This window comes from Trachurus trachurus (assembly GCF_905171665.1).
Source record: "Trachurus trachurus genome assembly, chromosome: 12".
Lineage (NCBI taxonomy): Eukaryota > Metazoa > Chordata > Actinopteri > Carangiformes > Carangidae > Trachurus > Trachurus trachurus.
In genome coordinates this window covers 24,240,005-24,762,802 of record NC_139908.1, presented here as the reverse complement: position 1 = coordinate 24,762,802, position 522,798 = coordinate 24,240,005, and the positions used below count along the sequence as shown (strand labels likewise).

The 522,798-nt window shown below is 43.1% G+C and overlaps 32 protein-coding genes across 45 annotated transcripts; 12 read left to right on the top strand and 20 right to left on the bottom strand.

Moving 5' to 3' along the window:
• Positions 1-8,431: 8,431 nt before the first annotated feature.
• On the bottom strand, positions 8,432-35,906 carry pam (peptidylglycine alpha-amidating monooxygenase). 2 transcript variants are annotated; one of them, XM_083984161.1, is made up of 26 exons: positions 35,838-35,906; positions 34,049-34,181; positions 33,815-33,953; positions 29,372-29,492; positions 28,718-28,775; positions 27,238-27,325; positions 25,875-25,966; positions 25,511-25,594; positions 23,337-23,385; positions 23,052-23,119; positions 22,436-22,516; positions 22,274-22,350; positions 21,943-22,046; positions 21,353-21,543; positions 21,192-21,251; positions 15,659-15,788; positions 13,983-14,099; positions 13,811-13,883; positions 12,634-12,844; positions 12,320-12,523; positions 11,660-11,775; positions 11,265-11,367; positions 10,965-11,015; positions 10,466-10,825; positions 9,561-9,620; positions 8,432-9,070 (listed from the first exon to the last, which is right to left on the bottom strand). In XM_083984161.1, the coding sequence occupies exons 3-26, from the start codon at positions 33,919-33,921 to the stop codon at positions 8,892-8,894; spliced, it is 2,784 nt and encodes a 927-aa protein (XP_083840287.1). In that variant the 5' UTR covers positions 33,922-33,953; positions 34,049-34,181; positions 35,838-35,906; the 3' UTR covers positions 8,432-8,891. The 2 variants fall into 2 exon arrangements, with proteins under 2 accessions (XP_083840287.1, XP_083840288.1); XM_083984162.1 differs by lacking the exon at positions 35,838-35,906 and adding an exon at positions 34,969-35,057.
• On the top strand, positions 35,795-39,189 carry pomk (protein O-mannose kinase). Of its 2 annotated transcripts, none has more exons than XM_083984166.1 (3): positions 35,795-35,879; positions 37,135-37,407; positions 38,214-39,189. In XM_083984166.1, exons 2-3 carry the CDS (start codon positions 37,135-37,137, stop codon positions 38,982-38,984), a joined length of 1,044 nt encoding a protein of 347 aa, XP_083840292.1. In that variant the 5' UTR covers positions 35,795-35,879; the 3' UTR covers positions 38,985-39,189. The 2 variants fall into 2 exon arrangements, with proteins under 2 accessions (XP_083840292.1, XP_083840291.1); XM_083984165.1 differs by lacking the exon at positions 35,795-35,879 and adding an exon at positions 36,184-36,269.
• A 1,938-nt stretch (positions 39,190-41,127) lies between these two features.
• LOC310994294 (thyrotropin receptor-like) lies at positions 41,128-48,405 on the bottom strand (the record flags this gene model as incomplete). Its single annotated transcript, XM_083982936.1, has 11 exons — positions 41,128-41,271; positions 42,203-43,280; positions 45,345-45,533; positions 45,703-45,780; positions 45,952-46,020; positions 46,591-46,668; positions 46,764-46,838; positions 46,931-47,005; positions 47,543-47,617; positions 48,081-48,152; positions 48,242-48,405. 11 exons carry the CDS (start codon positions 48,403-48,405, stop codon positions 41,128-41,130), a joined length of 2,097 nt encoding a protein of 698 aa, XP_083839062.1.
• Positions 48,406-51,312: 2,907 nt separating this feature from the next.
• On the bottom strand, positions 51,313-87,888 carry nrg1 (neuregulin 1; the record flags this gene model as incomplete). Its single annotated transcript, XM_083982935.1, has 8 exons — positions 51,313-51,850; positions 63,755-63,876; positions 63,969-64,122; positions 65,884-65,986; positions 67,932-67,955; positions 73,065-73,123; positions 77,341-77,479; positions 87,186-87,888. 8 exons carry the CDS (start codon positions 87,886-87,888, stop codon positions 51,313-51,315), a joined length of 1,842 nt encoding a protein of 613 aa, XP_083839061.1.
• A 7,301-nt stretch (positions 87,889-95,189) lies between these two features.
• Positions 95,190-115,648, bottom strand: slc38a9 (solute carrier family 38 member 9). The gene is made up of 15 exons (XM_083983527.1): positions 115,224-115,648; positions 111,655-111,795; positions 108,604-108,733; positions 107,674-107,792; positions 107,521-107,584; positions 107,327-107,420; positions 105,087-105,257; positions 104,816-104,875; positions 104,172-104,387; positions 103,196-103,303; positions 101,555-101,661; positions 101,275-101,388; positions 100,500-100,648; positions 98,654-98,743; positions 95,190-96,876 (listed from the first exon to the last, which is right to left on the bottom strand). Exons 2-15 carry the CDS (start codon positions 111,750-111,752, stop codon positions 96,711-96,713), a joined length of 1,686 nt encoding a protein of 561 aa, XP_083839653.1. The 5' UTR covers positions 111,753-111,795; positions 115,224-115,648; the 3' UTR covers positions 95,190-96,710.
• A 9,148-nt stretch (positions 115,649-124,796) lies between these two features.
• On the bottom strand, positions 124,797-126,470 carry purg (purine-rich element binding protein G). Its single transcript, XM_083982877.1, has one exon. It carries the CDS (start codon positions 126,168-126,170, stop codon positions 125,046-125,048), a length of 1,125 nt encoding a protein of 374 aa, XP_083839003.1. The 5' UTR covers positions 126,171-126,470; the 3' UTR covers positions 124,797-125,045.
• Positions 126,471-127,180: 710 nt separating this feature from the next.
• il6st (interleukin 6 cytokine family signal transduce) lies at positions 127,181-145,807 on the bottom strand. 2 transcript variants are annotated; one of them, XM_083983717.1, is made up of 16 exons: positions 145,613-145,807; positions 145,178-145,262; positions 141,323-141,622; positions 139,306-139,453; positions 138,463-138,620; positions 138,205-138,359; positions 137,914-138,076; positions 137,525-137,607; positions 136,730-136,988; positions 135,999-136,169; positions 134,836-134,937; positions 132,737-132,883; positions 132,513-132,656; positions 131,151-131,247; positions 130,921-131,002; positions 127,181-129,858 (listed from the first exon to the last, which is right to left on the bottom strand). In XM_083983717.1, the coding sequence occupies exons 2-16, from the start codon at positions 145,248-145,250 to the stop codon at positions 129,277-129,279; spliced, it is 2,664 nt and encodes an 887-aa protein (XP_083839843.1). In that variant the 5' UTR covers positions 145,251-145,262; positions 145,613-145,807; the 3' UTR covers positions 127,181-129,276. The 2 variants fall into 2 exon arrangements, with proteins under 2 accessions (XP_083839843.1, XP_083839844.1); XM_083983718.1 differs by having other exon boundaries at positions 145,178-145,258; positions 145,613-145,792.
• Positions 145,808-150,720: 4,913 nt separating this feature from the next.
• Positions 150,721-169,797, bottom strand: tpm2 (tropomyosin 2 (beta); the record flags this gene model as incomplete). Of its 3 annotated transcripts, none has more annotated exons than XM_083983242.1 (9): positions 150,721-150,856; positions 155,880-155,949; positions 156,040-156,102; positions 157,195-157,270; positions 159,293-159,363; positions 160,239-160,356; positions 160,650-160,783; positions 163,947-164,072; positions 169,534-169,797. In XM_083983242.1, 9 exons carry the CDS (start codon positions 169,645-169,647, stop codon positions 150,774-150,776), a joined length of 855 nt encoding a protein of 284 aa, XP_083839368.1. In that variant the 3' UTR covers positions 150,721-150,773. The 3 variants fall into 3 exon arrangements, with proteins under 3 accessions (XP_083839368.1, XP_083839367.1, XP_083839369.1); XM_083983241.1 differs by lacking the exon at positions 150,721-150,856 and adding an exon at positions 154,185-154,472; XM_083983243.1 differs by lacking the exons at positions 150,721-150,856; positions 163,947-164,072; positions 169,534-169,797 and adding exons at positions 154,185-154,472; positions 161,485-161,616.
• A 1,689-nt stretch (positions 169,798-171,486) lies between these two features.
• Positions 171,487-228,507, bottom strand: tln1 (talin 1). The gene is made up of 57 exons (XM_083983056.1): positions 228,289-228,507; positions 215,505-215,575; positions 212,231-212,392; positions 210,779-210,876; positions 209,517-209,646; positions 209,255-209,407; positions 208,878-209,020; positions 207,365-207,492; positions 207,211-207,271; positions 206,924-207,028; positions 205,687-205,842; positions 205,389-205,490; positions 204,559-204,635; positions 204,251-204,431; positions 203,954-204,067; positions 203,753-203,861; positions 201,896-202,104; positions 201,702-201,800; positions 199,930-200,097; positions 199,540-199,834; positions 198,700-198,866; positions 198,473-198,601; positions 198,003-198,116; positions 197,061-197,174; positions 196,786-196,920; positions 196,547-196,675; positions 196,355-196,457; positions 195,509-195,717; positions 195,269-195,388; positions 194,663-194,860; positions 194,303-194,442; positions 194,118-194,211; positions 192,848-192,937; positions 192,634-192,756; positions 192,413-192,556; positions 192,146-192,307; positions 191,768-191,908; positions 190,984-191,165; positions 190,459-190,591; positions 190,005-190,106; positions 189,705-189,875; positions 188,869-189,117; positions 188,334-188,453; positions 188,095-188,241; positions 187,355-187,521; positions 187,081-187,264; positions 186,861-186,986; positions 186,601-186,717; positions 186,294-186,479; positions 185,408-185,515; positions 181,992-182,097; positions 180,617-180,741; positions 180,300-180,425; positions 179,322-179,384; positions 179,051-179,233; positions 173,933-174,058; positions 171,487-172,759 (listed from the first exon to the last, which is right to left on the bottom strand). The coding sequence occupies exons 3-57, from the start codon at positions 212,358-212,360 to the stop codon at positions 172,625-172,627; spliced, it is 7,626 nt and encodes a 2,541-aa protein (XP_083839182.1). The 5' UTR covers positions 212,361-212,392; positions 215,505-215,575; positions 228,289-228,507; the 3' UTR covers positions 171,487-172,624.
• Positions 228,508-231,971: 3,464 nt separating this feature from the next.
• Positions 231,972-241,551, bottom strand: hmgcs1 (3-hydroxy-3-methylglutaryl-CoA synthase 1 (soluble)). Its single transcript, XM_083983526.1, has 10 exons — positions 241,390-241,551; positions 239,541-239,998; positions 238,898-239,023; positions 238,422-238,586; positions 237,075-237,243; positions 236,712-236,882; positions 236,013-236,119; positions 235,789-235,914; positions 235,198-235,355; positions 231,972-234,226 (listed from the first exon to the last, which is right to left on the bottom strand). The coding sequence occupies exons 2-10, from the start codon at positions 239,986-239,988 to the stop codon at positions 234,149-234,151; spliced, it is 1,548 nt and encodes a 515-aa protein (XP_083839652.1). The 5' UTR covers positions 239,989-239,998; positions 241,390-241,551; the 3' UTR covers positions 231,972-234,148.
• A 1,456-nt stretch (positions 241,552-243,007) lies between these two features.
• ythdc2 (YTH domain containing 2) lies at positions 243,008-266,829 on the bottom strand. Of its 3 annotated transcripts, none has more exons than XM_083984143.1 (31): positions 266,715-266,829; positions 265,310-265,479; positions 265,125-265,215; positions 264,037-264,233; positions 263,686-263,882; positions 263,420-263,586; positions 262,129-262,231; positions 261,887-262,043; positions 261,560-261,667; positions 261,337-261,476; positions 259,675-259,810; positions 258,853-258,979; positions 258,590-258,655; positions 257,219-257,397; positions 257,041-257,137; positions 256,757-256,844; positions 255,698-255,778; positions 255,532-255,614; positions 255,340-255,445; positions 254,456-254,572; positions 253,893-254,165; positions 252,978-253,104; positions 252,533-252,732; positions 251,065-251,254; positions 249,196-249,287; positions 247,647-247,766; positions 247,395-247,546; positions 245,812-245,983; positions 245,499-245,702; positions 245,224-245,406; positions 243,008-243,668 (listed from the first exon to the last, which is right to left on the bottom strand). In XM_083984143.1, the coding sequence occupies exons 2-31, from the start codon at positions 265,467-265,469 to the stop codon at positions 243,597-243,599; spliced, it is 4,185 nt and encodes a 1,394-aa protein (XP_083840269.1). In that variant the 5' UTR covers positions 265,470-265,479; positions 266,715-266,829; the 3' UTR covers positions 243,008-243,596. The 3 variants fall into 3 exon arrangements, with proteins under 3 accessions (XP_083840269.1, XP_083840271.1, XP_083840270.1); XM_083984145.1 differs by having other exon boundaries at positions 245,827-245,983; XM_083984144.1 differs by having other exon boundaries at positions 266,649-266,793.
• An 802-nt stretch (positions 266,830-267,631) lies between these two features.
• On the bottom strand, positions 267,632-275,360 carry dcp2 (decapping mRNA 2). Of its 7 annotated transcripts, none has more exons than XM_083984243.1 (11): positions 275,110-275,360; positions 273,780-273,931; positions 273,402-273,529; positions 271,962-272,060; positions 271,729-271,881; positions 271,530-271,642; positions 270,449-270,553; positions 270,096-270,204; positions 269,648-269,752; positions 269,159-269,234; positions 267,632-269,058 (listed from the first exon to the last, which is right to left on the bottom strand). In XM_083984243.1, the coding sequence occupies exons 1-11, from the start codon at positions 275,175-275,177 to the stop codon at positions 268,937-268,939; spliced, it is 1,230 nt and encodes a 409-aa protein (XP_083840369.1). In that variant the 5' UTR covers positions 275,178-275,360; the 3' UTR covers positions 267,632-268,936. The 7 variants fall into 7 exon arrangements, with proteins under 7 accessions (XP_083840369.1, XP_083840371.1, XP_083840370.1 ...); XM_083984245.1 differs by having other exon boundaries at positions 269,174-269,234; XM_083984244.1 differs by having other exon boundaries at positions 269,159-269,225.
• Positions 275,361-276,795: 1,435 nt separating this feature from the next.
• On the bottom strand, positions 276,796-279,378 carry cenpa (histone H3-like centromeric protein A; the record flags this gene model as incomplete). The annotated part of the gene is made up of 4 exons (XM_083984149.1): positions 276,796-276,924; positions 277,258-277,332; positions 278,450-278,565; positions 279,240-279,378. 4 exons carry the CDS (start codon positions 279,376-279,378, stop codon positions 276,796-276,798), a joined length of 459 nt encoding a protein of 152 aa, XP_083840275.1.
• Positions 279,379-283,282: 3,904 nt separating this feature from the next.
• On the bottom strand, positions 283,283-288,513 carry psmb10 (proteasome 20S subunit beta 10). The gene is made up of 8 exons (XM_083983041.1): positions 288,343-288,513; positions 286,875-286,968; positions 286,685-286,782; positions 285,962-286,102; positions 285,608-285,723; positions 284,317-284,375; positions 283,730-283,881; positions 283,283-283,550 (listed from the first exon to the last, which is right to left on the bottom strand). Exons 1-8 carry the CDS (start codon positions 288,408-288,410, stop codon positions 283,439-283,441), a joined length of 840 nt encoding a protein of 279 aa, XP_083839167.1. The 5' UTR covers positions 288,411-288,513; the 3' UTR covers positions 283,283-283,438.
• Positions 288,514-295,790: 7,277 nt separating this feature from the next.
• LOC310994704 (histone H4) lies at positions 295,791-296,102 on the top strand (the record flags this gene model as incomplete). Its single annotated transcript, XM_083983488.1, has 1 exon — positions 295,791-296,102. One exon carries the CDS (start codon positions 295,791-295,793, stop codon positions 296,100-296,102), a length of 312 nt encoding a protein of 103 aa, XP_083839614.1.
• A 2,914-nt stretch (positions 296,103-299,016) lies between these two features.
• LOC310994700 (histone H2B-like) lies at positions 299,017-299,391 on the top strand (the record flags this gene model as incomplete). Its single annotated transcript, XM_083983484.1, has 1 exon — positions 299,017-299,391. One exon carries the CDS (start codon positions 299,017-299,019, stop codon positions 299,389-299,391), a length of 375 nt encoding a protein of 124 aa, XP_083839610.1.
• A 1,990-nt stretch (positions 299,392-301,381) lies between these two features.
• Positions 301,382-302,020, top strand: LOC310994698 (histone H1-like; the record flags this gene model as incomplete). Its single annotated transcript, XM_083983482.1, has 1 exon — positions 301,382-302,020. The coding sequence occupies one exon, from the start codon at positions 301,382-301,384 to the stop codon at positions 302,018-302,020; it is 639 nt and encodes a 212-aa protein (XP_083839608.1).
• A 3,339-nt stretch (positions 302,021-305,359) lies between these two features.
• Positions 305,360-305,743, bottom strand: LOC310994477 (histone H2A-like; the record flags this gene model as incomplete). Its single annotated transcript, XM_083983182.1, has 1 exon — positions 305,360-305,743. The coding sequence occupies one exon, from the start codon at positions 305,741-305,743 to the stop codon at positions 305,360-305,362; it is 384 nt and encodes a 127-aa protein (XP_083839308.1).
• A 347-nt stretch (positions 305,744-306,090) lies between these two features.
• LOC310994264 (histone H3.2) lies at positions 306,091-306,501 on the top strand (the record flags this gene model as incomplete). Its single annotated transcript, XM_083982880.1, has 1 exon — positions 306,091-306,501. One exon carries the CDS (start codon positions 306,091-306,093, stop codon positions 306,499-306,501), a length of 411 nt encoding a protein of 136 aa, XP_083839006.1.
• A 15,423-nt stretch (positions 306,502-321,924) lies between these two features.
• On the top strand, positions 321,925-327,840 carry LOC310994292 (BOLA class I histocompatibility antigen, alpha chain BL3-6-like; the record flags this gene model as incomplete). Its single annotated transcript, XM_083982934.1, has 5 exons — positions 321,925-321,955; positions 324,797-325,075; positions 325,954-326,256; positions 326,597-326,695; positions 327,788-327,840. 5 exons carry the CDS (start codon positions 321,925-321,927, stop codon positions 327,838-327,840), a joined length of 765 nt encoding a protein of 254 aa, XP_083839060.1.
• A 9,060-nt stretch (positions 327,841-336,900) lies between these two features.
• On the top strand, positions 336,901-337,338 carry LOC310994701 (histone H2B 1/2-like; the record flags this gene model as incomplete). Its single annotated transcript, XM_083983485.1, has 1 exon — positions 336,901-337,338. One exon carries the CDS (start codon positions 336,901-336,903, stop codon positions 337,273-337,275), a length of 375 nt encoding a protein of 124 aa, XP_083839611.1. The 3' UTR covers positions 337,276-337,338.
• A 6,477-nt stretch (positions 337,339-343,815) lies between these two features.
• Positions 343,816-344,226, bottom strand: LOC310994468 (histone H3.2; the record flags this gene model as incomplete). Its single annotated transcript, XM_083983172.1, has 1 exon — positions 343,816-344,226. One exon carries the CDS (start codon positions 344,224-344,226, stop codon positions 343,816-343,818), a length of 411 nt encoding a protein of 136 aa, XP_083839298.1.
• Positions 344,227-344,571: 345 nt separating this feature from the next.
• LOC310994344 (histone H2A-like) lies at positions 344,572-344,955 on the top strand (the record flags this gene model as incomplete). The annotated part of the gene is made up of 1 exon (XM_083982995.1): positions 344,572-344,955. The coding sequence occupies one exon, from the start codon at positions 344,572-344,574 to the stop codon at positions 344,953-344,955; it is 384 nt and encodes a 127-aa protein (XP_083839121.1).
• A 2,590-nt stretch (positions 344,956-347,545) lies between these two features.
• On the bottom strand, positions 347,546-348,232 carry LOC310994699 (histone H1-like; the record flags this gene model as incomplete). Its single annotated transcript, XM_083983483.1, has 1 exon — positions 347,546-348,232. One exon carries the CDS (start codon positions 348,230-348,232, stop codon positions 347,594-347,596), a length of 639 nt encoding a protein of 212 aa, XP_083839609.1. The 3' UTR covers positions 347,546-347,593.
• Positions 348,233-350,154: 1,922 nt separating this feature from the next.
• Positions 350,155-350,592, bottom strand: LOC310994702 (histone H2B 1/2-like; the record flags this gene model as incomplete). The annotated part of the gene is made up of 1 exon (XM_083983486.1): positions 350,155-350,592. The coding sequence occupies one exon, from the start codon at positions 350,590-350,592 to the stop codon at positions 350,218-350,220; it is 375 nt and encodes a 124-aa protein (XP_083839612.1). The 3' UTR covers positions 350,155-350,217.
• A 3,675-nt stretch (positions 350,593-354,267) lies between these two features.
• LOC310994291 (uncharacterized protein) lies at positions 354,268-357,121 on the top strand (the record flags this gene model as incomplete). Its single annotated transcript, XM_083982933.1, has 5 exons — positions 354,268-355,287; positions 355,794-355,949; positions 356,574-356,666; positions 356,807-356,962; positions 357,011-357,121. 5 exons carry the CDS (start codon positions 354,268-354,270, stop codon positions 357,119-357,121), a joined length of 1,536 nt encoding a protein of 511 aa, XP_083839059.1.
• Positions 357,122-359,990: 2,869 nt separating this feature from the next.
• LOC310994703 (histone H4) lies at positions 359,991-360,302 on the bottom strand (the record flags this gene model as incomplete). The annotated part of the gene is made up of 1 exon (XM_083983487.1): positions 359,991-360,302. One exon carries the CDS (start codon positions 360,300-360,302, stop codon positions 359,991-359,993), a length of 312 nt encoding a protein of 103 aa, XP_083839613.1.
• A 5,155-nt stretch (positions 360,303-365,457) lies between these two features.
• arrdc1b (arrestin domain containing 1b) lies at positions 365,458-413,132 on the top strand. Its single transcript, XM_083984148.1, has 8 exons — positions 365,458-365,619; positions 389,268-389,378; positions 402,169-402,219; positions 406,678-406,832; positions 407,217-407,399; positions 407,777-407,953; positions 408,905-409,367; positions 410,475-413,132. The coding sequence occupies exons 1-8, from the start codon at positions 365,502-365,504 to the stop codon at positions 410,537-410,539; spliced, it is 1,323 nt and encodes a 440-aa protein (XP_083840274.1). The 5' UTR covers positions 365,458-365,501; the 3' UTR covers positions 410,540-413,132.
• Positions 413,133-413,907: 775 nt separating this feature from the next.
• Positions 413,908-420,560, top strand: slc31a2 (solute carrier family 31 member 2). Its single transcript, XM_083983094.1, has 4 exons — positions 413,908-414,318; positions 417,249-417,315; positions 418,463-418,691; positions 419,249-420,560. The coding sequence occupies exons 1-4, from the start codon at positions 414,313-414,315 to the stop codon at positions 419,412-419,414; spliced, it is 468 nt and encodes a 155-aa protein (XP_083839220.1). The 5' UTR covers positions 413,908-414,312; the 3' UTR covers positions 419,415-420,560.
• A 1,922-nt stretch (positions 420,561-422,482) lies between these two features.
• On the bottom strand, positions 422,483-453,665 carry niban2a (niban apoptosis regulator 2a; the record flags this gene model as incomplete). The annotated part of the gene is made up of 14 exons (XM_083984147.1): positions 453,455-453,665; positions 448,433-448,563; positions 444,300-444,428; positions 444,099-444,204; positions 443,742-443,909; positions 433,429-433,544; positions 430,447-430,551; positions 430,187-430,349; positions 428,112-428,299; positions 426,252-426,407; positions 425,883-425,996; positions 424,592-424,699; positions 424,070-424,181; positions 422,483-423,345 (listed from the first exon to the last, which is right to left on the bottom strand). Exons 1-14 carry the CDS (start codon positions 453,507-453,509, stop codon positions 422,483-422,485), a joined length of 2,514 nt encoding a protein of 837 aa, XP_083840273.1. The 5' UTR covers positions 453,510-453,665.
• Positions 453,666-455,120: 1,455 nt separating this feature from the next.
• stxbp1a (syntaxin binding protein 1a) lies at positions 455,121-486,919 on the top strand. Its single transcript, XM_083984214.1, has 19 exons — positions 455,121-455,203; positions 469,680-469,729; positions 470,314-470,395; positions 470,499-470,575; positions 471,278-471,356; positions 471,858-471,961; positions 474,277-474,425; positions 475,041-475,125; positions 475,214-475,344; positions 475,424-475,531; positions 475,653-475,713; positions 476,653-476,718; positions 476,798-476,878; positions 477,034-477,172; positions 478,180-478,289; positions 479,107-479,208; positions 479,657-479,742; positions 480,892-481,046; positions 486,503-486,919. The coding sequence occupies exons 1-19, from the start codon at positions 455,167-455,169 to the stop codon at positions 486,583-486,585; spliced, it is 1,785 nt and encodes a 594-aa protein (XP_083840340.1). The 5' UTR covers positions 455,121-455,166; the 3' UTR covers positions 486,586-486,919.
• A 2,757-nt stretch (positions 486,920-489,676) lies between these two features.
• On the bottom strand, positions 489,677-505,629 carry akna (AT-hook transcription factor; the record flags this gene model as incomplete). The annotated part of the gene is made up of 22 exons (XM_083982932.1): positions 505,230-505,629; positions 503,661-504,369; positions 503,226-503,529; positions 501,788-501,862; positions 498,963-499,119; positions 498,657-498,721; positions 498,512-498,571; positions 498,313-498,431; positions 498,036-498,207; positions 497,554-497,732; positions 497,184-497,315; positions 496,302-496,551; positions 495,288-495,394; positions 494,779-495,023; positions 494,458-494,608; positions 493,631-493,780; positions 493,320-493,465; positions 492,852-492,992; positions 491,873-491,989; positions 491,666-491,761; positions 491,281-491,404; positions 489,677-489,932 (listed from the first exon to the last, which is right to left on the bottom strand). The coding sequence occupies exons 1-22, from the start codon at positions 505,612-505,614 to the stop codon at positions 489,677-489,679; spliced, it is 4,140 nt and encodes a 1,379-aa protein (XP_083839058.1). The 5' UTR covers positions 505,615-505,629.
• Between the last annotated feature and the right edge of the window lie 17,169 nt (positions 505,630-522,798).

Here is a 522,798-nt window from a genome sequence, read left to right as displayed (position 1 = left end):
AATTCAGTATTTATGAATGCTTAACTAATGCTTAATAGTGTGTACTTATTATAAAGTGTTACAAAAATTACATTTGAATTAAATTATGAGGTCATCAGAAGAGAAAAAACGAAAAAAAGGAAAAAAGAGGAAAAACGCCTGGTTAGGTCAGCACACACCTGAAGGAGTAGCAGGGTAGTGTGTGGATTTGTGTTGGTGTAGCCAGATGAAACCTGTTGCTCTTAACTAATACAGCGCTGGAGGAACTGTTAAAAAATATATAGAATATGTTTTTATATAATGTATAAAAGCAATAGCAAAAGCAATATGTATAAAAGCAATATCACTCTTGAGGATGTAATGTGTGATGCTCAATATGAGGCCGTAGGTGCTAGAATGAGATTGAAAGGCTGTCCCTGCTGTCAGTCATTCTGGGTTTATTTTTACCCACACCTACAAGGCAACATACTGCACAACACGACTCTGTGATGTCTGAGGTCTGAACCTTAATTGGCCAGAACAGAGCTGCTTCTCTCAGCTGAGCACAAAAAGGTTAAAACCTGCTAAGTGCTGCTGGAGGACCGGAGACTGAGGAGGTGTTGGTGGTGATGCACCAAGTTGCTGGAGTAATTCATGTGAGCGCAGACTGGGTAAAAGTCAGGGCCTGTATGATGTAGACAGGTTGGTCCTGGCGGGGTCATCCCTATATTTCGTGGGTCCTATGTTCCCCACTTTTCCCGAAAAGGACCCGGCCGGGGAACATGCAATTTTGGTTCCCATACCTGGAAGTGGAGTTGTGACTTTGCAGATTTTTGCCTATTTTTGAATGAGAAGTTGAAAATTTGTGACTTTGAGCGAGAAGTGGAATTGTCCTATTGGTTGGGTTTAGGCAATGAAGAAAGGAGTTGGTTAAAGCAGAAGTAAGCGGAATGTTTGTGTTAATATAAGTCTTAAATAGTTATATCTTCCGACAGAAATCACTTACATAGAGTGTTTGGTCTGAAACACGGGTCTGTCAGTCACTCTGCTCTGCTGTAAGCCGAGGAGAAAACTTTCCTTGTATCCTACAACCTTTATCCAATGAGGAGAGAGAACGGCATAAAGGGGCAGTCCTCTCTGTGTGTGCAGCCAAGGGATGCGCGTGACTGTGGTGACGTAGGGACGAGGGCGGGGACTGCTAACTCCATCGGCTGACAGGAAGTTAGCCAAAACGACCGGATCGCTTACTTCTGCTTTAAGTTTAGTAAAAAGACCAGGTAGAGGCTAGACAGGCTAGATAGACAGAGAGAGTCCAGATAAGTAGAGAGAGTCCATCGACCGACAACAGTGGGGAACATAGACATTAAAAAAAAAAAAAAGGGTCCTATGTTCCCCAGTATATATTGCAACGGGGGAACATAGGACCCTTTTTGGGTAAAACGGGGAACATAGGAGCTCCTGGTCCTGGCTCTATGTGTCGCAGGGACCAGCCTTGTTATACAGTCATACAAATCCAGGACTATCTCTGTCCCTCTGCTGGTCTGAAGCAGACAGGTCCAGGTCCAGGTCCTGGCAAACCGCGTGCAGGTGTGAGGAAAAATGTGACTCAGCTAAGCGCAGGATTAACCTTGCTGCAGCCATCCCTCCCTCCACATGCACCCCCCCCCCCCCCCCCCCTCCACCCAAAGCTGCGACTCACGTTTGCTGCTGCAGGAGCTCTTCCTCCTGTTGCTGTTCCTCCTCCTCCCCCTCTTGCTCATTCTTAAATCCGTCACACACTCACATTAACTGCAGGAGACATGAAAACAGAGAGGTTTAAACACACAATTTTTACACCATGACCTCACTGAATCTCACTTGACCTGATTTCCATTAAACAATGGGAAACACCTTGCAGCCACCTTTTCTCTGTGCATTCTGGGATATCTTACTTGACTTGTAAGTTAAAACATCCCAGATGCGTGTATAGCAGCATCAACTCGCGCACCGCTACTATTATTATTATTAATAATAATGATCATAGTAATGAGTGCTGAGTCATGTCCACAGCACTGATCTAATGGAATATCACAGGTGTTTAAAGGTGAACACATGCATCAAGCACCTGTACCTGCACATGCTGCTGCCAACAGCCTGAGGCCATCCCTGATTAAGCTGCTAGTCAGAAGTAAAGGATTGATTCAGTATGAATTAACTCTGACTATAAATAGATGAACCTGGGAAACACCTCAATGTCGACTAATTGCAACATATATGAATGTTTTATAATAAGAAACACATGAGAAAACAGGTGATTTCCGCATGTTCACATCACAGATTTCCATCTTAATACAAAACTAACACAGAGGCTGAAGAGACACCTCTACAGCAATGAAGACATTATTGTTTTCAAGTCATATGCTAAAAATCTGGGATCTCTCAGGTCACAGGAGCTGGTGAATAAGAGTTTTACCTTCAGAGACTCAGATAAAAAGCTCACTTACCTTTAGCGTGAAGTCCTGGAAGTGTCACATCTGAGAGAGACCTGCAGTCCGTCCGTCTGTGTGCTTCTGTAGCTCTGCTTGTGTCTGTGTATGTGTTTGAGATCAGCTGCCGCTCCTCCACACCGTCCACATTGTCTGCTCCACTTCTTATTGTTTCTATTCTAAACTTAAAGCAGCTTATTACACCTAATCCCATGAGCCACCGGTGATGTCAGCGTGAGGCTCGTCCCTTGTTAATTCACTGGTGAATGAGGACGAGTCAGATAAAACCACCTCCAGCAGCCGCTTCAGCTGGCTCCTGCAGGTTGACATTCAGTGACTGCACTTCTACACATCTAAAGTAGATGGATCAGGATCAGAACCAGGTTTATGGCCAAGTAGGTTTTCACATACGTCAGAATTTGCCATGGTGCCTTTTGGTGTTTTGTGTCAACCACTGTCTCTCCTGCTCACCTCGGGGTGCTGGAGGTGCACGGGCCCTGGAGGAGAGGCAGGTAGTAGCCAATCACCTTCTGCAAAGAAACAATGAGACGCTGCAGTCTGGTCTTGGTCTGCAGTCTCCTTGGCAGCGGTGTAGCAGGTTTATTGTTTATTGTTTATTGAGGATCCCCATTAGCCGACGAACAAACGCCAGGCTAGTCTTCCTGGGGTCCTTTTCAAAAGTACAAAATAAAATAATAATACACAGATCCAGTTACAAAACATTCACAGATCCAGTTACAATAAAAGAAAGGATAAAGGAAAAGAAAAAGATAGTTCTCAAAATAATAAAATAAAATAACAATACACAGATCAAGTTACAAAACATACACAGATCCAGTTACAATAAAAAGAAAGAAAGAGAAAGTTCTCAAAATGATAACATGAAAGATTAACTCTTAAGTCTAAAAAGTGACTTTACATGTTTCTTAAATGCTTTTTTACTGGGAATGGTCCTAATATCTAAATGAAGAGTATTCCATAACGAAATGCCTCTATATACAACAGTGCTTTTCATTGAATTAGTTCTTGGTCGTGGTAATGCAAGTAGACCTTGAGTTGAAGCTCTGGTACTGTAGTGGTGAACATCAGCATTATAACCAATCTGATTAAAAAGATCTGTAGGATACTTATTATGAATAATGTTTCGAATAAATAACAATAAACTGCTGGATAACCTATGAATAACCTTCAGCCATCCAAGACAAGAATGCATACGGTCCACACTCGATCTATAAGAACAATCAAGAGTAAGTCTAGCTGCCCTATTTTGAGCTGTTTGTAATTTTGTAAGCTCAGACTTGGGTGCAGAAGCCCAAATAACTGAACAATAATCCAGATGACACAACACCAATGTTTGTACTACCTGTCTGCGAATTGCAGGAGTTAAATACGTAGCACATTTCCTAACAGCAGCGATGCTTCTACCCATCTTAGTGACAATTTGATTGATATGTTCAGACCACGAAAGTGTATTACTAAGGGTAACGCCCAAAAGTCTTACTTTATCATCTTGTTTGATTGATTGTCCTGAAATCTGTAAGTTAAGTGTAGGATTTTTTGCTAGACTATGACGTGAACCAAAGACAATACTTTTTGTTTTTAAGATATTTAAAACCAGTCTATTACTTATAACCCACTCAGAAACAGCATCTATGTCCTTTGAGAGGACAGACTGGAGTTCTCCTATTGTAGATGCAGAATGATATAATGTGGTGTCATCAGCATACAGTACCAAACTGGATTTTTGAGTCACAAGAGGGAGATCATTTGTAAAAATAGAAAATAGAAGTGGTCCCAAACAACTGCCTTGCGGCACACCACAGCTTAAACCTTTGCTGTTCGATAGCGTACCATTTAAATATACACATTGAGTTCTGTCAGATACATAACTCTCGAACCAAGAGACAGCCATTGAACCAAAACCGTAACATTTCAATTTATCAATCAACAATTTATGGTCTATAAGATCAAAAGCAGAAGTAAAATCTAATAAAACTGCACATGATAGCAAACTTTTATCAATTCCCAATCATCAAGGTGGTGATGGAGGAGGTGAGAATGATGGAGGTGTACTGTAGAAGTGCACCGTCATTGTTTTTTTCCCCACAGGCTGAACTCCTTCAACACCAGCCTGTCGCATACTTTGCCTCAAACAAACACACACACATACACAATTATGAGGTTCTGGCCTGAGTGTTGGCTGCAGTTTTGGGTCCAGTGTTTTGCCCAAGGACACAAGGGAGAGGATCAGATCAGACCACTTACCTTCTACTGAATCACTGCAGCACATCACATATATCACAACAAAGTTAGAGCAAAGGTCTGTTCAGCTCCATGGACGGATCGATCACTGCAGTGTTTTCATTATGGGAAAATTTGTGACACCAAAGATCTTCCTCTAATCTTCCCAAATATCATAAATACATTTATCATGACCTGAAGGGACATGGCTCTATTTCTCTGTCACTATTTATTCTCAGTAAATATTTTGTGCTTACATTTTCAGATTTACCATAAACTTCTCTTGGATTCCTTCTGTCAGTGGGTCAGGAAATCAAACAGACCCTGTACCAGAAACTTGGAAAACACAACAAATTAACCAATTTCACATTTAATCGAGTCATTGTTTTACGCTGTTTGGAGGACAGAGACGTGAGGGGAGAGCTGTGAGCATTGCTGAACTTTTTAAAAATGTGATTTATTGATTTGAACTTACGAAGCAGATGTTCAGCAGATTTTGACCAGAAGGTGAATTCCTCACAGAGTAGTCCTCCTTTCTATAACAACCAGACCTGGGGATTAAAACCTCAGCCTCAGGATGTCTGAGCTGATATAATGTGGAAAAAGTTACAGATTCATAACTTTAAAGCAGAAGTAAGCGGAATATTTGTGTTAATATAAGTCTTAAATAGTTCTATCTTCCGACAGCAATCACTTACATAGAGTGTTTGGTCTTAAACACGGGTCTGTCAGTCACTCTGCTCTGCTGTAAGCCGAGGAGAAAACTTTCCTTGTATCCTACAACCTTTATCCAATGAGGAGAGAGAACGGCATAAAGGGGCGGTCCTCTCTGTGTGTGCAGCCAAGGGATGCGCGTGAATGTGGTGACGTAGGGACGAGGGCGGGGACTGCTAACTCCATCGGCTGACAGGAAGTTAGCCAAAACCACCGGATCGCTTACTTCTGCTTTAACTTAGACTTTTGCATAGAGTTGTCAGTCGGGTTGTCCATTATGTGTGTGGCAGCTTGTTCAGGTGTTGCTGCTGCTTCTAGTTGCCGATCAATACTGTAAATAAACTATTCTAAACGTGGAGCCAAGCTCTGCTAATTATGCTAACCTGTATGCTCATCTGTCTAAGTCATCCACCCTCTCGTCTGACACAATGACCACTGGAGCACCATGATGCTTTGCAGACACTTTATTACACAAATAACATAGTTACTGAAAATAGTACTCTTGCAGCAAAACCAGTGTGTTACAATAAATATCAGATAGCCCACGAGTGACTGCAACATCAGGAATGCATTTCTCTGGCATGCTGTTAAGGAAATCATTCATTCAAACTTTATGGCAAACTGACGGATGAAAAGAGCTGGAAATGAAGAGGTGAGCGGGTGAAATGAAACCTGAGAATACAGACTGGAACTGAATGTTGCGAATGGACAAACGACACATCTGTGTTTCTCTGTGTGACGGTTTATGAGGCGTGTGCTGGGGATTAGCTTCTGTGGATGGATATTAGCGGTAGCATTGATATTCGGGCGTCTCATGACTGTTGAAAACCAGATTTCACTGAATAACTCACTTTGATATTTCCTATCACATTCTCAGTTTCCCATTCATTCTAGTCATCAATGAGTCATTTATACAATCACGATCAATCAAGTGATCAATTTATCATTCAAAGTTAAATCTGAAACAGTGCACAGAGGAAGTGAGCGTGAACTGAGAAATGCTAAACTGATAGAAACTTATGAGACCAAACTGAATATTGACAATACTGAGTCCAGTCCTACATCCATACTGTCCTGCATGATACAGTCACTGCAGCGTTAATAAATGATCCCACTGAAATGTTCTCAACACCAAACATTAAAGGATTCTGCTGATCAATTTAAATATGTAAACAGGCAACTAAAGGACCACTCCAGCTGTTGGGCTCTGAGGAATAGATGTGGATATAGATAATCAAAGATATCAGCTGCCAGATTAATCTAATAATTGATAGGTGCAGATCTGTAATATACCCACCAAGCATCGACTGGACAATCAATCCCAAAACTGAAGTTCTAAAACCTGCAGCTCCTCTAATGACCACTAGAGTGAGTCTCCAACAGTGAGACAGTCCCATAGACTCCCATGTTAAAATGCTCAACTTTACAGCAGAAATAAACACCTCTGTGCACCTCCTCTTGGATTAGCAGGAGGTTAGGGGCGGAGCCAGCCACTGCCAAGCTCCATTAGTGTTAAGTATCGGTGCAGCGGGGCGTCGTTTAGCTCACTGGGGCGGAGCAGGCGCCCCATGGGCAGACTAGAGGCTAAAGTCCTGGCAGCAGCGGGCCGGGTTCGGTATCTTTGCAGCATATCTTGGAGATGGAGAGCAGGAGTGTGAAGCACGGTGTGTTCAGCAGCAGCTACAACAGACACACTGCTACTTTTAAGTTATGTTGATTTCTCAGTTCACGCCGTTTCCTCTGTTGTAGCTTCATTACCAACAGTGTCAGTGCTGAGACCTGGCTGTCAATGTTTGATTGTTGGCACTGCATACACACATACACACACGCACACTTGTACGTCTGTCTCTGTGAGGACACTCATTAATAGTGCACTTCATTTCCCCTCCCCCTGACCTAAACCTGATTCAGAGCTGGAGACGGTTTCCTCGCTGAATCAGGTCTACGACTCCAGCCGGTCCTCACAGAGACAGAACCAACCACAGACGCACAGACATAAATATAGATACATATCTATTAATATCTTGAATGGAAGAGAGATCGGTGTAGTAGAAGCTCTACTAGCAGCAGCTGTTTTCATCCCGTGATACATGTAGTAATGGCAGGTGCTGAAGAAAGGCAGAATACACACATGAAAAGGCACAAAATTTACAATGAAATGTCACTGATGTAAAACATGATCAGTTCAGCTTCAGTAACGCGGCGAGCAGCTGCACTACGTGGAAGAGATTCATGCAGGGAGGGACGCACTTCTCCAGGTTGACTACACTCTGCTGTGTAGCTCATCAGTGCCTGTTTCTAAAATCACTGTTCAATATCGAACCGATGCTGCTCAACTGAGTCTGATTCACATGTCTAAATGGCAATAAAACACAGTTTATGTCAAAACTAATAAACAATGGACCACTAAACCAGTGACAACAGCAGTTCCCTGTTTTCCCTCTGGGCTCTGTTTTAACGGAGGAGGCGGTGTGACCGGCGCACAGACAACACACAGGGGCAGAACAGACCAGAACCAGCACCAGTCATCGAACCAGTCGGATGTATAGGTAGGGGAGAGAGGTTTGTTGTGTAGCAGCCTGTGATCAAGGTAAACACAGTGAATGGCCTGGTGTGATGGCACAATGCTCTGGTTTGGCACAGTCAGAGGCTGCGGGGGTTTATTGACACGGCTCTGAGATCAAATACTGTCACAATAGACTCACTGAATCAATATCAATATCATCAATGAAAAGACTCTCTCCTCTCCTCTCCTCTCCTCTCCTACAGACTGTCCGGAAAAATACCCAGAAGTCTCTGTGTGTGGCAAACGGCTGGCGGAGGCGGTCGGTGCGCTGGTCACAGCTACGGCGTGGAAAAACAGAGCCCACAGTGTTTTTCTAACAGGTCCCTGTCGGTGTGCATATGTGAACGGATGGATGGATGGATGGATGGATGGATGGATGGATGAAGGTGTGAACTGACCATGAAACACTTGACCACATTTCAGTCATTTCAGTAGAAATTCTCCTTCTACAAAAGTCATTCAGTGAAGTTTGGTACATTTTTTTACGAGTTCAAATAAAAGTCCGGTAATGAGCTCGGACCTGTTTTCAGCCGTTTCCGAAAAAAAAAAACCTCGTTCCAGGAATTTCACGGACAAGTCCCTGAAACGAGGGGAAACTGAGCTGATCTGAGCCCATCAGCAGGTTCCTCTTGTTTTAAGGCTGAATCTTTGTCCCTGTGGATTGTGCTGATCACAATAATAATCATTTCACTAATGCTGTTTGATTTGGGGAAACAAATCTCCGACAGTCTTTCGTGTGAACGGTGTCACCGGGGCTGTATCAAAGACCCGCGGCTGAATTAAATTAAGATGAAATAAACTGTCTAACTTAATGCCAAATTATTTTATATACAGTATATATTTAAATATATAAACAATAGAATTGGCAGCTAACACAACAGTTACACACTTTGATGAATAACATACATCTTGGCAATGTAAGCAGAAGGTGGCCGGGCCCGGGGAGTCTAGGAGGAGGTCTGAGGAGGGGGCAGAGCGGAGTACTCCTCGTTCTCAGAGTCACTGCTGTCCTCGCCGTTCCTCTCCTGGTCGCTGCCTTCGGTGCTCAGCTGGTCGAAGCCCTGGCGAGTGTAACCCTTATGGGATGCAAAGAAGTTCCCCAGGTTCAGAGTGCCCACCGCTTTACCTGAGCAGAGGAGGAGGCAGCAGGTCAGGGACGGGACAGTGTCCACAGAGAAACATTTACTTCTTAACACGGACTCAAGGATGCATACAATGACAATTTTTCAAGTGTAAGGCTCTTAAAACGTTTATATTGTGTGTGGGTGTGTGTGTGTGTGCGCGATTCATTTCTCAGTATAAACTAAAGAGAATGAGAGAGAAAGAGAGAGGAAAGGATGGATGAGTGAGAGAGACAGAGAGAGAGAGAGAGAGAGAGAAACAAACAGAAAAAGTAGTAGAACTCCAAATGATCTGAATAATATTATTTCTGCTTATTAATAATGGTGTATTTGTTTATTTGTGACTTTGGGTGTTTTGATAAAAGTGACCTACTGAGTCTTTGAAGAGTGGGGTTGTGGGAAAAAAAAAACTGAACTGGGACCAGTTATTCCTTGTTTGAGCTACAACACTGAATCATATGTTACAAATTGATTTAAACATCAGGAATAATTTACCTCGTATTTTTCCCAAGATGCCTCCCACAGAGCTGGGCTCGGTCTTCACCTCACATCGGTCTGAAAATATACAACAATGTTCAGAATATTTAGCTGAACATGGAGCAGAGAGTATAGAAAGGACAAGAGAGCATGTAAACATGTTTCTGCGTTCATTTTGTATTCATGGCTTTCAGGGCTAAAAGCTAGAAGCTAAAAAAAGCTGGGTGGTTTATTTTTAGCTAGAAGCTAAAAGTAGAAACTAGAGGTCGACATGTTTTACATTCACATCTTCACTTCATTTTATCAAGTGGGGAAGACGATGTAAGGAAGACGTGGACTGACATTTCTCTACTTTCTCCGTCTCTCTGTTTCCCTCATGTCATTGCTCTTGGTGTTGTGTCTCTCCTCTGTTCTCTCTCTCTTTCCTTTTCTTTGTCAGCCATTTTTTTCCTTCTCTGAACAAAAACCACCAGCTTCATCGATCACAGAACTAGAAAAGCTTTAGACATTTTTCTTCAAGTCAGAAACCTCCTGTTCCATTGTTCTGTGGTTCTGTAGTCTGCATACCGCTTTCTAAAACTGAATTACAACCAGCAAGTACACACAAGAGCCCTTCCTGAAACTATTTCAGTGCTTCAGGGCAGAATCCTCCGATCAGTCTAAAACCACTTTCCAAAGCTGATACAAGGTTTCATCGGATAAATCTATTGTTTATTGTCAAATCTTCCTGAAGTTAAAAATGTCTCTCTGCACAGACCAGCAGTGGATTTTGTTTCCACCTCTCAGAATAAATCTGTCCAGTGTGAGTAGGAGGAACCAGTCCAGTGATTAATAACTGTGTGAATGCTCATCTGACCATGTGAGTAATGTTTTCTGGTTATTTCTGGTCTCTCCTCAGAACAGGGTCAGACTGTCATACGTACTGTTCCTCCTCCAGCAGATGAAGACTCCTATGGAGATGACCAGCACCAGAGGGATGAGCAGCAGTGTGGTGATGATGGCTGGAAGTACTCCCTCCCCTCTGCTGGGCTTCACTGCACTTTTCTTCTTTTTCTCCTCCTCCTCCTCCTCTTCCTTCTTCTTCTCCTCCTCCTCCTCCTCCTCTTCCTTCTTCTTCTCCTCCTCCTCCTCCTCCTCCTCCTCCTGCTTCTTCTTCTCCTCATCCTCCTTTCCCTTTTGCTGTGGTTGAGGCTGCAGAGCCACAGTTTGCTTCTCTTGGACGGCGGCTGTCTTCGACATGTTGTGCTCGGGCCTCAGCTTCGTTTGGATGATCGTCTCCATTTCTGCACAGAGGGAAATGTTTCATTAGGGTTCTTCATCTCCATCACATCAGGCCATAAGTGCATTGTGTTCCTTCGTTGCCATCAGCAACAGGAAGCATTCCTACCAACATAATGAACACAGTCAGACTGTAACACTCACCTTCAAGTTCTTGAACCTCGATTCCAGCTTTCTTTACAGAACGATGAAACTCTGGAAAATCAAGAATAAAAAAAAACAACATTAAATCAAATTTCTTTAAGTGCAGTGTGAGACTCAGTTTAGTCAAACTCTTTAAAAAGGGTTGAATTAAAAGTGGGAAAACAGTTAAACATTTGGTTTATTCTTATCAATGTTCTCAGAGAAAACAGTGGAGCAGAGTTTTACTTCATATGCACATACTAGAAAAGATGGGGAACAGTTAAACAGTCAACAGTCAACAGTTATTTGAAGTGGTCTTACTCTCAGTGGTGAACTTGAAGACTGTTTTACTGCCTGCATCTCCAACAAACACGCTGCCATCCCTGGTTTCCACGATGTCATGAGGCATTTTAAATTCCTGCAGCTGAAGAAAAATACATGTTAGAGAGCGGAGTAATGACAGTGGTCAGAGTCCAGGTCATGTAGAGGTCAGGAGCCACACAGAGCTCTGCTGACTGGAGTCATGCAGGTTCACTCTGACCTCTGTTTGCATCAGCAAACTCTACCAGAGACAGGAGGTCAGTCTGAATGTTTGTCACATGTACATGAAGGATGTTGAGAACTAATAACTAGGTTTAAACACATCATACACAGCCTACACTACAGAATACACAGGAGGACTGAGTGAATGACAGAGAGGGTGTGTGTGTGTTTACCTTGCTATTTGGGCTGAACGTATCCAAAATGTCCTTCGTTGAGTAATTTATGACAAACCCTTTGAGTGGAACCGAGTGATATTGAGATTCTCCATTTACTGCAAAGATCAAGCCATCTACACACAGACACAAACACACACACAAACAAACACACACATTCACAAATGTTAATGGGATAGTTCAACATTTTGGCAAACTGGCCCATTGCCATAATCGCTATAGTCATAGCAATAGGTTCGTTACCTTTAATTGTCGGTGCAAGCTATTTTTAGAACGGCGGAGCAGAGCCATGAGCTGCTCAGAGCTACGCTACGGAGGCTAATGGGATTTCTTGGTTTCCCTCATCAAACTCATCAAATACACAATCCACCAACTGCAAAACGCTCTGGTGGAAAAAGTTGTGACCTGCACATTCACCATGCTATGAGATAATAACAGAACGTTACGAGATGGAGTTATTTTCAGCGATTTCAGCGGCAGTTCTTCAGCAAGCAGTCTCTGCATTTGCCTCGAAAACAACTCCGTCTCGTAACTACCCCTTTAAAGGAGCAGTTCTAGCTAATATATCCTGACTTTCATCCCCTCGTACGGATCCTACTTTTCCCTAACAGTAATTCAGCTGCATTTTTAGATTTTTACTTCCTGTTCAGTCTCACTCACCTCCCGCGGGGCTGTAGGTGATGGCAAACACCTCCCCTCCAAACTCCTCCTTCTTTATTTCTTTGACGAACTCTCCCGTCTCAGCGATGAAGCACTGAATACGTCCGTTCTCCCTGTCGGCCACACACACCTCCCGCCTGTCGGGGAGGAACACCAGGCTGTGGGGGACCTGGAACGGGATCCGTCTCCTCCTGTCTGACGAGCCTACAGCCAGACACGTGAGACCAGAGAGCTGAAAGTGTGTCCAGTGGTGTTGATTGTTCCCTACAAATGTACTAAAACAAAGAGGTGTGTGTGACGGCTCCGGTTCCTACCTGCTCCCCACTCAGTCAGGTACTGGCCCTCAGCGGTGAACCTGAGGATCCTGGCGTTGCAGTATCCGTCAGACACAAAGATGTCTCCGGTCTCTGGGTCCACGGCCACGTCGGTGGGCTGACAGAAGTGTTTACTGTCACTTCCTGGTGTGAAGGCTTCTCCCAGAGCCAGCATGGTCCTGTCTCTGCCATCACTGCTCACCTTTACCACCTGGGGAGAGCACAGAGGGGGGAGGGGCTCTTCACTGGTCCTGTTGTATTAAACCTGACTGATCCTGTTGTTACCTCATCATTAACGCAACACTGTTGAACTGAAGATATATTTTAATAGATGACAGCTGATGTTAGACACCGTTGACTTTCAATGTGAGAAATTAAAGGGATAGTTCACCCAAAATTAAAATTTCACTCATTATCTACTCACCCTCATGTGGACTAAGGGCTGGGAGAAGTTTCAGAGTCCTCCGTGGCTTCTCTGAGTTACAGCGTGGGGGTCTGTGCAGCAGTATTTGTCCATATAATGGTTGTGAATGGATACCAACTTTCTTCGTCCAAAAAGACACACCAAAAAACATCCAAATACCTCCATGCTGCTCGTCTGTAATGTCCGTCTTGAATTGAAGCCCCGACATGAGAAATTGTTCCGAAAAAAGTGAAATAAGTCTCTATTTTAAGCTTGTTTGTAGCGGAAGCTCCCAGTGTCTCAGTTCACTGCTCTTCCTGTGTCAGTGCAAATCACGTGAGATTTGCACTGACCGGCGGAACAATTTCTCATGTTGGGGCTTCAATACAAGAGGTACATTACAGATGAGCAGTATGGAGGTATTTGGATGTTTTTTGGTGTGTCTTTTTGGACGAAGAAAGTTGGTATCCATTGACAACCATTATATGGACAAATACTGCTGCGTGGACCCCCCCGTAACTCAGAGAAGGCACGGAGGACTCTGAAACTTTTCCCAGCTCTTAGTCGACATGAGGGTGAATAGATAATGAGTGAAATTTGAATTTTGGGTGAACTATCCCTTTAAGACACGGTTAAAGGCAGAGTTACAGGATGTAACTGATATTGTATACACACACAGGACCATACATGGTACAGTGTAATTATGTCTTCATAACTCATTTAAGTTTCCATGATAAACAGAAAGATTATAAATGTGTGGATAGAGTCTCTTACCTGATGAAGAGCCACATCAGTGACCCAGTAATTATTCTCCTTGTCTGTTGTTATTCCATGAGGCAAATAAAACCTGAAACATCACAGACATGAGGTATTACATGGTGTCTATCCACTGCCCATCTGGGATAGAACAAAGAAAACCCTCTTTCACAATCTCACTGTCACTCACATGTTTCTGCCTGAGGCCTTCAGGATGTTGCCTTTAGCTGGATCCACAACCAGGATGGTGGACTGCTGGATGGGGCCCAGAGACCTCTGCTGGTACCGGTACTGGATGTTAAAGGAGCTGAACAACAAACAGGAGGATGTTACTTAAATCCGCCCAATTAAATGTGATTTTGTAAAAGCATACCGACATAAAAACCTGTTGTTGAAACATGAGAAAGTTTCAGAGTGAGAGACAAAAGCTGCACTGTAACCATAGTAACCCACTCAGACAGCTTTCTCCTTGTGCACAGCACCACATCTAAGAAAAGAACACTAACATATTGTGGATATTTCTGCTGCTCTTCTTGTCTGCGTGTCTTAGTGCATGGGGAGATTTGAATCATGAATATTTCCTTTTTCACTTTAGATGTTGCTTTCACTGCCAATTTGATTTTCAATGTCAAGTTTTTTTTACTGTTGCTGTTCTAGCCCCATAATATGTCTATTTCACCAAGAAAACACAGCTTAGTTAACACACATAAGACGTTTACTCTCAGAGATATAGTTTTTAAAACTCACCATGGAGCAAAACCATTTGACTGAATGAGACTCTAGCGCCTGATGCACCTAATGATGTGATAATTAATATCAGTAATAAAGCTATAAAGCTCCTTGTTGACAACTTGGTGTAGAAATCACCCATTTCTTTCTAGTGGAAATCCAAAGAGTTACTCATCAAAACCTACGTGCTGTTTAGGTCTATTAGCAAATAGCAATACAACAGTAAGATCTTGTAACAACAAGATCTTACTAAGATCATCAGACCTTGACAATAAGCAACTTAAAGGGACAGTTCAACATTATGGCAAATTGGCCTATTGCCATAATCCCTATAGTTTTAGGAGTAGGTACATTACCTTTATTTGTCAGTGCAAGCTATTTTTTGAACGGCGGAGCAGAGCCGCGAGCTGCTCAGAGCTACGCTATGGAGGCTAATGGGATTTCTTGGTTTCTCTCATCAAACTCATCAAATACACAATCCAACAACTCCAAAACGCTCTCGTGTACAAGTTGTGACCTGCACATTCACCACGCTATGAGATAATAACGGAACGTTACCAGACAGAGTTGTTTTCAAGGTAAATTCATGCAAAACTGCTGATGCGCGTTCCGGTTGGGGGCAGTTTTTCGGCAAGCTGTCTCTGCATTTGCCTCGAAAACAACTCTGTCTCGTAATGTTCCGTTATTATCTCATAGCGTGGTGAATGTGCAGGTCACAACTTGTCCACCAGAGCGTTTTGGAGTTGTTGGATTGTATATTTGATGAGTTTGATGAAGGAAACCAAGAAATCCGATTAGCCTCCGTAGCGTAGCTCTGAGCAGCTAGCAGCTCTGCTCCGCCGTTCTAAAAATAGCTTGCACCGACAATTAATGGTAACAAACCTACTGCTATGACTATAGGGATTATGGCAATGGGCCGATTTGCCAAAATGTTGAACTATCCCTTTAACAATATCATTTAGGGTAATATACATTCACACTGTTCAGTTTAGTTTAGTTTATTTAGATCCCCATTAGCTTTTGCCACGCAGCAGCTATTCTTCCTGGGGTCTTTTCATCATAATAAATGACAAATACTTAGTACAGTGTGAGGGACTGACAGAGGCCCCGGGGCCACACACAGTTAGTGACACTCACTTGCTGCCCCAGTGGTGGTCTCCTCTGTGGAAAATGACCAGGTTAGAATCTGAGTCCAGGGCGAGTCCTGATACCTGACCCAGCTGCAGAGAGCTCTGTGGCCACCCTGAGACCTGCTCCAGATGGTTGTCTGCAACACAGAAACGTACACGCACACGCACACATACACACATCTGTTACATTGACTATAAGGCTGTTAAGATGTGTCTTGTGTTGTTGCTATGACACACTGACAAAACACACACAAGCTGAAGTGAGTAAACATGCATACACATGTCAGTCAATGCAACACGGTGCATTACAGTGAAAATGTGACATGTTCCTTTTTTAATGGATGCGTCTTACACACAGTGAACGATCGACTTGGACTCTGCTCCGTTGTTTTCGTACTTGAAAACAACTCACCCCTAAGACACGTTCTTCCACCTCAGCACAAAGCTAAAAGGTGCAGCAGACTGAATATTTAGAGCGACATCCAATCATATTTGTGTGTGTGTGTGTGCTTCTGTGGCCTTTATAATCTAAGACATATCACTGACTCCTGTCATGATAAACTCATGACATTTACCAACAGCTGCCTCTGTCACCACAGACTCATCCTCACCTCCAACATTAAACCAGACAGAGCCCAAACACAGAGGCACAGCGTGAACATTGCTTTGCTGCAGCACATGGACGACTGGTGAGGACAAATAAATCCTCCCAGTCAACAAGCTGGAGCCTCTCCCGGTCTCTGTCCTTTGTTGGAATAAAGAATAAAAGAAAACTCTTCACTCTTCACCCTACATCAGGAGTCTCCAGCAGACTGAGAGCTGCTCATGCCTGATGTAACCGGTAACACTCAACCAAACCAGATGACTAAGAGGAGTGATAACTGAATCAAACCTGTGAAAACACAGACATGAGAGAACCACTGAACCTAAATGTCCAAAAGCTGATCAGAAACCAAAGAAGGCGGAGAAGCTGCTCTGAAGAAATCCTGAGCTCAAGACGAAGCCATAGTTTAACTCTCTGTATCCATGGCAACACATTTCCTATTTGTTAAAAAGTTAAGTTAATACCAAGTGTGTTATCAGAAGAGTTGCCGTCACTGCAGGTTATGATGTAAACAATCCTGACGGTGACTCATCTGACTGAGCAGATTTATTCAGTGAAGTCGTGTTCACTCAGTGTGTGTGTGTGCGCGCTTACAGTTTGAACTGTGCATCCATGGTTTGAATGGACTTTCATTCTCTCAGAGCTACAGTACATGTACTGGGAGCTTGTGGTCTGCCTGACTGCTCTACTGTTACTGTTGATGATCTGATCTAATCTAATCATCTCATTAACCTGTAATAATGTTGATTTTTTCAGACAACGTCACATCTGATCTTCAAGGCAACAGCCATGTTGTCAGAAAACACCATGATGATTGCTGGTTAACCTGCAGTGTTTTTGAGCCATTACTCTCTCTGTTGCTATTCAGCTGCCTTAAACCAGAGGTTAGACTCTCTAAGTCTAACCTCATAAAAAATAAATGCTTATGTAGTCTGTGGTCCAGCTCAGCTGAGATGTATTTTGATTTCATGAGGGCCATGTCTGGACCATAAAATAAAGATAAGATCAGAGATGGACTTCAGGTCATCAGTCAGTGTCACTGTATTACATGCGTCTGTAGAGAGAGCACATACTACAAAATCTAATGACAACCTTCAACACTGATGAGTCTTTCAGCTGTTTCCATGAGGGAGATGTACGAGATAGAATAGAATAGAACCTATTAAGCCTTTGCAGGAAATTATCGTGTCAGATATCAGTCAGCCAATCAGAGGAGGCTCTAAGCCTCTTCTGATTGGCTGACTGTGTGAGCCAATAAAAACATGGCAGATATCAGATAAAACAGTCACAGAAACGAAATCCTGTTAAGTTGGATAGTGGACCGAGGTGAGTGGGACTTGGTGACTGCTTTTGTTGTGACATCACAAAGTCACAGGAGACACGACAGCTGGTTTGAAGACTCATTTTCTGAATACAGGCTGTGTTCATTTCTCTACGGACTGAGGATTTGATACTTTCACCTTATTATTATAGAACCTGGACCTGATTAATAATCACAATACACACATGGACATCTACCTTTATCCTGTATGGCGCTTATAAAAGCACCAGGTGAGGTGGAGGCCAGCTTGAGTGACATGTTGATGAGTGGCAGTGATGAAAAAGATGAGGCGACAGAAATGAGAACACACTGGATGCTTCAGCCAGGGAGGAGAGTCCTCATGAAACAATAAGGTGCACAAACAAATCAATGCATCTTCTATTCATTGGTTTTTATTTAAAAAAAAAAAAAAAAAAAATTGAACATGCACGGAGAAATTGAGGGGGTGTCCAAAAATACGTGCACTATTTAAGACACAAACTGGACCACGCATAGAAAAAAAAAATGTGTTCAGCACCAATGACAAAAAAACCCCACACACAGCAGGACCCACCTTGTCCTGTAGCTAGCAGCTTGCTTCCTGGGGACTTGGCTGTGGCCTCAAGCTGATGGAATTTGTGGACTCTGTCCCTCACCAAAACAGGGTCCTCCCTGGTCTGGAAGGCTAGTGTGGCACTGGGAGAGCCCAGGCCTGTCTGTTGCATTAAGTTATCAATCTGAGCCACCAGCTCAGCCTGGGCTCTCTGCATCTTGCTGGGGCTGTACTTATGAATGTGAGCTATGTCCGTACTATGGCCTAGCAGCTTGTACATGAGAGAAAAGAAGTCACCTACACAGACAGACAAAAGGACAGGAAAGAGAGGAAAGAGAGGACAAGGATGTTGTAGTAGGCTGGAGAGATAAAGTCTGTCTTCACAGGGAAAATGCACTGGTGTAGTGAGGAAGACTGAGAGAGAAACAGTTCATCGGGACGGCGGTGTGGATAAGAGAGAATCATGACGGAGCAAGAGGCCGAGGCCATGAAGAGCTGGCTCTGAAGAGGACAGCCGTTAGCTCACAGTGTTGCCTCATAAGCAAGAAAACACTCGATTCCTGCATGAGCTGAGGCAGCGAACACAATGAGGATGCATGTGAAGAGCTGGGCGGAGCTTAACGCAGCAGAGAGAGAGAGAGAGAGTGAGAAGATGATAAACTGGAGTCAGCAGACTAACAGACAAGAGCTATTGATCTGGAGGTAAATCACAAAGAGCTCAGATTTAGATCAGCTCAGCTACAGTTTGTCCAAGAGCACGTCCACAAGGCTAAATAAACTGACCAATCACAGAAGGTTTTGGTTCAGTTGACTGTTAGAGCCCAGCCCTTGACCTCCTGTATGCATATTCAGGTATTACACACTGTCTCTGTTGGTCAGGATAGTCAATTAGCCATTCTATTATAAAAAGAAAATAACAACATTTTTTGTGCATCAATTCCTTAAAAATCATATCACTGACATTTCATGTTAACAAAGGTCTTCAGTTCTTTCTAGGACTCACTTCAGCTCAGACTTCGACTGTCTGAACCGTCCTCCTCCACAGATGGCCTGTGGGCTTTGGGTTTGGACTTTGTCTGGATCATACAGGGATAGTCAGAGGCCAGTCATGAAGACTCTGCTGTGTAAGGTGAACCACTGGTCCAGTCCAAGGTGCTGGGTCACTGGTGTAAGGTTTTTGTCCCTAAGACCTCTCTGTATTGGAGCCCATTCACGGATCCCTCCGTTCCGACCACTCTGTCCTGATGCTGAGGCAGTGATTCATTCCTCACCTCAAAGAAGAACAAGTCCAAAAGCCTCTACTGGCCAGCTTTCATCTGAAGGCTGTGTTTAGATGGACAGGACACGCCTTCATTAATTTAAGTGGAGCCGGTCTGGACTCTGCAAAAATTGTTGAACCAGGAAAAAACATTTGCTGCAGTGCGGCATCACCCAGCAAGACAGCACTGACCAGCTGTATGAGCTTCAGCACACGCTGCAAATCATTCCCACCCTGCGCTGTTTCCAGTCTGTTCACCCTGACTACAGGTGTCAGATCACCACGTCTGTCTCCTCCACCACCTGATACACAACCATCACCAGGTGTTGACCTGTCAACTCACACATAACACCAGTCGTTATCTATAAATCAGCCGAAGCTCAGTCATCAGTGTTCAGCCTCCAAAGCTGTAATTATGTCTTAACTCATTCAGTGAATGGTGATCAAATGAGAATATTTGACCTTATTCACCTTAAAAACACCGTATTCACACACAACAGTAGAGACTGATCACAGTGCAGCCTGCAGGGACAGCACAGTGTCAGATGAAGCAGTCTAATTAAAGTATAATATAATTAAAATTACCTTATTAAATGGGTGTAGGTACCACTAGGCTATCTCAACTTTTCTTTCAGCATTTGAGTCATTTCAAACATGTATCCAATACAGTATCTTCTGAAAGCTCCAGAGCCTCATCACTGCTCAGGAACACAGTCAGCTTATTTACTAAATCATCACTTTGGCTGTGGCTCAACTTTCTGTCACTATATCTCAACATATAATTGCTAAAATTACTGTAGAACACACAAAACAGACAGTCAGTAGACAGACAGTCTTCAGACCCTTTCACGAAGTCTTCTGATTAAATTATTTCAGTTCATTTTACCACGATTAAACTATAGTCAACAACTAATAATGACATAAAACTAATTTTGAGCTACTTTTGAAAATGTACCTCCATCATTGAAGCATCACTCTGCTCAGCCTTTCATTGAGGTGTGGACACACTGAAAATCTTACAAGGTTACTAGAGGGGTCACGAGAGTTACGACTGTGTCCCATTGAGTCTTGTGGGGGCACAGCAGGAGTATGGGGTTTTGAGGACCTAAGAGCCACCAGGTCCTCATATAATACAGCTGCAATAAGGGTTGTGTTCATATTCCCAACAGCTGGTGTAGATGTCAAACAGGGATGCCCTCATCATGAATCCTGTTTGGATCTGGAGGCACACTGTGGTTGGTGTCATCATACGACGTGAAGATCAGCGTCTACTGGGGTCGAACAGAGTATGAGGCTGCTAGGACGAGAGTCACCACCTCTAAGTCTGAGGATCTCTCCCTCCAGCTTTGCATCTAATACTCAGGTTTTAGTTATAAGCATGTTTTCATTTGATGTTCATTTATCTCTGCTACTACAACCCTATTCCTGTCTCCTGTAAATCCTACCTGTGCTATGTTTAGTAGCTGAAATAACATAACCTTAGTAAATCCTGTGGAATCATCCTCTTTCAACACGTCTCCTGCTGTTGTTTGTGTGATCCACCCTCGCATTAAGAGTGAGATACACACTGAACACACTCTTACAAATTACATTCAAACCGAGCTGCCAATATCTGACACCTACAGGACGCGTGTCACAGCCAGCTTCAGTAAAGCAGGTGCTGAGTGTGGACTGACGGTGACGACACAGTCTGGACACGACAGTCACTGAGTTACTGGTGAATGTGATAATGAGATGAGAATGGTTTTTTGTGTAGTGACGTGGGGGTGAACACTTTGTTTTGTTGTAACAACCCAGAGGTGCAGGTTATTGTCTTTGAACTCACCCTGATCCAGAACCTGGTCTGCCGTGTTTGCATCAACCAATGGCTTTTTATCTTGCTGATCTGTGGGAAGGAGGAGGGAGGGATGGAGGAGGGTGGGTATCTTAATTCGTGGCCTGCATGCTGCACTGAGTAACTCTGGGTCAGATGTGATGCCTTCGTACCTGCTGAGTGTCCCATGTGCATCATGTTCATGTGATCCGGGCTGACAGTGATGGGAACGTTGGCCTCTGCTGGGATGTGTTGAAACAGCTCCTTGGGGCCTGTATCAACACAGCTCATGTAGGGGACGGCGTGTCTGCTGTCCATGTAGTACATTATGTAGAAGTTGCACATTTCATCATCCGAGGCACCACTGCAGACAAGACAGAAGAGGACATTGATATATCACGTATTACTTCACCAGTCCAGTTAGAAAGGAACTATGACTGGAGAAAAGTGTCACACAAAATATTAATAATATAATAATGAATTTTATTTCATATAGGTCACCTTACAATAAAACAATTCAAATACAAAATGACAAGAGAAGACAATACAGAAACAATAAAAAAATAAAATAAATAACAATAAAATCTGATATATATTATGAGGGGTAAGCCAGTCTTAACAGGTATGTTTTGAGATGTGAAGGTTTCACAAGATGAAACTCTGCAGTCATATTTCAATGCAAACACAGAGAACAAGATGTGTGGACCCAACAGAAACCTTGAATTGAGGTCATGCATTAGTTAAATCAGGTGTCACAACTCACCCTATGTAAGTTTTGGAGGTTTTGCCCTCCCCAGTGAACACACATCTGGCAGCGATGGTGTCACCGTACTTCACATCCACCCCTTTGCTGGTAGGATAGAAAGCCTGGAGAGAAAAACAGTCACTGCTCAGTTATGAACACAGACACACTGGTGTGATCAGTACATTCCTGGTTGATTCACATTAATTAATAATTCATTAATTCTACAAATAAAAGAATAAAAACCAGAAGTGGATTAAAGCTGGGTCACCTGTAACTACTGTATGAATGAACACACTCCTGGTTCCTGTCATAAATATGTAATGTTTATTTGGTCTGCATGATGATGTACCTGTGGTAGCTGAGGGGACTGTCGTCCAATCAGGGTCCACTTCCCATCTCGGATCCTGTAGCCACTGACCACTTTACCTGCAACACCAACACACATTCAGGTTACCACTGATACCAATACACATCCCTCTCAAACAAACTGAGTTCTGTGGTTTTGACTCACCAAGGCGGTGTGTGTGGGTCCTGAAACCAAAGGGGTAGATTGGATACGAAGAGTAATCGCAGGCGATGTCTGCGTTGGTAACTAAATTAAAACAAACAAGGGGATGTTATCTCTGTACAGGCTCATTCTGTCCCTCCTGTCTTTTATCTGCTCCTATAGTAACACATCATTTGCATTCGCCTTCTTTTGACAGCGGCGAAGAGGGACGGTGGAGGCAGAGAGACTGATGTGGGGCTGCTGCTCAGTCGCCACAATCAATTCTATTTAAATGCAAAGTATGTGTGGAATATGCATGCTGCCATTTTATTCAGTTATTCATGATGTCTGAAAGATACAGAAGAGGATTAGGGCCACTGTGGGAAAAACTCAAAATTTAGACTTTTTTCCCCTCAGAATTCTGACTTTAATCTTAGAATTCTGACTTTAAATTCAGAATTCTGACTTGAATCTAAGAATTCTGACTCTGATTCTGAGTTTAAAGTCAGAACTCACTTTTTTTCCCCCACAGTAGCCCTAATCCTCTTCCTAATCCTTTTTTTCCCCTTTTTAAATAATATCTACACTCCTTTAACAGAGATATATAAATCTAAATGTAGGAACCATGCAGTGAACATACCTCTTTTTCCTGGAAGGATGACTGTGTCCATAGACATGAGCAGGTAAATACCAGCCACGAACGGCTGCCTTTTTCCAGGGAACACAGAGTCACAGTTAGTGGACAGGAGACTCTGACTTTTCCTTCCTGTTCCTTCATGTCTATATTTATACTCCTACTGGTGTTGAGGAAGAACGGACTGAACACACTGTGCTACTCTTTACTCACATCCAACAAACACAAACTTTCACAATTCCCTCATTACTTCAATGTTTTGTTTCAGTGTTTATCAGACTGGACACTTACGGCTTGGTTGTCATTCTTAAAGAAAGTCCTGAGCAGTCTCTGTGATGGTCTGCAGAGCAAAACGACAACATATACCATCATTACTTAATGTGTCATTTACATAAAGTGCATGAATAAAAAGTAGATGATATGATAGAAACTGATTTTTACATGATGTAGGTGAACACCACGTCTCTGATCGACCAATAGCTGATATCAGTCGATCAGAATTGGGCTGCAATTAATATATGATATGATATGATAGTGGTATGGCCAAGTGCAATATGCAAATTACATGAGATGCCATGCTACAGAGATGAAATCATGATAATTCTTTTCTGTGAAAATGAAATGCAAAAATTATTATTGCAACTGAAATTGTGACATATCCTATTTGCTGAAAATAGTCACAGTATGAATCATTTTGCATGTCATGCAGCTCTACTTGAAATCGAAAACTGAAAGAATAATCACTTGATGGAAAAAAAACTGAACCATGATATCGGAATTAAATTGAGGCGTAAAGACAGGGAAATCCAAAGATTACAAAGATTATGTTGTCTATTGATTTTGTGAGCAGCCTGTCTGACTCTGAGCGCATCGGGTCAGTAGATTAGAATTTAACGAGTGAAATGCTGATGTGAATTCAGTAGAAACATAATTAAAGTCCAGGGGCCGTATTCACAAAGCATTTTATCTTACCGCTAGGAGTGCTCCTAACTCGCACTAAAAGTTTTTACGTAGGAGTTTTTTCTTAAAAGCTATTCACAAAGCCGCTGAGACCTACTCTTACTAAGGATAAATCACTAAAAGCAAACTAAGAGTCACGCCCCTGGTGACGCCCCGTTGCTATGGATTACGTCAATTCTCGTGCACGAATTCGAGGCGCTCAACACGGTGATTGGTTGTTGAGTGCCGGCGGCGCCCCCCCTCCCCTCCCTCCTCCTTCTCCTCCTCCTCCTCCTCGCCGCCGCTCCGCTCCACTTTTTATTTATTTATTTGCCGTCAGGTCCGACGGGGCTTTTTAGATTGCTTCGAGTCCAAACCACTCTCTCTGCTGCCGAGTTGGCCTCTGAACTTTCTGTCTTTCTCTCTGCCATCTGCATCTTTCTGCTACAGTTTTTGTCGCGTCTCACTTTCTGCAGTGTGACGCTGTATAAATGCAATGAGGGTCAGTGCGTCCACTCGCAAAGCAGCCGCTGGTTTTTTTCTTCCCACATTTTAATATTAATTTTCACATTCGTTGACAGCCCTATATGGTGATCATAATAATGATGAGAAAAGAGAATGCATTACCCACATGTGTGGCCTATAGCAGGATTTGAACCCAGACTGACAACAAGTTTAGTTTACTGGGGGAGCAGCCTTATCACATGAGCTATTACTACTAACAGATGTGTGTGTCTAGCGCACCCAACAACTTTTTAAAAATATTTTTGGCTCACATCAGCATGACTGCATCGCAGCAGTCGCAGTTACCTCGGTCCGACCGTTGTGACGCCTATATTGGACAGTCCGTCACCGTCACTACTCCCGTTTTATAGCGAAAATGTTGTAGATGACCCCCCCCCAAAAAAAAAAAAAAACACCGACAAAAAGGCACGTTGGGCATCAAAGGGCAAAGGGGCAGGTGCTCCAGCACCCCCCTCTGCAGCAATTCGCAGTCCTCCATACATTTGCCTGGCTGCAGCCATTTGCGATTCTTTGTGAATAGGTCTTACTGAGTTAGGAGTCCTCACGAGGACTTTTAAGCTCTCCCAGACTTAGGAGCTACTTTTAGGCATAAAATACTTTGTGAATTACTCTTATTTTAAAAAACTAGGAGTCCTAAATTTAAGACTGACACGCCCACTTTTTTTAGGAGTTGCTCCTAAATTCGGCCCTTAGGAGCTACTTTTAGCCTTAAGATTCTTTGTGAATACGGCCCCAGAGCAGCTGCAGACTCCTCATGACCTTTGACACCACAGGTGGTGGGTCATTGTGTGGAAGCTAAACTATAGAGAGATGCACTGAACTACAGTTTAATAGACAGTATTTATAAGGTTTATCTGTTGTTCCTCATTATGGAGCTGCTGACTAAACAGACAGAAGAAAACCAGTTACATGTTCCATCCTGTCTGCTGGTTTCATGTTTGCTGGAGGGTTGCAACTCTTATTTCTACAAACTTGTACTGAATTTGGTTAGGAGTACTCACCTCTGAAAGCACTGACGTCGCCATAATGGATCTGCAGCACGAAGTTGGTTATTCCTGAATTTCTTCCCACTTTAAAACCAACATCTGATGAGAGAGAGAGACAGATAAAACCAACCAAGGAAGAAAGAACAGATGTGATATTGTACTTTCTTTGTACTGTAATTACTTTACTTTGTGTATATACGTATGTATGTCAATTAACAACCAGCTAGTAAAGAAACAGACCTTATGAAAACAACCAAGTCTGTAGATCATAGAGAGTAACATGGACACAGACTACAACTACATCAATCCCATTTCCTTCCATTGTGTTAGTGAGGAGACCCACATCTCCCCAGGGTGGAAACAGGACGGACAGACAAACCTTTAGGTAGTTTAGTGGGAGGAGCGTTGCGAGCCCAGGCGTACATAATGGAGGGGTCATCCTCACAAGTGCCTGACGAACTGCCACAGTCCCTGGAGAGAGAGACAGAGAGTGAAATGAAGCAATCGATAATCAATACCACTTTGTGTTATGGATGAGCAGACAAGAAAACACGGTGGCAGCCACAGAGTAACACAAACACCAATGCCCCGGTGTAGCAATGAGCTGAGGAAGTGAGGGACTGAGGCAGTTCCACTGACACAGTAAACAACAGAGCCTCATGTTACAGTAGATGTTACTATCATAGACACTCACATCAGTGTTTAACTCGTCACATTTAACTCCTAGAGGAAAATAACCCATTACATTATAATCTGAAAAAGTTGTTATGTTAAAAGTGTTTATAAAACCATAACAATGATGATGCATGTGGAGTAGTGTCTGTGTAAAATGCTCCACTATTCTCGCCAGCTGCTAAGAAGCAGCTAAGAACAGCAGAGTCTGTGATAATTCCCTGTGGGTTTGTCACTTTAAACAACATCCTTCACATTACATGCAGTCACTGGACCCGGTGACAAGATAAAAAACTGCCAAAAGTTCAGCTTTTTATATACATAACAAACAGGACTGGAATTTGCGGACTGTGAGAATCCAGCAACAGCAGCGAGCGATCCAGATTACACAGAGAGAAAAGAGGCGAGGGCTCAGTTTCATCATCATGTTACATGTCTGGTTTGAAGAGAAAATAATTCTGGTTAAGACCAGTGAGTTTAACAGTAACTGACTAAAGGCTTATTACTAAGTAAGTCATGGGCAACACCCAGCGAAGCCTGTTTCACAGCTTTGAGATGTTATGTAATACTTCCTGCTGCTGTCTGCTGCACTACAGAGTCAACAGAAAACAATGCACACAAACAATGTCTGAGCACTGCTCAGCACAACTGCTATAGGATGCAGTAGGGTTACTATTATGATGATCAGTGATGATTTAGGTTCAGGAGCTTTGCACATCAGCATAATTTGAATCATAACTTTACTTATTAGGTAAAATAAAATACTTTCATTGATACTTTTATTCAGTAAGACTATTTTTTTAAAGATTCATTTAAACTCCAAAATGCTATTCAAGCAAGGCATTAAGTGCCATTTAACTTGCCTCTTCACTTGTTTTGAATTGCATCCAAAATTTAATATCTCAGTTCAGTCCAGTTCAATAATCCATGATCAATATGACATGATATTTTAGGTTTCAGTTCTGTGATGCTGCCACTGAGAAATAATTCATATTTTATTCATCACATGCCTTACAGGACCAAATGAGGGTTGGAAACGAGGGTTGGACACGTGAGCTGTGGGATCTTACCAGTAGTTGGTGGTGGAGACAGGAGTCTGGCAGCCAAACAGTATCATGTGATGGACTGTGTCCATACTGGCATGAGGTATGAAGTCCACTGTGGAGGACAGAAATTAATAGAAAATAAATAAATAAATAATAGGAAGTTAGCTCACTTTAGGTCTGAACACTTCGCTCCAACCAAGTCTGTTCATAATTCACACACATGCGTTAAATCAAGAACGCTGTATTGATTTTAAATGGATAGTTTACATACAAAGATTAGTGACAGACTGCTGGCTGTGTTATCATTTATGTTTAGCTATTTCAATCAAATATATCCCAATGTAACAACATAAACTGAGACAGGAAGTAACATAAGCGACCACTGGCATTAGTGGTCACTAGCAAAACCAGCTGGATATATTACCAGTGATGGCCAAATCTAAATGAGTTAGAGCAGCTCCTGTTTCACAGAGTCTGGGCTCATTCTGGCTTCACAACCAAGAAGACACAGAGAGATAGTGGAGCTAACGCTAATGAGAGGATGGCTCTCAGCTCCATCCATGTGAGGGTGGATAAAAATCTATGGAACATGTAAAATATAAGGATGCATGCATAATCAGACCTAGTTGCATATCAATATATAAACTATTCCAATTTCTTGTGGGTAATGTAAAATCATTAACAGCCCACTGACATTAATGAGGGTGTGAAATTGTAATCTGTTATTGAATTAATCTTTAATAATCTAGCAGAAGCAGTGAACCACTAATGAATGAATGTACAGTATGATGGACGATTGCAGATGGTGTCGTTCTTTTGGAAGGGTTAAAAAAAAATCCTGAATTGGGTCATTTCAGCATCCGTTCATAGTTGGACAGCAGGAAAAGTATATTGTTTTATTTTAAATACATATAATTTCATTATACAGTATATGCATTTATTACATTTGTGTATGGACAGACCTGAGAGAGAGAAGAAGTCGATTAAAAAAGACGATTAAAATGTATATTGCAGCTTCATTATACATTTGAGTTTGGCGTCAAGGCTCCGACTTCATCACTCCCTGAGAATAGGATTTCATTAAAGAATATGGGAGTGATGAGCGACTATCTTAACCCGGAGCCTACAGGTGGATGCTGGGGTGGTGGTGGGGCAGAAAATAGGGTAGCGCTGAGAGATGCTGCTGTGTCATAGACGAGCAAAGAGGACGATGGGTAAGTCTGTGTATGATGTCATGAGAGTGACGCGGCGCAGCTCGAGTTGGCTGCCTGAAGTAGCTTGCAGGCTTCGCTCCATTCCTGACCAAACGTGTCATTGAGTTGCAACATGTTTTATAAAAACACGAAAACAACCGAGGAACTCTGCTGCTGCTCTGACTTCTACCACCACTCTGCTACTGCTAACCGCATCTAGTCAGTGCAGGTACAACACGTGATTTTTGTTTTTAGGAAAGGTCCACATCTGTTTATCCGTCAGATAAAAACATTTTTAAAGATATACCCACCTATATATGCATCTCGATTCGTTGGCACAGGAAATGACACACACAGGTACGTGTCCGACTGAAACATCAAAGCACACAATGATGAGATTCAATAATAAATAATAGAGAAAGAAAGACAGAATCAAATAGTGAGAAAACAGTCACAATGTGCGTTCAGGCTGATTGTTATTTCAGTGTCATGATGACTGGTCGGTGACAGTCAGCACTGATAGTGATAAGTTCAACCGCAAAACGGAACCTTTTTTTTTTTACTCAAAGTGTTAAGATGAGATTCTGCTGTGAGAAATTATAGGAGGAAACACAAGAGCACTGAAAATAATAGGTGTTGAGACTAGAAGTATTTCAACACCATCTGGTTTCTAATTCCACAAGAGATCAATATAATTAGGGGCTGCAATTTGAGATTCATTTAATCCATTATAAACTAGTTTGTTACATGTTTTCTTCAGTAAGTAATTAATTTTTTTTTTAATCTGAAAAAACATGAATGAAATAATATTTTTCAAATCTTCAGATGTTTTATTTTGACTGATCTTCAGTCTGAGAATGAGAGGAAAAGCAGCAGATGTGAAGTCAACACCATTAACTGCCACTGAGGCATTAACGCCCTGCAGGCTCATTAACTGACTGATGGTTTCAGAGACACGGACTCACCCCGGCCGGGACGACTCCGGGCATCCGGAGGGCCACGGTGAAATTGTGACGGTTGGTGAAGATCTGCTGCTCCGTCCTGGACGAACAACTGCTGGGATCCAACAACACGTTCTCCTGAGATCTTAGAGAGGAACAGGAGGGAGGTGGTTCACTGACAGCTTTTAAACAGCACAGTCAACTATCAACAGCAGATACAGAGTTATTCTGTACACAAAAACACACACTAGTCAAATAAACTGAGATTTCATTTAACACAATTTTTTCAGCTTATGCAACCATGAACGCCTTCACTTAGTCAAACATCCCCAGACACCGACAGCACATGCAGCTGCTGCAGCACCTTAAAGGATTAAACTGGTGATTTATTGGTAATTATTGTCAGTAAATCCCCTGATAAACCACAACAAAACAACAACAGACTCATCTAAGTGTGTGTGTGAATGTTCACAACCAGACACACCTCTATTTGCCCTACCATTGTTCCTTTATAATAAAGAACTCTGAACAGACAACACTGCAGCCTGATTGGGCAGCACCGAGGACCCAGACAGAAGCTCAGGTGCAGCTGCAGCACCGACCCAGGCTGAATGTTCGATGCTGCAACGAGCGGTCTGATCTGGAGCCAATACTGCAGCAGCTGCAGGAGCCTGGGATGAACACCTGAGGCCTCATTTATAACTACTGAGTACACAGAAACGGGGCCTGAAAAGATGCATATGCACTTCCCACGCAGAGGCTGAGATCTATAAAACACACTTGATGGCGGCACCTGTGCGCCAGCTCTGATGCTTATCTGTGTACGGACATTTTGGAGACAGAAGGAAAGAGGCGTAGCAGACAGTTAAATATATCTCTCTCATGCCATTTCTTTCATCTGACTTCAGTTTACCACCTCACTAACACACACGTATAAACATATGTTTGTATGTCTACTGCATATGTCAGTATATCAGCAAACACTGGAGAGTTTTTCTCTGTTTTTTACTCCATCTCCTGGAGCACCTCTAGTTTTGAGAAAGGAGTCCATGAAGCGCTCCTTGTTTGAACATTTTTTGACGAGTAAAGGATGTAATGCTGGAAAAAAAAAATCATATGTTAACATACTTTGTGTCTTCTGCCTAATATTCCTAATATAAACTACATCAGCCGCATGTTACCAAATGAAGGGCCATGTCAGCCCAGCAATAAGACTGACTGCTGTCTGTGTTTTAAAATGAGCTGCACAGTTCATATGAATAGGAAAAATAATATGCTGGATACACAGACCATCAGTTCAAATATTTGTACAAACTGACTTGACACACAAATGTTAAACACCGGTCAAAGGTCCATCAGTGACACTGGTCAGGTCAGTTTTATGTCTCTTTATCTGCCATAGGATTACATTTATTTCCCTTTAATGTCTTCCTTTATGATCAAGTGGCTTGTGAAGACAATGGAGCTGACAGTCTGCAGCGGACAAAGCAGATTTCATCTCTACTAGCCATGCAAATCAGCTCTGTGTTGAGCTCCTGCTGCGCAGCGCACACAGACCTGGATCAAACCTGACAGTCACAGTTGCTTCACACTGTGATCATCCATCAACCCAACCACCTTCAGTCTCATCCACCACACCCTCTGTAGCCCACTTCTCCTCGGTGCTCGCTCACATCAGCTCCAGCTCACAGCTGACTGACACCTCTTCCTCCTTCTTCATTGAAAACACGGCAGCCATCACTTGTCAATTTTCTGAAGCTTCCAAAGAAAATAATTTCCCCTGTCACTGAGGATGATGTGTCGAGACTCCCCTGAGCTGTAGCCATCCTATTACATGTTCACTGGACCTGACAAACCTCCTCTAAGCCATATCTCCCTCAGCTGTACCATATGTGTCATGATATTGATGTCAAAATCACCTCTTCACCTCTTAGCCCAACTCAGGTCACACAGAAATCCTCAGCCTCGTGTTTGATGAGCAGCTCTCCATTGAGCTGCTTTGATCTACACAACAGGCCTTAAAGGGATAGTTCAACATTTTGTCAAATTCGCCCGTTGCCATAATCCCTATTGTCTTAGGAGTAGGTTTGTTATCTTTAATTGTTGGTGCAAGCTATTTTTAGAACGGCGGAGCAGAGCCGTGAGCTGCTCAGAGCTATGCTATGGAGGCTAATGGGATTTTTTTGTTTCCCTCATCAAACTCATCAAATACACAATCCAACAACTCCAAAACACTCTGGTGGACAAGTTGTGACCTGCACATTTACCACGCTATGAGATAATAACCGAACGTTACGAAACAGAGTTGTTTTCGAGGTAAGTTCATGCAAAACCGCTGATAGAGTTCTCGTCGGGGGCAGTTTTTTGTCAAGCAGTCTCAGCATTTACCTTGAAAACAACTCCATCTCGTAACATTTTGTAATTATCTCATAGCGTGGTGAATGTGCAGGTCACAACTTGTCCACCAGGGCGTTTTGGAGTTTTTGGATTGTGTATTTGATGAAGGAAACCATGAAATCCCATTAGCCTCCGTAGCGTAGCTCTGAGCAGCTCGCGGCTCTGCTCCGCTGTTCTAAAATAGCTTGCACAGACAATGGGCTCTATGCACAGCTCCACCACTTCCTGAATTTAAGGCAGGTCCTTAATTTCCTGTCTTACATTATTGGACACACTGATTAATCCAGGTGTGTCTGAGTAGTCACAATGGTCAGACACAACTGGATTAATCAGTTTGTCCAATAATGTAAAACAGGAAATGAAGGACCTGCCTTAAATTCAGGAAGTGGTGGAGCTGTGCATAGAGCCCATTAAAGGTAATGAACCTACTCCTAAAACTATAGGGCATATGGCAATGGGCCAATTTGCCAAAACGTTGAACTATCCCTTTAATGGACTCGGTATGTCACCCAGCTCTTCTTATCTCTCCCCTCACTTCTGCTAGACCTTCCTGTGTGCAGTTTGTCCACAGTGCAGCAGCTGTCTGGTCCTCAACCAGCCCAGGAGGGCTTGTGTCACTCTGCTGCTCATCGGCCTACACTGGCTACTCACAGAGCCGGGATCAAATCACTGACACTGCCTTCAGAGAGACTTCTAGGTCTGCACCCATCCACTTGGATTCAATCACTCAGCCTAACGCTCCCTCTCTGCTCCTGCATTCCTCCACTGACCGTCATCTAGCATCACCGTCTCTGCACACAAGACGTCTCAGCCCAGACTCTCGTCATCTGTGGTGGAGGAACAAACCACTGAATCCTATCAGAGCAGAGTCGTCCATTTATATCTTGAAGAATCTGTTGAAAACTCCTTGCCTAAACCCCAACATGTTTAACTAGCGCTCACTCTGCACTTGGGTAAACTTGCTTAAAATAATCCCCTAACACTTTTTAAATATTTGCAGCAGTTAATATTTACCCTAAGTTTCCTGCTGCACTGAGGCTTACTGATGCCCTGCGCTTGTAATTTGTTTTGGATAAAAGTTTCTGGCAAATGACTCTGTAAATAAAAAGTTTCTTTTAACATGAGGACTGTAAACTTATTTGATTCTCGCAGATGTTTGGTGGCGATAACTGAGGCTGCTCTGGTGAAAACACACGCACATACACACACGTACACATAATAACTGCCTGTCATGGTGGATCTTTGCTCTTATTGCACAACCTCTCTGGTCTGACACAATCAATGACATTACTCTTTTTTTTTTCATTTCACTCAAGTCTATTTTCTTGCATTTCACAGATGTAACTACTGTGTCCGTGCTGGGCTTTGCACATAGGTGATATACACTGTACCTGAACACATCATGTGAAGCTGAGTTACTCTGACAGATGCTGATCAGACTTTGCCAATGTTGGCTCAAATTAATCCCATTAATATATAGAATTATTATTATGAGTAGTTATATTCAACTTAACCTCACCATTGCTTCACATACACACACCCTCTGATCAAGTGATTGTCATTGCCACACTGTTTGTTGTGTGAGGGTGCTGCCATGAGATTAAAGAGGATGGATAGGATTGAGAGAGAGAGAGAGAGAGAGAGAGAGAGAGAGAGAGAGAGAGAGAGAGAGAGACTATAAGCCTGACTCACCTGTGTCTACATGCCTCCCCTGTTGATTTTGAGTGACTATTGCGAATGCTCTGATTATTAAATGTAAATAAAGAGGCAAACTCAGCTTTGTTCAGTTTTAAGATGGCATCGTGCATTAATATAAAATATATTTGTGAACCAACTGTGGCTGTGTTTTCTTGTTTGCATAAGGTATACAAACAGTGAGTCTTGATAAGACACACTGGGTGTAAACATAGTTGTGTCATTAACAGGAAAAATCCACCGGTGGGTAAAATATCTTGAACAAAATGTCAAAGATTCAATGATAATTATACAGTATTTCTGACCAGATTAAAAGCTAAAATGTTTTACTAAATCTACCTACCTTTCCAAACAAATTCAGGCTTCAGTTCTTACCTTTTAACCCTGTACAGAGGGTCGTCCTCTTCCAGGCTGTGGCTGTGACAGATGAATGCCAGCACCAAGACACAGAGCGTGGGAACTCCCATCGTGCCGGGGATCATCACAGCGGGTTCTGCTGCTGCTGTCGTCTGGACTGCAGAGGTGAAACAGGGCGAAATGTGAGCACACCTCTGGACTGGAGCCCCAGAAAAGATCAGTACATTTGGGTGTAAGAGCGTCCTGTCACACCTGGTGTCCTTGCTCAGCTCGGTAGAGAGGTGGATGAAGGCGGCGGCGCTGCTGGACCTCACTCCTTCAGCATGTTTGTCTGTTACAGGTTCTTCCAGCAGGTAAGATGGTTCAGTCTGTGCGAAGCGGCCACCTGAAAAAAGCATGAAGGTTTAACTAAATATGTTGTATACTGGTTCATAAAGCATGCACCGAGCGAGGGCACAGATTTTGAAACTCAATCTCACTGACACAGGCTTCAGTTGGACCTTAAACTTTAAAAACTTGCCAGTTGCTTGATCTTAAAACCATCATAACACAACCACAGGATGATATCCTCCTCAATCGGTCCACACACCAATGACACCACATTCCTTTCTGTATCCAAATAACACCACTATTACTTTCACAAACTGCATCAATAAGCCTACACAATGAATGTCTGAATGTATTGACGTAATGGTTCAACCTGTTCCTGCGTCTTCAGTAACCATGCACTATTTTACCACAGACAAACTCCCTCCCTCTCTGTTTGCACATTTTCTCTGTTTCATAAACCTGTTTCCTCAATGAATTAAAGCAGTTGCATAGAAACAGATCAAACTGAACCATAGACAGAAATGTTAATGACTCTAGCACTTATTGTCCTCCTGCTTCCTGGTATTCATAAACCAATAAAAAATCATCTGTAATAGGTTTTTGAGACATAAAAAAACACAACTGTATGTGTGTGGAGCTGTGGATAAACAGTGGATCACAGGGGAACATCTGCAGAATATAACAGCTAATTACTCCAGACACTTCATCGCATAGACAAAACCTCTTATTCACATGAGAGATCAATCAGCCACGTTCGCTGTTGTGTAATGGTCTAAAACACACCCAGAGGTATTAACCTGACAACAAACCCACGATATAAACAACCTGCTGCTGCTACCCACCGTGGAGCTGGAGCCTTTTCTCGTGATAAGAAGTGTGAATCTGGTGCCACTCACATTTACCTTGAGAGCCAGAAGGATGCTGATAGATGGAAAAGAGAGAATCAGTGGAGATGAGGAGCTGGGGCTCGGTGACTCATCGCTGTTGACTGAGTAAGGTGGAAATAACAGGGAGAGGAGGAGGAGGGAGGAGAGGGAGGAGAGGGAGGAGGAGGAGTGTGGACGGGCAGTGCTGCTCTGACATCACACCCCTCTGAGCAGATAGAGGAAACTATGGAAACAGGGCTCATCCCACTCATGGACCTCAGCACGTCTCCCTCCAGGGTCTCAACATGTTCACGGTTACATGGCCGCCTCACACCCTGTCTGTGCCATCTTTACACCAAAGCATCATTGTATGTTCACATGGCTGTTACCTCCCAGATACAGCTACAGAGAAAACTGCAGCATACATAATAAACAAGGCTGTTTTTTTAGTTTTTCTTCACATACTCTCAGGGGATGAACAGATGTCACGTCTCAACTCAACAGGAAGCGATAAGAGAAAACAGCCTGTTTCAACTGACCGTCAGGTGTTAGCTGACATGTAAACACGACACACAGCAGCAAACAAGCTAATTAACATGTAAACAGAGCAGCCTCGGGTTAGCCGTCAGTCCTTTGGCTCCTTTACTCCAACACGGGCTGTCAACGTCAGTGTTGTATACGAGCTAACATTAGCTATCTTGTTTGCGCTGCTGTGTTGTGACAGGTTAAACATGGCCTCGCCGTCGGAGCCGAGGCCAGTGTCGGTGCGGACGTCCCGGAGAGGAGAGAGAGACACGACGGAGGGAAAGAGCCGCGGAGGGACAGTAACGAGCCGGACACGGTACCTGTTCGCTGCAGCTGGACGTCTCTCCGTCGCCTGCGCTGAGGTGATAATAACCTGCGTGTGTGTGTGTCGTCGGCAGTATCATTAACAACCATACGTCCATCCTTTCACAATAAAAGCACCATTTATACAAACGTGCGCGCGCGCACGGACACAAACACAAACGAGAGATGGAGACAGGGAGAGAGAAAGAGAGAGAGTGAGTCTCGGCTATCTGTTCAGACAAACGTAGACTACAATAAATATTACATTTCCATTTCCATTTCCATTTTAGGATATGCGGCTTTTATTCTGTAAATCTGACCGGAAGTTGTTGTTTTTTTGTTGTTGCTGTATGGCTGTAACGATGGACGAGTGTGTTGTCCTCATGCTAGCTGTGGACGGACCAGTGTGAGGCTGAATCTCCACACCATGTGAACCTGTGCCACTTCAGGTACATTAGTGAATATCTGTGTCTGGTGTTCAGTCGTCGCTTCCAGTGTTTTATCATCTCGACACCGCAGTAAACGTTAAACGTTAGCTTGTTGTGGCTAGTTTTGTTGGCTTCAGCCTGCTCACAACTACCTGCCGCTCGCTGCTACAGACACTGCGATGGGCACAGGAGGAAAATACTGTTTGGAAACTCATCAACCTCTTTGTCGGGTTCAACAGAGCTGATAAATGGTTAAAAGTCAACGGCATGTACGTTAGAGTTAGCACTGTTTTATTAGACTCTTACATGCCTGAGGCAGGAGCTCTCCACGGCCACCAGAGGGCCCCCAAGAGAGCCACGACTAGATTTATATAGTCTACTCTACTCTACTGTATCTCTGGATATGTTGTGATCCAGATGTTCAGGTGTAATTTAACAGGAGCCGAATGCACATAGGTCTCCTTCTCTCCAAAACAAAACACTAAGTGATTTAAATGAGAATAAACTCTTCAGTTTTTTTCTTATGCTGTTGTTCTTTGGACACAGGAAAGGTCAGAAGAACTGGAAGTGTGTATGCAATGTGTCAAAACACAGTTTATATATCACAGAGTTGTGATACATTATGCAACAAGGGTATGACTCCCTTGACAGCTAACCCATGAAATGGCAGTCCCCTTGGCCTTGCTATCACAGATTTGCATGTATATGATAAATAAAAGAGGACCCAAATAGACCCTTGGGGGACTCCACAAAATATAGTTTGATGATGAGAAATGAACCAATCCAGGGGAATGATCCAGATGCCATTGTATTGTAACACCAAGTTACTCTTCAGGGGTTTGATGTGGACCTACTGATCCTCTCACACCTTTGCTTTCCATTTCAGATGCAGAGCACCATGGGCCGGAGCAGGAGCAGCGGCGGTGTTCCTTCGGCGGTGGTGGGCCTTGCTGCGTTGCTCCTCAGCAATGTTTTAATCTACTTATATCTGGCCTCTCTGTATCAGACTGATGTGCAGCTGCCATCCTCTCATACAGGATGTCTGCCTCAGCATTTTAAAATGGCCACAATGAAGAACTGCACCCCTTGGCTCGAGTGTTCACAGATCAACACAGAAGTACGCAAGCTGAAGCTAATCGGTCAGGGAGCTGTGAAGAAGGTAGTTTTTTCCCCAACTGTATATAGATGATTAACTGTAGATGAAGTCAGTTCTCATCAATCAATTTGTTTATTTCGGGCATGTCAAATTTAAGTCATCATCATCACACTTCATCTTAGTTCAAATAATACAATACACATGGCCGAAAGGGAAAGCGGGAGAAGCAGAAGCTTATCTAGTCCCGCCCCCATCACCCACAGAATAAAAATCTTTATCATAATCTTTTAAATGCAGCCTCATGCAGCATCTACCAGTCTGGTTGAATGTACTGCTATGGTCTGCTAATGATATTATTCTTGAAAGGAGGGGTGAAGGAAAAATCAAGTGATTAGATAGGAACTAGACAGTTTGAAGTAGAAACATCGCACTTGGCTTCATTTTCCTGTAGCTTCATATATTTCTGCCCTAAGACAACATGTAATCAAAAATTACCACTTTATTCTCTTAATATGATTTTATATCTTGAATTAAAGTTTTTCTTTTTCTTTTTCAATGTGGCTCTACTACTCAGTGTTACTTCGAGCTAACTAGTCCTGCCTTGTGCTCACAACTAAGCAGTGATAATGAAACTCATCTAATGAATGCACTCCTACTTAAATACAGGTCACATTTATCTACTTGAAATAAGTAATTAAGAGCAGCTTTGTCCAGTTAAAGATCAAAATACAAATATTTTGTTGCATGAAATCATCCTGATGAGCTGACAGACAAATGAATTTCCCTTTGGGGATTAATAAAGTAATTTGTATTTGTATAGGTTATAACTCTACAGTGACTAAACTCAGCATCCTCTCCTCTGTTCTCAGGTGTACCTGGCTGAGTGGAGGGCTCAGAAGGTGGCTCTGTCCAGACTGTCCTCTCTGGATTACCTGGAGGACTTCCTCCATGGGTTGTCCATGCTGCAGACTCTGCAGGGGCAGCAGGTGGTGCAGCTGGTGGGGTTTTGCCATGAAGACCACACCCTGGTCACAGAGCACCACTCGCACGGCTCGCTGCTCAACCTGGACGGCGTTCTTGCACAAGAGCAGCACCAGCAACACAACACGTGGCAGACGCGGCTGAGGCTGGCCATGGACTACGTCTCCATCCTCCGTTACCTTCATAACGGCCCCGCGGGGCGGAGGGTGATGTGCGACTCCAACAGCCTGGAGAAAACGCTCTCTCAGTTCCTGCTGACGAATGACTTTCACCTGGTGGTGAACGACCTGGATGCGCTGCCTGAGGTGGACGCGTCCCGAGGCCTGTTGGTGAAGTGTGGCCACCGAGAACTCACGGGGGACTTTGTGGCCCCTGAGCAGCTGTGGCCGTTCAGAGACAGTGGGAAGCCGTTTTCAGATGAACTCATGCCCGGGTACGACGAGAAGACAGACATCTGGAAAATCCCAGATGTGACGTGGTTCCTGATGGGGAGGGTACCTGGAGGAGATTTAGTTCACTTCCACCTTTTTCAGATCCATGATGAGTGTAAGAAGGAGGACCCTAAGCTCCGCCCCTCCGCTGTGGATGTTTTAAAGGTGTACAAATCAGTGTATGGCAGCATGGTGAGGGACAATGTTGGACTTAGAGACATGCTGTAGAGACTAATGACTGTTTTAAGTGTAATAAATGCTTCTTGGTTTGGCACCAGTAGAAGTTGTGGACATTTAATTTTACAGGTTTGTTACTTGAATGAATTAGTTTCATTTTCTATCAGGACTCTGTTAACTCTGTTCCTATTTTATACAAGGTCACTATCGTCTCTGTTGTACTTGTGCAGTGTGTGCAGTTTTTCTACGTGACACAAGCTGATCTATGTCATATGTCCAAATATCAGACTTGTTTTGAAGGTCACACAAGGAAGTACATGATTTATAAAGGGATAGTTCAACATTTTGACAAATTGGCCCATTGACATAATCCCTATAGTTTTAGGAGTGGGTTCATTACCTTTAATTGTCAGTGCAAGCTTTTTTTAGAACGGCAGAGCAGAGCCGCGAGCTGCTCAGAGCTATGCTATGGAGGCTAAAGGGAATTCTTGGTTTCCCTCATCAAACTCATCAAATACTGTACAATTAGCTCATAGCGTGGTGAATGTGCAGGTCACAACTTGTCCACGACAGTGTTTTGGAGTTGTTGGATTGTGTATTTAATGAGTTTGATGAGGGAAACCAATAAATTCCATAAGCCTCCGTAGCGTAGCTCTGAGCAGCTCGCGGCTCTGCTCCACCGTTCTAAAAATAGCTTGCACCGACAATGAACCTACTCCTAAAATTATAGGGATTATGGCAATGGGCCAATGGGCCAAAATTTTGAACTATCCCTTTAAGGCACAGCATATATCATGTGAACTTCCTCCTAAACTGATAAGGAAACCAAAATTTTATACCTAAACGGTACAACATAAATGCCCTTACTCTCTGAAGCTTGTAGTTGGTATACAAACACTTAACGACAAAACACATGACCTCATCAAACTAAACCATTCATAAGGGGATTTGTATGTTAATTTTACACATGTAGACAACATCTCAATAAAATAAAAAATCGAACGACAAAAGACTGAATTACTACTTGAGTGAAAGCCTGTGAGGGGCTTTGCTGTTTTTGTGAATGTGGAACTTGAGGGGTGAAAACATTAATTAGCAGTGCTCGAACTCTACAGTTACGGCAGCTGAATTGCTCTGAATGCATATTTAACTGTGTGAACTCTTCCACGTCATTTAACTGCCAGACACCTGAATGCAGCCTTCATCAAGTGAAGAGCCTCGAGTGAATGCACGCTTTCAGCTTCAGCAGCTGAACCAATCACAGACTAAGAAGGAAGGAATGGGAATGGGGCAGCATGTCTGAGTCCAGTCATCCAGCCTGGAGGGGTCATAGTTATCTTATTATTAATATTTTATTTTATTTCTAATCAAAACAAATATAGTCTTAAACTGTAGCTATTTTAGATCAACAGTTTTAGTCATTTTTCTGATATGCAGAATATTGTATTATCACAGCTTTTGGTTGATTACAATGCATTTAGCATGCATATGCATTTTTTTTGGTTCAGTAAAAAACAGGAAATGGTAGTATAAACAAATGATACATCTTTGCAATTAGAACCAGAAATACATAGACTTATATCAAATAATTAATGATCAGTAATCTGGATAAGGTTAAGAGCTACAGTATACAGAGATAACTAGGGTTAACACATTGAATAAGACATATAAGGACTAGATATACAAATACACAAATGATCTCCAAAAACATGCATTTGAAACAGTAACTGGTGATGAATTATAAAATTACTACAGTTCTCATGGAGTATATTATAAAGATCAGTCCCATCCAGAGAGTGTCCCATACTGATTGGTAGGCGTCTTCGTATCTGATTAGAATTTCCCACGACACGATGAAGCATCAGGGATAACTCTGTATAAGTGCTTTCTGTCTTGTGCTCAGTGTGCACATGGAGGGTGTCCCTGCTCACACCTCCACACCTGACTTAACACTATTAGAGGCCTTGGTAAACTGGCCTCCTATATAAGACAATGTTAGCAGTTTCTATTAACATTTATTTCTACATGAAAGATTCATCACATTTAAAATGAATGGTCAGGTGGTATTTCAGTGTTTTGGGATGTGGTACTGGACTGCAGGGGACTCACTGTGTCTGTGTGTGTGTGTGTGTGTGTGGGGGGGGGGGGGGGGGGGGGGGGGGGGGGGGGGGGGGTTGATGCTGCCAGGTGGGCTTCAGTAGAGGTGTACCTGCTGCCACTGACACAGCCCCATCCGGCTCAGCAGCATCAGGATGTCTCTGTGAAATGCTTTTGTCAGGATGACATAAAAAAACGGGTGGGCGCACGAGTTGAGAGGATAGAAAAGCACCAGCAGCACCTGTGGAGCAAAAACATCAATCAGCCTTTATTTTTTACACATGAATGAAGACTCATGATCAAAGCTGTAGAGTTTAAAGGGATAGTTAAACAATTTGGCAAATTGGCCCATTGCCATAATCCCTATAGTTTTAGCAGTAGATTTGTTACCTTTAATTGTCGGTGCAAGCTATTTTTTTTTAAGTATATTTTTTTGCCATTTTTGCCTTTGTTTGATAGCACACAGTATAGATAGACAGGAAAGGGGGAGGCAGAGAGAGGGGAAATGACATGCAGGAAAGGTCTGCCCGATGCGTGATTCGAACCGGGGACGCCTGCGTTGAGGACTGTAGCCTACATGGGGCGACCGCTTTAACCACTGCGCCACGCACCGCCCCGGTGCAAGCTATTTTTAGAACGGCGGAGCAGAGCCGCAAGCTGCTCAGAGCTACGCTACGGAGGCTCATGGGATTTCTTGGTTTCCCTCAACAAACTCATCAAATACACAATCCCACAACTCCAAAACGCTCTGGTGGACAAGTTGTGACCTGCACATTCACCACGCTATGAGATAATAACGAAACGTTACGAGACAGAGTTGTTTTAGAGGCAAATGCAAAGACTGCTTGCAGAAAAACTGCCCCCGACAGGTACGTGCATCAGCAGTTTTTGCATGAATTTACCTCGAAAACAACTTGTCACAACTTGTGCAGGTCACAAATTGTCCACTAGAGCGTTTTGGAGTTGTGGGATTGTGTATTGAGTTTGATGAGGGAAACCAAGAAATTCCATTAGCCTCCGTAGCGTAGCTCTGAGCAGCTTGCGGCTCTGCTCCGCCGTTCTAAAAACAGCTTGCACCGACAATTAAAGGTAACGAACCTACTCCTAAAACTATAGGGATTATGGCAATGGGCCAATTTGCCAAAATGTTGAACTATCCCTTGAAGTCTCACCTTCGAATCTGTGAGAGTCATCAGCGGTCGGTGGAAAGCCGCGAACAAGCCGTAGAAGCAAATGGGAACCAGACACAGGAAGCTGGTGAAAACCAAGACCGCCATGCGCTTGGCCATGTTGGTGTCACACCTGCTGGACTGGTGCTGAGGGTTGTGGACCATGCAGTAGATGTGCAGGTAACACAGGCACACCACCGTGAAAGCGATCATGTTAATTATGAGGATGGAGACCACGTAGGCCTGAGCGGGAGTAGACTCTGTGTCCACGGGCAGGCAGATGCTCACTCTCTGGTAGCTGCTCACACCGAACAGAGGCAGCAGAGCCAGGACCAGGCACAGCAGCCAGCCGACCAGCATCAGCACGGCCGCCTGGCGTAACCTCATGGTCCTGTTCGGCCTCATGGCGTAGAAGATGGCCTGCCAGCGCTGAAAGCTGATCAGAGTTAAGGTGTACACGGACAGCTCGCTGGCGTACACGGACAGAGCCCCTGCCAGGCTGCAGCCACTCCCTGTCTGCCAGGCTACAGCATAGAGGTAGTAGTGAGAGTGTGTGTAGAGGTCGACGGATGCAATGATCAGGAGGTACAACCCCATGCAGAAGTCTGCAAACGCCAGGTGACCCAGGAGGAATCGGGTGACGGACAGCTTCTGCCGGCTGGTCAGCAGGATGAACATGACCAGGAGGTTAGCAGAGATGGCTACCAGGCTGACCGCCCACAGCAAGACCCTCAGGAGGCCGTAGCTCATCACATCCTCACAGGGGTTCAGGGCGTCCGGCAGGGGGCTGCACAAGGGCCCCTGGTTTTGGGTATGGGGGTCATTACACAGCGTAAAGTCAAAGCCTTCGCTCAGATGCTCCGTGGACAGCTCCACGTAGAACAGACCCTCGGATTCAAACTGCTCAGTCGACAGACAGATGTTGGTGTTGTTGTAATGGCTGTGATTCGTGACGCCGGCCGGTGTGAGACCAAAGCTGTCTCTGAGATGTCGGTAGAGCTTGTGGCTCAGATACCCGGAGGATCCCTGCAGCTGTCCCACAGCGGTCCGGGTCAGGTTGCAGACAACGGCCTCGGAGTGACTGGACACAGGTGATAGAGGTCATCAGTCAGAGGATGGATGTTGTGAAGGAGCTCACACACAGATGATGACTCATGCACCATTTGTACTACTGTATAAGGGTCAATGACATGACGCAACCAAATGTGGTGTAGCCTGTATTCATTCATAATGTGTCACATTATTTAAAAAGAAAAGCAGTCTGTTTAGGATATGTCCTGCTCAGTGATGCCAAAATTTAAATATAGAAATACAGTTTTCAGAAGAAAGTATATTTTTTACACATCACATTTAAATCCACTGTTGGTGGATAAAATATTTAAAGCAGAAGTAAGTGATATATTTGTGTTAAAGCAGAAGTGAGTGATCCGGTCGTTTTCGCTAATGCTGCGTTCCAGGCAGGCTTTTGAAATCGTAAATTACAGCTTCAAGTCACAACTTACGACTTTGTAGCGTTTCAGGCAACCCACTCGTGTTTTTCCGACCTGTTTTACCGGTGAAAGTCACTATAACGGGCCACTCGTAACTTCCGACCGGTGAACTCGTACCAGATCGAACTGGTATGACTTCACGGTCGGAAAAATACGAGTTTCCTTGAACGCACCATAACAGTCCTCGTCGCTACGTCGCCGCATTCACGGCGTTCCTTGGCTGCACACACAGCCCTGCATGCCGTTCTCTCTCCTCATTGGATAAAAACTGTAGGATACGATAAATGTTTTCTCTTCGGCTCAGAGCAGAGCAGAGGGACTGAGAGACCCGTGTTTCAGTCCAAACACTCTATGTAAGTGATTGATGTCGGAAGATATAACTATTTAAGACTTATATTAACACAAATATATCACTTACTTCTGCTTTAATATAAGTCTTCAATAGTTATATCTTCCGACAGCAATCACTTACATAGAGTGTTTGGTCTGAAACACGGGTCTGTCAGTCACTCTGCTCTGCTCTGAGCCGAGGAGAAAACATTTATCGTATCCTACAGTTTTTATCCAATGAGGAGAGAGAACGGCATGCAGGGCTGTGTGTGCAGCCAAGGAATGCCGTGAATGTGGTGACGTAGGGACGAGGACTGTTATGGTGCGTTCAAGGAAACTCGTAACTTGTGTTTTTCCGACCTGTGAAGTCGTACCAGTTCGATCTGGTACGAGTTCACCGGTCGGAAGTTACGAGTGGCCCGTTATAGTGACTTTCACAGGTAAAACAGGTCGGAAAAACACGAGTGGGTTGCCTGGAACGCTACAAAGTCGTAAGTTGTGACTTGAAGCTGTAATTTACGGTTTCAAAAGCCTGCCTGGAATGCAGCATTAGCCAAAACGACCGGATCGCTTACTTCTGCTTTGATATCTATTTATTTATTTTTGTAGAACACAATTTGACATTTTCAGGGGCATTCAGTCTGACTTTTGTTTTAAAAAAAAAAAGGTTCAAATGTCATTTCAAATGACATGAAACCACCAAGAATACAAAATGAACATTTGAACAAATCTGATGCTTTGAAGTCTTGCCAACCCTTATTGGTCACTGACCTATAAACATTACCTGTGGTGGTGAGGTCAGTAGTAGCTCTGTACAAAATAATGCTGGTATATAATGTAATGATTAGTTCTTTCTACTACGGTGAAATGCCAATATTCACTGAAAATCTCAATGCAGAAATAAGAATAACTTTATTTATATCTATTAAATAGTCAAAGATCAGCAACCAAAACCTTTTTGTCAGAGAAAAATGGAATTCACTGCACTGACAGTGAGTGGGCAGCAGGGGGCGCATGTTAGGAGCTGCAGTGCAGGCCACATGAGGATGATCATACGATCATACATTAAAAAATCTGCTCTAAGTGAATTTAAATGACTTTTCCTGATGAAGACATGAGACTTTAACATTAAGTTGACTAATACAAAGTCATCAACATCAATGCATAATTGAAACTAATAAAGTTTAATTTCACTAGTCCTAGGTCTGTGCATCTTTAGTGAGTCCACCAGCACACACGGCAGGTCTGAGTGCTCTGGTATGTGAAGGACGAGTACACAAAGAGAAGAAACCACAGTGGGAAACGCTGTCTGTTGTCGTACTCACCCTCTCCATCTTTTCAACAGTTTTAGACCACAGCAGTGGCTCGGGAACGTCAATTCAGCACTCTGTAAATGCAGGAAGGCCCTGAAGGGGGGCAGCGCTTTCAGGGCCCAAGTGTTTTTAGCCTTGAGCTTTTCAATGGACTCCAGACCTCTGGAGGGCAACGAGCTAAGTTTGGTCTCTGAAATGTCTCTGTAAAGACAAAGAGTTGGGGTTACTTTGTGTGGACACAGAGATGAGTTGTAGCTGGATAAAAAAGATTCTGTTTAATACAAAGTCTCTTTTCTTCTGCTTTCTTGAGGAGAACATTTATGTAACTTCAAGTTAAGTGAAGTAAATTCTGCAGGTTTCCTTCACTCACAGCTGAGTTGGGCCATGAATCACTCCAGAAAATGCTAATTCATCTATTTGATCCAAATCCAGGTTCCTGTGAAGATACCTGAAGAACAGAGAGCAGGTGATCATAAACTCCACATTACACACTTACCTAATCAAAACAGCTTTTACACTGTAATAACAGGATCATTATGACCAGAATACAAATGATTTCCATCCTGTACCATCACTTGGAGCCATTGTTGTTTCACTGCAATAGTTTAAAATAACTTACACTTCCTCCAGTCTGCTCCCGTTAAAGGCAAAGCTTTGGATTTCTCTCACACCGTTGTTATTCAGCATGCTAAAAGGAAGAGAGATACCTGTAGTATTTATGGTGTCCTAACTTAACTACGTATCAACTCAACTCAACTCAACTCAACTCAACTCAACTCAACTCAACTCAACTCAACTCACTGTATTTTGAAAAAACACATTTAAAAAAGTCACATCTGTTGACATGTTGATCCAACAAAGTGAAGAGGTAGATTCTTGTACAAGCTGCATGATGTGTCAATATATAGAAGCACAATGAATATTAAATGGTAATGAGATATCAAGATGGAACATGCACAATAGCAACACTGAGTAAAAAAAATAATAATTTCAAGAATAAAGTCATAATTTTGGAATGGAATGGAAAAAAGTCAGACTGTAATATCATGAGAATTAAGTTGAATGTGTTGTTTTTGTTTTTTATTATTTATTGTATATAAATATATATTTTTATTTATCTCAGAAAGGATGATCTAGTCTTTCAGTCAAGTTCATTACAGCTATGGGCTGATGTAAGAGTTACAGTGGGTTTGATCAGATCAATTCACTGATTGAGAAAATGAGAAAGAACTAAAACACTTCAGTGACATTAACTCACACGGTCAGAGCGTTCTCACATATCCCACTGAAGGAGTTTGCAGGGATGACGTGTATAAAGGGGTTCTCCACTATCTCCCTGGGAAAGAGGAATGAAGGTGAGAGATATTGTCCGAGTCCTACATTTGATTAAATATGATTCATTTCAGTTTTCTATATTTAAATGCTACGTACAAAATAAAATCCTCTTGGCTGGACTGGATGTGCTGCAGTCTGGGGAAGGAGGTCAGACCTGTGTTGGTGATCCCACTGCAGTCAGACAAACCTCTGTTAAGAATTTTTATAGAACATTTAGGCTACATTGTTTTCTATGATATTTCAAATGAGAAGATTTCACTTACAGGTACTTTAAACTAGCCAGGTCCTTGAATGCCTCATGGTCAATGTGAGACAGTGTTTTGATACCGGTCAGTTGTCTGTTGGACACACACACACACACACACACACACACACACACACACACACACACACACACACACACACACACACACACACACACACACACACACTGATGAGCCAACCAGTTTCTACACATGTTCAACAGTTTAGGGTAGAAAGAAATCATACATAGCTCTATAAATGTCCCAAAACCACAACTTTGCATGTGATTCACATGTGCAAAATTTTGCGCATGTGGTTCACATGTGCAAAATTTTGCACATGTGAATCATGTTATTTGCAAATGGGAAACATGTGGTTTTGGCCCAATTCTATGAACCTATTTTCCACGTATGGTAACATGTTTTACACATGGGCTGTACCTTGTAACACATGTGTTACCATGTAGAGCACATGTGTAAAACATGTTTACATGGGAATTTACATGTTTCCCATGTGCAAATAACATGATTCCCATGTGCAAAATTTTTCACATGTGATTTTCTGTAAGGGGGTAACACAGGTATCACTGCTGTATCTTATGTAATCACAAATAGTGTTCAGAGGTGACATACATGTGAGTGACTCTGGACAGGTTGTAGAACGAATGTCTTTCCAGATTTGTCAAAGAGTCATCATCAGAAATATATCTGAAAAAAAATATATATACAACATGAATGGGGTCAGAGGTCGACCAGCAGCCCTAAACTGAAATCAGATGAGTCTTGTGAGTTTGATTGAACACAACCTATTGTGACATCATAGAAAACAGTTATTCATTTAGTTTAGGTATAGGAGTGGAGGATCTGCTGACAGAGAAAAGCTCTGAGCATTTCATTAAGAAACGGATGTAAACTCATCCTGAGAGGATTTGTTGTCTTGATTTTAAGAGGTTTTTGTAATTTCTGCCACAAGAGGCTGAAGTGCACCACTGCTTCTGTCTACAGAGGCGCATTGTCACAAATACAAATAAATGAGCAGAGAAATGACATTTTTGTACATAAAAAAACTGTTTAAACCATATGTATCTAAGAGGCTTTGTGTCTTTGTTAGTTTTCTGTTCAAGGTTTAAAAGAAAAGAGTTAGTGATGGGGGAAAAAAAGAAAGTCTTACATGTGTGAAACGTTGGTCAGGTTGGCGAAGGCATTCTGAGGGAGAGAGGAAAGTTTGGTCCCGGTGAGCCACCTGCAACAGACAGAGACAGGCTGCACTTGTCTCAGTGCTGAGAGAGAGAGAGAGAGGCTGGAGTCAGCTGAGGGCATGTGGCTACTTACACCTCCTGTGTGCTGCAGTGGAAAACAGGCATGAGCTCGGCCCCGACACAGGACACAGAGTGGACGTCCCAGTCGCAGCGGCAGTGGGCCGGACACTGATCCAGAGGGAGACAGAGCTCCACGGTCACAGAGATGAGAAGCAGCAGGTTCACAGCAGGCCTCATTGTCAGAGCAGTGAGTCAGTGAAGGAGGCGCAGTCAGAGAGTTTTACAGGCAGGGGGGTGGGGGGGCTGTCCTGGGGAAGTAGGATGCACTTCTGGCTTAGACCTTCAAAATAAGGCGGATGAACATGTTGAATGTGTAATATATCAGCCACGGGTTGTAAACAGTGGCTGTAGAGTTCATTAATGTATGTTAACAATCTTAGCTTCTGACCATGAGACTCAGATGAGTTACAACTGTGATCAATATGCTTATGCTCCCTTTTCAGTGGTCATTAAGATAAAAAAAAAGTGCTCTGAGAATTAGCTTTTGCTTTAAATAAATTGATTTAATCCTCCTCAACCTTTTACTTAAAATTATTATTTGTAAGTGAGAGTCAAATGAGTCGAGTCAAATGTGTTACTACTGTCAGAATCATACAACAGGAGTCAGTGGTGTGCAGACTTTTTGAAGGGCAGGGGCACAAAACCCCCCCCCCCCCCCCCCCCCCCCCTCGTCTTCCTATTCCTGTTGACTGCAGCTTCTTCTTCTCTGGTCTCAGATCAGTTTTATGGACGTTTGTGTTCAGTGGTGTTCTCATGTCTGTGTGTTTTCCATCTTGGGAAAACTACAATGGCTGTAGTATTACTAGTGGTATCACCTAATTTTCCATTAACGTTATGTTTCTTCCATGTGAAGTGGTAGGTGTAATCAACATATGCATCTCATCCTGTGTGACCCTTTTCATGTTGCATATCCAAGATGGCTTACCAGACAGGCGGCCGCGTCTGGTTTTTATCAATAGGGGATAAACATTGCACACAAGCTTAACCATATACCTCTGCAACCATGACTAAACGATCACGAGTGGCTTTTCTGAGGGTCTCCAGATCCCATAGATGGCCAGTCCGATACTGGATGTTGATTGATATTTGACGACTGGTTAAGCAATGTTATTCACCTGATTTGGTTTGGAGATCAGATTGACTGTGTGAACAAGTGTAATCAGTGAGAGGAGCCCCCCCTGGTGTAGGCCGATGTGATGTCAATGAGCGACTGTAACCATCAGTATTTGACACATGTGATGAGATGTGAGATCAACCGTGATGAGAAACATTCTGACAGTGAGTCACAAAGCACAGAACTGATTTAATGTTTAATAAGAAACAACAGCGCTGAAGGTTTTCATGGTGTATTTACATCTGAAGACAGTCCTAGACCTAAAAGCAATGCATTGTGGGTAGTTATGCATACAAGTGACAAAATATGACACTTAAAAGTTGATCTTTTTTCTACTCAGCACTAATAACCATGTGGAACAGATGGCTACATATATCTGACATTTTTAAATCATGTTTGTTAAAATATAAATGTGTATACCATATACTGTCAGAGTAATCCATGTCTGTAATTAGCAGGGATTTCCCCAAATAAATAAGAAATAATCTTAGTGTCAATATAAAATACAGAAGTATGGCCACCACTGAAACACTGTTCATGGGGCAGCAGGTCTTTGTCATCATATGCTGAGTCTACATACATACATAAGAAACTATGGCTGATTACAGAGCCCAGTAATGGTTATTTACTCTTCATAGATCTGTTCATTCTGGAGGAGGTGACAGTCTTTGGCAGGTTTTTATAAACTCTGTTCATGTTAGTAGACAAGTCTGTTTTCAAAATCACACACACAATGAGGCGGATCACGTGAACACAAGCAAGTGGGTGTTGAAAAAATAAGTGCGTACATACATACAGTCTCTGGAAACTGTGACAGGTCCAGTTAGGACAAAAACAACTGCCTGTACAGATAAAGGAATAATTAAAGCAGGTTACCATCAGGTTCATATTCAGCTGTTTCTTTAATCCCAGTAAGCACAAGTCAGCAGCACATGACGTCTTTACACAAACGAACCAATGAATCAGTCCTTAGTTCAGCGCGCGCACACATACACACACACACACCACACACACACATACAAAACCAGTAACACACTGGTGATGTATGACAACTGCTGGTCTTCAACCACCTGAACCGAGTCAGTGTGTGTGGACGCCTGCCAGCACGGACACAAATGAAACTTTACTCTCTACAAAAGACACTTTCAAGCATTATGGGAAATGTAGTTCTGCAGCATTGAGCCTGACCAGTGCAGGTCCACATTGACATTCAAACTTATAAACTTCAAAATGCAGATAGAATAGAAAATCTCTGGCGCTTGTGTTAAGCTCATAACTGAGAGTGTTAGTAACAATAAAGATTTCACCGACTGCATCAGGAGACCAGGTCATGTGTCGCGTCGTAGTCCGCTGTTTATAATAAAAACATCATCTTCTCCCCCCTCTGGACAAATGCAAACACATCAGTCCAGATGTTAAAGTTCAACCCACAATCAGCTCTCAGAGGGAACCAGGTGAAATGGGGGCGGAGCATGCACCTTGAAAGCACAAGACTTATTGAAAACTGTGGTGTTGGGTGGTGGTGGTGGTGGTGGTGGTGGTGGGAAGCGCTTCCACCTGCAGGGCGGTGCAGCCAGCGAGTTATTTTGGATTGTTTAACTGGAGGATAAAGACGGTGAGTATACGGCCCAGTATGCACTGCTGCAGTTCCTTTAAGCAGACCAAACAGAAAGGCACCGTTGATATTTCTCTGCACGCTGCTACATACCAGTGTATGGCACTTTTCCTACAACACATGAACACATGTACATTTTTTTTTCTTCTTCTTTTTTTTTTTCTTTTTTTATAAAACTCTTTATTCACTACGTCACTAAAATAAAAGTTTCATTTTTCATTTATCTTTAAAAGTCTTTACACAGCAAATCATTTATAGAAAATAAAGGTTTAATAGTGATTATTTCTTCTTCTCCACAACGTAAAGAACTCTGCCTTTTTTCTTTTTCTTTTTTTTTTTTTTTTTTTTTTAAACTTTACACAGCAACTGGATGTCGGTGGGCGGAGCTGGACGACCTGACCGGTGATGCTGGGTTAGTCCTGCCGCCGTCCCCAGTCCTGAGCTTCAGGGCCGCGGCGCTGTCCTCGTGATGCAGCCCGTGACCGTTGGGGACCGCCGCTCTCTTGACGCTGCAGTCACCGATGTTGTTGTTTGTGTGGATCACCTGCTCAGGTGATGCTGAGAACACGTGGTCGTCGTGGTTACCTGTATAGTTTGTGTCCTCTTTAGTAAACAGTGGGCTGGGCGGTAAGCTGTGGGCCACGTGGCCGTAGTTGTAGTGGGCGGAGGTCCTCTTCTGGTCGTCCCGGCTGGAGGACTTGTGTGGTTGACGCCTGTTTGACAGCAGCAGGGGGCACTCCTCCTCCCCAGAGGGGCTCAACGCCACCGAGGGGACGGACATGGCCAGGCTGGACAGGGGGGCCGACATCTCTGATGGAGGGGACACCGGAGTCACAGGGAAGGTCTGGGACACTGGAGACAGCTGAGTCGGGGAGGTCGTAGAAGATACCAACCTGTAGTGGACAGATTCAACAATTCATAGTTTTTATGTACCACAACTGAAACAAAGACTTTATTGATCACATCCTAAGATATTGTAAAAACCGTCTTTGATGGATGTAAACCGTCTGCAGGGCTGTGGACATACGTCATCCACCCGCTCTCTAACCTGATTATCCTGCTGAAGGTCAGGAAGCTTAGAAAACCATCGCAGCGTAAAGGTTGTCAGTCTGTCAGACGCCCGATACACACACACCCATCACCTCCACTCTGTGACTACATCACTACAGATCGGGGGATTTGTTTTCAGCCCAGCGTGGCTCACAGCGCTGGCAGCATCTTCATTCATTCACCTCATTCATGACACCATTCGCCTGATCGCCACGATCATCCAGGACTTTGTTGACTTCAACAATTCCTCCTGTCACTCATTAGCCACTCGACTATTTTTTAGAACGGCGGAGTAGAGGCTCATGGAATTTCTTGGTTTCCCTCATCAAACTCATCAAATACACAATCCAACAACTTCAAATCGCTCTCATTGACAAGTTGTTACAAGACGAGCGACTGCTTGCCGAAAAACTGCCCCCGACGGGAATGTGCATCAGCGGTTTTGCATGAATTTACCTTAAAAACAACTTTGTCTCATAACGTTCTGTTATTATCTCATAGCGTGGTGAATGTGCAGGTCACAACTTGTCTACGAGAGCGTTTTGGAGTTGTTGGATTGTGTATTTGATGAGTTTGAGGAGGGAAACCAAGAAATTCCATTAGCCTGCGTAGCTCTGAGCAGCTCACGGCTCTGCTCCGCCGTTCTAAAAATAGCTTGCACCGACAATTAAAGGTAACGAATCTAGCCTACTCCTAAAACTATATTGGCAATGGGCCAATTAGCCAAGATGTTGAACTATCCCTTTAAGCACCATATCACCACACTCATTGCTAAACTAAGAACAATACTTTGCTTTCTATACATAAATAAGCACGTTTCCCTACTCACCACAGGAAAATAATTGTGGAGGCAACAACATCAACTTTGATTCCACTGGATGCTGTTTACCACTCTGCCTTACAATTCATAACCAGTGATTCATATACTACCCATCACTGCACTCTTTATCAAAATGTTAGCTGGCCATCTCTGACAGTAAGAAGACAACAGCATGGGTTTCATTGGTTTTCATCATCTCTGTTCATTCTGAAATCATAAAACATTGGTCCCCGCTCACGGAACTGGTTGTTGCTTCATATTCCATTTGTCAGAACTAGCTGGGCAAAATGTCCTTCTCCCACAATGCACCTCACACATGGAAATATCTGCAGAAAATCTTAAAGTTGGAATCTCTCCCATGAGTACAGCAGTTCAAAATCCTCATCTCAAACCTGGTTTCACTGGATCGTAATTGTTTTAATTGTACTTGGTAATGATTGTTTGGCTGTGTTCACCTGTTTTCTAATATTTTCTTTTGTGTAAACTCTTGTTAGGGCCACGGGCAATCGCACCGGGCACTGGTCCCAACAGCTATGAAATAGCTGCAGGGACCAGTGCCCGGGCGAAGCGACGTAAGTCGCGAAAAACTGCGCAAAATTTTGCATTGAAGTTAATGGGACGGGCGGGAAAAAAAGAGCGAAAAAGACCAATCATTGGAGTTTAACAAACGTCTACTGCTCAGGCATACTTTCACCTAGAGACTCCATTTAAACTTTAAACAGTAGACACAAGTCTTGTGTATTGTCGTATTACTCCACGTTTTGATAGGTCAAATAGTTTTTGATCAATCCCCGATCAATGACCATGATCATTTTTGGAGAAATTATGAGATTATAATGGGTGTGTATTGGACGGAATGTTCGTGTCAGAGTGCGTGACATCATCGGTTAGAGTGGGAGAGATGCCAGAAAAACTCCAGATTTTCTCTCTTTCCAAACTCCAAACGGCCACAATTTACACTCTACACACATAATTTCCGCCACGTTTGTAGACGAGCTCATCCTCGATCTCATCATCTGCTCAAAATATCAGAGAGACTTACAGAATTTAAACTCTGAGCCTCTAAGTGCGGCCACGTCTGTCTCTGCTCCTCATTGACTCCAATACAAATATTTTCTGAGAGAAGCAGAACGGCCTGATGTTTTAAAACTGCCAGCGTCGCCAAAATATTTACTGTAGAAACACCAAATCGTACCAAAATTTTCAGTAAGTCCTTAGAGCAACGTTGATCTGTGTTTTGTTCTGATAGGAGTTACCGTTTTGTCATGCTAAGCCTAAATGTGAGACCGGTGCAGAGGCAGAAAATGGCTCTTTTTCTCCACGTTTCTGTCTGTCTCAGCCTGCGGGGGCCCCTATCGCCGTGGTAACCTCTTTGATTCTCAGGCCAGAGCTCGTTAACTTCATCCACCTGGCGCTCGTTTAAATGTTTATAAACACCGACACAGCTAAATCAGACTGACACAGGATGCAGCTACTAACTAACTATGTGTTGAGTCAGTCACACACACACACACACACAGACTCTAGAGCCAGCTTCATGTGATTACAGTCACACACACACACACACACACACACACACACACCTTCATGTGATTAAAACACAGTTAACGTGCAACAGAATTTAAACTTAAACCATGATTTAATCTGGTTTTAAAGTTAAACCTTGTTGGTGTCAAATGCGTCAAATGCCTCTCGTGGGAGCAGCTGATAGAGTCCCCCCCCAGCTGAAAGCAGCCCACCCCACCAGCCAGAGGGTCCAGGACCATAGGGACTGCAGTGGAGGAAGGCTGCCTTAACACCCTGCACAATGGCACCCAGTACACAGAAGTTAGACAGGACCAGTCAGCCCATCACCTGGTCCGTTCAACAAATCAGTTTATGCTACTGTGATTTATGTAGCCTAGTTAAATACTACAGTAATCATCATAGTGTATTGGCAGGAAAGACCATTTAAATCTGTATCAAATATCGATTAATGAATTAATCGATAATTTGCATGTTGGTCTTGGTTAAGTAAAAAAAACAATGTTTTGTTGCTTAAAGGGACAGTATGGGACTTTATTGGCTTTTTATTGACAAAAATCAAATATCGCTTTCATAAATACGTATTTCACTGAAGTGGAATCGCGCCCGCATACAAACGAGCGCTTTCTCGTACCTTAGAATGAGATGTTACAAGTCGTTACAAACATACAGGGGGGGGTTCACCGAACCTTCTCTGCCATGTTGAATCGCCATGTTTTACGTTCAGTGTCACCGTGGCTGTAAGTAACCTCAAACTCGGGCCGCCGGAGCTTCTCGGCTCGGGGAGAAAGTTTTCCAGACAGCGCCTGTTAAAACTGTCACCACCGTGTAGCTAGTGTGAGGAAGGACGGAGGCACTGGTGTTGCCTTCAGGTGCAGTCAGACACCTGAATGACGCCGTGAGTGACGCCGTCGGCAAACCAACTGGATGTTATTTTACTCGACGAGAGAAAGCCGGTAAAACGTGGGTCAGGTAAACAATACGACATCACCATGACAACATATTGTCACGCCTGTATTGTTTTGCCTCGTGCTGGCGGACCGTTTGTTTACATAGAGGCTTGTTTATCCTGATACATGCAGCGTGTGTTGTTTTTCTGACTTCTGCCTGAGTTTACGTAAACGCAACAGCAAGAATACGTGCCGACATGCAACCGCACCGCTAGATGGGGGTAAATCTCACATACTGTCCCTTTAAGCTATTCAGTCATTCAATGGTATACTAAAATCCATGTGAAAAAAATGCTTCTCACTGTTCTCAGGTCAAATATTGATATGCGATTAAAATGCAAATAATTGCGATTAATTAATTACAAAGCCTCTAATTAATTAGATTAATTGTTTTAATTGAGTCCTGGCCCTATTACACAAGATAAACACACACACACACACACACACACACACACACACACACACACACACACACACACACACACACACACACACACACACACACACAGTTAACCTAATGTGATTACAGCTCCTCCATATCAGTGCTTATAGAAAGATGATCATGTGTCTGTCTGATCAGCTCTGTCTTGACCTTAAGATCGTGGGTTTGATTCCCATGTTGACAGAGATGGCAAAATCGGCAGTAGCCGTGGCCCATTCAAAATTTCCCGAGAGGAAATTTTCTAGTTCTTCTTTGCTATATTTGTTGTTCTCTCAACACCATTGTAAATGAGGACGTTCCTCAATGGTCTTCGAGAATAAAATAAATAAAGGTTATAAACTCACAGTCTCCCCTTGATTAACTCTTGAAGGTACAGCTATAAATCCAAGTAGAAACCAGTGCAGCAGCAGCAGCAGCAACATCCCCACACAGGGAGGCCCTCAGCTGGCTCAAGTGCCCACACTAACCGCTGAGTCATCATGTCTGCTCTATGTGATTCATTCATCATGTGCATTATATAGTAGCACATATGCACAGTATACTATAGCTCCATCATAACAAACCCACAGACGGAGGCCTCAGCTGCCGTCTGACCTTGATCTCAGTGCTGTGATAAAGACAGACTGAAACAGCCACTTCAAGATACAATGAAATAAACTTGCATACTGTCACTTTAAATGTACTTTCCTCTGATTCTGTTGCAGCAGCCAAGAGCACAATAAATCCACTGATATTTTACCAACATCAACAACCACAATGTTATACAGTCACATTTTACACACTCTGGTTCATATTCACTTCTACTGAGGCCAGTGCAGTGCGACAGACTGATTCGAGGGTGTGTGTCCTCCTGCATGGTGTACCATGACCTCCAGAGTTCACCAGAGTTCCCACTGAGTGGATGTGCACACATGGCTAATAGAAACCAATGTCACTTTGAAGCTGTATTGATTTAATCAGCAGCAGAGGCAGCAACAATTGAAGTTACGACTACAGCATCATGTGATGATGTAGTTCATACTGACACCATTGTATCCAAACAGTCTGCTGCAGGAGAAAGACTAATTTGCATTATTAGATGTTTTTGTCATATTTGTTTCATTATATTCGTTTTCGTTGTGCATTTCCATGCACAAGAGGACAAAATTTTGTTTCTCAATCAGTGTAACACCATCAAAAAAAATAAAATCAGAATACCGGTAATAAATATCATAATAAAAATAAGCATGAACATCATAAGAGACTATAGAAGAAAAAATAAAAATCCATTCTCTCAGTGCATCACTTCACTACAGGTTTCTTGACAGATGCCTAGCTGCCAATGGTTTATATGGGAAGGGAGGACAGTTCATTCATGAGCCTTACAGCCTGTGAAAAGTAGCTATTCAGCTTGTTTTGCAGCTGATGCTTCTGTATCTTCTCCCTGATGGCAATAGGGAGAAGATGTGGTGAGAGGGATTATATATTAGTATATTTGTTACAGATGCTTCGTTCTTCCAGTGTATTCACAGACATGTCAGTGGTGGCAGCAGAGCTCAGTGACGCTGATACAGTCAGTAGTCAGGCTCATGTTCCAGTAGGTGATGTAGTGGGAGGAGGGAGGAGGCTGACCCTCTGGCGCTGTCCGTGGTGCTGAAGCAACAAACACATTCATACAGTAAACCCTCCTCGTCTGATATTATATTGTCTCTATAGATAAGTTCTCTCAGACTTTGGCTTCCTGGCTGTTGTTGAAGTTAAATGTTAGTGATCTTTGATGTGCACAACTATGCAATATAACGTAATGACGTAAATATGACATTACTGAGCAGGATAAAAAAAACTCAGCCTGTCTCGGACGCCCCTGTGGACATTTGACACCTGTCTGCCACAGGATGTGCGACATCCAACCCAGCTCAGTGGTGGTTTGTATGGGGATGAACATGCAGGTTTGAAGGGTGGGGCGTTCCTCCCCAGACAGACTCGCTGCTCCACAAGCTGCATTCACTGCCTCATTGTCTGAGCTGCACAGGCACACGGGACAGGAAGAGGGTGTGTCCACCTCTCTACAGTCATATCTCAGGGAAATGACTTCAGGCTCATTTTGATGTTTAAGGCAGATAAGTGGGGTCAGGTCAAGGCTGAGAGATGAGCAGAGAGACGCTGGTCCTCTGCTGTTCCCTCGTCCACGGAGGCAGGGACAGGAACTGCTGGGTTAGTTCCATCACGACATCCCTCAGGCCGGCGGTGACCAACAGCAGCAGCAGCCTGTTCAAGTGGTGGAGCAGGTATACGGCCGAGATAAAGACAAAAACACACCCACCACCGCCCAGTCTCAGCAGATGTTAGTGGATGCATTTGTCTCAGGCTGCGTTGTGCTGCCTGGACCAGTATAAATACAGATCACTCACCCAGGTGCAGGAGGGTGCAGCTCCGGTGGCTATAAATAGTTTGACGCAGAGCGAGCAGGATACCACACCAGTTTGTGAGTATTTTAAGAGCCAGAAATATGAAGCTGCTGTAGAGACAGCTGTGCTTTTACTCTGACACACAAACATGTGGATGGTGTGGACTGCATCCTGGATTCAGCTGTACTGTAGGTGACCTTACAGAGGGACAGGAGGTTCAATGATCCATGGTCCTTTAGAGTCTGTACAATGATGTTCAAGCTGGGATGTTTTGAACTCCCTGCATTATTTTAGTTGCCTCATAAAACAGTTTTTCCTCTTCCTCCTCATCCATTATGCAAGTATTTTTAATTGCTCCAGCATTGTCTTCCCAGGTGACTCTCACACTTCACAGTGTGGTAGTTTTTGTTACTGTTGTTTGTTCTGACTAAGACCAAGACACTGAGTCTGTCAATCATCATCATAGGAGACACAAGGGACTCATGTAGAGGAGTATCTGCAGTCTGATGTGCTAATGAATTACTTTTACTGATAATTGTGTATGAGGACTGTGATGAGCTGCTGCTTCATCTGATTTAACCCACTGTGGTGGAATCTGAAAGACGCAGTGGTGGGATGGTCTGTGATAGAGTAGTAGTCTGGTGTTGACTGTCACATTACTGTAAGAATGATGCTTCTGGTCTATGATGGATATGGGGAGGATTCATGCAGCAGTTGTACCTAATCAGGAGATTGGGCCCATGATATAAAGCAAGAGCATTTTAGAAACTGTGCAACTTTTAAAAGATGCAAATGGTTTCAGCCTCGGCCATTTATAATAAATTTTAATATTTTTTTTTTTTTTTTTTTTTTTTAAGTCTGGTTTAAGAATGAAACCAGACTGACCTGGGTTACAAACACAGTCAGTGACATGGTTGTGAAAGTGAAGAGACAACTGCAGTGTGTATACAGGGACACAGGTGAATTGCCTGTTCATCACCCTTTTAAAGGATTCATTATACTACCCTCGGGGGGACAGCATCCAATAACTTTTACAGAAAGTCATTTTCACTGAACACAACACTTCAGCCTGTGAAGACAAAGTCAGGTGAACAATAAAGGTTATTATCATTATAAATCCATCCATCCATTGGCTTTACTGCTCATTCTTACAGGATTACAGGGGATGGAGCAAATCCCTGTTGACACCCTGGACAGGTTTATTATCATTATCATAATCATTAGTATTGTTAATATTATTATTATTATTAGGAGTAGTAGTAGTAGTAGTAATAGTAATAGTACTGTAATAGTAGTAATAGTAGTAATAGTAATAGTAGTAGTAGTAGTAGCAGTAATAGCAGTTGTAGTAGTTGTAGTAGTAGTAGTAATAGTAATAGAATAGTAGTAGTAGTAGTAGTAGTAGTAATAGTAAGAGTAATAGTAGTAGTAGTAATATTAATGTAATAGTAATAGTAGTAGTTGTAGTAGTAAGAGTAATAGTAGTAATAATAGTAATAGAATAGTAGAAGTAGTAGTAGTAACAGTAATGGTAGTAATAGTAAGAGTAATTGTAGTAGTAGTAATAATAATGTAATAGTAATAGTAGTAGTTGTAGTAGTAGTAATAATAGTAGTAGTAGTAGTAATAGTAATGGTAGTAGTAGTAATAGTAATAGTAGTAGCAGTACTAGTGGTAATAGCAGTAGTAGTAGTATTACTGTAGTAGTAGTAATAGCAGTATTAGCAGCAGTAGTAGAAGTAGTAGAAGTGGTAGTACTACTACCACTAGTAGTAGTAATAGCAGAAGTATTCAGGCGGGCAGAAAACAGCATACAGTACACCAAACTGTAAATGACCACTGATTTCAGATCAGCTGTTACAGATGATTTAGTGTTTATTCTGCTTTGACTCTACTTGCTGTGTGTGTTAGTTGTGTTGTTGTCCTGCTGGTTCTCTCTTTGTGCGGAGGAGTTGAGATCAGTCAGTTACCTTGGTTAAGGCAAGTCGCTGTCGGAGTTGAGTTTGTCTTGGCACGTCTTTGAACGAGCACTTAAGTCTCTGGTGCCACCAGTAGCGTTCAGACGACCCCGGCCGCCCTGTGTGGCACTGTGGCTCTTCTCCGCCAATGACATCACCGAGACAGACTCAGTGTCTGACACAACACTGTTGGTCCAGTCATTACTCCAGCTGCAGAGACAGGGAGGGGGGCGTTTACATGGAGAAGGTTGCAGACAGGCCTCTAGACCTTTATGACATAAATATCATGTGGGTTGACCTCAGTCCCACTGACTGATGCAGCAGGTTGTTACTAATGAGGGCTGGGCAGAAAGTAAGAAAGTGGACCTAACAAAAATGTGCACTCACTGTAGTAATCCCATTAGATTCTACAGAATGACTTGCTGCAGTCGAGGCACAGCACAGACCCAGGATCAGTCTGTCTCCTATAACTGCTCATTGCAGCTTTGCTTTGTTGGAGCTAAGATCCACAGTTTGATCTCCTCGAGGCTCATGTCTTCAATCTCTGCTCGTCCAGCTGATAGAAGTAATGAGCACATGCCAACTGACATCTGCCCGCCTCAGATTACAAATCGGGCAAATCAGTGGCAGAATTTATATTTATTTATGGGTCTAAACAGAGACCTTTGACAGCTTTCAATGTGGTAGAACATCTGGATTTATAGCCTGTACATTAGGCTAATCAAGATGACTGTTCATCATTTCAGTCTATTGTATGATCTGAATCGTTCTACTACTCATTCCTCTTCAACCTGTTCACCATTATCCAGACAGAACAGAATTCAGTTATTACATATAATATCAACATGGAAAATCATATACAGGAATTTCATTGGTTTTAAACACATCATGCTCCTGTCATGAGCCAGTGATGGTTTGACTTCGGTGCTTTGTAACCAGAGTGGTGAACACACTGGACCAGGTTTACACCAACATTAAATATAAATTCAAAGAAACCTTCAGGGCACCAAGGAAGGATGTCCATTATTGGTCAATTTTAAAAATACAGTTTATATCTCTGATGTATAATCATTTTAAATACAGCCAAAACTGTCATATTAATAGTATTAAAAAGTTGGGGGATTTTTAAGTCAGCAACGGAGTTAGCCACCCGATGCTAACTCTGCTGCATGTAAAATCAGCTGATTTTTTTGTAACAGTTGACGTTAATCAAACATGTTCCCATGTCCGACCTGAAACAGGCACTGGCTGCTGCTTGGAAAAAGTGCAGTCAGCAGTCCCCGTTTGGTGACACTGTGGGTTTCATGTCCCACAGTGTCCAGTACTAACTGGTTGTCAGGTCCCTGGGTGGGTGTCACCCAGGTCAGAAAGGAAGTGAAGGATTCTGGGAGTTTAAAATAGTCTGTTTCTGACTTTAGACAAAAAAAATAACATGTGGCTCCACCTTCTTGAATGGACTGAGGACTATCAGTCCTCTTTGTAGTATTACAGTGTGTGCATGGACAGTTCCTTATCAGGGAACATAAAAGGCCACAGGGCCACTCCACCACCCTGCAGTGACAGCAATGACTTTCTCAGCAGTCAAGACCACAAAACACCAGACACATTTCATCCATTCGAGTTTATACATCGGCTAAACCGGTCAACTGATAACAACATATCATCACCATAACGTAGCTGTCATGTAGACTTTAGCATAGCCTTCACTGTAATCCTGCTACATGGTCTGAACAGCCCATTGAGCAGCTGGTGCCAAAAACTAGCACAAACGACAACATGGTCCAGTTTTTATGACGACACAACATCAGAGAGAAAGTGAACAGCAGGAACAGAAACGTGTCACAGTCAGCAAGATAGAGGACATCACTGTTGACTGTTGAATAACTGCACACACTCCTCCTCACATCTACAAAATGGCTGTGGAGTAGAACCAGAGGCAGCACTGGAACAGAACCAGCACCACCGTCTGCTCCTACATCCATCTCCTCAAACAGCAGCATGTGGTTCAGGACCACCAGCCTCTGTAAGAGCTTTATAGCCACAGTCCATTAGACTCCTCACCTTGAAATGAACACACACGCACACACGCACACACACACACAGCCCTGCTGTACATACAGTTTAAACTGCTATAATTCAATACGTTTCTATCTCCAGCACTCAGATGCTTAGCTATATGCTGTTGTTGTCAGTGGTCACTTGAGTGTTGTTATTTATTGTGCACGTTTAAAGTGCATTTATTAATTATTTATGTCCTCTCGTATTGAGTTAGAAATGTGATTTTGTTGTGCTGCGCTTTTAAATGTCAGTAAAGTTCACAGTGACATCATCATGTGACCAGACTGAGTAATGGCCTCAGCTCCACTCAGTGAGTCACTGACTTCAACAGAAGATCTAATGATATACAATGATCCACAGCCTGCAATTACGTTACCTGATGTTCTGATTGATCCTGGTGTTTTGAAACCTACTTTCAGCCACAAATCCAGATGTTTCCTGATCTAACAGCTGTCATGGTGGTTTTATTAGTGTTCATTTTTATTTGTATAACAACAGTGAACAAAGAGCAGAAGTTGAGTATCAGTCTGAGTCTGTATCCTGCCCACACCTGGCATTACCTCTGCCTTTGGACAGTATAGAATAGTGTGGGACATAGTGGACATATACGTAGTAACAGCTGAGCTTTATTCATTTATTGCAAGTTTATGAGTTGCAATAGTCAGTCAGAAAAGCCCAACACTCAGCTGACCAGTGGTGCCACTCCCATTCACTCAATGCATTAAGGTGTTCACCGGCAAACAAACAAACAAAAAAGCAAGGTTTAAAAATACACTCATATCAAACAAGCTGATAAAAAGTTCACACCATACTCCATACTCCCTCAAACCAAAAACAAATTCCATAACATGGTACAACCTCCGCTCCAGCTGACACATGCACACGAGACAACACTATATTCAACAGTCATGTAATCCAGCTACTCCAGTACCAAGTTCAACAAAGAAATCATATCACTGCTCTGTAGTTAGATCTTAATGAGTAGGAGCCACGGGTCCACATTTCTATGTTCTGGGGCTGTATTGACATTGTAGCACCTGCACTGACAGTCCGCTGCTCTAACTATCAGAGTCGATCATGTATCTTAAAGGCATAGTTCAACATTTTGGCAATTTGACCCATTGCCATAATCCCTATAGTTTCAGGAGTAGGTTCGTTACCTTTATTTGTCGGTGCAAGCTATTTTTAGAACGGCGGAGCAGAGCCACGAGCTGCTCAGAGCTACGCTACGGAGGCTAATGGGATTTCTTGGTTTCCCTCATCAAACTCATCAAATACACAATACATAGCGTAGCTCTGAGCAGCTTACGGCTCTGCTCCGCCGTTCTAAAAATAGCTTGCACCGACAATTAAAGGTAACAAACCTACTCCTAAAACTATAGGGATTATGGCAATGGGCCAATTTGCCAAAATGTTGAAAGGAAAAGGCGTGAGTCAGAGATGAGGTCACCAGTCATGGAGGCCTATACTGAGCTTTTCTCACCACCAGACTGAACTGTACTGAACAGTAGCAGCAGAAAGTCGCACAAACTGCACCTTCACAAGTGGAAATATTTTTATACAGCTGATGCTAAACCTGGACAGCTACAAACCAACTTCCTTTCTTACCTTTGGCTGGAGATGTGTGTGAGTGTTGTGGCTTCATGCGCAGATAAGGCATATTTGCTTGTGGAGAAGGTGGTCTCTGTCTCCTTCTCAGCTGCATGCTGCAGGGTCAGCCCGTTACATTGCTATGGAAGAGGAGCAGATGGAGAGCCGATGTGAATGCAGAGCCTCAGCAGGGTGCAGGTTTTTGATTTGATGCTAACGACTAACAGCGTACATTGGTGAGCTGCAAATCTTGAAGAGGCAAGTTAGAAAGCTGACGTCCTCTGGCTGAGCTAGCCTGGTTGGAGCCGGTACCAGTTTTGGTACTGTGGTTCCTCTTCTTCCTCAGGCTCTGCCTCAGACGGTCATGGAGCTTCTTCCGCTGCTTCCTGTTTGCGAAGAAACAAATTAAACTGTGAAGCAGCCAAAATCACAACTGGGCATCATATCTGAGGGGAGAGTCCCAAATGTACCAAAAGAGAAACATTTACCCCAAATGTCATCTAATGTTATAAAGACTGAGTGTATTAATAATTAATAGTTAATATGTTACTGAGGTAGAAGAAAATACACTTCATGATGTTGTTATTGTGTCCAGTAGCACCACCAACTCCCCAGACTTCAGTCAGCTCATTTAGTTTGGTTAGTATCTCTGCTTGTTATTATGCAGATGATGCTGTTCGTTACCGTGGTGAACAGTGGATGTGTCACAGCTTTCTGCAGCTACATTACAACAGTCCAACATCTGAAATGTGACATCGGGCATCACCTGGATGCCAACTCGCAGCTGGGTCACTTTTCATACCAGTAAAACTGGTCAACAAACACATTGGTTCAGTTCCTCTCACCCTGACAATAACAGCATCATATTTTGTTTATTTTGTTTATTTTGTTTATTTTAATATTAAGGCTCTGCTGCTGAGCAATAACGAATTAGGATCAAGCATCAACCTCTGAGGCTGAATAATGAATCTAACACTGGAGTGCCAAGATCTGCAGTTCCTCTATTGACCTGTTAAAGGGATATTTCAACATTTTGGCAAATTCTCCCATTGCCATAATCCCTATGGTCTTAGGGGTAGGTTCGTTACCTTTAATTGTCGGTGCAAGCTGTTTTTAGATTGGCCGGGCAGAGATGTGAGCTGCTCAGCTAATGCTGCGGTTGTTTTCAAGGTAAATGCATGGGTAAATGCAAAGCCGTCGATATGTGTTCCCGTTGGGGGCAGATGTTTTCGGCAAGGAGTCTCTTTTTGGCACAACACCGGCTACGCATTTACCTCGAAAACAACTCTGTCTCGTAATGTTCCATCATTATCTCATAGCGTGTAGAATGTGCAGGTCACAACTTGTCCACGAGAGCGTTTTGGAGTTGTTGGATTGTGTATTTGATGAGTTTTGAGGGAAAGCCCAGAAATACCATGAGCTTCCATAGCGTTAGCTGAGCAGCTCGCATCTCTGCATGGCCATTCTAAAAACAGCTTGTACCGACAATTAAAGGTAATGAACCTACCCCTAAGACTATAGGGATTATGCCAATTTGCCAAAATGTTGAACTATCCCTTTAAGTCTGGCCCCAACAGTGAGTCCCATGTTAAAATGTTATAGAAGAAATTATAGCAAAAACATATGCGTTTACAACCTGGTGCAAACAACAGCTCATTTCCTCCTTTGTACTGTTTATACCTTATTACATTTATTAAGATGTGAGCTTTAAATAAATGAAAGCTGGAGTGTGTGTTCACCATAAGTTGGCATGCACTGAAATACGTGCTCTAAACACGCCCCACCTCTCTGATCATTTTTTGGTTTAGCAGGGAGTTAGGGGCAAGACGGCAACAGCTGAGCTTCTAAACTCCTCTTCAGAAAATCAGTGATGTCACAAAGGCTACACCACCAAGGCTCCACAGTTATGTGACTGTGGTGCTGGCTTCACTACACTGCTTTCTGTCTGTCAGTCTCTAACTGTCACTTTAAAATCTGCTTTTTCTTTTACATATTTTATTGATGCATCTTTGCCCTCATTTGCTCTTTGGTGCGTTTGTGTGTGTGTGAGGGGGGTTGGGCATTTGAGGGCACTACTGGACACTATAATAAAAACAGGGAGTGCACTTTGAGTTATGAATCAAACATAAAAATGTGACTTGAATTACTTTGTTTTGCAGTAGGCAACCACACACATGATTCCAACGACTAGGAGTGCAATGCAGATTCCTGATATTGTTAAAATACGTTTCTGATACAGCTCCTCAGCTTCTGAAAAAGAGGACAGTCCACTCTTAGAAGAAAGTGGTCTACAACACACACAGACACACACAGACACACACATATAAAGACCATTCAAACCATAAACAATGAGAAAGGGCTGTGTAAGGAGGTCATTACAGTTAATGCACCTTCGTATCGGAGGTTTGCTGCTGTTGATATGACAAGACGTCTAACCCTCAGAGCAAGGACACCCTGTGACCCCCCCTCTGATCTGTGGTTACTTAGGCTGATTGTTTACCCCTCACTCTGACCAAAGCAATAGCGGGAGTGTTAAAGTGCTACTCCAGTGATTTAACGCTGCACCTCCATGAAGTTCGGGGACATTTGAGAGCAATGAAAGCTGCAGACACTGAGACATCCCGACTGACTGACAGGCCCAAATATGGGTCAAGCTTCAGAAACACATGGATCCTACAATTCCCATAATGCACTCTTTGCAGTTGTGTCTTCCTTTTCGTAGACACAGACATGTGGAGTGTCCCTTCAATATAATGATCCGATTACATGCACTGACAGAGAACCGAAGCAGTACATTACAAAGGGTTTTACGATATAACATGTATAGATTATTGCATTTACATTAGGATTAGTGCATTTGTTAAGTTGTTTCTTTCTGAAAAGATCATCAGCTGATATTTACATAAAATATAAGGTATTTTAACTCTGACATTTTAATACTGGAAATATCCAGGGCTCCAGTCAGCTGTCAGAAAGACTGGGCTCTACTCTAAAATGTACCTCACTACTGTGTTTCTGTTCAGGGATGGTGCTCCAGTCAAGGAGGTGTCAGGTCTGACAATGCTGCGTCTCTTTGGGGGACATCGCTGAGGTAACTGAAGTGGTCAGTCGACTCAGAGAGCATATACTGTAGATATACCTGCCCTCTAAACACTTTATTTCCCTTCACCTCTCTTTCTCTGGTAATGCCTTCCTCCTGAATCATCTGCCTGTGAGTCATGTTTGTTTTTGCTCTGTTATTCATTCAGTTTCGTTTCTATCTTCATTCTCTCTGCAATGTCCTGCTCTTCAATTATATACTATATATATATCTATCTCCAACTTTTATGTTCAGCCAATCACTATGAATTATTAAGTTTTTTCCCTGGTGCCAACCACATGGTTTTCTGGAAATGAAACATCCAGTGTTGTCTCTTACTGTTAACACCACAGTCTACCTGATGTCAGACACTTTATGAAAGGACCCTGCCCTGACTGTATCATGTATCTACAGTATATATTTTAATTATGCTGCTTCTGCATGGCTCAGCGCAGGTTGGGAACACACATGTTAGTACATTTATGCAGATTAAAAGGTGGCCCTGCCCTCAGCGCGATGAGAGGAGGCAGAGCTGCTACGAGGAGGAGGGGATATGAGGAACAGCTGCAAACATATACAGATCGTCTGGAGGAGGTGGAGAGTAGACAGGGGGGCAGGAGGCGAGAGGTGGATGGAGGACATGATGCCGCTCTACTGTTTCATGCTGAACACTGGGTGCAACAGAGGGTGCAGGGAGGGAGAGCTGAAGGGAGGTGAACATACAGCACCATGTCCGTACAGCCTCTGTGGCTTTCAGGGAGGACTCAGGTAAACTCAGCTTGGACTGGTTACCTGGATCTGAATGGTACATGTGGCATTTGATGTTAACACAACAGCATCTACACACACAAACACACCCATAACGTGAATGCATATAATGTAATACAGATGGACAGTGTATGTGTGTGTTGGTAGAAGTTGCTGTTTTGACACAAAATGCCACATGTGTCATTTCATATTTAAATATGTATATATAAATTGAATATATATACATATAGCTAAATAATATGTATAATGGTCTGGGCTGTATGATCCCTTCATCTGGACGTAGGTTTAGTAGAGGGTTGTAGCTTACAGTCTTACATCTGCAAACTAAGAGGAAGGAACAGTCCATACCCATAAATTCAATCCCCAGATGTTCTGTCAGTGCAGAAGGTGAAAAAAAAAAAGAAAATTGGATTTTACAGATGAGCTAGTATTTATATTGATCACATGGCTTAGGTAAACTTAACACCGTCAATATACACAAGCCTAAATACTTAAGGTCCTGTACAGTCAGTGAGCACTTTACTAGGAACACCACACCAACACTAGGTAGCTACTCATGGATCCACCAGATGTTGAAACTTTCCAACGCTCCATGTTGACATGGCTGCATCACATCAGTTCTGCAGATCTATCAGCTGAACATCCAAGCTGCTGATCTCCTGTTCTCCTGGATTTATGGATGGATCTGGACAAATCCAGATCCATCATATCAGGTCTTCATCTGTCCACTGTTAGTGTCTGGGTTCTGCTCTTGGTGACAGGAAGTGGTCTCTGCTGTTGTACATTGGTTCAGAGTGTTGATCCCTCTGAAGCTTCTCACCACAGTGGTTATCTGAGTGACTGTAGCTCCGACCAGTCTGTCTGCTCTGACCTCTTTAATCAACAGAGCTGCTCCTGTTCACTAGTAACTTGCCTTGAGATATTTTTCCTCACTTGCTGTTGGATCCTAGCCTCGTAAACCAGCCGCTCCCGGAAATGCAATTCATTTCATTTCTGAGGGAGTGTCTGGCCTCATCCCCATTCTAAGCGTTTGGCCTGAAACCCTCAGAAGGCCGAGCCAATCAGCGTCGCCGCTGTGATTGACACAGCACGTTGGCCAATCAGGGACCGACTGGTGCAAAGCCCCGTCACTACACCAACTTGCTTATTGGCTGAATGGGGTTGTCTGTCAACGCTAATACCAAAGATATTAAACCGTCTTTGCTACTACTCCCGCCCAGCTCCCGCCCACCCCAAACGCTTAGAGGGGGGATGAGGCCAGACTCTCCCGAGAAATGAAATGAAATGCATTTCCACGAGAGGCTGGTTTACGAGGCTAGTTGGATCCATCATGGTGGATGATTGGATAACTGCATTAATAAGCAGGTGTACAGGTGTTCCTAATAAAGAGCTCACTGAGTGTAAATACATAAATATATATATAGTACCTGAATAAACATTCAGAGTCATCTGAAACTGATCCTAAAGGTACAGGAAACATCTAATATCACACGTTTACAAACCAGGTTGTGTTTCTATGGGATGCAAAAATAATCATGCCATGTGATGTAGGTTACTAAGGCAATACACATACACATACCTACACATACATACTTTATATACACACCGTACAAATTGTTAAGATAATTACAGAATATCACAACAACTAACTGTTAGTTTTATCCATCAGGAACTTCACATAAACAACACAACCAGCGCTGTCACCGTAGCTCTGTAGTTGTGTTGATATTGGACTGATCTATAAAACTACACTGTTGATCCAATGACCGACTGACCCACTCTGAGGCAGAGAGAGGTCAATGTCAGGTCATTGTTACTCAAATGTACAACAAAGCTACAGATGGAGATGCGAAACATCACTGTATCTACTTACTGTTTAAAACCAACAACATACAGAAAGTAAACTAGAATTACTGCCTCATGGTTGTCTGCTTCATCTTTATTCAGAGCAACATAAGATATGAACCATCCCTATACTGCTCATCTGTGCAGGGTCATGGGGAACTGGAGCCAATCCCAGCTGATACTGACACTGGTATAAGGACCAATAGAGAAGAACAACCTCACACATTCACATTCACACCTACAGGCAATCAACCTTCTGTACATGTCTGTGTCATGTGGACTGTGGGAGGAAGCTGGAGAACCCAGAGAGAACCAACACAGGCACAGGGAGGACATGCAAACACCAGACCAGGGAATCAAACCTGGAACAGTGAGAGGTGACAGTGCTAACCACTACACCAGTGTTCACATGCCATATATCTTGAGCTAGTCCGAGTCAAGATCACTGTGACCTTGACCTTTGATCTTTACAAACCAAGATCTTTCCTGAGTCACAGAGAAATGGTTTCCATGAGAATCAGACTGACAGACGGATGGACAACCCAAAAAGAAATGAAGAATTACAGATTCACATTCTGTTTCCTGTACCTTTAAAATACTGACAAATCCTGTACTGTCCTGTACTGCGATGAATCACCTGAACCGTGATGAAACCAGTCGATGGCAGTGATGTGGTTTGATACATGCACCGACACCAGAGTGATCGTGTTTGGACTGAGCTGAGCAAACATGCTGTGATCATCAGGCACCATTGCAAACACACACACACACACACACACACACACACACACACACACACACACACACTTCAGCCTCACTGCTGTTTCCCTGCGCTGCATCTGATCTCCGTCACACTCACATCAGTGTGTTCACGGGTCACACTTTCCTGCAGATGTGAAGACAACCCGGTGGCTGTGGAAATGACGGTGGGGTGGAGTGATGTTGTTAGAGGAACTGTGGGGAGGGGGATGGTTGTTCATATCTCTGTGGATGATGAACCTAAACTAAGAACCTGAACCCAGACCAGCCTTATATATAAAACTTTAATGAGAGCAGTAATGGGTGTTTAGAGGCCAGTGACACTCAGTCTGTCCTAATTAGTTTGGAGGATTACAGGTTTAACAGTGCAGTCCTTCTTCCTGAAAACTGATTATGAGACACTGTGGCTCATTCATAACTGTGTGACACTGTGTGAATGTTTGATTTGAAGTATTAAGGCTTTCTTTCTTTCTTTCTTTCTTTCTTTCTTTCTTTCTTTCTTTCTTTCTTTCTTTCTTTCTTTCTTTCTACTCTACAGGCCTCCACATCTGAAGATCACTGGCATCGACACAGACGTCTGCTGCCACCATGTTTGGACAGACACACAGACACTGTCCTGTCAGTGTGGTGTGATTTCCATTAAGGAACAGTATATAAGGTAGCTAAGATCTATCTGTGCTGCATCTTGTCCCAGTGACATGTGCCACTCCATCTCTTAAAGAAAAAAACTCATCAAATACACAATCGAGACGGAGTTGTTTTCGAGGCAAAAACAACTCGAAAACAACTCTGTCTCGTAACATTCCATTATTATCTCATAGCGTGGTGAGTGTGCAGGTCACAACTTGTCCACCAGAGCTTTTTGGAGTTGTTGGATTGTGTATTTGATGAGTTTGATGAGGGAAACCAAGAAATTCCATGAGCCTCCGTAGCGTAGCTCTGAGCAGCTCACGGCTCTGCTCCGTCATTCTAAAAATAGCTTGCACCGACAATTAAAGATAACTAACCTACTCCTAAAACAGGGATTATGGCAATGGGCCAATTTGCCAAAATGTTGAACTATCCCTTTAAAGTTCACTTTTAAGGTCTTTTGACTGACTCCAGAAACTCCTGTGTCTTCAGTCTAAAACCAGGTCCAGGGGGAGCCTCATCGTGAGGAGCCAGTTTCACGTGATGGGCAGACCTGCATCCTGATTGTCAGACACACCACAGCAAAAAAAAGCCTCTGCCCTGTTCTCCCTCTATAATTCAGCTGATAGTCTTGTTGGAGAGGTTCCAGCCGACCACACAAAATGGTGGCTCCTCACTTTGTGGTGCTGACTCAGCTGACGGAGCTGACTGTGCTGCCCCCTGACTCAGCTCAGACTCTGACCTGGAGTGCCTTCTTGGCAGCCTCTGCTCCACGGAGGAGGCCTGCTACAGTACGTACGTCCCGCTCCGCTGGAACACATCATAACCGGAGGTGCAGTAAAAGTTTAGTGCTGTCACCTCCTCAGGTAAATCTCAGACGGTAGTCGGGGCCTGACCTCTGCAGCTTCAGATGCTGATGCTGCGCTACAAGGATTAGCTACAGCGTCCTCTGGTGCAGTCGTCTCCTCACTGGGACAGTGGAGGAGTCTCTCTATTTTAAGACTTCAAACTGACTCGTTCTTCAGTTCCTTGTTACAGTTACGGAAGAAAAAATTCACGTTCACAAAACTGGCTGCAGGAACTCAGGGTCTGAATATCTATAATGAGATCCGCCGGGCTCCAAGTCCCTCACTTCTAAATACTCTGATACATTAGTCTGCACTCACAAACCTGAAGCTATAGCTGCCTGTTATGGATTTTACACTACTTGTATCTATTCTTATTCTTACCCTAACCCTATTAAATAAGGGGGAGCTGGTTGACCACTGACAGTAGCAGCATCAAACCTGTGGCTCTTAAAGGACAGATGAGGAACATCAGTGTCACATGAAGGTCGCAGCAGCTGGATCTTTAACAGCTGTTTCACCACCAACAGTGAACAAAAGTGGTTCTTTGTGTGTTTGATGTTTAAACTAACACCTGCACCAGGTTGTGTGACTGAGTCCAGTTTAACCTGTCAGAGCTCAAACATCGGACTGGAACAGGTTCTTCAGCTAACACACATCTTAACTGTTTAGTATTGTGTCAGGGTGAGGAGATGTTGACTATTACCAACCGTGTATGTGTGTGTGTGTTTGTGTACACTGGCATGTCTACACATGCAGCTCTAAGCAGCTGAGTTGAGGCGTAAACTGCAGCTCTACAAATTATTGATAATTTCGATTGATCATTGACTGTGTAGTTTGAAACTCTATGTATCAACATCAGTGTTTGTCCTTGTCTGATGAATGTCATGTGTATATATGATATATACGTAACTGGACAGTCTGAATGGATCACTAGTTAGCAACAGGAAGAATTACTGCATCTGCCTCCAAATATCATTAAAAAGAAGAACTGCATTGAGAAGGCATCGTCTGTCTTTTTTTGTGGTGGTCTAAATCTGATCTAGATCAGTTCCTTTGACAGTTTGAGCCATGTTGATGGGCAGGTATATACAGACTGAAGCATACAGTAACTCTGAGCACACACAGTAAGGACCGGAGCACTGACAATTTGCAGATCTTCCAGTTGAAAAAAAAAGAAGTAAGTGTTCAAATGTAAAATAAAAGTTGTCTAACTTCTACAGCAGCACATGCAGCTTCAACATCCAAAATAAAAATGATCACAGAGTTCAACATGCAGGAAGGATCTGGGCTGCACAAAAACCACAGGTCTACAGGAGGAAGAACTAAAAGAGGAGCACAGCACAGGAAGTGTTAATCGAGCATGCTCAGAACCAACAGGCTGAAGAGGAAGTTGACATACTGTAAAAGCTGGCCATTACATAGTTTTGGCAGCGATCACCAGTAAATTCATTTGGACACCTGGTTAGGGAAATAAAAAAAGACAGAGAAGAAGAGAGAAGGAGTTAATTCAAGGAGCTGAGCAGAACCCACGACAGTCACCACTGGTGTTGGCAGGAAGGGCCGGCTGGAGCAACGGGTCCAGCTCCTGTCTGTGAGGCTGGGTCCACTTAGTCACCTCAGACCTCCACACACAGGTCAATCATCATCTCCAAAGTGAGGGAGATGATGGGTAAAGACACGAGCCTCCATCAGGCTCTGGGGCTTGAACAGTGTCTTAGCAGCAGACTGAAATTTGCATGTATGTGTATGTGATATAACGTTGTTGCATCAGGGCTTGTCAGCAGCATCCCACCCCGAAAGGCAACACAGGCCAAGATCCAAGCTGCAGAGGTGTTTAGAAAAGAAAGTGGCAGCAGCCCTAACCACCAGTGATCCCTGGGTCTCCTGCATGTAGACATGTGGGAAACATCGAGATCATCGCTGTGGCCCGGCGCTGGACCAGTGGAGCAAAGTCTGGATGCAGAGAACACCCAATAGGCCTGGGTGTTTTCTGGGGGGGGGGGATGGCGGCGGTGAGGCTGGATGGGAGCAGCAGGAGGACGTCTGTCTTACCTCCAGACCGGACACACCTTCACCTGAGGTGGAGGGGGTGTCGCGCCGCTCGGAAACAGAATGATGGGGTGTGATGAGATGTGACGTATACATGCAAATTTCAGTGCACTACGCCTCCTGTGCTCATTCAGGAAGGGGGGCAGGAATCGATTTTTTATGTCTGTCGCTAAAGGAAACATGGACTTCTCCTCCGCCTCCGGGAGAAAACATGAGAGGGTGAAACACCAGCAATGACATGTGGGACTGATACAGTTGTGTTCACATACGTTTTGGGTCTGACACTTTCTTTAGCACAGCTCGTTCACATCGGTGCCCAGTGTATCCCGCCAAGCACCTGGTTGGGTGGGTAGAGAGGAAGGAGAGATAAACAGCACTGACATGTTACACACAACACATGAACACACGTGGACAAACACATAGAGACAACACAACACAACACATGGAGGATCCAGGACACGGCCCTGTCACCACACAGCTGAGCTGATGAGACTGTCCTCCTGTAAAAAAGAAATCCCACTGGTCGCCCATACTGTAGTTTCGTTGCTAGGCGACATCTAGTGGTTGTATTAATTATGACGGGAGCAAAGGGAAAAGTGCGGAGGAAGAGGTTGTGGTGGACAGACAGGTCAACAAAACACAGGAATGTGACACAGAGCAGCTGATGCTGTTTCACTTGTCCCCGACCATTCAATAGGCCTAAAGCTAATCACATTGTGTCGTCGTTACCATGACAACATGGATCAGCTAATCTTGAGGAAGTACGTGTTTAAACCAAATCACCAGCTTTTTCTAAACCCTGGCCAAGCATTGATCATCATTATGGTAACCATGGCAATGAAGGCGGGGACGTAACTGTTTCTACTGTATAGCATCTGTGTTTGTTAACAACAAGGGCTTGGTTGTGGTTTGTGAAATAGGCTACTGTGTTAACATTTAGTAAAATGTTAATTGTAAGTGTGTGACAGGGCTCAGACTGCAGTGTGTTAGAAACATCAGACTGACGGTATTGTGATCTGGTATCTGTATGGAGATACATTTGTGTCAATACATCAAAAGAAAAGTTGATTTAAACAAAAAAGATATTTTCAATCAAAACAAACTTCACTTCAACAAAAAAAAAACTTTTCAATAAAAAAAAGGGTTTGAATGCAAAAAAATATTTGAGACCCCAAAAAATTGCATTTGAACCCTTTTTTTCTCTGATTGAAAAGGTTTTTTTTCTTTTTTGATTGATTGAAGTGGGTTCTTATTTTATTGAAAATATCTTTTTTGTTTAAATCAACTTTTTTTGTGTGTGTGTCATAAAGACACAAATGTATCTCCATAAATCTGGAGCAGCTTTACACTGCTGAGGCACTGAATGGTGACACATGAGTTTAGGCTAATAATGGGATGTGGAATTGTCCAGTATAACTATAATTGCTACAGTTACTGGCTTGTGCTATACTGCAGGTACCCAGATTTAAACGATAAGACATTCAAATTGAATTTACTATCATTCGCTGTGTGCTGGATTCAAGTTTTGGAATTTATATGAAAAAAACATGTCAGTGACAGTCCAGTTCACTGGGACAGGGTTGGGACGTTTTCTGTGGTAAAGGGTCAAAGAGACTGATGGAAATCTCCATTTATAAAGAGTGCAGTCCTATAACGGGAGTGGAGACCTTCTCTGAGGTTTCTATGTGTGGTGGCCCTCATGGTTTCTGACAAAGATTCTGTAAGTGTTGGGGCCACAACCTATTATCTGGATCTTATGCTTCCAGTAAAGGCTACTTTCTGTGGCCTTGACAGTGAAGGGTAGATCCATCTTCTACGACCTCAACCTCACGAGTGCAGGAGCAGATGGTGACACGTCTTTCTTCCCTCTTATGAGAGAGAACTGAAGCCTTGTCAGCGAACTGAACATAGCTGTGAACACTTTGTTCTGCCCTGACGTTGTGTTTGATGAAATCACAGTTTTTGCTCATTTAATGTTTCCTGCTGTGGATCGGGTGACAGCAGCCTGTGGTGTTCAGAGCTCAGATCACCTTCAAACGGCTGTCCTTAAAAAAAAAAAAACAGCTCTGACGTTACCGCTGACGCTAAGCTACCCTTAGCTTAAACCCTCTCCATCAACGGCTCTGTCTAAATTCAGAGACGGTTTGTTTGGATTCCAGACAGAGATCAGGTGCTTCACTGTCTCTGCTCGGCGTAAACATTATCTTTATACGTCGCAGACTCCAGACAGATCTGCAGATCTCTTGTATTACAGAGGAATCCAAACACAATCTTCCTTGTGTGTTCTGCTTTCTCAGAGTTTATGTGTCAGTGGGTCAAGTCTCAAGAGGATTAACTTCCTGCTCTCCACCGCTCTCCTAAAAACTGTTGTGTCACACACTGGCGGCCTCATGCCCATTTCTTTTACCTGCACCTGCCTGAGTAAACATTCATCAGCCTCGAAACTACAGACTTTATTTTAAAGGTATAGTTCAACATTTTACGACCATTACCATAATCCCTAGAGTCATAGGAGTAGGTTCATTACCTTTAATTATTGGTGCATGTTGTTTTGAGATCCACAGGGCAGAGATGTGAGCTGTTCAGCGAGCACAATGGAGGTGAATGGTACAGGTCCCCTGTCCTTCATCAAACTCATCAAATACACAATCCAACAACTCCAAAACGCTCTTGTGGACAAGTTGTGATCTGCACATTCACCACACTATGGAATAATCATGTAACATTATGAGTCAGAGTTGTTTTCTAGGTAAATGCATATGGAGTTTCTCCCATTTACTCTAGAAAGTAGTTCCAAATATTTGCTTAATCTGTTGTAATGTTACATCATTATTTCATAGCGTGGTGAATGTGCAGATCACAACTTGTCCTTGAGAGTGTTTTGGAGTTGTTGGATTGTGTATTTGATGAGTTTGATGAGGGACAGGGGACCTGTACCATTCACCTCTGCTGTGTTAGCTGAGCAGCTCACATCTCTGCCCTGCAGATCTCAAAACAACATGCACCGATACGAATGAACCTACTGCTATGACTATAGGGATTATGACAATAGGCAAATTTGCCAAAATGTTGAACTATCCCTTTAATGTGCTACGTACAGGTCCCTAACTCACTACATATTTCAACAGGAGCACTTGTTGGATGTGATTAATGCATTAGAGCCAGTTACTTGATAACAGCTGATCAGCTGTGAGGATTTTACTCACCAGCATGGAGCATGTTTGTGTGTCACACATCATTTTGGATTCTAGCAACCTGGTCAGTCGGAGGCTGACTGATAAAAGATTCATCGTGTTTCACAGCTGGAAAGTGGTTCTTTCTGCTTTATATGAATTATTCCAGGGGCTGTTTTCATTTTTCATCAGGCTGACCCTTTTTTTTTTTACTGGTCTGAGCCCCAAACACAATGGAACAGCTTTAAGCAACATTAACACAAGTTGTCGTGTGTTTGCTGTGATCTCTGTAGTTTCAGGTGAAGGTGAGAGGGTGAAGTTACTGAGGACAGTTTCATTCAGCTACACAGCTGCTATGTTACAGTTCAACAGTCATTTCATAAGCTAACATGAGCAGTGACATTATACCATGTTAAGGCAGAATCAAGGTCAAACCTTCAGTCCATGTCCTACCTGCAAAGAAACTTTGTGCTGCCTGGCATGATTTCAAGGGTGAAGCACTCCCCTCCATTAACACAGTAGTTCTTCTGGCTGTCGCTGCAGCGCGTCACGTGACTGGAGGTCTTGGCTGTCGTGGTGGTGCTGGTGGCAGCTGCAGAGGACACTCATAATTAGTGCAGCAAGGAGAAGGTACGGACACATAATGTAGGTTACACTGAGCCTGGCTCGGTCTGCATGTTACAGTAGATGAAACTTGAACTTCCCATCAGTCAACACTCGGTCATAAACCTCAGACGGTCTTAAACACTTTAGAGTCAAAAATGGATCTAAAAGAACAGATTGATTTAATTCGGTGGACTTGAATGGAAAATTACACCACACAGAAAACATCAAAATGCCCATTTACCACCACCACCACTCTCCATCCATTCATATGATGATGATGATGTGAGTGAGTGAGTGAGTGAGTGAGTGATGCAGTTCATTCATCAAAAACACGAGTCGAAACGTACAAAGTTGATGGATGTATTTTTGATACTTGCAGACCAGCGAACATGTTTTTTCTTCTTCTATTTTTTGGCACAACAGCTTACTCATGTAGAAAGTGCATCATGGCAGCCTTTTTAACAAAATGTATTCAGTTAAGGTTTAGTTTAATATATTATGTTACTTACTTATGTTACACTATGATAACTGAATGTTTGAAATTGCATTTGCTATTTAGTTACTTTAGGCGTGTTTCCACTGCAGGAACTTGGGGGTAATTTTCCGGGGCCAGCCCCGTTGGTGCATGTCTCCACTGCAGGAACCTCCCCACAGGAACTTTTACAGGGCCGAATGGAGTCCCTGCCTGGGGGTAGGTACTCGGATCGGCCCTGAAAATGTCCCGGTGGGGCTTGAGATTTACTCAAAGCAGGATCATGTGACGCTAAGAGAAAGCCCCAAAATAAGATGCATTTTTATAGCCCAATGTTACTAAAAACGGAAAAACGGCCGGAAAAAAGAGAGAACTAAAAAAAAAAAAGAGTGGTAAATAGGCGATCGCGGGATTACATGACGATCGAGACGGCATTTTTTTTTTAAGAAAGCGTCTATACTGACAGAAAAAACGACAAGGGGTGTAAAAAAAAAATGCTGCACAACGACCTCGCGGTGATCGAAACTGTTGCATGTCGCCATAGGAGCCCGGTGGGTCCTGTCTGCAGTGGAGACACGGCCACCGAGAGGGCCGAGTGAGAGGACGGTTCCTGTAGAGGTTCCTACCCCCTCCCTTTACCAGGAACTCCTGCAGTGGAAACGTGGCTATTAATGTAAGGTAGGAAGGTGTATAGGTAGGTACTGTAGGTAGGTAGGTAGGTAGGTAGTGAGTACAGCACTGCCAACATGTCTGTAGCAGCAGCATCTCAACATTACACAGCACTTTACAGCTCACTTATATTACTGTCCCTGAGAACACAGTGAATGAGGTCTGACCAGAAATGATGCAGCTGAGCAGAGATGATGCAGAGACGTCGATGGGGCTGTGAGACAGCGAGGAGCTGCTCTCCATTCATGTCTTCATTGATAATTAACTTTTAATGCTTCGACTGATGGTGGAACTTCCTCTCTCCATGCAGTGGTGTGTGTCTGCGGCGCAGGGCTCCGGTTACTCTGCTCATGTTCATCCTCAGCATGCCTGATGGAGTGCACTGAGGGATGCAGATTTCCCTGCTTTTGCTGCTGGATCAGTAACATTAAACCAGAGCGCAGTGACAGTGCTGGAGCTCGGCCAACAGGCGGCTTCACCTCTCTGACGCTCAGGCTCTGTGGGCAGAGCTGGGGTTGTGTTCGCGGAGCAGCCTCTGCTGCAGTGGATGGCGTTTCTATCAGGTGTCGTCAAGGACAAACCGAGGAGCACTGCAGCAGCAGAGCAGAACCCTCCCTCTGCATGATGGGTCACGACAATCACATCTGTCAGTGTGAAATATCAACCCAAGAAGAGTTCAAAACGGATTCTGCTATGAAAGGACAAGAAAGAAAAAAAGAAGTTTGCCTCTGACACACCTACTGAAGATGGTTCAGTGTTTTTGATTTAAAAAAGAGTCTACCGTCAGTTACCAAAAAAGGAAAGAAGAAAGTATGTGAGTATGAGAGAGAGGGAGAGAGAGAGAGAGATATACAATATACAGTATATATACAGTATATATATATATATATATAAAGAGAGAGAGAGAGAGAGAGAGAGAGAGAAAGAAAGAGAGAAAGAGAGAAAGAAAGAAAAAAAGAAAGAGAGAAAGAAAGAAAGACAGAAAGAAAGAAAGAAAGAAAGAAAGAAAGAAAGAAAGAAAGAAAGAAAGAAAGAACAGAAACCCTGCCCCTGCAGGCACACATATGCAAAACTCGATCCATTCCAGCATTTGACGCATTTTGAAAACAGCATGATGCTGCATGTTGAGAAGCAAGGTTGAGCAACAAGCAGTATGATAATCCACAATAAATTATCTATCACAGAACCGTGTGGTCTGTGGTGCCAAAGTGAGGGGGGGGGGGGGGGGGGGGTATGACAGTTGAGTTGAAGTGAGTGAGTTACACATGATCTGATTTCGTCAGCATCGCCACAGTTTACACAACATCCTTCCTCTGTGCTTATCACTGCCTGAGTCACTCTCTCATTCTTTTCTGCTCCTTTCATTCAACTGTAAGATAAACTTATGTTATATAAACTCATCACTTCCTGTAGTGTAACAATAAGCATCCTCTGTCAAGGTTATTGACACGGACATCTTAGACAAAGCACAAATAGGAGACATGTCCAGAAATCAGATGATGGTAGACACTAGACAGCAGCATTGTAAATTCATGCTGGTCTTTTGCTCTCGGTCCACTCGACCTTTATGGGTGACACCTTTTAAGCCATCACTACTCAGTTATATTCTCATCAGTCATGGGTGATATGAACCAAGCCTGCACAGACATGGCGCCCTGTTGACTTGGAGGAGAGACACACCCTCATCCTCCTGTGCCTCCACTGTGCCATGACCCCTCTCAACTCAATCTGAGTTTCAATGCATTAAACACTTAGATGTCCCCAGTGCCACAGCCCAAGGTCAGGTCACTAACATGGCCACACACAGACAGCCATCACTGACTGAGACACTTCATGGTGGCTGTTTTGGCTGTGGAGAGTTAAAAGATAAAACAGAGATAAAACAACCATCAGGCAGGAGTCGACAGAAACTAACCCTCAGGTCTGACTCTCTATCTTGTCATCACTGCTTTTTCACCAGTAACATTTTAGACAAGTCACAGCAAAACAGAGTGAGTCAACATCTAAAACTCCTTATTTACATTTTTGTAAATCCCCAGTTTCTGTGTGTGACTGTATATTACTGTCTTTAAAGGGATAGTTCAATATTTTGGCAAATTGGCCCATTGTCATAATCCCTATAGTTTTAGGAGTAGGTTCGTTACCTTTATTTGTTGGTGCAAGCTATTTGTAGAACGGCGGAGCAGAGCCGCAAGCTGCTCAGAGCTACGCTACGGAGGCTAATGGGATTTCTTGGTTTCCCTCATCAAACTCATCAAATACACAATCCAACAACTCCAAAACGCTCTGTTGGACAAGTTGTGACCTGCACATTCACCACGCTATGAGATAATAATGGAACGTTACGAGACAGAGTGGTGTTCGAGATAAATACAGAGACTGCTTGCTGCTTTTGCATGAATTTACCTCTAAAACGGCTCCGTCTCATAACAAATGTGCAGGTCACAACTTGTCCACCAGAGCGTCTTGGAGTTGTTGGATTGTGTATTTGATGAGTTTGAAAAAAACCAAGAAATCCCATTAGCCTCCGTAGTGTAGCTCTGAGCAGCTCCCGGCTCTGCTCCGCCGTTCTAAAAATAGCTTGCACCGACAATTAAAGGTAACAAACCTACTGCTAAGACTATAGCGATTATGGCAATTTGCTAAAATGTTGAACTATCCCTTTAATGTGACTGGCCTTGTACATCTATGACTGGTCAATGAATGATGGGAGATGAAAGCTCAGTATTCAGACTGACACCTCCAAAGGCATTTGTCTGTTGTGTTAAATTTGTCAGGTTTAATTCTTTACAAGTTCTGAATCCAAATTTGAGACCACAGTCGCCACTGGTCCCTGTCATTGTGCACAGTAATCATTATTCATTACGACAATATAATTTCATTAACACTCCATACTTGATACTACATTATTACATGAGTACCGAGTTGTCGTTACTACATTACTACACACCATGCACTGTCAAAGCTCTCAGCTGTGAGGATAAAGTGTTGCCTGTAGGAGAAAGTCACACTCTGACTGTGGAGCTGCAGTGTCACTAGTCTCCTGTGTAATGAATGAAAACGCCCTAAAGTACTGTGCTGATAAATTATGAATTTATCTTAAATTACCAAGAATGCTGAATACATGAATGACTCTAAAAAGATTTTCTGCAATGCAGCTGTACACCCACCCACCCACACACACACACACTACAAAGCACATGGCCTTAAGGAAACATCCTCTTTGAAAAGCTAATTTCCATGCTACAGATGATATTCATAGCAGCACTGCAGTGTCGGTAAAGTCTATTCCCAGGAAACAAGGTAAGTGTATCTAAAAAGCTATAAAAACATTTAAAGTTTGTTCAGTTGAAATATCATTTTGGTAATTGCCATTGTAAAAAGATAATTACAACCAATTTGCAGGATTTTCATACACCTACGCTAAGAATATTTCTCTCTAACCATTCATAGATTTTTGTTGAAACTCTATTAGGAAAAAGAAATATGGAGATTGTGTTTACAAGGAAAACCCTGCAACATTTTTTTTTTTTACTGTGTCACAAGTAAAAAACACCTCAGAAAAATACACACATTTCAGTGAAGTAAAATTACAGACTGTTCATACTGTTACAAGGCTGCAGAAGTTCAGTGGTGGGGAGGAGGAGAACATTTACCTCTGTCATCTCAGGGTTGCCTAAAGAAAGCCAACATGGCGGCAGAGACTGATGTCATCAGTCACTGTATTATCTTGCCTTCTTCTTACCAACTATTATTATGGCTCATACTGTAATTATGTTGTGTGAGTGGACAAAGAGAAATGGCTGTTAGGACAGAGGTGCTGAAAGGATCAACACATTGCTACACTCAGTAATCAAGAGGCTTTTGAAACAGCACAGGTAAGATTTAGATGGATTAAACATGAGGACCTGTGTTTATCATCACTTGGTTAGAGATTACAAACTGACTGACCTTGAGAGGGAAACACCATCTGGCCATTTCAGTTTCCTTCTCCAGTGAAAATAATCACTGAAGGTAATTACATGTGTTCAGTCCATTGATAGATTTATCACTGTAGGCCTATTTCTCTTTTCTTTTTTCGACTTTGTATTATTTGTACCATTTTGTGAAAGGAACCCCTCGAAAATGCGATGATTCACCTCAAGGGGCTATCCTGAATAAATAGACATTCAAATTCAAATAAAAAACACTAATTTAGTGCGACCACTTCACCTGCATGTCTCTGGGCTTTGTGGTAACCAGAGGAAGTCAATGCAGGGACGTGGAGATGGTCCAAACCCAGATTTACATCCAGGACCAGAACTATCACAAACTGCTGTTTATCATATTGGAGCTGAACAGCCATGTGTCATTACTGTCCAATATCAATATCAATAGAAAATTGTCAACTTTGAGATCAAGAGATAAGCTCATAGTTTGTCCACTGGATTTTTTATTATTAGATTATTAGAAAATATTTATTCATATAGTTTGTGTTAAAATCTGTCAGAATGTTATCACATTAAAAGTATTAAACATTTATTTTTGCCTGTACAGCATAATGTAGCATAGCATAGCATAGCACGATGTGCCACAGTGCAGTGCAGTGTAGCATAGTAGCCTATAGCATAGTGCAGTACAGTGTACTACTACAGTATAGTTTATTATAGTACAGGACAGTATAGTGCCGTAAAGTACCATATAGTATACAATATAGTTGTAGTGTAGTGTAGCAAGTATTGCATATGGTATGGTATGGCGTGGAGCAGCGAAGTACAGTGAATCATAGTATATCATAGCATAGCACAGTGTATGGCGTAGTACAGTACGGTACAGGACAATATTCAAGGATTGATGTTATGTTACATGTTCAGTTTTGTTCTGCCATGTTTCCATTATGATGCAGTGTGGGCCAACAGTCATCACCACACTCATAAACAATAGACTTCACTTTGAATGGCTACTCAGTATAACATCAAATCATACTATATGTGCTCTAACAGGCAGCCGTCATTCAATTTTAAGAGCAACACTTACATGATTCATTGTGCATCTGTGTGACTGACAGCTTCTTCATCACACCAGCTGTTCTTCAGCTGGACCAGTGAGGAGAGTCTCAGCCAACATTCTCACCGAAACTACCAATCTATCTACAAATTTTCCATGATTCATAACGGCACTCGTCGAAAAGATAGGCTTATTTTTTTGAGGGTAATGGTGTTTACATTTTCTACATAACCAGAGTGGACCGGGTCTCCTGACTATGACTGTGTCAGCTACTGAGGCTCTCACTCTGCTTCACATATGATCTGCTGCTGCTGCTGCAGGAATCAATGAATCATCAGTGATCTGCTGCTGCATGAATCATCAATGAAGAATTCATTTTAAGAGATATTTTATTGGCAATGGCGAGAGCGCCGGTGTGGCCATGAATTCCAACGACCAAATGACCGAGTGATGAATGTAACACTAAGTGAGACCAGACAGCCGATAGGTTAACTGAGCGAAACCTGGACATCCACTTCAGTCCAGCAATTACAGGCTGTGAGAGCCTGACTGCTGAAATGACAGGGTGACATGTTGAAGCTAATAACAGGTTGGTAACCTGTAGTTCAGGGGGAACAAAGCGTTGAGTATCAGGTTCTTGTATCCACTCGACCAGAGTGGAGCCACCTAACTGAAGTGATGCAGGCTAATTAAACAGTCGGCAAATAAATCCTATCTTCATCAGGCCCCATAATGCTTACTGTTTACTGGGACTATCATTTAACTGAATGTCCCTGCCTGCATGTGTCTCATTAGTAATAAAACTAATGATGTTGCCAATGTGGAATATGAACAAGTCCTCTGACGTCTGCAGTGAAAAGCTGCAGGTTTTCTCAGACGGTGGTGACTAGTGCTGCAGTCTGCTGGGGCAGCAGCATGTCTGACCTCCACACAAGGAGACTGGACACGCTGGTCAAAAAAGCTGCATGGGACTGTGATTGACAGGAGTCTGGACCTGCTGAGGACCATTGTCGAGAGGACGTAGGACATTTTTTGGACAACACCAGCCACCCTCCCCCTCAACACTGTAACAGTGGCAACGTTTCCTGATGTTCAGGAGATCCTTTGTCCTCACTGTCATCAGAATGTACAACACTTCAGGAATGGACTCAATGAATTATTATTCTTATTGGTAACACTTTATTTGACGCCTATCTCTATAACACATTATAACCATACTTATAATGAGTTATGATGCAGTGGCACTGTATAACTATAATTATAAACACTCATAAATTATCATATTGCTTTATAACAATAAGCATAACATTATAACTATATTTATAATGTATTATAAATGTGGGCATTGTCAGCCAGTTACTAACAATTATAACGTATTATAATGCCTGACCTTATAAGTCATGATAAAATGCTTTATAGTGTGTTATGATTATTGCTATAAAGTATTATGATCATTTATGAGTGTTTATAACTATAGTTATACAGTGTTATAACTGCATTATACCTCATTATAAGTATGGTTATAATGTGTTATAGAGATAGGCGTCAAGTAAAGTTCAGATTAGCCAAGCACAGAATGACTTCCTGTGGATTTGGGATACATTTGTTTTCCTTATTTGATTTTAGGGACTGTATCTTTTATCCATTGGAGCTGAAATCCAACCAGTTTAACAGCTATTGCGGTTAACATTAGCTTTCCAGTGTAAGGTTGGGTTCCATTTACCTCAGAAGTTGGATGTTGGAAATGAGTCACATCCGAGTCGACTGCATTCCTGTATTAATGGGAAGCTTGTTATTAGGAATACCAGCTGATAACAACTCACTGTACTGTATTTTGCACATGCAAATGCAGTAGCAATAATGTTGCCATAAAATAGTAATGACTTAGTACTGATGTGATACTGCATCAATAACTATCAAGAAGTCATGTAAGAATGCAGTTCTGTCTGCTGAGTATACTTGTGTAGGTGTCATAATGCAGTAAAGACTGCTGAGTCCTTGTGCAATTATGTAGTAATAACTGCAGAATTCTCATGCAATAATGCAGCAATGATTACTGAGTATTAATGTGATAATAGTCGTCATTAAGACGCAAGAGACTGTGATATATAAAATATGGGATGTCTAGTAACTCCTGGTGCATCCTCAGTGGAGTCAGCGGAGGTAGCTTGGCAAGCGTGACTGAACAGGGCCATAAACTATTGAGGAGGACGACGACAGTAAAAAAAAAAAAAAAAAACCTCCTCACAAATGACAGGAACATGAGCGCCACAGATTCAGGTCATCTGCTGCTGCAGTGAGGACGTCCGGGGTCCTATGGGGGGCAGGGGGCGGCACCATCCACCCAGCATGCCACACTCCATCAGAGCTATGCTGAAATGCGCCACTTTTATGTTTGACCTTCTTCTTATGTATTTGCTTTGCTCCATTTGAATGTAATATGTTGTTATATGTTCATAATAATGAAGCTCGAACTTGTTTGGTGAATCCGTCGTGGAGGAGTCGCACAGCAAAGTCGGGGAGGCTCAGTAGAGGAGGCACCATTGATCCCTCACTGGCTTCCCACCAGCACAGGCGGGCGGGGAATTAAATACTAGCAGTTAGTTACAGGCCGTTAACTACGCAGAGATCAACTGTCTGCTGATTAAGTGAAGCTAATCCTTCTCTGAGGCACTGGCTGGAATCTGACCCTCCCTCCACCCCTCCCTCCCTCCCTCCCTCCCTCCCTCCACCCACTACCATCACCTTCAATTAGCTAACCCGGATCCAGAGCAATAAATCACACAGTGATGTGACTACAACAGGAGCGTGGCGGTGGCGAGCTACCGGCAGACAAGACAGTATTAGTGGTTGTTTTTTCCCCCTGCGGCAGAGGGATGGAGGGGGCATCAATTAGCCTCCAGCAGGCTCTGACCTTGAAATGGAGCGCAGGCAGAAAACAGGAAGTCTCCCTGTTACCACAGCCTGGAGTTTCAGTTTGTGTCATGCATCATTTATTGATTTCCACTTTTTCATTCAACTGCCGGTGCGCAGCCACACATTTTAGGAGCCTTCCATATCGCACGCCGTCTACCAGCTCAGACTGACACCACGCAGCATCCGGCCACGTTGTGCATATATTATATATAAGATATTATTGTGTGGAAGACGGAGGGATCGTTAGCGCTAAAAGGGGAAGGAGCCGATCGCCCACATCCACTCGTTGTGGGGGCGTGAGGCAGGTTTGGATAGACCTGCTGTTACTCCCCACACACACCTCTCTGTGGAGCAGCATTTCATTGGCTTAGTCATGGGCCTCTGCACTGCACTCTGCAAGTCTCAACGTGCCTGCTTCCAGGCAAAGTGTCTGAAAGCAGACACTTCCCGGCTCAGCTGAAAGAATGCAGCATTTTACAAAATCAATGGTTACACAGAAAAAACACACACACACATTTGCATAGGTAAGTAAGTGATGAAAATCAACCCAAGGTTAATCAGGACTGTCCCTGTCCATCACCACATCCACATCCACATCCACATCCACACACACACACACTGTGTCAATGAACATGTGCTGGGTACTTACAGATTGTGGGGATGATGTCGTTGGATTCGTCTGTTGACTGAGGGTGGGGAGTCTGCTTCGAGAGAGTGGGACGCTCTGCGTTGTATCTCAGTGTAACAGAGTCATCGGACTGAGTCTCTCGCGGCGTCTGAGGCACGTACGGCCTGCGCGTGGATTTCTCTTCCACTACTACCTCAGGACGTCCCGGGGTGATGGCGATGGCCGGGGTTTGGGAGACAGTAGACGGAGATGAATGAGGAATCGACACTGTTAGTCCCAGCGTGGGGTCAACTGATATAATAATAGGGTCCTGTCCAATGCGTTTAGGATCCGAGTGCGTGGGCGGTTCGTACTCAAAGATCTTATCCACAAAGACCCATTTAAGGCCAGCTGTGCAGAGGGCTAAGCTAAGCAGACAGGCCAGGATAGGCAGAATGCAGATTTTCTCAGAGTGCAGGCAATTGTTAATCTGTTCCACCTCTATGCACACACAGCAGGTCCCTGGAAAGGCCACAATTCCCAAAGCCCCCAAGTGCTCCCCATCACCATCACCACCTCCCTCTGCAGTTCCCTCAGCACCCTCCTCCCCACTCTCACCAGCTGCCTCCGTCTCCTCAGGTTTCTCCTCGGGGACTTGTCCAGTATCAACAGTGGAGCCGGTGGGGGAGGCCGATCCGGAAGGGGGGACAGGCCCCGAAGAGATGTCCTCCATTCCCTCAGTCATCCTGTCCAACTGCTGGATGAAGGTCTCTGAACACCTCAACTATTAACTGAGAGCATCACACAGTGGCTGCCTGCCACCGGTCTCCTCAAGTACGTTTTCCATCACGAGGCTGCAGAGTCAGAGCTGAGCTTTCAGAGAGAGGTATATTAAAAAAAAAGCTCTTCAGACTGAGTCGGAGCTTGTTAACAGTAGGGGAGGTCTGCAGACAGGCTTCTGTGCACGAGGGACAGGAGTTCCTCACTCATGCTTTCTTACAAAGACACACAATCATGGGTCTATAAATAGAATCGTCAAATTAGCTGCAGGCGATAAAAACAAACCAAAAAAAAAAGATGAAGAAAAAGATGGCCAAAGAGTCAGAGTCCTGAAACCGTCCTGTCCAGTCTAGCAGTGAGCAGTGGTGGAGCAGTGGCGCTCACTCACCTGAGCACTTGGGCAGAAGAGGCGGTGTCGATGTGCTGGGCCGGCTGCAGCCGCAGTAGCTGTAGTGCAGAGGACGGGACGGCCAGGCACTGCAGTGGCAGGAGGGACATGCTGTCTTGTCTCTGAGCCTCCGAGCTGAAAGGCTGAATCATCAGGGAGCGGCAGGTGCCCTTCCTCTCAGCGCAGCCACAGAAACAGATGAGTAAGGGGAAAGAGAGAGAAAGAGAATCAGAGAGAAGGAGGGAGAGGGAGAGGGGGGGGGCTGCAGTAGCACAGAAGGGCAGAGAAGACGGGATACTCCCCTTTTTTCTTCTCCCACCCCTCCTCTCTCAATTATTTCCTGGTGCTGAGCAGGACAGCCTCTGGCCTCCTCCCTCTCTGCTTCTCTTCCTGTCTGCTGGTGCTGCCCGTGCTCTCTTTGCCGGCTGCTCCCAATCCCAGCACAAAGCATCCAGCTAAGCAAGTTGCTACTTGATCCAATTAGAACATGTCAGCCAATGGCAGGGAGGCAAACTGCTGAAGCCACCCCCCTCCTAGCACCACTCCCCATTGATTATGCTGATACTAAAGGGTGTGTTTTTTGTCAAGGGGAAGGAGCCAGGGGAGCAGACATATAATCCACCCCAGGAGGATGCAGCCATTGTGTCCTACTCTCCTCAAGTATCTGCATTCACTAGTATAATAATATAATAACAGAGATGATAATGATAATGAATACAGTGCAAGTCTATTGCACTGACAGGATACACACAAATAGGCACGCACGCACACACACACACATACGCTCCATGATTTTGCTGGAACAGCCACTAGTAGAGTATCTGCGCTGGGCTGGGAGGAAATGATGGAGCACAAATATTAAAATCAGGGAAGGTGACTAATTATTAAATGAACTTCTTGTGATTATCCTCTGAATATCAAGAAATGGAAACAACTTTTGGTCTGGCATCCATGTCATCAGATATAACAACACTGAGTAAAGTGATGAAATTGATCAGAAAACTCACACTGTCTCCAACAGTGGGCAAGTGTGACAGAAAGCCCCCCGACCACCAATAAAACTATTAGCTCCACAACCCCCCAGCCCTGCTGGCTAATAGGCTGGCAGGACAAAGTCTTCCTGAGGAGTCGGGGCTTAAACAAGATGAAGACAGTCAGAAAGGTCAGGTCACCACCGCGCTGAACATTGACACTGCTGCGACCCTTTCCAATCCTCAGACAGAATTAATACCAGTAATGGTATCTGTGGGAGAGGACTTCCTGTCAGGCCCCTGAATTAGGGACCTCCATATTGATTCACTTCTCAGCATTTCCATACCCTTTGTATGGAGGACAAAAAGTGACCTAGAAAATAACTAAATCAGCATGATGAATTAAAAATATATAAATGGATTTTTCGCAAAAAGAACCAATAAATAGATAAACTGGTAATAAATATGTTTCTGTATTCAAGTAGGCCCAAGGGAAGCAAGTATAGGCTATAGCTGAATACAAAAAAATAGCATCATCTTCATTTATGGTTTATCAAGTTATTTGGTATCATTTATAAAATTTCCTAATATACGGTATGTCCTGCATCACTTTTGAATCCCTTTTTTGAAGCATTAAAGGGACTACGAGGAGTTTTGGAAAGCGAAGTGTTTTCACACTACATTTCCCATGAGCCTCCCCGCGCACTGCGCAAGACGGACGAAAGCGAAAGCATTTGTCAAGAACGTTTTCATTAATCAAGAACGAAAGTCGGAGGTTTGATGACGATCAGATACCGTCGTAGTTCCGACCATAAAAAATGCCAACTAGCGACCGCCAGCGTCCGGGAAACTGAAAGTACTGTAGGAAATGCTGGGCGAGTCGACCACTAAATAATAATATCAAAATAACTATAAAGACAAAACGATTAATGAACGAAAATTATGGGAAGGACAAGCTCAGCCGTGTGAAAACCCATGTCAAGGCAGTGTTTGTTGTTTTTATTCTATAAACAGTGTTAAATTGTGAGAAAAGTGATTGATTGATTGATTGATTGATTGATTGATTGATTGATTGATTGATTGATTGATTGATTGATTGATTGATTGATTGATTGATTGATTGATTGATTGATTGATTGAGGAAGCTCAAATATAAATTCAATTCATAATTTTATCTTATTGAAATTAGATAAATTAAGCACACATTTTTTCAGTGCAATTGAAAATGTTGAGCAAACATTGTACTCTTCGTGTATAAATGTATAGTGTGATCAGTGATAGTGTTTTACATTATAGGAATACAAGTGTTGGTGAAGAATGTGTGAATATTTTTGGTTATGTCTGCAATACGCACTGATCTCAGTGTATGCTGATGACTCCACAAAGTATCTAGCAAAGCAACAATTAGTGATCTAAAAGCTAATGGAAGAGTGAAGCAAAATAAGAATAACTGTGTTGTGTAAACTTGAAAAACTACATCAAGAAAAGTAAAAGTACTAAAAGTAAGAGCAAGTTAGACATGTGAGGGTGTTTAAGAGTCACAATTCACACAAGAACAGTGCTCCAGAGTCCTGGTATCGCTTTGTCTTTTGTTCTTTAAACAATAATAAAATAAAAAAACAGAAAAAAAAACTTCACACTTTGATGCTTTCACAGTTCCAGCTCCTCATATTTGAGCTGCTACTTTACGTTGGCCTTCTCCATGCGTTGTACCCAGGGGACTGTCAGCGCTATGAGGAGCACCTGTCTGGTCTTTGTGGTTGCCTCAACAGATTGCTGCTACCAGCCAAAGGTGCTGGTCAGGGCTGCACCTGCACCTATTCACCAGTTCTAATGAAGTGGCGGTTCTTCTGACCAGGAACATTTGTTCTTGGCCGCAGCTTCAGCCACAGCCTCTGCAAAGTGCAGTTAAGCAGCTGCTTCAGACGTGCTCTACAGGGAACCTCTGGTCAAGACAGGATATCATACCCATCCAGGAATTTGAGGCACAAAGGTTCAGTCAATCATCTTCTCATCATACCACCCACCATCCTGAATCCTACCATCCTGCTTCTCCATTCCAAAATGGCACCCGTCCTCGCCTGAGCCTCATCACATTAAGGTTGTGGAATGGTTCCCAGTCCTGTCATCCCAATGTCCACCAGGTCCACCAAAGGTCTTTGTGTCTGCTGAGACTTTCCTGCTCCCAGGCCTTCTTGGGCTCTCCAATTCCTGTTGCCACTTGTTTCCTCTCTGGATTCCTTGGAGTTCTGGTTGGGTAGTGTCACTTTTGTGCAAGTGACCCTGAACTCACCAAGACTGCTGAAAATGAGCTGGAGTTTACTGCTCCTTCCATAGAGTACTGCTCTGCTAAGAATATAAAGCAGCCCCATCTGCAGAGGTAGTTCTGATCTTCATCTCCGTGTTCCACTGTTGAAATGATTACATCATACACCAACAGACACCAAAAGACTCGGATTAAGCCTTAATCTGCACAGCAATACAGACTCGTCTACCATGGTGAACCATGATCCCCCCTCCCTGAAGGTTTAGTGGATCTCTGCTGTAGCCCTGGGGCTAAGATTTTGCTCAGGCTCTTGTCTGGTGATGATAAACCATGGATCTGGATTTGGCAGGCTTTAAACTCATCCTTTCCAAGGACATGAGCTTCTAGACTCTGGAGTACCTACCTACCTCCAGGCACCGATGATGTGGTGACAGTGGGATCATCCATAAAGGATCTAATGGGGGTCTGTGGAGCAGGGGAGACATGAGAACTTCCGTCTTGAGACGTTGTGGCCACACAGTAGTTGTGGCACAAAGTGCCGGTGGTAACTGATAACTACGTACCGGTAACTCTCTGCTCTCTCTCTATCTATCTCTGTTTCTCTTACACACAACCTACATACTGACCTACACCAACATGATGCCTCAAACTCCTAAAACTGCCGACTTCACAGAGATGATAGATGAGTGGAATCTGCTCGTTTACGTGCCCCTGCTTCTTTTTAGCCTTTTAAGGGTTAGTTCTGGTTTTGTGACATGGGGTTGTGTGAGGCACTCACACGTAATCTGTGAATTATCAGCAGCAGATTCTGATCAGTGCACTCCCAGTTAGAGGGGCCGACCAGGAGCAGCAGGCAGCCCCACAGAGCTGTGTGTTGCTGGAGGGGGGGGGGGATTTTTAAACACCCACTGATACAATTCAATATGCATTCAATGTTTGCTTCATGAAGCCTATGTTCAGCTGTTTATCTTGCTGTAAAAAAAAAAACACTCTCCTTTTCGCTCTACTTTTTTTTTCTGCCCTTGAGCTACCATATGCCTACACATAAACACATCGTTTTACTATGCATGGCTACCTCACACAACCCCACATCTAAACACCTAAACTATCCTTATAATGCACAGGTTGCTTCCATACATGCACTCTATCCATACTGTATATGAAAAGGTGGTACAACTTTATAATAAGTACAGCATTAAATACTGAATTAATCATTTATAACCCATGAATACTCATTCGTATGTAGTATGTTTTACTCATCATTGATAAGCACCAACTGTATTTATAAACTACATACTAATGAGTATTAATGCATTACAAATGAAGAATTCAGTATTTATTAATGCTTAACTAATGGTTAATAGTGTGTACTTATTGTAAAGTGTTACCAAAAAGGCCATACCATAAAGTGACCTCAGAATAGTGGAGTTGGATCACTGAGCTAGTCACCTGTCAATGAGCTGAGGATTATCCTCAATGCACAAGCCCCTCAAACAAAGCTGAAAAGATAAAGACTGGAAGTCACGAAAGGGATCCGGCTGCAGACAGACCCTCAGAGGTCAAACTGGTCTATAAGGACAAAAACTTACTGCATCCACAAAGGGAAATAAATTACCAGATGAATGCAAACAGGCATTAGATTCAGACAGAAGGCTGTTCTGAGATCAGATGTGAGGAAAGTTATCACATCCACTCTAGTACTGTTCCCATCAATGGTCTGTTTTTAGCTTTAACTGGGCCACCACTGTATAAGTGTCCCCCCAACCCCCACCCCTGACTGTTGTTTTTGCCTATTTTGCCTTTATCAGAGGAGTGAAGCCATTTCATTTCTCTATGTACTGTAATTCAAACCCTCCTCTGTGAAATTGGACAATAACTCTCCTCAGCTAGAGTTCCTCAGCCTTGCACCATGAAGAATTTCAGTTTTTTGAACATCCAGGATCATAGGAAGGAAAAAGAGGAGTAGACCATAAACGACTCAACTAAAGATGTGAATCTGTGACATAAGCAGAGTGTTCGCTACATGAATGAGTTGACAGTGATATGTGTTGAAAAAAAAAGGGGGGGGGGTGAAGACACAGCAACATTACAAACAGATGACTGATCCACCAGCCCATATACCTGATGAACACACTCATCATACACATCATGCCCTTTCTGATCCACTCACTAAAATGGAACCAGGGCCACCCACAAAGATAAGCACCGACAGGAAGTGAAGAGGGTGATCACAACATTGATTTCCCATTTAAGGTTTGTAGAGATTATGAAACTGAATGTTATGACACACCACATGTTTAGACACCTCACCTTTAGACATCTGGTTACTAATTCAATCTCTGTTGTACAATCAGCAGATGAAATATTTGAACCGACTTGAGCTCAACAGAAGATATAACAGCTCAGATTGTTGTCAACTAACAATGACAGAAAACTTTTGTAACTTTTAGAGACAAACTTGTTTTAAAATAGCCTATGGTCAGATCTTTATCCACGTGATGACAATGAACAAACAGTCTAGTTCAACTGATAACACAGATCATCACTGTCCATACTGAAAACTTCAGTCGTCAGTGTGGCTGAAGGTGTGAAGCCCTCGACTAGTGACAAGAACAGAAGCCAACTGGAGTCAGGAGTCGGTCCTGGTTCACAGCTGATGTTCACAACAAAGATCTGACAGACTGAGGATGAAGAACAGCTGATGGGCAGGAAGCTGAGAGAGTCAGTCACAGAAACTGACTCTGGAGCTGCTGTCTCTAGAAGATGATGAGGAACCAAGAGTCACAGCTGAAGGCTTTTTGTCGACCACTGTACTTCAGCAGCTCCTCTGCATTAGAGCTGAACATTTCATCTACATATTATCTGAATGGCAATATTACTAACTGTATAACTGTATCACAACCAACAAATCAAAGTCTCCACTTGGGAAGGAGGTACAACTGTTTGGCATCAGTCCAACAAAAATCACATCATTTTAACTGCATGAAAAGTGATATAGAAATAAAGTTTAATTGATTGATTGATCATCATTCTATTTTTTTCTGGGAAAATTAAATGAAAAACAGACTTACCCCCTGACAATATCTGTCTAATTAAAGCAGAAGTAAGCGATCCGGTCGTTTTGGCTAACTTCTTGTCAGCCGATGGAGTTAGCAGTCCCCGCCCTCGTCCCTATGTCACCACATTCACAGCATCCCTTGGCTGCACACACAGAGAGGACCGCCCCTTTATGCCGTTCTCTCTCCTCATTGGATAAAGGTTGTAGGATACAAGGAAAGTTTTCTCCTCTGCTTACAGCAAAGCAGAGTGACTGACAGACCCATGTTTCAGACCAAACACTCTATATAAGTGATTGCTGTCGGAAGATACTTTTGCTTTAATCACATGAATGTGTTTTTCATATTATATAAGATAATTATTATCAATGAGTATGTAATATATAGGCTAATACAAATGTATTGTAATTATACAATGTATTATAATTAATTATAGTGAAATGATGTAAATAAATGAACATATAGTATTACTATATTAGTTATAGCATCAGTAACTGATAACATTTTTCTTAAAATATCATTCAGCTCTAATTGTAAATAAGTACCATGATTCATCTCAGACCCATAAAAACACAAACTCCTCTACACAGATAAATTGTTTATTTTCAAACACACATTCCCTTTGTCTATCCTATCATTAATAAAAATACAACACACTGGGGACAGCAGCTACAGCGTAGGTGTCATATACATGTAAAACATGTAAATCAACACTATTCATAAAAATGACATAGCTGTGCATAAAGTTTCTTCAAAAAAGTAGGCACACACCACGGCTGTCCTCAACACGGAAACAGTTTTACATGATGACAGGGTTAGTAAATATGATTCCCTGGTGTCAGACAGACACACGTCCACGGAAATAAAATCATATGTAACAAATTAAACCCGCAGTAACTGATTGTTTTGGTCTCTAGGCGGCAGTGAAGACATGTCACTGCCTTTTACATTGATAAAGTGACCTTGGCAACAAACGCCGGCTTGTTTCCACTGTCAGAAGCTGCAGGGAAACATGGTGGAGTCGCTCATGTGGAGCAGTGATCAATCAAAGTCCCAGTGCTCCCTCTCTTTTAGCTCCGTGTTTGGTCTCCACCAGCGGCTCTCTTTCTGTCTGTCTGCAGGTACAGGACAGTGGAAACTACGGTGGCCCTGAGAGCTCAACATACAGCGGACACCAAGCAAACGGACAAACCAAAAGAACTTCAGAAAACACCATCAATTTGATTATAATACTGACAACATCGTAATAGTCCGTTTTTTTTCTCAATTCTGGCAGCGACAGTGAGAGAGATGAAGATTTCTAAATTTGTTCGTTTTTTTTCTATTCGTATGTGTGTTTTTTAAGTCAGAGTGCACTGAGCTCTCTGGGCCACCGTAGGAAAGGACACAGATCAACACTAAGCTGAAAGTCAGTGTGAAGCTCTGTGAGGCTGCAGATTCTGATTCTCTGGTAGTTTGACACTTCTGAGTGCAGCTTCTCATCTTACACCTCATTATTAGATCCATAAAAATATTGATTACAGCAGCTTTAAAGTTGACGAGTAGAATTAACCCTGGATTGAGATGCTGTTTGAATGGAGATTAAAACAGAGCTTCAATACAACGGTTTAAAAGATACTCCTGTGGCTGTGAGCCACGCTCCACCACATGTTCCTGCTGGTGCCGTTTCAATACACAGACAGCTCACAGTGTGTCTGCACTGTCTGTCTGGGCAGGTCTGGGATCAGTCTGGGCAGGAATAATCAACAGTATCATTCAGGAAATTATCTCCCAGGAAGATTTGATCATAGAAATACCACGGGCTGGAAAATAAAAAGATAATGTTATCATACCAAGACATTTGACTCCTCTCCTTCCCCTGCAATGGAAAACCTTTACGGATGACATCACTCTGAGTGTGTGATATTTAATCTGACATCACAGCCGCCGCACACATTAACGCTGACTGTCTGCATGCCGGCGTGGGTTATCTGGGCTTTACTCTGGCAGCCATGACCTAACCGGGGCAACACACACACACACACACAACATTATCCTCCGTCCGAAATCTACCACATCTTTTAATCTCGCCTCTGATTGGTTCAGAGCGTCCGCATCCGACTGTCTCTACATGAAGAACTGAGCCACCAGGTTGGCCAGGCCCAGCAGGATCAGGAAGCTGTGGAAGACGGCCGAGGGCCAGCGGAGCGTCCCCTGACGCTTCTGGGAGATCATGTGGACTAAAGCAGGAAAGACGAACACCAGAGCCAGGCCACACGTCGCTCCGGAGAACCTGCAGGAGGAGACGGAGGAGACAGCAGCAGAGCACAGGACAGGGTCATGATGGATGAGGCAGCAGAGTCTGAGCCACATTTCTATTTCAAAGACCAAGACAAACCTCTTCACACAAGTTTAGGTTCTTCTATGACTTATTGAATAGCAGGTTCACAACCAGTGAAGGGAATAACGGCGTTATAAAATAACAGCGTTACTAACGGCGCTACTTCTTTCAATAAAGACTAATCAAAAAAGTTACTGTTTCCCCGTTACAACGCCGTTACCGTTACTAACAATAAAATGCACCGTTACTTGACTCAAGAAGTCCTGTCACAGGCAGGCGTGTGTCGTGGAGCCTGTCTGTAAATACTGAGTGAGTTGGTTAGTTCCAGATAAACGGGAGGTTAGGCTTATGGTTAGTGGTTTAGGGGGGCGAGTCCAAGTAATTTGCCTTTTTTTTTTTTTAAACAACATTATATTTATTTATAAAGCACATTTAAAGGGACAGTTCAACATTTTGGCAAATTGGCCCATTGCCATAATCCCTATAGTTTTAGGAGTAGGTTTGTTACCTTTAATTGTTGGTGCAAGCTATTTTTATAACGGCGGAGCAGAACCGTGAGGCTAATGTAATTTCTTGGTTTCCCTCATTAAACTCATGAAATACACAATCCAACAACTCCAAAACACTCTGGTGGACAAGTTGTGACCTGCACATTCACTACGCTATGAGATAATAATGGAACGTTACGAGACAGAGTTGTTTTCGAGGCAACTGCAGAGACTGCTTGCTGAAAAACTGACCGTAGTTTTGCATGAATTGACCTAGAAAACAACTCTGTCTCGTAATGTTCCGTTATTATCTCAATTTGCCAAAATGTTGAACTATCCCTTTAAAAAAGGATTTGGGCATGTTATTTAAAAAAGTACCGCAATAGTTACTTTTCCTGGTAACTAGTTACTTTTAAAATGTAGCAATTCAGTTACTAACTCAGTTACATTTTGGGGAATGTTTGGGAATGTGCCCAACACTGTTCACAACACACATGTTTATAATGGTACATTTACTGACAGAGCTGCTAATCAACACTACTTGTTTGTGCATCATTCTGTATGGGCATCAATGACTGAGGAGACTCCTTCACTGGCTGACCAATGGTGTAACTTCATCACTCAGTCAGTTGTAAGGCCGACTGCACTGTGGAGCCACAGACATGCTTTTCTTATGAGACTGCGATTCTCGTCTAACAGAGTGATTACCCTCTTCACCTCCTGCTCACCGCCATCATGGCAGAGGCTTCTTGTCTCCGTTACCTGGACAACGTCTCCAATTCACTGATTTATCTGTGGCGGCCGACTCAACATCAACACTGACCATCATGTATTGATTTCCTATTTCTTTTTCCACCGTCTTATTTCATTGTAGAGCAGCCCAACGATTCACTCAGCTTCTACCTCTCTCTTCTGTCTTTTCAGTTCTATCTATCTATCTATCTATCTATCTATCTATCTATCTATCTATCTATCTATCTATCTATCTATCTATCTATCTATCTATCTATCTATCTATCTATCTATCTATCTATCTATCTATCTATCTATCTCAGGAAAGAAAGAAGAAACAATGTACACACATCTATGCACTGTATATTATTCACATCACTTTGAGGTGAAACAGACTGTCACTGAGTCCACACACCACATCCTGTAATGTTGCAGCCTCTCACACACACACACACACACACATTCATCATCACACAGCTCATGTGAAGTGTAGCCAGCTGCAGACTCACCGTATGATGGATCCAATGTTGGGATAAAACTTTGCCATCAGCACTCCAGAAGCAACGATCAACACGTTCAGAGACAGAACGTGGAAGAAACTGCACAGAGACACAGTGGGAAGTGATCGAATATTAGAGACGACTGATCAGACTGTATCAGCTGTAGCTCCAACACCACTCTGACATAAAACAGACACAGAGCAGCAGGGTAACTCATGTGTTGGTGTTTGAGTGTTAGTGTGTCTTCCAGCTGTTGAGCTATTAACAGACAGAGGCTGAACATCTGCAAACATCTGCAGCAGGCTGATGAGAGCTAAGGAACCAACTCAGAGAGACGGAGCCTGAACAGCTGTCAAACATCTAATTCATTAATATTAATATATTGATTGGAGCAGTCTTAATGTCAGCGTGAAAATAATCTCGACATTAATTATAAATGTCAGAAAACTGATGATCGATTGCATTCACTGGCTCTGGTGTAAATAAGTCCCACATTGAGTTTGAAGGTGATGCGGGTGTGACAGGATCTCTGACCAGCTGTCACACATCTGTCCCTGTTGATAGGTCCCTGATGAGTAACAAGCGATGACAGCAGAGACCTGTCAATCATGTGTTTAAAGGAGACATATTATGAACGGCTGGTTTCAATGCCTGTCCCTTTAAATGCAAATGAACCACTGCTTGCCCCACCTCACTCCTTCTACTGGTACCAGGTAGGGGTGGGATTATGCAAATTCGAAAACCTAGTTACATCACTGGAAGACAACTGAGGGAACAGCTCATAAAACCACATGGATTTCAACCTAGGGAGCCTGAAAATTTGATTTGATTTTTTTGTCAATTCTCACATTTTGGGGGCCGGAAGGCAAGACAAACACCCAGATATATGTTAAAGAGTGTTCAGTAAGTGATATTTCCATAATATGTCCCCTTTAAATGTTACTTTTAAAGTGTATCCACTCCACAGTTTGTCCAGCAGGGAGCGCTGACAGCTGACACATGTTTAAATGTCCCGTCAGTAAACACCATGTCGGCCTGAGTGACTGGAAGTGATCATCCATAATAAGAGCATCATGATATTCATAATTCTAAAGCTTCACGGTGAGTCTCAGCTTCACTCTCAGCCTCGTTTCCAGCTGCAGCAGCTGTTTCCACTGTCCACTAGCAAACAGCTGCTGAACATAGCGGCTAAAGAGCCAGATGTTTCCCTGAGGAGCTGGAGGAGACCAAACACTGAGCTAAAGGAGAGGGAGCAGATTCATCAGAGACAGAGCTCCACGTGGATCATCATGATGATGAGATATAAACAAGCAGCTGTTAGAAACTGTCACTGTATCAACTTCACAGGGGACGATATTGTGTTTCTGGTGCCTCTGTGTAATGAAAACTGTTACAGCAGGCTTAATAATCACTTTCACCGATCTCATTTGAGTTCAAATATGACTCAGCAATTTGTCAGTGATATATACACAACAGCTACCGTTTATGTTTTTTTCAAGGACACCTGGATCTGGGTGATCCTGCAGCTGATCGGACGCGAGGGACACGACGAAACTGAGGAAATATTCTCAACTGAAAAGTTCAGATAAATGTTGGAATACAAGACAATGTGCAAGTCACTGACTGATCCGAGTTCAGTCTGTCAGCTTATTTGGCATGAGTCTGAGTAGGTCTTGTGTAAACTGCACTCATGAGCTTCTTATCTAAATCTAACAAAAATAAAACACTCACATTTGTATTTGTGGTTAGTAATAATTCCCTCTTTTCCAGGATCTTTGTTAAAATATCTCATAAACATGTTCAGTCATCTTCATCAGCTTCCACAGAAATCAGAGGAACACTGATGAGGTGTTACCTGGGGTAATGATTGCCAAAGATCTGACCCATCATCTGGACCCGCACCAGGTACCCCAGCAGGGGGTAGACGGTGATCATCTGGAACAACAGGAAGGTCCGAGCCACGAACACCATCACATCACTGCTGGGGAAGTTGTCCAAGAAGTTCTGGGGGAGAGAAGAGACAAGAGGAGGAGGAGTGTTTGGTCACTGTGGATAACAATACAAGAATGAGTCTGTTAAACCACATCCAGTTTGGAGTTTTGACTCGTCAAATCTAATCATAAACAAAACGTCTAAACCATACGTGCCAAAATAAGAGCTGGCCTTTCTGCAGACAATGTGGAAAAAACATCACATCAATCATTCTCTATAAGCTGCACTTTAATGTATCTTCCATTATTTTTTCTTCATTTACTCAATAATCCTCTGAAGCACTTTAAGTCTTGTTACTGCAGCAGTCATCAAGTATTCTTTCTGTTTTTTTAAGTGTTATTGATTTCATGTGCATTTCTTGTGTTCAAAAGGGGTTTGCATTTATATTTACAAGTTAAATTAATAATAGATTAAAATATTTTATTTCATGTCTTTTTTCCACTGTACCAATAAAACTCAAATTCTAAATCAAGACGTGTACAGGCTTATGAGTCCTGACGGGGTCACAGACAGTATACTGACCAGACACAACATTAAAGTCTCTGGTTTTAATATTGGGGCTGATCAAAGTAACATCACACAGAGTGTACTGTACTTAAGTGAAGGGACATAAAAAAAGAGAAAAGTGTAAATCTTACTGGTTCGATGCAGTCTTTGGAGAGAGGAGGTGAGGGGAAGGCAGCAAAGATCAGCACTCCCACGTACAGATAGGTCAGTCCTACTAGCAGATAGGCCACAGACAGGTCCCGTACCTGAAGGCACCACAACACATCAACCTTTATTAAAACAGCGTCACTGCTACGACTGTGTTTCCAGATATGACGGGGACATGAAGGTGGCGTGTGGACAAATGTGTTTGATCCTACAACAACAACACTATTACTGGTGTAGCGACTGCATGTTGACAGTGTCACTCACATTGTTCTCTTGGTGCTTGTTGCTCTTCATTAGCGTGATGATGCAGTTGTGAATGAAAAAGGCCAGAGTGAGGACGCCGGTCAGCTGAGGGAAGAGCAGCCTGAACTCTGAGAGGAGGAGACAGAAGTGATTCATGTGAAACTGCACACAGACACAACACATCCACACGCCCTCTGTAGTTCACTCCTCAACAAGCAAGCACGTGTTCAAATCTTTTAAAACTCTCACTGACAGATAAGGAGATAAGTTTAGACCCTAACATGACAGAACAGGAAGCTACAGTGAAGGTAAAGCAGATATACAGGTGCATCTCAATACAGTCGAATATAATGGAGGTCAGCAGTCTTCTCCATGATAGAAGGTTCAGGAACCTTTGCAGCTGTTTGGAGTTAATCAGCTGGTTAGAGTGTGACACATTAGGTTACAATAGTGAATATTTACACTATATTCTAATCACTCACTTATTGAATTTTTGGTTTTCAGTAAAGGTCCAGTGTGTAAAATGAGGGGAAAACAGTGACATCCATCGTTCCGATTCTATTATTTATCTAATAAATAATTTGATTGTTTATTTATGAACGTGAAACTCTTGAAACGTGCTCTCTGGTTGGCTGGATTTTTTATTCCTTACAAACATGGCGGCGCAAGACGGCGACACTCTCTAAGCAAAACTCTTGCTATATGTATATAAAATAACAATTATAAGGCTATGAAAACCAAACGGATTATACACTTGTACTAATATATTCATTGGTAGTATATTCAGATTTTGCCAATAAACCTTGACTAATATTACACACTGGACCTTTAAATGTAAGCCATAATCATTACAATTAAAAGACATAAAGGCATTAAATATTTCAGTCTGTGTGTAATTAATCTATATATTGTATGAGTTTCACAATTTGAATTCACTTTTCCATGATATTCAGATGCAGCTGTATTTACTCTCTGTTTAAATGCTCATTATAGTTTAGCTGTCTGTCTGCTCAGGCTTTAATAAGTGAGTTCACTGCTGTATCCATGTTTGACTCCCACAGACAGAGTCATACCAACACATACATATATCATATAGAAAAGTCACACTCATATTAGCACCTATAGATAAGGCACCAATCAACCTAACGTGCATGTTTCTGGAGTGTGGGAGGAAGCTGGAGAACATGGAATGAACTTAAAGTAGGAACAAGAAGAACATACTCGAAGCTGAAATGGTCAGACCTGTTGACCAAACCCAGAACTTACTTGCTGTGAGGCGACATTGTTAATTACTGCTCCACTGTGCCACAAAGGTAACAGATGATGGATAAAGGAAAAAATGTCTTGTTTTAAGCTGCAGTAATTTATGAAATTCAATAAAATTCAATACACTTTAAACAAAACTGCTCTCACTGAGGCAAAAAACGTAGTAATAAAAATGATAACGATCCGGCACTGACATAAAGTTGATACAGTTATTGATCAGCAGCGCAGTCTAAAATCTGAAATGAGCTCATAGACCATCAGGTGCTGAGGGGAACAATACAATACCACCAGGTTCTAGCAGGAGTCAGGATCCTCATACACAGACCACATGGACCACAGGCAGGTCTATGTAAGTCGACCAGGTTCGTGTGTGTGAAGCAGAAGCGGCAGGTTTACCTGGGACATAGAACTGTGTGGTGTCGATCCAGTGGAACTCCAGGTGGAAGCCGAGATGCACGGCCTTGATGGTGACCAGCGTGATCAGGTAGACCACTGAGATGGTGCCTGGATGAGACACAGCAGTTCAACAGTCAGAGGGAAGACCCACAGACACAAACCTGAGGTGGGAAACTCTGATCAGGGTTAGTGACAGAAGACAAATCACTACACACCCTCCATCTGATGACACTGAAGCTAGAAACATTAATAAAAACTACAAACATGAACCTCACAACCTGGATTAATGTGACTACGTATTATTCACCATAACAGACTCATTCATTGATTATTAACCAGACTACAGTGCAGAAATCTCACTCTGTGTTATGGGTTAAAGCTTTTATATGTTTATAGCTGTGACCTCACCAAACACAGATGACTCATCTATCACAGGAACCCAGATGCTGTTTTTTCTTTGGGAATTAGGGACATGTTGAAAAAACAAAACTATTTGAAATGTCAAGCCAACAATAAAGGTAAAATATTACAAGAATTATGTTATAATATTACAAGACGAAAGCTATATTATGAGATGTCATAATGTTAGGTTTTGTGTTGTTTTTGAGGGGATGGAGATGGATTTTTTTGGCTCCTCAGCATCAGGACATTGAAAAAAGAACTGTGAAGACACAGAGTCTGTTCTACTCTACAGACAAACAGCAGCTTTGTCATTTTATCTGTAAATTACACAGGTATTCCAAAAACTTTAATTATAATTAAATCAATCAAATAAAAAGTTTTGTAATCAAAATGTTACATTTCTAAATCTCATAATATTACAACTTCGTTCTCATATTTTCACGTTTTTTTTCCCTCAGTTACACTATTTAAATCAGTTAGGAAAATAACTTCAGTCCAGTTTTAAACGTCTTTCCAGCTGCACCCGTGTCATCCTCACCCACAAACATTCACATCCTCTCCTGCAGCATCTTACCCAGGAAGGTGAACCTGGCGAAGAAGGAGGCGGAGCGGAAGCAGAGCAGCGGCAGCAGCAGGATGATCAGGTAGAGGGGGATGGTGTTGGTTTTGCTCCACCAGTGTTCGAACGAGCCGCTGTCAGACGTGCCGTTTCCACTGGGGCCGAGGATGAACATGGGGGAGGAAGCGCTGTCGTTCTTTCCGGGGTCAGTGTTGGGGTACGGACAGATGACTGGAGGACAAACCAAACCGAATCAACACAAATTAACTGTTTTTGAATGATTGGGTGAGCAAAACAAACACACAGGTATCTGGAATAAAACGTTAGTTTAGATTCTAAGCTAACCTGACAGGATAGACACCAGCACAAACATGCTGTTTGTCTGACTTTTATATCTTTTATATCACTTCCATTCAAAATTTACATCAAAAAGAGAGAAAAAAAAAAATATATATATATATACGTATATATATAGAAAATTAATTCAGAAAGACAAATCTGTCAACAAACAAAAGTTAAAGGATTTGATTCCAGGTTAAATATCATTACCAAATACACAGGCTCCAATGTGAATCAGTATGATTCAGTTTGCCTGATGCCTCCTTTATCTTAGGATTTAGTCAACTGTTGAAACAGACGAGTTGTAGTTAGTGTCTCACCTCTGTCTGAACCGTTGGTTCCAAACTGTGAATCTGACGTGCTGACATTGTGAGAGTAGTCTGAGGAACAGACAAGGAGACAACATCTTTTTACACATTAAAAGGCGCAAACACTTACAACTGATCAATAATGTATGATTTCTCTGTATGAAACAACCAAAGTCTATGAGCAGGTGCTCAGATGTCTCTGTGTAGCTGTTGAGTGAACATGTGACTGACACAGAATCAGATATCTGAATGCCATCGGCTGGTTGCTGATCACGTGACTCACTGTAGATAAACTGTCCCGTGTTGTAGAGGAAGTTGGACATGAGGACCCAGTAAACCACCATGGCTCCAATGAGGGACACCATAGAGAAGAACAGACTGGACCACTGGCCGAATTTACCAAAGTAGTACCTGCACACGTCCGGGAACTCCCAGTCCGACGTGTCCACGTAGGCTGGACAGGACAGAGAGAGAGCAGAGCAGAGGACATCTGATCACATAACTGTCCACAATGCAGTTCAGAGGGAAACATCAGTTCATTAAGGTAAAATGATGCTGTTATTGGAGCTCTTCATCTCAGGCAGCAGTTTAATCAGTTCACATTCAGACTGGAGGACACAGCAGCTTTTAAACCTGACAGTGCAGCCTCCGTGTGGACGGACAGACAATAAAATATTTATCACCATTCAGGGCTCCAGAATAACTTTTTTTTTTATTAGGAGCACAGTGGCCCCTAACTTCAAATTTTAGGAGCAAAAGCAGAACACTTAGGGATGTAAATCGACTTGCAAATAGGCAAATATTCACATTTCCTTTTCATTCATGATCCTCACACACACTGGCCTCTGACACCTGCAATGACAGATTCCAGATTTATGAGTCGCCCCTTCCACATTTCACTAGTGTAAAGAGAAAAGAAGGTAAATTTACTAGTTGCACATGCGCAAGTAAATGAAAATTTTACTTGCAGTGTCTCTAATTTTTTATTTTTTATATTTAGGGGCAGACTGGAGCTTCTCTTCTGTATTGTATCACACCAGGCCTCTCTGTTTAGGAACAGAGAGATTTATCACTGTAATTCATTTATAGCAGCTATGTGAATTTAACAGAGAGATAATGACCTGCAGCCCCTCCCACTTTATACACCAGTGAAGAGTGAGGGAGGGAAATCAGCTGCAGTGAAGTCTGATCAGGGATCTGTGAGTTGTTGGTGTGTGTGTGTGCTGCTGAGGTGTGAAGGCCGACATGTACGTGCTACAGGAGCCACTCCTCTGTGGAAAACATCCAGACTTGTGTCAACAAGGAGGGCCGGTCAGTGGTGGTCAGCCTGTGGGTTTGTGGACAGACTGAGGACCTTCATCAGTGTAGAAGCAGCTCCGGCCCTGAGTCAGTGAGGCTGACCCTCAGCTGACCCCCACTCATCAACTGTCTCCTGGTTTGTTACTGTTCAACATTTTGGCAAATTGGCCCATTGCCATAATCCCTATGGATTCAGGAGTAGGTTGTTACCTTTAACTGTCGGTGCAAGCTGTTTTTAGAACGGCGGATCAGAGCCGCAAGCTGCTTGGAGCTACGCTACGGAGGCTAATGGGATTTCTTGGTTTCCCTCATCAAACTCATCAAATACACAATCCAACAATTTTTTTTTTTAAGTGTTTTTGCATGAATTTACCTCTAAAACAACTCTGTCTCGTAACGTTCCATTATTATCTCATAGCGTGGTGAATGTGCAGGTCACAACTTGTCCACCAGAGCATTTTGGAGTTGTTGGATTGTGTATTTGATGCGTTTGATGAGGGAAACCAAGAAATCCCATTAGCCTCCATAGCGTAGATCTGAGCAGCTCTGCTCCGCCGTTCTAAAAATAGCTTGCACCAACAATTAAAGGTAATGTGCCTACTCCTAAAACTATAGGGATTATGGCAATGGGCCAAATTGCCAAGATGTTAAACTATCCCTTTAAGAGGCAAAAATATAATCTCCTGAAGTGATGATAAACACGATGTTTATTATCTGTAAAGTAGTATTGATGATGTAACACAAGTGATCATTAAATATTATAATGTTCTGAGTGTGTATTTAAAAGAAACAAAACACACACAGGTTTCCAGAGAGCTGGTGCTCAGAGACTAAAATACTAAAAGAGTCAGTCCCTCCTGGAAGCTGCTGCTGTCACACTTCATCTGCTCCAGGAAACACAACAACACAGTTGTGCGAGAGGTTTTAAAGTGGAGCAGAACTAACAGGTCACCAAAAACCCACAGCTCCACTTCCTGCTGTCAGAATGAACCTAAAGTGAAAGTTTTATTCTGGTAACATCAGAGGAGAGTCCATCTCCTTTCACTGGAGTTTATCCTGATGCTGAGTTCATTATTACTGCGAGTCTCACACGGGATAATAAGCAGGTTACTGCTTCGGTGTCCAAAACAAGCTTGGTTTGCACAGGAAACATTAAATCATTCAGTTCTTACAGAGATAATTGATTATTGGCAGATTGATCAGGTGTCAGTGCTGCTGACTTACGTATGGCCTTTGGTGATTTGAGGACGATGTAACAACAGTAGAGCATCAGCAGGCCAATGAAGATGAGGATGAGGATCCCCAGAGTGAAGCCAGCCTAAAAAAACACACACACACTCAGATTTAATGTCCTTACACACACACACACATTGCAACACAAACATATCAACAAGTGACAACAACGTGGGGTAAATCACCTGCTTTATACCCCAGGGGATGCTGAGGATGGACGTGCCCATCATGGTGTTCCATATAGCGAATCTGTGAGGAGAGGAGAGCAGGTGATGAGCACAGAGGTCAGAGAGTGAGGAGAGGTGAGCTGCTGATGGGGGTTGGGGTGGGGTGCTTACATGGTGATGATGCTGGGGTTTTTAGAGGAGGGGTCGCCGCCGGTCACCTTGAAGGCCGTCCCCAGGGGGCTGTAGATGTAGATCTCCTCCGGCCGGGGTATCACATGGTTTGGAGGACTCTGGAGGGGAGAAACACACACAGGGTCCTCACAGGTACAGCAAGATGAAAACTATATGATGAATATCTCATGAGTTCAAAAGATACATAATTCATCACACACACCATATAGTGGTTTCATAGTTGATAGTACTGGAGATGTTTGTTGGCAATACATTTACAAACCTCACTTTGCTAGAATATGAAGTTACAAAGTCTAATTTATTCATGCTGCTCAGAGCTACGCTACGGAGGCTAATGGGATTTCTTGGTTTCCCTCATCAAGCTCATCAAATACACAATCCAACAACTCCAAAACGCTCTGGTGGACAAGTTGTGAGCTGCACATTCACCATGCTATGAGATAATAACAGAATGTTACAAGACGGAGTTGTTTTCAAGGTAGATGCAAAGCTGGTTTCGTGCTGAAAAGAGACTGCTTGCCGAAAAACTGCCCCCAACAGGAACGTGCATCAGCGGCTTTGGGGGGAAACCAAGAAATTCAATAGGCCTCCATAGCGTAGCTCTGAGCAGCTCTGCTCCGCCAATCTAAAAATAGCTTGCACCGACAATTAAAGGTAACGAACCTACTCCTAAGATTATAGGGATTATGGTAATTTGCCAAAATGTTGAAATATCCCTTTGCTCTGCTGCATAAATAAAGCTTGACTTGACTTGACACAACCCTGATCCTGGTTCTGTCCTGTTCTTTCCCCTCCGGTGTCACCGGGTGCTGGTCTCTCTGATAACATCATACTGTAAAGTGTAGAGCTGCTGCACACGACCACAGCCCTGAGATAACCTGCACCTCAACAGAGACTGAGTGGACGTACCAGCAGCCTGTCAGAGGAGCCGGTCAGTCGGCCGTAGTAGTGGACCCTGCTGTTGAGGATGGCGGCCTCGGCAGAGACCCTCTCCTGTGGGTCCTCATCCACGATGTTCCTGGGCTCCACATGGAAAGGCCTGGAAACAGACGGACAGAGACAATATTCATCGTTAAACCATTAAAAGGTTCAGTCTGTCAAATCCAGCTGTGGGGTGGACAACAGTCAGTTTCCTGTTGCTCGTGCTCTGTGGATGAACTAGCTGAAGTTACACTGTTATTATGGTTTGATTGTAAATTACAGCTGTTAAACAGCTTCTTCTCCACAGCAATTAACTGCACAAAACAGACTTTAGAGCATATTTTTAACTGTTGCTTTTATTTCTCATTCATTTACTGATCATTTTATCTGTTGCTTTTATTCATGATTTATGACCTGCTTATATATTGCTTGAAACGGTGAATGTGTGATGCATAAAAGTGACAAATAAAATCTAATCTAGATTTGACAATATACTGTAGGATATATTCGATTCACCAGTGCACAGTGGGTCTGACTGTGTGAGACGACAGCTTCACTGACAAAATGGGATTTTTAAAGTGTAATATTACCATCAGCTTATCAGCTGGGCCAATATAGGCTAGTGACATTGAACTAATTGCTTCTTGTTGCATGGTAGATTAGCTGCATCTACTGTATATGACACAATCCCATTAAGAAATAAGTGCTGTCACACTACATTATATTACTGACATGACTCTCTCATGTCACTCATAATCAAATCTCTAGTGGTACACACACTTTATATACATATATATATTTATATGTGAGTGACAATGATTTTAAACGTATGAATGAACAGGTGGTTTGTGTTGTACTGGTAGATGATGTTGGTTGACATCGGCAGACTGTATTTCTGAGCCACAGTTAGCTCATGCAGGATAAATGTCACATCCTCTGGATTTTCATGAGTCAGTCAAGAGGTTAACCGGCTGAGTTCTAAAGAGGAAGTCAGAGAGGTTCTCATTTTCAATTTTTAAGTTGCGTCACTATTCATTCACATGTCAGCAATAAAAAGAGATTACTCCATGTCAATTGCTCCTTACTGTCTAGTGTGAGAACAGGCTGCTTGTCTTTTAGTTCAGTTAGTTATTGATCTGTGGGTGGTTTTCTAATTTGATATTGTTTTATTTTATGGATTGAAACTGTTTGTTCCATCGGAGCACGAACTCACGTGTGTGTGACTGATGTGTTGGGAAGCTCATCGTTCACTGTGAAATGCCTCACTGATGAAAATTAACACTGTTAATTCAGCTGAGAGACACACATACACAAACACACACTCGTGTTAGGTGTTAGTGTCTACCTGTCAGTTCCAGGAAGTCAGACTTGTTTATTATCCCATGAACAGTCAGTAAAAGAGAAGCAGCCTCTGTCCAGAGCCGGACTGGATCCACATGGTGGAAGAGAAACTGAGGATTCTCCATGTGTTCAACAGTCTTACTCTAAAGATGATGAAGGTTCATGGTTGGTTCATTAACTGTCACAGCTGACCTCACACAGTGTGAGGATATGATTTAACAGCTGTACCTGCACAGTAAACGCATGGACACACAGCCACAGCATCACAATCTACACAGAAATCCACCGGTCATTAACACACTACAGATCTGACACACAGACAAAGCTTCACTTCATCTTCCTCACCTGCTGCAAACTTGCCCTGCTGGTTCATCACTGGTTACCAGTAATGTTAAAGGGATAGTTCACATTTTGTCAAATTGGCCCATTGCCATAATCTATAGTATTAGGAGTAGGTTTGTTACCTTTAATTGTTGGTGCAAGCTATTTTTAGAACGGCAGAGCAGAACGGCAAGCTGTTCAGTGCTACGCTACGGAGGCTCATGGAATTTCTTGGTTTCCCTCATCAAACTCATCAAATACACAATCCAACAAGGTTTTGAAGGTAAATTCATGCAAAACTGCTGATGCGCGTTCCCGTCGGGGGCAGTTTTTCGGCAAGCAGTCTTTTGCATTTGCCTCGAAAACAACTCTGTCTCGTAACGTTCTGTTATTATCTCATAGCGTGGTGAATGTGCAGGTCACAACTTGTCCACCAGAGCGTTTTGGAGTTGTTGGATTGTGTATTTGATGAGTTTGATGAGGGAAACCAAGAAATTCCATCAGCCTCTGTAGCGTAGCTCTGAGCAGCTCACGGCTCTGCTCCGCCGTTCTAAAAACAGCTTGCACCGACAATTAAAGGTAACAAATCTACTGCTATGACTATAGGGATTATGGCAATGGGCCAATTTGCCAAAATTGAATGATTGAAAGTTTTCTTCACATTGAATAAATATGTAGATAAATGACTGTAAACTGCTCATTGATAAATAATTCTATGACAACTCATTGACATTGTTGTTTTTGTTATATGTATGAGCGCGTATCTGTGTGTATGTGTATGTATATGTGTAGATGTGTGTATATATTGAGTGCATCACCTTTTTAATTATACTGTAACTGTTGACGCCAGAAAGATTAGTTGGTGCTGAGGAAACAACTTATGAGAATCTAAAATAAACATCACTGTCCCACACACACAGGTACTTGGAGGCTTTGACATTTGACTGAATGAAATGTTAACATGATCAAAATCATGTATTTGTCTGATTTTTAACAATCTGAAAAGATTTGGAATAAAGTAAGAACACAACTCAACAACAAACAGAGCACATATCTAGTTGTCAATTATGAAAATTATTACTTCAGGTCATGATGTGAGAATACGACTTCCAGGTGTAAAGTAAACAAGTAAACATGTCTCACATGTCACTGATATATCACGTTCATGAGAATGGGACAGACAGACAGAAAGATGGACAGACAAGGAGACGGTTAAACCTGCTTCTCCTTATCAGCATCTCCGTGTCTGTGTCTCTTCCAGTAAAAGCATATGACTCCTTCATGTTGTCTATTGAACATCCTGATCATGTGAGCAGCTGCAGCCCGGTGCTGGTAAGTAGTGTGTATTGATCGGTGTAGAGTTTCAGTGCAGTTCACCTTTTAGCCTTGACGTCCAGAGAGTCTGTGGAGCCTCGGTGGGAGTAGCTCTCGGCGGTCTGCTCCGAGCTCAGCAGAGGCCTGTAGTCGTCCTCCATGTTGCCTACGACTGTCGGCTACAGCTCGCCTCTCATCACCTGACTGAGAGGACACAGGTCATAAAGTCCACTGACTCACGCTCACAATAAAACATGATTTCAGCTCAGTTGTTTACTGCCGGTCATGTGGAAACTGTTTCAGATTTTTGTTGTGCTGCTGATCCACTCGTTCACTCGGTTCTCCCTCTGCGCACTGTGAAAATCTAAAAATCTACCTGTGAACCTGGGTGACCCATAATACTGAAGACTGGGTCTGGTGGATTATCTGACCTGAGCGCAGTTCAAATCTGTAAAAGCTGATTTTCATACAGTGAAAAACACACTTGGCCAAATTAAGCTGCTGCTGGGCCTGATCAGCAGCAGCTACACACACACACACACACACACACACACACACACACACACACACACACACACACACACACACACACACACACACACACACACACACACACACACACACACACACACACACACACACACACACACACACACACACACACACACACACACACACACACACACTCCACAGAATATCACAAGCTCCAACTAATGAAGGCAGGAAATGAACCACGTAAGGTCAGTGTGACATGCTGAAGGTATTTCAAGATGCCATGTAAACTGATACTCTGCTTATGTACAGTATAATTAATGATGTCACAAATAATCACTTTAAAGGGATAGTTACATTTTGGCAAATTGGCCCATTGCCATAATCCCTATAGTCATAGCAGTAGGTTCTAGGGCTGGGACGATATGCTTTTCTCCCGATTCGATTCTTCTACGATTTTTTGGATGGCGATTCGATTTAAATTGCGATTCTACGATATTGCAGATTCTCTCGATTTTTAGTCGCATTTTTAACATTTATCTGCACACAAACACTGTAGGAGCCTATAAATTAACATACTCCATTATAAAGTGAACTTAAACCCTTTTCAAAGCCTGTACTCTCTGTATGTAAAAGAGGGTAACAAATACACATTGCACAATATTTAAAAAATTAAAAAAAAAAAAAAAAAATTTAAAAAAAAAATTTTTTTCAAAAAAAAAAAAAAATCGATTTTTGACAAAAAAAATCGATTTAAAAATCGTCAAAAAAGATATCGCGATATCTATGTGAATCGATTTTTTCTCCCACCCCTAGTAGGTTCGTTACCTTTATTTGTCGGTGCAGGCTATTTTTAGAACGGTGGAGCAGAGCCGCGAGCTGCTCAGAGCTACGCTACAGAGGCTAATGGGATTTCTTGGTTTCCCTCATCAAACTCATCAAATACACAATCTAACAACTCCAAAACGCTCTGGTTGACAAGTTGTGACCTGCACATTCACCACGCTATGAGATAATAACGTTACAAGACGGAGTTGTTTTTGAGGCAAATTAGAGACTGCTTGCTGAAAAACTGCCCCCAGCAGGAACGCGCATCTGTGGTTTTTGAAAACAACTCCGTCTCGTAACGTTCCGTTATTATCTCATAGGGCGCTGAATGTGCAGGTCACAACTTGTCCATGAGAGCGTTTTGGAGTTGTTGGATTGTGTATTTGATTTGATGAGGGAAACCAAGAAATCCCATTAGCCTCCGTAGCGTAGCTCTGAGCAGCTCACGGCTCTGCTCAGCCGTTCTAAAAACAGCTTGCACCGACAATTAAAGGTAACGAACCTACTCCTAAGGATTATGGCAATGGGCCAATTTGCCAAAATGTTGATCTATCCCTTTAAAACATAGGCTATGGAACTGGAAGCAGATTTCATAAAAGCCTGCATGAGGACATACAGTGGATCCAGAAATAGCCAGACCCCTTCTCTTTACTCTTTTCTACTAAATCTTCCATAATGACACAGTGAAGCCTTTGTCAATAGGTTAAAAATCAAAAACCAAAGTTTATGTTGCTATAGTAACTGTAGACAGTTTGTCCAGTGTTCAGTTTGGTTTTTAGTTTCATAGGAAAACACACAGACAGTTTCAGTTCTGTTTCTACAGAACTGAAACTCAGATTTAACCAGAAAATAAACACAAAAAGACAGACACACACACACACCACTGCTGGTCAATGTCAGAGATCAGAGGTCATGCACCATCATCAATGTGTCAGGGGCCGTCTGACAGAGGATGAACTGACCAACTACCGCTGTCCAGAGCAATGAACGTTATCAAGGACCACACACATCCTGCACATTACCTGTTCTTAACCCCGCATCATTTATTATTTATACACTAGTTGGTGTATAAATTTGGGTGTGTTCTTTTTCTGTTTGAGACCCCTGTTGGAGACCAGCCTGTGTTTTGTTGCTTTTACACAATGACAATAAACTAAAGAGTCTATCTATAAACACAGTCACATGTCTGCTCTTTATCTACAATGTAAATAAGTGGTGCTTCATGCCACACGTCACATCTTCCATCAACCATAACAGGCGACTGATGGAGGACGTGATGTGCTATTGTGCTTAACTGATAGACTCTACACAGAGAACAGAAGGCAAAGGAAAACTCACGTTACCTGCACACCAATCAAAATGGACCGATTTAGGCTACTTACATTTCTTTTTTAAATATAATTATTACTATTGATAAAACTAACATTCACGTTTCAAGCACGCGTAGCCCACATGCAAGACACAGCAGCGAGTGTGTCATTTCCCTCTTTTGCTTCCTGTTTTAACGTCTGTGTCAGCGTCTCCACACCCACACACACACACACACGCTTACAACTTTTAATAAAGGGAAGTATTAAAACATCTGTCAGGACAAATATCAGCTACATCAATCGTTTGTTAATGACTGAGGTATAGGGGAGAAAGGTGATGATAATTCTTGGGGCCCAGCGCCCAGTAGGTCCCACACAAAAACCCAGTAGTCTAATCTTTGTATGACTGAATTATTCTGCATATGACCCTGACAGATACTCGTATGTAACGCTGCATTAGCATCAAAACAAAGTAAATAAAAAATGATAATACATATGTAGTCTAAGAAAGAAGGGGGGGAAGTAAGGGGGCAGGGGGCCACTTTAGTATTCTTTAAGGGGGCCCAGAATTCCTCGCAACGGCCCTGACTGTAATTGGTGAGTTTAGTTGTTGTTGTCTGACTCTGCTCACTCTTGCTTAACTACACCTACTCCACAGGTCAAAGGTCAGGACACCTACACATACTCTGAAACAGCAGAGACATAAAGAGCTATGTGGACACTCAGACACACACACATACTATATCTCTCTATCTCTTTCTCTCTCACCACGCAAACGCACTCTGTCTTCTTCCTCATACCTACACAGCCAGGCGGCGCGTGACCACACCAGCACACCTCAGTCAGTACAAACTGACAAACAACACAATGGTTGCCAAAGGTGTGAGTGTGTGTCCACCTGGGCCTTGGACCGCAGCTCTGCCTCTGTGGCTGAGGAAACTTAAAGTGCTGAGTGTGCAGTCCCGTCCAGCTAACTTCAGCACAACATGTTGACAGTCTTACCGGGCGGTGGTTGTCTGTCCGTCTCCCCGCTCCCGCCTCACTGTAGGTCGGCTAACTGTCAGAGAGCAACCCCCTCCTCCTCCACCACCACCTCCACCTCCTTCTCCTCTCCCTCCTCTCCGGGTCCGGGGCTGCTGGTGAGCCCGTACCGGGGTCCGCGGTGCCGACCCTCGGGTCTTCAGCTCATCCCAGCTCAGCTGTGTCAGCACAACTTCCCTCCGCCGAGAGCGAGCTCGACTGTCCGACTCGTCGTCTCCTTGGCGACAGCGACACTGACACAGAGCTCAGGCCGGACAGAGGAGTCCGCGGCGGGGTCGGTGAGCAGACAGACGAGCTCCCCCTGAGGATGACACAACACAACACAACAGTTGTGTTTGTGTTGTTGTCATCAGTGGTGGGTCTACCTCTTCTTCTGCCCCTCCTCGGGCTGCCTGTCTGCTCTTCTTCTGCGGTGTGAGACTCAGCTGCTGCACCGCCCCCTGCTGGCCGACTGCTGTTACTACACAGGCTTCACTGTAAAAAATAAATAAATAAAATAAAAACATCAGGTTCATTAGCCTAGCTGAAATGTGAAGGGTTTTATTTGCGTTTGTTTCAATGAACACATGCAATGGGAAATTTAATGTTAGAGTCTGTTTTAAAGGGATAGTTCAACATTTTGGCAAATAGTCATAGCAGTAGGTAGCATCTAACAACTCCAAAACGCTCTCACGGACAAGTTGTGACCTGCACATTCACCACACTATAAAATAATAACGTATAATTATGTAACATTACAACACATGAAGCAAATACTCTGAACTACTTGCGCTTTTGTAGTCCCTCTGCCGAGCAGCTGGGTCTGTGATGTACTTTTTGGCTACGCATTTGCCCCGAAAACAACACCATCTCGTAATGTTACATGGTTATTGTGGTGAATGTGCAAGTCACAACTTGTCCATGAGACTGATTAGGAGTTGTTGGTTTTTGTATTTGATGAATTTGATGAGGGAAACAATTAAAGGTAATGAACCTACTCCTAAGACTTTATGGCAATAGATGAATTTGCCAAAAATGTTGAACTATCCCTTTAAGCGTAAGTGTAGCCTGACAGGTGAGACAATGGGACAGGTGACTTGGTATTTTAACGATTATAATCCTCTATTATGTCTGTGCAGTTTTGTTTTTAATCCATAGCTACTAATGTAGCCTATTTTACATGTCTCCTTAAATACCATATCAAATGTTCCTTCATGAGCTTTGTCCTCTGTTTGCTTCAGTCCTGTCTGTGTGAAGACCGTCAGCTTTCACTGTATCCTCCATCACTGCTGATAATACTGATCAAGGGCCTGTTGATAAGAGCTGGTCCAGGAGCAGAGAGACCCCCAGGTGAGGGGCCCTCTGCTCTGACAGGTCTGGGTGCAGGGCTGGGCCTCAGGGCCTCAGTCAGCTGACTGATTACTTCATGAACACAGCTCTAAGTATTCCAGCAATGGATGTTGTTATCTAAAACAAACAAACTGAATGCACTTACTCACTGAGAGATACTGTCACTGGTCAGAGCTGTAAACACGACAGGCTGCCTATTCAAACCTTTATTTGTGATAAAGAGACAGTTTGCTCAATACTTTCAACACAGACAGATACAGTATCATTCAGAGGCTTATTCATACAACTTGTGTTTTCCTTTGAGTCGTCCTTTCACCCTCTACACAAAAATAATCTGGCATTTCAGTCCTATCATATCTAATTCTGTTAGTCCCATCTCCTATCACAGTCTTAATTCCATCCACAATCAATCAGATGAATTGATTTTACTTTGCACTTTTGTCAGTGCAGATTTGCTTGACAAATTGGAGAATGAGGCTCCTGCACAAAAACATCTGAGCTGCAATGGAATAAGGAATAAAAATATCAGATTTTTTAATGGGGAATATTTTGCACACATAGGCTACCTGTATTATTTCTGTATTTGTATTGATTAATCTTGAGGGGAAAGCACAACTCTCTATTTCTGGCTAATGAACGGAACTTTAAACTGTATGGAGAAGATAACATGTTCTTCCCAGCAGGGGGCGTATATAACACATAGAAAAAAATCAATAGTAAAACTTGTTTTTGTACACATGTTGAAAAAATCTATACTATGATTTTTTTTGTATGGTAAAAGATTCTGCAACCATATTTACACATGTTCTGTCTAAACTTTAAGCAAACATAGGCCTATAGTATGGGTTACATCTATATGGCATTCATCCCATTTCTAATAGGTTCCATGCATAGTTTTTGGATATGTGTTTATTTTTTATTTATATATAGAGAATATTAATATATATTTTAAATTTGTGTGTGGGGTGTGTTGGAATTGAGGAGGGAATCCAGATGTGATGTGCTCCAATTTTTGCCATAGTAGTTTTAACAAATTTGATTATTTATTCATGAATTAATAAAAGTGTCTGCCGCTGTAAATCCACTTTTAAATCTAAAGTAATTGTTGTTGGATAATCATTCATTTACAGTTGCTATTTCACTAATATGTGTTATACAAAATTAAGGAGATGATCCCTGAACCTCCATGATCCTTATCGTAATTGTAGATACGAGTAAGTGTGATTGTTAAATATCCTGTCCCCGGTAGTTTGATGGTTTATGTGTCATGTGCTCAGTGTGTGCAGAGTGTAAATGGAGGAGAGGTGAAGGCCTGATAATCCTGTAAAACATTTAATGAAAAACAGAAAAAGAACAATGACCAATACAACCGATAAACACAGATTTTCATTTCCAGACTCTTTTTCCAGCAACAATCAGCACAAGTTTCCAAACTCAAACAACTGTGACCTTTGACCTGTAGTGATGCTTGCGGTCCTATAACTCTGCTACATGAGAAATTATTATTAACACATAAACATCTGAAGAAGTTAAGTACAAAATGATGTCAGTAGATTGTCTCTAGATCTTTTAGACCTCTGTCACAAAGGCAGTGTAACTGTAAATAGACTCGACCGACTGCTGCTACAGTCGCACAACACTGTTGGTTCTTATCGCCGTGGCTCAGGGGTTAGGGCCACGGACTGGCTCAGGCCCGATCCTGGTTCTGGTTCTGGGTGGGCTGAGGAGGCTAGTGATGATATGATATTTACAGTTAGACCGTTTGTGACCAGGATTTCTCCCTCTGCAGTCTTTTAGATAGAAATTCCCAGCTGGGTGAGAACCACCTCCTCATGTTCCGGGGATGAAGAACAGGGAAGAACACGACACTGAAACTTCGTCCCGGTTAAAATACGCCGTCCCCTCAACTGCGTCAGTGTGTGTGTGTGTTTGGAGGAGGACTGACACAGGGATTGGGGGGGGGGGTTGGGGTTGGGGTTGGGGGTTAGGGGGGCACAGGCCTGAGCTCACACACATGATGTCAGGCTTCCTGCGAGGGGCCGTCGCATTTTAACAGGGAAAGTTGGAATTTCCAAATTTCCGACATCTTTGGGAAGCAGCACTATTTGAGAACAGCTGTCGGACATCGAGTTTCTCTTTTTTCTACTTTTGATAGTTCCTCTGCATGCATTCAGCTGGGGTCCATAGAAGCACCTTTATATAATGTAACATAGCACCATTTTTTCATATAGTTTTCCTATTGTACTGGGACCCGACCATTGGCATGCATACACTCTAAAAACTTTGTTTTCTTGTTCACCATTTCTAAACGTAGCATTGATTCAAACGTTACAAGGCAAGTAATGAATATTCATACAGTACTTTACATGTAGAAGATGAACTAATACAGTACACGTTAAAGAAAGTGCTAGAGTAGAGAACCTTCTTGTTTTTTAGTCTTACTCTACAGGACTATAGGACACACCAATGTATTACATTACATTTATCTAAATATACACCTGTTCACATTGTCATTATTCACTTCGGTTCATTTTTAAATGGTTTGACCACACATGTACATTTCCCACTCTGAAACTCTTGATGCTTGAACATAAGAGCAAACGAAACAGCGAACAGACGTCCTCTTCAGGATGCACACACTCACGTCACTCTACCTGCACAAGCACAGACACACACGTACAACTTTGTCCAGGCGAGCCACACCTCTCTGACTGTTCTCTATAGCTTCCACTGGCGGACTTTTTCTCTTTTTGAATCGTTTCTATCTGATAAATATAATAAAGCACATGAGTCAAAATAAGCGTCGACGGCGTCACCTCCACCACGTCACTGTGGAGGTGCTTTAAGGCGTCAGGGTTGGAAACATTAGATCTTTGTTAAAAGAGTTCATCTTGTTGTTCATCAGAGTCCAACATCCTGTTAGCCCTCCTCCTGCAGCTTCCTATTGGCTGGGACCAGACGTAAAAGGAGCAAAAGACCACAACAACCTGTCCTCCAGCAGCTGTGGTCCCACCGTGGCCGAACACACTGCTGCTTGTTGTGCTTTCGTACTGGGATTCTGGCTGACAGCCTCCAAACCGGCTCTCAGCTAACACCTCCGCAACAACATCACCTTATTGATTGTAAATATTTAAAACCTCAGTGCAAACAGACTGGGGAAAGAAGAAGCTCAAGTCTGACCTAGTTTTACCCAAACCACATGTTAATACTAGATAAGACTTAAGCCTGTGGATTTTATCCACAGCTTTAAACTGATCCAAGTTCCTTTCAGCGTCATCCCATGGCCTTCTCGAGGACTGTTCGCCTGAAGACCATGGGATGTGGCTGAAAGCTCCACAGAGAGTTGGGCAGTGAACAGAGAAAAATACTAAAGTGTTCAAATTCAGCTCAGTTTCTGACCACAGCTGCCGCAGCGTCGCCTCCACCGGCTCAGCTTCATCACCTGCTGTCACACTCATCTGGGGGTTGAAAATAATCATTGATGGTTTTATAGCTTCGGAACAATTTGCAGAGAAGATCTCCCGTTAAATGATGCTGTAATTTGGCACTAATAATTATTATCCAGATATCGATACGTGGAGATGAAGGTGAGAGTGAGCGTGCTGGAAAACTCAGGTCGACAGGTGAAGCAGGAAATGTTCACTGCGTGCGATGGGATGCTCCAGTAAACATCTGGATTCGGCCGCATGTTTTATTCACTAAGGTTGATGATGTCACACAGAGCTGAGGAAGCATCACTCTTTTCACTTCATCAGCCTGTTAAAAAAAAAAAAGTAAACAGATCTCTGCTTTGTTTTTATTCTACATTAATGAAACGATTCTGTCAGTCGTGTATTGACACTGAAGTGGACCAACTGTATATATATATTTATATATAGATAGATAGATAAATTCATATGTGTGTATTGGAGGAATGAAAGTGAAAGCTGATTGTTATATTTTTTGAATCAGGGTCACTGACTCTGTACAAATAATGACAAATCTTGTTCAGCTTCTTAATGGGGGTGCACCACCGACTCCACAGAGGAGACAGCAGCAGTGATAGAAGAAGAAGTAAGGGGAGAAGATGAAGAAGAAGCAAGCAAGAAAAGAAGAACAAGAACGAGAAGAAGAAGAAAAAAGAAGAAGAAAGGTCATAGAGCTGAGATCATCTTCAACCTGAACTCATCACTGGTCTCATGAAATCTGTGAAATGAGCCTGAAACTGAACCTTTTCCTGTCCTGACATGACGTTTATTAATATTATTCAAACTAATGATTTTTTTTTACATTTCGAACGTGTCCCCGTTGAAGGACAGGAAGGACAGGAACCTGGCTCACCTCACAGAGGTCAGTGAGACTTCAGAGTCTCAGTTTACATCAGCTCACACGGAGCTGAACCGTCCCCTCAGCGAGACCGACTCAGACTCAGACCAGGATCTGGTCTACGTTCAGCTCCTCAGACGCTCTAAGCAGGCATCCATGATTGTCTCTTCACACCAAAGGCCTGGACAAGAAGCTCCCTCTAATCAGCTGATCATGAAGTAGCAGAACAAAGTGCAGCTTTCTTTTTTTTTTTTTTTCCTTTAAAGTGCTTTTGGGGTCATATTTGGAACTGAAGGGACAGACGACCTTTTGAACCTTCAGACTAAAAACCAGGTCTTCACCCTCATGTCTGAGACTCGGTAGCTGAATCCGATCAGTGTAAAGATTTTTTAATATATATTCTAATTCTAAATTATTTGTGCTTTCAATATTTCCTATGATGATTTATAGAACTTTAATCATTTATATGAAAATAAAACCACTCACTTGAACCATCGCAGTTCAACACCACACCAAACACAACCGGCTCTGTGCTTCTCATGCACCTGAACGCATCATGACGAGTGGCTGCCAGCCTGTCCAAACCTCTAACACCGAGCCTTCTCAATAATCTCTGTTTTTTTTTTCCTTAAAACGATAAAAAAAAGAAGCTAAATGAGACGATGAGTCATCACACTGAGGATGACCCTGAGGTTGGAGCTGATATCATCACTTCACTGAGACACAGAGCCCGACTCAGACACCTGATGTAACAGGACGGTGGAGGACTGAACCATCACTGTGTCTAATGTGGACTGGACACCAGCCGGCCAATCAGAGCCCAGTCTGTAAGTTGTATCTATATGTCGCAGGTAATGTGTGAGAGAACAGACAGCACTGTGCAGAAGTTATAGAGACATCATCATCATCATCATCAGGAGGCTTCTGATTGGTCCAGAATCATCCACGACACACAGCCTGAGTCATAAAGCAGCTGCAGAGCTGTGAGGAGAAGTGGTGCTGGTTTAGAGAGTTAACAATCTGATCTGGTGTCTGCCCACGCCGATTCCCTTTGAACAACTGTATAGCGTTGAAAAATACACATGGTCGTCACATTGTGATTCATTATCAGGCTGTGTTCACCGATGGTAGTCGAGGCTGATGAGAGCCAATCAGGAGTCTTTGTCCTCAGTTAGATCTAGTCACATCCTGGAATTTTCAAAATAAAATACATCACTGTGTGGACGTAGCCTACTATAGCATGAGATTTGTTCTTTTTACTCTGGTTGTAGTTCAATGAGAAATAAAAAACGTCCTAGGCTCACCATCAGTCCTACAACTTCTGCACAGGTTTTAAATGTGTCTTTGAAAACTGATTTTCAATTATGTTCAATAATTCAATTTTTTTTAAATTCATATTGCAACTTTTTGAAATGTAGCGTCCATTTCTTTTGTCCTGAGCCTCCGGTGTCTGAGCCGGGCTGTGTGTTGGGTCTTCAGTGAGCAGCTGTGACTGGATGCAGGTCACAGAGCTCGGCGCTCAGACTAACATCCAGCTGCGATGGAGACGCAGCCAGCGCCTCATGAATGTTTATGGACCTGCAGCCAATAACAACACAGAACATCAACACCACACACACACACACGTCACCTCCTCCCTCCCTCCTCCTCCTCGTCATCAGAGGAAGGTGAAGGACACACAGCACAGCGGCAGCACGGAGAGACGCTTTAATGTCGACCGCTCATTCATCCACCGACGAGGCGTTCGCTGACATCGAGGTAACCGACCCCCGTAACCTTCACCTGTTCCATCTATGTATATCTAAACCAACAGAGACTGGGTGGACACTGGACACGTCCCCCCCAGCTCTATACCGACGCACCGGGGACATCACCTGGCTCTCTGAGCAGCAGGTGATGGAGAAGAGTTCAGGTGCTGTCAGTGAGTGAAGGTCTGAGGGGGGGCATGAAGTCCAATAGAAATATCATTCTCAGTGTTTCAAGTATCTACGAGAGTTTTAAAGGCATCACTACACAACCTGCACGGGGGCCTGTCTACACTGAGAGGCCCCCAGTCTGAGGGGTCGGGGGCCCCAGGGTGGGGTCACGACATGACTGACAGGAGAAAGATGGATAAGAATTGTATATCTGGGGGGAAAAAACAGACTTTTCTCTATTTTTTTTTTTTCAAATTTTCTCCAAATGTCAAAAAGTTCTTAAAATATTATCAATGAATCTCTACGGCTCCTCATGACTCTACACGGTTTTATTCGGAATGGTCACAAGACGTCTGGTACCACAGGTCTGGGTACTACACACCTGGTATTATAGATCTCAGTACTACACATCTGGTACTGGAGGTCTGGGTACTACACATCTGGTGAAACAGGCCTGGGTACTACACATCTGGTACCAGAGCTCTGGGTTCTACACATCTGGTACTGGAGGTCTGGGTTGTACACATCTGGTGAAACAGGTGTGGTATTATAGATCTCGGTACTACACATCTGGTACCACAGGTCTGAGTACCACACATCTGGAAACAGAGGTCTGGGTACTACACATCTGGTGAAATAGGACTGGTATTATAGATTTCTGTACCACACATCTGGTACCACAGGTCTGGTTCTGAATCTGCTGGTCTCCCTCACAGCTGCACTTGGCTCGATGTCTGATCCAGGATGGATGTGTGTGTCGGTCCCGTCTGAGGCTCGTGGGACAGAACAGATGCTGTATATACACACACACATACACACTCTCGGACCTGGCGGCTCCCGCTGGTTCGGGGTCTGTTCTGTCTCACGGCGGTGGACTCAGCCAAACACCTCTGAGTCCACATCAGAGCGGAGACCGAGTGCAGCCTCGGCTTACGTGGCTGTGAGGCCGCAGCGGGGTAAATACTTTTTTTTTTTTTTTTTTTTCTCCTTTCAGTTACACAAGTCTCATCTGTTTGTAGTGTAAATTATGACGCTACACAAAACACAGGTAGGCGACAATGCGATGGGTGACAGCAGCCACTGTCTGGTCTCGGACGTCTTGTCAGGGATCGTTTCATATAAGATTAATTCTTTTTTCAAGTGTTTGAGGCTTCAAACAAAAGAATCTCTGTGTGTTTTAAGTGCCTGTGTTGAAGAATAAATTGCACTAAATATTAGATATATTTTGTCTCCTTATTAATCTTTGTAAACTCATTAGTGAGTTGTCGCTGATCACCAAGTCCAGAACCAGAACCAGCAGACAGCAGCATCTGTGTCCTGGTTCTGGTTCTCCTCTGACTCTACAGCACTACACCGTTTATTTAGCAGCTAATCAGCACATTGCTACGTTACACACTGCAGTCGGACCTGCTCAGCTCACCTGCACACACACACACACACAGATGCAGGAAGCCTCAGTGTGTGTGTGTGCGTGTGTGTGCAGGCTACGTAAAACGTAGCAATCGTAATTTTACATGTTAGGATGAGTTATGAATCTCCAGTGTAGCCACAGACTGACAGACAACACACACCAGCAGCAGCAGCACTGTGCCCGTCTCTCCGCTGACCCCCTGCACCCCTGGTAACAGCAGCAGGCTGCACCTCCTCTGCAGGCGGTGCAGTGTGTGTGTGTGTGTGTGTGTGTGTGTGTGCTGCAGCCCTCAGCTGATGCAGCTGGTGTGTGTTGCTCTCAGCTCCTGCTCCAGGCTCCGGGGCCAGCAGGGGGCCCCAGAACAAGCTCAATATCACGTGAGGCCTTTTAACTTTTGAATTAAAATATAAATATTATCACTAAACGTTAATCTTTTTGTTATCTTAGAATAATTTCTTCATTTGTTCTGTTAAGATAAAAAACTGAGCTGCACTGAGCTCAGATTGTTGCACTGCATGTGTTGCAGCACATGTTAAAGTGGCTTCAGCAGGGGGGGGTCACTTTGTGTGACACCTGCGTGACAGTGCACTGTTAAAATTTAAAGGGGAGGGGTGGGGTGGGGTGGGGGGATTAAGTGGCTAAAGTGCAGGACCCAACCCAACACTGAGACATGATGGAGCATCAGGCTAATGAGACAATGACTTCTTGGCAGGTTGATGATGAGTCGGTACCAGCCCTTGGCGGATGAGCCACAAAGTTAAAGGTGGGGGGACCGGGACCCCGGGACCACCACCACAGATCACAGACCGCCTCCTGTGAAGGTCAGTCCTGCTCCTCGCTGTCCTGCCGTCCGTCTGTCCTCTTCTCTTTGTGACACGTGAAAATCCGTCGCATCTCCTCCTCGTAGCGGATGAAGTTCTCTCCGAACCGGGCCCAGGCTTTGAGCGGCACCGTGATGGTGTTTCTGTACGGCTGCCGCACCTCGCTGATTTTTAAAAAGATCCCGTACCGGTTGGAGCCCACGTCGAAGTAAAACCTCTTGTTGTCCACGCGAAACGACGCGGCCTCGGGTAGCTCGGGGCTGTCGTCCTGGTTCCTGGAGCCGGTTCGGCCGCCGATGCCGCTGCCGCCGCCGCGCTCGTCCGCGTCCTCGTCTCCGTAGTCTTCGATGAGCTGCGACAGCGCGTCTCTGAACTCGATGAGCCCCTGCGCCGGCAGCACGATGGTCTGCTCGATGCCCTGGCCGTAGTAGCCCATGGTGCCGTGTCCCTTGCTGACGGTCTGCCGGATGCGCAGGAACCGGCCCCTCTGGTTCTCCTTCAGGTCCAGGAAGTACTTTCTGTTGTCCCTCTCGATGAACTCGCTCTTGAGGACGCGGTGGGCATGGTCGTCGGACACCGCGGAGCCGGTGGGGGACAGAGCCGCGTGCTGCTGATCAGGCTGCGTCCTCCTGCGGGACTCGTGCGCGCGGCCCTGTCCGTTGCTGCTGTGCTCCTCGAGCTGCGGCGGCGGCGGCGGCGGCGCGAGGCCCCCCCGCAGCCCGATCCGGGCGTAATAATCTATAAAGTCTCCCAGGCAGTAGCGCAGCGCCGGGGCCATGGACATGGACAGCGTCAGCTTGCTCTTCCTGATGTTGTCGTGGCGGCCTCTCCCGATCCACACCTCGGCGATCTTGAGGAAGCGGCCGCGGACGCTCTGCTTCACATCCAGGTAGAAGCGTTTCTTCTGGATGTCGACGCGTTTGGAGGCTAACTCCTGGATGTCATTGCCCTGCTGCTGCTGCTGCTGCTGCTGCTGTTGCTGCTGCTGCTGCGGCGGCTGCTGCTGCTGCTGCTGCTGAGACCCGCTCTGGATGTACTGCTGGGGATATGTGGGTCTCGGTAGAGAGTCTGATGCAATCTTCCCCCTGCCTCTGTCCATCCCTCTGCAACATCCATCAGCCATCATGGTTTATGTTCCTCCAGCAGACAGGCCCAGTACAAAGCGATCCCCCATCCCAGTGGGCGACTCTCAGACGAATGAAGCGGGTTTATTCATGCACCCGGCTGGAGCCGCTCATGCTCAGCTCAGCCCCGACGCCTCGAATGACCTGAAAAAATGGCAGCTATAGCTCGGTTCATCAGCTGATCGACACTCTGCGTCCCGGATAAAGGTCAAGCTCCACTATTCAGTCGTTTCCTCCGCAAACTTCACCGCCGTCCTCCATCACCTATACGAGCCTCTCGCAGCCGCCCCGTGCGCTGAGGAGCCAGGGAAGCAGCCAACCTGAAATGGGAGGAGGCGTCCAATACTACATGAACCCGATGAACCCAGTCCCCCTCCCTCCCCGTCCTGAGAATACCTCAGTTAAAGAGACACGGTTTACACACTACGGAGAGAGGAGCTGGATCCTCATCATCTGCAGCTGATCCCGACACGTTCATCGACTATTGATTTATAGAGACACGATGCCACGGGATTTATTCGATAAAGGGTCATTCATAAAGTGAAGAGAAAGTACACAGTCATTAAATCAAACCTGACTCAGCATACTGTTTGATTATAGGCTGATGTCTTAAAATGTAATATACATACAGCCTATATAACATCAGTACTACATCAGTATTATATATACACATAGGCCTATATATTCTTTATATACAGTATATAATATAATAAATACACACACACACGTGTGTGTATAAATATATATGTATATTTATTATATATATATATATATATATAGTTAGCCTATGCATTAACTACAACTTTGTGTACCTCTGCTTTTCAAACCAGACAAAATGATACACATAATAAAGATATTAATATACAATACAAATGACATTATTAATCCCCAAAGGGAAATTCAATAATCTATTATCAGTTGATGAGTTCAAATAATTTACGGTGTGTTGAATTTATGGTGTATGAAGCACAAAACCAACAGCTGACACCAACATGTTAGTTAAAAGGTTTATTTCATATATATATTGATGATGATCACTTACAGTGTCATCTGCAGCTGATCAGTCATAGTCTCCTCCACAGCAGGTGTTTACAGGTGTGATCCACTCCCCTCCACTCTCATCAACACGTCCCTTCGTACTCCAGCTGCTTCTGTTCACAGCATTTTGTCTGATTCATCTGGTGAACTTCTGATCAAACCGTCACAGATCGACATGAGCGTGTGTGTGTGTCACCTGATCAATATCAGCCCCTGGTCTCCTCTCACAACACTCATCACTTTATTATAAAAACACTGAATGAACCCTTTACCTCTGACTCGGTCACAGCTTGACATAGTGATGTCAGCAGAAATCAGATATGTATTGATTATTCCCATCTGGATGTGTTTACTGTTAATCATGGAGGTGACAGTTGCTGGGTCCATCAGAGACCGAGGCCACAGCTGTTGACGATGACAGTATATTCACAGTGTGAACACTGAGGACGGAGGGGGGAGGAGGCCTCGTCTCCCACTGTATCTAGAGATGAAACTGTATAAAAAATTTACATCGACGCTATAGTGATGAAACTATCACAGTGATAAGTGATACTGTTAACGTGTGTCGTGAAATTTTCATGAAGTAAGCGCAAGTTCTAATGGAAACCAGCAGCACTTTGTTTTTAAACATTCAAATAAAAAAGGACCAGAGCAGTCCTGGGTTTATCTGCAACATGGGAGGAGAAAATTTATCATTAATTATCGTGATCATTATTTTCTAGCTGTGAAGTCTCTCAGAGCAGAGATGCTGTTAACACACCTGTCACCAGCACAGCACAGTGTACTCAGGGGTGAAAAGAGTGAGCTGCAGCCCTGGAGTACGTTTGAAAAACATCACCGATTGAATCGTCAATCAGAGAGAATAGTAAAGGGAACAGTCGGCATAACACCTGGGGGTCAAAATACTCTCCAGTCAGCACGGATATACTACACACATATACACAACACCAAGGTGAACACAATGGTTTTTACCCCTTTTCCTGCTGCAACATCTTCCAGAGCTCAGACTCTATTAAACAGTCCCGTCCTCTGTCCAGCACCGTGCTGTTACACTTAGAAACACAGAGACTCCGCCCTCCTCCGACAGTGAACTGAAGCCCCCCGAACAAGTTTTAAAAATACATAATCGTCGATCAAAGCGTCTCACACGGAGACTCTGACACCGACAGCTCCAAGACGCAACAAATCCATTTTACTAGTTAGCGCGGCAGCTAGCAGCTAGCAGCTCACTCTCTCTGTCTCTCTCTACTGCGGATGTGTGTCTGCTGTGAGTGCATGTGATGACATCGCTCCTTGCAGTTGTGTGTCTCCTCAGACAAACTCGACTGGCGGCAGAAAAGGGGTCATTTGGTTTTCTTATAAGCAAAAAAAAAAACAGCTTACACCTGCTAATTTTGGTGGAGAGGAGTTATTACAGTGTGAAAGGAGTCGATCATGTTTTTTAACAGGTGAGCGTGACGCTGTTTCATCTCTAGCTTCCTCAGTGAACACTGGTGTCAGAGCAGAGAAATGAACGGGTGAAGCAGTGGATTCACCTTTAAACTGAACATCAATCATGTGACTGTTCTGTTTCCTGTAGTAAAGGTTGTTTTTTTTTGTATTTTTTATTTAAACATGCGCTGCCATCATTAGCTGTACATGTCAGTGTGAGCTTGTGTTACATTCATGTGCAATACATATACTAAAGCCGAACACATAACTGAGCTGTGTGTACGTTAATGTCGAGGTCCGGGTGACACTGTAACATCTGGACGGAGGGCGCGGGTCCTCCAGCGGGGGGACAGAGGCTGTCCTCGGTCTGAGCTTCACCTGTGTCACCTTCAGAGCGTCCACATACATGTGTCCCGTATGACTGACAGTCATCGTCTATAAAGATATGTCTCTATGTAAATGTTTGTGTGAATGCAAAGCAAACTACTGCTCACATCGTATTGTAGTAACAGAGTCTCTCAGAGCTTCTTGGACTATATGTTGAAGACACACTGGTCTTTTTTCAAAGGCTTGAAATGCACATTGACAAAAGGCACAGAAGCATTGAAATGGCTGACCCGGGATCAGGTCTCTGTGGCCTTACTGTGGCCTGTAGCCACCGAGCTGAGGCATGTAGCTGGAGGACGGCGCAGTCGGCAGCCAATCCGACTGCTCGTCCGCCGCCTCGGAGTCCTCGTCCAGGGGACAGAAGTCCAGAGGCTCCAGCATCACCTGCTGCTCCGCCTCCAGCTGGCTGGCGCCGTCTTCGCTTCCTGCGGCGCGCGTGAAGCAGGACTGTCGGGGGAAACGCTCGTGCACCAGGACGTCCGGGTTCTCCTCAGAGTCCAGCAGCGGCTGCGTGGACTCGGAGCGCGAGAAAATGGCCTGCTGGGCCTGGGAGCTCGGGGTCTGACCCTTGTAGCCGCTGGAGGCCACCACCGAGGAGTACTGCACCGTGCTGGCCGTGGTGTCGGGTATGTCGCCCCCCTCGTCGCTGTCCGACACGCTCTGGCGAGGCGAGGACATGCAGGAGGACCCGCCGATGCCGCTGCTGTGATCCTCGGACAGGAACTTGTCCTTCTTCAGGGGGAGACTGGTCTTGTCCTCCTCGAACACAGACTTCGTATCGCACACGTCCAGCACGCTGATGCCAGACAGACTGTTCTCCTTTGGTGCCTCCGACTGTTAGGACGACAAAGAGAAACAGAGTCAACACCAGACTAAAGAACTGTTATTATGTATTACGAACTCAATGTTAAAGGGATAGCTCAGTCGTCTCACAGTACAGGTCTGTTCCAGCCCACCTACAACAAACTGGTGTGATGTCCAGAGTAAATGAATGAATGCTTAAAGGGTTAGTTCAACATTTTGGCAAATTGGCCCATTGCCATAATCTCTATAGTTTTAGGAGTAGGTTTGTTACCTTTAATTGTCGGTACAAGCTATTTTTACAGTGGAGCAGAGCCGTGAGCTGCTCAGAGTTACGCTACGGAGGCTAATGGAACTCCTTGATTTCCCTCATCAAACTGAGATAATAACGGAACGTTACGAGACAGAGTTGTTTTCGAGGTAAATTTATGCAAAACCGCTGATACGCATTCTAGTCAGTTTCTCGGCAAGCAGTCTCTGCGTTTGCCTCGAAAACAACTCTGGCTCATAGCGTGGTGAATGTGCAGGTCACAACTTGTCCACCAGAGCATTTTGGAGTTGTTGGATTGTTTATTTGATGAGTTTGATGAAACCAAGACATCCCATTAGCCTCCGTAGCGTAGCTCTGAGCAGCTCGCGGCTCTGCTCCGCCGTTCTGAAAACAGCTTGCACCGATAATTAAAGGTAACGAACCTACTCCTAAAACTATAGGGATTATGGCAATGGGCCAATTGAAAACAACAAAATGTTGAACTATCCCTTTAAGCTCACATCAAATTCACAGGATCTCACTCTGTAAGTTTACATCATAATATTGTGGCCACATCTCTGTTGTAATACCAAGCATATCTTCATGTGGGCCCTACAAAGCCTCTTGTGGCACATTGGCTCAAACAGTGACCTGTTTAAAATGTCACACTGTGACTCAGTTGATGTAGTTTGCTTTTCTACTCTGTATCTTCATCTTAAAATGGAACCGTCAAACTTAAAAAAATAATTTTTGATTGTATATTGGTTGAAGTTTTGTTGCAGCGAAAACTGTGTTGAAACAGTGAAGGTAAACTGAGTGTACACCCGCGTGTAGGAAGTCCTTACTTTCGAAGGAAAATCAGGAGACCAGTTTCCAATGGTGCTCTCTCCAGGGTTTGGAATCTGAGGCCAGAAGTTCCTCTTGATCCTGCAGGACAGTAAACACATCAACCAAAGAACTGTGGATACTGTGGAGACCACTACAACTACTATTAACATAATACTAATAATGATAATAATAATAGGCTCTGTTGTGGCATCACACCAACGACGTTCAGGCGGAACGTGGAACTTACGCTTCTCTTTTATAGACGCAGAGCAGCATCGCCATGACGACGACAAACAGAAATCCAAGGCTCACGCCCACCACAATGAGCTCGATCATTCCTTCTTCTGAGGGACAAACAGAGAAGACGACATCAGATCCAGTTATCATGTGTAGCAGACCCAGCCGCTAACACAAAGTTCTTCTACAGACATGAGACGTCCTGTAGGAGATGTTTGAGCGCTGGCCCGTGTCACCGAGCAAACAAACAGGAAGACTTCTGAGACCATGTCTTTTTTTTTTTTTTTTTTTTTACACGTTATCATGTTAATCGGCTGATGGCCAAAATAGCATAAGCTAATGCTGATGCTTGTAGCTATTGAATGTGAACATTCACTCATTTGGTGACTTCTCTCTGCCTCCTTGAAAAAGACTTCATGCAGCCAGACACAGCCTTCACTTGTGATGGGCTCATTACTTCTTACTTGTGTGTTAAAGGGGAACTATGCAAGTCTGGTCGCTTTTCTGCTGTTTTTCTAACCCTCCTCCTGGCCATGTGCATTTGTTTTTAACGAAGCGGACAAGAAAGCAATCCATGGAGTGTTGGATAACAATATATATCATATATGATGTCACAACATGTATATTTGTGTAGTCTTATCGGTCATAAACAAGAGATTACAAGTTATGGGGCGTTTTTGTGTCGCTGAGAAGAGAGCTGGGACATCGGGGCGGAGGCTCTGATCTAGCAAGGTTAGTCGAATAGTTTATTAAAAAAATGTAAATGTTCCTTTTTACTGTTGCATAAGGAGAAACATGGAGAGACTCCTACAGCAAACCGGAGAATATTGATGTTATCGACGAGAGGTTTACGTGACAAGGACTTAATTGAACAGTACCGCTGTGATGAGAAGCGGTACCTTTAGGCTACAATATTCACCGGTATAGATAATAGTCTCATAATAGTCCGTGATTTCATTTTTAAATGACGGATGGCTGTTTTTCAGTTGGTGATTTAAAAGGACGGGCTGGCGGTACCGCTCCTCATTTCAAATGACGGACAAGACCGAGAGCGTGTGTGTGTGTGTGAGGAATTCAGTCAGCACGCGATGCGAAGGTGCATTCGGGTAACAAAATGCGGTACCGTTTGACTTCACTTGAATTGATACTCGGTACTTCGGTGGGAATTCGGTCGGTACCAATAAAAGTACAGAGTTCGGTACCCATCCCTAGTCCTGATCCCATCACTCCTACACTTTGCACCAGTGGCAACAAATCCACGCATATCTAACATTACGACCTCTCCTCTCCAGACGTCAGGGATGGAATGTGTGTTTGGAAACCCAGCGCCTGGCGCAGAGACATGTGTGAGCAGAGGGAAGGACACACTCACCGTACATGGAGGTTGTGAACGAGTGACTGACGCTGCCCGGGGTTGAACCTGCGATGGTGGAGACACTGACCCAGGTCTGATACTTGGTGTTTGGTGACAGTGAGGTCAAAGTGTATGAGGTGGTGTTGGCTGGAACTGTCTTACCTGTAAAAACAAGATCAGCGGTCAGGACAGGGTTAATGGAACCATCGGACCCTCACAGGAACCACGTGACAGGTACTCACTTCGTTTTTCAGTGTCGCTGTTGTAGAAGATTGTGTAGTTTGTGATGAAGCCTCTGGTTATGTGTGGGGGGAGCGCGTTCCACGTCAGCTTAGCGCGGTCACGTCCTGCTTTACCGTCCACATTCACCGTGGGACCTTCCAGGGGAACTGCAAAGAACAACAGACATGTCAGTTACACAACTGTATCTCACCAGATACCAACTTGAAACTCAGTCAATGTCAACAACGTCACATCCTCTTTGCTCATGTGTCCGTCTGACTTTCCAGGGTTTTTTAACACTAAAGGGGGGAATCTTAGTCATCACCAGATGTCAGGATCTTAAGTCATCACAGATACAAGTTGAACAAACATCAGCCCGGCTCAGATCACAGCTGCTCTCACACCTCCTGTTCCTGCTGGACACCGTCAGTGAATCACTTTAACACAACACTGCGACTGTTTGTTCTGGAGCGGTGGAGACCTCTGCTAAAAACGCCCAGAACACATGAGGAATATTCAATAGATAGAAGAGGGGACAACTCAGATGATCCCATGGTTCTTACCATCACTTAATCAGAGTGACTACAGTTAAATTTAAGACTTTCTAATACCACTTCCAACTAAATTTAAGACCAAACCTGCGACGGAAATACAGACCAAAAGTCAAAATATACTCTTTCCAATAAGAGGCACTGGTGTCAGTTCAAAATGTCCAGTAAGGTTAAAATGAAAACAGTTGAGTTCATGAGTAGTGTTCAAGTGTGTTTGTTTATGTGGAAAAGAACAAAAATGTCATTGTCGTAAATGATGCTTATTGTAACAATGAGATTCTGAGAGACTTAACTACAACAACAAGGCTAGCTGGCAAGTTTGCAGCACAGTCATTGTGCCATGTGATGTAAATGCGTCAACAGGGCTGAATTGCGTTCAGTGCATACCTGAAATTCTCACAGTGATAGGAGTCCACAACATTTGAAGGCAGCAACATTTAAGACCTGATAAATCTGAATTTAACACAATTTGATACTTGAAAGGCCTTTTATCAGTAAATTTGTATTTAAGACTTTTTTTGGCTTTTTGCCTTTATTTGATAGCAAGCAGTAGAGATAGACAGGAAACGGGGAGGCAGAGAGAGGGGGAATGACATGCAGGAAAGGACTGCCCGACGCAGGATTCGGGCGGCCGCTCTACCCACTGCGCCACACACCGCCCCTATTTAAGACTTTTTAAGGACCCTGTTAACTGTTTTTTAGCATTAGCACTGTGAGAGCCCTCTAGATGCAGTATTATTGCCTTTATTTTAAATTTCAAAAACACATTTTTAAATGACATTATTTTGATTTTTTGTGTGTAATGATTTAGTCGCTCATTATTCACTGTAATTTGAATTTAAAATCAAATTAAAGCCGCAAACGGCGATGATCGGGCCCTCACGATGCCACCGCGGGGGGCCTGAGGCATGAGGGGGCTGTGGCACAAAGCAAGAAGGGAGTTCTGGCAGGTGCCGAAAAACACAATGTTCAAAAATCAAAATGGCAGACTTCCTGTTGGGTTAAGGGTGTGGGTCCAAGAGGCTTTTTTGTTTGTCCTGAAGGGTTTTACGGGCCTACCAATTTTCATACATGTAGGTAAAAACCGGAGCTGAACTTTAGGGGGCGCTAGAGAGCCATTTTGCCCCGCCCATGTTGAACGACATTTCACCAGACCTCATGTGCACGCCAAATTTGATGCGTTTTGGGGCATGGGAAAGGCTCTAAAAATGTGATTACTTATAATAAACACTACGATTACAATAGGGCCTTCGCCAGCGCTTGTCATCGCTCTGGGCCCTAATTAACTTGACAGAAGGCGTGTTGTTTAGCTCACTGGGTACGGCAGGCCCCCAATATGCAGAGGCTACAGTCCTCACTGCAGTTCTCCCTCCCGGTTCGATTCCACCAGCAGCCTTTTGCTGCATGTCATTCCCCGTCTCTCTGTCTCTCCATTTCCTGTCTCTCTACAGCTATAATCCTATCGATTAAAGGCCTAAAAGCCCAAGATATATGTATATATGTATATAAAAAATAAGTTGACAGAGAACGCTGCTGGTCATGAACACAATGAGTGAGTGTGGTCTTACCTCCCTGCTCCAGATAGGCCTCCACTCTCGCTGCCTTCCCCGCACTTTTCATGTAGATGGGATACACAGACACGGTGTAGCGGACATACTCCTCCAGATTTCCTAGATTCAACAAGGAGACCTTGGATTAGATCAAATGTCAGAGTAAAACCTGCACAAGTGAAGGATCAGTGAAGTGGTGCAGACTTGGAGGAGGCCGACATCTTTCAGCCTGGATCCAGTTTTCACAGAAGTCAAGAAATCAAGATCTAGAGCCAAGTCTGCAGCAGCAGGTCACGGCAGGAGGGAGATTTTCTCTCTCATCAGAACAACAGGATGCTTTATCACGTTATTTCCTCAGTATTCCTTCTCAACAGATTATACTGATCTTCATGAATACATCACATGTCATCACCATTTCACTAAACTGAGGATTTAAAAAAGCATCATCCTTCATCGCTCATAATGTACAGGGTTGTGATAAATCATGTGTCTTCACATAACAATAAACCATGTAACCCAAGCCTACTGGTCTGCTGCAGAACCCTGAATATTCTACACACTGGTCCACGTGGCTGTGAAAATCTACGGCACAACCTTTAGCTTAGTCATGAGTCTAATACCAACATCACATGTGAACTGGTCACTGGCGCTGTGAAGTGATGAAGGACAGGCTGTCCATCAACGACAGTAGGACAACATATTGATCAACACTGACGTCTACAGACAATCTGAAAACACATCAACATGACATGAAGCCTGCAGACACACTAGTGCAGGTCCTGGAGCTGCAGTTCCCCACACCACCACTGGGGTGTGTTGTTCCACCACTGCTGGGAGAAACATACAGGACCTGAGCCTACATCAAGAAGCTCTCCCCCACACACACACCTGTCAAATGTGTGTTTCAGCGCGTCTCATAGTCAACTGTAGCTTCATGGAAATTCTCCCTGAACACGTGACTCATTCAGGTTCAGAGGTTGAATCAAGTGAGTGTCTGTCTGGGATGAAGCAACAGCTTCAAGTTTCTACAGGTGTTCAGACTGAATTCCGCAACAACTTGTTTTATTTATTGATTTCCTGCCCTGACCTCAGTCTGGGTCAAACTCCGTCACTCGGGCTCCGGTTATTTTCCCGTCAATGACTCATTCTGGGTTAGAAACCCCTGGAGGGGACGGACTCACCTTTAATGGCAGTTTGTGTGGTGTTCCTGGTCTCCCTCTGCCAGTCCATCTGGTCCCCGGTGACCCACTCCACCACATACCCCGACACACCCCGAGTTTTGGTGAGGTTCCACTTCAGCCATAGCTGACCCCCCTGAGACCAGACCTTGAGCCCCTCCACAGGGTGAAATTCTATAAAAAGGAAAAAAAGGAAAAAAGAATGATATAAAACACATCGGTCAATACTACTGGCTCAAGCTGTCAGTTTATATCAGTATCACAATACTGTACATATTTAACATGGTTGTGAACGATGTTAAAGGGATAGTTCAACATTTTAGCAAATTGGCCCATTGGCATGGTCCCTATAGTTTTAGCAGTAGGTTTGTTACCTTTAATTGTCAGTGCAAGCTACTTTTAGAACAGCGGAGCAGAGCCGCGAGCTGCTCAGAGCTACGCTACGGAGGCTAATGGGATTTCTTGGTTTCCCTCATCAAACTCATCAAATACACAATCCAACAACTCTTGGTGGTTTTGTTGGATGCAGATAACGTGTGGTAATCAGGCTTTGACACACAGAGTGGTATGACCCTTTAAAGACCAGTCTCACCACAGACAGTATACCTAAACCAGTAACTCTCAGGTAACCACACCTGAGAGGAGGCGTCACCAGTCTGGGACTAAATGTGTCTCAATATACTATCTATGTGGACAGGTCCACGTCTAACGCTGGCATGTTGACATGCACACACCTCGTTCAGGGATGACTAGTGACGTTTTATCAGACGCCCCCGCTGAATTGGCAGCCTTGACATCCACTCTGACGGACTGCCCGTCAGCCAGGTGGATCTCCTTAAGGACGGTGATCCTCCTCTGGGTGGATCTGTAGTCTTCGTCCGACCTGTTGACGAGGATCCTCTCCCACTCTGAGCTTTCGTTCTTGACTTGTCCCTTCTCCACATGAATCTTCATGTCAAACCAGATTATCTTCCCATTGGAAAGTGCAGGATCCTGTCAGGACACAGTTACACAACAGGTTACCTGTCGGCATCAGTCGGGGTCGACACAGAAACAACTGACTGAGCTGCATCAAACCACTCCAACGGTGCTTCATTAACAAGCCCAGAGGTTGGGTGAGGTGAGTTAACTGGTTCTGCTTTACTGGACTTGATCAAGCACCAGAGTTAAATGATTTAGATTTTTGCATGTTTCTTGCCTGAGTTCTGATTCTGTTCAAATATAAAGACACATGTGTACCCACTTGTGGCTTCATGAAAGACTTAAAGTCTCTTGAGTCAATTGGAAAAAATGTTATCAATTAAAACACTGAAATCATTTCTGGTTCACAGAAAAGACAAAGTCCTGTTGATAATTATCACCAGTTACACTAACACAGCTCTCAGTCTCTTTACAGTGCTGATAACCTTAACTCAATTTCCATGCTGTCAATATTTATCTTAAATAAATTCACTGTCATTTCTGTTCTTTACAGACTAATAAAAAAATGTTTGTGAACACAAACACCAATATCAGCATCAGATATTTACCTTACACAGAAGCTGCACTCGTCGACCGCTGACGTCGTCTCCCTTCTGAACGACGGTCCATAGATCTGGCCCACCTGTTGGCCCTGCACCACAGAGGGAGAAAGAAGACAAACACAGCTTTTATTCAACCGTATCATCTCGTAGTATCTTTCACAGCCACAGGTTCATTAAAGTCTGTGCATCAGTATTTCTGTGAGTGAGTCGGGAATGAACAATGTCGTCCTCACACATCTGTATACAGTGGTTTCCTTCCACAGGCACAGGACCACATCTCTTCCTTTGATCAACTACTGAACACAACATGCTATATTCACCTAAACATCCAACTATCTGGATCTGTTCAGTGTGGTCACTTTTGTTAATGTGTTGGAGCGGTCAGTCATACTCACGGGCTTCTGGCGTCCTGTTGCTGGCGCTGTGACTCCACTCACTCCAGTAATCATTATCATAGTCTTTAGAGTTTTTACAGCGAACCTGAGTGAAGTACAGTGTGTCCGGTCGGAGGTTCTGGATCCTGAAGGAATGCTTGTTTGTTATTTCTTCAATAGGTACCTGAGGGTCATCAAAGACATCTGTTATTGATTGGGTCAGCTGATGATTAGAAAAGACAGAAGACTTCTTGATTTGGTGCATTCAGGTCGTAAATTTAACACTGTCGGACGGTGGACAGTCGCACTCACATAGGTCCAGTTCTGAGTTTCATTTGCGCGGAACCTGATCTGATACATAAGACCAATGACGGTGTGATGGAGAGGAGTGGTCCAGTTCATGAGGAGGGAGGTAGGGAACGAGTCCTCGGTGATGGCGCTGACGCCTGTCGGACTGTCGGTCTTCACTACAAAGACAAAACAAGTCGTCAACGGCGTGTGACAGCAGTGAATCCACTTGTCGGGCCATGATCAGAGCAGGTAAACTCAAGGATGTCACAGTGAACTCACCGAAATACCCAGCGTCATTCCTCAGGTGCTCAGACTCCTCTCTTCCCAGGGGGTTGTGAGCCTCCACCCAGATCTCCAGCTCCATGTGGTTAGGGAACGTGCCTACATCGATCTTGACTGTCTTTTCAGTTGTTACAGCGTTGTAGGAGCCAGAGTTGCTGTAATACACCATTCAGAGAACACTTGAGTCAGACCTACACTACAGTAGCGCGAGCGGAAATAAGGAAAGTAATGGCAAACAAACACTGCATATTTCCAAAATCAGGCGGGTTTCCAGGATGCCAAGTAGCCTACTCATTTTAATGTAACAATTGGCTATGAGAACCGGTGTCAAAAAAGGAAAAAGGAGGGAAAAAAAATCCATCACGGACTTTCATGATCGATTACCATGGAAACGAACGAAGCTTCGAAGCTTCGAATTTTTTGGGTCAGCCCTACACTACAGTACACTACATGTATCTCCATTTCTTTCTTTTTTAAAAAATGTTTTTTAGGGGCTTTTTTGCCTTTAATGTACAGGACAGCTGAGAGAGACAGGAAATGGGAGGCAGAGATGGGGGGAATGACATGCAGGATAGGGCCGCTCGGCGCAGGATTCGAACCGGGGTCGCCTGCAGAGGACTATAGCCTCAACACATGGGGCGGGTGCTCCACCAACCGAGCCAAACACCGCCCCATGTTTCTCCATTTCTGTGCATTATTTCACTTTCCATTTAGTTTTGTGTCTTTGAAGCCTCTCTCAGCGGCAGCAGTGTCACATATCACTCTGCCAGCTGCTGGGATTGACTCCTTTGGGCTGATAACCAACCATAAACATGAATAATTATCTGGAGGTGTACTCACGGGTGGACAACCAAGTACAGAGTGTAATTTATAGGAACATCTGAGGTCTGATGTCCCAGAGCGTCCCATCGACAGGTCATGATTTTAGAGATGTGGTCCTTCTTCTGATGAGCAATACAGGTGAGGTTCTCAGGCTTCTGTGGACGATCTAAAATAATGAAGGAACAACACGACGTTGACATCTTTAACAACATCATACGCAGGCTTGGGGAGTAATGGATTACATGTAACTAGGGGTGTAACGGTACACAAAAGTCACGGTTCGGTACGTACCTCGGTTCAGGGGTCACGGTTCGGTACGGTTTCGGTACAACAGACACTAATTGAATGTAAAACTAAAATCTGTCTTGTGTTATAAAAGTTAAAAGAAAAAAGAATACAAAATAAAACAAGTGCATTAGGAGTGTTATAATGCCATTCATTAATTCTAGAGGAAAAAAAACGTGCACTTGACAACTGGCAACTATTATTCGAATTATTAAATTATTATTATTAAAAAAATATTATAAAAAAAACAAAACAATAAACTGACATCAATGTTGGTTTACACAGTTAAATTAGACTAGCAGTTACTTTGGTGATGTTTCTGGTCCTGCCTGTGTTCATAAAACATATTAGGCAGCTACACGCACATCCCCCAAAAAACTGAAGACTAGGTGCTGGACCACCAAGAAAGACACAGGTAAGGAAAAAAGGAGACCGCTCACTAGTTAAAAGCTCCCGTGACAGTTTAATGTCACTCACACGTTTCGGGCGTCAGCCCTTCATCAGACAAAATGTGTCTGATTATATATAGTGTGCGGTCTCCTTTTCTCCTGACCTGTCTGTGTTCATGTCAAGAGGCTTAAAAGCTGCGGGATGAGTTGTTGCACACAACTTGTCTTTTTACTTGCACCAGTGATTGACATATCGGGTTGAACATGCCTACGTGTTTGATGCGTTTCTAGCGACGCACCGCGCATCCGTGAAACATCGCCGACGGACTTTGTCCGGTGGACCAGTCGCGAGCATGGATGTATTATGGTCGCGAGCCGCCGCCGCCGTTTGTTTCATTGAGAAGCCACAGTGACATGAATGAAGCAGACAGCTCTCCTCCTCTAACTTCACTCTCTCATCACTTCTCTTCTTCGTCTGCTATGACGGCTGCAGGCAGCTTCGAGGCTCATTACCGCCACCTGGATTCGAGTGAGGACTCGACTTTTTTTTTTTTTTTTTTTTTTTTTTAAATATTCATTCAGACGTATTCGTCGTGTGACTGTGTGCACCGAACCGTGACCCCCGTACCGTGACGGCACGGGACGAATACATATACCGTTACACCCCTACATGTAACGATATGTAATTAGGATACAAAAAAAGGGTATACTGTAATCTGTTAATCTGATAAAAACTTGGATTACTTGGCAGGATTACATTTTTTAAATCAACCATATAATAGAGCAGACATTTCTTGTTTTTACGTTTTCATCATGTGTATGTTTTATGCATTGTTGTCTTGGAGAGGCCGAATACAAATTTCCACTATGGTTGATGCGTGCTGGCTGCGTGACATTCTTAATTTGCATGTTGGTTATATCCGGTACATTACTTCGATTTTTGTGATACTTAGAGTAGTTTTTAAAGTATATTTTCTGGGCTTTTATTGCCTTTAATTGATAGCAAAGTCGAGAAAGAGACAGGAAATGGGGAGGCAGAGAAGCTGCTCTACCAGGTGAGCTAAACGCTGCCCCACAACAGGTAACTTTTAATTGTATTGGATTACATTTTTAAAGTAACCCTCCCAACCCTGATTGTATGTCTTTTATTTTCACAGACATGGCTAATGAAACATGTGAAAGGCAACTGAGTGAGACTGGAATGTGTTTTTCATCATGTCATCTTGTTTGACAGGTCAGATTCATCCAAATTTAAAATAAATCCATAGAAAGGCCCAACAAAACACAAAACCTCTCGGATTTTAAACACTGTCATCAAAGACAAAATTTAAAAAATAAATAAAACAAATAAAACTACTTACAGCCTTTTTTGAGGAGGATCCCGTGCATAAATTTGCCATTGTGCAGGACTTCGGCCACTGAGTTCTTACAGTAGCAGAACAACCACTCCTGTCCCTCGCTGGTTATCTGGAGGGTGACGTTGAGAGCCGAGCTGTTGACCACGGTGTACTGCTCTGCGGGTATTATGGTCTTTGACAGACGCCAATAGAGGTTCTCTGCCGTCACTTCAGTTGTGTTGATGATCACACATGTGGCCGTGAAGTTGGTCCCTACCTCCAGCACGGGAGACTGGGGGAATATTATCACGTGGCTGTCGTTACCTGAGGAGCAACAGAACAAGAGGAACGGTCACTATCACACACACTCATCGGTTGCTACGCTGCTCGGCTGAGCTACGACTAGTGATGCACCATGACTCTTTGTTCTTTTGTTCATCAAACAAACACCATTGTTAATCCTGCACCTTCAGTTTCTTATTTGCTGTGGTAGTTGACACACACACAATCAACATTGCAGACGCTATAATCCTCACTGCAGTCGGCCCCGGTCGAATCCCACATCACGTGACGTGACGGCCCTTTGCTGCATGTCATTCCCCCTCTCTCTGTCTCTCTCAACTATGCTGTCAAATAAAGGCAAAGAAATACCCAAGAAATATGATTTTTTTTATTATTGTTTCAAATCAATCTAGAGATAGAGATTTTATTTAAGACTCTGAGTTATCAGAAATGATTTCTGAGAAAAAAAAAGTCTTGAGATAAAAACTCAAATTCTGAGGGTTTTTTTTCTCAGAAATTATTTCTGACTTTTAATTTGGAATCTTAAAATATATATATCTCCATTGTTGGCCCTAATGCTCTTCTGTAGCTAACAGACTGAAAATAAGTGAAATCAAGTCAATGTTGGCTAATCGGCTCTAGTAATCAGCAAAAAATTAAATCTGATTTATCTGTGTATTTTGGTCGATAATTATCGGTACTGATAGCTATCATGCATCCCTTGCTGTCACTGCTGGGCAGAGCAAGGCACCATTAAACAGGCAGTGGACCCCTAGTGGTTAACACTGGTACTAGCCCGGGAAGAATGGAACAACACCTCTTCTCTTATTCCAACATGGTGGTCAACCTTGGTGCTATCTCATGGTCCCGGCAGAAATGATAACTGTCTCATTGAGCTGCTGTGTTGGGCCATGTGTCTGTAGCAGAGAGCTCAGACACACAGTGTTGATGCACTAAGCTGACTGGGTTGTTTGGGTTTGACTAATGTTTAGGACAGGAATGGTCAAACTGCAGATTTCTGATCCAACCAAGCAGCAGCACACCAGACTGGACGCATTTAATCAACTGATCTCAGTCTTCAGACGGCTGATTGGTCAAACTGCGTGCTCTTGATTGGTTGGAACAGAAACCTGCAGCCACACGACACGGCCCTTTGTGGAACAGTTTGCCCATGTCTGGTGTGGACCTCCACCACGTCCTCTTCCATTCAGGACCTCAATGACAAAACGGAAAATCTTATACTATCAATTATAAACCCCCTTAAATGCATTATACAGTGCACCTCAGCTGCCCCCAACCCGCCTCATCTTGTCTGTGTCTCCACTAGGTAGATTGAGATCTGCAGTAAAGTCTCTTACATCAGCTCATCCTCTTTCACTCTGCGAGACATTGATTTTTGTCCACAGACTTGTATCACCACTGTGTGACTGAAGTCAGCTACAAACTACCACTAGGCTGTGAGAACTGACTCTTCCACAGCAAAACCCAGGAGTGGCACAGCCGGCTTGGCTCTGTGTGTGTGTGTGTGTGTGTGTGTGTGTGTGTGTGTGTGTGTGTGTGTGTGTGTGTGTGTGTGTGTGTGTGTGTGTGTGTGTGTGTGTGTGTGTGTGTGTGTGTGTGTGTGTGTGCGCGCTCAGGTTATAACTCTGCTGAACAGCTGGTGGCAGTGACGCACCAAGAAAATCAGACAAGGGCAAAGCAGTAACTAAGAAAAACATGAATGTTAACAATTCAAAACACTGAGGAATAGTCTGATTTGACAAGTTTCATGAGGAACAAAATTAACCACATCTATAAAACCGCAAGAACACACACAGACTGTGTGTAACCCCTAATCCCTAATATAAACAGAACTATCAGTTGTGTTTCTCCGATGCCTTTCGGAAACACACAGGGTAACACACGTATTAATGTGTCTCTGTGCCAGGTCAGGGCCACAGCACACACAGCACACACAGTACCAACACACTTGGACTGCAGCCAGTGTTCAGTGTTTCCAGCTGCCAGATGTGAAGAACATCTATCTACTGCACATCACTGTGAAGTAGGGATGTCACGACGATTACTTGTTTTCACAATTAATCTTGGTATTAAACGCCACAATTAATTAATCGTAAAGATTCCTAAATACTGTTACTTTTCAAAAAAGATGTTGTAATGTTGGAACCATATAAAAATAAAGGTAGCCTAAATGCACAGATACATTTAACTAATGTAACACTGAATTGGTAGGAATTTAGATGTTAGTGTGTCATTTGTAATTAAAAAAGCAAAACAAAACAAAAAAGATTAAAATAAATGTAAACATTTGGTATAGATTACAATTTATGACCTGAATATTCCAAACACTTAATTAATTGGTACGTATTAATAGATACTGGAAATGTTTTGTGTAAACAATGAGTAATGTAATTATATTTTGACTATATTTGATCATTTTACACATTCATAGTGTTGTGAGATTAATTAATGCATAATAATCGCAATTATTGTAGTACCGTGATTATTTCTCTGACAATAGCCGAATCGTACCAAGAAAATGTATAATGGTGATATCTCTACTGTAAAGGTGAGTGGTACTATGTCCATCCCCGGACGGCAACAAGTGACATTTAATAAGCAAACCATAATAAATGCCACTCTGTGGTCACATTAAGTTTAACGTTAATGTTTCCATCGAAAGGTAATACGGCGCAGGGAAGTCCAACTCAGACATTGCAGCAGGAGAGCACAGAACAAAGCAGATTCCTCATATAAAGATTATAAAAATGATAACAACTAGAATGACACTCAATAGAGTTCAAGGCCAAACAATCTTACACATTATTAAAAAAAAAGATTTTACATTTTACAGCATTTGCACCTTTAACCATATCTACACCATCGTCTGATGAGTTCTTTCCGAACACCTCCCCCACGCAGCCCCTGATGCAAATCAGTTCAGTATAAACAAAACAGACACAGGTGAAACCACAGGCTCCACCACAGAGGTTATTAGACTAATAATAAGACTAATGCTAATACTAATGCACAGATCTTGATATATTTGTATGATGTAAGATGCTGCAACAGTTTTCAGGAAAGTTGAAAGTAAAACCAGAGTGTTATTCATCACCACCACTGCCCTGACTAACTGGTACTGAATGTGGAAACTGGAGCGGACTATCAGGATTTAGTAGAACTTCACTTTCACAGTTACAGTAACTTGAAGCTTATGATTTGGGACTTGTTTTTGTCTCCAGTCAGCAGTCCACCGTTACAGCTTTGTTGTGTAATAATAAAAGGAGTAAAGTGTGAGTAAAGGGAGTTTAGTGGTGGTGACATTAAATTCATGGTAATGTAGTGTAGTTTGTATCTATCTATCTATCTATCTATCTATCTATCTATCTATCTATCTATCTATCTATCTATCTGGACATTTTCTGCTGTAATCCAAATATCAAACTTAAAATCCCATTGGCTTTTAGTTCAGGGCACCACAGTGAAGCCAACATGAGGCTGAGACCACAACAACATGTCATCCCTACAGCTGTGCATTAGGGGTTCAAGTGGAAACTGGTCCTGTCCTGTATTATAACGTTACTGTACTGTACTTACCTCTGACGGGTAACGTTAGGGCAGATACGAGGCAAGCTAACCCCAGCAGCTGGAGCACTCTCGCGGATACCATGATGACGACTGGCTGCCGACATAAAAAAAAACAAAAAACAAAAAAAACATCCAGAGTCAGAGAGTGAGTGGGGAGAGGTCGTGTCCGTGTCTCTTCGTGGGTATTTAACTTCACAGTGACTGTCACCGAGCTGAGACGGTGGGCTAACGTTAGTTTAATAAAATAATTCACATACATGAAGGTTCATAACAGTATTAACCAACCACGGCAGCGGCCGACGGCAGCTTGGTGCTAACAGTGAGGGTACACACCTTTAGCACTGTTGCGAATTTAATATTTAGCACTCCGGGGGCTAACGCTGTCATACACGGCAACGCCATATTGTTTCCGCAGTCAAAAGCAACGCGTAGTTAGTTACTCACCTAAGTGGCGTCGGTTGTTGCCCGTGTGTCCCCCGTAGCTAAATCGATAACATGACTCCTTACGGCTGAGACCAACAATGGCCGAAACAAGTTTAATTAATTTTAAGATAGTGTTAGCGGCACGTCCGTGCGGTTCTCAGGGAGGACCTCCCACTTCCCGTCAGGAGAAACTGGTGTCCCAACACTTTGCGCCAGCTGCTCCAGAGCGACTCGATCTCACAATGACCGGATGGGCCGTCGCCTTTCCCGTAAAAGGGCCCGGGACGGCTGCGGTGGTTCAGGGATCTGGTCAAATGTTCGTCGAAGACAAACCGTTTGGCGATTGGTCGGCTGGACTGTCGGTTAAACAGCGGGAACCAATCAGAGAGCTCGGATTTTTAAGCCCCGGTTCTGCGCGTCATGCACTGTTGTTTTCCCAGTAATCTCCGCCCCTCGTGTTTGCAGGAATGCGGGGAGCTCGTGGAGGTCTGTGGCATGTTGGCACAGAGCAGCATGAGCGAAGAGTTGTTGATCTTAGCTCATTTAAAAGCTTTGAATCTTCATAGTGTTTTTGAATTTAAGGAAATATTATGATTCCTCATAGTTCCAAATTTGGAAAAACATCCTTTCATTCATTCTCAGAAGAAGATGAACAAAAACAGTTACCGTCAGTGGAAAGGAATCCAAAAGAAAGACAGAAAATAAATGGAGGGATAATTTCCATCTGAGCCCACCCAGTCCCCAAACTACCACTGTGTCTGTTACTTGTCTTATGAAATACAGAAAACACATTTTCATTTCGTGCTTTCCCTCTAATTAGAATATTATTCATAATCATTTATTACTAACCTAGTGTCATTAGTTCATTACAATTTACAAGATAGGCTATAGCCTATACACTTCAAGAGATAGTATACTACTCTTAATTAGGGGCAAAGCCATCACAGTCGGTCAGGAGTTATTTTTATGTATTTATTTCAGACAAGTCTATATCTTGAATGAACTCTCCTAACTGTGGAAGAACCGTTCCTCTGTCCTGAGTTTCAATGGGCTCTATGCACAGCTCCACTACTTCCTGACCTTGCTGCACCTTTGTTTCCTGTCTTACATTATTGGACAAACTGATCAACCCAGGTGTGTCTGAGTAGTCACAATGGTCAGACACATCTGGATTAAGTTTGTCCAATCATTTAAGACAGGAAACAAAAGGAGCAGCATTAAGTTCAGGAAGTAGTGGAGCTGTGCATAGAGCCCATTTCATCACTTTCACTGCGTTATCAGAAGGAACCAAATGGTACTGGGCTGGGCTGGAACTTGGATCACAGCCTGATCCTGCACTGAGCCAAGGCCACATGAAGACACGGAGCCCTACCAGCTCCACTGTGGACATTTTAGTCCAGGAGTAAAGAGCCGGTTTAATCCATGCCGTATCTGAGGGTTCATTAAAACCACAGACGTTCTATATTGTTAAAACTAAACACCTGAGTGAGAAGTGTTGGTCAGATTCATCTCTGTGACTCCAGACTTGGACAAAGCCTGTTTACACTCCTCACACCTTTACACTGAAGACAGGATGTTTGCGTTTTATCTGACTAAATATCCAGTGGATCGTTTATCTAATTAGATTTTTCAGAAATATTCTCATTTAATAAGTAAACTTCCCAACATGCTTTGCGCTGGGGTTTAAGTTCTCTGTTAAATCTCGCTTGTGGTTTTATAGGGAGTCAGGTTACTTTGGTTGTCATGTTACTCGGTGTCCAAACACACTGTACCTCACACACTTCCTGCACCCTCATTGTGTAACACTGATGACTATTGGTATGTTGAGGAGAGTTGTTTAGTGCGACACTGAGCAGTGTCCAGATTTACACAATAAACGATCAGAAGAGAAAGAACTATAGCTCATTAGTAAACAACGCAGATTGAATAAATCCAAGTCGAGCTGTGATGATCTGAAATGAAATGTCAGTCCGGTTGAATAAAGCAAACATGGTTCTGTGGTTTGACTTCAAGCAGTTTTTTTTAAATTTTTTTTATTGTTTTCACTAAAGATCGCTGAACCAACAGGTTAAATATGGATGAGCAGCTGCTTCGTCATCAGCAGCAGCCAGGTGAGACCCTCTGTAATCCTCATCCTCACCACTTCATCATGTTAGATAGAGTCATGTGAAAAATTAGGACATCCTATGAAAGCCTGTGTTTTTTAACATTTGGACACATGGACATATCAATTCTAACAATACTGGGAGATTCAAGTAATTATAACTAAAACATTTAAACTGAAGAAAAGAAAGAAAAAAAATCCTATAAAATGCGATTTACTGTACAGTAAAAAAAAGATGGAATTTTTGGTAGGAATCGGTTAGGACACCCCCACATTTATTCCCACTTAAAACGGTTAAAATCACACACATGATGGGAACATTGTTACTCAGCTTTTTGAAGGAGGCTTGCCCTATTTACTGTAAACCTCAGACATTTAGTTTGGCAAGCTCCTGACTGTTTAAAGTGGGAATAAACATCATGGTAAGGTTTGAAAGAGCTGTCTGAGGCCTTCAGGAAGAAGGTTGTAGCAGCTTTACAGAAAGATTATGACCAGGATGATAGATAGATAGATAGATAGATAGATAGATAGATAGATAGATAGATAGATAGATAGATAGATAGATAGATAGATAGATAGATAGATAGATAGATAGATAGATAGATAGATAGATAGATAGATAGATTTTAGTTGGGTTTTTTTTTTAATGTGGGAGAGTGGGAAAAACCGGAGCGCCCGGAGAAAACCTTGCCAACACAGTAAAGTGCTAGCTCTAGCTTTGTTGTTGATGAAGCCAGAGCCAGGTCTGAATCCCTGTGTGGCCCTGTGTGAACGTCTGACAGTGGACAGACAACAGTGTGAACTGGGCCACTGTCAGACATTTAACCAACGATGAACCGGATAGCCTGGGAGCTGAGAGTGATAAGTGGATGCAAGGATGTTCTGAAGAACTCTTCTTCCTAGGAAGAAAAGTGTGATGTCACAGGACAAACCTTCCTACTTCTTCTGATGTCACAGGTGGAGCAGTTCCTGTAGCCGTTTTTTGATTGGCTGCGTGATCCACCCCTCCCCCCGCACACACATCAACAACAAACAGTCAAGATGGGGGACAAGTGCCGGAAGTTAGTTGCTAAAACAAAAATAAAAGCTTAAAAAAACACGTAGCCTATGTTTAGACAAAACATAGTTCTGTGCATTTTATGCAGTTACATGTTTATCGTAACGGCATAATTGTCAATTATGGGGAAAAATTAATGGGAGACCATTGAGTGGCAGTCAGACCTCTGCACCTGGCATATCATTTCTAAACATCAAAGCATTTATCTAATCTTTGTACCCAATTGATCTTCACTCTGACGTTATTAAACAAGCTTTTACCAGTTCATTTCGTGGGAATGTTAGCTATAAATAAATAGGATGTGAAAAGATCGACAGGCTAGTCGACCAGTGTATAATTTTAGCGTTCGCATTAGAGATAGCCTCTGGTCTGGTATTTAAAAAAGATCTAAATCAGCCATTCTACTGTTTGGAAAATAATCTACAAATGGGGCACATTCAAAACATCTGTCAACATGTCCAGATCAGGCCGTCTGAGCAATTTCACCCTGAGAGGAGACCGCAAGATGCTAAAAGAAGTCTCCAAAAAACCCTAAAATGTCATCACAGTAGAGCAAGCTGTTACTAATGTTGATGTGAAAGTCAAAGTGCATGTGTTTGCGATCAGAGAGTGCACAAGTGTCACCTGCAGCATGGGAGGTGTGAAAGGAGGAAACCTTTGCTCTCTGAGAGAAACATGAAGGCCAGTCTGATGAGAACATAGACTGACTTCTGGAATAATGTTCTTGAGTATTTTAGACTCAGATGAGTCTAAAATTGAATTATTTGGACGCTTGGCAAAAACTAAATTGGGTGTCCTAATTTTATCACATGACTGTGTGTATTCTCCTCATCAAAACAGATGAACTCGTAGTTTGATCCAGGGTTCTGTGTTGTGCAGTGAGCTGAATAACTTTTATTATAGCCTTTTCTGTTAATGTGTAAGGAGGAAGCCAGATGTTGTGTGTGTGCTCCTGACTCAGTGAGTAAATGAACAGCTGTCCACACGTCATCACAGACAGAATCATGTTTATTGATTCAGGAATGCACCTTTTTTTTTATTTTTTTTTTTAGTTTATTTATGCTTTACTTGAAAGTTAGTTGTGACACAGCTCCCAGCACCAAGGAAATCAGATCCTACTGGTTGGTCCTTGTCATCGAATTCCTTTAAAGATTTGATGATGGCTTCGTAAATCACTGTGGTGTCAGTTTGGAAATAAAGATGGCTTTAAAGCACGTCTACAATTTAGTTTCAGAATTAAAAAGATAAAATAAATTTGTCAGTATCATTAAAAAAAAAAGCGATGTGATGTGATGTGATGTTGTATGATGCTCAGCCGTCTCAGGATTTATTCTCACGCTTCTGTCACAGCTCAGAAACTGTTGGTCAATCAAGCGTCAGAAAAAAACCTGCAACAACAAATGTTTCTGCTGCGAACCGGAGACGGGAGCTGGTGTGTGCAGTAGTCACTTTCTCACCAGAGGTTTCACTTCCCCGTGGTGACTTCTGCTGCCACTACATTTACAGAGTGAGTGTGTGAGGGGCGTGGCCTGAGGCAGCGGAGGCCCCCGTACGAGACTTGGCGTCCCTCGCTGCTCAGTCCAACACACACTTACTGTATACGGCCCTGTCGGGGTTGGTTTGTTGTTTTTTACACAGAGTCACAATGAGACAGCAGAGTGAGCAGCAGCACAACATGGTGGTGTAGTTGGTGAAACAGTGAGGACTGGTTCCACAGAAAGGCTTCATCATGTTTGGTCAAACAAGTGAAAGCATCTGTTTTTTACAATGATGCGACTGTCTAACCCACAAAAGTCTCATGTGTGAGGACAGGAAACTGGTGGCAGGCTCAGTCACTACCGACACACACACACATACACACACATAAAGAGGGGTTGTTTTTTTGCAGCAGAAACTGTAGTTAAGTATCATTTGTGGTTGTTGACTCAGTGTGCGCTGGGAGCTTTTGGGAGATTAAACCTTGTTGTTGTTTTTTTGTCTTTCTGTATCTTTCAGGCGATAAGTCAGCTCTGTGGAGGTCTCTATAGGTTGTTGAGCTCCAGAAGGGTCTGGTCCAGGACCTGGTGCATGTCCAGGTTCTCCTCTTTGGCTTGGGCCAGTTTCTCTGGAGGGCACAAAAGGTACAAGGTGAGTCACAAGGTGAGTTTTTGGGAAATACACTCACAAATGTGTGAGGGCAAACTGAGGGCACACTGAACCCAGAGACTTGACTCAGGGACTCTGTCTGTGCACGGTGATAAATCATATCTTAAATCTCAAGTGAAAAGTCCCAGATGTGAAGTTGTTCAGTGACTCGTCCTGTCTGATTCACAGCTCAAACACAGAGTTTCACACAGGCAGCAGACATCCTCATCAATATTAACATAACAGGCTGTGACCAGAAATCAAACCCATGCCCCTCCTCTCTCTCTTCCCCACTTCTCTCTTTCTCACTCTTTCTCTGCTAGTACAAATGTCTTCTCTTCCTCTTTATATCAAAATTAAGGCAAAAAATAACTTGAATGAACCGCTGCGCATCAGTGCTGGGCAACAACAGGGCACTGAACACATCGCAGCCTGGTTCAAACACTTGTATTGTGAGTCTTTGTAGCTCATATGTTAAAAACCTGGTGAACTTGTGTGTTTTGCCTATTTTCTCATATTTTCTGAAGTTGCACAGCGATGAGCTCTCTGTGCCTCCGTTAAAAGGTGCTGTCAGTGTCAGTGAGCCAATCAGGGTACGGATCAAGCTTCAAAATAAACCTACTGTCAAACTTTGTATTGTAAAGTAAAAAAACAAAACAAGAGGTGACAGAGCCTTTTTGGATTTGGAATAGTCTCCCACATACAATCAGATCTTCACCCTCCATAGACATCTTTACAACTCTTCTCTTTGGCTTTTAATTCAGTCTCATGAGAACTTCCCATCCCATCATTGGGATCATCTTGTTGTTTTTAATGTCTCTTTGTGTCTGTCCTGTCTTTGTTTGAATTAACATTGTATGTAAAGCACTTTGGTCAACACCTGTTGTTTTTAGATGACTTGACTTGACTAAAGTGTGTCATCATGTTCTTTTCTTCCTTTTTTTTTACGTGGGTGGATTACGATAATAATAATAATAATGGATACTCACCTCTACTCAAACATCTGGCCAAAGGTTCCTCAGTACATTCACCTCACACTACAAACACACCAACTTCACAACACTCACTGAACTCTCAGTGACCTGCTCTCAGCGAGCCCTGTTTCTCACGCAAACACACACAACCTTATTAACATTGAACACACCGGAGCAGAGCGCTGCTCTCCGCTGTGGACAGAGAGCAGGAAGAGCAGCAGGCGTCAAGCAGATGTTTGAAGGCACGACATGTGAGTCACATCAAGTGGAGCTCCATTCCACTGTGGAGTACTCACATACAGACTAATACTGACATCACTTGCTCTTCAGTGATTAACCTGGTGTTTTTTTTTTTTTTTATCTCTATCTTGGTGCTGGAGGGAGAAATACAACAACAGTGATAACACCGTTGTGTCCTCAGACAGTCACAGGCTTTAACAGGGAAACTCCACAGCAGAGCAGATACGTCTGATATGAGAGGTGTGTTGTGAGCGTCCTGGAGTTCACTGGTCAGGACCAGCAGAGGAGGATCATGAGCAGAAACCTCTGCATATGGATGTTGAATCAGCTGCGGCAGCCAGAAACCTCATCGTAGCAGCTTCTATTTGAGTTAATTAATCATGTTTTAAGTCTAAATTTATCCAGGCTGAGGTTTGTGACTGTGTTGTGTTTCAGAACATCCGACAAGAAATCGGGGGCTGTGGTAGGACACTTGACTCTGGACCTGGTCTGGATTTTGAACCCATTTTGGATTGGTCACCCATCTATTTGTTCATATCAGAAAAAAACTCAGACTAGTGTGGACTAGTGAGACCAATGTGTACGAACTGGTGAAGCCCCTTGGATAAGAGGCGGAACGTCTTCCTAGACAAATACAAGTCCAGTTGCCTATGATTCAATTTGAGAGAGAGAGAGAGAGAAAACAAAAACAAAAAAAACTCTGAACATCAGAGTTTTCTGGTATCTTCACTCATGTCACATGTTTGTAAAATGTGTCGAAAGCCTATTTCACATTAACACTGAGCCTTGTGAGCTTGTGTAGGTGTTGTGTTCACTGAACTTGGTCCACCACCGTCATGTCCCCACTGAGGGGAACTGGTTTCAACAGGTCCCTTTAAAACCCACGCTCCATCAGATATACTGAGCGCTGCTTGCTTCAGAATTACCCATTTTGACAGACGTGTACGAAACCCCTGATCTCTGTGAAAGGAAGCAGCTCAGTCAACAGGTAGATTGCAGATACCTGCTTTTCCTCCTCCAGACTGCAGTATTCATTCTTATCATCTTCGGACTGAACACACGTCAGGTTTTAGTTGATATATCATCAGCTCAGAGCTCTACACTGATTCAAGATATGTTTGAGAAACTTTTGGCAAATTGGCCCATTGCCATAATCCCTATAGTCATAGTCATAGCAGTAGGTTCGTTACCTTTAATTGTCGGTGCAAGCTATTTTTAGAACGGTGGAGCAGAGCCATGAGCTGCTCAGAGCTACACTATGGAGGCTAATGGGATTTCTTGGTTTCCCTCATCAAACTCATCAAATACACAATACAACAACTCCAAAACGCTCGGGTGGACAAGTTGTGACCTGCACATTCACCACGCTATGAGATAATAACGGAACATTACGAGACAGAGTTGTTTTAGAGACCGTTTGCTGAAAAACTGCCCCTGCCGGGAACGCGCATCAGCGGTTTTGCATGAATTTACCTCAAAAACAATTCCCTCCGTCAACTTGTCCATGAGAGCGTTTTGGAGTTGTTGGATTGTGTATTTGATGAGTTTGATGAGGGAAACCAAGAAATCCCATTAGCCTTCGTAGCTCTGAGCAGCTTGCGGCTCTGCTCCGCCGTTCTAAAAACAGCTTGCACCGACAATTAAAGGTAACAAACCTACTCCTAAAACTATAAGGATTATGGCAATGGGCCAATTTGCCAAAATGTTGATTTATCCCTTTAATATTAAATAGAACAAACCGACAGAACAAAGTGTTCAGTACAAGAACATGGTCCTTCCTTCTTAACTCAGTCCTGTGTTATATTAGTGGACAGACTGAAAATATCTCATGTCCCAATCACACAGATTCTCAGAACCACAGAGGGTACTCACTGAAAACTGACAACCATCAGCGACTTCTTCAAACTTCAACCTGCTGATTCAGCTCATGTGTTCTTCACTGCAGATTTATTTATACAGCAGTGGCAGTTACAGCCACATATAAATACATAGGAAAAGAGGAAGTAAACAGAAGAGAAAGAAGACGAGGCTGTAGGGAGTCAGGGGAGCTTTAATCCATTTATTACAGGAAGAAGGGGGACAGAAGGGAGGGGGGGCAGGAGAAGGACACAACAGTGGTGGGAGGGCAGTAACATGACCTTCTGTAAAAAGAGCAGTGTAACACAAACAGCTGACGGAGAGAGCAAAGGGGGAGGGGGGTCTTCTAATCCAGAATGCTGTTGTGCAGCGACATGAACAACAGCGAGCAGGAGAAGAAGAGTTGAGGCGAGAAGGAGGAGCAGACAGGAAGTGAGAGCGTTTACAGTGTAGTCATGTCATTGAGGGCCAGGTCCAGCTCCTCGCTCAGGGCCTTACCCTTCAGCTTCTGAGCATACACCTCATCTGCAGGAGGCACACACACACAGAGAGACACACACAGACATAGAGAGAGGCCCAAGCAGAGTGGAAACAGAAAGAGGGACACAGGGTCAGGAAAACAAGAAGAAAACTGAAAAGACCAAACTGAAGGATCCCGTGCCACGGCTGTTAGTGACATCATCACATCACCTGGGTTACCGAAGCCAAACACTGAGCTCAAATCCACACAGAGTGGGAACATCATGCCGGGTTAAACCACTACGCTACATGTCAGGATCACACAGACTGGGCTGCTTCAACTGTTCATGAGTCATTAGGTCACACCCTCTGAAGCACATGTTGAAAGAGTTCCACTTCCTGTCTCGTCCTTTCAGAACTCACAGTCAGAAAGTCACTACTGAAAACCAGAGTAGTAGTCACACTTCTCAGTAGGCTACTACTCATACAACACACACCAGGATCGTCTCTGCAGATATAATGTTAGAGTGTTAATGTTAGAGCAGCTGAACAAGAACCACTCCACACGTGCGACATGTACGTATGTTGTGACTGACCACATGTTTAGTCTGTAACATGTAAAGTGAGGAGAGTCTGTGTTTTCACAGTGAGTGTGGTCAGACACAGACTGGTGGTGAACCAGTTGACCGCAGGTCAGTGGACTGTGTGTAGTGTGTCGCCACCTGCTGGATGGTTAAAGTCGACCATGATGGTTCACTGAGCTGCTGCACATTTTACATCTTCACTTTTCATCTTTTCCTTATTCTGTTGAAATCTGGGATGTGTTTGTTTCACATAATTTAAATGATACCATTTGCTTTAACTGACATCCTGTCGCTGCAGAAGATTTATCAACATTGCTTCTTTTCTTTTTTTTTGATCTGGTTATTTAATCTTCTATTTGAACATTTCTCTTCATGTTTTGTTTCTTCTATGATGTGATTGAATCCAACCTGCCAATGGGACTGGAGATTGAAATTAGCAACTAATAATAATCTCTATCTATCTATCACTCAGAGTCATATATAGACATATATATATTTTCCCATTTAAAAAACTTAGCTTTACAAAATGTATCAGTACAGCTGCCAGGGATGTTGAATGTCGACTGCACTTATTATCTGTACATATCTCAATACAGCAGCCAATGTGCAGCTGTGAGGACACACACACAGAATAATGAAATAGACTGGTGTGAGATCCAGATGTGGATTACAGCTGAGACACATCAGCAGCTCAGTGACGGTTTCACTGACATCCATTAGGGGGCAGTATACTCCATCAAAACTACAGCCAGACGGTCAGGGAGCTACGTACTCTCCTGCTGTAACCTGGTTCATCACTAACATTAGAGCAGCTGTCTGTTACCATGACAGCGGGTGTGTTACTGTGGTCAGTACAGTACGAGCAGAGCGGCAGGCGAGTGCGACGTACCTTCCAGATCATCGATGGTCTTCTCCAGCTTGGCGACAGACCTCTCGGCAAACTCGGCACGAGTCTCAGCCTGGAACACAGACACAAACACAACGTGTGTGATTACACCGGGCGACCTGTGTGAACACGCGTGTTACTGCGGAGGATCCAGGAATCTCACCTCTTTCAGTTTCTCAGTAAGAACTTTGATTTCTTCTTCATATTTGTCCTCCTTCTGTGAATACTGTAAAACAAACACAACAGGTTTTAACTCGCTGCCATTAAAATACATCCATTACACTTTTTAAAATCATGTTACATCTACAACTAACTAACAGGATTTGGATGAACTCGCTCCCCTTCTGTTAAACTTTGCACAGTTACTAGTGTGTGTTTTGGACGATTCAAAAGTGAGCTCTATCCGCCGCCATAATATGAAAGTCTGTTGCCAGCCGGACCCCTGCTGGAACTCCAAAAGCATTTTGATGTTTCTGAAAGTTCTCTGAACCCTTCGTTGGCATGACGGTGAGTAGAAAACTGGTGAATTATCGATTTTGGGTGAAGTATCCCTTTAACATTTCAGTTGTGTTTCATGTTGTATAAATTAAAGCAGAAGTGAGTGGTCCGGTCGTTTTCGCTAATGCTGCGTTCCAGGCAGGCTTTTGAAATCGTAAATTACAGCTTCAAGTCACAACTTACGACTTTGTAGCGTTCCAGGCAACCCACTCGTGTTTTTCCGACCTGTTTTACCGGTGAAAGTCACTATAACGGCCACTCGTAACTTCCGACCGGTGAACTCGTACCAGATCGAACTGGTACCACTTCACGGTCGGAAAAATACGAGTTTCCTTGAACGCACCATAACAGTCCTTGTCCCTACGTCACCACATTCACGCGCATCCCTTGGCTGCACACACAGCCCTGCATGCCGTTCTCTCTCCTCATTGGATAAAAACTGTAGGATACGATAAATGTTTTCTCTTCGGCTCAGAGCAGAGGGACTGAGAGACCCGTGTTTCGGTCCAAACACTCTATGTAAGTGATTGCTGTCGGAAGATATAACTATTTAAGACTTATATTAACACAAATATATCACTCATTTCTGCTTTAACATGAGTGTGATCTCTATCTCTAACTCAATGTTGATCTTCATCTTCTTGTTTCCTTCAGAATCAAGGATGAACTCTCAGCAGGTTAACGACGGCTCAGTGTATTTTACTGAATGGACATCCTGTTCCTGTCACAATGTGTGTGTTCTTAACACACTGGACACGTGTGTGTGTGTGTGTGTCTTTACACAATACACACACACTGTGACAGGTCAGCTCCACTGTACCTTGTCAGACTGGGCCTCCAGAGACTTCAGGTTGTTGGTGACATTTTTCAACTCTTCCTCGAGGTCACCAGATTTACTGATCAGAGCAGGAAAGAAGGAAAGGAAGAGAGGGAAGGAGGAAAGGAAGGACAGGAGGAGAGATCAACCCCTGACACTTTAAATAACGTCCGTCTGTCTGCGCCACTCAGAGACAGGAGCAGACGTCTGACTCTGAGTGAGACAGACAGCAAAGGTTCAGGCAACATGTCAGGTGATGTTACAGGAACAGGTAGGTGGAGGTAAAGGTAGATTACAGCAAGATGCAGGTCAATCACATCTACTCTATATCTGTTTTTCTTGTCAACAAACCCCATGAAGACAGTCAAACCATCAGTGTGTTCAACATTTTGCAAATTGGCCCATTGCCATAATCGCTATAGTCATAGCAGTAGGTTCGTTACCTTTAATTGTCGGTGCAAGCTATTTTTAGAACGGCGGAGCAGAGCCACGAGCTGCTCAGAGCTACGCTACGGAGGCTAATGGGATTTCTTGGTTTCCCTCATCAAACTCATCATCCAACAACTCCAAAACGCTCTGGTGGACAAGTTGTGACCTGCACATTCACCACGCTATGAGATAATAACGGAACGTTACGAGACAGAGTTGTTTTAGAGGTAAATTCATGCAAAACTGCTGATGCACGTTTCTGTCAGGGGCAGTTTTTCAGCAAGCAGTCTCTGCATTTACCTCGAAAACAACTCACTCTTGTAACGCTCCATTATTATCTCATAGCGTGGTGAATGTGCAGGTCACAACTTGTCCACCAGAGTGTTTTGGAGTTGTTGGATTGTGTATTTGATGAGGGAAACCAAGAAATTCCATTAGCCTCCACAGCGTAGCTCTGAACTGAGCTTGCAGCTCTGCTCCACTGTTCTAAAAATAGCTTGCACTGACAATTAAAGATAACAAACCTACTATAAACTATAGGGATTATGGCAATGGGCCAATTTGCCAAAATGTTGAACTATCCCTTTAATACCTTCCCCTGTCTGTCTGTAGCTCTGAGCTCAGTGGCTCCTACTGAAGATGGAGATGTTATTATGAAACAACTGACTTTTTTTATAAGCTTTACTCACTCACTCACTCTCGGGCTCCCCCTGCTGACCAAGAGGTGTCAGTCCTCCTCCATGACCTTTAACACTTGTTCTTACTTGTGTTTTAATCAGACAAACAGATCCTCACTCCACAGTACTGCTGACACCCTCATGCTTCTGCCTGAAACTGATCGTTCTGCTGTCCTTCATCAGATTTGCCAACAAGAAAAAACAACAAGGAATATAGAATATCAGTTGACTTAACCTTTAACCCACAGAGGGTGAATGCAGGTTAGACAGGAAACAGAGAGGGGAGGGGTCAGAGGCCGCAGGTCAGAGGACCAGAAGGCAACGGCAGGTCACATGTCAAGACCTGGTGGACTCTGTACTGTAAGTACCTCTTCCTCTCCGCACATCATGGACTTCATATTCTGGTCCATGAGTCTGAGCTCCTCCTCCAGGTCCCTCACTCGGCTGCACAGTTAGTCCAGGTCGAGGGGTGGGGTGAAGGAGGGTGGGGGGGAGGGCAGTGGGGACGGCAGCCGTGACACAAGACAAGTCCCAAACAGGTGGTGTTGGTGCGTTCAGGCATGCATCACACAAACACACACACACAGAGAACACACACAACCAGGTCTCTGTGTGATTAGTGCATCCACACACATGACAAGATACTGTAGTGTGGTACTGAAGAGATCGGCTGACTATAATCATTCAACAGGAAATAAATCAATCTGAATCATTGATTAATGGCCCGGGTTATTAAAAAATGGATAAACTTGAGGTTTCAGGATCATTATGAGCCGAATAATCTGTCTTTATACCCAAACCATTAATCAATCTATTAATCAAAGAATCAGTAGATTAATCAATAGCGATCATGATTAACAGTTCACATTAATATAAGAGTAAACACAGGTTTAAGTAACAGTGATCACATGGCCTGGGCTATCAGAACATGATAATGTTATTGATGTGAGTGTCTCGTGGCGGTGTAAGTTTCCACGGTGCGGGTGTTGACTTACGCCTCAGCCACCTCAGCACGCTCCTCTGAGCGCTCCAGGTCGCCCTCAAGGATCACCAGCTTACGCGCAACCTGCAAGACAGTCGGCAGCACCTGTCAGTCACATGACTCCCCCACACAGCAGAGCAGGTGTCTAAGCGCACAGACTGTCGCTTTTCACACAGTGGGAGCAGTAAACTGATAGAAACAAAGGATGCTGGTGTGTTGTTGTTACTACGACACGGCAACATCATCATCATCAATTTTTTCCAAGAGACCACTTTCACAAAATGTTTCTTAAAAGCATCTCTACATGTACGGCAGTCATTCTTTTCTTTTCCTGAGTTAAAATATTCTTGCTGTGTTGTTTAGGAATAAATATGAACATGTTTTCTTTGCATCATTATTATTATTCAAGGTCTGAAAAGACTTGATATTTTTGTTATTTAGACTAGTTTGGTCATTAGCCAATAAAAGCTCTAAATGACAATATTTTTTTTTCAATTTTGGGAGAAATGTTGTCGGTAGTTAATAGAATAAAAAAAAAATGAATTTTACTCAAACTATAAATAGTAAAACCAGAGAAACTGATAATTTTGGGAGTGGTCTCTTAATTTTTTCCAGAGCTGTGTGTATATATATATATATAGTTGGGGGGGTGGGAGGAAGAGAATGACATGCAGGATAGGGATTCGAATCAGAGCCACCTGCAGTGAGGACTATAGCCTCAACACATGGGGCGGGTGCTCTACCAACTGAGCTAAACATCACCCCATTTAATTATAAGTAATAATTAGTTAAAAAAAAAAAGTATCAGTCATTTTCTGGAAATTTCAGGCGGCCCCATTTGAATTCCAGGCGACCCCACATGGGGTCCCAACCCCAATGTTGAAAAACACTGGTGTATACTGTTCTGACTGTGGGTCGGTAGTAGCAGCAGTGTGTGTGTGGTGTGAAAGCTTCCCCACCTCCTCATATTTGCGGTCAGCCTCCTCAGCGATGTGTTTGGCCTCCTTCAGCTGCATCTCCTGGATCTCCATCTTCTCCTCGTCCTTTGATGCTCTGTTCTCAATGACCTTCATCCCTCTGGAGGAGCAGAGCAGCAGGCAGCAATAAGCAGCCGGTCAGACCGACGGAGCTGATTGGTTATATTTATGTTCACCTGAACACCACTATCATTACACATCAGGTGACCCCTCCTCACTCTGTTAAATCGATGTCTTAAAGTTTCTCTTTTTCTGTGGATAAGCTTCATGAGTGTAATCACTGTTGCATTATGGGAAGTGTGGGATTCAGTGGTTTTGGAGTCTGACTGAAAAACACTTCAGTCACTAAAACTAAACTGGACACTGGACCCTCAGAGTGTGGGAGCTCCTCACCTCTCGCTCTCGTCTGCAGCCTTCTCCGCCTCCTCCAGCTTCTGCAGAGCTGTGGCCAGTCTCTCCTGAGCTCTGTCCAACTCCTCCTCTACCAGCTGGATACGCCTGTTCAGAGACGCTACCTCTGCCTCAGCCTGCACAAACACAAACACACACACAAACACACAAACCGATGATCAATATTTGAATACGGTTATATAATTATACAGCACCACTTGTTCTATGAGATCAGTCCAGATGTGACAGAGGTCCAGGTCTAGGTCTTCCTGCGGTAGAAATCCTATACCTGGGACAATCACATACTAGACTATAGACCATACACTATACAGAACAAACCCACAGATTGCATTGGAGGACAAGGGCCTGTGTAAAATTATATTTCGTTCAAGAGGTTGTGGTCTATCACATTTACGTAATTTGTTATATTATTTCTTATTCCTTAACTCTGTTAATTCTATCTTCTTAACTTTTCTTTTTAAATTCTCATTCTAATAATATTAGTAGCCTAATCATTATTATTACAGGAGGAAAAACCAGTCATATTGCTCTAACATCTCCCCTGTCTCATGACTGAGATGTGGAGACAGTGACCATCAGGTGACCTCATCCTAAAGACTCTGACATGATTTTAACCTGTTAATGGACAATAAGGAGCCTGGTCCTGGCCTTTATACCGTCTATGGTTCTGTCTATAATTAAAGTCAGTGGTGGTGAAGCTCGTTCTCTCATCTGCTGTAACTTGTCATCTCTGAAACTCGTCGAGCTCATCGATGAGTAACTAGTTTCCGGTATTGTGGGTCGCCGGGTGGTGCAGGTGCAGGTGTCGGTGTGTTACCCGCTCTCTCGCCTCCCTCTCGGAGTCCGCCTCGGCCTGCAGCAGCTCGGCCCGGTCCTCCGCCTCGTAGGCCACATGCTGCAGGCCCTGGATCTTCCTCCGCACCGCGTCTATCGAGGTGAAAGCCGCCATGCTCCCTCTCTCTGCTGCGGTCTACACTCCGGCTTCTACCCGCTATGCTTCTACCTGGTGTCGCGGTGTTACTGTGGTTACCGTGTGGGTTCTTCCGGTTACAATTTCAAAATAAAGGTAATTTATCACCTGTGTCAGGTGTGGATTTAGTTTGAGTCTGGGCTTCCTGAATTCAAAAGCTATCAACAAATAATGACTTTATTTTAAAAAAAATAAAAAAGAATAAATAAATAAAAAATAATATAATAAAACTTGTAACGATAACTGATTACTTTTTAAAAGTAACGTGCCCTACACTTACCTCACCAGCTAATGACCAGAAAACCCACAGCTGAATGAAGTTAAGTGTAATTAATTAGAAGTCACACCTGTCACTTGTCTGACTGTGATTAGGCTACTACTGTACCTACCTATGTTTATTCAAATATTCTGTAATTTGTTTTCTTTTTTTATTTACTGTAATTAATTCTGATAGAGTATTGATTATAACATATTAGGCCCCTGCCTTTTGATTCAGGCTTATACCATCATTTGTGTTTGTGTCTTTCTGTGTGGTAAATTGTATTGTGAATTAAATATGGTAAAATACACATTGTAGGTCACATAATGACTTGTAATAATTGTATTATTCCGCTTTTTAAAGGGAAAATAGTTGGTTAATTGATTGGAAATGGCCTCTAACTTTCCCTTCATTTCTGCTACATGAGGCATTCACAGTTTGTGAGCAGATGTCCTGAGGCAGAGACGGTGCAGTGAACACCAGCTAGAAGCAGCAGACTCCTGTAAGCTCTACTACAGGCATAAACAAATTCATGCATTGCTCCGATTTTTTTCCCATCTTTGGTAACATCAGTTCCCACTCCCCCTCCCGTCCCCCTGCGTCACGCTCACATTCTGCTCTATAATTGGTCAAAAATGCCGTGACTGAATCAGTCAGGGAAACCTCCACAAATGTCATTACTCTGCCGAATTATTGGCCCCCGGTCTCCACAGCATCTAACTGAGTAGAAGCTCAGAGCTGAGAGGTTAAATGAACACTTTGTTGGTACGGTATATGTGAATGGCAGCAGCATGGTGTGAAGGCAATGAGGTGGAGAGAGGAGACCACAGCTGCAGCTCCAAGCTCCACCAGGAAGCCTGGAGGAAGGTCAAATTCACCACAACACTGTGACGAAATGTTAAAGTGCTGTGGCTGACGTGTGGTTTCTTAACAAATATAAACTTCACTCTGAATTAGCCACACAAGGATCTGTCTCTAATATAAATTGAACTCTTTGTTTATCTGTTGAGCTGCAGAGTGGTGGTTTACTCTCGACTCTTAGAAGACTGATTTTAGCTACAGTACCAGATATGGATCTTTTTATGTCCAATATAAAGAGCAGTTATTATTAGAGCAAGAAGACGGTCTTGATGTATTCTCCTGTCAATGAACCTACCTATGTCTGCAGTCTTCATCATGTTGAACCAGATTAATTATGCTGTAGGAAAAACTGAGCCAGAATTAACTTTAGCCCTGGACTAAACTGTGATTTTAATGCTCGGTTTCTCACAGCGTCACAGCAGAAAATGCGCTTTAGACTTCAGAATACTTGTGGTTAACACTAGTGTGATATATTTTGATATGATATACAATACTGTAGTACTTTAATATATCACCAGACAGTACTCTGGTCTTGGAGTGTACAGTTCTGCAGATCTCAGAGCAGTTCCTCGTGAACATTAGGACAGCAGCAGTATCTGTATGAGCTCGTGCCAGGCATAGACCCCAGAAACCAAACCCTCTACACTGAGCCCTGCACGTTGGTTAGAGTTGATGGCATTGGCGGCGAGGTGCAGACAGGCTTTATGATATGTTGGTTGAATCTGATACCGCACATGACAGATTTAATGGAGTCTCTGCTGCTGCTGTCAGCGGCCAGGCCAGGCCGCTCCGCTCCTCTGCGCCACTTTGCGCATGGAACTAATGACGATGATTCTTTGGGGATTTAGCCCAGGCAGCTTTAGCTGACACTGACTGAAGGTCAACATTAAAATGGTTCTGATTACTGCACATGTGTGAGTGTGAAGCTGGACTAACAGTAACAAACCGCCCTGTGCATATTTAAGACAGGAGGAGCTAAGACTTGACACGGCTGGTTATAGCAGTGCTGATGTCACTGATGGTCTAAATTTACGCCGCGTGGTAACTCAAGTTAAACAAACCAGAGGAAACAGTTTGGGCAGTGATATATGAAACAGTGACAGCACATGTAGTCAGAGTGTGACCGTGTGAGGGATCAGATGTGACTGGGCCCAATAGGATTACGTGCTCTTCAGCTCCCTTCACTCACATCTGTTGCCTTCTTCTCCGCCTGCTCCAGCTTCTCCTGGGCGTCCTTGAGCGACTCCGAGTACTTATCCAGCTCATCCTCCACACCTTTCAGCTTCTTCTGCAGACCCAGCAGCTCCTCCTCTAGCTACACAACAAACACACAGAGAGAAAACACACAAACACACACAAAATGTTAGGAAGATTATCTTTGATCTTGGATATTTACAACCATGTAGGATGTTGAAATAATGTAGAACAAGAGTACAGAAGGGATTTAATATGTTGATAATAAATGAATGGAGGAGGTCAGAGTGGGCTGGTGGGCAATGATCCATGTGTAGGCTTAGAAAAACACTTTGTGTTTGGTTCAGTATTAAAAAGTCAAGACAAGAATGAGATCAAAACAAATGGTAGCCTATAGCTAATGTAGCCAGAAGCACCAGAGCTCAGTTGTGTCTTCAGCCTCCACCTGGTCAACTCCCTCTGGACAGTTTACAGCTGTTTTCACAGATGTGGTAGTACTCCCCAACACCTGGACACTTCCCCTTTAAACAAAAGCTGCACACTGCTTAGACCAAACCATGGAGGTGTCAGTGTGCTTGGTGGATTGTCACACGGTGTCTAAACCCCCACCACATCTGTCCAGACTCAGCAGGGTGACTGTCCAGGTGTGACAGTGTCCCCACTTTATCAGTGTGTCTCTCACCCCGCCTTCAATCACAGTCAACGCCACTTTGTAAACCTGCATGTTTGAAGCACACTCTGGCCTTTATCGTGTTTCAATTTCCACATAAAACCTGCCTACCAACACATTTCAAATGTCTTGGAGATAATGTCAAGCATCTAGATCTCAACTAGCTCAGATTCCCCAGTAATCTGCTCTGAATATTCAGAGGTCCCACAGGAACTGGAGTCTGTATCGTTGAATCGTTGAGCTAACAGTGCAAGTGCCACCAGCGAAAAACCAGTCACCAGCTAGGTTTCAATAATGAAGAAAGAAATGGAGTCGTCAGTGAAACCCGACTGGATGTTTGGGTCAGAGATACTTTGACACTCATCAGCTGATGTGAACCAGGAGTCACAACAAAGATCTGAGAGAGAAGAGAAGTTGATGAGCAGGATGCTCTCAGAGTTCAGGTCTTCAGTCCACCGTCACAGACACTGTCTCTGTAGCTACTCTCTCTAGAAGACGATGAGAAACAAAGAGTCAGGACTGAAGGCCGAGAGCAAACACTGGAGCAGAGCTGCTCTCACCAGACGTCCTGAGACTGCGTCTGCGGTGAAAGGGATAGTCCAACATTTTGGCAAATTAGCCCATTGCCATAATGGCCCTATAGTCATAGCAGTAGGTTTGTTACCTTAAATTGTCGGTGCAAGCTATTTTTAGAACGGCGGAGCAGAGCCGCGAGCTGCTCAGAGCTACACTACGGAGGCTAATGGGATTTCTTGGTTTTCCTCATTAAACTCATCAAATACACAATCCAACAACTCCAAAACGCTCTGGTGGACAAGTTGTGACCTGCACACAACAGAACTTTACGAGACTGGTTGTTTTAGAGGCAAATGCAGAGACTGCTTGCTGAGAAACTGCCCCCGACGGGAATGCGCATGAGCGGTTTTGCCTGAATTTACCTCAAAAACAACTCTGTTCTAGTGTTGTAGGGGGGACTTGGGACCACATGTTCAAAGTTTTGGTCTTGTCCCAAAATAGACAAAATTTTTACTCAGCCTTGTCTCGGTCGAGCTGGACTCTGGATTTTTTCTCAAGACCACAGCTGCAGTGACATCTTTTAACCGCAAATGTCTCTCTGTCACTCGCTCACTTTGGTTTATGTAATGTCATTCAATAACAAAAGTATATGCTTGTGTGTAACCATCTGAAAAACATTGTGAAAAAGTGTCAGCAGTGGGAGACTTCAACAGGTTCTTTCAATCCAAACTTTGTTTCAATTAAATATGGTATAGTTTTTATGTCAAATTATATTTTCTTTTTAGCTGAGGAATAATGAAAATATCAAGCCACGTGATAATTATGAGTAGTGGTACTGAATACAGTAATGGTCTTGAAAATGGTCTTGCATTGGTTTGATCTTGGCCTTGGACTTGGTCTCGGCCCCCCTTGGTCTTGGTCTTGACCCCCTCAAAGTCTTGGTTTTGTCTTGGTCTTGGTATGTCTCAGTCTTGACTCTGTCTCGGATTAGGTGGTGATGACCACAACACTATTAATGGCTAAAAAAAAAGTCCCAACTGTTGTTACTGTGAAATTCACAGCACAGATCCATGCTCCTCATAGGATATGGAATAAATCTGCTGACCTATTAATAAACACTTATTTAAAAGACCCTGTTACAGTAATATGACTCTAATGAACCTGTTGCAGAGGATTTCCTTGGTCACAATCATATTTTCTATTCTGGACCTCAGACTTCTGTTATCAATAACTCAAATCCAACGTTTCAGCAGGTTGCCATTTACAACAACTGCTTCAAGGACTATAAAAAGACAATTGTACCCGACAACAATGTCCCCAGGACAAATGTCCTTTCTATATCACTTCTGACAGTCTCTCCAGCCTGTATCCATGTAAGGCCTCTCAGTCACAAATAGCCTGGGACAGTCCTGATCCTACTGTCGACTTTGTGGCAGCACCCAAATGACAGCCTTGACCGTCTTTCTGAGAGGAGCAACAATTCAAAGAAGGTGGGGGGTCTTTAGAGGGGGCACAGAAATAGACACGCCGGCAGTCAGTGCTCCTGCGCACAGAGAGGTGATTGTGTAGCCATTGTTAATAGCTACGATCTGAGCTCCTCTGGGAACATGCGCTATGTGGACAGTTGCATAGCTGAATAGTTGCCGTCTATTCATAGATCGCTACCTGATCTTGTCAATTATACTGGGGGGGTGGGGGTCGAGTCGTGCATAAAGTAATATCACTGTTCTCTAGTTGAGACAATAAGCAGCAACCAACTTCTCAGTTCACAGCTGGAACTGCAGCTGGATTTGGCAGAAGGCAGATTGGTTAGAAAGTCTATGGCTGGATCCATACTGCTGGACAACCATTGGCCCTTACACACTGTGATCCAGGGCTCCGCCCCCTGCGATAACATCATATACTGGACTGTATCAATCAAATTCTAGATATCGCTCAGGTCAAGTCGGGGAAGCACGGTGGTGCAGGTGTCAGCACTATTGCTTCTCAGCAAGAAGGCTCTGGGTTTGATTCCCGAGCTTGGGGCCATAGTATTCCACTATAGTCTGGTCCGAGTTTGCATGTTCTCCCCATGTCTGTGTGGGTTCTCTGGGTTCTCCAGCTTCCTCCCACAGTCCAAACACTTGATCACAAGCTTGATTAACAGCTCTAAAATGCCTGTAGGTATGAATTTGGGTGTGTGTATGAATTGTTTGTCTGCCCTGTGATACTGGTGACCCTCGCATTATGTCAGCTAGGACTGGGTCCCACCCACCTGCCAGGTACAGACAATAGAAGGATGGATGGATACCATCCAAGTCTAGTATCAACCACAAAGAGGCCAGTGGTCAGCCTTTTAGAGCTACGTGAATTATTTGATTACTGTTTTTTTGTTCTTTCATCTTTTTATGTGGTGAGTGGAACAGACTGAAGCCTCCAGTGTTTAATGCGGCCATTGTTGATCTTTTGATGGAGAATACGTTTTAGACTACGGAACAGGTCTGAATCTCAGCTGTTCGTGGAGCTCAGTTGCCAACCCGAGGATTTTCAAACTGAACGCTACAGGAATAACAGAATACATTTTAAAGAAAAGAAACCATGTGGACTGATAACTGTAAGACCCATGGATGAGTTTAAATTAGGACTAAAATCCAAGTGTTTACAGCAGGGATGTCAGTGAATCTCCACTGGTTTAAGTTCTTACTGGACCTGCTGAACACAGCTGATTGGTGAAGAGCCGCACCAGAGGGCGGAGCCATCACATTGAGTTATCTCTGTCTGGTCTATGTTCACTTCCATCAGTCTGTTAGCATGTAGAGCTGAGGCACTTATCACTAACATCAATAATGAATAGTGTCTAGCTGTGTGTTACCTCAGCTTTTTTCATTGTGTTAACACACAACACTGTCCAAAAACAAGGTGAAATAGCAGAGAAATGTGTCTTCACGTCGACCTGATGAATCTCTATTAGCTCCGTGTTTGGTTTCCACCAGTTCCTGATGGAAACTTCTGGCTCTTTAGCTGCAAAACGCTCCACAGGACGACAACATACACTAAATAGAATTATTGAAAAATTACTTAAACTGATTTGGAAGAAAACCCAGTGAAGCTGGGAGAATTTTCATGTCAATAAATGTAAATTTAATAGGCTACTGGGTTGAAGATGCTAACAGTTTCACGCTAATAGGATATTATATTACAGTATTACATGTTGGATACAGCGCGCTGTACCTTGTGCATTTGGGATGTTTGTGTAGATTGTACCGAAAAGTATAGGTAAAATGATGTGATGTGACAGTCATTGTATATTGTATAATTAAATTTAGGTGTCTCGTTTTGAAATACATTTTACAGTAATATTATAATCCAGATGACAATAACAGTTAAATCAGAAATTTGCTGTGCTTTAAATGCTTCTGAGTGTAGTCATGTATGGTCATATCTCTGAGGAGGTTCATGATTCAGTGGTCTATCCTGAGGGGAGTCATACTCTACCCTTGTATCAAGATGAGACAATGCTTATCAACAGATTCCATAATTTCAAAACCAATATATTAGATTTATCTACTGTTACACTAAGAGTGAATAAATAAGTGAGTAAGGCTCTTCATCTACATCCGTCCACCAGTGTCTGTGTGGGTGTGGCCACCAGGGCTACATACATGGTCCACACATATTTGGTCAGTCGGAGTGACTTTCCACTGACGGCAGCTACGCATGAGGCTGTTTTAAAGACTTCACTCTTTATCCAACTAAAACCACCACATGTCTCCTGTCACTTCAGTCATTCACTTTCAATAATTCACCAATATTCATCAATAATCCTGTAACAGTCTCAGAGTCTCTGCCTCCTCCTTCTGTTTAACCTCAGTCGCAAGTCATGTCAGACCAGAAGCTGCTGGTCCTGAAGCTGAGGTGGACCCACATCCTGATCCCTGAACTTTGATCCTGCATGGTCCTGGTGCTGCTCGGTGTGGGACCAGCTCTGTTAAGAGTCTAGAACTAACGGGTGTGATAGAAAGAAACGAGAGTGAATTGAATAAAGTAAAACTTTCTTGCTGATGAATGTAAGGGAGATTTAACTCCTGTGGAGACTATGGTGCAAGACCTCCACTGTTCCAGTCCATGATGCCTCTCCTCAGGCTGTGGACAAACCTCACTCTTGATGTTCGTGGTTGTGTCTTCTTTGTTTATCTTCATTTATCCTCATTTATCCTCATTATTTTCTCAGTATTCTTTTTTTTTTTTTTTTTTTTTTTTTTTTTTTAACTTTTCTTAAAAAAAAAAAAAAAAACTTCTCAAGTAAAATCAAAACCAAATCAAACACCCCACCTCCCAGCACCCTGGAGGAGATGCTCCTGCAGAGCCATTCATCAGAGTGGCTCTCCAGGTGGTGCAGGTGAAGAGTGCTGCCTACCAGTTTGCATTTGTCCTCGGCTCCCTTCTTGTCCCCCTCGGCCTGCTCTGCCCGGTCTATCGCGTTCTCCTTATCCAGCTTCAGCATCTGCATCTTCTTCTTGATGGCCTCCATGGTTGCTCAGCTGTCGGGTCTCTGCGGCGGGGAGAAGAGAAGCTCGGCTATCCGGACAGAGGACAGAGGACAGAGACAAGGACCGGTCTGTGTGACACGGACGGAGGAGGTGGACAGGAGCGCGCGTGCGGCGTGACTGAGCGGCTCGGGTTGGGCTCGAGGATGGAATAGCAGCTGCACGAGCCCCTCCACTTTTTTCATTGTGGATCCACACGAGGACGTTGTCCATATTTAGGCAGCGCGAGCAGCCCAGTGTGTGTGTGACGTGTGTGTGTTGAGTATGTGGGAATAAATCAGCTGTGTCCGCGATGAGGAGGTTTTCTCTGACTTCATCACAGGAGGAGCAGGAGCTGCTCCACCTGGACACCAGGAGAGAGAGAGAGAGAGAGAGAGAGAGAGAGAGAGAGAGAGAGATGTGATGGGGCTGAATCTGATCAGTGACAGGTAGAGAGTCCTCCAGGAGACAGACAGGAGGGGACAGTGGACAGGTGGTGTCAGAGTCACAAAGCAGCATCAACAGTATGGAGGCCACGTGTGGGTGATAAGGTGGTTGAGAACAGTGATGTGTGGGCTACAGAGGTGGGTCTGAAAATCAAAGTGGGTGAGGTCTGAGTCCATGGATGAGCAGACCTGGTCTGGTTTCAGTCCTGAGGGGTGGGGGTGGGTGTTGGGGGAGGGGATGTAGGTCCAGGATGACAATCACAGGACATAGCTCAGTATGTGAACAGCTGTTGATCCAAACCGCTCTATTACCTGAACACAGAGCTCCTTTAATCAGAGGAGGTCCTGGTGTCTCCCGGTGTCTTCACCTCACATACTTAATATTTTGGTAAGTATCAAATTCTACATTTGATGCTATTATGGATTATTTATCTTACTAAGGATTTGTTTCTGATATTTTAAGTTTTCCCTTCTCGTGTGGGACTAACAAAGGTCTACGTTGTATTATTATACGGTCAGGGACTTGACCTTCTATCAGAATTACCAACAGGTGAAGAGGGGCTCAGGTGCCCAGGGGACCTGGAAGTCCCCGGGTCACTGACATTAGTCCCGACTCATCCTGGTGCTGACTAAGTTCCTGTCCTGAACACGGTCCACAAGGTGAAGACTAGTTCCAAGTTTAACAGTTTCTTTTGATATTGAGCCTATGGTCATAATGAGCGTGTGAAACAGCTAGAGCACACTGTATGAACAGAGGGGGTGGGGTGGGATGGGGGTTTATTATTAGCCCCAACTTACTAAACCTTAAAGGGGACATATGAATGGAAATATCACTTTGGCTTGAAGGCTCTTTAACATATATTTTGGTGTTTGTTTTGCCTTCCAGCCCCAAAATGTGAGAATTGACAAAAATATCTGTAATGTTCAGGCTCCCTAGGTTGAAATCCATGTGGTTTCACAAGCTGTTCCCTCAGATGTCTTCCAATGATGTCATTAATTTTCAAATTTGCATAACCCCACCCCTACCTGGTACCAGTAGAAGGGGCGGGGCAAGCAGTGGTTCATTTGTATTTAAAGTGACAGGCACTGAAACCAGCCGTTCTGAACAGGGCTGTTTTGAGAGGATGAAAAGAGCTGTGATGTTTGATGCTTGGGGTATTTTGACCAAAGCATGTCACAGACATGTCTTTAAGACACCTGGGAACTATTTTAATTTGTGGTAAAAGGGGCATAATATGTCTCCTTTAATGAAACTCAAACAGACTGATAATATAAAACAGTAGATTCCCAGGTTGCATCACTACCCCCACAGATCTGCAGAGACTGTGAGGTAAAATACTGTGGATGAGTGGATGTAAAACTGTTGAATAAAAACAAAGATGTGAGGAGGAGTTTGACTGAAAACTGGCTTTATTGAATATAAATCTCTGTTACAGTGCCCAGGAGGTGGTACAGCTGCTCACCAGCTTTACATTTATACCACAAGAAGTTTCAAACATGTGAACAAAAGAAAAGGCTTTGATTACAGTCATTTATATCTGCTCTGTTTGCTCTAAAATACTGTGAAGGAAGCTACAGATATGTGAGGTTTACATGAGCTTCTGTTACTAACTCTCAGTTAGGTGAACATGTTGCTCTGAAGGCACTTTAAAAAAAACCCTGCTAAACTGGAACAGAGCAAGCTAATATTAGGTCCTTGAACTCTATTATTTTACCTCTCATTAGAAAACATTAGGCAGAAGCTGAGCATCATGGGATTGTACGGTGACAGGAAGTCTCTAGAAAGTATGAAGCTCAGCGTCAGACACTAACAACAACATGTTACTGGAGTGAGTCAATAAACACTGGAGTTAAATATATGGCTTCATCACCTTTACACAAAAAGTTCTCTAATCTACCCCAGGCCTGAATACTGCAGCTGCTTCAATTCAAATACCAAAAACTTTATTCAGATACTGGAAGATCTTTTAATACAGTTCATTCTCAACCTTTAAAAAAATAATGTTTCTCCACTTTGATTTGTTCCATCGCAAAGTTTCCAAATCTAAAAATATTTAATCGTCTCAGATTCAAATACTGTGACACGTAACGTACTCGGTCACACACGCACAGACACATCTGCATAGAACATCTGTATACATGATGCATAAACGGCGTCAGAGGCAGAGCTCATGCTCGCCTTCATCTCTATGATCTAACAGTGAAGGCAAGAGTTTAACACAAAGACACACAACACGGACACAATGGAGACATGCACACAGACACAGAGGAGGGAAAAGATGTAGATATGCTCAAAGTATAAGATCATATATAATCAAAAGCACAGACACCTTAATTAACACTTAAGGCACATATTATTCAGTATTATCAAAACTCAGATTCATTGGCGTCGTTTGGTTTCTGACTTAAATACAGAGACTGATCCTGTGTAGGCGGAGTCAGTCTGCTGATGTTGGTTTGACTGAAGCACGAAGCTCCTCTACATGTCGCTGGTGGGAGGGTCCTGAGCAATCACTGCTGCGTGACTGACACGCTCTCACTGCTCCTGGCCGTCCTCCCGCAGCTCCGTGGGCAGGAACTTGTACTGCTGCTGTCGGATCATGGCCAGCTTCTTCCTGGCCTCGTCCAGTTCCCTCTCTTTCCTCAGCATCTCCTCCTGAGCAGCGATGATCTGCAACACAAACACAAACACATTCTGTCAGCTCACACACCTGAGGACACACCTGTCACTAAACCCCTCCCCCATCGCTGTTGGTAACCAGGCGGATGCAGAAGTTAGCAAGAGTGAGTCGCCACTTCATTTATAATAGAAAATAGAATAGAAAATACTTTATTAATCCCTAGGAGGGAAATTCTGAAATGTATCATTTCTTTAAAAGCATAGGGCCCAAATATTTATCAATTAAAAGCATAGGGCCCGCCCCAAATACACTTAAAAAAAGAAAGTATTGTTCCTCTATGGACCTTATACTGTATCTGTGTCTGAACTAAAGTAAATATCATAGGTTTCATCTTGTCAAGATTTCTTCAGCGGTTTCTTAACTTAATTCAGCATTGTTTCAACAATTTATTCAACTCATTCAGCTTCCAGCTTCCAGCCGTATTTCCTTCAGGAAATACATTTTCTCTACATTTTAAGTTTAAAATATACCATGCTCTACGTCAAAGTTTGGGCTAGAGTTAGCATCTCACTTCTGCTCCTCACTGGAATCAAGGAAGGATATCTTTCAGATTTTAAGTATTTTTGTATTGCTGCTATATATATTCATCTTGCATTCTTCTTTTACTTGTGTTTTTTTTCTTTCCTCTTCTTTTTACTATTTCTATCTGAATGTGTGGAGCAGCTGACAGGAATTTCCTTTCGGATTAATAAAGTATCTATCTATCTTATCTTATCTTATCTTATCTTATCTTATCTTATCTTATCTATCTATCTATCTATCTATCTATCTATCTATCTATCTATCTATCTATCTATCTATCTATCTATCTATCTATCTATCTATCTATCTATCTATCTATCATTTTATCCTTAAAATGATTTTCCCCATTGTTAGAGTTAAAGGTCCCATGTAGTAAAAGGGTTTCGTTTCCTGAGAGGATTAGATTGCTCAGAAAACAGTCAGCCAATCAGGAGAGAGCTTTAGAGCCTTCTGATTGGTTCACTGGCCTGTTGTTACTAGATATGTAAAACTACACTGAGATTGTTTTTGGTTATTAAGACCAAAGCTGTAGATTCTTATGAAGGAGAATATGGAGTTTTGACAAAGTAAAAACAGGATGTTGATCTAACATTGTCCCTTGTTGTGTAGGACACACATTTCATCTCCTCTCTGTGACTCACCTGAGCGATTCCTCCCACCATCTTGCTCTTGACCACCACGGCCTGGTCGTCCTGAGCATCGAACGCTGCCTTCTGCGCCGCCTTCACCAGGTTGTCAGAGGCTCTCTTCACAGCGTTTCCTGCAGCCTGCACACACACACACACACACACACACACACACAGTAATTCAGTCAGTCTGGAGTTAATTAACACGGAAATCAGAGTCCACTCACTGTTTCTCTGTCAAACTAAAACATGAGGGGGGGGTGAGCTTAATGTTTCTGAAATGAGGCACGGCTGAGTCACTGGGCAGATGTGGAAACAGACACATCCAGACTGGGAGCAGCAGCAGCAGACAAATGAAGTGTGCTGCCTGTGAACAGCAGCTCCTGGAAAGGGAATGATAACTTCCACCAGTGGTCAGAGACAAAACCATAACAGGTTTTTTTTTTTCTTTCCACGCTTAGTGCCTGAGAACTGCTGTAAAAGGCAACGAGCAGCAGCCTGCTCCGCTCCGCTCAAAGCCAAACACCCGTCTCATTGGGCGGCTCGGCTCCGGCAAACTGGAGTTTTGTCCTTTTGCGGCCGTGTGGGCTGAAATCTGACACCGAGCTGGCACAGTCGCGCAGACGACGAGTGAATCCTCCCTGCTGGTTTATCTTTGGCTGGAATGTTACTGTTAGTCTGGCCCTGACACACACCAAACGCCGTGAGGCTCCTCGTCAGCTGTGCACACACACCGTCATGGTGCTGATGCTCTAAAAATGCACCTTACATCAGTCGTTTAAAAGAGGAACTCAGCCTGTTTGAACTTGAACGCACCTTTCCCACAGTGAAATATAAAACAGTGAAATACCCCCCCCCTTCAACATCACACTCATGTCAGTCAACACAGCAGTCACACAGTGGTCCATCATGTGTGACCCCAACAGTTAACATCTGGCCTTTGAAGATGTTGAAGATGTTACAGTACAGTGGTGTTTGTCTTCATTCATTGACGTCGACTGATGCTCCCACATCATTTGCTGATAAACTAAGCCCCGCCCTCCTCGGATAGGAGCTGCTGTCATCTGTGGTCATGTGACCTCTTCTGGCTGAGGTACCTGTCAGTCACATGACGGAGCTGGACAGTTTTGTGCAGCAGCGGCTACGCAGGAAGATGGAGAGGCTCCTGAGGTTTCTGTCAGTCACTGGAATCCAGTTTCTGAATTTAAAAATTACATTTCAACCTTCTCCATCAACATGTCTTTAGAAACAACGTCTCTGACTCTCTACTCTCGACTGTCGTTATTGTAATGGCTGAAGGCAGATGTCATGCTTTCAATATAGCTCAGAAAATATCTAAAAAAGAAAAAAGAAAAAGATAAATGACACTAAAACCAAAGAATTTGTTGCCACATTTTGGTTGAATTGACCCTTTATATCCAGTACACACTACACTGCAAAAAAGTTTTATATAATATTTCTAGTCAAAACAAATATCATTATACTTGAAATAAGACTCATAACATAAAAAGGAGCTTGTTTTAGGACACTTTTTTTTTTTTTTTTTTTTTACTTCTTTCAAGCATATTTTCACTTAAAATAATCTGATAGTAGGGCAAGTTTTTCTTTCTTATTATAAGCACAAAACACTTGCTTTCACTGGCAGATTTTTCTACTTATTTCAAGTGAAAGTTTGTTTGAAACAAGTGAAAATGATCTAAAAACATGTTAATTTTTAAGGTAATGAGTCTTATTTTAAGTGGAAAGAGTTTAGTTTTGACTAGAAATGAGACAAATATTCTTGGAAAGATATTAAGTTTTTGCAGTGTACTGTATGTAGATTGCATTATGGGATTATTTGCAGGGATGCTGCATCCAGGCTGTGGATGCTACTTATTCTGTTGAACTGTGGTATTTTTGATCTTATGTATGTTTGAGAGTAAATAAAAGGCTGTGTAGTAAATAGTGAATTATTCAGACCACAGTCAGGGGAGTGATACTATTATAGAACACATATTCACTGCATCCAGCTGTTCTTTTAATTTCCATAAATCTAGTGAGACTCTGAGTCTTTAAATTAGCTTTTCAACGTCTGAGAAAACAATGTGTGAACCGGTCGTCTGCTGTGTTGTACTGGATCACTTTAGGTGGTGCAGAACAAACTGGTAACTCAGTGGATAAGTCTGCGCTGTCTCCAAACCACCTGCTGCTTTCCTCAGATATTCACACATTCGGCCGAGACTCCGTGCATTACTCAGCACTCTGAATAATTACAGCCTTAAAAAGCACCGAGGCAGAGAGTGATGAGAGCAAGTGCTGCTGCTGTAATCATAGATCGGGGGTTAGTGTTTCCAGTTCTCGGTGCCACGGCCGGACTGGTGGATTGTTTCCAGAGCGGCTGCAGACATAAATGTATGGGAATTACTGGGGTGGCAGCTGCAGGCCCAGAAGAGGAGGAGATAAGCCACTGCTGATTGGATCAGAGAATATGAGATGGCCTGGGCAGCCTGATGTGCTCGCAGCGAGCGCACACAGCCTTAAAGATAGTATTTTTGGGTGGTTGAAGTGACAGGAGATACTTGTAGTTTCTGTTATGTCTTGGGAATGACCGCATCGGTTACACGTAAAGGTCAGAACGACCCTGCTGCGCCACATCATGTGCATCAGTGACCTGTTGCTTCCACTGGAGTTTTACTGCTAAACTTTTAAAGGGATAATTCAAAATTTTGGCAAATTGACCAATACCTATAGTTTTAGCAGTAGGTTCGTTACCTTTAATTGTCGGTGCAAGCTATTTTTAGAACGGCGGCGCAGAGCCGCGAGCTGCTCAGAGCTACACTACGGAGGCTAATGGGATTTCTTGGTTTCCCTCATCAAACTCATCAAATACACAATCCAACAACTCCAAAACGCTCTGGTGGACAAGTTGTGACCTGCACATTCACCACGCTATGAGATAATAACGGAATGTTACGAGACAGAGTTGTTTTCGAGGTAAATTCATGCAAAACCGCTGATGCGCGTTCCCGTTGGGGGTTTTGCAGCAAGCAGTCTCTGCATTTGCTCTGCTGATCTAAAAATAGCTTACACCGACAATTAAAGGTAACAAACCTTCTCCTAAATCGGGATTATGGCAATGGGCCAATTTGCCAAAATGTTGAACTATCCGTTTGCAGTCTGATCTTCACTGTAGTCCTACTGTAAGCCTGAGAAAGTAACCATGGTGATGTCATAGTGATGTCCTGATTGGGACTCGGAGAGTTTAAATCAGAACATTGGGCGTGAAGCAGCCTATAATAACACCTAATAGATTCTGTGGTGCATTGTGGGAAACCTAGGATGCAATGCTGTTGGATGCTCAGTAACATTAGAGTTGGGATACCTCAGCTCTGCTCTGGTTCTGCCTGTTCAGTGAAATGTGTGCATTAGCCCGCTGAAATGCAGCAGCATGTTAAGTGCTCTTACCTGTGCTAAATATAGAGCACGCTAATCCTGATGGAGCAGCTGTGTAGATCATGCAGCTCACCTGTAACCCTAAACACTACACAGCCGGCTATGAATAGACTCTAACATACTGTACAATCTGCAGCGGCCTCAGCTGTCGCGCAGCCACCGATTGTTGTGATTGTTCCCTCGGCAGGTAGAGCAGCTCCTGTCTGATCATCAGCACGGATGAGAATCTCACCTCCGACCGAGCACCTTCCTGGATCAGGTGTCGGTCTGACCAAGCAGGATTAGAGGGCTACAGAGCTAACTTTGGAGCCAGGGTTTTCAGGCTCCAGGAGACGGCTCAAGTTCAAACACACTGCGTTGCCACGGTAAACTCACTCCCTGCCTCCGGCTTTCTCATCTCTGACTGTGATGACGTCACGGTTTCGGGCAGTTTAACACACTGTACAAAACACTGAGATGGTTTATGTGAATCTGGCTCCAGATCTCAGATCAGATCCAAAACCAATTGGTGTTTATGTGTCTCTGAGCAATCTGACCTTGCTTTTCCGTCTGTGGTGCTCTGCTCAAAGCTCATTGGTTCCTACTGAGAACGTACATATGTTGTTTTTTTTTTAACTGCTGACTCTTATTGAAGAAGCTCAATAACTGCTGGTTTATCAACAGCAAGGAGGAAGTAGAGCACCTGCTGGGGACTATTTTCGGCAGCGGATTTATCCACATTTGGTGCTGCAGTGACTATTTGTGGCAGCAGGACAATGTGTGTGTGTGTGTGTGTTAATCTGTTAATGGCAATGAGGGAAGGATAGTGGAGCTCTGTGATACGACACCTAGAGCCAGTTAGATTCATTCACTGTTCACTTGGACTGACAATGAGATTCACTCACAGTCAGAAACAGAGCGTCATCCGACATATACTTTAGATAAAATATGTCTATGGCTACGGTACAGGTGCAGTGTGTGAGGCACAGACACTGAGAGATGACTGTGTGTTGTGTATTGTGTAGTCTACTGATGGATGGACAGAGGTGACACTGAAACTGTGGTGATTATTTCATGTTTGTGTTCATCTGACAGACTGCAGTCTAACCAAGAGAAGCAGAGTGACTGTGTTGTGTTGTGTCGTGTTGTGTGTGACGGTGTGCGTCTTCTCTGTGACAGGGTGTAAAGATGCGGTCGGTGTGTGCGACTCGACAGCTGTTTGAAGACACCATCATCTCTCTGACTGTCTCTCCTGTCAGCAGACGGTCGATGGAGCGTCAGCTGTCAGGAAAACACTGCTGCTTTCTGTCACAGACTCACCGTCACAGCAACAGACCGGATTCTACTTCAGTCCTGATCAGTGACTCTAAATCCATCTGCTGACGGTCTGGAGCCAGGAAAAGGCCCGGTGTGTAAGTGATGTGAACATCTGATTATGTGAAAACACTCCAGTGAACGAGGGACCTGTCAGTCGATGTTAACACCTGCTGGTGTGTTTGTGTGTCAGAGTGACGGCCACATGGGCACAACTAAAGGTCAACAATGGCTCCTTGTTTCCTCGGTGCAGGTGTGACTGTGACCTTAGACACCATGAACTCCCTCACATCCCTATAACATCAGTTTATAGGGGGCGACCGCGCTCTCAGCTCCCCCTCTGATCTTTATGAGTCTCGGTACACAGAGTGTGGAGGCGTCTGACACGCGGTAACGTGCGGCACTGACCTGAAGCCTCTTCATGGTCTGGGAGTCCTGGTCGGCCTTGACCTTGCAGGCCACCAGCAGCTGAGCGGTGGAGGCCGCCACCTGCTTGGCCGACGAGATGAGCTTCTCCTCGCTGGCGTGTCCCTGCACCGCCGAGTTGGCCGCCTCGCACAGGTTGTTGGTCGCTGCGGCAACCATTCGAGCCTGAGGAGTCAAAGGTGAAACGGTGAGAGGTTTGATCGCCAGCGGAAAAAAGGTGATTGGTTGGTTCGTTATGAGAGAGGAAACTTACAGCTGAGATCAGCCCCTGAGACCACTGTCCATCATCCACCGCGTTGGCCGGGATCGCTCCCACCTGATGACACACAACACAACACGTTGTTATTACTGTATCATGAACCAGTCTGAGCTGCTGAAGTGAAGAGCTCATTCATTTCAAATACATGATGATCACAGGAGCTGATAATGGTGATTTGAAGAGAAGAGCAAATTATCACTATTCATTTCCTTATTCTTTCTTCTTTAAAGGTCCAGTGTGTAATATTTGTCAAGGTTTATTGGTAAAATCTGAATATACTACCAATGAATATATTTGTATAACTGTATAATCACTATAAAAGAAAATCTGTTTGGTTTTCATAACCTTATAATTCTTCTCTTATATACTATACATAAAGCAAGGGTCTTGCTGAGAGAGTGTCACCATCTTGTTTGTATGGATTGGAAAATCCAGCCAACCAGAGAGCATGTTTCAAGAGTTTCACAATCATAAATAAATAATAGAATTATTTAATAGATAAATAATCGAATCGGAATGCTAGATGTCACTGTTTTCCCCTCATTTTACACACTGGACCTTTAAGTGCAATAAGGTGCAATAACTTTTCTTCGATTATTCATTCATTCATTATCTCTATTCCTTAACAGTGCAATATGTGTGTTTCTATTCTTGATTATTTATTTCTCATTTTTATTCAGTATTTTTTATCACTCAGCGTAGTAGTAGTAGATAAAGAAACGTTTTATTATTTTAGTTTTGTAATGTGGTGTGTCATGCACAGAAACATCAGTGTTGTCCAGATGTTGCCCTGTGCATGAGCTTCACACTTCCACATGTGGGTGACAGAGAAGGTGTCTCAGAGATGGACTGTCAGGTGTGTTTGCAGTGAGTAGTTTATTCAGGGAGGAATCCTGATTGACGGGACAAACTGACAGTAACCACTCCTGTCCTGAGGTAGAACCTCCGTCCTTCAGCTGCGTTCAGACGTACCTTCCCTTGAGCCACCAGCTCCCTCTGCGCGGCCGAAGCAGCCTTCACCAGAGCACTGGTGGCGGCGGCGATGGACTTGGCTGCCTCCAGAATCTGCTCCTCGAAGTTCAAGCTCTCATCCGCTTCCTGTTTTCAAGAGGGAAACCAAATCAATAATCAATAACCGTGTTGTGTTACAGGGCTGGTCCACAGCGAGGGGGGAGGGTTCATGTTAACAGGGTGCAGTTGGCTGTCACTCAAGGTGTGAGGAGCTGTGACCCTGTGCTGAGGTTAACAGGCTCCAGCGGGACGGCCCGCTCTGTAAAAAGCCCTCTGACCTTGGGTTTGGTCCTGGGCCTCAGCTGCTCCAGTTTCTTGGCAGCTGCTTCAATCGCTGCCGCGGCTCCCAGCAGCTCGTTCTCCGCGATGACGGTGGGGTCCGAGGGGTCCACCCACTCTGTGCCTGCAACACACACCAACAAAGCTCAGTCTGTGCCAACAGCTCCAACAGCTCCCTGCTCCAGGACGCCTGTTGGCTGAACCTGCTGTAATGGTAATATGGTTCGCAACGTGTTTTAATGTCTAAATCTCTCTCATCATGATCTAATTATTAATTCACCAACTTTATACTGTATATAGAGGACTGTTCTCACTGAGCTGATCCATGATCAAACAGAGAGCTGATTGGTCCAGAGGGATCTTAATTCTACGCCAGCCCATGTTGAATCTTGAATTTTGAAGAGCTAATTATCACCCATAACATGGAACCTCAGCAGTCATTAATATATAGTTATTATTCATTGATTTGTGCAATATGCTGTTAACTGTTCTTAATTTATTATTTTACTGTTCTTTATCTACATTTTGGCAAATTCGCCTATTGTCATAATCCCTATAGTCATAGGGGTAGGTTCATTACCTTTAATTATCGGTGCATGAGGTCCGACATGGAGTTGTTTTCAAGGTAAATGCGTAGCTGGAACTACATTCCAGACACGGCTGCTGGGTGCAGTGATTTCAAAAGCGCAAGTAGTAAGGAGTATTTGCTTCATGTGTCGTAATGTTACATCATTTCATAGTGTGGTGAATGTGCAGGTCATAACTTCTCCACAAGAGCGTTTTGGAGTTGTTGGATTGTGTATTTGATGAGTTTGATGAGGGACAGGTGACCTGTACCATTCACCTCCATTGGGTTCGCTGAGCAGCTCACGTCTCTGCCCCGCTGATCTCAAAACAACATGCACTGATAATTTAAGGTAATGAACCTACTCCTATGACGATAGGGATTATGGCAGTAGGCAAATTTGACAAAATGTTGAATTATCCCTTTAATGTTCTTTGACTGTTCACCCCCCAGTGTGTCAGATACAATTCATGGTCTGTTGATTGTCTCTGATGTGTTCAAGGTTCAACATAATTTGTACTCCTAGAGAGCTGTATCAGGTTGCCATGAAAATGTTATTTTCTTCTTCAATTCTAAATCTTTCCTTATTTTGAATTTAGTCACAGATCAAAGTTGCATCTGGAGGCTGCTGTAATGTCTCATCAAACACTGTGAGGCAGTATTATTATTATTATTATTATTATTATTATTATTAATGTGGATACATGTTTTGGATGTTTTGGACTGATTTGGACCTTAAATCAGTGAGGACACTGACATTCAGTGACAGACTTGACACTCTGAGGTGAAGGGGTCAGAGGTTAAGATACCTTTCATGGCCTCTGCAGCCTGGATGAGCTCTGTGACGGAGCCTGCCACCCTCTTGGAGTAACCGGACAACTGCTGCTTCAGGTCATGAGTAGGTTTCTGGATGATCTGAGGAGGGAAAACAGTCACAGCCGTTAGCTCCACCTCTACACTGATGATACACAGCCCAGTCTGTGTGCAGCTGGTTCTGAGCTAAAGCTAAGCTAGAGTGGACTTTCATTTTCACAACACTTTAAATCAAATGCTCAACCAAAGCCACGTCTGTTTGTGACTCAGCACCAGTCTGGTGTCACTGTTCTGCTTCACCAACGGAGGCTAACTGAATATAGAGCAAACATACAACCTATGGAATAAAATACATGTCAAATGTTCACACCTCAGACAGGAGAGACCTTTAAATCATCATCTTGTGTCTGGTTCTGCACTGGGACAGTCGGAGTCATGCCCAACCCATGTTTGTGGACATGGCAGAGCTTCCTCACATTTTCTCTACAAACATACATTAGGCCTCGATGATGTACTTATTAGATTTTAGTGATCAAAAATTAAAAGTCAAGATCACACTGACCTCACAAACTTAATTTTGGCTTTTTCTTATTCTGACAATATATCAAGAATATCTCAAGGGAATCCTTTCTCATTTGACACAAACATTCAGACTTTGGTAGTCGAAGGTCAAGGTCACTGTGACATCAAAAAACACTTTTTTAAGTCATTACTCAAGACTTCACACAGACCGTAAGACAGAATCTCATATGAATGGTTGAGAGTCTGTATGACTCTGGACGTAACCTGACACCAGTCTGAGTGGCGGATGCAGACGACCACAGGGCAGGAACTGTGTGTGAGTTACTGTGATTTAACTAAACGTTGACACAGACGCTGCTCGGCTCCTGTGTGTGAACATTACACAGAGAGAGCAGCGTTGATGCAGCTTCGAACCGCTGCTGCTGCCGGACGGTGGTTTCAGCTGGTGTCCTCGGGCTGTCCTAGGTGGACATGCAGTATTCAGGTTGGAGCGGTGTGTGACAGGTGCAGGGCATTAACAGGCTTAGCCCGCACCCAGCTCAAGTTTATTCAGATGCGTTGTCATGAGAAGAGAGGGGCGACAACGTAACTGCACAGGAACGCACACGGCACGCCAAACTAATGCCACGCGTCCACACATTGCGCACCGACACACAGCGCACACACGTCCACACAGCTACACATGCAGAGAAATCTCCACTACCTGGTTAGACTCTACCACACAGTATGTTAGAGGGTAAAATGGGACGGATGTGTCACACATGGACTCAGGGGTCTCAGCCCTGGATCACTGAGGACTTAGAGGATCGTGCTGCGTTCAAACGCATGAACAACAACCGAACCATGTGACTGAGCAACATGATCATGAGTCAGTGGGAGAAGTGGATTTCCTCCAGAGGTCAGGACCGGGCTCAGATCTCACTGCTGTTCAGATCCATGTTTGATTTTTATCTCAGTGACGGAGATACAGAGTCTGACTCATCAACACAACAATCACTTCAGTAGTAGTTCAACATTTTGGCAAATTGGCCCATTGCCATAATCCCTATAGTCATAGCAGTAGGTTTGTTACCTTTAATTGTCGGTGCAAGCTATTTTTAGAACGGTGGAGCAGAGCCACGTGCTGCTCATAGCTACGCTACAGAGGCTAATGGGATTTCTCGGTTTCCCTCATTAAACCCATCAAATACACAATCCAACAACTCCAAAACGCTCTAGTGGACAAGTTGTGACCTGCACATTCACCACGCTATGAGATAATAACAGAACATTACCAGACAGAGTTGTTTTCAAGGTAAATTCATGCAAAACTGCTGATGCGTGTTCCCATCGGAGGCAGTGTTTCGGCAAGCAGTCTCTGCATTTGCCACGAAAACAACTGTCTCGTAACGTTCCATTATTATCTCATAGCGTGGTGAATGTGCAGGTCACAACTTGTCCAACAGAGTGTTTTGGAGTTGTTGGATTGTATATTTTATGAGTTTGATGAGGGAATTAGCCTCCAAAATTCTAAAAATAGCTTGCACCGACAATTAAAGGTAACGAACCTATTCCTAAAACTATTATGGCAATGGGCCAATCTGCCAAAATGTTGAACTATCCCTTTAATGCCAAGGTGAAAACTCAACTGATAAAACTCTCACAGGTGACTTATCTGCATGTGCTGTTCTCTGGCGTCACCTTTGATGAGAGCAGGTGAGTGAATCCATCACTAGGTGTGTGTGTGTGTGCCAACATGGCTGCTCAGAGTGTGGAACTGATGTTTGCAGCACCAGGACTGAACTCAGCTCTGCCAGAGGAGGAGGTCTGACTGTATACTACACCACCGCAGCAGGAGAACAACACACACTCAGAGCACCACTGTGGAGCCAGAGTCCACAGCCTGCTGCCTGATACAGGACAGGTTGTCCCCTGTTAACCTGTGGACATGCTGCTGACTCTGCTCCGCAGGTCTGCCAGGGTCAAGGTGCTCAGGGTTCAACACAGGTCAGTCGTGCAGGTACTCACCGGCTTACAGCCACATCAGTGAGCCACAAGTTTAAAGAACAACGACAGAGTAGAGGGAAAAGAAAGAGAAGAGGTTATCAAACACAAGAGAGCTGATGCAGAGAGGACACTACGTCCACGCTGCTACGGTTTCATTTTTAATATGAAGACACGCATCTGGAAACACACACATACATGTACAATCCCATACATGGGGCACGTGTGAGTCGGACACAGACCATTAAAACAAACCACACAGACAACAAGGTCAGTAACTGGAGGTCGTCAGCATCCAAAAACCACACCACAACACAACCACAGGGCTTGCAAACTAAAACCAGATGAGTGGCGTTTTCACAGCACTCCAATCAGTCTAACACAACAACAATGTGTTATAAACAGGAAACATTCAGATAGTGAACTGTCGGCAGACGTCCAGCAGTGACCTCACATACAGACAGACTGCTGCTTCAGGTGATGCAGGAGCTGATGTGACTCGTGGCTGGAGTCAATGTATGCATTTGTTTCTCTGTGATTTTTTAATAAACTGAAAATAATCAATAAGAACATGTTGTGAATGTGTCGTTACGGTAACTGAGCGAGGACTGCCTTACAGTAGTTAAAGCTGGGGTACGCAGGATTTGTTTTGAAAACAAGCCTGCAGCTATCTTTGACCAATCATAGCCTATATATTCTGGAGGTTCCCGATTGGTCGAAGGGCCGGTCCTATTCTGTCCTAACAAATTGAGAGGACAGAGTAGGGCCAGCCCTTCAACCAATCAGGAACCCCCAGACCAGAATAGATTTGATTGGTCAAAGATACTAAATCTACAACGGTGTGTCTACTGCTGCTACCACCGATAATCAACAATGTGTGTGTCACTATGTGGGTATGAGGTCTTACCACCAACACGTGCTCCAGCAGTCCCAGGTATCCAGTGGCACACTCATTACCATAACGCAGAGCTCTCATCTGGACGTCTTTGCTGACCTCAGGATGGTAGGCAGCTTCCTGAGGGACGGAGAGACAGAGACACCTGAGCTACAGTGAAGGTTCAGACAGACCAGGTATATGTGTCCTTGTAGATTTAAAGAGCTGATTCTGGACCATCACCACATCACATGGGACCAAAAAGCAATTTGTTTTATACAACTTCCATTTCTTTGACCATGTACCTTTTCTGGTAACACTTAATAATAAGTCCACATTATTAAGCATTAAATACTGAATTCATCATTTATAACACATGAACACTCATTAGTATGTAGTTTATAAACACAGTGAAAATGTTTTACTCATCATTGATAATCACTAACTGGATTTATAAACTACATACTAATGAGTATTCATGTGCTATAATGAAGAATTCAGTATTTTTTAATGATTAACTAATGCTTAATATTGTGTACTTATTATAAAGTGTTACTCCTTTTCTGTATGTCTCTGTGATCTATGATGTGACCTCCTGAATGTCTCATGATGTGTTTTTAAGTATCTGTTTGTTTTTAATACCTTGTCCTGTAAAACAGATTGAACATGAGATGAAAGGTGCTGCATGAATGTTCTCAAACATGTGTTCATTATTATTTGTTAAAATGAGAAACTGTTGTGAGTTGGTGCACTGACCAGAGACAGAAGCCCTAACCCTGAAAATGTATCGGCGGGTGTGTCTGACAGCTGGTGCTAGGTTGATTGTCATAGCAACGTCAACTCTGCTGTATTAAAAGGTTGAACTTTGCCACGCTGCAGGTGACCAACAGGTGATGTCAGGCCCCGCCCCCCTCTGTACCTTGCAGGAGTGCAGCATGTCAGCAATAGCTCTTCTACTGAGGTTGGCCGTGGCGATGATGTCCTCCTGGCGACACGAGTTCCCGGCGGCCACTGCCTTCGCCGTCGCCATGGTGATTCCTTTAGTCATGCGGATGAACTCCTCCGGCGTGGTGGTCTTCGGCGGCGGGTCGGAGCTGCTGAACACCTGCGAGGTAAAACCAGGAGACAGTGGGTGAGACGGCCGACGGCAGGGTGGGTTCTGTGCCGCGGCGCCTCCCGCTGGGCGCAGCGGGGACGCCGGCGACGGTGATGAATCGATGACTCACAGCCAGCTCCTGTTTGATGTGTTCGATGGTGGCCTCCAAAGCTCTGGTCCCCTTCGTGGCCTCGTCCTCCACGGCCTTCACCGTCTTCAGGAGGGACGTCACGTTGGTCACCATCACCTGCAACGAGAGGACGGGTCACGTGACTGTGGATTAAACTGACGGAGCGCTGATGAATCTCACTGATAGACGTCACAGGCTGATCTTAAGTCTGTTTGTAGAGGTGTACAGGTGTGTTCTGTAGGTGTGGAGCGGGCTCGTACCTTAGCGGAGTTCTTGAGCTGCAGCATACTTGGGTCGTCATGAGGTTTGCCTGCAGCAGCCTTGGTGGCGCTGATGAGGTTACCCAGCGCTTTGGCCACGTCCTTCACAGCGTTGATCAGGACCACCTGTGGAGAGCAGGACATGGACACTGTCTCACCTGCTGACCTCACATAGAAGCACTAAGTTGTAGCTGTTTCTCTGACAGGCAGCTTACTGTACCTGCGTCTCTGGGTCTTCAGAGCCCAGGCTGGCAGCTCCCAGTTTGACCACATCGGCCAGTTTGGTGATGGTGATGACGGAGGACTGGGCAGCCTGGGCCAGCTTCTCCTGACTGGCTCCGGCTCCGGACACCAGCAGCTTGGTGTCCTCCACCAGAGCCTTGGCTGTCTTCAGGATGTACTCTCTGCACAGAGGGAGGAAGACGACAGTATCAGCAGCCATCAACGAGGACGACAGACGGTATATAACAAGGGGTCTCGGTGGACATCAGTACCTGTGGTCAGCAAACGTCTCTGCGTTCTCTCTGTTCAGCGTTCCGGCGGTAGCGAACATGATGGTGGTGTCCAGGTCTGCGATGATGCCAGACACGGCGCTGGCAGCGGTGATGCAGGCCTGAGTGCCACGGTTTCCTGCCTGCAGGGACGCCAACACATGGGAGACCTGCAAGGAGAGGACCAGTGTGATGAGTGGGGGCTGGACATGACGGGACCAGCTCTAATACTTTCCAACTGATGCAGTGAGTTAATGTTTATGGTATGTTAATTCATATCCAGGTTCTTTATGATTGAGCAGGAGTCTGGAGGTGAGTCCCAGGCTCCATTAAAGAGGAACTATACAGGATTTGTAGCTTAACTATGCCACATTTTTACCTGAGCTTTGAAATAATTGTGATGGTTAAATAAATGGTTAAATAAATGATGGTGGTTAAATAAATGACTTGTAGCTTGTTCCAGGGAGAATGGAGGCTCTCTGCCTTCCACCTGGTGTCTCTTGGCTAAAAACCAACCTTGCAAGATGTCCCAGCTCTTGTCTCTCGTCTCGTCTCTGCGGCACCGCGACACAAATGCGTCCCTTAACCCATAGTCTCTTGTTTATGACAGATAAGACTACACAAATCGACACATCGTACATGATAAATAACGTTATCTACCGCTCTATTGATTGATTTCTCGCTAGCGTCGCTGTATAGTTCCCCTTTAAAGACACAAGGAAAAACAGCGGCTGGGCTCTGACCTTCTCTGAGACTTTGCGGGCGCTTTCGATCAGCTCCTTCTTGGTGAACGTGTCGTTGGGACTGCACTGCAGAGCTCCGGCTTTGGTGACCAGGCCTGTGCAGCTGAAACCCAGCTCGCCCACCTGCTTCTTGATGTGAGAACCGATCTGCAAACACAAACACACGACAGTGAGATAACACAGCTCGGACGTCTCACCTGAAAAGACAAGGTGCTATGGAGCGCTTAGGATTTACTCACCTCGTCATTTTCTGCTGTCACGGCTGCATACTTGGCTTCGGTGGCCAGGTTTCCAAACTCGTTGGTCAGCTGATTGGCCAGTCCTCCCAGGTCGTCAGGGTTGGTGTTGGACTTGGTCACCTGAGGAGAGATGAAATCATTAGTTCAGTGATAAGTGGTTCACACTGGGGGCTGGTGGGGATAACAGAGGCGGAGCTTGGAGTCAGACTGTCCTGCCTCCTCCCTTCAGACTGAGACGGGGGCAAGACTGACCTCTGATTCAGGAAGTACAGTTTGTTTATATTCTGAAGCTGGGCAGCAGAGAGGAAGTGAATCTGAATCTAGTGTTGATGAGGAAAAAAAACTGACTTGAATTACAAATAATATTATCAAAAAATAATAATAAACATCTGTACATGCAGAAATAAACTGTGGACACGAATTGGCTCCATCTACAACCCCACCCCACTGTTTCCTGTCCTCAGCCACATGTCACCAGGGGGATTTGCAGCATGATGGGGTGTGACCTCCCCCCATCCTCCTCAGGAACACTCACCATCTCCTGCACAGTGACGGCGATGGCCTTGGCCGTCTTGACCATGGTGGTCTGGTAGTCCACGAAGGTGCCTTCAAAGTCGAGCGCAGGCGAGTCCTCCATCTTGTTGATGGCGTCGTTGATGGAGTCCACCATCCCGCCCACGGCGCCGGCTGCGCTGGCAGCTTCGGCCAGAGTGGCCCCGAGGTCGTCCACCGCCTCCTTCATCATCTGCACGGACTCCTCCAGGGCCTCCTGCATGTGTGCCGCCTGGAGAACAGGTAACACAGCGGAGTGTTTGATGCAGATGTATCAGGCTACACAGTGAATTAAATTAATGAAATGAAAAGATAAAACTGAAGAAATGAAATTCTGGGCATTAATAAAACAAAAATGAAAAGAAAAAAAATCATTATTTGAACTACATCCTCATGAGTCTACACTGTTTAATTCACTGCAGTGACACTGATTTACAGACATCTGGATGAACATCACTGAACCTGGTTCTTCATGTGATCAGGATGTAAATTAATCAAATTCAACTCTCATTTATTGTTAATATTGCACAGACCTCAAGGTTTCATTAACCTTGTATTATCCAGTTGTCCTGTGGCCTCGACTAAACAAGCTTCAGTATTTTGCGTTACAGTTGAACGTTTGACAGTTTAACTCAATTAAACTAAATTAAATATTACACTGTTCATTGTGGCGTTACATTGTTAATCATGGACCTACCATGATAAACAGAAGTAGTGAAATAAAAGATAAAATGAAACAGTGGCATTATAAGCTGTTGTTAACGTGCCTACAGAGCCCATCAACTATTAAACAGTTGAAGCATAATCGTGGTTCGGTACCTTGGGGTTTCCTCCTGCCTCCTTGGCCGTGTAGAGCATCTGCAGGGCCGACTCAGTCAGGGTTTTGGTCTGGTCTAAGACAGCCATCTGCTGTTGGCTGCTGAGGATCTTGGACGCTGTGGCGATGGCTGCCATGATGAGTGGATCGAAGTAGCTGGCCATCTGAGACACCTGTTCATGAACACATTATATATATAATAACAAGATTAGCACAGAGACTCTGGGTCTGAGTCTTAGCCCAGCAGCTGGTCCACACGCAGACTGCACTGCTGCATACGAGTGGACTGTCAGATGTTTCACCTTGTGTCCCAGCTGGGAGGCCTCGGAGTGAGCAGCCACAGCTACAGGGTCAATCAGGTTACTGATCTCATGGACCGAGGCGGCCATCTGCTCATGGAGGGTCTAAAACACAAACAGGATTCAGTTTCACCTTCATCCAAACACACACCATCACATGACATCTGTACAGTGACTCTAGCAGCTGGAAATGTTGTAGCAACAACAATAATAAACATATTTGAGGATCATCAGGTCACAGGTTATAGCTGAAAGCACTGGAAGTAAAACTTGAGTTAAAGATGAAGTGAAAGGATCAGATCAGCTGTGACAGTCTGTAGATGGTGTTTAATTCAACTGCTGAGGAACATGCTGAAAAGATTATGATTAATTTTGTAAAACTATTTATTCAAAACTAAAGATAGCACCGATGGTCTTAGATTGTCTGTGTGTGTGTGTGTAGACAGTGTGTGTTTACCTCCATGGAGATGTCGTCTCGGGGGGTCAGCTGCTGGCTGATTGCGGACAGAGAAGCCTGGTCCACATTTCTGATGCAGCGGTTCAACACCTCGATGGCATCGTCACATTCTCTCTGACCAGGAGCGTTCTCTCTGCACACAGATCAAATCAGTCAGACCGAGTCTACAAGTTGTGACTTTATAAAGAAGAGGTTGTTAAAGGGATAGTTTAACATTTTGACAAATTGGCATAATCCCTATAGTCTTAGCAGTAGGTTTGTTACCTTTAATTGTCGGTGCAAGCTAGTTTTAGAGCGGCGGAGCAGAACGGCGAGCTGCTCAGAGCTACGCTACGGAGGCTAATGGAATTTCTTGGTTTCTCTCATCAAACTCATCAAACACACAATCCTACAAGCATGGTGAATGTGCAGGTCACAACTTGTCCACCAGAGCGTTTTGGAGTTATTGGATTGTGTATTTGATGAGTTTGATGAGGGAAACCAAGAAATCCCATGACTGTAGGACTCAGCCCTGCAGACTTGTACCTCATGTTGGTGATGAGCTTCTTGATGGAGTCAGACACAGTCCTGGAGTGTCCGGCCAGCACGGACCACTTGGGGGGGTCTTTGGGGTTGACGGCCAGAGAGCGTGCGGTCTGGATCAGGCCGGTGGAGCTCTCCAACATGGTTTTTGCCGCCGCTACAATGGGCTCCATGGCCGCAAGACCCTGAGGGAGGGAGGAGGGAGGGACGTCAGTGTGAGAGAGAGTGGCACAACTGCATCCACAGAGTGGGAAGTCAGCAACTCACACCGCCTTGAGATCGCACAACCGTCCACCCACAGTGTAGAGGTCCCAGATTCATAATTTCAACACTATGTCAGCAAATAATCTTCATCCCACCTTTTTCAGGTCTACTTTCTCTCAGTTCTTAATTAGATTTAGAGGTCTGCACTTTTGGAATGCATTACCAATCCACCTTAGAAACTGCACAAGCATAAACTAATTGAAGAAACAAATAATACATTTCTCTTGGCCCAGTTGAGCAATGCATAAACCATTTTTTTTTCTCTCTCTCTCTTTTCTACCTGTTTTATGTTGTTCTTCACATTACTGTAAATCTTATTTTTTTTATGTTAAATGTTTGTCTTTAGGAGGACCCCTTGACAAGTCCTTAGGGTCTTTTTTTTGGTTTCTCCTGCACTTTTGCTGTATCTACTGTATACACTGTACTGTATGTTTTTTTGTTTTTGTTGTTCTACTCTATTATCATGCTGTTTTATATATAAATGTGCTAAATAAAAGACAAGAAAAAAAAGGTGAGGTCTTACCTCGGGGCTGATCTGAGCAGGGATGCTGGCGAACTCAGGGTTGGAGGCGAAGGCGGTCAGGTTGTCCACAGCTTCTATCAGAGGACCAGTGGCAGCTCTGCACTTCTCCCTGTTCTCCTGGTTAAAGGCTCCATCCAGAGCCTGCACAGAGGACACAGAGGACATCATGAGTTTGAGTCTGTAGACATGTCTAGCAAGTGTAGTGAGAAACACTAGTCTCCTGTGCTCAAACAGACGTATTGTGTTATTAGGATCAGCACATCAGTCTTTTCTCTCTCTCTCTTCACGTCTCTTCCTTCATGTTAACTTCATGTTAGCCCTGTTAGACATTTGCTTTCACTCGGCTTCCCTGATGATGAATTTCAGACGATCACAAACCTTAATGGACTTGACCAGGTTGGCGGTGGTGTTGGCCACTTCTTTGGCGGACTGGACAAACTGCCTCTTGGCCACGGGGTTGGGGGTTTTGGAGGAGGCCAGGCGACAGGCGTTGCACAGAGCGGAGGTGTGCTTGGCCACGATGGTGGCTGCAGAGAGCACCTGAGCAGAGGAGGAGAGGAGCAGAGCACCGGCTGCAGTCAGGGACGGTTTCAACCACATGAAGAGAAGTCATCGGCACCGTGATGCAGAGATGTGGGTGTGTACCTGAGACTGTGTGCAGGCTGGGTCCACCAGGTTCTGACAGGCCATCTGAATAGACTGATTGGCCCGAGCAAACTGGGCGGGGTCCACCAGGCCCTTCTGACCCGCTGTGCTGTTGGGGTCCGACACTCCCACCAGGTAGGCCGCCTGAGGACAGATCACAGGTCAGTTTACGGGACAACATGGGTGTCGGATCACAGCGACAGTGGAGTCGTTGACTGTACCTGAGCAGCTGCTTCAGTCAGACCACACAGGGCTTTGGAGCCGCCGCTGACCGAGTCACCGAACTCTGGCAGATTGGAGTTCTTGGCATTGTGGGAAATTCCAGCCATGGACTCACCGAGGACCTGCGACAGGAAGTGAGAGGTTCACACACCACAGACATGGAGCTCCTCCCTCCTCCTGTGGCTGATGACGTGATGAAGCAGTGTGTTTTACCTTAGAGTTCTCCATCACGCTGTCGATGCAGTCGAAGTACGACAGCTCACTGATGGCCTCTGTTGGGTTCTCCAGCATTCCTCTCACCGACTACACACACACACACACACACACACACACACACACACACACACACACACACACACACACACACACAGGAATTACACACACAGAAGGAACACTATCCCATCTATTCTTGTCATGTCATAAGCTACAACCACTCTGGGGCTCCTTGTTTGAGTTTTTCACTAAGGCCTTTAATCGTCCATGTAACCCAGCCCCCGTCACTGTGTTGTTTGGGGTGGCCAATCCGGATGGCGTGATAAGTAGATGTGAGGCGAGAGCTATTTCCCTCTCAACATTGTTAGCCAGAAAGCTGATTTTACAATCCTGGAAATCTGATATGTCTCCTACATTTGAAATGTGGCCGAGGGGAAATCAGGTACATTATGTCTGCTAAAGAGGAAACCTTTGTTAAAGGGATAGTTCAACATTTTGGCAAATTGGCCCATTGCCATAATTCCTATAGTTTTAGGAGTAGGTTCGTTACCTTTAATTGTTGGTGCAAGCTATTTTTAGAACAGCGGAGCAGAGCTGCCAGATGCTCAGAGCTACGCTACGGAGGCTAATGGGATTTCTTGGTTTCCCTCATCAAACTCATCAAATACACAATCCAACAACTCCAAAATGTCTAGTGGACAAGTTGTGACCTGCACATTCACCACGCTGTGAGATAATAACGGAACGTTTCGAGACAGAGTTGTTTTTGAGGCAAATGCAGAGACTGCTTGCTGAAAAACTGCCCCCGACGGGAGCACGTATCAGCGGATTGTGTATTTGATGAGTTTGATGAGGGAAACCAAGAAATTCCACAAGCCTCCGTATTTTAGCTCTGAGCAGTTCGTGGCTCTGCTCCGTCGTTCTAAAAACAGCTTGCACCAACAATTAAAGGTAACGAACCTACTGCTAAAACTATAGGGATTATGGCAATAGGCCAATTTGATAATGTTGAATTATCCCTTTAATACCTGGAAACCTTTTCTTGATTAATGTCTAGAAGCTGACCTAGCGCTAATCTGTCACTGTGCCATTATCTATGTCCTATGTCCTGTTTATCACAAAAACCGGTCAAACAACCTGTACTGTTCTGTGTATCATTACCAACTGTTGTTAATGTGTATCTATTCCTTTAATATGAAAAAAAAAATTCACACACGTACAAAAAGAATTACCACACATATCCTTCACATTTCATCCTGATTGTCTTTACCTCCAGCTCTCTCAGAGCGTTGTCACACTCCTTCTGACCTGGGGCCTGCTGAGTGCACATGGTGATGAGCTGGTTGATGCTGTCTGTCACCGCCCTGTGGACACACAAACACAAACACAAAGACGTCAAGGACAGAAAGGAAGTTAAAAAACGGAAGAAGGGGAAATCAGAGGAAGTGTTCTCACCGAGCGGCGGTTGCCAGCTGGTTCTTCAGGTTGGGGGAGCTGGGGTCAGTGGACAGGGCTTTGGCTGCCAGCAGCAGCTTACTGGATGACATGGAGATGGTCTTCAGGTTGGAGACCACCTGGGTCTGGTCCTCTTTAGACTGGAGGAGGGAGAACAGGTTTACAGTGACTGGACCAGAGACGAGCTTCTAAATGGTGCTGACGTAAAACTGATTTATTGACATGAACAAACTTGTATTCTGAAGGTTTATGGCAACACAGGAAATTAGTTTATAAATGTGTATTCTCATAAACTGTTGTTCTGAGAGGTGGAGTGTGTGTGTGTGTGTGTGTGTGTGTGTGTTCTTCCATTGTTCTGACCTGGGATGTTCCTGCCATGTCAACACCAGCATCCAGGAAGTGGCTGAAGTCCTGTCCAAACTTGCTGGTGGCCTTGGCCAGGTCCTGGGTGGTCCCTCTGGACGCCTGGACCACCTCGTTGGCCGACTGGTTCAGACCGGCCGCCGTCTCGTTGAGCTGAGCCTGGACCTCCTGGAAGCTCTTCCCACTGGATGGGAACTGCAGGAGGAAGAAGAGGAGATTGTTGGTGATGATGGAGTCCAATGCAGAGAAGGAAAGGGTGGAGATGGTTGTCATAACAACAACATCCAGTTCACTGGTGTCGATCACGGAGAAGGTGTTTCTGACTAATGAAAAACTACCGTTGAAATAGAAACAAATAGAAACAACTGGACTGAAAACATGATTTCAATTTAGACTGAACTCAGTGAATTAGTGTTAATGTTGCTGTTTCAGCGATAAATATTTCTAAAGTAAAGTGAGCTTTTTGAGTTTTCGCCTCTTCCAGCATTGTACATTACCAAATTGTTCCTTTTTCTTGTGTATCTTTTTTGCAAAATAAACCTAAATCTCAGTTTCCCACAGAACCAGCTCCCAACATCAGTTCTAACAGAGAGTTGTACTAACAGAGTCAGACAGCAGCGTCTTGCTGGCTTCTCCCACAGTGCGGATGGCGTTGTCCACATCCCTCTGACCTGGGAGGCAGTTCACACATCTGTTCAGGGCCTGAGACACCGCCTTAGCCACCTACATACACACACACACACACACACACACACACACACACACACAACCAGGTTGATTTTCATCATGACTGAATCACTGTGTTGTTCCTGAACAGATAAAGGGTCTGAGTCTGTGCCGGACCTGTGCCAGCCTCTGCTGACTCTCTGGATCTCCAGGCTTGGCGACGGCCCTCTTGGTCTCCTCGATCAGGTTGGCTGACTTGTCCATGACGTCGCCCGCGCAGTCCAACATGGCGTTACGAGCCGATGGGTCGGCCGTGTTGGCGGCGACTCCTCTGGCGCCCGAGGCCAGCGACTTCAGAGCCTGGGCCACGTCTCTGGCTGCCATGCCTGGATCAACGGGAGGGAGGAGACCAATGTCAGGGACAGGCTTATGATTACATATGTTACTATGGTAACTCAAAATGTCCAGATAACACAAAATAAACAACCTGATGAGTAATGGAAGTGAAACATAACTGAACTGAGTGAAACTCTTTATAACTGTATCTACTCAGCAGCAGCTCTGTGTTCCCTGTGGTGCATTCAGGTGCAGCAGCAGTGTTGGTCACCTGTGTATTCTAAGTGTTCTGTGTTTCACACGTGTGTCTGCAGTGATCTGTGTTCAGAAAACTTCAGGTCGTGTGACCGGTTAAAGTAACAGCACCTCTGTTCTGGCAGATGTGACAACTTAATTTCTGCCATAACATGTTTCTCTATGATTTGATTGGCTGATGCTTTTGTATAAATAGACAACCAACCAATCACAGACCTTCCACTACACCATGTGACTGACAGTAAAATGAGCTGCTGTAACTCTCATCATAATAATATGCGTGTTTTTTCTTTCTTTCATTATGTATTGAACATGAGCAATACTTTTAAATCTTTATGACACAACCTGTCACAGTCAGCTCAGCCTGTGCATCTGCATGTGTGTTATTGATTTGTCAGGATGTGAGGAGCAGAGCGATCCTGTCGAACCCACCTGTGTAGTTCTCGTTGCCCTGTGTGGCCTCACTCAGCAGCTGAGCGATGGCTGAGCTCACAGCCTTGGTGCTGGTCCCCAGGTCCTGAGAGCATTTCTCCAGCTGAGGAGGAGGAGACAGACTGATGATGAGCTCAAACTGTGAGCGACAAAGAGTGTGCGTCTGTCTGTGAGTGTGTCCGTGTGTCTCACCGTCTCTCCTGGCAGTGGTCTCAGACGTCCCTCGTCGGCGGCGGTCTTGGCATCCTTGATGTCCTTCTCCAGACCTCTGACCATTGACAGGGCGTTGTCTATCTCCAGTGGACCACATGCCTCCTGAGCCTGCACACACACACACACACACATACACGTCAGAAACACAAACACCTGATTTGATGACAGCGTCTCTGTCTCTCATCCATCATCTCATCCTCTTCATACAACAGTCGTACCTTCTGTGAGGCGGTGCGGAGCTCGGCCAGAGCGCTGGCCAGGTTCTTGGCACACTGACTGAGCTGCATGGCTGAGGCCTGGTCACTGATGGTGGGAACTGTGGCCTTGGAGGCTGTGACCATCTTGGCTCCAGGCTGGAGGAGGAGGAGGAGAGAGACAAACTCTGAGTTCTGGGTTCGATTTAAAGAGCATACTGAGGCTGAAGCCGCTGTTAAAGCCTTTAGAGGAGAGTTGAGTGGGCAACATCTCCACCAGTGTTGTGTTGGCGACAGACCTGCAGGAAGTTCTGACTGGCACTGATGAGAGCCAGCTGAGCACTGGGGCTGTCAGGCTGAGAGTGGCTCCCTCTGACGCCCTGGACCAGCTGAGGGATCTGCTCTGCTACCACCTGAATGGGACACACACACATACATACAGTACATTAATTACACGGCTCTATTGAATGCTGCATTGTGATTGGTCGATCGTTGCAATTTACAGTCTGTTGTTTCTGTATAACATACTGTTGCTAGGGATGCTGGTCAGAGGAGCACAGAGGAAAAGAGGTTAAAGAGGAACTATGCCTTTTGGTTCATTTATACCTTCATTAAACAGCTTCAGAGTAATTGTGATGGTTAAATAAATGACTTGTAACTTGTTATAGGGAGAATGGAGGCTCTCTGTCTTCCACCTAGTGTCTCTTGGCTGAAAACCAACTCTGGAAGCATCCTGTAACCTGTAATCTCTTGTGAATGACAGATAAAACTACACAGATATACACGTCGTAATGTGTGTCAGCTCCACAGATTGATTTCTCAACAGCTGCGTTGAAATCAAGTGCACATGGCCGGGAGGAGGGTTAGCAAAACAGAGGAAATAGACAGACATTTATACGCAAAATGCCGCAATTTATAAACCGATAAAAGTCGTATTTTGATCAACATTGTGTCTCAAATTTTATTTATTTCACTCGTACGCCGTGTAATAAGCGGGATAATGTAGAGTGGTCATTATGGGTTTATTTCTTCATACGACCGGCTCACTCTACATTATCCCTTACATATTAATAGATGTTATAGTTAACGACTCATCTCATTCTGTCTCACTAGAATTCTGAAAAAGAGCAGAGGTCAAAGTGAGGCCGAGATGATGACATGAGCCTCTTTGTGTGTGTGTGTGTGTGTGTGTGTGTGTGGAGCTCAGGTGAAGCAGACAGGTGCAGGTGGTGGCTGTTTACCTTGCAGCTCTGCACCAGCTGCTGCTGTGCAGCCTGGTTCTTGTTGGTGGAGGCGGCGTGCTGAGCGGCGGCGATGGTCTGAGTGGCTGCTGCTGCTGCCTGTTTGGCTGCGTTCTGACAGGAAACAGGAAACATGTGTCAACACTGGGCCTGTACATGACCAGTTATAGATAGACACCACACGCATTATCAAAAGCAACACAATGCTGCTAGCTGCACAACAGACACAGAGTTACTGGAATAAACCAGTGGGACCAGGAAATGTCGTCTCATGTTGTCTGTAACCCAGTAAGACAACAAGCTGTCACAGTTTTATATCAGACCACAAGATCATTGGAGTTCATTATTAGGAGTGGTTGTATCCATCAGTGACTCTACAATCCCTCCTGGTTTAATCTCATAATTCTGTGCAGTACCACAAAAAAACAAAACAAAACAAAAAAACAACCCCCAGCTCCCTCTCTTGTTACCTCCAGCTTGTTGATCAGACGTTTCTTGATGGCGTTCTGGGCGGCAGCATTGGTGGCCATGCGGAGGCCTTCAGCGGCCTCTCTGAGCTTCTGCTGCTGCTCCTCGCTGTCGGGGTTGGCTGCTGCTCCCTGAGGACACAGAGATCGCGACTTGTCAGGTGAACAGGCTGAGCTGAGTGAGATAGTGTGGTTTTGATGTGTTGTTGTGTGGACAGAGAGAGACAGACCTTCGCTGCCTCCACCATCTTGGCGGTGGCGTCGGCCAGCAGCTTGGCGGCCGACAGAAGCTTGCGCGAGTTCTCCAGGTCGGACTCTCCCTCCGCATCCATCTTGATGGCGTTGACCAGATCGGATGTGGCCTGGGCGAGGATACGAGCCTGACGAACCATCTCACCTGGAGAGGAGGAGAAGATCGGATCAGTGTTAAACACAATGAATTCATCAAACTGAGTGTATTAATGATCACATGTCTGAGGTGAATGTTTTTAGTGTCTTGCTGCTGCCACGACAGATTCATCTGAGGCTATGATTAACATTAAAGGGGACGACACATTATGGAAATATCACTTTTTGAAGGCTGTTTGGTTTGGCTCGCCTTTCAGCCCCCCCAAAAAAGACAAACAAACTAAAAAAAAAACTAATTTTCAGGCTCCCTAGGTTGAATTTGCATTTGCATTTAAAGGGACAGGCACTGAAACCAGCCGTTCTGAACAGGGCTGTTCTGATGAAAAGAGCTGTGATGTTTGATCCTTGAGGTATTTTGACCAAAGCATGTCACAGACATGTCTTTAAGACCCCTGGAAACTATTTTAATTTCTGGAAAGGGGACAGAATATGTCTCCTTTAACAGCAGCTCATGACACACTATACATCACATCATCCTGCTGTCCAGGTGTCAGGAGGAGACATCCATGGTTCATCCACACCATGAAAATGAGAAAACTTTACAGGAATCATGTTTTTAAACCGAGCTGAGAGTTTGAGCTCAGGTGGTGTCAGAGAGGACAGAAGTCATCCGTCATATAACAGTAGCCGTTATGAGACAGATGCTACTTTGTGTCACCCACCAGCGTCTCCCATGGAGCTGAAGATGTTCTCCGTCACGTCCAGGATGCGGTCGGTGGCTTCCCCGTGACGTCCGATCGGGTGTCCTCCGCTGGCGTACTGTTTGATGTGCTGCAGCAGCTCATTGAGCGCCTGGGTGACGCCCGTGGCGGCCACGCCCACCTGCTTGAGGAGGCCCTCGTCATTGGTGGCCCCCTGCGAGGCATCCACGCAGCCTTCCACGGACTTGGCCACCAGCTTGCCGGCCTCGATCAGCTGCTCCTGACAGACCGGGGAGCTGATGGTCGGAGCCACCACCTTCATGAGGGAGAAGATGGAGAGGATGAACCGAAGAACAAAAACCAGACGGTTCCCCCTCGGCTGTTGGACCCAGGCCCGGGCGGGGCACTCACCCTGGTGCAGGCCACCAGCTGAGACGTGGACAGAGCGCACTGAGTGGCTGCAGCGATCACGCGGTTCTGCTGGGCCGAGTCCTCCGTCTTCTGGGCCACGTTCTTGGCCTTGAGCACCAGAGCTGCCGCGGCGTTAGCCACAGCTTTAGCCAGCTGCATCAGCATGTCCTGTAGACAACACACGCACAGTTAGCATCACACAGCACTGGTCACGGATCAGGGGGGAGAGAACGAGGACGTGATGAGAATTAATTAGGAAATTATTCAGTGAACAGAGAATATTAAACTATAAGAGAGAAAGAGAAGAAGAAATATTAAATTAAACATGATGAGGTTTCATCTCCTCACAGATGATCCAGTCAAAGTTTCTACATCTTCTGTTGGAGTCAGGTTCATCACTGTGAGTGAGAGGAGGGGGCATCATGGTCATGATGTATAAATCCTGCACTGTCATCACCACACTCTCAGAAAGAAGACAGGGTCTAAGTCTGTGAAGACCTGATGAAGCTGATCTGGATCAATCAAGATCCAGCACCAGACAGAGTCTCAGTCACTGTGGTCAGGGTTCAGACCCTCACGCCACAGCCACAGAGAGGAGGAGGAGGAGGAGAACTGATCTCAGATGAGACATTGAAGAAGAATCAAAGAGGAGCTTCCACCTGCTGCTTTCCACCGTGTTAAACTGAATTACTGACAGATTGATTGTATCATGTTATTGAGTGGACGGGATCATTCACTGCTGCCGTGTTCACTGACAGATTGACGTGATTGGTCCTTCAGAGTGAAGCCTTTGTCTTAAGGACGTTTGTTACCATCATCTGAATATAAGAGAAGAGTCTCCGCCTGCAGCCTCTGACAGATCCTTTACCTGGAAACTGTCGGATACAGGTGTTACACACAGCGTCACACAACCACAGACAACACACAACAGTCCTCGTCTGCTGTGTCATAGTTAGGGACGTCACGATTACTTGTTTTCACAATTAAAGGTCCAGTGTGTAATATTTTTCAAGGTTTATTGGCTAAATCTGAATATACTACCAATGAATATATTTATATAAGTTTATAATCGCTATAAAATAAAACCGATTTGGTTTTTATAGCCTTATAATTCTTATTTTATATATACATATAGCAAGGGTCTTGCTTAGAGAGTGTCGCCATTTTGCGCCGCCATGTTTGTACAGAATGGAAAATCCAACCAGAGAGCACGTTTCAAGAGTTTCACGTTCATAAATAAACAATAGAATTATTTAGTAGATAAATAATAGAATCTGAATGCTAGATGTCACTGTTTTCCCCACATTTTACACACTGGACCTTTAAACGGCACAATTAATTAATCGTAAACATTATATCAGAACCATACAGCTAAATCAGTGCAATTTGCACGGAACAAAACAAAGTTACACAACAACAAACAAACAAAAAAGCGATTAAATAAGCATAAACATGACTTGAAGCACGGATCAGTGATTCACCACCAGGAGAAACTTCTTTAAAGGCCGATGGAGTTCATTCAAACACATGTGATCCTGAATGAGGCAGTAGATATGTGAATGGACGTCTCGTGGTCATTTGCTTTGGGTTGTAAAGATAAGCTAATATGTATCTGGACCAATCCTGGTTCACTTCTTTGTCCTTTGTATTTATTCTATAAAAGACTTAGTCTGACTGTAGCGGGCTTGTGTGAGCCTCGTCCCTTATAGTCATCACTGACTCTACGCAACAGTAACATCATGAAGCTCCAGCCGTGAGTGTAGTGGACAAACCTGGAACTGTGGGTCAGTGTCGGTCTCTCCGATGTGAGACAGCAGCTCTCCGCTGGCCTGGCCCACGTTTCCTGCAGCCTGCAGCAGATTCTGACGAGGCTGCAAGCACAACACATCGACAACGTGAACACACACCGCCTCCTCCTTCACCTCCTTCTGCGAGTGCTGCTCTGTGGTGTGGTCCGACTGTGTACCTCTGTGTTTGCGGGCTGAGCCGTCTTCAGCATGTCAGACACGGCGCAGGCCAGGTTCTTAGCAGCTCCCAGCAGCTGCTGTCCGTTCCCTCCTTCATCCTCCATCAGCGCCGCCAGCAGCTTCACGCCCTTGGACATCTCCGTCAGGTTGGAGGAGATGGTGGTGACGGCGCAGCCCACCGCTGTGTAGTCTGTCTCTGCTGGGTCACCTGGCAACAGGTACACAGGTGTTAAGACTGGCTTGGTACAAGTTACATCAGACACATTCAGACAGTAAACTAAAGGGCAAAACAACATTAACATTAGTATTATCATTAACACTGGTGTAAATAGGCCAATCCAAAGAGAAGCTGAATCTTCTGCAGGGCGTCACCTCAACATCTGTGTCTCTAAATCCTTTTGACTGATCAGAAACCAGTTTGAGCAGCTGCTCCACAAACTGAACCTGAACCAGAACCTGAATCGATCAGTGTGTTGATCTGACTCTTATCAGTATATCACTGTCAACTCATTAACAGCCATTACAGGTTCAAATGTATATAGTGTATATACATATATAATAATATATATATGATATGTATACAGTCTGTATGGGTGTAATATTGATTGGTATATGGTATATTATGTATAATATAATGAAGCAAGGTTAATGCACAAGGTTATATGATACAGTGTCTCAGAATGTGTATATCAAGATGTGAGGAAGTGTAAAGCTAACTTTGCTTTTTGTTTTGTTTGCTTTTATTAATGTTTCTGTTTTCTTATTGCACATATAATTCTGTTGGACCCCATAGCTGTGGTTTTGCTGCAGCTAATGGGGATCTTAATAAACTAAACTAAACTAAACTGAATCTCACATGGATCGAGTCAGACCACAGTAGGACCACCCCCTGCTGTGAGACAGGCCACCCTGCTGGGACCACCTGAGGACATAACCCGGCCTCACAGGGTTCCTCCTCATTACAAATACCAGCCTCCATGCTGACGACGACAGGGTCTTCTCTGATGGAGACATATTCAGACTGAGCATCAACCTCTGCACAGAAGAAGACACACTGATGTGGCCTAAAGCTGCAGTTCCTCCACTGACCACTAGAGTGTCTCCAACAGTGAGTCCACCATAGACTCCATTATTAAAATGTTGAGTAAACATGTTGACACCCTGGAACCTAAACTATTTTGGTCTCTCCAGCTAAGTTCCTCTTTCATTATGACTGTTTCTCGTTAATTTAGATTTTACTTTTACATAATTGAGGCGTGGCCTCTTTGACTGATAAAGTCAGGTACAAGTATGATGTGACAGCAGCTCACTCTGAGCTTCAAAACCACTCTTCAGGAACCTGTGGGCGACGTCATCAGGCTACATCCATCTATATTTACAGACTATGGTTGAGTCACTCACATACTGTGGTCAATAAAGAGTTGATGTAAGTTTGACAGCTCTGTTCAACTCTAATGATGAACCATAGAAGCACAGCAGAGCTCCAGCTGTTCACAGCACAGCAGCAGCAGTTCTTCTACACTCAGAGTATTAGAGACAAGACGGAGAAGATTATAGATAATTATTAGACTGTTTGTCAGTGTTTCACACAGGTAACAGGAGTCACTCCTGCACCTTCTGTTTCCAGTCAGTTGTGGCTTCACTTCAGTACTGAAACATGTCCCAACACACACACATCAAACAGAGTGACAGTGTGGAAGCTTCAAAGATCAGCTGCCATGTTTGTTTAGTCACTGATTCTCAGTCCTAACATGTGTGGAGTGTGTGTGTAAAATGTGTTGTTAGTTATAATGATTCTCTCTGAGCAGATTACATGAATATGATCATGTGCGTGTGTGTGTGTGAGCTGATCCTACCTGCAGTGAGGTTGACCATGGAGGCGGTGCCGGCTGTGATGGCGTCCACCTGGGAGTGGATCTCATGTTTGGACTCGTCCATCTTGTTCTTGCGCCAGGCTTGGGAGGCCTGAAACACAAGAGACAACCCTCAGGTCACACAGATGTAGAGAGGACGGATCGGCGCTCATGTGGACTCTGAGTGAAGGAGGTGAGACTCACAGCGTCCGTCCCCAGCGGAGGCAGAGTGTCAAAGTCGTCCAGCGAGGCCTGGGCGGCCTGGACCGCCTGCATACCGGAGTTGATGGTTCCAGTCAGAGCCTGTTGCGCTGAAGTCTGTGGACACACAAAGACGATACGACCCGCTGAGATACAATAAACACTGAGTGAGACTCTGTTTTACACGGTTAGGACATCACAGGTTTCATGATGCAGTAGGAACAGTGTTGTGACCAGAGACAGAGGGTCTCAGCTCAGTCTCGCTCTGTCAGGTCGAGTCTCTGGTGGTCTGTCTCTTACCAGTGGGGGCATGTGTCCTCGGTGCATCTGTCCACTGGTGATGTGCTGCTTGGCCTGTGGCATGGAGCCCATCTGGAAGCTCTCGGGGCCCCCGGCTCCGGAGCGCATGATGGCCGGCAGGGCCACGGAGCCCGTCTCCACCTTCCCCCTGATGTTGAACTGCTGCTGCAGCAACGTGGACCTGGAGCGAAGAAGAGGAGGAGGAGGAGGAAGGAGGAGAAGTTAACTGATATAAAGGATCATGGCATCAGGTACGCAAGTGTGTAAGAATCTCAGGACTATGGACTTTAACACAGACACAGACTCACTTCTTGGGGGACACAGAGTCTTCCAGCATGGTGGACTCCTCATCTCCCTCCAGGCCAAAGTGGTCTTTGCTCTTTTTCTGTGAACAGGTAGTGATGACATCAGCAGCAGGTTAGACACAAAGAGGGGAACAGAGGGGTTTGACTGACTGCAGCACATCATTATTACATAATCATTAAGTTGTGAGACAAGATAAAGCAGGTGTCATCCAAACTTACTAGGCTACACACCATCTTCACAGTCTACTTCAGAATATCAGAAACTATACCACCTCTACACATCAAATGTAGGAGATCAACCACAGTCTGTAAAACTGGGTCAGAAGCTCATCTGCTTTTACTTCCTCATTAATAAATGTGGATCAGGCTTTAAGCCCCGCCCACCATCCACTGTCTCCAGGTGAAAGAGCAGAGAGAGACTTTAAGAGCTCACAGCTCTGCTCTGCCGTTCTAAAAATAGCTTGCACCAACAATTAAAGGTTGAATTGAATTGAATTTATTGAGGGATAGCCCCTTGAGATGCAGCATCTCATTTTCGAGGGGGTCCCAACAGGTACCAACAGGTAGCAAAGGTAACAAACCTACTCCTAAAACTATAGGGATTATGGCAATGGGCCAATTTGCCAAAATGTTGAACTATCCCTTTAATGCTTGTGTTGTACTCATCATATGTATCATATAAAAAGGTGGAACATGAATCATTTGATATCCATCAGAGGGTCTTTGACTCTTTCTGTTCTTCAGGTGAACTCTTAGTTCTCTCTGCAGACTGAGGAGCGTCCATGAATGAAACACATCACCAGTGTATGACCTAGGTGTTCTGTCCGCGTTACCTTCTTCAGGATGATGTCGATGTAACCTGCGATCAGCTGAGCGATCTGCTCCCCCTCAGTGGTCTGCACAGAGTAGTACCCGTCCTGGTAGTCTCCAAAGTCCTGAGAGAAGAACAGATCACAATCAGATTTCCTCAGAGCAGCAGCGTGACAGACCCAGTTCATGCTCACACACCAAAACCACATTCAACATAACTTTATTTAACCAGGTCATGGTGGGGATGTTTCGAATGTTGATTGCTGTACGGTGTACAGAGCAGTGGGCTCTCACGCAGGGTCAGCGCCATACACAACTCACCAGGGTGAAGCTCTTGGGTGAGGCAGCCCAGCGCTTGATGTTGGTCAGGTTCCACTCCTGGATCACCTCCTTGGTCTTCTCGTCCACCCTCATCACGCTCTCTTTGGTGATGCCCAGCAGACGAGGCACCAGCTTGTTCTTGCCCTTCATTTTCTCCTGCAGGAAATAAAACAGTTGGGCGGTTCTCACTGGGAATAAACCTTCAGCTGCTGATGATCATCCCTAAACCCTGTGTCTGCTGGATCTGTGCTAGAAAATATTTAAAAAAACTGTCCAGTTCTATGCAAGAAATAACTGGTGATAGCTTAAGAAGAAGACTGTGTGTAGGATGTGATGTGTAACCACACATGCACATGTGTCTAAACTCGTGTTGAACACAGCAGAGACCGCACGGTGAAGAACCAGGTCTGTCTGGCTCCATTAGAAAACAGGTGAGCTGTCTCGATCTTGATTTTTCAGCTGACTGACCTTTCACTTCTTTATCATGTTCATTATTGTATCGATGCTCCTTGTTGTTCTTCTTTTTTTCGTTAGCATGTTTAAAACTTCTGCATGCAGTTTATTTACTACACTGTCACTGTGTTTAACCTTTCGCCTTCTTTTATTTTAATTTGACATTTGTGCAGGGTGACTGGTGACTCTACATTTCCTGTTGGTGTGTGTGCCTTGTTCCTCTCTACGTGTTGGCCCTGTGACAGACGGGTGACCTGTCCGGCGTGTATCCCCGCCCTCACCCCGTGTCAGCTGGGATTGGCTCGGCTGGTCTGAAAGGTGGAGCTGCTGCAGGTGGGTTGGGTTTTTCACTAACTTTACGGTGTCTTGTGTTCAAGGACATACGTCTGAGCAGTAGATATGTGAATGGACGTCTCATGGTTGTTTGCTTTCGGTTGTAAAGATAAGCTGATATGTATCTGGACCAATCCTGGTTCACCTCTTTGTCCCTTGTATTTATTCTATAAAAAGGCTTAGTATGACTCTGCCTGTGTGAGCCTTCCCTTATTGATCAATGATCATTTGTTTTATTAATCCTCAGTCAGTCAGTATCTGTGTTTTCATTCCTGTGCTTGCATCATCCAGTGTTCATCGTCATCAGATGCTCTTTGTGTTAATGTGGTTTATAAGGAAGTATTCAACCTGAGCTGTTCATCTGTGTTTGTATTTTAAACACTCCATGTTAAACCTCCTGAGTGTCTTTCACAGCCACGGCAGAGCTGCTCAGAGTTCACCCTCTTCTCACCTTGACCAGGAAGAAGGAGACTCCATAAGTTTTCAGAGAACGGGCCAGCTTCACGTAGCTGACTTTGGCCTCGATCTCAGTCATGTTCTGACAGTTTTTATGAGCCTGCAGAGACACGAGAAGTGACAGATCAAGTTCAAACACAAATACAAAACTCTCCTCTCTCTATTATATTAAAAAATAGTGTGTAGTCATAGTTATAAATGTTGCTCATGTGGCCAGAACAACTGGTGGATCAGGCTGGAGGACTGGCAGGGTCCTGCACCTCCACAGAGTCCAGTTCTCACCTGGAAGATCTTTTTCTCTCCTTTGTTCTTGATGTACTCTTTGGGCAGGAACTCCTTCAGACTGAGGACAAACAGTTCAGCTCAGATCAAACATGTCACAACACAAACGTCACATGATCACAAAACAGAAGAAGTGTGTGAAGGCGGTTCTCACTCCAAGAATCCAGGCTTGTGTTTGGCCTCGTTGTGGTCTCCGAACTGGATCTGACACTGGTACCCTGCAAACTCACAGGCTTTGTCGAAGGAGACGGGGTGAGAGCCGTTGAGGATGTCATCACGGGCCTGGAATCACACACACACACACACAAACATTAAAGGTCCCATGTGTAAAATGGGGGTAAAACCGTGATATCCAGCGTTCAGATTCTAGTTTGCAGCGCTCACTCGCTTGCACTCACTATATGTTTATATAAAATAAAAATTTTAAGGCTACGAAAACCAAACAAATTTAATTTTATAGCGATTATACACTTAAACTAATACATTCATGGGTAGTATATTCAGATTTTGCCAATAAACCTTGACAATTATGAATTAATGATGAATGAATGTATTTATTTGTCATTGCACAACGGGATTAAAAGCTAAACCCTTAAGTGCAACCACACATAGACAATAAACAGTAACACAATCAGTGCCGACACACTGAACCTTTAACAATGACCGATGGCCAGGGAGAATACTTGGTTGTGATTGGCTGGGGCAAGCATGGATGTTATCTGTGTGAACCATCATATAGGAAACAATGTGCTCCGTCTGCTTCCATACGGTTTGTTTATATAACCTCTGTCTGGGAGGAGCTGGGTGTTGAAATCATGGAGGACACAGTCTGTTGTCTCTGTGTTGTGTTTGCACCGAGTTTCATTTCATATGCTTATTATGTTCACATTGCAGTGACCGCAACCACAGTAACCAGGTCAGTCCACCACAGACAAGATCTTGGTCTGTACACCTGCTCATACAGGTGTTTGACCTCACCATTGCCTTTAATTCTCATTATGTATTAAAGGGACAGTTCACCCAAAATTGAAATTTCACACATTATCTACTCACCCTCATGTCGACTAAGGGCTGTGAGAAGTTTCAGAGTTATCCGTTATCCTCGGCATAGCAGTACATGTCCATATAACGGTTGCAAATGGATACCAACTGTCTTCGTAACAAAAAGACACACCAAAAAACATCCAAATACCTCCATGCTGCTCGTATGTAATGTCCGTCTTGTATTGAAGCCCCGAAATGCTATAGTCTATATTTCAAGCTTGTTTGTAGCGGAAGCTCCTCTTCCCGGTTCGTCAAATTTGGACAAACCAGGTCTGTCCTCTTCCCAGTTTGTCCAAATTTGACGAACCGGAAAGAGGAGCTTCAAGAAGCTTCCGCTACAAACAAGCTTGAAATATAGACTTACTTACGAAGACAGTTGGTATCCATTTGCAACCGTTATATGGACATGCACTGCTACACCGAGACCCCCTGTAACTCAGAGAAGCCACGGATAACTCTGAAACTTCTCCCAGCCCTTAGTCGACATGAGGGTGAGTAGATAATGAGTGCAATTTCAATTTTGGGTGAACTATCCCTTTAACATCAACTTCTATTGGACCAACAACCGCTGAAGAAGAACTGATGGGTGTCTGAGTCTGGATCCTGTCCACCTGTGTACGTACCTGCACGTAGAGCAGATTGAGCTGGACTGGGTCTCTGGAGTCCACGTTCTGGTCAGAGTAGAAGAACTTTCTCCTCAGGAGCAACATCTCTGTCTCCTCCACCCCCTGCTCCCTCAGCGTCCTGCCGTGGTCCAACCAGTTCACTGAGGACAGAGCAGACCACAGACTTTAGGACAGACAGGGACATGGTGGTCCTGGAATTGCTGTGTGTATGTCAGGACGGTGTCAGTGGAACTAATAGAGCTACACTTGTTTAGTGTCTGTGAAATGACCTCTGACCTCCCTGACAGCTCCTTCCTGTGTGTGACTGTTAACACTGACGCTCGTGGCCATACATCAATGTGTTTGAAACAATGTGTATGTGTGTGTTTTCATACACTCGTCGTCTGTGTGCAGCTTCTGCTTCAGCTTCTCCATCTTCTTGTCGTCTCTCAGCAGAGTCTTGTCTCGTTTCAGCGTCCCCGTGGTCTCCTCCTTCTTCTCCTCTAAGATGTCCCTCACCAGAGAGTACTCGTCGTAGTTTGTGATGCCTGACGCACAAACACACGGAGGTCACATGACACGTTAACAACGGATGGACAGAGTGACAGCAGGGCAGATATCAGCCAATGAGTGGACAGTGTGTGAGACGGAGCTGACCTATCCGAGCACAGATGGTCATTAGCATGTCACTGACGATCTTGGAGTCGTCCACCATGACGGTCTTCACTGTGCCGTCCAGCATCCTGATCTTCAGAGGCCTCTGCTTCTTCTTGTACTCGAGGGTGTCCTGGTAGACAGGTGGACAGATGAGAGAGGACAGGTGAGTTACAGAGAGGACAGACAGGTGAGATACAAAGACGACAGACAGGTGAGTTACAGAGGAGACAGACAGGTGAGTTACAGAGGAGACAGACAGGTGAGTTACAGAGGAGACAGACAGGTGAGTTACAGAGGAGACAGACAGGTGAGTTACAGAGGAGACAGACAGGTGAGTTACAGAGAGGACAGACAGGTGAGTTACAGAGAGGACAGACAGGTGAGTTACAGAGGAGACAGACAGGTGAGTTACAGAGAGGACAGACAGGTGAGTTACAGAGAGGACAGACAGGTGACAGCTTGGACGCACTAGACGCGGAACCGAAGCGCAGCGCCCTGGAGCGGAGGGAGTTTCAGTTCGGCGCACATGTTAACAGGTCTGCCTGGCCGCACATCTCGCGCTGTGGAGCGCAGTGCGCGCGCCTGGAGCGCTTCAGTTCGGTTCATTTCTATTTTTCGCGCGAGCCGCGCGCGCCGAGAGCGCCGTCTGTCAAGCTGGACAGACGTGGTCGTACCAGACAGGAAGTTGGGCACAGAAAAGGCGAGAGAATCCGGTCAATTTTCAAAATAAAATAATTAAATGATGATTAATTAAGTTGTTGCTTGTCCATCTACACATATTTGACCGTTGCGTCTGCACATGAGACACACAGACTCATGTTTAAAATGACGTGTGTGTGAAAAACCGAGTGAATACGAGTATGAACGACTGCAGTCGATGTCTGACCGGCGCGGAGAGAGGAGGAGAAGTATGCTCCCAGTGCGACCACCCAAGCGCCCGAGAAGCCGCGCGCACTGCGCGCGCCCAGCTTCCGCGTGCAGTGCGTCCAAGGGGTTAGTTACAGAGGGGACAGACAGGTGAGTTACAGAGAGGACAGACTGATCTTCTAGCACTAAATATCTTGATGTATTAGATTTTGTTTTATTTCATCTCTTGGAGTCAAACATGTGTTGGAGCCTTTTTCTGTGTGAAGTGAAAGTGAAAATCAATTTTAATCACAGAGTTTATTTTGGTCCCCCTGCCCTGGTCTAGACCACACTGAGCGGTTCTCGTCCTCCCTCCACTTCCTGTCTGAGCGTCAGTGAGGAGTTCGGTGACTCACCCCATTCCTCAACATGTAGTAATCCAGGGCCTTTCCTGCCTCCAGCCAGATGCCTTTCTTTGGGTCTTCATCGGACAGAAACAGCCCGTAGTCGTTGGCTGCAGAGGGACAGACACAGCGGGTGAGTCACTGTGGTTCTGGACATGTACACAGAGACATCCAGTCTGTGTGGAGCTCATGTCTCCAGGATGTCCACGTTTATGTAAACCAGGTCAGCTGACCGGTGGGATCAGCTGTTTTTTTTTTTTACAGAAACATCTCATCAGGTTACAAGTCTCCTGAAGGACACACAGGGGCAGAAACTGAGGGGGACAGGTTTTGTCTTTGTCATGCTTGGACATGTCAGTCATTTCACAAGCTCAGAGCTGCTGTTGGAACGGCTGACGTAATGAGGCAGGGCTCTGCAGCCGGCTGATGGATCTGAGGAGCAGAGCCTTCTCACTTTACAGAGGCTGAGACCAGACACGCCCGCGCTGCGTCTGCTGCGTCCCTCTCTGAGCTGTCCACCCTTTAATCACTCACTTTTGTTTTGTTTTGCTTCACACAGTCACACGAGGACAGAATCACTCTTCATGTTAAAGCCCCCGTGTGACTGCTACCAACAACCTTCATCAATCTCACCACCAACAGCAACGGGAGCCTGGAGCTGTGTTTTACAAGCTGCAGTGAAGTACCCGCCTCCATGTTAGAGAATCTGACTCTGAATCTGAGAACTAGAGACCATGATGATGATGATAACTTTTCTTTTCTCGTAGAAAAGAAACTCAGGGATTCTTGGTCTCTGAAGGTCGAGGCAGAGGGTCAGGGTCTGGTCCAGATCATGTCTGAGCTCATCAAAGGGTCAAAGCAGCGTCGTTGTGAGCAGATACACTCAGACATGGGGGGACATTAATCTTTCAGACGTTTAGCCGTTCACATGAGAAGTGAATCAATCACAATCAAGAACAGAGAGCTGACAAGAGAGTGATTTTTATCTAAGATTGACCCAAACTGAAAGCAGCTCTTCAGAAAAGTTTATTCAAAAATGTGTTTACTTGAATTACCTGTTTAATTATCTTAAACAGTTCCTGACTCCCTTTTCCACCAGTTATGATCACTTATCTCAGTTATTCAACACAGTTTTTCATTTTTGTTCCAGCCATGGCTAAGAAAGCCTTCATGCTTGTAGCTTCCTCTGACTGGAATAATTTACCTGCAAATATCCATATCCTCATTTCATTTATTTAAAAATGCTCTGTCCTTTCATCTCAGAAATCTCTGTACTTGTCAGATATAACACCCCCACAACACCCTTATAGCGTCTAATATAACTGTCTTTGTCCATTATTCTGCTTGTTTGCTGCTGATCCACTGACACTAGCATCATTATTACTTTATATAACATAAGCAGCAACATGTAACATTGTGTAAAACCTGTGTGTGTGTGTGTGTGTGTGTGTGTGTCAGACTCACGCTGGCCGAGCTGCGCCTCAGGGACCCTCTCCCTGATGATGCGGCAGGCGTCGTACACCATGGTGGAGGGCTCAAACTGCATGGTCTTCACCACGTTCCCCACGCCGATCTTTAGTGATAGGGCCACCATGATTGCTGCTCTGCACCTCCACCAGCTCACACCTGCAGGGACACGGAGAAGAGAGGACGGAGAAGACAGGACAGGGTCAGAGGCGTTAGTTGACTCCAACAACACAAGGTGTAAACAGGCTAGCTGTCTCCAGTGTTTGTGCTGTGCCAAGCTAAACAGCTGCTCTTAGTAGCCTCGGTTTACAAACAGCGGAATTTACCCAACAGCCCAAACAGAGAATATGTTCCCTTAACTCTTCTTCTTCTTTTTCAGTGTCAGTTTATTTTTATTATTCTTCTTCTTTAGCTTCTTCTTATTCTTCATGTGCAACCAGTAAATTTGCTGTTTTTTTTTTTAATAACACTCAAAGAATCTGGCCACGCATACAGGCCACGCTGTATGAGGCTCATGAATGAAAAGGAAATGTGAATATTTGCTTCACAAATTGATTTGTGCCCCTAAATGTTCTGTTTGTGCTCCTAAAATCCTAAGTTATAGGCCACTGTGCTCCCGTAATAAAAGTTAGTCTGGAGCCCTGTACTGCTACTTCATGTGTTGTTCTCAGGTCAAAAGTTTCTTCCTCATTTTCATTCCACTTGTTTTACACCTTATAGGTCGGGACCCCACGTGGGGTCGCCTGAAATGTCTAGAAATTGATTTAAAAAAATTACTGATAAAAATATTTTATATAACTAATTATTATTCTTTTAAAGTATGATTAAAAACACCACACACAATCTTAAACAACTGTATTCTATACTTTCACTTTCTTGAATATAAATCGAGTTCAAATAAAATGCAGCATATAAAAATATCTGAGCTGACGCATCTTAATTGACGGCCGAAATTTGTGATGTCAAAATGGGGTCATGAGCCAAAAAAGTTTGGGAACCACCACTGTCTTATCTAGTCCTGAACTGTTCGTTGCAGAAACTAAAAGGTCAAAATGTGTCTCTGTATAACCAAAAAAATATATTATCTCGTTGGGAAGAAATCCACAACACAAACTGAATCTCTGTCTAACTCACAACAAAGTTGGCAATTAAAATCACCATGGCAACATCTGAGTGCTGGGAAGACGCAGCTGGTTCAAATCAGCTAATTAGAGACTCCTGTGATATGTGTGGTGTTTATTAACATGTCTGTCACAGAGCAGCTACTGCTCCAGCACCAAATATGAAACATACACGCACATTTCCAGACAGAAGGACCGAGTTAGCTGCAGCTCTGTTTAAAATATTTCATCCTCATATTTCCCCCTCCCACCACTATGCCTTCAGAAGCTGCGTCGTCGTGTTATTATCGTTTTATCCCTTTGATAAATGCGGCTGATGAAGAGGAAGTTGTGTGTCGTCGCTGAGGGGGATTTCTGATCTGAACAACTTCTCTCACATTTCTCAGCGAAGCGGAGGTCAGAGTGAGGAACGGCGCTTCTATTTACATGCACACAAGAAACCAGCAGAGTGTGAGAACCCGGTTCAGACAGGAAGCCGAGCTACGGTCCGGTCTTATGTAATCTGAAACATGATTACTGTAAAAACATATTTATATCCACATGGTCAGTTCCCGACCCCTGGTCTGTTGTTGTGCTTCTGTCAGCGGTTCAGTAAACACTGGGTAAAGCATTGTGTCAGTTAGAGGAGTGAAACCCTGGACACTAATGCCAGAGAGAGGAGTTAAAGCAGAAGTAAGCGATATTTTTGTATTAATATAAGTCTTAAATAGTTCTATCTTCCGACAGCAATCACTTACATAGAGTGTTTGGACCGAAACACGGGTCTGTCAGTCCCTCTGCTCTGCTCTAAGCCGAGGAGAAAACTTTCCTCGTATCCTACAAGTTTTATCCAATGAGGAGAGAGAACGGCATGCAGGGCTGTGTGTACAGCCAAGGGATGCGCGTGAATGTGGTGACGTAGGGACGAGGACCAATAGATCCATGACGAGGGCGGGGACTGCTAACTCCATCGGCTGACAAGAAGTTATGGTGCGTTCAAGGCAGCCCGTAACTCGTGTTTTTCCGCCCTGTGAAGTCGTACCAGTTCGATCTGGTACGAGTTCACGGGTCGGAAGTTACGAGTGGCCGTTATAGTGACTTTCACCGGTAAAACAGGTGCAACAGGAAGGAAAAACACGAGTTACGGGTTGCCTGGAACGCTACAAAGTCGTAAGTCGTGACTTGAAGCTGTAACTTACGGTTTCAAAAGCCTGCCTGGAACGCAGCATTAGCCAAAATGACCGGATCGCTTACTTCTGCTTTAGTGACATGAACCCAGGAGCTGGATTTAACTACACTTCACTGGAAGAGGAGCAGCAGGAGCAGCAGCACTACTCTCATCAGATACTATTTGAGGCTTCCTCTTCCTCTGGACAGCAGAGTTAACCACTATCTCTGATGTCAGATATTACAGACAGATACAACACACTCAGCCTGTTTAAATAGCACTCAGTCCATTATGTTAACCCAACTCAACTGAGTGCTAAGGAGACAAGGCTTTAAGTGCAGGAGGCTCAATTCACACAGTCACACAACTGTAGTGACTGTAGTGTGCTGTACTTTAGTACTGTTTAATGTAGTTTACTGTACTTTACATTTTCTACTGTGGTTTTCTGTACATTGTTGTACTTTACTGTTGTTTACAGATGGAGGTTAAGTCATTTTGGTAGCAGTGACTCTGAAGCTCTGGTCTCAATGACAGTAAACTGTGGAGGTGACATGTTGCACACTGGCAGCTCAGAGGCAGACACCAGCAACAGAGCGAGTGTGTGTGTCTATGTATGTGTGTGTGTGTGAGTGTTTTGGCCTCTCGGACAGATTGAATGTCACAACACAGACGCCTTGAGTCTCACATCCTGCTGACACTGTGTCACTATCAGTTCCTTCTTCTTTTTCTGGCCTCCTCCCTGATGACAGGCGGATGGAGCTGGAGTGTGCAGCAGGGAGGAGGGAGGAGGGGGGGGGGGGGGGCCCATGGCAGGATGCAGCCATCACAATGAATGCTGGGTATTGTAGTAACAGATAAAAGAGACTGATCTATGAAATGTGACGTGTCCTCCAGGCCTGTTTGGTGAGAGTCTGCTGCCTGAACACGGTGAACCTGATGTGTGCTGCTGCTCAGCTTCAGCTCACCAGTGTGTTAGTTAGCGTGAGAACAGTAGCCTACATACCTGATGTAAACCAGTGATTGAGAGTCGGCCCTCCTCCCCGTCAGATGATCAACTCTGGTTTCTTCTCCCTGCTGAAGAAACAGGAAAGACACCGGGTTACAGTCACTTTATTCACAACACACACACTGCAGTGACACAACACACACTCAGTGCATATGCAGCTACAGCTAGCAGCTGGTGTGGCACAAAGACACATTGATCAACTATTGGGGTGTGACTGATTCGTACAAAAGTGTGTGGTTATATCCAGTCATTTTTATCATGACTCACATCACAATATCTGTCAAAATTAATTGCAATATACATATAAAGGCTGAAGAACATATTTTTTGTTGCTCTTCTTAGTTATTGCATGGAGAATAAACTATATAAATAATATCTATAAGGAAACAGAGTGAAGGTCTGACACTACACCTTCATTATCGTCTATAAATTAAAGTAATGAAGTCCATAGAGATGTTGACACACACTCTCCTCATCACCGCTGCTCACACACTCACACTCGTTAACATTCAGTGGGTTGAACAAATAGTTGACAGGCTGCCTCTTGTCTGCTCAACATGTCTGGACTGACTTCAGCTGACTTGAGGCCTGTGGCTGTAGCAGAGTCACCTCCTCCTCCTCCTCCTCCTCCATTGCTGCTGCTGCTCTCGATGAAATAACATCTTCATTCACTCTGCTATTTTAATCTGGGGGGAAGAGAGGGGGGAGTGTGTGTGTGGGGGGGGGGTCCCTGGTGTCAGCAGTTTCTTGGATCTTCCTCTACTCTGGAATGACAGCGTTCCTACAAAACCTCTGAAGTCACTTCCTGTTTCAAAAGTTCTCAGTTGCCATAAAAGGGCATTTCAGTCATTAGTATCCTCCCAGCTGTGATTCTGCTGGGAGCGCGACTGGATCCTGTCTGAGGCAGCCAATGGGAGGACAGAGGAGACAGGAAGCGACTCATCGGCTCTGAGCGCTGCAGGTGATACTGGCTGCTCCTGGATGTTCACACAGTGTTTCTGTTTTATTGTCACAGACACACGGAGGAGCTAGAAATCACACAGGATCTAAACGGCTTCAGCTCAGGATCAGCTCAGATCCTGACCACAGTCTGGAGACACTTCCCACTCCGCCCTGGCTGAAAGAGGAAGTGCACAGTCACAACAGTAATTACTGCAGTTACTGAAAAATGAGGAAGAGTCCACAGCACAGCGGCCAGTCGCAGTCACTTCACCGCTACAAACCAAACAGAGGCCAAAAGGCACGGCTGTTTTCATAAATGTAGCTGTTCATGTAGGAATTGCGACTCATCATCACAGAATCTGTCCTTCAGATGAGGACTGATGTAACACGCGTGCCGACTGACAGCTCATCTGTTTTAATTGTAAAGCTCTGAATCACAGAAAGTCATAGTAAATGGATGACACAGCATGTAGTCCTCCTGATCCAGTCCTTCACTACTCCATTCTAGGGATCCTGTACTGACCCAATACCACTGTTGAATTAATAAACGGTATACTTTGCCATGTGAAAGAAAGCGAAGGCATCAGGCTTGACTTTAAAGGGATAGTTTAACATTTTGGCAAATTGGCCCATTGCCAAATCCCTATAGTTTTAGGAGTAGGTTCGTTAGAGTTTGATGAGGGAAACCAAGAAATTTGATTAGCCTCCATAGCGTAGCTTTGAGCAGCTCACAGCTCTGCTCCGACGTTCTAAAAATAGCTTGCACCGACAATTAAAGATAACAAACCTACTTCTAAAACTATAGGGATTGGGCAATGGGCCATTTTGCCAAAATGTTGAACTATCCCTTTAAACATTACTTTCCCAACTCTGTAAAACATTGTAGATTGGTGCATCCCTACTCAGTTCTTAACCTCCAAGTCACAGTCACTCACATCCACTGCTCCTATTAAACACACACTGACAATACAGAGACAATCTGTATCACCAGTATCTTTCCCAACGATCAGGGACCAATCAGGACTCCATTCAGACTGATGCAAAGAAAAACAGGCTCATAGTTTTGGAGACGATCACTAAACTGAAGGAGGAGAGAGTGTTACTTGATACTAACACTCCAGTGACCATAACTTCATATCTTAATGATGAGCCAAAAACTTCAGGTTGAAATAGTGAGAGTCTGACAGAGGGTGTGTTGTGTTCAGGAGAAGAAGAGCAGCATCTGGATGATGAAAGTGTGTGTATGAAATCGTGTGTATGAAATCATCCATTGCAGATCAATATAATGAGTGTCGATGCTGAGCTGAGAAAGTTTACAAGCCAGCGTAATGGTGAAGTTTGAACACCTGCAAAATGAACCGGTACAGTGAAGTTTCTGTACATCGGGATAAAAGTGTTGCAGAGCTGTTAGTGACTCTAATGTAGGAGACAGAGGGTCTATTTATGACCGAACCATGTGACAGCACTGATTAATTTAAGGACTTTATAAAGAAAGGTGGATGAACAGCATGAGTGGAACAGCTGACTCAGTATCACACAGCATCATTAAGAATGGTCGGGAATCAAAGAGATGCAGTGTGTGGTTAAAATACACACTCTCTCTGTGTGTGTGTGACACTAACACTTCTCCAGATCCAGATGACGAATCACAGCCAAATATAATCAACAGCAACAGGTCATTGGCAGAGAATGAATCTGTCCTCTCAGTCAGTCAGTCTTAGTCAGTTATCCTCAACTAAACTCAGTGAGTCCACTGTGTTGGAGGTGAGTCTTACACAGACAACCCCAAATAGATAAGAGCTGATTCTAGATCAGGAGCTTTCAGCCGTCACTTCTGTCTCATCCTGACAACTGTCCAGTCAAATCTACTGGATCTTACTGTAGAAAACATCACACCAACAACAACACACTGTATCTAAGGTGCTTTTCCACCAAAGGTTCCTGGGACTTTCTTTTCAGGATGGTTCCTGTGGCCCACTGTCACTCTGCGTTTCCACTGAGGCCTAAAGTCCCAGGAGATTATGCAAATGCAAATCACTAAATGTAGCCTACTAGTCTTAAAATTACACAAACAAATATTTCTTCTCAAATGTTATTTTGATTATGCACGGTGAAAAACAAAAAAGCAGTGTTGAGCAAATTACTCTATTTAAATTACTGATTACTCCTTTACATTGTAAGTTACATTTTTGGTTACCCCATTCCCTAAAAAAAACACACACACATTGTGCATGGAAGAAAGGAGGAGAAATATGTCGAGGTTGACGAGTCTGTGCCTTTTCTTCACAAACCATTAGCGTGTGCAGAGATAACTCCTGGATTCCTTAGGGTGGTGCTGTAGAGATTAGGGCTTTTCCTAGAGTAACTACGTCATTACATAATGATGTACATAATGTGTGCGTGAGGCGTTTGGGAAGTGAGATGAGTGATGCTTTTTAAAACCAACAATAGAAGAATAAAAGCAATTCATGATCTATTTTTGCACTATTGCACTTGAATTATTTATTAGACTCTGGAAGCGTATGTTTCTTGGTGTTTGTGTTTTTCTTGCCAAACTGTGTTTCATAGTTTTTAACGATGACAATAAACTACTAATCTAATCTAATCGAACACTACCAGTCACAGTGATCAAGGACACCACCGGGCTACGACACTGACCAGTCCAGGTCATCGTGGTTCAGATCAGCTGCAGCTCAGTGTCCCACCTGTCCGTCTGACCCAGACAGAGAGGACGCCTGTGTATTAATAATCTGGAGCTGTCTTTAAATACGACTGAATGCCGGTGCGCGCCGCCACCACCACGTCCACATGTTGGCTCTGGGCGGCCACAGCATCAGTCCTCACAGAGCTCCCTCCCTCTGTCAGTCCGCTGCAGACTTCCAGCGTGGAGTGACAGCAGTCAACCGTCGTCCCCGAGGACAAACATCCTGTCTGCGTGCGGCCGTCAGATACCCAGCATCTCGTCCTCCAGACCGCGCTCCCTGTCCACCAACAATGCCAGGAATATTACAGTAACTTATCTCACTCAGCCAGAACAACACATTTGAATGTCACTAAACACACCACAGGCCTGATAAGTCCAGCATGTGATCATGTAGCTCCTCTGATACAGTCGCTATAGAAAATATAACTCCACTCCCTGAAGCTCCAAACTGTATTAAAACATTATCATCGTTTGTTTCTTCTTTCTAATCAAGGGACTGAGTTCTGTTGATGCTGACCTGAACCCCACACAGTCCACACATGTGAGCAGAGACGGGGATCAACTGACGGTTATAACACAGTGGCGCCTTAACAGCTCGGCTCCTGTCGGTCTGAGTCAAATATACTGCATATGTGAGACATTGTAGTGTTCTCCTGCAGCACTGACACTCGCTGGTGGTGAGGCTGGTCAGGACCAATCACTCTACACCCCATCAACACAAAGGCAGCTCCAGAAAACCAGAGAGCACACACTACACCACAATATTCAGAGCTCCAGACTGCCTCTAAATGGAGGCATTTTGCCCCTAAAATTAAAACTAACTATTAAAACTAAGTGTGCAAGTTAATTTTTCATCTATTTACGCATGTGCAACCAGTAAATTTTGCCATTTTTGTTATCGTTTTGTTTTTAATACTGGTGAAACGTTGAAGGGGCGACTCAAAGAATGTGGTATCTGTCATTACAGGTGTCAGGAAATGTGAGTATTTGCTCTGAGTAATTTTCATGCAAAACTCCCAAAGCAGAGGAATACAGTAGAGGTCAACTGTTCATACACAGATGTAAAAATCCCAACGTTAAAGGGATAGTTCAACACCCCCCCTATAGTTTTAGGAGTAGGTTCGTTACCTTTAATTGTCGGTGCAAGCTGTTTTTAGAACGGAGGAGCAGAGCCGCGAGCTGCTCAGAGCTACACTACGGAGGCTAATGGGATTTCTTGGTTTCCCTCATCAAATCATCAAATACACAATCCAACAACTCCAAAACGCTCTGGTGGACAAGTTGTGGTGAATTAAACAATTCACCACGTTACCAATTAAACAATTCACCACGCTACCATGGCCACACCAACAATTAAAGGTAACGAACCTACTCCTAAAACTATAGGGATTATGGCAATGGGCCAATTTGCCAAAACTATCCCTTTTAGGTTTCTCTGTGTCCCTCTGTAATATGACGTGACACCGTGCTGTTCTCAGACCAGGCCTGTCAGTTGGACACGTTCACTCTTTTGTCTTCAGATCTGATCAGAAACAAAGAGTGAAACAGCACCTGCCCTCTCTGTTCACTACAAGCAGAGTAATGTTGACAGTAAAGCAGCATAGTAAAAAAAAAAGAAAAGAAAAGAAAAGCTGCGGCGAAGAACGGTTCACTATGAGTTCAGTGTTGCACAGCACACAAGCAGCTCTTTAAAACCAAAGACATCGACTGTCTCTTTTCCCAGCCGCACTCAGACTTCCTGTGTGATCACAACCTTAAGCGACCCTGCAGCCCTGAAGCTCTGCAGCTCTGCTCCCTGCAGTCCTGCAGCTCTGCAGCCCTGCAGCTCTGCAGCTCTGCAGCCATGGTGCATTTACTGACACTTCTTCAGCCCTAGTGTCCTCCTGTCCAGTTGGCACACTGACATCACAAGCTGCTGCTGCTGCCATGATAATCACACTGACTGTTTGAACGCGTAGAGTAACAGTAATTCTGCTTATCTGTCTATCATCTTTCATGCTGGCATCGCTCTGCAGCTACAGGAAGCGAGGGCAGACATCATGCAGTCGTCCTTAAAAACAGAGCTCACTACCTGACGCACCAGAATCAAACTGAGCCATCTGTTCCTGCTGCTGGATCCAGCTGTGTTTACTCAGCTGCAACACTGTCCCAACGACCGGCTCTGAGACATGTGCAACATGCCACACAGTCCCTACTCTGAATGTCACCATCATATGAAAAGAGGCCTGGCACTGAAGCCTCAGACACAAAGGCTCAACCCTCTGTCTTGTTCAATCCTATTCTCTTCATGGCCTTAATGCGGTGTTTGAAGCACAAGAGTCACAAGCCTTCAGCTCCACTATTAAACAGTCAACAATATGACAGTCCTCTCATGAGATAAGCCCCGCCCCCCATTCTCCACATCCAATGTGATTGGTTCCTGAGGTTTGTGAGGTATGAAACTGCGGCTGCAGCATCTCAGTGAAACACACGGTGGTGACTGACTGTTTCTCTGATGACATTAACACCGTGTGGAAGGTAACAAGGTTCATTGTTGGAATCATCTCCATCATCATCATCATCATAGTAAACAATGAACAGATGCAGTGAACAAAGCTGCTGCCTGCATATGAGGAGAGCTGCTGTCCCACAGCCTGAGGACACTGAGACAGTGTCAGTGCATGAAGAAGAATCAGTTTCCTGACAGAGCTGTGTGGGAGACGCTCAGCTCCCAGAATGCAGCTGGGAGTTCATTCACCCTCAGTCTGAGAAAAAAGCTAAACCCTATCAGAGGGGTCAAGGATCAAGTTAAGTTCATCGTCACAAAGCAGGATGCTCCAGAGGAAACTGAGCTGCCTCACAGCAAGAAGGTTCTGGGTTTGATTCATGTGTGGATTGTTCATGTTCTCCCTCGACCTAATGTATGTGTGTGTGGGTTCTCTCAAACACACTCACATTAGGGTAACTGGTGCAGCACTTGGTCATACTGTGAGTTCAATCAATTGTGTAGCAGCTTCTCTGCAGGAAGTAGGGGACATTAAAGGGATAGTTCAACATTTCGGCAAAATGGCCCATTGTCATAATCTCTATAGTTTTAGGAGTTTGGTTTTTACCTTTAATTGTCGGTGCAAACTATTTTTAGAACGGCGGAGCAGAGCATGGGATTTCTTGGTTTCCCTCATCACACTCAACAAATACATAATCCATCAACTCCAAAACACTCTTGTGGACAAGTTGTGACCTGCACATTCACCACGCTATGAGATAATAACGGAACGTTACGAGACAGAGTTGTTTTCAAGGTAAATTCATGCAAAACCGTTGATGCACGTTCCAGTCGGGTCCGATTTTCGGCACCAGTCTATGCATTTGCCTCGAAAACAACTCTGTCTCGTAACGTTCTGTTATTATCTCATAGCGTGGTGAATGTACAGGTCACAACCTGTCCACAAGAGTGTTTTGGAGTTGATGGATTGTGTATTTGATGAGTTTGATGGGGGAAACCAAGAAATCCCATGAGCCTCTGAGCAGCTCACGGCTCTGCTCCACCATTCAAAAAATAGCTTGCACCGACAATTAAAGGTAACGAACCTACTCCTAAGACTATAGGGAAAATGGCAATGTGCCAATTTGCCAAAAATGTTGAACTCTCCCTTTAACATTAACAACAATAAAGTCTAAAGACTGATAAGACAAGGATCAACCTTTGTTTAAATGATGGAAACAGGAGCAGCTCATGGTTCACACACCCGCGGGTCCTGCTGCAAGACTCACTGGACTGTATTTCATCATTCAGTGGGACCATGAACACACCACCAAAGCAACCACAGAGTTGCTGAGGACGGAGGGTGAAGGTGGAAGATCTGCCACTGGTGGTGGAGTCGGCTGATCTCAGTCCACCTGCTGAGACCTGAGGCCCCACAGCACCAGGAGCAGAGGGGGATGTGTCTACATATCCATGTCTCTGTGTTTATCTGACGGTCTCCAGAGTAGATGCAGAGTTCAGTCCCCCTGGTCCTCCTCTGCTCTGCTCTGTCCCGTGCATGAGGTACCGGTACGTATTTAGCAGCAGCATGAGCGTCAGACAGTGGAGCAGCGCTGCAGCCTTTCTGCCCTGCAGAGGAATTCAGCTGCACATTCCTCTGGAATACCAGCATCAGAACAGAGACGGAGACAGAGGAAGGAGAGAGAGGCTTTATTCAGCTTCGGCCACTGAGCCAGCTCCAGATCTAAATACAGCCAATCCCAGAGGAGAACAGGAATGTGGGGACGGAGGACTCGGAGGAAGATAACATCTCATCTCCAATTTAAACTGCTCCCAACAACAAACCAGGGATCCGGCTACGACAGATCTGCTGGAGTACAGTAGAGCGTGTGTTTACATTCATTCAAATACAGCAGTGAAATGAGTAACGGTGCTGTAGGACTGTACTTTTTAACATTTGACTTTCTTTATATTGGAGAGTGGACTTGTCTGTATCATTTAAGTCTTTTACTTAACACATTAAGTTGGATTGACAGACTTTAGGCCTCATTTATAATATGCTAATATCAGCCCTCGATCTCTGCATGATCTAACCTGTAAAATGTAAAATAATCAGTATACAGATGTTCAATAAACACCTGGAGCTGGTTTCACAGAGACACACACTTCAGATGTCTTAAGTTCATCTGTTGCATAATGCAGTCTAGTTCTTGACTATCTTAAGGCCGGACTGTGATACAATGAATTCTGGGTAAAATAGGACGTTTTCACAACAACAACTAAAATGGAAGAGGGAGGAACTGCATCTTACAAGCTTCTGTTTTTCCTCAAGAGAAAGCGTTTGTCCTTGGCAGAAACGAAAACAGGAACAAGACGTTTGACTTTGAAACCATAAAAAGAAAAAGAAAAATACAGTCTGAGAGCTCGCTCCCTTCTCATCACTCTCTCCATAACAATGTTAGCAAACCACAAATTACGAGCCGTGTTTTCCTGTTTGCTGTTGTCGACTGCGATTGGTCAACGCGGGTGTCGCTGATACTGTTGCCGTGGCGACGCCGGCCGTAGACCCAAGTTGGCCTGGGCGTAAGGCATCCCATGTTTTTTTTGGCTTTTAAATGAGTTAGTCTTTATTTTTGTGAGACGGTCTGAGTTGCTTAGTTGCAGGAATGCGGCCGCATGTGGTCCAGAGAGTCTCTGAATGAGTCGGAGTGATCAGATCTCAGCAGAACAACCCAGATGAGCATTAGGGGAATTTAGGGTGGAGGGTGTAGTAGGGAGGGGAGGTTGGGGGTCATGTGACTAGAGACGTTTGTGCTTTTTAGCTGCCTGTTCATCAGGTCCTGGGAAACCAGCTTACACTGCTGTACACTTTTTAAAAACTACAACAACCATAGTTCCATTCAATTTCCAGGACGATTAGGACAGGATTTGGGATTCAGGACGACTGCTTGGATTTTCGGGTCACTCTTGGTGCATTGCGCCATTTTTATATTATTTTAATAATATAAAATATATATATATAAAAATATCCGTATAGGCTATTCAGATATGCACTGTTACGTTCTTCATTCTTCTTAACCTTTTTTATTGGTTGCCATTGCAAAATATTATATTTCTTAAATCTACTCCCACCTTCTCTCCTATTCTTCTTTATATTCTTGTATCTTTATTTATGTTATGCAAATTACCAAAGGTACATAAGAATTTCACTGAAATTACTAATGTGACAATAAAGTAAACTTGAAACTTGATCCACAGGAATATGTTGATCAGTGTCCGTCAATTAATGGCACAAACGCAAATGAAAGCTGCAGGGTTTGACGTCAAAACACGTCTCCACCTCAGTGACTGTGTGATGTCGTTTTAACACCCGGCGCACACGGAGTTGAGCCCTGAGATCACACAGTGGTGCACTGTTGCACACAGGCTCGTGCTACACAACAGCCTGCTTCACATAGTTTTAGAAGTCACTAAACAAAGAAGGCTGCTTTAGGTTTATAACAGGAAACTGTTTCTATCTGGTTTCTGACTGGTTGACTCTACAACACCACCACCTCCCCGCTTCTCCCCTGTCAAAATGACGCCTTTTTAACAAGCCCCGTTCTTCAGCCTCGGCTCATGTTACTGCATTGAGCGCTCGTATCCAGACATTAGAGTTAGATGTTGTAGATGGGTGAGGTGTAGAGGAGCATGGAGTCTTCTATTATTGACAGAAGAGAGACTGTCTGATACATACATCACTAAGACACCAGTTCACAGGTGTGTCTGCAGAGGGGGGTAAGGAGCCCGTTTCCTGCTGCTCTCTACACCACGACCACTTTCTGCATGGCTGCATAAACCAGGAGAGTCGTCAGCAGGTCACAGTCAGTCAGGATCCACGTGGATCCATCCCACAACTTCAACCGGATCCACCTCAAACTGCAGCCTGTGAAGGAGCGGGGGCCTCTTCAAGTCTCTGTGAGTGAAATCAGTTCAGACATGAAGACTGCTGCCTTCTCATACGTGGATCTAATCTCTCCACAGGGGTTGCAGCAGGATCTTTACATACACGTGGAGCGTGTGTGCTGCGTTGATCTGACTGAACTCCCCAGGCATCTGACACTGGCTCAAGTCTAAAACAAATGATTTCTTGTGCAGGGGGAGGGGCCACACATGTTGTCTTGACCATATATGGCTGAGAGAAAACACTACAGCCGCTCTGTGCAGCACACAGTGGAATGAAAAGCAGTTTCCTTAACTGGTGTGAGAGTGGAGTCACAAAACACACACACACACACACACTGACAGCTCTCCAACACCGCCGCCACAGCTGGAAACATGTGGCAGGTGGATCTGCAGTCACTAAACCTCCTCCAGAGAGACATCCTGGACTCCTTTTTTACTGTGTCTTCACATTCTTGTTCCTAAATGTCAGCCTTTACAGCGCCTCCTCCTGATGACATCACAACCAGTCATGACCTGACAGGGTCTGATTTGTGGGCTTGCCAACACGCAGTCAGTCCTATCTCTCCGCCAAGTCTCGGCAAGAATTAATGACGAGGAGAACCTCCTGATTTCACACACTTATATTGCAAAATAGTGTGAACACAGCATCACAACATAAAACACAACCATCTGTGTACCGGACCAGCAGACAGCAGGGGTCTGAGTGACAGCAGGCTGTTTCTACATGATCAGACACATTACTGATATTACTGTAATAATGTCACTGCTGGATCAATAATCTACTATGAGATGAAACAACATCTGCTGATGTTCAGGAAATTACACCTGCAGCGCTACGAGTAGTGACACATCCTCAAGTATACAGTTACATCACCTCTACATCAACATTATATTACTGCTACATCATTTCTATATCTCTGCTGTATCGCTGCGGAAACAAGGTTTTATGTGTTGCTGAGCAGTAACATGTATGCAGACCTGCTGGTAACACAAAAACAAGGGCAATAACTTTACTCACTTGAGATGCATAACATAACCAACACTGTCAGTCATTATCTAAACCAGGCTAATGCGTGTAGAGATAATTACCTTCACCTCCTTTGATAAATGTGCCCATTCAGTCTATAACATCAGACCCTCCTGCAGAGCTTTCCCCCCTCCTTTTTTCATTGTGAGCAATATGGACTTAAGAAATATCACAGAGCTGAGCTAACTTCTATTCAGCACACACCATATTGGGTAAAATGTCTGGTAATTTTCAAACCAACTTCAGATTCGTGTGTGTGTGAGTGTGTGTGCGCTCTCCTCAGTCTGCCCTCACTCACACATCTGACTGACCAGCCCACCCCAAGTGTTGTGGTCCGTCGCTCTGATTGAATACAGTGAACCGACGGTTGTGCCATCAGAATCACATCCTACATCAGATCCTGGTTCTGATGTTTCTGTCGCTGTCAAAGTAGTGACTGTTGGTAGACTCCAGGAAGAATAGCGATGGCCTTAGCCAAAGCTAATGGAGATCTAAATAAATGAAAGTACAAGGTGATGGAGCCCAAAGCTATGTAAACCCTGTGTCACTGTGTAACTCACACATTAGACTAGAGTGTCACTCTGTTAAGGTAGAATGTAACACTGTGACAAAATGTGACAGAATGTAGGCCTACCTGTCCCAGTGCAGGGTAACTGTGCTACACTAGAATTGAACTGTTACAGTGGAAAACAGTAGTAGACTATAACAGTAGAGTGTGATATGGTTACAATACAATGTAACTGTTACAGTGGTGTCTGTGTGGTATTGTTACAGGTGAATGTGACAGTAGAAATGTAACTATAACAATAGACTGTGACAGGCCTACTGTTTCAGTATAATGTTACAGTAATATTGTTACAATAGCCTACAATGTGAAAAGAATACACTGCCAGACAGTAGATACAGTCATACACCGCCTGTTGCCTTGACATTTGTAAGCCTGTGTTGTTAGGGACAACCGTGGACCCATTGTTTCATACAGCTGGGATCAGGGACCTTTCACCTTCAGGGGCAGCAAGTAGCATGTAGCATATGAAGCTAATGTAGCCAATGCAGCTCCTGTAAGTTACCGTGCCCTGCGGCTCTGCCCTACACACACCTATCGGCGGCTGTGTTCACATTGAGACCTGCCTGTTGCTGACAGCACTTCACAGCTCCGAGTAAACGTGTCTCCGTCCACATTCCTCCGCTGTCGCACACCACATCACAGAGGTGGAGGAATCTACACCCGGAGGCTGCGTTTTCGGTCTGTTTGTGTAGTTAACACACCCAACACTGCGCTTTGTTAGCGGGGCCACTCTCAGCACAGGGACTCCTTTCAAATAAGGAACTCAACAAGATTACACAATTATACAGTCACCCGCACGGACGCAAGCACGCACGCACGCACACACCTCATCAAAATGCCAGACGCCCTAACTTATTGTCCGGAAACTTGAGCAGGTCTGTTGATGGAGCGGTGATAAAGCGTCAGTCCCGCACGACACCGCGTTAACAAGGTGGAGACGTTGACACACTGCTCCAGTGACAGTGTGTGTGTGTCTGTGGCGTGTCGGTGCTGTGCTACACCTCGGCAGGCCTGCGTCTCTGCGACTTTCACCAACTTTTCTGCCTCCACATCGAGCTCCGTGCTGACGTCACGGCCCCGTCGCTACAATGGTGGAAACTTTTCAAACTTAGAAACTTTTGTGTTTCTGACCTGAGCGGCGTCGATGCTGTTCCCGTCGGCGGCGCCTCGACCTCTGCAGACCACTGAACGGTGGCAGTCCTTCAAACTATTTCCCTGGTACGAAGCGGGTTTATTAGCAGGGGAAAGGCCAGATAGAGACTTTTTCTCGGTTCCCCTCCCTATCCGCTCTCGGCTCTGCGGCTGCTGTAACTCCACCCTGGCTGGATGCGTCGCCGCGCTGCGGGGCGGTGTCCCCTGCTCTGGAGCCTGTAGTGGACTGCTGCTCCGAGGCGGGCGGGTCTTCCTCTCTCTCTCTCTCTCTCTCTCTCTTCCTCTCTCTCTCTCTGCCTCTGTCTCTTCATTGTACAGAAGCTAAACACACACTTTTAAGGCATAGTTCCGTTACACAGCTCCAGTAGACATCCAACACTGTGGAGGAAAGGGCCATGGTGCCAAGGCCTCTCTTCACTCATGTAGAGGCAGTGATGGGAATAACGGTGTTATACAATAACGGCGTTACTAACAGCGCTACTTTTTTCAGTAACGAGTAGGCTATCAAAAAAAAAGTTAAGCTACTGTTTGCCAGTTTATAACGCCGTTACAGTTACTGACAATAAAATGCGCCGTTACTTGACTCAAGAAGTCCCGTCACAAAAGAATACACCCGTTAAAGTGTAGCCTACGTTATAGGCTACTTTTTTTTCAGTCTATCAACTAGTTGGAAAAGACGTTTATCTGGATTCTCACTCGCGGAGCCTGTGCGGAGTAAATAGGCCTACTGAGTGAGTTGGTTAGTTCCAGATAAACGGGAGGGGGGGCGAGTTCAAGTAGGCTAAGTTGACATTTTTGAGCATTTCATTAAAAAAAACTAACGTCTGCTGGTAATTACTTCTAATTCATTTACTAACTCAGTTAGCCTACTTTTTTGGGAAAGTAACTGTAACTAATTACTTTTGTTTCCAACACTGGGTAGAGGCTCAATCTGTCTGTGCCTGAACGTTAATAAAATCTCAATCTCTCAACCTTCAGCTCTTATTATAAAATGCAGCACCAGTTCGCTAAATTGAACTTGACAGAGCTCTCATCTCTGGATGAACAGATGCTGATAAGAAAAAAATATTTTCTTTCTCTAGGAATTTTTGCAAATGTAGGCTAATTTCCTCTCAGCTGCCTCAGCTAATATAACCTTCTGTTAATAAGACAGTGATAAACTCATTCATTAACCTTCAATACAGGGTGAACTCAAATACAGTGAATCCTTGAAGCTGCACTTGACCTTACTATAAGAAGAGATATGATGTTCCTTAATCAGTTCCATAGTGGAGAGGTTATTGTTTTTATATTCTCTGAAAAAACACTGAAGATTCAGGTTTCAGTGTATAAAAAATAATGGTCAACAACAGCAGGAGAGCAGAGGTCACACATTAACAGCTTTTAACACAGTAATGGAAAATTATTAATAGATAGCAGACAGTGACAGGAGAAGGTTAACTCCACAGTGAAAAACCATCAGATAATATTAACAAGTAATTCTAAAATATCAAGTAGAGATAAAACTATAAAAAGGTTTATGGTGCAACAGGAAATTAATTGACAATTGTTTTTGATAAAGGGTTTTGGACGGTGAGTTGTCCCCCCCAAGAAACGATGTGGGCTTCTGTTCACCATTTTTTAAATATTAATAGACCAAACAAGGAATAGCTCATTGAGAAAACGGCTGTCACATTAATTTATAATGAATTACTATTATTTGCAGGTCACTGAGCTCTAGTGTAAGATTTCAAAGTTCTTTACTTTGGCGCCATCTGGTGGTGGAGGATGGGAGGATCAGTCAACCTCTTCCTCCACTTTAGTCAGTTGCTCAGCAATGTGTTCCCTGCCTTGACCTCTGACCTCCAGACCTCCCACTGCACTGAAGCTGAATTCTCCTCTTAGCGCCACTGACCATGCTACTGCTACGGTAGAGTGTTGTTAGGCTGCAGCACTTTGCATTTCACCGCTGCGTCCTTAATTTTCCATCTCCAGCACTCCAATGTTTCACTTCTCCCACACACCTGATGACTCAACTTTCCATTAAAGGAGACATATTATGGAAATATAACTTTTTGAAGGCTCTTTAAAGCAGATATCAGCTTCACGGCCGTTTCGGCTAATGCTGCGTTCAAGGCAGGCTTTTGAAACCGTAAGTTACAGCTTCAAGTCACAACTACGACTTGGTAGCGTTCCAGGTAACCCGTAGCTCGTGTTTTTACCATCCTGTTGTCTGTGAAAGTTCCCTATAACGGCCACTCGTAACTTCCGACCCGTGAACTCGTACCAGATCGAACTGGTATGACTTCACAGGAAGGAAAAACACAAAGTACGAGTTTCTTTGAACGCACCATGAGTTAGCAGCCCCCGCCCTTGTCAGGCATCAATTGGTCCTCGTGCTACGTCACCACATTCACGCGCATCCCTTGGCTGCACACACAGCCCTTCATGCCGTTCTCTCTCCTCATTGGATAACACTTGTATCCCACAAGGAAAATTTTCTCCTCGGGTTACAGCAGAGCAGAGTGACGGAGAGACTCGTGTTTAGGCTGAAATACTTCATGTAAGTGATTGCTGACGGAAAATAGGACTATTTAGGACTTATATTAACAAAAACATTCCACTGATATCTGCTTTAACATATGTTTGAGTGTTTGTCTTGCCTTTCAGCCTCCAAATGTGAGAATGGACAAAATCTGTAATTTTCAGGTTCCCTAGGTTGAAATCCACGTGGTTTTACGAGCTGTTCCCTCAGTTGTCCTTCAGTGATGTAACCAGGATTCAAATTTGCATAACCCCACCCCTACCTGGGACCGGTAGAAGGGGTGGGATGGGGCAAGCAGTGGTTTGATTGCATTTAAAGGGACAGGCACTGAAACCAGCCGTTCTGAACAGGGCTGTTTTGAGAGGATGAAAAGAGCTGTGATGTTTGATCCTTGGGGTATTTTGACCAAAGCATGTCACAGACATGTCTTTGAGACACCTGGGAATTATTTTCATTTTTGGAAAAGGGGCATATGTCTCCTTTAAAACCACATTTATCCATCCCTCCCTTCTTTTCTTCTTCTCATCCTCTCTTCCTTCTTCTGCTCTCATCCATCTGTATTTGATTCCTTTATTATTTTGCAACTCTTCACTTCCATTGCTCTTCTCTGTCTCACATGCTATTGCCACTCACTCGTCTTCATCATCTCCCCCATTCACCTCCATGCATGTGAGTGATGGAAAATACATCTTGTCCTTTTCAGACTTTGATTAACCCAACACTCTCCATCCTGATAACCTGTTCTACACAGCTGATCATCACCTGGTTTATTTAATCCTTGGTTCACCTATCCAGTTATGAGCTCATTCATGTGAAAGAGGCTGAGTATAGTAGGTAATATGACAAGAAATGCCGATAAATTCAGATAGAGCCACATAAATTGACATGACTAAATTGAAACACACTAGAAACATTATATATACTGTTTAGGTTCAGACTGAGGACATACTGTAATAAGTACATGAATTATCATGTTTGTTATTGAGTATTTTCACTCTTTCATTTGATGATGTAGAAATGATTATGAATGTGTGTATCTAACTGTAGTACATAGACATATGATGGTGCAGAAACATGGATCATTTTCATGATTTAACAAAACAGGTGTACACAGAGCATGTGTGTGTGTGAAGTTCATTTATTCTGAATCTACATGTTTACACAAGTGTCACCGGCTGAGACATCATTTATATCTATACAGCATAAATAATCTTACAGTTTGTACATTACCACACAGGTAAAGGTCATGTGACTCTGAGACAGGCACCACACACACACACGACACACGACACAGTGTGTGTGTGTGTGAGTGAAGCCTGATCTCAGAGGAACCAGGTCAGACTGTACATTTAAAAACATCTGTACATGACTATGTTTACAGATCATACATGTTTGTTGTAAGGCTTCTCAACAACGTGGTCACCTGGACGTGGACAGTCCAGACTCCTGTGATCCCTGTGAGCAGGGCTACCAGCTGGTCTGACCAGGACCAGGACCAGGACCGAGACCAGGAGCACACTAACAGTTATCTAAGGCTGATGTTTTCTGCCTGTTTATGTCTCTGACTGGTGCCGTAGTCAAACCAGTGTCAGTGTTAAACAGGGAGAACAACCACACTGAGAAATACAAGAACTCCCTGTGACCTGAACCTGTCTGGGCTCCAGAACCTGAACCTGGAGCTGAGCCCTTTGACCTTAAGGCTTCAGTAAGGATGTGATGGACCGTGGTGTGGAGCCAACACCGCTGGGTCACAGCTGCAGCTGCTGTGAAGCTGATGTGGCCGTTTGGTGAGACGAGCAGAGACCAGAGAGTCAGACTGGAGCCATCGCTGAAGTCCTGTATGAGGGTCCAGAACCGACAGTCTAACGTGGAGAATGAACCTGCTCTGACTGACTCTGCTGCTTAAAGGAGGCGGAGCCAGTGCTGATCTAGATCCTCTGGTACCTCGGCTCTCCACCGTCTACTGTGGAGTCAAAACTGCAGCCGTGCTGCATCATGGGACAGGTGAGGAGCTCTTCTGTCAGTTCGTACAGGAAATAAACACACAGATGACACAGGTCGACGTCACACTTGTTTCCAGTTTGCGATTGTGATGATGAGGATGCCGCTCCTCTTCTCAGTGGATGACATCATGTAACATCAAACAACTTAAACATACAGTCAAATCCAAATGTCATCATCACTTCTCCTTAGAACTGGACTGTCAATACTTAACAGACATTGTTGAACATTTTGACATTTGCTGAACTTTTTAAACATTTGTTGAACAGATAGAGAGAAAAATCTAAACCCACTGATGTTGGTTCACCGTCTCCGCAGTACAGAAAAAAATGTTTGTTGTTTGGAAATTTGAAAAGCAACCGATAATTGCTATGATCAACTGATCATAATCATCTACATAAATGGATTTCCACCTCAGGACTCTGAGGTGACGTCTTTCAGGTGACCTGTTCACAGCACCGGACCAGACAGATTCAGTCTGAGGAGCTGAAACCAGAGGTTGGCGTTCACTTTTCACAACCAACTCATCAGTGAGCCGCCGTTCTCCTCGCACACAGTCGGAGCTGAGCTGACGACCGGAGGTGAAGCTGACGAAGAGCGGTGGAGTCTTCTTCAGTGGGTTTAGACGTTTCTTAACAAACAGAGAACTGACATCAGCAGCTTCAGTGGAACGGGTTTCTATGGAGCGGGCCGAGACTACAGCAGGTTACAGACAGACTCTGGTGTCTGTAGTTCTGTATGACCTGATCCCTTCATAGAAAACTGAGGTATTGAACACAAACAGCGGGGTGGGGGTATGGGGGTGTGTGTGCTGGGTTGCCGCGGCAGCGGCAGTAGCAGTAGCAGCAACGGCAGCACTCTGATGCATAAACTTGGCTGAGGCCCACTTCCCTTTGTTCTTTAATCAGCAGAAGGCCTGAGGCCACACTAATTATGGTCATTTCCTCTTCCTGTCTCTGGCCGCCAGCTGCCAGCAGGAAGTCCGCTCCCAAACATCTGCCTGTGCCCCTCCCAGATACACATCTGTCCTTTATGCGCTAATGCAAAATGATAACATGTAAAAAAAAAAAAAAAAAGTAAACTTTAAATAAAAAGGTTCAAACAAACGGTGGCGATGGAGACAGACTCTGAGGAGTTTACTGTCTGACGTGTGGACAGCAAGGGATGATGGGAAGGGCACAGGCAGGACACCGGAGCATCCGCAGGAATGACTCTCTGCTGTGATCTAAGTTAGTTTTTCATTTACAATAATTTGGGAGGTGACCTCCGACCTCTAGTGCTGTCTGATACCTCTCGCAGGTTAGCTGAGCGCTCTCAGTTGCTGACGGTGGTCTCGGGGCTGGAGCTGGCTGCGGGGATGCGAGGCATCTTCTTGGCTGGACTGGGGATGTGCTGAGGAGGAGAAGACATGACAAGACACATGACTGAGGTGTCTTCACTGGAGATATGACAGTTTTAATTTGATAGTACAAAAAAAACATTTATCCGGGGGATGGGATGGGAGGGGCTGGTGTTGCATTTCTTTCCATATATTCGTCAAATTACAAAACAAGGAAAAGTGGTCAAATCAGCTGATACTGTAGGTGATGAATACACCAGATATGTCTGATGGGAGTATATTTTTCCAATTTGGATTTGATGATTTCTGTATATTTTGGGGCCCATGTGTTAATAAAGTGGTGAAAGTGAAAAAATAATGATAGATCATACAGATGAAGTTGTGCTGGGGAAAAAAAAGCAACCAAGTATGGGCATGTTAAACGTTTTTTATGTGGTATATAAAGGCATAAATGGCCAAAACAGGCTCAGACCTCTAAGGGTTAATATGTTTTTAATAGGGAATTCATCCTCAAATTGAGGCGTTTGATACGGTGCTTTAGTACCCTTTAGTCCCTCTACACTGCTTTGTCTTTGTGAGGAAAAGTGTCTCTTCCTAAAACGGGACCACAGTCGCTTCCTCACAGCAGCCAGTCCCCCCCACCCCCCCTCAGTGGATGCTGACTGGTCCAAACCACTGAGTTTCACTTCTCAGTGAACAACTTTAGAGGCTGGTGAGACCGGTGAGGAACCCAGCTACTTGTCTCAGTTTCTACCCTGTACTTGGTTCACAGCTGGTAGGAGCTGTGTTGCTCTCATCTACGTCTGATGGAACGGTAAATATCAGAGCTCCTGTACCTGCTGTATGTTTTGGGGATGATGAATTGTGGAGGCGGTGAAAATATTTCTGAATGAATTCTGAGTTGAATAAGATATTCCCTGCCTTCAACTTTTTTTTTTTCCGAAACTAAATGTAAATTACCCATCTGAAAAACCTTCAATGAAAAGAGATTCAAAAAAAAAAAAAAAAAAAAGAGCTCCTGTACCTCGGTGGCTGTGGTGGAGCGAACCAGATCTGGTTCTGCTGGCAGGTCGTGGCTCGTGGGTGTGCGGGCGTATTCCCTGCGGTGTTTGTCGTCCACTCGTGTCAGGTACCAGGTCCCTGGGAACAGCTCGTCCACTGAGCCTCGGGGCACGTAGCTCGCTGCAGACAGAGAGAAGTAGCGGTCAGAGACAGAACCAGGAGTGGACTCCGGAGTAAACCAGACTGGATTAGATTTGAAGATTTTGTTCCAATAGGCTATATGCCGCTGGCTGAAATCCAGGAAGTAGTGGTACTTCCTGGTTGGTACTTTCTGAATTTCAGCCAGCCAGGTGTGTCTGATTATTGTTTTGAGGTCAGACACACCGGGATTAATCAGTTTGGCCAATTATGTACAACAGGAAATAAAGGAGCTGGCTGAAATTCAGGTAGTACCAACCAGGAAGTACCACTACTTCCTGGATTTCAGCCAGCGGCATATAGCCTATTATACTGGTATTATTACTCCTATCATCATACTGATACATATTAGTGTGTGTGCCGGGCTGAAGTGTCCACGCCATCATGAGAGTGAGACACGAGCAGCAGGTCGTACCTAGGTGGTGAGTCTCCTCCCTCAGCTTCATGTTCTCAGAGAAGACGGCAGGTGAGACCTTCGTCCTGGAGTCCAGTCGCAGCTTCAGGTCAGTGAGGCTGGACACCAGTTTGTCCAGGCTGGATCCTGTCACGACCGACACAAGATCACACCAACATTAGTTCCGGTTGCACTTCTATCAGTGTCTTACAGCCTGTAAAACTGTGAACCTGAGGCCGACTCACCGGGTGTGTGGTCCTGTGTCACTCTGATAGAGTACAACGTGGCAGCAAATCCTGAGCCGTAGGAGAAGACCCCGACCCTCTGTCCTGCTATCTGTGAGGCTGTATGTCTGTAACGGAGACAACACAACATACACTTCACTAACACAGCACAACACTATGGTTTCAATCAGACATGTCGGCTTCTCAGGGTTATTTCACAGCTTGTAGTGACTCTGCTGAAAAGCCAAGGTGCAGAGGGGGGCAGTAACAAGAGGATGCTTCATATTTACATGTACGGTAATGAGGTGGAAGTGAGAGGGTGGCAGTATGTTAAAGGGATAGTTCAACATTTTCACAAATTGGCCCATTGCCATAATCCCTATAGTTTTAGGAGTAGGTCCGTTACCTTTAATTGTCGGTGCAAGCTATTTTTAGAACGGCGGAGCAGAGCCGTGAGCTGCTCAGAGCTACGCTACGGAGGCTCATGGAATTTCTTGGTTTCCCTCATCAAACATTACTTTCCTAACTCTGTAAAAAGTTGTTGCTGTGTGTTTGTTGTCTACTGGCATGCTTCACCTGCTGCTGACATTTCAATGTAGCGCATGTCATCAACATAGAATTGAAGTGAATAGATCAGAGTCATGGATCAGCCCCATTATCCGATTCCCGATCTAGCCGTTTTTTTCAAACAGATGAATGAAAGAAAGACAGTCGACTTACTGTGCGATGAGTGAGGCCAGGCAGCCGTAGACTGAGGGGGTGTACATGTTTCCGTTCAGGTTGGAGATCAGCAGGGAGGGTTTGGTCTTCCTCTCAAACAGGTCTGAACTGGCCTTCATGAAAGCCTTCTCCACATCCCGGTCAAAGTAAGTCTCCTCTGGCCGTATATCCCTGCCATACAGAAACACATACTATATAAACAACCAGCCTGATAAAGCGGAGGTCAATGAAATCTGATTTAAATCCATAGAACCCACTAAATGAAAAGCTGGGCTCAGGGGCAGGTTTACCACATCACTTCTGTCTTTACTCTACACATAAAGAGGACAGCAACAAGTCCAAAATGCAAGAGTGCTCCTGTACCTGAAGGCGTCGAGGCCTGTGAAGGGTCCCGTCTCGGTGTTGGGGCTGGGGTGGCTCAGGAAGTCGTTCAGCATCAGTCTGGCCAATGACTTCTGCACCAGTTTGCAGTAGGGAGAGTGAAAGACCAGGTAACCAAAGTCCTCCAGGCTGAAGAGCTTCTCCGAGCCATCTGCCGAGGAGAAGAAGAACGATTAGACCAGAGAAGAAGACAGAGGAACTCCTGACACACTGATCTGAAGCAACACATGTTTGTCTCCTCCCACTTCTGAACCAGGTACAAGAGAGAGAGAAAAAAAAAAAAAAAGTACAAAGCTCATCTCAAGGTAACACAGGCTCTGCCTTTGTGTTGTTATGAAACACATCATATCCACCTTTTTCCGAACGTCAAAAACGTAGCCTGTTTTGCTCTTCCGGAGGAATTTTATGTTTACGTTTCCATGGTTTCGGTAGTCGCGGTAAATGCATGGATTTATTTATTTTTTTTTTCAATGAAAATCTGTAAAACGCATGGATCATCAAACCAGCTTTTAACAGTGGATATCACACAAATTGACATCCGTGTTAAAAGCCAGCGTTAATAGATCCATGCGTTTACCGCAACTATGACAACGACTGAAAACCATGGAAACGTAAACGTACAATTCCACCAAACCGGCAAAACCGGCTTCCGGGTTTGCCCATAGATGGCGTTCGGAAACTTGTGGATATGTAGAGCTGGACATGCTGTGCTGCTTGTGGACGCCTATTTAATACCTGGTGTTCTTGATAATGTACATGTTGACACATCGGGTTTAAGGCTCATCTCATTAAACTACTTCATGGTCACTGAACTTAAGTAAACTTCTTAGCACAGCAAACAGGTAATGTCCTAAACCCTCTTAACTTATTAGGTTGTTATCCATCCAGCACTCCCCTCAAAGGATGGACAGAGGACCTGAGGCACTCTGACCACCTGATAAAACACAGGACGCATCGCACACCTGAGTTTTAAAAGCTCTCCTGATATTTTTGAAGCATGTGTGTACAGCATGCTGGAGCTTGTAGTCTCATCTATGGTTCGGTGTTTGTAAATAGCACAGATAGTAAATAGTTTGTGTGTGTAATCATAGTGGTGGAATGTTTCTGTTCTTTATTTTGGCTTTTCTTTGTTCCTTTTTTCATTCACCATAAACAAACTAGTAATGAGAGGGTTACTGAAGCTTCAACTTATGGCCACACGTAAACACTAATATGGACTGAAATAAAATCGATATGTACTGAAGGTGTTGAGTTGATCTCTGACACCTCTTCACCTACTAATCAGTTGATCTGTGAGTAACAAGTCTGCATGGATCAGTCTCCACCCACCTCTCTGCCACTGAGCATGGATCTTGTTGCGATACACAGAGTAGCAGCGGTCCAAGGCACTCAGGTAGCACTCTATCGACAGCTTCCCGTCCACCACAGGGTACTCCGACACCAGGTCCGGCTTGTAGAAGTCGTACGCGTGCTGCATGTGGGTTCCTCGCAGGCCTGCGCCAAACAGCAACAGCAGGCGTCAAACACACTGAATATACACAACTGTCCTGTCCAGACTGAGCTGGATACATTTCAAAAACATCCTGCTGTAATGAAACTATGAGGTGATGAACTTATCTTTCTAAACAACTACTCATATCAGCACCACACAGTGTAAAGAGACATGACCTCTTCCTGACATGCTGCTTCCACATGACAACACTCGAGCACATTGACAACAGCTGGCTGAGCGGTAAACATTCAATCAGCTGAATAACAGTGGGCTCTTATCAGTGTGTCAAACAAACAGTTATCAGTGAACTGACCTCGCTCAAAGGCCAGAGGGGCATTTGGTCCGATCAGCATGGCCACTGCGCCAGCGCCACCTGTGGGCCGGGCACTTCCTGTGGCGTAGACAGCGATGTCCCCCGCTACCACCAAAGCGTAACGTCCTGCAGAGAGGAGACATGAGGGAAAAGGTAAACAGCAGGACTCATTTAAAAAAATACATACACTTATCTCTTCTTTATAACTGTATTATCAGCACAGCAGCATAAGTCTCACATAACACTGTCCCAGCCAGCAACACATAATGTTACATGTTATCAGTTGCTGGTTAAAGCTGATTAATTGCAGCTATTAGATAAAAGATATAATCTCATCAGTCAGGTTGTAAGTGATAAAACTGAATGAAACATTCTCTCCAAGACTGAACTCGTCACTGCTGCTGATGAGAGGAACCATTGTTCAGACTGAGTGCATCTTTTATTCAGAAGGGAAAGACCTCATCTTTCCATATCTAGGGTTATTACTCCCCTGAATTGAGTATTTTGGGTTATATTGGGGTGACATTTGAAAATATAACAGTGGAAAATAGTTTTATGAACACAACCTATCAAGAAAATAACAAGCAGATGAATTAAAAAACATCACCCACACCATAACAGGAACACAAGTTAGTGGACTCACCATCCCAGGAGCTGGACTCTACCCAGTTGACAGCATTGAAGAGCGCAGCTGTTCCCCCATAACAGGCATTGGTGGTGTCGATGCCCTCCACATCTGTATTGCCCGAGTCCTCGAACAGCTGCATGATGACGGTCTTGACGGATTTAGACTTGTCGATGATGGTCTCGGTGCCCACCTCCAGCCGGCCCACGCTGTCGTAGGACAGGCCGTTCCTCTCCATCAGTCTCTGGACCACGGTCAGGCACAGAGAGTTGATGTCCTCCCGGTCTGAGCAGAAGCCCATGCGAGCCTGGCCCAGGCCCACTGTGTATTTACCGGCCGCCACGCCGTCGAACTGCTCCAGCTCGGCCTGGTCCACATACTGGGATGGGAAGTACAGTTCCAAGGCAATGATACCCACGTCTTTGGGCCATGGTCCCAAACAACTGGTCGGAGCTGATCCAGGCATCCTGAATGGGCTGAGGAGGGGGTTCATGTTCAGCATTGTATTCATTTGACAGATATGCTGCTTGTCTTGTTAATGTTGGAGCACTGCAGTTTTTTTTAATGTCCACAGTAATTAACCAAGAGCTACAAATGTCTCCTAGTCTAAAAAGAGGGGTGGTGGACAGACACATCCAGACACGTGTACAACCACCAGCCCCCAAACCTTTACCACAGTAATAACAGTAAGTAGGTTAAAGAGCACATTAAGTAGGTTAAAGAGCATATTAAGTAGGTTAAAGTGAAAGCTACTTCAGTAATACCAGCCACTATTTACATCCACCCAGGCTGTTGAAAGTAAAGCACCACCATCCCAGAATATCTTTTAGCATGAGACTAGCCTATCTCCCACTGGACAGCTGCCATTTATATACGAAAACCAGCACTTTATCTACTTTAATGAACGAAAGCTTCCGGCAACATTTCGTTTGTGACGTTTTTTCACTATTAGCTCTGTCAGACTGCAGCTAACGTCGCTTAGCTCGCTGATGTAAGGTTACAGCCACCAGACAAGGTTACAGCTAGCAAACCAGCTAACACCGTTGCCTTGGTAATATGACACTTATCGTGGTGTGGTTGATATATAACCGTCTTACCATTTCACTTGACATTTACATACAAAACAAACACAGACTGTTAGCTGGCAAAACAGACAGCTAACTTAGCACACAAGACGTTAGCTAACGTTAATGAAGGTCCGTCCAGGACTGAGAGTAGCTGGTTATAATGTGTGAAGTGTTACAGCTAACGTTAGCTGACTGTCCCACCGGTTGTAACACGTAACGTTACCGACACAGCTACATAGAGCTCGTGTTTGGATACAGAGAGACACTAGATACAGAGCGAGCATAGTAAAACTAGGTGAAAGGGCAATGGGATTTCCAGGAAGTTAAGTCGTTTAGGATCGGGACTGGAAATCCGTGGCCGGTCAGGGATGACACAGTGACGGGTCGGCTGAGTGAGAAGAGACCGGTTTACTGTCCACAGCGGCAACTACGCAAGGTTATGACAAGGAAAGTGGTGGTCACTGAATATTATGGGTAGTACTGGTACATAGATGGAGTAACACAGTGATTTGCACCACAGCGAAGTGACAGGTACCCGGACCACATAGCTGACGGACCGACTTCCTATCCAAGTCACGAAGCCGGACTCCTAAGCAGTGGGATGATTTAACGTTAACCTGTAACTGTGTCTTGAGTTGACCAGCTCTGTTAGGAAGATGTTAGCTAACTTAGTGAACCCCCGAATTAACCTCTATACTCAATTTAAACACACATACACACTCTCTGTTCAGACACGTATGACAAACACGACTCTACAACACCCTGACTTTCACATTAAAATAATGGCGAAAAGCTCTCACCTGTGTGTGAAGTGAACAAGACGATGAAAGTACAACTACTCCGCTGTTGTTTGTGACCAGCCGGCACTAGTGTATTTATATATGACGACGGCAGAGCGGTGAACACCCTGGACTACAGTACCTGGCTTCCTGTCCAATCACCGCTCACACATAACATGCGGCGCTACCAAGTCCCGCAGCCGGCCGACCAATGGGATTTAAGAAGGCACGACCACGCGCCGGGGCCTCACGGACCGGCCAATGGCGTGACATGTACGATGTCTGGTGAGAGAGAAGGAGCCAATCAGGTTGTGACGTTAATTCCTGGCGCGGCGATGGTACATAGCAGCGTGTCCATGGCAACATGTAACCATTCACGCAGCCAGTGTTCCCTCTGGCAGGTATGAAGTGTGGAGAAGAACAACTTTATACAACTTTACTGCACAGTGAACTGTACAGAGCAACAACATGAATACTTTATAATAAAAAGACTTTGCTTTAATACTTTATAAGCTAAGTGTAGTGAAGTTTCAAAGTAAAAGTCTTTCACAAATCATGACTATGACATGATTATATAATGATGCATAGTTTGTTGAAGTGACAGTGGTTAGTCTGCCGATCACTCACTGTCAATCTTAATCAAGTTTTTCACTCTAATGCTTGTAACATTCACGTTGAACACATTCAATATAACGGCTGCTTTTGTTGCAGACATCATAGTTTGTAGTATTCAGCAGATTGTTCTGCAGCAAACAGAAGCATAATGCACTATGCTTCTGTTTGCTGCAGAAGTGTATTCACTCACTGGTGTCTGTGCTATTTCACGTTAATTTCTCTAACTTGATTTTACTTTCTATTTTTGGCTGGACCAGTCCTTACAGTCAAAATGATTTGGTGGAAATTAGATTTACATGTAGTATTAATGTTTCAGTCCCTGTTTTAAACTTGTGCCCGACAACTGAAAAGGAAAAACGTATAAAAACAGCAGATTTATCGAGATTGACCTGAGGCTCTGCCTTGCTCTGAGGGAGGGACGTCCTGAGCTAAGGATTCGCTTGCTGCTCCCCCTGATCATGATATTACCATGAAACCTACCTGGCCTGATCTGATGACCTGATGGAAGTCTGCTCTGATTGGTTTACTCACCGCTAGCTCCACCTGCACTTTACCTGTCATACGTCCTGTGGAGAAAAAAAAAATCTGTGAATCTGCATCCATGGTCTGATGCTGCAGGTAACTGATGTTTAGTCAGAACATACAATTAATAATTTAGGAAGAAGGGAATGGACAGATATCTAATAGGAAGAGTTTGCATGGTCTCCCTGTACCTGTGTGGGTTTCTCGGCCTACGTCAACATGGATAAGTGGTATGGATGATGGATGGAAACCAATCAGAGCTGAGGACGGTTGTTGTTGCTGCTGTAGGTCACATTCCACAACCCTGTAGAATGCCAAACTGCACCTAACTGTTTAGTGGAGCATGTTGCTGCACTAAACAGTCAGGCCGGTTTGTTTGGTTCAAGAGTAAATGTGTTATCAGCTTCTGTCTCCTTCATGCTGCAGCTGGGACACTGTCAGAGAGCAGTGAGGACATCACACTGATTTAATGAGAAATCAGTTTTTATTGTTGTCAACTCATCAGCACAGTCATGACTATGTCTGCCTCCACAGTTCAGAGTTCCCCTCACACGGCTGCAGAGACAAACATGTGAGGGTGTTTTCTGTTTGAAATGAGTTCATAAATAGTTTTAATGGCCCCTGCCAAGGCACAACACAACTTTAACATACACAACATTTACAGGAAGTCAACAATATGTGGTTATGTTAGTGGATGTACAGAGGAGCGCTGTCCATCGACTGTAAACAGAGTACACACGTTAGCGTAAAAACTGAAATGAACCGTCAGAGCTTCTGCAGTCGTCAAGTAAAAACACGTCTCATCTGTTCGGTCACATTAGTTCATGTCCTGTGGAGAACGTCCACAGATTCAATGTGAACAGAGGGATTAACACAAACTGGAAAGGAAAGCTCCTTCAATGACAAGAGAGATGGAACCGAGACAGAAGACGAACGAACCTCGTACCTTCACTGGCCGTGCAATAAACTGAAATAAAACAAATTCATGTCTTAAAAACTCTGACTGATAGAAAAATAGATGCTTCTATCGATATACAAGGTTTGATTTTGGGGCGTCAGAGGAAAAACTTGCTGAGTCCTGCTGATGCCTGTCACTGAAACTGACTCCCAGAGTTTCTCTCCCACAGCAGCAGCAGCTGGCTGCCCACCTGAGGCTCCAACTCCTGTGGACACACAACAGGGACAAGGAACAGGTCACATGAGAGGACAGGGAGTGCTTCACCTACAGACAAAAAAGAAGGTTGAAAAGACTTTCCTTTGTCAGGAAGGTTTCTAAACAAGTGAAATGGCCTGAAGTGTCTGAGCTGCAGTCGCGATGAGAGTCAGGTGAATATTCAGTGCTTCCTATCTCCTTACCTCCTTCAGCAGAGGAAACACTGGACCTTCCTTTACATAAGGAAAGGAGAGATACTGTCCCATAATTTCTTGGCAAAGAGGAGAACTACTGCAGTTTCACCACTTCATACCCATATAAACATAGAAACGACAGAGCAGCTGTTTTATGTTTGTGACCTGATCCAGATCTGATGAAACTCCTTGTTCGATCCAAATCCTTATCCCATGGGATTTCTTGGTTTCCCTCATCAAACTCATCAAATAGACAATCCAACAACTCCAAAACACTCTCATGGACAAGTTGTGATCTGCACATTCACCACACTATGAGATAATAACAGAACATTACGAGACAGAGTTGTTTTCAAGATAAATTCATGCAAAATCGCAGATCCTGCTGGGGGCAGTTTTTCGGCAAGCAGTGTCTGCATTTGCCTCTTACTTCATATTGTGGTGAATGTGCAGGTCACAACTTGTCCACCAGAGCGTCTTGGAATTGTGTATTTGATGAGTTTGATGAGGGAAACCAAGAAATCCCTCTGTAGCGTAGCTCTGAGCAGCTCGCGGCTCTGCTCCGCTGTTCTAAAAATAGCTTGCACCTACTCCTAAAACTATAGGGATTATGGCAATGGGCCAATTTGCCAAAATGTTGAACTATCCCCTTTAATTAAAGCTATAGTGCGTAACTTATGTCGCCCCCTAAAGGATTTTTGCGTTATTACAACGATACGGCCGGCACCTATGGCCCGGTGTAACCCTCCCCTCCCCTCCTCTCCCCACCGCTACCCCTGTAGCTGCATGATACCGGTAATGCACATCACACACAGTAACAGTAACACTCGCAACACACCACATGCTGCTGGTCACGGACCACAGTTCACGGACTATAACACTCGCGACTCGCCGCACACTGCTCGTCACAGCACACAGACTCCCCGCAGTAAGTTACACACAGCAACACGGGCTACACACCTTGTAACTTACTGCTAACGATGTGGCTAACACCAGGCTGCTAACAGGTGTTGCTTCTAGCAGCTGCGGAGCACTCTCCTCCCTCCTCCCTTCTCGTTGTCAGGTAAAACCGAGTAAAACACGTCGTTTCGGTCGTTTCCTGTCCGCCAGCGCGGGAAAGTCGCTCCAAGACAGTAATACAAAAAGAACAAATACTGAAAAATACCGCGAGGCGTTTGAGGAGCTGAATGGCTTAATCAGGTTGTATCATCTCCTCTTGTAGTGGCTTGGGTGAAACGGATATTTACAGACACGTAGAAGTTACGCACTATAGCTTTAAGTTTAAAAAAAAAAACACTCCTAGATGAATTCTTTCTGCACCATAATCGTCTTTTCCCACCAGAGAGACCAGAGCTCTGTCAGCAGACTCACCTGTCCGTCCCTGCTGATCTGCACCTTCTTGTTGTCGTTCCAGGGGTTCAGGATGTGTTGTGTGCACTGAAAAGGAAGACTCTCCTTGCGGATCCACTCCACACTGAAAACCCCACCCAGTCCCACAAAGTCCCAGTCCTGGCAGCTCTCCTGACTGATGACTGATGTCATGCGAGCGTATCCCTGTGAGACAGGCAGAATTACATCAGAGGGTTCAGGATTTAGACACATGGTAGAAAAACTCTGATCCCAGAGGACGTGAACCGGGTTTTTACCTGGAAGCGTCCGGAGCCCTGGACAGAGAAGATGAGGATGATGAGGTTATTCTCCAGGAAGGCCTTGGAGAGTTTGCTCTCGTTGTTGGGCGTGGTGGACCAGATCGCTCTCTGCTGAGAAATCTCTATGTTCCTGATGCTGCTGCTCTTCATGATGAAGTACCGGACCGATGAGCCCAGCTGAGGGGACGCAGGCTGAGAGACCTGATGGGGACAAGAGGGAAACCAGAACATCACCACGCTGACAGTAACATCCTTCACTGAGGACCGTCTCACTTCTATTAACAACATGCAGATATACACACGGGCTCACCGCAGCAGTGAGTACCTTTCCTGAGGAGACGGGGCTGTCTGAGGTCACGGAGCAGGAGGACGGGCTGGAGGAGGACTGAGGGTCAGCACACGGCTGACCTGGGACCAGGAAGGACTCATCTCTGTGGACTTTAAGCTGAGCCAGGCCCGAGGCTGCTGGACTCCTACCAGACCTGAGGAGAGGAGGAGCGGCAGTGTGAAGTGCAACAGGAAAACATGACTCAGCTTTTTGTTGTAGATTTATTCCTGCTGCAGGGTGAGGTGTTTCAGTCCTGCACCAAACTGTAAAGCTCCTGGCAATATCCACCCGATTGTTAATAATGTGTTCTATATTATAGTACTTCACTATCAATTTACAGTATATACTCATTATTGCTATAGTTCTGGATTTAGGGTGAAGTCCAATTCCTATTTTAACCCTTAAGCTCGACCCTTAATCTTAGTAACCCTCAAAACCAAGTGTTAAGGTCATATTCTGTGACTTAGAAATGGGACACCCCTTAAATGCAGATACGTCTTCAGACTGTGGGCGGGGTTTGGCATTAGTTTATTAATTTTTTTATATTTGCACTGTTAACCCTGCTGATTTAATCATAAGCCACAAACGCAGCTATCATAGACGGGTCCATCAGGCCCATGTTTTTTAAATTGTTGTGGACTATCTGACAGTTATTACTTTTTATTAGTTATTACTTACCACGTTATTATTATTATTTTTTGGTAGCCTATAAATTAGTTGAGTTAGTTATAAATTGATATTCAAACAAATAATCTGTATAATACCACAACCACGGACATATTCAGCTGAAAGTCACCGCATACCACGGCTTTTTGAAAGGTAAACACCAGCTGTAACTATGGTCAAATAACTCTGCAGCTACGGGAGATGACATTAGCCCGGTCATATTATAACATTATCTGCCCAAACATTTTACATACATAGGCTGTATCTTGATAAAACAACTTAACAACTACGTTACCACCGAGAAAAATGACACATTTTGTAACTAAACGATAGCAACATGGCTTGTCCGCACCGGCCGGCTATTGACCAAAAATCATAAAATAAAAAATACATGTTATGCAACAATGAGGTAAATAATCCATAAAATGGGCCAAAACTAAGATAATACAATGGTTTTCGTAATATTTATAACAAAGAAAATACTGCATTCTGGGTAGCCCTTGCCCCCAAGGGTGGTGTCGGAGAATCTCAATATTGAGGGCGATACAGCTCTTAAACTTGTCCCTCAACTTTACATTCTGAGAATCTGGTCAGCACTAGCACTTTGTGGGAGTGCACATTTTTGAGATTGAGGGTTGAGATAGGAATTGGAATTCACCCTTATTCTCAATTATTCTATTTTATTATTCATTGTGTTGTACTTATTAGAAATAATGAGGCCAGGTCCTTGAACTCATCTCTCACTGACCTCATGTTCATGGCTGATGAGACTCTACATTCTCTCTGTGTGTCTTACTGTACACACACCACACTGTAAAGACCGAAGAAGAAGAACGTGACAGACACTGAACACTAGTGGGACACACACACACACACATCACGCTGAATCTACTTTATACTTGTCATGGGAGGTGTTGGTGGGTAGCTGGGGGCCGTTCTTGCAGTTCTTCACGGAGGACTGGGGCCCGTCCTCTGACAACATGGGCCGGGGCCGCTGGCCGATCCCTGAGGGCTGCTGCAGGCCGGCGCCCTGCTCCTCTGCCGTCAACACCTAAGGGACAAGGGTACGCTCGTTTACCTGGTGGTTCACCTCAAAAATGAACGCAGTGCGATCGTGCATGAAGTGAAACTAGGTGAATCTCAGGACGTACAGAAACCAGGGTCTGGATGATGGCCTCGTCCTGCTGAGACCAGGGCTTTGAAGGACAACCGATCCTCTTGATGAACAAACTCTGCCACTTCTGCCTCAGCTCAAACACCATTCCTGCAGTCTGACAACAAGACACACAACATCAGATGAAGCCGACGTGTTTCAGTGAAACATCTCTTCTCAACGCAAGAACATGTTGCCTGATAAGTCTGCTCAGAGTGTAGGGGTGTGACGAAAACCGAACCAAAATTTTGATTTAAACGATGCGAGTGCATCGGTAGACGGACTAATGAATCAGCCTCAAAGTAGCTTGAACCGGCCGATGGCCCGATTACAAAGTTATAAATCAGTTTATTGTTGCTGATGCAGCTGCGGGACCGTCTCCCTCTCTCTTTTGCAGTGCGCGCTCGCTCGCTCGCTCAACTTTAAAAAAATGTTTTAACACACGTGCGAACTTCCACTCACACCATCAGTCATATTTCGCAGCAAAAAGTTTCACAGGACTAACGTTCAAGATTTCAAGATTTCAAGATACGTTATTGTCATTGTACTTGTGTGTACAACGAAATTCAAGGTGCACAGTCAGATACGGACTCGTAAAAAAAGACAGAAGAATAAAATAAATAAATACTAAAAACAATATACAATATAACGTATTTGCGGTCATAGATGTGTATCGCCTGTAACAACGGCGCTGCTATATAAACAAAACGACGTAGCTGCTCTCCGTGCATGTTGTTTTGAGATCCGCGGGGCAGAGAAACGAGCTGCTCAGCGAACACAGTGGAGGTGAACAGTCCAGGTCCCCTGTTCCTCATCAAACACACAATCCAACTCCAAAACGGTCTGGTGGACAAGTTGTGACCTGCACATTCACCACGCTATGAGATAACCATGTATAAATACAAAACAGAGTTGTTTTTGAGGCAAATGTGTAGCCAGAACTACATTCCAGACACGGCTGCTGGGCGGAGTGATTTAGTAGTTTAGTAGTTCAGAGTATTTTCTTCATGTGTCGTAATGTTAATAATAATTGTACATGATTATCTCATAGTGTGGTGAATGTTCAGGTCACAACTTGTCCACGAGAGCGTATTAAGAGTTGTTGGATTGTGTATTTGATGAGTTTTGAGGGACAGGGGACAATGTAATGTTCGCCTCCATTGTGTTCGCTGAGCAGCTCACGTCTCTCTGCCCCGCGGATCTCAAAACAACATGCACTGAAAAAATTGAAGGTAATGAACCTACTCCTATGACTATAAAGATAATGGCAATAGGCGAATTTGCCAAAATGTTGAACTATCCCTTTAACAAGGAATATCAGTAGACTTGTTTTGTAACCAACAGCAGAGAGAGCGTTCCAAAAGTAAGGTTGAGGGCGCTGTCAGCAGACAAAGCATGTTTGATGGACACGGCCACTAACAGTGGAAAATTAAAGAGTGGTTTCAAGTCCCTCTGTGGGCAAATGGATCTATTTGGACAAAATTACAGGTTTCTGTTGATGATGACAGTGGTGACAGTGACAGTGAGTGGTAGTGATGCTCCCTCACCTCTCTGTCCAGCTGGAAGATGAGCCACTCGTCTATCCTCAGCTCAGTCTGGTCCTCGGTCTCACTGTCGCTGTTGTCGTCCAGTGGACAGTCTGAGGGACGAAACATGGAGACACAGACTGAACCAGAATCTACTCCTGTGAGAAATCACTCATCATGAGCTTTGTAAAAAAAAACTATATGTAATAATTAGGGGTGGGAGAAAAAATCGATTCACATAAATATCGCGATATCTTTTTTGGCGATTTTTAAAATCGATTTTTTTTTTTCATTTTTTTGAAAAAAAATGTTTTTTTTTGTTTTTTTGAAAATAGTTTTTTGTTGTTTTTTTTAAATATTGTGCAATGTGCATTTGTTAGCCTTTTTTTTTACATACAGAGAGTACAGGTTTTGAAAAGGGTTTAAGTTCACTTTATAATGGAGTATGTTAATTTATAGGCTCCTACAGTATTTGTTTGCAGATAAATATTAAAAATGCAGACTAAAAATCGAGATTTAAAAATTTTATTTAAATCGAATTGCCATCCAAAAAATCGTAGAAGAATCGAATCGGGAGAAAAGCATATCGTCCCAGCCCTAGTAATAATCCATCAATGTTTGGAACGCATCACATGAGAAACACTGTGACACATGAGCTGAAGTACGGTGAGGACTTGATGAGGTCGTGTCCTCTGCTGATCAGCCCCAGACAGGAGCAGAACCAACATGGCTGATGGTGGAACAAAGAGTGTTAGCGGTGGAGGAAACATCAGAGGACTGTGTCCATCTCCCAGCTAATGTGTCTGGAGTAGAGGGAGGACTTGGTTTACATATAATTAAATATGTCCTACTCCTTCACACATTCAGGAGGGACAGTGCAAACTGCCTCTGCCCTGGTAAACAGGACCAGATTCACATTCTCTGAGGTTTTGTAGAGACTGGGAGTTCTGCATGTGATCTGTGGATTTGGAGGACGCTTGTGACTGCGGTCCTCAGGGTATTGTGAGGATGGATCAGTGTTTGTGTAACCACAGAGAGACTCTGTCCTCTTTGTTAAAGTTAAACATGTTCTCCGTGCCTCGTCACAGGCTGGTTTGTGGACAGGATGTTTATTGGGAGCTGTTAGCTGGTCTACACAGTGAGTACTGTCTACCAGAGCTGGATGGGAGGACAAGCAGTCAGCGTCAGGAGTGATGCTAAGTTCAGTGTGGTCTAACACTGATCCTAATATCTCTATGTATTCATGTGAACATGTGACAAACGAGAAAAGACTAACAAATACACTGTTGACTACTTTTGTCCATGTTACTTAAATAGAATTCAATTAACCATTACATACAGTTTGTTCTTTACGGAAGAGGATTAGGGCCACTGTGGAAAAAAAAAAGTGAGTTCTGAATTTTTTTCTCAGAGTTCTGACTTTAAACTGAGAATTCTGAGATTAAAGTCAGAATTATGAGATTAAAACCAAAATTACAAGATTAAAGCCAGAATTATGAGATTAAAGCCAGAATTATGAGTTTAACGCCAGAATTATGAGATTAAAGCCAGAATTATGAGTTTAACGCCAGAATTATGAGTTTAAAGTCAGAATTCTGAGGAAAAAAGTCAGAACTCACTTTTTTCTACAGAAGCCCTAATCCTCTTCCATAGTTCTTAGCCTAGTTCAGTGGTTTTTAATGCGGGAGCCACAGCCCCCTTGGGGGGCCCCGGGGGGCGCTAGGGAGTCCTCAGCATTAATTAAAGTCAGAAAATACACTCAAAAGTTTATGTTTCTTTACATATTTTGTGGTATTGTCGTGGGTTTGTAAAGGGGGTCCCTGGCCATGAGTTAATGCTATTAGAGGGACCTTGGCATAGAAATGTTTGGGAACCCCAGGCCTAGTTTACCTGTGGCTCTGGACGCAGCGGGCTCCTGCAGGATGGGGCTGGGCAGTTTAGCACAACCTCCAAACAAGTTCACGGTGATGGGAGTCACCATGGAGCAGCAGCGCACACTGGCCATCCTGTGGCCCCGGCTCATCTCGTCATAGATCAGCCAGTCTGTGGGGAGACCCCGGGCCATTTTGCCTGAGCTGTTCTACACAACAAGAACACACAGCAAAAGCACTTTGATTTAAATGTGTTTGTATTTTAAATGGTGGGCAAACTTCTTGGACTGGGTGGAGTCAGAGAGTGTGGTTTTGCTACAACAATACAAGAGTGGAACATTTTTAAATCTGCCATTAAATTGATTTATTCATTGTCTGAACATCGATATGGGTGGGCTGAGTGCTGAAACCACAGGGAGGATTTAAAGTCTACAGAGACACACAACTGTCTGTTTAGATGTTTTTCTGCTAGCTGTACTATCAGAGAAAACAAGACTGGGCCTGTTATGATCATAAAAGTGTCACATTCACCCTGAGTGTGTGGTGACTCTGACCCTGTTTTCTGGGTTCAGGGTGTTTCTGGGAATCAACCTTTGAGCAGTGGGTGTGTAGCCCTGAGCCAATGAGGGTGCAGCAGAGTGAGAGGGCTGGGCTCTATAAACAGGTACCGTAGTTACCAGGTTATATCACTCTCTGCTCTGCCTGTGTCACAGATGTATGAGGAGCTGCAGGAGTGCGTCTGTTTAACTCACCTGAGTTTTACTTGCTCCCTCTTATATCATTCTCTCTTCATTCACTCTCTGGGCTCTATTTTAAAGGGATATTTTGACATTTTGGCAAATTCGCCCATTGCCATAATCCCTATAGTCTTAGGGGTAGGTTTGTTACCTTTAATTGTCGGTGCAAGCTGTTTTGAGATCGGCGGAGAGCGTTTTGGAGTTGTTGGATTGTGTATTTGATGAGTTTTGAGGGAAAGCCCAGAAATACCATGAGCCTCAGTAGCGTTAGCTGAGTAGCTCGCGACTCTGACCCGCCGATCCAAAAAACAGCTTGCACCGACAATTAAAGGTAATGAACCTACCCGTAAAACATAGGGATTATGGCAATGGGCGAATTTGCCTAAATGTTGAAATATCCCATTAATGATCCAAAGCAGGTGGTCTGAGGTGTGTGGCATAAGTACATTTGGGCTGAGAGTCCATGTCACTTTTGCTACTTTACAGATAACAGTCACTGTGACAGATGTCTGGTTGTAGGTGTTTTAGGCAAAAGCTGAAAAACCAACCACACTGCTGGTGTCTCCTTTTCCGTTTACATCTTGGTGTACTGGTATTACAATGTTTGACACAGAGCAGCAGTCAGTACATTATATATGACTGACAAGTGATCGCAGTCCCGACACATGCACACAGCAGATCTGTGCACTCTGAGGGGGCGGTGAGGGGGGCGGAGTGAATCGACATGTGGTGCAGTGAACTCTTCCCTACCTCCTTGAACTGGCTCAGGATGGAGGTGGGGTGGAAGTGGACCTTCTTCTCCCTGTTACTGGAGAGCATGGAGGTCTCCTGGTTCAAGTGGACCAGGTTTGGATACATGCCAGCCACCAGGGCTGCCTTCACCACGGCCCAGTTCTCAGAGTTCAGGTTCACATCGCGGATGTCACTGCCTCCACGGGCCCGCACGAAACCTGGAGACACACAGAGTCACGGTCATCTATCACTTCATTCATTCATTCACAATCATTTTACCATCCATCATTCACTTATTTATAAATTTATAAATTATTCCATTCCTTCATTCATATGATTAAGACTGTTACAAGTAAATTGAGTGTTTTCATATTATTACTATGATTATTATTGTGAGGAGTGGTGGCTGTTGCTGCTTACGGTTACTATGGTGAACACATGGATTAAAGCGAGTGAAACTGACCAATAGCACGCAGCTGTCCCAGCAGCTGTGTCCTCATGCCCAGGATCATGTCCATGGTGGCCTGAGACAGGAAGTTCTTCTCACAGAAGGACCTCTCCCAGCCCTCGCTGCGAGCCTTCTGCCACGCCTGACAACACACGGGACACACGTGTAGCAAAACACATTTGTAACTTTCATCCTAATTAATCAGTTTATGACCAGGTGCTTCTATATATTCTACTTTAAGATAATGAAATACATCATGACATTTACATTTCTAGAACACCGGAACATAATCTGTGATTCAATCCCCTTTACAGCTGAAATAAATCCTGTTTACATTTAACAGTCTGTTACTCCTTCACTGTGAGCGACCTTCATTGCTCCACTGCCTCCTGCTGCTGTCCGTCTTTTACCATAAGTGGGGAAAACTTTTTCTTGAGTGACATGAGAGGTCGACTGTAGCCTTGATGTGCTGATAGACACAAAACTGAAGAGTTAGTTTGCCTGTAAGATAGAAAGTTACCTCCCACTGTCTCATCTGAATAGACTTCAGTGAACCCAAGAGGAAAACCAACCTGTGTTTGGCACAACCTGTATTTTTTCCTCCTTCCTAACTATTGATCTTTTTTTTTTATTTTTTATTAATCACCTGTAGTCTTAAAGGGATATTTCAACATTTTGGCAAATTCGCCCATTGCCATAATCCCTATAGTTTTGGGAGTAGGTTCATTAAACGTCTCTGGATCTCAAAACAGCTTGCACCAACAATTAAAGGTAATGAATTTACTCCTAAAACTATAGGGATTATGGCAATAGGCGAATTTGCCAAAATGTTGAAATATACCTTTAATATCCGAGTTATGAGTTTCTGCTTTTAGGCCATTGTTTTCCACATTCACCCTAATGAAGCAGATGTGATGAGGACACACCCACCTGGAAGGCTCTGAGCAGGGCCATGTGGTCGCTGAAGCTGCTGGACGTGAATCGCTTGCGACAGTGCAGAGCGGCTCTTTTCTGGGAGCCCTGGGCGGGGAGGACGAAGGGGTCCCGGTAGGCCATCGTGCAGGCGATGGTCAGGATCGGGTCCAGGCACTTGAGCACCACGGCGGACAGCACCATCTTACCCAGGTGGGGCTCCACGGGTAGATCGGCCAGGTGGTAGCCCAGATCAGTCAGGTCCTCATTCTGGTCCATGGCGTCTATTGTCTGAGCGGAAAGACGACGTTGTGTTTTGTATTGGATTTTTATTCAGTCATCATACAGAATACAGTCAGTATAAACAGAATAAATAAAAAAAAAGTATAATTATTACATTCTCATGTAAACATAACAACTGTACACAGTAATAAGGTGTGAGCAATGACTGGAAAGGCACAGGCAGGAAAGCAAATGCTTATATGTCTGTCCTACATTTCTCACTGGCAGGGATGTCCTAAATGTGTATGTGTATGTGTGTGTCAGTGTGTTAGAGTGTAGTCTACAGAGGAGTTTGCTACCTTCAGCATCTGCACAGCGTTCCTGATGGCGTGAGCAGGTGGAGGCTGAGGAGCTTTGGACAAGAACTCGGTCACTGGAGAGGAGGGAGCCAGCAGCTTGGTCTGCAGACACAGTTCCTTGAACACACCACAACACACTGTCACTGACAAGACTGGAACAAAGTCTGGGTGTTACTGGGTCTGCTGACAGTGAAGTGTTTGTGCCGTTATGAGTTTCAAGAATAAAACATGAAAAGCCATAGACAACGTGTGTGTGTGCTGTGGAAGAACATATTCATTTTGCATAGTGAAGAGAGCAAAACCCTGCACCCCTCTGGTTTGACCCATTGATCTTTCTCCTCAATGCAATGCCAGTCACTTGCATAATTACAATGCTGCCTTTCCCAACACAACACCTTCTTGTCTGTCTTTGATCACCAATACATCTGGGTTCTCCCCGTCTCTTGTTAATGCAATCGTATGTCCTGGTTAATTTAATCATACTGTATGTGGGACAGTGTGTGTTTTTCAACCTTGGGTTCGGGACCCCATGTGGGGTCGCCTGGAATTAAAATAGGGTCGCCTGAAATGTCTAGTAATTGATTTTTAAAAAATTACTGATAAAAATATAAAAATTATGATTAAAAACACCACACACAATCTTAAACAACTGTATTCTATACTTTCACTTTCTCAAATATAAATCAAATTCAAATAAAATGCAGCTTATAAAAATATCTGAGCTGGCGCATCTTGATTGCGGGGGTCGCCAGAAATTTGTGATGTAAGATTTTACCATTTTCCAGATTACTAATAAACTCACCACACCACAGCAAACTCTGGAACTATGGAGGACTTGAGTGATTTTTCCCCAACAGTGTGTGTGTATGTGTGTGTGTGTTTACCTGCAGAGGCATCCGCAGCAGCTGTGGGACCTGGAACTCCAACATGTTGTTGAACCGCAGTCGACTGAAGAGGTGGAAGCAGACGCCCGGTCTGCAGCGTCCGGCTCTGAGGACACGTTACACACTCAGTGGATTCTTTCACACGTGTTTTTTTACAATTGCAAACTGTCACTGAGGGTCACTCTGTGTTACCTGCCCTTCCTCTGCAGAGCGCTGGCTTTCGAGACCCACACCGTCTTCAGCATGGAGACGTGACTGAGGGTGTCGAAGGACTTCTACACCGGGAAACACGCCCATCAGTTTGTCAGTGACCACATGTTTGTTTCTTTTGTTTTCGATTGTAAATCCAAGTCCTTACCTCTTTGACTTTCCCTGAGTCGATGACAAACACCACGTCGTTGATGGTGATGCTGGTCTCAGCGATGTTGGTGGAAAGAATCTGTAGGAGAATGACCAGTTATCTTCAGTCAGTGAATTTCTATTTATGTATGGTAGAAAGCAGCAGAGCGTTGATGTGCTCTGATGCTGATGCTGATAATTACAACATGTAAAGATCAAATGGAAAAGTCTGAGTTTCATGACAGCGTAACAGCTTCTATTTGCAATAAGAAACAAGAAATGTGATGGAAAATTCAGGTACAGCAGCTTGTGCTGCTCAGACGGTGACCTGTGTTGATGCTGGGAGAAGGAAAGTTAACCAGTCAGGACATTGCTGGTGTGTGTTTCTTCATTATGGCTCAGGGAAATCTTAAAGGAGCTATATGTAAGAAAAATGTGGCAAGTAATCATAAAATCACTCGATATGTCACCAGAGACCAAGGAATCGTGTTAACTTGAAATACTGATCTAACTGACAACAATAGGACAGCCAGAATATTAGCATTTAAAAATGTAACTTATATGTTGTGCCACCCACCGCTCTCTCCCAATCAAGAAGTCAGTAGCATTTCGGCCTACAGTTTGCCAGTTACCACCCGGCTGCAGCTACAAGCATTTTGGATCATGTCTGACGTTACCAACATTAAAAGACTTTGCTATGACTCTGAGAAACGTATTGACAAAAGCGGAAACAAAACCAGAATCTGCACAGGGGATGCACAATAATCAGTTTTTCCCAGTGCACGTATGCAGCTTTATCAGGCTAATTTATGTCTGTTACTACACTGTTGCAGTTCCGGTGGCGTAGAGACTGTGTGAGTGAGACTCAAGGTACCATAGCCACAAAGCTGGAGCAGGACAGAGGTTAGCATGTGGCTATCTGGCAACCTTGAGTTCGGGGGGGGGGGGGGGGGACAACGCACTGCTGTATTTTGAATTTAACTGCAGCAACAGTTTTGGCCACAGTCTTACATACAGCTCCTTTAAGAGTCATGATGAATGGAGTGGACTGAGGTCAGTGATGTCAGAGACTACTTACAATCTTCCTGATACCAGATGGAGCCGTCCTCATGGCTTTCTTCTGATCCAGAGTCTGCATGTCTGAATGAAGAGTGAACACCTGGAACCTGAGAGACACCGCTGTCAGACACACTGCACCATGTCCTGCTGAGCTACACAACATAACACAACTGACTGACACAAACAGACCACGTTAAAAGGTCTTGGTTTAAGATGAGTCTGCTACAGTCAGTTACTGTCATCTAGTGTCAATCTAAAACATTACAGATGCTGCCTGGCGATCCGATGTTTTCTATTACCCACCTCTCGGGGTGGAGGGAGAACCTCTTATCGTCGTACAGGATGCGGTCCCTGAGGCCAACGATCTCATCGTATCCAGGGAGGAAGATCAGGACGGCGCCTGGAGACCGAGACAAACATCATCCTAAAGTAACATCCACCTGCTCTGACACAGACGTGTTGCCATGCTGCCGAGGCTCACCTTCACAGGTGGTGGAGCAGATGTTGTGCAGCAGATCCATGATGAGGTCCAGGTCCACGCGCTCATCATCGAAGCTGTGGTGGTAGAGTCTGAGCAGCTCCTGCTCCTCGGCGCTCAGCTCTGCACCGTCGGCCTGCAGCAGCGGGGACTCGTCCAGACTGCCGGCCTCTCTCAGAGGACTGGAGAAGAGCAGGAGGGATTGGACCAACATTTACTTTAGGGACTGTAAAAATGTTATTTTAACTGGTGGATGGACATGGGCTGAGAATTACCGTAATCATTTCACTATTAATAATTTCAAGAGTTAAATAATAGAACATTTTAAATGCTACTAGGGCTGAACAATTGGTGAAAGGTCAAGTGCAATATCCAAATCACACTATTTAATTCATTGCAGTGCTACAGAGATACCCTGGCCAAAAAATCATATTCCAAAGGACCACTATCTACATTTTCTTAAAGGGATAGTTCAACATTTTGGCAAATTGGCTCATTGCCATAATCCCTATAGTCTTAGGAGTAGGTTCGTTACGGTGCAAGTTGTTTTTAGAACGGCGGAGCAGAGCCGCGAGCTGCTCAGAGCTACGCTACGGAGGCTAATGGGATTTCTTGGTTTCCCTCATCAAACTCATCAAATACACAATCCAACAACTCCAAAACGCTCTGGTGGACAAGTTGTGACCTGCACATTCACCATGCGATGAGTCAATAACGGAACGTTACCAGACGGAGTTATTTTTGAGGCAAATGCAGATATTGATTGCTGAAAAACTGCCCCTGACGGAAACGTGCATCAGCGGTTTTGCATGAATTTGCCTCTGAAACAGCTCTGTCTCTTAACGTTCCGTTATTATCTCATAGTGTGGTGAATGTGCAGGTCACAACTTGTCCATCAGAGCATTTTGGAGTTGTTGGATTGTGTATTTGATGAGTTTGATGAGGTAAACCAAGAAATCCCATTAGCCTCCATAGCGTAGCTCTGAGCAGCTCGCGGCTCTGCTCCACCGTTCTAAAAATAGCTTGCACAGATAATTAAAGGTAACGAACCTACTCCTAAAACTATATGGATTATGGCACTGGGCCAATTTGCCAAAATGTTGAACTATTTCTTTAACACAACAATGATTTTCATATTACAAAAGAGCCATTGTGCCGATGCAGCTCCAGTATTTCCTTTTGATATTTCGCAGAGGTCTGAGAGTTGATATTCACTGTAATTCACAGGTTACTTCACGTATACATCACCCAGGTGCAACAAAACTGCTCCAACCCTGGTCGGTAGCAGCACCATCAAACACGCCCCTAGTGTTTTCTATCAGCTGTGCGGCCTCAGTGAGTGTGACCAACAACTGAGGTTGACATGACACTCACATGGAAGACTTGAGGAGATCCGCAGCTTCTGTCTGCCCAAAGTGTTTGGCGAAGTCCAAGGCCGTCCTGAAACAAGATGAAAACTGTCACTGAGCTGAACTCTGATGAGTCAACAACAACCAAGAAGAAGAGGATGAGGAGAACAGAAGTGGAAAAGGTTGAGTGTAATGTCTGAAGTTTGTAAAAAAGCTCCACAGGCCTTGCTGCTGGAGATCCACGTTAACCTGGTTGAGGAGAACCATGTGACTCAGTTCTGCACCTACCATCCATTAGACGCCTTCGTGCTGATGTCGGCCCCCATGCTCAGCAGCTGCTCCATGTGAGCGAGGAACCCTCGACCTGCTGCCACCATCAGAGGAGTGGCCCCCGTCTCACTGTGGTTGTAGTCCACTACAACAACACAACCACACAACAGGCTTCACATTCACGGCATGACGCCTCCACCACAACATGAACCGTTATAGAAAGACGACAGATACCTCATGTCTGCAGAGAACTGATGAAGCCAGAATCAGGAGGTGATTATCTTAGCTTAGCATAAGTGTGAAGTTAAAATACACCTGATAACAACTGACAGGTCACTGACAGACACAATGCTCCTCCGTTATTTAGTTCAAACTGAAGGAAACAGTGAAGATAAAGTATTATTATATTAATGTGTTTATATAGTATATAGTTTTTGTCACCACAGAATATGAGCAAACAGATAATTCATAAACTTACAGACCTTAAAATTCAATTATCTTTTGGACGTTCAAACTGCTCCAATTATGTGTAAAGTAGATAACATTATGCTTCCAGATGGTGTCCAGAGGATGTTTCAGATACGAACCAGTAAATATGAACTAAGAGGGATTTGCATGTTCACAAAAACATTAGGAGTCAAGTCAATCTATGGCATAATTTAGAAATAGAAATGAAAATATGTTACACACTTAATAGATTCAAAAACCTATTTAAAATTAATATTATCAATAAATATAAAACTGAATGATGAACACCAGTTTGCATCGTAAACTGCCTACTGTATGTATAATATACACATGTTTTGTTCTTTCTCAATTTCTAAACTCCAGACATCCTACCGTTCACTCCTTCATAGAGGATGAGGTTGAAGAGCTGGCTGAAGGCGTCCTGGTCTTCACTGAGGAACACGCTGGAGATGCACGAGTCCATCTCCTTCAACAGCCACGGTTCCAGCTGCTCTGAGCCGCTCTCACTCTACCACATCACACACACACACACACAGTTAAGTCATGGCCCACACGACACGACACACCTCAGCATCATTAATTATAAATTGTCCTGAGTCTCTCAGAGGACGGGGCCTGACTCCACGAGTGCCTGAGGGAGAGGTCTGTCTTCACACTGTGGTCTCGACGCTTCACATCAACATGATACTATTATACTACATATACTAATACTCTTTAGTTTGTCTTTGGGGGAGACCAGCTGATCAAACCTAAGCTCAGTTGGATACTTAGACCCAGCTCCCTCAGGCAAACAGACACAAACACAAACTTTGAGAATTCCTATTTTTCCATCCAACATTGAACACATCAAAAAATGAAAAATACACTTTTGGAAAATCTAATTCTATTATCTGTTTTTGATGTTTTTCTGTTGCACTGACCTGATTTACTCTAGCACCATAATATACTCAACATTAGTTCTGGCTGCTTTAAAGAGGAACTATGCAAGATTTTTACCTTAACTATGCTACATTTTTTTTTTACCTTAAAGCAGAAGTAAGTGATAATTTTGTGTTAATATATGTCTTAAATAGTTATATCTTCCAACAGCAATCACTTACATAGAGTGTTTTGACCGAAACACGGGTCTCTCAGTCCCTCTGCTCTGCTCTGAGCCGAGGAGAAAACTATTTTTTGTATTCTACAATTTTTATCCAATGAGGAGAGAGAACGGCATGAAGGGCTGTGTGTGCAGCCAAGGGACGCCGTGAATGTGGTGACGTAGGGACGAGGACCAATAGATCCATGACGAGGGCGGGGGCTGCTAACTCCGTCGGCTGACAAGAAGTTATGGTGCGTTCAGGGCAGCCCGTAATTCGTGACCTGTGAAGTCGTACCGGTTCGATCTGGTGCGAGTTCACGGGCCGGAAGTTACGAGTGGCCGTTATAGTGACTTCCACAGGCACTGTGACTTGAAGCTGTAACTTAGGGTTTCAAAAGCCTGCCTGGAACGCAGCATTAGCCAAAACAACCGGATCGCTTACTTCTGCTTTAATTGCACAGCTTCTCAGTAACTGTGATGGTTAAATGACTTGTTACAGGGAGAATGGAGGCTCTCTGCCTTCCACTTAGCGTCTCTTGGCCAAGAACCAACCTTACAAGATCAGTGCCATCGACCAGGTGACCCAGCTCTCATCTCGGCGGCACCGTGTCACAAACACACCCTGTAATCTCTTATTCATGACATAAGACTACACTAATATACACATCGTAACACGTAGGTATATGATATATAATGTTATGTACCGCTCAATGGATTGATTTCTTGCCGGCCTCGTTGTAAGCAAATGCACATGGCCAAAAGGAGGGTTAGCAAAACAGAGGAAAAGCGACCGGACTTGCATATTTCCCCTTTTGTGTCATTCTTTCTGCTCTGGTTTCTGTTCTGAGTGAGTCCGGGTGTCTCATGGCTGTGTGTGATTTAAACACTCTGACTGCTCATACCACACCACGGCAGATGATATTGTATGAACATGTGTGTGTGTGTGTGTTTACCTGTTTATTGAAGGAGCTGTCCCCTCTGTCCAGACACCTGCCGTCCTGCAGGACAGACTGAGGACTCCTCTGTCTCTCGTCGCCACAGTTGCCCTCCACTGCCTTACACCACTCAGTCAGTTGTCTCTGCTTCTTCTCCGCTGACAGACACACAGTCACACAGCAGTGAGTTGAGGACATCGCTCTACGTTTCTTCTAACCATAGTGTATAAAAGTCTCTTACTTCTCTGCGTCTCCTCCTTGTATTTCGTCTTGTCCTTGTTGCTGAAGCCCGTCATCCTCAGGACGTCCTCCAGAAACAGTTCCTGCACCTCAAACTGTCTCCCTTTGACTGCAGGGAAAAGACTTTATCAACATCCCACATCTCACACACACAGGGCAAGGGAGGGTTTTGTTATTTTACTGTTCCTAAAGTGTGTTTTTTTGGCATTGATTATGGTAAATAATGTGTACAGTATTTGATATTTGCCATATTTGCATAGTGTTGTGCCCCTTTTAATACACTGTGATTACATTATTATTATTATTGTTATTATTCCATGAGACGTACGGTGGATAATAGGACAGGAGCCAAAGTACTGGAGGAACAGGTCTACGTCCAGAGCTGCACTGGACAGGATCAGCTTCAGCGAGGGGATCTTCTGCAGCACGTCTCGCATCTTTGTGAGCAGGAAGTCGGTCAGACCGTCGCGCTCGTGCACCTCGTCCTGGAAAAAACACAGAGGGTCTTAACCTGGTGTACTGACCAGGTGGATTTCATAAAGCGGGCTTATTTCAAGTCTCGATGCTCACCACTATAACATGAGTGACGGTTGTCAGACTGGTGTCTCCTGACATCAGCGTCCTGAGGAACACGCCGCTGGTGCAGAAGGTGAGCAGCGTCTTTGGAGAGACCCTGAGGAAATCAACAGAGGCAGAGTGAATTCAGTGTTTCAGCAACATCACTAAATTAATACTTAACTTATGTTTGGGTGCAGGCGTTCTGTTAGATTGAAGTAGATCCATCAGTGTCGTTTAACAGACTTGATTAACTGTTTGCCAGAAACTGTAGTGAATCGGACTTTAAACTGTGGTTGTGTTGCTCAGCTGTGTAGAGAGAGGTCTGGCTCCGTTATCATTGTGCTGTCTGTTTCTTCTTGTTATTAAACTTTACATACATGTTGCTCTTAAATTTGTATAGACATAGTCATTAAATCTTATCATCCAAGCAGGTAATGAAAGATAAATAGATAGAAAGAAAAATTCACATCATTACAAAAGCACCCACACTCTCTCCTACCACAGTACTCCTGTACCGGTATACTTGTATCTAAACTGGTAGACAACTTAAGGATCCAAAAAATAAGAAATTATAATGATAACTAGAAAAGTAAAAATGGAATTAAAAAAATGTAAATAAACAGTAGAAAATAAAAATTGTTTATCTGCCCCATATGCACCTTCCTTTATCCATAACCTCTCCCGCAAACAGTATCTGATAGTGGGGTGATAATAACTGTGACGACAAGAACAACAACACGAATAATATTAATTATAAATTAAATAAAGATAGTTTGCTGCATACATGTAAAATTCTGACTGAGAACAGTGTAATTACTGAAACAAAGAAAGAAAACAGAACCAGATGAGTGGAGTCAAAAACTAGGTTCTTTTTTTTATCACATTAGTATCCTGCTTAGTTGTTATATAGTTTATCCAGATTCTCCAGTAACTTTCAAACTTATCCTGTTCAAGCCTAATATGAATGTTAGCTTTTCCATTATAAACCACTTTGATCCAGTCCTCGACTGTAGGAAAATCTTTTTGTCTGCTTGTTTCTTTCTTTCTTTATTTCTTTAAACCAATCACAGGTCCAAGCTGATCCTGAGTCACAACAGTGTCTGGCCCAGACGTGAACTTCTCCTACAGTAAATACCTGCACCTACTGTAGACTCATTAGACCTGAGAGTGATTACTGATCACGTAACAAAAGCCAGATGTTTGGGGAGCCTTGGCGGGTTTTTGGACCAGTAGAAAAGATGCACAAGTTTCACCCTAAGAGGAGTCGGTCAGTGTCTCGGTCTCAGATAATAAACTGGGCTACCTGCTCTCCAGTCTGATGTGGTAGCCCACAGTCTGGCCCACGCTCTCTCCTCTCTCGGCCGCCACTCTCTCAGCCACAGAGATGGCGGCCAGGCGTCTGGGCTGGGTGCAGATGATCCTGCAGGGCTCTCCTTTCCTGCTGAACTCATCCAGCAGGAACTGTGGGATCTGGACAAAGAGACCGAGGAGGGGGGGGGGGGGGGGGGTTATCCTGGGGGGCCGCGAACATGTGGACCTGTTTTCATCTCTACTGTCTGACTGTCCTACCTGCGTGGTCTTCCCGGAGCCGGTCTCTCCCACCACCAGCACCACCCTGCTTCCTCCGATGAGCTGGACGATCTCCTCCTGCCGCTCATGGACGGGGAGGGCGCGTCTGAAACTGTCCAGCTCTGTCGGCCTCCTCCTCCGAGGCACCACGGGAATGCTGTTGTTCAAGCGCCCGCTCGCGATGTTACTGTCGTTATCTGAGGAAGGAGGAAAGTCACGTGACCTGAAACTGTATGTTTACACCAGAACGTGAGGAATTCATCGCTGTGTTTGTCTGATTTATGAGTCCTTGGTCTCAGCGTGTCTCATGGCTGAGGGACGATGCCTGGTCAGTGACCTTATGAGACTCACCGTGCTCTGTGGGCATGGACAGGCCGCTCTTGCTGTTGGGCAGCATGTCACTCCGCTCCTTGTTGCTGATGGGAAACCTCTGCAGCAGATTACGGATGAAATACTGAGAATTTTGGGAGAGGGAGAGGGGCATGGTGGGCCGAGGTTTTTCCGAACCGTCCTTCTTCCTGATGGTGAGGAAGCGGGTTGGTCCTTTCCTGAGAAACAGAGAGACAGAAACACCCAATAGTAAACTAATGGAATAGTAAATTAATGGGATTTGGACAAGATGCGACCTGCACATTCACCACGCTATGAGATAATGGGATGTAACGAGACAAAAAATCATATTCCTAAGTACCAAGTTGTTTTCGAGGCAAATTTATGCAAAACCACTGATGCACGTTCCCGTCTGAGGCAGTTTTTCGGCAAGCAGTCTCTGCATTTGCCAAAAAAACAACTCTGTCTGGTAACGTTCTGTTATTATCTCACAGCGTGGTGAATGTGCAGGTCACAACTTGCCCACCAGAGCGTTTTGGAGTTGTTGGATTGTGTATTTGATGAGTTTGATGAGAGAAATCAAGAAATCCCATTAGCCTCCGTAGCGTAGCTCTGAGCAGCTCGCGGCTCTGCTCCGCCGTTCTAAAAACAGCTTGCACCGACAATTAAAAGTAATGAACCTACTGCTATGACCATAGGGATTATGGCAATGGGCCAATTTGCCAAAATCTTGAATTATCCCTTTAAACTCGCTACACTGTGTGTTCAAGTGACACAAACTGTGGCTGTAGATGGTCCCGTTTACTTTTACATGACCAATGGAAAACACTGTGACTCTGTCATCATTGTTTGCTGTGCTCATCACCGAGACTGACATCTGGAACAAAGACTCTGGGACACTGTTGTTTTTATCTAAATAGGTTTAGATTAAAAAAAACACTGCCCTGACTTAACTATCAGTCTCCACCAGCTGTCATAGCTCATCAATCTCAGGTCTTACAGTCACCATGTGGTTAGTTGTGTACTGTAGCTCCACATGATAACCATTAACTCTCACTCTCACTCTGGCTGTGCACCTGAAGCAAACAGGTGGTTCTGGAGGAACTTACCCTTTACTCTTGGAGATGTAACCCAGGGACTGAGCCATCCGGTGGATGAACGCTCTCTCAGTGCTGGACAGGGAGGAGGGAAACTCCATCTCTGTTCAGACCAGGAGGAGACAAGATATAAGAGGAGGTAGTGTTTCTCAAAGTGTGTGTCTTATTTCCTGATGTAAAACAGTAAGAGCTGATACCTCTCTGGTCGCCGTATCGAAACCTCTCCATAGAGAGGTTCATTGCGATCTTCACCTCCTCATCGATGTGGATCTCCTTGAGGCCCTTGGAGGAGGAGCCTCTGTGTGACATGTTCTGGCTCTTGCCTGCTCTGTGTGAGGCTGGACCATTGTTCGGCATGATGCTCTGTCTGCAACACAACAACGCTTCATCAGAAATCAATTCAGTTTGTTTCCTCCAGCTTAGTGCACTGCAGACCAGTGAAACATAGGACAACCTCTAAGACTGTTAACTTTATAATGTTATTATAATTAACATTGTGTATCCAGCCTCATTGCTCCCAGTCAGGACAAGAGCTTGTCCCATTAATAAGGTCAATCTTTCTCCTGGGTATTCCTTTATGAAAGAAAGGGAGAAAATGCCACACCACAATTCCTCACTGCGATAAGGTTTAGTACAAGACAGTAAGACTGACATGCAGAACTTATGCTAAGATTTCTTCTCTTTCAGATCCACTTCGGAGACATGATTGAGACAAGTACATCATTTTAATGATCCTCACAACAACCTGTGCATTATTGTGCAAAAGCCCACTTACTGCTATATGAAATATTTTTCTATAATTCATGAATGTAAATAAATGACTAAACTCCATATAACCGACTAACAGTATGTCTGAATATAATCCACTGTAGCCTAAGCTTAATTGGCTGCTTATTTATAAGTAATTATCCTCTCCACTTGTGTTTTCATGTGTATCCAGTCTTCAAAATCAGAGTCACAACTTTTATTTCAATATTTCAGTGCTGTGAGTTTGTGTATGTGGTTCGGAGGGATCATCTTTTTGAGTAACACATAATGTTGGGTTAAAACACAAAACACAATGACAATGACAACTCCTCATGCCTCCTCCATCGAGGTCAATGAGAGGAGATTATTTAGCTGAGCTCTGTGTGACCCTCATCAGCACCGTTATTATTCTGTGTCCAGTCCATGTGGATCAACCACTGTGAGGCTGAGGGTTTCATGACAGGCTGAGGAGGAGTGAGGAGAAAGGAGAACATATTCATGGTGAAACTTCTGGACATGTTAGTCATTGTAGTGGCTGCTGGTCAGTGGCGGTAAATGTCTGCTTTTTTTTTCTCTCCCTTTCTGGTTCTAGACACTTGTAGACAAGTTAACTACTGTGTTTTAACGGAGTCAACTTTACATTACACCGAGTGCCCAGCGTTTATTTGTACGTATTTTAAAGAGCGGAGAGGAGCTGTGGTGAGTTGTTAGCTGAGTTTTCCTCCAGCAGCAGCAGCCTGTGTTTCGTTTCACCGGTACCGAAACACACGGACTTCAGAGTTAGCTCACTTAGCCCGGTTAGCTGAACGGCGGACACCGACCGACTGACGCCTCGTGTCCGACCTTGTCACCGACCTGTTGGACGAGATACGGAGCCGTGGTCGGTGGAGAGCTCCGGGCTCCGGTGGGCTTACAAAGAAACGGTAGCCAGACTCCTCAGTGAACCGGTCCCCCGTGTTTCTCTCGTGTAGTTCCGCCGCCAAAATACATCCGGTTTCTGCCCCTTCAAAATAAGAGTCACAAAGATGACACTCACGCCAACTGCGTATCTGCATATTTTAGGCAAATATTTAACAGGTAAACTTTGCCGGGAGAGATAATTGTCTTCATGTTTGGCTTTAGGTCACCAAACAGTCAGTTCTGGTGTTATTAAAAGGATATTAATGACGAACATTATAAGTTACCGCAAAGGCATTCAGCCTTCACAATAAAAGCGCTTTATGGCGGATGTTAGTTCACTCTAAAAAATAATTTTGTTGTAGTAGTCTTCTTTACTTTCACTGTCTTTTCTATTTTCTCATATATCTAAGATGGTGAACACTTATGATTGACTGTTTGCTGCAGCTGCTTCACTTCAAAAATCAAATAAAACAACCTTTTCTTCTTTATACACTTCACATTCACACCTATGATTCACACTCAATTCACCTTAAGCATTCCTGTTGAGAGATTTGATTTAAAATGGAGAATCTCAATAATCCAGACTGAAAAAGCAAAAACATGGCAAATAGATGAGTTGATGGTGATGATTTAGCTTAGAAAGACGGATTGACAACTCACCACATAAACCGTGTGAGTATCAGGGAGTCTTTAGGACAGACACATCTCGCTCCTCTGACCTCTCCGATGTTGCATCTTACCCTTGAAGTCCTCATCAGCTTGGTCTTACAGCATTAATGTTGAGTTCTTTTACCAGAATGAGAGACATATTTGACACAGCCCATTTTGTTAATACTAGAATAGGTCAAAGAGTGGAAAAAACAGATTTTTATTAATATTCACAGTTAAGTCGAAACACTTGTGAAGCAAAGAACAACATGAATTCACCTTCTGTACAACCAGTAACATGACAAACACAATGAGAGGAGAGCTCCCCCCAGACAAAGACACCAGACACCTCACATGTAAAGAGGACATGTGAACTGAAGTATGGTTTCAGCTGTGGAGGACCCCAACCTGATCACAGTGGTCTAACGCTGCGGTACCCCGTCACGGTCCAGGGACCCAGGGGTCTGAATATTCATACCAACTAAACACTAGAGCAGCTGATGACTGAAATCTAGCAGGAGATTAAACTTGTAAACGTGTCGGACTGAACCAGATAAAAGCCGGGGTCACTTTAAGGCAAATACAACAACAGCATGTTAAAGTCTGTCACTGAACGTATCAGGGTTGATACTTACTCTAACTGACATGTCACTTTGCTTTTGTGTGTGCAGATGTGACACGCTAGGTTGGAAATACTCACTTCCTGTCAACCCAGAGATCCAGTGTGCCTCCGAGACCTCACTATCATTAAACTTCGTATTTTCGTTTTCCAACCTGTCAGACCAGGAGCCTGAACCTCTTTCATCTCATTAGTGATGAAGGTGCAGCCGCTGTGCTCTTTTCATGGTTACTATTTCTCATGGTGCAGCTGGATTCACTCAGCGCAGTGAGGACACACTGAGGATTATTCGTCAATGGAATTTCATTTGTAAAAATTTCTGGCCTTAATTTCAAACATTAATATTAAACATCATACATTTTTTTAGCAGCCACAGATTTGTGACAAAGCTATGATGACACTTTGTCAGATCATTATTCAACAACACTGAACTCCTGATAAAACCTGAAATAATGTTGGTAATGAAGCCAACAATGTGTGTGTCAATAAACCTTCCCTCTGGTCTAATAATTAGGACTTAAAATCAAGATCTGACATAAAGAGGATTGATTCACTGAGATGTCAGAGCTGAGACTTTTCACCGTCACCTGTTGACTCGTGTTAACCTGAGCTGTCTTCTTCTCTCCGACTCTTCAGAGATGATGTTGTGTTCCTGTCGTTGACAGACTGAAGACAGTGCTGGAGGTGCTTCTATAAAAAAAAAAAGGAAAGGTCTGGAAAGACGAACGGCTCCGGTGAAGCTCGTTGTGTGTGTTCAGTGACAGAAGAGATACTCTCTACTGAGAGTGTGCGTTCATGACAAGCAAAGCATAAAGGGAAAGATCGTGTTCAGCAACATCCTTGTCTGGACTGTAGGTAAAAACTCTCTGAGGCCATGATGAGACGTCGTAACAGGATCAGCTTCATCGCGTCAGTAGTCAAAACATTTCATGATGGCGTCTCTATCGAATCTGAAGTTGAGGAACGTCTTGGAGGAGACAAGCTGCTCAGAGTGGACCGTCTGCTGTCCGTTAGAGCTGCATGGAGCTCCGTCTGTGAAGAGAGAGGCTGGTTACATGCTGTATTTAACTGAGACTCAGTGTCGTGTTGAGAAGTAACCATCATGTCTGTCATTTAAAGTTAGACGTGGTACCTGTATGATCCATACCTCTGTCAAAACTGTCCTGCAGTCTCCTGGGCTGAAGTCTCTTATCGTCTTTCTGAAGAGACTGTGGAAGAGAGATGTGCTTTAGTTAAATCACCTATTGATCATATACTGGCAAATTGGCCCATTGCCATAATCCCTATAGTTTTAGGAGTAGGTTTGTTACCTTTAATTGTCGGTGCAAGCTGTTTTTAGAACGGCGGAGCAGAGCCGCGAGCTGCTCAGAGCTACGCTACGGAGGCTAATGGGATTTCTTGGTTTCCCTCATCAAACTCATCAAATACACAATCCAACAACTCCAAAACACTCTGGTGGACAAGTTGTGACCTGCACGTTCACCACGCTATGAGATAATCAATTAAAGGTAACAAACCTACTCCTAAAACTATAGGGATTACGGCAATGGGCCAATTTGCCAAAATGTTGAACTATCCCTTTAAACAACAGACTCTGAACCATGTGAGGTTCTACACTTACTAATGTGCTTTTCACCTGCTGGTTGCTGCCTCCACTGTCATTGGCTCCTTTTTTCACATAAGGTGAGTCCTGGCTTTTTTTCCCATTGCCCTTCACGGTCGGGTTCTACAGAGGAGAGAACAGAGGTTCTGATGTAACTGTGGCTGTAGCGGCTCAGGACACAAGCACCGTGTCTGTGCTACATTTTGACCTACACTGGGTGTTGGCTGGTGTTTTTTGGATAAAAACAAAAACATGGATTAATTGTCTTTGAAACAGGGAAGAATAATCAAACCTAAAGTGCATGAACCCACAGTAGCCACACACATGTGATGCCTTGTTTAAATAAAACTGAGGCACACAGTTTGAGAAATACAACAGTCCAGCTCTTCACTACAAGACCAGTCGACCTGTGAGAGCCCAGCTGCTACTGTTAAATAACAGTTGACTGTGGATGGTCTTTTCTAACCTGGTTCAGCTCGTACTGGCCCAGCTGGCCCACAGGCTTCTGCTGCATCTGCTTTGTCCAGCCGTTCCCAGAAAACACATCTGTACCTGCGAGGCGGCGGGACTTTGACCTGAGAGGTGGAAGGAAACAAAGAAAGGTGATATTTTTCTGTTATACAGGAAGAGGGGGGGGCTGTGATGTGTTAACACTGTGATGAAAATGATGAAAACTGGAAATAAAAACTAAAATCTCTGATGCCTGATCAATATTTCCAATGTTGTGAATCGGATTATTGAAACCAGCTGTTTTATGAGCTGGAAAACCACTGAGGTGACAGAAACTACAGCGTCTGTTCTCTCCACTGTGTTTCTCACCGACTGTTGTCTGAAGGTTTGGATGGAGTGTTGATGTTGTTGCTGAAGTCCTCGTCGCTGTCTGGGGACTCTCCTCTCTGCCTGCTGATCCAGTCCCTCAGCGGTCTGTACAGGAAGGAGGAGCAGGGAGTGTCACAACAGTTATCACCCATGACTATAATGATGCTCTACCGCACAAAGGCAAACACGCACTGTTGCCGTCTCATCTCTGTTTGTGCAATAAACACAGAGCTGACACATCATGTGACTCATTGAACTGGTGAACGCTACTTGTTCCCCCTAGTTTACAGTTGTTATGCTAAGCTAGGCTAACCATGACCTCATTCACAGCTCTGTCCTGATCAGGGATGTCACGATTACTTGTTTTCACAATTAATCGTGGTATTATACGCCAATCGTAAAGATTCATAAAGTAAAGGTAGATGCACAGATAGCGGTTCATTTACCTAACCCAACATTGAATTGGTAGGAATTTAAATGTTAGCATGTCATTTGTAAATAAAAAAACGATTTAAATAAAGTTAAACATTTAGTATAGATGACAATGACTTGAATATTTCAAACACTTTCCATTGGGGATTAATAATTGGTCCTATATTAATAGATACTTCAATATTTTGTGTAAATATATATATTTTTTGTTTTTCTAAGTATATTTTTTGGGGCCTTATTTGCCTTTAATGTACAGGACAGTTGAGAGAGAGACAGGAAATGGGAGGCAGAGAAGGGGGGGGATAACAGGCAGGATATGGCCGCTCGGCACGGGATTCGAACAGGGGCCGCCTGCAGTGAGGACTGTAGCCTCAACACATGGGACGGGTGCTCTACCAACTGAGCTAAACACCGCCCCTTGTGTAAATATTTTGACTTTATTTGATTTTACATATTCATAGTGTTGTGAAATTAATTAATGCATAATAATCGTGATATCGTGATTATTTCTCTGAAAATAATTGTCTATAATCTATAATCGGGACATCCCTACTCCTGATATCTATGTGCTGACCTCAACCTCAGAAAATACACATGTGTATTTCTCTGTTGCACAACTCATTGATGACAGTAGGCATTGTACACACACCTTATGAATGGGATGGCCATGAAGAACCTGTTGGGGGCCAGTCCGAGTTTAGACTTGGGCGTCATGTCGTTCCTGTGACACGGCAGCTTCTCAATAGGAAACCATTCGATGTTCTGCAGGAGAAGGAGGAGGAGACCATGAAACATGTGTTTGAGCTACACACAGCTGGAGAACGAGTGGGCAAAGAAGGAGGACGTACCCTGATCTCTTTCCTGGTTTTGGGGTTGAACTTGGTGTCCTTTGACACCCCTGGAATAATGTAGAGCCGCACCACCTGATCGGTGATTTTCTGCTCTATGTACCTGTCTTTGCTGATACGATTCTTGATGTCAAAGCCCGTCTCCTCCATCACCTGGAAAACACAGTGTGTGAAGTATGAACTTATACCAACACAATGGCTCCTGATGTTCAAGTGAAGAACACAAGACTCACTTCACGCACTGCACAGTCATGAGGAGCCTCGTCCTCATTCACCTTCCCCTTTGGAAAGCCCCAGCCTGACTTGGCCAGGTATCCCTGAACAAGCAGCGCCTGAGGAGAGAGGAAGCAGATGGTGAGAGAGCGACACCAGGTGTTCACAGGTGGAGCTTCATAATAAAACATCAGCAGAGTTTCAGAAAGTAAAGGACAGTTCATGATGCATCACTTTTCACCTTAGTTTAACACAGAGACCAAATACAGAGTTGACTATTTTGGTCATTCTGATGTATTCAGCTTCATCCCTCTGTCACATATAGCTGCGTGTTTTCTTTTACAAATGACACAGAGCATGACAGACCTGTTTCGCAGGAAGTGAACACCAACAGCTGGAAATAAATCGTCATGACTGCTTGTTGTTTACTTTTTGTCAAGTGTAGACAAGTTTCAAGAAGGTAGACAAAGGTCCTGAACGCTCTAACTATAATTGTCTAATATACTTAAAGCAGATATCAGTGGAATGTTTTTGTTAATATAAGTCCTAAATAGTCCTATTTTCCGTCAGCAATCACTTACATGAAGTATTTCAGCCTAAACACGAGTCTCTCCGTCACTCTGCTCTGCTGTAACCCGAGGAGAAAATTTTCCTTGTGGGATACAAGTGTTATCCAATGAGGAGAGAGAACGGCATGAAGGGCTGTGTGTGCAGCCAAGGGATGCGCGTGAATGTGGTGACGTAGCACGAGGACCAATTGATGCCTGACAAGGGCGGGGGCTGCTAACTCATGGTGCGTTCAAAGAAACTCGTACTTTGTGTTTTTCCTTCCTGTGAAGTCATACCAGTTCGATCTGGTACGAGTTCACGGGTCGGAAGTTACGAGTGGCCGTTATAGGGAACTTTCACAGACAACAGGATGGTAAAAACACGAGCTACGGGTTACCTGGAACGCTACCAAGTCGTAGTTGTGACTTGAAGCTGTAACTTACGGTTTCAAAAGCCTGCCTTGAACGCAGCATTAGCCGAAACGGCCGTGAAGCTGATATCTGCTTTAAGTCTTCCCTGACACCATGTGTTCCTGAGACCAGATGTGTGACGAGAGAATCTAAGTGTGATAATCTGTCAATCTGACTTAATAATAGTTGATTCAATTTAAGATGTGAATTTTATAGAACTTGTTTTTAGTAAATTCAGTTTTTTTAAATGTTCTTTTTTTCAAATGGCTGATTCCTGCTCAATTCATTGTTGTCTTTGTCTTTTCATAGTTACTGTAATTTTTTTTTACAGTTAAATTTCCTAAACTCGATCCATCTGACCTCTGTGCTTCTAGATCTCAGTTGTTAATGTGGTAAATATTACACTGATGTGACTGATGATGATGAAAAATGTGCAAAAGAATAGCAAAAGATCTAATATAACCAGAATATTTTATATTTGAGTGTGAAAATGAAACTCACATTTTCCGATGATTCGTCCAGAATGATTGCTCCATACGTAGGTACGCCCATCTTGTACTCCTTCCACTGCTCCAGCACCTTCTGCACATCCTCTCCATGAGTCAACAGAAACGGGCAGTGATGGAAGAGTTTGTAGCTGTCAAGGAAAACAACTAAACCAACATGAGCACCACAGCTGAGGATGGGCCTGAAGGGGTGCAAGAGACCCACCCTGCACGTGTTTGTATAAACCCTGTAATCTGCATTTCATTTGGAGGTTATTACAAACACAAAAATATAAAACAAAATGGTTCTTGGTTGTGGCAAAGCAGTGGATGTAAAATGTAAAAAAAACAATAACAAACATAATCACACATAATCAATCACATCTAAAGATATCAGCTTTGGCAAAGTCTCTGATCCCACAGTGAGGAGCTCCTGGAGTGTTCTGCATGCAGAAGTCCAGGTAGAACCAGTGGGCCAGCTCGATCTGGAAGCACACTCGGATGGCGTTGTCCCTCTCTTCACTGGGGATGTGCAGGATGAACCGGCTGGAGACACAGGAGAAAAAAATAAGGGGTCATGGGCTGGATCAACACAGCAGGAGGCTCTGGGCTTCAGATGATCTGTTAGCCCCCACATGCATCTGTCAAACTCAGACAGTGGACATGAATTAGGATACACACACATAAAGTAACGAACAAGTTGTGACCTGCACATTCACCACGCTATGAGATAAAGAGTTGTTATCGAGGCAAATTCATAGACTGCTTGCCGAAAATTTAACTTGAAAACAACTGTTATCTCATAGCGTGGTGAATGTTCAGGTCACAACTTGTCCACGAGAGCGTTTTGGAGTTGTTGGATTGTGTATTTGATGAGTTTGATGAGGGAAACCAAGAAATCCCATTAGCCTCCGTAGCGTAGGTCTGAGCAGCATTATTAAAGGTAACGAACCTACTCCTAAAACTATAGGGATTATGGCAATGGGCCAATTTGCCAAAATGTTGAACTTTCCCTTTAAGGACTATAGGCTCTAATATCATAGCCTGTGGGGCGACATCTTTGTTACACATAATAACATGCCATCTGGTTGTCGATTACATCTACACCTCAGTTACTATGGCAACTTTTATATGGCATCATCCACTCTGTGAGATTTGAGACTGATAACAGCAGCCTACACAAGGATGAACAATACCTTCCCTTTCTAAATCCTGACAATACACTTCTGCCTAACATCAAATAACAAATCAAAACTAGACACGAAAAATGAACACAAACATCAGTGCGATGAGAGTAAGATAAAATGATAACATCTAATTGATAAAGTCTGAGAGAGGAGAGAACCAAAGACAACTAAAGACGTGTTTTAGCAGCAGCTGAGTTTACAACAACAACTACAGGTACAACTGGCTATTTCTCCTCTGCGGGCTCCTGTCAGTCTGGTTCAATAGCACCGAGCCACCAACAACTCAAGACAATAATAGCAGCTGCGCTAATAACAACCACTACAAACTGGGTTCAGCGGCAGCTAAGCTAACAACAACTAACGTTACTACTACTACGGACAACAACAAACAGTTCCGTAGCAGCCGAGCTAACACCATACAGACCCGTCCAGTGGCTCGTTGTGTGATATATTTTAGCCCCTGACCATCTTCACACTAACTTCAGTCAAAGCTGGCCGAGTAACCGCAACAATGAACCGTCCAGTGAGCGTCGTTACCTGCAGAGGTCGTCCAGGACTCCGGTGGGGATATCGACTCTTTTTGTTTCCATGTTGGTTGAAAACATCCCGACTACCTCTCTCTGAGACCGCGGGGACGATGGCCAGACGAGCAGAAAGCTACACCCGCACTTCTCCGCTCATAGTTCATCTCCCGCTTTACATTAGTTCCATAAAACACCTTAATTCAGCTCATAACTATTCTTCTGTTTCGTCTTCGTCTTCTTCGCCGAGAACTCCTGTGTCTGATGATGGTGGTGCGTTCACGACACACGGGGCGACCGAAGACTAGAAAAGGGGGACGACGGGCAGAGATGTAAAAGCCCGAACTTTACGACACGTTCAACGAAACTGAACGCCAAACTTGTTTTCAGATCGTGTTGAAGTGGATAACATCAGACATACGGTGGCTTACAGAAAAACTCAAAATATCAGTTATAAATTCCACCCTGGATGTTGACGAGGACACTGTTTATAAGTTTTCGTAATTACCACAACTAACACATCACTTGAATGCGACATTTTGTTACAACCGGAAGTTAATCATCCAGTCAGAGCCTTAGCATGAGACCGCGCAGTGGCCGGCGAAATGCTATTGGCTCATCTTTCTGTCAATCACCTGACGGGCGGGGACGAGATTAGCAAGTTAGTGTGAGTGGCACGGTGGCACAATGTATTTGCCGTTTCTTCCACTTGTACGGAGAATAAACTTTTGTATAGCTTCTTGTTGGAAATAAAAAATATTGAAAATTAGATATAAGAGAAAAAATACTATTCCTCATGAGAAATAAACTCATAAAAAGGGGCTAAAGGACAAGAACTCTTTCTTCCTTATTGAGAAATGCCCTACTACTTGTCCCCACCATAGACTGTAGGTCCCCACGAGTTGGAAGCATCTATTCCTGTCTTAGATATGATGTATGAAATCCTGGCTGTTTGAATCTTCTTTATGAAGCTGTCACTGGTTCACTGCAGTCATGGTGCTGGTGTTGACTGAGTATTTCACTCACCATTATGTTCTACATGATATAAAAAACATTATGTTAACAAGATTTAAAACTTTTTTATCCCATTTTTGTTTTCTATTTTTTTTTTTTATCTTTTCAGTGTGTTAGATAAAATTAGGTTAAAAAACCATAGGGAGATGTGATTAAAAATTGATTTTCCAGCTGATGTACATTTTGTTGTGTTCTCAACCAATCACAATTACACCAAAACTTCTTGCATGGCTGTCCCAGGTGGCTGAGAGTGCAGGTTTGGCACTCAAGGATAAGAAAACTGTGTCTGGATCAAACATCACATGAGGTCAAATCTTTGTGTCGAGAACAAAATAAGACAACAGGTAGGTAATAGAAAAAAGCTTGCTGTTTATCAACAGAATAAATTTATTTCATTGGAAAAGAACACTTACACATCATAATATAACAGAGCAATAATCGCACCAACACATCCAGATATATTCTGGATAGTACAATTCATTAAACAACCTATAAAAAATACAATATAACAATAGAAACTAGAAACATGATTTCAATACGTTCTTCAGGAGCCCAGAACCTGTGGGTGACCTGAAGTGAATCCAGTGGACCTGAATCTGAACTTATTGGATCCAAATGATGATACACTAGTAGCAGAGTCAGAAAACGTTTCAACAAATTTGAACTGATTGGATTGGGTGCTCTCGTGTTAGAGGTTGTCCACCCCACGGATTCTTCTCGCCAGCTGAATGTCACGGGGGAACAGGGTTACTCGCTTGGCGTGGATGGCACATAAGTTGGCATCTGAGAACAACATCACCAGAAATGCTTCTGCAGCCTGGGAGGATGAGGAGGCAGAATAACAAATGAGGTTAGATCCAATGGTTAAGACGACAAGATCATTCTCTCTTTTTATTCAAAGTTAGTCGGTTGAAAGTTTGAGTAAAGCTTTGATTTGATTTAAAAAATAATAATAACTTAGTTTACCTAAGTTATTATTAAAAAAAAAAATCAAATATCATGTTATGAGTCACAGTTATTAATATGAGTAACATCAGATCCCCGTGGCTCCATGTTGTCTTCTGGAGCATGTGCAGTTGCTGCGATGTGTGCAGTCTGTACAGAGGTTCTGTGTGGACACACAACAGCATGTTGAAGGGACTTTGTTTACCTCCTGCAGGGCAAGAAGAGCATAGAGCTGCCACATCAGAGCCTGTGTAGAAAAACTCTGACACACCTCACGAACCTGCAGTAAACAGAGAGAGATCAGTTTTAGTTCATTCACAAACTCTACACCCCGAGGTTATACAATTCAAATTCAAATCAAATCTGTGTGAGCCTCGTATTCAGGCTCACAATAATTTAACATGACTGTTGAAGAAAGTAAGAAGGAAAAAAAATCCATGAATTAAAAATAGATTTCATAACAAAAAATGTTGCCTCTATGTAGTTTCCTGAGTTATAGATCTCTGATGTGGTACTGCAGAACAGTCTGGATATATATTTTACTATTTTTTATGAATTTATTTTTAGTTTAAAACAATAACATAACCCATTTTCCTTTATTTTTTTTATTTTCTCATGTGCGCTCATTTACAGATGCTCTGCCCACTTCAACACACCCAGAACAATCAGATAATCACTTGTCACACAATCCAAGTTGGTACAAAGTAGTTCACTCTGTGGCTCCAGGCTGCAGCAAACAAATCACACCAACAACAGATGAGCCCGAGCTGCTCGGTCAGAGATTGTTTATTTCTCCATCTGTATGTGACAGACTTTCACTGTTTGTCTCCACAGATCTCTCCTTATTCTGTCATGAAAATGACTTTATAACAATAGTGAATGTCAAGTTCTCTTCACCATTGTCGTTCAGAGCAGAGTGTCAGTGTCAGTGCTGCCAGGTGTGTGAGAGGACTGCTCCTCCCCTCCGACACATCAGGTCAGAGAGAGAGAGGTGCAGTAGGAAACAGCAAAAACACATCACAGACAAACATCTAAATCAGAAACAGAGTTGGTGAATGTGCAAGGGAACTTTTAAATTGCCATAAGAAATAGGAAATCTGATCTCCTCAGTGCAACAGTTTCTGACAGCAGATGAAATTTATAGCAAAACAGACTATGTCTAAAACAATTGTTTGATCTTGTTTTTCTTTTCATGATTGTTGGAAGCAGAAATCATAATTGAAAATTAAATGTGCGCATCCCCATTCAGTGTTTCTGATTTTAACCTGACGCAACAGATCGATCGCCATCAGTGTAACAGGAGCTCTTGTGAACATGGAGCTGATTCCTATCAATACACGAGGAGGAACATTAAATTGTCCCTGATGGTCTGTTCATTCTGCTGCTGTGTGACTCACCAGGCGAGAGAAGGGGGCCTTCCTGAGCAGGAGGTCGTGGCTCTTCTGGTACTTGCGGATTTCCATTAAGGCCCTGGTTCCTGGTCGAAACCTTCTCTTCTTGGGTGTCCCAGCAACTGGAGGCCGGACACAGAGAGTTTGTTGTTTTTAACTGAGGCAGCACCACCACCAGAGAAAACCACTTTTATAGAGACAGGATAGCTTAGTTTGTGAGCTTGTGAAGTAGAGACAGAGAGACTGAGGCTTTTCTGTTTGAGGAAATTATGAATGTTTGATGAACTGATTTGTCAGAATCAGTATCTTCTTCACTGAAACGCTTTTGTCTTTATTTATTTTAACTCATCAAACACATTGGCATTTGATTGTTTCTCTGATAATCTATGAACCAGACACCTTTTACCAGCTGTTTATTTCTCCACAGAGGAGTCCTCCTCTCCATAACAAATACCTCAGGGGATAAAAACCAGTAAAATCAATAAATAAATCAGTTTGACTTTAAAAAAAATATCTGAGATTCGCTCAGCTTGTTTCTCTGATAATTTCAGATCCAGACATCTGAGGACTGTCATCTGGTTCAAAAATACTATAAAATATAATATAGTTGAAAACTACCACAGAGTACAAAGTTGTCTGTGGTTTAAAACCAGATGAGACTAGATTCATGTTGAGCTTCTGTCTGAAAAACACAACACTGACACATGATCATGGGGGATATAATGTTATTAAGAGGCAACCAAGTGACGGGCACTGTCACTATAAAAAGTGTAGAAATAAACTAAGTCTTTCTCACCTGAAGGTCTGCCTCGGCCCGGGGACCTGGGTGTTGAACGGGATGGCCCTGCGACTGGGGCAGGGGCAGGGGATGGGGCTGGGGGGCGACGTTGAGGGGTTTTGCCCTTCCGCCGGGTGGCAGACGAATCGTGACGCATTGTGCCCGACACACAGGTTAGAACCACAGGAGGAACGATACAGCAGCCGAGGCCGGACTGTGAAAAGATGTAATCAAAGGTCAGAATGCTGATGATTTTTAGATGAACTCTCCTGAGTTAAGTACAACGGCTGAAACACAGACACATATCCAAGTGTGTATGTGGTACATAACAGGATTATCAAGTGTTTAGAAAATCATTCATTCAGATTACCAATTGAGTCAGTCTCGATCAGAAAAGTCACAGATGCTGTGTTTAAAACTCAAATACTCACAGTAGGTCAAGGCAACAGCTGAAAATGGGCTTCAACTACCAAAATTTAACTAAATAGACTGATCTCAGGGGATTAAATATGAGGGAGACTCCCCTGGTCGTCCCCTGCTTCAGTTAAACCTGGGTTTACCTGTCCAGCTATGAGCTCGTTCATTCATTCGTTCGTGTTAATTATTGCACATTATCAACAATGATGGAAGAACCACTTATGAAGTATTGTATGAGATATGAGAAGATACCCTGATGCCTTTACAGGTTAATTATAGTGATGTCATATGGTGATGCTTAAGAGGGAGAAATGTCAACAAACTAGAACAGTGAATACACGGTAGAAATAACTCACTAATTAAAGTCAGACTGAATGTACAGATAATCAAAACATAGGTCACACATTTATGTATCGTGAATGACAGTTTGTATGGATTTGATGTAAGTTAGCCTAATTCTCACATCAGAAACATCTTATACAGGGTTAGGGTAATACAGTTCATCACGTCGCCACACACTTCAGCATCCCTCGTAAACCTCCATTGTGTGCCTATGAACACTGGGGGTGTTTTGCCTTTGTGCCAATCAATTTCTCCTCTGACTATAACATATGCAAACTGCTAGTGTTGTAACTGTAGTAACGTTAACGTTACAGCGATGTGTTTTTACGAGTGAGAATGAACTTTTAAGGTGAATGGACTGAACTGTAATAAAAGTGAAGCCTAGTCGGAAAGAAGACAACATAGTGAGGACGAAGGGTTTCTATTGTCTGCCCGCGGGAAAAAGTCACGGAGATTTACACTAGTGTTTCATTTCAGTCGATAACGGTAGCACAGCAACACGGTGAGGACAGTTAGCTAACTGTTAGCTCCTTATTTACTGTAACGGCAGGCTAACTTTTAGCTGCTGGCTGCTATCATGGCAGTAACTCAGTAAAAACTCTGTATAGTGTTTCAGTTGGTCGTGAACCTACCTGAGGAGCTGGACAATGATCCGAAAGTTTAATTAAACACCGTAAAGGTATGTAATTTAACGGTTCCGACTCGAGTGACAAGCCACCAACAAAACAGACACACAAATTCAAACGACGCCTCTTCTCCAGCTCAGCCAATCGGCTTCGAGGAAGTGGGCGGGGCAGCTCACATGGGAGCGCTCGAAGAGTGGTATCAGCACTCGCTAGGTGAGCGGGAACATGAGCGTCAGCTACACATTTCACTGTGATGAGGTGACGCGCTGTGATGATGTGAGGCTGAAACGCACCGTGAGGCTGGATGTAGATGATTGGAGGTCAGTTTAAAAACCTGCCAGCGGAGTAAAGACAGTACAACCATGGACTGTAAAAAGAGTACAACCAGAGCCAGTCTACCAAACTACTGTCCACTAACCCCAGTGATCATTAATGGAAGGGGATTTTAAAATATTTTTAAATAAGGTATTTTGCCAATTTAAATCCCAGTGACACTTTACAGTAAGACTTTGCAGATGGAGGATTTGTAGATGCTTAAAAAAGAGGTTATAAATTAGGTACACCGTATAAATCACACCAACAATTACAAGACACTTGTAATTATCTTCTTAACATAATTGGTAAAAGGAAGCATTATTAAAGCAGAAGTAAGCGATATTTTTGTGTTAAAGCAGATATCAGTGGAATGTTTTTGTTAATATAAGTCCTAAATAGTCCTATTTTCCGTCAGCAATCACTTACATGAAGTATTTCAGCCTAAACACGAGTCTCTCCGTCACTCTGCTCTGCTGTAACCCGAGGAGAAAATTTTCCTTGTGGGATACAAGTGTTATCCAATGAGGAGAGAGAACGGCATGAAGGGCTGTGTGTGCAGTGTTGCCAACTCCTCAGTAAGCAAAGTCGCTATTGGCTGTCGTAAAAGTCGCTAAAAGTCGCTAAATGACGTCATTATCTCAGCGGGGGGGGGGGGGGGGGGGGGGGGGGGGGGGTGCCGGCGGCAGCGGCCGGCGGCAGCGGCCAGCGGCGCTCTTTATGTCTGTGGCGTGGAGCAGTGCGTCTTTGAATGCAGCGGAGGCAGCTCCGTGACACTACTGTGTAGGCTGAATACCTGTGAGTGCCCGCGGCAGCGCCGCTGCTCGTTGAAAACAGCTGTGATAACGTGATTTCAGGTCCAGAAACGTTTGTAATATCACGGGAAAAAGTCGCTAGATTTGTCGCTAGTCGCTTTTGACAAAAAAAGTCACCAAGAGGGGTTGGAAAGTCGCCAGATTTAGCGACAAAGTCGCCAAGTTAGCAACACTGTGTGTGTGCAGCCAAGGGATGCGCGTGAATGTGGTGACGTAGCACGAGGACCAATTGATGCCTGACAAGGGCGGGGGCTGCTAACTCATGGTGCGTTCAAAGAAACTCGTACTTTGTGTTTTTCCTTCCTGTGAAGTCATACCAGTTCGATCTGGTACGAGTTCACGGGTCGGAAGTTACGAGTGGCCGTTATAGGGAACTTTCACAGACAATAGGATGGTAAAAACATGAGCTACGGGTTACCTGGAACGCTACCAAGTCGTAGTTGTGACTTGAAGCTGTAACTTACGGTTTCAAAAGCCTGCCTTGAACGCAGCATTAGCCGAAACGGCCGTGAAGCTGATATCTGCTTTAATATAAGTCTTAAATAGTTATATCTTCCAACAGCAATCACTTACATAGAGTGTTTGGACCGAAACACGGGTCTGTCAGTCACTCTGCTCTGCTCTGAGCCGAGGAGAAAACTTTCCTCGTATCCTACAAGTTTTGTCCAATGAGGAGAGAGAACGGCATGAAGGGCTGTGTGTGCAGCCAAGGGATGCGCGTGAATGTGGTGACGTAGGGACGAGGACCAATAGATCCATGACGAGGGCGGGGCTGCTAACTCCATCGGCTGACAAGACGTTATGGTGCGTTCAAGGCAACCCGTAACTCGTGTTTTTCCGACCTGTGAAGTCGTACCAGTTCGATCTGGTACGAGTTCACAGGTCGGAAGTTACGAGTGGCCGTTATAATGACTTTCACAGGTAAAACAGGTCGGAAAAACACGAGTGGGTTGCCTGGAACGCTACAAAGTCGTAAGTCGTGACTTGAAGCTGTAATTTACGGTTTCAAAAGCCTGCCTGGAACGCAGCATTAGCCAAAACGACCGGATCGCTTACTTCTGCTTTAAGTGTAACACTATTTTATTTCAAGTGTTAGAACATATGAATAAACTTAATTTATGTTGTATAAACAACCTGATGATAAACTAGGTCTAAGACAGTCATAAATCCTTTGTAAGGGTTGTCTTATTGCAAAGCCATGTTCTTTTGCCCTGATATTTGAGAACACTGGACTGGACAAACTAAATACTGAGCCATCTGCTGTATGCCTGTGGAAATGGTAGATTTACAGTATATTGTCTTTTAATTTGGGCTGTGGTTTTAACTCAATGGTTTTTGCTTTAGTGAAGTCAAGTTCTGTTTAAAACTGTATAAAAAATGTTTAAACCCATGTGATGTAGCTGGTAGATGTGGATAGGCTGCTGAGTATGTGGTCTCCAAAACATTCACTTCCTTTTTGGTTTGCTGTGTGTTTGTGTATGAAAGAATAAAAGCTGCAGTAAATCTCCACGTTTCCCCCAGTCACAAAACAACATTCACACTCTGATCATTTAACAAACAACAGAATTTATTACAATGTGACTTATAAATTTAGTGATGCTGTGAGACGCTAAACAATATCTTTTACATCTTCATTCATCAGTGCACCGACGTATCGTCACCACACACTGACCAGAGTTTATTCCAGTACAGAGTGTTGTGTGTCCTATTCAGTGTCCATGACCTGGACAGACTGGTCGACCACATCCAAGGAGAGGGGAGTCACAGTCTTGGCGAGGACGGCTGTGGTTCCTTGTTTGTACCTGTACTGTCCCTCTCTGAAACACAGACAGGGATGAGAGACACCGTTAGTTTGATTACAGTGATGAGTCAACATTTGGAGCTTCAGCACCACTGAAAGAACTAACTTTTCCTTTTCCACTCTAATGTAACAGGACATCAGAGGGAGACATGACTGATGTTCGTCTGACCAAGGGGACAGTTTATATAGATTTACCTCTTGCCCTTCTCGGTGGGCTTGTCATAGCCTCTCAGGTACTGCACCCCAGCCTCGGTGATAATACACAAGTCCACGTTGCTGCCTGAGCCCAGGTCACAGAAGATCCCTGCAGTGATGGCGTCTCGTACCAGCTGTTTGGCCTCGTCCAGCTGGAAGAGAGAGAGCAACAGATGAAGATGGTGGTTTGTACAGAGGGAATCATGTATTTTTTAACTCACAAATTCATATGACACAATTTTACTCAAATGTCTACACGAAATGAGACACTAAAGGTTTTGTATCTAAATGGTGAAAAATCAACTTTACTATGCCATCATAACTCTTTTAGCCATGATACAGCACTGGAACCATATGAAGGAAATACTGGACTATGACCATATTTCCTCCAAAATAGCTGAATGGTTGCAGGTGGTCTGTTCACAAGATTCATAATTTTCACTTGTTCGTTTCGGTGCTTATCTTGGTATGTCCTAGTTGGTAAATGTTCACACTGCTATCTTTAATTCTATCATTAAATCTATCTATCATCAAAAAAAGACATAGTTTTATTCGACAACACCTGTCAGATGAGAGGAAGGTCTCACCTCCATGTTTGGTTTGAATCTGTCCTCAAACACAGAGACAGCAGCTGCAGCTCCAGAACCTGAAACCAGAACCAAACACCAAAAGGCAATTCAGAGATTTTTTAAGGGGACATATTATGGAAATATCACTTTTTGAAGGCTCTTTAAAGGGACAGTATGTGAGATTTACCCCCATCTAGCGGTGCGGTTGCATGTCGGCACGTATTCTTGCTGTTGCGTTTACGTAAACTCGGGCAGAAGTCAGAAAAACAACACACGCTGCATGTATCGGGATAAACAAGCCTCTATGTAAACAAACGGTCCGCCAGCACGAGGCAAAACAATACAGGCGTGACAATATGTTGTCATGGTGATGTCGTATTGTTTACCTGACCCACGTTTTACCGGCTTTCTCTCGTCGAGTAAAATAACATCCAGTTGGTTTGCCGACGGCGTCACTCACGGCGTCATTCAGGTGTCTGACTGCACCTGAAGGCAACACCAGTGCCTCCGTCCTTCCTCACACTAGCTACACGGTGGTGACAGTTTTAACAGGCGCTGTCTGGAAAACTTTCTCCCCGAGCCGAGAAGCTCCGGCGGCCCGAGTTTGAGGTTACTTACAGCCACGGTGACACTGAACGTAAAACATGGCGATTCAACATGGCAGAGAAGGTTCGGTGAACCCCCCCCTGTATGTTTGTAACGACTTGTAACATCTCATTCTAAGGTACGAGAAAGCGCTCGTTTGTATGCGGGCGCGATTCCACTTCAGTGAAATACGTATTTATGAAAGCGATATTTGATTTTTGTCAATAAAAAGCCAATAAAGTCCCATACTGTCCCTTTAACATATATTTGGGTGTTTGTCTTGCCTTTCGGCCCCCAAAATGTGAGAATTGACAAAAAAAAACTGTAATGTTCAGGCTCCCTAGGTTGAAATCCACGTGGTTTTAGGAGCTGTTCCCTCAGTTGTGATTTGCATAATACCACCCCTACCTGGTACCAGTAGAAGGGGCGGGGCAAGCAGTGGTTAATTTGCATTTAAAGGGACAGGCACGGGAACCAGCCGTTCTGAACAGGGCTGTTTTGAGAGGATGAAATGAGCTGTGATGTTTGATTCTTGGAGTATTTTGACCAAAGCATGTCACAGACATGACTTTAAGACACCTGGGAACTATTTTCATTTGTGGAAAGGGGGCAGAATATGTCTCCTTTAAAAAATGTTTTCGTTCAGCTGTTTTTTTTTCTTTTAATCCCACACATAGGCTCACACACACATACTGACAGGTATAGGCTAAACACACAAACGTACCCATGGTGAGGAATGGCAGTTTGTCGTAGGAGCCGTGTGGGTAAACGCTGTACAGGTGAGCTCCAGTCACATCAACTCCTCCAACAATCAGAGATGAACCGATGTGACCCTGGTACCTGAAAAAATCAGACAGACATCACTGCTGCTTCAGCTTCACTCAGAACAGTGAGAGTCGATGCGACGCAAAGTGTTTACAGACTGAGCCCAAAACCGTTCACTTCATATTCAGAACCATAAAGACATTATAGCGCGCTCTGCTCCACCTCCGACTGAGAGACCCGTCCCGGGTGAGGAGGTGGTGACGGGGGATCACCTGTTGAACTTATTGATGTGCAGGAACCAAGAGAAACAAACCTGAACAGCATCTGTTTCAGCTGCCGGGTTACCATGGCAACAAGAGGGGGGCGCCCCGTGTTGAGCATGTGCAGCTCCACATTGGACGACATGATCTGCGTGGTGATCTCTGCGTCTGCAGCCACGCCGGCCCCACAGCAGCTGCAGGACGGGACACAGGTGAGTTCAATCGGCATCGACATTTAAAGGTCCAGTGTGTAAAATGAGGGGAAAACAGTGACATCTAGTAGCATTCTGATTATATTAGTTATCTATTAAATAATTCTATTTTTTATTTATAAACATGAAACTCCTGAAACATGCTCTCTGGTTGGCTGGATTTTCCACACATGGCAGCGCAAGATGGCGGCACTCTCTGCAAGACCCTTGCTATAATGTATATATAAAAGAAGAATTATAAGGCTATGAAAACCAAACAGATTTTATTATATAGTGATTATACACTTATACAAATATATTCATTGGTAGTATATTCAGATTTTGCCAATAAACCTTGACAAATATTACACACTGGACCTTTAAACCACCCGTGTGTCTGTCTGAAGTGTTACAACAACAGGTGTAATCATCACACTATATTCAGTGAAATGGGTTCTGTGGATTTTATCTGAAATGAAATTCCAAGTACAGAGGGAGGGGGCTGAACCTGAGTGCAGGTGTCTGATAAACCACAGCGACCCAGTCTATAGTCTACTCCTGCTGTGGACCTGAACTGTTACTCACTAGATCTTTGGAGCGATGTAGTGAATCTTCATGCAGTTTTTGTCGGCCACCACCATGTCGTCTGTGGCCCTGGTGTCGGCTCCCAGGATCACTCCGCCCTGAGGGACAAGGCAGCAAATACTCAGGTCACTGCTAAACCACAGAGTAAAGAGAGCTCCCTCACAGTCTCTGATGAAACAATGGTCCTCACCTTGTAGACCATCCCGGCGATGGTGGTGCCGGTTTTTCTGGCATTGGGAGCCTTGTAGCCGAGCTCCGAGAAGCTGGACTCCAACACTGTATTCCTGTAAATGACGAGTGAGCATGAGACAGAGGCGATCCACTGACTCCCTCCTGGTACCGGACATAGACCCAGTGTGTCCTGACCAGCAGGGGGTTACAGTATACAAGTGTTAACAGGGACAGATAGGCTTCATGTCCCATTGCACAGAGATTTACCCTGAAATTCAACCAATTAACTCATTGCGAGGTTGACCAGGTGAATTCCGTAACATCTGGAAAAATCTCAACTGAGATATGTCACACCATTAGGACCATTAGTGCAAATGTGTTTATAGGATTATAGTCCCACTTAATGTGAAATACCCTGCTTTGATGGACCCTGAGAACTAAAAGAAGAATCTCTCTTTCTTTTCTATGAATTACTTATAGTTATCTTTTACTGTTTTCAATTGCTTATTTATGTTTATATATTGCAGTCTACTTTGAATGCTGTATTTATATTTTCTTAGTTAGTTTGTACAGTATGTGAGTGTGTGGGGGCTGCATATGTTTAGGTAGCCTATATGCTTCTGTATTAAGTAATGCAATACAAACAAAATCAAGTTTAAATGTTAAATGTCAGTAATATTCATACAAATATCACTTAATTGATTTTATTTATTTTTCACATCATAATGTAAATAATAATAATCTGTTTTTTTCTTGGCTTTGTACAACACTATCATGTTCCTTTATGTCTGTGAATGAGTTGCAGGCTGAGGCGTTTCTATAGCAACAGTACACCGACCATTTTGAGAATGTCTTGATTATCTGTTCTGCCAAAACTCAAATATGAAAACTTTTTATTATGTCAACAGTGATCACTGACTTCCCTCTGTGTTAATGGATCACATTTCACAAGAAGATTATCCTCTCCTGCACTCAACAGCCCACATCCAAACCTTACCAGGTGCCTTATTAGCCCACATGCTATACCCTCACATCTGGACCAAAATATTCCAGCTGTCGGTCAGTCTGGTGGATAAGAGGCAGACTATCCAGATGTGGAATACCTCCAGCATGTGTGGTGCCAGAAGTTTAATTTAGTGTTTTTTTTTTTTTTTTTTAAACTACCACTTTAATGTGATATCTAACATGAACACCTGTAGCCTGTGTGGATCTGACAGAAGACTCATTCTCCTCACGCTGCTACTGTCTCTTTGAAGGCCTCTTTAGAAAGCCTTTTTTAGAGTCAGAGTTCAGCTCTCACACAGTTTGGAATAAGATTTTTGAGCGCTTTATTTTGAAAGCTAAATTACTTTAATGTTAATTATCGTCTTGGATTCCGGACGTGGACGCGGACTCTGTCTGAACTGGACTGTGTCTGTGTCTGTGTTGCTCTCGGAGCCACTGACGACAGTAGGCTACAGACACAGCCTCATGTCTCTGTCTCTTACCTGCGGCTGTTTTGGAAGCAGAAGCCCCCGGCCTGCTGCTGCTCAGCGGGACTCAGGCTGTGGAGCATCTTCAGCAGCACGAGGAGGTGAAGAGGATAAAGATGAAGGTGAAGACGACGGTGAGAGTGAAAACCTTCAGGCCCTGCAGGCTATACCGCTGTGTGTCAGCGCTTTTCACCGCTTTTTGTTACTTTTACTTTCGTTTTTTCGCACAAAGCCAAGCCTCCTGCTCCACTGTAAGAAATGTCCTCACACACACACATCACTTCAACCCACATAACTTTAGACCTAACTCAGAGACTTGTCATTATAAAGCCTGGAGGAGACCTCACTGTTGTCCTCTCACTGTTTATTGTTAAACTCATTCTCAGATTTGAAATGAATGAGGTGGCTTCCCCATTTACAGCTGAATTTAATTTACTGTCATTTTTTACAGTGTATTAAAATGTGTCAAACTATCAAGATGGACTCTGGAGGCCTAAGATGTCGACTCAGGTGACACATATCAAAATAGGCAAGTTTAAACATCTATATTTTTTTTGTTATTGCTGGTTTTTGGGTGTAAATTTAGTGGCCCACTGTCACAGCTCAAACTACTCATGATAATAAAAGTCACGTGTTCTCAAACTGGATGAGTGCAGCACTGTTTTGTAAATTCTAGGTTTATCTTTTATTCTTCAATCCTTGAAGAAATGACAAAGAAATAACTTGATAAGTCAAATGAGCAGAATCAGTGATAATTAGAATCAATGCGAGTTAGATTTGTGCAAAATACTGGGTGATTATAGAGTAAAACTGAAGCAGAATAGAGAGGGTTGATAATTATATAGAAATTAATTTTTTAAAGTAATACAGGGTTGTTTTTGTAGGCTACCATAATATCCATGGACATCTCCTATGGCATAGTGTGAGCAGGTAATGCCAGGTCTACTATTTTAACAGTCAGTATGTCAAAAAATAAACTCAGCAGCTGAAAATGGGAGACAGGAGTCATTCAGATGTTTGTTTTCAAATTGATCTTAATTATGGAAAATAAATTTAGTTATAATTCATGTGTATTTGATGAGGTTGATGAGGGAAACCAAGAAATCCCATGAGCCTCCGTAGCGTACTGTAGCTCTGAGCAGCCTGCCGTTCCGCTCCGCCGTTCCAAAAACAGCTTGCACCAACAAATAAAGGTAACGAACCTACTGCTATGACTATAGCAATTATGGCAATGGGCCAATTTGCCAAAATGTTGAACTATCCCTTTAATATAACTTTAATTCAAGTAATAAAGTAATATTTTTCAGGACTTGAAATTACAACCATTTTAGTCACGTATGTGCCGAAAATGTAATCTGTGTGACTTCAAAATATTTGGGAGTAAACCATTATTGTGTATTGAGCGAAATCATGGCACGCCTCTTTGTTGATCAGTTATTAATTCAATTCATTGTTGATGAAAAGGCTGTCTATCAAAGAGAGTGGCTCATTACTGACCACTAGAGGGCGCACTATTGCTGTTCTGCCTAGCAACAGGAACCAGTTTGGATTGGTTTGCTTAACCAGTAGCAGAAAAGGAGAGAGGACTAAAAGGTGTTGCTGGCAGTTTTTCTGTCGTTTTTTCCTGTGTTCCAGGCCTAGTTTTTTCAGTTTAAAGGGATGTGTGCGTCAATTTGTCCTGTAAGTAGATTCCAGTTGATATTAATTATTATTGTCTTGTGGATTGCAATTGTTTTAAGTTAAATAATAAGCACTGTGTTAAGATGGTAGCATCTGCAAATGTGAGTGAGATAGTAGAGAGAAGAGAGCTCTTTTGAAGGACTCCCCCCCCCCCCCCATCAAATGCTCAGTATACCTCAGCAACATCCCAGACTGAGATGATTGACGGTTGTGCCCATGTTACAAGTGTCATTATCTGAAATGACAAAGTCCAAAATCTATGCCATCATGGCAGATGAGGCAAGAGATGAAAAATCAGAGCAGTTAGCTGTTTGTGTCAGGTAGCCTATGTGTCACAAGGGCCATTGAAGGAACATTTAGCACTTGCAGAGATAAAATCATTTGATGCCCAGTTCCTTGCAAATGAGCTGCAGCAGCAGATTCAAAACAATGGTCTTGCAGAGCTCAAGTGTGTAGCACAAACATATGATGGTGCAGCTGTCATGAGTGCGTAAGTTCTTGGAGGCTCAGACTAGGCTTGGATTGACAACAGTTGAGCTTGTGCAACTTTCAAACACTCACTGGGCATGTCAGTTGCGATCAATCAGTGCAGTTCTTGACACATTGTCTGCCATTTTGGAGTGCTTTCTGCCATTAGATCCCCCATAACTGTTGGTCTCAGTCTATGCACTACTGATGTTTCAGTCACTTCTGTCTGTAACCAAAGGACTCCACAAGCTCCTTCAGAAAGAGACTTAAGACCTGGCAGAAGCTTTGATCTGCAAACAAGCAGTGTGTGACACACTTAAGGGCATTCGCACAAATGCATTTGCCACAGAGTTTTATGAGAGAAAAGCCCCGTGCCACACCCACAGTATCCCTGAACAAGGTGCCAGGACAAGGCACAATCAGAGGAAAATGGATGATTTTGTACTGGAGACAATAGCAGGTGCACGCACTGAATTGAACAACTCAGACACATTGAAAAGAGAGTTACTTTTCCCATTTGTGGATAGGATGGTTGGCGAGTAGATGCAGGACTAAAGGGCATCCAGGCATGCAGTCCTAAATCTGAGAACTTCTTGAGTGAATCACACTTGAATGAACTTGCAAAACACTACAGCATTGACCTGAAAACAGAGGAGGTTCTGATGGACAGAAACTTTCTTGCCCGGAAAACAGAGGCTGGATGTTCACCCAGAGATATGTTGTCTGTGCACAACCTCCTTGATTCAGACATGTTTCCCTCTCTGAAGGCAACCATCCAAGTTGCCCTAACAGTGCCTGTAAGCAGCTGCTCATGTGAAAGGTCCTTTAGTGCACTGCATCGGCTGCACTCCTGGCTACATCAAACAATGGGTCAGAAAAGACTTCACAGTCTTGCAGTCATGTCAATTGAAAATCTAAATCACAATAGAGTGATAGACGCCTTTGCCACCCATAAAAACAGACGACATTCTTTGATGCTCCCACCCACTAGTTTTTCTGCATACAGTTTTGCATAATACATGTGTGCTCTTAAGAAAAATACACCATTGTAAACTATGTGGATTTTTTTCTTTTTGTTGTTGTTGTCAATGCTGTAAACATACAGTACTTCCTGTGTTTGTTGTTATACTGTATTAAAAAAATAAAAAAACTTCCACACAGTAAAGTATCTTAAATCTGTCCAGAAAACCGCAGGATTGAAATGATTGAATGACGTGCTGTTATTTAGGCAGCTACTCTTAGTAGATTACCTGCAAAATTTAGCTTTAGTAGCTTCAGAGGCTACATCAACATCACCCTCCACTGAATGTATTATCAGCTGCAATAAACTACACTTTACAGTCATATTTCTGTGGTTATTTTGGCGAAAGTAACTCAAAAGTAATGCAAAAGTAGTGTAATGCATTACAATTGTGAGACAGTAATATTGTAATGTAACTAATTACTTTCAAATGACAGTAACTAATATGTAATGTATTATATTTTGGATGTAACTTGGCCAACACTGTGCCCGACATTGATAAACTGTTTAAGTTGGCTTTAAGTTAGGTATGTTAAGAAAGAGCTGCTACTCAGTCCTAAATTTGCCTTGAGCGTAGTTAGTGGAAGCATTGAACTATCCCTCAGCACTTGGCTAAGCCTATGTATATTCAGACTCTGCCATGCTATGTCAGATAATGCATTCCCACCTGTTGATAATAAGGGATTGTTCCATAGAGGGGACACGAGGGGAGGGAAATTCCACTGATGCCTAAGTTAAAGCAGAAGTAAGTGATATATTTGTGTTAATATAAGTCTTAAATAGTTATATCTTCCGACAGCAATCACTTACATAGAGTGTTTGGTCTGAAACACGGGTCTGTCAGTCACTCTGCTCTGCTCTGAGCCGAGGAGAAAACATTTATCGTATCCTACAGTTTTTATCCAATGAGGAGAGAGAACGGCATGCAGGGCTGTGTGTGCAGCCAAGGGACGCCGTGAATGTGGCGACGTAGGGACGAGGACTGTTATGGTGCGTTCAAGGAAACTCGTATTTTTCCGACCGTGAAGTGGTACCAGTTCGATCTGGTACGAGTTCACCGGTCGGAAGTTACGAGTGGCCGTTATAGTGACTTTCCCCAGTAAAACAGGTCGGAAAAACACGAGTGGGTTGCCTGGAACGCTACAAAGTCGTAAGTTGTGACTTGAAGCTGTAATTTACGATTTCAAAAGCCTGCCTGGAGCGCAGCATTAGCCAAAACGACCGGACCACTTGCTTCTGCTTTAAATCTTTTTCACAATGTTGCATGTAAATGTAATGATTGGATTCTCTAATTTAGATGGAAATTTGGGGCAATACCACAGTGAAGATAAAGAAATGGACCTGTTGTTTTCCATCATTAACTCCCTCTCAAGCCAATCCCAGATAGCCTACCTCATTGTAGCCCCAAGAGAGTGTAAATCTCGCATTGTATGACAGATAATACAGAAATACATCTGGGACTATTGGATCTCAGTTTGGAGAGCTTTTTGCGGTTTATTTTTGGTTTCTTATCTTTCCATAAGAAACTGGTGAATAAAGTCTCAATCTCTTTAAACCAGCCCTGTGGAAATTGCAATGGGAGGGAAGCAATGATGTAAATGAATCTCGGTAGAATATTTATTACCTCTGCTCTGCCCCATAGTGACAGTGGGAGAGTCGTCCATCATTTGATGTCTTCATGAATCGTTCTTAGAAGGGGAGGACCATTAAGATCAAAAATTTTAGAAACTGGCGATCTAATGGTTATTCCTAAATACCGCATTCCTTCTGGTCTCCAGGGTGGTTTTCAGGTCCGCTGAGAAGGTTTTAGAGTTCAACGGAATTGCTTCACTCTTACTCCAATTAATTTGGTATCCTGAAAACACACCCAACGATTTAATTAATTCCAAAACTTTCGGTATTGAGTTAATTGGGTTGGATAAGGTCAATAAAATTTCGTCTGCATACATTTTTAACTTAAAATCGTGGCCACCTATCCTTATGTCAGTGATATCGGCATGCTCACGAATGGCGCATGCTAGTGGTTCCAGAGCTAGAACAAAATATTAAAGGGCTTAAGGGGCAGCCTTGTCTTGTTCCACGGTAGAGATGAAAAGGCTTCGTTGCTGATGCTGATTTGTTGCTTGAATAATGAGAGGTTGATGTTGTTGAGCTGTAGGTGTTGATTTTTGGTGAAGATGACACATTGGGTTTTGACGGGGTTGAGTTTGATGCGCCACATGCAATGTTGAAGTTTATCGGCTGCTAGTTGCAGAGATTTCCAACTGGACCAGTAGCAGAGATCGTCTGCAAACTGTGAAACTTTGGCTATGGTGGTTGGGAGGTAGTAGATGTCTGAGGTACAGATGAGAAATAGAAGTGGACTGAGAACTGTGCCTTGTGGTACTCCTGCTTGGTTGGTGAATGGTGTTGAGATGGCTGAGTTGACTTTGACCTTGATGTAGGCTAGTGGTTGTTGAGGAAGCTGGAGAAGCCAACCAGTATACAGATTACTGGACTCAAATTTAAGACTCCCACCAGTGGCTCAATTAGGCCTATTTTAGGGGGGCTGAAGCCTGCAAGTGAGACATTTGACAAAAATCTTAAAAACATGTTAAGAAAAGGTGAGTCAGGGTTCAAGGAGGTATTTTTATCATTAACTAAGACCAGATCAGGCAACAAAATGATCTCCAAATTATATAACGCCATTCAATTATCTAAACAAGAGAATACAGAATACATAAAGAAGAAATGGGAAAAGGAAGTAAGGGTAATGATCACACGAGAGAGCTGGGAGAAAATATGCCAGCTTAGCTACAATGGTTCTCAACCGGGTCAAACACATGGCGGGAGTTCTGCTAGAAAAAACATTGCAAGATTCTTTGTCACACCCATTCAGAAACAACATCAAACGGAGATGGCAAAAACACCAAAAAATAAAAAATAAATAAAAACTGGCTCACCGTCTCCCAAACAATCCTGCCCTCCAGAGAACCATCCAAGAAGCCAAATAAATTGTAAACACCCCCCTGTCATGCATCCTCCATCTGAAGAGCCCCCCTCTCCATCCCCTAATTCCAAGGCCCAGTAACCCAACACAAAACACACAGCACAGACCACCAAACACTCACACCATAGACTGTAAAAAGAAGACTACACTCACACATGAACTTCTTCTTCTTCTTCTTCTTCTGGAATTCCGGCAGGCTGTACGCTTTCAAGCGTAATGCTGCCCTCCACTGGTTATAAATAGGACTACTTATCTAAATCCTCTCGTAGAGCCCAGCAGAGTGCAGGAACCTCAGCACTGCCCTCCCAAAGGAGTCAGATTTTTCTCCTAATGTAAAAATACCTCGAAAGGAAAACACAGTAAGACCCAGATCATACAGATCCATAAACAACTGCCGTCTCTGACTGGAATAGAGGTTAGCCTACAAGAAAGAACCACATGAACTAGCCTACCGTCTCCGGTTCTCCACACTCACACAATCCATTCTCATGTTTACCTATTACTTTTAAACAACTTGCCAGACAACAATGCCCCAGCCTCAACCTAGTTAAAACTCCTTCATCTTTTCGCCCCAATACACTTTTAAATTTTTTCCTCTTGACTGAGGGTTGCAAACAATAATAATGCCTTCCCCTCTGCTCCTGATTCCACTCAACCTGCCACTGCATCTCAAGCTTTTCGTTACATATAGGCCTACTCACACATTCGCTTTTACCCATGATGACACTCAGATCTATATTTTCTTTAGACAGCGACTCTTTAGCCAACTTATCAGCAACTTCGTTTCCCTCGACCCCGAAGTGACCAGGCACCCACATAAAACACACATGGCTCCCTAGCCTCTCAATTCTCAAGAGACAACACAGAATCTCCATTACCAGATCAGGTCGGGCATCACACATGAACATACGAATAGATCACTTATGACACACACACACACACACACACACACACACACACACACACACACACACACACACACACACACACACACACACACACACACACACACACAAGCCTAAATAGGCCTACACATGAACACTTTTATTTTATTCACTTTCTTTCATTCTCTCTCTTTTTATACATAAACCACACAAGGTTGCACTAGACACACATAGCATTTTTTTTTAATCAATTTTTATTTATTTATTCTCTCTCCCTCCTGCCTTGGTCCACTCACGTCCTCCTCCCTCCCTCTTCCTGCTCCTCCCTCTTGCCGCTCACCAAGCTCCACCCTCAACAGCGGGTATAAAGGACAGCCGCGCTGAGCTGCAGCATTGAGTAGACATCTACTGAACTGACAAGATGAGTGGTCGAGGAAAAGGAGGAAAGGGACTCGGTAAAGGAGGCGCCAAGCGTCACCGTAAAGTTCTCCGTGATAACATCCAGGGCATCACCAAGCCCGCCATCCGCCGTCTGGCTCGCCGCGGCGGAGTCAAGCGTATCTCCGGTCTGATCTACGAGGAGACCCGCGGGGTGTTGAAGGTCTTCCTGGAGAACGTCATCCGCGACGCCGTCACCTACACCGAGCACGCCAAGAGGAAGACGGTCACCGCCATGGACGTGGTGTACGCTCTCAAGAGGCAGGGCCGCACTCTGTACGGCTTCGGAGGTTAAAGTCGTTGCATCAATAGCAACAACACAACCAAGGCTCTTTTAAGAGCCACACACACTCACTGAGAGCTTCGTCCTTTGACTATGATGTTTCTCTGTTGCTATGTAGCGACACAGTATCTGCACACTACTGTGATAAAAATGACTTGTTTCCACTGATGACGAAAAAGTGTCAGTATAGGCTACAAAAATTTGTGCTGAAGCCATTTATAGCCAAATGTTACCGTTTGGTAATAGTTATTGATTAATTAGCACAATTATTGATTAATCACTCCAAAGTTAGAAATGGCTATCAATTTCCTATTTGATAATATTTTGATTGGTGTCATATCATTGTAAAGGGAACCTTCTAGGCTTTCATTTCAGCCCATGGTTATATCTTTCCGACAAACACAGGTCACATGACCTCTTTATACCATAAATTACACATTTTCCCACAATTTTCACTACTATATAACTATAAATCACATCAACTATATAGTTTCCTCTATCCCTGTGGGATTGTTGCATCTACACAATAAAGGCACTTTTAAGAGCCACACAGAGAGCTTCGTCCTTTGAATATGAACGTAGCCTAGCCTATATATGTTTTTGCTCTGTCGCTTCGCGTTGATTAGCATCAGAATGGCACTATGAAGGGGTAAATTTATAGACCAAAAGTCTTAGTTCTACAATATCTTCATTTTTTATTTTTTAAAGATTGAGATGGGAGGAGAAACCAAGGTGGCTACAAATGTAACTGCTGGAAGAAAAGCAGAACATTGGCAAGTAGCTACCGTAGGCCTACTTAAAATATTGGCTGAAAACAAAGAGTAGCCTCTGACACCTAGGTCTGACTACAATGTCACAAAAGTATAGTAGCAGCAGTTTGCAAGATGATGAATTAGGCTATTCTGTGCACTCACTAGAACAATGTTTAATCCATGTATCTTATAATGGAATTAACACAAATGTGATTGAATGTAGTATAACCATTGTATGAGATGAAACTTGACAGTTAAAGCAGAAGTGAGTGATCCGGTCGTTTTCGCTAATGCTGCGTTCCAGGCAGGCTTTTGAAATCGTAAATTACAGCTTCAAGTCACAACTTACGACTTTGTAGCGTTCCAGGCAACCCACTCGTGTTTTTCCGACCTGTTTTACCGGTGAAAGTCACTATAACGGCCACTCGTAACTTCCGACCGGTGAACTCGTACCAGATCGAACTGGTACCACTTCACGGTCGGAAAAATACGAGTTTCCTTGAACGCACCATAACAGTCCTCGTCGCTACGTCACCACATTCACGGCGTTCCTTGGCTGCACACACAGCCCTGCATGCCGTTCTCTCTCCTCATTGGATAAAAACTGTAGGATACGATAAATGTTTTCTCTTCGGCTCAGAGCAGAGCAGAGTGACTGACAGACCCGTGTTTCAGTCCAAACACTCTATGTAAGTGATTGCTGTCGGAAGATATAACTACTTAAGACTTATATTAACACAAATATATCACTCACTTCTGCTTTAATATTCAGGAATGACCCACCTAGTAGGGAGGAAGGGACATTACAGAAGAAAGATTACACCATTTTTAGCTAAATGATATTAGATTTAGGAAACATAGGAGAGGTAACCTGCTCTAATTTTTATTGCTGTTGCCTTACTTTTTTGGGAGCTAAAATGATTTTATGAATTATTTGCATGTTAGAGAAATGAAATAACATCTGAACACCAGAAGTCACTCATCTATGGTGTTGTGAACTTGATACAGGACATTCAACCCCATGTAGTCAATCATGGTGTATTCTTTAAATTATGGTATGCTACTCTGTTTTTCACACTTCCATAAGAATAAAGTCGGCCACCAAAATGTTCAGATGAAACCAGAAGGTCTTTTCAGATTACTTGTGTTTATCAACAGCAACAAGAAAGAAAACTGAAGCAAATTTTAATTACTTGCCCATAAAATAAATCACAAAGGAGGCCAATACCTGCACATTTCATATGAACTATATTTTTTCTTTACACCTTTTCTTAATCTTCCTTTAAATTGTGTAGAGCAGTCAACAATTACACTCCTATCACTGAAATACACTTTCATGTTAATGTTGTTCATGCAAACTAATGCTTGGAATTAAATTTCCTTCTGTGGTCTTCACCCTCTGAGTGAGGTAAAAGATGGCAGATGATCTGGCACTGTAGCCTACTCTAAATTTAGCCTTAAACATAACAACAATTAGAGTCTGTAATTCAACTATCCTTAATTTTGAATAACCCAGATTTAATAAACAATCAATTTGTGTGTTCTCTACAGTCAACTTTATGAATTGTTCTTATAGCTCTTTTTTGTAAAGAAAATAATGATTTGATGTTGCTTATGTGTTTCCCCATATTTCCACAAAGTAGCCTACATTAAATCTGAATATTTCTGTAAACTGGGATGAGTCAGCCTTGTTACAGTAACATCAATGACTCCATGGGAACCACTGCTATTTATACATTTTATAATTGTAGAGATATTTAGATTTTGTATGTTTTTATACTATCACATGTTTACACATTATTGCAGTTTGAATCCTAAAAAATAAGCGTTTGGCCTCAGAGTGCAGCGTGCAGTAAAGCTTGAAATTACAAAAATTATTAGCAATCAAATGTTGTCTAATTGATAACTTGAGAAGGTCTAACTGTTCAAAGAACATATCATGTTTACATTAAACTATGAATAAATTGTATCAATAACGAGTCAAGTCAAAGGACAAAGAAAAGAAGTGAATGAATGTCCTACATAGCCACACTAGTGATTTGCGCGGCAACTTCAAGAGGAGCAGCTGAACCAATCAGAGGAGGGGGGCCACACAGTTGTATTTGCATACAGCCTTGTATAAGTAGAGCAGCTCCCTCCTCGTTACTCTCATCTGACTCTGTCTACAGAACAAGATGCCTGAAGCAGCAAAGTCCGCGCCCAAGAAGGGCTCCAAGAAAGCCGTCACCAAGGCCCCCGGTAAGGGCGGCAAGAAGAGGAGAAAGAGCAGGAGGGAGAGCTACGCCATCTACGTCTACAAGGTGCTGAAGCAGGTCCACCCCGACACCGGCATCTCCTCCAAAGCCATGAGCATCATGAACTCCTTCGTCTCCGACATCTTCGAGCGCATCGCCGCCGAGGCCTCTCGTCTGGCTCAATACAACAAGCGCCGCACCATCACCTCCAGGGAGATCCAGACCGCCGTCAGGCTGCTGCTGCCCGGGGAGCTGGCCAAGCACGCCGTGTCTGAGGGCACCAAGGCCGTCACCAAGTACACCAGCTCCAAATAAACAGCTCAGCTGCCGCAACACCCAACAACACAAAGGCTCTTTTCAGAGCCACACACTCTCTCTGCAGAGCAACTCCTCATTTACACACTGGATCAACACAAGTGGACATGTTCACTTAATGTTGTATTTAGTTACAGTCAAAGGACAGTTTAGTTCAAACTCAAATGTGTTGACTATGAAGGTTAATAAAGATCCAACAGTGCATAAACACTGCAGTGTTCAGGTGGAAAATTACATAACACCATTTTGCACTAAAGCATCAGCTGCTGATCCAGGACCTGTTGTGATCTCCACACTGACACTTGGCTCATCACATTGTAGCTCTGATACAGTCTGCTGTAACGGTAGGACAAATGATCTCAAGTCTCATCTTTACTCACTGTGTATTAAAATGCTCACATGTAAACTCAGCTCGTGGTGAATGAATGGACATTAAATGTTGCTGAGACCTCACTGCTCCACACTGACTGACACCAGATCAGTGTGTTGAGGTCAACTGACTGAAACCTGGACTTAACAACCCTCTGTGAAATAAAGAGACCTGATGAAGATGTTTCCTCATCATCATGCTGATGTTTTCACCAGTCAAACTATGAAACCAGTTGTTCTACATTGTAAAGCCACTTTGTATCAGAGTCTGTTCAGCTCTGACTGGAGACATAAGGTCCAAGTCTTTATTTGGAGCCAGATCAGTCACAAGACACATAACATGTAGCCGACCTGTTCTGCACAACTGTGGACTGTACACACTTGTTCAAACATATACACCAGACACACACTAGGCTACATTTGTAAATCCTAATGTGTGTGATGACAGGTACATTATTAGGACCTAGAGCAGAGTTGATGTTTATCTCACAGAGTCTGATGATCACGTCTCTGTTGGGGGACGACATCAGCTCTGGATGTGTTGATGTCGTCATCATGGTCACACTCACAACCTTTATTACACTACAGTAGGCTACTGATAAACTGCTACACTCAGAGACAATCATTATGTTCATCAGCATACTATACTATAGTTACTTTCTATTATATTCCTATTCTTTCTATATCAATAATTTAGAGATGCATAGCCTATTTAACAGTCACACACTGAGAGATTCACTCTGGTCTGACTTATTCTCCCTCCTAAGCCTCTCCATTATTGTTTTGTTTCCTTTATAACTGAGCACTATATAAAATACAAAAACAACATATTAATGTAACAATGATGTGACATGATGTTTGACTTTCATGTCTCTACCAGCAGAGAGCTGTCCAGAGAGCAGCCACACACACATGAAGCTTCACTGTAGCTACACGCAACAAATAAAGATACAATCACTGACACGTGTGTATGAGGATGTTTCACTCTGAGACACTGTAACAATGTGACACTGACGTTGTGTTTTTAATGTAACGAGCTACAGACACATGTTACATTGTTACATCCACGGCTCTGACAGAGGCTGCTTCAGCTTCAGCTTCAGCTTGAGCCTCGGCCGTCAGCGGTGTGTTTGCTGCTCGGACACTAGTGCACTTTGTGACAAAGTGCTGATGAGCAGGAGGCTGCTTTGACTCCAGATGTGTCAAGAAACATGTGGAGCAGCTGGAAACGGTCTTTTGCTGCGCGTGCGGAGCATTTAGCAGCGTTTTAGGAGAGAAATGAGCGGGAAAAGCCCCTGAGCAGCGGCGAGCACCGCGGTGAGCAGCGGAGGTTTGGAGGCTCCACAGACACTTGGCAGAGAGCAGCAGGGCTCCTGGGGACTCGAACATGAACACAGCCCCGTCCGCTCCCGGCTCCTCCACCGCCAGCCTCCAGCTCCTCTCCCACGGGCTTTTGTGACGCTTTGACCCGGGAAGAGAAACACAAGTTTGAGTCCCGGTGTCCCGGCTGCAGCTGGAGCAGGGCTGGGCTGAGTCTCCACGGTTCTCATGGTGTGTTCAAGTACCGCCTCCTGCTCCTGTCCTGCATCAGTCCGCTCCAGTCCAGACTCAGAGAGGAACAATGGCAGAAGAAGCTCCAGCTCCCGTCGCCGCCGCCGCCCCGGCTAAAGCCGCCGCCGCCAAGAAGAAGAAGGCGGCCCCCAGACCCAAGAAGGTGGGGCCCAGCCTCGGGGAGCTGATGGTCCAGGCCGTGGCCGCGTCCAAGGAGCGCAGCGGCGTGTCCCTGGCCGCCCTCAAGAAGGCTCTGGCCGCCGGAGGCTACGACGTGGACAAGAACAAGGTCCGCGTCAAGACCGCCATCAAGAGCCTGGTGGCCAAGGGGACTCTGGTCCAGCTCAAGGGAACCGGGGCCTCCGGCTCCTTCAAGATGCCCAAGGCCGAGCCCAAGAAGACCACCAAGAAGCCGGCGGCCAAGAAGGCCGCTCCCAAAGCCAAGAAGCCCGCAGCCGCCAAGAAACCCGCCGCCGCCGCGGCCAAGAAGAAGACCAAGACCGTAGCAGCCAAGAAGCCAGTAGCCGCCAAGTCCCCCAAGAAGGCCAAGAAACCTGCAGCGGCCCCCAAGAAGGCAGCCAAGAGCCCCAAGAAGCCCACCAAGAGCCCCAAGAAGAAGGTGGTCAAGAAGGCCCCCGCAGCCAAGAAATCCCCCGCCAAGAAGGTGGCCAAGCCCAAAGCCAAGAAGACGGCAGCCAAGAAGAAGTGAGCTGTCCTCACTCAACACATGTTGATCCTGTTGCTCCAAAGGCTCTTTTAAGAGCCACACACACACTCTAAGAGCTGCTTCCTCATCTACACACACACACACACACACACACACACATGAAATATGTATCTCTATGTAACCACTTCTATCAAATTTGATACATGACTTTTTCACATCTCTACATCCTCACTGTGATTTCCCCCCCCTGAAAAACCTCATGTGTAGCCTACAATCAGATACATGCAATGATCACACAAACCACCAGGGTGCACTGATTTATGCACCACCAGACCTTCACTTGGGGCATCCAATATCATTATATGGCTGCTGCCAGTCAGTCACCCATGTCTTTTCTTATGGATATCGTTGCCAATTTTGAAAAAGATGAAAACTTTTACTGAAATAGGAATTTTTACAGCAAAAAAAAAAACTACTTCATCATCCAATACACTTTTATTTATATAGCACATTTTCAACACAAAACTTTACCAGGGTGCTGCACAGTGATCAAAGACATACAAAAACATTGAATTCATCATTTATAACACACAAATACTCATTAGTATGTAGTTTAGACTTACAAATGTTTTACTCATTGATAAGCACTAACTGTATTCATAAACTACATACTAATGAGTATTCATGCATTAGAAATGAACAATTCACTATTTATTAATGCTTAATAGTGCTGTTATAAAGTCTTATCATAAATTGAGCAAAGAGAGAATCAATGTAGAGACCTCCAGATGTTTGTCACCCTCAGTCTGCAGCAGCTGTTTCCTGTTCCACTTTGTCCTCACATCCAGTGCTGCAGCTCTCTCTCTCTGTGCAGCCTGATCTGTTTAACTAAGACTCTGTCTGTGGTTGTTGTCTATGTCCTCATGTGTGTGGCTCTGTCACTCTATGAAGCTTCTCAAGCTCAATTACTGAAATATAAATAGAATTTTTGTTTCAGCTTTCAGGAGTTGTAGAATTGCATGGATCCAGTCCACAGAGACGTGTCACTTTCCTTTCTATTGTATAGATGTGCTACAGTTTGAAGGGATGTCTGCCTGTCTTATGTGACGACCTGCTTATCATACTAAAAGGAGCACACACATCCCTCCACAGCATTTATATACCAACAATCAAAACCATTCTCACCTGTCCCAGGACAACATTGTCAGGCTGATGCAAACCACTTAGCATAATGAAAGGAGAACATGAATCCTCCAGAGCATTTACATGCCTTGTTCAACAAGCTGCTACAAGGAAGAAAAAAAACTTGCAAAACAGAAACCAGAGAAAATGATTTGACTATTGCAACATACACTACTCACAAAAAGTTAGGGATATTTGACAAGAATATCGCTATAAAGACTTCATGCTACAGTGATATTCTAGATATTCTAGTGATATTCTATCATGAGGCCTTTTAAGTAGAAGGATGTACTGGTAATTTCTTTATCTCAAACAACAGCTAACAACAATAGCACAACAAAAATCTCAATGTCTCAATAACTTGATCAGTTTGATCAAAGAGTTGTCTTGGTCTCATGACGTCAACATGTGAACATGGTGGAGAGAGCACGGGGACACAAAAGTGATTTTTTTTTTGCCCATATGCAGCTCATACCATGTCACCATAAAGCACAACTTGGTAGAGGCTCACCATATCATTCAAAAAGTCCTGCACAGGGAATCATTTATTGTGCCTACCTGTCTTGTTTATTTGTCCTAAACAGCCAACAGCGCAAATCACTGCTGTTATATTAGTAAATCATCATTTTAAGGGTCTCGGACATGTAATATCTACTCATGTTCTTATCTTTCGCCTCCCTACGACCTTCCCAGATCCCTGTCTTCCTTTTCTCACAGTGTATGGGACTAATTTACACATGGTTAATTGATATGGATGAATACCGTAAAACTTCAAATAAGGGCCGAGTCCCAAATTGCCGCCGGTCCCAATTAACCGCCGGGTGTAGCAAAATATTTTTTATATTAAACGCCCATCCCAAATAAACGCCGGGTCAAACATTGTTTTTCTGGTTGTCAAAAAATATTCTATGCAAATATAGCGGGTGTCTCGTGACGTTAAAGACGGCCGAGGACCGACGAGACGTCAGCTGGTTGCTCCTGCCCGGTCTGTCCACTCCTCTCAGCCGCACTTCAGCACCTGTCCTGGGCTGCACAGTGTCGGCTCGGCTCGCTCCTCGTTTTAAATAATAATAATAAAAAAAAGGACGGTGGTGCGAGCCAACACAGGTGCTGAAGTGAGGGAGAGGAGTGGAGAGACTGGGCGTCCGCAGGGTTTTTGCAACTTGCGGCGGATCAAGAAGGGCGGAGGACCGACATGACGGGGGGTCTCGGTCTCCTGGTACCTGTGCGGGCCAGGACCGCGGAGGTCAGCGAGAGAGAGAACAAGTCCGCCCCGGCCGTATTTACAGTAATGCCTTGAGAAACGCACGTATCATTCCACCGCCGCCTGCCGCCACGGAGTGAAGCCTCTTTCCCCAGAAGGAGGTCCAGGTTGAACACTATTAATAAACGCAGGTCCCAAATAAACGCAGGTCCCTAATAAACGCCGGTTGATTTGAGCGATTTAAGCAAATAAACGCCCGGGCCCTTATTTGGTGTTTTACGGTATCAAAATATGAAGCCCTAAGATTGAGGGGGTCGTTTTTTTAAAGCCTGCTGAGTAAGAAACTACCCGTTCATTTGCATTGTAGTGGAGATGGAATATGGAGTCATAAATATTTTGTCTAACATTATTTGTTCCACCATTTCAATCGTTTCATTTTAGATGTGAATGTAAAATACATTTGTTCAAATGTGAATAATTTAGGGTATTTTTATTGGGGGGAACAATTCATGTTTTCCAGGATCTGCACCCCTGAGAGAGAGAGGAGAGGACTGTCTACAAATTATCACTGAACCAGAACATTTAGTGGTTCAATGACAATTGAACACCTTGTTAGAGAACAGCATGTTATTCAATAAGGACTGAAACATTGAACATGTGCATTCAAAAGTTTAGAAGGCTAAATTAAGTTGACCTGTAAAGGTTATAGTGCATTTTAGGTAGCCTACATTCTGAAATGTAATTTACATCCTAACTTTTTAGAGTAGCGTATAGGGAAGGAAATCTAATAGAAAAAGTGTCTGTGAGACTGTTTATTCAAAAACTATAAAATCATCACTGAGTTGTGAGGTGTTGAATAATATAAAAGTAAATTTCTTAATTGTAATGCATGTGTTGTGTTGGTGAGAGTGCAGGAGCTGCTCTTTGTTAACGAGTGTGTGGCTCTTAAAAGAGCCTTTGTGTAGTTTGCAGCAGCAGAAGCAGCAGCAGCAGCTTTACTTCTTGGCGGGCTTCTCGGTCTTCTTGGGCAGCAGCACCGCCTGGATGTTGGGCAGCACGCCGCCCTGAGCGATGGTGACTCCGCCCAGGAGTTTGTTGAGCTCCTCGTCGTTGCGGACGGCCAGCTGCAGGTGACGGGGGATGATCCTGGTCTTCTTGTTGTCGCGGGCAGCGTTTCCAGCCAGCTCCAGGATCTCAGCGGTCAGGTACTCGAGCACAGCCGCCAGGTAGACGGGGGCGCCGGCTCCCACACGCTGAGCATAGTTTCCTTTACGCAGCAGCCTGTGGACACGGCCCACGGGGAACTGGAGCCCGGCACGGGAGGAGCGGGTCTTGGCCTTAGCGCGGGCTTTGCCTCCGGTTTTTCCTCGTCCACTCATTTTGCAATAATACTCTGTACGACAGTCAGACAGAGTAAGTGTGGAGCAGACAGACACAGCCTCGCTTAAATGAGCGCGGAAAGCGCGGGACAGTCGGTGAAGGACCAATCAGAGGAGAGGCCGCTCTGTCCTCCAATGAGCAGCCGACGCTCAGGCGGGGGAGGCGGGGAGGGTCTCTCCTCTGGGCGGTGCCGAGCTCCAGGAGCCCAGGACCACCAATCAGGACCCGGGACCCGGAGCAGCGTCACCGAGTCTCAGCCGGTCCCACGCTTTAAGAGCCGAGGCGCCGTGGTTAGAGACACTTGACTTTTCTCCTGCTCAGAGAAACAGCTCGTAGTTTATTTACCATGGCAAGAACCAAGCAGACCGCTCGTAAATCCACCGGAGGCAAAGCCCCCAGGAAGCAGCTGGCCACCAAGGCTGCCCGCAAGAGCGCCCCGGCCACCGGCGGCGTCAAGAAGCCTCACCGCTACAGGCCCGGTACCGTGGCTCTCAGGGAGATCCGTCGCTACCAGAAATCCACCGAGCTGCTGATCCGCAAGCTGCCCTTCCAGCGCCTGGTCAGGGAGATCGCTCAGGACTTCAAGACCGACCTGCGCTTCCAGAGCTCGGCCGTCATGGCTCTGCAGGAGGCCAGCGAGGCTTACCTGGTGGGTCTGTTCGAGGACACTAACCTGTGCGCCATCCACGCCAAGAGAGTCACCATCATGCCCAAGGACATCCAGCTGGCCCGCCGCATCCGCGGAGAGAGAGCTTAAAGTAGCATACTGCCGCTCCTCGAACCTCAATAACGGCTCTTTTCAGAGCCACCAACCTCCACTCTAACAGCAAAGTCCTTTAACTGTGTGTGTTTTTTTTTTATTGTGCTGATCACTAACTTAACTCACTCTTATATAGGAACAGTATAAACAGCTGTCTTTGGAAAAATATGCTTTTTCATAATTTTGGTGATAAAAAAAATATTGCAAATAATAATTCCACTGTTGGCATATAAATCCAAAATCACCCATCAAATACAATAGCTGTTGTGTATACTGTATAAAGAAAAATAGCCTCAATTGCTTGGTTGGTAGACTTTCAAAATAACAGCTAATATCAGCTCTTGAGGTGGTGGTCATATAGTAGTTCTAACTTGTCAAGTTTTATCACCACTAGAGGGGGCAGAAGGCCCAGATGAATGCAAATCCAGTAAGACTCGGGGGTAAAGAACAGTTCAAGATTTTGCTGTGTTGAGACTTAAACCCCTATACAAGATTCAACAGGTCAAGCAGCTTTTTAACCATATTGTCAATTCAGTAAACCAATCTCATGAAGTAGCCTAACTATTAATTTGTAACCTTGACTAATAATTAAGTTAATAACTACAACAATAATTACCTTATCAGTAGTTGGGACAAGTGGAAGGATTTCTGCAGAGGTTGGCAAGATTCACCTTCATGCGACATTAAAAAGACCATGCAGCAAACAGGTTCAAAAGTATTTATTTGAACAAGTATGAAGGTGGAATTACAAGACATATCTAACCTAAACTACGACAGGTGTGAATGTGTGTGTGTGTGTGTGTGTGTGTGTATTTGTCTGGACATATTTCAAAGATTATACAAGTTTCACACAACTTTATAAGAACATTAAAACCCCTTAACACCCACTGATCCTCTGTTTCTCGTTCCTACTGTCTCAGAATGTCTGCTGCTTAAGTCCAAAACATGTTAAACTCAAATCACGTTCTCACATATAATGATTATAATGACAAAGTACTTTTAAAATCAGAGAATGACACAGTGGTCAGACAATAACATCTGTAGTGCAGCAGCTGTGCTGTGGTAGTTTACCTGACATAACTTACTTTGTTGTGAATCCTGTTTGATCTGTTTCTATTTTTAACTCACATTCAACAATTAAAAATCAAAAACACTGAGCAATGATTCACTTTTTGAATAATGTCTCCATCCAAAGGTTTGTGGTTTCACTACCTGATCGTTTACACCCATTGATTCATTCATTTAAACACATGAGCTTTGTTTATGTTGTTCTGCTCTTCTTTATTTCTGTGGTCATATGTTTAGGTGGGCTGTCCCATTTCAGTCTACAGCTGGATTGGTTATGGAGATGACAGGGTTGATTGTAAAGAAATTAATGTATAAATAATCAATGTGAAAAATCAGAGACAACATTTTTCCTTACCAAAATATATTTATTTCACATGTATCTGAATATATCTAAATATACAGATGACACTCTCAAAGCTTCAGAGTAGAAAACCAGCTGTCACTATATAGTTATTAGATTGGTATAACTGGCTCAAAACGAGCGGGATACATGTTTTTATCAAGAAATACGAACACTTTTAATATATTTTGAAACAAAACCCCAATTTCACTTTACAGGGACTTTAAAGTTTTGTCACAGGACAGCAGGCCATTTCATGCAAGGCGACAATGTGGAGTTCAGGTTATTTGGTCCATTTCAAGAGAGAAACAAATAACTGGAATGCTCTGAAATGGGAGTGTAAATGCAGATTGTATGTGTTTATGCTATTTCCTACTTAAAATGTATTCTAACCCTTTGTATTGTATTGTAACAACAACCTGCCTAGAGGATGGAAATTAAACCTCGGGCTACAATCTGGCACATTTACAGGTACTACGGTACATGTTCATTAATGTGCATTGTCTTGACTTCTAAATAAATAAATAAATAAGTAATCAACACACCTTTCCTGAGTGGTATTCTCCTTTAACTAATGCAAAAAGTAGGCTACTAAAGCCTGAATTGACAGTGCATCTCAAACAGCAAATCCTGGAAGAAAAGGAAGTGAACACTGGACTAGTCAAACTTTTATGTTGCTCTGACAAGACGTTTTCTACCTTGTCCTACTCTGACACTATAACCATGACGCCTTCGTGCCCTGAGTTGCCCAGCTCCTCACAACAGGTGGATGGACTTTAAAAAACTGTCTCTGAGAATAAATCAAAAGTAAAATTCAAGTCTTTGTTTTCCAACAATGGGAACTCTGAGCTCTGAGCTGTGAAGTGAAATTTGTTTCAGGACTTCACAGTAACAGGCCAACAACATGAGGTGCTGCCTCCCCCTTCCCATTTCCCAGAGTGCAGTGCGATCCTACCATTGGAGTTCATGCACACACTGTTGTGCCAGCGGGAGCCTCTCAGCACCAGCTGCAGCCCGGCGGTGGCGCAGCTCTTGTGCTCTGTGCAGTTCAGCTGAGCGGAGTCGGTGTCGGAGAGGTGCCGTTGGGGCAAGTGTGGCAGACTGTGTCCTGGGTCGCTGTACCTGGAGGAGACAACAAAGACCTCTTCTAACAAAACTCAGGGAGCTTTTTATTTCATTCAACTAATGACAAACCTTTTGTAGGCAGAATAAAATCCACTGTGCTCTTAAATCTTCCAATGTGGTCTCATTAAACCCAGCAATTCACTATAAATATAAATGCAGTGATGACTCTTCACTACATTAACCCCTCAGTGCATCTTTATTATCAACACATGCTGCTCATTTTATACCATTTCCCGTATTCAGCTTCGGTATATTTATTGGATTTTCAACCCTGGTGGTAGCTGTGGACTACAGATACCATTAATGGACACATTTAACTCTGTCTTCATGGTAACAGCTGTAGAGATCAGTCCAGCTGTTTGTGATTGTGAGCCAATCATAATCCTATCCAGCGAAGAGGTAAACACAATTTAAAGTTTGATGCAACAATCAGTTCAGAGAATCACAACATAGAGCTATCACAAGGCATTATGGGCAGTGTAGTCTTTGCTTCTATGCTGACTCGACTCTGTCAGAGATGAAATGTAAATTCTACAGCCTATTATGAACTGGACCAGGCGACCTGCTCCTCCTGACACTGTGCTGATCCTGATGAAAGGACGAGGTTAAAGGTTCTGACCCTGTTCTAGTGGTTCTGACCAGTTCTTTTTTTTGTGCTATGCCTGTAGCCTACCCAAGGGGTGGATCGGACTACTCGCAGGCGTAGCTCACAGTCGGCCATAATGGAACGGGCAACTTGCTCTGACTCTGGCTGCAGTTACAGTGCAGTAGATAGGTGATCCAGTCATCTTCACACAAAAAAAAAACCTATTCATAACTCGGTGAAAAATAAATCAGTAGCCTATGTATTACTTTAACTATTGCATAATGTCACTATGATGTTACTTTTACAAAAAAAAAATACATGATTAAAATTATCCGTGATTCTAAATATGCTGCATCATAACTGCATAGACGTTCATAAAAAATCAAACCGTTTTGAACTCGGACAAAAACTGAGTCATGTCATTGGGCAGCAGCGGCGGGTGAGTCATGCGCGCGCTGCTCCGACTCCGGTGTTAGATCACTCTCATCTATCTGCTCCATCCCTCTGCAACAACCGCCGTCCGCGCCAGCAGTGCACGCGCATTTCTGACTGCATCCCAACGAAAGCGAAATTTGGCTGCAAAACATGCATGGGCGCTGTATGTCTTCCAATCTAATATAACCATTTTTGAGCCAAAACTCTCCAACCTCTTCTCTTGAGGACACAGCGGCGAAAACAAAACAAAATGAAAACTTTGATTTTGTTTCTTCTCTGTCACAGTTCATCAGCAGGTAGGATCATATTTAATTATAGCTACTGCGCAGCGATGGGTTGGGTCCGGGCTATTTTTTGGCAAATTTAGGCAAATTCTGAGCAACAAACAGGAGAATTAGGCGGGCTTACACTGCACGACTATTCGTCTGTTCACATCTCAAACTGCACGAGCTTTCCTCTTCAGTCCTACGTCTCAGATCAGTCTCAGACCCCCACTTGCACGTCGTTCTGCTCCCCTCCACGATTACCCTGCGATGCCGCTGAGATTTGTGCTGCTCTATAATTGCTCGATTGTAAACCTCAAACTGACATTGGTTCCTGATGTTGGTTCCTATATAGCAGAGTCCATGGTGGAAGATCAGACCGACAAACACACAGACAGACAGCGTGCATCACCTCCAAGGCCGGTGCTGCAGAGAGAGAGAGAGAGAGAGGACGGCGCTACTCTCTCCAGCCAGCTGACGTGTAGCTCACCTGCAGCTCTGCAGCTGTCAGAGGAGCCTCGCTAGTTCTCTCTCTCGCCTGCACTTTGTTTAAAAGTTCAACATGTGAAGATCTAACTCCCATCTGCACACCGGTCAGCTGAGCCAGTGGACGTGGCTGGTGTGTAGGCTCGCTATTTTATACTGTAACGGCAAGAAAAAAGTTTTGGGGCGATTGTGAACCACATAGCCTACAGCTTTCGCTGCTGTTTTTTTTTCTCCCACCGCTGTATCAGTCAGTGAAAACAGTCCCTGCCTGGAGGATCCCTCGCCTAAAAGCCCAGTTAAAAACTTAAAGCAGAAGTAGCTAAGTGATATATTTGTGTTAATATAAGTCTTAAATAGTTATATCTTCCGACAGCAATCACTTACATAGAGTGTTTGGACCGAAACACGGGTCTGTCAGTCACTCTGCTCTGCTCTGAGCCGAAGAGAAAACATTTATCGTATCCTACAGTTTTTATCCAATGAGGAGAGAGAACGGCATGCAGGGCTGTGTGTGCAGCCAAGGGACGCCGTGAATGTGGTGACGTAGGGACGAGGACTGTTATGGTGCGTTCAAGGAAACTCGTAACTCGTGTTTTTCCGACCTGTGAAGTCATACCAAAGATATTCAATAAATGGAAAGATACTCCATGAGAGGCTGCTCCAATCAGAAATGGTATACACTTCCTGTCTCTCTAAATGGGCGTGGCCAACCGTCACCCCACCTCGTCTGTGAACGTGTGTGTGGATTTATACAATTTTTAGGTAGATGAAAGTGAGATATTTATATTTTCTTATGATAACATTAAATATTTACACTACTAACAGTAATATTTAGCATGCCAAAAATAATTTAAATCATTTTCACGGGAGTTCGCGGCCGTTTGTTTGACGTTGCCTAGGAGATCGGTGCCAAATCTCGCGAGAGTGTGTCGTAGAGACAGAGACAGGTCTGGAACAAAGTGGATTTTCTCCGGATCTCTCCGTCTGAAAATTACCATTTTGGTGTCAAACTGTTCAGAAGAGACGTGGCTTGTGAAAAATGAGTCCAAAATTTGCTTCAGTGACTGTGGGGAGAAAGACCCGACCATAATCGGTGTTCACATTAAATTGTCCCATAGGAATAAATACACTCCAAGCTGCCTCTGGTCTCTCTAAAGGGGCGTGGCCGTGCAGAAGCCCACGTGACATGCATACAGGAAGCTGACTCGTCATGAAAGGTCTTGGTTTATAAACCGTCTTTGGTCATACCAGTTCAATCTGGTACGAGTTCACGGGTCGGAAGTTACGAGTGGCCGTTATAGTGCACTTTCACAGGTAAAACAGGTCGGAAAAACACGAGTGGGTTGCCTGAAACGCTACAAAGTTGTAAGTTGTGACTTGAAGCTGTAATTTACGGTTTCAAAAGCCTGCCTGGAACGCAGCATTAGCCAAAACGACCGGATCGCTTACTTCTGCGGCTTCTTCGGCTTTTATTTTGAAATGCTGGCTTTTATTTTGAAATGCCACATCAGACGTTTCGGGGTCATTGCTTTCATTTTACGGGCACTTTCTCGCTCTTGCCGTAATGTGCCGTATATGCGCGCACCTTAAAACAACGTGTGGGCTGGCTTGACCAAGGATTTCAAAGTGTGGGCTGGCTTGACTTCAGTAGGTAAAAGCCGTAAAAGTACAGCTGTCATTTCGGAGGTGAACATATGGTTATCCCCATATTTACACTTGCTCAAGTCGGAAAAAAAGTCAGCTCGTATCTGAACATCTCTATATTGCTGCTGCCGCCGCCGCCACCGCCATAGTAGCAGCAGCAGCAGCAGCAACAACAACATCCGTCTCTACAAACAAATGTTTTTCGTCCTAGTCTCAAAATGTGTCCACAAAAGCAAACGTAATGACTCACTGCCGAAAGCTTGCCAGGCCTATAGTTACGGTTGCTAACGTAGGAAGAGACAATAACCGTTTGGGGTTGGCGAAGGGTCAATTGTCTGATAGTGTGTGTAGCCTACATGTGTCGGGCACGGACTGCGCTGCGTCACGTCCCGACGTCCTAAAGACGAGTCGCCGACCTCCCGACAAATTTCTGACATGCCAGAAAATTTCTTGTCTTGACGGACAATGTATGGGGTCCTACGTCACGATTCTGCACATACGACAAGTTTTTGCCATGACAGATTGTTTTAGCACAGAGCACAGAGCCTTTATGAACCTGATTACAGATGCTGAACTTCGTCAGATGGAGTTAGAACGGGCAGACCGAGAGAGAGGAGGGACAGGGAAGTGACAAGCTGAAGTTTTTTTTTTTTTAGCTGTAGCTGTGGCAGACAGGGTGACCGGGTGATACGTCCCGATTATGTTCACGACCCCGCAATCCCTCTACGATTATGCAAATTAGGCTGCGACTCGTCTGGGACGTCAAAATCGTGCAGTGTAAGCCCGCCTTTAAGACAGGACAGGACAGGACAGGACAGCTGTTGTCAAGGCAGATTTCAAAAATGGTCAAAATGTCACAAATTCTAATATCTAAACAAAAATCTGTTAAAACATAAATTGCATCTTGACAGCATGGGAATGTTGGTGATTTGTTTTTAATGATAAGAGTTTTGCTTCACAAGAAAAAATGTGATGTTTAAAAATGTCACTCTTACATTGACTCCAGTTGTTCTCATGAGAGCAGAATTCAAAATGTTCTCAAAAATTCAGTTTTTGAGATAAAATTCTGATATTTGCCAAATAAAAAAAAAAAACTTCATCAACCATGACTCCAAAATATTCTCAGGTTTTTTTTTCAGGAAGATTGAAAATGTATTTATCAAGAATTTGATGGTATATGTATACAGTAGTGTTTCCAGTCAAACGTTTTCATGCACTGTAGGCTCAATTTTTGCTTAATCAAAAATCCGAGAAACAAGTTTTGTGGAGGACAGTCTGGAGATGCTCTGTAGCAAGTTTGGTGTCAATTGAGCAAAAATTGTGGGAGGAGATACATTTTAAAAGTTTTACAGTTATTGAAAAAAACAGAGAGATGGACTTCATAATTTGTATTGAGTCTAAATGAACAAAAGTGTCAGCAGTATCTGGGCTACATGGTGGTGAAGTTTCAAAACTGTAGCGTCTACTGTTGGTTTAGTAGGAATTTTCAAAGTTTTAAAATGTAAACGTTTATTGTGCCCCCCCTAGGAGGGGGGGTGGCATATGTCATTGGAGTTGCGTAAATTTGGCATGGGGTCGGACATTTCTGTAGAGTTTGGTGAGTTTTCGCCCATGGGAAGTATGACTTCCTTGGAAGAAGAAGAAAGAAAGACAGAAAGAAAGACAGAAAGAAAGAAAGAAAGAAAGAAAGAAAGAAAGAAAGAAAGAAAGAAAGAATTCCTTGGAATACAATAGTGTCCTGGCAGTTTAGCTGCCCGGACCCTAAATATGTATTCAACTTTAATTTCTGCTCAGCTCTGGATTTTGCCTCTGTGTCAAGCTGCTGCATGATGGTTTCATCTGAACAGGATTTTCAACTGAATCTTATGGAAGCCCATTTCTGCCACTTGATGAAAAAAAACAAAAAAAAAAACATGTGAAACTTAATCAAAATTATGAGATAGCTTGTATGAGATGCTAAGTCAAAATTATGAGTTAGCTAAGTCATAATTATGAGATAGGGTGGAGTAAGTATAGTTGAGACGTGTACAGTTGAAACACCCTTAATATTTTACCCGCGCTGCAAGGCTGAGCCGCCATTTTTACTCAGCACATGCATATTAGCATCCTCTTTGGTTGTGGGAAATTTGAAGAGTTTTAGCATCTCCAGTCCAGCTGGGTAAACTGATCTAGGGATGAGAAGCTTTCATCTGAAGTACCGGTAGTTATATCCCCCCCGGGCCTAGACACTGGTGGTGGTAGGGAAGCTTGAAGTCACCTGATGAGGGAACTTCTCGGTTGAAGATCCAGGTTAAAGAGGAACTAAAACCCCCAATCCACTTTTTTCTGCTGAAAACAAATATATTTGGGTATAAGGTAGTGTTGTCAGTTGATTCTGGTCCAACTTTTGACATTTTAGTCAAAATATTTCAATTTGGTGTATTTTGTTGTAAAAATGCAGAGTGACTGCCCTCTATGGGTTGAAACACGGCTATTACAATCGAATTTTTCTATTGGCTGAGATGGAGGCAGATGACGTTTTGGAGGCAGCTTTCGTCACCGGCCACCAGCTCCCCGACCAATCAGCACCGGCTGCTGCCTGCCGCTAACGGTTGCTAGGCAGTCTAGCTGCTCTGCTGCGGCTAACAGCTGCTAACAGCTGCCTGAATGGGAATCGTTATTACGGCCGCCGCCGGCGCTAACGAGCCGTTAACGAGCTAACGAGCCGGCGGATCAGCTGTAGATGCTGTGTCACGGCTCTGGCGTCTTCTCCTAGTAGTGTCCGCGCTACTAGTGCCGTTAGAGTCGCTCGTTAGTAGCTCGTTAGCGCTAGCAGAAGTGTCGGTGTGTGTTTATTACTTTTTTTTCTCTTTTGTGTGATTTCGCGGGTGTGAATGCGGCGCAGGGGGGAGGGGGGATCGGAGAGTGCTCCTGGAGCTCCGCCCATAATCAAGGCATTTTTTGAATTTCAAGCTTAGAGCACGTCATCCAAAACTGAGGGGTTTAGTTCCCCTTTAAGACAGTCTGTATCTTGATGGAGGTGGTGCCGGGGTGGAGGTGGGCTGAGAGTTTTGCAGGAATGACAGCTGGATGACAGAGAACTTTTAAATTTGAGCTAATGACTGATTGGTGGAAGGGAAAGAGGATGGCAGACTGTGATTGGCTGAATTATGAGAAAAAGGGTGGAGCGAGAGGATAGCGGGAAAACAGGGAAAGGGCTTTGAGGCGTGCTTAGTCTTCCTGTCTGAACTTGCGCTTAGCTTCATGCTATATCATGTTCACTGCACACAGTGTTGCCAACTTGGCGACTTTGTCGCTAAATCCGGCGACTTTCCAACCCCTCTTGGTGACTTTTTTTGTCAAAAGCGACTAGCGACAAATCTAGCGACTTTTTCCCGTGATATTACAAACGTTTCTGGACCTGAAATCACGTTATCACAGCTGTTTTCAACGAGCAGCGGCGCTGCCGCGGGCACTCACAGGTATTCAGCCTACACAGTAGTGTCACGGAGCTGCCTCCGCTGCATTCAAAGACGCACTGCTCCACGCCACAGACATAAAGAGCGCCGCTGGCCGCTGCCGCCGGCCGCTGCCGCCGGCACCCCCCCCCCCCCCCCCGCTGAGATAATGACGTCATTTAGCGACTTTTAGCGACTTTTACGACAGCCAATAGCGACTTTGCTTACTGAGGAGTTGGCAACACTGACTGCACAATCTAGAGAAATAGGAAAGGGGGGGGGGGGGGGGGGGGGGGGTTATAATGTATTTTCTTACTTTCGTTCACTTTTCAATAATTATTACATTTGTTTAATATAAGAATCTTATGAACCATATTGTTATTGATTTGACAGATAAGAACAACACAAAATAAATCAAACCCCTCAATTGTGTGTGTGTGTGTGTGTGTGTGTGTGTGTGCCTGGGAGTGACAGACAGGCTATATAAATGCTACACATGAGGAAAAATACAGTGTTTTCTCTTGTTACTGATGTGTTAGTCAGGGATCCAGGCACTGTAGCAATCACACAAGCCTAAATAGAGAATGCAATATTCCACATCAGCTGACAAACCCAAGCTCAGAGCAAATGAGAGAACAGCAACAACTTTACCTCACTTGTTGTCACCATATAGCGATCCAGCGCAACAACAGCGGATTTGCTACTATAATTAATTACAAACGTGAATTATCCGTTTAATAGACACAGTAAGCACAGACCAGCACCACAAACGGGTTACACCCCGCCTTTCCGAAGCCCCGCCTTTCCGACAATAGACTTCCATTCATCGTAATAGCGGGGTTTTCTATTTTTTCTAAAGACCCCGCTACTCCGAAAAGGCCAGTGGGGGAAACCCCCCCACTCCGAACGGACAGACGGACCTAATCAGAAAGGAACCAGAGGCTGTGCAGTGCGCAGTGCGCAGTGATCCTTTTTTCCTTTTTGGGGAAACGGATCATGTGCATAATTAACTGCAAAACAAGCAAATACTTCATACTGTATTAATGACTTATAATGTTCATTATGCTTCTAGCCTGTCTAGCCTCTACCTGGTCTTTTTACTAAACTTAACCAACTCCTTTCTTCATTGCCTAAGCCCAACCAAAGCATCTCCCTCAGTCAGCTGTCAGCACGAGCGGTGGCTGCTGCAGCCTCGCGCCCCTGTGAGCTCAAGCCGGGTTCAGCCGCGCTCGAGCGGAGGAGGGGGGGAGAAAAAGAAAAAAAGTGTATTTCTATTACTGTGTGGAGATCTCCAACAACGGAGTCTGGGAGAAAGCAAGTGGGACAGATCTGCCCAGTCTCTGAGCAGCGCACGTTTCACAGACAAGCCACAAAGCAGAATGTAAACAACGTCAAGCGGTTCAGCACCTTGGACAGCTGCGGGGTGGGGGGGTGTCGGAGTAGCGGTGTTTCGAAGTGGGGGTATTTCGGAACAGTGGGGTGTCGAAGTGGAGGTGTGTCGGAATGGAGAGCTGTCCCCCCACAAACGCAGCATGATGATGGATATGCTGCCTGTCACTCACCAATAGCCTACTGTGGACTGCTGGACCTGTCGAACCGGACCCGGGCGGACTGTCGGAGCAGAGCAACTCACTCCTATTCAATAATCAGAACTTGTCCTCTGCGCGCACCGCGGTCTCCGGTCAGTTTAATTTCCGGTCCGTCTGAGCTGCGGTCAGTCCCTGTGGACGTCACACCGGTCTGAGGCTCAGTGTGGCGGTACCGGGCATAGATAAATATAAGAACTAGATGACTCACCCGCAGCTGTTTCCCAATGACAAAGCGTAGCCAGTACGGCGGCCATCTTGGGACGGGCAACTCTCTCCCTCAGAGCATTAGGCCTCTGCTGCATGTTCTGCTATAATGACCATAACTTGCTCAGTTTTTGTCCGATTTCAAAACGGTTTGATTTTTTATGAACGTTTATGCAGTTATGATGCAGCAAACTTAAAATCACGGATAATTTTAATAATGTATTTTTTTTTGTAAAAGTAACATTATAGTGACATTATGCAAATAGCTAGTTAAAGTAGGAAAATAGCTACATGCTGATTTATTTTTCACAGAGTTGGAATATCAGAACATCAGATGGATAATTGGTAAAGTTAATAGGCCTAATTTCACTTAATGTGGCCATGAATAGCCTACATTAATACCAATGTTCCGATCAAGGTCAAGGTCAAGGTTTCTTTATTAATACCAGCTGGTAAATTTGTTGTGCAGACAGGCACTCAGAAGTCCCAGTACAAAAAACAGCCGCACACACACAAATCACAAATATAAAAGACAACATAATCAAAATACATGGTCAAAGTCATAGGAGTAGAAAGTGCTTCTACATGTCCCTAGGGTCAGCTAAGTTCATTATGAACAAGATCACCTTGTGGCTTTACTATTCAGCATTACAATTGCTGTGGGTATGAAGCTACTTCTGTACCGTTTTGTCCTGCCCTTAGGGGCCACAAAACGACAGCCAGAGCGAAGGAGCTGGAACTCGCCGTGCAAAGGATGTAAGCAGTCATTACGAATAGCGCTGGCTTTACCCTGCAGCTGTGTGTCATAGAGGGCTGCCATGGTAAGTTGAGGCTCACCAATTATCCTACCAGCCCATTTGATAATCGGATTCAGGGAATTTTTGTCCTGCAATGACAGATTACCAAACCAGGACACCAGGGCAAAAGATAACACGGACTCGATAAAAGCTCGATAAAATAGCCTGAGCAAAGTTTTGTCAATGTAAAAACTGGACAATTTCCGAAGATAAAACAGACGCTGGTGTCCCCTCTTACACACTGCTTCACAGTTCTTGTTGAAAGACAGTTTAGAATCGATTACAGTCCCCAGATATTTATAGCTTTCCACACATTCCACAGATTGGCCCTTAATGACTGTGGGATCACAATTTGGAGTCTGTGCCCTAAAATCAATAGTCATGTCCTTTGTCTTGGATGTGTTGAGCACCAAAAAAGAGAGATCACACCAACTAATAAAATCCTGCAAGACTGGGCCATGGCTGGATTCATTGTTATGCAACAAACTCACAATGACTGTGTCGTCTGCAAATTCTAAAATGTGCCTGTTTTCATAGACACTCCTGCACATGTTTGTGTAGAGAATAAAAAGTAAAGGGGAGAGAACACATCCCTGAGGTGAGCCAGTAGAGGAACATAGTGACTCAGATAAGATACCATTCACTTTGACTCTTTGTGTTCTATCTGTTAAGAAATCTAAAATCCAACCCACCAAATTCTGGCCCAGCTGAAAGTGCTCGATAAGCCTTGTGGCTAAAATGTGAGCTTGGATGGTGTTAAAAGCTGACGAAAAATCAATAAAAGTCAGTTTAACATGGGTTTTGTTTCCCTCCAGATGTTTAAATAAAAGATTCAGCAGGGTAAGTATGGCGTCATCAACACCTCTATGGGCCCTGTAAGCAAACTGCATAGGGTCAAGTGCATGTGCTGTTCTCCCTAGCAGTTCTGATTTGACAAGTTTTTCGAATACTTTCATTAAAAGAGAGGTGAGGGCGATCGGTCTAAAATCATTCAGAGTTTTAGGTCTGCTGACTTTAGGAACAGGGATAATCTCTGCTTGTTTCCATAACCTGGGCACCTTTTGCTGACTCAATGACACATTGAAAATGTGATGAACAATAGGACTCAATTGTTTTGCACATGACTTCAGTAAAATACCACTGATTTTATCGGGTCTAGGGCTTTTATTGTTTTTTAGAGAGAGGAGATCGCCTGTTATATCAGTGTTGCTCAAACACAAATCTTGAATAGGTCTCCACTGTTTTCACATTTAAAAAGGTCTTTGATGTCTTTGTACAGAGACAATATGAGATTTGCTTGTAGCCACAGCACCTAAAACCCCACTGTAACCTATTTTCATACGCACAAGCCTCACTTTCAATAAAACACACACTCGCATTCCATAATTGCGATCAGTGAAATACGTATTTGAAAACAATAAAATACAATTTAAAAATGAGAGTTGTTGCTCTAGTTTATTTAGTTTAAATTGATAAAGCTTCATATTTAAAAGTAGTGCAAGCTACTTTCTCATGTTGGGGCTTCAATACAAGAGGGAAATTACAGACGAGCAGTGTGGAGGTATTTGGATGTTTTTTGGTGTGTCTTTTTGGACGAAGAAAAGTGAGCCCCGTTCGCTACCGTCATATGGACATGCAGTGCTACGCCCCGCTGTAACTCAGAAAAGGCACGGATAACTCTGAAACTTCTCCCAACACTTAGTTGACATGAGGGTGAGTAGATATAGCCTCGTAAACCAGCCTCTCGCGGAAATGCATTTCTTTTCATTTCGACGGAGAGTCATGGCCTCATCCCCGCTGTAAGCGTTTGGCCTGAAACCCTCAGAAGGCCGAGCCAATCAACGCAGACGCACAACGCAGAGTGTAAACAACGTCAGCTGGTTCAGCACCTCTCCTCCTCTGTGTGCTCCTTGTTTTGACTTATCTCATAATTTTGACTTCCTATCTCATAATTTTGACTTATACCCCTTTTCCACTGGCCAAAAAACCTGTTTAAACCCGCTAACAATCGGCTTTTGGCGTCAAAGGACTCGGCAAGCGACGCGGGTTACGTGATGCCACGTCATCTCATTATTTTTTTTCATCAAGTGGTGGAAATGGGCTTCCATAGTATGGAATCTGACTGAATATGATGAGGGTATACTTAGATATAATAAAAACCTTGTCTGTTCTACAGTGAAAGACAGCCTGAAGTTTTTCTCTACTCTGTCTTCTGGACCCACAAAGCTCCCTGAATTTGTGGCTGTTGCATCGATTGATGGCATTGAGGCAGGATACTGTGACACCAACACAAACACAATAGAACTGAAACAGAGCTGGATGAAGAGAGCATTCGATGAGAACCATGAGCACCTGCCTTGGTACAAAACACGGTGTTTTGAGTATGTGCCTGTCTATAGATCCAGGATTGAACATTTCAACGAGCGTTTTAACCCAAGTGGAGGTAGGTACAGTCTGTATTATGTTATATTTAATGTTTTGCTGTTAAACAGTGGTTCATCTACTGAGCATCAACATAAAATCATAGTAAACATTAAAGCCTGGTTTATGCTTCCACGTCGTGCGTAGACCTGACACCGTCGTTGAGCATTTGAAGTTCTGCGTTAGGGCTGGGCGATATGGACCAAAAGTCATATCCCGATATATTTAGTCTGAATATCGATATACGATATAGCTACAGTATATCCCGATATTTTTCCGCAAAGTGAGAGCAAATGTTCAGTCAAAGTCAAAGCCAAATATGACAAGTCGCAAGTAGTTTTATTGAAACCGGCTATTTCAGTTAACAGCTGCAAAATCAAATGAATAAATAATAAACAGGTTTCTTCACCTGGTTCATGAATAAATGTTCAGCTGCTCAAATAACAAAATGTAAACATAAATACTGCCTGACAAGAGTACCTTTTTTTAAATCAAAGCCAGGGTTTCCCCCAAAAAACTTGTTAAAAGCCCAGTGGCAAGGTGGCCCACCAGCGGCCAAGTGTGGTTTTTGTTGTGACAGGGGCCTGACCCTAACCATTGTCTGATGGCAGGGCCCTATAGGTAACAGATTCATTAATGGAGTAATGGAGTTTAGAAGGCATGATTCCATAAGGCCTCTTCTAAGATCAATGTTAAAAGTTGACTGGAAATTGAAATCATGTATTATTATAAGACATTTCTGTAACATAAACACCAGCTATAGCAGAGTCTTATAAGGCACTCTTGAAATGTTGTTTAACCAATCACAAAAACAAACAAACAAAAAAACTATTTTATTATCATAGATCCATGGTGTAAACGTGAACCTTATGAGCTGAATCTGGTGAAAGCACCGCGGCTCACAGAGGTCCGGAGCTCCGACGCTGCTGCAGGGGACGGCGTGCTAACGGCTAACAACTAACGGCCGTGCTACAGCAGCTGGCTGAGCCTCGAGAGCTCGGCTCGTTAACGGCAACGAGGTCGACATGGACTTGGTGCGTTCCTCTAGGTCAGCTGGTGAAGTGGGTCCAGGGTGCCATTCCGAACATTTACTTTCATGTTTCGGAATGCCGGGCCTTAATTATGTTTGATAAAGGGCCGTCATTCCGAACTTGAAAAAAGGTGTGCCATTTCGAAAAGTTGGTTGAATATGCTGTCGTAAGGCCAAGTCATTGATTACTGTGCTGGCGCAGTGGGTACAGTAGATGCCTGCCACACGCAGGAAACCTGGGATCGGATCCAGGAAGGGATGCACATTTATAGTTTTTTGTCTTGAATATTAGCCCACTGTACATTATTAGCTGGCCGGGGACACACCCCTGTTAACCGATTGTGTTGTTCACATGCCGCCGGCTCGTGCCCTGCAGTGATCGTTTCATCTGGTGTATTTTCCGCGAGCGATTGCGTCAAGCCGGGCAGGAAGTCAAACAAAGACACACGAGAGAATCCGGTCCCTGATCCTTCAAAATAAAACCGCAATTGACACCTTCGGAATGACAGACCTTCGGAAATTTTCGGAATAGCGGACCGTCGGAATGGCGGTCTTTCGGAATGGCGGTCGCCCCCCCCCCCGGTGAAGCAGCGGTCTGATCAGCATGAATAAAATGGGAAGAGGAGGGGCGGCGGCGTGGAGCGCGGGGAGCAGTGCAGAGAGCTCCAGATCAACAGCTTGCCTGGAGCAAGGATCACAGCGCAGATTTGAACTATATTGATATATGCAATATGGTCTAATTCTATATCTCATTAAAAAATATATCGATATATTTTTTGTATCGATATAGACACAGTCGGCAAGCAAGGAAACGTCACTTCCGGTTAGGGCCGTGGGGGAAAACAAACCGTGTCCCCCATACACACTCATGCAAAAACGCGGCATTTTAAACCTTTGTCAAAGGCTTTTTCGCCGTCCTGTCTTAGTTTTAATCACATGTATATGCTGACAGAGAGCTATATTTTTAGAAACTCATCACGATCTGGGTCGATTGTTGTCCGTACATTTAAAAATATTAGGTATTTCACAGTCAGTCATATTTGTCTTCCCCCACGGCTATGACGCTCTCTTAGTCGCCGCCGGCCGGCTCTAGACACTCGTAGACACTGCCTGAGTTATTGTGTATTATTTTGCACCGCAAATAAATTCAAAAACCACAACCTGAACTTTTATATCGGAACTTCGCCTTCTTCTCCAAACGTGTAACGCTCTGACCGGAAGTGAAGGTTGCCGACCCTGCTGACTCGGTGTAGGCTATGGCTGTGAAAACTTTATATTTTAAGATGTACGGACAGCAATCGACCCAGATCGTGATGAGTTTTCTAATATATAGCTCTTTGTCAGCATATACATGTGATTAAAACTAAGACAGGACGGCGAACAAGCGTTTGACAAAGGTTTAAAATGCCGCCTTTTTGCATGAGTGTGTATGGGGAAAACGGTTTGTTTTCCCCCACGGCCCTGACCGGAAGTGACGTTTCCTTGCTTGCCGACTGTGTCTATATCGCCCAGCCCCATTCTGCGTCGAGGGAACGCGTTGCTTCCGGTCACAGTAAATACTGGCAACTGAAAAACAAACGCTTTCAAACTGCTTGTTGTTTTATGAGACCAAAAACAAATTTCCACACGTGGACAATAAATGAAACTAACTAACTAACTAACTTATTGCAAATGCTACACCGTCAACGTGACGCAGAACCATAAACCAGGCTTTAAAGGGGCGTTCACACCAAACACGACAGACGCGCTTGAGATCCTTGTATCGCGCCGCTTGATCATTTTGGACTATTTTGCGTCATTCGCGCTTGACGCTCCGCCCGTTCATTTTTGAACCGGTATTTCTCAACCCACTGTCTTTCCATGTCGATCATGGCTGATATCACCACCGTTGCTGCACTGTAGCCTACTTGCTGTACAAGTCTCAGAAACACCGGAAAACCACCCGCCGTCGCGTCGTGTTTTTTTTTTTTTTTTTGATTAACTCTGTAGAAGACGGCAGCGGTGTTGTAGAGAAGGGGTGCCCACACACAGCTACAATTAGCTTCTCCTCCATGTTGGTCTGAGTGTAAACAACCGTACAGAGAAGTGATGTCGTCGGCTTGAACTCGTCGCTGATTGGTGTCGCGGCGCGGTGCCGCCTGAATTGCGTGTCATCGCGCCATTTACATTGATTTTCAATGTAGAGTTGCCGCTCAAATTGCGTTTATCGCGTTTGGTGTGAACGCCCCTTGAGGAGGGTGAGGTTCAGTCAAAGCTTCTCATAACCAACTGTATCAGTGTCAGTTACTCTACAAAGTAAAACTCATGTATGTGAAATATGAGTAATTACATCAGTGATATTGTAGAGACCTCAGGAAACAAACTGAAAGTCACTGAGAGTCTGACGTGGGGCCTTGTTTTTATCTGACTATTTATTTAAAGAATTTGCTGCCAGTTCAAGAATATGTAGAAAATATAAGCTTTATTATTTTATGATGCACACACTTGTGAATGAAGTAACCATAGTGAAAAAATAGAGTGTCAGTCAACAGAAAATACAGTGACGAACTCAACAGTGGTGAACAGGAGTTAAACCATCCAAGAGAACTCCCACTTCAATATGACCCAACTCTCCACAATCACTGGCTGTTCAAAAATAATGACATTCATATTTGATCACAAATACTAATGACAATGTATAAACCAATTCCAACAAAAATATAAACCACAAATCCAGTCCAATCATTTATGGCTCCGACAGATATATGAAGATAAAAAATCACAAATTATCAGATTTTTTTTATTCCTGAGCAGCACAGGGCCTAAAACTGATCAACTGACAAGAGGATACATCATCTGTCCTTTAACTGTCTCTGTCTCTGTCTCAGGTGTCCACATCTTACAGTGGTTAAGTGGGTGTGAATGGGACAATGAGACTGGAGAGGTTACTGGTTTTCTTCAGTATGGTTATGATGGAGAAGACTTCATATCACTGGACCTGAAGACACTGACATGGACGGCTCTGAAACCAGAGGCTGTCGTCATCAAACTGAGTTGGGATGCTCAGAAAGGGAGAATAGAACGCAATGACAACGTCTTAACTCAGATTTGTCCTGAGTGGCTGAAGACGTACTTGAGATATGGGAAGGACTTTCTGCTGAGAACAGGTAGAGTCACATGACCTGATGTAGTTTGATGATCACAACAATATTGACATGGACCAATCAGACTGAATCACTGTATCATCACTCCTCAGTCTAGTCTGGGGCCGTTGACTCGTTGTTTTGGTAGGAAATGGATCCAGGGCGAGAGAGACAGGCCTTTCCGTCAAAATAAAAGCACCAAGCTAATTAAATGCAGTGAAACTCTTTACTTTAAAGCAGTACTAAAGAACTTTCAGTTTTGGTTGAGTTTGGCGGCGCCTGTGGACCAAAGCGGTAGTGTTTTGCCTGAAGGAAGACTCCATTTCCCATGAGCACTAGCGTGAAGCCCTGTAAATATCCTGCATTAAAATTAACAGAAGACATCAAAACTAAGTTTCTGTTTCCAGTGGATCATTTCAAAGTGAAAACACAAACATAATCCATTGCTAAAGTGCCGTATTGCTGCTCCCTCCTTGTTGTGACTCGCAAAAGTGAAAGTGAGAGCCGGGTTCCTACCATGCTCCTCAAAGCTGCTTAGTGCCAGAGAAAGAGATACAGACCCCCTCAGACCATGACAGAGGTGTCATTCAACTTGTTGTAAGTCGATGTATCATCACAAAAGTTATGAAAATATTTTATGAAGGTTGAAAAGTTACTTAGTGCTGGTTTAAGAAAGTCCCTGAGCCATTAAATTAACATTTTGCTTTTCTTGTATTACATATTAATGTCTATTTTATAAGTTTTATGTTGGTGAACACTTTTATTTTGGTGAATTTGGTGATTTTGGTATCCGCTACAGAATGCAGATGAAATTTGGAGTTAACAGACGCGAGGCTCTTTGTTTGTCTGAAGAGCCTGGTGACGCGAGGCTACCTCAGTCTGACATCTCTCTCTGTCCCCAGTCCCCCCTTCGGTGTCTCTCCTCCAGAAGACTCCCTCCTCTCCAGTCAGCTGCCATGCTACAGGTTTCCAACCTCACAGAGCCCTGATGTTCTGGACCAAAGATGGAGAGGAGCTTCATGAGGACGTGGACCAAGGAGAGATCCTCCCCAACCATGATGGATCCTTCCAGATGAGTGTTGACCTGGACGTCTCATCAGTCAAAGCTGAAGACTGGAGGAGGTACGACTGTGTGTTTCATCTCTCTGGAGTGAAGGACGACATCGTCACCAAACTGGACAAAGCTCAGATCAGGACCAACATGGGTAAGAGAGACATCAGCAGCTCCTGAATATGACGTCATGTCTGTGGTTTGTTGGGTATTTTAGTCTTTGTTCTACAGTTGAGCTGTGAATTCATCTCCAACAACAGTTGTGAACATACAGTGGTTTAAAAGCTGACCAGCTCATCTCTTGGTTAATAAACCTCATCAACTAAGTGCAGCAGGGCAGCACTGTGCACAAACTAGACATGGTTGACAAGTTTCCAGAGACAATAACCTGCTGCCTTAAGGGGGCAGTAAATTACCAGATGAATGTAAACAGACATCAGCTCCTACACTCTTGTGTTCTGACCTGTTTATCTGTGATATTTTATGTTCACCAGAGAAGCCCAGTAACACCACCGTCCCCATCACCTCTGTACTGGTTCTTCTGGCTCTCGTCCTCATGGCTGTCACTGGATTCATTTATAAACAGAAGAAAGGTGAGACAGAAAAGTAGACAGATGATCTGATATTAGTCTCTGAGTTTAAGTTTTTATCCAGATTGTAAAACTGAAACAAGCTTGAGTTTAAAAAATAACTTCACTAAGTCTGAGTGAGTAGAGGAGAAGATCATATTCAGTGGTGATGAGCTGATCAAACGCATCCTGTTATTTACAACTGATTGGTCTTTTCTCTTGGTTTCAGCCAAAGACTGTCCACCCTGTAAGTAAAACTGATTTTATTTTGTCTGAAATTATCTTTTACACCAAATTTGATTCTAAATCATTTGATCAACAATCTACAGTTTTCTTCATTTGCTGTTTCTAAAAGTTCAGTGCTGGTTAAATGGACTCTCCACAGTTTGACACAAACAGTGTGTTTCTGATCTTACAGCTCCTGGAAACAGCTCTGAACTCTGAATCCAGAAACCTGACTGACAAACATTTGATCAGTGACCTCACATGGGATGGAAGAAATCAACACTTTAACATTCACTAACCCTGTCATATTATTCAGCTAAAAGAGTCTCAGTGTTCAGCAGCTTTATTAATTCTTCTTAACATAAGCAGGATGTTTTTTTTCCCTCATAGTTCTTGTTTTATCATTAATCTTGTGTTAATTGAGTGTTTTACAATGACTCATGAATCACATACATGTAAACACTGAAAACAGTGTTGAAATCTTCTTTCTTCATGTGTCATTAAAACCATGTTTTTAACTATGAAGATGCAGATCATGGGAGAACAGGGTTAGGGCTTACAGCAGAGCAGAGTGACTGACAGACCCGTGTTTCAGACTAAACACTCTATATAAGTGATTTCTGTCGGAAGATATAACTATTTAAGACTTATATTAACACAAACATTCCGCTTACTTCTGCTTTAACTGAGGATCAGTGAAGGTGTTGTCTGTCTGTCAGAGGCTCAGTAGATTCATGACGACACAAGCTGACACCGACTGCGGGGTCTGATGACAGGCCCAAAGCCATCTAACTGGAGAACTGGTCGTCTACAGGATCATCAGAGATCACATGTATTATTCTGTCTTTTCTCTTCTCATGTTGTGTCCACATGTTGTGTCTGTTGTTCCAGGGACGTGGATATTAGCTGAGCAGTCAGTCTCCTCACAGATCAGTGTTTACTGAGTTCATCAGGGTCTTGATTCATGTTTCTGTGTAAAGTTCAGAGTGATCCTCAGTCTGAACTTGTCTGCTGCTCAAGTCCAAAACACATGAACCACAGAGACACTGACTGATTGGACATGATGCAGTTCCTCACCTGCAGAGTTGATAAGAAACATGATGGTGAACTTTATTTAGAAAGCTCTCATTACAATCAGTGACCACACAGTGCTTTATAAAAGACAGCAGCATTAGTTTTTCCTGACAGTGATGACTTAGAAAAGATTCTATTCTTTTGGAGATCATTTATTTATCTTTATCTATCAGGTTTTTAGGACATTTTATAAGTCCCAAAGACACTCTGCACTTTATAGACTCTTATACTTATTTATTATCATTTTTATTGTATATTTACTTTTTTTTTCTTCCTTTCTTGGTTGCAATCAAGGCAACAAGGGCTGTGCAAAATCTAGTCTATGTATGAACTGTACCCACGCAGGAGATTGATATTGATTGACTTTTTTATATTCTGTATTTCTCTATTCTATATATTTTTTTTACTTTTTTAACAGTGGATCAGTCTGGTTCATGTGTGTTTGTGTAGGTGAAGATGTTTGATGATAAAGGAAACACACATCAGAGATATTTCAGTCAGTTGTACTTCTCTGGGTTTAATCTGCATCACCTATGTCTTACTGCAACGCTGCATCTGATCTGATCTCAGCACTGTGACACTGTGCTAAGGCTCCAGTTTTGTGTGTTTTTGTTTTGTTTATGTGCTATTGTTTTGTTGTTGTTTTTATTTATCAGTATATTTGAATAATTCTTTATGGTACTTTATAATTCACTGTGGTGGGGAACATGATGTAGATTGGTGCATGAGAAATGACAAATAAATAAATAAAAAATCTTGTAATCTCTCTTTTGCTTGAAAAAATTCCTGTTTGTTTCTATTTTTAATTGACAGGCTCAAGGTGACAAATGTTGAGTGTCTCTAGGATCAAACTGTGAACATGAAGCTTTATTATGTTTGTTGTTTGTGATTGTGATGATGACCGTGGACAAAGTGTCAGAGTTGAGTCCAGGCTGGAGTCAGGAAGAAGATCAGCTCTTCCCATCAACATGTTCCCACTTCACCTAACATGGACTCTGTCTGTAGAGAGGAAACCACAGTGGGAGTTTAAACTCCAGCATCGGGTGTACAAGTTCATCAGGAGCTAAAGCTGCTGTTCACACAGTTGTTGGCTGTAACAACAGTTTAACAGATGGATTGAACTGACTGATCACAGAGCTGATTGATCTGTGAATATAAATGAAAGAGCAGAGAGGACTCAGACCTCGGCCGGATCCTGTTTCCTGTCTGTTGATGTAAGAAGGTTTTATTTTTAATCACAGTCTGTGAATCATTTGACTTGCAACTCTGCAGCATTAATGATCATTAATCAGCTGCAGGTTGATTGTCATCCAATCTGTGATGTGAGGATCCTCAGCTCATGGTTTAATGTTTTCATAAAAGTGTGTGAAACTTTCAAAAAACTTTGAAATGAGTCACGGATTCAGGAAACGCCCGAGCCTGATAAGTCCATAAAACAGGACATTTCTTGATGATGATGATGATGGCACCATCACATATTTACTGAACTCTTCACTTTATTTTCTGCTCAGCTCTAGACGTTGCTTCTGTGTCACACTGCTGCATGATTTGGTTTCACTTTTATCTCAACAGGATCTTAAAATGAATCTGACTGAGTGAAGGTTTATATTTATAATGAAAATATTTTCTGTTCCACAGTGAAACACACCCTCAACTATTTCTCCACCATATCTTCAGGAATCACAAACTTTCCTGTAGTTGCGGTCGTTGGACTGCTTGATGACGTTCAGATAGTGTACTGTGACAGCAACATAAACAGAGTAGAACTAAAACAGACTTGGATGAAAACAGCAGTAGATGAAAACCCTGAACAGAATGTTTTGAGCGTATACCCGTCTCCTTCAAGGCCAGTATTTGAAACAGCGCTTCAACCAAAGCGGAGGTAAGTAGGCTACAGTCTGTATTATCTTATTCTTATTAATCTAATTCACTTGTTATTGCTTAACTGCTCTGATGTAAATTTAAAAGACGATACAGAGCCTCAACACAAGAATCTGTTGGACTTTAGACCGTATATAAAAGAAGGATATAGTGAAGTCAGATTGGCATATTTAATCCGTGAAAAAACAAGGTTCATTTTATGCAGTTTTCCTGTAGGATATTATGCTTTATTAAATTAAAATTTAAAGGGACAACAAGGAGTTTTGGAAAGCACACTTTTTATCGAAAATGGACCCATTAACAAGTGTGGGTAACGTAGATTCATCCACATTAATGTGAGACTTTTTATTTATTTTATTTTTTTACATACAAACTCCTCATTGTCCCTTTAAGATTTAAAAATTGGAACAAACTAGACAACACAGTGAACGATGTTCTGTAACTTTTCACATTTGACCAGTTGGAAATAAATCAAAACAGTTAAAGTGATGTGGCCTTTTTGATGAACTGTCTTTATTAAATCCAGTTAGGAGTGAAAATTAAAGGGAGGAAGATGCACCATCTGAACTCAGAGTCCAGTGTCTCTGTCTCTGTCTCAGGAGTCCACGTTTTACAGAGGATGCATGGATGTGGTTGGGACGATGAGACTGGAGACGTTACTGGTTATAATCAGTATGGTTATGAAAAGACTTCATATCACTGGACCTGAAAACTCAGGCATGGGTCGCTGCCAAACCACAGGCTGTCACCACCAAACTGAGTTGAGATGCTGACACAGAAAGAATGAAAGTCAATGAGTACTTCTTAATTGAGCTTTGTCTTGACTGGCTGCAGAAGTATGTGAACTATAGGAAGACCTTACTGCTGAGAACAGGTAGAGTCACATGACCTGATGTAGTTTGACTTTACTGTATCATAATGGTGTTATAACAGGATGTAATAACAGAAAAACACAAAAAACAGAATTGAATTTTTAGAGGTTTTTACTGAAAAAGCAATTTGAATGTGCAATATGAACAATGAACTGTAAACACACACAAAAAAACAACAAGCATGTACACTTTGGCCCAGTAGTTATTTATTTTAGGCCTCTTTCTTTTAAGTCAGTCCAGGCGTTGGTTTTTAGCCCTGGTGGTAGTGCAGGAAGCAGTTCCTGTCTAGCTGTAGGCAGAGGCCCACATTGCACTGCTGACACTTCCATGGAGTGCTCCTCTTGCAGACAGTGCACTGCTTTCTCCCCATGCTTGCCCTGTGCCTCTTCTCCGTATTATCACCAACACTAGTGGGGATAGCAAAGTGTCCTTGACTCGGGGGCTCAGGCTCGTTAGCACCGATGAGCTGAGCAACGAGCTCCTCCTGGAAGGCCTGGCGCGTCTGGGGCTTCTGCTGCCTGCTGCTGCACAGCTCTTTGTGGATGACGAAGCTGTTGGTCACCGCAATGTCCAGAAGATGCTGGAAGACCGTCATGTTCCACCTTCTTGTTTTGCGATGGACGGAATTCGTTCCCAGCATCTGATCTGATGTGTCCACTCCCCCCATGTACTTATTGTACTCCATCACAGCTGTCGGTCTGGAGACGGGGACCCTCTCCAGAAGGCCGTCTTCGTTCCTTTTCCAGCGCAGCACTGTGTCCCCGCTGTAGACAGAGTGCACGGTGGTACAGAGGGAGACCTCACGCGTGTCCATCCACTTGACATATAAAAGGCCCCCGTCCCTGATCCACCGAATGGAGCCTCTTGGGGACTTTTTGTGCAGGGCATTTTCCAGCGTCGATGGGACTCCCACTCTGCCCTGCCTGTAGGTGCCACATGCACCAAACCCCTGCTCTCTCAGGTGTTGGAAGAGAGCAGGGCTGGTGTAGAAGTTGTCACAATAGACAATATAACCTGAACCCAGGTAGTCTTTGTTCACCAGTGTTGAAACAACATCAAAAGACAGCCCCTTCCCCGATGAAAACTTTGACTTTCCTGTGTACAGTCTGAAGTCAACTGTGTAGCCGTTCACATCAGCCAAAACAAAGAATTTCAGTCCCCACTTGGTGGGCTTGGCTTTCATATACTGCTTGATGGATAATCTTGCTTTGGTAGCAACCATCCTTTCATCCACTGATACATTCTGCTTTGGGTGGTAGTTGCTCATGCAGCGATTCCTCAGCATGTCAAGGAGCGGTCTGACCCAGTGAATTATGTCATACTCCTCTGTGCCCCTTTTCTCATCGTTGGCTGCGTCTTCCACAGGATCACTCATATAGAGGTTGGTTGTGATGGCGGCAAACCGGTCTCTGGACATCACAGTGGCAGGAAAAGCAACATGGAAAATTGTCTTTTTCCTCCAAAAGTCCGTCATTTTGGGGAAATTGCACACTGCCATGTAAAGCAATAACCCAAGGAACTTTATCAGTTCTTCAGGGGTGAGCTCTCTCCAGGCAAATCTTTTGCCCTTTTCCCTATTCTTTGCTGCGTTTTTGTTGGTATTTGCACACAACAGTCGCAGGACCTCAGCATCAAAAAAACTGGAAAAGATTTCCCGAGGTGATTGTGCAGTGTTGAGAGGAGGTTGAACACCGGGAATTCTTTTAGGTCTGAACCTCGGAGGTTGAGGGACAGCATTGTCCGGTTCTGCCTCTGATTTCCAAGCCGGTGGACCATGTGGTGACCGGCTGCGAGGGGCATCACCACCGGTTCCACGGCCTTGCCCACGCACAGGACTTCGGCTTCGACCGCGGCTGGCACAGACCTCTGGTCCTTCTCCAGCAGATATCCTAGGAATAAAAGATCAGATCAGATTCATCCCAAAGAAAATTCTAGACAACAGCAGTAGAATAAAAAAGTAATAAATATGACATCAGTATTTAGAATCACAATAGTGAGACTACTTCAGTAAAATCAATAGAGTAAGGTAATATTCCACATGATATTGTTTGGAACCAGCAGGATAATAGGCTATTCATTTGAAACAGCCACTAGGATGTAGTCTTATGTTTGAGATTGGAATGAGAATATCGAAATGAAGTCTTTTGTTTTAGTGAAGCAACCAAGAGAGAACAAGAAGCAAAGAGAGAAGCAGTCAAAAGAGAAATATCAACAGTAGGCTAAACAAACTTGAATAATCTTCATTACTTACCCAGATTCAGACGAATCTTCTCCGTCCCTGAATCTGCTGGGCACTATTTTCTTCCTGGACGACCTCGTCGACATGTCCGCTGTGAAAGAAAAAAAAAGAAAAACTAACGCCGAGAAACACGGCAAAATACAGCGAAAATACAGCAAATACTGTTCAAAAAGGCAAAAACACACACAACAAATAACACACAATTACAACACACCATGAAAAACACACCAAAATACACTAAAAGTCCGATTATCACTAGTCACAACAGCTCCGTCCCTCTCTCTCTCTCCTCTCTCTCAGTCTTGGACTTTTCCCGGGGCTGCTGTGTGGCTGTGACGCTGTGCACGGGATTACCGTAATGAGCCATATATCACTGAAAAGCGCAAGAAACCGTTGGAATCATTTCGATTGCGCAAACCTTTCAAGAGTTACGGTAAAAAAAAAAAAGAAAAAAAAAAGTTGGAAAATCCTGTCGGCAGCGACAGGTTCGCTGTTAAAGGTTCACATACCACTTAGTGTCAGTCACATCATTTCCAATATGTTGTAACAATTATCAGGACAGTGTTGGCCATTTTGCACTGATTGTGGATCAATCTCACACTGTCTTCCTTTTGCATCCCTTTCTACTGATGTTAGCTGTTGATTTCTCTTAACAGACTCCCAGTTGAAGCCATTGTTTCCTTGAGTTGCTATGTAACCACGAAAAAATGCCCAATGCCCGGTTGTGTCAGTGATGAAACCCAAACCCACCTATTACTGGACTGTTACAGATCTCAACAAGTTTGGAATTCTGTCAAACCTTTGGGACTCTCAATTAACATAAACTTCAACTCTGTCACCTATGGACTTATCCAGGAATACACCAAAAACAAAAGGAACTATTTCAACTAATCATTGCAATAATAACTCATATGGATAACTAGATGCTCACTCACTTTAAAACAGATTTACATAGATGGCAACACAGTCATCAACAACATCATCACTGAACTCTGCAGAAGAAAAACTTTGGACAAACATCACACTTTACCCTGGGACATTTTAAACTTATAAACTATTGTAAAAAACATTGTAATACCAGTATATTGTAAACCTTACTATGTCCTGTTATATTTCATGAACTATATGTTTCTTTGTAATTTTGTAAACTTCTTTGCATGACTCTTTGTAACTTGTAAAAACTTAAATAAATACATTTTTTTTTAAAAAGCATTCAGACCCTTTACATGAAGCATTAGTAAATTATTATGAATAACAACATATGAACAGCAAAAGTTTGGTGTATTATATATTAGACAGTAAAGATAACTATGACAGGTGCATTAAAGAATTGAATGCATCTAATAATAATACATTCTGTTAAGCATCACTGGCAGGTTCTTGCTTAGGATGGTGGAGACTGTACTGAAAAGCCTCTCACTTTCAACGCTAGTGCAGGGCGCACTTAGCAAGGCAAGGAAAGCGCTGGTGGCTCACTCCCATAGACTGTAAAGCTCACTCCCCACATGAGGTCAGCTAGCTTCCATGTCAGCTTTCTGCACAAGGACAGATAAATGTACAGAGTATTAAAAAAAAGTGGAATGGATTGAGTTTGCAAATGCTATATGAAGTGATTATGGTTTTATTGTTCATATTCTTGTAGGTTGATGCCCTTAGGACTGGCCAACCAACAGAGGTTGTTGCTGTTATAAGAGATCCTCAACTTAAGATGTTAACCGGAACGTCCTTGTTTGTCCTCTCTCAAATAAACCAACACGCCTCACGCCTGACAACATTGACAGCAAAGAATACAGTTTTTTTTTTTTTTTTTTTTTTTAAATCCTTCTTAAAAACGACTTAAGATGGTTCTTAGGAAAACTCTGAAAAAGGGTCTGCAACACCATGTGGCTCCAGTGCAGAAAATGTATTCAAATCTCATAACGTTTCGAGCTGAAATAGCCTACATCAAATATTGGAAGTGGTATTTAGACAATATTTTTTTCATCTGGTCTGGTTCTGCTCTCCAACTAGAGGAGTTTCATCAGTTTATAAACTCTTGTAATTATCTACAGTTAGTTCCAGATACAATCTGATATAGTCTAATGAATTTTCTGTATGTTTTGGACTAACTAACTTTTTGTGTAGTCCATGAACACAACGCACTGGTAAATACCAAAATACCATCTGTACCATAGCACAAGAAGGCAGCATATATCCCTTCAGGACACTTGAATTGCAGCGGACGACCAGTAAGGAGGAATATTACAAGATTTTGTGGAGTTTTATGGACTTTCTGTGCCAGGCGCTAAGGATTTCATTGGACTACGAACCCCACTCCCGGGTCTCCAGAACTTGCAGCGCATGAGCACTTTATTTATTTTTATTATTTTTTTTGTTTGTTTTGTTTTTCTTTTATCCCCCCCCCCCTCTCTCTCTCTCTCCTGCCTTGGTCCACTCACGTCCTCCTCCCTCTCTCTTCCTGCTCCTCCCTCTTGCTGCTCACCAAGCTCCACCCTCACCAGTGGGTATAAAGGACAGCCGCGCTGAGCCTGCAGCATTGAGTAGACATCTACTGAACTGACAATTCTGAAATCGAGTAAAGCTAAGTAGCCTGTTTTATCTTTTCGATTTATATCTTTTTTTTTAAGATCACGCATTTTTTTTTTAAGATCACGCATTTCAGACACTAGATGTAGAACTTGATAAACTATTATGAACCAAAAGTCTATCTGTCTTGTCCCAAAGTAGACTAATTCATTATCCTATATTTCTGCTGTTTAAATCACATAAGTAACATATTAGCTGCACATATTGGCTGTGTGTAGACTAGCTACATCTTGGTGATAAAGCAATAAAGTATAGGCTAGCCTACTTTTTTTTTTTTGGCCTTACTTTTTTATTTAGCTAGTTCAAATGTTTTGCATCTCGTAACACCTGAGAACATGAATGTCATGTTCAAGAGAACTCATCTGAACACTGGGTGTCTCTCTGGTGTTAACTTCAATATTGCTTAGGCCTACATCAGTGACAATTTTCATGAAAAATGCTTTTAATAAACAGAGGCTACAGGATATAGAACCAAATGTCAATCATTCTTTAATTTGTTATTTTATATTCTAATGAAGTGGGTCAAAACCAACTTTAGCACAAGCTTCAGATGAAATTGTGAGATAAATCAGAAAATGTATGTTAAGAGTCAGGTTTGTTCTAGTAACATCAGCGACTCCATGGGAACCACTGCTTTTTAAACATTTTTATAATATTTGTTGGACATTTTAGAACATTTTTGGTACACTTTGAATCCTAAAAAATATGTTTAAGTATAAGTATGAGTGCAGCACTGTCTGTGTATATCTATCATGATGGGGCTTAAAATGTTTAATGAATGATTAATAAACAAATGTTTAATTGATAACTTGAGATGGTATATCCTTACAATGATACAATGATGAATGCATGTGGGCTGTAATACCTGTTGCTATGTTGTCTATGCCTATTTTGCACATCATTCTGGTTGTTTCTTGTTTTATGTTTTATGTGTATGTTGTGGAGTGTCTTGATCTGTTTTTGTGCTTGTTGTCTTGGAGAGGCCGAAGACAAATTTCCACTACGGTGGACAATAAAGTCCTTCTATTCTATTCTATTCAATTCTATTCTATTCTATATTCTATAATTGTTCAAGGAACATACGATTTTATTAAACTATGAATACATTTCAAGTAAGTAGCCTATCAAGTAGCCTAAGTATCAATAACGAGTAAGAGTTGAGTAAAGTCAAAGTCAAAAGACAGAGAGAAGTGAATAAATTATCTTTGTCCTACATATCTGCGCGGCAATTTCAAGAGGAGCAGCTGAACCAATCAGAGGAGGGGGGCCACACAGTCGTATTTGCATACAGCCTTGTATAACTAGAGCGGCTCCTCCTCATCACTCTCATCTGACTCTGTCTACAGAACAAGATGCCTGAAGCAGCAAAGTCCGCGCCCAAGAAGGGCTCCAAGAAAGCCGTCACCAAGGCCCCCGGTAAGGGCGGCAAGAAGAGGAGAAAGACCAGGAGGGAGAGCTACGCCATCTACGTCTACAAGGTGCTGAAGCAGGTCCACCCCGACACCGGCATCTCCTCCAAAGCCATGAGCATCATGAACTCCTTCGTCTCCGACATCTTCGAGCGCATCGCCGCCGAGGCCTCTCGTCTGGCTCAATACAACAAGCGCCGCACCATCACCTCCAGGGAGATCCAGACCGCCGTCAGGCTGCTGCTGCCCGGGGAGCTGGCCAAGCACGCCGTGTCTGAGGGCACCAAGGCCGTCACCAAGTACACCAGCTCCAAGTAAACAGCTCAGCTGCTGCTTCATCAACACAAAGGCTCTTTTCAGAGCCACACACTCACTCTGCAGAGCAACTCCTCATTTACACACTGAAACAACACACAAGTAGAGATGTTCACTAGTTTTTTTTTTTATTTAGTTAGAGCCGGGACATTTTAGTTATTAGTTGACAAGAAATTACTATGAAGGTGAAGAAAAATATTAAAAAAAGGAAACTTATTGTGCATGTAAACACTGCAGTGTTGGGGTGGATATCAAACTCCTCATTTACACACTGATACTGGAGAAACATGTAAATGTTAGTTTCTGTTGTATTTAATGACAGTCTAGGGTCAGTTTTATTTTCTCTAGCTATACATGTGGTAGTTGAGTGATCAACATTAAGGGTTAACAGCTGGATGTAACCCATAGACCAAATTATGTGACCACTTCAGTGTTGTACAGCTCAGGTAGATATGAACATCCTACACACTACAGCATCCTCTGTTGATCCACACTGCAGCACCTTCAGGTTGAGCCCATAAGTTACTACACAAGGACACACTTTGAATCCCATTCCAAAAAGTGTTTGTGTAACCTTTTCACAGAAGGACATGCACACCATAAATATTTAAATTGCTACGATCTGTCATGTACACTAAGCAGATGCCTTTGAAAAATGTAACTTGAACAAATGATTTGTAACGTTAAATTAAATTGGCAGGTTGCAATCCATCTTAGGTGTATTTCAAAATGTGAATTATTTAATACGACTCAATAGACATGGTTTTGTTTTTGATAGTTAATTATGATTAAAAACTGCATTTTACTTGTGTGACAAATGTGCAGAAAAAACAAGTCAGGAAGGGGGCAAATACTTATTTATTTATTTATTTATTTTTTACAGCACTGTAAATGTCTTTTTATTCCTGGATTTTAGTGTGAGGTACAGCTGTGAATGATCAACATGAAGGGGAGAGGAGACTGAGCATGACTGAGCATGAGAACAGAGCAGTGGCTGACCTGATACACTGGAAAAGATAGGGTGTCACTTCTTTGCAATTCCAAAGCACTGATGGTGGTATACTGGTAATCACCAGGTACATAAACACATGATTGTTTAATTGTAGACACACCGATCAGGTTTAAGCACTATAAAAATGCAGCAGATGAGTTCACCTTTCTTCAATCAAAATGGAAGGAGTCAGAAATGGACAATGAGTTGTTCCACTGTTCTGCTCTGGTCCAGAACTGGTGTCAGTACAAGTCTCGGTATGGCAGTGGAGGGTTTCAGTCTCTGGCCCCGGGCTCAGGTTCCTTTCATAGAAAGATAGATAGATACTTTTATTCATCCCGAGGGAAATTCACAACTTCCAGCAGTTTAGGATAAAAACATCAGAAAAAAACAAACAGTTAACAAAGCATGCAATGAAATATTAATAAATAAATCAATAATGTCTTAAAGTGCATGGGTTTTTCAGTGTAGTATGGTTTATAGGACATAGTTAGTGATCACAGCAGTGATGATGGTGTTAAAGGACTCCATACTTTGCCGGAGGTTATAAGCTTTTCCAGAAAAGGAGGTGTGCTCTATTTCCAGGGTCCTCCAAGCAGAATGGACAGCGCTGAACTTTTCAACAAAAGCACACACTGCTCTAGTGCTCCACCGGTGTCGGACATTAAAGGTATCCCTGATGTCCTCATCCTGAATTGGTCACCCGTGCACCTGTGGCTGAGAAAAAAAGCAGCAATTTTTTCAACAACAGCCATTGTGTTTCTCACTACAGGGATATCTGCGCAAGTGTGCATCCATGTACCACTACCAAATTGGCATGGCTCCTACAGTGGGTGCACACTGCCCTTGAGTACTGCTCCTGGATTCTGGCTTGGACCCCACTCACTCGTCCACTCATTGTGGAGGCTCCATCATATAGTAAACTGGCCTCATCCATCTCTGTGAGCTGCCTGAGAATGGCGGCTGCATCTTGTTTGGCAAGGGGACAGAAACCAAGGAAGTCCTCCCTTGTCTCAGTTCTCGTGTCCTTGTCACTGACATAGCGGATGTATAGTATACATATTGACATCTGTTGAGTGCCACTGATGTCCACGGATTCATCAGCGAGGACAGAGAAGAACCTGGCCTCCTTTACTTCTTTTAGCAAGGTCTCTCTAATATCAATAGCACCAGGAGAGTGGACACCTCCTGGCCAAGGGCTGAGGCCTCGGCCAGGTCCCTTATGACGGTCCACCGGACCTGACCAATGGTTGAGGGCCGGCGTCGGAGCTGCAACTTGTAGCCCTGTGAGGGTGGCAATCACCCAGGGGTCCGGTGTGCAAGCAGCCCAGTACCCGAGCTGGGGGCCGGACTTCAAGCCTTTGTGTGGTCCCAGGGGCGGGCCCTCGGAGATACGAATTCAAGGCCCAAAACGGCTGCTGCAGGACCTGCTGGCGACTCCCTGAACCAGCTGATGGTTGAGTGCGGTGCTGAGGGGCCGGCGTGGAGGACGCTGCGAGCGTGTGCAGCGACACATCACTGAAGTTGGGCCCATGCGGCCCATCCTTGCCCCCGCATCATATGCCTTGACTAGAAGGTTGTCCGTGACCTGACACTGGGGTCGCGGGCACCCGGCATCCCGCCGGAGCGTCTCTTCCAGAACCACTATCAGTGAGGCGATGGCTGGTTCCACTGCCAGCATGCGTCCCAGCCCTTACTTCGCTGCGTGCTGCATTGCTGCAAACGCTCTGGCATCTGAGGTAGAGTGAGAGAACGCCTTCAAATCCCTCCAGCGGGCATACAGCTCTGTGATGAAGTCTTCCGAACTGCAAAGGTTGCTGGAGCCTGCTGCCGCCTGAAAAACGCGCTGGCCGCAGCAGGGCCCTCCTGCGGCATGTTGAGTCGCGAGAGCGACTCTGAAGCCAGAGATGGTGCGTCCCCCAGTGATTCTCCAAACAGGGTTACAGATGCCGCGATGGAGATGGCGTCATCCTCGGCTGGCCCCTGATACACTGACGGTTCCTGTCCTGGGTGTGAGCGTGAACCGGCACCAGGAGAAAAAAAAGATAAACAGAGCTGCAATCAATAATGTAGTGATTGACACTAACAAAAATCTACAGCTCTGGCTGCGCAAAACGGTACAACGTAGCTACTTTCCTTTACCTTTCTTCTGTATCGTCTCCCAAACATTGAGCACTACCGTCAGCATGTCACAGCCTCTGGAGGGCGAACAATCCGTCCACAGCTCCGACCACCAGATCGCAAGGCTGCCGATGACATAAAAAAGAAAGCGGTGCTCCAACAAGAATCCAATGCAACCACACATGCGTGCGAGAAGATGAAAATGAACTGATCCTCAGGTGACACCATAACTTATTACCTCGGGTCACGTAAGGGTCACAGGTGACTTTGTTGGTATAAGTGCTCAACCCGTGCATGTGCGAGATATTGTAGATATCCAGTGCAAGCACTGCCTCTGGTGGTCAGGAGGGATGAAACAGAACCTCCTTTTTCTCAGATAGGATTTGAACCAGTTCAGTGTTGTATCATGATATGTTAAAATGATACGCCAACATTTTTTTTTTGTGTTTTGCCTCACTCCCGAGTCCATGACAGGCAGATAGACACCATCCTTTCGACTGTGCGTGCAGTAACAAGGGAGATAGAGCTGTATCGCCCGTTTAGCTTAGCTCAAACGCTGGAAGTGCATAGGTAGTGTTAGCCTGCCTCCTACCCAAACCGAAATCAGCAGTCAGAAGCTGATTTCATTTTAGCTCTAAACTCTGTAAATATATCACTTTATCAACATTTTAAACATTTTTAGGCGAGAAAGTAGCCGTTTAGATCAGCAGTGTGACCGATCTCGTCCCGTTACCGGCATTTGACCGCTCAAATGCCGCTTGTCAGCTCTGAGACGAAGATCGGTCCGTTTAGAGTTGCTGAAGAGTGTCTCTGATGACTTCAGGTGGAGGCAGGCGAACACTACCCAAGCCCCAGTGGCGAAAGTAGTCTGCTACGGGCCCTAATGTACAATTCTTTTAGCGGGCCCTATAATAATAACGGCGGGGGGGGGGGGGGTCCCCATGACATAATATGGTATATTTTGTGTAAAAATAGACTTATACTACTTTTTAAAAGCTTATTTTACATTGTTAACCCTCCTCTACCATAGAACACAATGTTATGTGCGCAGCATTAATTTAACTTAAAAGAATCACCCAGATTTTAACAGAGGTGGGTTGAATTGCCATGTCCCCAATCATGTTTGCTAAACTTAAAGTTACACATAGGCCTAATAAAAAAAGAAAGAATTCAATTTTTCTTGTTTTTGTTTTATATCTGTATTTACAATATTGTTCACCAAACATTTTTTGTTGTTAAATACATTTTTAATATTTAAAATCTTGAAAATATGTTGTGTCACCAAGTCGACTGTCCCCCCTGTTACTCTGATGCAAAGAACTCTGAACACCCCCTCTGACTATTCCTATAGTCATGTGACTTTGGGATGTAGAAGAGCTCGAACAAAAAGCAAAGTAAATATCACTCTTTTATACACTTTTTTTTCAACGTTTTAGAGTGCTTGAATGATGTGGTAAAGCATAACGTGTCCACCCTGTTACCCTTGGGGAAGCTGATTATTTTTGGTTATTTTGAAAATATGGTTAATAAATAGTATAAAAATCTTCCATGCTTGTCCCAAAGTGCTAGCTTTTAGTGCATCACATAAGTAGTAATCAGGCTTGGGGAGTAACGGACTAGGCTACATGTAACGGCGTTACGTAATCAGGATACAAAAAAAGGGTAGGACTGTAGTCCGTTACAAGTAGGCCTACAAAAAAAAAACGTAATCGGTACATTTGATAAAAACGGAGATTACTTGGCTGATTACTTCACATTTTAAAAATCAACCACAGGCTATAGAGCGGCCATAGAAGCCACTCGCCGGCTCGCTGTATTTCAGAGGAGAGGCACAGAGCTGCTCTGCCTCTTCTGCCCATATGGTGTGTGTGTGGCTGCTGAGGGTAACTCTACTAGTGTGAGCGGCACATAAGTTCACGTGAATTGTAAACACAGACGGCTTCCTCTGCCTCAGAAACAGCATTTCTGATGTCACATTCAGATACAAGAAACTCTCCTGTTGAAGAAATTGCCGTCTGCAAGCAGTTAGCTGCTGCAACTACCGACCCAAGAGAGCGAGAATTCTCTGTCATCTGCCTCAGACAAAAGCGTTACATTGATATTTAAAGGGATAGTTCACCCAAAATTCAAATTTCACTCATTATATACTCACCCTCATGTCGACTTAGGGCTGGGAGAAGTTTCAGAGTCCTCCGTGCCTTCTCTGAGTTACAGCGGGGCTCCGTGCAGCACTGCATGTCCATATGACGGTTGCGAATAGGCCTAATTTTTCTTCGTCCAAAAAGACACACCAAAAACCATCCAAATACCTCCACACAGCTCGTCTGTAATGTGTGTGTCCTTGTATTGAAGCTCCAACATGAGAAATTTAAAAAAAAAATTTAATAAGTCTATATTTCAAGCTTGTTTGTAGCGGAAGCTCCTCTTCCTGGTCCGTCCAAATCTCGTGTGATTTGCACCGGCATCAGTGCGATTACTGACACCTTAATTTTTTTTGTCCCATGGGAGAGTATTTTGTTCATCCAAAGCCTTTCTTCATCGGAGATCTGAGATAATGTGATTTGTGACTGTGTTGCTGTCAATAAATGTTTGTTTAATGATAAGGGTGCATCTCCAGAGTTTGTAAGTCGTTATTGCAATGACCAATTCAAAAAGTTCTTTATGTTTCGGTGGAATATCTTCTGAGATATATACCGGAGTTGTAGTTGATATTTATTGTAAGACCAAGGGATTCAACAGCTTCTTGTGTTCTGCGAGATTCCAAAAGAGGTTGTCTCATTGAAATTCACTAGACACTTTAAGATACAACAGCTCTCACAGGAAGTCGGCTCACATTAACCACCGGACAGCTCTCATATAGATGTTTACTTTTTAAGTTTTTAATTACTAAAGGATATTCTCAAATGTTTATAATTAATAGTGCCACCATATTTATAATCATTTATTTTACTATTAATAATTGTACATGGAAGTCCACTCCAGTCTATATTTAAAATCACCATATAATATTTTATAATAAGGACCACATCTTGCTTTACCCTTTTCTCCACATTAAGTCTCCCAACCAAGTGTCTTTCTGGAGAGGACAATAACAGGGGTCACAAATAATCTCAGAAAATATGATCAAGTTTTTTGATTAATTTTTTGATCAGAAGTAATATCTATGCATCATTTCATAATAATCTTTGCATATATTTTATAATCTGTAATCATAATTGTTTATCTAGCTTATCTTTTTGTATTTTCTTTTATACGTGGCTCTAAAGTTCTTTAAAAGCAAAAGAAAACATGGACAGCCTTGCCACATGCTGTATGATTATTTATATAAAGTGAAAACGTAAAAGTAAAATGAAGGACTTCGCTGTTAGAGTAGAGGTTGGTGGCTCTGAAAAGAGCCGTTATTGAGGTTCGAGGAGCGGCAGTATGCTACTTTAAGCTCTCTCTCCGCGGATGCGGCGGGCCAGCTGGATGTCCTTGGGCATGATGGTGACTCTCTTGGCGTGGATGGCGCACAGGTTGGTGTCCTCGAACAGACCCACCAGGTAAGCCTCGCTGGCCTCCTGCAGAGCCATGACGGCCGAGCTCTGGAAGCGCAGGTCGGTCTTGAAGTCCTGAGCGATCTCCCTGACCAGGCGCTGGAAGGGCAGCTTGCGGATCAGCAGCTCGGTGGATTTCTGGTAGCGACGGATCTCCCTGAGAGCCACGGTACCGGGCCTGTAGCGGTGAGGCTTCTTGACGCCGCCGGTGGCCGGGGCGCTCTTGCGGGCAGCCTTGGTGGCCAGCTGCTTCCTGGGGGCTTTGCCTCCGGTGGATTTACGAGCGGTCTGCTTGGTTCTTGCCATGGTAGATAAACTACGAGTTGTTTCTCTGAGCAGGAGAAAAGTCAAGTGTCTCTAACCACGGCGCCTCGGCTCTTAAAGCGTGGGACCGGCTGAGACTCGGTGACGCTGCTCCGGGTCGCGGGTCCTGATTGGTGGTCCTGGGCTCCTGGAGCTCGGCACCGCCCAGAGGAGCGACCCTCCCCGACTCCCCCGCCTGAGCGTCGGCTGCTCATTGGAGGACGGAGCGGCCTCTCCTCTGATTGGTCCTTCACCGACTGTCCCGCGCTTTCCGCGCTCATTTAAGCGAGGCTGTGTGTGTCTGCTCCACACTCTCTCTGACTGACTGTCATCCAGAGGACTGCAAAAATGAGTGGACGTGGAAAAACCGGTGGAAAGGCCAGAGCAAAGGCAAAGACCCGCTCCTCTCGTGCCGGGCTCCAGTTCCCCGTGGGCCGTGTCCACAGGCTGCTGCGTAAAGGAAACTATGCTCAGCGTGTGGGAGCCGGCGCCCCCGTCTACCTGGCGGCTGTGCTCGAGTACCTGACCGCTGAGATCCTGGAGCTGGCTGGAAACGCTGCCCGCGACAACAAGAAGACCAGGATCATCCCCCGTCACCTGCAGCTGGCCGTCCGCAACGACGAGGAGCTCAACAAACTCCTGGGCGGAGTCACCATCGCTCAGGGCGGCGTGCTGCCCAACATCCAGGCGGTGCTGCTGCCCAAGAAGACCGAGAAGCCCGCCAAGAAGTAAAGCTGCTGCTTCTGCTGCAAACTACACAAAGGCTCTTTTAAGAGCCACACACTCACTGACAAAGAGCAGCTCCTGCACTCTCACAACATTCATTATAATTAAGATACTTTTATATTGAAATATTCAACACAGCATTATCACTCAGTGATAATTTTGTGTTATTTTTGAATAAACAGTCCCAAACACTTTCATTAGGTTTCCTTACTTATATCTACACTACTAGTTAGGATGTCAATTACATTTCAGAAAAAATTCTGAAAACATGAATTGTCCCCCAATAAAAATTACCCTAAATTATTCACATTTGAACAAATGTATTTTAGATTCACATCTAAAATGAAATGATTGAAATGGTGGAACAAATAATGTTTAAAATCCATCTCTGGTCTCCTCCACTACAATGCAAATGAACGGGTAGTTTCTTACACAGACGCTGATGACCTCCGCAGGCTTTAAAAAAACCACCCCCTCAATCTTAGGGCTTCATATTTTGATATTCATCCATATCAATTAACCATGTGTAAATTAGTCCCATACACTGTGAGAAAAGGAAGATGGGGAGAAGAATTGGGGATCTGGGAAGGTCTGAGGGAGGCGAAAGATAAGAACATGAGTAGATATTACATGTCCAAGACCCTTAAAATGATGATTTACTAATATAACAGCAGTGATTTGTGCTGTTGGCTGTTTAGGACAAATAAACAAGACAGGTAAGCACAATAAATGATTCCCTGTGCAGGACTTTTGAATGATATGGTGAGCCTATACCAAGTTGTGCTTTATGGCGGCATGGTATGGGCTGCATATGCGCAAAAAAAAAAAATCACTTTTGTGCTCTTTTTGTGCCCCCCAATCCTGACATCGGATCTGCACCCGTGCTCTCTCTCCACCATGTTGACATGTTGACATCATGAGACCAAGACAACTCTTTGATCAAACTGATCAAGTTATTGAGACATTGACATTTTTGTTGTGCTATTGTTGTTAGCTTTTGTTTGAGATAAAGAAATGACCATTACATCCTTCTACTTAAAAGGCCTCATGATAGAAAATCACTGCATGAAGTCTTTATAGCGATATTCTTGTCAAATATCCATAACTTTATGTGAGTATAGTGTATGTTGCAATAGTCAAATCATTTTCTCTGGTTTCTGTTTTGCAAGTTTTTTAGGGAGTTTTTTTTTTTTCTTGTAGCAGCTTGTTGAACAAGGAATGTAAATGCTCTGGAGGATTCATGTTCTCCTTTTATTATGCTAAGTGCTTTGCATCAGCCTGACAATGTTGTTCTGGGGCAGGTGAGAATGGTTTTGATTGTTGGTATATAAATGCTGTGGAGGGATGTGTGTGCTCCTTTTAGTATGATAAGCAGGTCGTCACATAAGACAGGCAGACATCCCTTCAAACTGTAGCACATCTATACAATAGAAAGGAAAGTGACATGGATCAATGAAATTCTACAACTCCTGAAAGCTGCAAAAAAATGCTATTTATATTTCAGTAATTGAGCTTGAGAAGCTTCAGTGACACAGTCACACACATGAGGTCATAAACAACCACAGACAGGGTCTTAGTTAAACACATCAGACTGCACAGAGAGAGAGAGAGAGAGAGAGAGAGAGAGAGAGAGAGAGAGAGAGAGAGAGAGAGAGAGAGAGAGAGAGAGAGAGAGAGAGAGAGAGAGAGAGAGAGAGAGAGAGAGAGAGAGAGAGAGAGAGAGAGAGAGAGAGAGAGAGAGAGAGAGAGAGAGCTGAAGCACTGGATGTGAGGACAAAGTGGTAGAGGAAACAGCTGCTGCAGACTGAGGGTGACAAACATCTAGAGGTCTCTACGTTGATTCTCTCTTTGCTGAATTTATGATAAGACTTTACAACAAGTAGCCTACACACTATTAAGCATTAATAAATAGTGAATTCTTCATTTCTAATGCATGAATACTCATTAGTATGTAGTTTATGGATACAGTTAGTGCTTATCAATGAGTAAAACATAGAGTAGGCTATAAACTACATACTAATGAGTATTTGTGTGTTATAAATGATGAATTCAATATTTTTGTGTCTTTGATCACTGTGCAACACCCTGGTAAAGTTTTGTGTTGAAAATGTGTAATATAAATAAAAGTGTATTGGATGATGAAGTAGATTTACTTTGCATCAATGCAGTAAAAATTCCTATTTCAATAAAATTGTCAACAATATCCATAAGAAAAGACATGGGTCAGTGACTGACAGCAGCCATATTAGATGTCACAAGTGAAGGCCTGCTGGTGCATAAATCAGTGCACCCTGGTGGTTTGTGTGATCATTGCATGTATCCGATTGTAGGCTACACATGAGGTTTTTCAGGGGGAAAAAAAAATCACAGTGAGGATGTAGAGGTGTAAAAAAAAAAAAAAAAGTCATAGCCTTTATCAAATTTGATATAAATGGTGAAGATACATATATTGTGTGTGTGTGTGTGTGTGTGTGTGTGTGTGTGTGTGTGTGTGTGTGTGTGTGTGTGTGTGTGTGTGTGTGTGTGTGTGATGTTTTGAGCAGTGAGCAGATGAGTGTAGGAAGCAGCTCTCAGAGTGAGTGTGTGGCTCTTAAAAGAGCCTTTGGAGCAACAGGATCAACATGTGTTGATGAGTGAGGACAGCTCACTTCTTCTTGGCTGCCGTCTTCTTGGCTTTGGGCTTGGCGACCTTCTTGGCGGGGGATTTCTTGGCTGCGGGGGCCTTCTTGACCACCTTCTTCTTGGGGCTCTTGGTGGGCTTCTTGGGGCTCTTGGCTGCCTTCTTGGGGGCCGCTGCAGGTTTCTTGGCCTTCTTGGGGGACTTGGCGGCTACTGGCTTCTTGGCTGGCGCGGGCTTGGTCTTCTTCTTGGCCGCGGCGGCGGCGGGTTTCTTGGCGGCTGCGGGCTTCTTGGCTTTGGGAGCGGCCTTCTTGGCCGCCGGCTTCTTGGTGGTCTTCTTGGGCTCGGCCTTGGGCATCTTGAAGGAGCCGGAGGCCCCGGTTCCCTTGAGCTGGACCAGAGTCCCCTTGGCCACCAGGCTCTTGATGGCGGTCTTGACGCGGACCTTGTTCTTGTCCACGTCGTAGCCTCCGGCGGCCAGAGCCTTCTTGAGGGCGGCCAGGGACACGCCGCTGCGCTCCTTGGACGCGGCCACGGCCTGGACCATCAGCTCCCCGAGGCTGGGCCCGACCTTCTTGGGTCTGGGGGCCGCCTTCTTCTTCTTGGCGGCGGCGGCTTTAGCCGGGGCGGCGGCGGCGACGGGAGCGGGAGCTTCTTCTGCCATTGTTCCTCTCTGAGTCTGGACTGGAGCGGACTGATGCAGGACAGGAGCAGGAGGCGGTACTTGAACACACCATGAGAACCGTGGAGACTCAGCCCAGCCCTGCTCCAGCTGCAGCCGGGACACCGGGACTCAAACTTGTGTTTTCTCTTCCCGGGTCAAAGCGTCACAAAAGCCCGTGGGAGAGGAGCTGGAGGCTGGCGGTGGAGGAGCCGGGAGCGGACGGGGCTGTGTTCATGTTCGAGTCCCCGGGAGCCCTGCTGCTCTCTGCCAAGTGTCTGTGGAGCCTCCAAACCTCCGCTGCTCACCGCGGTGCTCGCCGCTGCTCGGAGGCTTTTCCCGCTCATTTCTCTCCTAAAACGCTGCTAAATGCTCCGCACGCGCAGCAAAAGCCCGTTTCCAGCTGCTCCACATGTTTCTTGACACATCTGGAGTCAAAGCAGCCACCTGCTCATCAGCACTTTGTCACAAAGTGCACTAGTCTCCGAGCAGCAAACACACCGCTGACGGCCGAGGCTCATGCTGAAGCTGAAGCAGCAGACTCTGTCAGAGCCGTGGATGTAACAATCTAACATGTGTCTGTAGCTCGTTACATTAAAAACACAATGTCAGTGTCACATTGTTACAGTGTCTCAGAGTGAAACATCCTCATACACACGTGTCAGTGATTGTATCTTTATTTGTTGCGTGTAGCTACAGTGAAGCTTCATGTGTGTGTGGCTGCTCTCTGGACAGCTCTGCTGGTAGAGACACTTTGTGTTTACACATGAGAAAACAAAGGAGGAATAAAGTCAAACATCATGTCACATCATTGTTACATTAATGTTGTTTTTGTATTTTATATAGTGCTCAGTTATAAAGGAAACAAAACAATAATGGAGAGGCTTAGGAGGGAGAATAAGTCAGACCAGAGTGAATCTCTCAGTGTGACTTGTTAAATATAAATCTCTAAATGATTGATATAGAAAGAATAGGAATATAATAGTAAGTAACTATAGTATGATCAACGTAATGATTGTCTCTGAGTGTAGCAGTTTATCAGTACTGTAGTGTAATAAAGGTTGTGAGTGTATTGTGACCATGATGACGACATCAACACATCCAGAGCTGATGTCGTCCTCCAACAGAGACATGATCATCAGACTCCGTGAGATAAACATCAACTCTGCTCTAGGTCCTAATCACACACATTAGGATTTATAGCCTATACAAATGTAGCCTAGTGTGTGTCTGGTGTATATGTTTGAACAAGTGTGTACAGTCCACAGTTGTGCAGAACAGGTAGGCTACATGTTATATGTGTCTTGTGACTGATCTGGCTCCAAATAAAGACTTGGACGTTATGTCTTCAGTCAGAGCTGAACCGACTCTGATACAAAGTGGCTTTACAATGTAGAACAACTGGTTTCATAGTTTAACTGGTGAAAACATCAGCATGATGATGAGGAAACATCTTCATCAAGTCTTCACACTGGTTGTTGACAAGTCCAGGTTTCAGTCAGCTGACCTCAACACTGATCTGGTGTCAGTCAGTGTGGAGCAGTGAGGTCACAGCAACATTTAATGTCCATTCATCAGGAGCTGAGTCGACATGTTATGAGCATTTTAATACACAGTGAGTAAAGATGAGACTTGAGATCATTTGTCCCTCTGTCCTACCGTTACAGCAGACTGTATCAGAGCTTCATGAGTAAAGTGTCAATGTGGAGATCACAACAGGTCCTGGATCAGCAGCTGATGCTTTGGTGCAAAATGGTGTTATGTGTAATAATATTCCACCTGAAACTGTAGTGTTTATGCACTGTTGGATCTTTATTAACCTTCAGTCAACATATTTGAGTTTAAAAACTGTCTTCTGATTTTAACTTAAAACAAACTAGTTAACATTTGTGTTGTTCCAGTGTGTAAATGAGGAGTTGCTCTGCAGAGTGAGTGTGTGGCTCTGAAAAGAGCCTTTGTGTTGTTGGGTGTTGCAGCAGCTAAGCTGTTTACTTGGAGCTGGTGTACTTGGTGACGGCCTTGGTGCCCTCAGACACGGCGTGCTTGGCCAGCTCCCCGGGCAGCAGCAGCCTGACGGCGGTCTGGATCTCCCTGGAGGTGATGGTGCGGCGCTTGTTGTATTGAGCCAGACGAGAGGCCTCGGCGGCGATGCGCTCGAAGATGTCGGAGACGAAGGAGTTCATGATGCTCATGGCTTTGGAGGAGATGCCGGTGTCGGGGTGGACCTGCTTCAGCACCTTGTAGACGTAGATGGCGTAGCTCTCCCTTCTGGTCTTTCTCCTCTTCTTGCCGCCCTTACCGGGGGCCTTGGTGACGGCTTTCTTGGAGCCCTTCTTGGGCGCGGACTTTGCTGCTTCAGGCATCTTGTTCTGTAGACAGAGTCAGATGAGAGTGTGATGAGGAGGAGCCGCTCTAGTTATACAAGGCTGTATGCAAATACGACTGTGTGCCCCCCCTCCTCTGATTGGTTCAGCTGCTCCTCTTGAAGTTGCCGCGCAGATATGTAGGACACAGATCATTAATTCACTTCTTTTCTTTGTCCTTTGACTTGACTCGTTATTGATACAATTTATTCATAGTTTAATGTAAACATTATATGTTCTTTGAACAGTTAGACCTTCTCAAGTTATCAATTAGACAACATTGATTGCTAATCATTTTTGTAATTTCAAGCTTTACTGCACACTGCACTCTGAGGCCAAACGCTTATTTTTTAGGATTCAAACTGCAATAATGTGTAAACATGTGATAGTATAAAAACATACAAAATCTAAATATCTCTAATATTATAAAATTTATAAATAGCAGTGGTTCCCATGGAGTCATTGATGTTACTGTAACAAGGCTGACTCATCCCAGTTTACAGAAATATTCAGATTTAATGTAGGCCTATGGGGAAACACATAAGCAACATCAAATCATTATTTTCTTTAGCTACAAAAAAGAGCTATAAGAACAATTCATAAAGTTGACTGTAGAGAACACACAAATTGATTGTTTATTAAATCTGGGTTATTGGAAATTAAGGATATAGTTCAGTACACTGAAAAAAGTGTAACATGCAGTTGTTCATTCAAACTAATAACTGCCATTTGAAACAGGATAAAATTATTGATTTGATTGTAAAACTCATTCTTTTTGCATTTAGATACATCAAGTTTGATTTGTTCTGAACTAAATATACGTCCAAAGGACCCAAAACAAAGTTTTTGATTTCTCTCAATTTATTTTTTTTCCATCATGACCTGCAGGTAATATTTTTAGGTTGAGTCAAATGAACTGCGCATGCGCATTGCACACTGCTCAGTCAGCGCACATGTTAATGTCCGGTAGCTCCCTCTCGGCATGCTGACCAGACGCTGGACATCGTGATATCCTTTACGTCCTGGGTGGATTTCGTCGAAAAATAAACGTAAGTAGCAAAGACGTTGCTGATAATTAATGTTTTAGTGTTTTGTGTTGTTAAATTTGCAAAGAATAGCCCAATTTAAGTACTTATATGGGGCGATACCTGGCATGATTGTAACGTTAGCTGGCAGTAACGTTAGCTGGCTAGCTAGTTGGCAGAAGCAGCTATGACCGTGAATAATAATAAATATATTTTCTAACTCTTTACAAGTGTCGGTAATGTAAGCTAACGTTAGCCAAAAAGGCTACATTCCAGGCTAAATAGATATTGCAGACTGGGCCCGTCCTCTCGGGCTCAATTGTGTAGCCTCCTGCCCTTGACAGCAACAGTTGTCAGGTCCGTAAAGGTAAGGAAATACGGTAGTGAAGCACTGGAGACGTGGGCCGATAACAACGGCAGCCTCCAGTGTTTTGGTATAAGTTACAGAGCAGGAGAGCCGTTGTGCTGAGCTGGGATGGGGGTGTTAGCGGCGGATGCTAACCGCTAACGCTAGTCGAAGTTAGCATCGAGCTAGCTCACTACAACGGCTCTCATACTTGTTAACTACATTCCAGGCTTTAGTTAACGTTAGATATCGTCCGTTCGCGGCTCCAGCGCTTCACTCAGACTGCATTTTTCCTTTGTGGTGCTGCAAGAGAGAGAAAGAGAAACGTTCTAGCACTTGCTAACATCCAGCTAGTGTGGCTATTACTCTGCGGCTGAGCTCTGTTGCTGGTGAGAAACGCTGGCTCTCTCCACCCATAAAGGTTTACCTCTTGGTTCTGTATTATGTGGTCTTCAGAGAGTAGTAATTGTTTATTTTATCTTGTATGCTTTCAGAAACACAAGGCCGCTCTCTTCAGCTCCCTGGCTGTAGCCTATATCTCCATCCAACCTGAGCAGGTAACATGTTGCATCTACACTGCACATAGCCTTTTTAACCATTTCACAAATCACCCTGACTATTAGACCATTAGTTTGTCTTTGGACTTTAAGATTTGAAGCCAAAAACAGTTTTTTTTTAAAGAGTTGTTCGATATATAAGATCTTTCAATAATGTGTTGTTGTCTTTGGCAGAGCGACACCAATTTCATATGGCACAGCAGGTATTTATGTACCCTCAAAAATCTCTTCTGGAAGTGTCAAATGTTTCAACTCTTTCTCTCGATGTGTTGAAAGAGGAGATCGCAGAATGATCCTTGCATATGGATCTTTGGCAGGGATCCCTGAATTCACTGAAATCATCCACATGTTGTTTCTGAAGGACAAACTTTTTTTCATTGTTCGGAAGCTGAGTGCATGGCACTGGGAACACTTCAGGGCCTTTGAACTTAAAGTGAGCCCCACCAAAGACATAATACTCGTGGCGCCAGATGAACTGACGGATCCATATCCGCTGGTGGATTACACTGTGGGAGGATTGCGTTTGATTACCCTGAAGAGACATATTCAAGTTTAAGGTCTGCATTTTCATCAAAACATCATATGCATATAATTCATTCTACTAGAAATGTTAAATGGGCACTTAATTGCCACTGGGGTAATTTGACACTGCACTTATTACAATTCTAACCTGTCATCTTTATGCTCACACAATGTGATTGTGAATGTGAAATAATGCTTTGCTTCCCCCTCTCCTGTTCTCCACACCCATCCAGGACGTGTTTTTACACAAGCTTTCTGCACTACATCTGTTTGCTCACAATCTGTCAACCCCTCTCAACACACCCAGGTAAGAATGACGGTTCTGACCTTGACCCCAACCTGGTTCTCCCTCTTTCCCGCTCTAGGAATCCTCATTTCTCTGCTGCTGGGGTTCAGTATTCTGCATCACATGTATCTGTCTCTGAGTCCTGTTGTAATGGTGGACTAAGTTAAAGGGACACTGAAACATTATTACAACTCTAACCTGTCATCTTTATGCCCACACAAGGTTGTTTTGAATGTAAATTAATGCTTTCCCTCTCCCCCTTTGTCTCTCCTGTTTTTTTTTCTCCAGACACCCAGGACATGGTTTGACTCCAGTCTCCTGCACTACACACGCCGTCAGGGCATCAAAATCTACACCAACACCTTTTTCAACACGCCCAGGTAAGAATGAGTTGTGACCCCAACTCCTAACCTGGGTCTCTCTCTCGCTCACTCGTCGGTCTCCGGAATCTTCCTCCTGCTGAGGTTCAGTATTCTTCATCATATGTGTCTGTATCTGACTGAGTCCTGTTGTCTCTCATGTCTCTTCCCCAGTGTAAAGACAGGACGTTTTTTGACCCCACCCTGCACTTCATCGGTTGCCTGGGCATCACCATCTACATTCAACTTCTTGAACACACCCAGGTAATAACAGTCCTCAACCTGACCCCCCTCACCTGGTGAAGCCTACTCAAACTCAAACCATGATTGTTGTGTGGGCTTCCTAGAGGAGCCTGTCCACAATTTGGGGGTAAAATCAACTTATGTTGTATTGTGGTATTATCTATAATATTAGTTGAAGCATTACCCGATTGATCAGATAGGCTACCGTTGAGAACAAATGTTTTTATTCATCTGTAGAAACCTGCAGTGGGAGCTGATGCCAAGTCTTTTGTGTGTCCCTGTCCTTTGTTATTTTAGTTGGTATTGAAGCAGCTTCCTGGACCCTTGATCCGTCAATATGGCAAATCCCATACGACTCCTCATCTTGTTGAGTGACGACGGCTCAGAGAGGATGGATCTACCACTGGTGCCAGACACTGTTGAAGAGCTCATTGAACAGGTCAAAGAAGCATACAAACTTACTGGAGGCATCAGGCTGCAATACAAAGATACTGACTTTGGAGGAGCATTTGTTAACTTAAGCTCAACCTCCTTGATCAAGGATCTTACCACCATCAAGGTCATACCGACTGTTCCTGATACTGATCTCATTCTTGAATTCATAGACAGTGCCCCAACTGATTTGAGTGACCTAGATTCAAGCTCCTTATCGACACACACTGATTCAGATGACACAATCATACTCAGCAGCAGCTCTTCTGAGAGACTCCGAACAAAGCCCTGGCCGAAAGAGTTCAACATCCCAACCTTCTCCTTTGAAACAGAAGGTCAACTCGAGAAAGGGAATGCTGAATACACAAAGAACCAAACTAGACTGACCCCTACGTCTAAAATGCTGTCAGACATTCTGGAAAGATTGGCAGAGAAGATTTTCTCCTACAAGGCGTACCCCAATGATGCAGACCTGAGTGATGTCGCAGAGGCTCTCACAAGGAAGCATCCCTGCCTTAGGCAACCAGACTCCTTCAATGAGAGCTATGGATGGAAAATGAGACTCAAGAATAAGATGTGCAATTATCGCACTCAGTTGAAGTCACATGGACTTGCATCTGAGCTCGTGGTGAACACACTCAAATCCAAGTCACGAGAAGATCCCCTTCCCCGCTCAGCAAAGAACAACAAAAAGGCAAGAAGAGGTGAGGCCAATTATTATCCTCAGCCCAGCATTGAGACTCCAGAAAGCCTGGAACAAGAAAGAACATTGCTTCTGACTGAAGTAAAGAAGAGAAACAATGAGAAAACCATACGGGAGAAGATGGCCAGGACCTTCGAGTTTAGGAGGCAAGAGGTTGTAGATCAGAACCCTTCCATCGAGAACCTCATGGAAAGATGGCCAGCTCTATTTCAGGTGGAAGAGGTATACCTTTCTTAACCTCTTTCATACTAATTATAAAAAACATTTTTTCAGAAATAATACATCCACAGGGCTTTGTGAAGACTAGTAATAGTATTGCTTTTTCATCAAAAATTATATTTAGTTTGAAATTACTACTAAGTGTGTAAGTGTTGTTGTTGCCCTGCTTGTTGTTTTTATGAGACCAAAAACACATTTCCACACCGTGGACAATAAATGAAACTAACTAAATTTTGACATAAGTAACAATGAACAACAACAAATCATAACCAAAACACAAACAATTTGGGAACAATTGTTACATGATTGTTATAGACCACACAGTGGGACCTAAATGATCATTGAGGGGTATTAGTGTATGAAGAATTATACATTTTGATAATTGACAATTTAGTAAAGGAGAGACTACATAAAACTCATACTTTGGAGGTGGGGAATGAATGCTTGTGCGAAGTTTGTCTTCAATAAAAATTATTAAAATATATTGTGCACTGCTTCCTCATGTACAGATCAATGCAGAGTTTCTGCGGGTTACTGCAGTTCCCCTGCTGCCGAGATTTATGGCCCAGCTGGACAAGTACTCCACGCAGCTACTGAAGATCATCAAAAAGAGAGGAGGGGCAACCAAAGCAAAAACTGCCATGATCCTGGATTTTCTTGATCAGGTATGATATAATGAACCACTAACAACAGTTTTTAGATTTTAACCCTTGTCTGATGGGGATAGGTATCCTTTTCCATTTTTATTTCAGTGATTATGGTTATGGTCATTTGAAAAATGCTGCTTTTTAAACTGTTGGTATGAAGTGTGTGTGTGTGTCAAGCAAGGAAGGAACTGCTCTCCTCACCTTGCTGTGGCCTTCTCCCTTGGTGGGGAGCTACTGCCATTGTTGTATTTGTGAAGTGACCAGTGCAAATACCAGCTCTTCCACAAACCAGCGAGATGCTTGCACAATACCTTGATTCCAGCTCAAATCCACATTTCATCTACAGCACAAATTAGTGAAAGCAGAGACATCCAGGATGAGAACATGTCAATGACCACTGGCAGGTCTTGAGAGAGCGCTGTAAAAGACAGGATTGGCCTGACCTGGCAAAGAGACATCCAGTCATCTCTCTTGTAAGAGAGACTGTCAGTGGTCTCTGACATATCCTGTAACGCTCTGATTTCAATTAATTGTGCTATGGATCCACTCGTACAAGCACCGACTGTTTGTGGTAGAGCTGGAAATTCAAAAGCTTGCCTATCCTCCACACTGCATAGTAACCCCTTTTCACTGTCCCTGCAGGATGCTGATGCTGATCTCAGAAGGGAGTGTGTCCTCAAATCTCTCATCATATACCTGGGAGAATGTGTTGAGGACCTGATAAAAGAATACACGGTATGTCCAAATCTGTTGTCTCTCAGTGATGAGATGCAACTTTAATAATCCTGGGGGAAGCTTGAGAAAGCCCTGCTATTGGATGTGGTGATTCATAATCAGTTGTTCACTTGTACATTTTGTCCTATATTTGACCTCAGATGTCCCAGAAAGATCAAGCCGAGCTGGAGAGTACCACCATGGCGGTCTTCGTCTTTAGAGAGAACTCCAGCCTTCTACAACAGCCAAAAGAGATCGGGATCATCATTGATGGTGTGGAAGTTCTCAATGAGTTGCCTTCTGTGGCAGCTGGAGTGGTAATGCTCTTTGGACTCTGTTATGCTCTTAACATGGAATATCCACAGGGGTTCAGGTTTACCTTTGAGGCTCTTCAGAAGATCCTGATGGAGCTTGGTTCCAACAAAATGAGCTCCAAGATTCGCAAACTGAATGGTGAACTCCAGACTGCACAGTAGTATGTGTGACATGCGTACACATGCTTGTGTGTTTACACACACAGTAGATGTTGCATTTATATTGAGGTAGCCTGTAGTAACCACAAGTCAGCACTTGATGAGGGGGAGAACCTCAGCTGCACTTAGTTGCACCTAGCCAAGGGTGCTGTAGCCATTTCAGGCTATGTTATATTGTTGGGCTTTGAGTGAGTGTTTTGAATAATATTTCATGTAATTTCATTTACCGGTTATTACAGTTCAGATTGTATAGAGCCTGTGTATAGGCCCATTACCACGTGTGTGTTTGTCCTGGTTCATTTGCTAATCTATTTTTTTATCTGACTTGTATTTCTTAAAGATCTGTGCTGGAAACGTTGTAGCAGATTCTAAGTTCAGATACAATATTGATAAAGACTGCCCAGTTCAAAGGGAGATTCCAGTTGCCAGAGGGTGATAAAACGGCATGTTTTCTCAAAAACAATTCACTGTTATTCCTGTGTGTTAACAGTATATCCTCCCCTGCCCTCATGGCCCTGTCCTGCTCTCTCTCCTGCCTCTCATCCTTTCCTCTGTTCCTCTCTCCATATCTTCTCCTGGCCTGACTAACCCAAGAAATCAAAGGTAGTTTTAGTTTAAATTAATGATTGGCATGAAAAATAAAAGAGATCAGTACCTGAAAATTGTATTCTTACATGGCTATACAAGTTGTAATGATTTCACATACAAATAAAAAATAAGTAACTTTATGTCTGGATGTTTAATCCCAGGCATTACAGGGAAATGACAACAATATCAACAGGGGTCTCACCCTTTGTTGAAGCATCTGTGTTTTATTTAATTTTCAATTGGCTCCACATCACCCTCTCCAGCCTTTCTCCTCTTCTCTCCACCGTCTCCTCCCCTTGCCACCTTGCAGTGCCTTTAGGGATGCTATAGTGTATCATTTTAGTCAGCATCCAGGTTTAGTCATAGTCCAGGGTTACACACATATCTGCCCTCTTTTAGATTAAAAAAAATGAAGGCCGATTGCATAATGTTAATATGTTGCATATGGTTAATATGTTTAAGATTAATAAATACATTTAATGTAATCTATTGGCGAAGTGTCTTTTTTTATAGAGTTTATAAGGTGGGAAACAAATTATTTTTGGGTCAAATAAAATGTAAAAAATATAGTTTGGATATATGTAAATTAATTAACTGGTGTCAATGCAAACAATTCAAGTTAAATCAGTTAAAAGTGAATACATTAGGTTGGTTCAATTTAAATTTATTAGTTTGGTTCAATAACTAAAAGTGAAGAAAATAATTTGGATCAAGGCAAAAAATTAAGGTTGAGTCAAGTGCAGTATTATTGTTTACATCAACATAAAATAATTAGGTCATATGAAGTTACTCAATTTAGATTCTGTGAAGTCAAATATTTTAGATGTGATATCTGGACATCATTTTTTTTAGTTTGAGCAAGGTTATACTTTTTTCAGTGTAACAACTCTTGTAGTTATGTTTAAGGTAAAACTGAGAGTAGTCTACTACCAGATCATCTTTTACTTCACTCAGAGGGTGAAGACCACAGAAGGAAATTTAATTCCAAGCATTAGTTTGCATGAACGACCTTAACATGAAAGTGTATTTCAAGGAGTGAAATTGTGGACTGCTCTACATAATGATTTAAAGGAAGATTAAGAAAAGGTGTAAAAGGTGTACATGGGGTTGAATGTCCTGTATCAAGTTCACAACACCATAGATGAGTGATTTCTGGTGTTCAGATGTTATTTCATTTCTCTAACATGCAAATAATTCATAAAATCATTTTAGCTCCCAAAAAAGTAAGGCAACAGCAATAAAAATTAGAGCAGGTTACCTCTCCTATGTTTCCTAAATCGAATATCATTTAGCTAAAAATAATGGTGTAATCTTTCTTCTGTAATGTCCCTTCCTCCCTACTAGGTGGGTCATTCCTGAATATTAACTGTCAAGTTTCATCTCATACAATGGTTATACATTAAATCACATTTGTGTTAATTCCATTATTTCTTATATAGCCTATATTAAGATACATGGATTAAACATTGTTCTAGTGAGTGCATAGAGTAGGCCAATTCATCATCTTGCAAACTGCTGCTACTATATTTTGTGACATTGTAGTCAGACCTAGGTGTCATACTCTTTGGTTTCAGCCAATATTTTAAGTAGGCCTACTTGCCAATGTTCTGCTTTTCTTCCAGCAGTTACATTTGTAGCCACCTTGGTTTCTGCTCCCATCTCAATCTGTAAAAAATAAAAAATTAAGATATTGTAGAACTAAGACTTTTGGCCTAAATTACCCCTTCATAGTGCCATTCTGATGCTAATGCCGCGAAGCGACAGAGCAAAAACATATAGGCTACGTTCATATTCAAAGGACGAAGCTCAGAGTGTGTGTGGCTCTTAAAAGTGCCTTTATTGTGTTGTTGATGCAACAATCCCACAGGGATAAAGGAAACTATTAGGTGAAAATTGTGGGAAAATGTGTGTAATTTATGGTAAAAAAGAGGTCATGTTCCCTTTACAATGATTATGACACCAATCAGAATATTATCAAATAGGAAATTGATAGCCATTTCTAACTTTGGAGTGATTAATCAATAATAGTGCTAATTAATCAATAACTATGACTAAACGGTCACATTTGGCTATAGGAATGGCTTCAGCACAAATTTCTGTAGCCTATAATGACACTTTCTCGTCATCAGTGGAAACAAGTAGCCTATGTTTATCACAGTAGTGGGAAAATACTTTGTCGCTACATGTAGCAACGGAGAAACTTAACAAAAGGACGAAGCTCTCAGTGAGTGTGTGTGGCTCTTAAAAGAGCCTTTGTTGTGTAGTTGATATTGATGCAACAACTTTAACCTCCGAAGCCGTACAGAGTGCGGCCCTGCCTCTTGAGAGCGTACACCACGTCCATGGCGGTGACCGTCTTCCTCTTGGCGTGCTCGGTGTAGGTGACGGCGTCGCGGATGACGTTCTCCAGGAAGACCTTCAACACCCCGCGGGTCTCCTCGTAGATCAGACCGGAGATACGCTTGACTCCGCCGCGGCGAGCCAGACGGCGGATGGCGGGCTTGGTGATGCCCTGGATGTTATCACGGAGAACTTTACGGTGACGCTTGGCGCCTCCTTTACCGAGTCCCTTTCCTCCTTTTCCTCGACCACTCATCTTGTCAGTTCAGTAGATGTCTACTCAATGCTGCAGGCTCAGCGCGGCTGTCCTTTATACCCACTGTTGAGGGTGGAGCTTGGTGAGCGGCAAGAGGGAGGAGCAGGAAGAGGGAGGGAGGAGGACGTGAGTGGACCAAGGCAGGAGAAAGAAAGAAAGAAAGAAAGAAAGAAAGAAAGAAAGAAAGAAAGAAAGAAAGAAAATTAAGTGCTCATATGTATTTAGTGCCAGAGGGATAAGATCAAACAAAAAGAGCTACTCCACATTCTACAAGAAAAAGATGTGCATGTGGCTTCAACAAAACATTCCTCTCCCCGCATATCGACATAATGGAAAGTTAATCAAATAAGAAAATGAAAAGGCCAATGTCCTCAAAGAACACCTGAAAAATGTCCAGCATGTCCGGATGACCCCACATTCGACCCGAAGTGGAAGGAGATGGTAGGGTGGCGGGTCAGTCTGCCTACTTATCTACCCACAACAACAAATACCAACATCACGATAAGCAAACTCCAACAACACTTCAAAAAAACTCAAAATAAAAGCCCCTGCTGAAAATGGAATTGACAACAAACTAATCAAAGAAGCAGCAATTGATTTCCTTTTCACTATCTGTCTCCATGCTGGCTACTTCCCTAAACCCTGGAAATGATACCAAAACCAAATAAAGATCCCCACCTGGCAATAAATTACAGACCAATCAGCCTCCTGAGTAATCTAGGCAAACTATTTGAGAGAGTGCTAAACAGTTTTCTTAAACGACAGAGGAATCGCAATAAAAGTTGGATCCTCAGTTTCCACTAGATTTAGCGCAGAAGCAGGTGTGCCACAAGGTTCAGCCCTCAGCCCTCTATTGTTTCTTCTCTACATCTGTGATATATTATTACCCACCTAGAGGCAATGGGACAAGTCTCCCAGTTTGCAGATGATCTTTGTTACTGGGCCTCCTCAAAGAACTCAAAATACGCTGCCAAAAAGCTCCAGGCAGGCTGTGCATCAATGAGATAGAAGAATGGGCTAATATGTAGCGAATAAAATTAACCACTAGACACCCACGCAAAAAAGACCAAACAAACCTCAACCTAAAAACTGTATGGCAAAACCCTCCAGGTCACCTCAACAGCAAAATTTCTTGGAGTCACCTTCCAACAAAACATGCAGTGGACAACTCACATTGCCGATAAAGAAATCGAAGCCTTTTATCCTCTTTTTTCCCTCTTTCCTCTTTCCATTATTACCACTTTACATGACCACAATACATCTTAGTTATTTTAGTTTCCTAGATTATTTAAGATAGGACAGTAAAGCCTCTGCACTGTTTTATCATGATGCACTTTATTATTGTGTTCTGTCATCATCATGTCTTTTGATATTATGTTTTATCATCATATCTTACTGTCTTGTAGCTGCTGCTGATAGTCGTCACGATATCTTCCTAAAACTAGCCAGAAGACAAAGAGCAAGAAAAACAAATAAACATTTAAAATACTGAGTGAGCATTGCGAAAAGATTGTGATGGTGTCTTGGTGATTGATTGATTAATTGATCGAATAATTCTCTATTCTCCTTTACACTCCCCACTCCCACGGAGAAACCGGGACTGAAAAGGACGGCTGTCCTGAACGGTCCCTAAGAGCCTAGATCTTCTGCTGCTGCATTTAGTGCAGGCGTGTGTGTATGTGTGTCATAAGTGAGCTATTCGTATGTTCATGTGTGAGTGTTTGGTTGTCTGTGTTTTGTGTTGAGTTACTCGGCCATGGAGGAAGGAAGGGGTATTAGGGGATGGAGAGGGGGCTCTTGGAGGATGAATGACAGGGGGGTGTTGATAATTTGTCTGGCTTCTTGGATGGTGGGCAGGGTTGCCTCCAACGAATGCAAAAAAATGTCTTGCAATGTCTGCACCCCTGCCTACAGTACGAGGATAAGCTCTTGATGCCTCTGAATGTGGCCGAGGTTGCCATCACATACTGTATAGGCCTACGTGCATATTCCTGTCCACTTCCAGTCTATGCGAGCGTAGGGGCGAACAAAACTTCTGCTTTTATACTGACACTGAATTGACTGACAATGAAATCTCACCAGCTCACTCCCTGCTCAAACATAAACACTGCACACCTCAGACACAAACGACCAGACAGCATCATCACACACAGATCACGCTTTTTCAACAGTTTCTACCCGGCTACAGTCAGACTTTTAGCAAACACAAAATAACCCGGGCACATGGCAACACAACGCGCACCCACCTCAGTAGCACTTGGCACTTTACACCTATTTATTCTTACATTTATTTACTTATAGACATAGATCTCTGGCCTTTTTAGAAATTTCATGTCCTTGTCCTTTTTTGTGTTTTTCGCTGTGTCTTGTATGTCTAACCCTGTGTGTTCTCTTTGTTTCTCCACCTGACCTGGAACAACCGTACAAAAATTCCTGTGTATGCACAAATGGCAAATAAAGATTTTGACCTTTGACCTCGACCTTATTAGCTTATTACACCTTTGTCATACAATTGATTGATTGATTGATTGATTGATTGATTGATTGATTGATTGATTGATTGATTGATTGATTGATTGATTGATTGATTGATTGATTCATTGATTGATTGATTGATTCATTCATTCATTCATTCATTCATTCATTCATTCATTCATTCATTCATTGATGGGGCGGCATGGTGACCAAGTTGTCTGTCTCAGCAAGGGGGTTCAATCCCCAGTCTTTGGTCCTTTCTGTGTGTGTGTGTGTGTGTGTGTGTCTGTCTGTGTGTGAGTCTGCATGCTCTCCTTGTCCCTGTTTTTCTCCCTCCCACCCAGAGTTTAAAGGCATGCACCAGGTTGATTGGCAAATCCAGTTTACCAATAGATGTGACTGGTGGATGTGTGATTGTGTGAAGATGTCCGTCTCTCTCTGTCGACCCTGTCCTGCACAGGTAAGTGGTATGACTAGAGGGATAGGTGGACCTGCAACTGTTCCCTGAAACAGATGGGAGTTGCTTCTGGCAATTGTCCACTAGGTGGAGCTACTCACATACCAGTAGTTTTGATCTCACTGCATACCACTATGGCTGTACAATAAAATAAAATAAAAGTGAAAATCACCAGTCAGTAGCACCTGACAGAAGGTGCTTCAGTTTAAGAAGGGGTTCATTAAATGTTGTAGACAGACATAAATGAGATTGTTCAGTGGCAGCATTGATTTCACATCATCGTGATGCTCACAGTAGGTACTTGACATCTGGCGTTGACATCCTATCCTGTTACTTCCTGACATGTGATCCTCTCACTCTGAGCCTCACAGAGTCAAAACGTCTCATATTCAAACTGTTTTAATGGAGGTTTCACAACAGGAGTAAACAAAAAAGGATTCTTTAGACCGGATCAGATGCCATGGCATACCAGATATCCATGGATACAGGCAGTATCTTGGCAACCGTTATGTTTGTCTGTCGTCATGGAAACATCTGTCTCATAGCTTTTACCAAGAATATTCGCAGCCTGGTGAGATGATGACAGAAAGGAGAGAGAGAGAGAGAGAGAGAGAGAGAGAGAGAGAGAGAGAGAGAGAGAGAGAGAGAGAGAGAGAGAGAGAGAGAGAGAGAGAGAGCAAGCTGCTGTCTCTCTGTCTGTTCAGTAAATGCATCGTATTAAAAGATCTACAGTGAAGTCTTAAGTCAGGTCAATATAATCAAACAATCTTCTCTGTGAGCTTTCTGTGCACCGCAGCTAGAACTGCTGTTCAAGCAACTGATGATGCATGCCAAGACAGGAAGTACTTGAGAGACAGGAAGTGCACAAAGAGATGGAAAATGTATTAGCCATATGAAGTAGCTACTGTGAGACATTTTTATGCTAAGTCATACTGTGTTTTCAGTGTTTAAACTTGGCTAAAAATTGTGCAGACTAAAATTAGTCAGACAAACAGTGTAGTAGGATACAGATGTTTCACAATGCACAAAGAAGGAACACAGAGTTGAAAAAAATGAAAGCTATCAGACAGCAGTGCAACACTGACTGACACTGACAGCTGTCGTACTAAATATTTGACGCAACATTTATTTGTGAAGTTTTAATCATTTTTTCAAAACCAATTTCAATGATCTCTGGTGCACAACTTGTTTTTCCAGTACCATACCAAATGGTAATGTGATTATTTATCCACTAAATAAAAAAAACAGGAATTGCTATATTGCCAGTCTACAATTGAATAGCAGAGTTTGTTTAGCATGTGTTCCTCTTTTCAATATGGTTATTCTGGCAATAAATTTAACCAGTTTTATATAATTTCAATTTCCCTTTACATTTTCACCATGCTGGATATGAAGTAGCCTATTACAGGCTAAATATTAAATGACGCACTCTAAGAAGAGGTGTGTAACCCTCAGTCTGACTTGTAAGGATGAACCCAAATATAATACAATTAGCCACCAGCACGGCTGGATTGTCAGATGATGAACCTCTTCACTGACTGGGAATCCCAGAGGATCTGGTTTTACCATAATCAGCGGGTAACATGCTGTGATGTCATCCCTGCAAGTATTTTTATTTTATTTGATTTTTTACATCATTTTTATATGTCACCTTTGTGCTTATATCTGACATATCCAGATTGTTCCTCATGTAATCACTTCAAGTACAGAAAACCTGCACACAGTGTAGCGGGACCTGGGGAAATTATGGCAACAGGTTAACGCAGCCATGGATACCACAGGTATAGTCTCATGGGTGCAGGAAATGCACTGGTGAAGAGTGAGAAGATATACAATGTACAAAATTTCTCACAAATTGTATGATGGACATACCAGTGTATGCTGTTATATGCTGTGTACATTATAGGATAACGATTTTACTTTTAATGACACTTGACCTCTTTGACCTTTATGACTTCATGCCCTGTTTTAGCATGATAATTCTATCACCGGTACTTTTTTATTGTTTTTTCATGATTGATTCCTATATTTTACCAAAATAAATAAATAAATTACTGCAACACTTTGAAAGATTTCCACTCCCTACCCATAAACCACAGTGTTTATGAGATATCCTCCCTCCCATTAACTCTCGATGGGTTTTAGTCAGAGTGACGTCACCGGTCTCCAAGGGGGCTCGCGGCAGTAGGTGAGAGCGCAGCAGCAACGCCTCCTCGCGCTTTCAGAGACGCGGAGCGGCGGAGCAGCGGAGTTAGAGGAGCGGAGCCATGGGAAAGCTTCAAGAATTTGATATCACTTTTACCAACAACAAGGTCGTTTACGGTCCGGGAGAGTCAATAAGCGGGACTGTGAAGATACGAACCAGCAACTCGCTGCAGTACAAAGGTAAAAGCTCTCCTTCAACATTTCCGTCAAGAAGGGAGTTGTTTGGTGCCAGCGCGTCTTTCACCTCCTGGTTCAGTGGCGCGATGTAAATAAACTTTTCTCCTCCTTCACGGTGGACTCGAGAAACATGAGCGGAGTTGTGTGGCCGCGGCGAGGTTTCACGGCTGGTTCAGTGACCGTCACCGTCTGAAAATGTGGTGAGGACATCACGGTTTGGTGCTGCTGCTGCTGCTGCTGCGGCTGTGGGAGTGGGAGTGGACCGAGCGTCTCTCCACGCTCGACATGACACGAGCTGCCGCCGTGGACTCGGTTGTCGCCCGTTTCAGCTCGTTGGCACGGCTCGGTAGTCACGCTGTTTAAAACCCACATCCTGGTGCACATCCTGCTTGTCACAACATGTTGCTTCCATGTATTGTTTTTTGACGAAGCATAACAATTATTTTGGGGATGTTGCTTGAACAGAGAGGCGCCCTTAAAAAGCAGAACAACAGGTGTTAAAGACACTTGGTTGTGTTTTGAAAAGCGATTTCCTTTCTGTCATGTTTCACAGTGTGTAGGGGGAATCCAAGGCTTTCACTGTCAATATCTCAGGCAAACTAGTGGAAACAGGTAATAATGGACGGTGGGTGGGGTGGGGGGTGAAGTGGGTTAGCAAGGTGGGAGAGCAGCTTTTGGAGTTGCCATGGAAGTAGGCCTACACAAAGAATCCATTGTATGTATGTGAACCTGGTGGGGACTCTTCCCTGATAATTCCCAAGTTTAACTGGAGCACTTTTTCAAAGGGAGTCTGGCACAGAGGAATGCTAATTGACAGAGTCTGTAAATAAAGAGGGCAGCTGTGAAGTGCAGGGTTGCTTCTTTTGGTGTGTGTGCTTTAAAGTTAATGTTTCATCATCAGTAATTGACAACAATTGCTCCGCTGCAGTGATATATTCAGTGTGCGGCACCATAGGCCACTGCAGCATCTGAAGGGAATGAACAACACTGTTAAAACAAGAGTTTATTCCATTTGTGCAAAGTAGCACAGAAATAGTAGAAAAAAACACTTTTCTATAGAAATTTTGGACAATTTGAGGTTTTTCTCCAGTTGTTCTGCACTACTTCCACCTGTTTACCTGACACGGTGAGATTAATCTACCACAATGCTGTGGCTGACCTGCAGCAGATGGCCTACAGCAGAGGTCAGAGCTCCTGCTGAGCTCCGTTTCCACTGTAAGATCACATGGTTGTGGCTTGTCTGTAACTGACAGTACTGGGCGTTATTCCCAAATTAACCCCTGTGGCCAGTACAGTAGCTGCTGCTGAAGAGCCAGCAGAAGAGCCAGCAGGAGAGCTGCTTCTTCTTGTCAGGTGAACAGCTCAATAAAAATCTCAGGCTCAGCAGAGAATGTGTGATGTGATGTGCTATTGGTGATTGTTACCTGAGGGTTTGGATCAGTTGCAAGGACATGAACAGTATCTGTTGCATTTACTGCTGGTTGGTGCTTGAGTTTTCATTTTTCCAGTAATATGTAAAAAGTCAGATTTCACACCTGCAACAAAGTGTGAAAAACCACAGTGCCTCCGGTTCACAAACAGCATGAATTCAGCAGTGTTGGCTGGCCTGACATCGGCCTTACAGCCACCACCACCACCACCCACTGCTGTTGAGGTTGGCCCTCCACTTATTATCATCTGTAGGCTACATGCAGTTTAGTACCTGCAAAGAATATTGAAGGTTTCAAACAGTATATATTTTGGGAGGTGTTTGTTTTTACCAGCCTCTAAGTGAAGAGACCTGAGCTTCAGCTGGGGCGTTAATGTACTGTGAATGCGGAGGATGCATTATGTGTCCAGTGACAGACAGACCTTTTAACCGTGGCTGTTGATGATGCCATTAATCAGATGGCTTAAATCATGCCGCAGTATGTGTAATGTGAAAATGTGTGTGTGTGTGTGCACTGTGCTGAGTTCAAGCGTGAGAATTTCCTGTTTTTGTTTCAGGATAAGAGATAAGACAGGAGTCATCAGTTTGCTAATGCAAAACAGACTTTTACTGTCCTCAGTGTTTAGAGTAGGTTCCACATTTTTTCATTGATTTCATTAGGGATGTCTCATTAAGGCAATGGATGAGTTATGAGGGTAATACATGATGGCACTGCACAAATGATGGGGGTTAACAGAGGACACACTCTACAGGCGTTTTTGTTTGCTTTTATGGATATCAGTGCAAAGTGCAAACAAGAACAATCTTTTATTCTGAGGCAGGTTTTCCATCCTGATCGTGTGATTAAGCAGAGCAGTAAAATCTGGACACCAGGCATTTTGCCTTGAACACACTGTGGTGCTTTAATTAGCTAAAGTTAATCATTAGCATTTCTTCTGGTCCAGTCACATTTCCTCTTCCTTCCAATGCTCATGACAGCTGCTGTTTCCTGCCAGAGCAGCATCCATAAAAGGTCAAATCGCAGGATAGGTGGTAGCTATTCCTTGAAATTTATATCACATATCACACTGCCTGTTACAGTATATGACATCATATGTCAAAGTATATTTGTTTGTGTCAAAACCACTATTATCTTATATGATTTGCAGCTATTCCCTTTCCTCTGGTCTGGTGTTTTAAAGGTGTTCAGATGGCCATTTGTCCTGTTTTTGCGCCTCCTTCCACGAGTTGCCACACAAGTTTACCCGAGTAAGGAAAACAAATTGATTGGCCGTTATCCAGCAGGCGGGATATTCAATGTTTGGGGCGGGACCGAGCTTGGTGTGTGTGTGTTAGCTAACGTAGAGTCGGGACGGAGGAGAGTTTGTGTCGGTGGTGGTGGACGAGTCTCCTCCATCGTACCCCTCGTTTTTCTCAGACGTTTGATTGACGGATGACGGATCCAATATCATTAGCTAATGAATCGTGAGCAACGTGATGCATATTTCGTGCGCCTGCATTATCCAATGCGAAATAAAACTACCCCACTTTCACCCCGGATTTACTTGAAAATAGAATTTTGCACCAAGTTTGCGCTACATCATCTGATAGATGAGTGATTACACTAATTTTAAGACCGATAGTGGGCTCAAAATCAATTTTCTGTTCTGAATACCTTTAAATCTCGCCCATGACTTCATTGTTGAGGATGTGGCGATCTCCTCCTCCTCCTCCTCCTCTTCATCATGTGCATCACTTTTCAGCCATTTCTTTTGGCTCCAAACAAAGCAGCATGAGCTCTCACAGTTTTCCAGACAGTTCACTGGTGCAGGCTTTTCCTTTCTGACAGACTTGGCACAGAAGTTACTTACTGCTTTGCTGGATCCGACTGCTTTAGTTAATTTAGTGCCGCTATAGATCTATGAGGGCACCACTGGTTTGCACAGTTAAGACAAAATACTTACTGTAAAACAGATTGATACGGATGTGCAGAGCAGCTCTACAGGGATGTCTGCATTACATCCAAATTGACTGTTGAGTTTAGTTTTATGTGTTTTTGAGTGTGTGTCTGTTTGCAAGCTGATAAGCCAGCCACAGGCTATCCATTACATAGATTGTGGCACCATATGATCTGCATGTATCCTTGTTTTATTTACATTGCAGTGTGAGTTAGGTGTGTATGGTTACCAAGTAGTATGTTGGAATAAATACAGAAAAGATATTAATAAACAGATGCAGGCTCTCTAGGATACTGAACATTGAAGAAGCCAAATTCTCTGCCTCACTCTATTATTGATGATGGAGACCATTAGACAGCATTTCTATTGATTTAGCTCCTTACAGAGACGGGCGTATAAGTAGAGTCATGAATGCATGAATGAAAGTACACGGATAAGTCTCTCATAAACATTGCTTACACATAATGTTGGACATGGCCTATAGGTCTGTTGAAAGTCTTAACAGTCTTCCCAGGCATGATGTCCTGTCCATGTTGGATAATGGAGCAGCATATGAGTTATGGCCAATGCCAGCGTTGCAATAGCAATACAGGAAGTAGTTTGTCTGCCAAAAAGCAAGGCTATTGTTTTCAACCGTAGCCACAGTGTTGCAGTTGTTTAAAATGTAAAGTGGAAGTTTTCTTAAAGTTTCAGCTCTGTTTCATTTCGCAAAACTTAATGAGCAACTCTGTGAAGACCAACTGGTTAGTCTGTTTGTTGCAGTATGTTATAGTGAAACCAAAAAAACTGACATTAATTGAATGGATGATCTCTGTTTAAGGTCTGGGACTGGGACTGCAGATGGAAAATAGCTCTTGACCTAAATATGACACATTTACAACCATTTTTTGCTATGTTTTTTATTTTTATTTTGCACGAACATATAATTTAACATAGTATGAATAATCATTATGATGGGATGTGCAAAGGGGAGGTATGAAACCCAAAAGGCCTTGTATGAAAACCTCACCCAAAAAGAACATATTCAAAAAACAAATTTGTTACAATTTAGATGAGAAAATAATTAAATAATTAAATAATAATATGCAGAGTCCCATTACAAATAAACAAATAACTGAAGAAAAGAACACAACAATAATCAGTCAGTTATGGGAGTTGGAGGTGTGCAGCTGTAGAAGCTCACTGTGGCTGCAGGTTATTGTTTCATCACTCACTGACTGACATATTTGAAAGTGACAACACAAAACAAAAAAAAAAACATTACAATTGTTTTGTCAATGCATATTTGATGAATGATCACAGTTGGTGTCAACGTCAATGCGTTTCCTGTGGCTGTTTCACAGGAAAAAAAACGCCCCTTTTTGCCATTTGAACGCTTTTGATGTGAAACAGCAATAGGAAATGTTTGTACCCAAAACAACTTAAGAGGAGTCAACAGTGAGCTATTGACACTGATATGATTACGATACAAGAGGTAAACATACAGTTACATGCAGCATTATTTCCTTTAACCCTCGTGTCCCAAAGTCTCAGACTTTTGAACCCCACTGTGGAGAGATGCATATGCAAAATGAAAATACGCTCATTAGTTGGTGCAGAAAAAGTGCAAAAGTGTCCAAAACAGATGATAGATGACATATAAGTGTCAGTTTTGTTTTATAACTCAACAGTTAAAGGACTAAACTAGCTTTTCTCTTCTGCTCTAACAGAAACCAGACTCAGTGAGGGACAGGGGATCCCTCTGTGTTAATAGTGATGAGTTATAGATTTGAAGTAAAGGGCGTAGCCAGCCTGTCTGTTCTGTTTAGCCTCCTCTTGTTTCTTGGTCAGCCTCCTGGCTCTTAGAACAATGATACAGGAGATGTTGTTGCATTGACCCGGTCTATGAGCTGGTGTGGACATTTCAACTCATATGGGACATACCAGCTGTTTACTTCAGGCTCCAATACTCTCACAAAGTAAGGTGTAAAGCCCTGTGACTGTTTCGCTACTGAGAGGCAGGAGGAGGAGCAGCAAATGAAACAGGAAATTAGTCACTTGAAGTGAAAATCCATTTGACATGTTTCCTGACTGTACTCTCATTTATCTTTTTCTGTGTGAGAAAGTTGACTCCAAAACAGTGTAAATGAGACATCTGGACGTGTACGTTGTTCTTTTGTACCTCAGATAACAACAGTGGAGCTCACCTTAGTTTACAGAAACGCAGGACACATTCACTGTAACCCAATCATGATCTGTGGTAATACAAACCACTAGCTTTATGTAAACAAGACAAGACATCCCCTCAGGTCCTCGTGAAGTCGGCCACAGTTGCGTGTCTACACACACATTTAGTCCTTTTGTAGTGTGCTGTTTTTATCTTGTATTTAAGACGTGTGGTTTGTGAATCACATGGTGAAAATCTTTTCCTGTTTTTGTGCATAATCGACAAATGACTAACCAATCCTGTTACATATGGTTTTAGTCTTAATGTCACTTTGGGTTTTTTCTCTTCCACATCTGTGGGTTTTACAACCATGTTTGTTTTATACAGGACAAGTCCTCGCTAGCCCTCAGCAAGGGGTTCAGCAAAGAATTTATTAAGTGTGTAACTGATAAGAGAGGTGTGTCAACAGTAATCATTGGGTTTGTGTTACAAAGCTGTTTGTAAGTCCAAAAGGCTGCTGTATAAAGCATATAGGTAGAAAATAAAAATTTTCTTTCTTAAAGCAGAAGTAAGCGATAGTTTTGTGTTAATATAAGTCTTAAATAGTTATATCTTCTGACAGCAATCACTTACATAGAGTGTTTGGACCGAAACACGGGTCTGTCAGTCACTCTGCTCTGAGCCGAGGAGAAAACTTTTCTTGTATCCTACAATTTTTATCCAATGAGGAGAGAGAACAGCATGAAGGGCTGTGTGTGCAGCCAAGGGATGTGTGTGAATGTGGTGACGTAGGGACGAGGACCAATAGATCCATGACGAGGGCGGGGGCTGCTAACTCCGTCGGCTGACAAGAAGTTATGGTGCGTTCAAGGCAGCCTGTAACTCGTGTTTTTCCGACCTGTGAAGTCGTACCAGTTCGATCTGGTACGAGTTCACGGGTCGGAAGTTACGAGTGGCCGTTATAGTGACTTTCACAGGTAAAACAGGTTGGAGAAACACGAGTTGCGGGTTGCCTGGAACGCTACAAAGTCGTAAGTCGTGACTTGAAGCTGTAACTTACGGTTTCAAAAGCCTGCCTGGAATGCAGCATTAGCCAAAACGACCAGATCGCTTACTTCTGCTTTAATATTATTGCTTTGGTTAAGTTGATCAGGTGATAAATATAGATTATATTAACAGAAGTGAATATCTGACTATAAGATAGAAAATGGTGTTTGATAAACCTTTGATAAGTAGAAGTGAAAGTTGTATAGTGGTTATATGTGACAACATAGTGTATGTTCATATACAGTCTTATCTTAGAACTTGGATCCACTATTAAATGTAGGCTACTTGAAGGTATGTTTGTGCTGCTAAGTGATTTGCCTCTCCCACTCGCTACAGCACCGACGGTGCACAACATCAACAAACGTCAGCTTGGAAACAGAATCTGCTAACGTCAAAGACAACACAGCTTATCATGAAGCCTGTCTAGTCAAACGAAATTTGGAAGAAAACATCAGCTGATAACTACAGAGCTATGTTATGTTTCAGGAATAATTTCAAAACGTGTAACGTCTGTCAAACTGTTGTCCAACCTATGTGTCCATAAAAGTTGAACAGTTCCATGGTACCGTTCCTCTGTGACAGCATGCGTCGGTCTTCCAGTGGATAAGTCCATGACACCACTGCCTGTAGACATTTCTTACATACATTATTTGCTGTGGATCTCTCATCTGCAGTCCTACTTAATTCAGTTCAATATTCTACATGGTGTTGGCAGCAGCAGGGTAGATTGCCATGGTTTACTTATCAGAAGTGCTATTCAGCCTGAGGAGGGGGAAACAGCCATATAATGTCCTCTGTGGTTTCTGTGTGCATGGAGTTGGAGAGGCAATGAGAGAGATTATGTTGAAGGACTCAGGGATGTTACTCAAGAGAGAAGTATTCTGTTATCAACCAGATTCACCTTGGTTACTGTCCTCCAACACTGTTCAGCTAAAAGCATACATTGTGCATACAGTATGAAGAGAGAGTAGATAGACCGAAGCAGAAAGATACGGCCAAGAGTCGCTGTGTGATTTTTAGAAGGTGCTTACAGTTACAGGCCTGATTAAATCTGTAATAGCGATTTTACTCATCACTGTTTTGAATCCATCTGATCTCCTTGAGGGAAACAATAGTGTTTATTGAGCACGACATTGAGGTGAAATAGATACAGAATAAATCAATGAATCCAGCGTATGAGTGTCTCTCCTCTCTGGCTTGTGAACACACACACACACACCTGCAGGCTGAGTGTTTTCCTGTGTGACCGTCTAGACCTAAGGGAATGAGTAAATCATGACATCACTGCCCCAAGTGTCACCGATAAGAGATCTGTCTGAAAACCAACCGACCAATCCAGGCCTCCAGATTCCTACACCTCAGCCCTTCAGTGTTTTAGATGAAACTACTGTACTGCTCCTGTTGCTTCTACTGCTACACCGGTCCTACCACTAATACTGCAGCTAAATAATAAAGATTTAAAAGGCAGAGTGGCACAAAACAAGCAAATACAGATTTTTCAGCTTCCCCTCGTCTTGATAGGCACCATTATGTTTCACCAGTCCACTGTTTATTCGTGTAAAATTTCTCATTTCGACTTTACTCATACTCGTGGTTTGTTTTGTCCTCCGAGACCTGCCTCTTAGAAGAACCGACTGCGTAAATGATCTAAAACTTGAAGAAGAAAGGTTTTTTAATTACTTTTTTTCTTCTTCTTCTTTGTCCTGAAATGAAGAGCATGAACAGTGACTCAGAGGAACACCATTCACTCTGCCGCCCTTCAGTGTGGGTGGGCAGCATTGATCCACACGTACACCATCAGTCAGCGTGCATGCAGCGCCCATAGAATTGGTATCGTCAGCTGGAAGTCTTTGCGCCAGCTGCTGCCTCTCCCCTTGGACTTAGTCATGTTAATAATAACTATGCTTTGACCTGCATAACCAGCACCCTGTCTAACCCCACGGCTGGTTATTTAGGTCTGTCATAAGAGGATTCTGTCTCATTCACCCTGATAAGCATAGACACGCCCCCCCGATGGCCCCCACACCCCCACTGTAGAGTGAGCGCTGTCCCACTTCCTTATGCCGTAAAATAAGAGAAAGAGCAAAATCAGTTAGCAAAGAGGATGTCAATCTCCTGTGATAATGGAGCACAACGTCAGAAAGAGGAAACTAAAGATAGAAAACTTCAGATGGGAGATAACAAGTTGCTTTATGGCTGACTGGTATGTTGTTGGGATGGGTGAAATGTTACGTGATGTGGTGATCCAGGCTCACGTGGCAGTGTGAAAGCAGCTCCTTTTGCTTGAAGCTGGACACAGACAATTACCAGCAGCTCTGAAGAAGCCTTTTCCCTCGGTTTGAGTTACATTTACTGTGTGGTTTGGTCTCAGGGTTCTCGTTTACATCAGCATGAGGCAGCTGTTTTTCACAAGCAAGCAATGAAAATCTACTGTTATCAGCAAGTTGTGACCCAAAAGGCCAAAAACATTAATTATTGCAGATTTATCTTTTTGTGGAATCAAGCTAATCCCTCTGAGATAAAAGACTTTCTGTTTCTTATGTGTGAAGCAAGAAACCACAATGAATAACTCGCTTAAGGACACAGATTATGTCTGTTTATAGCCTCTGAACCTCTGTGTGTGTGTATTAGTGTGTGTGTGTGTGTGTGTGTGTTTCGTCCATCTTTTGTGGTGCCACAAGAGGTTTCAAACCTCATTCCATCTTTTCCTACGTGCTCTGAATCCCCCATAGACTTCTCCTTTCTCAACTATATTTTTAGATAAGACTTGTCGCTTCCATTTTATATAATAGTGTATGTTATAAAGAAACATTTATCTTACCCTGTGGTGGGGAAAACCGATACAATATACTGTTTGTTCTAGTTGTTTATTAATATTAATGAAAGTCAAATGGTAGAAAATTGATAAACAATCACATTTTTGATTAAATGATTAATTGTAATTCATCAAGATGTAATATTACTTAAAAGCCTATGTTTATTTGTTTTTGGATAGTTGGCCAAGCGAAACAGGTAATGTAATGTTTATTAGATCAAGGTATGAATTGGTTTATAAAAAAAACGTATGAGCTATTCAGTGATTATGAAAAAATCTTTAGATGCTCACCATTTGATCAGTGTCACATTCATTTCAGGGAATTAGATACTTGAGCAAATATACATTCTTCTCTTTTCTTTCACAGCTGCTGCCTCCATTGTATGTCAAGTCTCTGAGTCGCTAAAGATAAACACGATGCAGGCGGTTGGCATGTGTCTGTGCAGGGTTCTTAGTTGTGAGAACTTGTGTTTTTGAAGGACTGTATGTGTTTATTCTTTCTTGTGAGTCTGTGACAGGGGGGGTTTCAGGTTTGTTGTGCCGAGATGGTTTTCCAGGAGCCTCGGGCTATTGGCAGCCGTTATTGTTGAACTTTCTTCACCTCCAAAGGAAAGGTCAGTTCGAAACACTTGAGAAATGTGTCAGTCTGTAACGTCTTGTTATCTAACACGGCTTCATGTACCATCTCCAAAAGCAGATAAGCTGAGAAAAATGGAGCATGACTCCCAAAGATCCACTCATCACACTTCCTTCGGATGGTCCTGATGAGTCAGATATCACTGTTTATTTCCACACCAGCTGCAGATACTGAAACGGGATGATTGTAGCGGCTCGAACCGAAGGAGTCAGCTGTGATTTAATGAGCGTTACATTCAGAGGGAGTGACACGGGTCTGAAGGTCATTGGTAGGCGTCAGCTGATTCTAAATGACTAATCAAACAAAGACAACGACTTTCGGCCTGGAGTTGACCATGGCTGTGTCCGATCTCCAAAGTCACCACTCAATACATAATCTACCATATAGAGTTACCCATTTGTACTGCTGTCCAAATGTAGAGTGATTATTGTTATTGTGAATTTATAGTGTCCCACAGTGCACCATGAGAAGCAATATGCCACCATGCATTACACTCAAAGAGAAAGACAGAGAAGTGGTGTCCAGAAATGTCCACTGCACTGAAGAGCTCATTTTATTGTCCTCTACTGGATAGTGAGGAGGGAGAAGTAAATGGATGTGAATTTGAACACAACCCATATCTACATGTAAGGTACCTGAATGCAAAACAGTACACGTCAGTTTTAGTGACCCCATGTGAAACCATCTGATTCAACAGATTATTATAGTAAATTAACTTTGATCTATTCTTTAAAACAAGCAGATCTCCTGGCCTCAGCTGGCATCATTGTGTAACAACAGTATCTAGTTTTGGCTCACCCTTTCTTGAGTATCTTGATTTTATTGATGTTTTTTTCAAAGATGTAACTTGATTCAAGCACAGAAACAAGCTGCTTTGCATCTGAAATTAGTAAAATGAGATCAGGTCAACAGAGGACACTGCTGATTGCCACGAGGGAGAAGCTGATGCTTAAATGTAGGGCTCTCCTTTTTTTTTTTTTGAGCTTGGGGCGGGGGGTTTTGGTTTGGTCCTCAATCGGACCATGGGGTTGGGGCTTGGGTGGGTGATGGTGGACGTTGAAACCTTATATGGTGTTGTTTGGGTGTGTTGCAGCTGTGCTGTGCAGTACTGTCCACCTTAAAAGAAAAAAAAATGTGATCACAAAAAAATGTCGGTCTCTGCTGCAGGGATAACCTCAAAAATGATGGAGGCAAGTGGAGAGGCAGTGTTCACATGTCTTAATTTGCAAGGCTCATACAGATGTCAAGAAAATGAAATTATCTGAATAATGAAAGGATTAATTCCCATACTGCTTCATGTTAGGATAAACCATGCAGTCGTTCATTTAGCTGCTAAATATATGAGCATCGTCGATGTGTTTGAACACGGAGTCTGTCTGGATTGGAGCCTCATGCAGTAAAATGTGGAAAATTCAAAGCATCATGGGTAATGTTGGAGTGAGTGTGCAGATTGAGGCCTAGTCCACACGAGCCCGGGTTTTTTGAAACCGTGAACATATGTTCCCGGTTGTATGTCCTGTCCACACGCAACCGTGCTTTTGGAAACCTGAAACCGTGGTTTTTTGAAACCGGAGTCCAGGGTGGGGTTTTCGGCCGGGGTTGGTTTCACCGGGTGCGTGTGGACACTGCAACCGTGATTGTTTTTCTCGTTTACGTCATAGCTGCACACGTGCTGATGTAAACACTGCCAGCCCGCAGAGGTTGTTTGCAGCGGTTTGCAGAAGTTGACGTGAGCTCGCAAAAATGGAGGTGACAAGTGGATTTTTATTATTTCACTTTTATTTTTTTTTACATCATCTAAATGCTATTTGTATAGTTTTTCGATGAGAAAAATATAACGACACGGTCGTCAGGGCGATCCTCTTGTCAGCTCCAAACTCACCCTCAATCACAGACCACAGCTGCTTTTCCACACAGCATCATTTACAGTAGCCTAACAAGTGACGCTACAGATCAGCAGATCAGCTGGGCCGCTGCCGGTGTGTTTTTAAATTACAGAACTACTACAGTAGCGCCGCAGTTTCTTATTCCCCACCTTGTTTGATTGAGAGTTTTTCGGGGGGGGGGGGGGGGGGCTATGCGGAGATAAACGGAACGAGCCAAAAGCCGAAAATGTATAGCCTACGTGACGTCCTCGGTCGATATAAAGTGGATATGTTTCATTCATCCATGTTTTGACACAACAGCCAGTGATAAAGAGTTGCGCCGCACCGACAGTCATGTGGCTCAGCAGCCAGGTGATGCACACAGCACAACAACACAGCACACAACAACACACAGCACAAGAGTCAAGACACAGCGCAGCAGCATGTGCAGGCTGCTGCAGCAGTGCACGTCAAAGGGACACCGCCGAAAATAAAATAAATAGGCTACACGTAGTTTTTAAATTGTTTTTGCGCATGTTTTCATCCATAAAATGACCAAAAATGAACACTATAAGCGGATTTCTTGATAACGAATTATTTAAACAGCAGAAATGATTCCGTCCCAAGCCTTTTCATCCATAAGCGGTTTCCACTGTATTTTGATTGGTTAAAACAGCCTTCCACACGTGCATTGCGTCACTTGGTAGCAGATTCCACGGTTGCATGTGTACGGAGGGTTTTTATTACACCACTCGTATGGACGCGGAGCAAAACTCCGGTTTCAAAAATACCCGGGCTCGTGTGGACTAGGCCTGAGAGTACAGATTACATGTCTGCTGATTGTTTTATGATGCAACTTCTGGGATAAGCCTCTTACACATGCATGCAAACGCACTGTATGCAGGGGTTTGTTACATGCTGATGTGTTTGCTGTTTAACACACGCGACAAACCCAAACATCATAAACAATTAATGGTCAATGACATTGAAGTGTGAAAAGCTTGTCAGCAACTATAGAGATGGTGAACAATATACCCTGAGCTGCTCCTGTTCATTTATATAACTCTAGATATTGTAGCTCTGGCAAAGCATCCTGTGCTGTTTCCCAGTTTGTGTACCTCCATACTCATTTGTTATGCATGTGTATGTTCCACGCAGGGCATTATAAACACTCGAACGGTCCATCAAAGTGGCCATAGACGTGTCAAGTCAGAGATACTGAAGAACTATATTGAAACCAGTGGGAATGGTGACCATGAAAGGACGGCATGTACAATCTTCTGTTCACAATGTAAGTCAAGTGAGTGCAGTAGCCGGCTGGTGGGCAACAATGGCATCCACATTTTGCGATCCATTATTTCCGATCAGTGCACAACAGCAGTGTTTTATTTGGGACAACACCGCACTCAAATTTCCTACAGTCAGTATATCACATAGACAATTTACTACATTTTTTGTATCTGCAACTCGTCTCAATTTTGCTGACCTTTGGATAAAGGGTATTCCACATATTCCACCTAATTGTAGGTCTTGTCTTTGGTATCTTTTCAAACAGCATGTCTACTCTGCACAACAGTACATTTCAAAGAAGAATGTGACAACCCTATGTTGTCATGCTATGCCAAACAGGTTTTTAAAACTGTCATGTGTTTGCCTAATTTGCATTTTCTTACGGTCGGTTCTTAAGATAGAAGACAGGTGAGTGAGTTTGATCATTCCTGTATCTTTTTAGTGTCCTCAAACTGTTCACATGTAGCGCTCCAATAGCAGCCATGAAGATTTCTATCTTTCTTTTACCGAGGCTTTCCATGCAGGGCCTTTTGTGCGTTACAGCTCGTGCAGAGAGGTTACTCAGGACATGTCTGAGCGAACAGCCAAGGCTCTGTTCTGCAGGGGATTCCCTTACAGCCAGGAGTGATAGATCATAAGATCAGGTGGCCATGTTTGACATGTCTCACTGAGAGGCATTAGAGAGGAGACAAGGGGAGACGTTGGAAAAGTGAGAGGGACTAATTGTTTGCAGCACTTAAAGATTTAATGAAGGTATTAAGTGTTGCATCGGATTACGTGTCTGTCCTTTGCTACAGAGTGTAGGCTCTGACCTTTGTGGAGGAAACTAGAAATATTTTTTCACATGCCATTCATAACTGTTGGTAATGCTCCAACTCCCCAGAAGATATCCTTTGTCTCTGAGAACATCTTTGTCCAGTGTCATTCTTTCAAAAAATAATTATGCTGTTTCTCCATGAATAATTCCATCATACTATGGTCTGCCCATGCATCAAAACTGGAGTGGAATTGCCAAGGAAATGCATATTTAACCTTGAAGGTATCATATTTGACATCTTTCTTGTGTTGGTATCCCTGTGATTTATGGTTTGATGTAACAAAAATGATATCAGTGTAAGATTACATTTCCTCTCTCGGAGCCTCTCTTCTGATTGGCTGGCTCTTATCCGAGGTAAACAGAGAAACCAAATGTTGCCAGGTTGGATGGGTTCAGTGGGCCGGGCTTGGGGCATGAACTGCTTTGTTGTGACATCACAAAGTTACAGAAGTCCCAACAGGTTGTTTCAAGGCTCAGTTTCTGAGGCTGTGTGCATTACTGTGTGGACTGAGCCCTTTGATACGCTAACAGTCACTGAATTTGCATGCACAGCCAAGTGAAGTGATGCTGAAAGCTCGAGTTGGGCATCTCATCTGAATTCTGTCTGTTCACTTTACATGCAACAGGGAAAACTGAATAGTCGATGGAAACATATCCGCCTCTTTAACGTAGGTGGCGATATGCATCGTTTCAGCAGGTTAACATGGACCCCTTCTGGTTTACTTCTCTGTCACCTAGTAAACAACTGGAAATAAATAACTTAATTCTCAACTTCAGGTCCCAACCACGTGCCGGTCTGAGTCGGGTTTGGGCTGAAAATATATAGCTACAAATGACTCGGGCCGGGTCGGGCCTCAGGCTTCTATTACTTTTTTTTTTTTGCCAGGTTCGGGCCAGCTTCTGTGCTACACTTTCTGCCATCGCTATTGTTGTGAAGCATGCGCACATGCATTGTCCAGTTTCAGTCAGATTAAGGTGAAAACACGCAGAAGAAAATCGGTTTCCATTCGCATTATCTGGGTGTTTTAGTTGGATCTCGAGAAGTCCGGTCTTAGTCGGAATAACATGCTTACATGCACTGAAATTGTCCAGTTATAGATGGATTAAGGCCATAATTTGTTGTTTTCAACTGTCATGTAATTAGTATTAGAATAGCACTGCTTTTCACTCAAGGAAGACATCATACAGTATGGACCTTTGGCAACAATTAGCATCAGCAGTGCAAGAAGATCCATGTCAATTAGATGCACTGCAACAACTAATCCTTACTGATTATACAGATGACAGTCTGAGCTTCTTTTTCAGGTTTTTTCACTTTCTAACATTTCCACTGATGTTTCAGTTTAAAACAATTCAGTTTTATCACACAGACACTGCTTTGGGAGTTATTATGCTGGAATGTATCAGTGACGTCCGAGGAGCCTTTCTGTGCATGTGAGGAATGTTGATCAATTCAAGTCATTCACCAACCTCAAATAAAATCCTATTTGTTATAAGACAGCGTTATTCTCTGGAGAGGCTAAGGCTTTTGTTTCTTGTGCAGTCCAGACCTTAAAACAAACACACTGAGGCTCTTTTGTGCTTCAGACCGTCAGCTGAAATTAGAATCAGCATAATCAGTGTAAATAAGGGACTATCATTATCAGCCCAACTTCCCTGCATGCTTCCCAATAACCCCCGAGCTGACTCATTTTCTGCATGTAGCCTACTGATGTAATAGGCAGCAAGCTCTGGCTGAATGGTTTCACCCCACCACACACACTTCTGCTGTTTTTCCTGGAAAAGTTCAACATTTTTGCAATGTAGGTTTTCTCAGTCTTGAGTCTTCTGAACACTACACATGTCCTTGTCCACAAACACATGTATAAATGTAAAAAGAAAGTGAATAATAACCGAAAATGGCTCTGTTTGGAGAAGCTGATGACAGAACAAACAACAGTATTGCGTAACTGTCACATATTTTCTCAGGAAAGTGGCCCTGAAGGACGACACTTCTCCAAAGAAGAGAGAGAGCGGAGGAGAAATGTTGTATCGACAACTTTGCTTTAAAAACAAAAACAAAACGGAGCTTGCCATGGTTACTTGCTTCCTGCTAACATGAAAGCTATCTGATGAAAATGACTTAAATGTTGGTGAAATTCATAAAGTATTAAAAATGGCAGAGTTTCATTAAAGGGTAGTGTTTTGGGAAAGGTCAGAAAATTAAACAGCAACTAGATCGCTGCTGTTTTATTCTCTTACATCATATAAATCAAGAAAGGGACTATGAGGAGTGTCGGAAAAGGAAGTGTTTTCACACTACATTTCCCATGAGCCTCCACGCGCACGGTGAAAGCCTTGGACCGGAGCAAGACGGACAAAAGCAAAAGCGCTTGCCAAGAAAGTTTTCATTAATCAAGAACGAAAGTTGGAGGTTCAAGGGGCGATCAGATAGCCTACCGTCGTAGTTCCAACCATAAACGATGCCAACTAGCGATCCAGCGGCGCTATTCCCATGACCCGCCGTGAAGCGTCCGGGAAACCAAAACTAGGAAATACTGGGCGAGTCGACCACTAAACAATAATATCAAAATAACTATAAAGACAAAACGATATATTTATCGAAAATGGACCCATTAACAAGTGGGTAACGTAGATTCATCCACATGAATATGAGACTCTTTTATAATAAAAAAAAAAAGCAAACTCCTCTGGATCTCTTTAAATTAAAAATGTTTTGTTAAAAAAATGTTTACCTCAAAGAAAATAATTTGTTTTCCTACTGAATGTTAGATGTTGGTCGACTCGGCACCATTACTGCAAAGTTTTAACAACAACCACCCCAAAAATGAGCATGATTCTTAATATACAAAAATAAAGGCCAAGTTTGCAGTCAAACTGAGATCTTCTTTACAGTGTCATTAAACTGCATAAAACCTGATATGTGTGCTCGCTCTCCTGAGTGATCCGCTCACTCATGAGTACCACACCTTCGACTCCCACCCACATCCTCCGTGAGCCACCATCACCCCGCTCTGGCCCACATCAGAGAACCCTTTGATACAATAAAACACAGCAGTCATGTTCAGGCAGCCAGGTCTAGAAGCGCTATCGATTACATCCTCTCTCCTGGATCTGTCGCCCCACGCCGTCTAATTCGTAGAATCTAATGAGTAGTAGCACCGGGATCATCTCCGCCTACACACACTTTCATTGAACCTTGGAAAGGACCTGGACCGACTCCAGTGTGTTGGCAGCGGATCCAGACAGCTGCTGAGTCAGAGCATGCTCGGCTGCCGGCCTCCCTCGCCGCTGAGAGCCGGCCTCCCCGAGGCTGTGGTTTATTCTGTGGAGAGCCGGCCTCTGGCAAAGATTCCTGTGCTGGCACTTCTCTGCAGTGATCATAGCTGCTGGTGTGAGGGCAAGTTAGAAGTTGTTTGCCTCAAATTGTGTGACTTGACTTTGCATCGCAGGATTTCAGTTTTTACACGTTTTATCAAGTGCTACTAGCACCAAGCATGCAGATCAGAATCTTTAAAACCTCTGACTATGCAGCGTTTTGTTCTTTCCTGTTGAAAGATCAGAAAGTCAAATGGCAGCCTGGTGAGTGGTCATTTTGTGCAATCACTAGTGCGATGACAGACTTTGATACAAAGTGAAAGCATGAACGTTGTCAGACTTCAGAGAATGAAGTGATGTTTGTGTACAAGCTGTGTGGAAACAGTGCTCACAGTGTTTTATTGTTTTGTGATCCTAAACCCCTAATGCTGTGGTGCTGTAAAATAAGGAAGGGCCCTCGTTTGATTCAGTGATTAACCTCTGGTGTATGTGCTTAATTATTACACACAAAGATTAGATTTAGTTCCAATTTATCTGATTTCAGAGATTCCCAGCAGCCCCAAGAGTTTTATGTTTAGTTGGACTAGACATCTACAATGAACTTTTGATTTCATTTTGATTTGATTTGATTTATATCTTAAATTTATTTTATGTTGAATACGTCAGCAGCATTGTTGTTTCCTTAAAGGGACACTTAACCCAAATCGATAATTCACCAATTTTCTACTCGCCATCATGCCAAGGAAGGGTTTGGAGAACTTTTAGAGTCCCGGGGGGGGGGTCCGGCTGGCAACGGATTTTCATATAATGGCGGTGGATGGTAGCCTGGCTCTCGCCAGACCCTTGTAGTTCCGCAAAGCTCCACCAGAGGCGCTACGCTCAGCTTCACACAAGGGTCTGGACTCGAGGCCAATGCAAACTTCTTCCCCGGAGCAAAAAATAATGAACCAATCAGGATCGCCGGGCGGGACTTTCTGAGGTGTGACGTAGCGCTGAAGCGACTGTTTGAGTCAAACAACAATGGCGGCTCGCAGTGAGGAGTCGTGCGTTGGCATTGATTCTGCTATTTCAACTGTTTTGTCGAATCTATCGAATAATAATTCTTTGAAAGATGAACAGAGAACGGTTTTGAAGGCATTTATTGGTGGCAAGGATGTTTTCGCTCTTCTTCCGACCGAAGAAGTAGCACGTCATTCAAGATAACGGACAAGTGGTTTATCCAATCACATACAAGATTTTTTTACAAGGCCCCGCCTTCTGAAATGAATCGCCTATGGAGCAGTCCCAGACCCTTGTGTGGAGCTCAGCGTAGCTTTGCGGAACTACAAGGGTCTGGCGAGAGTCAGGCTAGGTGGATGGTGCTCACTTTTGAATCGTCCAAAACACACACACTATGAAACATCCAAATACCTCCATACTGCTCGCCTGTACGACCCAAGTGTCCTGAAGCCACCACATGAAAAAAAATTATTTGATCTCTGTTTTTAGCCTTGTTGTAGCAGTAGCTCCCAGTGGCTCTGTTGATGTTTGTGCGCATGTGCAAGAATTGCTGCGAGATGTTCGTCCGTCATTGTAAACCATTGGATGTGTGATGTAAACATGGAAGAACATCCCACACCAAATCTTGCGTCATGCCAAACCCTTCCTTGGCATGACGGTGAGCAGAAAATTGGTGAATTATTGATTTTGGGTGAAGTGTCCCCTTAAGGGCTCAACCGAGGGTACAGTATATTACAAACTGTCATTGAACCAGAACATTTAGTGGTTAATCACCTTGTTAGAGAACAGCATGTTATTCAATAAGTACGGAAACATTGAACAATTGGACATGTGCATTCAAAAGCTGAATTAAGTTCACCTGTAAAGGTTATGATGCATTTTAGGTGCATTCTGAAATTTGATCCAAAAGACAAACTAACTTTATAACACCATTCATCAATAAGTAAGTAAATAAATAAATCAAACCAAATACGTATTATACAGTAAATGCAAAATGACTCCAATAGCTCTATTTATTTAGACCATAAAACAATGCACTGATTTCATTATGTTTATTTTGAAAACATAAATGCAACCCTATATGGCTCTGTTCTATGACCTGTCATTCAATACATTGCCAGCATGGACATGGCACCTGAGTTTTGGCTACTCACTATTTCCATCCTCTAAATAAAGTGAGGTGTCAGGTATACCTGACATTATAGATGGTAGATTGACACACACACACAAAAAAAAAACTTGTTGAATGTATTAATTTTCTCTAGCGGGGATTGTAAAGGCAGAGAAGGACATAGTATCAGGCATAAGCTGCAGTGATTTTAACTTTACAGATCTCTGAGATGATGGATTGACATGGGATAAAGATCACTGATGACCTCTGTAAATATCACACCAGACTCTGAAATGACACTCGCCACACAAAATCCTAATTTCACCAGCTCAAGGTCAAGTTTAGATTTTGGACTTTTTTTGGCGTTTCTTGTTATGAGATGTGGAGAGAGACGCATCACATCTGGATGGATGTCTCATCATCATCAGACACATCATCCCCACTCCTCCTCCTCCATCTGGTCATGTGATTGTGCAGGGTGTAGCAGCTCACTACTCAGCCACAGGCATCCAGCCGCTCTGCCAGCAGCCCCATCTCCTGTGACCCGGCTATTCACGTTTCTGCTGCTGCTGCTGCTGCTGCTGCTGCTGCTGCTGGGATATTAACAGATTACCCTGCTCTGACCTTTCATGGGCTGAGCTCTTCACTTTCCCACAACAGACAGCTGTGAACAGTATCCCGTCACAGTAATGGCTCTCCTCTCATATTTGTGCACTTTTTTTTTTTTTTTTTTTACAATTCTACTGTTGCTTCTGTAATGAAGTGTGATGACTCGAGAAAAGCTCATAGGTTGTGTTCATGCCGAGTGTGAAGGTATTGTTCTCCTCCATGAATGAGGCAGATGGCCGGTGGGGGTTTGGTGCAGGGTTTAATTAATGACCAAAATGAATGGATGTGACTGTGGCTGGCTGAAGGACACCGCTCCGTTTTTTACGAGGCGCAGATTTTGGTTTTTGTTTTTGCCGGCAGCACAGGACCCTCCCTCTTCCCCAGATCTGTGCCAGCAGTCCTGCCGGTGTGGAGAGCGCAGCCATCTGCCACTTTGTGCGTGTAATAATGTGTGTGTGTGTGTGTTCTGTGATGCCAGAACAGGATCTCAGGAAACCGCGTGGGTGTGAGCTGTGATCGGTCGAACACAGTCTGTGGCATGGTATATATTTTACATCAGTGTCTGTTTATGTTCTGGTTTTGATTAGTGACTCTGCCACTGTAGAAATCATGTCATGCAGCGTTGGGCAATAGTAAGGCAACAGGTAGACATTTTGTTACACTCTGTGTGTCTGTGTATATTTCTGCTTGTATTTGACCGATGTCATAGTTTGATATTATTGGATTAATGGGAGGATTTCATCATTGACGTATGGCAGCTCAGCGACGAGTTACAGGTTTTTAGCCATGACTTCTGGGTCCAGACTGAAGTGCAATTTGGTTGCTAGCTTTTTTTTTTTTTTAATTTCATAAAATGTACTTCAATCCAGGCTATGAATGATATAAAACTTTCTGTAAAAAGAAGCAGGATATAGAAAGGAAGAAATGTGGAAAGTTTGGTGAGTGTAGGTTCTAGGGAAATTGGTATTTCATATCTTGGTTTGTAAGAAAAACTTATTTTTGAGAAAATGGCCTGAAAGTTCTGTATTGTAAAATTCCATACATTTTTATTTGAAACTGCTATTTACAAACTCAAAACCTAATAAAACCATTAGTAATAGACATCCTAAACACATGACTGATAACTGAACAACACAGCATGAAGTTATTCATATGAAATGAACACAACTACTACACACATACAGTGTAGTACAGCTGTGCAAAAGTACGAAATTTTGGCGAATTTATGAGGAATTTACGGATGCAGTCAGGCAAAATGAAGTTAAATAAACAACTAATTGTATGTTATTGAAGTTTTATTGCCACTAGTTTGAAAGAAAACATGTTTAGGAAGCAAAATATCACAAAATCTCAAAATTGACAAAAAAAAAAGGGAAAATGGTATTTTCAGTGGTGCTGTCTCGCCTAAGCAAAATTGTTAGCCAGAGATGGTGTATATGGTATAAGCATGTTAGCATTTAGCTTGAAGAACTGGACAAAAGCACTCACATAGACGGCGATATCATAATGAGACCACAGCAAATCATTTAGAGCAACACTTAGTCCTATCAGTCTGTCTGTCTGCTTATCAAAGTATTGAGATAATACTGGCTGGGCCATCTTTGTGTTTAATCCTCTGGCTTCTGTCACGTGTGTGGGTGTGGGTGTGTGTGTGTATTATCAGGGGGGGTTTTCATTTCCTCACAGACAGATCAACAGAAAGACAAGAGGGATAAAGAGAGGAGGGGGTGATCCACAGAGAGAGACGGGCTGAGTCCACTGCAGTGCTGTTCCTGCTGCTCACTTCAGCAGAGCTGTCCTGGTGGACAGGTGGACTGTTGGTTTCTGTCACAGGACCCATGCAGAGCGCCACTGTGAACTCACAGCAGCTATATGACTTTTGTATGAGGTCAAAAATGATGTTATCATCTTGACATTTGAATCAATAGGCATGTGGCACACAAGAGCATGTTGATTACCTTCACTGGTTCACTTGTGTTAACCTAATCTACTGAGGCAACGATTTGATTTGCTGTCACTCTTGTTCTTAACAGCTCTTGGTCACTGTGTTTCTGTGTGTGTCAATATGTTTCATTGAAAGTTTTTGTTTTTCCCAAATCAGCTTTTCCTGCATTTCTTCCTCAGAGTTCAAGCTCCTTTGTTTAAAACTTCTCCAGCGTTTTATTGGGTATTCAGAAGAAGATTCATTTGCTGTTTACACATAAAAAAAAATCTCTCTGCAGCTCTAGCAAGAATAGAGCTTTTGCCAGTCTCTTAGCCTGTCTTCTGTCTGTTTTCTGAGTGTTAGGAAGGAACTGTATCGTACCGCTTTAGCTTGGTAATAGGTAAATGGCACTGGTCAGCCATCACTGCAACGAGCCAAACAGACGTTCAAATTCTGGCAAGAAAACTTTATTTCATATACACTATGAGATCATAACGGAACGTTACGAGCTGGAGTTGGTTTCGAGGTAAATTCATGCAAAACCGCTGATGTGCGTTCCCGTCGGGGGCAGTTTTTCGATAAGCAGTCTCTGCATTTGCCTCGGTTTTGCATGAATTTACCTCGAAACCAACTCTGTCTCATCTCATAGCGTGGTGAATGTGCAGGTCACAACTTGTCCAGGAGAGCGTTTTGGAGTTGATGGATTGTGTATTTGATGACTTTGATGAGGGGAACCAATAAATCCCATTAGCCTCCGTAGCGTAGCTCTGAACAGCTCGCAGCTCTGCTCCGCCGTTCTAAAAATAGCTTGCACCGACAATTAAAGGTAACGAAACCTACTCCTTAGACTATATGGATTATGGCAATGGGCCAATTTGCCAAAATGTTGAACTATCCCTTTAAGGAAAACACATTTGGGTTCAGTTGAGAATAACTGTCTCTGTTCATGGGTTCATTTCTTCATCGTGCTGTAACATCAGTTATCTTGATGTGACCTCAGCTTTTATCTCACCTGTTGCACCTTGGTCATCATCATCATCATTCCTGAAAAATGTCTAACGTCATGACCCAGTAGATGAAGCGTGATCAGTGTTGTCATCTAAACCAGTCATACCTGAATATCCAGGTGTTCATTCACTGTGACTTATTTAGTTTACAGCAGCTCCTTGGCACAGTTCTTCCTCCTCTTCTCCACCTGTTGACAGAAACTATTCAATCTGAAATGATTTACCACCGCAGCAGCATGCACATTTGGAAACACAAAGGCTCTAATGATTTAGCGGGACATCTCTCTGTGTGTTTCATTGTCATGCTAATCGGTGTGTATTGTGGGGCTGCCCTGTGTTTTTCAACACTGTGTTGTTGTTCCAACTGCTTAGACCCAGCTGCTCTGTTTTAGCATATACTGTATGTTTTGCGGTGTGTGTGTGCCTCTTCTATTTTTTAGGTAAAAGAAATGACAGTTGCACAGTGTTTTTTTCTGTGCCCTGAAAGAGATAAAACATGATTGAACAAGTCACAAGCGTCAGGCATCGTGATATGATTAATTTGTACCAGCATGCACAGGAAATAAAAAGACTGAATGACTAACTGATTATGAATCACTTTGTTATCTGCACTTACATGTATTTTCAATGGGTATGTGGATAATTGACTCTGGATTGACTGTTTTCTTTCTCTCCTCTTCTTTCTCTCCTCTTCTTTCAGCTATCAAGGTGAACTGCCAGGGATCATGTGGGATCTCCAACAGGGTGAACGACACCTCCTGGACTATGGAGGAGCAGTACTTCAACAGCACGCTGTCTGTTGCTGATAAAGGTGATTACAGTAAAAGTGTGATGGCTTTATTTTTAGTGTTTCATTCAGCCCCATCATAAATTAATAGTCCTCATGTTTTTGTCATTTGGTGAATATGCAATTTTCAACAGCTTGAGCGTTTCCTGTTTGCCAGGAGGATGTTTGCATGCACACAATGTGACACAACAGCGACATGGTCCTTTAATTGCAAAGCAAATCACTGCCGTGTGACTGTGCAGCATGTCCGCTAATATGCAACAAACAAAGTGGTATAGCTTTCTCATTTCAGAGTGCTGAAATGTCAGAAATGCAATATGACTGATGGCTCCCGCCCCTTTGGTTGATGGGAAATTGCTGCAGCGGCTTAATCTCACAATGGCACCAGCAAGTTTTTCACATTCCTGTAGTGAGTGTCGTTAAAAGCCTTAATCAGTCAGACAGTCGGTCAGTAACAGCCTCCTGCGGGGATGTTGCAGCCTCCCCTGCTCTGCCTGCTGTCTCTCTGAGGTGAGACTCGGTTATCAGTGTCCGACAGTGTCTGACGAGAAGGTTGGACACGCTCCGCAGAGAAGAGGGTTTAATATTTTTCCTCCGGTCTCTGGACACATCCAGCCCGCCCCGCAGCTGTGAGGCCCGCGGAAGCGAGAGCTTACAGGACCTTTTGTTGAGAGCGTGATCTTCCATCTTTTGTATGCGTTGCAGATACTGCCCACAGCCAGAAGGTGAAATGTGCTGTGCATGCGTGAAATTTGTTATATATGCAAATCGTTCTGCGGAGGTTAATGGCAGTCATTAGAGCGTGTAATCCACACTGGTTGAAAACCCACAAAGGAGTTCAATGTTTAACTCTCAGGACTGTTTCCTGCAGCATTTGGTATAAACATCAACCTATATACTACACACTATTTACTGCTGGGTAGTACATTTACTCAAGTGCTGTACTTCAGTGGACTGTTGATGAGCTTTCTGCTTTGATGCAGCCTCCTTGGTAGGAAACTTGCATAAATTGCTAAACAATATAAGTAGTAGTTAAAGCAGAAGTAAGCAATATTTTTGTGTTAATATAAGTCTTAAATAGTTATATCTTCCGACGGCAATCACTTACAATAGAGTGTTTGGTCTGAAACACGGGTCCCTCTGCTTTGCTCTGAGCCGAGGAGAAAACTTTTCTTGTATCCTACAAGTTTTATCCAATGAGGAGAGAGAACAGCATGCAGGGCTGTGTGTGCAGCCAAGGGACGCCGTGAATGTGGTGACATAGGGACGAGGACCAATAGATCCATGATGAGGGCGGGGGCTGCTAACTCCATCGGCTGACAAGACGTTATGGTGCGTTCAAGGCAACTCGTAACTCGTGTTTTTCCGACCTGTGAAGTGGTACCAGTTCGATCTGGTACGACTTCACGGGTCGGAAGTTATGAGTGGCCGTTATAGTGACTTTCACAGGTAAAACAGGTCGGAAAAACACGAGTGGGTTGCCTGGAACGCTACAAAGTCGTAAGTTGTGACTTGAAGCTGTAATTTACGGTTTCAAAAGCCTGCCTGGAACGCAGCATTAGCCAAAACGACCAGATCGCTTACTTCTGCTTTAAGTAGTTTAGATTAGCTTCATATTTTTCATTATTAAAAATACTAATGTTAGTGAAATCAGTAGCATTGTTAGACTGCTTCTACATTAACTGAGTGGATGCAGGACAGGTGTCAGGTATTTTCAGGCCTATACCTTTAAAGGAAGGGAAACATGTTCATTATCAGCAGGTGACAACTATGCAGTGTAACTACTATTGAACCTGCAGTAAAACATTGCCAGAGGGTGAAACATTAGCATTTTTATGGTACAGACCAAAATGTCCACAACACAGCCAATGCTGAAAACTCCCACATAATGAAAGTTGGTGTCTAATAGTTAAATATAGTTAGTGTCATGTTATGCAATATTTTAATTCTTTTACAGTTGCTTGTCTCTAAATAATAGTTACCGGTAGTTTTTCTTTTCTTAAGATGAAAAGGATTTTACAGTCAAAGCAGGTTTTTTTTAGTATTTATAATGAACTTATTATAAATAAGCTCTTGTATTTGTTTCTAAAATGAGCCAGACAGAAAAGTACCTATCTGTGTGGCAGCAGGTGGTTGTCAACAGGTGGTTGTCACACAACTGCAGCATTTCTTTTGAGCCACCACTCCGCCGTCTAATGTTTTCTGGTGTTAAAAACTTTGCAGTGATAAATATGAGAATGGAAATATTTACCCCAAATGCTTCTTTGAAGAAATACAGTAGTAAAGCCCACTCAACACCTCAGTTCACACATGCACACACACAGAACATGCTGTAAAACACCAGGCACATCCAGACAACATAAATAATTCATTACACACCCGTCCCCTCTCTGTGCTCCCCTTTATCTCTGACATTTTTTCCGGATCCCATTCTCTTCCAAAAATGGGCTGCTCTGCCCCCAAGGGCTGAGCAGCACAGGGAGAGAGAGACGGGAGGGTGACAGAAGACCACCACATACAGCTCACACACACACACACACACACACACACACACACACTTACACAAAGCTAGCGAGGCTCGCTGTGGCTCACTGATAATGTGGTATGCCACAGATGCTTGACGGTTGGAGGAGTAAAGACCAGTGATGTCAGAGTCCACTCTTCATCCTGCCACCATTGTCAGTTAATGACCTTCATGAAATGAGGGTCTCTCCTCCACTGCTGCTCTGTGACTGTGACTCACAAAGAGTCATTTTAGAAACTGACAGTATTATTTATCATATTATGGGTTAGCGCCATATTCCTGTTACATATTAGATAACTTAATGGGGGCATAGTTTGAGTAGCATTGTTATTATGATTGCAAAATTGAAAACACAAGGTTTAATATGTTTACAGTGGCCATAAACTGCAAATTAAAATAGCAAATGGGAAAATAGAACAACAAAAATGATGACAATAAGGGAATCACAATGAAAAAGGGAAATAGCAAAACAGAACATCACTTTCTACCAATAAAGCTTCTTCTATCAATGAGGATAGTCAGTGATTGGATGGACGTGTTTTCCATCTTTTTAACAGGGAGGAGGAGGCTTCGAAATCACTAATTATGTGATTGAAACATTTCTGACATGTTTTGCTATTTTCCACTGTTTTTTTGTGTCCCATTATGATTCCATATTTGTCACACTGACACTTCCTACATAACATTGTGTTTTCTTGATTGATTGTTGTGTTTGTTTTCCCATTTGCTGTTGTGTTTCCCGCCTCAGGACCACTATGTTCTCTTGTATTGCATGTAAGGAAACTAAAGCCACAAAGCCAAACAAAGCAGAGAAAGTCTATAGAGAATTGAAAGTCAGATCCTATACTGCCTGGCTGTTTCACTTGCTTCTTTGATTTAGTCATTAAGGGATTTGGTAACGCTTCCTTTTACAGTACGGTAATTACCAGGCAATTACCAGGTAATAAGATGTATTTACTAGGTAATAACCAGGTAATTAAATGCAATTACATTGTAATTACCAAGTACTTACTAGGTAATTACAAGGTAATTACCCAGTATTTACAGATATTTTTCCTGACTACTACCAGGCATTTACCCAATAATTTCCTGGTAGATACACAGTAATTGTCTATTGTAGATTTTAAACCCGGTAGTTAAAAATATTTACCGGATATTTATCTGGTAAATACCAACAAATTACCTGTATTTACCCAATAATTACCAGGTAGATATCCTGCAATTGCATATTGTAGACTATAAACCCACTGAATGTGTCTATATGTGACTTTGTTAGGGTGATAATAACTTAGATATTTACCTGGTAATTACCAGGTATTTACCCCAAATCATCACATGTTTACCTGGTAACTACCACTTATTTACGTGGTAGTTACCTGATATTTACCTGGTAAATATCAACTAGTTACCTAGTATTTACTAGAAATATACGGAAAACTACCAGGTATTTATCCAGGAATTATAGATTATGTATTACCAGTCAACCTGTGTAGTGACAGTGAGGGTATAACTTGCAACTATTTACCAAGTAATTACTTTCTAATTACCCAGTAGTTACAATTTACATTATCAGGTAAAACCTTGTGAATTACCCTTTAAGGAAGGTGGAACTGTACTGTAAAAGGAAGCGTGGTTTGTTTCAATGATATTACCATGTACTTTCCTGGTAACTGTAGATTATAATCCTCTGCCCCCCATCAGGGTGTGTAATTTTGAACATGGTACCTGGTAAAAACTCCCATATCTACCTGATAATTAACAGGTAAATATCAGAGTTTTACAGAGTCGTTACCATGTAAGAAAAGTGTAATTGTACTGTAAAAGGAAGCGTGGTTTGTTTCAATGATATTACCATGTACTTTCCTGGTAACTGTAGATTATAATCCTGTGTAATTTTGAACATGGTACCTGGTAAAAACTCCCATATCTACCTGATAATTAACAGGTAAATATCAGAGTTTTACAGAGTCGTTACCATGTAAGAAAAGTGTAATTGTACTGTAAAAGGAAGCGTGGTTTGTTTCAATGATATTACCATGTACTTTCCTGGTAACTGTAGATTATAATCCTGTGTAATTTTGAACATGGTACCTGGTAAAAACTCCCATATCTACCTGATAATTAACAGGTAAATATCAGAGTTTTACAGAGTAGTTACCATGTAAGAAAGGTGGAACTGTACTGTAAAAGGAAGCGTGGTTTGTTTCAATGATATTACCATGTACTTTCCTGGTAACTGTAGATTATAATCCTGTGGAGTTTTGAACATGGTACCTGGCAAAAACTCCCATATCTCCCTGATAATTATCAGGTAAATATCAGGGTGATATCAGAGTTTTACAGAGTAGTTACCATGTAAGAAAGGTGGAACTGTACTGTAAAAGGAAGCGTGGTTTGTTTCAATGATATTACCATGTACTTTCCTGGTAACTGTAGATTATAATCCTCTGCCCCCCATCAGGGTGTGTAATTTTGAACATGGTACCTGGTAAAAACTCCCATATCTACCTGATAATTAACAGGTAAATATCAGAGTTTTACAGAGTCGTTACCATGTAAGAAAAGTGTAATTGTACTGTAAAAGGAAGCGTGGTTTGTTTCAATGATATTACCATGTACTTTCCTGGTAACTGTAGATTATAATCCTGTGTAATTTTGAACATGGTACCTGGTAAAAACTCCCATATCTACCTGATAATTAACAGGTAAATATCAGAGTTTTACAGAGTCGTTACCATGTAAGAAAAGTGTAATTGTACTGTAAAAGGAAGCGTGGTTTGTTTAAATGATATTACCATGTACTTTCCTGGTAACTGTAGATTATAATCCTGTGTAATTTTGAACATGGTACCTGGTAAAAACTCCCATATCTACCTGATAATTAACAGGTAAATATCAGAGTTTTACAGAGTAGTTACCATGTAAGAAAGGTGGAACTGTACTGTAAAAGGAAGCGTGGTTTGTTTCAATGATATTACCATGTACTTTCCTGGTAACTGTAGATTATAATCCTGTGGAGTTTTGAACATGGTACCTGGCAAAAACTCCCATATCTCCCTGATAATTATCAGGTAAATATCAGGGTGATATCAGAGTTTTACAGAGTAGTTACCATGTAAGAAAGGTGGAACTGTACTGTAAAAGGAAGCGTGGTTTGTTTCAATGATATTACCATGTACTTTCCTGGTAACTGTAGATTATAATCCTGTGGAGTTTTGAACATGGTACCTGGCAAAAACTCCCATATCTCCCTGATAATTATCAGGTAAATATCAGGGTGATATCGGAGTTTTACAGAGTAGTTACCATGTAAGAAAGGTGGAACTGTACTGTAAAAGGAAGCGTGGTTTGTTTCAATGATATTACCATGTACTTTCCTTTACATAAAGATACAATGCATTTTGTTACACTCTGTGACAAATACGCAAAAACATGTGAACTGTCAAAGAGACTAACTTTAATCCTCTTAATCTGCAAAACAGTGAACTTGAAGAGAGTAACTTCAATACTCTTAAAGGTATACGCAAACATTTTTTTTGTGTGTCTTGTCTCACTCCCGAGTCCATGACAGGCAGATAGACACCATCCTTTCAACTGTGCGTGCAGTAACAAGGGAGATACGGGCAGAGCTGGCGCACCGCTAATTAGCTTAGCTCAAACGCTGGAAGTATATAGGTAGTGTTAGCCTGCCTCCACCTAAAGTCATCAGAGAAACTCTTCAGCAACTCTAAACGGAAACCGGCGGGCCGATCTTCGTCTCAGAGCTGACAAAACTCTCTGGTAAGACATCTTGAGCGGTCAAATGCCGTTAACAAGACGAGATCGGTCAAAACGGAGGGTTGAAGCAGAGACGGTTATTTTGGTTCAAGCGAGCTACATCGAGGGTAGGTTAGCTTCCTATTTCAAAACAAAAGCACAAATTATATCGTCATGGTGTTCTGTATGTAAAGAGCAACCGGTGTTTGGTTGGTCACACCGCAGCTTGAGTAGCGCCGAATTTGTCCTAACAAAATTGTAAACCACAGCTGGTATTTTGACAAATTAACGACACACTGCTGATCTAAACGTCTACTTTCTCACCTAAAAATGTTTGAAATGTCGATAAAGTGATAGAGTTTAGAGCTAAAATGAAATCAGCTTCTGACTGCTGATTTCGGCTCAGGTAGGAGGCAGGCTAACACTACCCATACACTTACAGCGTTTAAGCAAAGCTAATTACGGACGATAGGGGCTCTGCCTTGTTACTGCATGCAAAGTCAAAAGGATGGTGTCTATCTGCTGGTCATGGACTCGGGAGTGAGGCAAGACACGGAAAAAAAATGCTGGCCTATCCCTTTAAGTGCTAAACATACAATAACTTGCATATTAAAAAAGAAAATGAAAAGAAAAACACAAAGTGCAGAGCTTTTTGCCTCCTTCACATGTCCAGTCTACACATTTTGGCAAATTACATAAAAACTATAACCTATCCACACCCCACCCCACCCAACAGAGATGGGTGCTCCAAGGCTATCCCAGTGATGCTTCTCCCTAGCATGAGGACATACAGGTATTCTGTGCTACTGCTTGTGGTCGCCAGGTACTGCACCATGTTTGTTCCAGGCTGAAGAATAAAGAAAAAGAAAAAACAAGATTCAAAAATTTGTTTGTACAACAGGTTAGGTTCATCTCTACAGGTAATGCTGTACCAGCCCCTGTATCTGGAGTCTTAGCCCATAGCACATTTCTTTAGGCACATGTAACAGCCATCTCAGGTAGATATAAAATCTGTACACTGGGTACAGTAGCCCATACTGTATGTGCACAGCCAACAAACTATGCATCTCTGCATTTAACCCTTCAAATACCCATCCTGTTGATGCCCATGTGGTAGAAACAAATCATGAACTATATTTTTACAATAATGTTTTCAAAAATATCTATTTATTCCATTAATTTTTAATCAGGGCCCTATATGAATTCTGGGATGAGGGATTCCTTGATTTTTAGCCAGAAGTCGAAATCAAATAGCTATGCATTTTAGACAGGGCAACACACAAACATATACTCACCATGCCTTGAGTGTCGATGAGAGGAGGCCACAATGTCATTTGCCAGCACTTCTCACCAGTTATACTGGGTTCTGTAGTGGGCAGAGAAAAGAAAGACCACAATAATCTCAAAATAGCAAACCCAAATACTCCAACCTAGCACCAACAAGCACTGCTGGCAAAACGTCTCTGCTGCTAGTCACTATGGTGACGTCCGTTACGCACCCCCCCCCCCCTCCTCCCTCCACTAACGACAAAGCAAAACAGTTCGAGCGCACATACACACACACGGCTAACAGAAAACAACACTCACCCTACACTCATAGACTTTGATAGACAGCTATGTGCAGCAGAAGCAGAGTAGGAGGGCTACTAGCACCACCAGATGTCCTGGATGTTAGCCAGTGCTGGTAGCAAGTCTCTTCCTCTTAGCAGCAGCAGCATCGCAAAGGAAAGGTGAGCTAGCTCGATGCTAACTTCGACTAGCGCTAGCAGTTAGCATCCGCTGCTAACACCCACTTCCCAACTCACCACAACGGTCCTCCTGTCAATTAAAACACAAGACTGGAGGCTACCGTCATTTCCTTTCCTTCACGGCCCTGACAATTGATGCTGCTGCTGCTGTGCTGGAAACTATCTTATCAGGCGAAAATAACTAGCTAGCTAGCAAGTTAGCAAGCAAGCAACACGAGGAAACAATGCCTGGCCGCAGAGTGAGGTGAAGTTTTTAAAGTAACACTAATTGGCTACCACAGTAAACTACCAAACCTGTAGGCTAATAATTATAAGTTTACTTACCAAACACTGTTTTCTGAAGCTGGAGGTCGTCCAAATCTCAGCCCAATCTGTTGGGTGAGGGTCGAAATATTTAACCCAACTTGGAGTTTTTACCAGGTACCATGTTCAAAACACCCTGATGGGTGGTAGAGGATTATAATCTACAGTTACCAGGAAAGTACATGGTAATATCATTTAAACAAACCACGCTTCCTTTTACAGTACAGTTCCACCTTTCTTACATGGTAACTACTCTGTAAAACTCTGATATTTACCTGTTAATTATCAGGTAGATATGGGAGTTTTTACCAGGTACCATGTTCAAAATTACACAGGATTATAATCTACAGTTACCAGGAAAGTACATGGTAATATCATTGAAACAAACCACGCTTCCTTTTACAGTACAATTACACTTTTCTTACATGGTAACGACTCTGTAAAACTCTGATATTTACCTGTTAATTATCAGGTAGATATGGGAGTTTTTACCAGGTACCATGTTCAAAATTACACACCCTGATGGGGGGCAGAGGATTATAATCTACAGTTACCAGGAAAGTACATGGTAAGATCATTGAAACAAACCACGCTTCCTTTTACAGTACAGTTCCACCTTCCTTACAGGGTAATTCACAAGGTTTTACCTGATAATGTAAATTGTAACTACTGGGTAATTAGAAAGTAATTACTTGGTAAATAGTTGCAAGTTATACCCTCACTGTCACTACACAGGTTGACTGGTAATACATAATCTATAATTCCTGGATAAATACCTGGTAGTTTTCCGTATATTTCTAGTAAATACTAGGTAACTAGTTGATATTTACCAGGTAAATATCAGGTAACTACCACGTAAATAAGTGGTAGTTACCAGGTAAACATGTGATGATTTGGGGTAAATACCTGGTAATTACCAGGTAAATATCTAAGTTATTATCACCCTAACAAAGTCACATATAGACACATTCAGTGGGTTTATAGTCTACAATATGCAATTGCAGGATATCTACCTGGTAATTATTGGGTAAATACCAGGTAACTTGTTGGTATTTACCAGATAAATATCAGGTAAATATTTTTTAACTACCGGGTTTAAAATCTACAATATACAATTACTGCGTATCTACCAGGAAATTATTGGGTAAATGCCTGGTAGTAGTCAGGAAAAATATCTGTAAATACTGGGTAATTACCTTGTAATTACCTAGTAAGTACTTGGTAATTACAATGTAATTGCATTTAATTACCTGGTTATTACCTAGTAAATACATCTTATTACCTGGTAATTGCCTGGTAATTACCGTACTGTAAAAGGAAGCGTTACCAGGGATTTCATCCCCAGTTTTAAAAGTCAAACAGTGGCATTGGTTTTGTCATTAGCGTTATTATGAATGTCAATATGACTTTGAATGAGCAGTTATTACCTCTGAAACAGGTTATAGCCACGCGCAAGCATCCTAATAATTGGACCAAATGAAGTCAGGTGATCATCAATAATATCACAAGTTATGCTCCATACCATTATATGGAAGTATATGTTTTGTATTACATTTCTAAGTCCAGGACAGTTGCCCTCTGGTGTAATAAAAAAATACCATCCATGTAGAATGGGTTTGAATTGAATACCATTACATGACGGCAATTATAACCATTTGTGAGCCAAGTGTGAGCATTTTTGTCCCTGCTGGACATTTGATTTAACAATACCCCAACTACTGATTTCTCTTACATTAACATTAGTATCCTTTCATGCATAATGTTTGTAAAAAGTAAATTTTCTCTGTCCCTGTGATCTTAGCTCAGCTCTCTATAGCTGAGTATCTGCTGTGGCTGCTGCACCTGCACAGGCCTGGTTCAGAATCATGACTGCTTCCTCTAGAACACACATATCAACACACACACACACACACACACACACACACACACACACACACACACACACACACACACACACACACACACACACACACACACACACAGTCTGAGCACTTCCCCTCAGGAAACCAAGACCAACGGCAACGGAAAAGGTTGTGCCCATCCCTAATGAGGAGAGACATGTTGCTTTCTGGAAGACTTTAATTTGGCTGTCAGCTCATCTGGAGAATTATTAACCTGATTTCCTCAAGCTGCTCTCAGTGTGACTGGGATAGAGAGGCTATTATTGGTGCCTGGTGCTCCTGTTATCATTTGATCTGACCTTGTGAAGTAAACAAATATGGAAAATCAATGTAATGTAATGTCATTAAAGCAGCAATAAGTTAACTTGAATGGCATGATAATTAATTACAAAGCTAGACAATGTTTGATGAAAGGATGACATGTCCCTGGTCCTCTGCTCATATCTCAGGTGTGATTTTAATGTAACACACTTGTGCAGAGAAATACAATCAGTTGGTGAGGTATCAGTTATATTTGTGTGGTTATATTTGTCATATTCGTGGCTCTGAGAGATCTGAGAGCTTTGTTGAATCGAAGGATTTGGGGTATTTAAGGCCTACTGGAGCAATGGGGATCTAGTTTTCTGGTAAATTTAGAAATCACAACACAGGGTCTTAAAATTGCTTTCAGAGCAGAGTTACTGCAGCCAGACAGTCTTTTATCTGAGCACTGCAGACGGTATAATAACCAGTCGGTGTGAACAACTGAGACAAATAATGTTTTCATGGAGACAAATTCACTTCACTCCAGTTTGAGTGTTTTATTTCAAAACACTTCTTCGTAGTTCACAGCACTTCCTGTTGAGGCTCTCAGAATGCACTGAAGTCTGCTGCAGGTGTCTGATAACATCAGAAATACAGTGAAATGTTCGCAGACTGATACTCTTGCACTTTAGAGAGTGTGAGGGTTGAGCTGGAGGGCATGAAGGGGTCACAGGTGGAGTTTGATAATCAGTGTTTTATTTACCCAAAGTGAGACAAATGAATTTACAAAAACATGCAACAAAGTTCTGTGTCAATACAAGACAAGAAACACAGCAGTATGTTTAAATGATCCAACAAATCTCAACTGACCTGCAAACGCAACAGAAGTGAACATGTGCGACAGGTTATGGCTGATATACACTGTAACAATAAAGCAATAACACAAGGCAGCTGTTATGTATATCAGACTCAGACTCGTTTATTGTCATTCATACCACGTTGGTAGGAACAAAACACAATTTCCCAGGCTCTACTAAGATAAGACAAGTAGAAATAAATACCATGACACTTAGATTTAAAGGTCCCATATTATGCTGTTTTTCAACTATTTCACATGGTTCTAAGTTGTCCAATCATATAGTATTCCTAATGTATTGTCCCCAAATCAATCTGCAGCTCTACATCTCAGTAATCTGAAAGTGTCTCTCCAGAGCTCTCCTGCGAACAAGCCTTTTTTCACCTCCAGGCGTCATAGAAAGGCCACGGGAACACATAGGACCACTACAAAACCTGTAGAAAGTGGATTTTGCATAATATGGGCCCTTTAAAAAAATAAATATTGAAATTAATATTGTATTCATTTAAAAAATATATAAAATATAAAGAAATACACAAAATAAATTGAAACTAAATAACCCACATGTATTTTATTGGCCCCTGTGTGTCAGATGTCCCCAGTGGCAGAAGTGAGGCACAACCCCTGTATTTGTATGCACATAATAATATAGAATATCATAAATAGACATCACTTTTTAAATGTGTGTTCTACAAGTAGAGCAATGGTCTTTCCAATAAATACAAAATAAATCTGAAGTATGTTGTATGAAATGAATAATGGTATAATAAGTGCTGTGTTTGTCTAATATGGTTGTACAGGTGTCAAACTGATAAGAAAGATAAATAAATATTTATTCTGTGTTCATATTCCCTTCCCGTCCAGCCTGTGCGTGCTATTTGTTGATGCCAACACGTGTAAAACACAGTCTGATAGCTACAGACTGGGTGGAGAGGGCTGTCGGTTTGTGTTGTCAACAGGAACAAAGTATGTAGCATAAAGCCATGCTTGTCCTTTTTCAGTCAGACTTGGCACAGCGATACCGGCCTGTATCGGATCAGAGAGTATGACTGCACTCAGTCTTGGGTCGATCACCGCTGGCCTCACTCTGCTTGTAAATCATTGATTAGCTTTGGTGAGAAAAGCTCTAACTTTGCCAGATACATGTGTTTGTGGCGTCATGCGACCGACAGTTTATCACTTCCTGACTGTGACGCAGGCCGATCGGTTTCTGTTGCTTTTCATTCACCACAAAAAAAGAGACTTCTTGTCTCAGCTGTCTTTGAACCACAAAGCCTGTTTGTCTCCGAAACTCCATCCCAGTGGGAAAGTAGGTGAGCCCCACAGGCGCAGAGCCTCACCTGGGTATCTGATGTTTACAGAGGCATTTGTCTTCAAAGTAAAACTACATTTCATACACACAGTGTTCATCATATGTGTACCAGTAAATGGAAAATGTTTTGTTTTTCTTTCAGTGTCACTGATTAACTTTCCTCTTTCGCAGGAACTCTGGCGGCAGGCGAGCACAGCTTCCCCTTCCAGTTTCTTATTCCAGGTGAGTGACACTGCTCATTCCTTCGTAACAAGGGTGCGCCCTCGGTTCCCATAATTGTTTTCTCATGAACCTACTTTATCAGTGTGGGCCACATGACGTCAGCAAATGGAGCATGTAGGTGTGATGACTCCTGATAAGGTGTTTCTTTTTCTTGCTGTGCACTTGAATTCTGCCTTTTGTCTGTGACACAAAGACGACCAGCAGATAGTGTATGTGGCACTCGGACTGTGTGAAGGGTCATTTACATTACAGTAAAGAACAGTTGTGATGACTGGGAGGAACATTCAATAGAGTAGAATAGAATAGACTTTATTAAGGGAGATTCAAAGGAAAATATACTATACAAGATACAAAACAAGACACACAAAAAGGTTGCTGTATCAGTCTTCTTATGTGCAATAATAACAATAAATATGATAAATTGATAAAAGATAAAGTTAAAATTGCAATGCTGCTGGATGTTCCTCTTCAGCTTCTTAACAGAAACATTCCACAAGTGAAAAATCTCACGAAATCGCAGCCCTGCAGATAACGCAAAGACCAGGTGAACGGACACACACGGTGGCGTGTCTGTCTGTCTGGTATCTTACATTCTCTCTGGCGAGGGGTTGAAGCGCAGGGTGGTTTGGGTTATTTATAGTCCTCTCTCCTGTTGTGCAGTCACTGTTTAATTGGTCTTCATGCCCCCGTGCTTCGCCCTCCCCTCCTTTCAGGGCCCTCAGAGTTGGGAGCGTCAGCACAGGGCAATGTTAACTATCATGTAGTGGTAATTGACTCACTGGAGAATGATGTGTCTCCTACTGACCCCTGCTGGTACAGCACACAGACTGACGCGCTCTTGTATATCATAGATGGTAGACTTAGAGAAGATCAAGTTTTTAGGGGGCAAGAGTTAAACAAAGAATAATGATAGATGTGATAGAAGTGTTCAAAATGTTAAAAAATGAATATATAAATGAAATGGAATAAGCAGAACCAACAAGACAATATGAACATCACATTTCAAATGAGCAGACATGTTGAGTGAAAGCAGTGTCAGTAGTTACATGTGAATGCTGCGCAACATAAGAGCAATTTCTACCCAGAGACAGAGAGATAGACATTTTAAATCTTGTTTAAATGAGCAGTTATATGTTTGTGCTGACTGTAATGGTTCAAAATAGATATTTTAAAGAGAGTGAAAAGTTAATAATAGGCCTACATTAAAACCCACCACAAATACACAAAAGGTATTTCTAGGCTAATGGGATTTCTTGGTTTCCCTCATCAAACTCATCAAATACACAATCCAACAACTCCAAAACGCTCTCGTGGACAAGTTGTGACCTGCACATTCACCACGCTATGAGATAATAACGGAACGTTACGAGACAGTTGTTTTCGACTGCTTGCTGAAAAACTGCCGCTGAGAGGAACACGCATCAGCAATTTTGCATGAATTTGCATGAATTTACCTCGAAAACAACTGTGTCTCGTATCATTCCATTATTATCTTTTAAAAAAGGCCTAAAAACCTACCTTTCTAAAAAAAAAAGCCTTTCATTAGTTGTTTCTTTTGGGGAGACGTTCTCTCTCCAAATTTTATCTTAATGTAGCACTTTGAGATTGTTTGCTCAATATAAAGTGCATTACAAATAAAATTCATTATTATTATTAGTATTATCTCATAGCGTGGTGAATGTACAGGTCACAACTTGTCCACCAGAGCGTTGTGGAGTTGTTGGATTGTGTATTTGATGAGTTTGATGAGGGAAACCGAGAAATCCCATTAGCCTCCGTAGCGTAGCTCTGAGCAGCTCGCGGCTCTGCTCCGCCGATCTAAAAATAGCTTGCACTGACAATTAAAAGTATTGAAGCTACTGCTAAGACTATAGGGATTATGGCAATGGGCCAATTTGCTTGTTGAACTATCCCTTTAAAAAACCTACCCTCACCAATGCAGAAAACCATAAAGTAAAGTAAGTGTATCTAATAAACTGCCAATTAAGGCTCTAACTGTCTAGATAAATGCAGCCACTGTGCACAGGATATTAGCAAGTAGTTTAGTAGTTGTGTCTGTGATCGTGTCAGTTTGTCTGTAACTAAAGGTCAGATTAAAGCATATAATACGAGCCGACGCCAGACAGTGCAATTCCGTTAACATCACAGAAGAGCTGACCTTAATATTTACCTGTCTCCTCTTCCATAGAAATGCTCTGATTCTGGCTGAATGTGCTGTGGCTGCTTTATAGCAGGGAGACAGAAGCTTTCACATCGTCTGTGTCAGTCGAGGCATCAGATGTTGTCCTGTCTTGTACAAGGACACTCGGGGGGGGAAACGAGGTTCGATCAAAAGGTGGATGGACTCATTCCAAAGGGACATGAGATACGAGTTCAGGAAGCGATGATGGTGGGAAACGTAGGAGATTAAAAAGTGATAGACTTTAATAGAGTGCTGTAAAGTTTTATCCTTTGAGAATGAGCCACCGTATATATGCATATAAAACTGAAGTTTATTACCCATAAAGACAAGTCTTTAAGTCTCCAGATATTCTGTCAGCTGTGACCCATTTTAAGACACGAGCTGTAAAGAAGGTTTTGGACGTGGGTATGTTGTTGGCTGCTAAAACTCAGTCTGGGAACAAACATACTGTCAGATAAAAGTCTGTAGGTGTGAAATCTTTGCTGCGTCCTTCAACAAGCCAGACAACTGAACCGTTAATAAAGAAATGAAATGCTAGAGAGAAAGAAATCAGTTTGAGTCAACAAGACATCTACACAGTCTGTGAATTGAAGAGTGATTTTAGTTGAACTACATGTGTGTGCAGTTTAGTTTGGTAAAGGTCAAGATTTAAACCAGACTTAATTTAGAGTACGAAGTTTGACACATCTTTATCATTCAGTATAGTGTGTTGGCATGATAGCATTTTGGTAATTAATACTTGCTTTGTCGGTATTTGGCGTGTCAATCAAAATGTTGTGAAGTAGCATGGGATCATGGGAGTTGTTGTCCTCGCCACCTTTGTCAGTGATCACTGGAGACTAGATCTGCTAAACATCTGCTTGTCTTTTTCTTCTGATAACATAAAATCCAGACTTCCAATCAATAATATGATATCCTTATAGTTTTCAAAATGACCAAGGTGTAAAAAGTATGTCTTCCAAGTTTCAGCTTCTGACAGCAACACAGGGGATATGATGATGTGTACCGCTATCATGCAGTGTTTCTCTACATTTGAGAATCGCTTCGATTGGGATGATGTATAAGTAGGCTACACAATTCAAAACAATAGGTAACATACTTGTATATCCGGTCGTTTTTAGGCATTTAAAGTGGAAATTTATAACTTCAGCAGTGAAATTTGACTGATGGTATTAAATATCATCTGAAAGCTGCTGAAACTTCCAAAAGAAAACACAAATGCTAACCTCATGGTGGCATTAGAGGAAATGGCAAAGGGTCACAGGAGTCAGTGGGATACATCATCATGGAACAGTGACTTTTAAAAACAAATTTAGCTCAAGTTACCATCAGGGTCAAGAAGCAGCCAAGACATCTCTCTAAAAAAAAAAATCAAATGCTCACAAGGTTCCTGGACACACACGTCCTCACTGATGAGGAAACGTTAGGAGTGAAATTAGCATCTTGATGTACAACAGCAGCTCAAAAAGTCAGAGCAAGGTTTGTGTGTGAGTGAGCTCCAGAGGGACAAGTCAGGCCACACAGTCTTCCAGCCACCTTCAGCAGCTGTGTGTGTGTATGTGTGTCCCCAGGGAGAATCAGTCTGTCCCCTGTCAGTCCGTCCACCGCTCTGTTTGTGCTGCCAAGTCTTGTCTGCAGCAAAACAACAACATCCCTCCTCTCCCCTGGTTAATTCTTATTGACAGCAGCAGCACAGACGTGTACCCGGAGCAGCCACCAGCCGCGCTGACATTAACATCTGAATGAGGATGAAGGAGCGTTGGCGCAGGGTGGCTCGGGCTTTATTTCTGACAACACATTAATCACCTTTTCGTACATCCTGTCTGGTTATTTATATGCAGATTGTTCGAACGGATCATGATATCAGAGGAGGTTTGAAGTCGGATGTGTCGTTCCTTTCTTCTCTCCCTTGGCTCTGAGCTCCTCTCCCCTCCAGTCTGGCTGCTTTCTCCCCAAATAGTTATTTTTATCTCCCTCTTCTTAAATTTCCTGCCCTCCGGACTTTCTCCTTTCCGTTCCCTCCTCTTCTGTGTCCTTTGCTTGAGTCACTAAAACAATGTCCTTTTTCCATGTGCAGGGACCATTATCAAAGGCTCCCCAGAGGCATTTCGATTATTAATAACTTTAAAACACAATCTGTACTATTTTTGTTTGATGTCTACTAGCCCTTTTATTATTTAAAAAAAAAGTATCAGTGTTGGTCCTGACCTGACCAGGAATGTCAGTCTGTCCTCTGTGTCACAGTATTATCTCTGCTGTCCTCTTCCTCTCCTCAGTCGCTGTCCCGACGTCCTTCGAGGGACCGTTTGGGAAGATAATTTACCGTGTCAGGGCAGCCATCGACACGCCCCGCTTCTCTAAGGATTACAAAGCCCAGAGGGCCTTCTACCTACTCAACCTCCTGAACCTCAATGAGGTGCCCGACATTGAAGTAAGTAGAACTGTTCTGTTCTGCTGAGTAAACCTGGCACTGGATTGATACTGTATTTTTTTTATATATATATATATATATATATATAGTCTGGAGACAGGCAGGGGGAGATGGGAGCTCTAATGCACTGTATCTCTTTATTTGATCAGCCTTTGTCTTGATCAAGACTTATTTGATTTCACGACAGAGCTGCATCTAATTCATTTTCTCCTTTACTCCACTGATTTAGTGACTTATCATTCACTCTCTTCCCGTCATGGCTGTCAGTTTCCCCTTCCTCCGCAGGAACAGATTATCAGCACAGCATCGGCTAATGAGGCTTCTTGAGAACTAACGACGCACAAACAAAACATTTACCCCGTGACTCTGTCTCTGTCTCTGCAGCGTTCCAGCTCTGCTGTGACCACCAAGAAATTCACCTACCTCCTGGTGAAGACGGGGACGCTGATGCTGAAAGCTCGCAGCGACCTGAGGGGGTACATCCCAGGTCAGGTCATCAAGTTAGCCACTGAGATCCACAACAAGTCTGGGAAGGACACAGGATGTGTACTGGCCAGTCTCATACAGGTACAGTGCAAAGTGGATTATTGGATATAATGAAAATTAGAAAAAGACATGTGTCCCCATATTCTGTGCTCTGTCCCATATACCATTATTAGGATCACAACCAGTGTGCACTGCCCACTGGAAATTTCCATTTTAGTAGGTATTGACCTTTTAGAGATGTGTTATAAATCTCTGCTTGGGCTGCGGAGCTTCAGCCGCAATCGTTCGTGGAATTGATCGTTTCATGTGAGCACATGCAATCTCTGTTCAGTAAGAACGGGTTTCTTCATCCATTTCAAAGGAGCAGGTTTCTCTGTAATATCAAGAGGTGAGTGAAATGGTGTGAAGACACTTTCACATCTTTTCATGTCTATGTTTTTTCTCTTCCCCCACCCCAGAAAGTGACCTATAAGACCAAGCGGCCTTTGTTTGACCTGCGGACCATTGCAGAGGTGGAGGGAGCCGGAGTGAAAGGAGGAAAACACGCAGAGTGGAGGGAGCAGATCATCGTCCCTCCTCTTCCTCAGTCAGCGCTGGCTGGCTGCAGCCTCATAGACATCGACTATTTCATCCAGGTCTGTGTGTGTGTGTGTGTGTGTGTGTGTGTGTGTGTGTGTGTGTGTGTGTGTGTGTGTGTGTGTGTGTGTGTGTGTGTGTGTGTGTGTGTGTGTGTGTGTGTGTGTGTGTGTGTGTGTGTGTGTGTGTGTGTGTGTGTGTGTGTGTGTGTGTGTGTGTGTGTGTGTGTGTGTGTTAATATACTAGCTCAGTAGCACCTTTTACGTGACTTCATTTTATTTGTTCAACAAACAAGCTATTTACATCCTGATGAGTAATATATTTGTTAAAGGGGTAGCTCAACATTTTGGTAAATTGGCCCATTGCCATAATCCCTATAGGAACGTTGGAACGTTACGAGACGAAGTTGTTTTTGAAGTAAATGCAGGGACTGCTTGCCAAAAAACTGCCCGCAACGGGAACGCACATCAGCGGTTTTGCATTACATTACCTCAAAAACAACTCAGTCTTGTAACGTTCCGTTATTATCTCATAGAATGAATGTGCAGGTCACAACTTGTCCACAAGAGCGTTTTGGAGTTGTTGGATTGTGTATTTGATGAGGAAAACCAAGAAATCCCATGAGCCTCCGTAGCTCTGAGCAGCTCGCGGCTCTGCTCCGCCGTTTTAAAAACAGCTTGCACCGACAATTAAAGGTAACGAACGTACTCCTAATGCTATATGGATTATGGCAATGGGCCAATTTGCCAAAATGTTGAACTATCCATTTAAATCTATTCATTGAAACCAGGGAATTATCAATGGCACCCCCCCATTATCTAATTTTAAGCTGAAAATAAATGATCAAAATAGATATTGTCAGTAGTTCAGGTTTTCACCCAGTTTTATTTCCCCAAACTTCTGTTCAATCTTTAGTTTAAATCTAATTTAATTCATTATAATGAGCCCTGCAGTAGAAGTATTGTAGAAATAGAAATATTCTCCCTTCATGAGTTCTTAATGTGTTACAGGTGTCGCTAAAATCTCCCGAGGCTATCGTCACTCTGCCCATCTACATTGGGAACATCGCTGTCAACTTGTCTCCATCGAGGACCATTCCCTCCAGTCCAGAACACTGCGGTGCCTCCATCGCACCCAGAGCTTCGGGGGTGACTCCCAGCGCCCCGCCGGCAGAGGAGGACCCGGAGGATGGTTTGTGTGCGGGGGGGCCGGCCAGCGAAGAGATCCCAACCAAGAGCCACTCTCAGCAGGATCCCTCATGTCAGCCGGTCACCATGTCCCCCAGCGCCTTCAGCCACGCACCGGGCGCAGCGCTGCCTCCCAGCCACAGACGGCCCGACGTGTCCGCACCTCTGTTCTGTGTGTCCACCGGGGCCACCATACCTTTCTTCACCGAGGGAAACGTGACTCCTGTGCCCACTTCCTGTTCTCTCATTCTCCCTCCGGAGTACAGCAGCTGTGACTACCCACATGGTGCGTCATCCGTGCAACCTTACACACTGACAAACAGACAAACTAATGCACAGATTCATGCAGGGACACAGACACATAGACAGTACTGGTTTGATGTGATGATCAATGTTATACTCATAATCACAGTTAATAGTAGTCGAGGCATTTTTATGTTTTTACTAAAGTCAAGTCTGGCAAAAAGTTGTCTGAAGTTCAGTCTTTAAAAACGATTAAACCCTGACTGATGGTGAGTCAGCAGTTCATTCCTGTAGTAGTGTTTATGTGTCCTCCCTTTTAAGTAAACCAGGTAAAGTAATCACCAAGTTACAGCCAAGTTGTAGCTCACCGCAGCTGTGAACACTAAGTTATATCAGTTTGTCAAAGGCAAAACCTGAAAGACACTCCAGAAAAATCCTGTAATGCAGCTCTTCTTATAGAAAAGTCCTGACAATGACAGGACTGCCCAAAATGTCTTTGGAAAAATAGAAATGGATTTTTCTATTTTTTCAGTGGATTACCATAAGCCCCAAACTTTTTTGCCTGATGTCTCCACAATAGCTGGCAACTGAAATGAAACTTCTGTTGAGGGATAACGTGACACTGTGAAAATTGGGCACTGGTTGTGTTTTTTTTTTTTAAACGCTGCAAACGTCCTACTATCCTAAATGTTCTTGAACGCAGCCCGGCTTCCGAGTTAATGAAGATAACCACATTTAAAATTCAAATGAAATCAAGTTAAGGATGACCTGTCACTGCAGATACCTCCACACAAATTACTGCTAAACTAGTGACACTCTAGAATAGATGTGAGTTCATTAAATGTGGTTGCTTCGGTCTTTACTGTATTTAATTATGACAGACCTATAGTAAATCAATATCTAGTTACCACAGAAATCCACATTTATTGTTTCCTAACAAATCTGTGAAAGGTCAAAATCACATTCAGGCCAGGTTACATGAATAATGTTGACCTAGTGGACACAAGATAAAAACATATTGTATTATTTATGTGCTGTATTTGGCCAGCACGGTAGTGGTTGACGTATGAACAGATGGGTGCATGAATCACACTCTGTATAACAGATACTCACTGACTCACTATTATTGACCCTTGTTTGTGTGTTTCAGAGCCCCCACCTTCTTATGAGGAAAGCTGCAGTAGCGCCAACTCCAGTTTCAGCAGTAGACAGTAGAGAAGAGGCAGGTGATGAGACATCGTGGCCACGCCCACCCACACCCTGTCTGCGACGGCCTCTCGACAAATCAGGACAATCAGACGTGCTGGGTGAAAGAAGATGGACAGTAACACCCCTCCCTTTTTTTTTTCTTTGTCCTCAGATAATTAAAAAAGGGATCATTATCTTATATCGGATATAAGAATTTTACTTTCACCTCATGTCCCTGCAGGTCATGTCAGACAGAGTGGGTGAATATCACTGTGCCTAAAAGAAGTATTTTGGATTGTCACACAGCGTTGTGAACATTCGGTGATAGGACTTGTTTCCTTCTGGAGGCAGGGTAGTAGGGGCAGTCTGTTTTGTTTTTGTTTTTCAAATTGATTGTTGCATCTGTGATGCCTTGAACGTGACCATGGCCGGCTGAAGGCACCGGTTTGACCAGACCAAACGTTAGCCTTTTGTGTGTGGTGTCAAACCTTTTTGTGCACTTGTTGTTGTTGCTGTTGTTGTTGTTGTGGGTCAACTGCATCTGAGTGTGTGTCCTCATCATCATCAGCAGGGCAGAGCTGTCTTCATGCTGGGTATCAAGAGGAGAGTGCACAGGCACACGTCCTGTTCTGTCTGTGAAACAAATGAGAACCACTGTGTGCAGCATCTGTTCTTGATCTACTTTCAAAGTCGTGTTCGTGGTTTTTAATCCTGTACACAGGGGATTTAAAGAGAAATAATGTCTTTGGGGAAAACCTCTCAGTTCTGTGATTTGAAACACGGGTAACTCAAAAAACAAAGACAATACTTTTAACACATTTTAAAACATTTTTAGCTATTTGGATCGTTAATAAATTAACCAATGAATTAAAAAAAGAAGTTCTGTCCATATAAGATTTGAAATTCATATAAAAATGTAAAATCCCACACATAGAGGAGCACATGCTCTGAATGTCTGTGCTGCCTCTCTGTTCTGACTCGTATAACTGAGAGGTTCTGCTCTGAGGCCAGTTTTGTATTCAGGGGACAGCTTTACCTGCAAGTGAGACTCATTTTTCCTGCAGCAGGATGCAGGACTGCAGAACCGACGCAGTCTGTCTCTGCCCTCTTGTGGTCATGGCTGGTACCAACTGAAGCGCTTTACTGAGTCCCTGCTTCTGCAACGCACCAGCTGAGGCCATTTTATTGTCTTTCGCACGTCTGTTGAGCAGAAACTGATAAATCGAGGGTTAAGATGTGTGTTTTAACGTGTTTCGTGTCATCTTTTCAGTGTGAGTAGGGAAGAGATTGTGTGTGGTTTTCCTCCTCTTTGTTGCCTTAATTTTCTTTTTTGTGTCGCATCAGTGGGAAGAAAGTTCGAATGCATGGGTTTCTGTGAGTGTGCACATCTACTGTACATGTGTGTATGAAAGTATGAGTGTAAAATATTGTTTGTTTGGATGATGCTAACCTACTCAAATAGAGTCGTGATTCAGTATGTAACATTGTCTGTTGGGGGGTGTTTCTTTGCCTGTGTACAAAGGGCTGGGTGATCATTTATAGTGTAATCATATAGTGATCCTATCATGTATCAAACTGCAAATTTATTTATCAACAAAAAATATTTACTGTAGTTTTTGTTTTGCACATAGAAAAACTGGTCCTGTAATGCAAAACAGTTCATTGTTTCGAGCATCAGTTCAGTTTGTATCTGACTTTGCATACACTTCTTCTCGTCTTATTATGTGAAAATATTGATGACAGAAAATAATTCTATAAAGATGATTTACACCCTGTCACACAGGCTGCAGCCCCAACGGTGTTGAAAAACCTTCAGCACACATTTGCTGTCACTTTCCTGTGGGGAAAACAATACCACTGAAAATCTTAAGCACAATTGCTGTACTGAATGTTCGTGTGACTGTCGCTGTGTTCGTCTTATTATAACACATTTAAGTACAATCTCAATTCAAACCTGTGAAGAAAGAAAAAAACAAACGTGTTTTCTCCTGACTGCAGAAGATGTCGCCACGTGTTGTTAAGGATTCAGAAATGTTCACAGACAAACTGCTTTCAACCTTAGAAATCTAGCACTCATCCCAAACAATGGTATTATGGCTCTATTATTGTGACTGCATGCCTTAAACAGTCTGGATTCCCACCTCCCCTCTTCTCTGTCAGGGAGGACATCAGGATGTGCTCCCGCAGCTCTTCCTGTCCCGCCTCCTGTGGACTGTGCTGAATGCACTTGATGTATACAAATGTAGCTTTTAAAAAACAGCGAGGACACTGGACTTTTGGACCTGTTGAACTTTTTTTTCTATACTTATTTTAGACAATATGTGCAATTCCTCTCATCTTCATGAACAATGCGGCAGCAGCAGCAGCTTGGTTCCCTGAAGTAATTTCATGCTGCCTTTATCAACCCTGATTCTGTTGAATTCTTTTCCACCAAAAGGTACAATAGCTTTACAGTATGAAGCCCCACTTTTATTTCATCCTCCCCTCCTCACATATAATGATGAGTGGTGTCTGGTTTTGTATTTTTCTACTTGTAAACTGTTTACAGGTGCAGTATGCAGATACTAATGGTAGCACCTCAACCAGTAAATGTAATATTTCAACTTGCAGTGCGGAATCAAAGTTGTACTGTACAGTATAACAATAAAATTATATGACATGCATCTGTGTTGTTTATGATGAGTCAGTTTTGTGGTTTTCACATGGGAGTGTTATATAACAGGAAATGTTGTGTGGCACCTTTCAACAAGGCAACATGCACGCAATTGGGCAAGAGCCAGATCTAAGTGTAAAGGGTCAATAATCTGAACCATGACATGTACTGTATATTTAGAAACACAGTTGGCAAGCTCGTGGTTGCATGTATTGAAAAGTGCAGTCAGCTTCAGGTGTAACCAGTTAGTAAAGAAGGCTGGGATAAAGATGTTTGCTGAAGCTGAGATTGCAGGAGGCTGCAGCAGTGCACTTGATACATATTGATAGAAACTGCAGTGATTGCATTTAGCACAGGCTAAACTGACAAACACAGAGACCATCAAAAGAATGATTCATGTTTGCAGTTTGCAGTTTGCAATTTAAAGAGCAGAGCAAAAAAAAAAAAAGTAACCGTACATGTTGCCACAGATGTCACAATTGGATGACAGCTCTTTGTTGAATAATACAGACAATACCACATATCGGAATGAAAAAAATAAAAATATTTTTTTTGACCTAGTACGTGTTTATTATGTAGCCTAGATTTCCCAGTCTCTCTTGGTCTTGACACTTCAGTAGCCAATAAGCTTCGAGTCACTTCGGCTGTCTCCGTCCGTACATCACGTACCCCAAACCACGCATGCGCACTACCATGTTGAAAAATGTCCGCCGACTACATTCCTCAGACAATGCTCGTTATATACGGGCTGTAATGTAACTTCTCATCACATGTATCCACCCTGCTCGATGCTGGGAAAGCATTTGGGCTTCCGGGTAGCAGGAGCATGATTCAAATCACCGTGTAGAGCTACTATTACCACACTGGTCCTTTGTGTCCAGCTGCGGGTAAAAAACTCCACTAACCGTCAGCCCTCGCTTTATTGTCTGAAGTCACGCGGTCGGTCGTGTAGCGGCTGTTGAGCTCAGTCTGCAGGACGGGTCTCAGGTCTCTGGCCACGGTTACCGAGGTGGTGATACGACCGGACAGGAGGCTCGTGCCAGCGGCAGCTCCAGCCCGCGCGGTGAACGGCAGCTGTGTGATGGGGAGCACGAGCGAGTAGCTGCAGAAACTGTGTCGTTAATCTCCGCTCATCAACTTCACCAAGATGCAGGTAAGTTGCGCATTTTAAATACTGTCACTGCAGCACCTACACAGCTGTTTGTGTAGCATTGTCGATGTGAGCGAGTCAGCGAGAGGACAACTTGTGATAGACAGTCACTGTGTAGGGAGTTGGCCAACAGAGAAGGACTTGGACGACTTGCTCGGGTTTGACCCAGTTAGGCGGTGCAGCCAGTTTGGAGCAGGTTTGTTGGCTGTGACTCTGGAGCGACCTGTCACAGCTCCAGAGGACCTGTGAGCAAAACAAGCTTGTTATAAAAGGCCTCTTTAATCGCTTTAGTCAAACACGGCCAATTTGCATTGACATTAAAAGTGATTTGCATGTTAGTAAAAGCTTTAGCTACTATATGATCTCTAAGAAGGTACGATAGCAACTCAATGAACTCAAATAAACTTCACATGTCATGCATCTACTATAATATTAATATTTACGTTATTTGAATTCAACTGACTTTTTATTGCATTCAATGTTTTTTTGAAAACATTGTATCGACTCAGTGCCTGTATGTGCATTTTCTTTGAATAAAATAATGCTTTATTTCACTTGAAACATTTTATAGGCTAGTTGTAGTAGAAGGCTCTGGTTTTTAAAATGCTGACACCAAGAGTTTTGGAAGTTTGGTAAATCATCTAAAAAAGTTATGAAATGCATTGAGAACTTGCAATGAATGTAAAGTCCATGTGGGTCAAAGGGTTAGTTTAACATGCAAGAAACACACATAGAGGCTTTTGAGAGGACACAGAGTGTTTGTCATGGAAACAGTGGTCTCAGTTTGTGGTCTCAACACTAACCTGAGTTAGTTTCTTGAGATAAGCTCACAATGCTCAGGCAGACTTGACTTGCATAAACTACACTTGACTTTCATTGTTCACAAAATTCCTCAAATAACTCTGTTCTCTATATTTACCATAACTACACCTCTTAGACCCAGAAAAGAGCGAATAGGTATACATATTTTTAAACTTCTCCCCTCTCCTCCTTCAGCATAGATTACTGTATGTAATCCAAATGATTCACTCAGACTCTGATATGTTGGCTGATGCTTTTGTTCCCCTTTTTCTTACTTCAATGTTTAGAATAAAGTCCAATAACAAGTCAATGGTTATACATCAGTTAACAATAAAAACAGTTGCCTTTTTTTTAAAATGTTACTTCTAATGGGTCAAAAGAACCAGATTTATATACCAGATATAGGAACTAATACCACATACAGTAAGGTGACATGAAGGTCATAACTTTCACAACTCTAGAGAACCAGTTCTTCCTCTATTCCAGCTCTCATTAGATATTATTTATAAATGTAGTTGCCATTTCCAATAATAACATTAAGATAACAGCTAAGATTTGGGAGTATCAAGACATTACTAAAAAGACACCAACAGGTTTTAGACACTGTGCTGAGGAGAGACACCTGAGGTGAAAGCTAAATGATATCACTGTTTCCAGTTTCCAGTGACTCAAGTGTGGCTCTTTGTTTGTTAGCCTATACTGCCTCACATCCAAACTAATCTTGATGAAGGGGTTTTACAAGCTGTTGGATCATCTGACTGTCATTTCTTTCCTGCAGGATGTCATTTTACTGATGTCACTGCCAAAACCAGCAATTAACACAGTCAGTGCAATGTTATTATTATGATGGAAATGAGGACCAACGCTTTAGAAAATAAGAGCCACGTTGCAATTATCCTATTATGGTTTTGACCTTTTAGTGACATTGTACTATGACATGTTGCTTAAACAATATGCACCTGGCTGAGACCTGAAAACCAGGGGGGCCTCTCACAACTTAGTGCTTCCTCCCTTTATTTATACCTTCATGTCATTGGTTACTGCAGCACTTTTCTTATAACTGAGAGAAATGTCACTTATGTTGAGAATGTGGAGAATTACTCTCCTCACAATAAGTGAGTTTTGCTTTCTAAGTGAATGATTGATGGATCATTGATAAATACTTTAATAATGACTCGGAATATGGAGATTCATCAGCAATTGTTGCAGCATCGACACAGACATCATGGCAGACTCCAATTAGACCTACAACATTGTGTAGCTGGCGAGACACAGTCATGCATGGGCAGCTGGTGACTTTGCAGGGATGAGGTGATGAGAGTCTGGCAGGAACTGGGCAGCTGACACACACACACACACACACACACACACACACACACACACACAGACATGCACAAAAACAGTACATTCCTCTGTCAGTCACATCTACAGCAGCAGGGCAGAACAGAGGGTGCTTTTGTGGGACAGCACTTCCTGTAATTGTGAGGCAAAATCAGCTGAATAGATGTTTCTATGTAACATTGTAAATTATATTGTTCTGTGTTTAAGGAACATGATTATATGTTGAACAGAGGAGGTTTTGAGGTCAGCATAAGAAAGAATAATAATTTTACACCCAGATATGAAGAATTTTCTACAAGACGAGTGCTGGGTTGCCTCTGCCCGTTCCTTGAAGCTCTATTTGATCAGATCTTGTCTTTTGCCTGTATCTTATTATGAGGTGTAAATATTTGTATGAGGAAGTTCATTTTATTCTTGTGAGGGTTTGGTGTCTGTAAAAGAGAGAGGCAGTGGTGTGCATGTGCTAAAGTGCCCGTTTCAGTGGCAAGGAAGTGTTGTACTGTATGTGCCCTTTTTTTTCTTTTCGCCCCTGCCCTTCAAAAAGTCTGTGCACGCCACTGGAGGGAGGAAAGGTTGCACAAATGTGTAATCTGAGACAAAGAGTCAGGCTGGCAGAAAATAAGGTCTTGGATAACCGATCTTGTTGGGAAAGAGGACTGAGGTCGGCATTGTTGTAACACCTGTTTCTGTATCAGTTATTCACCATCACAAATGTCTCAGCAGCAGTGAAGTAGTGAACGTCTCTCGGCTGTGTGGAGGTTTTAATCGTTTTCTTTCTTTTTTTCCTTTAGATGACTTTTGGGGTGTCAAGCAGCGTGACGCTGCTCTTTGACTTCTGGGATGTGCATGGACCAGCAGGTAGGCTAAGACACAAACAGCACCTCTGCCTCAGAGGGACCAACCCAACTTATAGAACAAGTCGGGTTGGTCGTAGCATACGTGACATACCATGGAGGTGTGCCAGCATCTATGTTTCCCGATTGCTATGTAAAGTTTCTGTAATGTCACGTCAAACCTGAGCAGCCACTTAACGTATGTTTACAGCCCGTAGGCTTGAGAGACAATGCTGGAAACTTTCACTTTGTGGAGAGCAGCAGTTTAGACTCCTAACACTTAGCTGGATACAAATAGTGTTGTGGCTACTCTTGTGTCTAGTGTCAAGGTTTCTCAGCAGAACATTCACGAAACCTCTCAAACTACGTCAGGAACGAATCCCTTTCTCACTTGTCAGCTGGTCTGCACAGTGTCAGCGCCAAACTGAGACAAATATCAAGATACAGTATAAGATGACTTCTTTAAATATTCCATTACCATATTTGTTTAATTTAAAACTCTACAGGATGAAGCTACTACTAAAAAACTATTTTCCATCATGTCAATGTCAATTTTATTTATATAGCACATTTCATATGGCAAGCATAAACTCAATGTGCTTGTCATCATGTGACAAAATACTCTGAATAGTTTCTGATGTGATAAACAATCAACTGTTCTTCCTTTTGTGCCAGCCTCAATGACATTAGCTAATTTAGCCAAATTAACTAAGTTATGATTGAGCTCAGACCCCAGCATTATTTATTTGGGAGTTTCCATTACTCAGTAAGACACAATTCAATCTGTACTGAAAGGCATTGAGACTAACTTGATATCCAGCCATAATATATACTGCGTTTTTTGTTTTTTTTAGTTGTTTCTTTTAGATTTTTAGATTCAGTGGGCCACATGCACTGCACATTATATACTGGTATATTGTACCATCTGTGTTGAGCTGAAACTGTCCAACAATATTCCCCAGTGTATTATCAGTATGCCTTCACCTCCTGTAAGAAGGAGCCACCAATGCTTTAGCTTTAGAGATGCTGGTAGGTGGATGTTGTTACCTGTCTCCAGTCTTTATGCTAAGCTAAGCTAAGCTAAACTAGTTGGTTTTGGTTTTAGCGTCATAAAAAATGTGGAACTATTCCTTTAAGTGAGAGTGTTTGACGCAGAGTGTCTGTGTCTCCAGGGATGGTGCTGTCGGTGCTGGTGGTCTTGCTGCTGACTGTTTTCTACGAGGTGCTCAAAGTGTGGAGGGTTTGGCTGGGAAACGGCTCCAAGCTGGCCCAGGATCAGTGTCCGGACGCCACCGCCTTACCCTCCTCCCAGGAGAGCATCTCTGTGCTGGAGAGCAGCCCGTCTGAATCCTCACTGACCCCCATACAGTCACACCCTCCAGCTCCAAACAACAGGAACAGGTCAGTACCTTGGTGAAATATAATCAAGCTGAATAAAACACTCAGGAAGCAGATCCTTATCCTTTTCGGATATGAAAAATCCAATCATTGTGTATTATTTTTCATGTGTTCTATTTATTTCTTTTTTGCATGTCCGAAATAAACTGCTACTAACTAAACAGTGCAGTTAAGAAAAATCCTGAAAGCTGTTTTCTTAGCTCTTTCTCAACCTTTTGATTGAAGCAAACAGAGCTCAGTGATTTCTCCACAGATTCATCACTTGAGCTGCTCTATTGCTGTCAGCAGTCCCACTGTACTCTATTGTAGCTGTGTATTAGTTTTTTAGGTTGATGTATTTGTAGGGTTTGTTCATATGCCTCCATTTATGATATATTTATTCCTTAGTGACTGACTGTCTCCATTAAATATCACCTATACTGTCATATTGATCCATAACCCAAAACAATAAGGGAGCTGACTCTCTGACCTGCTGTATGAATCTTGTTCAGTAATATTTTGCACAGAATTGACCCTCTCATTTGGATCTAACTCATATTCCCATGGTTCCTCCTCCTCAGCTGGTTGCTGCACTGTATCCAGACAGTCCTCCACATCCTGCAGGTGACTCTGGGCTACATGCTGATGCTGTGTGTCATGTCCTACAACACCTGGATCTTCCTCGGGGTCATCGTGGGCTCTGTCCTCGGTTATTTCATCTCATTTCCTCTGTTGGGTCAAACCTGATGGTGTGGACAGTTGAGTCACAGAGAGAGGAGAGAGGGTGCTTTTCCTCCGTGTGTTTAAAGGATCACATGCTCTGGATACTAAATGGGAAACCACTTGTCTAATTTCTTCATGTTCCGTCGTTCTCAGCACATCATTTGTGAACTTCTAACACTTGGGAGCATGAAAAGGGGAACTCTATGATTTCAGTGCTGAGCTGTGTAACACTTCAGTGTTGCATGAAATTGATCTGGGTCTTGACCCGTCACCAGTTTCAAAACCTGATTCTCTCTGAGACTGTTAATGTTTAAACACTTCAACAGGGCGTACAAATGTTTAACATTTGTCTCTGACAACATGGAGGATAATATGTGTAATGTAGTGATTCATGAGCTGGTTCTTTTGTGTTTAAAAAGACATTGCTGAAGTTTCTCTTCGAAAACAGCAAACAATCTGAGAGACTTCACTAATGCATATGAAAAAAGTTCTAGTCTCCAAGGTGAGGCGTGCTTCTTGCTTTATCTCTTTTGTTTATTTATCCTAAAAGACTATCCAAGGATTGGAAAAGTAGAAATGCAGTTGAATGGGAAGTCTTTCTACCTACTGTTTCCATAATGTTAAATTGTCCTGTTCAGCACAGACAGATGTTTAAAAACAACTACAGAAATTTACTGTATATATTAAGACACTACTGATCATTCTGACATGTCTCATCAGTAAAAGGAAAAAAAAAAAACCTGACACTTTTTACTACTTAAAAAAATCAACATTTTGTGGGATGGAACCAATATTTTTACAGCGTTGAGATTTGAATTTCAATCTTGCACTACTTTGGAGAGAAACCTAAAAAGAGACTTGCACTCTGCACAGAGCTTTTCAGTCACAAGTCATGAGACTAATTTGCCAGTTTGAGGAACTGAGTCATGTTCAGCCTGTAAACTGCCCTCGTGTGTCATCTTGAAGTCATAATCACGTGTAAACCAGGAGAGTGAGAGGAGATCGTGTGGTTCTGTCGCTGACCAACCACAAACCTGCCTTGTAAACTGACTCTTTCAGATATTTTCTAATGAAATGTGCTCCTCTGTCCAACTATTTTTGTAACTGATCCTGATCATTTGAGTTTGTTTACTGTTGTATTTTTGTGAATGAAGAATATCTCAAAAGAAAGTTGATGATAAAATAAAGAATAAAAGTGAAATACTTTTTTTTTCATCCATATATTTTTTAATATATATATTTATATTTCAAGAAGACAAAGTTGAGCTGTTGACACCTGCATGTTGACACACCACACAGAACAGGCTTTATAATAAATAACAGGAGACGGTGACTGTCAATGGTTCTCTGTTGGTAACAATGGCAGCAAACTCACAATGTGCCTCGGATGCAGTGGCAATAGACATGACAGAGATTTGCAACCACTGTCAACATTGAACATTAAACTGGAGCTTGGTCTGTCAACTACATATCGAAGTTAAAACAATTCATCCATTATGATGCTGACAACAAAAATGTGGCAGGTCCGATCGTTTCTATACTTTTTACAAAAAACAAATGTAAATAAAGATTTATAGGAAGTTTCCTGGACAGGTCTGTGACATTGGGAGGCATACAATTATAGCATGTATTCATTTACTTAACATTAGTCTGTCTCTACTCTGTAATTCTACTACTGGTACCTCTGTCACATCTTCATCTCTGTAGAGCGACCCCTCCTCCATCCATCTATCATTCATTCTTAAATCTTTTATTTTTCCTCTTTGAGCAATTGAAAATATTTTTTTGATTTTATTTATTATTATTTCAGTCTATATTAATGTTGCATGGCCAGAGGCTGCCATCTGTTGTGCAGACTTGTAAAGACAATTTGTCATTTCTGATTTTAGCTATTAATATATATATATAATACAAAATATCTGATTTTAAGCTCTTGATGCAAATTGTGAAACAGCTGAAAACAACATTCATCTTATGTCTGTACTCTGCTGTACATTTCTATTTAATATTAAATAGTTGGTTCCAGGAAACATTTTTAAATTATTAGTTAATTTGACAACCTTAAAATGAAGCAGTTCCAGACTTGTTTATTTTAGGAATTAAAGCCTGATATTTAGAGTTTATCAAACCTCTTTTATGAAAACACTTTCATCAGGAAGGATAAATATCAGTGATACAGTCACTGATACAGGACATTAGACTCTTGTAAAGGGCAGTTTATCACTGTCACATGAAACCAAACATCTGTACAGCTTGACACCACATTATGTGACTTTGGGTGAACTGCTCCTTTTTCTCAGAGGAGGTGAATGAAATAAAACAGATTTTAAATAGAAGAGGAGTCACTGGCTTCTGTGATTCAACACAACGTATATATCTTGATCATCTTCACAAGAAACGATGCGTTAGATCCGGTCAAAAAAGAGAAAAGAAAACATCTTACCTTTAAAATCATTGAGGAAGAAATAATCATTCCCTGACAGTCTGTGTTGAAACGTAAAGGCCATTTGCAAATATAGGAAATGAAATTACATATTTAAAAAAATACATTTTACAAAAATAGATAGCAATGTTTGACTAAATATAGTAGTTAAAACAAACATAGAAATCCAGAAACCTGTAAAGATTGATTATAGCACCCCCTGCTGCCCAGGTAGAGGCTGTGATCATTCACCTGCATTAGAGTTAAAGGCACAATTGAGTGAGACAAATTAATAGAAACACAGGCCGGATTTCCGCTCTTCACATCACACACGTTGTTTAGTGTTTGTCCCTCACTGTGATGGATTCTCAGCCTGTTGGTATATACACGAAGGAGCCTTGTTTATATAAATCAGATATGTAGAAGTCAGTGTCATATACAAAAGATGTAGAGATTCATTAAGCTGCATAGAGACGAACCATTCACCACTGAGATGTCTCAAAGTCCAGGGGAGGAAGGCAAAGCTGGTTTTGGTTGGCGTGCAATATCAACAATAATAAAGCCAAGGCAACGCTTTGAATTACCTTTAGATCCAATCAAAATCCACTCCACCGCTCTCCCGTTACATATCACACACACGCTGATGTTTTCAATTTTGTCCACAGTCTTCTCACGCTAAAATCACCTCCACTTCCACTGGGTCAATGATTTTCTTCTCTCCGTTCAGACCGTTAGTGATCAGCGGGGCTTTGCCCTCCTCCGACTTGTCCTGGGTCGGCGACTGGAAACCGCTGTCGTTGCGCGAGCCGGACTCTGTAGCCGGTAGCGACCGCGACGACAACTCGGAATCCGACTCTGTCGCCGAGCCCTCGGCCACCCGCTCGCTGTCGTCCTCCTGTGCCGCCGTCTCCGTCTCCGTCTCCTCGCTGTGAGCTTCCTTCTTGCTTCCCATCAGGTGCTGCAGCATTGTCTGCGGGGACATCTTGGCACTTGGAGATTTGCTGGGATCTGCTACTATGGTGGTGACGTGCGTGACCTCCTCCTGCAGCCCGTCGTCCACGATGATGCGGCCGCTGGTCGGCTCCGTCCTGATCACGTCGCTCTCTTCTTCGTCCGTCTCCGGCTCCACCTCCACCATCGGGTTAATTAGGTCCCTGATATGAGTCACGCTGTCAGGAGACTTGGGATCCTCAGGGTTCTCCTCATCCTCTTCTTCGTCCTCCGTTTTCTCCCCCGAGACCTCGGCGCTCTCCTCCGGGATGAGATCCACCCCGGGAACCTCCAGACACGACTCGTAGGCCAGAGGAACCCCGTCCATCTGGATCATGGACACCACTTGCCTACGTCTTTTCCCGATGGATCCTCCTCTCATGCCGCCTTCAAGCTCGCCTTCCGGTTCATCCTCCCCGAACTTGGAGGCCCAGTCCACAGAGGGGGATTCTCCCAGCAGGTGCAGGTTGGGGTCACTGTTCGTGAGAACGATGCTGTCCCTGAACAGGTTGTGTCTCCTCTGGACAGCTGCCTCCTTCACGGCTGGACACAGAAAGAAACAAAGAAACAAAGAAACAAAATCTCAATTTAATCCTTGGTCAAGGAAGGAAGGATGGAAGGACAAAGGGAAAGATGGGAGGAAAGAAGGAAGGGGAAAAGGAAGGAAAGATAGGAGGGAGGTAACAGATTGGGTCAATTGGGTCAAAAAGAAAGGAAGAAGGAAGGATGAAGGGAAAGAAGGAAGGGAGGGAAAAAGGATTTTGGAAAGAAGAAAGGGAAAAAGGAAGAAAAGAAAAATGGAGGGAGGGAATAGATTCGTTCAAGGAAGGAAGAAGAAGGGAGAAAGAAGGTAGGGAAAAATGAAAGAAAGACAGATGGAGGGAGGGAACAGATCAGGTCAATTGGATCAAAAGAGGAAGGAAGAAGAAGTAAGGACGAAGGGAAGGAAGGAAGGCAGGAAGGACGAAGGAAAAGGAGGAAAGAAGGAAGGGAGAAAGGAAGGGAAGACAGAAGGAGGAAGGGAACAGATTGGGCCAATTGGGTCAAAAAGGAAGGAAGGGAGGGAGGGGAAAAAGGGTTGTGGAAAGTAGGATGGGAGAAAGGAAGGAAAGACGGAAGGATGGAGGAAGGGAACAGATTGGGTTAATTTGACCCAGAAGGACAACAGGAGGGTTAAGAAGCATGTAGTTACAGTAAATGACAAATTCTTGCTAACAACCACCATTGCTGCTGTGGCAACAACATTTTTTTTCTGCTTGGCACTCACCCATCATTATATCCTTGGTGACCGACTGCAGCACCACCTCCTCGAAGATATTCTCCACCAGCAAGAAACGGGAGAAGTCCTCGAATATCAGTTCTTTGAAGCGCGGCAGCTCCTGGGGAGAGAGGGAGGGAGGGGACAGTAATGAGTTTCTGCTCAGTGTCATTTATTTCCATTAATGTTTTCTGATCCCTGCAGTTTGCATTCATCACTTGACATCCCTGCATGTGTTTTCAGGAAGGGATGAATCATCCACTGGGAAGGGACACATACTAAGTACTTAATTCCACATACCACGCATCTTTGTATTGATACATGCACTTACAAATTTTAGCAGCACTGATATCAGGCCTGTTGACATAACTTATGATTTTCTGTCCACCCTCATAGGGGAGGTTTCTGAATCTTAACTGAGACTTAAATGTCTCAATTCTTAATTTAGGCCTAATTGGGTGGGAAAAGTCACATTGCTGTAATAAAAAAGTGTTGTGAAAGACAAACAGAGTTTTTGAAGGTGCTACTCACGGGTGAGCAGGATGGCGAGAGCTGCTGGAGCATGTACGGGATGATGATCTGCAGCAGAGCTTCTCTGAAGAACTTCTTGCGCACGGTGCTGCTGTCGTAGTCGTATTTCTGACAGGGAGAGAGTAGAAATGTATCTAGAGCTCAGTGACTCAACAGCTGTATTCTGTATTTACTATATGTGTGAACATTTTCATCCACCTCTGCTGAATTTTCTATTCCTCCCTGGAGATATGTAAATGAGATGTTGTCTCTGTAAATGAACCTCTGATAGATTTCTGCTTGTGGGTCATTTAAATTACTTTGACCAAATCAAGCCTGAGCACAGAAAACATCAGCATTTTAAAATGACGTACAGCTGAGACAACTACAAATGGAATTCAAATAACCTTCAGTGTTTTCAGGTGGAGGAAGAAAACTGCAAAACACCTGCATAGGTACCACTAGAGTTAGCTGAACTGATTCTTAATCTTCTAGTATTATTCCTCATTCTCTGTTTATTTCTCTATAGTTAGAGCACTAACTTATTTTTAGAGTTATTTTCCTTTCACTTCCTTTCACTGTTCCCCCCCATCTCTATGTTATCTTATTATTATTTGGTCATCTGCAGCCACTAAAGATATTAGAAAACTTCAAATTGCACAGAACAAAGCAGCTAGGATTGCTCTCAATTTGCATGCAAATAACTTAAAAATGCATCGGAACTTATAATGGCTTCTGGTTGAAGACAGACTAAAATTAAATCTCAACTTTCATGAGAAATTTGAAAAAACCACAATATTTCTCAGATTTCTGTTCACCAGAAATGTCAACAAATATGCAACCAGAGAAACAAGATATGATAATTTACTGACACCTAAACCAAGAACAAACATTTTAAAACATACTGTAATATACAGAGCCAATATAGGATGGAACACATTTACCTAATAACATCAAAAATATTACCTCAAAACACATTTTTAAAAAGGTAGTAATAGACTATTTAAAAAATTGTAAATTCAATGAATAAGAAATATATAACGTATAATAATTTATTCTAGGAATTATTTCTGGGTTGAACTGTTGTGGTAATGTAATGTGATGTATGATGTATTTTTTTGTACCTAATAATGTAGTTAGACTAGAGCAGTGATCTGTAACAGGGATGAATGTGAGCATGTACTATGTTCTTTTTAAGTTGCAGTGGGGATCCCAGGAAGAATAGCTAATGTCATGACATCAGCTAATGGGGATCCTATAAATAAACAAATAAAAATGAATGAACAAATCATATTTATTTTGTCTGTTTCACCTTCAGAACTCTGTCCTGGCATCTCTGGATGGTCTTGCACAGGTCGTCTTCTCCCTGGGTCTCCAAAGACTGGTGCAGCAGCTGCTCGAATGTGTACACGGAGTTGTCCATTTGCTATAAAAAAAACAAAAACTTTGTTATACAGATGCACTTGAACACAGCTTCAGCTCAAGTTTCTTTAGAAAGTGTCAGATCCTTTTTGTCCAGCAGGTGGGAGTAGAGACTTGGCTACAGGCGGGACCGGCTGCTGGTGTGTGCTGTCTTGCTAAGGACTAGGGAGTGTTTTCAGGCTGTCTGCCATGTAATGCTGTTTCTTTGTACATGCTCATTCATTCTGTTAAACCTGGGAAAAGGGCTGTGACACCTCACCTCCCTCATGAGGATCTGAGATCTGCTGATAAACACGGAGGGGCTGGAGACGTCGAACCTCTGCTGCAGCCCCTCCAGGTTGAGCTCATCCACCTTCTCGTAGCAGCTCTGCATCTTCACGGGGTGGAAGGCCAGCATCGAGAGTCTCTCCATCGGCTGAGGGGAAGAAAGACAGAGGAAGGTAATGGTGATAATGTATCATTAAAGCAGTATTTACACCAAAACACACAAAAAATGACTTTAAAAAATACAAAAGCTAATTGATCAGATTCAGTCACTGAGATCAGCCAAGTCTAGCACTAACATGACCAAGTATCTTAATCCATATTAGACAATACTCCTCAAATTCCCACATACAACCATTTATCCATATTCCACAATAGTTTTGAGCCTTATCAGGACCAAGTTAAACTGAATTACTCCTTAACATTTTGCAGCTGTTCCTGTCATGTGTATGGTTTGGTGAGGTTTCTTCCTCTTCTTTGATCCTGTGACCATCCAAAGTTTTATGTTACTGTTTTTTTAAAGGCTTTTCTGGGTCACAGCAAAATAAGTTTCCTGTTGCAACCAATGCTGTCAGTAACATCAGCTGTGAGGATAGTGATACACGTGTATGATGGTACTGGGAATTTTCCACAAAGTGTATTTGGATGATTCTTTATTTTCATATTTTTTTTTACTGTTGCACTACACTCTGATTTCTGTGTAACAATGTTATACTGTATTGTTTAAGTAAAACAATCAATTTTCATTTCTTCTCATTATCCTTCTTAAAGGGACTACTGGTAGGTTTTTTTCTCTGTGGCCGTGGTTTCTCTCTGGGAGAAGATGCTGTTGATGGTTGCTTGCCAAGAGCTTCAGCCCTCATCCCATTATAGTAGTTGTGTGAGCAGCACTTCCTCTTTTGGGCACCACATTGACCCACTACTGGGAACATGAGACAGTCTGGCTGAATTGGGGCTAGCTGGTTAGCATGCATTTTCAATAGAAACAAAAAAAACAGTTAACAATGGCGTTGCCCTCCACCACCTTTCTTTCAGACTAGTAAGTAAACAGATGTTAATGCTAAAGTTGGCTGTGTAGCAGTAGCAACACTTACTTAATAGCTGCTCCAATGATTTGTTAATGTAAATAAAAAATAAAGGGTCTGTGGAAGTAAGATGCTTATCCAGGAAGTGTTTTTTCAGGCTCACAGCCCATTGGGGGGTTCTTTTCTCTCATTTTGAAAATGTAAAAGATGAAAATTCAAAATATATATATATATATGTTGTTTAAAATGTAAAGGGAATGTGTCATCTATAACGTTATGCCTTTTGGAGATCCTTTTCATCTGTCACTTGCTTAACTGTTCACATGAACAGAAATTTTGACCAGGGGTGCCCAAACGTCTGCATGCCACTGTATATGTATATGTATACATATACATCATATATACATAGTGTATACTTAGCATATTTACGGTATAATTTTAGTTATTTTTTATCATTTCATTTAATTATTTTGTTTTATCCAGTCCCTAGTGTTTCCTCACGGCAAATTGTAGAGTAAGATAGCGCTTCAGTTGCCTTCTTTTAAAGCTTTATAAAGTGTGTGTGTGTGTGTGTGTGTGTGCGTGTGTGCGCACGCGTGTATCTGCGTTACTTTGGGTTTTTATCTCTGCTTTGTTTTGTCTGCTTTTATCGTGTAAAGCACTTTGTGCTACATATCTTTTGTATGAAAAGTGCTCTATAAATAAAGTCTGATTGATTGATTGATTGATTGATTGATTGATTGATTGATTGATTGATTGATTGATTGATATAAATACACATACATACTGTATATAGGAGCAAAGATTTGAGGCAGAAAAGCATCACTCACCTCTCCCAGCTTTTCCTTGCCTCCTCCATTGAGCGTGTTCTTGCTGATCTCCACCATCTCTCTGAAGAAGACTTCCCTGACCTCAGAGAAACCTCTGCTGGTGGGCTCCATCAGGGCCTCCAGGATGGAGCTGATGTAGGGCTGGACGTTGTTGCGGAGAAGTTGCTCAGCTTTGGGCAAAACCAGAGCTGTACATGGGGGATGGGGGAAAAAAAACATATTTGTGGTTAGTTGCTGCAACTTGTAAATAAGTAACACGTGAAGACAAAATCAAAGCAAGGAAAAAAAAAAAGCCATGGCTCTGTCGTCTTCTCACAACATACTGAGTATTATTTAATACCAAGCTGGAATGGTTGGTATGTATGAAGTGATAATAAAGTAAGCATGTGTTGTTGTTTCAGTGTAAGTCCTCTCAGATACGCCCACTTGTTGGACATGTAACCTCTGAGCAAAAAGAAACACATGAAACTCAAGGTGAGGATCACGCCCCTCAGACCCATGAAAAGTGAACCAGCGTCATTTGTGTCGTTGACTTGTACTTTCCAGTCCTATCTGTGGGATAAAGTCACAAACAGCTCAGATAATGCAGATGATGGAATGCAGTTCAGCCACTTCAGCTCAATGGGAAAGAGTACACATGAAATGAAAATGAGCAGCCTGTGCCAAGTTAATCTTTGAATGCAATGTTGACAAGCTCAACACTGAGTGGGTGAATGCTCTATTGCTGGAGAAGCCAGCAAATCAAACATAATGTGCAAGAGACAAAAGAGAAGAAAGAAAAAGGGAAACAACAGAAATATAAAGAAAAGGCAGTGAGGGCAGAGGCTACAACAAGAGGTGGAGAATGTCAGAGATAGAGGGACCTTTGGTTCGAGAGGCCCTGTCAGTCTAAATGTCCAAACAAACTCATTGGAAACTTGAGCAGTTGACCACACTGATGGCTTTGCTGTGCCAATAATCTCTGAGCCAGAGAAACCACAGCTACATCTCACTGAGGCAAACAGTAGGCGAACAATGACGCAGGAGAAGATCACGTTACACAGCACAGCAAGCAACACGTGAACCAAGTCACTTTGTACAGCACAATGGGCGTGTGGTAAACTGAGGTGGTCTTCACTTAAAGGATTAATGTAAATACATATAAATAAACACTGCTCTGAATTTGTTAAAATGGAGTTACTATTCCTTGCTACTACTTACTATTAGTAGCCTATTTACAGATTTGATAGAGCAGATTAGGTATTACCTTCTCGGAGAGTTATTGTTTTATATGAAAATAAAAATAACATTTTTAAAAAATTGAATGTTATACAAACCAATAGTTTTGGGTTTCTTATAATATACAAAAGTGGAATAAAACGTAGGCCTACAAACTTCTACCGCTAAGTGCTAGACAAAACTCCAGGTAATTTGCATGACTGACTGTGGTACCTGCCTTACATTCACACCCTACTAACTGTAGTGCTGGTTCAGATGGTTTAGAGTTAAAAAATCAACAATATATCATCAATAATGAAACATTATGGAGCATAGCTGCTATCGATATAAACCCGCATGCAGTGGGAGATTAGCATCAGCTGCTTCATTCACGTTTCACAATCATTCGTCTGTTGCCTGGTTACCAGGTGGAACATTCCAATTAAATTCACCCAGGTGTGGAGCCTGATCAGTTAACCCCTGCATGTCACAACTAACTGCTGCCAAAGCCTGCAAGGTCAAGCAGAAGGTCAGCTGGGCCAGGTCTAGGTCACAGCTCGGGGCAGTGATTGGTTTGTTGTGACATCACAAAGTTACACAAGTCCTGACAGCTCATTTTAAGGCTCAGTTTAATAATATAGGTTGTGTGCATTTAATTGTGGACCAAGTGATTTGATACTTTCTAACTAACCTAAACCTACAATCAAAAAAAGGATTTAATGAAAACATTCAGTCCCACTTACACGATATAGGACCTTTAACTTCACTCCTTGCAGATTGGAATAGCGTAACAGACTGACTATGACCATATCTTCAGAATAATGAAAATAATAATATTCACTGTCCAAAACTCATGAAGAAAAGACTTTCATATGCACCTCGCATCTTTCCGCTGACATGTTCTTTAGACGTGATGATCTGGTCCATGTCGGTCCGCAGCCTAGCGTCCAGTGAAGCTCTCTGGGTCTGGCTGACTTGCAGGAGTGCGTCATAGTGAGCAGTGGTTTGAGACAACACCTGCCTGTACACAGCATCAGAGATCTGGAGGAGAGAGTCGTTCAAGGACGTCATTGGTTTGTACTTGTTCATTTCTCTCCTGTGTTCAGCAGTGAGCTGTTTTATTATGACAGGAACTCACCAACATCCAGTTCCTCTGCCTCTGCTGCATCTTCCCCTTCAGACGAGGACCAATTACATTCCTCAGGTCGGGGTGAAGGGTCTCCATCACCAGATTAGCTAGAATCTGAACACACACAACATACAGTATTAATGTATTTGCACACATTTATATGTTGGCATTTGTATTGTTTTATCCTTTTATGTGTAGGTAAATAGGATCAAATAAAACATCCGGCCTGGCTTTCTTTGCAAAGCAGTATAATACTTGTACAAGACCGGTTCCTCCCAAATGTTTTTGTAGTTCATAATGTGAAGTCTGTCCCACCTTTTGACTAGTTACAGGATGTTATAGTTACTATGGCAACATGCCAGCACCAGAGGTATAGTCAAAAAAACAAGCAATATCCTCCACCCATAGAAAAACAAAAAATAAAAGCAGAGCCTCTCCTGCGTGGTCACATGGACACAGTGGGCTGATTGAGATGATACACAGCTGGAAAAAGAGAAGCAGGAAGGCTGGTCGTAGTGGCACTGCCCTCATAATTCACACACACACACACACACTCACTTAAAGCTCCACACCTCCATGAGGTTTTAACTAAGCTAAACTAAATATTTGGAAAACATTTTGCTGGGAAATAAATGGCTTTGACAAAGGCAGAGCCGTTTTCCACACAGAAATAGAAAGGCTTGTCAAACAAAAGGTATATTGTAGCTTATTTGTCTCAAACCTTGTTTGCCTGGAAATGAAATGATGTTTTCTCTGTATTGCTGTTCCATTGCTGGCTGTGACTAGTGTTTCCTGTCTAATGCATTAATGTTTTTTGTGCCACTTTTTAATGTCTATCTGGGCCAAGATTAAGTACATTATTAGCTAAATAAACCTACTCAACTCTCACACACTTGGTTGTTATGAACAGACCCCTTCACCTTTGTACACACTTCATTACTTGGCAAATTTAATTCTAAATGGATACATTTTTGCCCATTGATCTACACCAACGACAAAATCACTATTCGTTGTTTGAGTTGATTGGAGATTGGATTTTTCCGCAAATTTGTGGTAAAGATCAGGACAAGCTTGTGAAACAGCATCTAAAGCTGAGTGATCAGGGAGGGGGAGCAGGCAGTGAATGCAGCCAAATACAGAGAGGGCTTTGAATAAAAGCTGCTCCTGAGCATGTGTGACCTGAGACTGTGGGGAAGGTTCATCTTTCAGCAAGACAATGACCTGTAGCATACAGCCAAGACAACGCTGGGGTGGCTTCAGGGCAAGTGTCTGATTGTGCTTAAGTGGCCAATCCAAAGCCAAGACACAGACATCAAAGAACAATTGAGGTCAGACCAGAAGATGGCAGTTCACAGACTCCTCCCATTCAATCTGACGGAGTCCACCACTTTAGACCAATGTATACCAAGAAATTCACTGCACTGGTTTGCTGATTTAGTTTTCTAGGTAAAGTTGTCTAAAGTACAACTATTAAAAAAAATAGATGAGTCTACTTCTGAAATGATGTCAAACCTGGCAGTTGTCGCTAGATGTACACAAACAACTATACATATATTTATATTAACACTCTACTAATCTCCATGTAACCCCTCTGCCTGTTGGTTATTGGTTGTATTGGTTGACCTGCAACTTAAAGCTACTGTAAGTCACAGCTGGAGAACTAATAATGTGTATGTGGCATTGACTGTCAACAACTTTATGGTAACTAATTTTCTTGTGGCATCAACTGTTTTACCATTTTGAGGTGGCTGTGGCTCATTCAGGAGGTAGAGCAGGTTGTCACAAGGTCAGTGGTTCAATCGTCAGACACGCACATTCACACAGATGTATCACCAGTGTGTGAATGTGTGTGTGTGGTGGAAAACCCTTATATAAGCTGGTTTTGCTGAAAACCGTACACTATGGCAACATTTATACTGTATATTCTATATATCTATGTATCCAGTTTATATAAAAAATAAAAAATAAATATATTGACCAGTAAACATCCATGTGAACTATGAAGGACCTATAAAGAAATGTAGATCCAAACAGGAAACTGATTTAATGGAGAAAAGGTGACTGCCACAAACACAGAGCGACTGTGCAGCTCTAGCAGGAGACTGAAAGAGACTCATTCAGAGGGGGCACCTCTGTCAACAGTGTGTGAGTGTATGGGTGTGTGTGAGGGGTGGGGTCTTGCTGCTGTCTCTTTGAAGGCCTGGCGTAGGTGCGTTCCTGTTATGAAGTGTGAGGGAAGGGCGTGCGTTCATAATACAGTGTTTTCTTGAGTTACACGCATTGAGAGACAGCTTTTCTCTGGAGAGCAGCCCCGACTGTGAAAAATCTTTTTCAGACAGTGCATGTCATCCATCACAGTGGCATCTGAAGTAGTTCAGCTATGAACTTTGGACAGGTTCTCATGGTGTTTGTGTGGAAGAAATTCCTGAAAATCTCTTTTAACTGTCACCTGTGGCCAAAAGGTTAACCTTAACCCTCACCTTTTAGAGTGAAAACATCCTCAGAGTAAATATGATTCCCTAGAGGGAAACATAAGCTGTGTTAGGGCTGGTTCTTCTGGATGTTGTAGGCTGCTAAGGTGGTTCCTTCATAAAGCCTGTAAAAATGACTAAGTCTGAAACAACAGCTGCATTTAGGTTCTCCTCATCAACTTGTAATGTCAAATATTTCCAAGTGGATTATTCAGAGGTTGGCATTAACCAGCCAGTAATGTCTACACACTGCCAGTGGGAAACAGTTTCCATTCTTTATAAAAAAAAAGGAACAAGCCTATAAGCCTTTTTTCAGTCAGTAAACACTGACTTTAAAGAATCCAGCCCACAAATCAGTCTGAAGATGGAGGGGAACATTCTTGTTTGTCCCCAGCAAAATATTTTCCATTGAAAATGAAACATTCTCACTAATATCATGCCCTATATCTTCTCTGCACATCACTCAATCGGCTCTAATCCAGCCTCTGTACTGGGACACTACTGACACTGAGATCCTGACCTGTGGGGGTTCTCCGCACATCATGTCCCAGGTCCCGTAGTGTCCTTTGGCCTGTCTGTGGCGTCTCACAGCGTCAGTGAAGGCTGGCGTCTGAACAGTGCAGTCCTCTGGCAGGCCTGTTGGGAGCAGGAGAGAGCGAATCAGACATTTGGTAACATAGTAAATAATCCCCCATCTCCCATTTCAAAAGAAAACAGCAACATGGCGTAATGCTTTCTTCTGTGTTGTGTGTTTATTGTTGTCTCAGGATGCTCTGCAACAACTAAATGGATGTTTACTCGGTAGCTGCTTGGGCGTTCTGCTGAATCCCACTAACAACAGTTTCCATAACATGTGAGTCACCTCTGTGGGGCGGCCTGAGAGTGTAATTTTGGTCAGTGACAGTTGCTGGAGTCTAGGACACTTCATACACACTATCACACACAGCTGTGTCATCCCTAAAAACAGGAAGATTGTTAGCGGACAGATTTCATATGGCTGTTATGGTAACTGCCCCTCCCAGCTGACAGGACAATAGAAGCGCCTCACAAAAGCGCTCTGTGACATGCGCGCGTTTTTAGGAAGTTGGTTCTTAACGTTTGGTTTTGTGTAAGTTATAAAAATACATCAGCAGCTGAAGAGCTGTGCCACTGTCAAGGCCACAGCACCGAGGGACACCGAGTGCTGAAAGTCGTACATCCCTCACAAAGGAGTAAACAGGTGTATGGAATAAAGCATCTCTATAATTAGCTGTTTGTCCTTCAGAGCCGGTCTTCTTTTAAATTAAAGTGACTCATGTTTTAGTTGTGAACAACAAAAGGTCCACCAACCCAGTCCTTAGTGAAAAGTTGCTCACCATTATTTATTGTGGACAAAGATATAGTAGTGCACCGCTCATAATGTGTGACCCTCTGCTGCAGAAACACTACAAGTTCTGCATGTTTCCATTTTGCAGTGATAGAAGAAAACCTTTCATACCACAACTTGTGTCTATTAAACAATAATGTTTGTTGTTGCCGGTGTTCATGATGACATAAATCACTGCAGGCGAGACAACCACTGACATCGCAAAAAAATGTGTTGCTGTTATGTTGAATGGCAGCTAAATGGGCCCAGACATGCCCCTGTGGGTCTAACACCTTCACACTGACAAGAATGAGAAAAGAAAACAGTCAACCAGCACTTTATTAAGACACTGGGTACAGCCTCTACTTTCTCAAAGTTACCTCATCTCTGTGCAGCATGGACTCAGACAGAGGTTGGAAACTGTCCTTAGATTATTCAGATGCACATTCAACCTGCTGTCCTTCCACATGTCCGTGGTTTTTCGATTGGATTCAGATGTGGTTATAATGGAGTGATCATGAAAATCTTTTGTTTTTGTGGCATGGTGCATTGCCTCATGCTGGAAGTAGCCGTTAGATGGTGACCTGTGGCCCTCCAGAGAAGCACGACGATATGTAACAATCAGACAGACAGACTGAGGCATTCAAACAATGTCTGATTGATTGGTATCAAGCAGCAGAGATCCAGATCCATCAGGCCAGCCTACGTTTCTGTTCTTGGCCGTCAGGAGTGAAACCTGACGTAATCTTTTGCTGCTGTAACTCCTTCACTCAAAGGTTGTTGTTCAGTCTCAGAGGCTTTTCTGCTCAGCAGTTATAAAAAGTGGTTATCTGAGTGACTGTAGCCTTTCTGTCAGTCTCTCCACCTCTCTCTTTTTTAGTAAAAACTCTAAAAGACTGTTGTGTGTGAAAAATAAAATCCCAGGAGATCAACAGTTTCAGAAACACTCAAACCAGCCTCTCTGACACCAACAATCAAAACAGTCACACGTTTTCCTCACTCTAATCTTTCATGGGAGCATTAATTGACCTGTATCTGCACGGCTTTCTGCAGTGCACGGCTGCCGCGTGATTGGCTGATTGAATAATTGCATGAATAAGCAGGTGGGCATGTGTTCCTCATAAGGTGATTGATGGGTACACACAGTAAATAAGCTGGTTTCGGCACTGCAGTGTCCACGCTGTTATTTTTAGGCTGCTGGTTCCTGAAGTGGCAGAAATGCAGTTTCCTGAACGACATAATGCATGACTGGATGGTTTACCCTCAGCATGCCTGAGCCATCATCCGTTTGTTGTATGTAAAGTCAGTCATGCACAATCACCGATGTGAACGTGTGCGTCTTTATTGCCCAAGTGTCTGTCAGGTTGTTTTGTCTGTCTGTGACTCAGAGGAGGCTGACAAAGACAGGAAGTGGCCGGGCAGTGAGGGTTGGGGTTGGAGGGGGGTTGGGGGGGCTAGTTGAGGAGGAGGAGGGGGAGGAGGAGGGGGTCAGAGCCAGACGGGAAGCCGTCTCCGCTCCAGGCTCAGTAACTCTGCGCTGACAGGCGGAGGGTCGGTGTGTTAGCTTGTTTTGGCACAGGGCTTCGTGTGAATTCACTGGACACTGACGTTTAGAAGCACAGTGGGAAAAGAACTGCCTTGTTGGTAGGTGAGCGGCCATCATGTGGAGCAGCAGGCTGACTGATGACTTGCTATTCTCATACCAGACTGGACAAGACCGACGATAACTCATCATAACAAGTGTTTCTGACCGCAGGCAGCATTCCCATGTGTATAATTTACTTGGATGGTTATACATGCATGAATACTAATGGAAAAATATAACTACCATGCATCATGATTGCGTAACTTCTACACATGTTGACGTTGTAGCCTTCAAACTGGTATATACAGGGTCTACTCCTGGTTAAGCTCAACATAACTCATCCTGTGTAGAGTTAAGTTGGTACGGTCTGTTACTGTTTGATCTCCATCTGATGAACACCCTGCCTGGCACCTCGAGCAGCAGGCTTTCACACCCTTGCTGCTACGTATCATGCACGACACTAGCACGGTGAAATAGAGCACATCCAATCCAAATGTTGACAGAGAGGAGGCTCATACTGTCTGGAGCTGAGGCAGGAAGCACATGCATCACCCAACACAGCTTAGTCTGTCCATGGAGCATACCGGCCCTAGACATGCACATGTTTAAGTGAAAATATTGTCTGAATGGAACTGTGACTCACTCCCCAAACCACAAACAAAAAGCACAATAGAAAAGAAATCAGGTACTGAAAGTTTCAGTCAGACAAGTCTGAAATGAGAGCAAATCTTATTGAGTATAAGTATGCAAGCTGAAGCACAGCATAGTTAGCATATTCTTGAGCATGGTTGCAGTAGGAGGATTAATTGTAAGCATGGCTGCAGCAGGTTTGGCGTCAGGCTCTGTCTCAGTTATTCGTTCCCTGAATGATCTGGTTTGCCAGATATTACAGGGAATGAAGCAGACCCCCCCAGGGGATCATAGAGACAGAGCCCACAGGTGGATGCTGGGGAGGAGGTGGGTTTGCAAAACCTTATGGGCAGAAGCAGCAGCAAGGCAGCAGAGCAGGAAATAGCAGCGGCAGCAGAGCATAGCCAGGGATGAGCAGGTAAGCTGGGGGGTTTTAAGTAGCCCGCCCCGTCCGGGGAGGAGGGCAGTTGACTGATCAGCTGACCAGCATGGGCGCAGCTTGAGTTGTCTGCCTGAACTAGCTCTACAGGCTTCACATCATATTTGTCACTTTTAGGAACAAAAAGTCTCGCCTTTGATTAAACACGCCTTTCTTTGTGAAGCTAACATCTAGTGGCCATTAGAGGAACTGCATCTCAAGACACATACCACAATGGGCCCAGCAGTGGTAGGCTAACCTAACCTTTACAATAAATACATTATGTTTTTCTCTACTGAAAGCGCCTGCAATCTTGAAGTTTTTCTATGTTACTCACGATAGCTAGATAGTTGGAGCAGGAACACAGCACATACAGATCAAGCAGTTAAGCAGACGATGACGGACTTCTGACCTAATGTAGTTCCTGTTGTGGGTATGAGAGGAAGTTATGAGGGAAAGACCGAGAACCACCAGGCTTCAACAGCCTTTTGTGGTCGTTGTTTGGTTTCCAATCTCCACAATCCAAACCTTTGTCTTCTTAATTGAATTTAAAATGTACAACAGGGTCCAAAAGCCTAGGAGCACTTTCCCATTCACTTGAATAGGAAATCCACAGTGTGTATTGACGTACACAAAAAGTCGATGGGAAGTGTTTCTGAGGATGAAGCAGCGGACACACTAGGCCCAGATCTCCAGTGTGAAATGCCTGAAGGTGAATTCTTGTACATTTTCAGAAATTTCCTGTTGGTGCCAACAGAGGGAGGAAAATATTTTTTGATTAACTGAGTGCCCATAAAGGCCTTCACAGTCTCTATGTGTCTGAACCAAGCTAGATCAAGGAGCTGATTACAGTCTCTCTGCACTGCGTCCATGAGTGTGTGTGTACGTACGTGCGCGCCTGTGTGTGTGTTTGTATAAATAGCACATGTGGCAGCATTTACCACGGTCTTTTTATTTGAGGCATTTCCCTCCCTGCCTTGCTCACCACGCTCTGGTTGGTGGGATTTTAGCAGCAGCCAGGGACCGGTTCCCAGGCCGTCACGTCCACAAGTGTGTGTGTGTGTGTGTGTGTGTGTGTGTGTGTGTGTGTGTGTGTGTGTGTGTGTGTGTGTGTGTGTGTGTGTGTGTGTGTGTGTGTGTGTGTGTGTGTGTGTGTGTGGTAGCTTCCTGCACTGTGTACCTTTGACATTCAAAACCTATAAAGTGTTTGATTGTCAAATACAGACTGTTGAGACGTCAGCATCAAGTCACCTGCAGTCATGTCGAAGCACGTTTTTAACACTTCCTTCAAGCACACGCACACACAGCTGCTGCTGCTGCTGCTGCTGCCACCGACATGCATGAGTAGGATTTCCCCATATGGTTCAGCCCTATGGAGCCAGCAAAACCCACAGTACAATAAACACTCGGTGAAACATACCATCAGATATCACAAACACATGAGTGAATGACTGGTTTGAACAGATCCCTGCCTCCACTGGCAGCACAGGAGCCAGTGCTGGAGATTCAGTGTGGGTTATTTTGTATATTACCAAACACTGTATTATCTGATTAAGATGCCGTATAGTACATAAATGTCAAAACTTTGAATCATACCCAGACACACACTGCTACGCTGCTGACAGGCCATAAACCTGGGATGAAAAATTCTTTCATTAGCGTCATTGCAGGTCTCTTTTTGCTGAGCGGAGTCAGTCTGAGGTCTGTGGATGGGAGCAGAGGGGGCTGCTGTGGGGGAGGAGACTGGCCAGTGATTGATGGTTCTCTGGTGGGCCAGCGGCAGCTTGAGGCAAGTCCTTGACTACTAATGTATTGCCCTGCAGCCTGCATCAGACTGGCTGCTGAGCTGCTGCCTGCTGGTCACACAGCAAAACACAGCGACTCAGAATAATATTCATTATAAATTAATTTCACCACTAAAAAAGATGTGTGCTTGTTGCTCATTTTTGCCTTATCATGTTGTCAATTTGATTTCAGTTTGAGCCTAGCAGGTCCAAATTTGGTTATTACATCACTTTAGGTTAATTACAAAAGTACAGTGACATTAATACTTTGTTCTACTCGTTACAATGATCTTTTACTATGGGTCAAGAAAAGGGGATTTAAACTGGTGGAAATATAAAAGCAAGCAGTTTCATGTTAAACATCAGTAATTCATAGAATGGCTGAGCTGCCAAACATCTGCCTGTTTTTTCTCTGACAGCTGAACATCCACATGTCAACTGACTGAAATCATCCATTTCATTTAAAATACATAGTTTTTGATAACCAAGGTGTAAAGTCTATCTCATACATGTGGTTTCAAATGTTCATTTTTGACCCTCTGGCTGGGGCCTACACATGCCACCCATGCATATAGGCGATGTGACATCATCGACAGGCGACCAAATGATATGCACTGTTACCATGATTAAATCAATCAATCACAATTTGTCTAGATTTGAAAATTGCTGGTAAAGAGGGAATGTAAGACTCTACAACATATAACACAGATCTAGTCATCTTTAGACATTGTAATGTGAAAAAACTTCCATATGATTTAAAATGTGATTAGTGGGAACACTGTCTGACTCTTCCTGTTGTCTGCTGCTCAACCACCACATCAATACCTCAGCAACACAGCCTGTGTGAGATGTTACACACTCTCTCTGTATCCACCTACTGTGGTGTAAATATTCAGACTGACAGTCAGACCGATCAGATGTCTGCCTGTGGGTTTGCACAACACTGCGGTGAGGTCACCTGTTAAACTGATCTGATTAACAGCAGCATGCCTTCTTGCAAATCAGCCAGTTAGAGCGATGCAAAGCAGCAACTGATCATTTTACTGGAGAACCATCAAAAAGCTTCAGGAGATTCAAACAGACATGCAGTGTGAACATTTAACCTGTGGTTTCTCCTTATCAAAGCTGAGTGAATGGTGTCTGTGTTCAGCACAAGAGCTGATTTGCATGAGGCTTCTGTGATGCTACCAGTTTACCCTTTATGGGCACTGCAGCATTTACTGCAGCATGACTGCACCATGCTCAGTGTGAGTCTGTGTGCTTTAGGAAACCCTGAGTCAAGAGTCAGATACATTTCTGTTATCCTAATCCAAATCCAGAAGGATTCTCCGTAGTCATTATTCTGCGATTTGGGGTATCATAATCACATGTTGTTAAAAGGTGTGGGCCAGAACACCAATTCTGCAAACATCTCTGGACTGTTTGGTGTTGTGATGGTGGTGGTGGAGAGTCTGATAGTCAGCAGCACTTTGAATGGCTGCTTGAGTTTGCCTCCAACAGTCTGACATACAGTACTATAGGCTCTCATGTTAATAAACATGTTTACAGCCCGGTACAAAAACTACCTTCCTCCTTCCTCATGTATGGGTAGGACTTATAGAACTCACTTGTTTATATTACGCTTCAAGTCAGGTTTACTCTGAACTTGGAAAATCTGCTTTTAGTTTTGATCCACCAACCGCAGGGAATTATATTCAAAACATACTCAAGACCTACACTCTCACTACTCCTGGACATTTTAAGACTTTGCTTTTAAACCACCCCAGTTCAGTGTGCAACTGTTTTACTGAGAATGGTTTCCTTGTTTAATTTGTATATTTCTCTGTATCTCAACATCATTGCAAATGAGAGAAAAAAATAATAATTTTCTAGGCTTAAATAAAAGTTTGATTAATATTTCATTAATGCTTAAAGTTCTTTATAATCAAGAATGTGCCACTTTTTGAGTGAATGGTAGGTGACACAAGCCACCTGGAAGTCATAGTTTGACAGACACCCCTCCTCTTTGCCAGTCTTGGACTAACTGGGAGTTCGGTGGCATCTGGTACCAGGAAGATGGCCACATCAGAGCGTCCTAATCTGGGCTTCAAAACTGCTCTTCAGAAACCATTAACTTGTCATACAAAGTGGTCCAAAAACTTCCGAAAGTGTTCAACTTAGTCACAGATCCTGTAAGTGAGAGGGACAGCAGAGAGGTCAGGGGTCAGGCTGAAAAACTATTCATCACCCTGAGGAAATGTTTTTTACTGGTTCTGGTTTTCCTCAAAACACCAGCTAACTAGACAAGAGGTGAGACTGGGCGTGTCGACGCAGGTCAAAATGAAAACATGAATGCCAGTCCACACTCATACCAGCCGCGGTGACACTAATAAAACAGCAGCGCAGGCTCTGTTTCTTACAACATGTGCCTGGAGCGCTGCCTCACAGCTGGAATGTACAGCAGGGACTCTGCCGTTCACGGAGCATGCCCCAACAGGTAGTTTAGAGAAGTTCAGATTGAGAAAAGGCTTGATAGTTCTGAAATAACAAACGAATGAAGCCCCTGTGGATTTTGCTCCTCTGATTTATTGGATGTTTTCGAACTAACACTGATATCTGAGCAGCCGGCGTTGTCATGTGTGGTTAAGTAGAGACACAGCACAGGTGGATCGCACCATAGTTGTCTAGGTGCAAAACAAAGTTGAATCAGGTTATGCAACTTTGTCATTGTAATGTGGACCATGGGACCAGGACATAGTTTCATGGAAAACTTGCTGTAAATTTTGACTGTATTGTTCATGACACAGGACTACTGTTTTGGCTTTAACTTTTACTATAGTTGATGGAAGTTTGTGTGTGTCTATAGGTGCTGAGTGATTTGATGCATCTGACTTGGCAGTTACAATGACTTCATGTGTGATGATGATCCGTCCTCTCAAGCATTTCAAGCTCAATAACAAACAATAAAGCCAAGATGTGCATTAGCATTCAGCCACTGAAGCCTAAAAGCTCGAGCAGCACGATAATTATATGCTCACACCTACAGGCTTGTAAAACCACATGCATCCACACCGTGTCCATGCACTTGAAAGTCTGGGCTATTTAAGGTAACGTGTTGTCTTCGTGGATTGTCTTTGTGTTGAGTGCTTTGTTCCTCGAATATATAGAGCTTTTATTTGTCTAATGTCATGTATTATTCACTGAGAATATACTTTGGTTAAAATAATTCACACATTCACATACAATTATTGTATATCTAGGCACATTATCTTATAAAGATGCTGACATTTGGTTGGATTATTTCATGCAGGAAATACAATAATGTGGATCTATCAATAATATGTAATTGAACTGTATGTATCTTAGACTGAAATATTTATGTAACAGCAAAATCAGAAAACAAAAAATCTTTCCAGTAAATTAAAGAATTAGTTGTATGTTTTGTAAATTAGATGTTTATTAATGTGGTTAATTATCTGTATGTGGATCTTTATCAGTAACAGTCAACACCACCTGCCTTCACAGTCAGCAGGATTTAAACAAGCCTGATCACGTTGCTGCAGCAAACATCATCACCAGTTTATCCCTCAATCTCTGTAGTTTTGTCTTTTCAATCTCAACATCTCCAGGTTCCCTGTTCACTCTTATACTCTCTAGTCTAAATAAAGCACAATGAATGTGATCACACCTGCATGCATGCATGCACATCACCACAAAAATGCCACTTGACATATTTCAAATGAAGACAGTTAATTGGCCTCACTGACCTGTGCTGCACAATGCAAATGTAAATGAGCCTGCCCCTTAAAACCTAATGTGCGTTTTGCGCGTCATTTGGCAAACAAAGTCTGGATGCGGGCCATTTTATTCTTGTACGCCAAGCCCAAAGGTGTTGCTCACAGTTGTCAAGCTAAGATGAGAGATACATTATGACAACGTGACACAAAAATGGTTGACATCATGTTTTCACATCCTCTGGCGTGTCTCTGCTTTCAGTGTCTCAACACAGAGACACATGACTCACACCGCAACAAGAGAAACTCTAACAGAAGAGGAAAGCACATCTCCACCCAGATGAAACAAACATCCAATCAAATGCAAAAACACATCAAAGGTTCCGCCAAAATACAATTCACCAACATGAACCATCGCTTGAATAATAGTGGCTGGAAGAAAACCTTTGACATGACAATGTCATTAAAAGGGAGAGGCAGACAGAGGATTACTGCTAAATATCTTGCTTTAACGTGACAAGGTTTACTTTTAGATCTCTTTCCCACGTTTCTTTAACTGTATCTTTTTATACTATACTCATATTTTATTTTATTTTTTTGCCAAACTCCTCACTCCAGAAGATGCCATCAACATACTACACTAAGCAGCAGAATCTGCTTTAGTGAAACCCAACACTTTGTTAAATTATTTCACAATCTGTCTGTTGTCAATCTGTTCACTTAATTATTTGTGTTAAAAATTTCCATCACTGCCGAGCGACGACATCTTCAAAATGTATCTGACCTCTGTTGAGTGAATACTGGAAACAGTAAAAAGCAGCGAACCATCCCCCTTGAAGAGCTGAAACCAGAGAATTTGACATTTTGTTTGAATTATTCTTGTGTCAAATTATAAATCAGTCAACCCACTTGAGGCTTCAACACTAGAGGGGATTATTAGAACAGCAAATTAAAAAAGGTGAGATTCTAATTTAATTTGATCAAATATAGTGCACAATGAGACATAAATCCTGTCTGTAATCATCGCCTGTCTCAAATAAAGTGCGGTTTTCCGCTTTGTTTGACTCCTGATTCAGTTTCTGTCTGAGCTGTGACGTCTGCAGCTCTGATCTGATGACAACAAAATGTCACAGCGTAACCTAAACCAAACACATCGCATTCCTTCAGCAGAATCTCATATTCACAGATGGTATGTTCAGGCTTCACACCGCGACACACTCACACACACCCTCGTCTGAATCATGGCGGATGTCACAGAGCTTTCTGGATGTATTATTGCTTCACATCTACTCATTGTACGTGGAAGTGAAGTCATTGTGTGTGTGAGTGAATGAGTGTATGTGTGTATGTGTCGTTACCATTGTTACAGTGTCTGACACAGTCCTGCAGCACAGCGTGCCACTTCTTCTGCTCCTTCTCTGTCATCACGCAGAAGTAGTGGTGACGGGCGTAGGGATGCCACAGGATGAGCGGGAACTGGGACGGACACTTGATAAAAGGATTACTGCCCACTTTGGCCTTAATGCCTACGACAAGTCACGTGACAAGAATGAGACAAGAATGAGAAACGAGAGGGTTTAGAACGTGAACTGCAGACATATTGGAAAGAGAATGTGGTTTCTTAAACCTAGAAACAAAAAGCAACAATACTGAGTTTATTAGGGTTGATTGATGAATACGTATCTACAGTTTAACACAGTCTGTCCCTTTCTCACCTGGCAGGCTGGTGTTCATCAGCTCTATGTACTCCTCCATTGAAGTCAGAGCCTTGTAGCCAGCACAGTTGATGGTTGCCTTTGGGTGCAGTCCCCGGTCATGTGCCTGTTAGAGAGATGGCAAACAAGCTAAGCTGTTTTAAGGCACACGATCAAATCGCCCAATCAGACAGCGGTTTGTTTCAGTAAGACATAACTCACTGTTTTACTCTCATAGAGGTTGATGGTGTAGCTGTTTGGCACGGATACGAAGCGATTCCTCCACTTCCGATTCTCCTCCAGGTACTGAAACAGACTCCCAGAGAAGATCATCCTTCCTGCCAGAGGGTCCTGAACAACAACAACACACACTCAGCACTAAGACATGAAGCACTGTCATAGTTTTATGTCATAATATATGTTATGACACTAACCAGAATAGGTGTGTAAATGTTTCATTCATGAGATCATTACTTTCACAGTCATTAAATCACATGTTTCATATGCATGAGATTGAAGTCTCTGGTTTCCAGATATGTGTGGTGGAATTTTTTTGCCCAGAATCACACGTGTAAACACAAGTGTTTACATACGGATACACACCACCCACTTTGTTTTTAGATTTCCTGTCGTAGATCAAATAATCCTGTAACTCAGACTCGGAGAGGAAGGAAAGAAGGAGGCAGGCGGAGGGGAGAGGCTGATAGCAGACTGAGTGCTGTTTGTTGGTTTGCTGTGAAATGTTAAATAACCTGATTCCATGTGCATGAGTGACATGTTCCCTTGTCTATAGTAGTAATTATATCAAAGTGGAGCAGAGAGAAAGTGATGATCCTGTACAGGGTTATATGGGAGATAATGATACAGATTGAGTCTGATTGTTAACAGAAACAGTGAAAATGTTGTTATTAGTTTAGACTGTGTTCATTTGAACTTTATGAACCTCTGCAACCCAAAGTCTGGTTTGTTGCTGTAGTGGCACACTGATCAACACACAGACGTTTGATCAGATCAGAAAAGATTCACAACACAAAACAAAGAATTAAAAAAAAAAAGAAATTGCAAATAAGATGCTTATTATGCATATCTCTACAGTATTTACTGTTTAGTGCAAGTGATACATTTTATTCCTCCATATTGGCATTGTGGGAGGAGGCTTTGTGCTCTTTGTGGCTGTCTGGATTATGTCAGGATGGAACACCTGGAGGGAAATGTTTTCTTGGACTCGATGATGTTTAGATGATGCCCTAAGAGAGGACAGCATGTTTCTCACTAGGAAATTATTCAATGAAATCACACACATTGGTATCGTGAGAACAAAAGGAAACTTATTACTTCATCAGTTTTTCACTAGATGACATGTCTATTACAACAGTTGTGCTGGGTATTGTATAGAAATTCTTGATATTGACACTGATACTGATGCATTTCTACTATCCCATATTTTATCCACAATTCTTTCTTTTTTATCAAATTTTAAAAATAAAATAAAATTAACATTACAGTAAACATTTTAGTTTTAATTGAGTTTTACTTTAAAGCGCAGCCTCTACTCTATCTCACTGGATCTTGGTTGCTAATCAGATTTACTCATTTTCTTCTTATGTATCAAAATTTGGTATCAAGTGACATGGCATTTTTTCATCCTCTGTAGTATCAAACTGATCCCATTAATTATTGAAACTCAATACACAGTCCTAAAAATGTGTCTAGATAGATTAGCAGGTGAGGTAATGTAAAACAAGCCCTAGCATGTGTGTGTGTGTATAGTTTTGGTTCACATGTTGTGTTTCTGTCACAGCCGTCCTACTCGTGGTGAAGCTGAGCTGCAGTAACAGAAATCCAAACAGCTTCTCTGCTCATGTGTGAAATCTGCTCCACTTTCCCTCCAGTGACTGAAAACATGGACAAAGGTGAGACCTTTGGTCCAAAAAGACGAGGGGAACACACAAAAAAACAGAGTGGAGTGCTCATTCATTAGGTGATGTACCGGTGCATAGACCCAAGAATGAGCTCATTCATGTAGCATGCATTGCATCAGGCTCTGGTGGACAAACAAAGCCTGTATTGATGCAGGTTTATGTTACACACAAGTCATTTAGCTACAAACAGCAGAGTGAATTTGTTCATCTTAGACCTCAGAAACATATTGAAAACATGAAAGGAAGCTGGGTGAAATAAAAATAAGTGTAATTCTGAATAGCAAATTGTGATCATTGGAATCACATTTTTTGGGTGATGGCTAAATTCTTAGGGAGCTACAGCATGGGCTAAAAAGTTTGACTTGGATCATTTACTGCATGTATGTTCCCTACTGTCTCCCTACAGTTCCTCTACGTCTCTACTGTCTCTACTAAATAAAGACAAAAAGACCAAAATGAACCTAAAAAAAATAATAGTAATAATTGTGTAATTACTTGAAACACATCATCACTAAACAACAGTCAGATAATTATCAACATTTTGGCAAATTGGCCCATTGCCATAATCCTTATAGTCATAGCAGTAGGTTCGTTACCTTTAATTGTCGGTGCAAGCTATTTTTTGAACAGCGGAGCAGAGCCGCAAGCTGCTCAGAGCTACGCTTCGGAGGCTAATGGGATTTCTTGGTTTCCCTCATCAAACTCATCAAATACACAATCCAACAACTCCAAAACGCTCTGGTGGACAAGTTGGGACCTGCACATTCACCACGCTATGAGATAATAACGGAACGTTACGAGACGGAGTTGTTTTAGAGGCAAATGCAGAGACTGCTTGCTGAAAAACTGCCCCCAATGGGAACGCGCATCAGCAGTTTTGCATGAATTTACCTGGAAACAACTCTGTCTCATCTCATAGCGTGGTAAATGTGCAGGTCACAACTTGTCCACCAGAGTGTTTTGGAGTTGTTGGATTGTGTATTTGATGAGTTTGATGAGTGAAACCAAGAAATCCCATTAGCCTCCGAAGCGTAGCTCTGAGCAGCTTGCTGCTCTGCTCCGCTGTTCAAAAAATAGCTTGCACCGACAATTAAAGGTAACGAACCTACTGCTATGACTATAGCATTTATGGCAATGGGCCAATTTGCCAAAATGTTGAACTATCCCTTTAACGTATAGCAAATATCCCAGTTGTTAAAGGGATAGTTCAACATTTTGGCAAATTGGCCCATTGCCATAATCGCTATAGTCATAGCAGTAGGTTCGTTACCTTTATTTGTCGGTGTAAGCTATTTTTAGAACGGAGGAGCGGAGCGGCAGGCTGTTCAGAGTTACACTATGGAGGCTAATGGAATTTCTTGGTTTCCCTCATCAAACTCATCAAATACAAAATCCCAAAACTCCAAAACGCTTTTGTGGACAAGTTGTGACCTGCACAATCACCACGCTATGAGATAATAATGGAACGTTACGAAACGGAGCCGTTTTCGAGGTAAATACAGAGTCTGCTTTCTGAAAAACTGTCCCTGAACGCAACGCGCATCAGCGGTTTTGCATGAATTTACCTCTAAAACAACTCTGTCTCGTAACGTTCTATTATTATCTCATAGCGTGGTGATTGTGCAGCTCACAACTTGTCCACGAAAGCGTTTTGGAGTTTTGGGATTTTGTATTTGATGAGTTTGATGAGGGAAACCAAGAAATTCCATTAGCCTCCATAGTGTAGCTCTGAACAGCCTGCCGCTCCGCTCCTCCGTTCTAAAAATAGCTTACACCGACAAATAAAGGTAACGAACCTACTGCTATGACTATAGGGATTATGGCAATGGGCCAATTTGCCAAAATGTTGAACTATCCCTTTAAGACAGACACACACACACACACAAAACCCTTCTGAGCATCTGACTGTTTCTGTTCATTGAACTTTGAAGGAACTGCATCCCAAGATGCCGCCAATTGCTTACAATCTAACTGTGACCACTACGCTGTGAGTGATGCCAACAATAATGGAAAAACAAGACCCGAGTGGTAATCGACTGGAATTATTCTTGAATATCCATTTTCATAATGGGATAGGAAACAGAGGGATGGTCCTGTAATTAGAAGGTCGGTGGATCGATCCCCGCCTTCTCCTCACCACATGTTGATGTGACCTTGGGCAGGATACTGAACCCCTCCATTCCCCTGTTGACTGATTTATCCCTGTATGACTGAATGGGAATGGGTGAATATGGACTGTAAAGTGCTTTGAGTGGTCAGTAAAACTAGAAAATGCTCTACACATTAAACATCTACCAATAAAGACATCACCAACATCATCTCCTTCCAGAGATTAAAGCACAGTCACAGATGGAACCCACATCCTTTTTCTGTTGATGTCTGTCCAACGAGCAGCTTTGAAGCTCTCTTTTAACGCAGAGACAATGAACTTGCCTTTCTGTGCAGCAGCTGTGACTGCGTCCCTCCTCCTCCTTCGATCTCAAAGCGGACGCTGTTGAAGAGGGCGACGGCGTACTGCTGCTCGTACACATCGCTGAACTCCTTCATCACAGCGCTGGTCCGAGCTGCAGGGGAAGGGCACAGTGACATGACATGAGGAAACGCTCTTACAAGACAGACTAATCATTACATAAGTGACACAGGCTGTTTTATGTCTCTATCTCACTTTTATTAAAATACAGCAGAGAAGTTTATGTTCCACAGTTTCATACTGGTTAATGTTTTGGTAATGTCAACTCTGCATCTGCAGTAATTTAAATGTCTTTGTTAAATATTCACAGTGGGGATGGAGACCTGCAGCTCTCTTGTGAAGACGTACTGTCCTTTCGCACGGTGCCATCATGGTCATATCAGATCTTTATGAAAAGTGCCATGTAATAAAATTTCCAAATGACTTTTGTGCAGCACACACCTTCCATGTCCTATCAACACTTCTCACGGCCGACTGCTACGAGCCTGTCAAACTTGATAAAGCCATTTATATGTAATTACTGCTTGGCAAACATTATAAGTTAATATTGATGATCAGTTTCCAGTTTTAAATTTCACATTCATCTGACTGCAGCTCTTTAGTGAATCCTCGATCTTCTCACAGTGAAACATTTCAACCATAAGGTTTTATAATCACACCACTGCATCAGCTGGAAATATTCTAGATGTGCTGCCAAATTCAGCATGAGCCTCAAGTTATTATTGTTATAAATTGAAGATTTGTGTATTTTAGACTTGTTGGTTGGACAAAATGAGACTTCAACATGCAGCACAGAGAGATCGTGCCTCATATTGTTCACCATTCTTAGACATTGAATGATTAGTCGATAATTAAAATAATTATTAGTGGCAGTCAGATCAGAATGTCCCTGTTGGGATCAGCTGAATTGAATCATCTTTTCACTGACTCAGCATTTCTTTCCCACCACTCTCTGCAAAAAGCATCCTAATAAAACTGTGCAAGAACATGCAGTGGAGGGGATATGAGCTTTTCCCACATTCCAGTGCCGTAAAAAAAAAAAAAAGTGAGTTTGCAAGCCGATCGGCGTGTTTGACTGGGTCAGCGGCAGACAGTGTTGACTATGATCTGTTTATGGAAGGGACGACACAGGAAGGAGGGAGCCTGGCCTGCAGTGGGAGAGCAGGAAGGAAAGAGCTGACAGGACAGACAGGGAGGGAATGTGGAGGAGACATGGGGGAACGGGGGGACAGTCAGGGACACACAACTATTAAAAACACTGTGTCATACCAGGAGGAGATGAGCGGACAGGTTTACAGGAAGAGAGTGAGATGGCTGAAAAAAACTGGAAACGATGGGAGATGTTCTGTACCTCCTGAACGCAGTGTTTAGTCAGGCTGGGTATCAAACATAATACTATCTCTGTACTGACTTCTCTTAAAATAGAAAGGTTTTTGCAGAAAAATGCTAATAATGTAATTATGGTACTAAAAATAACATTATCTGTTCTAAAAGGGACTTTTCCCATGAAATGTAACCAGAGCTCTGAGCCTCTGAGCACAGTGTGCAGGACTTCTGGCTTCAAATCCTTTTGTCACTTTTTTGGTTTGAAATTGCGGATATTGAGACTGTCTGTCTGTCTGTGCTGTGTAAACTTCCACCAGATAAGTGCTGCCTAATGGGGCCTTCGCTGCAAACGTGGAAAGAGCTGGTACTTTCCACTGGTCGTCTTGCTGTGCCAAAGTCAGCAGCCTGGGAAGCTGTGCACGGACAGCCTTCTAGGCACTTGGAAATTGGAATTAGGGAACAAAGACCACATCATATAACACACACACACCCAGTCCTCTGTTTCAACCTGTGTAGGCATGAAAAAGAGTTCTGCCATATCCCTCTATCGACTCCAGCACTTCTTTTCTTTCTGTTGATGTGATGTGATGTGTCAATGGAATGGCTCCTCCTACTAAAAAGGCAACATCTTCGTGGTACAACAGAGGATCACAAATATCAGTGGGATTCATCCTCTGGGAACCATGAATGTTTGCACCAAAGGCCATGGCAACTTTGACTGACCAACCATCCCTAGACTCAAACAAACACCTCAATCTTAATTTATACTTTTTGATCTACAAATCCACCAATAGCAAAGCAGGATGAAATGGTGCATTCATTGCTGACCACTGCAGCAGAACAGAAGATGCACAACGTTTTATTCTTGTAAAGTAACTTGCACTGTAGCTTATAATTCATTGGACAGTGCATACATCAAACCTGATGTCATATCCAAGTTTATTACATCCATGATCACATGGATGTAATAAATGTGACCTACAAACTTATAAGTGTTTCTGAAATCTCAAACCATGGCGCCTTTAAGCCTGGAAAACACAATGCTTAAGAAGGCATACTGTATAACATTTAACACAGATGTTATTTTGCCCTTTATTTTCCCTGCAATGATCGTAAATACAGACAGTCCAAATAGCTGCAAATGGCTTAAATCAGCAAAGAGAGGGGGACTTCAGGTGTTTTTTGGGATTATGGATGCATTAACCTGAATCCTGTATTTTCCTGTGATCCACCAGCACCTGCTACACAAACTGCGTCACATCATAGACGTAGCATTTTAGGCAGATAACCTGTCTTCAGAAATGTTACTAAAGTATGATCAGCACTCATTAAAAAGCATGACAAAGATGTTGACCTAAGTTGTTGGCTTAGGTCGCCTGCATCATTGACTCCCTGTGTTTTCTTTCTTGTTCTGCAAGATCTTCATTAAAACTCAGCAGCAGCAGAAAAACAAGCAGACAACCTTGTTTCTCTTGAGCATGGATGGTTGGGCATTAACTGTGTGGGTGACCAATGCAGCTATGATTTGAATTTGTGTGTGCGTGTGTGTCCTGTGTCTCTGTTGTGTAGGCTCATAAGGGAGGAGATCATTTTTGTGAGAATGTGCTTAGGCAGCAAGGATGAAGAAATCACCTTGCAGGGAGTTACACTCTCCAAATAAAACTCCCAAAGCATAAAATGCTGAGTAGTCTACACACACACACACACACGCACATGCAAACACACACACACAAAGGAGATTTGTGCCTAGCACTTTAAAGGACATGCTATTCATCTGTCCATGCAAAGGAGACAACAGACAGTGTTCAGAGAGACGACACAGAGCAGAGGGAGGGTGTGAGGCAGCAGACAGCAGTTTCTATTGATCCTACCAACATGTTGGTACCTGCTTTAACCTCGGCAGCTCCAGCTAAAGTCTCCTCCTCTGACTCAACTCTGTGCATATCTCATTCTCAACATACTGAGAAACAGGAAACATTGCACAATTTGAGGGATTTTAACTGAATACTGGAAGAGGAGTTCATGCATTTTTTATAACACCCTCCTCCTTTTTTGTCAGCACTCTGCAGAGTCACAGTTTTCCCAAATAGGCCAAATGTTTCTCTTATTACTAACAACACAGGTCACGTGAGACCTGAACACCTGAGGCAGCTCAGTTCACCAATGAAGACAGATGAAATCTAATAAATAGATTTTTTAATATAAGATAATACTGCACATACGTTGCCCCTATTTGTTCGAGCTCATTCTGAATATGGCTCACTGTTGTAATTCTTGATTATTAGATCCCTCTCCCTTTCTTAAATGATGGTGACTTGACATGTAAAGCAGCATTGGTGCAACAGGGTTCCAAATAATATCCCTTTATATATTTAATTCATTATTTCAAATAATAAATTAATTGAATTATGATGTCACAATTTTCACAAAGTTTGTTTATGGTCAACAAATATAATTTCCAATTATATAAAACAGAGAAAAAGCAACACATCCTCACATTTGAGAAGACAGAACCAGAGAATGTTTGGCATTTGTCTTTTTTAAGTGATTCCAACTATTTGTTTTTGGATCATGTCAGGAATGAATTCTGTTGCTACTGGGCTCAGTCTCTTCAAATACACAATAACAAACACGACTGATGAAACTAGAGAAACAAACCATCGCCACATGAGGCAGCATCGAACACTGTTATTCTTCCTGTTTTCAGCTATTCCTGACAGTATTTCTCTGTCTCGTTCACAGAAAGCACCAGCAACAAACAGAGTGTCTGGACCTCAGGGACATAATCTATGGTTTCTGGAAGTGGTTTCTCTGTGCAAGTGTGCATGCCAGCACGCACGCACACACACACACACACACACACACACACACACACACACACACACACACACACACACACACACAATTACAATCCTTAAGTTGTAGGAACACATCCCTGCCTAAAGTGAAAAATATTTGGAAGGTCTGGAGGATCCAAATGCCAACTCAAACACAAAAACACACCAGTCTTGTCCCTTCTCCAGAGCTGCTTTGTCCCTATGATTCACAGCCAAACTGCTTCTAGCAATGATAATCTTTAAATTTCAAAGACGCATCTACACATCCATGGAAGTGTTTCAGCCGCTGCACTCTTCCTCTGCCTCCCTCTGCTCCCATTGCCTTGTTGAAATAATCACAGAGACCTGCACAGAGCACAGTGGGAGGCTGGAGCAATCTGAGACCTAAATAGCAGCCGGTCCTAAACTTATACAAACACGCTTCCCTTTGGGAAACCTACTTATTATCTCTGAGAAACAGGGCCGCGGCAGAGCTGGGATTCAGATTCAGCTCTGGTGAGTGGATCAGAGTAACAATACACTGTAATAAATGAAGAGAGCAGACCAGGGAGAAGTCATTCAACACATATTACAGTCAAACTTTATACACTATTCCTGTACAGAGGTTTCAGTGGACTTCCCAACAGTTCACTTCTATCTAAAATACAACATAATACTATATGAAGAAGTATTAGAACATAACCATGAGTTTTATAGGCTGTTACAGGACATAAAAATGTAATAAAGTTGTCAAAAGCAATTTTAAGTGTTGTTTTTGGATCTGAGCAAATATTAACTAGTGTGTGAGAACCTGTCTGTGTGCAGCTCACACTCTCCTCTTACCTGTAATCATCTCCCGCCTGCTCTCATCCAGGTGAGAGGAAACCACGTCCCCCATGTTTCCAGGAGAGCCGAACAGATCCTGCAGGTATCCGAGCTGCTCACGGGCTTGTCCTCCAAGGTGAATCTGGTAGGGCTCTGGTGATCCGGTCTCAGATGTCCGCGGGGAAAGTGTTTCTCTGTCCTGCTGAGAGGCGCACGGCTCTCTCTCTCTCTCTCTCTCTTCTCTCCCGCTCTGTGGTGGGGGAGGAGGAGGAGGAGGCGGACCGAGGCGAGGCGACTCTCCACCGGTACGAGGGAGGTGAACACTGGCCTGGTTCACAGTGGTAGGACACACCCTCTGGGAGTCATCACTGGTCCAACGTGTTCAGTCGGCCCTGCCAAGGGTGTGGCCAGAACCAGGAGCTACAGTAACAATAAAGCATATTTAATAATAACTGTGGAATTTTCTTCATTTAACTTTATGGTTCATCAAGATGACGTCAAAATACAAATCTGCATGAGTTGAAAAAGGTTTCCTTAGTCATGAGGCTCATTTTGACATGATAATCCATAATTATTCATTTGGACTTACTGCACTCTAATAAAACTCAGAGAGGTCAAATTAACTAATTTCTATTGGAGGCTCTAGTGTCCATTGAGGACCAAAGTTTCCCATGGTCTCCAGTGTTGGCGTGTCCTACATGAAGGTCCATGCTGCCCCCGCGTGGACACTTTCATATTGAAACTGGTATGTATTACTATTATTTCTAGATTAAAAATAGGCTGATGATGAGTAATATTCTCGTAATGTCTGCAGGTTATTTTAAACGTATAATGTCATTCTCGTGTGTAAGTGTTAAACATGTGAAAATAGCCCATTATTTTAGCCAAACGCACAAGTTAGGAGTTTAGTGTTTGGATCCTCATTTGGTTTCCATCAAGAAGGTCCATATAGGCTATATTTAAACTTATTAAACAGGGATTATTAATTACTCGATAAATGAATAGGTGATCAAAAGAAAATTAATTGGCAACAATTTTGACTGACTCCAGCCTGTCAAATGGGAGGGCGTGGAGCTCCTCTGTGTTTAATGATAATAATCTAGACGTTGCTCAGCCAAAGTAGGCTGTAGGTATTTCTGACACAAGATACAGTCTGTCACAGATCAAAAATAAAAACAATCATCAAACTCTGATTTATCTCCACCTCTTCACCCGTTAAAACAACATGAGTAATTGCAAAGAGTTGTTTTTCTCTTTGCAATTACTCATGTTGTTTTAATGACCTATGACAAAGATTGTTTTTCTATGATCTGAATTTAAGAAAAGCTTCACACTCATCAATGAACTCACGTTTCTGAGAGGTATAGGATGTCAAAGCTGAGGAAGGACAAGTCGGGGACATGAGAACATGAAAAACACAGTAAGTGAAGTTTTGTGAACAACATTGACCTAATCCATGGCTGCAGTAAATAGTTTACAGCTAATATAAGGCATTTGCAGCCAAACGACCACCACCAATGAGGGGCTGATGCGGAAGGATACGCAGTGACGTTTCCTGCTGGAGGCTCCTCCGCAGCGGTGTGAGGTGAGAGGAGGGAGAGAGAGAGAGAGAGAGAGAGAGAGAGAGAGAGAGAGAGAGAGAGAGAGAGAGAGAGAGAGAGAGAGAGAGAGAGAGAGAGACGGGAAGGAAGGAAGCAGAGTGATCATTCGGTCCAGCACTCAGCAGCATCATGGCACCTATCGGATTAAAGGCGGTGGTCGGCGAAAGTAAGATTATTTTTTATTAATTCGTTCTAAATTCGGCGAGTTGTTCCACTGCTGCGCTGCGCCGTGCGCGCAAATGCGGGTGTATTTGCGTGTGTCTGTGTTTTATTTTTTTTATTGCAGGATGCGGATAGCTGGTAGCGCATCTGGGTGATGATGATGAAGGTGGTGCTGTCGGTGCTTCATTGTATCCTATTGTAAAGCCCAGCCGTGTAGTGAGGGAGCTGTAGGTGATCTGCAGAGGCTGGGCTGTCACCGGGCTGCTGCGGCGCGGATGCGCAATTGTGTGTTGAGGCTGCGGAGACCTGAAAAAGGCTTTGACAAGCCGTGATTAGCCCGCTGATGGAGGATGAAGGCTGCATTCTCCAGAAGGATGCTGATAGCCCGGAGGCAAATGCAGCCCACATATACGCCCTTTTAGCCTCAATCAGCGTTTCTTTCAGGAAAGCTGCGCTGCATTGGAGCTGCATCATAAACCATGTCTCTGCATGGATGTTGTGGCACACGATGCTGCAGAGTCCTGCCTCTCACGCCTCTCGGCTAGCTAATCGTAGCCAATAATCTAATGCCATGCTATTGATTGTGAAGTGATCGGACATTAACACTCGCCATCCGTGGGATTCCCTGATTTCAGCAGCGCCTCACCCCCCCCTGATGGAGCATGAAGCGGTTGCGTAAAACACCCTTCCTCTACCGGAGCGTCTCAGCGCTGAAACCAGCCGCTGTCAGCTGGCTTTCACCCTAATGGCGGATTGTGACCAAGACGGGAAAGTTGCCTCAAAAGGCCGCTGCCCGAGAAATTCCGCATTATCTGTACACGAGCCGTCGTCCACTAACGACCAGTGAATGCCCTTCCATCACCACCACCACCACCATCATCATCATCAGCATCATCATGCCCTTTCCTGGTGTTGCGCCAGTCTGTGTAATCCTGCATCGTTAGGGCTGTGGACGCGACTGTCCAGTGTCTGATTGGCTCATTTAGAGGCTTTTAGTGTAGGTTTAGTGTCGGTGTGTGGTGCTGATTCAGGCCTCAGCTCCATCCTCCTCAGGAGGGTCAACTGGGTGCAAGTGTCGATGATGCAAGACAGGCCTGCTCTGTGGAAACACGTTGAGAGCACTTCATGTAAAGGCCCGTGTCTCACATAGAAGCGATGGTTTCCTCAGCTGCACGCTTTCCTAATTTTTTTTTCTTTTTTTGGGAGGTGGGGACGTGCCCTGCCCGTGCTGCAGGATCTGCCTCATTTGGTATCTGTTGTTCATCTTATTGATTTGGTTTCACATTTCACTAACTGAAACACACACGGTAGTTCTGTAGTAATGCCTCACCTCCTGGATACCCAGTCTCTTACATTTCTTAAATCTGATCGGGCTGGGCCTGGGCATGGGCACTGCTGCAAATTTTTAGGCCCCCACCCCCACACACATCCACCTCCCTGTAGTCACACACCTTTTCTGCTGTGAAATGATATGATATGATGGAGGGTGAAAAGGTTTGTTCTCTGGCCCGTAACCAACCCACATGGAGAAGGAGCTGATCTAACATCCAACAATGATTACAAATCCCCCAAAATGCAAATTCACTTTGAAGGCTACTGTAATGAATATAATGACATATTGTAACAATTAGGCAGTGATGACTACCAGGGCTAGAGGATAACATAGTATCACACCATGTAAAATAAGAATACAGTAATCATAGATGTAGAAAAACCCTTTCATTATATTGATATATTTTGTTTATTTTAAAAAATTCTAATCATTGATTTTTAACAATGAAACTGTATAAAACACGATGTGATCATATTGTCATGATAAGAAATATTGGCCAGTCATTCTGTGGAGTTGGAGCAGATCTTTTACAGTAATATGACTGGGGAATAGCGCTTGGCCTCGTGCTATATTGTAGCACCCTATAATGGGAGCACAGATCTACATTTGCAAGCCCTGAATGATTGTTTGTTGTGTCTATGATTTTCTGTAATATTTCCTTTTCAACATATTTCTTCTTAGGCCACAAGACTGAAAATTGGTTGAAGTGATATAATTTGTGCACCTACTGTGTTACACAATAAAGCTTCACAGGCCAAATATCCGTGCATGTTCCACTTAATTATTCAAGGCCTTGTAACTGGCAATTACATAACCCAGTTTGTAAAACTAACGGCGGGCACATGCATGCTCTCATTGTGGAGTGGATCGTCTTTTCTAGAACAACGTAAACACACCGTGCACGTCTCCCAGTAGGTAAAGGCAGGGACGCAGCATGCAACACCTGTGCTCCGTTTGGCTGAGGTGAAGCAGGGATGGGATTGGTGGAGGAGGTGGTGGGGGCAGAGAGGGAGGGCGACACCGTCATGGGTCCTCTCTGCAGCAGTGGATGTAGCAGCCAGGATGAAGGAGGGGGGATGGGCAGCGGGCTCTGCTTCACCCTCCCCTTTCATGACTGTATAAGAGCATCAGTCCCAGAGAGCAACAGAAGGAGAATAAGGGTGGATGAGGAGGCTGTCATCAGTCACCCTCAACCTGAGCCGGAGGAGATTTATTTCCAAATGACGGTGCTGCTCAGATTGATGAACCCAAGGCAGCGCTGCAATTACACTCCTGTGAATACAAAGAAACAATATTATCGAGTGGATGTTCTGGAGGTGAACGCTTAGTACTGTATGATACATTCAGTTCTGTAGCACTGGATATCATTACATTATGCAGGTGTTCATGTTATTCTCTGCTGTCGTGATTTATATTTACCCAAGAAAGTCCAAATCCAAACTTTCAGTCATTCATCCACTCATTTAGAAGCAGGTTATATGATTAACATCTTGTATCACAGTGCATGTAATTTCCTATCTTTGATCAAATCTTGACATGTACTGCAGTAGATTGTCTGTAAATTTAATTCAGAAGCCGTTTATAGATAAAATAACCAGATGGGATTGTCTGTTTTTGGCTAATCAACTGAAATAAATCACTTACAAAGCAACATACTTCATCACAGTCCTGCAAGACCCCTGCAAATGCAATAACACCATGAAGCAGTGTGGGATTTCTCTGCCCAAATAGTGTATTCTCCGTTGCCAAACCCTGCTTCAGTCTACTGATTCCTGTTGGGGGTCATGAGGTTCATACTGCACATACAGTCAAGTTGAATTGACACTCATGGTTCAGTGTACATATTAATCACTGCCCTGTAGTTGCACATTTGTTACAAGCATGTGATTGTGCAATACATCAATTTAACTGTAATGCTGCCAATACATCCTCTGCTATACACTTATCTGCACACAGTGATGTAACTACAGTGAGTCTGGATGTTAAAAATATCTATGTGAATCACTGGCCCATTTTCATCCAGGTGACAAAGAAGTCATCAGTAATCACCCTGTTCAACTCCAGTCTAGCCTTATGTGTGTAAATGGCATGTGGAGGTAGCCTTCGATCATGGCTGTGACAGCTATACACTGGAAATTACTAGTGGGTTGTTATGTGCATTTTTGCCCTGATTTGATGGGTTTGAATTTAACATACAACAGTAAACCACAATCACATGGTCCTTGGCAATTGAACCTAGCACTGTAAACATAGACACTATTTTCTCTTTGTGTTATTTTTTATCATATTTCTGAAAGCAGTCCGTTCAAAAGCATATCACGGGGCGGTGCGTGGCGCAGTGGGTAAAGCGGCCGCCCCATGTAGAGGCTACAGTCCTCACCGCAGGCGGCCCCAGTTCGAATCCCGCGACGGGCAGCCCTTTCCTGCATGTCATTCCCCCTCTCTCTGCCCCCCCCTTTCCTGTCTATCTCTACTGCGTGCTATATATATATATATATATTAAAATTAAAAAAAAAAAGCATATCACACCTGCAATAGTAATAAGAGTGACGTAGGCTATAGCTGTTCTCATGGGTCAAGGTTATGTGTCTATGAATGCAGAGCTAAACTGAAAGGTATGCTAACAGATTTCAAAGGAGGTTAAATCGAAAGCAAATGGACTTAATTATTTGCAAATTTGCTTTCGATTTAACCTCCTTTGAAATACTATGACCTGGGCAAATGAGAATATGCACCGGCGTATGCTAACAGAGTTTGTCACACTGTTTCAGTAAATAGCCTACATGTATGTATGGAATGTCATGTATAATGTAACCTATTAGGATACAAGACATTTTGATATTCAAGAATACGAAATGTAATAATGTCAGTATCAAACACCATTCCTCAACCTGTCAAGAACTGAATACAGTGGTGGAAAGCAACTATTTCTATCACTTCTTGTCCTCTGTTGTTAGCATGCTGACCAGTTAGCTCCAGTCGGGCCAGACCGTCTCGTCATTTCCTGATAGTGAATCGCGGTAGTGTCCAGTCTGGCCTGAAAAAGTGTTCAGAATTATATCATATTACAACGTCTTATACTATTCAGCAATGGTTGAAGATTTTAAGTGATACATAAAGAGCTACATTTTAAGATATACACAACAAAAAGTATTTGCTCCTAGAGCAAGCTTTAGGAGGATGTAGTTAGCCTAGCTGGGCAAAGCGAGCCCGGCTCTGGCCAGAGATCAGTTTTTGGTAAACAACAGCTGAGCACAGTGACTGTGCAGCCTCCAAGGTCTTGGTAGATCTCACTTTACTGTTCTTTTATAAAGAAAAAATCAACACCTTCAATGGTGAGAGATGAGAGTGTTGATTAGCAGCCTTTAGAGGTGCAAGCAGATACATTTCAACACACCAGCTAGTTGTTGTCTCTTGTTTTGTCAATCTTTATACTAAGATAAGCTTCTTCTTCACTGTCCTTACTTGAGCTGTCCATTTACAATATAGACACAGGACTGCCATTGATCTTCACTTTTTACACATTGCTGCAAACGTGCAGGTTTGCCAAAATATTCAGCCTTTCCTTTATAGTTGTGATAAGTAAGTTCTCCTGCGGAAATTTCTGGAAGTGCGCTGGTGTGTATTTACTTCTCTCTGTGTGGGACTTTGTGAAGAGAGGGAAGCAGCAAGGTGAAACAGAGAAGGACACGTGCATGCACTTACAGATGCAGATGCAGATACAGATACAGATGTAGGCTACACTTACACATTCAACACACACACAAAGCACTGTTGACCTTGGAAGCATCACTGAACCAGAGCGTCACACTCTCGTCTGGGTTCAGTGTCTGACGCAGTGCCTGCAGCCCCTGGGCCTACACAGAACACACACAAAGAGACACACGCACACAACAAACACACGGGCATGCTGCACGCACAGACACACTCAAATAAATCCATGCCGAAATGTCACGTCGCAGTGTTTACAGAGCATGAAGAACTGGATGAAATAGAGCTCTCTAATGCAGGGTTACAGTGGCTCACAATCTTAATGAATTCCCCTTCTCTTTCACGGAGGAAGAGTGCTGTGTCAGAGCTGGCAGACGTCCTCCTCCTCCTCCTCCTCCTCCCACTCTGTAACAGCACGTGACTGCTCTCTCTCCATCCTCCTCTTACATGCACACACACATACAGTGCAGGCAAATTTAACACTGTGATGCAGAAATATCTACTTATAGGAGGTCGGTGCTGTACGACAGCCAAGTAACGTCGGCCAAGATGCTCTAGCAACATCAACAAAAAGAAGGAAAGCAGATTAAGGACAGAAGGGAAAGGGAGAGGATAGCATGGCATGATGGTGATGTGTGAAGTAGTAATGCAAACTGTAGGATGCAGAATAGAAATGGTATTGATTTTGGCCCTGTCTTTGCTGTACATTAAACAGCGCAGCTGAGCTGGATGAGACTGCAGCGCACTCAGACTGTCAGACAGAGCTCCAGCCAGGTCGCTGCAGCCTGCGATATCACAATGCATCACTTGCCTTCTACAGTCTACTATATACGGTCTGCCATTTTCATTTAGAGTGCACCACAAGCACCATAGACAGAGCTGAAAAACAGGATACAGTAAACACCACTTGAGTTTATTAATAAATTCATTGAATTGAATAGCTAATTTTAATAAAATAATCAACCACTGGCCTTTCTGATAAGCATTTAGTCAAGACAGTAAAACAGCATCTTTAGTCTCCATAATGTGAGGTATTTCATATTAATATTAGAATATTTGGGGCATAATTACAAGAGGGATTTGATTAAATTGTTCGGGGATTTTATTTGATTGCTCATAATGTGTGTGTTTTAGTGAGTTGGGAGTCTCTGTAGAGGGATGTGGGCCTCCACCTCAACACACTTCCTTACAGATCAGATTTATCAGGAGTCAGAGAACAAGGGAGAAATAAATAAAATAGAACATATAACCACACCGCTGGAGATCTAAACTGTTTTCCTGACATGCCAGTACACAGTTTCTCTCCTAGATACTATCATCTACAAGCATGGATGCCCAAAGTGAAGTGATTGGATGGAAGGAGTACGCTACATGTAGATCCAGATTAGATTTGACTGGATACATTAATGAATGCGTCTATGAGTGGACGATGAGTCAACAAAAACCAGTGTCCAGGAACAGAAAAGAAAGAGATGGATATTGTCATGTAGATATATAAAAAATGATTATATGTGTAGAGACGGATTGAATTGGCTGTGGTCATCACCTTGCATTTAAAAATCAATAGATTATATTTTATTAGGGTTGCATGTATTTTTAAATTCATTATAGGTAAACAAGCGATATAGAATGGCGATATTTCTGCTTAAATTCCTCTAACAGGGGGCGTTGAGCAGATGTTTCGAAGCTCCATGTTTTGCTCAGTGATCAGTGATTAGTGAACTGTTGTCAGAGATGAAAAGAGAGTTTTTTTGTTTGTTTCATTTTATTTTTGGGCCTTTTTGCCTTATGATAGTTAAGTAGAGACTGACAGGAAATAGGGAGACAGAGAGAGAGGGGGAACGACATTCTGCCGGCTGCAACGAGAACTACAGCCTCTGCACATGGGACGCCTGTGCTACCAACTCAACTAAAAAAGAGTTTATCCGGGTGTAACGGAGGTGCACTCACTCACCCATAAAGGACGTGCTAACCAACTTGCCAAGCGGCTGTCAACCTCTTGGCAAAGTGGTTTGCATTGTCGCCTGCCGTGCAGGAGACTAGGGTTTGAACCCCACCTAGGGCAGGCCGTGAGAGAAACACACCGCAGAGGGCCAGATATGACATCGGCTACACGGGCAGCATTTCTGAATTGTAATTTCTTGAGCAGCATTTTGTGTGTGAAATATTTTTTCTTCTTGTTGTTGCATTAGTGACTTCTAGCTGATAGGTAATTCAGTTGTTTGTCAGAGAAGCTCCTCAATGTCATGTGAACAACAGTGGCTGACGTTGTATCATGCAACTTGGCCTGAACATCTAGTGTAGTTGTGTTATAAAATCCGATCTTTGTGTCTTTGCACAATGAAATATTTATATCTCAATATCTGTAGACATTAGGCATTAATACATTGATTCTTGCTCATGTTGACTGATGATGTGATGTTATCGATTGGCCCACACCTTGTTTGCTTGGACTTCATGAGAAAAGGTCAACATGCTGCAACACAGTCACCAGAGATCAGTCTGCTATAATTAATATCCAGGGTCTGTGGCAGGAGAATTTCTTCATGTCTCTGCACTGAGGTTTCATGACTCAGCATTACTATATCTCCATCCATCTTGATCTCAGGTCATGGGAAAGGCTCCTCGTGACCTCTCCTGAGCCTAGATGACCTCTGACCTCTAGAGTGGATATATATAGGAGTCCACATAAAATCTAATGCTTTTCTTACAAGCCACTTATTCTGGTTATGGCTGGTTGGGGCTGTTATGTAACTGCAGGCTTTGAATAGCAGACAGGCCATTGGTTTCAAGCTCAGCATGTAGTTTTTTATGTCTAGTCTACATTTTGACCCCATTTGATTCAAAATTTCTATTCAAGTTATACTGAACTGTAGTAACAATTGTGATGTGATACACCTATTATTTCAATAATCAGTTAATGCTGATTATTTGGATCAGTTGATTGAAGGCTGGTTTAAAAATGTAATACAGAATGACAGATGTTCATAGCCCAAAGCAAAGTCTTAAACTGATTATATATTATTTAATTACTCATCCAAAAATTGTAATGTAATCAGTTTGTTAAGACTTAAAACAAAACAAATATCAATTTTCAGTCATGAAAATAATTAAAACGAATTTTCTAATCATTTTAGTTCCATTTTAACACAAGGTTATATTCAATTCATCTCAGTAGAAAAATAACGGTGCCACTGGCAAAATACCGCACATGTTCTTGTGCATTTCTCTATGACACCTCATTGTTGTCTACTAGATTTACTGGTGGACAATGATGTAGATGTGGCTGGCTCCATGTGTCCTTTATTTCTCACAGTGGAAGCTTTGAACTTGAATCCCTCTTAGTGAAGCTGCAAGTGTTTTTCTGTCTAGAAAGATTTAAAAAAAAAAAAAAAAAAAAATTCTCTCAGCTGAGCCTCGGTGAAGGCTGTCCTTGTATTTTAGCATGAGCCTGGCTGAAATGTCTGCCTGTCTCTTTAAGATCGTCAGTATCTGCGTCTCTGGGGAGTGATGCTACGGTGAAGCGTGGATCCAGAGGAAAAAAAATGGGTCATGTACTCATAGGTGAAAGTCCCTGAAGGGGGAGAACCACGAGTCAAAGGGAGAAACTGCCAGCTCCTCAGTGCTGAATGCGTAGCATCAAGGCCGGAAGGAGAGTACATTGACCTAATCAGCAATATCATAGTAACACATCACACTGGGTCTTGTTGTGGCCTAAATGTTGCTGTCATGTGGGTGAATTCATGTCTGGCAATCAAAAAAAAATGCAATTGAAAGTTGCCTGGTGTCTGTAAATTTAAAGGGCTAGTATTATGTAATAAATAGGATGTTTAAATGTACTTGACACTTTTAGAAGTGTGTTAAAGGTCTGCCATTAAAATCCTGTTGTAGCTTTGGTGTTCGTTTTCTTCCCTACTCCACTATGAGGATGTGTATCCTGTTAAACTGGATGTTAGAGAGCAAGGCGTCTGAGTGTGTGTGCGTGTGTGTGTGTGTGCCACTCTGCCTGTTTGGTTGACACAGCTGTTGCGCTGTTTGTTCAGGTCCCTTCCCTTCTGTCTGACTGGTGTGTTTCTGTATTGTTGTGCCTCTATCTGGAGGTCAGAGAGGAAAAATCCACAGCGCTGTCTCTGCTCCCAGTTTATCAGTTACGTCACTATTTTAGTTTCATAACTACAGGACTTTGAGAAAAGAGAGGGTTGGAATTAGCTTAATCTTAGCTCATCTCTGGAGACCCCCCAAAAAATGGTTTGGCTAAAATGTTTCAGACAGTTATTGATGTCTACAGTGTACGAGAATAAACTAGAATAAAATACGGTGTGCTTCAAAAATTTGACATCAGTTTGTATTTGACCATAAATTCAGGCAGATTAATAGGGTTGAAAATGTGCAGTATAATTCTCCACCAGATGAATTCAAGACTAATATATACTCATCTTTGAGCTTTTATTAGGATGTATTTTTAATTTCCATATAGGAAAACAAGCGTTGTGTTTAAAGTTTGGTGATATACGTAGCTGCTTAAATTCCTCTAACAGTGAGCGTTGAGCAGATGTTTTGAAGCTCCATGATGAGAAGAGAGTTTATCTGTGCAGCATTTCTGAAATGTAATTTCTTGAGCATCATTTTCTATGTGAAATGTTGTGTTTTTGTTGTTGCATTAGTGACTTTTAGACGATGTTTGTCAGAGAAGTTACTCAAAGTCATGTGAACAACAGTGGCTGACATTGTTGGAGATGTATTTCATGAAACTCGGCCTGAACATCTAGTTTAGTTGTGTTATAAAAGCCGATCTTTGTGCCTATTTACACGATGAAAATATTTATATCTCAATAGAGATTAGCTCATCTCTGGTTTCCACCAACCTCCATTTAAAAGACTGTCACGTTTACCAGTTAAACACTCCGCTGTGTTGGCAGACACTTTAAGTGACATGTTAACTGACACACTGGTGACCAGCTGTTTTTGTGTGTTTTTCTTGTGCCACACTGATGTTGGATTTGACACTATTGGTATCACGGGGAACAAAAGAGATGAGAGGGGAGATTATGAGCTAGGAAACCACAACAGTGAGATGCTAACATGCTGCATAGTGCTAAAGGGAGCTGCAGAGTTTGGTTGTAGTTATCGCTATTGTCACGTGACATCTTTTTATTACTTGACCTGTTATTGATATAAAAAATAATATTAAAGCAGAAGTAAGCGGAATGTTTGTGTTAATATATAAGCATATTGTAAGTATATAAGGCGCACTCACACTAGGGCCAGTTGATCCGTGCCGTGCTGAAGCCCGAACGCCCCCCCTCCTCTGTCCCCCGCTGGCCCGCACTCACACTGCCTCGAACCCAAGCGTGCTCAAGCACGGTTGCCTCCGACACAAACGTCATCACGTTGATATACCAACACGGCGGATGCGCTCTGACTGCTGAAAGAACGGCGCTTAGACCGGTTGTCATGGTTATCTTGAAGTTTAATCAAAGCGACGTTAACTAGCGATGTTTACGGCGCGACGTAATCGTTAAGTGACTGTTGTTTACATGCGGTTGCAGACATGTGGTGGAGAACGAGCCCGCAGCGCATTACTGTACGTGTGCGCATTCCTGGCCAAGCCTACCGTGCCCAAGCACACCTCTCCCAACCGTGCCGGGCCAGGGAAGTGTACCGTGCTCAGGCACGGAACGCTTGCACTCACACCAGCAATAGAATCCGGACTTTAGGGGGCAAACGTGCTTGGGCACGGTACGATTGCCTAGTGTGAGTGCACCCTAATTAGGGTGCACTCACACTAGGCAAGTAGGTAAGTGTAAGTGTAAGTCTTAAATAGTTATATCTTCCGACAGCAATCACTTACATAGAGTGTTTGGACCGAAACACGGGTCTGTCAGTCACTCCGCTCTGCTGTAAAGCGAGGAGAAAGCTTCAATAGATCCATGACGAGGGCGGGGGCTGCTAACTCCACTGGCTAAAAAGTTAGCCAAAACGACCGGATCGCTTTCTTCTGCTTTAAAGGGATAGTTCACCCAAAATTCAAATTTCACTCATTATCTACTCACCCTCATGTCAACTAAGAGCTGTGAGAATTTTCAGAGTCCTCCGTTCCTTCTCTGAGTTACGGGGGGGTCCGCGCAGCAGTATTTGTCCATATAATGGTTGTGAATGGACACCACGTTTCTTCGTCCAAAAAGACACACCAAAAAACATCCAAATACCTCCATACTGCTCGTCTGTAATGTCCCTCTTGTATTGAAGCCCCGACATGAGAAATTGTTCCGAAAAAAATTAAATAAGTCTATATTTTAAGCTTGTTTGTAGCGGAAGCTCCCAGTGTCTCAGTTCACTGCTCTGCCTGTGTAAGTGCAAATCTCACGTGATTTGCACTGACCGGCGGAACAATTTCTCTTGTCGGGGCTTCAATACAAGAGGGACATTACAGACAAGCACTATGGAGGTATTTGGATGTTTTTTGGTGTGTCTTTTTGGACAAAGAAACGTGGTGTCCATTCACAACCATTATATGGACAAATACTGCTGCGCAGACCCCCCCGTAACTCAGAGAAGGAACGGAGGACTCTGAAAATTCTCACAGCTCTTAGTTGACATGAGGGTGAGTAGATAATGAGTGAAATTTGAATTTTGGGTGAACTATCCCTTTAAGAGCAGCTTTTAGAGCTCAACACAACCTGGCAGACTACATTCTCTTTGTACACTCCCAGAGTGATCTGTATTGATAAACAATAGAGTTTGTCTGTCAGAGCTGTTTAAACTAAAGTAGTACATGAAAGTGATGAACATCTGTCATGTGTAGCCTACAGTGTGGACATAAAGCATCAATCAAATGAAACATCCAGCTTTATAAATATTAGTTCATGTTAATTATATTGATATTGACATTGATATCAGGGACTGGAACCTTTCATTCATGCAGCTCAAAATGCTGCAGCAAAGAACAAGCGAAAGGAAACACATCAGCTGCTGCAGCAGAGGAAAAGGGAACACGTGTGACGGATATCCCTGCCACTGCTTTGTTTGTCGAAAGTGTCTCATCCTGTGGCCCGAAAGGAGCTGCTGGATGAAAAACAAGTTTTTTAGGAATGAAATAATTAATGCAAAGCAGCTTTATTTTTTATTTTTCTTTGAGCGTGCAGCACAGATTTGTCAAAAGCTCCACATCCAAAGTATTTTGCCCTTAGTAAAATAAGTTTATATTTGCTGCTGATTTGCTGAGACAGCGGCTGGGAGAACAGGACACAAGACACTGGGAATAGACTGAAGCTGAGTCAGGGAATCTCTACCATTTAGTGAGAATTATATTCCTAGACCATATGTCCCACAGGAGGTCAGATACAGTTCCTCTGACTCACAGGAGGTGAGGTCTGTCTGTCTATCTAACTTCCTTTTCCATTCAGCCAAGGTTTCCTTTTTTTTTTAGCTTCCCAACTATCTACCCTATCACCTCCCTATAGCTCCTTCCTCCCCGTGAAAAGAGCCAATAAGCCACTAGCATCTTCATTGTGTGGAAGAAATTAGCTGTTTTCTCTTAGGCGGTGCAAATCAGAAGGGCCAACTGAAATAGACACGTCCCTTATCTTTATTCGATGTGCGTTCTCTGTGATCTGTAATCTTTTCTGCGCAAGTCCTTTTTAATCTGTGATAATCCATCAGTATCTTTGTGGCCTCAGGTTTTAGCGACCAGCCGGAGGGCTTAGCGGGTTATATTCACAGTGATCCAGCATGATGTTTAACAGTAATTCACCCTAAATGGATTTATCCTAATACGGCTGGCAGATTGTTGGCACACTGATCAGGCCAATATCAGTGTTGCGGTATAAACATGGCCATCGCGATGTGACCTCACATTGAAGAGATTATTTGTCCCAGTGTGGTTCTCTGAGATCAAAGCAGAGTCACTTCCCAGCAGTTTTTGTTCTCTCCTCATCAACAGGATTTATTCCCCTGTGTAGATGTGTGGTCAGTGACCTTGTTGCAGGCCCGGTTTGACTTTGTCACGTTTTTTCCCCCAGTGAAGGAATTGCATTATGGGAATCGTAACCTATACCAGTAGGGGAAAATGATGTTGGTTATCTCCCCTGGTTTTTATTCATGCTTTTATAATTTATTACAGAGATTATAAAACCGTAGATTTAGGAGAATAAGCGCATTTATTCTGACTCACTGCTGTGATCTGTTGCGGAAATTTCCTTTAACTTGCGAGAGAGAAAATCATAAGTCCAGCAAATTGAGGTTTCACTAAAGTACTTTATTTTATCTTGCAAGAGGTGGACTGTCATACACACACAAGTCTGTACGAGAGTGCACACTGAGATTTGGTCACGTCAGGTTACATAGGCACAAGAGCAGGAAGGAGCCATGTGCTCCTCCTTGGAGGCGGCATCATGCATTGTCCAATAACATTATTGCATTCTTGCAGAATAAGTTTGCATAGTACAGGTTTGCACTTAGCGCTCATGACATGTCACTGGACTATTATAAGGTTAACTCATATGTAAAGGCAGGAAGCTAGTGGTTGACTGTAACTTAAGGTTTGCTGTGGTTTTTTCACACTTCAGCATGTTGACATTTCGTTGACATCTCACTGTGGTTTTGGTTATGGAGACAACTGCTTGCTTAAGCGTAATCATCATAAAATAACAGGAACCAAGTCGGACACCTGCATACTGCTCTATGCACAGCAGACAAGTGCAACTTGCGCTTTCTTCGAAGTTCACCTAAACTTCATGAGCATACATCTTCAAAGTTCAATCAAGTGTCATAAACATACAAATTTCCATTACAGATCCCTAAAACTATTGTAAAATATCTCACAGCAGAATTTTATTGTTGTGTTTTAAAGGGAATATTTTTTGACTTTTTTTAACTTTATTTTTCTATTCAGCAAAACATTAACACATGCTTGTGCTGCTATGGATTTCTGATCTTAAGTACAATTGTTTTTGCTGTTTTCTTAGTGCAACTGTGCTCTATACTCAAAACATTGTTAGCATTAAAGAGATGATATGTTGTTTACTGTAATTAGGATTCAATTGTTATTCCAATAGCATAAAATAATTTACAAAATAAAACTTACTGAATGTGAAGTCCTACTGTCTTACTTGAATTTAAGAACTGATATAAAGTCAGCTGTCATCCAGGCAGTCTGGGTATATGCAGACTTACAGGTGTTGAAGGTCATTGGAACCAAACAGCTGTTGTCACACACAGTTTAGTTTTATCCTCCTGGATGTATGTTTTTATTCAATGAATATTTATTCATATGCATAAGGAACATAGTTGTGGGGAAATAGCAGACGTCTCTGTGTATGTGTGCATCTTTTCATGGATGTTCCCTATGGCAACATGTATTAAAACGTCTCATCATCATGATGCATCACTTTGATTCCTGATGTGTTTGTTTTTTGTTTTGTTTTCTCTTTAACAGAGATTATGAATGATGTAATCAAGAAGGTGAAGAAGAAGGGAGAATGGAAGGTAAGAAATCAACATATGTGGAATAAAAATATGATTTATGTACATAAATCACTGTCAATAATTGGAAGGTACTCCACAACTGAGCACAGACGATTGGTGGAACATTAAGATGAGCAAACCATTGGTTACACTAAGCAAGAGGAGCGTGCAGGATATAATTCCTTCCAGCAGCGTCCTGACCCATCTGGATATTGTACTGTACCTCACAAGCCAGCTGTCATTTTTACTTTTTCCTTGATATACTCCAAACAGAGTTTTGATGAAGTTTTGTGTCCGCTGTGTTTTATTGGGACATGAGGAAGAAATAGAGAATAAAAAAGGCATGAATAGTGTTTGAAACACAAGCATCAAATAAACTGACAGCATGTGTAAACAGTATCAGGCAAGTAGCAGGTCATGGTCTAATCCTCAGTAGACAAAGAGTTAAAACCTGGATGTAAATGACTGGACAATGATTGGATACGTTTAAAAGTCAAAATGTACGGTAGAGCTTTCCTCAAATGAGACAGTTTTGCTGTCAGCCACATGTAATGGAAGTAATAAAGTGTGTTTGTATAGTCACCCGTCTTCTCCACTGTTGCCAGGCGCTGATTGTGGACCAGCTGAGCATGAGGATGTTGTCGTCCTGCTGCAAGATGACAGACATCATGACAGAGGGCATCACCAGTAAGACACCACAGTCACACAGCTGATTCCTCCTCACACTGACACTTGTGTTTACATGTGCAGCTCTGCTACTGTTTACATGCATCTGTTTCTGACCTTGTAGTTGTGGAGGACATCAACAAGCGGCGAGAGCCTCTTCCAAGCCTGGAGGCCATTTTCCTGATTACACCCACAGAGAAGGTAAGAACACACAACTGTTCTGACTCAGTCACGATAGATCTCACACACACACACACACACACACACACACACACACACACACACACACACACACACACACACACACACACACACACACACACACACACACACACGCGCTCACATATATATAGTTAATCTGGCAACACCATCCCTAGAGTGCAAAAAGTACAGGTTGTAGAAGGTTTACAATGTACCAATTTAAAGTATAGTATGTGTAATAGTATAGTATGAGGTAATATAATATGTAATGTAATATACAATATAGAAAAAATACAACTGCTTTGCTCATAGTTTGCTGTTGTGAAATAAAAAGAAATAATTGCAAACTAATATTGACAAAATGAAATATGACAAGATAAGATCGAAATTTTCAGGAGTTTCAAATGTTTTTCTGCTTCAAATTGTTTACTTCATCGTTTCTTTTCCTCAAGTCACTATTAGTTTTGCTCTGTTTGGTCTCTGTGGTCATTTCTAATAAGCTTAATTGGCGTGACTAGCAAGTTTAAAAATGTGATTTCATCTGGTAATGTATTCATTTTGCTCAGGCGGCCGTCCTGTTAATGTAAATGCTTCAGCAACATCCTGCCAATAAAACTTAATTGAGTTTTCGCATACAGCACTGTATGCTGTGATCAATACTCAGCAGAACACAACAGTCTGACTCTGTTTCTCCTCCGTCAGTCTGTCCACACCCTCATCGCAGACTTCAAAGACCCTCATTCAGCTAAATACAAGGCCGCCCATGTTTTCTTCACCGACTGTGAGTATTTATGAAGAGCTGCTTCAGCACCAAGTCAGGAGCCACCATGCATGAAACAGAGGCTGTTTTTACTTTGTTGTGTTTTCAATCATTTGGGCTTTTTGCTTTGTCGTACTTTTCTTTGGTTGAGATGTTTGGAATTTACATATATTTGAAATGACACTATTTATGTTGTTAGGGCACCCAGTAGTGGCGGGTGGTAGGTTTTGGGCCCTATAACAAAACAGACAACAGTGCATCATAAAATAAAGTGTATCTCCTAACAAACATCATAGATCAATGACATGTGTCACCCACAGTAATGAAAAGACAAAGCAGAAATGTCTCCGTGACCAAACAACCTCTGAAAACATTAATGGAACCAATGTGAAGCGCTCCCTTTATACAAATGCAAATCTCTTCATCATAATCCTCCTTTTCCTCAGTGCTTCTCATTCAGATAACAGGTAGAGAGAGATGGTCAGCAGTGTAACTGTGTTCTGTGGTGTCTCTCTACTCCAGCCTGCCCTGATCCTCTGTTCAACGAGCTGGTGAAGAGCCGCGCTTCCAAAACCATCAAGACTCTGACGGAGATCAACATTGCATTCTTGCCCTACGAGTCTCAGGTAGGGCATCCAGCCATGTGTGTGTGTGTGTTTTGCATTGGTATATTGAATCAGTGTGACACAATCAGTGAAATGGCATATCATCTTTGCTGCTCTTTTCATCGACATGGAAGTATTGATATGTAAACAACAAAGTAAAGATAGATGGGCATTAGATATTTGGGGCAAACCAAAACTGCGTACTTGCTGTGAAATAAAACAGGTATTTGGCCCAGAAAATTATTATGTTTTGTATAATTTGTCTAAAAAGAAAAGATCCCTGTGTGCTCAATTCCATATTGAGACAGGCAGATATGTTGGCACAGCAGAAGACGATAGAATTTGTAATTTATTTGACATCCAAGAGGTGGAAAATTTCAAATTCATTTTTGTGTTCTACTGTCCTTTCTATGACTGTATAAGACAAAAATTGTTTAGTAAGGTAGATCCAAATAACGACTTTGTGTGGTTAGATGATGCTGAGAAGCTAAAACATCTTTTTCAGTTGAATATATTTGCATTTTCTTTATTTCTTGAAAAGGCTTGGGCAATGAGACGAAGAGCGATATATAGTTGACTGAAAGTAATCTTAAATTGTTTATCTATGTGTCACACCTGTGTGGCAGGTAATACCAGCAGGAAGGACCGTCTAGTCTTTTGTTTCTTGTATTTGTCATTAAATGTGTCTTGTAATCCCATATGGGATGGGCCACAGTGGTGGCATGACACCAAAATACCTACACCTGGCCCTGGATTATTGCCCCTCTTCTTAGTGGCTGAGAGAGAGAGAGAGAGAGAGAGAGAGAGAGAGAGAGAGAGAGAGAGAGAAAGCTTGAGGAAGAGTAGTGAGCGATCGATTAAGACAGGTGGGAGGAAAGAGATGCTGCAAAGGACACAGACAGGAATAGCAACAGTGAGGTTATGGGATGGATAAGAAGGGAGGGAGGGAGAAACACAAACACACACTCAGGTGGTGGTTTGGCACGATGCTGCTGACTCACCACTCACTCTGTTTACTGCCAGACGCCACCAGAAAACACTCACACTTGTCACATGGCCCTGCCCTCCCTCCCACCTGCTTCTCCACCCTCGCTAAATTTCCAAATTCCTTCCTCCATCCCCATCCATCTTTCCTCCTCTCTCCCTCCCCCTGTCTGCTTTTTTTATCCCGCCATTCCTCCACCCCTGCCTTTGCACGTCGCTTCTGCTCTCCCTGCTCATTGCTGTCATCAGGCTTTTTTGCTCTTTTTTTATATTTTATTTCCATAATATTTTTTCTTTTCCTCCCCCAACTATATTTTCCTAATTTCCCCTCCCTTCGTCCTCCCCTCTCTATCTCCCTCACCTCTTCTTCTGTCCATCCTCCACTCTCTCAGTATCTGAAGATGCTGCACGGCCCACAATGCTTTGCTCCCCTCCTGTCTACTATAATTAATTCAGAGTCAGTGGTTTTCTGCTTCAGGCAAAATGCTGCCTTGTAGCCCCGCCCCACAACCTGATGCTCACTCCCCATTGGATGAGTCAGGATCCACACAGAAGACGGGAGCCAATGGCAGCGTAGGGACCCTTCTGCAGCGCAGGAGTGTGGTCATGTGACCGTGGACAGATGGGGTGGGAGGAGGGAGTGGTAGTGAGTGATGCAGGAGAGAGGAGAGGAGGAAATCAGAGGAGTGGAAACAAGGAAAGATGAGTACAGGAGAAAAACAAACATGCAAGGGTAAAAAGAGGAGGATTGGAAAATAGAAGATAAAACAAGTAAAAAGAGAAGGGTAGGAAACAAGGGAGGAGACAGGAGAGAGGAGCTGGAGGTAGACGAGGAGAGAAGGTGAGAGGAGAGGAGATGAAAGAGGGGAGGAAGAAAAAGGGGGGTAACCGGAGATGGAAGATTAAACAAGGAAATAGGAAAAGAGGAGAGGAGAAGAGAAGAAGTTTAGGACATTAACAAGAAAATTAATGGAGAGGAAAATGGAGGAGGGGAGAGAAAAGGAAAATGGAAAAGGAACCATGGAACAGGGAAATGACAGAGGAGAAAAGACAATGAGACAGGAGAGGAAACAAGGGATGAGAGAGGAGAGGAGGCAGACAAGGAACAGGAAGGAAAAGAAGGAAGGAAAGAAGGAAGAGGAGATCATGAAAGAGAAAACAATACACAATACACTGACCCGCTGAGTGTGTGCCACTAAATATCTGTTGTCACGGTGAAGTCAGTGTTTACATCTTGACAGCAAAACGTCACAACGCACTTGGCTGTGATCATTATTATAAGAGCTTCAGTCAGAAAAACACAACACAGTTCAGTTGGTCTGAATCATAAATATCTTTGTGTGTGTGTGCAGGTGTACTCTCTGGACAACCCAGATGCCTTCCACAGTTTCTACAGCCCCCACAAGACCCAGCTGAAGAACCCGGTGATGGAGAGGCTGGCCGAGCAGCTGGCCACGCTCTGCGCCACCCTGAAGGAATACCCCGCCGTCAGATACCGAGGGTGAGCTGCAGGGGGCACAGACCCCACGACTCAGTGTGTCAGCAGTTCAAGGAAATAGCTTATGTGGACAGATGAGGTGTTAAAGGTCACTGAAGGTGCTGCTGAGAGGAGGAGTTTTATTTATCTGTTTTATTTTTGTCCATTTAAACATAAAAAGGGAACATTTCTGCTGTCCCATAACCCAGATTAGCTGTGATCTCATCAATGATGTGTTTTGTTTTGCGCTGTGATTCATTTCTTCTGCTTTTTAATAGATATGACTCTTGTGTCTTTGTTTTTTGTCAGTAGCATGCCTCTGTAATATAAAAGGAGTTGTGTGGGAGGAGAAAACTGACAGTGCTGCAGATATTAATCTTCAGTCGCAGAGGCTCAAAATGAGTTATAGACAATTGAATATCCTTTTTGTAGAGAGTCAGCAAATATAAACTATAGTAGCTATAGATCAAGCGTATTTTGGGACCTGAGAGCTGTTACCCACCTTTCTTTTTCCTATGGTCTCATGTGGCTGTGTGAACGTCTTTCTTGTCCTCCTCACTTCTCCTCATCACAATTATTTGCCGCTTTGTCCTTCCTTGTCCACCTCCATATGCGTCCATCTGTCTGTCATTCTGTCAGGGAGTACAAGGACAACGCCACCCTGGCCCAGCTGGTCCAAGACAAACTGGACGCCTACAAGGCTGATGACCCCACCATGGGAGAGGTGAGCTCAGGAGAATTCATCCATTTTCATTTTCTCCATTTTCTCTCGTCACTCTTGTATCCAATCGCCTCTCTCTCTCTCTGAACAGGGTCCAGACAAGGCTCGCTCACAGCTGATCATCCTGGACCGGGCGTTTGACCCCGTCTCACCCGTCCTGCATGAACTCACCTTCCAGGCCATGGGCTACGACCTGCTGCCCATCGAGAACGACGTCTACAAGTACAAAAAAAGACAAGACAGATAAGTGATGACTTGTGACAGCTATGTTCACATTTTGATAAACATTTCTTTCCCTCAGATATGAATCCAGCGGCGTCGGAGACTCTCGTGAGAAGGAGGTGTTGCTGCATGAAGACGATGACCTGTGGGTGAGCCTGAGACACAAACACATAGCTGAGGTGTCCCAGTGAGTATATCTGTTTTACTTAGCACTTTTCACATCTGCTCAAACAGTCTGTTGATACTGAACAAAATTAATGCAAACATTCTCATGTTCCTCCTTTGCTCTTTGTGTCTTTGTCTTCCAGGGAAGTGACACGTCAGCTGAAGGAGTTTTCTGCCAGCAAGAGGATGAACACTGGAGAGAAGGTAAAGAGGAAGCTGAAGCATTGACACTAGAGCATTATTGAACTTTAGATAAAGTTAGACAGTTCTGTATGTAAACAGGTTGTATGTGTGACTGATGTTGTTTGTCCTGCCCTGAGTGGGTTTCGAACCTGGGTCTCCCACACCACGGGCGACGATGCTAACCGTTTCGACATGCTAGTCCACTTGCCAAGTGGTCATTGACCTCTTGGCAAGTGGATTAGCACGTCTTTTATGCCACACGCTGTCACTTCTCCTTACTGGTACCTCGTGACTGTGACTATACAGGTAATTGTCTTAGCAGAACATGTACAGTACATTAAACTTAAAACAGCTAGCCTGGTCGAACTAGCTGCAAATTTAAAGTAAAGACATGAAAGTAGAATCAGTTTCATCTAACTGTCAACAAGACAGCAAATTTGCATATATTTATTTTGAGCTATTCCTTCAAAAAACGATGATGCTTCATCAGTGTGATGATAGATGAAATGTTGGTGAGTGCTGGCAGCTTCTTTACCTTGTTGAATCAGCTATGACTGTGGATCACATACAGTTTCCTACTCAGTATTTTGGAGCTGTGTGAGCTTCTTATCTGCTCCTTTAAATGGACTCAAAAACGTGTCTGGGATTAAGTTGAGTCTTAGGTCTTTACTTATTCATTTTTTAGTTGGTGGAGGAAACTAAATGAATCATGAGGTTTCTGCTCCTTGTTACTCTTCTTGTTTTAGTTTGTAACACACAGCTAAGAGCGAACTCTTGAGTTCATCATCCAGTGTTATGACCTTCAGTCCAGTTGGTCATCAGATACTTGAGAACAGACCTACTGTGTCTATGAGCTGTTTCTGTTTCCAAATGGTCAACATTTCTTTATAAAACTAAACTCTCCTCGTAAACATAGTGAGTCCATTACCAATACATACACGTTGCTCTTTGTCTCAACAGACCACAATGAGGGATCTGTCCCAGATGCTGAAGAAGATGCCTCAGTACCAGAAGGAGCTCAGCAAGGTGTGTGTAGTCACATGAATGTTTTCCTGTGCATGTGTGTGAGTGTGTATACTGACCCTGGTGTGTTGTGCTCCCTCAGTACTCCACTCACCTGCAGCTGGCTGAGGACTGCATGAAGCATTACCAGGGAACGGTGGACAAGCTGTGCCGCGTGGAACAGGTGACAGGGAACACAAAGTGTTTTCGATGCTGAAGACTTTGTTTAGTCCTCAGAGATCAAAATCAGTCTCTTTGTTGGCGTATTATAAGAAAAAATGGTGCTCCTCTGACAATTATACAACAAACAGTGTATGAGAGTGGAGTTCTCTGTTGCAGGATTTGGCCATGGGAACAGACGCTGAGGGAGAGAAGATCAAAGACCCCATGAGGGCTATTGTTCCCATCCTGCTGGACGCCAACGTCAGCACGTATGACAAGATCCGCATCATCCTGCTCTACATTTTCCTCAAGAACGGTGAGGAGCAGGATACTGACGACATCAAGATATCTGCTCTTTAGTCTAATATTATATTAACCTAGACTTATGAGTATTATTTACTCTACATAGAACTATTGAAAAGAGCACAGGGAAATGAATATGGTAAATCACCACCACACAGTCATTTTCTGAACATTTTGATCATTGTTAGATTTATCGGTAACACTTTACTTGACGCCTATCTCTATAACCATACTTATAATGAGGTATAATGTAGTTATAGCACTGTGTAACTATAGTTATAAACATTCATAAATGATCATAATGCTTTATAACAATAATCATACAACACTATAGCATTTTATCATGACTTATAAGGTCAGGTGTTACAATACGTTATAATTGCTAGTAACTCGCTGAAAATGCCCACATCAATAATACATTATACATATAGTTATAATGTGTTATAATTGGCTTATAGACGTGTATAACTATCATTATAAACACTCATAAATTACCATAAGACTTTATAACAATAAGCATGAATACATCATAGAGCATTATAACTCTATTATAATACTTGACCTTATAATCCATTATAAAATGCTCTATGATGTGTTGTGCTTATTGTTATAAAGCCTTATGGTAATCTTTTACTTTTCTATTTATAAATAATAAACATCTTTATATGAACAAAAAAGAGAAGTGAACCACTACAGCCTGAAAGAGCTAACCCCCATAAAGGAACATACAGACAAAACAACTCAGCTGTAATAAAGTGCTGAAGTTACGTAACACACGGCAGTGATATTAAACTGATATTAAGTTATTTTTGCGCTCAAGTGGCAAAACGTGAATTCCCCTTCATAACAGTCAAGTCATAACAGGTTGTGCAGCATATTAAATGTAAACAAGATAGATGACTTTGTGTGTGTGTGTGTGTGTGTGTGTGTGTGTGTGTGTGTGTGTGTGTGTGTGTGTGTGTGTGTGTGTGTGTGTGTGTGTGTGTGTGTGTGTGTGTGTGTGTGTGTGTGTGTGTTCAGGCATTACGGAGGAGAATCTGAACAAGTTGATCCAACACGCTCAGATCCCCCCTGAGGACAGTGAGATCATCACCAACATGGCTCACCTGGGCGTCCCCATCATCACAGATGTAAGATGCTCGACTGTCCTCCTTTATCTTTTCTTCCTCGTTTTGATGTGCCCTCAGTCTTTATTCCTCCTTTTTATTGGTTTTATCTGCATCCCTAGATTATCTCATTGTTCACTTCCCATCTTTGATGTCCTAATTAAGTCAGAGATACTTAGATTTACATTGTTGTTGCTGTTGTTGTCACAGTCTTGTTCACCACATGGGACAGTGTTTTACATTTCCATTTAATTCTCAAATTGTAGCTTTAAGCTGTTTTGAATTAATCAACACGCTATTTTTAGTTTCCTCTTTCCTTTCTTACTTTATATTATGGAAATAAGTTTCCTCGAGATGAATGCGTCTCCATTAAATGATGTAGAATTAGTTACCTGCTGATAGTGTATATGAAACTGCAGTTAAGAGAACAAACTATGTCAAATTCTCTGCATCTGACACTTGAGAAGTTAAGGCCAGTGAGAAAACATTTTCAATCCAAGGAATGTTAAAAATCAGACGCTTTGTCAAATGTCTGAGCTTCCACCCAGCACATGAATGCACCAGCTGAGAGTTCTACTGCTAACTCACCACACACAGTTATGTAACTTTGGCAGAACAGAAAAGGACTAAATGTTTCCAGTGATGGGTTACTTTACTTCTCACAATCACACATCTTTGCAATCATTGTATTTGAATGATTGGATACATGACATCCAGCAGCTGATAAAGACTGTAGTTGGTTAGACGGAACAGTTTGTTTTCTGTTACTAAATGTACTCACAGATCAGATTAGAGACACCGGTGACTCTTTTATTCCCTCGTATCTTCTCTCCGTCTTCAGTCGACCCTCCGCCGAGGAAAGAAGTTGGACAGGAAGGAGCGTGTGAGCGAGCAGACCTATCAGCTGTCCCGCTGGACACCACTGGTCAAGGACATCATGGAGGTGTGTCTGCAGGGCATAAATCACCGTTTGACCTGTTAGATTTATGTCTTGGTTCATGTTAATCATTTTTACAGAAACACAGTTTTATTTAACCTGCTGTCTCCACTCTAGATGTGTTTATTTTTCCTCTTGTAAAGCTAAAACAGGGATTAGAAACAAGAAACTAATCTAATCCCCCTCAGCAGAACTGTTTACTTTTCAGTCGACACACTCCCACCACAACCTGAGTCAAACATCTATTTCAGCAGCCCGGCTCTTATCGACTGTGTTTAACTCCTTATTTGTGCAAAGCCAGTTCTTCAATGGACCTCCATGATGCAACCGTGCATGGTTGCTAAGAGACGTGTTGTAAACTGTGAAGCCGCTATTCAAGTGTGTCTGTGTGTGTAAGACAGATAATGTGGCTGACAGAGATCTCTGTGTGTGTGTGTCTCTTCTCACCCTGCAGGATGCTATTGACGATAAGCTGGACACCAAGCACTATCCATACATCTCCACCCGCTCCTCTGCCTCCTTCAGCACCACTGCAGTCAGGTAGACACACAAACTCACACATAAAAACATCTGCACCAAGTGTTGCATCTGATAGGCTGAATGATGAAAACAGAAATGGTGGTGTTGGATCAATAGTCATTTTGGAAGAGAGATGACTCTGATTGATCAATACTAGAAAAATGGATTGATGGTTGATTGAGGTTTGTGAGGCGTGCACAGATCCCACTGCAAAGACAGGAGCTCAAGCACAGCTTAAAGGGACATTGTGTAACTTCTCCTGTTTTCTATTCACAAAAATCGATTATTTCATTCAAAAGTATGTTAAATTGCCATGAGAATGGGAGATTATACAAAATTTTACAAGTCAAACATGTCATTGAAGCAATAGATCAGATTAAACATCACACCTCTTGACCGAAATATAATGAAGCTGACCTGAATACAAGTCATCAGTGTGTGTGTTTGTCTGTGAAGAGAAGATACACTGAGCTCCTCTGCCATTTACACCCCCAGTCTGTGTGTGTGTGTGTGGGACTGCTGGTGTGTATTGATTACAAACTGATCTGCCTCATTTACTGTCCCTCCCCCACAAATACAGACTCACCCTGCGCTGTGAGGACCCTGTTAGGATGCATGTAGGTTAGTCAGAGGAAATGCACACAGATGCAGTTCAACCCTCGAATGTGTGAATCTGGTCTCACATGAGCAGCTCAGACTTCAGCTCAGGTTATATGGTTACCAAGAAAATAATGTAAATGTCCAACAATATGTATTTTAATGCTACAAACTATGAGTGATTGGTTTGTTTTGATTTGGTTGGCTTGACAGGAAATCATACTTACGTCTTACAACTGTAGGGCTACAGCGTTTGTCACTGTGCTCACTGTATCTTCATTATTTTCAAATAAAGTTGGCTTGGAAAAAGTGTTAAAGTGCAATTAGATTATCACAGCCCCATAGTTTCCCTTTTCAAGTCCATGTGAATTTTCATTCATACTTTTCCTTAACCCCTTCAAGGTCGAGATAAAGAATTATGAGCTTGAAAACCAGAAATCTGACATCAATGTGTCCATGGTTACACATATTTTCAAAATCTGTGTGTTACGTGAGAGAATGAATGAAATGTAACAGCATGCCAAGCTAACGATGTAATATAATGTGACCATGTTAACCTTTCTGCCCTGGTAGCGCCCGGTACGGCCACTGGCACAAGAATAAGACACCTGGAGAATACCGCACCGGTCCACGTGTCATGGTCTTTATCATCGGAGGCGTGTCCTTCAGTGAGATGCGCTGCGCCTATGAGGTCACACAGGCCAATGGGAAATGGGAAGCCATCATTGGTGAGTAATGCACTGAGGGCAGGCAGAGAACAAGAGGAAGGGTTAATGTGTAGGTGGAGGACATGGCTACTCAAAGATACACTCGGCACAACCTTGAACGCAGCGTGGATGTGTCTCTGAGTGGACATGCTGATGAGCTGTGTCCTAATTCAGGGGCCAGGTTCTCTGAAGTGCTTTCAGAGGGCGGAGTGGCAGCAGGTGTTAAGACGCTCTGAAGGTGACAGAAGGACACAGCTTCTGAACTGGAACACAGCTACACAGGAAAGATGGAGGGAAAGAAAACATGGAGGGAGTCAAACACAGGGAGTGAACCGAACGGACGAGTGTAACCCTGAGGTAGAGGTGCAGATTCATTGCGGAAGAGAAATAAGAACCAGATTTTTCTATACAAAGCATGGGGTGAATTTTTGATGATATAATATGAATTTTTTTTTATTCATGTCTTTCTGATATTAAATTGCATTTGTTGAAGCAGGTAGAAACAAGATAGTTTGTTTCGTGAACTTTATAGATATAGAAAATGATAGAAAAAAGGTCAAATACTAAAAACCAACAGAAGATTGAATACAGCTTGATTATTAATTCAAATTAATGTACGTGTGGGGCATCTATAACTTTATACACTTTCACTTTTTTAAGCACAAAAATTGGGAATCAAGGTTCAGGCTTTCAGCAGAATCTCTTCTCTGACCTCCATGCACCCAGACAGTCAATCTCACATCCAGCCCCTGGAGGGGTTTTTCGGCATTTCTCCCTCACATTGTCTTGGATTCTATACGTTACATCTTCTCTTAACTTTTATAATATGCGAAATAAACTAACAAACAAACATCACACACCACGACCACATCAGCTGCACAGCAGTAACACAGCCAGCTGCAGATAGCTGTTACAACCTGCCTACTGTGTGCAATGTGTTTTGTTTAAATAGCCCTTTATGTTATGCCCCTTTGTATTGTTTATTTGATGTCCTAAAGCTTTGCCAGCCAGTCTGTGTTATAACTGGGAAAGTCTGTTGTTAGTTTTTGTTGTGCTCTGCTTCTGCTGTTGTCTTTAAAAACAACTGTTGTCTTTAAATTGCAGCCACGCCATGTCTTTTTCTGTGTGTGTGCGTCCCAGTTTATTATGTTTGTGCAACATGCCACGTGTGTTTTTTTGTGTGTGGGCGAGTGTGTCTCTGTGTGTACGTGTGACAGGTCTGCTTGTTTTTTTTAACCCTTTTGTTTCTGGGAGCGAGTGGGGGAGGGGGCGTGGCATGTGCTGAGAGACGAGTGGTGAAGCCGCCTCTGTTCCTCCACAGGTTCCACCCACTTGCTCACCCCCACCAAATTCTTATCGGACCTGCAGCACCCCGACTTCCGAGAGTCCACTAGGGTGTCCTTTGAGGACGCAGAACCCTCAGACGAGTGAGGCAGAGACAGATTGGGAGGGAGGGAGAGAGAAATCACACTGAAAAAAGTAAAGGCAGCCGCACAAAGAAGCCCTTTCTGAACTTCCACAGCACAAGGGCTTCCACCTTGTTCCTCTTTCTCTTCTTTGAACACTCAGTATTGTTTTTTATGTAACTCCACCCTCCTCCTCCCCGTGTCCCTCGGGGATGGGCACCTCCAACCTTTCCCCAGTGCGTGGACCACTGCATCAGGCTCTGCTCACATCCGATTTCAATTCATCAATCTGCTGATCAATCAGCTCGAAGGCTGAATCCAAATGTCCAGACTTCTTTACTTTTGCAGAGCGGTGGACTGGATGTGAAACTATAATTCTCTGACACAAGAAGAATATACAGTAAAATGTAAGACGTGAGAAGTCATGTAAAAACAACAACCACCCACATAGTGTTGAAGAAATCTTCAAAAAACATAAGACACGTTGACAAAATGTGATGCATAGAGCAGTGAAGTGCAAGATCTGGATCTTATGTAGCCTTTCACTCACGCAGCCTCCCAAAAACCTGACGTCACAGTGCATATGTCTGAAGTCCACGAGGGTTTTGTCTGCAAGTCTAGAGGCTGGACATTTGGATTCAAAGCCCAAGTAGAGTCTGTGCTGAGTGGCCGTGCCTGAGGGGGTTGTGACCCCATCCCTGCTGCCTCCTCCCATCATCTCAACTGGGTGGATTAAATCGCCCCTTTTACTGTCACCCAAAGGCCATTTGAGCCTGCTGACCACACTCCAGATTTAATCTACCCCCGAGGTCCATCTTTATCACTTTTTAACTAATTATTTTTCTAATTAACCCTTTGCCAAAGACTCCCCTTGATTTGTTACCGGTTTCTTTCAGGACAGGTCCTTGAGTTGATGCTGGATTTCAAAGAAGGATTCTCTCCTTTTGTTCCTTGTGTGTTGTTGTTTTGTTTTTTTTCTTTCTTTCATTTGACTCAAATCTACAGAAGCCCAGAGGGCAAGTGACAAAATAAATATCTGGTGATCTGTTTTCTAAGTCTGATCTAAATAGTTTTCTTCTTCTGTTTTCTGAGAGAACAGCTGAACATTGTAGAATAATATATTTTTTATGAATCATCTGTGAAACAGAGGTTGAGGGAGTTTGAAAATGTGTTTCTAATGTAGCTCATGTAGCTACAGTATACTGACATTAGCTTGCTATCTAATAATTGAATACATTCATTTATGGCTAACCAAAAGCTACAACCTAACCTGCCTAGCTAACACTAGTTGGCAGTAGTGTGGTCATTATAACAGTAACATCTCACCTAATGAGTGAGAACCACAGTCTAGCTAATTCTAACAACATATTAGTGCTAATAACATCACCTGTTATTAAATCCTAAACACAGGAGAGAAAACAATTTCGATCTCACTTACAAACTGAATCACCAGTATTGTTTTTCTTACTGGCCTCTCAGGGCTTCCGTACGTCATCCCTGACTCTCAGCCCACCATCACATGCTCACATGCCTCATGGCTCGTCTGCAGAGGGCTCTCTCTGGATATTAATCACAGATCATCATGATGATGGTTAAAGGGTGCTGCTGACACACGGGGCAGTTTCTGTGGCAACAATATGGGAACCAGTCGGGCAATAAAAACCACTGCAGTTGACTTGCCCAGAAAGCTGCCTCCGTGACGTCTCTCTGCTGACACAGTCTGAGACTGTAGCATCGTTCCACCTGATATGCTTTAGCAACCTATCCAAAAATAAAGATGCCACCCATATCAACCAGCTACGTCTAATCTCCCCCTCCTCTTCAATGTAGAGTAGCTACTCCTTATTATTCCTCCCAGAACTCATCCTTTACACAAGGCACTCACACACAACTAGTGTCAGCATGTTATTACAGTACAAGGACACACAATCACACAGTACATGATTACAGTGTACATCGGTATGTGTTGTGTACATGTGTTATATACAGACATAAACTATGCTACACCTGCAAAACCTTTAAATAATGTGTGGAATACAAAGAAATTGGTTTAGATTTGATGTGTATTGTAAGTTCCTTTTGAAATAGGTGGTGAAGGGACATGAAATATTTGTCTTTTATTGCTTTGGTTCAGAAGTTGCAAACTGGAAAGTTGTCCACATGGTGGAGCTGTCTGCACCAAAACAATCCTTCCTCTCTTCACCAGCTTTTATCAGTTCTAACTCATAGTTTCTGAAAACCCCCGCTGACAAACATGTGTCAGAGTATATTTGAAACATTTCCTCATTGGAGGCAGTAAATACTTCAATATTCCTGACACTGTCATTGTCTTTGTAATTTTACACACATATTGCCATGAAAAGCTGGATTCTCACCTATAAAGACAGAGTATTGTATCTCTGGGCATCCATCTCATTCCTGACTAATCTGCTAAAGCGATATCGTTTATAACAAACTTTTGGTTTTATGGTTTCCTCAGTAAGCAGCTCTCACCTTAAGCAGTATGGCTGCTCCCTCACATACTGCCACATTCAGCACTTCCTGAGCAAAATGGCCATCACCTACTAAAACAACTCTTTGTTTTTGTTATGCTATTTTGGTCTTAAACCAGCCATGTAGAGTTACTGAGTGGCGCTGGAGATCCACGTCACAGTGTTGTGTTTCTGGGGCTGAAAGGCCCACGAAGCTGTGTGTTTTGGGGAACAGCAGAGAAGCAGGTGAGGCCAGTCTGACACTGACCTCTGTGACCCACACTAAACCCACCCACCCACCCACGATCCCTGACACCCACAAAACCCTGCATCATCACCATAACGCCCCAAATCGAGATGGGCTTGCCTCTTTCTCTCCTGTTTTTACCTTCAACCACTTCCACTTCCTCTCAGGATCAACTTTAGTTTTCAATTTTAGGTGAATGTCTTTGAGGTAAAGCTAATCAGACCAAACTGTAAGAAACATGCAGCTTTGCAACAGAAACAAACCGATGTAGGACAAATACTGTTGATGTTGAACAGGTGTGTGGGGTAAATCAAACAGTCAGTCTCCTTTCCTTTCTGTATGATTGTAAATGAAGATGGCAGACCAGAGACGGCCATCCATAAAGACGTGAAAAACTAATTTGGCAAAAAGTTTGATTTACTCCAATCAGCACCTTTCAAGTTTTACAATGTTTGAAATGTGTCTTCAGCTGTCACACCAGTTCATCCACGTCTAATTAAGGTCACTGAGTTTCACATTCTCATTCATATTTAACAGACAATAGGTCGAACTCTCTGGTTTGAGATTTCATAACATGTAGAGAAGATCTGCTTTTGTCTATTTTTTGCCTTTTTTCTACCAGTATTTTCCAGCTTCCTGCATGCTCTTTAAGTAAAGGCTCACTCGGTCATGTGCACATTTTTCTAACATCCGATTGGCTGTGTTGTTGTAGACAGGTTTGGTGTTGCAGGTTTTTTTTTTTTTTTTGGTCTAAACTCACCTGCCGCTCCTCGCAGCTCAGAGTCTTGTCAGTTGTGTGGCACCATCACTGATCTGTGTGCTTCCATAATGTTCAGCTGCATGTGATTTAGCACAGAGCCACGTTTCAGTATCTCTATCTGTAGAGTGGAGACGTTTAAGTGGGAAAAGTTAATATTGCATAATACATTATGCAAGTCAAAGAAGATGTAAGATATTTCAAGTCTAAAGCTAGATATTGATTGATAGATAAAATAAGAACAAATTTGGACTTATGAGGTTTTCCAGTCATAACACTAGTTTAGTGCATTTCTAGTTCTTAGTTTGACACATTGCTGTGTCTAAAATTATTTAAGGCAATGTTGATGTTTTAAAATATCGGTATTGGTATTCGGTATTTTGACAGATAGTGTTAAATGATGCAGGATCTAATGTGCAGGGAACCAGGGACTGCAGCTGTAAGACCTAACATTATGTGAGACTGTCCTCATCTACTATAGGCATTCATAGCAAGAGCTGAAAACACATTTTTTTAATGTTTCTCTCCAAACGTTCAGATCTAACGCTCTGTATGTGTGTGTGTGTGTGTGCGTGTGTGTTTGTGCGTGTCTCCAGGATCGACCCACATCTTCACCCCCACCAGCCTGCTGGAGCAGCTCAAGGCCATGAACAAACCAGACGAGGAAGTGACAAGCTAAAATCCTCCAATCACGTCTCTCTCCTCCTTAAACCCTTAACCCACACCCCTCCTCTACCCATCTTACCGCCATCGCCCCCCTGCCCCTCCCAACCTTATCCATTAATTGTGTATGCATCTTGCTTGAAAAGAAAAAAAGACAGATGATAAAAAAAAATATATGTTGTATCAAAGAATAAAACTGTTGCAAGTATTCTCATGTTTTACAATGGATGCAACTAAATAAACTTATTGAAAAAGGTTTAAATATCAGAACAGAAGGCCATTTAGAACTGAAAGTACCCAAATGTAACATTGTATGCTAAGAAACCTGCTAGAATGTGTAACAGGTAGACATTTTCTCTCATTTGTTCCTTTGGATTACCTCCTTGGTGTGAGTTTTATTGGAAGCAGGTGGAGGAGGGATGTGCAGTTTGAGAGGTTGATGTTGTAAAATATATCATATCAGTCAACATGCAATACATATATATAAATATATTTCATCAGAGAGGAGTTGTCCCCCTCCCCCCGTCCCCCCCTGCCCATTTGAGATGTGCATATTCAGTAGCATGCTTGGACTTGTGTGGACTGTCAATGTGTTTGTATCCAGTGTGGATGTTCTGGGAGCTGCAGAGTTAGCGTTTAGCTTTTTCCAAAGATGCTGAGCTTGAATACTCCACAGAAACCCTGTGTTTTCAGTATCACAAAGTAGAAAAAAACATTCATTGAAGCTTTTTGATCATCAGTCATATATTGGGGCAGTGGAAACCTCCTGTTGACAAACTAGATGTCTTTTTTCAGACATAGTTTGACGGAAATATAGCTTTGTAACATAATTAGAACACGTTTTGACAGATGGAGCTGCGGACTAACTGTATGTGACCGGTCTCATGAGTTCCTATGGATGTTTTGATACAGTTTTTCACGGTGAAGCCATCGTGTATGAAATCTGATCATGCTTCATCTTCTAAAGCTGGTGAGGGTTTGATACTGAAAACACAGAACAGTTAAAGTTTCAGTGGAGTATTTGTTTAAAACTCCTTGGCAGAGCAGAAGATGAAAAGAGAAAGCGCTCTGTAAAAAAAGCCAGAATCATCCCTCCTCCGGCTGCCGAGACTGTGAAGTATTGACCTGCCACAAACGATTTCCTTTCTCCAGAGAAACTTCACGTTTTAATGTCAAAGAGGCCGTTGCTTGCTGATATTTAAAGAATAATCTTAAAAAGGGCCAGTTGTATTTCAGTATTGTATCCTGTCAGATTAAGTCTTATCTCATTGGTTAGTAATGATGTTTAATTGGGCCATGCACTGAGTAGTGTTGTGTATCTGCCATATGTTGCTGTTTTAGCGTCTCACTGTTGACTGGTGATATTTCTGACTGTGAAGTAGTGATCCTTTTCCTTTTAAAAATGCCAATGTGAAGCCGCCGTGTTTGTGATGTTTTAGCTGTAGCTGTTAGTGGTCAGCTGGGAAAAAGACTATTATCTATATTTTCTTTGTCTGTTTCCTCCTCTGGTGCAATGTAAAACCCTCCAATGGTGAATGGCTTTGCATAAAAGAAAAAACAAACACTTAAACCCAACCTTTTCACTTTTTTTCCTCCCCTCCTTCCCCCTTTCCTGGCCAAACAAGTTGTATATTGCACTATAATGCGTTTTCTGTGATGCAAACGCTTGACTTTGTGTTTATTTTTTCTATTATAATTTGCTGTTGTATAGGGTTTACTCTGTTAAATCCATTGATTTATATCAAATTTATTTATCAGAGAAAAAATAATGATGAAACATTAGTCTGTCCTGAAACTGTTTAACTTATTGGGATTGTTTGTTTGCCAGTGTTGAAGCACAAACAATACTTCCATGTGTACCTACTATGTACTAAGGCTGTCTAATAAATTGGCTTCCATTACATTCAAGACTCAACTCCCTTTTTGAAGATAAAAAATAAAAAAATCTTACCAGCACAGTGACAGTAAATGTTCATTTCCACTTTTATTTGGCTCCTTCGAGACAACTAAAAAAAAAAATCCCTGCAAAATATTAGAAAACAGTTTAAGAAATAATCATACAAAAGTAAAAAACAAAACGATTAGAGACAAACTAAAACAGAATTCATTAAAACATTCACCAGTTGTGTGGTATGTTTCCACAAAATATAATCCATAATTTCATCTGTAAAAAACAATTTTACATCACCAGGCTGATTTCTCCTTCACCCCTGGTGTCTAATCCACATGAAGCTCGTCAGCTACAATAGAGTCATTCCTCTGGCTCATATAAGCTTTTGAAAAACACTGTACAAAATATCATTCTAACCTTCACAATTTAAAATGTGTAGAGTCTATGCAAAGAAAATGGCTTCACATTACCACAGAAGACAAACTCATTTTAAAGATATCCAGCATCTCAGGTCTCGGTGGTTACATGACTCCACTGATAATAATCTGGAGCTAAAGGATAACAAGTAAATGACTACAGTATTACCAAAATAGATTCATGATGTTTTACAGTATGACCAGGTGCAGTAACGAGTGCATTTCATTTACAGTTTAACATATAAACAGATACAAGATTTATACACAACAAACATAACACTGAAATCCAACTTATTTTTTCTACAAATTAGTAAAATAGTCACATTAAAAATATAAATCACATGATCAATAAATAGCTCGAAAATAACTGTGTATTAATTCATTATAACTGCCTTATCCAGGCAGCTGTAATTTCACAAGTCTCTACTTCATGGGTTTAAAAATCAATATGATCAACTACAGTTTCAATCAAACTGATCTACAGTACAAGATCTTTATCATTATCCAGGTAATCAGCATCTTTATAAATAAATATTTGTCTGTGGAAGAAACAACTGCTTGTTTGCTGACCTGAGACAGAAATGTTGATATGAAACAACATTTAAACATGGAGAAGCTTCAGCACCGTTTTTTCTCCAAAAGCAGGAAGTTAAGAAAAGTTACAATGAAGAAGAAGAGTTCAGATTTTTTATTCACTTTGGTCCTTCATTCAGTGCTCGTCTCTGCCGGTGACGTCCGCAGCCTCCCTCTGCAGCAGAAGAGAAGCTGCTGAGTCTAAACTCGTGTGAGCTGGGCTGAGATCAGCTGTAGGACTGAGTCAGCAGCTCCTGGTACTGCAGTCCAGTGGCCAGAGAGCGAGCCATGTGTCCAGATGTGTGCTTCATGTGTCGAGCTGCTCTGATGGCTCTGTTCAGAGAGCTGTCCAAACACGGCTGCTTAGCGCTGGACAGGCTGTGTCTCACTCTCAACCTCCCCCTCACCTCCTCCTCACCTCTGACCCCTGATGATGTGCCAGTGCTGTTGCTAGGAGACATGTGGAGGGGCAGTGAGTACAACCTGAAGAGAAGGTAAGGTTGACAAAACCCTAAATTAGTGGGACAGTTTTGGTGAACCTGAGAGAATGTTTAGTATTCAAAGAGATATTTGCAGTACAACACAAATTAATTTTTCTCTTTGCAATGTTGGGAAATAAAAAAAACTTGTGCTTTGATGGATGTAAAACTATATCCAGTGTGCCACCGCCAGTTAAATTTTTTTTTTTTAAAGAAAGAAAAACAAGTGTTTTCCTGTTGGTGCAAAATGTGCTGATTTCTAAACCAACTCCAAAAGCAATTTTTGTTTGGTGTGGGATGTTCAATAACAATACATAGTGTGGAATCAGGACACAATAGTTGTGCTTGAAAATAATCACTTGGGGGATCGATCAATATGAGAATTGGGGCTGTCAGATTGAACTTCGCTATTCTAACAGAATTCGAATGATTGTCAAAATGAGAACATTCGAAAGTGGAAACAGACGTTCGAACGTGTGCCTTCCGTCACGAGGCAAATTAAGGTAGTGCGTCACAACGTTTGGGGTAGTAAACATGTTGATAAAACAAACAATTTTGTTGTTGTTGTGCACAAGCTAGAGCTGCAGCTTCAAATATATAAGCAGAGTTTTTTAAATTGCCCGTTCATTCGGCTGCCACGATGCCCCTATGTGTCCCCACACTACACGCAACACCTTCTTATTTTTTTAATCGATCGATCCGCGGACCACTTGTGTGCCGATCACGGATCAACTGTGATCTGTTGCACCACTACTTATTATATTTCGATTTCCCTTCTTGAAGTTTTATATTAAGTTGGTAAAACTTAAATGTGTTGCAAATGTTACATAAGAGATTTGGTTGAATGTCCTTTAGTGGACGTGAGACGTAATAATAAGCTGGTAAAGGTGGATATAATGAGCTAAAAAAAAAAACACATTAACAAAAGCTTTGTCCCGTCTGCCATCTCTGCACTCAACAGTCTCCCCCAATAGCCCTGTATGGACCCAGTCCTCCTGAGTGTGTCATAAGTGTTTGGTTGTCTGGTGTGTGTATATGTACAGTATATGTTGTTTAGTTTCTGGCGGCGTTTTTGGTTTTACATGTTGCTCAGTGTTGGTGATGTTTCTTTTTCTGGTTATGTATTCATGTGGCTCAGTGTATGTTGATAAGTGACAGAGTGTGAAGATGAATTTCCCTATGGGACAATAAAGGCATTCTATCTAATTTGAGTATGATTCGAATATTTAACATAAGATGGGTTAGACATTCAAACCTGATTTGGGGTTGAGATTGACAGCCCTAATGAGAATCAACTGAATGTTAATATATTGTCTAGAGAGAGTGTGTGTGTGTGTGTGTGTGTTACTTACAGTAGGGGCGGCGTGCACACTGGCATACACTGCAGCAGTGCAGGAGGAGCTGCAGCGTACCGGCTCCTGGCCACTCTGTCAGGAGACTGTGTGTGTGTGGCAGCGTCTGAGTCTCTGCGACAGTCTGTGAATCACAGCAGGTCAGGAGCTCCATCAACACTTTCGATAATTAAACTCACTCCATTTACTGCAGACTGAAACCATTTATGTGCTGAGCTTTTTGACTGCACCGTGCCTCATGCTGAACAACAAATTCACTTTTTTGCCAAGTCATGGATTAATGATACTGTCAAACGCACAAAGAGCAAATGCCTGAGAGTATGTGGAGTACACAAGACTCAGTTCTCCATATCAATGTGTCTGAGCAGCATCACATCAGACAGACCTGGCCTTGTGCCTCCGTGTGTCTCCGGGCGTCCACAGACAGGACAGAGACGGCAGTGAGGGGAGTGGGCCGGCTCTCTGTTGCCACCACCTGGTCCTGACAGCACAAGACAGACAGAGGGAGAATATACGGACGCTGATCAACAACTCACTCAGGAGAGTCAATAAAACAGAGATGTCCTACTGAGGATGAGAGCAGCCTTCTTACGTTCAGATTGTCCTCTGTGGCTTGATGAACATTGGGGACAAAGAGGAGGTTGATGGCTTTTACCATCGGGTTCATCTTCTCTGTCGGGCACTTGTGTAGACACAGAAGGACGCTGCCCTGCAACAGAGGAAAGGTTTGGCAGGGAAACACACTCACCAGGTGGTAGACACACTCTGTTCTGGCAAGGTCTAAATACATTGAGATAACCTTTATGCTTCATTTAACAGGGTGCATTATGTAATGGTTCTCTCATAAAAGTGTGGTCCAAACACATGTAGCTATGAATTGTTCACAACTATTATTTCTGTGAGTGTCTATAGAAAGTGTTGAATAGGACTGAGAATAAAAGGAAAGCAGATGAAACTAGTCCTGTGCTTGTGATACAGCAGTGTGTCGCTGTAAGCAACAACAAAGGAGGAAACACTGCATTGCAATTAACTGAATTAAGTCCCACAATGTTATGACATAACAATTTCCAGCCATTATGAAGTCTCAATCATTTTAGAGCTCACACTGCTTTGTCCTGTTCAGAGGAACTGACCACGGCACTGCAGGTTCCTAAGACCCTGCAACAACAATCCTGACACTGCTCTTCAACCTGCTCAGGTAAGTCAGCAGTGGTGGCAGAGCTGCTCCTATCATACTTTACTGTATATCAATTACTTTGATCAATATTGAGAATCACTATTATTTCACATGATTACTCATTTACTAATCACTCACTTTAGAAACGTGACACATTTATTCACCTTGAACAGTATTGAATGTTACTCTTATTGGCCCTTTTTGTTATTTTTTAGGAGGAAAACAAATTGAGAACTTAACATGCTGCTCTACATTGTACTAAATTAACATTCCTATTATTACCCAGTCCTGTGGGATGGTTTTTTGTAAGGGCAGATGAAATTTGTTGCATCGAATCGTTGATTCATTTGTCTTTACTCAGTCGTTGGAAGCCAAAATCATAATCACTACTTACTGGGGCGTACTCTCTCGCTGTGGACAGTGTTTGTGTGTGAACGGCAGCTGTTTGGTGCTGCAGTGGATGTTTGAGTACATCTGGACACCCGAGGCTGAGGCTGAGGCTGTGGCTGAGGTGTGGGAGGCTTCAGCTCCGAACCTGCCACAGAAAACAAAAACATCACATGTAATGTGGATACAAATCAAAGTGGTTATGTTTTCTGTGTAGCACTGAACACACAACAGCTACAGTAGAAGTATTATTGTCAATATAGACAAGAGCAACATGAACATTTGTGTGTTCGTGTTTGTTCATAGCTGTATACCTGATGAATAGTTGACCATGTTTAAGGTCAAATGTGTATACACTACTGTTATTGAAGGAACAACTCCCTTATATCAATAAGAAACTTCCAGCAGAACCAGGCTCAGGGTGGGCACTGGGCAGATGTCTGACTCCACCAGTTGGGTCCAGAGATCAACTTACTGATGTCCCGTTGTGTTTTGTGTCTGTCCACACAGGGTGACTTTTCTCTGGCTGCTCGTCGTATTATAGACTCTTCTTCGACCTCAACAACCGTTTGTCTTTCTCTTCTTCCCCTGCTGACATCACTCTGACGTCTCTCTCTGGGTCTGAGGGAGGAGCCAACAAGAGGAAGCAGACAAATAGTAAAGGATATACAGTATGTATTAGGTTATGTTTCATGGTCAACGGTGTTCACAGGATCAATAAAGGTTTCCTCTGCAGGTTTCTATGTTAGAGCCATGAGCTTTGTGCTGCTGCTTCATTCTGCCAACCTGATGCGAGGTGTAGAGGTGTAGTGGTGAGTGTCCTTCACTTGAGCTGGAGGAGCAGCTCTCATGGGGCTGAGAGTCTTGTTGCTCAGACAGCTTTCTAGTCTCTCTTTTAGTGTGGTGACCTCGGTCTGCAGGGTCTGGATTGCCTCTCTAGAAATGCAGAAATAAAAGAAAAACACAACAAATGTTTGAAATCAAATTGTTGGAAATTCTGCATTAAATACGCATCATGTGTTTTCACCACCGCACGTCTTCAAGGTCAAACACCTTAGTCCAGGAAATGTGATTGGTCAGGTGTTGCACTATAAAAACAGACCAGCCAGGTGATTTATCTATGCAGGTGTCAGTCCAAATGCATACATACACACACACACTTTGAAAACTCATGCAGCACCACACCGTGCAAGAAAAACAAACAATACCTCCTAATACGAAACCACATTCAATAGGAGCAGATTCTGTAATAAAATATAGATATGAAGTAAGAATATGACAGTATAACAGAAGTATGAAGAATGTTCAGCATTTCAAGGGCTATAAAGTTTGATATTACAAAGTGAACTGAATTATTGTCTGAAATTTATCGATCAGAAATCATCAGCCTGTTCATATCTTCAGAGCGACACAAAGTTTTATTTCTGCTCGGCTCAGGAAGCAGAAACTGGACGTTACAGTAACTCTTAGCTGCGGTTGTACATTTTCTGGAACATTGTGTACTCGTGCTGTGTGGTAACACGGCTTTTTCACAACCAAGTCCCATCCAGGAGTCTCTGCAGGGAGACATAAACCATGGCAGCAGCTGCTGCTGCTACACTACACACACTCACTTGCGATTTGCCACTTGTCTGGAGCCCAGGGCTCTGAGAGGATCGCCATGGTGATACCATGCAGTGGGGGAGGAGCTTGGTTGGGAGCTGTGGAGGGAGGTGATGGATTCTGTGTAGTGGTCACTCTGTCCGTCTTCAGACACAGTGTGAGCTGCAGGGCAGAGAGGAGGACAGCGGGGTAGAAAACACTCATGAATACGAGCATTTAACAAGTGACCATTCATAGAGTTTAAAGAGATAAACATTCTTTATCTTTAATTGAGAATATGTCTTAAAAAAACAACAAAAACTCAATTGATAGAAAAAACCTGAGAGACTCACTACTGTCGTTCTCACTGGCGACGCTGTCGGCCCTGGTTTGTTCTGTCTGACTGTCCCAGTGCTGCGGGGAGCAGGAGAAGGTGCGTCTACTCTCTCTGCTTCTGTATCGCTGCTCAGGGCCGAGGTGAGGGGCCCCTCTTGGCTCCATAGCTGTGCGACTGTGTGATGTTGAGGAAGCAGGAGATGGTGCTGAGACTGGAGCTGTCTGATGTTTCCCTGTGCTCCCCTCCTGATGGACTGCAACACTGTCACAGAAAGGTAAAACATTCAAACGTGTAAAATCAGAAGAGGAATGTTTCATTATTGATCCCGTCAGTGTTGATGAAATGAATGATAATTTTTTTTATTTGAAAGGGATAATAATAATAAGCGTATCAGGATTCAGAGTTGTTGGATCACACATCAGTGTGCTCTGTGTGTGCATGTTACAGAGGTGGGGGTGGGACGTGAGGTCAGATTTATAGCAGGTTATATGTGTTGATGTAGAGAGCTGTGTTGGACACACTCACCTCTGTGAGGCCCTCTGGTGGAGAGGACTGGGAGCTGCTGCAGGAGTCAGGTGGCTGCTCTCTGAGCCAACAAACCCACTGTCTGTCTCTGGAGAGATGATCCCATCCTGGTCAACACAACACAAACATTACACAACATCCATCTACATAGGCTATATGAGTATAGAGATTGCTTTCATTCATGCTAGACAGTTAGACTAGTGAAATCAAAAGGCTCGGTTGAATGGGGCTCAATAGCTGTTTTATAGAAATAATTAAAAGACTAGGTGCTTTATTTTAAGAAGGAGTTGCTAGGCATACAGTCGTGTTTCTGGCCTGTCAAATAATTGGATTATGTAAGTGTACACAGACTGTTTGTCAGATGCTTGTCGAGAGCCTCAAAGGTACTTGGCAGCTCAGTGTTTTGGTTTTCAAAACAACTCTTGCAGCCACTGAAAATTTAATGACTTCAAATGTTGCACCCGTATCTTCAGGGAGGTACAGTATATCTGATATGAAAACATATAGATGGAGTGTCAGTGATACTTTGCTCTAATGATGGTTCTTTTGCATGTTTTACAAGTAAAGAGACGACCAACTATTAATTGTATTCTCCATTCATGCCAAGAGTTTCTTGGCTGGAAACATGTAGAATTAAAAGGTCCATGTGGGGACGAATGATAATGGGCTTAGTCAAAAATCAGTTTGATTCTGTTATATAAAGTTTTGAATATTTCAGAAAGTTTAAGCTTTAATGAGATGATGTACCAATATTTCGACTAGAGAAGAGGACTTAATAAAATATTTCAATATTTCTTAAAGTTCAGAGTCCTTTGATCAGTTACTGAAGAGAGAAGTTTTAAAGTTTAGAAGCATTTTAAGTTGTGGAGTCTTTGAGTGTTTAAAAACATTCTGGGGTCTAGACTGTGCATATATGCTAATATTGTGTATACCTATCCATGCAAACTGTGACGGGGTACCTGCAGCATCAGTGACTAATTGTTATTTCACTCTGACAGTCTCTAACATACTGACCTGAGAAAGCACTCTGCTGCTCCCACTTTGGAGTTTGGAGTTCCTCCTCTCCGCTGCAGCGATCTCTCCCAGGCTGCTCAGACTGCTACTGTGGGACTTTCCCATCTCTAACCTCTGGTGGCCAGTGGGAGGATGAACGGAGAGCAGCGTGGACTGACTGGAGTCCCTCCGTGACGGTGGACTGGACCTGCTGCTCCGCTGTTTGCTGACCCCAGCAGGAGATTCCTGACGGCCTGATTTGGCTTTTGCTCTGAAATTAGAGTTAATCAAGAACAGACAAGCTAATTTAGTCACAGTATCAGTAATATTTTTTTACCATAAGATGATAACAATCATGTTTTGTTTTTTTGTAAAGTATATATTTTTGCCTTTAATTGACAGGTAAGTTGAGAGAGAGACAGGAAATGGGGGGGCAGAGAGAGGGTGAATGACAGGCAGTAAAGGGTGTAAAGGGGTGCAGCGAGGACTGTAGCCTCTGCACATGGGGCGCCTGCTCAAGGCAAGGCATCTTTATTTATATAACACATTTCGTGCTAAGAGGCAACTCAATGTGCTTTACATAAAGATATTCATTCATTCATTCACATCAATTCACATTCATTAATTCACATCAAAAAAAACACACACAGTAAAAGCAAGAACAAAAAATAAAAAAGTAGAAGAAAAAAAACAATATACTGTATATAAAGTTCTTAAAAAGAGCTCAGCTATAAGCACATGCTCAACCCACTGAGCTAAATGACCCCCCCCACACACACACAATCATGTTTTAAAAGAAAGTAAATACAGTACATCTCCCAGTCTCCCCAGTTTCCCAGTACAAGAGCAAAAGTTATAATGCAGCTGATAAAATTGTGTCTCTGTTCCTCTGGTGACACTCACCTCTGTGGAAGACTTTTCTGGACTTGCACATGCCCGGTTTCTGCACCCCGTCTCATTCTATCTTCCTCCCTAGGCTGTATGTCACTATGGTTCTGATCAAACATTTTGGGAAGTTCCTTGAAGCTTTGGTAACTAGACAGAAATAGGAAAAGCACCGAGGATGAAATCATGAAAAGCCCGGCCTGCAGGCTGAGCTGCTCATTTTAAAGCTCTACTTCTGACAGTGGGCAAAACGATCAAAAGCATTTCAGTAAGGGAAAGGCTAACTCCTGACATTAATAAAAAGACACTGATGCTTAGACGGTCTCTCTTCATATGTTCAAGTGTTGGGTATCTAAAACAACTTCAAAAGACAAACATTAACACTCACTGATCCATTAACGTGTCCAAGTCTTGTTCAACACGTCTGTATTTGCCATTCTGAGGTGTGAAATAAAGAAAACTCTGAATGTCTTCATCATCCATCGCTGACTCCTCTCCATCACTTTGTTTTCTGGCTGAGTTCACCATTGCTGCTCCTTCTGGATCAAGCAGCAAAGCCAAAGGTATCTGGGAGGAAATGAAAACACTGATTTGGAGATGTCCTGTCATATCAAAGCCAACAGTGATTATGTGATGTTAAGTGACACTGGGCTAACATCTACGCTGCTTCTGGTTGTTATGGTCAGGGTTAGACATTAAGAGTTGCATTTGCTTTTCTGAAAACTTAGGATGAAGTTGGAATCAATATGCAGAGGAAAACATTTCACATTTTAGATTTCTGTACACGAACAGGTGCAGAAGTCAAATAGGCTTTGGGGCCATTTCTGACAGACAGCCCAGGGGCAGAGCACGGTATAATGGCGCTGGTACCTGTGGCTGAGTCAGAGTGGCTCCCCCCTCAGAGGGAACAGATGACGGGGTGGGCTGAGGGGGTGGAGAGGGAGGAGCCTCACAGGTAGGCTGCTCCTGTCGCATCTGTTCCACCTGCTCCTTCAGCTCATCCATATGCAGTCCACACTGGTAGATCAGCCTCTCCAGCTCCCTGATACAGAGCCATGCAAGCACAAACATGCAGCAAATATAATACAAACAACATAATGAACCTGTGACTATAAGGCGGCGTATCTATCTTGGACATAACTCTCACCTTTCAGGGTCAAAGTGGCTGAGTCCTGTTCCTCTCTGCTGCATCAGTCTGTGCTCATCCCTCGCTAATAGGTAGCCTCTTTCTAAAGAGCTGAGCCCCTCGGCAAGCTGTGAGAGACCCTGAAGGACAGCATGAGTTTAAATATCAGGTGGCCATTTGAAGATATTCTTCTGAGGGATTAGTTGTTTGTTGGTCTTACATTCATCTGTTCAGAGGGTTGGAGTTTTCCTCTCTGTAGAAGATCCTCAAAAGTTTGCAGCTGAATGAAAAACACAAAAACCTTGACTATCATCCAGCAAACAGATCAATCAGATCACTGTGGATAGTTTAAACAGCTGGGTTACCTGCTGGAGGAACTTGTCGGCCTGGTTGAAGAGAATCTTGGCCAACTGTTGTCCCACCTGGAGGCCTGATCATGTGACAGACAGGTGCAGAGGACAGAGGAGTGTATGATGCAAGTTGTGCAGAGTAATGTAATGTTAGCATGTGAAAGCTGGGTTTGCATAATGATGAACATTTTCAGTGACAGTGTTTAATGGTAGAGAGGTGAATCAAAAAGGCTAATTCATTGATTCAGATAATCTCTTCTAATATGTATAAAATAATGAATCTGAGAGCAGAGAGGTAGATATTGAATAAGATGAACATACTCTGATTATTGCCATGTCCGTTTGGATGAGGAGAAGCTGAGTTGATCTCTGGTCTCTGAGCCTGAGGAAAGTCCAGGGTCATGACCCTCGAAGCATCACGGCTCAGTCCTGACTGCACCAAGTGGCCGGGCTTTGGTGGGTCAGAGTACAGGTTCACCTGGAGGATACGTGAGGAGTGAGAACATGCTTCAACATATCATGATCCATGTCACTAGCTCACCCAAAGCTTCAGCCTACACCTTTTCAGTCAAGGTACATTTGTTTTGTTTTGTATTTATACTTTAAGGGAAAAAAGAAAAGAGTTATTGTTTGTTGTTTATTTATGTTTAAACCATATGTGTATATAATGCTGTTTATTGATGAGTGTACATGATTTTACAAGACTAAAATAAACTCACTAAACTAAACTAAAAAAAAAAGAGAGAAAAAAGCTACTTATGGCTGAACATCTACATTTGGTGATATTTATGATAACTACTGTATGATAACAGTAACACATCTCAATACAAGACTTTTTTGTAGGATCACATATGAGCCTCATGTCCTAGTCACAAAATTGGTACATCCTGCTGAACAGAACATTTGATACTGATGACTAGAACCTATTAGATTGTTTTGCATAACAAATGTTTCTAAATAGCTAGCAAAATAAAGATGACCAGATTCAGTTTTCATAACTAAATGATTCATAAAGACACAAATATATTCAATTCCCTAAGACACTGGATTCACTATGATATAGAGATCCCTGTATCCCATGTTGTATCGTATTCGTATGTCTTCACTTTTTCTATTTTGGCTCTTTTAGATTGTGAATGCAAAACATCAAACAACTGTTCGGCTCAACACAGAATGTGACTGAGGCCATTTTAGTGCATAGAATGTGAGTTTGACCTGGATTGTATGATGAAGGGTTAAAACAGTGAGTGGTCACACCCCCTCCCTGATAACACACACAGAATTAATGAGAATGAGAATGAATGGATGTCCTAACCCACTCAGCCTTTAAAGCAGTAAATCTTAATGACCTTAAACTGACCTCAGTCCTCATGAACACACACACACACACACACACACACACACACACACACACACACACACACACACACACACACACACACACACACACACACACACACAGAGAGACACACGTACACATGCACACACAAAGGGCGGAGCAGACATAAAAGCTTGAGTCGTATTGCACCCAAGGAGCCACTTAGGCTTTTGTTTTTTTTTGTACTGCTATTATTTTTTAGGCTTTATCCAATTTACTACATAGTAAAGAGGCCGAACCTGAGAAAATGGGTCAGAAAGATGGAATGAACTAAATTAAGATCATAAATCTTACTAGAATCCATCAATTCTCTGATATATTACACACACACACACACACACTGGGTCACAAAAAGATAATGAAAGACTGGATATAAAACCTACAACATTAGAGACTAAAATATTTTCTTGAGTCATTTTATAAGTTGGTCATTTAAAGCAGAAGAAAATTACTTGAATTTGTGTTCAAATTATGAGATAGCTTGGTTCAAGCCTAAACAGGTGATGCTCTGAATGTTACCCCATCTAAGGCTAGAGAGAGTAAAGTAAGTAAGGCTCTAATAATTTTGCATTTCATGTTGTTTTGAAATTATTTGCAACAACATTCAAGGAGGAAAACCTCTTCTTTTGAAAATGATCAGTAGATTTCAGCGTAAAGCCACTCCCTCCACCCTGTCTGTACGAGGCTCCATGTGCAGAGGGACCTGGAGACAGATGGAGGTTCAGAGCTGAGGAGGAGGTGGAGAAATCTGCACGCTGATTTTAATTGGTGCTGATTGAGGAGCGCTGCTGCTCAAACACAAGTGGGCCAATAATTCTTTGAAAGAGCTACTTGATAACACTTCAGCCTCTCTCTCTCTCTCTCTCTCTTTCTCTCTCTGTCTCTGTGTCTCCTCTTTCATGTCTTTCTCAAAGACTTCTAATCTTTGGTCCTGACATACTGCTGTTTCTGTGATGTGCTCATGCTGTCTGGGCCAGGGCTGCTCCTTCTCTACACAACTGACCTGTGAAAATAAAGTTTGGGAATAAAAACAACGCTATTGTGGTATAAAAAAAATATTTCATAAATCTGGAATAATCTGTCTCAGACTTTCATCTAACACTTTCAAATTATATCAGTTTGGCTCAATACACAACAATGACTGGAATTGAATGAAAAGATCTATGTATAGTTTAAAAGCCCCAAAATAAAGGAAATATAGTTGGTTCAATGAACGATGTTTCAAGCTAAAACCCAGAGCAGCAGATAAATTACGAATCGGTATTAAAGCTCCTGTTAAAACTGAACAGTGAAGCTCACAAAGAAGAGCATAGTAAACTTGTACTGACCACAAGCAGAAACACACACACACACACACACACACACAACGCCGCTCAAAGAAACATGAGAGATAAACTGGACTGTCTAATTTTCTTAGATTATATAAACACAAAGGAGAAAGTTCAAACCGACACTTCAGGAATTTTCATTGTTGCTATGCAGCGCTGTTCCTTTATTGAAAAAGTGCTGTAATGAATGTACGTAGTAGTGCCAGTAATGAATGTGATCTCATTTCTAAGATTACATTTTAAAAAATCATAAATACAAATGTACATATTTGAAGAATGAAACTGTCACTCATTTTGAGGTCATTCTCATGTGATGGAATCACTGAAAACTAATCCTAAATAAATGTGATACGGTACTGGTATGCGTGTGTTTTCTTTAAAACCCTGATCCACTGTGAGCAGTCACTGATAAATTATAGCCTGATCTCTAGATCAACTACCTTCGCCTCCAGACGCAGACGATCAATGGTGTTCTCTGCCTCAGCGTACTTAGTCAGCAGTCTGTTATAGTCCTCCTGCAGCAAGAGAAGAGAGAGAGGAAATATAAAAGTAAGAGGAGGATAAAGTGAGGAAATAAGTTTGTGTGAGAAAAAATGGGATATGAATGAAAAAGAAAGGAAGGAGAACAACGTTGAATAAAGAAGGGGGAGGAGAGGTCAGGGCAAAGACAGAAAGAATGGAGCACCGTCATGGCACCGCTGGGTCTAATTCATATGGTTGGCAAAGTCGAGTAGATCAAATGTAAGTGGACGCCCTGTGTTTGCACCTCTATGTATTTTAGGTCTGGAGTTGTTTTCACAGTTTGGGCCTCTTGGCCCAAGAAAAGTGAAATCTTTATGTCATCCAACACTGTTCTACAATGTGAAGTACATTCACGATAAGGTCACCTTCTGAAGTAAGGCTTATCTATTCTTGGACACATCATTTGAATATTATTGATATGTTGCGGTACTCACTGACTGAGACGAAAGTAATTTGTGTTGTCTCAAGGTCGATGAGCTGCAGACCCGATCCTACTTCCAACTTTCAATCAGAATCCCTGTTGTATAAACATTAGGCTTCGCAATTACCTCGCTGCAGTAAACTGATGATCAATGAAATACTGAACACGGGCCAAACCTTGCTTTAAAAAGAAAAATCTCTACGCCATACAAGACTTTCAAGTTAAATTCACTGGAATTCAGTTACCATAGTTACAGCCTCTGGTTGATGAAATTTCTATGAAAGCAGGCACCGGAAAGAAGAAGGTCTAATCCTCTTTTTATACAACACCAAATCTCTTCAGCAGACAATATTAAACAAACGTTTGAAGTTTAATTTTGTTCAACTGTGCCTTCCCTGCTCAGCACACACTGTAATATCTAGCTACTTGACTTCAATATAGCATCATTAACACAGAGCATGTAAAGTGGGGCAGTTAGTGCACACTGCTGCCTCTGGGAGCGACCAGGGATGGCAGTGAAGTGGTTGCAAGCTGCAAGCGCTACTTTGTTTAAGACATGAGGGCCCAATTTGAAGCTTCTGAAATTAAGTGAAAGATGAAATCTTTGTTGTAAAATATCCCAGTAAGTGGGAGGATAAACCTTTGAAGTAAATACATGTCTTTCTGCTCTATTAAGACTCAAATATGACCTAATATGTCTAATTAGTGGTTTATCAGAATTGTAGCTCAGGGCCTGGTGCTATCATGTTCAGACAAGGGCAGGAAATCCTTCAAATACAAATGCCTGACAGGGATCAAAACTTTCTAGTTTCATTGCAGCTTATTCCAGACTTCAATTGAGTGTGAGTTACTGTTTTTCAGATGCTAAGCAGGCTCATATTGGAAACTGTTATGTATGCCCTTTATCCACCCCGTCACTCAGTCTCCACCAGTACCTGTAGCTGCTCCAGCAGTGTGGTGGCTTGCTGCCGGCATCTGAACTCCTGAGGCATGGTGGAGTTGGCGGCGCTGATTAGTGTTCTGTTCAAGTCTGACGGGACAGGAGACCCATCAGTGGTGTTCAGCAGGACTTCTTTCACAATGTCAGCAGGAGACTTGAACACCATGGGGAGCTGAGGGGACAGGGACTCCCTCTTGGGGGAGCGTCTGCTCTTTGGAGGCGTGTAGCCGCCTTTGGGGAAACGCACCCTGGGCTCCACCTGAGAGAAGTCTGGTGTGCGGTAACACAGAGGCCCGTTTCTAGGAATAAAATAAAATTCATGGTTAGTGCTTTTTATAAATTAACCTACAACTGTGACTAATAAAAACTCAAGATAGACAGATAAGAAAGACACAACTCTAGCAGAAGTGTCAGCAGGAATGTCTCTCACCTGGATTCAGTCACTTCTGCGGCTCGAGTCCTGGCTCTGGGTGTCCTGTCTGCACCGACAGTGGTGTGGGAAAGATTCCTTGAAAGAGCAGTTTCAGGAGAGCCCTGCCTCATCTTCCTCAGTCGCTTATCTGACTTTACTGATGCCTTTAAAGGCCCATTAGAGAATCCACTGTAACAATTTGCCATCAGTTGTTCAGGAGGGACGTCTGACGTCTGAAGCTCCGTTAGCTCCTGGCCAGACTTTGGACGACGAGGGCTGGGCCTGGGCGTGAGGCTTATGTGGCTGCTGTGTGATTCTGGGCGACTTTCTATGAAGCCCATCTCTGGAAAGGTTTCAGCTTCGATCCCTGGAGCGGCAGCGATTTCCTCAGCGGTGAAGTGGAGGAGGTGAGGGAAGGTGGGGGCCGCGACATCTGAGGCAGCCTGAGACACTGGGCGTCGAGGGTCGGACACTTCAGCAGGTTCAAACACGAGCAGCTCAGAAACACAGGGTCGTGCTCTGATCTCCTCACTCTCTTCTTTGTTAACGGACAGCTCCGCTAACGCGCTGCTTTGTTCACATGTCTTTCTCCTGCTGTCGCTCCTCTTCATCTCTTGCTCTCCATCTTTTTCCTCCCCCATCACATCCAGGTGTTTGATTCTCTCAGAGAGGCGCTCATCCTGCTCACCTGCTGCCTGTGCTGTAAAGCTACTCCTCATGTCATCACCTGCCAAAAACAAAATGGTATGAAGCAATGGGAAGAAAATATTAGAAGAGAACTAAACACAGCCCTGAATTCTCTCGCACAACCATACCAGTTTGCATTTTTATAAAATATTTTCCAAAACGTTGTGAATAATTGGAGATTTTGAGTCATTTTTCATGCTGCTCCAGGGAGAAATATGGTTTGTACTCATTTCCATACTGCATGCAAATGAATTTTGAAATCTCTTGAAACTATAATGGTCTCATAATTCATCACAGTGACATTATTGTTGTTGGAGGATGGAGCAGGTTGATTCATAAATTGGGCCAAAAAAGTAATGAGCCAAGAAAACTGGAGAATTTAGTTCCTGTTTTATCTTTTTTCACATGTGCAGTATGTGACTATATATATATATATGTCGAACTGTAACTACAAACATAAATACAATGAAAACACAATAAAACATTGAAATGGCAGAAACGACATTATGTCTTCATTTAAAAACAAAACGTCAACTTCTCTGGGATCCATTAATGCTGAGGCTATTAGTCAATTCAATGATTCCTTTACGGATGTAAAAAGAGTTCATAAATGATACAGTATGATGATCTAGGTTTTAAAGTGGCAGGACTTGACTACAAGAAGCAATCTGAAGATGTTCCCCTCTGTAACTGCACAACAAATACTGTATATTCCAATTACTAAGACACGTCATTGTTGTTTGTAAATGTTATGAGGTAAAGTATCAAAAGGCCAAAAAGGCGTAAAATGTTAAACTAGTGATGTAGCCCTACAGGAACCATGGAAACGGAACAACAACATTAAAAGTCAGTGAAAAGACAGGCAAGGTTAAAAGGTAAGATAGATAATCAAAGACTCACAGGGCGACAGTATTTGTACATCGTCTCCTGCTGCTTCAGTGAAGGACAGAGGTTCATCCAGCTTGTAATTCCACTCTTCAGGTGGTGTGTCCCTCTCACACCCACTAGGGTCTGCCTCCTCTGGGGGGCTAGAGCAGCAGGAGGGATCATATTCTGTACCTGCATCACTACAAATCCCCCCAAACTCCACAGTGTCCAGTGCCTCTGCCAGTCCAATGATGCCATTGTCGTCCATCTGGTTGATAAAGTCATCTTCTTTCCCCGCCTGTTCTCCATCCTCATCCTCCCACCCATCCTCAGATATTACAGAGCTGGGGGGTGAGGTGCGGACGGGGGCAGGGGTCCAGAACAGAACCCCCGCTGTGGTGGTTTTTCTTGTCTCCATTCAACTTTCAGCCAACTGTTGCTGTTGCGTCTCTGTGGTCTCAGCCGGGCACAGGAACCTTCTGCATCCTTTCTTGTTGTGCTGCCTCTGCGGTGAGGTCCACTTTCAAAGCCATGGCTACACAGGTTTACAGATCACAGGCCATGTCAACAAGCTGGTGTCAGTGTAGCGGGACAGCTAAGGAGGACTCATCGGTCCCTCTTCAGTTTTAATGAAGAAGAGATCTGATTTTCTTTGATGCAGTTCCTGAAACAGTGAGAAGTACCAATGAGCAGAAATAACAAATGTGCAATTTGTGCATGTATAATTTCATTCAAGAAAAACATAAATAAAACACAAAGACAACACAATCCAAAATCAACCTTATTATACACGATTGCTCTAAAAGGTGGAATTATTTTGTTTTCAGACACATTCCTCTTTTTATTCCTATTTATAAAGGTTCATTTTGATAACATTTTCAGGGTGATATATTTGGAAGAAATTGATCAATTAAGTTTTGAGAAGATATACACATTATCTATCAAGAATAAATCACATTGTCACAATCATTTCATAAGTGCTAAATAAATATTTTATTCCAACTTGCTAAATCATCAATATGAAGATACCATCTTGGACTAGCCACATTTTATAAATCAAATGACTTATCAATTACTAGATTACATGATAATGAAGATGGTCATCCCACAATAAATAGGAGGAGAAATTCTGCATACAAAATGCATATTAGAGATTTTGATTCAAAAAAAATAAAAGGTGATGGTTGAGACTGTGTTCTCATAACACAAACATGCCAAACTCTAATGAAGTGATTTAGGAGCAGCAGAAGTCATCAGTCTGCCTCTTTACTCACACAGCTGCTCTCCTCTGCAAACATCTACACTCCATATATCAGTTTTTAACTGTGTCCCTCTGCACCACTAATAAATACTCTGTGCATTATACTCTGACAGGAGCAACTGTTGCTGTGTGAAGGGGGCGATGAATACAATTAGATCCAATAATATGAAAAAGCAGTCATTTCAAAAACTCAATGACGTGCATAGCCATAAAACCACAAAAATGTACTTTGTCATCTTGTAGTTAAAACCCCCCAAAGCAATTCAACAATCAATACCACGTTAGTGTTTTAATTCTGAAGCCTTGGCCTCGAAATGCATTAGGGTAAACTGTGGCCTATAACATTAATTTGGCTTCCATCACATTTATAGACAAGTAGTCAGCGATTTTACTGGCTGATTAAATCCAATAGAAGATAATATTTCTGACAGACTCACTCTACTGGAATATTCAGTCAGTACAGAGGCATCATTCATACTCCACAAGTGATTTTCAAACTAAAACAGGTGTAAAGACAGAGAGCAGAGGTGGATGAGGTGGACTGAGCAGCACATACTAATCTCACAATGCTTACACATGATGACACTGTATACAGGGAATTATTTAACTTGTGCTGTTAGATCATTCTTTGTGCTTCCATCACATGAAAGCACAAAGAAGCTACCATCTTAAAAACTGGTAATATTCCTTTTAAAGACTTGTTTCCAAGGTAACATGTCTACACCACTCTGACATCCTGTGCCATCATGTTGCAAGCCTGCTGTATACATAATAAAAGCACAGATTAGACTACTAGTTTACAATGTCACATGAGGTTCCCCAAGTATTTGCCTGGAGCTGCAACACTCACTATGGCAACTCCACAACACTGAGCTGAGCTTTCAGTGTCTCCAATAAAACATCTCTGACTAACCCTGACATACTGTGGCCCGGCTGCACTGTGCTACAAAGAGGAGCATCATTAATGAGTTTACATACATTTATACCATCTGAAAATGATCATTTATCATAAACACACATCAAGCACATTTATACTTTAAGGAATGTTTAACACTCTTCAGCACAGATGCTTTTATAGTGGTTGAAAAACCAGCTGCTGCCGAGATCACACAAGTGTTAAGTTGTTAAAGGGATAGTTCAACATTTTGGCAAATTGGCCCAAATTACCATAATCCCTATAGTTTTAGGAGTAAGTTGGCTACCTTTAATTGTCAGTGCAAGCTACTTTATGGCGGAGCAGAGCCGCAAGCTGTTCAGAGCTACGCTACGGAGGCTAATGGGATTTCTTGGTTTCCCTCATCAAAAACTCATCAAATACACAATCCAACAACTCCAAAACGCTCTCGTGTAGCCCACAAGTTGTGACCTGCACATTCACCACACTATGAGATAATAACGGAACGGAGTTGTTGTTTTCAAGGAAAATGCAGAGACTGCTTGCTGGAAAACTGACCGCGACGGGAACGTGCATCAGCGGTTTTGCATGAATTTATCTCTAAAACAACTCCGTCTCGTAACGTTCAGTTATTATCTCATAGAGTGGTGAATGTGCAGGTCACAACTTGTACACGAGAGCGTTTTGGAGTTGTTGGATTGTGTATTTGATGAGTTGATGAGTTTGATGAGGGAAATCAAGAAATCCCATAAGGGTCCGTAGCGTAGCTCTGAACAGCACACGGCTCTGCTCCACAGTTCTAGAAACAGCTTGCACCGACAATTAAAGGTAGCGAACTTACAGTACTGCTAAAACTATAGTGATTATGGCAATGGGCCAATTTGCCAAAACGTTGAACTATCCCTTTAAACAAAGCGTGCATTCAAACACTGCATTGTAGGTTGTGTTATGGCAGCATTGGCAGCCGAAGGGTAAAACAACCACATCACAAAGTTCAATCAAAGGCCCACACAAGCATCATCAAAGAAACACGTCGTTGTCAGCCTCAGTTCAAGCAATACAGCTTTAAAAACAACACACTGAGAGAAAGACACTCTTCACAGTACTGTAGCTCTCAGACTCTCATTATGAAAAGTGGTTACCATGCGTCTCGTCTTCTTTCATTAATATCCCAGATTAGCACAAGAAGATTATTTGCCTGCTGCTTCGTACAACGTCTCTTATCCCTCCCACAGACCTCACTCACACGTACGGAGAGTGCATTTTCAGACTCATTCATGTGCATCCCCTCACACTTGTCCTGTTTGTGTTCAAAAACAAATACAAGGCTGAGTGTGTGTGACTGACAGATTCACACCGTGCTCCCTCCACAAGCTTTTTATAAACAAATCTGCATCGAGTCTCCGTGCTGCTGGCCAACATGGCAAACTCACCATGCATTTAAAGCAGACCACAAGGAATGAGAGTGCACAGCTCTGTGGGTAAACAACTGGAGGTAGGTTCAGAAAAACAATAAGTTTAGAGAAGGAAGACTGAAACATCCCAGAGTAATTATGACATTATTGCTATAATTTCTCTTTTGCACAGGGAAACGCATACTCCAGTAAAGCCCTGCCAGGAGACAAGCACGGAAATAAAAGCTGCTGTTCAACTATAATTTGCAACCAGTGGCAAAAAAAGAAGCAAAATGAAATACTTCAGTACAAGTCTGACATTCTTAAAATGGGCTTTACATACATTTCACTGAAAATACTGGGAACACTTTACTTTTCATTTGATTATTTCTGCATCGTGATATTTCTACTTTTGCTAAAGATTGTAAATACTCGCAGTACCCAGCAGCACCGGCCCTGCTACCTTTTACAGTTTTAGTGTCTGTCTCACAGGACGTGTCATCAGGAACTAGATTTAGACTCAAATACAGAAGAGCAGCAGTCAGCAATCAACTTTAGAGTGAAATCAAAACCCAGATCCATGAGATTTTGCATAATTGTTGAAATTCTGAGCTTTTCTGGTAAGAATAAACAACTCACCTGTTGCTCTGCTCATGCTCCCTGTTTATTCCCAGGGGGAGCTAAGGGTTTATCTCAGCTGCCAGATGGGAGGGTATTAAGCTGCTCTCAAGCCCTTAGAGGGGGCTTCACCCACTGTAAACAGATGATGATCGCCAATATACATTCAGGCCATCAAGCTAGTCCAGTTCCTCACAGACAGACAGCAGGGCTGTGATCACCTGACCGTCAGGTGAGCTAAGGCTGCATCCAGGTCAGACAGGTGGAAGAGAGAGAAAGCAGAGGAATGACAGAATGGGACAGAGGGAGGGAGGGAGAGGGAGAGAGAGAAGAGTAGGCAAAGAGAGACAGAGGAGAGAGGAAGAATTTCTGCCAGGCTCTTCTGTCATTCTTTGCCCCACCATAGCTGTCACGGAAACAGTTGGTGTGGCCAGCAGGTACGCCACTTGAATTCTGACAGGGTGATACCAGCTGAATTCTGAGCACAATATGGAGAAGTGCAGCTGGGGCTGCGGGCTGCCCCAGAGGCTGGCAGGGCTACTGCAGACTGTTGGGATGGTGACTAAGACATGACACCTAATCTACTTAAAATGGTGAGCTGAGGACACAGGAAGCACTTCAGAGAGAGAGACTGCTCAAGGTTTTTAAATTGAGTCTGAGAAATAGCAATGGGAATTTCACTGTTTTTTTTAAAGTTTTTGTGAACAACACAATTAACTGATCAATCAACAAGAAAGGAAATAATAAGAATACAAATAAACTTATAAAATAAATCCATATTAATTAGGGTCCGGGCAGCGCAGCTGACAGGACACTATTGTATTCCTAGGAATTCTTCTTCTTCTTCTTTCTTTCTTTCTTTCTTTCTTTCTTTCTTTCTTCTTCCAAGGAAGTCATACTTCCCATGGGCGAAAACTCACCAAACTTTGCACAAAGGTTCAGTCCCATGCCAGATTCACTCAACTCCAAGGACATGTGCCCCCCCCTCCTAGGGGGGGCACAATAAGCGTTTAAATTTAAAAACTTTAAAAATTCCTACCAAACCAACGGTAGATGCTACAGTGTTGAAACTTCACCACAATGTAGCCTCAATACTGCTGAAACTTTTGTCCACTTAAACTTATTACAAATTATGAAGTCCATCACTCTGTTTTTTTCAATAACTGTAAAACCTTTAAAATGTATCTCCTCCCACAATTTTTGCTCAATTGACACCAAACTTGCTACAGAGCATCTCCAGACTGTCCTCCACAAAACTTGTTTCTCGGATTTTTGATTAAGCAAAAATTGAGCCTACAGTACATGAAAACGTTTGACTGTAAACAGTACTATAAACATATCCCATCAAATTCTTGATAAATACATTTTCAATCTTCCTGAAAAAAAATGACAATATTCTGGAGTCATGGTTGATGAAGTTTAGCAAATATCAGAATTTTATCTCAAAAACTGAATTTTTGAGAACATTTTGAATTCTGCTCTCATGGGAACAACTGCAGTCAATGTGAGAGTGGAATTTATAAACATCATATTTTCTCTTATGAAGCAAAACACTTATCATTAAAAACAAATCACCAACATTTTCATGCTGTCAAGATGCAATTTATGTATTATCAGATTTTTGTTTAGATGACTGAATTTCTGAAATTTTGACCATTTCATCACAACAGCTGCCCGGGCACTGACTCACCTGAGTGGATAAATGAAGCTACACAGCAGGTCTCACTACCAGCCAATTAGCTCAGCGAGTTAGAAGCTGGTTCTTGGTGTCAGAGATTGTGAGTTCGAGACCCAGCAAGGGCGATGATGATGATGATGATGACAGATCTAAATGTCAGATGTCCTCAAGCTGTTTTGCTGTCTAAATGCAATTTATGTATTAACAGATTTTTGTTTAGATAACAGAATTTCTGACTTAATGACCATTTTTGAAATCTGCGTTCACAACAGCTGCCCGGGCACTGACTCACCTGAGTGGATAAATGAAGCTACACAGCAGGTCTCACTACCAGCCAATTAGCTCAGCGGGTTAGGAGCTGGTTCTTGGTGTCAGAGGTTGTGAGTTCGAGACCCAGCAAGGGCGATGATGATGATGATGATGACAGATCAAAATGTCGGTTGTCCTCAACACGAAACACAAGACAATTGTCCTAATGGTGGCATCACAGCAAGCCTCTAAATTTAAAAATCCAAATAGCTTGGACTGGACCATGTACGAAGGCTCCTAACATCTTAGACTCATAGTAGATGTTTGACAAATACATATCATTATTTTACCTCAAAAACTGATTTTTCTTTTTACTGTGGTTTCAAATCTGCCTACACGACAGTGAATGGCTTACTCAATTTGTGAAGCCACTGTTGAAGGCCACTTGTCAATTAGCTCAGTGCGATAGACACCGGTCTTTGGTTCCCGAGGTTGTAGGTTCAATCCTCAACTGATGCAAATTGAACATTATAAGGTCAACTGTCTTGTCTTCCTATTCTCCTGTTTGTTGCTCAGAATTGCCTAAATTTGCCCAAAAGTAGCCCGGACCCGACCCATTGCTGCGCAGCAGCTATAATTAAACTTGCAGTTGCAGCCCTGATTATAAAAATACAATGTAAGTAATGCTGTTACAATGTTAAAATCTTTTGTTAACATCTTTCAGGTAGTCAAGTACCATTTACTCAGCAAGTTACAAAGCCTTCGCTGCTAACCAATATACAGTATATTACCGACTGTTGTAATTGATTTTGAAGAAAAAATATCACCCTTATCATCATGGCACAGCTAAAAAGAAAAGAAAAACTGAAATCAACACCAAGCTGTGCTGTTGCATAAATACAAAGTTTACTTGGATTGCACTGGAATGAGTGAAATTCTCTGCTGGCTGACAACAGGTTTTCTCCACCTACATTTGCTGGTAACTGCAAATCCATCAGAGGTCACACTGTGCTCCAGACATCTGAGCAGCCAGTTGGAGTGAATTTTTTTCTTAGCTGCTCTGTCTGTCTCACCAAAAAATCTGTTTCCTGCACAGACCATGTGAAAACAAGGCCTCTTGCCTTGAGAGCCATGTGAGGACCCATGTGAGTCTGGTCCAGTGAAGCCAGCAGTAGGTCTGACACAGCAGCTTCAGACAGGAAGAGCCACAGCAACAATGCCCTTTTTTAAAAGTATACTGTACCAAATAAGCTGCCTTCAAACACATGCCCCCGCTTCGCAACACTGTGACTAAACCCCCGTGATTTTCCCTTTACACAGGAGTAAAAGCAGGACCTGCTCAACAGCATCCAAACACCATCTGTTAACCAAGTCCAACCAGTCCGGCTGGTGGGCTGACAATCACAGTTTCTGACGTGAAACACACACAAAACCCACTAAAATCAATACAACACAGTTATGGATGGACCATAACTCTTGGATGGGAAACACAAACACTACATTGCAAACTTACCTGATTTCACTGACGGAAACTTCTCCTTGGTCGACAGACACAGCAGCAGCAAGCAGAGGTTTCACTGGCAGACCTCACAGCAACACGGGCCGGTTGCCTTGAAAACCGCAAAACTAACGAGAGAGGAGGAGACCCACCCCTGTGTCACCATGGCACACACACCACAACAAACCACCACCGACACTCAACAGGTTATTTAGGTTTCCTGTGACTCCTCAAACTTGTACGTTTGTTAAACAACCGCATTTAGCAACTTTAAACAACTATTTAGTCGGGGTAACGTCAGTTGTTATTGGTAACGGACAGCTAGCTAACGTTAACTGAGCCCGTGCCAGTTTAAAAAGTTCGTTATGGTTCCCATCACTCACACTAAACACCTCAAAACAAACGCAAACAACCCTCATTAAGACGACTTACAGCTACGTTGCGTTTGCCTCTTAATTAGGAAGTGACACGAGGATATTTGTCACTAAAAAGCCAGAGTTTGTGATATTTATGAAGCTAATTACCAGTTTTGTGGAGTGTGGCACTGATTTAGCTGGCAGAGGAGTTACTTTAGGCAAAATTCATGTCATTACTATATCCTGCGTTTAGTCTTTCAGGCATCTTCCCTGCTAAGAAATAACGAATTAATTGTGGCTTTCACCAAAAAGGCCCCTTTACCATTATACTAACATTTCCAAACGTTAGTCCAAAGATATCCATTTCATTTATGGCGTTATTTGCGATCGATTTAACCTGGGAGGCAGAGCTCAGGTTAAAATATTAACCAAGGCTTTTAGGAGCGCTTGGAACCAAACACTGAGCTGTGATTGGTTATGACGCTGCTCAGGGGCAGGACTTCAGTGTGTAGTGCTGGGTGTAGTTGGAAATAGTGACCTCAAGGGGGCATACTCTCACAAGTTTTCCATATAACCCAATTTGTAAGAGCTGTAACTCACCAAAGCGTGTTTAAAGCTAAAGACTTTGTTGTGATGGGGTAAAAATCTCGTTGATGTGCAAAATATTCAATTATTTTCCCTTTCCATTTTCAACACAGCAATGCTCCTGTGCACATTCATAAAGGGATTGTTTCTCCAGTTTTCTGTGGTAGAACGTGGTTGGCTTTTACCGAGTCCTGATCTCAACTCCATTCAACACCTCCAGGCTGAGCGCCAACAGTGAGCCGGGCTTTATCATACGGTATCAGTGGACAACATCACTAAGTCTCTGGCTGAGGCAATCTTGGGGAAAGCCTTTGCAGAAAAGGGGGCTGGTAAAGAAGATCCATGACCACGATTCTGGATGATAAGGGGTATAACATTTGGGTGTCCACATAGCCTACTTTTAGCCAAAAATGACAGTACATATATCAGCTGTGTGATACAGATAACGCACAACATCATTCCCCATATTTAAATGCCAAAAAGCATTGAACAAGTTAGAAATGTGATGCAAAGCATGAAAATGATTTTTTTTTACATGCACGTTTAAAATATAAATCAGATCTATTTGTGCCAATTCTATATAAATTCACTCGATATTGGTTATTACAACATGAAGAAGAACAAAGTCATTTAAGGTATTGCCAGATCAATGGTCTGTGTTTGATCTGACCTTACACAATTTTATTTGGCCACAGCATGGCCAAATAAATATGCTCTAGTAACAAAATTAAGCCTGATATAGAAACGTTGTCTTGGCTCAGTGCAGTAAACTGATTAAGAATTTTACATGCAGCAAATCAATACTGTCTATCTTAGCCACAGTGCAGTGTGAGGAGGGTCGGAGGGACGTCTGAGCGAATCAGAGACAGACTGACCATCAGTCAGCCTTGTCATATCCTTACAACAGTCTGTCACACTGCTATACTTGCACAAATGGGAAACATCTTCTATCTTGTTAGGAAGCAACAGCAAAAGTGAGACCAGAGCTCTCTGCTATTTGGCATTAATATAAAGTGTAAGAGCTGAGTGTCATGTGGTCAGTGGCACTGAATGAAGCTATTGTAAGAAGACCTGGTTGCCAGGGGGAGTAACCTGTGTGTTCATTGCTTTCAGGGAAAACACAAAGCACAAGACAAAGCTGTGGGCTCTGTTGCACCAGGTAAAATATATGTCAGAGCTATTCTCTGATTATAAAAAATGAAATATGACAAACAAATTGTAGAGAAAATGATCTCGCTACAATTATCTCTCGAGCGCAATCATCAGGAAGACACGCTGATGACATGATGACTTTTAAAGCAGATATCAGTGGAATGTTTTTGTTAATATAAGTCCTAAATAGTCCTATTTTCCGTCAGCAATCACTTACATGAAGTATTTCAGCCTAAACACGAGTCTCTCCGTCACTCTGCTCTGCTGTAACCCGAGGAGAAAATTTTCCTTGTGGGATACAAGTGTTATCCAATGAGGAGAGAGAACGGCATGAAGGGCTGTGTGTGCAGCCAAGGGATGCGCGTGAATGTGGTGACGTAGCACGAGGACCAATTGATGCCTGACAAGGGCGGGGGCTGCTAACTCATGGTGCGTTCAAAGAAACTCGTACTTTGTGTTTTTCCTTCCTGTGAAGTCATACCAGTTCGATCTGGTACGAGTTCACGGGTCGGAAGTTACGAGTGGCCGTTATAGGGAACTTTCACAGACAACAGGATGGTAAAAACACGAGCTACGGGTTACCTGGAACGCTACCAAGTCGTAGTTGTGACTTGAAGCTGTAACTTACGGTTTCAAAAGCCTGCCTTGAACGCAGCATTAGCCGAAACGGCCGCGAAGCTGATATCTGCTTTAATCAAAATATTTTTCAGGACCAGGTGACACCAGCTCCAATCATGCACAGAATCCAAATTAGGACTGTAATCAATAAATGTGTTCATTGCCTATCAATTTGTGATTTGTATGCCTTTTATGTAATTTCCCAGAATCCAGAGGGAAGTCTTTAGTTCTATTAACACAATTTACAAAGTAAATCTCCACATTAGAGAAGCTGTAACGTTTGACATTTTGAAGGCAATGAGTCGAGTCAGTTTTATTTCTATATCTATAAATTTTACTTCAGACAGGTTTACAATTCTCAAGGAAACCTTATTCAGTCTCTGCTTCTTTCAGTATAGACATGGACATGTAATAAAATAATGCAAAATCATTCACCATCCTTACAGGGAGAACAAGTGAACCGAATCAGTAGACAGGATTGGATTTGTGACCTCCCAGGATGCACCCTGCCTCTTGCTGGAACAGGCTCTCTCCCCTGTGACCCTGAACGAGATAAGTGGCGCAGCAAATGGGCTGTGGTGCTGTTCAGTTTTGTATATTCCACTTAAAAATATGAAAGCTGTACTTTTCAACTGAATGATCAAATTAATGTGTTGTTAAACTTGATCGCATCTGTTGTATTCTGGGCAATTATGTTTTATTGCTATTTGGCAAAGGATAAATGAGACAAATTTAACTGAATAGGAGAGATATTAAGCAACAACATATGAAAGATGTTTGTGTGCAGTTGTCTGTAAATGTAAAACAAATGATTATGTGGACACTTAATTAAAAATGGTGCTGAAATGTTGCTCCAATACCACAAATAGATTGCAAATGTTTTCCTACAGAATTTTCAATCCACCTCCAAGTATTTCTTTCCATTCACTGTTGATTTACCTTGATTGGCACTAAGGGGCAAAACAACAACAAACCAGACTTGTAGCCCTACAGTACAGAGCACCAGCAGCAGCAGCTCCTCTATACTGTCATTTAAAACATATCATCCATTGTATATGACCCATATCCAGAGTCAATCCCAGCTGATACAGGGCTTGGGCCGGGTGCACCCTGGTCTCTATCACAGAGATGAGGAAAGTGTGTGTCTGGACCCACGTAGGGAAAAGATGGGGAGAACACGCAAACTCCACACAGAAAGGCCCCGAGCCGAACACAGAACCTCTTTACCCACTTTACCGCTACTCATGTAGAACAAAACAAAACAAAAAACTTCCAAAATAAAAGCAGACAGCCTATTAGTTTTGTGCAGTTATCTTTATTGAAAAATTAAACACACTTTCTGTATAAACAGCATGTCATTGTACAACACTCCTCATTAAAATGTGCAGGAAGCAGGCGAAAGGTGGATGGAGTGAATGAATGACAGGAGAGCAAAAGCAAAAAGGAGGCAGCTGAAGAGCATAGCAGGGAAATGAACACCAACCAAAATGAACTTGTGCAGCTAATAAAGCAGGAGGCACACTCAGTGAAACAAATAAACATGATCAATAGAGTTAACGGCGGCGTTGGCTGCTCTGTGTCTGACCTTTGCAGGAAAGCCGTGGTTCACGGTGTAGGGGAGGTGTGGGGGGGCAAACCGTCGCGCCTTGTTGCAAGCACAAGTCAATGTCTGAGCTGTCCTGTCTCCTGTTGGAGCCAAGGCCAGCACCTCTGTGTCTCGGCGCCTGATTAATGAGACTGTCAGCAGCTTCCATCGCTTCCCTCCATCATCCCTCCCTCCTGGATGGCCCTTTAATATCAGGTCAAAGAGGGGGCCGAGCCACTATCGACACATGTCTATATAACGCGGTCATACTGGAGTTCAGTCACAGGAAGTTTCCGTGACAAGGACGAACAACTCTGCTGTTAAAACATGTTTTATGAATGTCTAAAACCAATGAATGCAGGGTTCATGTAATAACGACTGACTGGTCATTCCATCGCCATTCTCACGCTTCACCTTCTCTGAGACATGTTTGTATGTATCTGTATTTCACCTGAGCAGGGAGCCAGCAGCAGGGAGGGGGGCAATGTCTTGCTAAAGGGAACTTTGGCATTTAGGACATATGGAGATGTCGAAGAGACAGAGTCAGTGATTTCCAGGTCGCTGGAAAATATTCACCGCGCTAGACGTCATGTTAATAAAGGGATGAAATAATGAGTTAGAAAATTATAACTGTCAGTGAAAAACATCTACAAACCTCAGCTTCTCATATCTCATAGCTTTGTTACTATTGAAGAGCTCAACTTTGGTACTGTCCTAAATACTATATATATGTATATTATTATATGTACTGTATATTCCAAGCATTTTCTGGAAATGTGCTTTTCTTCTTGATGACAAAGTTTGGAAAATAAATCCTGATTCACCAGATTTTCATTTATTTATTTAGGCAAAGCTCTTCTGTTGCTGCTTTTGTTTAGACGATAATGTTTTCTTTTGTTAAAGGATTAGGTTATTATACAAATTCCATAAAAAAAAAAAGACCAAAGTCAACAACAAATACATCTCACTAATAAGTTTACAAGTGTTTCCAATGCCTGGTATATCTTATTCCTCAGCGGCACAGAGCTCCATTATTAACAACACATCACTGGCACACTGGTTCATACCATGTGGGCAAACATGGTGACATCCCTGGTTCAAGTCCTGGCCAGCCAGTCCTTTAACCACATGTCTCTCTCTCCCTCTGCTCTCTTCACTCTCACATACTGTAAAGGCAGACAAACTGCTCCACACACACTGTACCCAGTACAGTTTAACATCCCCATCCTTACTGATAGAGCACTTCACTGTCACACCCCGACTATAGCCTACTTTGTTACTCCACTCTCATCTATCAACATTAAAATATGTGGAGCTTGTTGTTCAGAAAAGCTAGTAGCTTGACTGTCTAAGGTCTACTTCTGTGTATTGTTGTTTTACTTGTTTTATTGTCTTATTTTTATCTGCCACATTTGAGGTTGGCTGTCTTGTACAGGACTTTGAGACTTTTGTCTGAGAAGATTGGTATATAAATAAATTCTCCCAAAAAGAACACATAAAAAAACAAAAACAAGTTACAATATTGTTGGTTTTGGTCTATTTTTATGGGATTTGTTGACAATAACACATACACAAAACCACACCAGCCTTGACTTTAATGAAAAAAGGCTTTTGTGGAAAAACATATTTATATTTCTCTAAGTTGGGTATTAAGAATTCTTTTTCTCAGCAAGAGCATTGTACTGTTAGACCTGCCCTGCCCGCGGCCAAGCATTTGGACTAAGTCCAAAGGATTTATAAAAACCTTCAGTTTATTTGAACGGTTTGGACAAGAAAATGAAATTCAGATCAGATTTGGGGCCTGTCGTCACTGGATAGATATACACCAGTTTTATCTCTGCCGACGGACATTCTCCTCTTTTCCTCTCTCCCTGTCTCCTCTTGTCTCTGTGACGGGACGTCTCACGCGTGATGTTTAAATGCTCGACTCAGAAAACAAAGGCCTTCGTCTGTTTGGCTGCGATTAGCTTAGCGAGTATTTCCATTGAGAGGATGCACTCTAGCTCTCATCTGCCTGTATGTTTCTTTATCCTCCAATCTATATAATTGTGTCTTCTTACAGGAACACTCACACACACACACACACACACACACACACACACACACACACACACACACACACACACACACACACACACACACGGATGCATCCTGAATTTTAAGTTTGTTGATGGTGACTGCAGTCGATATTGTTTGTATCATTTATGAACACAGTTTACATTCGTCCTAATAGTATTAATGGATGCACTCAACCGCCTCAGAAATCTAAACAGACTCGAACTATTTGCATTTATAAATGAGATTTTCCATCTTTCCCCTCAATATAAACTGGTGCTGCAGTTCCATGCAGCAGCTGCCTGTGTTCTCATCAGCCTGTGGACACGTTAAAGCAGATATCAGCTTCACGGCCGTTTCGGCTAATGCTGCGTTCAAGGCAGACTTTTGAAACCGTAAGTTACAGCTTCAAGTCACAACTACGACTTGGTAGCGTTCCAGGTAACCCGTAGCTCGTGTTTTTACCATCCTGTTGTCTGTGAAAGTTCCCTATAACGGCCACTCGTAACTTCCGACCCGTGAACTCGTACCAGATCGAACTGGTATGACTTCACAGGAAGGAAAAACACAAAGTACGAGTTTCTTTGAACGCACCATGAGTTAGCAGCCCCCGCCCTTGTCAGGCATCAATTGGTCCTCGTGCTACGTCACCACATTCACGCGCATCCCTTGGCTGCACACACAGCCCTTCATGCCGTTCTCTCTCCTCATTGGATAACACTTGTATCCCACAAGGAAAATTTTCTCCTCGGGTTACAGCAGAGCAGAGTGACGGAGAGACTCGTGTTTAGGCTGAAATACTTCATGTAAGTGATTGCTGACGGAAAATAGGACTATTTAGGACTTATATTAACAAAAACATTCCACTGATATCTGCTTTAATGGACATCAGCCACAAAAACGCTGCATAAAGCCTGCAGCAGGATTAACAGTTACTGGTAAAGCCTTACCTGTTACAATTTTATTATGATTTACAGCCCTGTGTTGTCTGTTTCTCTTATCTTGATTTACTGTTTCAGTCGTGTCGTGTCACTGGTTTTATGTGGACTGTCTTATAACTCCCTGTTCCATGAGGCAGAAAGAAATTTATGTATTCATGAAACTCAGCGGCCACCTGAACTATATCCCCTCCTGTGGTAAAGTTCCCTTCTACTGCTGCATGTTGGCCATAGTTAGTATGTAAAATGTTTCTCTACACTTTAGGTCTTTGTTAGGGATGCACTGAAACAGTGAGTTACTGGATTCTTCAGTATCTTTATCTTAAGAATGAATCAAATACGTGTGAACAGATGAGGCCACACACATCTCTGGTCTTTCAGCATAACTGTAAGATTTGAGGTGTGTTTAGAGAGAAACTACCAAAATGTATGTTAGCTGTAAGCTAGCTAGTGGCCACCAGACACCAACAATGTGATGTGGGTGATAATGTTCCTCTGTTTGTGTTCAGTTCAGCCTGTAACTGATGGAAGAACTCATCAGATACTCTGATTGTTTCTCATATTTCCCTCCGGTCTATCTCTGTTTTCCTTTTGTTGTTATATGTTTATCGAGTGTGTTTATCCCATACAGTAGAGCCCTGGGATACACACAAAGTTTTTTTTGCTTTAAGTCGAAGTACTTTTAACTTTCAATTTTGTTTTGTGTTGTGTCTGAAACTGACAAGTCGGTCTCAGGCCTCTCATCAACCCCACTGCCTGCAGTAAACCACCCACTGTACACTATTATGTGCCCAGCACCAAACAACAGACAGACCAAACTTACAGCTAACTGGTGAAAAAGAACAATTAGTGGCTAAAAAGCCAGATAGTTTTCTCACAAACTGGTGAAGACCAAACCTGAGCTAAAAGGAGGATGAAGATTGGATTAACTTTCATCGACTGAAGTCAGACAAGGTTAGAGTTGTGTACAAAATCTACTTACTTGTCTTAAAAAAAAAGTTGGTAATTTTTTTCTATCATCTTACTGTTAAAAAAAATCAAAGATTGGTTCAAAAAATATATCTTAGACATCTTATAATTGGGCAGTACGGGTACAAGCATAGTGGACATGAGTATGACCTTTAAAGAAGTCTATCAGTGCATCCCTGACATTGCTTTTTATTCATTAAAAGGTGGCATTTTGAAGGTACACAGGAGGGAGAGGTTGTAAAAACAAAGCATGGACATGTTGTTCTCCTCTGTGTTGTCACTGGAAAGACTCAAGAGTGTTTGAAAGCAATTTCTCACAGAACTGTTCTGTTCGCATTCGTCAAACAGCCCAGACTACTGCTTCAGTTTGTGCGTGAGTCTCATTCCCTTGATGACATTTACATCTATCTTTATTTGCTGTCTCCTTGTTTTGAGCATATTTCCTCTCTTTGCATTCATTAAATTGCAGATGGGCACACACCACTCACATTAAACACATAAATAACACACATCCGTGCTTAGATTAATTACTCCAATTACTTCATATTTCTGCCTGCAGCCTAATGTGAGTCTCTGGAGTGACACATGGAGGATTGTGCTCTACATCCTGCCCATGCCTGCACTCTTCCTGAGAGGAAGCAAATCATCTCCTCACCAACAATCACTTCTCATTTGTTACTTGACTCACTCTCTCATTCTTATTCTGTCTCTCTCTCTCTCGCTCCATCTCTCCCTCTACCTGATTGCTTATCTCCTAATTGCTTTTCTATAAATGGATGAATTGTGTGTGTGTGCACACATGTTCCACGCGTGAGCATGTGTGGAAGAGTCTTTCTAAAATCTTTGGCAGTGTCGTCCTCTAAATGTCTCATTACTTCCCACTTGGGTGTAATTGCTGCACCGAGCACAGCTTCAGTAAGCCCCCCAGGGTGAATATAATTAAAAACTATAAAATTACAAAATAAAATCATCAATTGTTATGCAGCTGGGTGAGCAGCAGGAGGAATTCTGAGTGGTCTGAGGGAGCAAGCAAGGGGCTTTATCTGCACTGTGAGAACTTCCACATAAACTCTGGCCAACTCTGAAAACAGATCTTTGATCTTTGATTCTGACACCAAAACTGTTTTAAAAGTGACTGAATGTGAACATGACAGCCTTGTCTGAAGTGTGCAAACCCCAACTCCTTTAAATTTGACTTAATTAAACTTAATTTTAGTGCTGGAAATAGCCTTTCATTGTATGAATTCCTTCCTTCATGCAGTTCATATGTCAGTAGCAGGATCCTTCTTTCATGTACTGGACTCAGATCACCTTTGCATCAGTGAGGGATTCACAGGATGATGCACAAATGTAATCTGCCATTATTCTTATGTTGATATCAGCCTCACTGTTACTGAATCTTTAGTACTTCCTGCCTCTGCTTCACATTCACCCGGCCAAACACAGGGTGGGGCTTTTATTGTGAAACAGTCAGTGTATTTGCCACAGAAGGTAAACATGACTGTCCACTGAAAATGTGTCTTCTAAACAAGGCGATGATCATTTGTTGTCAGTGGGTTCGGTTTTAACTATTGCTGGGAGTGCTTTAAGAAGAAGGAGCGAGCACAGTGAGCAGCTCGATGAGGAGCTGCAGGCAGCAGGCTGCATCCATCCAACTCCTCAGCAGGGCTAACAGCTCTTTCTACTGCGGCCTGCTGCTGTCTGGAAAACTATGATGCAGACATGTTTTGCTTGCCAAGGGAAATAGAAAA

Excerpts from the sequence above, each read along its gene's own strand:
- ythdc2 (XM_083984143.1), bottom strand. The coding sequence starts at position 265,469 with ATGCCGAACAATGGTCCAGCCTCACACAGAGCAGGCAAGAGCCAGAAC. Across the intron at positions 264,234-265,124 it reads TACATCTCCAAGAGTAAAGG|GAAAGGACCAACCCGCTTCC; the intron begins GTAAGTTCCTCC and ends TCTGTTTCTCAG. Across the intron at positions 261,477-261,559 it reads CAAGGAGGAGACGCAGAGAA|CGGAGAAGAAGCAGAGACAA; the intron begins GTAAGAGACTTT and ends TGTGTCTGTCAG.
- il6st (XM_083983717.1), bottom strand. The coding sequence starts at position 145,250 with ATGGTATCCGCGAGAGTGCTCCAGCTGCTGGGGTTAGCTTGCCTCGTA. Across the intron at positions 136,170-136,729 it reads ACTAGTCATCCCTGAACGAG|AATTTCACCCTGTGGAGGGG; the intron begins GTGTGTGCATGT and ends TCCTTTTTATAG. Across the intron at positions 132,884-134,835 it reads GGCCTATCTGGAGCAGGGAG|TTCCCCTGGAAGGTCCCACG; the intron begins GTAAGACCACAC and ends TGTTCTTTGCAG.
- slc38a9 (XM_083983527.1), bottom strand. The coding sequence starts at position 111,752 with ATGGAGGACGACTACAGGCCTCTGCTGAGCTCGGAGCAGACCGCCGAG. Across the intron at positions 101,662-103,195 it reads CACACAGTTCTATGTCCCAG|AGTTCAGGCTGCTCTTCCCT; the intron begins GTAAACCTGCCG and ends TCCTCCTCTCAG. Across the intron at positions 98,744-100,499 it reads TTTGGCAATCATTACCCCAG|TTTCTTCCACGTTCTGTCTC; the intron begins GTAACACCTCAT and ends GTCTCTGTGCAG.
- hmgcs1 (XM_083983526.1), bottom strand. The coding sequence starts at position 239,988 with ATGCCTGGATCAGCTCCGACCAGTTGTTTGGGACCATGGCCCAAAGAC. Across the intron at positions 238,587-238,897 it reads CCCTCTGGCCTTTGAGCGAG|GCCTGCGAGGAACCCACATG; the intron begins GTCAGTTCACTG and ends TGTTTGGCGCAG. Across the intron at positions 235,915-236,012 it reads GACACAGGACCACACACCCG|GATCCAGCCTGGACAAACTG; the intron begins GTGAGTCGGCCT and ends CGGTCGTGACAG.
- arrdc1b (XM_083984148.1), top strand. The coding sequence starts at position 365,502 with ATGGGAAAGCTTCAAGAATTTGATATCACTTTTACCAACAACAAGGTC. Across the intron at positions 402,220-406,677 it reads CTTCCAGTTTCTTATTCCAG|TCGCTGTCCCGACGTCCTTC; the intron begins GTGAGTGACACT and ends TCCTCTCCTCAG. Across the intron at positions 406,833-407,216 it reads ATGAGGTGCCCGACATTGAA|CGTTCCAGCTCTGCTGTGAC; the intron begins GTAAGTAGAACT and ends CTGTCTCTGCAG.
- dcp2 (XM_083984243.1), bottom strand. The coding sequence starts at position 275,177 with ATGTTTTCAACCAACATGGAAACAAAAAGAGTCGATATCCCCACCGGA. Across the intron at positions 271,643-271,728 it reads AAACCAGGAAAGAGATCAGG|AACATCGAATGGTTTCCTAT; the intron begins GTACGTCCTCCT and ends CTTCTCCTGCAG. Across the intron at positions 269,235-269,647 it reads AGCAGGTGAAAAGCACATTA|TCTCTTCAGAAAGACGATAA; the intron begins GTAAGTGTAGAA and ends TCTCTTCCACAG.
- psmb10 (XM_083983041.1), bottom strand. The coding sequence starts at position 288,410 with ATGCTCCACAGCCTGAGTCCCGCTGAGCAGCAGCAGGCCGGGGGCTTC. Across the intron at positions 286,783-286,874 it reads TCGCCGGGATGGTCTACAAG|GGCGGAGTGATCCTGGGAGC; the intron begins GTGAGGACCATT and ends CTTGTCCCTCAG. Across the intron at positions 283,882-284,316 it reads GATTCAAACCAAACATGGAG|CTGGACGAGGCCAAACAGCT; the intron begins GTGAGACCTTCC and ends TCTCTCTTCCAG.
- pam (XM_083984161.1), bottom strand. The coding sequence starts at position 33,921 with ATGATCCCCGGCACGATGGGAGTTCCCACGCTCTGTGTCTTGGTGCTG. Across the intron at positions 23,120-23,336 it reads TTAAGAATGACAACCAAGCC|GCAGCCGTTCGTGGCTGGTA; the intron begins GTAAGTGTCCAG and ends CCCTGGAAAAAG. Across the intron at positions 22,047-22,273 it reads AGTCCCCTCAGCTACCACAG|GCTTTCTATCCTACCAGCAA; the intron begins GTACATCATCAT and ends TTTTCTCTCCAG.
- pomk (XM_083984166.1), top strand. The coding sequence starts at position 37,135 with ATGCAGAGCACCATGGGCCGGAGCAGGAGCAGCGGCGGTGTTCCTTCG. Across the intron at positions 37,408-38,213 it reads GTCAGGGAGCTGTGAAGAAG|GTGTACCTGGCTGAGTGGAG; the intron begins GTAGTTTTTTCC and ends CTCTGTTCTCAG.
- stxbp1a (XM_083984214.1), top strand. The coding sequence starts at position 455,167 with ATGGCACCTATCGGATTAAAGGCGGTGGTCGGCGAAA. Across the intron at positions 479,743-480,891 it reads TTCAGCACCACTGCAGTCAG|CGCCCGGTACGGCCACTGGC; the intron begins GTAGACACACAA and ends CTGCCCTGGTAG. Across the intron at positions 481,047-486,502 it reads GAAATGGGAAGCCATCATTG|GATCGACCCACATCTTCACC; the intron begins GTGAGTAATGCA and ends GCGTGTCTCCAG.
- purg (XM_083982877.1), bottom strand. The coding sequence starts at position 126,170 with ATGATGGCTGATGGATGTTGCAGAGGGATGGACAGAGGCAGGGGGAAG.
- slc31a2 (XM_083983094.1), top strand. Across the intron at positions 417,316-418,462 it reads GGATGTGCATGGACCAGCAG|GGATGGTGCTGTCGGTGCTG; the intron begins GTAGGCTAAGAC and ends CTGTGTCTCCAG. Across the intron at positions 418,692-419,248 it reads GCTCCAAACAACAGGAACAG|CTGGTTGCTGCACTGTATCC; the intron begins GTCAGTACCTTG and ends CCTCCTCCTCAG.
- tln1 (XM_083983056.1), bottom strand. The coding sequence starts at position 212,360 with ATGGTGGCCCTATCACTAAAGATCGGCGTGGGGAACGTGGTGAAGACC. Across the intron at positions 200,098-201,701 it reads ACACTGACCCACAGTTCCAG|GACATGCTGATGCAGCTGGC; the intron begins GTTTGTCCACTA and ends TGTTGTCTACAG. Across the intron at positions 192,938-194,117 it reads ACGCTCTGAGAGAGCTGGAG|TCGGTGAGAGGAATGCTGGA; the intron begins GTAAAGACAATC and ends GTGTGTGTGTAG.